We start from the raw sequence: 565,239 nt of genomic DNA on the forward strand, positions 1-565,239 counted from the left end.
CACACACACACACGCTCACTGGTATATTATTCAGCCGTCAAAAAAAAAGAAATCTTCCCATTTGCAACAACATGGCTGGAACTAGAGGGTATTATGCTAAGCAAAATAAATCAATCAGAGAAAGACAATCAACATATGATGTCACTAATACGTGAAAGTTAAGAAAAAAGGCAGAGGATCCTAGGGGAAGAGAGGAAAAAATGAAACAAGATGAAACCAGAGAGGGAGACAAACCATAGGAGACTTAATCTTAGGAAACAAACTGAGGGTTGCTGGAGCAGAGGGGGTAAGGAGGTAGGGTAAATGGGTTATAGACATTGGGGAGTCTATGTGTTGTAATGAGCACTGGGTATTATATAATACTGATGAATCACAGACTTATACCCCTGGAACAAATAATACATTATATGTTAATTAATTGAATTTAAATTTTAAAAATCCCCAAAACAAAAAACCAGTCATGCTCTAAGACAATGTAAAAAAGTTGGCAATCAGGGTGCCTGGGTGGCTCAGAGGGTTAAGCCTCTGCCTTCGGCTCAGGTCATGATCTCAGGATCCTGGGATCGAGCATTGGGCTCTCTGCTCAGCAGGGATCCTGCTTCCCCCTCTCTCGCTGCCTACTTGTGATCTCTCTCTCTGTGTCAAATAAATAAATAAAATATATTTTTTTAAAAGTTGGCAACCTTATATAAAGATTTTGGTTTTGAAGATTTTTTTTAAAGTAAAGATTTATTAAGAATAGAAAACAAAAGGACTCTAGGCCAATTTATCATGAGAAACAATTCAGAGTGGGGGCCATGTGAAGTTCATAGACCATCAAATCTCATGCTCTAGGTAAAAGCGCACTCTCCCTATTTAGCCATGGGTCAGACAGCATGAAATAATTATCCTAGGCCATTAATATCGTGGCCCCAATGAACCACACTTCCCAATAGTGACACTTTTTTTTTTTTTAACATATAATGTATTATTAGCCCCAGGGGTACAGGTCTGTGACTCATCAGGCCCAACAGTCACTCTTATATAGTCTTTTCCCACATTGACAGTGGGCTTGGCCATGTAACAGACTTTAGCCAATGGGACATTAGTAAGCATGATGCAAGCAGAGATAAATAATAAATAAATAATGAATAATAAATAAATGCTTTCACACTGGCTTATCCACTTGGAATGCCCATTCCTTTGCACCTTGAACAACCATGTAAGAATGACTAGAGAGACCTAATGAGGAGAGTCAGAATCCTAGCCATTAACCAACCTGCCCACTGGATGCAACCACGGAGTGACCATCAGCAGGATCAGTGGAAAAACCACCTACCTGAGCCCAGCCCAGACTGCACAATCATGAACAACTAAAATGTTTTAAACTATTGTTTTAAACTATTAAGTTGGGAATTTTTTACATAGCAATAGACAAATCATCAATAATGTTCAATAACATTTCCTAGCTCCACAAAATTCTCAAAGCCTTCCCACACCTAAGAGAGTGGGACTGTTAATAACCTCATTTTACAGATGGGAAAACTGAGGCCCCCAAAAAGGCCCGAATAATATCCCCAGCCAAGCAGAAAGCAAGCTGCCCCACTCATACACTTCTGAGTCAGCTCCTTCCACTGCATTTCCCACTGCAATAACTTCTATCCAGATGAATAAATTTATAAACAGCAGAAGAACAAGGTGTCATAAAGAAAGAGCACTAGACTGGGAGTCACAGTTGCCCAGTCTGGTCTTGGCTATTGCTTGGCCGTGTGAGCTTAGACAACACAAACCACTTCCCTCTCCAAGGTCCTGTCTTTCCAACGTGTTTCAATGAAGGGGAACACTCAGAAGCTCACAGGAACCAGGCAAATAACAGACAAGGGAAGCAGGCCAGGTGGAGGCTGTGGTGGCAGGTGAGCTCACACCCATCTAAGGGGGTGTTAACCAGCTCCAGTAGTCTTACCATGTGCAATCTGGGCCCAGTGTGGCCAGATTGCCAATTTTTTTTTCCCTTGGAGAGAGAGGAAATACAGGTTATAATGTGAAGCTTTGCAATGTTAAAATATTACAAATTCATTTGAATTTTAAAAATACTATGTGGGACCAAAGAAAATTATATCCATCTAGTCTTTGGGCTGCTGTTTTAAACATTTTTTACTATGTTATTTCAAAATGCCCTGCCAGGGGCACCTGGGTAGCTCAGTCGGTTAAGGGTCTGCCTTCAGCTCAGGTCATTATCCCCGGGGTCTTGGGATCGAGTCCCACGTCAGGCTCCCTGCTCAGCAGAGTCTGCTTCTCCCTCTCCCTCTGCTCCTCTCCCCCACTTGTACTCTCTTTCTCTCTCTCTAGCTCTCTCTCAAATAAATAAATAACATCTTTAAAAAAAGAAAATGCCCTGCCAGAGTTTACACTATCATCAAATAAAAATGCCTACCTGTCCTACCTCTGCCCTGCACACACATAACATTTCCATCTATCCTGCTTGTGTCATAGAGCCTGAAGAGCAACAAAGCCTTGGGTGTAGCCACCACTTCTACCACAGAGAAAAAGGTGCAAAGGCCTAGCTTCCAACGCCTAAAGTGGGTAGAACCTTCGAGAGAGCTAGGAGCAGAAGAGAAATGACATCTCCCCAGTACTTACTGTGTGCAGGCAGGCGTACAGTAGAATCTTGGCAGCATTGCATAGTGGTGACAAGACCAGACCTTCTAGCCCAGCAGACCTGGGTCTGAATCCTGACTCTGCCACTTGTGAATTATGTGTCTTTTGGCTTGTCCTATGCCTCTCCTGGCCTCAGTTTACTCATTTTTTAAAAAACAGAAATCTTGATGTTTCCAGTCTCTCAAGGCTTTGGTGAGAATTAAAAAATGTAAATGTAGTAGATGCTGTGAGCTGGCTATCCCCAACTCGTTTATAGCCTCCCTTGCCACGAAAGCTGTCTTGATGTCCTAGGTTCCCTAGCAGGTAGGGTTGCTCTTACAACCTAGGTGACAGAGTTTTGGCTAGTGATATGTAACTGAAAGTTGCTTGGTGTTACTTACCTGATAAGTATTTTTTTTAATTCACGTATAATTAACATACAGTGTTATATCAGTTTCAGGTGTACAATATGATTCAACAGTTCTATACATTACTCTCAGTGCTGATCACAATAAGTGTACTTCCGGAAAAGGTACACACCTGTGCGTGTGTGTGTGTGTGTGTGTGTGTGTGTGTGTTTTAGAGACAGACAACTGGCAACTGTTCAGCCTCTCGCACTTACCCTGTGTTCTGCGTAGAACACAGATGTGATGCACAGAGGCACAGCAGCCATCCTGAAATCTTGAGAACAAAGATTAACTTATAAGAATGATAAAAGCAGAAAAAAAAGAAAGAGCCTAGGTTCCTCCAGACTTCGTACGTGAGATCAGTGAAGCCCTATAGATTCATGCCACTGTTACTTTTGATTTTTGCTTCTTGCCACCAAGCATATTTCTGACTCAGACAGCATAATATCTGGTTCATTGTAGTTCTTAATAAATGCTACCGTTGTTATTTTGCCTATGTTACTTTTCATAATCATAACCACCTATGCTGTATTGTTTTTTAAGATTTTACTTACTTGAGGCACCTGGGTGGTTCAGTGGGTTAAACCTCTGCCTTCGGCTCAGGTCATGATCTTGGGGTCCAAGGATCAAGCCCCACATCGGGCTCTCTGCTCAGCGGGGAGCCTGCTTCCCCCTCTCTCTGCCTGCCTCTCTGCCTACTTGTCATCTCAGTGTGTCAAATAAATAAATAAAATCTTTTTTAAAATTTTTATTTATTTATTTATTTAGTTGAGAGAGAGAAAGCTAGTGGGAGGGACAGAGAATTGGAAACAGACTCTACCCTGAGCGCAGAGCCAGATCAGGGCTCAATCTCATGACCCTGAGATCAGGACCTGAGCCGAAACCAACAGTCGGGATATTCAACCGACTGAGCCCATCCAGTCACCCCTATGCTGTGAGTATTATTACCCTCAGTTTAGAAGGGAGAAAGCCAGACCTCTTCCCAAAGTGGGTTATAAAGTTTCAATGAAATGGGTAGCCATAAGAAAAACAAACATTTATCAGCATTTGCTATGTTCCTGGCACAGTTCTAAGTGCTTCACAAGTATCAACTCACTTACTCCTCACAGCATCCCTGGAGGAAAATGCTATTATTATTCCTACCTAACAGATGAGGAAACTGAGAGCAAGAGGTTAAGAGATTTGCCCAATATAGACATAGAGGCTGGACATAGAGGACATAGAGGCTGGAGGAGGGTTGTTCATCCCTGATCATAATGAGCCTTGAAGACAGAAATGTAGTGGCAGCAAGTGACAACCCAGACATTATTTATATTAATAGAGGGCATTAAATTGAAGGGACACATGTAGCTCTTCAGTTACCAGCCAATGCTCTAACAGCCTCACCATTCTCTATAAGTCCAACCATGCTTGCGTGCGGTGCAGAGAGCTGCCCCTCACACTGGCTCTCTACTAAAGAGCTTAATTGTCCGAGAGAAAATACCAGGAGTCCTGCCCAGCTCTGGGCAAAGCTGCAACAAACTAATTGAAATTAAATGGCTCGGATCTCAGAAGGCAAGGGGACACTGGGAAACATAAAGTATCTTTTCACTCAACAAATATTTAATTAGCATTTTTATGTGCTAGCCACAGTGCCATGAACTATAAATATGGCAACGGCCAAAGCAGGTAAAAGCCCTGCCTTCATGGAGATTATATCTCTAGGAGGATTGAAATCTACCCTCTATAACTCATAGGCACTAAAAAAAAAAAAAAAGTATAGGTTAGTTTTTATAGGTGACTTTTTTTTCTTGTGTTTCCTCTATATATTATTAACAGAGAAAAATAGAAATTTGTTATCAACAGTACCTTAGTCTCGTGTAGGTATTTGGTATCTTTTGAGTTAAAGGCTCATTTTTCTTTGATCTCTACCACTTCCTCAACTCAGGGTGGTCGGTGGGTGTCAGCCAGTGCACACATAGATCCTTGTGCTAGTTATCCTCTGGGGCAGTCAGCTAAGAGGTCGGGAGACAGTATGTGGACTCAGATGTGGACCACCCTCTCCTCCCCACTGATTCAGTGGAAGGGTGGGAAACCCCAGGATACCATGGCTTAGGGGAAGGATGATCCATCTGTAGCCAAAAGCCAGAGCCCTTTCATGTCTCCTCATCCTGATCACTCACCTCCATGATCCAAGATGATTACTACAGCTATGACCCAAAAGACTCAGCCACAGGGGCACGCTTGGCCCATGTACCAGACAATTCAGCATTACTGGTGATGATGCCCACAGAAATATCCTTCAACCAATTACAGATGGGAAGTGATGGCTACCCAGCATCCTCACCCATCATATGGGATAACTCAGAAGGGTGTTCTTAACTCCCAGAGTTCGCCAGTGGAATCAGCTCCAGTTGCCAACAATGGTAAATTACACGATCACACATAATTCATTAATAGCCTTTCCTTTGCTTCCTTGCTCCCCACCCTACTAACAGTATTTCTTGAGATCATCCCCCAAATTAATTACTTGGTCTCAAATTCTTGTCCCAAGGTCTACAATGAGCAAACCCTAAGGTACCATCCATTTAATAGCTTTAGGTCATATTAGGTGATTTCTGACAATAAGCCAATAGAAAGAAGCCCCTTTATCTCATGTTATCAAGACAGATATTTGATCGGCACATCAAAAATATTAGTCCAGGGACGCCTGGATGGCTCAGTTGGTTAAGCAGCTGCCTTCGGTTCAGGTCATGATCCCAGCGTCCTGGGATCGAGTCCCACATCGGGCCCCTTGCTCGGCAGGGAGCCTGCTTCTCCCTCTGACTCTGCCTGCCTCTCTGTCTGCCTGTGCTCACTCTCTCTCTCTCTCTCTCTCTCTCTCTGACAAATTAAAAAAAATAAATAAATAAAAATTTAAAAAAAAAATATTAGTCCAAATGTGGATTAATTATAACATATGATATATATACACCTCAAACATTTTCATTTAGTCTAAAATAAACCAATGTACAGTCAGATGCCAATCCTCTGACAGAGGACCAATCTTCAGAAAATTCAACATTACTCACAAAGGCTTTTAGGTAAGCAGAGATATACTTGGAGAGAACTTGAAGAGGCAAAGGAATGACAGAAGGGAATTAACTGGGAATTAACTAACTCAAGGCTGTGAGTTCCAACCCTCATGCTAGGGTTGAAATGCCTCCAAGCTTTCAGCAGTCACGATTACAGTGAAGCTGGCCAGAAACCAGCCCTCCCAGGAGTCCAGGGACAGTGGGCAACCATATTTCCCAACACCACTGCCCCAAAGAGAAGGGTAAGTGCTGTCAAGTCCAGTTTCACATCCCAGGTAGCTACCCCGGTGGCATCAAACCTGCCCCCCCCCCAGTAGCCCACAGAGACCATAAACAGAGGGCCCTCAAAGAGAGTGTGAGAGGGAACTGTGTCCCAGAATGGTGTGTTATTTTATAACAGGGTCACAGGACATCCACATGGGAAGTATTCCAGATCACCCCACCCCTGCCAGTGTATAGACGGACCACTAAGGTACAGATTAAGGAAAGGGCTTGTTACCAACTTTTTAGCTCTCATAAGGAGCACTATAGTTCATGCAAACTAAAGTGGTTTCCCGGGGCAGGGGCAGGTGGGGAGGTGCCTGGGTGGCTCAGTCATTAAGCATCTGCCTTCGGCTCAGGTCATGATCCCAGGGTCCTGGAATCGAGTCCCGAATCCGGCTCCCTGCTCAGTGGGAAGCCCGCTTCCCCCTTTCCACCCCCCTTGCTTGTATTCCCTCGCTCGCTGTGTCTGTCTCTTCAAATAAATAAAAATCTTTTTAAAATTTTTTAAAAATAAAATAAAGTGGTTTCACGGTTCCCAATGGTTTTCCCACTGGCCATGCCAGTGCTCCCCACCTTTATTCTGGAAATTGAGTCCTGGTGGTTAATCCAGGCCATGAGCATGTGACTCAGAGCAGGCCAGTTAGGGGCCGCCTGGGTGGCGCTGTCCATTGGGCCCTGGACTCTTGGCTTCATGGAGGCCGTAATTTCAGGGTCTTGAGATCAAGCCCTGTGTTGAGCCCCATGCTTAGCACAGAATCTGCTTGAGATTCTCTCTCCCTCTCCCTGCCCCTCCTGCTTGTGCGTACACACACCCTCTCTCTCTCTCTCTCTCATTCTTTCTTTCTTTCTTTCTTTTGAGATTTTTATTTATTTATTTGAGAGAGAGAGAGAGGAAGAGAGCACCAGCAGAGGCAAGGGGCAGAGGGAAAGAGAGAAGCAGTCTCCCTGCTGAGCATGGAGCCCGATGCAGGGCTTGATCTGAGCCACCCAGGTGCCCCTCTCTCTTTCTAAAATAAATAAACCTTTAAAACACACACACACACACACGCGCGCGCGCACCAAAAAAAAAACCCAGGCCAATTAGAGACATCTCCTGGAATTTCTTACACCGGAGCTAAGGGACTTTCTCTACCCTCCAGGAGTTGCGGAAACCAAAAGGCTAAGATTCTAGAGTTGCTAGAGGCCACATTCCCCTCCCTAGGGGCAAAGGCCATCTGCGATAAGCAAGAATGGCTCCAACAAGCACAGAGCAGTCGAGAAAAGTGAGGGAGAGAAGATCCTGACAGCATTTGGATATTGGAATACGCTCACCACTAGATCAGTTCTGTCGGTTTGGCTATGTGAGCCAATAAATCCGCTTTTGTGCTCAAGCCAGTTAGAGTTGGGTTTCTACCACTTCCAACGAAGCATCTTTGACTAATACAGACATCCTAGCAATGGAAAAGATGAGGAGCCTTCAAGTGGCCTCCCTGGCAACAGAGGATCACAGTCAGGGGCTGGGACAACAGAAGAGGGGCCATATAGAGATGACTGCCAAAAGCTAGTCTTTAAGCAGATAGGAAATACCTTCTAGGGAATACACATAATTCTTTTCACACACACAGTCACACACATGCGCACACACACCAGGGATAAAGGGGGGAAAGAGCTTTAAGGAACAGGTACTGTCAGATCAGAACACTCTGAGTCAGGTGCTCATTTTACCCCCCGGTAGAGCCCAGCCCCGAGGTACGCTCTAACTATATCAGGCAGCAGAAAAACTAGACACATTAGCTATTGTTCTGACTCTTATTCTCCCTTTCTTTTAGGAATCATTTCTAAATTAATGTATTACCTTTTATAACTTTAAACAGCCATAAAAATGAGAACAGATCCATTCTTTATGAAGAATTGCTCAATATGTGTGCTATCTCCTCTCAAATAGAAGGCCTGGAGTGCATGTGAAAGCTCGAGCATAAAGCGCTGGGGTTGTTTGTCATTCCTTCACGGGCAGGCCCCAGCCTGGTGGTCAGGAAAGGGAGCTTAGGAGCATAAACTTGGCACCAATGTTTTATTTATTTATTTTTATTTATTTATTTTTTTTATGAGATAGAAATGTTGGTTAATTGAGAAAAGTGAATGTAGTGTTTTTAAAGCCCTATTCCGGAAGGTTGGGGAGGAATCCACTGGGTGAATGTTTATTGTCTGAGGCTTAATTGTATGTTGATGCTTTGGGATTAAAGGGAAAATATGGGGAAGGCTTTGCAAAGGGGGCTTAGGTCCTGCATGAGTGAAATAGTACAAGAGGAACCATAGGCTTTTTTTTTTTATTTTTTTTTTAAGATTTTTAAAATTTATTTGACAGAGAGTGAGATCACAAGTAGGCAGAGAGGCAGGTGGGGGGTGGGATGGGAAGCAGGCTCCCTGCTGAGCAGAGAGCCCAATGTGGGGCTCCATGTGGGGCTCCATCCCAGGACCCTGAGATCATGACCTGAGCCAAAGGCAGAGGCTTAACCCACTGAGCCACCCAGGCACCCTGGAACCATAGGCTTTTGATAGATGATAGATTAGATTGTTGTCGGGAATATCTCCCCCCCTTCCCCTCCACATCCGTGGGTGCAGTATGTACTTCTTCACCTCCTTATTAGACTTCGTTTGGCCAATGGGCTTAAAATATACTTGTGTCGTTGGGCATGCTCTCTTACAATTCAGAAGGAAGGAAATATGTTCTGATTAGCCCCTGGGATTTTTTTTTTTATTTTTATTTTTTTAAAGATTTTATTTATTTGTCAGAGAGAGAGGGAAAGAGAGCGAGCACAGGCAGACAGAATGGCAGGCAGAAGCAGAGAGAGAAGCAGGCTCCCCGCTGAGCAAGGAGCCCGATGTGGGACTCGATCCCAGGATGCTGGGATCATGACCTGAGCTGAAGGCAGCCGCTTAACCAACTGAGCCACCCAGGCATCCCAGCCCCCGGGATTTAAGGGAAGGATGAGAGACACATGGGAGTAGAATCACCCAAGCAGGACCTGTTGAGTGAAAGAGAGCCATTCAGCTGACCAGGAATCTCAAAACTAACAACCAAACTAACAACCAAATGTCACACGCCACTGAATGCTGGAGGTTGACTATTGTGTGGCATTACCACAAGACATTAGTGTGATTTCCATTGACCATGCAACCTGGTGAATCCAGGTAACATTTGGGTTGTTTTACTAATAAAAGAAAATCCTAAAGTGAGTGAATCGTTCACATTGTATTATAACTGATTTTATTATTATTGATCAGGAGTCAAGGTGAACACTATAATATAATTACCCTCCCCTGCCCCCACTACCTGCTGACCTTATGCTATGGTTTCAGAACTTGGAGAAAGAATGGTGTGGTTTCAGCTCTGGGACCTCACAACACTTCCTAACCTATCTGATCTGGGTCATGAGGCTTGTAATTGGGATATCCATAGGTGTGATTTGTTGGAAGAGGCAATCTCCACCATGACCCTGAGCACTCATGAATGTTCCTACTGGATATGCCAAGAATATAGGCCCTGGCTACCCTTTATTCAGGTCATTCTCAGGGTTGTGTTTAAGACAACCAACATTGAAGGATGAAATAGTGTTTTCCCTCCAATAAAGAGGCCTGTTACTGCTCCGTGGAAAAGCTGTAAATTCTCCAAGCTCAGTGTTGTCCTATAAACACAATTCACTGTGTGTGCAGGCCCCCCTGTATCACCTCCATGGGGAATCAGTAGAAGCCCGACCTTCTGGCTTCACCTTGTCCCTGTCTCTGCCCCAGGAACAGGACTTCTGCCAGCACCAATGAAGCAGCCGAGCTTCTCATCTTGTAAGTAGGGGAAAGTCTCAGTCCCTTCCCAGCTCCTGCCATGGGTCACCTTCTATGAATGTTAACCGTCCCATGCACTGCACAGGACTGAAATCTGTGAACTCCTCCAGAGCAGGGGCCCCCAGGGGCAACATGAGGCACCAACCTGGGAAAGGGAACTTCATCAATTATGAAATGTAAAGATTAGAAGGAACCCTTGTGATCAGAAGCTTAGTGCAGTAATTCCTAGAACATGGGCTATATCCCTGGTGGGTCACAAGATGATTTGAGATAATATATGGAAGAGCATGATTTTAAATTTTGGTGGCAATTATTTCTAATATGTGTTGGAAAAAGAAGGTAGTCCTCTTTAAAGACATATTTAAAGGGACGCCTGGGTGGCTCAGTTGGTTAAGCTGCTGCCTTCGGCTCAGGTCATGATCTCGGGGTCCTGGGATCGAGTCCCGCATCAGGCTCCTTGCTCCTTGCTCCTTGCGGGGAGCCTGCTTCTCTCTCTGCCTCTGTCTGCTGCTCCCCCTGCTTGTGTTCTCCCTCTCTCTCTCTGACAAATAAATAAAATCTTTAAAAAAAAAAGACATATTTAAAGAAAAAGAATAGGCTAACTTAAATATATACACACACACACACACATATATGTATATATATACATATACACATATTTTATGTGTATATACATTATATATGTATATATACATTAAAAAAATCTTTATAATGACTTAAACCCTAAAAACCAAATTTGATGATCTCACACAATAGAAAGTCTGGATGTTCCAGTTTTCTACTGCTATAGAACAAAGCTTCCCACCTAGTGACGTGTGTTCACAGATTTTGAGGCTCAGGAATCCAGACAGGTCACAGAGGGTATAAGATTTCTCTCAGAGAGAAAGAGTGAGCCCAATGTTTAGGGCTTTATCAAGGAAGTCTAACTGCTGGAGGTGACTCACCTGGCAGAGGCTGGAATGATCTGAAGACTTTTCTCCTCACATGTTTGGCACCTAGGCTGGCATGACTCAAAGGCTGAACTCAACAGCCCACTAGGGGCTGTTGAACACAGAATCTATACATGGCTCCTCTATGTGGCTTGGGCTTCCTTACAGCATGGCTGACTCAGGGTAGTGACTCAGGTAGTGGCTCAGGGTGTCAAAAGCAAGTGTTCTAGGGAACAAGGTCCTTTGTGATCTAGACTCTGAAATCATATTGAGTCACTTCTGCTGTACTTTTTTTTTTAAGATTTTATCTATCTATTTAGAAAGAGAGAGAGAGAGAGCAGAGGAAGGGGCAGATGGAGAGAGAGAATCCTAAGTAGACCCCAAGCTCAGCAGAGCCTGTCACAGGGCTCAATCCCATGACCCTGAGACCAAGACCTGAGCTGAATCAAGAGTCAGATGCCCAACAGACTGAGCCACCCAGGCACCCCTCTGCTGTACACTTAAAATAGTCACAAGCCCACCAGGCTCAAAAGGGAAGGACATAGACATGACCTCTTAATGGAGGATATGTCAAAGAATTTACAGAGTTAACAAACATTTAAATTCCAAAAGACCTGCAGCTGGTGGCTTTAAATATATCATTTTTATTTTATTTTTTATTTTTGTTCTTTGTTTGTTTGTTTGTTTGTTTGTTTTAGTTTATCCATTTAACAGAGAGAGAGAGAGAGAACACAAGCAAGGGGAGCAGCAGAAGGAGAGGGAGAAGCTGGCACCCCACTGAGCAGGGAGCCCAATGTGTGGCTGGATCCTAGGACCCTGGGATCATGACCAGAGCCAAAAGCAGTTGCTCAACTGACTGAGTCACACAGGTGCCCCTATTTTTTATTTTTGTTAAAGATTATTTATTTCAAGAGAGAGAGCACAAGTGGGGAGGGGGGGTGGTGGCACACAGCGGGAGAAAGAGAATCTCAAGCAGACTCCATGCTTAGTGTGCAGCCTGATTCAGGGCTCCATCTCACAACCCTGAGATTTTTTTTTCTTTAAAGATTTTGTTTATTTATTTGTCAGAGAGAGAGAGAGAGAGAGAGAGCGAGCACAGGCAGACAGAGTGGCAGGCAGAGGCAGAGGGAGAAGCAGGTTCCCTGCCGAGCAAGGAGCCCGATGCGGGACTCGATCCCAGGACGCTGGGATCATGACCTGAGCTGAAGGCAGCTGCTTAACCAACTGAGCCACCCAGGCGTCTCTCACAACCCTGAGATTATGACCTGAGCTGAAATGAAGAGTCAGAAGCTTAACTGACTGAGCCATCCAGGCACCCCTAAATATATTATTTTTTAAAGAAATTAGAGGTGTCTATTCTTTCTTTTTTTGGACATGTCTATACTTAAGATGCTACCTGACATACTCTAAAGTGTTACAGTAATTTTACTTATTATTACTAGATTCTTTCAGATTTTTCCCCACATACACCAATATATGTAAACATGTAAGTATCATGGCACACAGATAAAACAGTATACACACAATTCTATAAGTTTAAAAAACTATAATGTGGATATCTTTTCATGTCTGTGTCTATAAAATGATTTCTTTTGAAAAACTTTCTGTCGCAGAAAATTTCAAACATATACAAAAGTAGCAGCAATCTTATAACAAATCCCATGTGCCCATCACTCAACTCCAATGATTATCAACTTATGGACAGTTTAGTTTCATTTCTGCCAACACCCACCTCCTTTCCTCTCATATTATTTTGAAGGAAAACTAAGACATCATATCATTCCATTAGCAAACACTTTACTATGTATTAGAGTTATCCCTCAAAAAAAATAAAAGAATTATTTATCCATTTGAGAGAGAGAGAGAGAAGAGCAGGGGGAGGGGCAGAGGAAGAGGGAGAGAATCTCAAGCAGACTCCCTGCTGAGCGTGGAGCCTGATGTGGGGCCAATCTCATGATCCTGAGATAATAACCTGAGCCAAAACCAAGAGTCAGGTGCTTAATCAACTGAGCCACTCAGGCACCCCAGAGCTATTCCTTTCTTCTTCTTCTTTTTTTTTTTCTAAGATTTTATTTATTTACTTGTCAGAGAGAGAGAGAGCACAAGCAGGGGGAGCGGCAGGCAGAGGGAGAGGCAGCCTCCCCACTGTGCAAGAAGCCGGCTGTGGGACTTGATCCCAAGACTTTGGGATCATGACCTAAACAGAACGCAGACACTTAACCAACTGAACCACCCCGGTGTCCCAAGCTATTCTTTTTTTTACATGACAAAATCAAGGGAGTCATCGCCCTTCAGCTCAGGTCATGATCTCACAGTCCTGGGATCAAGCCCTGCATCGGGCTTTCTGCTTAGCCGGGTTGGGGGAGCCTGCTTCCCCCCACCCCCGCCTGCCTCTCTGCCTACTTGTGATGCCTGTCTGTCAAATAAATAAATAAATAATCTTTTTAAAAAATGACAAAATCAATACCTGGTTGTTATAAAGAAGCCCAATATTATACACAAATAACAAGGAAAATAAATATTCCTCATAGCCTCAACTTCTAGAAATAACTGCTCTTAACATACTCTTAGTGGCTATTCCTCTAGATCTCCTTTTCTTTTTCTTTTTTAAGATTTTATTTATCTGTCAGAGAGAGAGAGAGGCAGAGAGAAAGTGCACCAACAGGGGAAACAGCAGACAGAGGGAGAAGCAGGCTCCCCCTGAGCAAGGAGCCCAATGTGGGACTTGATCCCAGGACCATGACATCATGACCTAAGCCAAAGGCAGATGCTTAACCAACTGAGCCACCCAGGCATCCCTAGATCTCTTTTTCAATGCACACACTAGCATATTTCAATACTTAAAAAAATTAAAACAGACACATTTGGTACATTGTTGTATAACAGAAATGTTTTATTTAGCAATATACCTTGGCTATATAGTCATTGAACCAAAGGTTCTGGATCTTTCTACTGAACTCTCCCCATTTTGAGACCCTGGAAAGGTGGGGGCAAGTTCCAGTGTGAAGACTTGAGGCAGAAGCCACCATACAAAAGCAAAAAAACAACCAGGTATTGATTTTGTCATTTTTAAAAAAGATTATTTATTTATTTATTTGACAGACAGGGATCACAAGTAGGCAGAGAGGCAGGCAGGCATTTCAACCCTTCCTCTCCTCCCCTCCCCAATAAGGCAGATTTTTACTTAAATCGGTTCAGTTCAATGTGTACAAATTTTGGCTGGGTTTTGAGAGGCACTTACTGAGTTGGCTATTTGAGGAGCAGTGGTTATTGTGAGATAGAGGCAGACAGGGCCTTCACTTGGGAGGCTGCACAGTAAACTGTAAATGAACTTGGACTGAGAATCTAGACATGTGATTTCCTTATCTTGACCCTGAATTTTGTATGCTTTATTAAACTTTTGAGATACCTCTTTCCTAGATGAATTACAAGGGTTGAGAACTGAGGTATCTTTTTATTAGGTCATCCTATTAGGCATAATTTTGGAAAAGAGGAAAGAAACCTATCATTATTTGGAGAAAAGGTATATGTAACTGAAAACACCAAGAGAATCAAAAGAGAAACTACTGCAAACAATGAAAGAATTCTGTAGAATAATAGGGTAAAGAATTAATAAACGTTAAGGGCGCCTGGGTGCTTCAGTGAGTTAAGCCTCTGCCTTAGGCTCAGGTCATGATCTCGGGGTCCTGGCATTGAGCCCCACATCGGGCTCTCTGCTCAGAGGGGAGCCTGCTTCCCTGTCTCTCTCTGCCTACCTCTCTGTCTACTTGTGATCTCTGTGTGTCAAATAAATAAATGAAATCTTAAAAAAAAGAATTAATAAACATCATCAACTGCTTTCATATATGCAAACATTAACCAGGTAGAAGACTTAATGGAAGAAAATATCTCATTTACAATAGCAACAAAAAGGTGCAAAAGGATTCAAGTTGTAAGGAAATGATTTCTTTACAAAACACCTAGGAATAAAGGTACAATAACTGTATGCAGAAAACTTTAAAATATTACCAAAGAACATCAAAGATTTGAACAAATAGGAAAACATATACTTGGATAAAATGACTCAATAACCCAAAGATGTCATTTTCACTATGTTTATACATACATTTATCCTAATGCCAATAGAAATGCCAACAGTTATTTTTGAAAGTAAACAAGCTGATTCTAAATTCCATAAGAAAAATAAACAAACAAGAATGCCTGAGAAAACTCTGAAAAGAAGAATGAGGGAAACCAGCTCCATCAGACGTTCAAACTTATTGCATAACCACAACAAAACAATGCAGCCGTATCACATGAATAGTCAGGGAATAACTACTTGGACAGAAGAGAATGTCCAGAATACACCCAAAATACAGGAATGACGTATATGATAACAGTGGCATCTCACACTAGAGGAGAAAAGGGAGACTATTCAAGAGAGTCGATGAAAGAGTGTGGATCAGACAGCTGGGTAGCCTATCTGGGGGGAAAAAGTTAGATCAATTCCTCACCCTCTTCACCAAGATAATTTCTACAAGAATGAAAGATTTAGGTTAAAAAATAAAGATACTAGGAGAAAACATGAGGAAATTCCTTTATCTTGTTGGCCTTGGAAAAGGCCTGTCTAATTGTGACTCAAATTCCAAATAAATTTGACACAGAGAGAGACTGAAAGAAAGAAAAGAAAGAAAGAAGGAAGGAAGGAAGGAAAGGAAGAAAGAAGGACAGTCTACATGGCAAAAATACCAGAATCAAATTTAAAAGATAAGCAATATATTGGGAAAATTTTTTTTTCCTAATCAAAGCTGCTCCCCCTGCTTGTGCTTTCTCTCTGTGTCAAATAAATAAATAAAATCTTTATTTAAAAAAAAAAGAACAAACTAATATTTAAATGGGTAAGGATAAAAATGGAAAATTCACAAAAAAAGGAAATGTATGAAGAGATATTCAAATTAATTTAGAATAAGAAAAACGCAAATTAAAATACACTGATCTGCTGTTTTTCACCATCAGATTGGCAAAATCCCCAACATTACACTCTGTGAGGGAGCCCATAGTGGTCTTATTTATCTCTGGTGAAAAAAATGAACGATACAAATTGGTGCAACCCCTATGGTAGGCAATTTGGAATTACCAAAATTAAATATACATATGGGATGAGTGGATGGTTCAGTTGGTTAAGTGCCTGCCTTTGGGTGAGGTCATGATCCCAGGGTCCTGGAATTGAGCCCCGTATCAGACTCCCTGCTGAGCAGGAAGCCTGCTTCTCCCTCTGCTCTCCCCCTGCTTGTGCTCTCTCTCTGTCAAATAAATAATAAAATCTTTAAAACACACACACACACACCTCTCAGCAAACTAGGAATAGAGGGAAACTACTTAAACTTTATAAAGAATATCCATCAAGGGGCACCTGTGTGGCTCAGATAGTTAAGCATCTGCCCTCAGCTCAGGTCATGATCTCCAGGTCCCACATCGGACTCCCAGCTTAGGAGGGAGTCTGCTTCTCCCCCTCCCTCTGCTTCTTTCCCTGCTTGTGCTCTCTCTCTTAAATGAATAAATAAAATCTTTTTCTTTAAAAAGAGAACATCTATCAAAAAACCTATAGCATACCTAATAATGACAGACTGAATATTTCTATGATAGGAACAAGTCAAGGATATCTGTTCCTGCTACTAGAAGTTATAGTCAGTGCAAGAAAGCAAGAAAAAATAAATAAAAGGAAAAAAACTGCCTCTATTTGCAGATGACATGATTATGTACATAGACTATCCCAAGAAATCTAAAAAATATAAAGCAGAACAAAAAACAATACAACAAAACCTCCTAGAACTAATAAGCAAGTTCAGCAAGGTTATAGGAGGGGTACCTGGTTGGCTCAGTCAGCTAAGCATCTGTCTTTGGCTCAGGTTAGGATCTCAAGGTGCTAGGCATTGGGCTCCCTCTCCCTCTGCCCCTTTCCCACTGGTGTGTGCATTCTCTCTCTCTCTCTTAAATAAATGAAGAAATAAACCTTTAAAAAAACAAGGTCATAGGATATAAGATGTATCAATCACATTCCTATAAACTAATAGCAAACATGTAGAAACTGAAATTAAAAACAAAATACCATTTACTATAACTCTAAATAAAACTAAAGAATTAGGTTAAAACTTAACAAAACATACTCAGGATCTGTATGCTGAAAATTACAAAATGCTCATGAAAGAAATCAAATATTTAAATAACTGCAGGGACGTTCCATATCCGTGGATTCAAAGTCTCAATGAAGTAAAGATGGCAATTCTCTTCACATTGATCTATAGGTTTTATCTAATTCCTAACAAAATCCCAGGAAGGTGTTGTTGTTGTTGTTATTGTTGTTGTTGTTTAAATAGATATAAACAAGTTTAGATTGGTTAAACTTGGGTGCCTGACTGGCTCAGTCAGAGGAGCATTCAACTCTCAATCTTGGGTTGAGAGTTCAAGCCCCACATTGGGTGTAGAGATTACTTAAATAGATACATATATTTTTTTAAAGGATTGGTTAAATCAGTCTTGAAAAAAAGTGAAAAGAATTACTCTATCTGATATTAAAGCCTATTATATGAAAATAATAAAGCAATTCAATATTGGAAGAGGAATAGACACATAGATCAATAGAATTGAATAGAGAATCCATAAATAGACCCATACATATATGCCCAATACAAAACAAATCAATGGAGGAGGATAGCCTTCTCCACAAATGGGACTGCAGCAATTGGACATCCATAAACAAAACAAAACAAAACAAAACCCAAAAAAACCTTGACCTAAACCTCACACCTTGTATGAAAATGAACTTAAAATAGATTATGGACTCATATGTAAAATGTAAAACAATGAAACTTTCAGAAAAAAAAATGGAAAAAATCTTTAGGGTTTTTGTGGGCTTGTGTCCTCCTCAAATTTCATGTTGAAATCCTAATCTTCAGTACCTCACAGTGTGACTGTTTTGGAGATAGGGTCTTTTAAAAAATATTAAGGTTAAAAGGGGTCATTAGAATCAGTCCTAATCCAGTATGAATGGTGTCCTTCCTTAGAAGAAGAGGAAATTAGGGGGTGCCTGGGTGGCTCAGTGGGTTAAAGCCTCTGCCTTCAGCTCAGGTCATGGTCCCAGGGTCCTGGGATCGAGCCCCGTGTCGGGCTCTCTGCTCCGCAGACTTCCAGCCTCCAGAATTGTGAGAATATAAATTTCTGTTGTTTAGGCCACCCAGTCTGCGGTACTTAGTTATGGCAGCCCTAACAAAATAATAAAGCAGTCTAGAGTTTGGCAATGAGTTCTTAGACTTGACATTAAAGCATGATCCATAAAAAGGAAAATTGATAAAGCAGACTTCATTAAAATTAAAAACTTTTCCTCTGTGGAAAGACTCTGTTAAGATAAAAGGACAAGCTACAGACTGGGAGAAAACTGTTGCAATTCACATATCTGACAAGGGACTAGTATCTAGAATATAAAATAACTTTCTCAATACTCAACAGTAAAAAATTCAAAAATAATTCAATTAGAAAATGGACAAGAGACATGAACAGACATTTCATCAACGAAGATAGATAGAAGGCAAATAAGCACATGAAAATATGTTCAATATCATTAGCCATTAGGGAACTATAAATCAAAGTTATAATGAGATATCACTACATGGCTAAAATGAAAAATGGTGACAATGCCAAATATTCAGAGAAACTTGAAATAACTCAGCAGTTGCACTCTGAGGCAGTTAACCTGGAGAAATGAAAATTTATCTTCACACAAAAATCTGTACACAAATGTTCAGGGCAGTTTTATTTGTAATGGCCCCAAACTGGTAACAGCCCAGATGTCTTTCAGTGGGTGAAAGGTCAAGCAAGCTATGGTATGTCCATACATGGTATACTGGTCAGCAGTGAAAAGGAACAGGCCATTGAAACATGTAGTAGCTGGAAGAATTTCCAGGGAATTATGCTAAGTTAAAAAAAAGTTAATTCAATGGGGCACCTTGGTGGCTCAGTCAGTTAAGCATCTGCGTTTGGCTCAGATCATGATCCCAGGGTCCTAGGATTGAGACCCCTCATCCCTGCATCAGATTCCCTGCTCGGTGGGGAGCCTGCTTCTCCCTCTCCTTTTGCCTGCCACTCCCACTGCTTGTGTGCTCTCTCTTTCTCTCTGTTAAATAAATAAATAAAATCTTTTAAAAAAAATCAATCCCAAAAGGCTACATGTATGATTCATTCATGTCACAGTCTTCAAATGACAAAATTATAGACATGCAGAACAGATTAATGGTCGTCAGGGGTTAGAAAAAATGAGGAGGAAGTGATGGGGAGGAAGGTATGTGTGGTGATAAAAGGGCAATACATAGGATCCTTGTGGGGATGGAACTATCCTGTACGTTGACGTAACAATGTCAATATGCTGGTGGTATTGTGCCATAGCTTTTGCAAGATGTCACTGTTGGGGGAAACTAGATAAATAATTGGTACACAGGATGTCTTAGTATTATTTCTTACAACTGCATGTGAATCTACAAAAGTGTTATGTTAAGGGGGTCCTGGTGGCCCAGTTGGTTGAGCACACCCGGTTTCAGCAGGTTTTGATCTTGGGGTTGTGGGACTGAGCTCCATGCTCTCTCCCTCTGCCCCTCCCCACCATGCTCTCTCTCATAAATAAATACAGCTTTAAAAATTTTTTTTTATTTTAATTTTTTAAAAAGATATTATTTGTTTATTTGACAGAGATCACAAGTAGGCAGAGAGGCAGGCAGAGAGAAAGGAGAAAGCAGGCTCCCTGCTGAGCAGAGAGCCCGATGCGGGGCTGGATCCCAGGACTCCGGGATCATGACCTGAGCAGAAGGCAGAGGCTTAACCCACTGAGCCATCCAGGCACCCCTAATTTTAATTTTTTAAAGATTTTATTTATTTGAGAGAGAGAGAAACTCTGAAAGAGAGAGCGCATGAGAGGGGCGAGGGTCAGAGGGAGAAGCAGACTCCCCGCTCAGCGGGGAGCCCCACTCAATCCCGGTACCAGGATCATGACCTGAGCCAAAGGCAGATACTTAATCAACTAACCTTGTAGCTTCTGGAAAGAGAGTGGCTTGGAGCGGCCAAAGGAGGAACTGGAAAGCCCAAAAAGAAGACTTTTCCCAGCTAGAGAACAATCGAGCTCCACATTCTTCAATGCAGCCTAATCTACCTTTTATTTATTTATTTTTAAAGATTTTATTTTTTTATGACAGAGGGAAAGAGAGCACTAGCAGGGGGAGCCTCGGGCAGAGGGAGAGGGAGAAGCATGCTCCCGTGCAGCAGGGGGAACCTGACCAGGCGCTCGATCCCAGGACCTTAGGATCATGACCTGAACTGAAGGCAGTAGCTTAACCAACTGAGCCAGCCAGGCGCCCCTAATCTACCTTTGAAAACAAATTAACTGCTCTCCTCTGCTGAGGAAACCTTTCCACCCCTAGGATAAAGGCAAGCAACTCAGCATGGCATTCGAGACATTTTCACAATGTGGTCTTAACGCCACTATTTCCAGGCTTACCCTCTCTCCCTACCACTTTAATCACGATGTTTTCTTTATCAGAACACTTGAAGTATTGTGACACCTCTGTGCCTTCGCCCATATTGTTCCTTCTGCCTGGAATGCCCTTCCTGCACACTTCACCCTTACAGTCTCCAACTCCTTAAGACCAAACACCAGGTTCTCCTTTTTTCTGGATGCTTTTCTGACCAATCCATCTCCCCATGCACAATTAATTGCTCTCTGTTGAGAGTTCCCAAGGCACTTTCTCTAACTGCCATTTTATCACTCGTGACACTGGCATATACTCAGGAGTGACTTTAATTAATTGTTACGAAATAATTGAGGGGCCATTTGATATGCTTTTCCCCCAGTAGACTGCCAACTTCAGGAAGGTAAGGATCATGTCTGTCATAGAATTTCATTGACCGGGGCAGTGACTAGGATCCTGGAGCTTACTGCTAAGGGATTCTCCAAAAAGTTTTGGATCTTGAGCCCCCATTCACCTTCAAGGAGCATGCCCGGAGCATGAACTAACCGGCACTGAAGAGACTGAACAATGACTCTCCTTGTTCAGTTTATGCAACTCTATTATTGGAGCCCTACCTTGCAGTCCACCAGTCTCCCTGAGGTTCCAGCCCACCAGATGAAAGGGTTTAAACCCCGCCAGCAGGGGTTGGGGGCAGAAAGCCTAGAGCTGCATATCCAGCACAGTAGCTATTTAAATTTAAATTTAAATTTGTTGGGACGCCTGGGTGGCTCAGTTGGTTGAACATCTGCCTTCTTCTCAGGTCATGATCCCAGAATCCTAGGATCGAGCCCCGAGTCGGGCTCCTGGCTCAGTGGGGAGCCTGCTTCTTCTTCTGCCCTCCGCTGGCCCTGCCTGTGCTCTCTCTCTCTGACAAATAAATAAAATATTTTTTTAAAAATCTTTAAAAAATAAAAATCGACTTCAATTTGTTAAAATTAAATTAAAAATTGAGGTCCTTAGGGGACGCCTGGGGGACTCAGCTAGTTGAGTATCTGACTTGGGCTCAGATCATGATCTCAGGATCCTGGGCATTGAGCCCCATATTGGGCTCCCTGCTCAGCGGGCTCCCTGCTCCCTCTGCCCTTCCTCCCACTCATTCTCCTGTTCTCTCTCTCTTTCTCTCTCAAATAAATAAAATCTTTAAAAAAAATTAAGGTCCTTGGTTAAGCTAGCACATTTCAAATGTTAGCTATCTGTGGCTAGTGGCTACTGTATGAGACAACATAGAATTATAAACCATTTCCATCATCACAGTCATTTCTATGGGACATCACTGAGATGTAGAGAGATACCGTTTACTGAGGGTCTCTTATAAAGCAGCAGTCTTCAAAAGCATCTCAGAGAGTGTGCTCTGGGATCAGACTGCCTGGGTTTGAACGCCAGCTCTGCAGTCACTAGCTGTGTGACCTTGAGCAAGTTTCTTCACTTCTCTGTGCCTCATTTTCTTCAACTATAAATTGGGAGGGTATCACAGTAGTATCTACTTCATAGTAGGTTGTTGTGAGGGCTCCATGAGCTAACACAGTAAAACACTTGGGAATCACTACCCTGGCCCACAGTAAAGGCTCAGTTCCTGATTTGTTTGGTTCTGAAAATGTTTAAATGTTTTCTTTAAATCTCACAACAGTCCTCTTAGGTGGGCACCATCATGATTCCCATTTACAGATGAGGAAACTGAGGCTGAGAAGACAGAAGGAATTGTCCAATGTCACATGGTGAGAGATTGGCAGAGTTGACTTTGAACCCCAAAGCCCACAGTTTTCTAGGATTCCTCCTTTGAGGGGTGGGGACAGATATGCCCCTAGCCCCAGCTGGAACTCGTTTTAGCTCCACAGTCCTCTTCGCCCAGATGAGCTCCTGCCAACCCTACCATGGGCTCTGAGCACTTGACTGATGCCCCATCTCCATCGGCAGGGGTCTCCACCATGAGCTGGCATCCGTCAGAAAGCCTTCTCCTTCCTGCTGCCCTAGATGAAATGCTAGACCCTGAGCGCTGTGCAAATACAACATGAATTCTGCTGACAGGGTAATAATAAGGCTCCTAAATCAGTACTTGGACTTTTTGCTTTACATATATTACTCAAATTACGTGTCAGGGATTAATATACATTATAAACCAGATGTGCCAGTTACATATTTCTCTCTGGAACATTTCTTGGGTGCCTCCTGAAACTGTTACTGGTGTTAATCACACATTCTTGCCATCACGCTTGGGCCCTGGCAGGGTCCCCCAATGGCAGGAGGGCCAGGATGGGTCAGGAAGGATGGGAGGCCAGGCGGAGCTGGAAGGAAACAGAACCTGATTTTCTCACTTTGTTGGTTTTTTTTTTTTTTTTAAGATTTTATTTATTTATTTGACAGAGAGAGATCATAAGTAGGCAGAGAGGCAGGCAGAGAGAGAGGGAGAAGCAGTCTCCCTGCTGAGCAGAGAGCCTGATGTGGGGCTCGATCCCAGGACCCCGAGATCATGACCCAAGCCAAAGGCAGTGGCTTAACCCACTGAGCCACCCAGGCGCCCTGATTTTCTCACTTTGAAACCAGGCCCGGCTGCACCAGGTTTCTCAACCACTTCCATATCTTTTAGCCATTCCCGCTGTGGTTTTTGGTCCCCAGTGCTTAGCCAGAGTCTGCTACATAGTACATATTCAGAAGAGGTGGCAGAGGCTTCTGACTGCCTAACAAAGGTCTATTCTCTCCTTGTTTCCAGTGAATAGAACCCTGATACTGTTTGGAGCTGCAATGGAATAAGCTAAAAGCATTCACCTTCCCAATTTCCTTGTGGCTAAGTATGGTATGTGAGTCAGTTCTAGCCACTAAGATGGAAGGGGAAATATGTTGGGGATTCTCAAGAAATCCTTACATAAGGACCATCCCTTCTTGATTCTTTTCCTCCCTGCCTGGAACAGAGTCATGATGGTTACAGCTGCAGCCATCTTGGCACTGTGAGGTAACAAGCATAAAAGCAAAAGCATACGTGCTTACTTAGGTGGAGGTGTGAAAAGATGGAGTCTGGAATCATGTGGATATATCTGAGCCTTTGTACCAGCCCTGTTTTGTCTTCTCCAGACACTTTTTTTTTCCAGTCACATTCTTTTTTTTTTTTTTTTAATTTTTAAAAAGATTTATGTGTTTATTAGAGAGGGATAGAGTGACTAGTGGGGAAGGGCAGAAAGAAGCAGACTCCCTGATGAGCAGGAACCGAGATGTGGGACTCAATCCCAGGACGCTGGGATCATGACCTCAACTGAAGGCAGACACTTTACCAACTGAGCCACCCAGGCATCCCTCCAGACACATTTTTCTCTAAGGTAAATAATCCCCCATTTTTTTTTTTAAGATTTTATTTATTTATTTGACAGAGAGAAATCACAAGTAGGCAGAGAGGCAGACAGAGAGAGAGGAGGAAGCAGGCTCCCTGCCAAGCAGAGAGCCGGATGCAGGACTGGATCCCAGAACCCTGAGATCATGACCTCAGCCGAAGGCAGAGGCTTAACCCACTGAGCCACCCAGGTGCCCCAATAATCCCCCATCTTTGGTTTGCGGTTACTAGAGTTTATCATAAGGCTGATGTATTTGCCTTCAGGGCCCCTGTCATCCACAGAGAAGCAACTCTTGGGGAACCTCCTCAGTCCCTGCCTTTCTTCCCTGAGGTGTGGTCCTCTCCACATTCCTGTCCACACTCACTTCTCAGAGTGTTCTCACCACGTTTCCTGCTGGGTGGGCAACAGACCATGGCCATAGCTAATTGTGTCCATGTAATAAATCTGACTCAACTGGATTCTCTCCCCGAGAATTTCAACTGGACCCAGAGATTTACATTCAGAACACACATATTGGCATCTGCAGCCCATCAGGACCACTGGAGGCTTTGTTTGGCCTGTACAGCATTTTTTTTAGATGATTGATATTAGAAAACATCCAGCTTCCCATAAAAATCTAGATTTCTGGCTTCTCTTGAAATCATGGAAAGTCTGGCATCACTGGGCTCAACATTCCATGTGGCCATGAAGGCTACGCTGAGAAGCAGGCGCTCCCTCTAGGCAGCCCCGCCCTCCCCCATACCCCAGAGGCCCCGCCTCCTCCCAAGGTTCTTACGCATGCGCCTCCTCACTCCTTCCTTTTGCCTGCTGGGCTGCTTCCGGCGCTTGAGTCGAACACGTCAGATCTAATTAGACTCCGTAAGGCCCTGATTCCTGATGCTGAAGAATTGCTCCTGCTGAAGATGGTTACTCCGAGCCAAGCAGCACAGTGAGGACTTTACACACAGTATCTTATTTAGTCCTCCAAACAAGAAGACCTGGCACGCCTGGGTGGCTCAGTCGGTTCAGCGTCTGCCCTTGGCTCAGTTCCTGATCCCAGAGCCCCTCGAATCGAGTCCTGCATCGGGTTCTCTGCTGGGCAGGGAACCTCCTTCTCCCTCTGCCTGCCGCTCCCCCTGCTTGTGCGCTCACTTGCTCTCTCGCTGTCTCTGACAAGTAAATAATAAAATCTTAAAACAAAACAAGAGACCCTACCATGATTATTGTACGGATGAGGAACGAGGTACCGTAACTAGACCGAAGCCTCACAGTAGTTATAATCTGGGATTCAAATCCAAGCATTCAGACGTCCGAGTGGGTGCTTCTTAATCTACAAACTATGCTGCCTTCTCTTGAATTAAGACCAAGCCACAGCTGCAGAAAAATGGAGGGGCACAGATAGCGCGCCAGGATAATGGAAGCACCATCTTCCCGAGGCAGGGAGCGACTGCGGAGGTGCCTGGTTGCTTTCTGGCTCCTTGTGAGGCCTGGAGGGAGCGCCACACTTGGGTTCTGAGAAAACTTCCACCAGTTGGGATTCATAAATGGAAGCCACAGAAACTGATTCTCGAGGATTTATGCAGAAAAGGAATCAGTGGAAAAGATACTGGGAAGCTTTCAGCATCGCGGGGAAGGCTAGAGAAGCAGACCTGGCTACCACCGTGGGAGAGGCTCAGGCTAGTCTGGTGCGGACCCTGCTGCCCCCACTAGGGTACCAGACCTTTTAGCTTGCCCGTCAGACTCTGCTCAAGCTCCACACCTGCCGCTATGGACTGCTGCTGGTCCTCTGGGCTGCCTGGGCTGCCCCAGAGATGGAATATCGTTGCCTCCATGGCCACCATCACATTAGGCCTCTCCACTGTCCCCATGTCTTTAAATCACTGGCTCCTCATTCAAAATCTAATGTGTATGCCTCAGACTGCCCGAGCCTAGGTTCCATGCCCAAACCCTAGTTGCAAGGGAGGCTGGAAAGCAAAGAGCTAGCATTTGCACACTCTACATTGGAAGTGAGCTCTGCTTCCCACGAAGACTCATACGGTGGGAAATTCTCCAGGTACAAGTGCGGGTTTCCGAGTCTGGGCACCAAAAGGGGCAACTATAAATGAATGCTTTTAACCTAGCTAGCTCTCAATTCAAGGTTGCATTAGGAAAGAGATAGCACATTCCAATGGAATAAAGAGAAAAAATAATTTATAAGGTGCAAGAAAGGTCAAGGAAAACCAGTAAGGGAAGGGGAAGCACCCCAGAGAGCACAACAGTTGGGGGGCATTAGGTGTCCAGGGTTGAAGGGTCAAGGAGAGGGGATACTTATAAGAATGTGAAAAGAAGTGGAGTTGTAGATGAGGGTCTTCTAAAATGGCACCAGTCCACCCGGAGCTGGGGCCATAAATACCCTAATTTCTCTTTCCTGCCATGCTCTAGTCTCCTGCAGGTGCCTCCCATTGGGCAAACCAAACAGGAAGCCAGAGAATAAAGGATCGTCTTGACATAATCCATAGAGGTGAGCCTCTGGGACAGCCCTCCAGAAAGAGGAGGGTGAAAGGTAAATCTGGAAAGCTAAACAGAATGGCCAGCAACTGTGGTGTGATCTCAGTCCCATCATTTAATGACTCTCAACTGGTTTCTCCACTGCAAATTGAGAGCCCTGACATTTTGTGGTTCACACAGGCCTTCTTGCTGACCACTTATTCTGTTTTTTCCTCCTTTCTGGCTCCCCTGTAAGTTTATCCCTATGTCAACCTCCATATAAAGGTCAAAGCTTTTGTTTCCAAAAGCAGTCTTCTCTACATGCTTCCAGAGATTCTCCTTTGCTGTAGGTGGAAACAGTTCTCCATCCAGCTCTCCAAATTCTGATTTAATGACTCCCCTGGAATGCTGTCATAACTGCAGCTTGCCTTTTCAAGGCATAAAATGTCTGCCCAGATCTCAAGAGCTCCCCTGATGGGGCTGTTTCTTTATCCTTTAGTGCCTCACTCCTTCTCTTTTTCCTCTCACAGCTTGATCCTCCAGCCAAATTCCCATTCTGGCTTCCCTCATAACCCTCTGAGCGATCATCTCTCCATGACCCAGACCTCAGACTTTCTCAGTCCTCCTACTGCAAAGAACGTCACATCTCTCCCTTGACTGCAGTTTGGTGACTCCATTGCCAGCATGGTTTGAAATCATTATTGCCTAGATTTCTGGTGGAAAAAGCAAAGTTTCTCCTCATTCTTTAAGTGTTCAGTGGGTGACCTAGATGAAACTATGAAGAATGAACTCAAAGAAGTGACCGTTAGCAATGGGTTCATATAAAATATGAATAGTTTATGAAACACACCCAATAAGTGATTACAAATGTTTAATGTATAACAAGTGACGATTGTAACTGAACCAAACAAGCGTTTGTCCACCCAATGTGTGCTAAGCCAATAAAAACTGATATGGAGCCTTTGCGGTGAACAAAGATAAGCAATTGATTGGTATGGCGCCACCAAGAAGAACAGGGAGCTAATGCTCAAAAGTACTGAACTCCCTGAAGGCTTGCAAGTGAGGGTTTCAAGGGCAAAATTCGGGGCAGGGGCTTCCTGAGAAGGTGGGTGCTGTTGACTGGAGGCCTGTGAGGTTCTTAACCTTAGATATTACTTAACATTTTCTAGTGCTGCTTGTCTGGTGCCCCAGAAGTCTATTCCACTTCAAGAGACTTGGAATCTGAGAAAATCTTTGTTTTGTGTGTTTTGCTAATTAACTATTTGTCCTACAGGTTCCTCTGAATGATAAGCATTTCCACTTTTGAACCTAGGCCTATGTGTTCCCTGGCCAGTCCTGCTGTGCCTGGGACTTATAGGACCTCTGGTGTTCAGTCTTCCATCTGAACTGACAAGATGGACACCAGCATCATATGATCCCAAAAATTAGCATCACAGGAGCACCTGGCTGGCTCAGTCAGTAGAGCATTTGATTCTTGATCTTGGGGCCATGAGTTCCAGCCCCACACTGGGTGTAGAGCTTTACTAAAAATAAAAAGAGGGGTGCCTGGGTGGTTCAGTGGTTTAAGCCTCTGCCTTCAGTTCGAGTCGTGATCCCAGGGTCCTGGGATCAAGCCCCACATCAGGCTCTCTGCTTAGTGGGGGCCTGCTTCCCACCCTCCCCCTGCTTCTCCGCCTACTTGTGATCTCTGTCAAATAAATAAATAAAATCTTTAAAAAAAAAAAAAAAGCATCACAATTCTTGGGGAGATACAGTAGTGTTGTGGACTCTGCTATTCCACACAGGCATTCCTGCCCTGAGGAATGAAGGACTTATTCCGCCAGCTGCTGGAAGTGCTCTCAGCAGATGACCTCGAGATGAAAGTCTTTTTGGGGTGTCTGGGTGGCTCAGTTGCTTAAGCCTTTGCCTTCGGCTCAGGTCACAATCCCAGGGTCCTGGGATGGAGCCCCGCATCAGGCTCCCTACTCAGCAGGGAGTCTGTTTCTCCTCCCTCTGCTGTTTCCCTGCTTGTGCTTCCTCTCCTTCTCTCTCTCTCTCAAATAAACAAATAAAATCTGGAAAGAAAGAACGAACGAACTTCTTTGGCAATTTCCTTCACTGCTGTCTTTTTGAGGTAGACTACACACGATGATTGACCAACATGGGAACAGAGGGGCCTGGTCCTCTTGCCCCAGCTCAAGACCACTTTGAAGACCTGTCCCTGCCTCAGAGTTCCCGTGTGGTCAGTTGAAGCATTTTTTCTGACATTGGTAGCTCAGAGTTCTCCCTCTGCTCTGTCCTGTTCCTTCCTCTCTCTTCCATAGATGATCCCAAGAACAATCCCCAACCAACCTCGTGCATGCCTATCTCTACCTCAGAGTCGGCTTTCCAGAAAACCCAACCTGCCCCCACCCCCATCCATGCCCAATGGACTGTGACTTTGCAGCTTCTCCAACCAGGAGATTCTATTTCTCCACTCCCTGAATCTAGACTGGCCTTGCGACTTGCTGTGGTGAATGCGGCAGAGGTAACGGAGTACCAGTTCTGAGCCTCAGCCTCCAAAGGTCTTGCGTGTTTCTCCTCTCAATCTTGCAGCCCTGCCGCCACCACGAAACAAGCCCAAGCTAGCCTGCTGGAGTATGAAAGATAAGTGGCCAAGTCACTGCTGCTCCCCAGCTGTCAGCCAACATCCCCGCCCCCAGAAGGAGAGCCAAGGCCTGACCACAATCCATGAATGAATAGACAAGAACAGAATACTACCTAGCGGAGCCCATCCCAAGCTGCTCAGCAGAGAGAATTATGATCTAGTAGACAGTGTTGTTTTAAGTCAGCTAAGTTTGGGGTGGGCTTGTTAGGTAGCAATTCCTAAATGATACAAGAAAGAGCTGTTTGAGAAACCACCTATGATACTGTGATTTGTTATAAGAAATATATATTTAATCTTTGTCCCCATTTCTGCCTCACAGCTCCCCAATACCTTTAGAATTTCCTAAGTATTGAGAGTGATCAAGGTGTCTTGTTATGTTAATGAAACGACTTTAGGAAAGCTTCTAAGAATGGGGGCTGGTTGACAATGGAGCCAGTCCCACCCGCTAACCTCCTGACAGGGAAGAAAAGCTGGAGATTTAGTTCAATCAATGGCCAATGGTTTCATCCAACGTGCCTTGGTAATGAAGCCTCCATAAAAACCCAAAAGGATGGAGAGCGGAGAGCTTCCAGGTTGGTGAACACACAGAGACCTGGGAGAGCAGCTTGCCTGGAGAAGATATGGAAGCTCCCTGCCCCTTCCCCATACCTCTCCCCATTCATCTCTTCCACTTGGCTGTTCCTGAGTTAGATCCTTTTACAATAAACCAGTAATCTAGTAAATAAATCATTACTTTTAGTTCTGCAAGCTGCTCTAGCAAATTAATCAAAACGGAGGAGGAGGTCAGGTGACCTGGGCTTGTGACCAGCGTCTGAATTGGGGGCAGAGCACCCTTGTAGGACTAAACCCTCAGTCTGTGGAATCTAATGCTATCTCTAGATCGATGGTGTCGGAACCAAGGCACACACTCAAATGATGTCCTGAGTGTTGGTTATTGGTGTGTAATGTCCCTCCCAACATTGGAATTGGTACCAGAACCTTTCAGATTGAAAATAAATTTGTGGAGGCAGGAGCCTCTGGCCACAAGCAACAACACATGGGATAAGTAAACAGCTTTCCAAGAGAACATGGGAAGAACTTATTACTTTTTTTAAACTGATCTCCATGCCCAAGGTGGGGCTCAAACTCACAACCCTGAGGTCAAGAGTTGCATGCTCCACCAACTGGGCCAGGCAGATGCCCCGGGAAGAACTTATTTTTTGCCCCAGTGACTGAGGTAGAAAGATGGGACTGGAAATGAAGGTGTTGAAAAGTAAAGAAGGAGGAGAAAGTTGTGAGCAAGATGTTTGAGACTAGGAACAATAGGGTTGACACAGCAGGTAGAATCCCCCAAGGATAGTGGGATCTGTACGCCTGGAGATGAGATGGCAGAAAGACAAATAAGCAGAGATGAACCTGAGAGTTATTTTGAACTTCTTTGCATTTCTTTGATGTAACCGCTATTCTGTTTATTTGCATCCCATCCAATCTTCAGGAACATCTTCTTACAATACCGGAACCCTCCCAGTCAGTTGGTAGAAGTGTCATTTCAGCGCAGTTTGGTAGTATGTATCTAGTGACGTACAAAATGCACATGCCCTTTGACCTGGCAACTCCACTTCTAAGTTTTTACAGAGAAACATTGCTAATGTGCACCAGGAAACACGCACAGAATGTTTGCTCTTTGCAGCATTGTCTGTAATAGAGGAAATTCGGGAAAACCTCAAGTGTCTACAAGCAGAACTTTAGATAGATGAATTTGAAATATTCCTAAGATAAAATACTATATAACAGTTAATAAGAATGAACTAACATCTATATATATATACCATCAAAGATAGGTCTCAAAACACATTATTGCGTAAAAAAGCAAGTTCCAGAGAATAAAATACGATATCCTTTTAGTGCATTTACTTATTTTTAATTTCTTGAAAGATTTTATTTTTAAGTCATTGCTACACCCAACACGGGGCTCGAACTTACAACCCCAGTCAAGAGTCACATGGTCTAAGGACCGAGCCAGCCAGGTGCCCCTTTTGTGCATTTTAAGTCTACACGAAACAGCAGTATGAGCATTTATGGATACACTATATGCAGTAAAGTTATAAAAACAAGATTTGGAAGGACAGACAACAAATTCCTGATGGTGAATTTCCCTGGGGAGGGAAGTGTACAGAGAAGATTTCACCTTTAACCCTACTAGTTTAAAAACAGCAAATATAAAATGAAGCAGATGATAAAATGATACCATTAAATTCTGAGAGTTGGAGGGCATGCGTGTTTGTTAGATTATGTTCCGTTCTTTTGTGTATTTAAAATTTTTTACCAACTGAGAAAAAATCTAATTATACCCATGAATGCTTTCTGCGATTTGGGTGGTTATTTATCTGTGTGTGTGGCTGAGTTTCACATCTGGGTCACAGAGATTCATGCCAAAATCAGGCCCCCTAAGGCAGATGTTACTGAGCATGTGAGCCCCCTGGAGTTTCCAGACTCTTGGAGAGAGCTCTGTAGACCTACAGACTGTGGACCTGGAATCTAGTAAATCTTACTGAGCTCACCTGTGGAGAGAGACTCTAGGATACATCTGGGTTATAAGTGTAATCGTTTACAGGCATTGATACCAGTGGTGAGCTGCTCTTACCAATTACATGAGTGGTGGAAAAAACTCTTCTGCTTTGTTGATTTTCCAGAGTCTACCATCGGGCCGGATACGCATGCATATCTTGGCATATGTTCTTCCTGTCATTTAGAAAATTAACTCTAGGGGTGCCTGGGTGAGTCAGTCGACTGAGCATCTGACTCTTGATTTCAGCTCAAGTCATGATCTCAGGGTCCTGGGATCCAGCCCCCAAATCGGGCTCTACACTCACCAGAGAGTCTATCCTTCGCCCTTTGCCCCTCTCCCACCACATGCACGCAAGCACAAGCATGTGCTCTCTCTCTAAAAATAAGTAAGTCTTAAAAAAAAAAAAAAGAAAGAAAGAAGTCTTTTTAAAAAAGATTTTATGTACTGGAGAGAGAAGGTGCAGAGTGAGAGAGAGCAAGAGTGAGAGAGAGAGAGAGACAGAGACAGAGACAGAGAGCACGAGTGGGGGCAGCAGAGGAGGAGAGGGAGAAGGAAACTCTCTGTTGAGCAGGGAGCCCGACACAGGGCTCAGTCCTGGGACCCTGGGATCATGACCTAAGCAGAAGGCAGACACTTAACCAACTGAACCACCTCCGTGCCCCTAAATAAATAAATTTTATTAAAAAACAAAGAAAATTAACTCTATCCATCGCATCCAAATGTTTTTTGTAAGTCCTGAAACTACACATACCCCCAATTTTTTTGAGTGGGAGTTTATGTGTGGGGATTAAGGAAGGCGTGATAAACATAGTACAGAATGATACTAGCCAATGTTTCACAGCTCTATGTCTGTTCCAGGGGGCCTTACAGACAGTGACTCACCCCACCTTTATACCAACCTGAAAACACAGGTGTTATTAGCTTCATTTTATAGATGAGGAAACTGAGGCCCAGAGAGGTTAACTAATCCCGAGATCACACCTGGAGCAAAAACTAGAGCCAAGATCCGAACACAGGAAGTTTGTGCCCGGGGTCGGCACTGTTAACCGCGGAACGTATCTTTCCAAACAGATTTACCAGAAGCCCGGAGTCAGGTGCACAAATGCAATGCATAAAATTCACAGGACTTTCTCCAGCACTTTCTCACCGGCATTGTTCTAAGCCCTTATTAGATATTACTTTGCATAAAAAGTCAAGTGGGAGATTTGAATCCATCTTAGGTCACTCTCAGAGGGGTGGCAGACCAGCTAAAATGTAGATTGTGTGGAGTACCTGGGTGGCTCAGTTAATTAAGCATCTGACTCTTGATTTCAGCTCAGGTCATGACTTCAGGGTTCTGAGATCAAGCCCCGCATTGGACTCTGTGTTGAGTGTGGAGTCTGCTTAAGATTTTCTCTCTCCCTCTCCCTCTGCCCCTCCTTACTGCCTGGTGTGCTTGCTCTCTAAAAATAAATATTTAAAAAATAATAATAATTTAAAAAATAAAATGTAGATCATGTGCCTTATCTCATTGACTGCTTATAACTTACAATCTCAAGTTGGCAATATCCCCGCGAACGGATGTGAAAACCTAGCATCAGGGACATGACACGCCCTGGCCGAGATCACAGGAATGTGACAGATTCACATCATGAAGCTGGAATTTGAATTCCTATCTGTCTAGCTCCAAAGCCAGGCTCCCTGGGCCTCCTAAAATTCAAAGTGTCCTCAAGGTGAGGAGGCTGCTGGTGCCCAGTGCCAGGAGGGAGGAAGCAAGCAAGTTGTTTCCCACAGTTTGTCAGATTAATGAGGCAGACACTAGCTCATCCAAGCGGCTAAACAGCATCTAAACATGTTTCAGAGATGCCTCCCCTGAGTCTGGAGCCTGCCTCCACACCGAGTTGACAGTGTGTGGAGGACACACACTGTTGTGTGATTGGACATGGCACACAGATTCCCCAACCGATAAATGACTTCTGCTGAGTCCTGCTAGGTTCTCTACTAGGGTGTTGACAAATACAGCCATGGGAATAAAAGGGCTGGGAACTGGCGTGAAAGGACGCCCACATTTCATTCATAAGCTCAAAAGCCAGTCTATCATGAAACATACAAGGTCTTAGCACGGGCTGCTGGAGAGGCCAGGTGGGTGGTGTTTCCACAGGCTAAGCAATCCTCCTACAGGACTGCGGACATGGGGGTGCAGAAGGAGCCCCCCACCCCACGCCATAGATGGGATAGGGTGTAAGCTGCCTCTCAAGAACACAGGCACCAGGGGCGCCTGGGTGGCTCAGTGGGTTAAAGCCTCTGCCTTTGGCTCAGGTCATGCTAACCCCAGGGTCCTAGGATCAAGCCCTGCATCGGGCTCTCTGCTCAGCAGGGAACCTGCTTCCCCCTCTCTCTCTGCCTGCCTCTCTGCCTACTTATGATCTCTGTTTGTCAAATAAATAAATAAAATCTTTAAAAAAAAAAAATGCAGGCTCCAAAGGGGACCGGGCGCATGGAACAGGAAAACTGAGTCAAACTAGATTATGAAAGAGTAGACACTGAAGTTTTGTGAGTGTCCCAGTTGTAACCAAACACTCAAAATTTAGTCACTTAAGAGAGAAATCATTGGTTTTTCTCATGAGCCTACAATTTGGGCCGGGTTCAGGAGGGACAGCTCATCTTTGTTTATGCAACATCAGCTAGGATCCATTTCTAAGATGTCTCACCCACGGGGCTGGCGAGTTAGTGCCGGCTGTCAGCTCCTCTCCATGTGGACCTCTTCTTAAAGCTGCTTGGGCTTCCTCACAGCATGGCAGCTGGGTTTCATGACTGAAAGTTCTAAGAGACAGAAGTGGAAACTGATAGTTTCTTAAAGCCTGTGCCTGGAAACCGGTACGTCACTTCTTTCTTTCTTTCTTTTTTTAAGATTTTTATTTATCTGATAGAGAGATCACAAGTAGGTGGGGTGGAGGAAAGTAGGCTCCCCGCCGAGCAGAGAGCCCAGTGCGGAGCTTGATCCCAGGACCCTGAGATCATGACCTGAGCCGAAGGCAGAGGCTTTAACCCACTGAGCCACCCAGGCGCCCCTGGTACATCATTTCTACCACTGGTCTGGTATTGAGAGCTCAGACCCAATAAGAGGGGATATAGATTCCACTATTTGCTGAAAAGAATATCAAAGAATCAGAGTCTGTATTTTAAAACTGCCACAGTGAGAACTTCCCCTTGCACCCTATTCTCACAGGGAAAGAATGGCAAAAAAAATTTATTTTGCCCGCCTTCTCCAGTGCCCTGTGGGAGATTATGGGCTGAACTACTGCGGTGAGGATTCAGAATATCTCTGAAGAGGTGGGTCCAGATTCCATCTCTGAACCACCTTCCCTCTTGTCTCTCCATTGCCTCAGAAGCTTTATTTCATTTATTCATTCATGCACATACACATTTCTTCATTCTTACATTGCTTTTAGCAATACTTGTTAAGCACCAATTCTGCTCCAATACAGTGGTGGTAAATAAAGCAGAGACATGGAAACCTCAGCCCCCGTGGAACTTACATACTGTGGGGGAATCAGACAAGCAGCAGGTAAAAAAACAAATATGTAATTAAAATTGGACAAGTGGGGCGCCACGGTGGCTCAGTCAGTCAACCATCTGCCTTTGGCTCAGGTCATGATCCCAGGGTCCTGGGATGGAGCCCCGCATCGGGCTCTCTGCTCAGTGGGGAGTCTGCTTCTCCCTCTGCCCCTCCCTCCTCCATTCGTGACCGCTCTCTCTTGCAAAAATAAATAAATAAAATCTTTTAAAATAAGTAAATAAATAAATATAGTGACAAGTGCTTTGAAGGAGCCCAAAGAGGGCATTGCTGAGACTTGAGCAGGAGCCCAGCAAGGAGAGCTGTCAGTGATGGGCAAACATCCATGGGACTAGAGAGACCAGGCTTCAACAGTGACATGGTGATGCAGCGAGATGCAATGGAGTGAAATGCTCCGACTTCCTAGTTCTCTCTGCGGGTGGCACTGGAACTGTACTGATGCTCTGAACCCAAATGATCCCCTAGGCTTTGAAAATCCAGGAATCAGGGGAAGCCTAAAGAGGGAGATTTGGGCTGTTGTACAAATAAGGGCATGTGAGGATTTGAATGAGTGGAAAATTAAAAAACAGTGCTTTATTTGTGCCCTGAAACTGGCAACGTAGGTTATTCTGATTATTCCAGTTGATTATTTATTTATTTAAGAAAATGACGATTTTTAAATTTTACTTTCACTCATTCTTTCCTAAAAGCCTTTCCTGTATGGAGACTTGAGTTTCTGACCTATATTGTTGTCATTCTCTAAAGAACTTCTTGCAAGACATGAAGACTGGCAACACATTTCTTCAATTTTGGCTTATTTCTCTGTTTGTTGTGAAGGAGAATTTAGCAGGTACAGATTTCCAGGTTGGTGGGTGTTTTCTCCCAACACTTTTTTTTTTTAAATATTCGTTCCAGTGTAGTTAACATACAGTGTTATATTAGTTTCAGGTGTGCAATGTGATGATTCAACAACCTCACACATTGCTCAGTGCTCGTCCTGGTAAATGTACTCTCTTCACCCACCTCCCCTCGGTTTGTTCATTATAGTTTTGTGGTTTTTTAAGATTTTTATTTATTTGACAGAGAGAGACATAGCGAGAGAGCAAACACAAGGTTGGGGAGTGGGAGAGGGAGACGCAGGCTTCCCGCCGAGCAGGGAGCCAGATGCGGGGCTCCATCCCAAGACCCTGGGATCATGACCTGAGCTGAAGGCAGTGGCTTAATGACTGAGCCACCCAGGCGCCCCATGTTCATTCACTATAGTTAAGTCTGCTTTTTGGTTTATTTCCTTTGTTCATTTGTTTTGTGTCTTAATTTCCACAATGAGTGAAATCATAGTTATCTCTGACTGACTTATTTCACTGAGCATTATACTCTCTAGATCATTCCATTTTGTTGCAAATGGCAAGATTTCATTTTTTATTGCTAGATAATATTCCATTGCATATATATATATATATATATACCACATCTTTTCTTTTTTTGAGATGTTTTTATTTTTGTGTGAAAGAGAGAAGGCACGTGAGCACGAATGGGGAAGAAGGAGAGAGGGAGAAGCAGAATCCCCGCCGAGCAGGAATCCCAACTCAATCCCAGGACCCTGGGATAATGACCTGAGATGAAGGCAGACACCTGACTGACTGAGTCACCCAGGCGCACTATACCACATCTTCTTTATCCATTCACCTATCAAAGGATCCTTGGGCTACTTCCCTAATCTGGCTACTGTAAATATTGCTGCAATAGTGTTTTCCTATTCTTTGGGTAAATGCCCAGTAATGTAATTACTGGATCATATGGTAACTCTATTTTTAATTTTTGAGGAACCTCCATACTGTTTTCCATAGCAGCTGTACCAGTTTGCACTCCCACCAGCAGCACACAAAGGTTCCCTTTTCTCCACATCCTCGCTGACATGTGTTTCTTGTGGTTTTTTTGTTTTGTTTTGTTTTAATTTTAGCCATTCTGACAGGGGTGAGGTGGTATCTCATGGTGGTTTTGACTTGCATTTCCCTGATGATGAATGATGTTGAGCATCTTTTCATGTGACTGTTGGCCACCTGTATGTCTTCTTTAGAGAAATGTCTGTTCATGTCTTCTGCCCATGTTTTTAATTGGATTCTTTGTTTGATTATTCCAGTTTAAAAATCTCAGGCACATGACTTGTACTGACTAACACCCTACAGCTTGGTGAGTGAGGAAACTAGTTATAAAATGGAAAGGCTGCACAGGCTATGAGATGGGCAAGAATGATTCTGTTGAGTCTGTTCTGGGGCTGGAGTTATCGACCTCTTCAATTTAGGACAGAATTTCCCCTTAGTAACTGGAGAAGGGCTGATCCTGCAGTAGATGTCAAGAGGTCTCAGCTGTAGGGCAGGAAAGAGTCAGGAATAGAAACCAGGCAGAGGATAATGGATATTTCATGAAACCATTTTGTTAGGAATCTAAAAAATTGGAATTGAAAAGGCATTGCCATATGGGCAATAAAGGCAATTGCTCTCAGATGCGATAATCAGTTGGGTTTAGTCTGGCTGCAAGTATTAGGAAATCTAACTACAACTGCTTATGTAAAAGGAGACATTATTGGCTCACAGTCCAAGTGTGTCTAGCTTCAGGTATAGCTTGACCAGGGAGTCAAATGAGCTCACTAGATCCCAGTTCCCTCTATCCCCATTTTGTTCTTCTTCAGTTGCTGGCTTGAGTTCCAAGCCTTATGATAAGAAGGCAGTGGTGGATCGAGCTCTTAGGTTGTACGTACTGTAGGGAACAGTCTCCTTTCCAGAATCCCGAGTAAGTCTCACTCTATCTAATTTGCTTTGGCTGAGTCATGTGCCCATCCATGAATTCAACTGTTGGGACCAGAGGAATGAGATGTGCTAAGTCAGGAGTCTCAACCCCAGAATGGAGGGTGAATTCAGTTTCATCAGATTCCATGTGGCATGATGATGGGGCAGAGAGTGTTTTCTCAGAGGAAAATCAGGGTGTGAGTACTAGAAGGAGAATGAATGGGTATGAGGTCCACATGTGAGCTCCAGAAAGAAACCGTATCTGGAAGTGGGAACAGGACTATCCCTAGGGCGCATAGGGCCCTTGACAAATAGGTTGGGGAGCACTGCCTATGAAAACAATTTGATTGGAGATATAAAATTCCTGGGCCCAGATGAGGTGTAGGGATTTACTGAGAAGTCTGGGGATAACTGGCATTAAGTGGTACTTTTATGTTTATTGTTCAATCAGTACACATACACATTTTCATGGTAGCCATCTCTTCCAGTTCTTTACTGTCAAATGACAGTGGTGTTCTGGGATGTTATATCTGGCACTATGAGAAAAAGGCAGCAACTTAGTGCTTACAATGCCATACTCTTCAGACCATGTTTATGCTGAAACAATAGAGCTCTTGCTTCTGCATTTCCCTGGTACCATTTATTCAATGCTGGTTACACCATTACTCATGGTGCTGCATCATCCATCCAGTTGCCAGTAATGGCTTCCACGGACTCTCTCAAAGGCGGTGCTTCACTGATGATGGCCACTGATGGAAGTCTTACCCAACGTATGGGCAATCTGTGAATGATAATTCATTTTTGGTCATGTTAAATTTACCACTTGGAATTTTATAGTCTCCAACCATGTCTTCTCCTTAACTCTTTGAGCTGCAATCACGGCATTCCTAAAATGTGATTTCAATGTTGACCTCACTCCTGCCCACTACCCACCATTACCAGCAGGGAGCACAGATGAGGGCAACAGTATCGTTTGTGCAAAAAATGTTTGTCCTCATCCAGCACAGCTTAAGGCTAACCCAGAAGAGTAAGATTTGCCTTATCAGTCAGAGGCAAGAAAGGACATTGATAATGATGTCCTTTTGGAAACCTGGTGAGGTACGGAGCGGAAGGACAAGAAAGAATTCTTGAGACTTGGTCTTTGGTGCAAAAATGTGCTTATTAAAGCACAGGGACAGGACACCCAGGCAGGAAGAGCTGCTGCACTGGGGTTGTGAGGGGTGGCTGATTATACACTTGCCAGTTAGGGAAGGTAAGGACAGGGGAGGTGTACAAAAGGACTTTCATATGCTAAAGAAGACTCTCAGGATACCAGAGGCCTTGCTATTGTCAAGCTAAGGTTGTTTTTCCCTCTAGCATTGACATTAAGATAGCTGGGAGCTTCCGAAAGGACTATCACACACATTCCACCCAGGAGTTGTGGTGGGGTAGGGGTCGGCTATGGTCATGGGGGGGGGGGGGGTCACCTTGTACTTTGTCCTCAGCTTGCCTTTGCTCCCTCGTCAGTAGGATGAGCTCATGAGCATTGCAGAACAATGAGTGGGCACAGCTACACTCAGAAGACTGACACATGACCCAAAGCCTGCAAAGTATTTTGGGTCCAAGAGAAGAAGGTACCAAGTAAGGACACTTGCTGCTACCCTAAAACCCATGGGTGCTGCAGACCAGTAGTGGCACTACAGTCTGAACACAGATGGGCAAAAGCCAATGCACAGGCCCATAATATGTGGGTCAAACCCAAGGGTCAGTGGTAGACCATTCAGAGCTCAGAGCCCTGAACCCCTCCTGGATCCGATGTGAGAGTCACCTAAAATCTGTGCATCAGCATCATTCTACCAAAGTGATTTCATGTGATACCACAAAAGAAATACCACGCCAGCCAGAGGGAGTCATCTGCTTCTACACCATCCTTTAGAAGCAGGTCCTAGCCACAAGACCCTAGGAACACCCCACAGGCATGATCTTCTCGGGTCACCCAGTCAACTCCATAAGTGTGGTACGGGGTTAGAGCTCACTTTGAAAGAGGGGGAGAAAGAGGACTGAGAACCCACGTGGACCCTGGTCCAGGCTCAGGGAGCCCCATCTAAATGACACTGCCAGCCCTAGCCACTCAGAGGGGTTCTTAGAAACTTTTGAGGTAGGGGCACCTGGTAGCTCTGCTGGTTGAATGGCTGACTCTTGGTTTTGGCTCAGGTCATAATCTCAGGGTCATGGGATCAAGTCCTAGGTCAGGCTCCCTGCTCACTGGAGAACCTGCTGAAGATTCTTTCCCTCTCCCTCTGCCCCTCCTCCCACTTGTGCATGCTCACACTCTTTCTCTCTCTGAAAATAAATCAACAAACCTAAACAAAACTGTAAGGACCTATTTAACCAGAGGCTTCCATTAAGGTCAAAAAACAACCTTGTTGTTTAAACCTTAAACTGTCCCTGCTCCCCTTCCCCCAGGGGACTGACTTAAAAACAAGTCCCAGAAACCAGCCCCAGGTAACAAAGCCCAGATACAAGGGTGGGCCAAGCCAGGTGGAGACATCCGATCAGTGGGGGTTGCATACTGTCTCCCTAGCTACCAAGGAGTATGGTCCCTGCCCTTAGGAAGCCTTTTGGGCGCCAATTCTTTTTTTTTTTTTTTTAATTTTGTTTATTTATTTGACAGAGAGAGAGAGAGAGATCACAAGTAGGCAGAGAGAGAGGAAGGGAAGCAGGCCCCCTACCTAGCAGAGAGCCCGATGCGGGGCTCGATCCCAGGACCCTGGGATCATGACCCGAGCCGAAGGCAGAGGCTTTAACCCACTGAGCCACCCAGGGGCCCCTGGGCGCCAATTCTAACCAAGGTGTGATAGGCTAGGTCAAATGTCTACCATAGGGTAAATTGTAATTGAATTGGTCACCTAGCATTACTGTGCAGCTTTCTCTGTGTGGTACAATCTCATTGGCCACCTGTGCGTGGCCAGGCCCGACCGCATGGCCTTTGCCCTTAAAAGCTAGTCTGTGAAACAGAGAAGGGTCGCCCTCTCAGTAAGAGGCGCGGCCCTGGACAGTCAGTCTGATTCTTGACGCCTGGCGCGAAATAAAGCTTTGCTTGACCTTCACTTTGTATCAGTCTCACTCCTTTAATCATGGACCCATTTGGGGGGGGCGGGGGCATAACAAAAACAAAACAAAACAACAGCCATTTTGAGGTAGGTGTTTCTGGCAACCAGGACTTAACACAGGACAAGGTATGGGCTGAGGGTACCAGACCCCCCCGAACACTGCGTCCAGCCCCACGTGATTCCAGACACCAGAAGAGGACCGCCTTTGAGGAATGTACTCCAAAGCGCAAGGTCCCTGAGGCGTGAGCCTAGAGCAGGGGACCCCCCTTACTGGGTCTCAGGCCAGTCCTGAGTGCGCGCTAACCACATGTGCACGTCAGATTCACAGTTCAGCCTGACCCATTTCCTGAGCACCTGCTAGGTGCTGGGCACAGGGTGGGGACAAACGGAAGTCTGTGAAGCCACGGTGCATTGCACATCGCAGTGTCCCCAGAGCCACGATCCACCGGTGGCATGGCATTGCTCCACTCCTGTCCAACAGATTCCAAAGCGCCTGAAATGGAGAGCAGCCCGTGCCTCCAGGGACCTGTTTCTACCTCGATGCATCCACTATTTCATTATAGTCCAACAAATATTAAATAGCAGGAAATACTGAGGTTTGGTCCGTGTGTTCTAGGCATTTGTTGAGGCCTCGTTACTTTTGAGAGAGCTTCTGGGTGGAGGGCGGGGAGTGGGGAGACAGTGAGAAACCCAGAGGTATGCATCATGAAGGGCCCAACCCAGGGCTGGGGTTTGTCAGTGACAACAATCCTCTTTCCTTCCACGGTGTTCCTTTTATACCTTATGCCTTAGTAAAGACTCTGTTGCTTAGAAGGACAAAAGTCCTCAAAAACGGAGACTCCCAAGAACTTCCAGGAGGCGGCAGAGGAGATCACATCAGATAACCATGGCGCTCTTGTGCAGCTGAGAGCAGAAGCAAGCTGGGGCAGGGCTGAGCAGCGTGGAAAACAGAGAGTTGTTGTGGGAGAAGAGCAGGCGAGACCCAGGACAGTGAGTAGTGTGGGAGGGTACAGAGGGGGAAGCCAAGTCAGTGCCTGATGTGTGATGTGAGAGGCAAATCCCCTGCTCTGTCTCCCGAGCAATCTTCACTGAAGATTTGTTCCCATTAATGTCCTGTGGCAGCCTTCTCTGCGCCCGCTCCTACGTTCCCAAAACTCCACCAACACGAGGCCCCGGGGCGGGCTTATTAGTTTCCTAGGCCTGTCATAGCCCACAACCACAAATCTGGTGCCATAAAACAGCAGAAATTGATTTTCACACAGTTTTGGAGACTAGAAGTCCAAGATCAAGGTGACGAGAGGACCTGGCTCCCTCTGAAAGCTCTGGGGGAGGATATTTTCTTGTTTCTGTCAGACTCTGGGGGCCCCAGGCATCCTTTAGCTTGGGGCCACATCACTCCAACCTCTGGCTGCATCTCTGTATGTTTTTGCTTTCCCCTCTACGTTTTCCTCTTCTGTTTCCTTTATTGTTTTAAAGATCGTATTTTTAGGGGTGCCTGAGTGGCTCAGTTAGTTAAGTGTCCACTTTCAGCTCAGGTCATGATCCTGGAGTCCTGGGGAACAAGCCTCATATCAGGCTCTCTGCTCAGCAGGGAGCCTGCTTCTCCCTCTCCCTCTGCTGCTCCCCCTGCTTGTGTTCTCTCTTTCTCTTTAAAAAAGAAATAAATAAATAGTAATTTGTACATCCAACACGGGGCTTAAACTCACAACCCTGAGATCAAGAGTCACATGCTCTACTGACTGAGCCAGCCAGGTGCCCCTCTTATGTTTCTTTTCTTTTCTTTTTCTTTTCTTTCTTTCTTTTTCTTTTTTTTTTTTTTTTTTAAGATTTATTTGTTTTAGAGAGAGAGGGCATGAGCAGGAGGGGCAGAATGGTAGGGAGGGGGAGAGAGAGAGAAAGAATCTTTTTTTTAAAATCTTATTTTATTTATTTGTCAGAGAGAGAGACACAAGCAGGGGAAGGAGGAGAGGGAGAAGCAGGTTCCCTGCTGAGCAAGGAGCCTGATGCGGGACTTGATCCCAGGACTTTGGAATCATGACCTGAGCTGAAGGCAGATGCTTAACTGGCCAAGCCACTCGGGCATCCCAGAGAGAGAGAATCTTAAGCAGACTCCACTTCAGAGCCCAATGCGGGGCTGGAACTCACAACCCCAAGATCACAACCTGAACAGAAACCAGGAGTTGGATGCTCAACCAACAGCGCCATCAGGCACCCTTCTTCTGTTTCTCATAAGGACATTTATCAGGCATTAGATTTAGGGCTCATCCATACGATCCAGGATGATCTCATCTCAAAAGCCTTAATTACATCTCCAAAACCCCTTTTTCCAAACTAGGTCACATTTACAGGTGGATTAGGATATGAACATATCTTTTTAGGGGAGCCACAACTCAATCCATTGGGGTAACAATGATCCTGAAGCTCTGGGGCAGTATCATCACCGGATGAACAGTATCTTCAAACTGAATATCAGATATCACTGTGGCCAATGTTCCCCACCTGGGAAGGTCTTACTGGATACTTGCGTCCTCTCGCCCTGGCCTGCTGCCAAGATATTTCCCCCTCTCCCCTCTATATACTGTGTACAAAAGATCTGTTAAAACAAAGTGCTAGGGGCGCCTGGGTGGCTCAGTGGGTTAAGCATCTGCCTTCTGCTCAGGTCCTGATCCCAAGGTCCTGGGATCGAACCCCACATCGGGCTTCCTGCTTAGCGGGGAGCCTGCTTCTCCCTCTCCTCCCTGCCTGTGCTTTCTCTCGCTATCTCTGTCTGTCTCTCTCTCTCTCAAAGAAATAAAATCTTTTTTTTTTAAAGTTCTAAAAAAAAAAAAAAGGTTGGAAGTAAGGCAAAGATACATGAGGCAAATACAAAAGAGTACTCAAGCAAAACTGAAAATCACTGTTGCTTAATCAGGAACAGCAGAACAGCAAGGTTGGCCCCTCAGCAGGTATCCCTTTGCAAAATCAATAGGTCTCTTGAAATATTTTCCCCAACCAAAGATCAATACCCTCTCAAGGAAGAAGTCTAACATCTACCTACAGAGCGCAACCAGCACACACTGCTTCTGAAATAACGGGTTTTCTCCCAGCACCTGTAAAGCAGGACACTGTGAACTGAGAACTTCACTTCCTGGGCACCTTGGTCAGGAAAGGATTTTGCAGAGACCGGGAGAGTTCTCAGTACAGGGAACATTCCACAAAGGCTGTGCTCCTTTTCCTCTTCAGGCCTTCAAGCAATAGTCCCAAACAGAAAAGCTACTCATGCTTATTTATGTCTGTTATTTTTGCGTATGGAGTTATGTGGGGGAAGGGACATCCCCTCCCTGGGCTCAGTGTTTCTGTCACTAAGCCTGTATTGTGATTTATAGTAAGAAATAGATAGCTGGCCCTGGGCAGGCACAGAGCTTCAAAAACCCTTGGAATTTCCCAAACCGTCCGGTGCTACAAAGGTGAAAGCCACCTTTTGTTATTCATAGCAAGCCCCTATCAACCACACCTGAATTCCTGTTAATGATGACTTGAAAAGCCCAGGATGGGGGCTGGTTTCCAGAGAACCCACAGGGAGAGAGGATTGGATTTCCCAGCCCCATCACCACCCCCCCACCCCCCCACCCCCGACCTCCTAGGAGGAGAGGAGAGAGGCTGACCGGAGATCCAGCTCCATCACCAGTGGCCCCTGATTTAATCAACGGTGCCCAAGTAATGAAGCCTCCATAAAAAGCCAGGATGGGGTTTAATGAGTTTTCTGAGCTAGTGAACACATGGAAGTATGGGGAGGGTGGTTGTTCAGAGGGAGCTTGTTAGCTCTGTGCCCCTTCCCCACCTACCCTATCCTGAGAATCTTTCAAGTGACTGTTCATTTGCAGCCTTTAATAGCCTTTGTAATAAAATGGTCTTCTAGTAAGTGAACTGGTTTTCTGGGGTCTGTGAGCTGCTCCAGCAAATTAACTGAAGCTGAGGAAGGGGATCATGGGAACCTCCTATCTATAACTGGTTGGTTGGTGGAAATCACAGGTGACAACCAGGAGTTAGACTGGCATCTGAATGGGGAGGGTGGGATGGGGGGCAGACTTGTGGGACTGAGCACTTGGCCTGTGGGTTCTGACACTATCTCCAGGTCCTGTCAGAATTGAGTTAAATCTGTAGGACACCAATCCGTGTCCACTGAGAATCTGGAGAATTGCTCAATGGTGTTGGAAAAGCACACAAGACTAACACAAGGAGGGGAACCCCCAGGACACCTGCACACAGTCCTGCGATGTTCTTCCTTTTCATCTGTTTCAATACAGGTCTTCCATGTCAGATTTCACTTGCAGTAAGTCTGAAGACTAGTGAACTTGATGACTTACTTCTAAGGGCTACATCCAGGTCTGCCCTTTGCTCAAGTTACTTAATAAATATTTACTGAGCACCCACTATGTGTGAAGCATGATTGTAGGGACTGGGGCCACAGCAGGGAACAAAAAAAGCCAACACTTTATTAAAGAAAAAGAGTTAACAGGCTCAAAATGGAATCACTTGTGGTAAGCCCCACATCCACAAACCAAGACTTAATATCTAACCTAACTGTAGCTTCAACCTCTCCCAGGAACGTCATCTTAATCTTTTTTTTTTTTTTTTTAAGATTTATTTGCGGGGGGGTGGTGGTGAGGGAGAAAGAATCTGAAGCAGACTCTGCTCTTAGCACAGAGCCCAACAAGGGGCTTGATCTCAGGACCCTGAGATCACCAAATGAGCTGAAACCAAGAGTTAGACTCTCAACCGACTGCAGGACCCAGGAGCCCCTACTGAAAATGTAATCTTAAACCAGTAAATCCGGAATTCCCTGGTCAGCACTGATGAGGTCATCTGCTGATGGGCTGCTTTCTACTCCAAAGATGAGGTACTCTGCTTTTTCCTTGTTCATGCCTCCTCCTGCCTTTGAAGGGGTTCGGGACAGCCCTGCACTGAATGTGCCACTCTGACATGGGGACTGTTTGAAGCTGAAGGCACCTAAGACCCTTTGGGCTTAGGAGGAACTTTTACCCCTTCCTACATAGAAGAATCTGAATTGGGGGTCTTTCCCAGAATAAGGGTTATTAGCAGAGATAAATTTATGAGTGACTCATCCATATGGCAGGGCAAACATCTAATTACCAAACATCTGATCTTCTTATCACCAGTGAAATGCATTCCTTTACTCTGAAATCAGACCCATACCCCCTTCTCCTTAACTCAGAATGACAAATATACCTCATTTTGCCTTCTTTTGGCATTTCCATGTCTATGTGGATTCCCCATACATATGCTTTATTAAGTTTGATTATCTCTCCTGTTAATCTGTCTCATGTCAGTTTGATTCTTAGTCCAGCTAGAAGGACCTTTGAAGGGACAAGAATTCTTGCTCTCTGACACTATGAAAAGGCTTCCACTTTGTCCAGCTCTTCAGAAATCCTTTCTATTTGCTAGACGGGATGCTCCCCAATCTGTGAATGGTCGTTTAAAGCCAATTTGGTTGAGGAGCGCCTGGCTGGCTCAGTTGTTAAGTGTCTGCCTTCAGTTCGGGTTATGATCACAGGGTCCTAGGATCGAGCCCTACATGGGGCTCCCTGCTCAGCGGGAAGCTTGCTTCTCCCTTTCCCTCTGCCCCTCCCCCTGCTTGTGTTCCCTCTCTCATTCTCTCTCTGTCAAATAAATAAGTAAAATCTTAAAAATAAATTTTCTCAGTTGAATTTTGTTTTTTAATAATTTCTACCCTCAATGGAGTATCCACCAGAGTGGGAGGACATGCGACAATTTTCTTTTTAAAGTAAATGGACAATAGATGAGAAGGTGATGAGTGCTCTGGAGAAGAATCAAAGGGGGGATGCGATGTGTAAAAGGGTGATCAGGGAAGGGAAGACTCATGGAAATGTTGCACTTGAGTCAGCTTGAGGGAAGTGAGAAATGAGCCATGCGGGATCTCATACTAGTAGATACTGTCTAGTATTTTTAACAGTTATGTGTTTATTACAACTATTTTTTTTGTTTTCATTTTTAGTGTTAATATACAGTTATCTTCTTTTTTAAACATTTTTATTTACTTATTTTAGAGAGAGAGTGAGAGAATGTGAGAGCAGGAGGGGCAGAGGGGGAGGGAGAGGCAGAGAATTTTTTTTTTTTTTTAAGATTTTATTTATTTATTTGACAAACAGAGATCACAAGTAGGCAGAGAGGCAGGCGGGGGTGGGGGGGAAGCAGGCTCCCCACCAAGCAGAGAGCCCAACGCAGAGAGCCCAACAGGACCCTGAGATCATGACCTGAGCTGAAGGCAGAGGCTTAACCCACTGCGCCACCCAGGCACCCCAAGAGAGGCAGAGAATCTTAAGCAACCCGACCATCTAATCCATCTCACAACCCTGAGATAATGACCTGAGCCCAAACCAAGAGTTCAACACTTAACCCACTGAGCCACCCTGGTGCCTCTATAGTTTTCTTTTCTTTTCTTTTTAAAGATTTATTTATTTATGAGAGACAGAGAGGGAGGGGGAGAAAGAGAGGGAGAGAGAGTTAGGCAGACTCTGAGCCGAGCATGGAGCCCACCAGGGGAGGCTCCATCTCTCAAACCTGAGATGGCGACCTGAGCTGAAACCAAGAATCGGAAGGTTAACCAACTGCGCCACCAAGGCACCCCTACAGTTATCTTTCAAGACAAAAGTTTTTAACTTTACAAAGTGGGAGCTGATTCAAAGTACAATACTAAGTAAATTAGCGGTGGCCCCAGCACATATAGCACAGAGGGGCCTGAATGGATGGGGGTGGGTGGTACAGGGCTGGCGTGTGTGTGTGTGTGTGTGTGTGTGTGTCAGAGATAAAGTGTGTGTGTGAGAGAGAGAGAGAGAGAGAGAGAGAGAGAGACAATTCACCTGAGACAGAACAAAGGAAATAGAAGTTTATTGAGTACACATTAAAGGAGCAGCGGACAGGACAGCACAGGAGAGACTGCGCTGGGGCAGTGGTGAGAAGCCACAGTTACAGGCCAGGGTGAGGGAGAATGCAGACTATGGAATTTTCCCTTTTTTTGGTAATCTTAGTGCCTGGTTGTAATTGGTCGGTTAGGGCCCATGGTCAATTCAAGGTGGGTCCTTTAACCAGCCTGTTTGCATTCAGCTCAGGGGCCACCATGGGCCCTTTTGCCTTGCTCAAGTTTCCATTTCTCAAGCTTGTTGCCCAAAAGCAGCCTCTATATACAGCAAATATGAAGGTGATTCCCAGATGCCTGAAGCTAGGAAAAGCCGACTTTAAAATTCATTAAATTATCTCTGGTGGCTATTTCCTCAGGTAATCTTTTTTCTTGAGGAACAGTCTCACGTCCCTAATAAAAAACAAGGAGAAACTGGGAACCCAAACTCGACAACGGCTTTGCAACCACCTTTCAAAAATGCATCCCAGAGTTTAATAAGCATTTACTGCTCACAAAGTCGTTACTGAAAAGGACAGAACATCAGTAGTGCAGGGCACAGGTGCAGGGGCATCCTGTGATGGCTGATCCAGGTGGACAGGAACCTGCCTCTGATTAAGGCAGCGTCTTCAAGCCTGGCAGAGCATAACATCACTTCTCTCTCTCTCTCTTTTTTTTTTTTAATTTAATTTATTTATTTGAGAGAGAGAGAGAGAAAGAGAAAAGAAGGAGCAGGAGGAGGGGCAGAGGGAGAAGCAGATTTCCTGCTGAGCAAGGAGCCCTATCCCAGGACCTGGGGATCATAACCTGTGCCCGAGGCAAACACTTAACTGACTGAGCCCCCCCAGGCGCCCCAGAACCACCTCTTTAAAAAATATAAAAGTAAAAAAAGCCCTGGCCTCCCCCCAGACCAATTCCATTAGAATCACCCGTTCGCTTTGAAAGCTCTCAAGTGATTTCCTACCTGCCTATCCTCTTGCTCCCTGGTGCCCAGGAAGTACAGCTTTGAATAAGACAGACATAGGTTCAGATCCTTCCTGTATGCTGTGTGACCCTGTTTGATCCTTCTGAGCCCCTCCTGCCTAATCTGTACATAGTAACAATCATACCCACCCCTAGAGGGGCTTCGATGGTGCCATGACGCAGGACTGGCCACGTGCCCACAGAGCATGCTAGACAATGGAAGTTCAGTATACCCTGTCTCCTCCTTTCTTCAGTGATAATCCCACCACCCAGAGTTTGACACAGAATAAAGGGGCACCCAATAGCAAATCCTCAGCTCCCACTCTGAGCTCTCCAAGAGCAGAGGCCTGAGTTTATTATTCGGAGGGAGTAACAATGCCTATGAATCAAATCCTTAATCCATTCTTTCTTTCTTTTTTTAAAGACTTTATTTTTAAGTTATGGACATTGGGGAGGGTATGTGCTATGGTGAGTGCTGTGAAGTGTGTAAACCTGGCAATTCACAGACCTATACCTCTGGGGGCTAATAATACATTATATGTTAATAAAAAATAAAAAATTTTTTTTTTAATTTTTTAAAAAGACTATTTTTAAGTAATCTCTACACCCAACATGGGGCTCAAACTTACAGTCCTGAGATCAAGAGTAGCACACTCTACTAAATGAGCCAACCAGCCTCCCCTCCATTGATTATTTTCTATTTTTAAATTAATATTTAATTATATCATTTCTGGGCCAGCTGGCTGGCTCAGTCAGTAGAGCATGCGACTCTTGATCTCGGGGTTGTGAGTTTGAGCCCTATGTCGGATGTAGAGATTACTAAAGAAATGAGTAAAACTGGGATGCCTGGGTGGCTCAGTAGGCTAGGTGTGTGCCTTCAGCTCAGGGCAGGACCCCAGGGTAAAGTCTCATGTCAGGCTCCCTGCTCACAAAGGAGTCTGCTTTTCCCTCTGCCTGCTGCTCCCCCTGCTTGTGCTCTGCTCTGTATCTCTCTCTCCCTCAGACAATAAATAAAATCTCTAAAAATAATAATAATTAAATAAATAAAATTTTTTAAAAAGTAATTATATCAGTTCTAATTGAGCCATTGCTTTTTTAATTTGAGAAATTAACATGCAGCGTTTAATATTAGTTTCGTGTATACAATACAGTGATTGAACAGCTCTAAACCTCACCCAGTGCTCATGATGTAAGTGTGTGCTTAATCCCCTTTACCTATTTCATCCATCCCCCACCCACCTCCACTCTGGTGACCATCAGTTTGTTTTCTATAGCTAAGAGTTTGGTTTTTTTGGTTTGTCTTTTTCTTTATTCATTTGTTTTGTTTCTTAATTTCCATATATGAGTGCAGTCATAGGCTATTTGTCTTTCTCTGCCTTTTTTTTTTTTTTAACAAAGCATTAGAAATAAAGCACAAGTCTTCTTTGCACACCTCACACAACATCCTGGTCACTGGCCCCTTTTTTAGTAATGAATTTGGCAAGTGCCTTCCAGCACTTTTAAAAATACGTTTACGCATTTTATAAAAACTGACAGAAAATATATAACACTGTTTTATGTGTTTTTAGTGGATAAGTGTTTTTTTTTTTTTACTATGTAGATCATTATGGAAATTTTAAAATACAACAACATGTTTACAAGATTTACTCCACATTGTTACATATAGCTGAATGTATATATACATTCCTTTTAGTTCCTCTCTAATATTCCATTGTAAGGATGGGCCACATTTATGTAACTATTTTTCAACAGATCGACATTTACATTATTCATAAGTTCTTAAAGATTTATTTATTTGAGAGAGAAAGAGAGTGCATTCAAACGGGGGAGAGGCAGAGGGAGAGAGAATCCTGAGCAGAGTCCCCTCTGAGTGCAGAGACCTTAATGGGGCTCGAACCCACAACCCTAAGATCGTGACCTGAGCGAAAACCAAGACTCAGACACTTCACTGACTGAGCTACCCAACTGCCCCTAAATTATTTCTAAAATTTTTTTTAAAGATTTTATTTATTTATATGACAGACAGAGATCACAAGTAGGCAGAGAGGCAGGCAAAGAGAGAGAGAGGAAGGGAAGCAGGCTCCCTGCTGAGCAGAGAGCCCAATGCAGGGCTTGATCCCAGGACCCTGGGATCATGACCTGAGCCGAAGGCAGAGGCTTTAACCCACTGAGCCACCCAGGCGCCCCTATTTCTAAATTCTTAACATCACAAACAAAGCTGCCAGGAACATTCTTATACCTACCTCCACGTACTCCTGTGCATTTAAAAGAAAGAAAGAAAAAAAAAAAAAAAAGCAAGCCCCAACATGGGGCTTGCATGACATCACAACCCTGATATCAAGAGTCACATGTTACACCAACCAAGGCAGCTAGGTGCCCCTCTCCTGTGTATTTTTCACCTTCAGAATTACTCTTCATTTGCTCAATAGTGGAATGAGCGAGCACTGGACTGGGAGTGAACTTTGGGCTGGAGGCCTGGTACCTCTGAATCCTAGGCTCTTCATCCTAGGCACAGTCTCTGCCCCTTGCCTGCCATGATTCTCCCACCTTAACCACTTCACCTGCCTCCTCATTGAGCTCCTGTCTCTGGTGGGGTCTCTGGTTCCTCCCAATGGAGCCCTAACACCAGCTATCACGCCCTTAAAGTTCTCCCCAACTGTAGAACTCAGCCCTGGGGAAGGCAGAGCCTGTAGGGGTGAGACGTGGGAAGCCCAGGGGGTGGTGAAACAGGCAGCAGCACTGAGAAGGGCCGCAGGGGACAGCACAGAATCACAACAACCCAGGAGTGACCTGCCTGGAGAACTCCCCACTGGCCATACACATACTCCCCATGAGGTCTACCTGGGCACAACTGCTCCCGCCCACCTCATGGTCCTATATCGGGCTACTTCGGCACTTTGCACACTGAAGTTTAGCCTGTTCTCTTCCTACCTGTGTCCTCCTTGGCCTGTGAACTTCTTGGAGGCTGGGAGTGCGTCCCTCAAATGACCAAAATGGGTGTGGATCAAGTAATAGATCCGAATCAGTGTTTGTTGAAAAACATTCTGCCCTTGGGCTCGGAGTTGGACTTGAGCAGGAGAACAGAGCAGCCCTGGCAGGTAGTCCAGGGAAGTAGAACACATGTGCCAGTCAGGGGCTCTGAAGCTGGCAAAGTATATCATAAGCCCAGGGAAAGTCAGACTCTAACCCTACAAGGTTTGGTATTTCAATTATCTACTGCTATTTCACAGACTACTGCAAATCTTTTCTTTTCCCCCTTTTTTCCCCTTTTTTTTTCTTCCTTTTTCCTTTTTCCCTTTTTTTTTTTTTTTAACATAAGCTCTACGACCAACATGGGACTTGAACCCAAGACCCTGAGATCAAGAGTCACATGCTCTACTGAGCACGCCAAGTGCCCAGCTACTACAAATTCTAATGGCTGAAAACGATTTATTATTTCTTACCATTCCCAGGGATGGGCAGATGCAGCTGTGCAGCTCTCCCACAGGATGTTTGCGGGGTCCCTTACAAACTCAACGGGGGTTGGGGGTGTGGTGCGCCGGGTCTGCAACGTTCAAGACAGTGCCTGGGATGACTGGGGGCTGGTTGGGCCTTACTATCCGGCATGTTAGTTGGATTTTTTTCTCAGTAGCATCACTTCTGATGGGAAGAGCAGCATGCTTTCTCTGGGATGGATGGGAAGGTGGTATTGACCTTAAAAATAAAGCTGCCAATTATTTTACCGGTTCAAAAAAAAAAAAATTGTGCTTTGTTGTTGTTGTTGTTTCTGAACTAGCAGAAAACTGCAACCTGGGAAAAACAAACTATGACAAATCATAGGCAAGTCCATAAAACAAAGGAGAGAAATGCTCTTTTATAGAGGAAAGGAGTGGTGGGGCGGGCTATTGTAAACACAAAGTCCATCGGAGTAACTGGGAGTCCCAAATATAATGGCTTTTCATTGGCTGAGCTGTGACTGTCTCTCATTGGCTGGGCTGTTGCTAGGGGAAGAGGAAAGCCAGAGAGCGGGGAGGGAGGTAGTATCCCCATCTCTTCCTGTTGAGTTTGCAACTGAGCACAAGTGATTGGGCAGGAAATCTCCCCTGCCCCAGTCTCCTGATTCCATTTTAAACGAGATTTCCTTTAAGAAAATTTTTTTAAAGATTTATTTATTTATCTTGAGAGAGAGAAAGAGAGCACAAGTGGGAGGGGCAGAGGGAGAAGAAGAGAGAACCCCAAGAAACCGCATCCCACGATCCCAAGAACATGACCGGAACCCAAAACAAGAGTCAGACGCCCAATCGACTGCACCACTCAGGTGCCTCACAATATTTCCTTTTATTAATTTTCACAGCGGCTGTCTTTCGAGGCAATCTCCCATCGTTGGAAAGAAAACTGGAATATTTTCTTCCAGGTACCAGCCCTTATAGTTCCCTTTATGTAGGTCTTAGGTGGGGGACTGATGGAGGAGGACAGGTGATTGATGATGCCTATGAGAGAGGCTGAGAATTTGTAGAGAAAAATCCAGAATAGTCACTAACTGCTAAGGCTGTCAGAGAAGGGGTGGATGAAAAGAACATAGAGGCAGAGGAATGGTAGGAAGGTCAAGGCTGAGTTTCAGGACTGAGCTCTTTGATGGTGGAAGGGTCAGAACCCCTCACCTACAATGGGTCACAGAGGTTAACTGGTGACAGTCACGTCAGGATGGAATCCAAAATCTTATTTCAGTGGGGAGAGGGGAGGAGAGAAGCATTGTGACCCCCCCACCCCCCTACCCTGTATTGTGACCTGCCTTGGAGACCACAGGTCTCACCCCTCCCCAACCCCCAGGGATGGCTCTGGTCCTCTCACCCCCGTAATTATTTCTGAGCCAACTCTTCCATTTAGAACAACACAAATTCCTTGAGTTTCGATTGCTTCCAGTCAAAGAATAAGGGTATCTGTCCAGTTTCTCCTAATAAATATTTGAACATCAGTTTGTTAATTTTTCTTGCTCTCTGTGACAGAGATCAATTGCTATTTTACATTACACTCAACTTCTATTAGTTTAGGATTTACTTCCTAAGTGATATCACTAGCATTGGGCTTGAATAAAACATTTTACCCTGGACAAGCTCATTAAATTCTTGAAGGTGAGTGGACAAAAGGGAGGGAGAACCAGCCCTAGTTTTACAATTTCGAGGGTATCCATTGAAATCCACTAGGGGACTATCAAGCAGGATGGGGGTTAGGAAGTGCTAGATGATGAAGGATAGAAACCATTGGAAGGACAATCCTGTTGGGCCTCAGGACACCAAAACTAGCCCTTTCCCAGAGCCAACCCCACCCCCAAGCTGGCTTCTGATACCCCTAAAGTGTTCAAGCCTTGGCCTCAAACAGCTCATCCTGGCCCAAATAGGACTCCCATTTCCCAATATGTTTTGCATCTTCCTACTTTCTGATAATTAAATCATATTTTTAGGGTCTCATTTTACTTCTTGGAACTGACATTCAGCCCTGCTGAGGGTGGTGAAGTTTTTTCATCTTTAAACAGGGGATTTTATGGGGCACCTGGGTGGCTCAGTAGGTTAAGTGTCTGTCTTCAGCTCAGGTCATGATCCCAGGGTCCTGGGATGGAATCCTGCATAGGGGCGGCCGTGCTCAGCAGGGAGCCTGCTTCTCCCTCTGCCTGCTGCTCCCACTGCTTGTACTCTCTCTTTCTCTTACAAATAAATGAATAAAATCTTCAACAACAACAACAACAAAATAAACAGGGGATTTTATGAGAATTATCTTGTTCACTATCATTATCATTATAAATATCATGCTATCCCTGACCGCGCCCCCCAAGGCCTACACCCTGCTTTTCAGACTCCCCTGTCACTCAGGGCACAACTCATTAATGATGTGGCACCCTATATTGAGAACCCCTCTAGCTCAGGAGTCAACTGCCCCACCCACTTCTCTTTGACTCCAAACCCTGCCCCTGCTGACTCGATTCCTCCCTTTTATTCCTGCAAGAACCCACATACCCACGTTCACCAAATGCTATTTTGGGATTGAAAAGCCGAAGGAATTTCCGTAGGAAGTGTTAAAGAGTTGAGTGTTTAGATTTGAGAAATGTAGCTTATGACCCCATTATTTTCCTGCAAGACTTCAGACTCCCAGATCTCACTTTATAGGTAGGGTCTGATCTTAACCTTTCAGCTTAACACGCAGCTCTGTTGAGGATGGCAAAATTACATGCCCAAGGCCATGGGTAAAAGGGAAAGAAATCAGGGAAAGCTCAAAGCAACAAGATTGCAGTCCCTCACTAAAAGGACACAGGCTCCCCCAGTTGGCCCTTCTTCCTCCCAACCACTCCAAATTTATAGCCTAAGAGTGGTGTTAAACACTGGTCACCAGTTACAGACTCTCTTTGCATTTATGGTCATTTTTCCTGTGGGTGTTTATTTCCTTTCTTTTGGGGGCCTCAGCTGCGCACAGCCCAGTCAACCAGAGAGGTTATGATCATGTTTTATCTCAAAAGAAAAGGGCACAGGGACTTGGTTACTGACCTCCCAGGTAGTTCGTGGCCCATATGCAAATTCTCCCAGGTCATCCCCAGCTTCAGCTCTGCAAACCAAGGGTTAACTTTGAGGGGCATATTTATGAAGCCACAGAATGTCCTTTGTGGCACAATTCCCCAGAGCAAGAGGTACCAACTTCCTTATAACCACATACTTCAGAGGGAAGGTTCTAGAAGAGTCCTGGAGAATCTGCTGCACTTGGATGGGGAAGTGGCTAAATTATTTTGTGTTCCAGAACATCAAAGATCCCACTTTATGACTACTTGGAAAGCCAAGAAGGATAAACGCAGGACCGTGCTCATGGGGACCAGAACTTGAATCTTGGAAACACAGGAACATTTCCCCCCTCTTCGGGTCTATCTTTCTCTCTCCCCTTCCCTTTGGCCAGCTTTCCCTGTTCCTATTTCCACATAACATCAATATGCCACCTAAGTTTGCTTGTGTTCCCCCAGCAGCAGACCTCAACACAAGGATCCAAGTGCAAGTCATTTACTTGAGAGGCACCCCAGCAAATGCTGGTCAGGGAGTGGAAATCGAGACAGGGAAAGCAAGGGAAGGATGCATGCTTGGCCAGTTACCACTGTGCAACAGGATCTCAGTCCTACCAGAGAGCTCTGGACATGGTGTAGAACATGGGTCAGAGTTAACCCACCCAAGGGGCAGGGGAGCTGCCGTATTCCCCCCTTCAACTGTAATCAGTCCTTGGTGGAGGACTGTACCCTGGAGGATATTAACCCTCTGGGACTCTGGCAGCCAGATAGAAGCCCTCAAGTGGAAGGTGCCAGGTCCCGGGTGTTTAGGGCATTCATCAGGGGCTCTCACACATGCAGATGCTGCAGCAATCATGGCTGCTCCCTTGCCCCGGCCAAATGCTCTGTGAACATTCATCTCTAGTGCTTGCCTGTGGCCTGGGCTGAATTATGGCCTCCTAAATTTCATATATGGAAGTCCTAGCCCCACCCTAGTTCTTTAGAAAGTGACTGTATTTGGGGGCGCCTGGGTGGCTCAGTCAGTTAAGTGGCTGCCTTCGGCTCAGGTCATGATCCCGGGGTCCTGGGATGGAGCCCCACGTTGGGTTCCCTGCTGCATGAGGAGTCTGCTTCTCCCTCTGCCTATAGCTCTGACTGCTTGTGCTCTCTCTTTTTCTCTCTCTCTGTTAAATAAATAAAATCTTAAAAAAGAAAAAAAAAAGAAAGTGACTGTATTTGGAGAAAGGGTCTTAGAGGAGGGGATTAAGTTAAAATGAGGCTGTTTGAGTGAGCTCTAAACTGACCGGTATCTTTGTAAGAGGAAATTTGGACGTACCCCAGCGATGTGCACACACAGAGAAATGATCATGTGAGGACACAGAGAGAGGATGACCACCCACAAGCCAGGGAGAGGGAGGCTATGGGAGAAACCAACCCTCCCAGCACCTTGGTCTTTGACTTCTAGACTCCAGAACCATGAGAAGTTCCCTCCTTCCTCCCTTCCTTCCTTCATTCTTCCCTCCCACGATCCCTCCCTCTCTCTCTCTCTCTCTTTCTTTTTTAGAGAAGGAGAGAGAGAGAGAATCTTAATTAAGCATGCTCCACACCCAGCACAGTGCCTGACTCGGGGCTCAATCCCATAATCCTGAGATCATGACTTGAGCCAAAATCAAGAGTCAGACACTTAACTGACTGAGCCACCCAGGTGCCCCGAGACATCTTTCTGTTGTTTAAGCCGCTCAGCCTGTGGCAGTACATCATTAGGGTAGCCCAAGCAAACTAATCCACGCTTCCATGTTTCTGTATCTTCGTCTGCAGAGTTGCGTCTGGTTGGCCCAGCTCATCTTTTCAAGCCAGGCCACCAGTCAGAAGCGATGGAGCCATCTTTGGGTGAGGTGTCCATCTCAGTCCAATCAGCCTTTGGGGGGGAAACAGGGCCACGTGGCCAGTACTGTGAGTGAGGACCGATCTCTGAACAGGAAGCATCGCTGGGGAAGGCACCTCAAATATGTCTGTACCTTGGCCTTCTGCAATGGTCCTAAGCGGAGGTGGTCAGTCATCTGTGTGCTTGCTTTAATCTGGGACATCTCCAACCACTGTGTCCTTGTCCCAGAAATAGATCATCCAAGGAAATAAGCCAGAACGACGCTGAGCATCTAGACTCTGCTTCAGATAACCCACACCTCAGGCCACGTGTTGTCTGGCTTCTGGGCCGGAAGACCGTGATCGCGAAAGTCCCCAGCCCTGTCCACCGGGGCTGAATCAGACGTTGAGAGGCACAGCTTGCCTTGTCTGGAAACCAGCAGGATGTGAAGCTGACAGTTAATTAGATTAATTAGGAAACCGTGCCTTAAAATGTAATGTTGTTTTCATGAGCTTTTAAAGCCTATCAGAATGTTTGCCGAGCTTCATGGCTGGTAATTAACAACCTTGTAAAAATATACAAGGAAACAAGGAGATAGATGTCAGGAAGCTAATAAATGTGACAGCTGCCAGACACACAGACAGAGCCTCGCTCTGGCCTTCTTATCTGCTAAGTTCGAATCCCAACTCTGCTGGAACTTTCCATGGCCTCAGACAAGTTCCGCACCCTCTCTGGTGTCATATGCTTCTCTAATGAGAAGCCTGGATGACGGCTAAGCCCCACACCAGCTACATTTCTTGGCCTTTTCTTGTACCTCGGAGCACGGGCCTGCAGGCTCCACTGGTCTGAGGGCAATTCAATTATGCAGGCCTAAGTGTCCACACAATAGATAGGGTTCCAGTATCTCAGGGAGATCGCCAGCATCCCAGTCCGTGGAAAGGGACATCCTTTTGTAGCCAAGGTCCATCCCACCTTCTCTGGCAACAAGTTTTTCCTTTGTGAGATCTCTCCATCCTGGATCTGTCCCTGTGTTTTAGGGAGAGCTGGTTCCACCCTTGGCCCTGCGGGATGGATCTTCCTCTCAGCTGTAGCACTCAGAGCGTCTCAAGCCCCTGACCACAGGGATTTGTTCTGGGATGGCCAACTAACCCAATCAGAGCCAACGAGGCACAACAGAGAGGCTCTCTGTTTGATTCCACTGGGATGGTTTAGGCCTCGGATTGTGGGCAGCCATCCCGGCGCCTGTGAAGTGTGAACACTGATCCAGCATGGAGCGAAGCTGAGCCATATGATGGAAAGTGACCAAATTATAGTCCCATTGTTTGGGCCCCCAAGTTTCGCTGTGGCTTAAATTTACTGTCGGACTTTTTGATTACATGAACCGAAAAGTTCCCTTTATTTGTTCTAAGCCATTTTTGAGGTATGTTTTCTATCAGTTGCAATAAGGAGTTCTAACAGTTATTTGGTATGTTTGTGAATACAGGTGTCTCTCTCTGTGTGTGTGTGTGTGTGTGTGTGACAGAGAGAGAGAGAGAGAGAGAGAAACAAAGTCAGAAAAACAGATGGAAAAAAAATTTTTTAGTAGAAATACATGCAAGAATTTGCACATGTTGTTTCCCGTATGTAAAATATCATTTGTCCTCTTTTTCTCTTTGAGAATTCCTATTTGTCTTCTCAAAGCCCATCTCAGTGGAGTCTCCTCTTTCTCAGCTCTGGAGGCAGGCAGTCACTCCTTCCTCTGTGCCCTTGTGGAGGGTTGCCAGGCGGTTTCTCCAAATACCTGTATTTTGGGGACCTTCTACAACTGGACTGGGATGGATCCATAAGGTTGCCACTAGTACCTGACTCAAATTGTCAGAAGGAATAGAAGGAAAGACCTTCAACGGCTGTTGACAAGATTCATTATATTACCCAATGCCCCCTTTGTAAGAAAATGCATGATAAATTCCCAGACAAAAGTTGTCTTGAATAATTGGTAGTTTCACTTCTGGAAGATAATGATAGTTGTGGAATCCATTGGGTTTCTTTTCTTTCTTTCTTTTTTTTTTTTAATTTTACCACCAGGGGACCCAAAATAAGTCCAGTGTTCTTGTTGAGGTCACCAGTGACCTCCACGTTGCTAATCCAATGGTCAGTCCTCATTCTTCACCTTACTTATCCCATCAACAGCATTAAACATAGATGACCCCTCTCTCTCTTTCTCTGTTTATTTGGCTTTCAGGACCATTTAAGCTCTTGGTTTCCCCTCCTATCTCACTGGCAACCTCTCAGGTTTTTTGTTGATTCTTCCTCCTTTCCTCAGCCTCCAAATATAGGGAGGTCATAGGGTCTGGTATTTTGTCATGTTCTCATCTTTGTGACACTAACTTCATTGGCAATCTCATCTAGGCTCAGAACTTTAAAGACCATCTCCCTGATTATGATTCCCAAATTGCTATCTGTAGCCTGGGCCTTTCTCCTGAATTTTGAATTTATATGTCCAACTGCCAATTTTACAAATCTTCTTAGACATCTGTATTAGTCAACGTGGGCTGCCATAACTAGATGCCACAGACTGGTGGCTTAAACAGCAGACATTTATTTTCTTACTTTCCCGAAGGCTGAAGTCCAAGATCAAGGTGCCAGTGGGGTTGGTTTCTGATGTGACCTCTCTTCCTGGCTTGTAGATAGTCACCTTCTCACTGGGTCCTCACACGGTGTTTCCTCTGTGTGCATGAGGATGGAGATCTCTGGGTGTCTCTTCCTCTTCTTACAAGGACACCAGTCTATTGGATTAAAACCCCATCCTTTTGACCTCACTTAATCTTAATTACTTCCTTGAAGTCCCTATCTCCAATACAGTCAACAATGAGGCCTAGGGCTTCAACATATGGATTTTAGGGGTGGCTGCCTGGTTTAATCAGTAGAGCATATAATTCTTGATCTCAGGGTCATGAGTTCAAGCCCCATGTTTGGTATAGAGCTTCTTAAAAGCAAAAACAAAACCATGTGGATTTTAAGGCAACATAATTTGAGGGGACATTACATCCAACAGGCACCTCAAACTAAACACATCCAAGACTAAGTTCCTCCCCAAACCTATTCCGCTCATGGTCTTCCCCATCTCAGAAAATGAGCCCCCCCGCCTTTCGGTTACTCGGGCCAAAACTCTTGAGGACATCCTTGACTCCTTTCTCTTTTTGTTTCATATCCTTCCTCCAACCCATCAGCAAATCCTATGGCCTCTATCTTTAAAATATAAAATACATCCTGTACTCCACTACTTGTGACCTCCTCGCTGCTTCCACTTTATTCCAAACCACCATCATCTCTTGACTGGATCACGATAATATTCTGAATGCTTTTCCTGCTTCTGCCCCTATCATCCTCCAGTCTATTTTACTCCCAGTCTCCAAAGATACTCCTTTCAAGCCATAAAACAGGTTGCACCTTCCTCTGTTCCTGCAGCGGCACCATCACGCTCAGTGTAAAAGCCAAAGTACGTATGTGGCCTACAAGGCCCCACATAGTCTGTCCTCTTGTTACCTCTTCGGCTTTTTCTCCTATTGAGTGACTTGCCTTCATGCAAAGATGATGACTAGTGGTCATGGGAGTGGGTGAGTTCCCTTGGGGCAGGGGAATTAAATGAGAAGAGAAGATAAGGGAAGGGAAAAGAAGGGGAAGGGAGAACGGGGAGGGAAGAGGAGAGGGCACAGGGAAGAGGTTGGGAAAAAAAAAAAGGTGAGCTGAGAAGGGACCGCTAGAGGACTAGGACAGGAGCCAGCAGAGATGGGTCCACCAAAGCCCAGGAGAGAGATGTTCCAGAAGGAACAATCTCTTACTGAGGGCCCACAAGGCTGAACATCTCATCTTTAATTTCCCTTTTGTGCTGTTAAAAATTTTAAACCTTTTTAAATGATGACCAATTTGTCAGCGAAGCAGTTGGCAGCCAAGCCTGCTAAGAAGAAAAAATATTAGCATCTTTCAACTGGTCATTTTTTCTCCCCTTTTCAGCATAAGCAGGCCAGAACCAGTATCCATTATTAATAGATGCATGTTTTATTAAAGGTATAAAGACCAAAGATTTGTAACTTTAATAATCCAGATTCTTATTTTAAATTCTCCAACATTATTATTTATTGATCAGCTGAGGGTGTTTCTTTCGAAATCGCCAATCTGCCAATTCCTGGAGGGGAGATAGAAGCGGTGGAATTAGGGGACCTAGCATTGATACCAACTCACTCAAGGGTGGGCAAAAAAACTCCCACAAAATGAGCAACCCCTCTGTGCCGGGCCCTGGACCAGACATGGTGCATAGGGAGCAGGATGCCAAAGACGGGACCCTCCCCTAATTGAGCAGACAGAAAAATAAACAATATATGGATAATGCAATAATTCGGGTGTGTATGGGGAGTAGAGCTGAGTGGTTAAAAGCTTTTCTCTGGAATTAGGAAGGTTTAAGTCTCAGGGCCACAACTTAACAGCTGTGTGATCTCGGGCATGATACCTTTCCAGTCTGAGCCTCAGTTTCCTCATCTGTATAATGGGGATGATACAGGGTTGTCATGAAGAGTAACAGCAATAATGATGCACATAGCTTGCTTGGCCTGATGCTCAGCACACAGTGAGCCCTTCTCCGTTAAATGCTAGCTAAGGTTGTGATGGTAGTGCATTGATTGGGCATTGATTCTTTCTGGAGGGGAGGGGTTAGGAGAAGCTTTCACAGAGGAGGACAGCTGGTTCTTGAAGGATGACTAGAATTTTAAAAGGTTGCCAAGCGGAGGGGAAGGTTACTCCAGGCAGAGAAAACCACCAGGGAAGTGTGAGGTGTATTTTGGGGAAGCTAAGAGCTTGGTGGGGCTGGGGAGTCTGGTAGCTGGAGGGGACTGAGGGCAAGTGGCTGCAAAGGAGGGTCTAAGATGGTACAGAGGACCTTACAGGAGAAGGGGTCCAGGTTTGCCTTAAAGGTTATGGGGAGCCTTGCAGGTGTTTTTTTGTTTTTGTTTTTGTTTTTTAATTAAGGCAAAAAACAAATACATCTAACAAAACTTACCATCTTAGGGGCTCCTGCCGGGGTCAGTCAGTACAGGATGCAACTCTGGATCTCGGGGTCAGAGTTCAAGGCCCTTGCTAGGTATAGAAATGACTTAAAATCTTTTTTAAAAAGGTTACCATCTTAACCATCTTTTTTAAAGATTTTATTTTTAAAGTAGTCTCTGTACTCAATATGGGGCTCAAACTCATGACCTTGAGATCAAGAATTGCATGTTCTACCCACTGAGTCAGCCAGGCGCCCCCACCTTAACCATTTTTAACTGTACAATTCAGTGGTATTAACTATATTCATATTGTTGTGCAAAAGATCTCTAAAACTTTCATTTTACAAAAGAGAAACTCTGTATCTATCAGACAACAACTCTCCACTTTGCCCTTTCCTGAACCCTGGGCAACCAGCATTTTACTCTGTTTCTGTGAGTGTCGCTACTTTAGATACCTCATGAAGAGAAAGCATATAGTCTTGTCCTTTTGTCACTGGCTTAGTTCACTTAGCAGAATGTCCTCTAGCTTAGGGGGGCCTGGGTGGCTCAGTCCAGTTAAACATCTGACTCTTGATTTCGGCTCAAGTCATGATCTCAGGGTTGTGATATCGAGCCCTGTGTGGAACCCCATGTCAGGTTCTCGGGCTTGGTGCTCAGCACAGAGTCTTCTTCTGCCTCTCTCTGCTCCCCTCTCTACCCTCCCCCTTCCCTAAGGCCTGCTCTCTCTAAAATGAATGAATGAATGAATGAATGAATGAATGAATAGAATTTTTTTAAAAAGAGAATGTCATTAGCTTCATCCATGCTGTATCATGTGGCAGGTGTACTTCCTTTTTAAGACTGAATAATATTCCGTGCTTTGTGTATACCACATTTTCTTTATCCATTCATATCTTGAAGAATTTTAAGCAAGAATGTGACCCAGTTTGATCCGTGATTTAGAACAATTGCTGGGGAAGGGGAGAGACAGTGTCTTTCTAGAAAAGTGGAGGTGGGGCGCCTGGGTGGCTCAGTCAGTAAGCATCTGCCTTTGGCTCAGGTCATGGTCTGGGGGTCCCGCATCGGGCTCCCTGCTCAGTGGGAAGTCTGCTTCTCCCTCTCCCTCTGCTGCTCTCCCTGCTTATGCTCTCTCTCTCTCTCTCTCTCTCTCGGTCAAATAAATAAAATCTTAAAAAAAAAGAATGAAGTGGAGGGGACAAAGTGGCAGCAGGGAGCCCAGGAAGGAGCTAGTGTAGTTGTCCAGGCAAGACGATGATGACTTGGCCTCAGAAATGGCAGGGGGCTTGGATTCCAGAGACAATCTCGAAGTGGAATTGGCAGGATTTTATAATGGTAAAAGATATGTGTCCTAAGTTTAGAAATCCAGAGGTGCCTCGGGTCTTTCCAGACCCATTCATCCCTGGAAAGAGGAGGAAAAGAGGGGGTCTGGCTGGTCTCCTTTATCCTGGCTAGCTACATAGGCTGGTGAGGGAACATAGCCCCAAGGGGAGAGAACATTGGCCTTCTGGTCCCTGTACCACCTGTGGCTCACTGTGAGATCTTTGATAAGCCGGGACCCCCTCTGGTCCTCAGTTTCCCCACATGTAAAGGGAAGCAGTTAGTAAGGCAGTAATGCTCCTGTAAATGATGATGGTGGTGGTGGTGATAGCCAGCAACTCTGTCCGAGGGCTTACTTTCTGCCACGCATCCTTCTAAGTGCTTTATAAGCATTAGTGCATTAAGGCAGTTAATTCTATCAATACTACTATTATCCCCATTGTACAGATGAGGAAATTATGACATCACTTGCCTGAGATCCCAGTGATAACCCGTGAGCTGAAATTCAAATTCAAGCAGTCTGGCTCCAGATCATTCCGGGGAATCTCTAGGAGAGCTTTAAAGGATCAGATGGGGGCGCAGGGCTGCCTCCGTCAGCAGAGCATGAGACTCTTGATCTTGGGGTTGTAAATTCAAGCCCCACATTGGATGTAGAGTTTGCTTAAAAATAAAATCTTTTCTTAAAGGATTTCATTTCTTTATTTGTCAGAGAGAGAGAGAGAGAACAAGCAGGGGGAGCAGGAAAGGGACAAGCAGGCTCCCCTCTAAGCAAGGAGCCCAAATCCTGGGATGATGACCTGAGCCCAAGGCAGGCGCTTAACCGACGAAGGCACCCAGGTGCCCCCAAAATAAAATCTTTAAAAAATAATAAATAAATAATAAAATATCAGATTCCTGGATTCCCCCTGGACCTGCTGGGACAGAGCCTCTAGTGTGGCCCCAGGCAGCATTTGCTAAGACACTCCCAGGGCTAAAGTTGAGGCTTGAAACTGAGGGTTCTCTGGGGACAGACAATGCCTGAGTCTGACCTGAGAGGGCGTGGAGCCTGATGCTCCCCCGCCTTCCCTGAGCACTGATTTTCCTTGGATCCAGGGGTGGGTGACCCTTTAGGGGACAATCCCAAAGGGGTGTTCGGGTCATTCCCACCCGTCCCCCCAGTTGCCCCAGAGGAAGTAGCCTTCAACCTCCCAACTCCCCCGGTCCTCCAGAGAAGGTCCCTGCAGGATGTGAGGAAATACAAATGACCAGTGATCCCAAGAAAAGACACTCAACCTCTCTAGTAGTCCAGGAAATCAATAAGAAGATGCCCTGGAAGGTTCTCAAGAGGAAAGGAATGTGGTCAGATAATTTCCTAATCAAACTCACCCCTGCTCCACTTGGAACTCGAATGCACTTGAGTACTCTCAACATCTGAATTATTCCCCTCTTTGGGGGGAGGGGAGCACATACTACATATCTAATACTGTCAGCTCACGACAGTATTAGAGCCACAAATATCTTGGCATCTGGTTATTTTTTAAAAGGACAACATACCGTCAAACTAGATACCAATAACCAGCAATCACTAGCATAATCACTTTTTTAAATTTTAATCTAAAAAAGAGCTCAAGGGGTGCCTGGGTGGCTCAGTGGGTTGAGCCTCTGCCTTTGGCCCGGGTCGTGACCTCAGGGTCCTGGGATCAAGCCCCACATTGGGCTCTCTGCTCAGTGGGGAGCCTGCTTCCCCCTCTCTCTCTCTGCCTGCCTCTCTGCCTACTTGTGATCTCTCTCTCTCTGTCAAATAAATAAATAAAATCTTTAAAAAATAAAAAAATAAAATAAATAAAAAGAATAAAAAATAAAAAAGAGCTCAAAACCACTGCTCTATGCACTGAGGATGAATCTCACAGACAGAGCAGATGAGCAAAAGGAGACACACACACACACACACACACACACACACACACACACGCAATACCAGGTAATTGCATTTATATGAAAGTTTCAAGAACAGACAAAGCCAATCTCTGGTGACAGAAGTCAGGATAATGGTTCTCTTCAGTTAGTGACTGCAAAAGAACATTCAGGGGGGCTGGAAATACCCTGTGTCTTGATCTATGTGGGGATTACGTGGGTGTACCCAAAGTAACAATTCACCGGGTGATGCATTTATAATGTATGTACTTCACTGTGTACAGCTCATACCTTATTAAAAATGTTTTGAAGAGTTAGATTTATTATGTCTTTCTGGTTATCCATGTCTTTCACTAAAATGTGGATGGTGACTCAACACTGTCTATAGCTTACACAGTCACTCATGCAAGGCAAGTGGCAGAAGCAAAGGTAGATTAGGATTTGGCTTTCTACCCAAAGGAGCTGGCACATGGCTCTGGACTTAGAACAAGGATCACAGCTGGAGGGGGCTACCCAGGGCCAATCATATCTGATGCCACTGAGATCCCTGCTTCCCACCCCACACCCCGCAAGATCCAAGGCCAGGCCTGGACAGCCCACTCCATCAGGCAAATGGCTCAGTCAGAAGGCAGCCAGACACAAGAGGCCAGGATGGGCAGGGTCCCTTTGGGATGGGAATAAATGAAGCATTAGTTAGCAGAAGCCTGGGCCACAGGGTTCTGTCTGGATCAAAGATAAGAATGGAGCTGGCCCATGGGGCAACGGGGAGGCCAGAGTCAGCAGGAAGGGCCATTAGAAAGGACATCAGGGGGCGCCTGGGTGACTCAGTCCGTTATGTGTCTGACTTGATTTCTGCTCAAGTCATGACCTCAAGGTCATGAGATCAAGACGTATGTTGAGCTCCGAGCTGGTTGTGGAGCCTGCTTAGGATTCTCCTCTCTGCTCCCACCCTCTCTTCCTCTCTCAAAAAAAAAAAAAAAGAAAAAGAAAGAAAGAAAGAAAGAAAAAGAAAAGAAAAAAAGAAGGACATTGGGTCATTTGGACAACACTCATAGTTAATAGGATTCTCATCTCCTAGTGGTACTACATGCCAGGAGGCCTGGGCTTACAGTAGAGGCAGGAGGCTGGATGAAAGATATTCAATGCCCAGGCAGAAACCAGAGATACCCAGTTCCTGCTCAAGGTTACACAGCAAGTTAGTAACTGATCCAGGCCAAGATCTCACACATTCTATACCGTATGGGTTTCTTCCTACCACTCCAGTAACACCCAAAGGCCCCAAGATTATTTCTATTTCCCCCTCTGGATACTCGACATTTTATATACCCATTTCAGCTGAAAGAAAGGAAAAGAAAAAAGAAAAGAAAAGAAGAAAAGAAAAGAAAAGAAATATACTTTTCAAGTCTATGACAACTTACATCATCTTAGAAGTGCAAAAAAAAAAAATCCTACACCATCCACTTTTAATACAGATCTTTGCCGTATTGGGAAGGATAAACAAACCAAAAGACCGATAATTAGTTCTAAATTCAAGCGAGGTTTATGGAACGTGAACCATTTGGGTAATCGGCTGGGGTGGTGCCATGAAGTGGTAATTAATTTGTTTTTTCCTTAAAATGTTTTACTTAATTAAGGGAGGTGCTGATTTATATACACCCATCCCTTGGGGATGGTTTGTAAGGCAAGAGAAAATTCCGACTGTCTCCTTGCCACGTTTCTCATCGAATTATTTCATTACATTCAGATACACTTTTGTAACACTGATTGTGACAGATCCTGGAGTTATGAGCTCATAAATCCTGGGGTGGGGAGAGCAGGAGACGTACACTTAATGGGAAATGTTCTCATAATCAAAAGAATATTTCAAGCTGTGACAATGCAGGCCAGAGAGGGAGAGGGAACTCTTTTCCTTCAAAGAATAACAGGTTACTGAAACCAAGCCAGCACCTGCAGATCTACTTCTGAGTCTGCTGGGCTCCAGAATCTCAGCTTGCCGAGGGTGGAAGTCAGGAGAAGTTGGATCTAGTCCTGGCTCCACCATAACTTACTATGAGCTGACCCTTCATTTATTCAACATCTATTTAATGAGCACCTACCATATGACAGGCACTGTGTTACATGCTGAGGATACAGTGTGAACAAGGCAGATTTGTTTCCTACCTTCACAGAATTTAGAGTCAAATGAGAAAAATAACAAACACATAAAAGAATAAATAGCTGATAAGCATAATCCCTCCCTATGATCTAGCAATTCCATTCTCAGGCATACACTCAAGAGAAATGAATGGGGGTACCTGGGTGGCTCAGTCGTTAGGTGTCTGCCTTTGGCTCAGGTCATGATCCCGGGTCCTGGCATCGAGCCCCACATCAGGCTCCCTGCTTGGCTGGAAGCCTGCTTCTTCCTCTCCCACTCCCCCTGCTTATGTTCCCTCTCTCACTATGTCCCTCTCTGTCAAATAAATAGACAAAATCTTTAAAAAGAGAGAGAAAGGAGTGTATATCTGTCAAAAGAGATGCATTAAAGTGTTCCTAGCACCATTATCCAATAGCTCCAAATCAGGAACAGCCATCAGGTCCACCATCAGTAGGATGGATAAATAAATTGGGGTATATTTAAATAGTAGAATATTGCATAGCAATAAAAAAGAAAAAAAAACACATTGCCTGTATCTACATGCAAAACATGGCTCAATTCACAAACAATGACAAATGAAAGAATTTGCACAAAAGGTGTGCAAACCATATGATTCCATTTATATGAAGTTCCAAAGCAGGCAAAATGAATATGACAAATCCGAAATCAGGATAGTGATTACCTTCAGAGGGAGAGGCAGAGGGAGCTCTGTGGAGCGCTGGAAACATCCCTTGTCCTGGTAACCAGAGGTGGTTACGAGTATATGTATGTCAAAACTCACTGAGCCACGCACCTAAGATGTATATACTTTACCCGTGCATATTATACCTCAATTAAAATTTTAAAAGAGAGAACAATTTTAAATAACACATAGTTGAAATGATTTCACATCATGATGAGAGACGTGAAGAAAATAAAAACAGGTAACATGGAGGGTCATGTGAAGGTAGATGTGGAAGTTGAGCAATATTAAGGGGAGAGGCCAGAAAAGGCCCTTCGGGGCAGGTGGCTTACATCTGATACCGGAATGTCAGGAAGGAAGCCGCCCACGTGAAAATCCAAGGAAAAGAGCATTTCAGAGAACCAGCAAGGGCAAAGACCCTGAGGTAGGGCATCTTGGCAGGAAGAACAGGGAGACCAGAGCAGGGAGAGAGAGAACAGAGGAAGAGGGGGGCCAGAGGGGCTGTCAGGAGCTGGGCAAGAAGGGCCCTGTAGACCATGTAAGGGCTTGAATTTTATTCTAGGGGTGATATGAGCCACTGGAGGGCTTAAGTAGAGGAACGACATGGATCGATTGACCTGAGTTTTCAACTAATTAATTGATTGATTGATTGATCGATTTTGAAGATTTTTTTTTCCCTAAGAGAGAGTGGGAGACAAGGCCCAGGGAGGGGGAGAGAGAGAATCCTCAAGCAGACTCCCTGCTGAGCTCAGAGCTCAGTGCAGGGCTCTAAGCCATGACCCTGCAGTCATGACCTGAGCCAAAACCAAGAGTCAGTTGCCTAACCGACTCAGCCATCCAGGCACACCAACCTGACTTTTTAAAATCGAGGCCACAGATCTATTAAAATGGGGAAAAGAAAACACCAAAACCTGACAATACCGAGATGGTGAGGATATCGAGCCTTAGGAACTCTCACACATTGCTGGTGGCGAGGCAAAATGGGACAACCATCTGGAGAGCACCTGGGCGGTTTATTACAAAGTTTAACATACACTTACCAAAGAAGCCAGAAATCCTACCTCTTGGTATTTACCGAGTGAAATGAAGGCCTATGTTAAATGAAAAACCCACATGCAAATATTTATATTAGTTTTTTTCATAATCATGAAAAACTAGAAACAATCCATACATCCCTCGGTGGAGGAATGAATGAGCACACATCCTATCAGAGCCCTATCATAGTCTACTACACAGTAGTAAGAAGGAACAAGCAGTTCCCACCTGCAAAAACTTGGATGTTAAGTGAAAATGTTAAGTATAAAAAGCCAGACACAAAAGGTTACCTATCGTGTGATCGCATCTGTTAGACATTCTGGAAAAGGCAAAACTGTGGTGATGAATAACAGATCGGTGGTTGCCAGTGGTTCAGGGAGAGGGGAGGGCTCGGCTACAAAGGGGCAGCATGAGGGAATTCAGGGGGTTAAACTGTTCAGGATCTCCACTGTGGATTATGGTGGTGGTTCCCGACTCTGCATTTTCAAAACTCTTAGAACCACACACCAAAAAGAATGAATCTAACTGTACATAAATTTTAAAATAATTTTTAGGGGCACCTGGGTGGCTCAGTCAGTGAAGCATCTGCCTTTAGCTCAGGTCATGATCCTGGGGTCCTGGGATTGAGTTGTGTGTCAGGCTCCCAGCTCAGTGGAGAGCCTGCTTCTCCCTCTTCTCCCTCTCCCCATGCCTCCCTTTCCTTCTGCCTGCTGTTCCCCCTCCTTGTGCCCTCTCTCTGTGTCAAATAAATAAGTAAAATCTTTTAAAAAAATAAAAACAGGGGCGCCTGGGTGGCTCAGTGGGTTAAAGCCTCTGCCTTCGGCTCGGGTCATGATCCCAGGGTCCTGGGATTGAGCCCCGCATCGGGCTCTCTGCTCAGCGGGGAGCCTGCTTCCTCCTCTCTCTGCCTGCCTCTCTGCCTACTTGTGATCTCTGTCAAATAAATAAATAAAAATCTTAAAAAATAAAAACAATTTCTGAATGTAAAAAAAAATTAGGTTGTATTTTCCTATTAAAACATAAAGACTACTGGAAGGAATGAAAGAAAGAACTATCTGAGAAGTTGAGCCATATTGATTAAGATATCCAAAGGTGGGGGTCTAGGCCCTCCCAAGCATGAGCTAGGAACAGTGTCACGCAGTCACATCAAACTTCACCTCTGAATGTTGCATTTTGCTAGAGCCACTTCATGGGGGTTGGGGGGGGTGGTGCGGTGGGGACTGTCTTAGAAGCAGACCCAAAGACAAAGATTCCTGTGCAAGTGATTTGTTAAGGAAGTGCTTCTACGAGAAGCTGGACATGGGTGTGGAAGACAGGAAGGAGAAAGGGGCAGACAGGAGCGCAGCTTCAGCCTCGGCAGGATCCCCACCCAGAGCTGAGGAATGTAAATTACACCTCGGAGCCTAGGCGGGGGAAAAAAGGGGAAGCAGGAACCAGAAGGTGCTATGCCTACTGTCACGGGGGCCAGCAACTAGAAGGATGAAGAAGTCGACAGTGTGAAATCCTCACCTTTCAGACATATCTTCTTCATTCATATTCCAGGATCACAAGCAAGAACTGTAACAACCACAAGGCAAAACAAAAGCTAAGCTATAAATGAACTGCTCGACAGCGCTGTATGTTACTTTTGCTTATTGTCATCGACAATTGGGACATTAAAGTTGCTCATATGCATAAAAATGCATAAAAATTCTAAATGAAAAAAAGAGAAGTACAGGGACTGTTTGCCGAAGCTTCAGGTGCCCTCCAGGGTGGGCTAAGGGAATGTGGGCAAGACGCTGATCCAAATTAGACACTGCGCTTTACGTATTAAATCTTCTCCACCCTCCTGTGAGATAGATACTATTTCCATATTCCATATTTCAACAAGCCTACAATGGTATCAATCACAATATACACCATTATTTTGTTACCACCAAGAAAGAAAAAATGCGACTGCTTAAAAATACAGCATACCATCAATTGTGACATACAGCCCAATTTCAGAGATGTGAAATGTAAAAAACTGTACATCTTGGGATCAATAAAATATGACTCATCCCCACTTTGCAGATGAGCTCACCAGGCAACAGGAGTTAATGTTTTGTCCAAAGTTACACAGCTAATGACGATAAGGGCCGAGATTCAACCTGGGCCCGTCTAACCCCAAAGCCCGCGTCCTCTGAACTTCCCACGGAATAATCTGCTGAGTGTTGCCGGACAGCTTGAACATCTAACTGTGAATGGTGTCCCTGGGATTGCGGGGTGCTTATCCAGTGGTAACTGGCGGTCCTGAACTTGTTCCACTGAGCCCGGCTGGGGCGGTGGGGTTAGAACCTTCTCAGAAGGCTGGGGATATACCCCGAGCCAAAGCACTAGGGTGGAAACAAGCAAGGAGCCCAGGGCTAGAAATCAGCCTGACCTCACCAAAGGATGTACACTGGGAAACGCAGCCAGATACAGGCCGACAGATATAGGCCAACAGACGAGGTAGCCTTGAATAATAGGCCACCTGGAAGATGCCTTCAGCCTCTCCTACTTCCTTCAGGGCCTACTTTCTGACATTGCCAGTTACAAGTGCCAGAAGACAAAGCAAGTCCTCGTCCTGCTCTAAAATCAAGACCTTGTCTCCCAACCTCCACTCCTGTTTCTGGGAGACCTTCCTGAGGTCTAGCAGTGATCGGGCATCCAACTTGCTCACTGCTTTCCTGGGTTTGAGGCTGAGTTGTTGATATTCCTGCCATGGACCCTCCTGGTGTATTTCTTCCTTTCATTTTTCCCTATGCCACTGGGGGAGTTTTATCAAATGTGAGAAATAGATACTTGTCCAGATGCATGACCTTGGTCCCTGGAGAGTTTTAAGGACGTTCCCTGAAAATGATACTCTGTTCTCCACATTAGGCCTATCCTGGATATCCAAAGGATTTGGGGGAAAAGTTGATGGGATTTATTTTTTATCTCTTCCTCCACTCTCTATCATTCCAAAATCTCCGGGTTAGAGGCCGCCTGGTTGGGCAGGTGTAAACAGTAGGTATTTTGAGCATTTACTCTGCCTGCCTCAACTTCCCACTACGCAGAGGGTCTATTGATCTGAAGCCAAGGCCTCAGGGATAGGGTAAGGGTGGCCACATCTCTGGGCTCCACAAGAGTGGAGAAGGTCTCAGCATAGAGGCATGGCACACTACAGCACAGCCAGCATTTTCACTCCCTTCCTGGGACCTCACATCCTCCCCAGCCATGTGGTGAGTGTATCACCCAGGAGAAGCAGCAGAAACCCAGTCCACACTGGTTACAATGGTTCATTACATGTGGCAGCTGTAGCATGCCCAGATAGCTGGTAAAATGCTATTTCTGGGTGTGTCTGCAGGGGTGTTTCCAGGAGAGATTGGCATTTGAATTGAACCCAGTAAAGCAGAAGACCCTCCCTAATGCAGTGGGCATCATCCAATCTGTTTAGGGCTGAATTGAACAAAAAAAGGGAGGAAGGGTGAATTCACCTTCTTTCTGCTTGAGCTGAAATATCCATCTTCTCCATTTGGACATTGGCATTCCTGGTCCTCAGGCTTTCAGACTCACATCAGGATTTACATCAGCTCCCTCCACCACCAAGTTCTCAGGCCTTCAGATTCAGACAGAATTATACACCAGCTTTCCTGGTTTGTGGGACTTCCTAGCCCCCATAACCACATGTAGCAGTTCCTATAGTAAGTCTCTCTTATTTGTCAGAGAGAGCGAGAGAGCAGAAGCCCTAGGAGCAGCAGAGGGAGGGGGAGAAGCAGCCCCACATCCTCCCCGAGTAAGGAGCCTGATGCAAGTCTTGATCCCAGGACCCTGGCATTAGGACCTGAGCCAAAGGCAGATACTTAACCCACTGAGCCATCTAGGCGCCCCTCTTCTTATATTTATCCCTACATATCCTACTGGATCTGCTTCTCTGGAGTCTCCTGACTAATATACCAACTTAAGAGAAAGGGAGACTGTCTCCTGCAATGCAAAAAGGAAGTTAACAACCAAACCTCAGGCTGGGGAGGGATGGACCTGTGCCACCTAATTCCTGGCACCTGGGGCTGGAGGCCACCAGGATTCCCTGAACCCCACCCTAGCTCTGCTCCTCAATGTGTCAGATTCCTTCTCTCTTACTTCAGGTGCCACCATGGTCACCCACATTCCTTCTCTTTTCACACCAGAGAAAGGAGCTGACTCACTCCATTACAGATTAAAGGACTCTGGCCCAGTTTGGATCAGATGCCACCAAGAATCGGGTCACTCAGCTGTGGCCACATGAACAGAATGTAAAAACATGGGGCACCTCCTAGAGCCACAAGGTGAGACCAGAGAGGAAAGGGAATTTCTGGAAGAATGGGGGTGCAGATTCCTGAAGGAAGTAGGAATTATGCCAAGCATGGAACCTCAGAATCTTTCTCAACACAGCACTCTAGATCACCACTACCCCTGGGTCAGACTGATCCAATGAGATAAAACCATCAATCTAAACTTTAGACCCCAGACCAATAGAACATCGGAAAGGATCTTTTAGGTCCATCCTCCTTGGCATCCACCAAAATAACCAAAACTTTATAAAGGACCTCATAGATCAATGACCAAATGACTTGTGGCAAAGATTCCAGAATTTCACTAAGTCCCCGAAATTTTCCTCCCAGGCCCCAGAATTAGCTGGTACCCATCAGATGTCCTCTGTCGATAGCTAGTTAGTGAGCACTCAACACATTAGACGGCTTCCATCCCTAACGATGGCAGTTGGGGCCCACTATGCAGTCTGAGTATTTTTATTTTGCTCTGTTCCTAACTAAGACTGGCGCTGGGGACTCTGAATGGCTGCGCGATGTGTCAAGACAGTTAAACAAACAAAGCCATCACGTCCGTTTGCTCACACGCCAGTCCTTGGCTGGGTCCTGGCAGGGCCAGAAGGCTCTCTGTTCATTTTTCTTTAGAGGCAGTGTACTACTCTGAATGTCTTTGTTATTATTATTGATCTCCCTGGGTCTCCTTATGGCCAGAAATAAGGAATCCAATTTGATTAAGGGCTGATTTGGCCTGCGAGGCAAGATGCGCCAATACAACAGCGGAGACTGGAGCAGGCACAAATTTGGTTAGAGTTGACCCAACACATTCGGGGTGGCAGCAAGGCCACCGGCGCCCTTCAGGGGCCCCTTCCAGCTGTCAGCCTCCTCCACCCCTTCTCTGCTGACGTCCTGACTCAGATAGGGGTTTAAAAAAATTTTTTTTTAAGATTTTATTTATTTATTTGACAGACAGAGATCCCAAGTAGGCAGAGAGGCAGGCAGTAGAGAGAGTTGGAAGCAGGCTCCCTGCTGAGCAGAGAGCCCAATGCGGGACTCGATTCCAGGACCCCGGAATCATGACCTGAGCCAAAGGCAGACACTTAACTGACTGAGCCACCCCAGGTGTCCCTCAGATGGGGGGTTTTAATGTAACTAACGGAAGATATTGCCAAGGCTTACACAGTCCACAGCTCCGTATCTGAGCCTCCATCCCCTTAACGTCTCTCAGAAGTGTGAAGAGGTGATTCATGCTGGCTTTGGAGTCCAGCCAACTTGGGTTCATGTCCTAGCTCTACGACACACAGTGGGGCACTGGGCAAGTCATCTGTACAATGAGTATATTATGCTGACATCCCTTCAGGTTGTGATGGCAGAAATTCTCTGTTGTCTTTTGCCTTTCAAGCCTTCACCCTCTCAGTTCAGCCCTAGTGAGCTTCTTATATGTCCCTCCCAAGTGCCAATGGCCTTCCAACCCAACGTATTCTCATGGCTGAACTCTCTTTCCTTTACTGTTCACCTGCCAGGTCTCTGCGTAGGAGCCACTTCCTCCAGGAAGCTTTCCCTTGCCTCCTCCCCTTCCCCCAGATAGGTCAAGGGCCCTGGCTCTGGGCCCCACCGTCCCTCATCTCTCCGCCCAGCAATTGTCTGCCTCCCCATCAGCCCGGGAGCCCTGGGAGGGCTGAGACGGGGCGTCTCCTGTGTCTCTGCCTCCTCAGTACCAGGCCCACAGCAGGCACCCGATGCATGAATCAAGTCTGTGACGATATTTTACTGTCCTGGTTACTATTGCTGTGAACAAATTACCCCAAAACCTACCAGTGTACAACCCTTTATTAGGCTCACAGAGTCTGCGGGTCATGACTACAGACAAGGTGTGGAGGGCATGGCTTTTCTTTGCTCCATGACCGTGGCCTCCAGCGGCAAGATGGGAGGCTGGGAACTGGGGGTGTCCCCAGCCACACCTCTGGAGGTTATCTTGGCTACTGGACGAACCTCTAGCTGAAATTTACAACTGAACCCCTTACCAGTGGCTTGTCCCCACAGCCTGGGCTTCCTTGCAGCCGAGCGACCTCAGGGCAGTCGAGCTGCTGTAGGAACTCCAACAGGAGCGTCCCCGTGAGCAAGTGGCAGGAGCCGGTGCCTTTTAAGGCCCAGCCTCAGGGGCCACGTAGTCGTTCCTGCTGCCTTCAGAGAAGGTTTGGACACGTTTTAAAACTGCTCAGTTTTCTTCCAGCTTCCACTTAGGATGTAGAAAGCTGGAAAGAGGATCACTTCCACCTTTGCCACAAGAAAAACCCAGATCATCTGTGATGTTATGACTTTCCTTCTAGCTATCAGAGAGCTGAGATCACAGGGCAAACAACTGGCCTGACATCTCGAGGCACAGGCATTGGGGCCCCTGCATTGTTCAGCGTCCGACTCTTGGGTTCGGTTGCCGTCATCTCAGGGTCATGCGATCGAGCCCCAGCTGGGGCTCTGCGCTCAGCATGACGTCTTTCTCATCTGAGCTGGAGATTTTCTCTCCCTCCCCCTTTGCCCTTCCTCCTGCTTGTGCCCTCAATCTCTCTCTCAAACAAATAAATAAAATCTAAGAAGACACAGTCACCTCCAAGGAAGTTGGGACTTGAGCTCTTGCTTACTCAGAGCTGATACCAATAAACCGGAAAGAATCCAAATAAATTTTAAAAAGCTGCAAAGGCCGAGTGTGGGCTGGTATGGTGGTGTGGATCCCCTGAGGGCAGCCGACTAAGGGGAAATTTGTACCCCCAACAGGCTCTTCTCTGAAGACTGCACTGGGCGCTGTGAGGGAGACTGGGGGTTAGGGAGCCTACCTTGGGGTGCGGGCCTAGCGGAAGGAACAGCTGCCACTGCTGGAAGAAAGGCCATAGGCACTGGGGAAGGGGCAGCAAGCCCCAGGGCCCTTGGTGCCCACTGTAGCTGGGGGAAAGGCACAGAAGAATCCCTATGCCAGTGAGAGAGGGCTGGATCACTAAGTCCCCCGGTCTCAGAGCGCCTGCCCAAGACTTAAACAGAACCTTAAGAACAGAGGGCAGCTCCCACACCTTCTGCTCCCAGACTAGCGAGTACCAGTAAGAGCTGTCTGCTGCTGGAGGCCGGCAGGATCACACGGGAGGAACCTCTTCCTGGCGCAGGATCACAGGCAAAATCTAAAGCTGGGGCTGAAACCGGATCATTGGGGGAAAAACCGTCCAGCAACCCAGCTCCCACCCTGAATACAAAGCAGCTCTAGAGGAATTTGGAGCGTGATGCGCTGACAGCAATCCTTGGAACAAAACCCCAACCCGGCTCAACTCCTGTCCATACTGATCCACCCCCATGCTGAAGAGCTGGCAAAGGAAAAGGCATGACCGTGTTCAGGCACAGATACTATTTACTTCAGTCTCTACTGACCTACACAAGACATTGAGCGTCCGACTCTTGATTTTCGTTTGGGTCATGATCTCAGGGTCATGAGATCAAGCCCAGCGTGGAGCCCCGCAAGGGCCCCATGTCAGGCCCCCAAGCTCCGCACAGAGCCTGCTTAAGATTCTCTCTCTCCCTCTGCCCCTCCCCTGCTCACACGCTCACCCACACACTCTCTCTCTAAATAAAATCTTAAAAGAAAAAAAAAAAAAAAAAAAAACAAGGGGCATCAGAGTGGCTCAGACAGTTACGAGTCTGCTGCCTTCTGCTCAGGTCATGATCCCAGGATCCTGGAATTGAGTCCCACATCCCACTCCCTGCTTTGCAGAGAGTCTGTTTCTCCCTCTCCCTGTCTGCCGCTCCCACTGCTTGTGCTTTCTCTCTCTGTGTCAAATACATAAATAAAATCTTTAAAAAAATTTGTTTTACAAGAGTTTGTTAAAAAAAAAAAAAACCCAACTATGCAAAGCAGAAGGTATCTTTATGAAAAGAGGCAGCACCTGGGTAGCTCAGTCAATTAAGCACTGATTCTTGGTTTCAGCTCAGGTCAGGATCTCGGCATCCTGGGGTCAAGCCCAAGTCTGGCTCCACACCGGACGCAGAATCTGCTTGTTTTCTCCCTCCAGTCCTCCACCTGCTCTCTCACGCATGCTCTCTCTCTCTCACAAATAAATAAAATCTTTAATAAATAAATAAAGTGCTGAAAGAGGCTTCCACCTTTAAAGTTTGGAATGGGGTGACATACTTAAAGTGCCAAAAGAAAACAAAAAAACACAAAGAACCCTGTCAATCCAAAGTTCTATGCCCAGAGGAAATGTCTTTCAAAAGTAAGCAAGAAATGTGAGACCCCTTCAGTTAAACAACACCAGAGAATTAATTACCAGCATGTGTTAAAGGAAGTTGTTCAGGAAGAAGAAATATGATACCAGAAAGAACCATATATCAATGCAAAGAAACGAGAAGTGCTAGAAATGGCATAAATGAAGGCAAATATAAAATTGATTGTTCTAAGTACAGCACGGGGACGAGAGTCAATAAGATTGTAATGAGTCTGAATGGTGACAGATGGTCACTACACTTACCGTGATGAGCATTTTGTAATGGACGTAATTTGTTGAATCGCCATGTTGGGCAGCTGAAACTACTATGTCAACTGTACTTCCATTAAAAATAAAAATAAGACAATAAATAAAGTTTGTTTCATATGTTTAATTACTCTAAAAGATATGTGACTGTCTAAAGCAAAGTGGTAGAAATACATTGTGTGTTTGTAGTACTTGTGAAAATAAGATGCATGAGAGATGGCAGAGCACATGGCCCTCGGGCCTTACACATGCAAAAAAGTATAACATTAACAGAAGGTAAGCCCCCAGACAGCTACTTAAAGCCACCGAGGTCACCCTCCCGGCAAGGATTTACTCCATATCTTCCACATGCCAGATTCCAGGCCAGTCCTGTGGATACCAGACACTCACTGAGCTCACAGGGGGAGCATCCTGGGGGCCGGTGGTGACAAGTACCTGGCAGAGAAGTGGCACAAAGGACACAACAAGGAATGTGGATTTCTTAGTAGTTTGTCCCACACTCTAAGCCCTTCATCTGGTCTGGGGTCTTCAGGTTATATAGGACAGACAGAAGGACAGATGTCACCTGTTGTTAAGTGTGACTTTTCCTTGTTGCTTCAGAATCAGCAACGGGACTCAGGACAGAAGATGAATAGGTACCAAGCTCCTTTCTCAAGATAGCCAAGATATCTCTCTAGCTATCTCAAGATATCTCAAGATAGCTAGAGAAGGTAACTGGCTCTTTTGCTCCCCAAGTGTCCTTCTCTGAATATGCAGGTGAGGGGGACAGTCTTTGGAGTTGGGTGTGCTGTCAAAGGAGGCGGGGACAGATTCCGTCCCCTGACAGGGGAGAGGGACTCCCATTCCTCCAGCCCAAGCCAAATGAAGGGGACTCCAAGAGAAATCTCAGAAGCTGGGGGTGCCATTTAAAAGGCACCCCTAATAAGCACCTCATTCTTATTAGATGTCTGCTTGGGCTCACCCATTCCTGGTGACTCTCTTAGTGGGAGAAGAACTGGGGAGGGGTGACCAGGCAGAGAGAGGAGACACGTGGAGCAACCTGCCTTCCAGTGTCTGAGTGGCAAGGTTGTGGGAGGTTTCTGGTCCTTAGAGGATGTACCTAGAAGATGCTCACATTTACATAAAGAAACTCTGTAAGGAGACACAAGGGACTAAGAAATGTGGTGGGTGATGAGAAGGGGACAGTTGAGATAAATGTGGAAGTGAGACTGTGTGGTTAGTTTGTTTGTTTTTTTCAGTTTGTGACTAGTTCGGTATTTGAAACCAGTGAACATGTGACTCTGGAGGGATTTTTCCCCAGCCCCACCTGGCAAGTGGGTGTCTGACAATTTAGCTCAACTCTGATATGACCTGCCTGGAGATAACATCAGATCCCACAGATTGAGGGCTCAGTCCCACAAGACTGCCCCCACTTCAGCTACGGCGGGAAGTTGCCACAACTCCCTCCCTGGGTTCAATGGATTTGCTAGGGCGGCTCAGAGAAATATTTGTTCACATTTACCAGTTTATTTTGAAGGACAGAGATGAAGAGCCAGATGAAGAAATACAAAGAGCGGGGTCCAGAAGAGTCCTGAGCGCAAGAACTTCTGTCCCCTTGGAACTGGGATGTGTCCCCTTTCCGGTGGATACATTCACCAACTTGGAAGCTCATTAAATCGAGTTGTTCAAGAATTTGCAGAGAGCTTAGCTTCTCTTAGCTTCCCCCAGGTCCATGGGTGGAGCTGAAAGTTCTAACCTCTAGTCATTTGGTCTTTCTGGTGACCTGCAGAACTTTCCAAAAAGTGACCTCATTAACACAATAAACTCAGGTGTGGCTGAAAGGGGCTTGAATAATAGAAGATACCTTTATCATGCTTATCATTTCAGAAATTCCAAGAATTTTAGGAGCTCTGTGCCAGCAATGGGATGAGGATATATATATATATATATATTTAAGATTTTATTTATTTATTTGCAAGAGAGAGAAAGAGCACAAGCAGGGGGAGCAGCAGGCAGGTGTGGGGGAAGCAGGCTCCCCAATGAGCAGAGAGCCTGATGTGGGGCTCGATTCCAGGACCCTGGGATCATGACCCCAGCCTAAGGCAGAGGCTTTAACTCACTGAGCCAGCCAGGCGCCTCCCCATCTCATACATATTTCTTATAGTAAGTCCTAATATCACAGTAATCAATTCTAAAAAATTAACTTACAGGGGCACCTGGGTGGCTCAGTCAGTTAAGCATCTGCCTTTCGCTCAGGTCATGATCCCTGGGATGGAGCCCCAGTGTTGGGCTCCCTGCTCAGCAGGGAGCCTGCTTCTCCCTCTCCTCCCTGCTCATGCTCTGTCTCGCTATCTCTGTCTCTCTCTTTCAAATAAATAAATGAAATTTTAAAAAAATATTTAATTTATTTATTGGACAGACAGAAATCACAAGTAGGCAGAGAGGCAGGCAGAGAGAGGGGAGGAAGCAGGATCCCCGCGGAGCAGAGACCCCAATGCGGGGCTCAATCCCAGGACCCCGGGGGTCGATCCCAGGACTCCGGGGGTCATGACCTGAGCCAAAGGCAGAGACTTTAACCCACTGAGCCACACAGGCGCCCCTGAAATCTTTTATTAAAAGAAAAAGAGAGAGAGAGGGGGGCGCCTGTGTAAGCAAAGGGTAAGGAACGGGAGCTACGGTCGGCTAGGCTGAGTCTGCTGTTTATTTTGCGGTTAATAGGGAGCCGTAGAAGGAGTCATATAAAAGCAGAGGATGGAGACATGTAGGACATGACGAGACTTGTAAGCGGCCAAGGTGGAGGGTGGCTTGTTGGGGGGAAGGCTAGAGCTAGGAGAGCAGCATCAAGGAGGCGGGTAGGATCACCCAAACAAAGTACATGGCCACTGATCCAGGGCCGAGATCCAGGGTGGGTGGGGAGAGCTGGGGGTTGGGGCGAGGAGGGACAGTCAGAGAGGGACGTGTTGAGGAGGGGAAGCCAGAAGGCAGAGCTAAGGAGGCCTCCCCTGGGGGGCAGGGAGCCAGCTCCTTTCCCTTCAGAAGAGATGGGGATGTGTGGACATCAACCTCTGAGCTCCACCCGGCCATGCTGGCCCCTGGGAAACCCCTACTCCCTCTCCAGGGGCCAGTCAGTATTCCTCCTGTGTGCAGCCCCCTAACTGGTGGAAGAAGTGTCCGAGGCTGCCCTCTTGCCATGGCTGACAAATGCCTATCTGAACAAGAGCTGGGGGAGGACCATGGGGTTCTCTGTTCAGCTTCCCTGCTCCCAGTTCCCCAGGCCCTGCTGCTCCTGTAAGCTTTGGGAACCAACAAAACCCTGTGCTTGATGGGGCCACCCAGTCACCCATCATGCAAGGTCCGTGCACTGAGACACTGAGACGGGGGGAAGTCCAGCAGCCAAGATCCAAGCCAGGGTCCTTGAGTCAGAGCGGGGAGGGGGTGGTGGGGCTCAGCAGGAAGAACACGGGCTCAGGGCAGTCGAATCTGTCAATCACCACACCTCTCTGAGCTACGACTTCTGCCCGTAAATGAGGATAACGTTCTGCGTGGCAGATGGTACAAGTTACTAGCCCCAGACCTCCTTGCTCTACTCCTTTACTAAGAGAACCACAATTACTGCACGGTGGGAAAGAAAGGTGCCACCCAAAACCTCACTCTTTTCAGTTCTCTTTGCAGCCTGTGGTCGCCGTGTGACCGGGTTCCGGACAAATGACAGAAGCGATGGGGGTATTTCAGAGATGCAATGCCGGCAAGTTCAACAAGGAGGGTGAACCCCGTACTCTTGAGGGTGACGAAGTGGGAAAATAAAGGTGGCCAAGCCTCTGGTAGTTGCATGGAGCCACCACTCCAGCTTGGGGCCACCGTATTTGGACTTCTGGTTGGAAAGAGTTGGCATTTCATTGCCGCTGTGAGCACAGAAGATGAGGTTCTAGACCCTGTGAGAGGCTGGGAGCTGGAGCTAGGCTGCCTACATAAAGCAGAAGTTGGAAATGAGCTATTTCTTCTTTGAATGGAAACCGGATAAAAACTGCCCAATAGGGATGTCTGGGTGGCTCAGCTGTTTGAACCTCTGCCTTCAGCTCAGGTCATGATCCCAGGGTCATAGGATCGCGTCCCCCATCAGGGTCCTTGCTCATCGGGGAGTCTGCATCTCCCTCTGACTGCCCCTCCCCCTGCTTGTGCGCTCTCTCTCTCTGGCAAGTAAACAAATAAAATATTTTTTAAAAACAAAACAAAACAAAAACCACTGCCCAATAACCCTGGATGGCAATGTAGAAGTGGGTTTCCTACCCTGGGCCATGGTAGGAAAAACGTCTTCCAAGATAAACTGAAACAGATGGGTTGAGCAATGGTCTGGACATAGCCGTGGCCTAGAAGACCTAGATATTTCAAGGCTATCACCCAAACTACAACAGGCAGAGACACAAAGATGAGAAATATAGAATAAAAGTTAAGATGGAGGGTGAAATAAGAGGATCCATCATACATCTAACAGGAAATTCCAATAAAAGATAATAAAGAAATCGTGGAAAAGGCAATACATGAAATCTAAGATTTTTTCCAGAATTGGAGAAAGATCTAAGTCCTCATAGAGTTCAAAGTGGGATAAATAAAAAATAAATGCACACTTTGGTAGTGAACAACAATAAAAATAAAAACAAAGCCTTTAAAGCTGCTGACGGGAGTGGCGGGGATGTGGTGATTCCCTTCGGAAAAACAATTAGACAATTAAGCAATCAGACTTCTGGTTGGCAACAATAGGAGCCAGAAAAAAGTAGAATAATATCTCTAAACACAATGAAAAAATACTTGTCAGCCTAGAATTCTTTACTTAACTAAACTGTCATTACAGAATAAGACCAAAATAAGGATCCTTCCAGACATCAAGATAATAGGGCTCAGGGGTACCTGGCTGGCTCAGTCAGAAGATTATGTGACTCCTTTTTTTTTTCTTTTTTCAGATGTTTATTTATTTATTTGTCAGAGAGAGAGAGTGTGTGTTAGAGAGCACCAGCAGAGGGAGGGCAGGCAGAGGGAGAAGCGGGCTCCCCACTGAGCAAGAAGCCCCATGCAAGGCTTGATCCCAAGACCCTGGGATCATGACCTGAGCCAAAGGCAGACCTTTAACCTACTGAGCCATACAGGTGTCCCAGAATATGTGACTCTTGATCTCAGGGTCATGTTTAAGCCCCACGTTGTATATAGAGATTACTAAATAAATAAATAAACTTAAAAGAAAACGATTCATAGATTTTACTACTCACAGGTGATCACTGAAAGAAGTATTGGGGCGCCTGGGTGGCTCTGTGGGTTAAGCCTCTGCCTTCAGCTCAGGTCCTGATCCCAGGGTCCTGGGATCAAGCCCCGCATTGGGCTCTCTGCTCAGCAGGGAATCTGCCTCGCCGGACCCCTCTGCCTGCCTCTCTGCCTACTTGTGATCTCCCTCTCTCTGTCAAATAAATAAATAAAATCTTAAAAAAAAAAAAAAAGAAAGAAGTATCAAAGAGTGCACATCAACAAGAAGGAAAATGAACAAGGGAGATATGGCATGCAAGGTGCAGTGGTCTCAAAGCTTTTGGCAACACATGATGGAAAAATCTTTAAAGGTTTTTATGCTAAAAAAAATAATGCTAAGGAGGCACCGGGCTCAGTCAGAAGAGCATCCCACTCTGCTCTTAGGGTCTTGAGTTCAAGCCCCATGTTGGGTGTAGAGATTACTTTAAAAAAATACTAAAAAAGTAAGGTTTTATTAATAACATGGAACTAAAATCCTAAACAACAATAACAAAGGAGCTGGGAAAAGGGCATTCAGAAGGAAGGCAATGCGTTCTGAGATTTTCTTTTTTAATCACTTTAGAATCCATGCCGTTAAAAACAAGTAGGAAATTCAAGTGTGGCTTCTGTGACGTTCAGATTGATCAAAATTAAAGATGGCCACAAATCCTTTGTCACTCATTCCATCACACACCTTGGATCTGTTTTGTCTTTATGATTTTTTTATCCAAAAGAATGAAGTGACTCTGTGTAATATTCAAGGCTGGGCCTTAAGATACCTACAGCTTCTGACTTCACCTTTTGGAACTCTCCTTCTTGAAATCTAGCCGCCACGCTGTGTGGAGGGTCAAGCAGCCATGTAGAAAGGCTGAAGAGGAGACTAAGGTCGCCAGCCAACAGCCCCAACTAAGCTCCCAGCAAGCGGCCAGCATGAATTTCCAGGCCTGTTAGGGAAGCCTTTTTTAGGCCCTTTAGCTCTTAATGCCCCAGTCTCATGAAGCAGAATTGATAAAAAAATTTTTTTGTTTTAAGCCATTCAGGTGGAATGGTTTGTCATGCTGCAAAAGATACCTGAACAGAATGAAAATAATATTTATACCTTCCAAACAAATAGATGAAATTAGCTAAAGAAAACCTGATCAGTCCAGCAGTGCCTGGCTGGCTCGGTTGGAAGAGGATGCCCACTCTTGATCTCAGGGTTGTGAGTTCGAGTCTCACTTTGGGTGTAGAGATTACTTTAAAAAAAAAAGGACAACTTAAAAAGAAAAGAAAACTTGATCAATCCAAAAGGAAGATCAAAGAAGAAAAATTAAGAAGCAAAGAAGAAAAGCTTCTCAGAGTCCCATGTTACCTCTCACAAATGGCCTTTCTGGAAAAGCAATGAAGCTTTGGATTTTACTCTGTTTCTAGCTGGACCTTGACCTTCCTGATTTTCAGACAGGCGGGGCCTGGCCACAGAGATGGCATGGGAGGAGTGACGATGTTTGTGTCTTTTCTTTGCTACTTCCTGAGCTCCCAGCAGCTGGCCATAGCTCTGACTAAGCCACCAAAACCCTTTGGTCTAATTAAAAAATAAAATCAAAGCAAGAAAGGAAACTTTTTATTACATGTTTGTAATGGTGGAAAATAGTTTCAGGCATTTAAAAAAAAAAAAAAAGGCATTCAGCTGGCTACTTCCCAGGCATCAAAAATTAAGAGCCACTACATTTTATTCTGAGGAATTAATGGAAAATTTTACATGGTGGCGTAAAATGTAGGGGACAAGATGAAGGACACAATTCTTCACTGAAGAGCTCACTCCCTCACTTGCAGCAGAGACATTAGCTGCTCTGAGCAGGAGCTGCAGGCTCCCAGAAGACCCAGTAGGTTATATGGGGCCTGAAGGAGCCGACGGGGGGGAATCAGGAACTTAGTAGCTTCATGGCTTTAGCCAAGTGACATCTCATATCCTTAGTCCCCACCTCTGTAGAGTGGGAACAATAGCACACCCCTCCCAACTTGTCCTATCTTCCTTGGCTCCAGGGACCTTCCAGGTGCACTCCCAGGGACACATGCCCAAGCTCTTCTTGTTTCCACGGGAGTTCATACTAAAACACAGCAGTGAGCTACCCCTCCACGGGGGTGGGGAGAACTGGGTTTATATCACTCCTTCTGCCGCAAACAACTGAGCATCTCATTTGGAGCAAGCACCAGTCACTGTGTGGGGAGAGGGATGGAGGTGGCAGGGGGAGTACAGGGGGGTGGGGTTTTTAAAAATATGTAATTTAAATATATTTGGGGGGAAAGCAGGCTATAATCGTCCTTGTTTTTTATTTGAAATGTTTCTGAATCCGAATTTGTGACCTCCTGAATATCTCCTCCCATGTCCCACCTCCCACTCAGGGGGCCCAATATTGGCCGCAGCTGCTCCCCACCTCCTACCCCCAAATCCCATTCTGGGTGCTGTCCTGGCCTCTCCTCCGATTTCAACATCCAACAATCCTGATCGTACCTCTGAAACCTCCTTTGGGTCTGTCCCCTGCTCTCCATATCTGCTGCCCCTACCCCAGGAGAGGGCCTGCCATCACTCACTTCCCCTCTGGTCTTTGCACAACTGAAGTGAGCTTTCTTTTCTGTTTTTTTAAAAGATTTTATTTATTTATTTGAGAAAGAGACAGTGAGAGAGACCATGAGCGAGGAGAAGGTCAGAGGGAGAAGCAGACTCCCCATGGAGCTGGGAGCCCGATGTGGGACTCGATCCCGGGACCCCGGGATCATGACCTGAGCCGAAGGCAGTCGTCCAACCAACTGAGCCACCCAGGCGTCCCTGAAGTGAGCTTTCTAAACACAGTGTGCAGCCTGGTCCCTCCCACTGCTCCAAGCCTTCAGTGGCTCCAAGGGCTTCAGGACAACATACGCACTCCTCACCTGGCACCGACATCCTCCAGGACCTTTCCGATTTCATCACTCATCACTCCCTACACAGAGCCTAGAGCTACACAAGAGCCCTGCTCATCCCAGCTAGTTCCTGCCACTGTGCCTTTGCCCATGCTGTGCCCTCTCCCTGGCATGCCCTTCCCTCTCTCCATTTCTCTACCTTGTGCCCCCATCTCCAACAACCACATCTACTACATATCCAGATCCTTTGTACATCATCTCTCTAATACCTTCTAGCCTGGTCCAACCAATCCGCAACTCTGGTCAAAAACATGTGTTGGGAACACGGCACTGAGTCAAGACTGTGATCCTGTCCTCAGCGCCCACTCTGGTGAAAAAGACACAGACGCAGATGATTAAATCCTGTTTTAATAACGTGGGGATGAAGGACACTTACCAGCTGGCATTCCAGAAGAAACCCTACCATAGCCAGAGAGGCCGAGGAAGGCTTCCTGGGGAGACAGGCCTTGAAGGGAAGGGACTCAGGCAGCAGGGAAGGAAGCGGCAGCAGGACAGAGAGCACAGCATTCGCAAAGGCTGGGGGTGCCCCATCCAACAGGGGGCCCAGCCTAGCCTCAAGAAGCCTCCTCCCAGTGGCTGGGAGCATTTCCAGATCTTCAGAGCACTGCCCAGAGGATGAAGATTTATTTATTGGTTGTAAAGTGAAAGGTAGGCTTGGGTTGGCCAGAAAGAGGGCAGAAAGGATAATAAAGAGGCAGGGAGAGAACAGGCCCCTCCAGCCCTGGGGTCCCTGAGTCAGCAGCCGCCCTCAACTCAGTGCTTCTCCAACAAAGGTGCCTCCCACAAGCACATAGTGAGTGCCTGCTGTTTACCAGCTTTGTGTGGCTGCTGGGATACCGGGGCCAAGAGGACAGAAACCTTGCTGTCAGCCAGAGACAGATGCACCCTAGGCAGGGACAGGCCAGAGGAGCAGGCGCTGAGGTGGTAGGAACCCTGGAGGCCAGGAGAGCCCAGAGGAAGGCCCTGACCCGGCCTGGTTGGTGTGGGGGGCAGTGAAAGAGGACAGGCAGAGACAGCTTCCAGGGAAAGAGGGCTAGGACGGGGAAAGTGTGTAAGGATGTCCCCCAGCCATGCCTTGTGCCCTGGGTGGGTACAGGTCCACAGTCCTCAGGGAGGTTGTCCATCATGGGACAACCTCTGTGGCTCTGCCCCTTCCATCCCCCAGCTCCCACCCTGGGAGCCCACCTCAGACCTCCTGCTGCCTCTGAGTGCTTGTCCTCGCAGACAGCTCTGGCCAGCCTCCCCCTCTGGGGTCCCCCTGCTGACGGACTCATCCATGCACCCCCTCCCTGCCCACCCACGTCTGGTCCAGGGCAAGGAGGCCAGGTTACTGCATAAGCAGGGCCCCCCACATGACAGAGATGCCCGTCTGCCCTTCTGGTGGTCCGCATCTTTGCAAAGACTGTCTTTGGAGGTCCCTTGTCCTCACACATAGGGTGGAGATGATCACCCCCCTCCCCACCCCCACCTCCGGGTCTGCCAACTTGCAGTCCAGTACCTCTCTCCTCTGTCTCTCATGGTTTTCTGCTTCTGGAGACAGGACAAGGGGACAAGGGCTGTTGGTGGGGCTGGGGGTTACAATTGAAATCACAGAAATTGCTGTACTGTTTTTTATAAGCCCTGAGGGTGTGTTTGGCCCCAATTATAACTGAGCATTCTAGAATGTGGGATACTTGCGGTGCCTGGCTGGTTCAGTCAATGGAGCATGTGACTCTTGATCTCAGGGCTGTGAGTTCAAGTCCCACGCTGGGCGTAGAGCTTACTTAAAATAAAAAATAAAAAAAAAAACATGAATGCAGCGTACTTGGTGCTTTTGCCTATGGCTTTGGCCTTGGTCATCGCTACTGGGGCAACAGGGAACTAACTGTTATGTGTCCTCTGGTCTGTGTGTGAGATGTATAAACTCCAGAAGAACAGGGACAGCTACCTTACTCATTGTTATATCCCCAGTGACTCATGCGGTGCCTGACATAGTAGATGCTCAGGAAACATTTGTGGGGAAAACAGAAAGAAAAGGGGAGGAAAGGAAGAAGGAAGGGAGAGAAAAAATAAAGAAGTAATTTTGAAAGAGTCTTCCAGAATCCCAGAAAGCAAACCCTCTCTCCTTCAGCTGGGTAGAGAAAATGCACTTTGGGGGGGACTGTTACTGTTCATTTTTAAAATTTCCATCAAAGGACTCCAAAATTCAATTCCCTCTTGAATGTTTTTCTTTTTTCATTTTCATCATCCCCCGTCTTTTCAACACTCACTGTTGAGTTTCCCGTTTAGAGCGGTTGATTGGATTGTGGCTCTGGGGACTTGCAAAAGTCATTTTAGGCGCTTAGAGTTCCAATCACGCTGCCGCCATGCCAGCCCCCCCTTTAGCGCCAGAGAAACTATCTCTTATGAGAGTCGATTATATCTGTACAGCCCAGAGCACCACGCTCCAAAACATGGACTGTAAAAATTCTCCGTGACTAATGTATGTCCAATGAAAATATAAAAAAACGCCTATTTAACGGGAGAAGGGCTGACTGGAAAGACCCACATGCTGGTGAAGTTCTGTGCCTGACGTCAGATAGGACCCAGGCCTGGAAAAGGCTGGGAGCTCCCCTGCCCCAGAACCAGACTGTCCAGTCCCTCAGGGCTTGTGGAGGCTCCCCAGTCCTCCCCTGACCCCCAGGGAGCAGCAGGCTGGGGAGGCAGTGGCAGCCGGAGGGAGGCACAGCAACAGAGCACCTCCTGTGTGCCAGGCACCGTGCTAGGCACAATCTCATGGACTCCGGAAAACAACTTCAGGAAGCGAGATTTATTATCACCCTTTTGCAGAAGGGGCTTTCCGTGGGATCTCAAAGGATGAGTTAGCTGGGGGAAGAGGACAGTCCTAGAAAGGAATTACATGAAGAGAGAACAGCATTTACACAGGCGGGAGGCAACACAGAGTAAACGCAGTTGGGTATTGCTGAAGCAGGAAGAGAGGAGGGAGGAGGCTGGAGGAGTGAGCAGGAGTCAAGTCACAGAGTTCAGCGGACTTTGCCGAGAGGGGAAGGGACTGGGAACCACTGGCCAGGAAGAAGCCTGGAGGGATGCCTCATGGAGACAAAGTCAGCAGGAATGGGTGACTGATTGGACGGCCAGGGAGGCTGAGGGGAGGAGAGGACCCAAGGATGGCACCCCGATTCAGTCTCCAGGGCTGATGGTGGGGCTGCCTCTGACTCAGGGACCCACGGGAGGCACAGGTCAGCAGAAAGGTGCTGCACAGCACGGTGGGCATCGGGGTTCATGGTGCTTATAAGGGATGAGCCCAGGGTGAGAGGGTCTGGCTCAGATGTGGTCTGGGCCCAGCTTAGGGGCACAGTGGTCAGCTGTCAGTTTGGTCCTTAAAGCCACAAAGCACAGGGGCTCCCCTAGGACAGTGTGGGTGGGACCTGCGAATGAGCAGCCGTGGGCCTCGTCGGTCCCGCACACAGGGTCAGCTTGGCCTGCACAGTATTTTAAAAAGCTTTGGAACCGACATCTAAAAATTATGCTCATGTAAAAATCCAAATCTCTGGGGGTGCCTGGGTGACTCAGTCAGTCCAATGTCCAACTCTTGATTTCAGCTCAGGTCCTGATCTCAGGGTTGTGAAATCTGTCTCCTCACTCAGAGAAGAGTCGGCTTGGGATTCTCTCTCTGTCCCTTCTCCCCTCCCTGGCTCTCGCGTGCATGTGTTTTCTTTCTCTCTCTCTCTCTCTCTCTCTCTCTCTCTCTGTCAAATAAATAAATATATTTTAAAATAGTTTCTATTTTAAAATAATTATATATTCGTTTATATATAAAATAATTTATATATACAAATAAATATATTTTAAAATAAATATATTTATGTATGTCTGTATTTATTTGACAGAGAGAGAGAATGCAAGAGAGCACAAGCACGGGGAACTGCAGAGGGAGAGGGAGAAGCAGGCTCTCTGCTGAGCAGGGAGCCCGATGTGGGGCTTGATCTGAGAACCCTGGGACCATGACCCAAGCCTAAGGCAGCTGCTTAACCAACTGAGCCACCCAGGCACCCCTAAATATGTTTTTAAAAATACAAATATCTGGTTTCCCTTGAAAAATCAGAAGATCTGACGAAATGGATTAGAGAAGAACTTAATGCTGAGAAATAGCTAAGAAGTGGTTGCCCTCTCCAACAGGCACACGCATTCTCATTTCCCACAGTCCCCACCCCTCCCTACTGTCTCACAGAACCCAAGGCTAAGTAGTTCTGTTCTCAGCATTGCACTTGCACTATATCCACCTCTCTTATGTATTTTGGGGTATTTTCTTAAGATTTTATTTTATTCATTTGAGAGAGAGAGAGCACAAGCAGGTGGAGCGGCAGCGGGAGAGGGAGAAGCAGGCTCCCTGCTGAGCGGGGAGGCTGTGGGTGGGGCTGGATCCCAGGATCCTGAGATCACTGCCTGAGGAGAAGGCAGATGTTTAACCAACTGAGCCACCCGGGCGCCCGAGGGTTGCTGTTTATCAAGCAAAACAGGAAAGCATATGTCTCTGTAGATGCCAAGACAGTTCCTTTGCGTTTACTGTGCAAAACAAGTCTGTGTCAAAAGCCCAGGTCATCCCTCTTCTCTCATTCCCAAGCCCTGTGCCGGGGTCCCTGATCTAGAGAGACATACCAGACGGAGAAAGAGAGAGAGAGAGATCAGACATGGAAAGTGACACAGGATGTACCAGGGGGGAGACTTTTAAGAAGAGAGTGATCAGCACCATTTAAGTTAGAGTCGAGTCGGATAAGCCACGAAACACCTGTGACAAAAAAGTACACACATGCATCCACACACAAAACGCACACACAGGTGTGCATACACACGTGCCAGCACACAGACACGTGCACTCAGGCACAAAGACGTGTGTGTATCTGCACAACCACGGGCATGCGGGCACCTGCGTGATCACAGAGCCTCCCGAATCTGTGTGCCCTCCCAGGGATCCATGCTCACACCTAACGAAGCCCCACCAGTCCCAGACCAGCAACTCGTAACTAAATAAATATGATAAACACTTCCCCTCCAGATGGCTCTGCACGCACACCCACTCCTCCCGCTCGGAGGGATGGCACTTTCTATGCCAATAAATCCTCCTGTTTGAAAACATTTGCCTTCTTAATTGGCCCGTTTACGGATAAAATATGTTCCTGGGTAGTGCTTTGCCAGAATGGGACGCTGAGATGCCCACTCGTCCTGGGCTCAGCCCAGAGACAGGACTGAGGGCTGCTGGCACCACAGGGGTCCCGCCTGACCCATCTGCAGAGACGAGACCCAAAAGCAAAGGCTCTCAGGACTGTCAGGGAGGCCCCCTCACTGGCTTTTTCCTCCCTGTGCCTCAGTTTTTTTCTCTGGGTACACATTTCTTGAGCTTAGGGCATGCAGAGCTATCTAAGGTCCTTGGAGGAATCCTGCTTCACACTCCCCTTCCTTGGACAGCAGAGGTGAAGTGTGATCACTAGGATGACCCCCCTAGTGGGCTGAATGGCGGCCCCCCAAAAGATCTGTCCACATCCAAATCCCTGGAACCTTTGAATGGGACCTTATTTAGAAAAAAGATCTCTGCAGATGTAATTAAATTAAGAATCTTGAGATGATGTCATTCTGGGTTACCCAGGTGGGCCTTAAATCCAATGACAAGTGCCCTTATAAGAAGCAGAAGACACACATAGAGGAGAAGGTCATAGGAAGGCAGAGGAGGAATTGGAGGCTACTTACCACGTAATGCCAAGGCTTGCTGGCAAATTAGGCAAGGAAGCACTCTTCCCAAGAGGCCTGCTGACATCTTGCGTTCAGACTTCTGGTCTGAACTGTGAGAGAATAAATTCCTATTGTTTGAAGTCACTCAGTTCATGGGGTTTTGCCGCAACAGCCCTAGGAAATTAATACGCCCCCTTTTTTATGTGGGGTACGACGATGACAGAGCTGGGACTCAAATTTTCATCTGCCCTTTACTCTGACACTTCACAATTTCCAAAGGAGACTCCCAGTAGAGATGGGGAAACCGAGGTCCAGAAAGGAGCCAGGTGTCACCTGGTGGCAGAGCCAGGACCAGAACCCAGCACACTACCCCTCCTGGGGCTGTGCCCTCCGCTGTTTCTTCATCAGGAGCTGAGTGGGCAGATGCACAGCAAAGGACAGCCCTGAGGGGAGGTTCCCCCCCAGGATCCCATTCTGGGGCCCACTGAGGAAGGACAGGAAAGAGAGCCCCTTAGGGGTCCCGTTCTCCTCTGCTCTAAGATTGTGGAGGCTGAGAAAAATTAAGGCCATCCCACCTCAGGTTTAGCCTTAGCATAAGTACAGCCATCTTAGCTCCGGCAGCCATCTCAGACCCCTGTGCCCAAGGGCTGAACTTTCCCCTACTTTACTTTAGTTCTAAGGACCCCCACCCTGCTTTAGTAACAGGAAGCCCCACCCTGCTTTGGTTCCAGAAATCCCCACCCTGCTTTAGTAACAGGAACCCATAAATACCCCTGCCTTAACTAAGCTCGGGGCCCAAGTCCCTATTCCGCTGTGTCGGTTATACTTGGGCCCAAGCTTAAGCTTGTTAAATAAACCCTCGTGTGATTGCATCGGTGTTGGCTCCATGGTGGTCTCTCGGATGTGAAAACTTGGGTACAACAAGATAAACCCAGGATGAGTCAATCATGAAAATCTCTCACAGCCACTTTCCTCTGAGAACTCGGGATGTCCCCGGTGTCTTGGCAACCTCCCCTTCCACATGCCCACCCCCACCTGGGGAGATGTCTGAGGACATCTGTTCCCCCCTTGCTCAGGTGAGAAAGTAAGGACAGAGAGACAAAGCCACATCCTGGGTCATGCTGGTCACCCGCAGAGCTGGGATTTGAACTCAGGTATGTCTGCTTCAAATGCCGCTCGGCCACGTCACTTCACAGGTCAGAGAGCCAGGGCACCTTCTAGGGGGCTGGGGAGCAGCCAGGCCACCAGGAGCAGAGGGAGGCCCTGAGTCCTCTTTCCTCTCTCACCCACAATGAGCTGGTATATGGCTCAGTGGCCCCAACATGCCCAGGTCACCTACTGTGTGACCTTGGCCAAGTGACTCCCTACTCTGAGCCTCCCTTTTCTCATCTAGAATATGGGATACATAATAACAGCCACGCCTAAGGGTTTTTGTGAGGACTCCTGGGAAGAAAGCTGAGAAAGCCCTTAGTAATATGCTGAGCATCCAGTAAGTGCTTAATAAATGCTGGCTGGCATTAAAGTCTGCTTAGAGGCCAGTGAGAGAGAGCACAGAGCCTCGGGCCATGGAAAGTCACTTGATGAGGCCAAGATGTCAGGCTATGGCCCTACCTCTGTGCTCACCACTAGTGTTCCTCCCCAAGGGACACACCTCCTCTACTAGTGACTCAGCCCAACTGCCCTTCTGAGAGTTGAGAGGTGTCCAAGAGAGATGTGCACAGCCAGGCAAGGGGAGAAAACAGAGAAGGGAATGCTGGTAGAGCAGGCTCCCCCAACCGACACCCAGCCTACCTTTCCTGGAGGTATACAGTAGGTGCTCAGTAGCCTCAGTGACATCCTCTCCTCTCTTCACGGGAACATCAACTGGATTTATAACCAGTGTGACAGCTGAGGGTTCAGTCTGGCTAATAGGAACAGAAACTAGAACATTAACATTAGCCAAGAGGGGTTGGCCAAGGTTCAATGTAGGAAGAAAAGGAGAGTGGCAAATACTGTCACCACACCAGATCCATTGAATTCTCCCTGTTCTACAGGGACAGTCAATGATCATGTGGGGTTCCCGTGCAGACCAAACATCTACTCTTTTTTTTTTTTTTTTAAGCACTCTCTACACCCAGTGTAGGGCTTGAACTCATAACCCCGGGATCAAGAGTCACACACTGCACCGACTGAGCCAGCCAGGTGCCCCTAAACTACTTTTCTAAAAAAAGATTTTATTTATTTGTTTGAGAAACAGAGGGAGAGAAAGAGTACAAGTCACGGGAAGAGGCAGAGGCAGAGGGAGAAGCAGTCTCCTCCCTGAGCAGGGAGCCCGATGCGAGGCTTCATCCCACGACCCTGAAATCATGACCCAAACCCAAGGCAGACGTTTAAACAATTGAGACACCCAGGCACCCCCAAAACTTTTTTTTTAATCATGTAATGAGCTTCCCTGTAAGATCTCATTTGACTTAATGATTCTGTTACCAAAAAAAATTGAAAACCTCTATCCCAGTCCAACTATGCTTTTCATCAATTAATTCATTTACTCAACTAACAAATATTGAGCCTCCCAAGCGCGGGCACATAGTGGTGCTGAGCACAGGACTACAACAGCCATGCTCTCCTGAAGCTTAGGGGATGGAGGGACAGACAGACATTGTTGCTAGTAAATGTAAAGTCTCTCCAGTGGTAAGAGCAAGGTAGGGGAGCAATGAGGTCATATCACTGAGGAGCTAAGGGTGGGGGAAGCAAGCCAGGCGGAAGGACCTTGTGCTCGCTCTAAAAGACAATAGGCTGTGGACTGAGAAGGTCCAGCCTAGATATTAAAAGGTCCTCCAGTCTGCTGAGTGGAGAATGGTTTGCAGGGAGGCAGGGAGACAACAGGGAGACCAACCAGGAGGTTGCAACAAGTGAGCACAGTTGATGGCCTGGATAGGGCAAGTTTCACGAGTGTGCGACCTGTGCAATTGCACAGGGCTCTCACTCAGAGAGGCCCCACTTGGTTTAAGACCCTGTTGTCACTGTCTTGAAATTCTTAATAATTTTTTAACAAGGGGCCCTGCATTTTCATTTTGCCCTGGGCCCCCACAAATTACACAGCAGGCCCTGACCAGAGCAGAGACAGGGTCTTCCTTAAACACTCCAAGTCATAAACAGACCTTTTCCCACTGGCATGCTGGAGCCAGCTTGTACCGTTCCCAAGAGCCAATTGTTCCATTTGGAGGAATTATGTTGTCCTGTTGGTATCCCGAAATTGGCCATGCTGTGAGTAGTTACACCGAGGAACTCAGCGAACGTCACAAGTAGGTCTTTTTTTTTCTGAAGACCGTTCTTCATCTGTCTTTCCCAGAGTGGGTCCACTGCCCTCTTCGGCAGTTAAAAATATAGTTTCTAGGCACCCCTCCCCAGACTTGCAAGGTCACCTACTGGGTGATTCTGGGGGCCCCCTGAGGCTGCAAGGTCAGGGCAGGAAGGCCCTACAGGATGGGCCCACAAGCTTCCCAAAAGGAAAAACGGGTTTGGGGGAATTGGAAGAGGATACCAGCAGAGGTGTGGGGGTGGCAGGTCACCAAGAGGGCAGAAGGACAGCCAATGGGGGGTTCTGTACCCTTGGGCGCCCAGCTCTAGGTCAACAGCTGAAGTCCCCAGATTGAGACCCTCCCTCACCTTTCCATGTGGGGCCCAAAAGTAAGGGGGAGACATCACCCACAGTGCTGTCCTCCTTTGTTGGAGTTTTGGGGAAGGGCAGGGACCCTCAACAGAGACACCTCCCCATAGGATGAAGGAGGAGCGCAGACCCCCAGCGCCTCTTCCTCCCATGGCCCCAAGCAAATAAGGTGCTCAGGAAATAAGGACATTGTTACCAGTGTTGTTGTCCTGATGGCCCCGCCTCAAGGCTGGCTTCTCCCGATTCTCCTCTCACCCCCCAGGGCCTGGAAGGATCTGGGACACACCACCCATCCCTCTCCCATCTAATCAGAAGGCCTCCTGCAGCCTCTCCTCGAAGGACCCCCGCAAGGCAGGGCAGGGAGGAGATTCTAAGCACACACACCCCGCGTTCCCGTCGGGACTCCTGCTTCCCTTCCGCCTCTCTGTCGGGGAGTGCAGACCACCCGGGAAGAGCCCACCCTCCCCGGAAGGTTCCAGCGGAGCGCGGGGTCTCACTCCCTGGGAGATGGCGCCACCTACAGGCTCGCAGGAGCGTTGCGGCGTCGGCCCCTCAAATCCAGGAGGGGGATCCCAGACTCTTTAGGGGCCCGGGGCGTGCTCCATCACTGGACCACAGCATTACATTGCTTCCTATTGTCCCCGTAACTGGAAGGAGCCGTGGCAGCGTTCCCCAAGATGTTCTGCAGAACCCACACCCTAGTCAAGAAGCTGGGAAAACGTCCCTTGGATTCTCCATGCACATTTGGCCCTGATGTCTGACTTAACTCTTCAGTTCCCTCAGTGAACATCGAGGTCATGGGAAAGTTATTCTTTCTAGGCCTCAGTTTCAGTTTCTTCATCTGCAGAATAGGGGTGAGGGTGTTGCCCTAGAAGAGATTATCTCAAAGGCTAGGAGGATTTCTCAGACTTCAACGAGAAAGAGAAACCGAGGCATGTTTAAAATGCAAGTTCCAGGGCCCCATCCCCCCAAGCACTTCTGACAGCTGCAGGAATCTGCATGTTGAACAGTCCCCAGGAAATTCTGGTGCAGATGTCCTGCCAACCACAGGATGAGAACAGGGCTTCAGGGAGACTGGAAAAGCAGGCAGAGGCCTGCCAGATTCTGCTGGGAAGGTTGGAAGCTTTGATTCTGTCTAGAGGGCAGTAGAAGTCACTGAGCTTTTATTTTTTTATTATCATTTTTTTAAGATTTTTTTTTATTTGGGGTGCCTGGATGGCTCAGTGGATGAAACGTCTGCCTTCGGTTCAAGTCATGATCCCAGGGTCCTGGAATCAAGCCCCACATCAGGCTCCCTCTCCCTCTGCTGCTTCCCCCCTGCTTGTGCTCTCCTATTCTTGCTCTCTCGAAAATAAACAAAATCTTTTAATGAATTAATTAATTAATTTTGAGAATGCGAGAGAGTACAAGCGGGCGGGGGGCAGCGAAGGGGAGGAAGAAGCAGTCTCTGCTAAGTGGGGAGCCTGAGGCGGAGCTGGCCCCCAGGACTCTGGGATCAAGACCGGAGCGGAAGGCAGACACTTAACCAACTGAGCCACTCAGGCGTCCCAAAGCCACTGAGCTTTTAGAGGTTTTATTTATTTATTTGTCAGAAAGAGAGAGAGCGAGAGAGCACACGAGAGCACAGGCAGGCAGAATGGCAGGCAGAGGGAGAGGGAGAAGCAAGGAGCCTGATGGGGGACTCGATCCCACAACGCTGGGATCATGACCCAAGGTGAAGGCAGCTGCTTAACCCACTTAGCCAACCAGCAGTCCCACCACTGAACTTTTAAACAGGAGTGAGAGCTCTTTAGAAAGAATACTCTAGCTCTGGCTACTGTGAAGGATCCGGGCCCTGGGGAGGCAAGGTTGAGTGGCAGACAGACCATGAAGGTCACTGATGAAGCTGCTCAGTTGAGATTTAATGACGTCCTGGACCAGGGGGTGGCAATTGATGGGAAGGAGAGGGGACAGATTTCAAAGGTAAACGCTTTAACTCCTTTGAAATACAGGAAGACAACCCTGAAATTTCTGATTATCTTTATTTCGTATCCCAGCCTTTTAAAACCTCAAGGAGTTGTATATGTAATATGTATTTAATATATTAGTACAGTGATACATACATATACATAATTTATTAATGTAAATATTTGTATTATATATAATATATAGAGAAAAGGAAATTTATAGAGAGACAGATAGATACATACTCAAAAGAAGTCTCTGGATGGGGTGGGGTTTGGAGACAAGATGAGTTAATTCAATTCCTGGCACACAGTAAACACTCTGTTAGCTATCATGGCAGATTGTATCTTCCAGAGATAGGCCCAATGATACCTTCTGTCCTCCATGGTCTTTTAGAACTAGCCATGCCCTCTTCAAGAAGTGGAGTCTAGGGTTCCTGGTTTCCTTAGTCGGAAGAGCGGATGACTCTTGATCTCCAGGTTATGAGTTCGAGCCCCATGTGGGGTGTAGAGATTATGTAAATAAATAAAACTTTAAAAAAGAGAGAGATGGAGTCTAATTCCTCTCCCCTTGAACCTGGGTGGGTCTACAACTCACTGATAACCAGTAAAATGCCTTGAAGTGGCTCTGCATGACTTCTAAAGCAAGGTCATGAAAATAAGGTGCCCTCCTCATCCTGGCTGGGGCAATCCCTTTTAGAGCCATGAACTTGGCCTACATTGATGCTCTCACGCAGTGAGGAAGCCCAAGCCACATGGGGAGGGCACATGCTCCTGCTGACAGTCCCAGCGGAGGTCCCAGTCAATAACCAACATCAACCACCACAAATACCAAAGGACCGTAGAGGCCTCTGGGTGATTCCAGCCGCTGAAGTAATCACCAGCCTTCAGGTCTTTGCAGGTGAGGCCCCAGTTATCAGGGAACAGAGACAAGTGGTTCCCACTGGCCCGTTTCCAAATTTCTGACCACAGAATCTGTGAGCAATAGTTGCTTTTCACAACTAAGTTTCAGGATGGTTTATTGTGTAACAATAGATAAGCAGAACTGCCATCCTTACGTGCCACGGAATCTTTGTCCACACTTTCTGTGAGGGAACCAAGTGCCCCCCACATAGCCGCCCAGGCTGAGGAGGAAGAGAAGGAAAGAGAGGCAGTATCAGTGAGATGGTCTGGGGGAAAAATAGGTAGGGTCTCAGGGGGAGGAGGGAAAACCAGCCCCAGGGGGTTCCCACCTTCAAAAGGCCCTTGAGGAAGGAGACTGACTTCATGTTGGTCTGACACCACTGCTCCTTTCTAGGTCACACTGGATGATTCTAGACCCTGTTGCCTGTGGTCTTTCTGCTCTCAGCAGGAAGATTCCTAAGAGGGCTGGCCTCCTCTTTGGACCCAAGCATTTGGTCACATTGAGAGTTGGAACCTTCTGAGGGAGGGAGACAGGGAAGAGAGGCTGTGAGCCTGCCCCTCCCCCACCACTGTGGCAAGGAAGTACTGGAGGGAGAGGGGTGGCGAAGGTGGCCGTTGGATTCTTGGTTGGATTCTGTGGCTCTATTGCTCCCCAGCTCTGTGACCTTGGACAGGTTACCTTATCCTACTGAGCCTGAGTTTTCTTAGCTACAATGTGAGGTCCTCTCGCCTGCAAGAGTTCTTGGGTGGATAAAATAAGGATGAAGGGGATTAAGTGCTTGTTCTTAGTAAATACCTCCCTACTACTTGCCATTCTTTCTGGCTATTGTTCTTACTGAAAACCAACAAGTCCAGGCAAGTAATCTTGTTGGGCAAAGGAATGTATTTCTGCTCCAAAAGTGAGGACCTTTCCCCTTCACTTCAGCCCGGAGTTGCCCTGTGGGAATCTGGGTCCAGTTCAGCCAGAGCGTCACGGAAGTCTAGCTCGGGACTGGTGCAGTCTTGGCTGTGGAACCCAAAGATCTGGGCTTCTACCTCAGCTCCACCTGACGCCTCTGTTGTCTGAGCAAGGCCAGGATGCAGCTTAGCAGGAAGGAAGGAAGCTGTTTCTGCAGGACCGGGTACCCAGACAAGATAAGAAGGGACCTGGATAGGGAGACAGGGAAGTTGAGTTCATGCTTTGCTCTAACAGTATTTGCTATGGACTTGAAGTACCTTGGTGCCTTTGTTTCCCCATCCATAACTCATTTCAAAATACTTTTAAAAAAGATTTTATTTATTTATTTGAGAGAGAGAGAGCGAGGGTGAGCAGGAGAAGGGGCAGAGGGAGAGAATCTCAAGCAGACCGCACAGAGTGTGAAATCCAACACGGGGCTCCATCTCACAACCCTGAGATGATGATCTGACCCAAAATCAAGAGTTGGATGCTTAACTGACGGAGCCACCCAGACACCCCCCTCATTTCATAAATATGTAACTGAAGGTCTACTGACCGAGTCATTGACCAGCCCAAACCCACAAGAAGGCCAGAGTGGCCTCCTGGCCTTTGCGCATGCCGTTAAAAACTATCCTAACTCTGTCTTTCACACTGTTTCCCTTGCTGAGCCCTCAGCACCCCTCAATCTTGGCTAAGACAGTACTTCCTCTCACAAGCCCTCCTGGGGCAGGTACCCTCTTCTCAAAGGGTTTCACTACAATGACTATCCAGCCTGTCGGGGCAATGATGAAGAGGACGATGAGCTAAATGTTTTCCACCAAACCATGAGCTGGCACAAAGACACCCCAAATACAGCTGCTGAACGGCCTTCACAGAATAAGCAATTCATCTGCTTCTTCCGTCACTTACTAGCAGTGTGACCCAGAGTTTCCCTAAAGCCTCAGTTTTCACATCTAGCAAGTGGGGCTTATAATAGCTGGGCTTCCCACCTCGACCTCACAGAGCTCTCTAAACCTTGCTGTGTGCTTGACAGGCCACGACCTCACAGCTCTATGAGGCAGCACAGTGGGTTGAATAGTACCCCCTCCCCCAAATTCTTGTCCACCTGGAACCTCACAATGTGACCTTATTTGGAATTAGGGTCTATGCAGATATAATTAAAGTAAGGATCAAGATGAGATCATACTGAATTGGGGTGGGCCCTAACAGTGACAGGTGTCCTTATAAGAGACAGCAAAGGACACACAGACACAGAGAGAGCAAAGCCATGAGAAGACGAGGCACAGACTAGAGTGATAGAGCTACAAACCAGAGAACGCCCAGCGCTACCTGAAACTGGAAAAGGCGAGGAAGGAGCCTCCCCAGGGCCTCTGAGTTTGGACTTCAGGCATCTTAAGCTGTTAGAGAATAGATTTCTACTGTTTTAAGGCACCTGGTTTGTGGTCATTTGTCATTTGTCCTGGCGGCGCTAGAAAAGGAAAACAGACAGGGGTGTTAGTACCTGCACATTACAGGGGAGAAAACAGGCAAAGGCAATGAGGTCACTTTCTGAGGCTCTCACAGCCCCTGTGCTACAGAGAGGCAGGATCTGAACCTCGTGTGCCGGGCTCCAGAGCCTTGTGCTCTTGACATCCACATCCTGGCCTGCTCCTGCCCGCACACCGGCTCTCTGTCCAGTCTCCACTTGGAAGACGCAGGAATTTACCCCATGGTATTGCTGCTTCTAAAACAACCCACCCCCACCCCACTTCACTGAGGGAAATAGGAGGCAACCTAAACTTCATCTCTACCCATCCCCTGCCCCCAAATCTATGGCCTGAGCCACTGATTTTCTTTCCTTCCTTTCCCTACCCTCCCTGTCTCCCTTCATTCCCTGATTCTGGACTACGTAGACCCCTCAGTCTCACGCTCAAGATCGCAGTCCAGCCCCAAACTACCTCTCCAGTTCTACCTCACCCCTCTTCTCAAGCAAGCCCTTCCCCTGGTCAAATCCTCCTGAGGCATCCCTCACCTCCCTGCCTTGTTGTCCCCTCACAAGCCTCTCTTGGTCTAGAATGCCCCGTTCGTTGAAGGCACACATCAAAATTCCACTCCTTCTTCAAGCCCGGGCTCAACTTCCACCTCCTCCCAGCACACCCAGTCAATAGCACACTACCCCTCTGACCATGAACATGCTTACACACAACATCCTTGAGTACTTGATCTGTGCCCAGGAGATCTAGGGGGTGGGGAAATGCAGTGATCTCACTATGTGGAAAGAGAGTGGGGAATCCTAATGAGTGTGTGCAAAGTGGGAAGCAGAGGAGGAAGCAGAAAATCCCTGCAGGAATGAGGCAGACTGTGCCCAGGAGAGGCAGGCCAGGGGACCAGAGCCCACATAAAGGCTGAGAGGCAAAAAGCACATACATGGCAAAGAGCGCATGTTGTAGGAGACAGGAAATTCTGCATTACAGTATGGGGGAGACATGGGAAGAGGTTCCAGCTCATGGAAGGTTCATGTAAACCATTCTGAGGTCTAGATCCCGTCCACCTTAGTGTTCCAAAGTGTTGCCCCACGACCCTACATCAGAATCACCCAAAGTGTTTGTTAAAATGCAAATTCTTGGATCCCCACCCAGCTCAGTGGATGGGGCCCAGGTCACGGAACTTTCAACAAGCTTCCTGGGTAATTCCAATGCACCTTAGTTTTCCAACCACAGAAGAGGGGAGGCGGGGCGCAGATTGAAGGATTTGAAAGGAATGCATCATGGACAGATCTGCTTTTCAGAAGAAATGGATAGAGCTGATCTCCTATTTGTCTGTTTCAGTGTCTGCCTCTGTGGTAGACCCTTGGTGCCACCTAACTCAGCAACCATCCCCTCAACTGCCTTCCTAAAAACAGTAACGGGCTCAGAGAAGGGAGGTTCTACCCCCAGCCCAAGGGGAGAATCCTGATTGGACCCTTTTGTATAGTCCCCACTTTCCCAGACTCCTTTACAGCAAGAAATGACCATGCAACACTTGGGTCCACGAGGTACCGGGATAGTTTTCGTGGAGGCTTCTGGGAAAGGTCTGCCTCCTGTTAACACTGGCAGAGGTGAAAGAAACTCTGGCTATGCTGATCCTCCTGCTTCTAGATCGTGGGGGTGTGATGAAAGGCCATCTAATGACCGAGATGGACCAAGCCCAATAAGGAAAAGCTAATGTATAGTGGACGGCAGAGTGGAAGGATGCAAAACCCTAGCTCTTGTGACATAGTTGAGTCACGGCCTCAAACCCAGACTGCCCCCATGCCCTAGCCACCCCTCTTCAGCCCTCCACCAAGCCAAGACTTCTTGTATTTGCTGAGTAAGCTTTGAACAGATAAGTAGATGACTTTACTGTTTATACCAGCCAATTGAGTCTTCTGTGGCTTGTAGCCAAGGAATTCTGATACGGTAACTTTTCTCTCCAGCCTGAGAACCTCCTGAGAGCAGGAAAGAGACTGAGCATTACTGAACACGGCAAACTACAGCCTGGCACAAGGCCCACATTTAAGAAGCAGCAGCTGTTTCTCAGAGGAGCCCCAGACACTGCCCTCTGTTGGAAATCCAGAGTTGCCCACCCACCCAGGAGCCATGGTGATTTTATTTTATTTTTTGAAGATTTTATTTATTTATTTGACAGAGACACAGTGAGAGGGAACATAAGCAGGGGGAACGGGAGAGGAAGATGCAGGCTTTCCGCCGAGCAGGGAGCCCGATGTGGGGCTCAATGCGGGGCTCGATCCCAGGACCCTGGCTGGGATCATGACCTGAGCCAAAGGCAGATGCTTAACGACTGAGCCACCCAGGCACCCCCATCCTCCCAGGTGATTTTAATCTTAAGAGGTTTAGGGATGGGCATTAGAGAAGGGATCCTCCCAAATTCTGCTAACTTGCATGCAATTAAGAACAAATACTCAAAGATCCACTTTTCTGAAGAAGGTCCATAATGTTCATCAGGTTCTCCAGGGGCTGTAAGACGAAAGAAGAGAAAGTGGAAGAGGCTGGGCCAAGGTCACATCGTGAGTCACAGCAGACCTGAGACTACCACCCGTGTCCTAGATTCTTAGTCACTGCCCTGCACTCTCTCTCCATGGGAAAGGTCATTTTCTTTAGTGTACCAGCGGTTCAATAAACCGATGCACCAGGTGGGCCTAGTCAATAGGAAAACCATGGTTTCCAACAGCAGGAGGCTCTGCTGTCCTGTGGGCACTGCCCATGCACACGGACATAGAAGAACTACGGAAGACCATGGAACTGCACAAGAACCACTCACTGCTGAACTGTACCCTCTGGGTACATCCCGCAACATCACATAAGATGAAGGCCACAGGTCCATGACCTCCAGAACTTAAAATCATTTCTAGTAAGATCCGCTCTGTTCTTTGGTTCAGGCTGTTGATGCAGGTCACGCTCAAGTCTTCCACAGGTTTCCACAGACTCCACTGGGCACCACGCTAGCCTTGAGAGAGTCAGCTCCCGAAGCAAATGACAGATTGATTGAACACAACAGCAAAGTATGAAAATTAATTGAGATATTTAATAGACAGTGCAAACCATAATTTCATCTGAATATAAATGTATGCACATGTTTCCAATGAGTTATCTATCAGTTATCACAAACAGCAACAAGGACCTTAGAGCTATGTTAGAAAAATGTATAGCTGGGATTTAACTCTACAATCTCACTTGCTCTCAAGAGAACACCATCCATTTCAAATCAGTGTCACAAACTCCAAAAGACCAGGAGGGGAGGAGAAAGGGGTGGGCAGCGTGGTGAACACAGGGGCCAGCACACAGGTGATGGACGGAAATACAGTTCTCAAGGAAACCAAAGTCAGATGCATTATTACAGCTAAGGACAAGGAAAAGCCTATGGCTTTTTTAAAAAACTTTTCTGCCAGTACCATACAAGTTTTACAAAGAGATGTGCGACAAGTCAACTGACTTAAGAGGACAGAGGCTACATTTTCAGATCATTTCAACTGCAAACGGTCGGCCCATTCCATCGAGGTTCAGCAGTGGAGTTAGCGTGGTCCAGAAGCTCAATGTTGGATTTGCAAATACAGTTTATTTTACAGAAATTCAACATTATAAACAGCAGGCACCTCCCACCCTACCCACCCGCCCCCCTCCCCCTTCCCCGACCCGCTGGGTGCAGACCATGCTATGCAGAGAGTGAGCAGGGACGCGGCCCTACTGCTTTGGAGGGAGACTCAGGAGCGATGGAACCTGCCTGCACCATGTCCTGCCTGCCCCGCACACGCACACGCCTGCCCGCTGCACAGGCCACCAGAGTCTGTCTGGGCCCAGCCTGCACCGGACCAGTTAAATGGATCCAGCCCAATTCTCCAGTTCCTTCATGTCATCCTCTTCCTCTTCCTTCTTCTTGGCTGTGTGAAGACAGAAAAGGCTACTTAGGATGGCTGGTTACAAGGATCTCGACACTTTCGGGCTGGGTGTGGGCTGTGCTACACCGAGTCTCTCAAACAGCCCTGCCCTTGCACCCAGCCTCACCCAGCTTCATTGCCAGCCTATCAGCAACTGCTTCTCTGTGCCCGAAAGCTGCAACATAAAACTCCAGATAAGAGGCACAAGTCCCGGGCACCGCCCCTCCACCAGCGTCAGGGGCAGGCAAAACAAGGAGATTTACACTGGGAGTCCGTCAGAATTCGTCCCACAGCATTCAAGGAGGGGGACATCAGGAAGAACCCCAGAGGAGATCTAATCCTTGCCAGCACTCCCCCTCTACCTCAAGAGGCTTGAACCACTTCTCCGCACCCACAGGCGCTCCTTAAACAGTGTTTGGACCCCCTTTGCCTGCACCCACCACAGGCTGCTGACTCAACTTGAGGAGCCGTTTCTTCTTGATATGTGGGAGCATAAGAGGGACTACAGCCTCATTACTCTGCTCCCCGGGCTCTCTCTCCATGCCAAGCCAAACTTCTGTACCTTTTCTAGAAGTCTGGTGTGGAATACTTCTACCCAAGGGTGAAATAACAGAAGAGGGAGGGGGAAGGAGGAACAGGCAGAAACAAAGGAAGGTCTTATAGAACCAGGGCTCTAAAAAAGCCAAACATGTTTCCTTCCCACACTGGCTGCCTCTGAGACCCCAAGTTTTTGCAGGTGTGCACAGCACAGAATATTAGACAGGAACCAAGAGCTGTCCGGGAATTAAACTCTCACACCTTCTCCTAGTGCCTAGAACTTTCTCTTGTTTGATGACGTAGGAAAAAAATCATTCTGGAATAGTGGTTCTCAACTGAGGGGTAAGCTCCCCACACCCTGCAGGGGACATCTGACAGTATCTGGAGACCTTTTTGGTTGTCACAGCTTGGGAGAGACAGAGCCCAGGGGTGCTTGTGAACATCTTCAGTACATAAAACAACTCCCCTCCCCCAACCCAAAGAATTACCAGGCTGTGTCAATAGTGCCAAGGTTAAGAAACCCTGTTCTATAGCGAAACTAGGAAAAGACAGGTGATGATGTCTCCATGGCCGTCACAAGAGATCTTCTGTGATTCTCATTCCTGGGCAAACTCAGAACCCAAACTGAGGCCAACCGACCTCAAGATTACCCATGACATGGCACTAGGGGTATGTCATGACGGGGTAAGAAGTACTCACTGGGCTTTGATGGTAAGGTTATAGAGGGAACATTTGGTAGAGGGACTGTTTCAGGTCCACTGATTTCCAGCAAATTCTTGTCTAGTTCCTCCTGTTCTAGTTCTTCTAATTCTGCCATGAGCTCATCCTGGTAAAGGAAACAGAAGAGTGAGAGAGATGTCCCTGAGACTCCTACCCCCTGCAGCAGTCCCACTTTCCTGATGACTCAGAGGACACACACCCCTTCTAAGAAGATCAGAAGGGAGACGAACCCCACGTCCACACTCTGACTCAAACCCTAAACATGGTTCTACTGGTGAACATAATACACTATCCAGCAGTTACAGAGTCTCTACCCAGTGTCCTGCACTAGCTATCAGCATTTTGAGAGGAGGGATTGCATCTTTTCATTCCTCTTTCTTTATCTCAGAACTGGGTACACTCAGTGAATGTTCAGGAATATTTGCTGAATTGAAATAAACTTGACTAATCCATCAGATTTCAGTCTGAAAACATGGAAGACCCTTGTGCTGGAAGCCAAGTCTAAGAGCCACAGGCTGTTTTCTCAGCTATACCGTGGGAATCAGATAGCACAAAGAATCAGGTTCAGTGGAGAGGACCTGACCTTCAGCAGACTCAAATCTAACACAGAATGAAATATCTTCAACAGGGCCTGTTATTATTGTATTTTAAAAACCTAAGACTCAAGATCCCAACTGCTACAGCAAAAACTGGTAGGTGGCCAAGTTCCAGATGGATCCCTCAGGGGTCAGGTATAAATGCTCCTTCCTTGACTTCATCTTTACCACAAATCAGAGTTGCCCAAGGGCAAATCCGGTAACCTTCTACAAGGAACAGTCACCTGGGCTGCCCCAGCTCGGAGCCCAGGGTCCCCCATGAGATGTGTAAGGTAATTATTTACTGAAACCAATTACTGACCTGAAACCTGCTGAGGGGTCCCTATGGAGAGCCCTTTACTCAACCTAAACTTCTATCCCAACAAGTGAAAGCTGTTTCTCAAAATGTAGAATTAGGGAAAGTTAATACCATGCCCTATTCATGTCCAAGACTCTGGAGGAATGAGAACTGGTGATTTCCCAACTGCATACAACCTGCCGGAGAGCCTTCAACAGCACATCGAAGGGCAGCCCACGTGTCATTTGTGAAGCTTATGTGAACCACTCACCTCATCAAACTCTTCTCCAAATCCTACAGGTTTTGAAATAGCTGTTGAAATCTCCTCTGCAAGTTCTTGCTGGTCAGCAATGTCCTGCATCAACTCATCAACTTTATCGATGTCCCTTTAAATGAAATGGACAGATGTCATATTGGACAATCGGTCTTTGTAAGGAGGGTCTACGAGGCAGGAACAGAAACCCCATGCACACAATCTGCTTCCTCACCCTACCCTCTATAATTACTTCCTGTAAGGAATTACTTGTCTTTATTATCTTTCTCCCCCTTTTAAAAGAGAATCACAGAATCAAGAGGATGGAAGTGTTCTTAGACATCATCCAGTCCAATGCCCTAAGGAATGAGGCTTAGCAAAGTTAGATACCATATTCATGATCTCTCATGTAAGCTAGTAATAAACATGTCAGACGAGACTACAGGACTTTAACTCCTGGGCCAACAGCTCTTCAAGCTCAAAGGCAATTCTGTAACGGTACAGGGAGAGAGAAAATCACAAACCACAAAATACAGCTGTGCCACTTGATAGGTCCTTCCTATCTACTCAAATCCACTTACAGCTTCTCCACTAGTAGGGCCCAAAAGAAAGGCAAACATGCAGAATCACTTCCTATGCACTGTCAGTCTTCTAAACATACAATTAATCAGTGTAATCCATACACATATGCTTCAAAGCATGCGCAGGAGTTTGCTGAGACGAGCTCTGCGCTTGGCATCTTGGAGAACACAGAAATGGAGCAGACATGGACCTAACTTAGGAAGCTCAGTCCAATGAACATCTACCCTCAGATAACACCTCACTTATTTAAAGGCTACTTTTCTGGCAACCCCACATTTCTAGAGCAGAGATTAGCAGACTTTCTCTGTAACGGACCACACAGGAAATATCTCAGAATTTTTGGGCCATACAAACTGTCATGAACACTCCACTCCGCTATGTACCACAAAAGCAGCCATAGACAATATGTAAATTAATGGGTACGACTATGTATCCATAAAACTTTATTTACTAAAATAGGTGGCAGGGCCACGGGCTCCATTCTGCCAATCCCTATTCAAGAACATGGCTGAGTGCCCCCGAAGAAGTAAAAACGGCTTCAAACACTCCTCGAATATATGTCGCCAAGTCCAAGCGCTACAGCAAATGCAGAATTTGTTCATGGGAGAGGCCCTTATTTGGAACCTAGTGTTACCCTGGCCTTTAATTACAACTGTAACAAGGTTGGTCATCGATTTCTGAGGCCACTGTACATGAGAAGGATCGCCGAGGTCAGGAACACTGTTTTTAAAGATTTTTTTAAAAGTAATCTCTACACTCAAATTCACAACCCTGAGATAAAGAGTCACATGCTCTAGGGATTGAGCCAGCCAGGCATCCTAAGAACATTGTTAAATATGACGGCCAAAGACTGAAACCAAGAGGGGAGCCATAAAATTCCAGCAAAAGCAGATTTAAGAACACAGAAATCCGAAGCCCTTGGATGCACCACGATTTTCAGGACCCCTGACAGCATCAGGAAAAAAGACATAAACACTGATTCTAATCCCAGTTCTATCCAATCTCATCCATAACCTAGGGCAAGTCACCTCCCCTCTCTGGGACACGGCTTCCCCACCTTGATAATCAGAGGCCTGGATGAGAGGACTTTTTAAGGACCTTTCCAGCTAGAAACTCTGCTCATCACAATAACCCTGAATTACTCAGAAATACTTTTTCATTCCATGAAATCTACTTTTTTTTTTAAGCGGCTCCATGCTGGGTTTAAGCCCCAGTGCAGGGCTTGAACTCACAACCCTGAGATTAAGACCTGAGCTAAGATCAAGAGTTGCACACTTAACCAACTGAGCCACCCAGGTACCCTGAGATCTGCTTCTTCAGGCAACAAGGTACAAAATCCATTTTAAAAGGAGTTCCATGTGGTTTTGATTTGAATTTCCCAGATGGCTAATGATGGTGAACATTTTTTCATGTGTCTGCTAGCATTTGTAGATCTTCATTGGAGAAGTGTCTGTTCATGTCTTCTGGAAATTCAAATCAAAACCACATTGAGATACCACCTTACACCAGTTAGAATTGCAAAGATGAACAAGGCAGGAAACAACAAATGTTGGGAAGGATGTGGGGAAAGGGAACCCTCTTACACTGCTGGTGGGAATGTAATTTGGTGCAGCCACTTTGGAAACAGTATGGAGATGTCTCAAAAAATTAAAAATAGATCTAATCTATGACCCAGTAAATGCACTACTGGGTATTTACCCTGAAGATACAGATATAGTGAAAAGAAGGGGCATATGTACCCCAATGTTCATAGCAGCAATGCCCACAATAGCCTAACTGGGGAGAGCCAAGATGCCCTTCAACAGACAAATGGATAAAGAAAATGTGGTTCACATATACAGTGGAATATTACTCGGCCATCAGAAAGGATGAATACCCAATTTTTGCATCAACATGGATAGGACTGGAGGGGATTATGCTGAGTGAAATAAGGAGAGAGAGTCAATTATCATATGGTTTCACTAAGGAATAACATGAAGGACATTAGGAGAAGGAAAGGAAAAGTGAGTTAGGGGAAATTGGAGGGGGAGAAGAACCATGAGGGATTGTGACTCTTGAGAAACAAACTGTGGGTTTTAGAGGGGAGGAGGGTGGGGGAATGGGTGAGCCTGGTAGTGGGTATTAAGGACGGCACGTATTGCATGGAACACTGAGTGCTGTACAAAAACAATGAATCTTGGAACACTACATCAAAAACTAATGATGTGGGGCGCCTGGGTGGCTCAGTGGGTTAAAGCCTCTGCCTTCAGCTCAGGTCATGATCTCAGGGTCCTGGGATTGAGCCCCACATCGGGCTCTCTGCTCAGCAGGGAGCCTGCTTCCTCCTCTCTCTCTGCCTGCCGCTCTTGTGATCTCTGTCTGTCAAATAAATAAATAAAATCTTAAAAAAACAAAAACAAAAACAAAAACAAAAATCTAATGATGTGTTTTATGTTGACTAACATAATACAATTAAAAATAAAAGGGGAGTTCCAAAAAAGAATGCAAATTAAAACAAACTTGGGTGTTTGAATGGATAAATCAAAGGGTCACCCAAGGCCATGTCCCGGGATTGAGGCCCTGCCACACGGGTGCCCCCCCACCGGTAGGTAGCCACGTACATGTTGTCGTGGGCAGCCTTCATGGCCTTAGCAGCATAGCCCATGTTCTTGAGCACCTCGGTGTTGGTATTAGCATTCTCCAGGGCCTCCCGCTGAAACTCGATGGTGGATAGAGTGCCGTCGATCTGCGCCAGCTGCTTTTCATACCTCTTCTTGCGCTTCAGTGCCTGGAGGGCCGCTGCATCGAGAAGAAAACAGGGTTTCAGAGAACCTGACACCAGAATATCCCAGAGTTCACTTGAGCCTTCGCCCTAATTGTAATCCATGCACCTCAGCTGGTGCCTCTGCTATAACACAAGGTTATTAGTCTCTTCTACACAAAGAACACATTCCATTTTCTAAGAAAACTACAAAATTCACATATTTCACAGTGCAGCAAAGCACACAAGCTCAAGCTCACACTATGTAACCACACCCCCACAAATCAAAGCACGGAGAGGCTCTGAGACAGAGAATGTGTTTTGAGGCCATACTACTTTAGGTTCAAATCCCAGCTCACAGACTTAGGTGAGCTACTCAGCTTCCCCAACAGGTTCGTTGTGAGAAGTGAGATTATACATATAAATACCTAGCACAACTTAAACACAGTGGACACTAAAAAACAATACCTCTAATTATTTTTTTATTAAAGATTTTTTTTTTATTCATTTATTTGACAGATCACAAGCAGGCAGAGAGGCAGGCAGAGAGAGAGGAAGGGAAGCAGGCTCCCCACTGAGCCGAAAGCCCCAATCCCAGGACCCTGGGATCATGACCTGAGCTTAAGGCAGAGGCTTTAACCCACTCAGCCACCCAGGCACCCCAACACCTCTAATTATTATAAAGCAGCTTTAAAGTATCATTTTATGCTAACTCAATTATAAAAACAATAAATAATAACTATACTAAATACTGGATAAGTTAGGGTTAAATGCCCCCTTACACACAGCTGACAACTGTAAGTTGATATACTGACTCTGAAAACCAACATGGCAACACATAGTAACAGCCATAATGATGTTCCTGCCCTATGACCCAGTAATCTCCTTCTGGAAATGTATTCAACAAAAGCAAAAATTCTCATGCCCAAACATGGTTACTGTGGCATTCTCTATCATAGAAAACACCACAACTAAAATAAAGTCAGAATTCCCTGCCAGGGACAAATCTGGAGTCTGACCATTTTAGCCAAGTCAATGTCATCATCTAGCTATGCTTCCTGGCATGTTAAGGCTGGAGAAATCATCTTGTTCTTAGATCCAGTCAGGGCGAGCAATCCGACCAAGGCGAATCTGTGCTAGAGCAGAAGCCAAAAGCACATCTCCCTACTCAAACCCAAGGTGCCTTCCCCTTGCCATCTCAATTCCCTTCTTGGCTCCTAAAGGTATCTTTAGTACGTATCTTAGATGGGTGTCAAAGCCAGAATGAATGGGACCCTACTTGGCCTGGACAGCACTAGTCTTCGACACAAACACACACAGGCACCCCCCGACACATGCTCCACCATGTCCCTGAGCTCCAGACCAGAGCCATCCCCATCTCCGGCAGGCTTTTAGGGACATGCAATCGTCTCGCTTACGGGGCTGTGGCTTCTCCATACGTCATGTGAATAGGTCCCATGCTCCTCCTACTCATGCTTCCTGTTAGCCTAGGACTGCATCCTAAGAACCATCTGCTAAGGGACTGCATGGAAGCCGTCCATTCTTCCTCTAAAATGAGCAAATAAAACCACTAGGAAAATTCTTCCAGCCAAAGGATAAAGCAGGCTAAGGAGAAACTGCAAAAAACCTGAAAAACAATGAAATGTGCCTCCTTAAAAGTCAACAAGACAGTCAACCTGCTATCTCCCTTGATCCCTGTGTGAATGGCCTATGACCTCAAGAAGTCCAACCCGCAGTCACACCCAGGGGTCCCCAAGACTCCTTACTGAACACCTTCACCTGCTAATTACTAAGTCATACATGCTATGGAAGTACCTCACAAAACAGAAACCCTTTAAGGTAGAGACAGCCACCCTTATTAGCAGATGAGGAAATAGTTTCAGAGAGGTTATGTAATTCAGGTCACCAGGTGGTAAGTGGCAGAAGGAATTAAGCCAAGGGTGGAACCCCAAAGTCCATGCTCTGCCATTCTAGCTATTATGCCTTCCACTTAATGAAAAAGGCAGGATCCTCCCCTGGAGAGGTCATCCGGTCCAGTGGGGAGTGGGATCACAGAAGAGAGAGTGCAAACCCAAATATGTCATTCCTTTGCTTAAAAACCCTCAGCAGTTGGGGCGCCTGGGTGGCTCAGCTGGTTAAGCGACTGCCTTCAGCTCAGGTCATGATCCCAGGGTCTTGCGATCAAGCCCTGCATTGGGCTCCCCTGCTCAGTGGGGAGCTTGCTTCTCCCTCTGCTCTGCCTGCTTGTGTTCTCTCGCTATCTCTAACAAAATCTTAAAAACAAAACAAAACAACAACAACAACAAACCCTCAACAGCTCCCTGTACCCACGTGACAAAGCCTCCACATGTTTGAATATGACCAGTAAAATCCTGCAAGGGACTGGGATTGTCCCCACAGGCTGGATTCTGGGAGACCTTTGCCATCATGGCAGAGGGAAGATGTCCTGGTACATAAGTGCTCAGGGCCTGGGGTTTCTTCCCCGTGCCTTCCTTGGTGTTGTGTTGCCTTTCCACAGAAATAAACTCAGACATATCCTAATCAACAAATGATTCTCAACTTTTCTTTCCTTTTTATTTTTAAAATTAACATATAATGTATTATTTGTTTCAGGGGGATTCTCAGGTTTTCTCAGGTCAATGTCTCACAGTGTCTCTTTCCCAGATCTACCTCCTCAGCCATCCTCACCACCCATGCCATAGCCCCGTCTACAAAAACTTCTCTGCCATGTTCATGAGTAAAGTAAACAAGGTGTTTGCCTGCCTGCCGTGTGGTAAGCAAGCAAGATGGCTATGGCAGTCTCATCCACCTTCTCATTTAATCTTTCTGCACCCAGTCATGGGGCAAAGATCCCAGATATATTACTAACAAAGATACTGGAGATCAGAAAGGTAAAGCGGCTCATACAAGTCATACTGCTGTTATATGGAGAGGGGAGGGCTCAACCACTCGTCTGTGTAAACCCTCAGGTCTCTGCTCCTCCCACACAGGCTCAAAATGATGTCAAGTGACACTGGAACGAACAGTCCTCAAAAATGAACAAGGAGATGACCCACCTGCCTTGCTTTTCAATGTCTTGAGTGTACCAGGAGCCTTGACTTTATATAGTCAGCTACTTTCTGATTTTTGGTTTTTTCTTCTTTTTTCAAATTTCGTTCTTGGGGTGTTTTTTCTTTCTTTTTTTTTTTTTTTTTTTTTTTGTTCCCCCAGCCCAAACCCTTGTGTAGAGGGCTGACTTTCAATAAATCACAGAGAGGGAGCTGCTCTGCTTTGTATGAAACCCCAACCCAGAAGCAGGGTGTCTATGAATGCTTTAGCACCAGGTTCCCCATACATTCTGATTTTTAAAACCAAATTTATTCTTTCCCTATTAACATATGAGATTTAGAGAACTGCTTTAATTTTTTTTCTAATACATTTTTTTAAAGGAAACCCATCCTTTTTTTTTTTTTTTTTAAGATTTTATTTATTTTTAGGGCACGTGGGTGGCTCAGTCGTTAAAGCGTCTGCCTTCAGCTCAGGTCATGGTCCCAGGGTCCTGGGATCGAGTCCTGCATCGGGCTCCCTGCTCAGCAGGAAGCCCGCTTCTCCCTCTTCTACTCCCCCTGCTTGTGTTCCCTCTCTCACTGTGTCTCTTTCTGTCAAATAAATAAATCAAAATCTTAAAAATTTTATTTACTTTTGAGAGAGTGCGCGCACATGTGCGGGAGCACGTGAGTGCGGGGAGAGGCAGAGGGAGAAGCATACTCCCTGCTGAGCAGGGATCCCAATGTGGGACTCGATCTCAGGGTCCTGGGATCATGACCTGAACCAAAGGCAGATGTTTAACTGACCGAGCCACCGCTGCAATCATGACTTGAGCCAAACAGCAGATGCTGCAACGACTGAGCCACCCAAGTACCCTCTAATACATTTTCAACTAGCAATGACTCCTTGTATGCCAATCTTTAATTTCTCTGATCTCCACATTACTACTAAAATTCCCCAAGTAATAAATGATCTGACAGCAAATACCCAGACATATCAGTGCAGTAAGCAAGAGACCCCCATCATTTAAGTGTTCATATTATTCATTGTTTACAGACCAATATCGAGCACAACGGCTGGTACACAGTAAGTGCTTCATATATATTAAACTGAACCTCTAATTTCATCTGTATTTTGAGTTTTTTATGTATTTTATGCAGGGTTCCTCACGTGTGGTACACCCATATTTTATCTCCTGTGTACCTCTGACTCAAAGGAGAAATGATAATGTCTCACTGAAACACTAGCTAGAACAATCATTTTTTTTTTAAGTTTTTTTTTTTTTTAAGATTTTATTTATTTATTTGACAGAGAGAGATCACAAGTAGGCAGAGAGGCAGGCAGAGAGAGAGGAGGAAGCAGGCTCCCTGCTGAGCAGAGAGCCCGATACGGGACTCGATCCCAGGACCCTGAGATCATGACCTGAGCCGAAGGCAGCGGCTTAACCCACTGAGCCACCCAGGCGCCCTAGAACAATCATTTGATAGGATTCTTTCCCTGCATCCCTCCTGGCCCATAAACAGGAACTTTTGGAAGCACCTGCCCTTTTCTCCATCATCACCATGAGGTGTGCTCTTGGAGAGGAAGAAAAGGGCCTGAGCAAACAGCCTGGCCCTCTAGGACTTCCCCCTCCTGCCTGCAGGGTTCACACGGTCTTCCTTTCCATGCAATGAACTCTCCAGGATGGTACCTGGCAGGGACAGTTGATTTATTTACCCCAATTTAACTCCTGTGTTTATTTCTCAACTAGTTAAGAACTCTAAAAAGAAGAGGTACACTATCATTTTCTCCCTTCATATGTGGTTCATGAGTGATCTTCCCCCCAACCAAAAAAGATTAATTTATTTTAGTGGGGGGGCAGAAGGCCAGGGAGAGAAAGTCTCAAGCAGACCCTCACAGAGCGTTGGGCCCAATGCAGGGCTAGGACTCACGCCCCTGAGATCAGGACCTGAGGTGAAGTCGGCACTTCACTGTGCCATCCAGGTGCTCCTAATGTAATCTTGAAATTAGGGGCGGCTGGGTGGCTCAGTGGTTAAGTACCTGACTCAGCTGTGGCTCAGGTCCTGATCTCAGGGTAGTAGAATCCAGCTCTGTGTCAGGCTCTGCACGGAGCATGGAGCCTGCTTGGGATTCTCTCTCTCCCTCTGCCTCTGCCCCTCCTCCTGCTTGAGTATTCTCTCTCTCGAAATAAATAAAATCTTAAAAGAAAAAAAAATATTAGACATGAAGTCACCACTTGGGGACAAGGATATGTATAAACATAAATATTATTTTTTAAAGATTTTTATTTATGTATTTGACAGAGACACAGTGAGAGAGGGAACACAAGCAGGGGAAGTGAGAGAGGGAGAAGCAGGCTTCTCGCTGAGCAGGGACCCCCCCCACACACACACACCCCAATGCAGGGCTCAATGCCAGGACCCTGGGACCATGACCTGAGCTGAAGGCAGACACCTAATGACTGAGACACCCAGGCACCCCTGGGAACATAAATATTCATAGCATCTGAACCTGTCTATATTTTAGAAAAGTGTGGCAGAATGGTAAAGTATAACTTAGGGCAAACTAAAGGAGTAAAATGCCACTCTTCCTGCATACTGTTACACTTAAAGTGATATATCATCCATCCCAACCTTATTTCTGACCACGGGAATTTACTTCAATATGTAGCCAAAGTTTAAAGAGACAAGCCCTGGGATGCCTGGGTGGCTCAGAAGGTTAAGCACCTGCCTTCAGCTCGGGTCATGATCCCACAGTCTTGGGATCAAGTTCCACATCAGGCTTCCTGCTCAGCAGGGAGCCTGCTTCTCCCTCTCCCTCCCTACTCCCCCTGCTTGTGCTCGCTCTCTCTCTTAGATAGACAGATAGATAGATGGACGAGCCCAATGTTTTACATAAATACATGCTGGCTCTTAGTGTTTTGCCTTATACGTCTCCAAATTCCTGATGGTTGGGTTTAAAAAAACAAGTACTGGGTTCTTAATACAAGAAAAAAATATGTAACTGTGTGAGGTGCTAGATGTTAACTAAACTTATCTTGGTAATCATTTCATAATACATACATATATCAAATCATTATGTTGTATGTTAGCTAAAACTAACACCATGTTATGTCAATTATATCTCAATAAGACGGGGGAAGGAATGAAAAAAATAAAAACAAGTACTGGGTTAACAAGGAGTTCATCTAAACCAAATATTCAAAGAAGTATCCAAAGAAATCCCTTTCCTGTCAAAGGACCCCAGTGTCATTCATAACCACGGTGGCTTTAACAGCTGAAGTCTAACTCAGGCCAAAAGAAGTTAAAGAGGTTGCTTTTAGATGGAAAAAAATAGTCCTTGGAATCTCCATATTTAATTATGCCTTTGCCGGTTCCAAGAGAGTAATTACAGCAGCAATTACAGAATCTAATAACCAGCTTTATTGGCTCTGAAAGCTGAAGCAAAAACAACTCCAACCATGTTGAAATAAACATTGGTCTCCAGACAGTTGCTTCATTAGACACTCTAAACAGCTATTTGGAGGAATAATACAAGAGATACCCCATGAAACAGACCAGTTGAAAAGACATTCAACTAGGACTGGAAACTCCTTCTGCAAGGCACCTGTTAGCGACTGCACAGAAACCATTTTCAGAGATCACACTAGTTCAATACAACTAGCTAGGATGCTCCTTTCTCTTAGGCAAAGGCAGACTTGACTTCTCTTTGAAGAGTTGCTGCGGAGGACAAGTTTGCCTGCCCTGGTCTGCGGGCATTCAGGAGAGGAGCCACGAACCCAGGGCATCTCAACAGATCCCAAGAAGTCGTAACTGTACACTCACGACTAGTACAGAGAGATTTAGGCAAGGAGGGCCCAGTGATATCCTCTCACTGAATGAATGAATGATGGTGTCCTTTCAAAGGCCCAAGATTCTACACCTGAGTTCATCTAGCAGAAGATACAAAGACTGGAAGGGAAGGAGGAGAATGCTGTTCCTTTCCCACTCTCAGCACACAGCAAACACAAACACACTCCAGAGGACACTTACACACAAATGCAACAGTAAGTGGGAATTCTGAAGAACACTCAGCAGCCTGGTCACAGCAGGACACTGGCAGGCAGGCCGCTGAGTGAAGCTGAGGGAGACCCCGCTTTGCCTGCATCTCACAATCATTCAGATGTTCCCGCTCATCATGCCCATGACTAACCCTCAGGAGGTTCAGGGTACCCTCAGCCAGGAGAACCACATCTGGCCTTCAACCAATAGTCGACCTAGCCACTGGTCACTGTGCTGGGGTCACCTGTCATCTGTCCTATGTATGTGGGCAAGAAAAGACCCAAAGTCAAAACAACCAAGTTCATCACCAATGTCAAAGAAAGCCATTCTCCTTCACGGATGGTTATTAGTAAGCATCCCTACACCACACGGCATCAGATGTCCTGCCAGACCCTGACTAAATGAGTTATAACTCTGGCATCAAAAGGGGGAGGGGTGTGCACCTGAAGTATTCTCGGAGATCCTGAAGTCCGACCTGTCTCATTAGGTGACTGAGGAAAAACGATGCCCAGAAAAGGTAACACAGCTTGCCAGGATCACACCTCAACTCTCTTGTCTCCAAATTAAGTTGCTACAAATAAATTCGCAGTTCCCTACCATAAGTAAGCAGTTCCCAAAGCTCTTTCATCCAATTGCCAAACCCTGCCCTTTGCAAATCCCATTTAAAAGCTCATGCTGATACATGAAAGAACCAGAAAGCTTCCAGTATCTCTCTGAAGTTCCCAGTTAGAAGAAAAAGAAAAAAGAATGGAAAAGAGGTCCAAGATCTGCCTGGTTCCAGAATACTTTCCGTAAATGGGTACTGCTGAACCTGTCCCCAGTTTCAGAAGATATGGGCAAAGGCTGGGCTCTCATTTCTCTACCTTATATATAAATGTCATGGGGCCATGGGTGGCTCAGTTGCCTAAGCATCCGACTCTTGGTTTCAGCTTAGGTTGTGGTCTCAGGGTGGTGGGACCGAGCCCTGAGTCAGGCTCTGCACTCAGCGTGGAGTCTGCTTGAGATTCTCTCTCCCTCTCTCTCTCTGCTCCTCCTGCTCATGCTCTCTCTCTCTCTCTCTAAAATAGATAATCTTAAAAAAAAAAAAAAAAGTGGCAGGAATAGCATGGATCTAGAGGAGCTACAGAAAGGTCTCAGAAACCCAAATGGGCCTTAATTTAAGGCTAGACAGAGGCTGTTTTGTGTCCATCCTCACTCAGTATCCCAAGGCCCACCTGCGAAAAGAGGGCCTCATCCTGCAAAAGCCTTGGAATGCTGTATTTATGTCCACACAGCTGAAGAGTGCAGGCGAGACGTGCAGACAGCATTTTTCAGAGCAGCCTCCTTCTCTGTGATCTATCTCCCTGTTCCCCTAATTTGCTCTCCGTGGCCTGGAGCTAATGTGCTCCATTTAGAGATGGTAAAATAAGTACTTGTGTATGACCAGGCAAGTAGAGTCTGAAACCCTGCTGACTTCATCAGCAAACACACAAGAAGTACAGTACTTGCTGCAAGGAAAAATTCTAGAGAGAAAGAAAGAAGCCCCTTATCTGTTTAATGGGGACAAATATGAAAGAAATATGCCCCTCGATTAACAATCTAACAGTATATCAAATTGCTCCAAGTCATTTAAACAACACATAGAAAGTATGTTCTGCAAAGGTCAGATAAAGACATGATAAGATACCTTTCAAACAATCTTAGGAAATGCTGGGTCATGCCAAGTTAACATGGTCATTTAGGGAGTCCAGCCATTCAGCTGTGAGTTTCAGTTCCACTATCAAGTAAACCCCAAGAAATTACTGAACCTCACTAATTCTCAGATAATAATACTCTAATAATAAAATATAATACTTTAATAATAAAAATACAGCGTTATTTTGAGGATTAAAATGAAATACATATGTGAAGCACCTGGCACAGGGCCAAAATGGCCAAGTGCTCAGTAAATGCAGGTCACTGGTCTTACTAGTAATTGTAGGACTTCTCAGAGCCTGTTTTAACAGAAAAGAACCACTACCATTACCGCCACCATGCCTTCCCCTACAAAAAGATAGCTTGGGGAAAAAAAAACAATTTAAAACCACCTTGATCAGTTAGCCAACATAAGCTTCACCATCCTTTGTCTCCCAGTTGATGTGTACGAGCACTGGTGTGCACAGAAAAGAACACAGGGCTTGGTGTCAGAATCCTGGCTCTGACACTAGCCTGAGGTAAGTTATTTCACCACTTCAACAAATGGAAAAATGGGAGTGATTAGCACTACCCCAAAGATGAATGAGAAAAACAATCTCTCTGGAAATACTCAATAAACGGGAGCTTTCTCTTCATCCTGCCCACTTCTTGAACCTTCTGCCTTTCTCTCCTTGCCTGTGTCTGATGTTCTCTCTGGGGATCTCTGTATCTTCTTTTCCCTGTGCTGTTCCTCCTCCTAGCCCAATGTGTCTCTCCAAGAAACAGTATGTATCTGTGGCATGGCGGAGAAAAACAGAATATAGAACAGCAGCTAACACTTACAAGGAGCTTGCTGGGTAGTAGGCCCCGTGACTGGCGCTTTATGTGTGCACTGGATCCTCCCAATAACCCTAGAAAGCAGGTACTGTTATTGCCCCCACTGGCAGGAAAATTGAGGCTCAAAGAGTTTATCACTTGCCCAAGTCATATGGTTAGACAGTAGGAGGCCTGAGGTCAATGCCAAGCTGCCTATCTGCAAAGAGCGTGTTCTTACTCCGCAGAGGAACATCTTCTGCACTGAGCAGGCAGCTGGCCTGCTTCTGCCTGAGCCTGGGGATCTGAGAGCCTCCCATGCCTTCCCCACCTAAAAGATTCCACAAGCTAGCAGTCTGGCACCAAGGGCACCCAGAGGCAGCTCAGTCTGCCCAGAAACACTTGACTAGTTGGTAATCCATGAGGGTAAGCAGTAAAACCCTTTGGCTGAAAAAAATTTTTTTTTCCAGCAGATTTTAAATTGGTTAAAAGTATATGCGATAAAATCCAACCATTTCATTAGTTCCTCTGCATTTAGGTTGACAATTCTACATAGCCGGGGAGACTATAATGAGTTGTTTTCTGTTTTAAAGAATATCTTCTTCCCTCATGCCTGCCCTGTATTTTCCCTAGGCCATAAGCTCCTCAAGAGTGGAACCTACAGCTCTGTGCCCCTAATAGCACTGATACACAGAAAAGAGAGGGGGTACTCCATAATGCCCAATTTTGCCCTGTCGTTTCTCTGAGGTCAGTGGGCTCTGCCCTCTGTCCTCTCATCCCGTAATGTCCTCTAGATCTTTTCCCAAGACCTAAAATAACCTTCCTTCTATATTCTAGAAGACCCCAGGACTATAGCTATAAGAACCTGATAAAGTTTCTCAAACTTCTATCACTGGATTACCTTTTTTCCCCTGTATTAATTCCTGTTGGGATGCCTAGAACTCTAATTTTTTTTTTTTTTAAGTAATTTCCACACCCAATATGGGGCTCACAACTTGAGATCAAGAGTCACATGCTTTACCGACTGAGCTAGCCTGGTGCCCCATGATGCCTACAACTTTAAAACCAGAGTCCAGGGGCTTGTTTAAGTGACAGTGAGCCTAGGACCTCCCCCTTGTGACTATATCTGAGAGGAAGTAGCAGAGAGCCAGAGTAAGCAGAATATTGTTCCAGACTGGGCCGGTGGGAGTGGCCCAGGCCATGAAGAACAGAAAATGGTCAAGAGAAGTCAGACCCATGGAGAGGAATAGTGCAAACAACTGTGTGTCTGCATCATCTTGTTCCTAGAAGCGCAGCTGATAGCTTCCCAGTGCTCTGCTGCAGCTGGGTTCAATAGGGGCAGGAAGAAGAGGTGTTTCACTTCCCAGATACAGTAGGCATCCAGGGAGTAGCTCTTGTGACAAGGGTAACTCAGGGCAAGGGGTAACTAGGATCCCAGGAAGGAAGGTAATCTGCCTGTAGTTATTGAGGGCCACAGTCAGACAGTTTGTGCTTTGGGATCCAAGGCCAAGGTTCAGAAAAATTTCATTTAAACAGCTATCAGAAACTAAAACTAAGCACCCATGCAACCCAAAGAAATGTCTTAGGTGTTCCATGTCTTAATACATAAATTTGAATGTTACATATTTCACACGAAAAAATCCAGATTTAAAAAAAAAATCCAGATTTGCGGCTTCCTTTTGATAATGCAAATTTTCTGGCAACAATCTGATGCAACTAAGTAGTAGGCACCCTTTCAGAAGCACATACTCTCTAGTGCATCTCACTGCCCACCACTGCCCACTCTCATATACATGGCCATGTTAATCATTTACATGTCCTGACCACTCCATAACACTAGACATTAATCTTAAATCTGGAGGAAACGGTTATGAATTATCTGGGACAATCGCTTGCCTTAAGGCAGTTAAGGTTATTCCCAACTTAAAGACAAGCAACCGAAGGTTCAACAACTTGCTCAAGGTCATGAAGTTAGAGGTAATGGCCAAGAAAGAATCCAAGCCAGGTGACCTGTCCCCTGGGACAATGCTCTTTCCACTACTCAGGGAGACTTGCGTCTAGACAGAACCTGAAATATGGGTCCTGTGATCCTGAATCTAGCTTCTTAATCTAAATCTGTCATGATCAAATTATGTCACTTAGCAAGTCCCTCTTAGGGCTCCGACCCCTCATCAAGGACATAGGAAGGGTGGATTAGATGTTCCCTCTAAGGTGTTCCTCCAGGTCTAATACTACATGAACCTGTACAGTTCTAAAATTTCCAGTAACTGATTAAAACAAACACTAAAGGCTTTTTCTGACTGACCCTGTGCGATCTTGAAAATATAATTAACATCAATACACTCCATTTCTTGAGTGTTTCACCTCATCAAGTTTTTTCTGTCCAAAAAAATTAGCAGTATCTCTTGGGGCGCCTGGGTGGCTCAGTGGATTAAGCCGCTGCCTTCGGCTCGGGTCATGGTCTCAGGCAGCGGGGAGCCTGCTTCCTCCTCTCTCTCTGCCTGACTCTCTGCCTGCTTCTGATCTCTCTCTTTCAAATAAATAAATAAAATCTTAAAAAAAAAAAATTAGCAGTATCTCTTTTAACTGGTTTCACAAATTTGTATTAGAAAAATCACAGACTCCTTCTCGCCTCTGCACTCAGCTGCCCCAGCTGGGCGGAGGAAGTCAGCACTCATGCCCAACACTAGCCACAAATGTCATTCATATATGTCATTCAGCGAAAAGAGGTAATTACAGTTAGAAGGTAAAGCTAGATGCCCTCACTCTCCACTTCCCTATAAGCTCTGGCACTACTGGCCTCCTCTCTCTGAAATGCCTCTCTCCTGTTAAGTCTTAGAAGATACCCTAGAATCTGGCTCCCTGGCTCCCACAGTCATTTCTTCTTGGGTTTTTCTAGATCCTTTCTCTTCTTCTCAATTCCATGTGGTAGGATGGGGCTCAACCTTGATCCTGAGTTCTTTTCAAATATACCAACCTGAGTTAACACACCTGTTCAGAGCCTTGTATTTTATTCATTTAATCCTTACAATAAGGAATTAGTCTTATTAGTCCATTTATAGATGAGGAGATTTGAGGCTGGAGAGATTATGTAACTTGCTAACCTCTCAAAGCTTGTTAATAACCGGCACAGTAAGGATCCAAATCCATATCCCTCCTGCTTCTAGCCAAGATAAAATGGCGGGGACTAAACTTAACCTCCTACCTAAGAAAAATGAAACAACGATTTGCAAGACACTAGACATCAGGTAAAAAAAAGGTCAGTGATCCCTGAGAAATGGGAAATAAACTAGGTGACAACTGCCCTAGTTTATTGCTTTGAGAGTCTCCGAGGCCTCAGAGCCAGGAGAGAAAACCCAGATAGAGCCTGGCAAGCTTCCCTAGTTGACAAGATACAGCTAAGAGTCTAGAGAGACCAAAGTGGCTAGAGTTCACAGGAGACAAAGAGAGAACAAAGCTGGAGGAGGTGGAGGGGAGGGAGACAGAAAGAGAACACATAACACAAACTCTTGGAGATCTGCAGTCCCTTCAAGTATCCAGCAAAATACTGATCAGTACAAGTGTAAAGAAATTATCTGAGGCCAAGGAAAGGATCACTCAAAAGGGTAAGAAAGGAAAGTACCAGGTGCTCACAAGGGGCTGGTTATAGCACCTGCCCCTTAGCCATACTGAAAAACCTCGTAATTCGTGGGGTTTTGAGTAGAGTATTCAGAAGGGTCTTATCTCAATAGCAGGGAATAAATAGCCCTGCTCTGGGCCCACCTAACAAATTTTAAAAGCGGGACCCCAAAACAGAAATTGTTACCAACAAAATTAACTATGCCAGACAAAGCTTAAGAATATAGGAATAGGGGCACCTGGGTGGCACAGTGGGTTAAGCCTCTGCATTCGGCTCAGGTCATGATCTCAGGGTCCTGGGATTGAGCCCCACATTAGGCTCTCTGCTCAGCAGGGAGCCTGCTTCCCTCTTCTCTCTGCCTGCCTCTCTGCCTACTTGTGATCTCTGTCAAATAAATAAATAAAATCTTTAAAAAAAGAAAGTACAATACAGTAAGTTAAATATGTGTATTATAATTCTAAAGTATTAAAAATAACAAAGAATTACAGCTAACAAGCCAACAGAGGAGAGAAATGGAATCATAAAACCACTTAACCCAAAATAAGGCAGAAAAAGAGAAAAAAATGGAAGCAAAGAACAGATGAGACAAATTTTAAAAAGAGCAAGATGACAGATTTATCTTTAGCCATATCAATAATTACATAAAAATTCACTTTCTAAATGCTTCAGTTAAAAGACAGAAGGGGACACCTGGGTGGCTGAGTTGGTCAAGCATCTGCCTTTGGCTTTGGTCATGACCCCAGAGTCCTGGGATCAAGTCCTGCATCAGGAATCCTTGTTCAGCAGGAAGCCTGCTTCTCCCTCTGCCTGCTGCTGCCCCTGCTTGTGCTCTCTCTCTCTCCCCCTCTGACAAACAGTAAAATCTTCAAAAAATAAAACAAAAAATGCAGAAGTTATTGGGGAACCTGGGTGACTCAGTCGCTTAAGTGTCTGACTCTTGCTTTTAGCTCAGGTTATGATCTCAGGGTCCTAGGACTGAGCCCCACAAAGGCGTCCACAGTCAGCAAGGAGTCTGCTTAAGAATTCTCCTTCTCCCTCTGCCCCTCCCCCTGCTCATGTTCTGTCCCCCACTCTCTCTTCCAGATTAAATCTTCTAAAAAACTAAAAATGAAATGTGTAAGTTAAATGACTGGATTAAAAATCCAACTATATGCTACCTACAAAAAAATGTACTTCAAACATAAAGACAAATAGGTTAAAAGTAAAAGAATAGAAAAAAGATTACCAAGATTACACTATTCAAAAGAAAGCTGGAGTGGCGGGGCACCTGGGTGGCTCAGTGGGTTGGGCATGTGCCTTCAGCTCAGGTCATGGTCTCAGGGTCCTGGGATGGAGCCCCACATTGGGCTTCCTGCTCATGGGAAGTCTGCTTCTCCCTCTCCTTCTGCCCCTCCCCCCACTGCTTGTGTTCTCTCTCTCCCCATTTCAAATTAAAAAAATCTTAAAAAAAGGAAGAAAGAAAGAAAGAAAGCTGGAATGGCCATACTAATTAATATACCAAAATAAATTTCAGAGCAAAGAACTATCAGAGACAAAGAGCATCTCATAATCATAGAGTTCAATATGTCAGGAGGATATAACAATTAGAAACGTGTAGATCTAATAATGGAATTTTAAAATACACAAAGCAAAAATGGATAGACTTGTAAGGAGAAACAGGTAAACAGAGTTCAATACCCTTCTCTGACAACTGATAGAGTAGACAGAAAATCAATTAAGGATACATAAGTCTTGTTCATTGACCAATGAATGGATAAAGAAGATAGCGCATATATACACAATGGAATATTACTCAGCCATCAAAAAGAATGTAATCTTGTCATTTGCAATAACATGGATGGAATTAGAGTGCATTATGCTAAGCAAAGTAAATCAGTCAGAGAAAGACAAATATCATACGATTTCACACATATGCGGAATTTAAGAAACAAAACAAAGGAGCACAGGGGAAGGGAAGGAAAAATAAAATAAGATAAAAACAGAAAAGGAGACAGACCATGAGACTCTTAACTATAGAGAACAAACTGAGGGTTGCTGGTAGGGGAAGATAGGGGGATAAGCTAAACAGGTGATGGGCATTAAGGAGGGCACTTCTTGGGGTAAGCACTGGGTGTTATATGTAAGTGATGAATCATTAAATTCTAATCCTGAAACCAATACTACACTATGTTAATCAACTTGAACTTAAACTAAAAAGATAATCCTAAAATAAAAAATGTTAAAAAGATACTTAAGTCTTGAATAGCTAAAAATCGATAAATTTGACCTAACTGACATCTGTAGAAGACATCACCACCAGCAGAATACTCATTCTGTTCATGGGTACACAGAACAGATACCAATAAAGACCACATTCTAGGCCATAATACAAATCTCAATAAATTTAAAAGGACTCAAGTGATACAAAATATGCTAACCATAATAAAATTAAATTAGAAATCATAAACAGAAGCTCTCTGGAAAACTCCCCAAATATTTGGAAACTAACATACTGCTAAACAGCCCATGGGTAAAAAAAGAAATAAAATGAGAAATTAGAAGGTTTTTTTTTTTTTTTTTTTTTTTTTTTTTTCCTGAGAAAGAGTAAGCGTGAGTGAGCACGAGAGCCGGGGGAGGGCAGAGGGAGAGAATCTTAAGCAGGCTCCACTCTAAGCACAGAGCCTGCCCTGGGGCTGGATATCTTAACCCTGAGATCATGACCTGAGCTGAAACCAAGAGTCAGATGCTTAACTGACCGAGCCATTCAGGTGCCCCAATTACAAAGTATTTTGAACTGAATGAAAATGAAAAATAACGTATCAAGATTTGTGGGACACCACTAAAGCTGTACTTAGGGGAAATTTTATAGCACTAAACATTTATAGTAGAAAAGAAAGACCTCAAATCAGTGACCTCAGCTTCTACCTCAAGAAACCAGAAAAAGAGGGGTGCCTCAGTGACTAGTTGGTTAAGCACCTGACTTTTTTTTGGTAAGATTTAATTTTTATTTATTTTAGAGAGAGGGCAAGCAAGCATGAGCAGGGGAAGAGGGAGAAGCAGGCTCCCCGCCAAGCAGGGAGCCTGATGCGGAGCTCAATTCCAGGACCCCAGCATCATGTTCTGAGCCAAAGGCAGGCACTTAACTGACGGAGCTACCCGGGTGCCTCTAGGCATCTGACTCTTAATTTCGGCTCAGGTCATGATCAAGGTCAGATCTGATCAGGATCATGAGATCTGACCCACGTACAGAAAGGAGTTCACAAACCAGCAAAAAGATAGGCAATGGGATACAATGACAGAGGTAAGCACAGGACCCTAAGGGAGCACACAGGAAAGGAACCTAACCTTTGGAGTTATCATACAGCTTAAAGGATGATAAGAGATAAGAAAGACATATCCCAGATAGGAGGAACAGACAGGCTTTAGAGAATGGGGGAGGGAGGAGCAAAGATAAAAGCCGAAGAAGAGAGAAACTTAAGAACAAGCTTGTAGGGGCGCCTGGGTGGCTCAGTGGGTTAAAGCCTCTGCCTTCGGCTCGGGTCATGATCCCAGGGTCCTGGGATCGAGCCCCGCATAGGGCTCTCTGCTTGGCAGCGAGCTTGCTTCCCTTCCTCTCTCTCTGCCTGCCTCTCTGCCTACTTGTGATTTCTGTCTGTCAAATAAATAATAAATAAAAAAAAAAAAATCTTAAAAAAAAAAAAAAAAAAAAGAACAAGCTTGTAGGTCCTCTAAGGAGGGGCCAGACTTTATCCCAGGGTTAGAGGGAAGCCATTGAAGGATTCTAAGCAGGGCCAGCATGTGATCAGATCTGCATTCTGGCTGCTGTGAGCAGAAAGGACTGGTGACCACTACAATAATCCAGAGTGTGGATTTCAAGGGCCTGACCTAAAGGCCACAGCAGAGGGATGAAGATGAACTTGAGAGATACCAATAAGGAAGATTCTGTGGACCTGTACCACCTGTCTGACTGTGTAGGGGAAGGAAATGTCGAGCCAGGAACAACCCCTAAGTGCTGGCTGCGTCAATCAGGTGGTGAGGATGCCATTTCTCAGAGACTAGTGACTCAAGGGAGAGAAGATGGGACAGGAAGGGAGAAACTGGGGCACCTGGGTGGCTCAGTCGTTAAGCGTCTGCCTTCAGCTCAGATCATGATCCCAGGGTGCTGGGATCAAGCCCCACACTGGGCTCCCTGCTTGGTGGAAAGCCTGCTTCTCCCTCTCCCACTCCCCCTACTTATGTTCCCTCTCTCACTGTCTCTCTGTCAAGTAAATAAATAAAATCTTAAAAAAAAAAAAAAAAAAAGGGCGAAACAATTCTCCCATGGTGTTTCTGTGGAGCTGTGTACTTCAAAACTCAAATTAGGAGCTGAAATTTAAATGAACATTCTCTAAATCCATACAGTGAATATAGGGAAGTTCAGGGGCTCCCGACGGGGTCAAGTCTAAATAATTTCTTACATGCTCTTGTAAAGAGTAAGAGGGTAACTTAATTGCTATGATTTATGCATGTGTGTGTCAGCAGGATATATAGGTAAATGCTTGTAATTTGCAGAGGCTATCTGTGGGCCCTGTAATTGGTTGCCTTTGGGAGGGGCACAGAGTGGCTAGGACAGAGAGGGCACTTTTAAAATTATGTGCCATTTACATGTCAATCTAATCAAAACAAACAAAAAAGCAACTTAAATAAAACAGCCAATTTCTGCCCCATCCCCAGACACGGAAAAGGCAATTATATTAAAAACAGCAAACATCTGGGACACCTGGGTGGCTCAATTGGTTATGCACCTGCTTTCAGCTCAGGTCATAATCTCAGGGTCCTGGGGCTGAGCCCTGCTTCAGGCTTCCATGCTGAGCGGGGCGTCTGCTTCTCCCTCTTCCTCTGCCCCATGCCCAACACACACATACACTCTCTCTCTCAAATAAATAAATAAAATCTTAAAAAAAAGAAAAAGAGGGGCGCCTGAGTGGCTCAGTGGGTTAAAGCCTCTGCCTTCAGCTCGGGTCATGATCTCAGGGTCCTGGGATCGAGCCCCGAATCGGACTCTCTGCTCGGTGGGAAGCCTACTTCCCTCCCCACCGCCCGCTCTGCCTGCCTCTCTGCCTACGTGTGATCTCTGTCAAATAAATAAATTTTAAAAATCTTAAAAAAAAAAAAAAAGGAAAAAGAGCAAATCTTTATTAAGAACAACTTAACTGGGGCACCTGCGTGGCTCAGTGGGTTAAAGCCTCTGCCAGGTCGTGATCTCAGGGTCCTGGAATCAACCTGCTTCCTTCTCTCTCTCTCTCTCTCTCTCTCTCTCTCTCTGCCTACTTACTTGTGATCTCTGTCTGTCAAATAAATAAATAAAATCTTAAAAAAAAAAAAAAAACAACAATTTAACTATGTCTGGCCCTGGACCTGTGGTCTGGTCCCACCAGTGGAGTAAAAGCATTGACTGCACTCCTTCCCCCACCCACCAGATTCCAGGCTCTATCTCTTAGCCCGGCTTACTTGGGGTGATCGGGTTCTTGGCTAGGATAGAGAAAAAGCAGAGCCTGCCCCTGGTTTCCGTTCCCAGGCTAGAATGAAATGTTTCTTTTCCAGCTGGCTTTCCTTCCCCTGCTTCCAGTTGAATTCATGCCAACAAAAGCCCCTCTGCCTGAACAAGCACGAAAGCACCCTGGCAACTGAGATGACAACAGAGGTCTGGGGGCTGAAGCTGTTTGTGGGGAAGTGGTGAGAGGGGAATGCGAGCAGAAAAACAATAGGAAAGGTTGTTTTAAAGCAGGAGAGAAAACCAAAGCAGCGTTTTCTCTTTTTAGAATCAGACAGACATGATCAGGTGGGTAGAGACAGATCACCCTTCTTGGCTGAATGGCAGCTTCCAAGAAATGGAGGGCAAGAGGAGTCATTGTAAGCTAGTGCCTTTCTGGCAAAGAGCAGTCTTCCCTGGTCCACAAAAAAAGGGAGGCAGAGAATCTCAGCATCCTGGAACCCTAATGCATATTTCTATTTTCACACTGTAAGAACGTGAACTCTGGGAGAAAGGGACTTGTCTTTGTATCTCAGTATTCTCGGGACATAGTAGCGAGGTGTTTGGTGAGGGATGGCTGGTTGGACAAACACACTTCTGGGAAGTAAATCCAACCTTGTCTGTACAGAGGAGGAAACTAAGACCCAGGGAGGCACAAGCTGAGTGTATGCTCAATAAACACCTGGTGGAGGGTGGTCGAAAGACCAGAACCCAGGTCTTGAGTTCCTACCCACAAGCGCTGCTAGGGCTGGGAAAGAACAGAAGAACGGAGCAGAGAGCTCTACCAGGGGGCAGAAGAAAAGTGCAGGGGCAATTGTTTCCTGAGGATCAACTTCCGTAAACCCCAGGCCTCTACAAACAAACCTTGCCTCCCCGGCCCTAGGGTGGAGTAGGCTCGTGATCCCAGCTGGGCCATAGAACAGACGTCCCTCTCCCCATAGTTGTGACTGGTCTAGTCACCAGTACAAGACCAAGCAGCCAATCAGATTCCACTCCTGGAATTGGCTAGGAGACTCCAGAGGAGACCTGACGAGATCCAAAGTTGTAAACAGGGCAGCCTGCATCCCTGGCCAAGACTCCTGAGGAAGTAAGAATGAGTCAACAAGCAGAAAGAGAGACCAGCTCCACCCCGCCCATTCCCATAGTCACGTGTCAGTAAGTCCCGCTTCCGCAGAGTAAGCCAGTATGAGTTGGCATTTTGTCACCTGCAACTAAAACCAAACTGGCCAATTCAAGAAATGAAGCAGTTAAAAAAAAAAAAAAAAAAAAAAAAGGCAAAGAAGCTAGAGCTTCTCAACTTGGAGGCCAGGATCCCTATCACAACCTGCAAAATTTCATCTTGTACGCGTGTAGTTTTGGGAGAAAACTGTACTTACTGGATTCTGAAAAGGGTCTGTGATTCCCCCAAGAATTAAAAATGAGGGAGTTTGAGAAAAAGGAGATAGACATTCCCAAAGCCAGGGTCTCTTGATGAGGATCTATCAAGAGTTCCTGATTGGTCTACCAAATTTGGATGTCTATTTACTATTCCCATCTCCTAGCTCTGCTGCCCCCAGCTTCCTTCATGCCTGCCTTTACTGCTGCAACAGCTTCTGCACAGATATCCCTATCTCCAGGAAAATAACAGAACTAAAATTTCTTCTTGCTACTCTCTACTCCCTGCAACTTTTGTGCTGGGTTGTTTACCTCAAGTTCTCAACAGGATGAGCATACATCCTGGTTTTCCTGAGATAGTCCCAGCTGATACCTGCTGACCAGAGAAGTTATGACTCCTCCTTTCACTCTCACAAGTGTCCTGGTTTGGATGATCTATATACAGACACCCTACCCCCAGGAATTAGATAAGAACCTCCCTCTTCCTTTTTCTTCCCAGTCACAGATCCTGTCCCATGGTGGAAAGATACACACAGCAGAGGTTCTGAGTATCTCAGGACAAATAAAGAGGAGCACAGGGGTATCTCATGAGGACAAGGCCATTTCTTCCTCTGCAATGCACCTTGCCAGTCCACGTGGGTCAGGGGGATTAGGTGCGAGTTTGGCTAAAGTCCTGTTTACACACACACATGTACTTCCTCACCACTGGGGGAATTTACCTCTTACATCTACACTCAACCTCCCTGACTGAGGAGCTAGGTAGTTAACAATTCTACCTCCCCGCCCACAGCATTTACCGCCCTCCCTATGCTGGCCGACCTGGATCACGACTGAAACATGGAAAGCAGCTTCAGCCTCTTCTTTAGAGGCTCAAAAAGCCTCTCTGCCCACAAATCTTCAGCCTAAGGCCTAACCCATAAGCACATCAAGGAAAGGGCCCGTCCTACAATCCAAGCAATCAGGACCCGGGAGCAAGTGGCCTATGTCCAGTGCGGGGCCCTATGTTGGCTGTGTTTCTTGGAGGCAAAGGGATTATGTTGCATACTTGCTCATAAGGTTATGGGTTGAGCTCTCTGAGCTGAGGGTGGGAGTTACCCCCTCTCTACTTGTCACCAGTGGTCTTTCTAAACACAGACTTTAACATTCCACTCCCCTGCCTAGAAAAACCCTGTACTGGCTTTCATTCTCTGCAGCCTCCTCAGCCTTCCAGTTCTCCTCAAATGCTCTTCTCACCCTTCATCTGGCTCACCCCCACTGGTCTTGCAGGGCTATCCTGACAGCAACTTCTCAACCACCCCACTCTCCGCAGGCCAGGCGAGGACACTTCTGCATGCTCCTGAACTTCTCCTTGCTGAAGATTGCCTCAAAGCATTAACACATAATACTATAACTGACGTCCCCTTAGAGAGTGCAATGAACCTTTTTGGGACAGTGTCTGGCATAGAGGAGGTGTTCGAGCCCATGTGTCACTTGAATGAATGAGGAAGAAGCAATGTCTGCGGTCTAGTCAATCACTTAAAAACTTCCCAAGGATGGGGCGCCTGGGTGGCTCAGTGGGTTAAGCCTCTGCCTTCGGCTCAGGTCATGATCTCAGGGTCCTGGGATCGAGCCCCGCATCAGGCTGTCTGCTCAGCAGGGAGCCTGCTTCCCCCTCTCTCTCTGTCTCCTTGCGCTCTTTCTCTCTGTCAAATAAATACATAAATAAATAAAACAAACCTTCCCAAGGATCTGCCATAATTGCTTCTCCACATAAAAGTTTATTTGAACCAAGTCTGACTACTAAAAAAGTTCTTAAACTATCTCAATGGACTAGAAACCCAAACAACAGCCTGAGATCCTCATAACTTTGGGAGAGCTCTAATGAGACTTTTATCCTTGCCAGTCCTGTTTATGAAATCACAAGACACCCACTGGTCTACCTCCCAGGGTCAATGAGAGAACAAATAATGAATCTGTTCCTGGCTCCAACCTCCTGGGAATATAATAGTGATGGCAGTTCTGCTTCTGTTCTTTGCAAAGCTTTTGAGCAGACATGCTAATAATGGCTGGGAAGACCCCCTTCCTTATCACCATCCCTTAACATCGTTTATTAATTTGTGATTCAGGTCAAATCTCATTGTAATTAATTTCCTGGGGCTAACCAAATTCTAATGCTGGAATGAAATTCATTTTTATCAACAACTGCTAGAAACAACTGGGCCACAGTCAGATAATCAGTCCTGAGGTACTGTGAGGTAGGAGTCAGACAGACCTGGCTCCATATCCTATCTCTATCATCCACGTTCTGGGCAATCTTGAGTGAGCCTTAAGCTCTAATTTCCTCATTTATAAAATGGTGATAAGACATAAAATAATCCTAGTATGATCTACAAAGCCTATCACCCAAAAAAGGTTCAGCAAACATTAACTGAATCAGAATCCATATGAAAAAAAATCCCATTTCAGAAAGTACAGTAATAGTCATTCCCAAAAGGCTCTTCCCTAGATCTATTAATTGGGTGATCATGGGCAAGTCACTTAATCATTCTGAGACTCCGTGTCCAAATAAATAAAATAAAGATAATAACATCTGTAATCTCACTGGACCATTGTAAGGAAACACGGGAGCACATGCAAGACAACTTGAATGGTACAATACCTGATCATAGATGCTCAACAAATCTTCATTTCCTTCTCCTTCAGTACCAAAAGAATGTAAATGGAAACTGAGAAAGCTAAGTAACTTCCCCAAAATTGCAGTTATAAGTGATAGAGTCTAAATGCAAATCAAGTTTGTCTGGCTCCAGGTCTTATTATGATTATTACTCCTGTTTCACAGGTGAGACCAAATAGTTAATCTTGATAGCAGACATCAAATTTAAGCACCCTTCTGCTCATGATTAATTTTGGCCAGGGGGCCCTGGGCGGCTCAGTCAGTTAAGTGTCTGCCTCCAGCTCAGGCCATAATCCTGGGGTCCTGGGATCAAGCCCCACATCAGGCTCGCTACTCAGTGGGAAGCTGGCTTCTCCCTCTCCCGCTCCCCCTGCTTGTGCTCTCTCTCTCTCTGTCAAATAAGTAAATAAAATCTTAGGGAAAAAAAAGAAACCTTGGCCAAAAAACCCCAAAGAGTAAAAACAGATTAGGCACAACAATGTGAATGTACTTAATGCCACAAAACTGTACACTTAAAAATGGTTAAAACAGAGGTGCCTGGGTGGCTCAGTCAGTTAAGTATCTGACTCTTGAGCTCAGCTCAGGTCTCAGTCTCAGGGTTGTGAGTTCAAGCCCTGTGTTAGGCTCCACGCTGCATGTGGAGCCTACATTTAAAAAAAGGTTAAAATGGTAAATTTTATGCTCCCAACAGTGACAGATTACAAACTGAGTGGTTTTTATAAAGAATGTAAAGAAAAGAATGTCAGAAGGCAAACTTCCTGGGGCGCCCAGGTGGCTCAGCTGGTTAAGCAACCAGCTCTTGATTTAGGCTCAGGTCACAATCTCAGGGTCCTGGGATCGAGCCCGGCATCCAGCCCCATGCTGGCTCCATGCTCAGCAGGGAGGCAGCTTATGGATTCTTTCTCTTCTCCCTCTGCCTGCCCCTGCTTGCTCTCAAGCTCTCTCTCTCAAATAAATAAATAAATCTAAATAAATAAAGGAAGGAAGGAAGGAAGGAAGGGGAAAGCAGGCTTCCTACTGAGGAAAACAATACCTCAGTAGTTAAGCAGAAAACAAAAAGAAGAGGAAGTGAAGTGCCAAAGACTCTCTAGCCAATTAAAGCCCTTAATCCTGGCCACAGTAGCCTCCACATCCCCTCACTAGGGGGGTCCCAGGGCACCCATGTCAGATGACTGACAGCCTCAAAGTCTTCCCTGCCTCCACAATCTTACCCCTCCCACCTCTAGTATTTTGGTTTTCCTGGTTACACTGTTGGGGGGAACCACCAGCGCTCCCGTCATTGTGTTCACCCTCCACCCCTACCACCACCCTCTCCCAGCTATGCTTCCTCGGAAATACCGCTGAGTACTCCAACAGAATATCTTTGTACTCCACTAGACATGAGACCGGGTTCTGGTTCCAGCCCTTATCAAATCAAAGTCTTGGTTTCCTCATCTGTAAAATGGAGACGAGGAATGGACCCAAATGATTTAAAGTCTCTCATGATTCCAAGACCCAGTCATTCATCACAACCTGAACAATGTTCAGCCAAGCTAAGCCGTTTGCCCTTCTTTCCTATCTACACGTGTACCAAGGTAAAGTTCTCCAGTGTTCAGACGTCCCAGCCTAGTGTCTCTTCATGCTAACCCTGTCTTAGGCACTGGTCTTCACTACAGTGGGAGACTCTTTCTTTAAAGAAAAGGATCACCCTGCAGCTACTTTAGCCATGGCCTTCTTCCCTCCTACCAACCACAGAGCTATAGGCCTTTATTAGCCATTGAAACCAAACAAAAACATGTTTCCTACACACGAAAACAGATCAAAAAGTCCTTTCTTGAGTCTGTTTTCGCTGAAGAAACAGAAAATTCTGTTTTAAATTATCAGCAGAGAAATTCAGGCCCAAAATTAACTCAAAAAGATTTGTGGTCTTATAAGTCTTAAGACCCGAGGGAGAAGGGAAGTCAGCTCCTTAGAGCCTGGTAGCCAAAGAAGGGGAGAAGTTCCTTGTTTTTGCTCTCCTCCATATTGTCTAAGTTCTCTCCAGCAGAAAAAGTAAGACAGCAAACACCAGAGATGCAGACTTTCAGCTGGGCCTGCACCTCTCCAAAGTAACCAACATGGTCTAAAAATGCAAAGAACTGGCTGAGAAAGGACTGAAAGGCCGTAGCCTGGCTCCTTTCCTGTATTTATGACTAGTGAGAGGACTGGGAAAAATTCTGTGGCTGGAAATACACATACTTGCCTCTCCCAGCCAGAAGCCACCTCCTTCCTCCAGGCAGTTTTTTTTACAGCCCTTCTCATTTTGTCCCTGGGGTCCTACGTGTAATCCCTTAAGGGGTGTGAGCCCAAGACAGAAGTCACCAATTACTCATTCCTGAGCTCCCAGCAATACATAGCACAGCGCCCTATACTACTAGGTGTTTGGGAAACAACTGAATGAGTAACAGAAGGGTAACATAATGCCTCTGAGATTCTTAAGGGGGTCAGAGTAAACAAATACTGTTTCCTCTCAATTCCTTAGCCGCTATAAAAATCATCAAGACTACTGAAGTACTAGAAATGCTCTACGTCTTGATCAGGGTGGTGACTACACGGGCATATACATTTGTAAAAGAAACACTGAGCTGTACACTTAAGACTTGTCAGTTTTACTATAAATAAAATACACCTCAATAAAAAAGAAAAAAATGAAGAAGCACCAAAAATCGCCATTTACATACTAACATTTTCTTAGATCTCTTTAGAGACTTCCTAATCCTCCCTAGAGTCCTATAAAAGGGGTTAAAAGTAGGAATTATTTTGATCCTTTGCATAGGAGGGATCCCCCCTGGAAGACAGGGAGAGACAGCCTGGTTACACAGAGTCAGGAAGGCGGTAACAACAGGACCCCTGAGATTTATGATCCTCCACTCATGCTGTGCCATCCTGCCAAACCACCAACAGCCAGTTATAATTCAAAAGAAAACAACCTCCTAAAATAGCAACTGTTTGCTCCATCTCTCCTGTCAGCTGGCTTTCTGCATAGCAACTTTAATTTTATTTTCAAAATCATTCTAGGAACATACCACCCCAGAGTCTGTTGAGAAGCAGTGAAGCAGCAGAACTCAATGGAATGAGGAGATAAGTAAGAGCCATGGATTCTGGTCCCCGATTTGTCTTCATGAGCTGTGTCACTTTCAACAGGTCACTTAACATTTCTGGGCCTGAGATTTCCCTCTGAATGGGCAAGAAGAACTCCAAAGTTGTGTGATTTTTTTTCCAGAGCTGCTTAGGAGACAGGGAGGTACCATGAAAATTAATAAAAGGAAGAGAACTGTTTTTAATGGGCATTAGCAGGGACGTGAGGTTTTAAAGGCCTTAATTTACAACCAGGTGGGTAAATGTCTTCCATATTTCTAAGAGGTTTAGCTGTTGCTCACAGTGGTGCCAGCATTTATACCAAGCATACAAGGTCTTTGCAGAGAAGACCACTGCTCTCCCCCAAGACATCCAGTATCCTCTTCAGTCGTCATCTTAAAAAGCAGATTTAAATAAAATGACTCAAGTCAGGCCAGCCCTGACCAGCTGGTTCCTTTCTCCACTCCCCTCACAAAGGAGACAAATCCTTTGTATCCTATGGCCCTGAGAATAGGTTGGTGAGGAGGTTGAGAACTACTATAAGGAAGCACTCCCAGTATGCTTAACTGGTCACTGCTGGGTTTTTATCCATCAGGGCTTAAGTCTGCTCAGCCCCAGAGGAAATGTGTGCCTCTATTTGCCAAAAGGCTGGCAGTCAAGTCAGAGGCAGACTACTGATCCAAAGGAGGCTCAGACACCAGGAGAGATGCCCTCTGGCATCTGTGCTGTTCACCTGGATGCAGGCTCACGGGAGCAACTAAAAACCATTATTCAGCTCTGGCTTCTGAACCAGGGAATCACAATAAAAAGACATCCATCATTCTACACATTCTACAAAACAGTCTGTGGCTGCCCTCAGCTTTTACAATGAGCAGGGCTGTACCCAAGCTGCTAACAGACAAAATGACTGCTAAGCTGCTCTATTTTTTATGCAGAAAACTGCTTAGAGCAACACCTAGTTCTCTGGAGAGTTTCTATAATATGGTACTTGTTGACTCAGACAATGTTAGAACAGGAAGAATCTTAGCATTCATTTAATCCATCCTTCTCATTTTATTGTTGAAAAAACAAAGGGAGGGCACTTGCCCAAAGATGCTAGTGGACAGAATCAGAACTAGAACAGGGGTGGGGAGGGGGGGCACGTGGGGGGGGGTCCTAGGGCTCTGCTTGGCCCTCCTGGGTGATGGAGGAAGCACCTAGAAAACAGGAGAGCTAACAGGAGGCTGAGAGCTCAGGAAAGAGCAGGTAATAAGAGAGTGAGCTCTCAGATTTTTGTGAGGATAGCAGAGAGAAATCAGGCTGAACTTGAAATGTATAGCCTCAGAAACAGACATCCTTGTCATCGGCCAAGGGAAGTGACTCTCCCCACCTCTCCCTCTCTCGGATCAAAGATAAACATGAAGAGAAGACTAAATAATCTCAAAGATCACAACTAATTGAGTGAGCCAGCCAGGAGCTGGGAGTGAAATGCACAACATGAAGCAGCCAAGGACCTGATTAATAAATGCGTCCCGGCCAAACTAGTTTAAGTAAGGATGATCTACCTGCCTACCTTCAGCAAATAACTGAGATACTCTCAAGGAGAAAAAAGTTACTGTTCTGTCTCTGCCCAGTTGCCCAGGATAGTCCAGGTCTCAGATAAAGCAAAAGGGGAACCAGGAAAAAGCAATGAGAGAAAGGGTACTGACCCATGAGTCCTCCCTTATAAGGGAACCACTGCTCTACGCACTCCTTTCCCCTGGGTGATAGTGGGCAGAAAGCCTAAACTTCACCAGGGTGCCACAGGAAGATGGCTGCCGCTCCCCACAAACTGCTCAAGAGACAGTGTTCATGGGGTGTATGCCTCACTCAATTCAACCTAACACAGATTCCTCAGCTTAGCGTCCAGGGCTTGCGCAGGGAGGCTGCAGCCTATCTTTCCAACTTTTGCTCTGCCTGAGCCACCCCAACCCTTTATCAGCCCCCAACTTCCCCCCTCCTCCCACATACATACACAGTACCTTGGCTCCCATAAGTCCCTCAGCCTGGAATGGCCCTACCTGCTTCCTCTGTTCCAAATCTTATTCATCTGTGTCCTCCTACACTGTCCCTTCACATGGAGTCTTTCACGGCGGGTACTCAAAATGTTGGCCAAATTGGGTAGAACTTACTCTAACAACTTTTCTCCTTTTTTTTTTTTTAAGATTTTTATTTATTTATTTGACAGACAGAGATCACAAGTAGACAGAGAGGAAGGCAGAGAGAGAGGGAGAAGCAGGCTCCCTGCCGAGCAGAGAGCCCGATGCAGGGCTCGATCCCAGGACCCCGAGATCATGACCTGAGCCAAAGGCAGAGGCTTTAACCCACTGAGCTACCCAGGCGCCCCACAACTTTTCTCCTTTTCCCACCATCATCTGACAAGAACAAACAGCCCCATCCTGGGATGCCAACCAGTTCCAGCTCCTAAACCTTAGAGTGGCTGGTTCTCTTTCAGGGACCATTTGTGCAGCCTCGCCTCTCTGCCTCTTACCTCTGAAATAAGAGTAATATTTCTTGTCAGAGAAGCTGAGTGCTTCAAGAGGAGAGGCTGTGGAAACACATATTCTCAAGTTCAAGGCCATTATTTTAAACTCCCCTTAGACCCATGCGCCATTTACCAACTAACGCTAAGATCTTAAAGCTTGTTTCCAGCCAAATGCCTCTTCTTTTATCACAAATGCCCCAGTGTATAGCTGTTGAGAGAGCTGCCCTGAGGACTCTGGGTAGCCTATTGGCTTTTTATTTCCACAGACTGTGGAGATTTCTATCTTGAGTGTAAAGAGAGTTCATGATTTCAAGAAAAGCCCTGAATTTCAGGCCTGCTGTTCTTCCAAATCTCATGGTATAATACATCAACTGGTTCCCAACCTATGGGTTTTGAGTTCAGAGGGTTCACAGTTACCACTGCACAGCTCTCGGAAATGTGCCCACCCTGCACTGCCTGTGCGCTAAATGGTGAACATATCACACAATCACAAAAGCAACTGCCACTTGACCACCTACTACCATTCTTGTGAGAAAGTTCTAGGATCTAGACGCAGACAGTGGGTATATAACACTGACTGAAGGTAATTATGTATCTTCTCAATTAATGAGTACCAAAGTACAACTAGGCATGACCATTCCTGATTTTTTTTTTCTGTAATTAAAAAAGCATCCTCCTGCCTGAAGACTGAAAACCTCTGGGCTGGTGAATGAATCCAGAAAAGCATCCTCCAACCTGAAGACTAAAAAACTACATTGGTCAAAGAGTCCAGAGTAGGAGGGACTCTGATCTAGGTCCCAGTCCAAGCGGGACTTTCGGAAAGCAGAACTGGAAAGCCCTGAGCTATCTCTAGACCTTGGTGTCCTAAGGAAAACAACAAAAGGGTAGGATTCAAAGTACTCTAATGGGTCCTCTCAGCTCTACTCTTTAAAAAACCACTGACCCTTAGGCCAATCTCTGGAACTCTAGAGCTATACCTGTGTAGCCTGACCAGCCCTAGAGCAATGGTTCGCAATCCTAGGAGCTTCTGTCCCGCAGAGGACATTTAGCAGTGTTTGGAGACATACTTGGTTGTTACAGCTGGAGAGGGAATGCTATGGACATCTAGCAAGTAGAAGTCAAAGATGCAACTAAACATCCTGCAATGCACAAGACACCACGATCACCAGCCCCCAAAGAATTCTCTGGTCCAGAATGTCAACAGTCCCAACACTGCTTTAAAGACCACTGAGAAACTGAGTTTATTGTGGTAAAAGAAATGGAAACCAATCTGGGAAATGCACAGTGCTAACGCTGTAGCAGACTGTGAATGAATGAATACAGTGAACAAAGGCCCTCAAACCATTCCAGACACATATCAACGTCTCCTGTTTAGTTTTCCCTCTGGCATTAGTCCCACTGTGGATAACATAATCCAGTCATTCTGAGGACCCCCAACCTTGTCCTCCTCTTCAACGGGACCCACACCCATTACTGACACACTACCTTGCTAAAGCTGGCAAAGGAATCTGAAATTGAGCATTACTAACAGGGAGCCAGAACAATGTGCACGGTGTAGTAGGAAAGCACTAAACTTGGGTTCTAGCCTTGACTCAGTCCCTAGGGAAACCATTTAATTGCTTTGAGCCCTAGTTTTTTCCTCTGCAAAAAGGGGTGAAAATCACAACCTGCCCTACCTATCTTATAAAGCTTCTCCGACTTTCAAAACAAGATCCTGTTTGTGAAAGTGCTTTGGAAGCCATAAAATCCTATACAAATGTGAAATATTTCCCTGCAGAACAATTTGCACTGTACTTACATAGTGTAAAGAATAGTAAAAAAGAAAAAAAAATTATTTCCAATGAAGGGATTTTGTCCATTGATAAGTTATGAGCACTGAAGGCTATGGAGTCCTGGCCCTATAGGACACCAAAAATACCCAAACCCACTGTGACACAGTTAACCTTGGGATCCCCCAAGGCTTCTGGATTAGACCAGTGACTCGTAATCTGAATGTCAGCTTTCTCATCTCTAATGGGGATGTGGGTGTAATACCACTTAATGTGTGGGCTGCTGGGAAAAAAACAAAAACTAAAACAAACATGATCATATTTTTAAAATGTATGGCATTTCCCAAAGATAGGGAGAATGTTTTCATTTTCTGAAGATTTTTCTCCTGAAAAAATTTTTTTTCCTTTGAAATAAAATTGTTTTTAGAATGATGAAAATAACTTAAGAAAAGGTATTTTTATACTGCTCTGCCCTTTACAACTCCAAAATTACCTCTAAAATCCAAATATGAGAAGGGCTCTCTGCAGCCACCAGTCCTACTGCTGTCTGCTAAAGGCAACAAGCTGGACGGCTGCAGAAGGCTATCAGAGCCCATTATAACTCCACACGCAAATCTTTTAACTCCAGACTTGTTAAGCAATCTGCAACCATTCACTGACCCTGCACAAGATTCTAAAGGGAAAATGGTCTGGAGAGGTGAAAGCAACTGATCCACTTGATGGGAGAATTAAGAAACTCGCAATTATTTTAGTTTTAAATGTTACCCTTGTCAGTCAACGTTTCAAAGTCTAATGAACTCGGGACTGGGAGCTGGTCAAACTCCTCACCCTAATGCGGAGTCTTTCGATGGCCTGAGTACCGACTCCTCTTCACACCTCTGCAGAGGACAGCAGCCAGGCCATACTCATGTCCAAGTATAATTTTTGCTTTTACAACTATCAGGTCTTTCAAAGATTATAAACAAGAAACTTACAGTTCCTGATTATGCAAACAGTAAATCATTCCTCAAATTCATTCCTACTTCCTTTTAAAGGAAGTAAGACAACTATAAAGCAAATTTGTAATCATTATCAGAATAAGCTGTACTTTAAATTTAGTATTCTAAAACTAATTCTGTTATGACTAAGCTAAGTTAAACATGTATCCATTCTTATGTCCCCACAAGGGATCCTGATCCAAACAAAGTGCTTTTTAAAAGCACTGCATATATTTCCATGTTCCTGGGTTTTCTTTCTCAAAAAATTTTTCTTTTATTCTTTTTTTTTTCCTTAAAGATTTTATTTATTTATTTGACAGAGAGAAAGAGCCAGAGCACACAAACAGGGGGAGCAGCAGAGGGAGAGGGAGAAGCAGGCTCCCCGCTGAGCAGGGAGCCCAATGTGGGGCTTGATCCCAGGACTCTGGGATCATGACCTGAGCCAAAGGCCAATTGTTTAACCAACTGAGCCACACAGGCGCGCCTCAAAAACTTTTTCTATTAATTCACAGTTTGAAGCACTGATACATTTTGAGTTCCTTCCTCTCTTACAATCAATTACTCTCCAAAAAAACTATTTAATAAAATACAGATTAGATCAACACACAGAGAGACTGTTTCAGTTCCCTCCACTGCATATCCTGTATTCTGAATATGCTTCTAGAACAGATCACACTGTACCCTGATTATACCTGATTACTTGTCACTCAAGCTACACTGTAAGCATTCAGAGGCAATGACCTGTCTTCATCCGCACTTACCCAATAAACTGCGATAGTATCTGGCACACAGCTCAAGTCAATATATTCTTATCAACTGGGTTTGTGAATGAAGCAAAAGTTTCTAGCTACTTTCATCTTTTAAATTAAAGTATAACCAAACAATATTAGTTTCATGTGTAGAACATAGTGATTTAACGTTTGTATACACTGTGACATTTACATACATTGCAAACTGATCGCGGTTAAGTCGTTTCCAATCCACAATATTACTGACTGTATTCCTATGCTGTACGTTATATCCCCAAGACTTACTTTATAACTAAATGTTCGTACTTCTTGATCCCCTAACCGATTTCACTGCCCTCCCCCAAACCTCTTCCCTCTGGCAACCAGCACTCTATTCTCTGTTATCTATGAGTCTGCGTTTTTTGCAGGGTTTTGTTTTTTTTTTATTCCACTTATAAGTAAAATCATAAAGTATGTCTTTCTCTGTCTGGCTTATCTCACTTAACATAATACCTTCAATGTTGGGGCGCCTGTGTGGCTCAGTGGATTAAGCTGTTGCCTTTGGCTCAGGTCATGATCCCAGAGTCCTGGGATCAAGTCCCGCACCCGGCTCCTTGCGCAGCGGGGAGCCTGCTTCTCTCTCTGACTCTGCCTGCCACTCTGCCTGCTTGTGCTCTCTCTCTCTCTCTGACAAATAAATAAATAAATAAATAATTTTAAAAACTCTTAAAAAAATACCCTCAATGTTCATCCATGTTGTTATGAATGGCAAGATTTCATTCTTGTATTGGCTGAGTAGTATTCCACGTGCATACACACACACACATGCCCCACATCTTCTTTAATCCATTCATCTATCGATGGATACTTAGGTTGTTTCCACATCTTGGCTATTTTAAATAATGCTGCATTTAACATGGGGGTGCATATATCTTTTCAAATTAGTGGTTTTTTTCATCAGATAGATACCCAGAAGTGGAATTGCTAGATGGGGCAGTTCTATATTTAATTTTTTTAAAAAAGATTTTATTATTTTACAGAGAGAGAGAGAGAGAACAAGCAGGGAAAATGGTAGGCAGAGGAAGAGGGAGAAGCAGGCTCCCTTCTGAGCAGGGAGCCGGATGCAGGACTCGATCCCAGGACCCTAGGATCATGACCTGAGCTGAGGGCAGACACTGAATCAACTGAGCCACCCAGGTGCCCCCCGCCTCTATATTTAATTTTGTGATGAATTTCCATACTGTTTTCCAAAAGCGTTTTTACCAATTTACAGTCCCATCAATAGTACAGAGGGCTCCCTTTTCTTCACAGCCTTATCAACAATTGTTATTTCTTATCTTTCTGATAAAAGCCATTTTGATAGATGTGAGGTAATATCTCACTGCGGTTTGTATTTTTTTAAGATTTTACTTACTTATTTTGGCAGAGAGAGACACAGTGAGAGAGGGAACACAAGCAGGGGGAGTGGGAGAGGGAGAACGAGGCTTCCTGCTGAGCAGGGAGCCCAATACAGGGCTCAATCCCAGGACCCCGGGATCAAGACCCGAGCTGAAGGCAGAGAGACCTAACGACTAAGTCATCCAGGCGCCCCCTCACTGTGGTTTTGACCTGCATTTCCCTGATGATCAATGATGTAGAATCTTTTCATGTGCCTATTGCTACCTAGATGTCTTCTTCAGAAAAATGTCTGTTCAGATCCTTTGCCCATCTTTTAATCAGATAGGTTTTTTTTTTAATTGTTAATGAGTTGTATGAGTTCTTTATATATTTTGAATATTAACCCCTTAATAGATACATGATTTGTAAATATCTTCTCCCATTCAGTAGACTGCCTTTTCTTTTTGTTGATGGCTTCCTTCACTGTAAAGAAATATTTTAGTTTGATGTAGTCTCATTTGTTTACTTTTGCTTTTGTTGTTTTTGCCTTTGGAGTCAGAAACAAAAAAACATCACTAAAACCAATCTCAAGAGCTAACCAACTGTTTGCCCTTCCAGGAGTTTTATAGTTTCAAATCGCATTCAAGTCCTTAATCCCATGAGTTAATTTTTTTTTTTAAAGATTTTTTATTTATTTATTTGACAGACAGAGATCACAGGTAGGCAGAGAAGCAGGCAGAGAAAGAGGAGGAAGCAGGTTCCCCACCGAGCAGAGAGCCCGATGCGGGGCTCGATCCCAGAACCCTGGGATCATGACTTGAGCCGAAGGCAGAGGCTTTAACCCACTGAGCCACCCAGACACCCCCCATGAGTTAATTTTTTATACGGTGTAAATGGTGCGATTTCATTCTTTTGCATGTAGCTGTCCAGTTTTCCCAACACTATTTATTGAAGACACTGTCCTTTCTCCATTGTACATTTTTGCCTCTTTGGTCATAAATTAATTGACCATTGACACATGGGTTTATTTTGGGGCTCTCTATTCTATTCCATTGATCTATGTGTCTGTTTTTATGCCAATACCACACCGTTTTCATCACTATAGCTTGGTAGTATAGTTTGAAATCAGGAAGTGTGATGCCTCTGGCTTTGTTCTTTCTCAAGATTGCTCTGGTTATTCGGGTCTTTGTGGTTCCAAATAATTCTGTATTTGCTCTAGTTCTGTGAAAAATGCCATTGCATTGGGTCTGTAGATTGTTTTGGGTCGTATGGACAGTTTACACAATATCAATTCTTCTAATCCATGAGCAGGAGTATCCTCCTATTTACTTGTCATCTTCTTCAGTATCTGTCATCAATATCTTACAGTCTTCAGCGTACAGGTCTTTCACCTTCTTAGTTAAATCTATTCCTAGGTATTTTATTCTTTTTTCGTTTTAAGATTTATTTACTTATTTTATTTTTATTTTTTTATTTTTAAAGATTTTATTTATTTATTTGACAGAGAGAGATCACAAGTAGACAGAGAGGCAGGCAGAGAGGAGGAAGCAGGCTCCCTGCTCCCTGCTGAGCAGAGAGCCTGATACGGGGCTCATGACCTGAGCCGAAGGCAGAGGCTTTAACCCACTGAGCCACCCAGGCGCCCCTATTTACTTATTTTAAGGGGAGGGGGAGTATGACCAGGAGAGGGAAGGGGGAGAGGGAGAGCATCTCAAGCAGACTCCCCACTGAGCACTGAGTACAGAGCCCAATGTGGCTCTCGACCTCAGGACCCTGAGATCATGACCTGAGCTGAAACCAAGAGTCACTCAACAAACTGAGCCACCCAGGTGCCCCTGGCTCCTTTCAGTTTATTGTACAAAGGAGTTACACTAGTCCAAGTTAAAAGCAGACCCCAAGTAGTTACCTTAAACAAGCTATGAGGTTTTTAAACTTGTGATAAGGGAAATAAGGGAAATTCTACTCATTGCACAGAAATCCTCACTTAAGCCTCAGTGAGCCAGAAGCACTTAAAACTCATGAACCTTTAGCTGGTCATGTTTATCTAGTCCAATCTCTACGAGGAAGTAACTGGCATATATTCTTGCACTGGTCACCCTGTAGGTGAATTACTTCTTCATATTCTGGATGTTCAACTATAGTAGCATTGCAGGCAAATTTCTTCTTAAACACATTCACTAGTTTTTATTGTAACATCTGCAACCCCTTGGACAGGAGTTAAGGGTCTTCCTGCTATTTCTCAGTTCAATTTTTTTTTTTTTAAGATTTTATTTATTTATTTGAGAGAGAGAGAGCAGGAGCAAAGGGGAGGGAAAAGCAGACTTCCCGCTGAGCAGGAGCCCAATTTAGGGCTCAGTCCCAGGACCTGAGATCCAGACCTGAGCTAAAGGCAGACACCTAACAACCCAGGCGTCCCTCTGTAGAAATCTTATATATATAATCCTCAGTGCCAGCAGGAAGCAGAACATCACCCTTACTTGCATCAGCAAAAGAGTCACAAGAGTGGAGGTTCTGGAGAGGGGAAATTTGATATGATTCCTTTTCTTCAGTGGAAAAGGCCTGCAAGGGGGGCGGTGAGTCTCGGTGGGGATGGGGGAGGGGTAGAGCAGGATGGCTCAAGGGAGAGGCTGCTGAGTCCTCAGTGGTGGCTCAATGACGGGCTATTTTATACTTTCTGATGCATCTGTAAGTGGGATTGCTTTCTTGTTTTCTCTTTCTGATAGTTCCTTATGAGTGAATAGAAATGCAAAAGATTTTTGTATGCTAATTTTATATCGCACAGCTTTACTAAATTCATTTACTAGCTCTTGAGAGTTTTTTGGTGGGAGTCTTTGATGTTTTCTATATATAGTATCATCATCTGCAAATAGTGAACAGTTTTACCTCTTCCTTTCCAATCTGGATTACTTCTAGCTACCTTCTTTTATTTATTTGCTTATTTTTATTATTAACATATAACATATTACTTGTTTCAGAGGTACAGGTCTGTAAGTCATCAGTCTTACCCAATACATACCACTCACCACAACACATGCCCTCCCCAATATCCACCAGCCAGTCACCCCATCCCCCCACTAGCCATCTTCTTTTAAAATGGACCATCTGAACACGGAGCCTGCTTGGGATTCTCTCTCCTCTCCTTCTGCTCCTACTCCACCACCATCCCCAAACAAATAAGATAAAATGGACCAACTGAAGTGAAATGCAAATGTTTACCTATGTAGCACTACCATCAAAAAGATCTGGGATCTCAACATCAAGGTCCCTGAACAGTACAAAATGTTCAAATCCATTTCAAAAGCCTTAGTTCCCTTTTCTCAAATATACTACTCTGTACTCAGCACAGCTAGATGAAACAAAGGTTCTTCTGCAGCTTCTGGTTAACTCTAGATGTGGTGTCATATACCAAAATGATGTCATACACCAAACATGAGTGTCTATATCCAACCTCCACCCCACTCTACCCACCCCACTCCACCCTGGAGCTGCCTACTCCTTTAAGGACTAACACAAAAGATCACACTGTCATCTCAACCCAAACTGGAGAACTGCTCCCTTCTTCCAATCTCCAGCACGCTCCATTCAGGGTGCTCCTGTGGGTGGTACTTACAGCCAATTTTGCACTTTAATTATTCCTGTCCTAGGTTTATCCACCCTACCAAGAGTAGGGGCCTTCTGAGAGCAGGATCATTTGACAGGCCCTACACTTGGAATAGGAAACACTGGGTGAAAGTCTGAACTTCTACTTTGGGACTTGCAGAATCTCTAGCTCTGAGCAAACTCAACTGCCCTGATTGTTCAATGGGAAGAAACTTTCCTCAGCAGGTTGTTCCAAGTCCCAGGCCTAACACCCTGAGAAACACAATGCTTGACTCACTATCACCCCAAATCCAGAGAAATGTCATTTTATGGAACTGAACGGGGCCAGGTGATGATGGAATTTCCTGCCCTGATCCTCTGCCATCATTTCTACTTCATCATCCCATATAACTCCCCTTCAGAAGGTCTCAGACCTGTGTAACTGTAGGATCCACTGGGCCAGGCTGTGTCTTTTTCACTGCCTGAAAATCCACATGGCATCTCAGATGGCTCCTAACACAGAACAGGCTCTCAGAGAACATCTGTCCCTCCTAATACAGAAAACTGGTGGATCAGAACACTGCCAATGCCATATAAACAGAACAGGAAACAGTCACAGAGCCACTGAACCAAGAAATCAGAACGCACTGAAAAATCATTTAGGATTTAAAAAAAAAAAAAAAAAAAAAAGACTTCAAAAAAATTCATTTCCTAGCCACACCCAGGCCCCAGATGGAGTTAATCCCTCTTCTTCCGGCACTCCACACAAGCCTCACTGGGTAGAAATTCTTTCTTTACCGACTGGTCCCCCAACTAGGCAGTAGTAATGCTTACTAAGGATGGGAACTGCCCCTAACTTACCACCAGGGTTGCCAGTGCCTAACAATCAATGGGTCCTTGTGACTGACAGCTTGACTGAATACGTGTCAATTACCCAGATGACTGACTTCTTTCATGAAGAAGGCCATTACCCCATCAGCAGGACAAGCGCTTCACATTTTTCAAAGGAAGGGGAGGCAGATTCTACTGAACCACTGTGTTCTGTGACCTCACTGGGTTTGGAGCTAGCTGAAGGTATCTGAAAATAGATTGAGCTGGGTAAGAGTTCAATCTCTGAGCAGCCAAAGAAGTGAGCAAACTGACCAAGGAGACAGCATCCCTGAGTGTCTCCTTGTGAGGAATGAATACTGACTGGCACGGGCATATGAAAATGCCCACTATTCTCATTTAATCTCCACAGTAACTACAAAAAGGTGTCTCTCAAACTTTCATATACATACAAACTACCTAAGGATCTCATAAATATGCAGGTTCTGTTTCTGTAGGGCTGGCTGGGCCTGATCATCTGTATTTCTAACACTTTCCCAAATGTTTCCATAGACTGCACTTTGAGTAGCAAAGTTGTCAAGTAAATACTATGTACTGTTTTTGCAGCTAAAGAAGCTGCTGCTCAGAGATACGAGACTTGCTGCAGATCACAAAGCTGGCAAGCAGCAGAGGTGGAATAAGAGTGCAGGTCTTCTGACCCTAAGCCCATCACCATTTCCAATATACCATGCAATTAACCTTTTGACCTACACAGCTATGACCACAAAGGTGTATAGTTTTCCTGCATTCCTCAAACAAGCCCTCCAGCCAGCTCTTTCCTGTATGGAAGAGGGAGGAGGTAGCTCTGGAAATATCAGCTGTGGGAAAATCAAGCCAGCCAGGTGATTTGTTAAGAACTTAAATCACTTGAACCTTCAACTAAGGCTTCTTTAGGGCCTAGTGGTTACCAGATGCTCATTCCTTTATTAATGAAGGGCCGGTGGAAAGCAAAATATGCTTAAAAAACAAAAAAAGACAATTAAAAAAACCCACCAACAGTCTCCGTGATATGGGAATTATCAGGGCCATTCAGTACATAGAACCAAATTAATTCCTAGACAAATGGCTAGCCTGCATTTTCTGGGCTATGCTGCTCAGACCTTGGCTGGAATATTCAGAGATTCAGCTCCGCCCACTCCACAACTTACAGGCATCCCTGATAAAAAGGAGCGCATTCAAGGGAGGGTAACACGGAAAGAACAGAAATGCCTGGCAACAAACAGTCAAGAACAGAGAGCTGTCCTAGAGAAATGCAGGCTTGAAACATTAAGCACCATCTTCCCTGATGTCTTGTTGAAGGAGGATTAGACCTGTTCTCTTTGGCCCCGAAAGACAGCATTAGCAGTTAGCTTTCCCGATGGAAGAAACACCATTCACAATCCTCTCCTGTCAGAGCCAGGATCTGTACCCAAGCCTTCCAATTCCAGGTCCCACACTCTTTCCACTAGCCCAAACTGCTTCCCTACCAAGCTACTACCACCTCAAGCTGTTGGAAGTAGGCACTACAGGAAGAAAGATCTCCATTCCAAAGAAAAGAGGGGATTTTATAGTCAGAGCTACCCAAAGACAGACGATGCTGTAGTATGGGAGGATAGAGCACCTAATACAAATCCTGTCAGCAAAGAGGTTCAATCAGAGGTTAATCGCTAGGCAGGAATACTGCAAAGGGAATTTGGGCATTGGATGGGTGGCTGGGTGAAACGAACCTGCCAACCCTCAGAGATGAATTAATCTATTCCTGCTGTATTTTCCTCTAATACTTCATTTGTACCTTCACCATGGTTTGCCTTTTATTAGTTACTTGTACATGTATGAGTCTTCCCCCATTGAACTGGGAGCTCCGGTAGGAAGAAAACAGTGTCTCATCCATCTTTATATCCCCTACTGTGCCTAAGCCTACACCTGGGAAATCAGGGACACATTTACATCTCTCCTACGCTCAAGCACTCTGCTGGGCACTTTACATATATCAACTTACTCCACATCCTCACAAGAACCCTAAGAAGTATTATTTTTCCCTTTTTATAGATGGGGACACTAAGACTCAGAGAGGTTGAGTAACTGCCGAGGTACTGGCAGTGAGTAGTTGAGCCAGCGTTCAAACCCAGAAATCTTTTGCCTAAATCATCACACTGCTCTCCTCCTAGAATGAACTCAAGAAACATCCGCTGGCTTGAGCCAAACTCCTTAAATATCCAACCAGGTCTGTTTTTATTTCCTGTTGCTAAGTTCAAATTTTCCTTCTAAATATAATCATCTATGGGGCACCTGGGTGGCTCAGTGGGTTAAAGCCTCTGCCTTCGGCTCGGGTCATGATCTCAGGGTCCTGAGATCGAGCCCTACATCGGGCTCTCTGCTCAGTGGGGAGCCTGCTTCCCTTCCTCTCTCTCTCTGCCTGCTTCTCTGCGTACCTGATCTCTGTCTGTCAAACAAATAAATAAAATCTTTAAAAAATAATAATAAATATAATAATCTATCCTCAAAATGACCAATCTAAAGTTGTGGTTGTTTTTGAATATCCTCTCTCATTCTTTTAAAGAAAATGGCACAGCACAAAACAATTCTGGGTAAGAGAACCAAGTTTTCATAAACCTTTCCTATCCAAAGGAATTCCTCAAGACCCCCATAGCTTCTCTTCTCCCAGTTGGCCCTGCCTCCACCTCAGGATTCGAGACCACCGAAAACGAATCAGGTCCTGGCTTTCTGCCTCAGGGATACACGGTTCTCACAGGGACGCAGGGCTCGCACACATCTTCACAGGCTGTTTTCCAAGATCTTGCTCTTTGCACACAAACCCAAACAGGGACAACACTAAATTTCCCTGAGCAAAATAATCCAGGCTCAAAGGTGCTCACATTTAGCTCAACTTCCAAACAAAATCTATATTTAATTTCAAACCACATTATAAACCTACTGGCAGGCACTTAAAAATATTTAATCTCCCTGCCAAATGGGGCAATAAAGATTTTGCCATTTGAATCAAAGGCACCAGCATGTTTGGACAGACAACACATGAGGCCTCCCTGACACTCCATCTGTCTTAAAAAGTAAACCAAACCCAATCTGGCCAACCATTTCTTTAAACAAGAAACTTAAGCATCACCCAGGGAAATTCCCACTGTTCAGTTCCCTGGGTGGGTTTTGGGTTTTCTGTCCCAGGGCCTCTGGAAGAGGAGATCCTGCTGACACATGTACCATTAAGACGCTATACTTTTCTTTCTTTCTTTTCTTTTAAGATTTTATTTATTTGAGGGGCGCCTGGGTGGCTCAGTGGGTTAAGCCTCTGCCTTTGGCTCAGGTCATGATCTCAGGGTCCTGGGATTGAGCCCCGCATTCCATTCGGGCTCTCTGCTCAGCGGGGAGCCTGCTTCCCTCCTCTCTCTGCCTGCCTCCCTGCCTACTTGTGATCTCCGTCAAATAAATAAATAAAAAATCTTAAAAAAAAAAAAAAAGATTTTATTTATTTGAGAGAGATAGAGCGAGCCCGGTGGGCACCCGCTTGAGCATGAGCAGGGGGAGGGGCAGACTCCCCGCTGAGCAGGGAGCCTGATGCAGTGAGGGCTCGATCCCAGGATCCCAGGATCATGATCTGAGCCCAACACAAATGCTTAACCGACTGAGCCACCCAGATGCCCCAAGACGCTGTACTTTTCAACCTGATACCTTGAGTCTAGAGAACCAAAAGGCCACACTCACTATAAATGTTAACTTATTAAATTAAGGTGTCTTCCCACCTGCTAACATTTCAAAGCAATTTTATTAAACATGAGAGAGCCACCCCGGCTCCAGCAACGAACAGGACTTAACGAAGATGTATTTCCTGTGAGCACACAGCCTCTTAGCATCCATCAGACATTTTCCACTGAACCTAAATTAACCTGCAAATGAACTGATTTGCATCCATTAATCCAAGAGAAATTGATCGGTATGGGGTGTTTGGGATACCCAGTCTCATACCCATTTCCTAATCTCATACTGTTCTCTCATTAAACTAAAATATAACCCCTTCTCCAAACTGTTTTCGTCTTTATCAAAACAGGAAAAAAGGGAAATCTGAATCACTTATGGTAGATATTTCATAAACTGTTACAACACCTCTCTCTCTTTTTTTAAGATTTTATTTATTTATTTATTTGACAGTGAGAGACACAGAGAGAAAGGAACACAAGCAGGGGGATTGGGAGAGGAAGAAGCAGGCTTTCCGCGGAGCAGGGAGCCAGATGTGGGGCTCAACCCCAGAACCCTGGGCTCATGACCTGAACCGAAGGCAGACGCTTAACAACTGAGCCACCCAGGCGCCCCAAGTTGTTACAACACCTTCAGAAGAAAAAAATCTTTGATATTTGACCATCTTTCTTGGGAGAAAACTAACAGGTCACTGTAGAAAGATATCAAAAAAGACCTAAGTTTGAGTGATTTTTCTCAGTTCACCTAGACTGGTTTTCATCTAGTTCTCAGTGAAAGAACTTTTCCATTTTGACAATCAAACCAAAGAAATCTGAGCAGGAATAACTTTATCAGAAAAGGAAAGTATACTTTCATATCCACAGTGTGTCACACTCTTTCACATATTCTCTTAGTTAATCCTCACCGTGGTAATGTGAGATAAATATTATTTCTACTTAAATATCAACTTCATGTTGATATTTAAGTCGTTGAATGGAAGGGACCATGTTTGGTTTCTCTTTATTTCCAGCACTGAGCATGGGGCCTGGGACACAGCTCAAGAGTCTGCTACATGCTTAAGAATGAATACGTGACTAAAGGAAAAGAAAAGAAATTTGGAAAAAATATGCGATCCAAATTTTGCTCCAGGACCCCCTAACTAAAACCACTTCCTAGAACACACTTGCATACTGCAAATAATCTTCTTGAGCTTCAGAGACTTGTTTGAAAGGACACTTTATCATCTTTCCAATGTACACACCACAAGGGCATGATGTGGCAGGGCAAGGGGCAGGGCGTGGTCCTATCTCATTTCTTTCCCCCCTACTCAGCACCACACCTTGCACAAGTGGGTGTTTAATGAGCTGGGTGATGACAAAGGTAATAACTGATGCCTTCGGCCATCACGGAAGTACACAGAACACAAGATGCCCATAGCCACCAGAAGAACTGGTCTCTGAGCCAAGTTACATCCTCTCTTGGGCCTCATTTTTTTTTCTCTGTACAATGGGAATAACAAAATACACTCAGAAGATGGTTTCCATTCATTTAATAAATACTTACCAAACCTTAACCATATGGCAGCCACTATGCTAGGGGACACAGTGGTGAACATAACCATCACATCCTGCCTAGAGGCGCTCACAGTTTCAGTGGATGCTGGAAGACTCATGAAAAAAAGTTTTACAAATCTCAAAGGACTACTACACAATTATGAAGTCCTGCTCCTCCTCTGTGTTTCTCAACTTGGTTAATGACATCACCATCCACTCAGCTGTCCAACTTGGGAATTGTCCTCAACTCCTCCCTCCTTCATTCTACCCACAATTCCCATAAATCTTCTTTTGGTTTCTTTTGATTCTCCTTCAGAGAAGTCTGACATGTATTGACTTCTCCTCTAGTTTTCCATGCTTCTACTCTAGGCCTTTTGTTCGCACCTGGATGATTACAAGTCTCCTTATAATAACGATAATGGCAAGCATTTACTGATCACTTACCATATGGCAAGCACTGTGCTAAGAGCTCCCCATACATAACACAATTTAACCCAATAAGGTAGATACTAACTAGTATCCCTATTCATGGAGGAGGAATATGAGGTGCAGTAACCAGCTCAAGGCACCAGCTAGTAAGTGATAAATCTATGGCTCAATTCATGTCTATGAGATTCTATCCATACATCTTAATGGATTCCTGCCTCCAGCCCCTTCCTGATTGGTCTATACTCCTTACTTTTATGCTGTTGCTGGTGTGCTCTTTGGAAATCCAAGCTGATCTGTCTCTTCTGCTTTAGGACAGCCACTGGCTCCTCAGCATCTCCAGCCTGAGGCCTGAGGCTACTGCTCACTCTGCAATACTATTTCTCTGCTGTCTCACCCCATGAACACTCTCACTGCTCCCCAAACTCTTTGCTGACCCATCTCACACCTCCCTCCTCTGTAAAGCCTCCTTTGCCCTTTCCCTTCCAGACAGGAACCCCCCCTATGCAACCTCAGACCCATGTACACATATTTCAGCACTAACTGGTATGTTCCCCTCCCCCCCTTCTCCTCCTACTTCTTTTCCTCCTCCTCTCTCTCCCTCTCTCTCTTTCACACACATACACACAAAAACTACAACAAAAACACACCCACTACCAATCCTGAGTTCCTGGAAGGCGCACAGTGTATTTTCATCTGATTCTCCAGATCCTGCCACAATAGCAAGTCAATAAGTGACTAAATGAATGGTATGTGGTGGTGTTTATACCTCACACCTTTATCCCAATAAGCAGACAAGACCTTTCCCCCAGAAGATGCTAAAAAGAAGGGCAAGATGCTCCTGTCCTCTCAGGCAAACTCAAGAAGATGGGCTGCTTTCAGCAAAACTATTACAACTAAGATTGGTCATCCACCGTTTGCTGGTACCCTCTCTCCAAACCTCTTGAAAGCAAATCCAATCACCTCTAAAACTGCAAAAACTAAACCAGCTCCAGACCAAAAGTCCTCAGAAGAATTGCCCTCTCAGATGGGAGATGAGGTAAAGGGATACCCTGCTCCCCCAGCACCCTGCAATAGGCAAAGCATTCCAAAATGCAGACTGATAAAAAAACAATGACTCTAATGAACAACAAAGGATCCTGACGAGGGAGAGTCATCCAAGAAAAAAAGCTAGAGGTGCAAAATCTAAAACCTACCCTCTATCTCCAGGGCTATCTATAACTGGAGTCTAGGCCACAAATGGATAACAACCACCACCTCATGTCTCCTTGCTCCCACTCTCATCCCACACCTGTCTACTTTCCAAAGAGCAGCCAGATGGTGTTTTTAAAACTCTACCAGTGCGAAGGACACACTCCTGGGTAACACCCTCCAACATCTTTCTATCCACTTGAAATAAAATCCAAACTCTACCAGGAAGTCCAAGGTCCACTCCCCACCCTCCTATTTCATACCATTTTCCCTTCCAATTGCTACATTCCAGATATAGAGGTCTTCTGTTTCTTTAAACAGGCCAACCTCCAGGCCTTTTCCTATGCATGGAAGGCTCCTCCTCTAGCTTTTTATGGAGCTGGTTCCTTGTGAAGGCTCAGCTCAAACTTGACTTTTAAAAGAGGCCTTTTCTGGGGCGCTTGGGTGGCTCAGTGGGTTAAGCCTCTGCCTTCGGCTCAGGTCATAGTCTCGGGGTCCTGGGATCAAGCCCCGAGTTGGGCTCTCTGCCTGACTCTATGCCTACTTGTAATCTCTCTCTCTCTCTTTGTCAAATAAATAAATAAAATCTTCCAAAAAAAAGAGGCCCTTCCTGACCACTCTATCTACGGGGACACCCCTTTGCCCACTTCATCAGTCCCCATCACATCATCTTCTTAAGCACTCACCACCACTAGACAATATTTTCTTCATTTACTTTCCTGTTTCTATCATCTCTCTCATAAGGGTGGAAGCTACACTTTGTTCATCCTGTCAATACGCAGCAAGCACTCAAAAAAAAAATTTCCAGAGTATTTGCTGACTATCAGCAAAAAAGCATCCTCAGGATGGGCTATTTTGTTCTTCTGTTAGAAGGAAGAAAACATCTACTTAGCCTCTACGAGGTCCTGGGCACTGTAAATGCATGATCTTCCTTTTAAAGAGGTAAAATAACCAGCTCAAGGTCACGTGGCTAATGACTAACTGTCTTCTAAATTAAATGCTTAGGTTTGTGCAGTTCCTCAACCCCTCTCACCTTTGCCTCCCTCCGTGGGGGCAGGCACTGTCACTCTATGGTTCCCTCTCATACCACCATAACACCAAGAAGATCAAATACTTCAAAACTGCTCTACAGTTATTAAAGCATTGTCACATTCACCTTAAGAAGTCTACAAAGCATATAGAAAGCCATACAGCAACAGGAAGTATATTAAGCATGCCCCAAGGTTCACTATTCCCATCCTGACCCCCAGGAGTGGGGACTGGGAAGGAATCACTGACAATGGAGGAATGGAGTCCCTATTTCTGGTTCAGAGGGAGTGGAAGCCGTGAGTCACCCGTGAAGGCTTATGCTACCAGAAACTCTTGATAAGACTTGGCTATGAGGCAACAAGCAGTGAATCACGGATCTGGAAGGCACTGGCTGATGGACGAGGGGAAAAGGAGGCCTCAAAGGGCTAGCAACTTGTTCAAGTTCACTCAGCAGGAAAGCAGACGGAACCAGGGTTCTCCTCTCCCCCAGTCCTCTTTTCTCTCCCATCAAGGAGGCTTTCCAAGGAGAATTCTGAGTCAGGGGGATGGGGAGAGGGCAGGGGCAGCTCATGGACTCCAGAGGGGTCAGCAGAAGGCAGGGGTAGGACAAGGAAGGACACATGAGTTAGGATGGGGGACAGAAATGAGCCAATGAGAAAAAGACGGCAGTTTCCCGAAGGTGGGTGAAGGCAGGCCTGAGAGGAGAAGGCGGAAGAGGACGGATTACAGGGAGAACCGAGGGAAGTGCAGTGAAACCAAGGTCTGAAGGGGCCTGGCAGGGAGGGGAGAGCCTGAGGGGCAAAGGCAGGAATGAGAGTGTGAAGGTGGAGGAGATCCAAGGCCCCAAGAGACACTGAAGGGAGCCAGACGGGAGGTGTCCGGAAAGGCCTAGAGGGGAGTGGGACCGGGGAGAGTTCTAGGGTCGGGGAAGACCCTGGGGCGTGTCTGATGAAGGTGGAGTCCGGGCCCGGGGAGCCTTAGGGGAGCCCGAGGAGAGTCCGAGGGGACCGGGTCGACTCACCGCGCTTGTTTTTGGTGCCGTGCTTCTTGGCGGCGGTCAGCTCCTGCTCGATCTTAGTTTCCAGAAATTCCTGCTTCTTACTTAGCATCTCCTCCGTGTCCCGCAGCCGCTGGATGGCATCCTGAGGGGTCGGACCGCCCTTGCCGGCCTTACCCCCTCCTGCCCCGAACAGTTTTCCGAACACCGACATGGTGGCTGCTCGCCGCGCCGGCCTGCGCCGCCCGCTCCGGCTCGGCTCGGCTCCAGCGCCCGCTCCCGGCCCGTCGCTCCCTGCCGCCGCAGGCCTCTCCGCCGCCTCCGCCCCGCAGCTGGGCCCAGCCGCGCCACCTCCCACAGGCCCCCACGCCCGGCCCGGCCGGCGTCAGAGTAAGACGCCGCTGACTACAACTCCCAATGGGCAACGCGCCGGCCGTGCCTCAAATCTAAAGGAAGGAGCCGCATTGCACGCCGGGAGTCTATAGTCTTCCGGCTTGAGGCGCTCGTCGGCGCGCCTTTTTGGCCTAGCTAGAGTCAAAGGGCGAGATGGCATGCTGGGAAATGTAGTCTCCTTGGAACCCGTTCTGCAGAGGTAGGACAGGCGGAGTAACAACAGTATTCTTAAAAACATTAACAAGCGTTATGTATATTCTGTGATCCAGGTACTATACAAAGTGCTCTACGTGCATTATCCCGTTTAATTCTCACAAGCCTATGAATCTATAAGCCTATGATACTGTTCCTATTTTGTAGTAAGTAACCAAGACTCAAAGTGACTCAAACCAAGACTCAAACTGAGTGACTGGCTAGCTTAATTGACTAGCCCTGTCTTTGCCTATTTTGTACCCTTTACCTAGAAGGCATTTCTACTCTTTATTCGGCTAACAGGTTCTTCAAAACCTAGTAGAAGCTAACAGCCTTGGCACTGGAGTTAGACTGCAAAGGTTACACTTACTTGGCCAAGTTAATTCCCCTACTCTGTATGCCTCCCTGGAGATGATAATAACAAGATCACCTCCAAGCATATGTGAGACAGGTAATGTAAAGTGCTTATTGAGCATGGCCTAGCACTGTTGGTGCTCAAAAATTTATTCCATATTCTTGGTCATCATTATACACACTAGTAATTAAACCAGGAGGAGACCCAAAACTTCCAAAGTGGTAGAAGCATTAAAGATTTTTTTGCCCCTGCATTTTACAGACCACTGTAGTGGTGAGGCCACAATTTATTGTTTTCCCTTATCCTTTGCTGCCAGGAATCACTCCTCCATCTATTAACAGTGAGGCAGCATCTAATAACCAATACTTGGCTCAAGCCCATCATTTTAATTTGCTGCTTCCAGTTTTTTATTTGGAAGCCTTGTTACTTGTCACTTAGACTTGTATGAAAGCAAAGAGTAAACCAGTTCTGAGTGAGGGTGAGAAGTTCTCTCCAATGAAGAAAATCATAGCTTCTCAAAGTCCTTTTTTATTCCTTGGACCTTCCAAATATGTGAAGTTGCTTGGGAGCAGTTTCAAACAAATGAGAGCTTGACTGAATTGTTTTTAATTCTATCACATACAAGTCTTCTCTCCTTCTCAGACTATGATCTACATGTAGATAAAAATATGCCTCAGATGTTGTTGTTCTTATTGTAATCAACAACAATCCCAGCCTGCATCTACAAGGAACCATTCCCAGAGGATGGGAGAGTTTATCTCACCCAACTTTCCAGGTTGGAAGAAATTTTTCAAATGTGAGAGACATGCCAGAACTGTCAAGATCCACAGCATCATAAAATGTGAAACATAAGTCACACTTATGCTTGTTTTGTCATTGAGGTATTGCAATGTTCTTATAAAAATTAAAAATATAAATAAGGAGGCTTCAATCAAGCCACCTCATGGGTACAGCAACTCCTCCACATCTAAGCAATCCACCCCCTCCCCTCTTCTTAAGTCATGCTAAAATCAGACATACAGGTAGAAAAGACTTGCTGGGTTTGAGCCATGACTCAAAGAATATATGAACAGGAGACACTAGAGGCCTTACCATCACCAGTCTTATATTGCTGTGGCATCAACTGAGGATGACAGCAGGACCCCTCATGTCATTACATTGCGAGCCGAGAAAAACATCTTAGGGATATGATAACAGAACATTTAGATTTAAACTTGAATACCAACCCCAGTTAATTTGTATAGGCTACTCAGAATCCTGGGTTAAGAAGAATTTTAAGGCTGCATCAGGACTCCCTGAAAGAACGTGCTGAGATCTATTTGTGATGTCTGTCTGGAGTGTGGGGTAGGAAGTGGTGATAAAAGGGCAAGATGGTTGTGATCCTGGCTGAGAATTCAACTGCCTTGGCAGAAATTCATATAGTGGGCTGATTCCACGCAGGAGAGCCCTGAGTTTCCCTGGACGTTATTTTTCAGGTCTCCTGGGCAAATGCACAGCCTTTTCAAGCCATGACTGACTAGCATTAAAAATTGTGTGAAAGGAATGACCTATCATTACATGCAACAACTTGGAAGATTTGCAGATATTATGCTGAGTGAAAGAAATCAAACACAAGCCTGTATAATTCCATTTATATAGAGTTCGACAACAGGCAAAACTAATCTACGGTTATAGGTGTTAGAATAGTGGCTATCAGGGTACCTGGCTGGCTCAGTCGGCAAAACATGTGACTCTTAATCTCGGGGTTGTGAGTTCAAGCCCCACATTGGGTATAGAGATGACTTCAATAAATAAACATTAAAAAAAGAATAGTGGTGATCTTCAGGGGTGGCACAGACCAAGCAGAATGATCTTTATGGGGTGCTGGACAGGTTCTATATCAAGATCTAGTGGTATTCATGTGGATGTGTACAAATTTACCTGTCTTCATAATTAAGATCACTGCCCTTTACATACTTCATGTACTTTGCTAAATAAATGTTACATTGCAATTTTTTAAAACTTCCCTGGTAAAAACAGCAACAAAAGCATACGGTTTTTATTTGTTTGCAAAGTACTTTTGCACACAAAATCTCATCTCCAACCATCAAAGCCCTAAGAAATAAGCACTATACCATCTTCATCTTACTGTTGAAGAAACTGAGGTCCAGACAATAGAAATTGCCCAAGGTCGCATGGTTAAAGACACTCAACCATATATTTATTTATAAGCTTCCTCAAAAATGTCATCAAGAAAAGCTAAGTTAGGGCACTTGGGGTGGCTCAGTTGGTTAAGCATCTGTCTTGGCTCAGGTCATGATCCTGGAGTCCCAGGATGAGCTTTGTTTGGGGTTCCCTGCTCAGCAGGGAGTCTGCTTCTCCCTCTCCCTTTGCCCCTCCCCCTGCTCCTTCTCTTTCTCTGGCTTTCTTACTTTCTCTCTCTCAAATAAATAAATAAAATCTTTAAAATTAAAAAAGAAAAGCTGAGTTAGTAAAACTTATAATAGGTTTCAAATTATGAATAATAAAAATTCCTATGAAACTTGGTCTCATGTAATTATATCAAATCAAATAGAGGATTTGCTGATTTTTAACTGTAAAAAAACAAGAGAGGTATATCCAATACTCCTTCCTGATAAAAACGTTCAACAAAGTAGGAATAGAAAAGAACTGCTCAATCTGATATAGAAGATCTATGAAAAAACCCACAGCTAACATCTCACTTTATGGTGAAAGACTGAGCTTTCCCTCTCAAATCAGGAACAAAAAAAGATGACTGCTCTCATCTCTATTTGACTTTGTACTGGAGATTCTAGTCAGGGCAATTAAGTGAAAAAGAGAAATAAAAGGCATCCAGATCAAAAAAGGAGTAAAACTATTGGGGCGCCTGGGTGGCTCAGTGGGTTAAAGCCTCTGCCTTCAGCTCAGGTCATGATCCCAGGGTCCTGGGATCGAGCCCCAGATCAGGCTCTCTGCTCAGCAGGGAGCCTGCTTCCTCCTCTCTCTCTCTGCCTGCCTCTCTGTCTACTTGTGATCTCTCTCTGTCAAATAAATAAATCTTTTTTTTAAAAAAAGGTGTAAAACTATTTCTATTTGCAGATGACAAACTCTCCTATATAGAAAACATAAAAGAATACACACACACACACACACACACACACACACACACACACTATTAGAGCTAAAAACAATTTGGCAAAGTTGTGGGATACAAGATCAATACACAAAAATCAGTTATATATTTGGGGTACCTGGGTGACTCAGTTGGTTAGGCATCCAAGTGTTGATTTCAGCTCAAGTCATGATTTCAGGGTCATGAGATCAAGCCCCACGTGGGGATCAGTCAGGCTCCACACTGAGCTCTCTCCCTCTCCCTCTGCCCCTCCCACCTCTTGCATGGTTTCTCTCTTTCTCTCTCAAAAAATGCGGGTTGCCTGAGTGGTGGACTCAGTTAAGCATAGGAGTCTTGGTTTTGGCTTAGATGCTGATCTCAGGGTGCTGGGATTGAGCCCTGCATTGGGCTCCAGAAGTCTGCAAAAGCTTCTCTCTCCCTCTCTTTCTGCCTCCCCCCATGCTCTCTCTCTTTCTCAAATAAATAAATAAATCTTTTTAAAAATCTGTTGTATTTCTATACATTAGCAGAGAATAATGTGAAAATGAGATTAAAAAAACAATTCCAGGGGCGCCTGGGTGGCTCAGTGGGTTAAGCCACTGCCTTCGGCTCAGGTCATGATCCCAGGGTCCTGGGATCGAGCCCCGCATCGGGCTCTCTGCACAGCAGGGAGCCTGCTTCCCTTCCTCTCTCTGCCTGCCTCTCTGCCTACTTGTGATCTCTGCCTGTCAAATAAATAAATAAAATCTTAAAAAAAAATTCCATTTATAATAACATCAAGAAGAATAAGATACTTAAAAATAAATTTAACCACGGAAATGTAAGTCTTGTACACCAAAAAGTACAACACATTGTTGAAAGAAATGAAAGAAGACCTAAATAAATGGAAACACATTCCATGTTCGTGGATTAGAAGACTTACTATTGTTAAGGTGGCAACATTTATTACTTATTAACACAAATTAATCTGGATTCAATACAATCCCTATCAAAATCTGAGCTGCTTTTTTTGTAGGAAATAGATAAGCTGATTCTAAAATTCACATGGAACTGCAAGGGGTCCTTCAGCCAAACAAATTTGGAGGACTCACGCTTTCTAATTTCAAAACTTACTATAAAGCAACAGTAATCAAAATAGTGTGGTACTGGCATAAGAACAGACATATAGATCTATGGAATAAAATTGAGAATGCCAGAATAAGCCAATATATCTATGGTTAGTTGATTTTCAATGAGGATGCCAAGAACAGTCAGTAGGGAAAGCATAGTCTTTTCAACAAATGGTGCTGGGATAACTGGATATTCAAATGCAAAAGAATGAATGTGTACCCCTACCTCACATCATATACAAAAATTGACTCAAAATGGATCAAAGATCTATATGTAAGAGGTAGGGACACCTGGGTGGCTCAGTCACTTAAGTGTCTGCCTTCAGCTTGGGTCACGGTCCTGGGGTCCTGGGATGGTGCCCCATATTGGGCTCCCTGCTCAGCGGGAAGTCTCCTTCTCCCTCTCCCTCTGCTGCTCCCCCTGCTTCTGCTCTCTCTCTCTCACAAATAAATAAATAAAATTTTAAAAAAGAATAAAAAATAAATGTAAGAGCTAAAACTATAAAACTTAGAAGAAAACATAGATATAAATCTTTATGACCTTTGATTAAGCAACAGTGTCTTTTTCTTTCTTCTTTTAAGATTTTATTTTTTGAGAGAGCACAGAGTGCATGAGGAGGGAGAGGGGCAGAAGGTGAGGGAGAAGCAGATTCCCCACTGAGCAGGGAGCTGGATTGATCCCAGGAGCCCAGGATCATGACCTGAGCAGAAGGCAGAAGCTTAACCAACTGAGCCATGTAGTTATCCTTAGGCAACAGTTTTTAAAATACGTCACCAAAAGCACAAGGAACAAAAGAAAAATATAGATACATTAAACTTCCTCAAAATTAAAAACATCTGTGCATCATAGTAAACCATCAAGAAAGTGAAAAGAGGGGCTCCTGGGGGGCTCAGTGGGTTAAAGCCTCTGCCTTCCACTCAGGTCATGATCCCAGGGTCCTGGGATCAAGGCATCGGGCTCTCTGCTCAGCAGGGAGCCTGCTTCCCCCTCTCTCTCTGCCTGCCTCTCTTCCTACTTGTGATCTCTGTCTGTCAAATAAATAAATAAAATCTTAAAAAAAAAAAGAAAGTGAAAAGACAACCCATAAAATGGGAGAAAATAATGACAAGCCCTATATCCGACAAAGGATTAATATTCAGAATATATATTTAAATATATATATATATATATATATATATATATATTTTAAACCCTCTTACTGCAACTCAAAAAACATAAAGACAAACAACCCAATTAAAAAGCACTGAATTGGGGTGCCTGGGTGGCTCAGTAGGTTAAAGCCTCTGCTTTCGGCTCAGGTCATGATCCCGGGGTCCTGGAATCGAGCCCCGCTTTGGGCTCTCTGCTCAGCGGGGAGCCTGCTTCCTCCTCTCTCTCTGCCTGCCTCTCTGCCTACTTGTGATCTCTGTCTGTCAAATAAATAAATAAAATCTCAAAAAAAAAAAAGCACTGAATTGTACACCTTAAAATAGTTAAAATGGTGAATTTTGTTATGTGAATTTTATTTCCAAAAGAAAGTGTGTTGAAATAATGAAAGCATATTTTGGTGCCCACCACACAAACCTAGATTAGAACTGAGGTTCTGCCATTCAACTATATAGCAACTGTGAAAGACACTATCCTCTTTACCAAGCCATTCTGAGGATTCAGTAAGAACGTAGGTAAAGAGCTTGCTACAGACTATGCATCCAATAAATATTTAGAAAATAGGGGCACCTGGATGGCTCAGTGGGTTAAGCCTCTGCCTTCGGCTCAGGTCATGATCTTGGGGTCCTGGGATTAAGCCCCACATTGGGCTCTCTGCTCAGCAGGGAGCCTGCTTCCCTTCCTCTCTCTCTGCCTGCCTCTCTGCCTACTTGTGATCTCTCTCTCTCTGTGTCAAATAAATAAATAAAATCTTTTAAAAAAAATAAAATATGGGACACCTGGGTGGCTCAGTCGGTTAAGCAGCTGCCTTCTGCTCAGGTCATGATCCCGGGGTCCTGGGATCAAGTGCCGCATCGGGCTCCTAGCTCAGCAGGGAGCTTGCTTCTCTCTCCACGTCTTGTGCCACTCTGCCTGCTTGTACGCTCATTCTCTCTCTCTCTCTCTCTCTCTCTCTGACAAATAAATTTTAAAAAATAAAATAAGATAAATAAACAATAATAGTAACAAGAAGAAGAGCAATCACTGACATCTGTGGGCCCTCACTGGGAGTCAGATGGTTTACAAAGAATATTTCATGACTTACCTGACTATAGCCCTATGAGGTAGATAATGATTACAGCTGAGGAAACAGAAGTTTAAAGAGGATGAATGACTGGCCCAAATACATCCCATTACTAATGACGTGGCTGACAGAAAATCTTTATTGAGTACTTTATGCTAAGTAAGACCCTGACCTGAGTGCTTACATCTATCATCTCATTTAGCTCACACAACTGCATGAGGTGGACACATTATTGTCCCCATTGTATTTTTTTTTTTAAGATTTTATTTACTTGGGACGCCTGGGTGGCTCAGTTGGTTAAGCAGCTGCCTTCGGCTCAGGTCATGATCCCAGTGTCCTGGATCGAGTCCCACATCGGGCTCCTTGCTCGGCGGGGAGCCTGCTTCTCCCTCTGCCTCTGCCTGCCATTCTGTCTGCCTGTGCTCACTCTCTCTCCCTCTCTCTCTGACAAAAAAAAAAAAAAAAATTAAAAAAGAAAAAAAGATTTTATTTACTTATTTGACAGAGAGAGGTGGGGAGCGAGCACAAGCAGGAGGAGCAGCAGGCAGAGGGCAAAGGAGATGCAGACTCCCAGCCAAGTAGGGAGCCTGACATGGGGCTCAATCCCAGGACCTGGGATCATGACCTGAGCCAAAGGCCGACTCTTAACTAACTGAACCACTCGGGTGCTCCTGTCCCCATCTTATGCATTAGGTACTGGAGAAACAGAGAAGTTGAACAGCTTGCTCCAGGTCACATGGCTTGTAAGGGCCAAGTTGAGATTCTTACTATAAGGACGACGTTTTGAACCTCTATGCTACACTGCCTTTATCCAAATGAATGGATAAAGAGATATGCACAAATAAACACAAATAAATGAAGTGTGATGAGCCTGCGAGCAGGCATGACCTCCCTGGGGAACAGGGCAAAGTAAGCAGTAGGGGTAGGAGTGACCCAGCAGAACCTGAGAGAGGCAAGTGGGGAGTGGGCGGAGACTGCGCTGGAGGGGCCTCTGCGCTTGAGCCAACGGTGGGTTCCAGCGCCTGCCTATTCCATACCTACTCATCTGAGCATGTGTAGGCTATGCAACAGGCACTGTGCCCTAGAGGGTCAAATGTTGCCTTCTTAGTAAGGCTTTTCAGGCCACCCTATCTCACACTGCAACCTGCACACCCCTCCCCCGCAATACACACTCACACTACTCACCTCCATTTTTTTTTCTACAGTACTCATCACCTTCTAACACATTATGTAACTTGCTTATTTGTTGTTTATCTTCTGGTTCTTCCAGAGACGATCTCCACAGATCATTATTTGTCTGGTTCACAAGGTATCATCAATGCCTAGAATTATGCCCAGCACATAGTAGGCACTTGATAAACATTTGTCGAATGGATAAATGAATGGGCTGAGGTAGCCGTGACTTGGGGGACAGGAAAACTGGGTTTGGATTTAGCCTTGTGATGATGGACCTTGGACAAAACTCTTTCCCACTCTGGGCCTCCTGTTACTCTCTGTGACTCTACAAAGGGCACAAGGCCCTGAAGTTGGGCCTTAGCCCCTGGCTTCAGGATTCCATGCCTGACCACCATACACAAGCTGCCCTTGGTGAGCAGGGGTTCACCCCCAACCCTGAGGGGCAATCTGCTCAGACTACCAACCTATAGGACCTGAGAATCCATGGGTGTCATTTGCTGGCCGCCTTGGACGTTGGGAGCACCGGCAGCTGCCACCTCCACTCCAGCCTCCAAGGGAGACAAAACTGGTCTGACCAGTTCTTCTGGGCCACACCATTACCTGCTGTGTCCACTGAGATTTCCAAGCTGTTGCCTCTGTCATTTGTCCCAGATATTCTCAGCTTCTTAAAACAAGGAAAATGGAGCTTTACAGGGCTTCAGGTTCGCCCTTTCTGGGCCCACATGACAGATTCTTCCCGAGGGAAACATACGCTTGGCCTCCATGGAATGGGAAAAGGGGATGGCTAGAGTGGGTCTTGTTCTCTCAAAGTGCTGTTGTTGGTTCATTCAACAAATATTGATCAGGCAATTCCTGAGCAGTTCTAGATACTGTAGATGTATCAGTGAACAAAACAGAGAAGTCTTTGTCCTTGCGGACCTTTTGTTTTTAATGAGAAGAATAGACAATAAAGATATATAATGTCAATGATGATTAATAAAAATGAAGAGGAAGGGACTAGAGTGTGATGAGGGTGGGGAGGGGCTATTTTAGATAAATTGGCCAAGGAAGTCCTGAGGAAATAACTTTTGGACAAAGGTAAATAGAAGGAGGGGGCCAGTATTAGGAAAATCTGGGGGAAGAACATTCTAGACAGCCCCACACTAGAGGGTTGTAGACAGGAAAGTGGGGTCACCTGGGTGGCTCAGTGGGTTAAGCCTCTGCCTTTGGCTCAGGTCATGATCTCAGAGTCCTGGGATCGAGCCCCACATCAGGCTCCCTGCTCAGCAAGGAGCCTGCTTCTCCCTCTCCCTCTGCCTGCCCCTTTGCCTGCCCCTCTGCCTGCCTCTCTGTGTACTTGTGATCTCTCTCTCTGTCAAATAAATAAATAAAATCTTTAAAAAAAAACAAACAGGAAAGTGGTATAATCTGATTGGGGCTCTAGAGAGAATGGATCATGGAGGAGAGAGAAAGAAAGCAGGGAAACCAAAGAGAAGGCTGTTGAAATTGTCCATGCGAGAAAGGCTGGCAGCCTGGACAGGGCAGTGATGGCTGAGGAGATGAAAAGTGGTTGGAGCCTTGGAGAAATGATTAAAACAACAATGACAACAAAAACCAAAACCTTGGCCTATCAGAGCCGGTGAGAGCTTTAGTGATCCTAAGGCAGGAACTTTGGAGTCTGTCAGTCCTGGGTTTGAAGCCCAGCTCCACACATTCTGGCTGAGAGTTTCTGAGCAGGTTGCCACACCTCTCTGAGCCTTGGTTTCCCTATTTATAAACTGGATGTGATAGGAGAGCTTGCTTCCAAGGGTGTTTTGAGGACTCAGTGACATGCAAAGACAGAGATCAGAGAGTTTGGCACTTAATAGGCAGTAAAGTTAGCTATGACTCAACTCCCCACATTTATTGATAGAGAAACTGAGGCAGGTTAGCTTAGAGGCAAGCAGAGGACAGGCGGTGGGAGGGAGAAAAGAAAGCACTATTTACAGGGTTCCTCAAATCATATACGCAGGTCCAGAAAGAAAGTTCAGTAGGCAAGGAACATAAAAAATCATGTGACGCCCTCTGGCCATCTTGTTTTCCTACTCTCAAAAGACATGGGAAATTAGAAATATGTCTCTAAGATAAATCAACACAAGTATAGTAAGTAGCAACTGACATTCAGCTGCAAAGTCAGGGAGACCTTAGAGAAGAACAGGAACCGTGGCACCTGGAACACGTGTGCCCATTGAAAGGAGCCGGGTACGTCAGTTCCCCCGAATTGCTGTCTCCCTCTGCCCGACATCCTTATTTTCAGCAGAAGTCAGAATCCAGATTTTCATATGAAATCTCCCATTTTTAAAAAGATTCTATTTTTAAGTTATCTCTACCCCAAATATGGGCTCAGACTTATAACCCGAAGATCAAGAGTTGCATGCTCCACCAATTGAGCCAGCCAGGCACCCCGAAATCTCCCAGTTTGGTGTGTTTTTTTTTTTTTTAACTTGCTTTTTTCTTCTTAAGTAGGCTCTACACCCAGCATGGAGCTCACTGTAGGGCTTGAACTCATTGCTTCTGGAGTATAGGAACCCAGCTTTTTTTTTTTTTTTAAATTTATGGAACCTAGTGAATTTTTTTTTGAACCTAGTAAATTTCTATATATTGCTCTTGCTATTATTTCAGCATTCTTGCCATTATTTCACCCTTTCTGATCCTTACAGTTTCTTTTTCTTGCCTTATTACTTTGGCTAGACCTCCAACACAATGTGGGAATCATGATAGCAGGCATCCTTTTCTTATTCCTTTTTTTTTTTTTTTAAGATTTTTTAATTTATTTATTTGACAGAGAGAGAGATCACAAGTAGGCAGAGAGGCAGGCAGAGAGAGAGGGGGAAGAAGGCTCCCTGCTGAGCAGAGATACTGATGCAGGGCTCAATCCCAGGACCCTGAGACCATGACCTGAGCCGAAGGCAGAGGCTTTAACCCACTGAGCCACCCAGGTGTCCCCCTTTCCTTGATCCTGACACAGAGGGAACATATCTCACTTTTCACCCCTGTGGTAGATTTTTAATTTCATTATTTTTAAATGTTGGCTTTTTTTTTTCCATGGGCTGCCAATTTGTGATCTCCGCTTTCCCTGAATTCTCTGTCTGAATTGTGGTAATCTTATTGGGTAGGTACTATTATTCTCACCAATTTGACATAGGAGGACACTGAGGTTCAGAGAGGTGAAGTGACTTGCCACAGCCACATACCTGGGAAGGGACAGAGCCAGGATTCAAACCTGGCTCTGCTCAATGTCAAAATCTGTGGGACCCTGGATGCTCAGGACAGCCTCTCTTTACACTTTACCCTCTCCAGCAACTTGGGGGACCTATGGGGTGCTCTGGAATCCTGGAGCAGCTCTGTTGTCAATTTTAAGTGACCCTTGACCAAGGGCCTTCCCCTTCCTGGGCCTCAGTCTCCCCATCTGTCAACCCAGGAGGGATGTAGTTACAAGGTCCCCAATATGGTCCCAGTCTCCTTCCCTGCAGTCCAATTATGTATCTATCAAATATTAGGCCTTGATATGTCACTTGTTCTGTGGCCTGGGTCTGCCACATACTGCTATGTGATTTGGGGGTGCTTAACCTCACTGTACCTTTTGCCTCATCTCAGGTTTAAGATGGAATTAAAAGTAGCACCTATCTCCAAGTGCTTAGGACATGCCAGGCATGGCATAAGTGCCTAGTAAACATGAGTCCTCATGATTATTGATAAATGTACATGCATGTGTACACTGACAGGAAAAGACAGAAATATAACTTAAGTAGTTTTATTAGGATGGAGACATGGTTCTTAACATTTTCTTTAATGTCACAATTTTTTAAAACGTTTAATGACTCCTCCATTTTGTAGAGAACAGTCTAAATTCCTCAACCCAACATCCAACAACATCTGATTCAACATCAACTTATATTTCAATACAGCAAAGTGGCTAATGGCACACGGAGGCAGGCCACCCCAGCCTGAATCCCATCTCTGTGACTTACTAGCTGTGTGAGCTTGGGCAAAGAGCTCTGCCTCTCTGTGCCTTTGTTTCCTCATCTGTAAAATAAGGAAATTAACAATTCTCACCTGATGGGGCTGAGGTGGTATGTGCAGTGTCCATCATGTGGAAGCTTGAAACATATAAGGGATTATTATGATCTAACCATTACCCCCAAATCTCTGGTCATCCTGATCCATTCACCAGCCCCCAAATCATCCTACTTTGAAGGCTTTACTCATGACTTTCTCTTCCTGGCATGCCTTTTCCTATTTATCCATCCATCAAAACATTCTGTGTCAAGGACCAGCTCAAATGTGCCCTCCCCTAAAGAGAACTTCTGTCCTCACCAGCCCCCCTCTGGCCATGAAGGCTGGGTGCACTTCAAGCTCTCACTACCTCAGCTGTATACCACTTCCTCATTGGTCCTTCCTCTTGCATCATACCCTTCCTGAGGGGAAGCTGGGCTTGCTCTGAGCTACAGCCCAGAGCCCCAGCACAGATACCTGAGGGACGTACCAGCCTTCAAGGAAACTCATCAAACTGAGTCCAACAGCTCTGCTGCGTCCTGCCTGTCCCTTCTTGGGCCTCGGTTTCCTCTCCTATCACTGAGGCAGTGTGGCTGTGAATAGAAATGAGGAGACCCTGGTCAAGGCCCCTCTTCTCTTCCCTGCCTCCCAATAAGCCTGGCTTGCTTCTCCTCTGGACTAGCTGGGGAGTGGGGACAGAGTGCTGGCAGTGGGGGCAACTACTGATTTTAGAGGCCTGCTTGCGATGGACCTCTGGCTCTGATCAGAGTTTCTGATGTTGAAGGGTTTGGGGCAAGGCTCAGGATCCTGCATTTTTCCAAAGTGAGTATAAACCCCTTCCATGGCCATGTTCTGAAATGTGGGAGCACCGAACCTCTCATGGCTAACAGGCAGCAAAGCTGTAGGCAAGGGGCCATGGGCCCTCTCAGTCCCCACACACTATGCTGCCACCTAGGGGCAAAGAAAGAAACTGCCAAGGCTCGAGCCTAAGCCATTGGACACGTTTTGATAAAAACACTTGAGCACTTTCCAAGTGCCAAGCACTATGCCAAGTCCTTTGCACATATCATCATACTGGGTCCCCATGACAGCCCTATGAGATCGAAACGTCATAAGCCCCATTGTACAGAAGAGACACACAGGGCTCAGAGATGGCAAGTGACATACCTAAGGTCACACAGCAAGTGAATAGCAGCACTTAGATTTAAGGCCAAATCTGGCTGATAGCTGTACTCTAACTGTGACACTCAGTGCTGCCTAAATGCCTACGTCACAGAGTCATCTGCGGATACCCTGTGGAACCGTATATGAAAAGGTCCAGCAGATAAGGGCTCTACCCATTTCAGGCCTCCAGAAGAACAGCTTGACCAGAGGCCACACTGAGACAGCCCAGAGGAGGGGCAGGTGGGACCACTCTGTCTTCTCTCTTAGGTGGGCTGACACCAGGCTGGACCAGCCAGACCCTGGGCTGCTGGCTTGGCCAGCTCTCTGACCTCCAGTGCCCCTACCTGGAAGCGGTAGGCAGCCCTGCCTCATATTCCAGAATGCCACAGGCCTAGCCAGCAGAATAGGAGCCACAGCAGGCTGGCCACAGCAGGCTGGCCACAGGCGAGGGTTCATAAATGACACTCCAGAAGGATTTTGGCCAATGGCTCACTTCCACAGGGAAGGATCTCTTGTCAGCCCCTGAGGCCTAGACCCACAGGGGAGCATCAGGCCAGGCTCTGGGAGCAAACACCGCGGGTCCGTCACTCTGAGGCCTGGATGTAGACAGGCACAGCTAGCATGGCACATGGGCCTTCGGCCCCGGCCTGCAGCTCTGCCAGCGCCAGGTTGGAGCCCAGGCTCTCTGCATGCCCGGGCACTACCAGCTCTGGTTCACCCCCCACTGTGCCACCCACCACGATGGACAGCACTGCGTCTGGCTCCGAGAAGGGCGGCTTGCCTGGGGCAGCCTCGGACACTGACCCAGCCCCGGTGTCCTTCAGCTCCTCCAGCCCCAGCGGGTCGGGCAGGGGAGTTACCACCTTACGCCCGCCACTGCTGCCACTGCGAGGTGCTGCCCTCCTCCGGGAGGGCCGCCGGGCTTGCAGGTCCTTATCCTTCTGGGGGCCAAGGCGGCAGCGGTGATCTTTGAGGTATTTGTGTCGGGAAAAGCCCTTGGCACAGCCGGCGCAGCGGAACTTGTAGTTGCCGGTGTGGGCACGCTGGTGCTCCGCGAGGTGGGCGCGGCGGCTGAAGGACTTGCTGCACAGGGCACACTTGTGGAGCTTCATGCCTGGAGCGAGGGGAAGTCCGTGAGAGGCACCCTGACCCCTTAGTCTGCAACCGCACCTTTGCACTAGGGATAAAACCCAGTCTCTCAGCTTGCCTTTGGAACACGTGTCCGATCTGGGCTCTGCTCCTGCCAGTCTCATTTCCCACCTTTTCCCAACCAGCCACACCAGCTCTCCTCAGGCCACCAAGATGGCGCCTGCCTCTGGGCCTTTACACTTGCTCTATCCCCTCTGCCTAGAATAGCATGCTCTGCCCTGAAATCTTGGCTACCTTAGCCAGGTCACCATTATCTCTCTCCTCTCTGGTCTGTCTCACCCTCGTCCCCTCAGACCATCCCTGCAGGGCAGCTAGAGATGGCTTCATGAACTACACAAAGGATCCTGACTCTGAACCCTCCAGCGATTCCCCAAGTTTTCCACAAAGCCCTGTGCGTTGGACCACCCCCTTCACCTCTCAGCCCCATTCCCTCCTTCCCCTCACCAGCTCTCAGATCTCCATGCCTCCCACTCACCTTTCCTTGTCTTAAACAACCCCCCTAGTCTCTCCCCTGCCTCAAGGCTTTACACTTGCTTCCTCCTTCTGGAAGCTATTCGCTGGCTCTTCTCATCCCTCAGGATAGGTCTGATGTTACCTCCTCCCGGAAGCCCCCCGATATCTGCTTCATTTCTTTCTCTGCCCCATCCTTCTGTTTATTCCCATCTTTGTACTCTGCATACTTTGCTGTAAGATACTTACTCATTTGTTGTTCATTTTCAATCTCTATCACTTAAATGCAAAGCTTTCCCAGGGAGGCAGGGGGGGCTCTGTCCATCTGATTCCGCCCCATCACCCCCAGAGTCTGACATGTGATAGGTTCTCAATAGTCACTCACTGAGTGAATCACTGGTGCCTCCACGTCTACCATGAAGTCAGCTCCAGCCCACACTCGGCCTGAGCCATACTCCCCTCACCCTCTCTGGGACGAAGGCTCAGAGAGCGGCAGTGACTTGCATGAAGCAATGCAGCAGGACAGTGGTCGTACTAAGAATCAGACTCAGGCCCTCTGTCTTCAGTCCTCAACTCTCTACTCTCCCAGTTTTCAAACTTCCCTTAGCCACTAAATCCTTTCTGTAAACCTCTGGTTTTTAACCAGGGGCAATTTTACCCCTCCGAGACTTTGGCTTGTCCTCTGGAGACATCTGTGGTTGTCCTAGCTGCAGGGAAGATGCCACTGACATCCGGAGGGTAGAGGCCGGATGTACTGGGAAACATCCCACAATGCACAGGGAGGCCCCCAGGACAAAGCATCAGCTACTGCGAAATCTCAAGAGTGCCAAGAAACCATGTTCCAGACCCAATGGTATGTGGAAAGCCAGCTGAGCTGCTCTGGGGACACAGCAGCACCCCAGGAAGTGCCATAGAGCCCCTGGAAAGCTGAGGAGTGGGGTGGAGAGCCCTGCTCCCTGCACCAGCTGCCCTGCTCTGCTGAGGGTACCAAGGAACCTTCCTGGCTGTGTCCTGGACCCCGCTGGAATCTGATTTCCCTCCACGTCCGATCCACATCTCTATCACACTGGGTACCTCTCTGATTTTCAGCTATCTCCTCTCAGGCAAGCTTCCCCCTCAGCCTGGGGAACTCTGTCTGACTTACCTCCATAGGACCCCGAGGACTCTAATGCAGACATGGCTCATGGTTCATATGAGCAAATGTCTGTTGGCTGGAATATGCCAGGCAGACATAATAAGCTTCATGGGATGCGCCTGCTCTTTCTAGGAGGCCCGCCCCAGGGGTTCAGACCCTCCTGGTATGTCCAGCGGTCACTTACCGGAGTGGGAGAGGATATGCGCCTTCAGCTTGTCTGGCCGGTTGAACTCTTTACTGCAGCCTGTGTGTGTCCTGGAACCCAAAACCACTGGTCAGGGGGAGCTCACCAGACTCGGACTCTCTTGCTGGTCTCTGTGCTAGCCCTGGGCATGAGGGACTCCCTGTCTACCCCAAAGGCCAGGCAAGGAAGCAGGGTGGGGAGTGAGGCAGGTCAGGTAGCAAGGCCCACGACAGGATAATAGGAGACAGGCCCTTCAGAACCTCGGCCCTGACAATTCTCTGTCCCACTGCTGGGTAAATCGGCCCCTCCCACTCATGCCAGTCTCCACTCACGAGAAGGGGCATTTGTATTTCTTGAATGGTTCATGGATCAACATGTGTCTCTTCAGTTTGTCCTTACGGTTGAACGCGGACTCGCACACTGAGCATTTGTAGGGCTTCTCACCTGTAGGAAGAGACACAGCTGGGGGGTGGGGACTGCAAGTCCCATGAGATGGAGTCTGAATATGGGGTACACTAGAGGACAGCAGCCCCTCTAGGGAAGTGGCCTGGGAGAAAACAGCCTCTCCCATTCCTCATGATTTTGTTTTTCAAAGGAGAAGAGGGGGCTATTGCAGATAGGGCAGTCAGGAAAGGCCTTTCTGATGAGGCAAGAGGGGAGACCTGAGGTGGTAGGGGAGCGAGCCATGATGGAAATTGAATTCAGGGTCCCAGGAAGAAGGAAAGGTAGGAGTGTGTGGTATGTCTGAAGAGCAGTGGGGAGGCCAGTGTGGCTGGAACAGAGTGGGGAACGGAGAATGAGGCATAAGGGGAGGTCAGCGAGACAGCCAGGCCCAACAGGAAGGGCCTGCAAGGCCTAGGTTTTTACTCTGAGTAAGAGGAGAAGCCTCCAGAGGGGCTGAGTGGAGCAGGGACAGATCTGACTTAAGAGTGTCATGGGCTCCCTCTAGCTGCATGCAGAGGACAGACTGGGGGGGGGGGATGGGAAGTAGCCAAGAATAGACCATGTTAGGAAAGTGGAATCGGCAGCCTTTGCCAGTGGACTGACTGTGGGGTGACTGAGGGGAAGGGAGTCAAGAATCTAAGGTGGGCCTGAGTGATGGGTGAATGGTTGTGGCATCTACCGAAATGGGGTCTACCACAGGGGAGAGAATTATACCTTATCTAATGAATTGTTGCCACAAACTATGAAGGAAGTACTAGGTGAGAAAACTGAAGGTCATGGTCTGTACCTAGTGAGCTAAGAAGCCAGCCCAGCAGTGTGATGCAGAGTCTGCCTGAGTCGCCCCCCATCGGCTGCAGCAGAGGCTGGTGGGGACCAGGAGGGGGAGGAGAGCAGCTCTCACCTGACAGGGGTCCTAACCTGTCCTATGGAAAAGGGCTGCCACTGGGCTGTTTTGACTTCCTGTCATTATTTCCTCCCTATTCTCCCTCTGGAATGAATAAAGTCCTTTTGAAAAATGCCAACCCAGTGATTAAGGAAATTCTGGCCCTTACGATGGAATGCTCTGCAGTCATGTGTCCAGATTAGTGTCCAGTTGTGTTTCCTGATCTGGAAAGAGGCTCCTGGTCATACTGCTAGTGAGGAAAGAAAACTGTAGAACAGCTTAAGACAATCCCCCTTTTGTTAGAAAAGATAAAACCCTCATATTCCAAAACAGCCCTAGCCACAGGTGGTTGTATATACCACCTGTGTAGATGCAGGGAGAGAGCTGAGGGCAGGTACATACCAAAACGTCAGTAACAATTAGGATTCGAAGAGGCAACCTAAAGTTTTACCTTATATACTTCTATGCTGCTTCCATTTTTTAAATAAGCATGTATTACTTTTGAATAATAATTTTTAAAACTATAAAGAGAGTAATTTGGTAATATCTATCAAAATTACCAAGCATGTACTTTTTTCTTCTTTTATTATGGTAAAATATACATTAAATTTTCCATTTTAGCCATCTTTAAGGGTCCATTTCAGTGGTATTAAATACACTAGCATGGTTGTGCAATCACCAGCACCATCCATCCCCAGAACTTTGGCATCATCCCAAACAGAAACTCAGTACAATACTGCTTATACACTGGAACCTAGCATTTCCACTGCACAGAATACACAACTACAGACATACTCCCAAAAGCGTGCCAAGGGGACACACACAGCATTTTGCATACAAACTAACAGCTAAAAATAATCCAAGTATCCATCCCCAGGAACCGGTTAAATAAAAAATAGTAAATAAAGGGCGCCTGGATGGCTCAGTGGGTTGAGCCTCTGCCTTCGGCTCAGGTCATGATCTCAGGGTCCAGGGATCGAGCCCCGCATAGGGCTTTCTGCTCAGCTGGGAGCCTGCTTCGCCCTCTCTCTCTGCCTGCCTCTCTGCCTACTTGTGATCTCTCTGTCAAATAAATAAATAAAACTCTAAAAAAAAATAGTAAATATGGAGGAATTCTATGCAGCTGAGAAAAAGAAGGTACTGCTAGAAGTATCTCCAATGTATACTGATGAGTGAAGAAAAAAGGCACATAACAGAGTTATAATATTCACTCCATTATGTTAAAGTAAGCAAGCGTGTGGCACAGATACAAAATTAAACCACAAGGACTCAGACTAGAGCCACTAACTGCAGTCATCTGCGGGGAGGGGAATTGGGGATACTTTTCAAACTGCAAGTTATGACCTGCTGGTGGTTATTTTAACAACTAAAATTAAACAGAATAGAAAATATTGTTTTACGAAATTTCTGTTTCAGTATATGCTCTGCATATAAATGTGTTTCCTGGGTTGTAGTATAAAATATATTTTTTTGCCATAGGTCATAGTAAAAATTTTTTTTAAATATTTGGATTATCCATTTGAGGTGAGAGGATGGGGTTATTTTCTTTTTCTCATATTTGTTTTTTTATTTTTATTTTTTTTCATATTTGCTTTTGTAATGTCAAGGATTTTCTATTCAGGTTTTTGCAACTTTTGGATCCTTTTAAATGAAAAAAATTTTTTTAAAGTAATAATCTTTTTTAAAAGATTTTATTTATTTATTTGAGAGAGCAAGTGCACAGAGGCAGAGGGAGAAGGAGAGGCAGACTCCCTGCTGAGCAGGGAGCCTGATGTGGGGCTCAATCCCAGGACCCTGAGATCATGACCTGAGCTGAAAGCAGATGCTTAAGCCCCTTAAGTAATACTCTTTTTTTTTTAATTTTTTAAAGATTTTTATTTATTTATTTGACAGACAGAGCTCACAAGCAGGCAGAGAGGCAGGCAGAGAGAGAGGAGATGGCTCCCCGCTGAGCAGAGAGCCCGATGCGGGGCTCAATCCCAGGACCCTGAGATTATGACCTGAGCCGAAGACAGAGGCCTAAACCACTGAGCCACCCAGGCACCCCAGTAATACTCTTTTGAAGATTAAAAGAGAATAAAATGTCAATGTATCTCAACTGGGGAACCAAGGAAGGGGGTTCTGCCCAGGTGTGGGTGGGAATTTTGTAGGGAGAACAGCACCTCCACCCCAAGGGGCTCAGAATGGTCTGAGTGAGCTGTCAGGGGGCAGAGCCAAGGGTTTCCCCCACCAGCCTCCAGAGGTACATATCCACTCTAGTACTGGTGGGAATTCCTTGTTCACTTGAGAGGGCAGCTTGTTAGGTGGCCAGAAAGGAGATGAGGAAAGACTGGGGAAGGAACTGGATGGGGAGGGAGAAGAGGGAAATAAAGAGAAAGATGGGATAAAGGGCAGAGGGGGATGGGAAGGGGAAAAGAGACGGAGCTGGGGGAGCAGACAGGAGGCTGGGCAGGAGTTGGGGGTGGGGGACACAGGGCACGCACCTGAGTGGATGTGAGCATGCAGTTTGAGGTAGTGCTCCCGCCGGAAGAACTTCTTGCACACCTGGCACTTGAACCTGCCGCCACTGCCATGGGTGGGCAGATGGCGCCGCAGGTAGCGCTCACAAGGAAACACCTAGCAGAAGACAGGAGCTGGCCTTAGGTCTGACTTAGTAGCCCTCACCACCCTGTGAGCTTAAGGGGCCCCTCATTTCCCACACTTATGGAAACAATTTCCTTTCTGCCCACCGGGGTCAAGGATCAGGGCCCAGTGTCAGGCTTAGCCTTAGAACCTCACAGCTCCCACGACTCCCCCATAACGCCTGCTCTGAGCTCCTGCCAGCCTGCTTTTACTACCCAGGAGGCCCTTCTTTCGTAGCCTGACAAACTTCCACTTGGCCATCAAGATCCAGCCCAGGTGTCACTGCTTTTGTGAAGACCTCTCTGACTGTCCAGTGCTACAGAGGGCCATACAAACTTGACCCTTGAATGTTCATATACGTTTTATTTATTTCTTTGTTACTTAAAATAAACTCTACCCCCTACATGGGACTCGAACTCACAACCCCTGAGATCAAGAGTCGCATGCTCTACTACCTGAGCCAGCGGATACCCCTGTGCATCTATTTTTTTTTTTAAGATTTTATTTATTTATTTGACAGACAGAGATCACAAGTAGGCAGAGAAGCAGGCAGAGAGAAAGGAGGAAGCAGGCTCCCTGCTGAGCAGAGAGCCCGATGCGGGGCTCGATCCCAAGACCTGGGATCATGACCTGAGCTGAAGGCAGAAGCTTTAACCCACTGAGCCACCCAGGCGCCCCTGCATCTATGTTTTTAAAGTCGCCATCTGACCCCTTGAATCATAACCTGTGGCTTAAATGAGATCCCTATGAGGGCAGAGGAGCTTTCATTCACTGCCACAGGGCCTGGGTGAAATGTTGCACATGCAAAAGAATGAATGACAAACAGAAGAAACTGAATGAAAAGGTAACAAAGAGCCAGAAACATGGAAGCCAAAATCTCCTTCCTCTCCAGCCTTAGGAAAGGCATTCGTTCATTTTTTCATTCATTTGCTACAGAGAAGTAGTCAGGGTTACAGACCCAACTACTTAGTAGCCCCTCCATGTCCTAGCTGGGAGAGCTTGTTGTACCTCGGTTTCCTCATCTGTAAAATGGGAAGAGTAGTGGTATGCTTCCTGGAGTTAAATGACTCAATGCAATCAAATGCTCTGAACAGTATCTGGCACGTGGCTCTTGTTTAATCCACGATACCTTTTCTTTGGAACACAAATTCCAAAGCCCCAAATTAGGCTATCTGCATAATTAGAAACATCTACCATGCAGCTGACATGAAACCAGGGCTGTCCTGGAAAATCTGCCGTGTAAGGCTGTGAGAAAATGAGTAGACTAGAGAAACCAGTTAAAGCACCAGGTGGATGCAATCAGCAGAATCCAGACTTCAGGAAACTGCACAGGACCAATGGCCCAGTTTCTTCAACAAATAAATTAAAAGAAAAGAAAAGAACAAAAAAAAAGGAGCACTGGTGGGGAGCATCTGTTGACGAACAGAAAATTTGGTTGTATCGAGTGGCTGGAGTGTGTGGACCTGATTCAGACAAATAAACCTGACAAAAATTATGATGTTTCCAAGACTATTAGAAATGAGAACATCAGGCTTAGTGATGGTTTTCAGACTCACTGGAAAGAACCCACAGCAAGAAGGACAGTAATAGGTCAGGAAGCTGGAGGCCGCTGTGCCGAGGCTGGGCCTGGGCCCAGGAGAGGCCTCACCCCATGTCGGCACAGCCTGGCCGAGCCTGGCCCAGTGGCAGCTGCAGGGTGGACACGTGTGCTATCCAGTGGCTCAGCTGGGCCGTGCAGGGCTCTTCCTCTTCAGAGGTGAAGTGTCATCTATGGAGACGAGCCCAGGAGAGTGGGAGGTATTTGCTCTACCACCTCTCACCCCCCATCATGGCCCCAGGGGGAAAGGGCAGTGGTACCCACCTTCTGGCAGTGAGGGCAGGGGAAGTTGTGAGTGGCGGTCTGCAGGTGGTGTTCCAGGGCCTCAGGGGTTGAGTATTTGTTGACACATTTGACACACCTACATGGGAAGGAGCAGGAGAGGGGACACAGCAGTGTGAGGAGGCCGGACTGGCCCAGCAGCAGCCATCCTCCTCCCCCCAGGGCAACAGTGGAAGGCAAAATTCTACACTTAATTCATTCTTTTCCTTTCAAAAAAAAAAAAAAAAAAAAAGAAGGGAAGGTCAAGGGGCTTGAACTCATGACCCTGAGATCAAAAGTCGCATGTTCTTGGGGCACCTGAGTGGCTCAGTCAGTTAAGCCTCTGCCTTTGGCTCAGGTCATGGTCCTGGGATAGAGCCCCATGTCAGGATCCCTGCTCAGTGAGGAGACTCCTTCTCCCTCTGCCTCTGTCCCTCTTCCCTGCTCATGCTCTCTCTCTCTCTCAAATAAAAAAAATAAAAAATAAAAAAGTGACATGCTCTACTGATTGAGTAAGCCAGGTGTCCCAGAGGGAGTCTTTGATGAAAATTAAAAAAAAAAAAAAAAAGAAAGAAAATCAGACCATGTTACATCCTTGCTTAAAAGACCCCACCTTGGCCTACAAGGCCCTAATGGCTTGACCACTCCTACCTCTCAGACTTCATCTTTCTCCACGGCCCACCCCACTCTGCTCCAGTCACCTTGGCCTCATTAATATACCCTGAACACACCAAACTCTCCAGCCTCAGGGCGTTTGCACCCGCTGTTCCTGCTACCAGGAACACTCTCCCCCAAATATTCCCTTGGGTAGCACCTTCTTATCCTTCAGGTTTCACTTCAAATGTCACCTCCTTAGAGATGCCTTCCTTGAGTACCCTGTCTCAAGTTGTCCCCTGTGGCCCACCCCCAGGCACTCCCTACCCAGTTTTGTTTTCTTCTTAGCACTTATTATCTATAATTATTATTTATGTGCTTACTTGATTTGATCTGTCTCTTTTATCAGCAATGGGGCTCTGGAGGCAGGGACCATATCTGTCTTGTTCATAACCTGATTTGAGCACCAGTGACAATCTAGTATGTGAAAAAGTCAGACAGACAAGGATCCAGGCCTGGCCCCTTCTTGTTTCTGACCCTCAGTTTCCTCATCCACAAAATAGGGTAGGAATCCCATATGGACATGCCTCTTGTTCATTTTTAAGACTGTCACAAGAGTCAAAGGAAACAGGTGTGCCAAACAGCTCATTAATCACAAAACATTAAAAACGTAGTCTCCACTCTTAACATCACAGGCTGGCAAGCCTTCAAAACAGTTTCAGTTGCAAGCTGCTCTGAAGAGAAGATCCCTCCAGTCTCCCAACCATAAAAACATCTGCCAGCAAATGGACCCATTTATAACGAGGTTCCAGTGAGGAATGCTCCAGGTCGGAGGGTAATTCATGCTAAAAATAGAAACACGGGCCCTGACATGTGTACACCAGGGCCACCATGGGAAACGTACAGGCAGACTGCACCTGTGGTAGGCTCAGGGGACCTCCTCAGACCACACTCTGGAAACCACAGGCTAAATGCCTCCAGATGGCAAGAAAGGAAGAACAGGTCAGGTGGGAGCAGAGCTACCGGGTGGGGGGTCAGTGAGGACAGAGATGTTCCAAGCTGGTGAGGTAGGAAAGGGCAAGAACTCCACAGGCCTCAGCGGTGAGGAGACAGATTTCTGTGGGAGGTAGCGTAGCAGGAACCATTAAAATTAAAACTTCCTGCCAGAAATTCCACCCTAAGTCATCCAAGGTGACATCCTCAGCATGGGGGCAAACCCATGTCATGTGCCTGCTGATAACTGTGTGCTGAGGACAGAGGGTTACTCTCTGATATTTCCTGCCAAGAGGGCCAATCCTGCATCTAACCTGAGGTCAAATCACACAAACCCCAAATGAGGATATTCTGCAAAATAACCGGCCTATCCTCTTCAAAAATACCATGGTCACGGGAGACAAAGACCAAATGAGCAGCTGTTCCTGCTTAAAGGAGAATAAAGAGACATGATCTAACGCAACCTGTGATCCCGGCTTGGATCCCAGGCCAGAAAAAAACATTTACTTTGTCTATAAAGGATGTTATTGAAACAACTGGAAATTACTGGATGAGGTTTCTAGGTCAGGAAACGGAACTGTATTGATTTAAATTTCTGATTTGATAACTGCACAGTGCTTCTGTAAGAGGTTGTCCTTCTTTCCAGAAAATATACACTAAAGACAAAGGGTAAAAGAGCATTGTGTCAGCAAATTATCCTCAAATAGCTCAGAATATAATACAGAATATATGTTGAAAAGTTAACGTTTGGAAAATTTGGGTGAAGGGCATATATGGGAATCCTCTGTAGTACTCATGTTTTTTCTGGAGGTCTGAAATTACATCAAAGTAAGTTCCTGAAAGTGACTGTGGTATGGGGAAGGGGCTCAGGGTAGACAGGGAATTTCTTTTCACTCATGCCCTTTTTTAGTAATCAAATATTGTACTATATACATATAATTATTAAATAATTATTTTTTAAGAAACTTCTTAAAAAAATATTTTATTTACTTATTTGACAGAGAGAGAGAGAGATCACAAGCAGGCAGAGAGGCAGGCAGAGAGAGAGGAAGGGAAGCAGGCTCCCTGCTGAGCAGAGCCTGATGCGGGGCTCGATCGCAGGACGCTGGGATCATGACCTGAGCCGAAGGCAGAGGCTTTAACCCACTGAGCCACCCAGGCACCCCAATAATTATTATTTTGAAGTAGGTAACCAATCTTCTTAAAAGCCCTCATTGATTAAAAAAATTGTTTTTTAATTTTTATTATTCCTTTTTTTTGTTTGTAATCTCTACACCGAATGTGGGACTCAAACTCATAACCCTGAGATCAAGAATCGCACGCTCTTCTGACTGAGCCAGCTAGATGCCCCTCCCACATTGACGTCGGACCTGCAAAATCACTTCTAGGAACTTATTTATAAGTGAGCAAAGATGTCCAAAGTTGTTCTCGGTAGTGCTGTAGGTAATAATGAAAAACTGGGGATAACCTGACTATCCTGCAATCACGAACCAGTTACATAAATTTGGCACGTACAATGGAAGGATAAGCAGCCACTGAAAAGGCTGGGGCAGGTCTGTTTGTGCTGAGATGCGAAGATATCCATATTATAGTTTTAAGTGATACTGCACAGCATGTGTACAGAGTAAACCCATTAAGTTTCAGTCCGTTTGCTGGAAGTTGTAAGACACAAAAAAGGCACAATGAATTTTCACCGAAGTCCGTAACTGTGTCTGGGATGACCTGACTCCAATGTAGCCTGTGGTAATTGTATCTACAAACATGCTCATTACAGACACAGACCAAATAACATGTACCAAGAGGATAATAGGGATTATTTTTGCTTGGCAGGGTTTTGGTTTTTGTGCGATTTAAAAAAAATATATTTTTCTCGGGGCACTTGGGTGTCTTAGTCGGTTAAGCATCTGCCTTCAGCTCAAGTCATGCTCCCGGGGTCCTGGGATCGAGCCCCATGTGGGGCTCCCTGCTCAGCTGGGAATCTGTTCCTCCCTTTCCCTCTTCACCCCCCACTCCGTGTGTTCTCTCTCACTCACTCTATCAAATAAATAAAATCTTTACAAAATATTTTTTTTCTCTGCATTGAACATAGGTAACTTTTGTAATTAGGAAAAAAAGTCAATAAATCTTATTTTTAAAAGGAAAAAGTAAATATATAGCATATATAGAGTGGCATGCATAAAATTCACTTGAAGGGTTTGGGGCTTGGGGAAGCAACACAGATAGACCAAGGCAATGTGGTCCAAAGGTGGCAGAGCAGATAGACCAATGGGTCCCAGACACCTGGAAACAGGATGAAGCCACTATACCTCTTCAAACCTTACTGAGAGACAGAAATAAATTCTCCCTCATTTATGCCACTATTATTTGGAGCCTGTATTGCATGCAGCCAAACCTATCTAAACTGTACAAATAATAACTTCCAGCAATCACATTTATTGAGCCCCTGTGATGTTCCACGTATCATGTCTGAGAGCCTCACAGTTGTCTTACCTGATCCTCGTAAATAGGCCCTATAGTTATCCCCATTTCAAAGATATGGACACTGAGGCTCAGAGTGGCCAAATATCTTGCCAAGGTCATCTCCAGGGCTTGTAGTCAAGCTGGGATTTGAGCACAGGCAGGTGGCTCCTTATCATTATCCAGAACACCATTCCACCCTTGGGTCATCCAGATGGTGGCCTGCCTCCTCTGGCCTTACCTTTGGGCCAGGAGAGGCCCCTCACACAAGAACCTAGGAGAAGAGACTGACTGTAGACACAGGGCATTGGGCTCAACCCGCAGCCTACAAATTCCAAGACCAGAGCTGGGAGGCTTCCAAGGTTCCAGACGAGAATTCGAATCTCAGCTCTGTGTTAACACTGTTATTCTGACAAGCAGGTCACTTCTCCTTCTGAGCCTCAGTGTCCTCATCTTCCAAAGGGGGAGAACGCCACGGTCATGAACTAAACTGTGTCCCTCCAAAATTCATGTGTTGAAGGCTTGGCCCTCAATGTGATGGTATTTACAGATTTACGGATGGGACCTTTGGTGGGTGGGTGTGGGTGTGTGTGGGTGTGTGTGCGTGTTTGGGTTTTGATGAGATCAGGAGGGTGGGGTCCTCATGATGACAAAGTGCCTTATAAAAATCTTTTTTTTAAAGATTTTATTTATTTATTTGGCAGACAGAGATCACAAGTAGGCAGAGAGGCAGGCAGAGAGAGAGAGGGGGAAGCAGGCTCCCCGCGGAGCAGAGCTCAATGTGGGGCTTGATCCCAGGACCCTGGAACCATGACCTGAGCCAAAGGTGGAGGCTTTAATCCACTGAGCCACCAGGAGCCCCACAAAATGCCCTTATAAAAAGAGATTCTGTGTCTGTGGCATTTTGTTGTAGCTGGAGCTGACTAATACCACCGCCTCCCTTCCAGGATTGCAGGGATCAATGTCCCCAAGTCAGAGCTTGGCACATAGTAAGTGGTCCCTTCTTTTTACTTGCCATCTCACTCCAGAAAGCCACACACTCACAGCAACTCTCAGATAATTCACAAATCAATCAGGCAAGAGCAAAAGAAAATGTGCCCTGAGTTCAAGTGGGAATTATCCATCACTAATCGGAAATCTCTGCCCCTTGACTGGCCAAAGCTTTGCCTGGGTTTCCTGCCTCTCTGGCTCCAGTTCCCAGTCTCCTCCAGGGCAAGCTGCCCTACACCCATTTAAGTCCCAATCCCCTTGTCAATTTCTCAAAGCTTTTGTGATTTCTACAGGCCCTTCTCACCCTTACCCTGGCCCTACCCTCCCCTTTAGGCCACATCTAAACATGCTCTCCGGGGCACCTGGGTGGCTCAGTGGGTTAATCTTCTGCTTCCGCTCAGGTCATGATCCCAGCGTCCTGGCATCGAGCCCCATATTGGGCTCCCTGCTAGGGGGGAAGCCTGCTTCTCTCTCTCCCACTCCCCTGCTTGTGTTCCCTCTCTCCCTGTTCTCTGTCAAATAAATAAATAAATAAATTTTTAAATCTTAAAAACAATTAAAAATAAACATGCTCTCCCACTTCCACTATACACACTGATCATTCTAAACCACTTGCTATTTCATTTCATATCTCTACACTTGCTGTTCCTTCTGCTAGGAATGCATTCTACCCTACCTACTTGGCCAACTCTTACTCATTCCCTCAAAACCCAGTTCAGATAGCACTGTTTCAGGGACACCTTCCCGGCCCTAGGTCCCACTGTGCTTCTTGTATACCTTATATCGATGTATATATTAGCATTTTATCACAATACCCATAGGTGTTCTCTCCCAAAGGAGCCCATGCGTTCTAAGCTCAGGATCTGTTGTTACTTACCTCTGAAGCCCAGAGTGACACCCAGGAGTTACGCCTCATTAACACAGGTTATTGGATAAATCCCTACCCGCACAAGTTTGTACAGAAAATCAAAACCATTCCAACATGAAAATATTCACTAAGAACTGGGAGAAGGCCCCTGACAAATACCCCTCCCTGTTTATCACTAATACCGATTCCCACGCATTGTGAGCTAGGCTTTGTGGCATTGGTTGAACACACAGCAAAATGGCTGCAGGCAAAAATGTGGGTGTGATCTCACAGTTAGGAACGTGATACTGGGGAGCGCCTGGGTGGCTCAGTGGATTAACACCTCTGCCTTCAGCTCAGGTCATGATCCCAGGGTCCTGGGATCGAGCCCTGCATCGGGCTCTCTGATTGGCAGGGAGCCTGCTTCCCCTCCTCTCTCTGCCTGCCTCTCTGCCTACTTGTGATCTCTGTCAAGTAAATAAATAAAATCTTAAAAAAAAAAAAAAAAAGAAAGAAAGAAAGTGATATTGGGCACCTGCAGATAACCCATACGGAGGGTCTGGAAGAGGGACCAGAAAACCACCAAATAAGAGAAACTCAATGAGGACGGTCATGGGACTAAAAGCTCAATGAGAATGGTTTGAAGACTCAAGCATTAAAAGCTTGTGACAAAACTGAGGGAGCCTTTCGTCATTTGCCAGAGGGATGCTCTCTATGACCACCACAGAAGACTAAAATGACATAAAGGATTCTCAGAAAAAATTACCCCCAATAAAATCTACACCTGGTTCATTCCTTGCTCATTCTAAGAATCAGCCTCTGGCTTCAACTTTAACCTGAATTTTATAGACTATAAAACAAGTGAATCTTATTTTTATCAGTTTTGCTTTCCAGTATGTGCTTGTTCATTCTGTTTCCGTTCTAAGAATCTGTGTACCATTCTGACTGTAACCTACATTTTGAAGATCAGACAAAATCATATTTTCATACTAGTTTTAGTTTGGGAAAAAATATCGGTTTTCCACTATGAATGAAAAAATATTGCTTTCCCCTTTTTTCACATTATTTTTTTAGGATAAATGTCTACCAAACTGAAGAATGATACAAGGAGGGACAGCATCTTCTTCCCAGGTCCTCAGCAGTCAGAAGGAGCTAGGCGGCCGAGCCCTGGGGTCCCTTCGGGGAGAGGGGCAGTGGGCGGGGGGAGGTCACATACTTGTAGACTGCGCTGTCCTTCTTGGGGCTGTGCTGCGGCAGGAGGCTGTGGGAGTACTGGTGCACTCCCAGATCATAGAGCGAGGGGAAGTCCTTGCCACAGAGGTGACAGCGATAGCTCAGCTCCTCCTGGTGGCTCTTGATATGCTCCAGAAAGGTGTCGAGCTTTGGGAACGTCTGCGCACAGCTTTTGACCACACACTTGTATACCTTGAGGGAAGACACAGACCAGGTGACGGGAGGCAAATGGTTCCCCTGCGCCCCTGCTCCTGGAGCTCTGTTTTATCTTGATGAGAGAGTTGTCTCTTCTCAGCCAGTCACAAGGCCCCAGGACCTTTCCCTCAGGTGCTGTGTGTGACCTGGTATCTTTAGGAAAATTACCCCAAGCCGGGAAATGCAGTGAAAAGATAACATCGTGTCCTTCCAGTGCTGTACTAGAGTAGTGGCTCTCTGACTTGAGCAACCACCACAGTGACAGGTTGCCGGGCACCACTCCCGGACCATCTGAGTCAGCAGGTGTGGAGGGCCTGAAGACAGGCCTTCCTAACGAGTGCCCAGGTGACGGGTGCCAAAGTCACAGCTCTGGGGATCTCGCCCTGAGAAGTGCTATCTACCAAGCCTGCCCAGGGTCATCCCACTCTCTGGGGGCTGTGCCTTGTTTTGACTATTTACTATGGATTAGGAGCCTGACTCTAGAGTTAAATATTAACTTGCAGAAAACAGCTCCAATATGAATGATTTTTGTCAGGTAGCAGAGATATCCCCAAAGGTCATGGGTTTTATTGCCTTGTAGGACATTAACCAGATTTGAATCTACCTTAAACATCTTATCTGAATGCTCCTTTCTTTCACTGACCTAACTATACGTATGTATGAATACCAGTATTCTATATCCTCTTTTGAACTGGCTTTGTCATCCTTCTAGTTTCCTTATTAATGAGTTAAATTCTGGCTCATGTTCACTATGTTATTTTTATGAGAATTAGGTTTTTAAATTTTGAAAATTATACTTTGACAAGCATACTCCTGATTACCTATACAATTCCACTTGCTGCTTCTTCCTAACAAAGTGAACCCTGATTTGTTCAGGGTGCCAACAAGCCCCATTAAAACACTTGGTCTCCCTGGATCCCTTGTATCTACTGTCAGCCATCGGGCTCCTTTCTTGCCAGTGATATATAGGCAGGAGTCTTTAGGGAAGGCATTACTTCCAGAACACAAAAAGCAAAAGCTTCCTAGGAGAAATCCCTCTGCTTTTCTCATTTGTCCTGACTGGAATACAGATGTGATACCTGGAGATACAGCAACCATTATGCAACCTTGAGGATGGAAGTCACATGCTAAGGAGGCAGAGCCACAAACCAGAAGTAGCCTGAGTCTACAATGACATAACTGATCTGCTTTACAAGCCCAACGCTGCTTACTTAGGGACTTCTTGTGACATAAGGGAAATAAAACCTAACTAGTAAGCTAGTTGTCTATTATTTGCAGAGTAATAATGAATTCCTAAGTGTTAGAGCACACCCACTGGCTCTGACTAATGAGAAATCCACAGAGGGCTTCTAGGAAAGAAGAGACACAGAGAAGACAGCCCATTTTTGCTATGTCTAGACCACTGCCTAGAGTGACTACCATCCCAGGACCACAGGTAAGCCATCAGTACAGAACCAGGTCATATCCTCAGGTGGCAGAGGTAAGAGGTCGAAGGACACTGGGTCCTTGATGTTGGGGTGAGTCAAATGACTGTCTCAGGTCTGGAGCTGTGCAATCTTGGCTTTTCAATACCCTTGGGTTGCAATGACAAGCCTCTTAATTGTTTAAGCAATCTGAGTCAAAGTTTTCTGTAATTTTCCCTAAGGGTGTCCCAACTTAACACCATTAATCCCCTGCTGGGAATCTAGGATAAGGGACAAGTCAGGAGATTTAGATGAAGATTTTATTATAGTGATGCTCACCATGGTTTTGCTTAAATGGCAAAACATAGTTCATATCCTACATGTTAAAACAGGATTTCTTAAAATGTAGCTGTTAAAAATGATGTTTTTTTAAAAACAGTGACATGAGAAAATTCTCAGAATAAAAAATTAGGTTAAAAAATAGAAAGCACAGGGGCGCCTGGGTGGTTCCGTGGGTTGAGCCTCTGCCTTCGGCTCAGGTCGTGATGTCAGGATCCTGGGATCAAGCCCCACATCAGGCTCTCTGCTGAGTGGGGAGCCTACTTCCCCACCTCTCTCTGCCTGCCTCTCTGCCTACTTGTGATCTCTCTCTCTCTGTCAAATAAATAAATAAAATCTCTAAAAAAAAAAAAAAATAGAAAGCACAAATCCCAAGAGAATTTATGCTTATTAAAAAAACCCAATCTCAAGAGGTCCCATGTGGATGATTATACTTATACAACATTCTCAAAATGACAAACTTATAAAAACAGAGAACTGATTAGTAGTTTCCAGAGGCTGAGATTGTTGGGAAAGAGGAGAGCAGGTATAATAATGACAGGCAGAATGAGGAAGATCTTTGTGGTGATGGAATAGTTCTGTACCGTGACTGCAGATTTTACCTATAACAGGTAAAATGGCAAAGAACTACACATAGCTTTATACCCATGTCAGTTTCCTGGTGTAGCTCTCAGGCTGTAGTTACACACAATGTAACCATAGAGGAAAACTGACTGAAGGGTATAAGGGACCGCTCCCTACTATCTTTGTAACTTTCTGCAAACCCACAGTTCTTCCAAAAGAGAAAGTTGTTTTTTTTTTTAAAAGCTATCAGAAAAAAAAATACAATTCAAAATTATATGTATATACAGATCCCAATTATAAGAAAAAAACCCCTAGAAACTACAAAACATGCTGGATTTTGTGGGGGCATTCTGGAGAACACATATTGCAAGGTGGTTAAATGACATGGGGTTTGGCTCTGAGCCCCGACCCAGTCAGTTACTGGTGGTCACTTTGGATAGGTCACTTCGCCCCTCGGGGCCTCAGTTTCTGCATTGGGATGTACTGAAAATGGCTATCGCTAAGGTTGTTATGAAGATTAAATATAATTTTGAATGTAAGCATTCAGCAGGGTGTCCAGCATCTAACAAATGCATTCTTCAACCTATACATTCTTTAGATTTTTCTGAAATTTAAAAAAAAAATTCTATTTATTTTTTTACTTATTACTTTAGAGAGAGGGAGAGAAAGAAACCTAAGCAGGCTCCAAGCCCACCGTGGAGCCAGACACAGGACTCTATCTTACTATCCTGAGACCATGACCTGAAAGCCAAAATGAGCCGAAATCAAGAGTCCGACGCTTAACTGACTGAGCCACTGAGGCGCTCCTGAAGTGTACGCTTCAAAAAGGGTGAATTTTGTGAGATGCAAATTGTATCTCGATTTAAAAAATAAAAAACCAAAAAAGACTGTGGTCCTAAATCCCCATAGTAGGTGTTTAGACATTAGATTTCCTTGGAGTATTGAGAATTTTTCTCATGTCCGGATTCTACTTTGTATGACGTATAAGAGCTGGGTTTCCTCCCTTGGCCTAGCACCATAGTGGCCCCACCCAGAGAGGGGAAGCCTGGCCTATCACGGTGGTTAGATGGTAGCTCACTGCAACTGGGGCGCACTCCTGTCCCTTTCTAGGCACTGTTCAAGACTCCGGCACCAGCCGAGTCTCCCATCTCCGGTGGTTGTGGCCTCCCGCTGCCCACCATCTGCTTTACCTGCTCATTCTTATGCTGGGTCATGTGGGACTTGAGCTGGAAGTAGGTGCTGAACTTGCTGGGGCAGAACTGGCACAGGTAGGAGCTATCGATGAGGACAACCTGCTTGGCCTCCAGTTTGTCCCCTTCGTCCTCACCTGCAGCAGGCAAGGCCTGGGGCTGTGGGGCACCCGACAGGGACTGGCCCAATCCTGTTGAGAAAACCAGGGAAGAAGTCATTGAGACTGGCAGAGGAAGAGTCAGGACAGAGGGCCATGACGTTCAGGAAGGGTTCACCTTGTGCTGCCATCTACCATGTTCCTGGTGTCTGACACTGTACTCAAGGCCCCACACTCACATTCAGCTTTGCGCACAGATACCGCCATTCCAGGTGTCCACCTCCTGAATGCTTACATCCTGACTGGTAAACAGCTACTGCCTCAAATCTCCACTCACTGGTCTTTCTCTAGCCCTCTCCAGGTTTGTTAAAAATCTGGAACACTACTCCCGGCTGCATTCAACATACTTCCCCAGCCCCCCGTTCCAATTACAATCATTTATTTAGCTGCTCTTCCCTCACTTTTTGAAGACAGGGGCCTCTGACTCATCTCTACAGAGGCCTCTATAAATGTTTGCTATATGGTTGAAACGCTGATCCCAGGCACTGTAAGGATTTTGAAAAAAAAAAAAAGAAGAAGAAGAAGAAGACGATGAAGAAGAAAAGAAACAGATGGGATGCCTGGGTGGCTCAGTCGGTTGGGCGGGTGCCTTCGGTTCAGGTCATGATCCCAGGGTTCTGGGATCGAGTCCTGCAGGAGCTCCTTGCTCGGAGGGGAGCCTGCTTCTCCCTCTGCCTGCCACTCCCCCTGCTTGTATGTGTTCGCTCTCTCTCTCTCTCTGACAAATAAATGGACAAAGTCTTTAAAAGAAACAGATTGTTCCCCAAGGAGCTCAAAAAAAAAAAAAAAATGCACAGGGCACACAGAGACTGGCTAAACACACTGTAGGGCTAGTTCCAATAGGAAGCTCAAATAAAAGTGGCCACATGCTGCTCGTGCAGCAAAACACCCCCTTTGTTCACTGGTATGTGGTGGGCTATGCCCACCCGGGGGGACTCTACAGGAAGGGCTTAGGCCCTGGCCCTACACTGTCCAATACAGAGGCCACGAGCCACATGTGGTGACTGAGAACTCAAAATCTGTGGCCAGTCCATATCTAGATAAGCTATACACATAAATAAACCCTGGATTTTGAAAACTCAGTATTAAAAAAGAATATAAAATGTTTCATTGATAATTTCCTTATATTATACACTAAGATGTTATCGGGTTAGATAAAACATGATTAAAATTAATTTCACTTTTTTTAAGTATTGTTTTTATGTAGCTACTAGAAGGTTTTATTTTTTTTAAAGATTTTAGAGTTTTTTGGGTTTTTTTTTAAGATTTTATTTATTTATTTATTTGACAGACAGAGATCACAAGTAGACAGAGAGGCAGGCAGAGAAAGAGGGGGAAGCAGGCTCCCTGCAGAGCAGAGAGGCTGACGTGGGGCTCAATCCCAGGACCCTGGGATCATGACCTGAGCCGAAGGCAGAGGCTTTAACCCACTGAGCCACCCAGGCGCCCCATACTAGAAGATTTTAAATTACATATGTTGCTCATATTATATTTTTGTTAATAGCACTGCTCAGGGCCTAGTAAGTCCTCACGCCCCATACAGAATAGGAACTAAACCGGTATCAGATCTGGGACATGATCATTAGCTCAGGGACAAGTGATGGCTCAGAAGGGAATCCTACAAAGTTTAAGGGGCCTTGGAGACCATCTGCCCAAGGAAGTCAAATAGGTTTCAATTTCAAGTCAACCGATAGTGACTGCCTACAGCAATATACTGAGAGTGATTCTGAGGCAGGATCCAGGCACAGCAAAAAGGCCAGGTGATGGATTAGTGCTGTCTTCTAGCGGTACAGTATTAGAGTAAGGCCAGGTTTACTGTACATTTGTCGTCCCTCCTTTCATGCTATGCTCCATTTTACTTTTCAAAACCCTACCCCTAAATGTGATGGTATTAGGAGGTGGGATTTTTTTTTTTTAATTTATTTATTTGACAGAGAGAAATCACAAGTAGGCAGAGAGGCAGGCAGAGAGAGAAGGGGAAGCAGGCTCGCCACTGAGCAGAGAGCCCGATGTGGGGCTCGATCCCAAGACCCTGGGATCATGACCTGAGCTGAAGGCAGAGGCTTTAACCCACTGAGCCACCCAGGTGCCCCATGCTATGCTCCATTTTATAAATAAAGTAGACTGAAGCCCAGAGAGGTCAAGGAGGTTGCCCAAGGTCACACAGCTGGGAATAGAACCCATGAAGCTTCAGAGGACAGGTATGGGCACGATGGCATTCCCCTCTTCGACCTACCTGTGTTTTCCTCATCCTCCTGCCTGCTGGGGTTGAGGGCCATGACCTGTACGGTCACAGAGTTGCGAGAGACAGTGCCACCGCTCCGCCCTGGAGGCCACACCTTATGAGTCTGCATGTGTTTCTTGACGTTAGATTTCTGGGCAAAGGCACGACCACAAGCAATGCACTGGAAGGGCTTCTCACCGGTGTGGCTGTGGGAAACAAAGCCCGTCAGGCCCCTCACGTAGGAACTGGGATGTGACCCCAGCAAAGGAGCTCATAGGCACCAAGAAGGCCCAGACAGAGCCTGCGGATGCCACTGGCCATCATTCTGACACCATGAGGACAAGCTGCCAGATCAGAGGCAGAAAGACCCTGGGACCCTGGTGATATTTCGGAGTTGCTCAATCAACCAGCCCTGGAGCTGACCTTCTCTGTGAGCCCTGCCCATTCGGTGAGATAAAATATTTCATAAATGTTTAAGAGCTCTCAGAGAGGGATTTATTCTTTGAAGAAGAAATGGCACAGTCACAGCATAGCACTTGTACCATTATTTAATATTTTCCTTCAAATAAATCCACTTTTTTAAAACTTCAAATAATTTAAAAATTAAGCTTCCTGTTGTCATATGGAAAACCCCTGATCATAAAAACAAAGTAACCAAAAATGCAAGAATTTATAAAACAGTATTATTACGATCCATACAGCTGCACTGTCCAACAAGGTGGACCCAAGCCACATAGGACTATTTAAATTTAAATTCATTAAAATTAAATTAAATTAAAAATTCAGTTTCCCAGCCATACTGGCCTCATTTCAATGCTCAGCATCCGCATATGGTCAGTGGCTACCCTACTGGACAGTGTCAATTTGGGCATTGCCATCACTGCAGAAAGTTCTATTGAGCAATAGTAGTATAGTCTAGTGAGGTCTTTTTTTTATTTAACTTAATTTTAAAATTTTTTTAATTTAAATTCTATTAATTAATATATAATATATTAGTGGTTTCAGAGGTACAGGACTGTTCAGGTCTTGATCTCAGGGTCGTGAGTTCGAGCCCCACCTGACCTCTACTCGTAGTCATCTTTGCAGAGCATGGCACCCCCCAGGTCAGCCCTTTCTGCAGAAGTGAGGATTGAGGCATCCCTCGCCCCTGCAAAGACCCCACAGTTCAAGTACATTTCTCCCCCCACCCCGCAGGGCTCAGACCTTCTTCGCCGTAATGGGCAGGTCCCACAACTTTCACAGATCCCTCCTACTGCTCCTGAGACAGAAGAGGGAAAACCGACCTGACTTGGACAGAAGGTCTGAGAACCATGACAGGATGGGTGGGGCCTTGGCCATCACCCTGGCAAGGGGACTGAGCAGGGAGCCTTGCTTCTACTGTGGACGGTCCTCCAGCCAGGGCTGCCAAGGAGCCACCTGCCCCACCATGCCTGGGTACCTTCGGATGTGCTGCTGCAGGTCGAAGTTTTTGGTGAATGACTTGTCACAGTATGAGCACTTGAGTTTTTGAGGCTTGGGTTTCCCTGCAGTTGAAAAACAAGGTGGGGGATGGGTGGGGAACAGTGAGGCTGGGGGTATAAGTGAGGGCAAAGAGAGCAGCCTCCGATCTCTCTACCCCTTGGACGTGGAGCCAGAAGGCCCAGGGGGGTCTACATGCACAGACAGGCAGGGGAAGCAGCACAGAGCCTCTCACAGTGCCTGGAGGAGGAACACCCAGGAGATGCTCTGCCTGGAAGAACAGAACCACCTCTGAAAGCCTCCCCTTGGCCTGTGGATAAAAATCCAAACTTGGTGCTGGGGCCTACAGGGCTATGCATCCTCTGCTTCCTGCCAACCTCATCATTCTCTCCATCCAGCTGCAGTGGACTCCTTGCTAACCTTGCAAGACCTCAGGTGACTGATATCTGTGCCCTCCCCCTCCACCAGCAATTTCTAACACTGCCCCTGTCCCATCGCTAGAATCTCTGAAGGGGTCACAGACACCACTGCTTGCCTGATATCCACTGTCCCCCTTCTTCCCTCAAAAACCCCCAAATAATGGAAACATCAATATTCCCGGCTAAAAGAAACATTTCCCAGCTTCCTTTGCAGCTAGATAGGGTCATATGACTAAGTTGTGATCGATGAGGTGAAAGCAAAAGCATCATGCAGAACTTCCGGAAGCTGGGAGATGCCCCTTTTATCCTTTTTACTGCCTGGAATATGAAACTGATGACCGGCGCTCCAGCAGCTGTCTTAGATGGTGAGGCACCATGATAACAGAAGCTATGCCCTGGGGGTAGCAGAGCAGAAAGACAGAAGAAATGTGGGGACCCCATGACCACAGAAGCACACGATTTCCAAACTGCCTGCCACTGGCCTTGTCTTGCACAGGAGAAAAATAAAATTCAATCATTTTAAAGTCACTCTTACTTTGGACTTTCCACTACATACAACCATACTTCATCCTAGCCATCGTAAGAGGGAAGATCAGAACTAAGCAGCCTTATGGACAGGAGAAGTCTGAAGAAAGAGAGGAGAGACGCCCCTGGCAGGTGGCGGGCCCACCTTCTGGGAGTCCACTGGCACCTTTGGCCCGGCGGGTCTTCAGTGTTGGTGGGGGGTCAAAGGTGGCCACCGTGCCCCCAGTAGCGCTGGTCATGGGGGCAGCCGGGTTTGGTCCTTTCGGTTTGAATCCCTGTTTGCCAGGGCTGTACACTGGAGGGGTGGGGTATACTGGAGCCTCCACACACTGGTTTGGCACCTAGAAGGACAGCACAGTGAGGGAGAGGGGCCTGGGAAGGACAGAAAAGAACTAGACCAGCCAGGGGGACCCTCACTGTGGTCCTGGCTAAACTCAGCCAGGATCGCAATCCTAACCCCTCCATCTGGTTCAGTCAGCCCAGTCACTCCCAAGACCCTGCAGAACTTCATGGAGCCAGTAGGCTAGAAGCAGCTTTGGAGCCAGGCAGTCTGGGTTCAAATCCTGACTCTGTCACTTATCTAAGTGATCTTGGAGAAGTCTTCCAACATCTCTCAATTCCCCAGCTGTAAAATGGGGCTAATCAGAGTACTCCCCTCCTTGGGTTGTAGTGAGGATCAAATGAGTTAACATGTGAAGAGCTCAGAAGGGTGCCTAGCATACAGTAAATGTTCAATAAACATTATCTGCTGTTACGGCATTATTGGTAGTAGTAGTTTGTTAGCAAAGGAGAACCAGGAAGTCAGAAGGGTCTGTATCCTCACCAGTAACCCCGCTTCCTAACTGACCCTGCCTGATGCCACACCAGCATCTCTCAACTGAGAATGGACCCTGAAGCCACAAAAAATTCATTCATACCAAATGAATTCTGAGCCACTCAAACCTCATTAACACTAAGCTTACGCCATGACACCAGGGCATTGTGAAAATTTCATTAATTCAATGATTTACTCATCATTCATTGGTTTTTCCAGGCTGGCTTATCCAAAACTTCACTTCCTATCCTCCTCTGCTTTTTTCTTTTTCTTTATAGACTTATCATTATCTAATAAATTATGTGTTTTACTTACTTATTATCTGCCTAGTTCCATGAAGGCAGGGACTTTTGGTCCACTTTTGTTTACTGTTCCATCCCAAGCCTTGAGTCATCCTTGCCACAGAGTGGACAGTCAATAAATATTCGCTGAACCAGTGAATTCATTTATATATTATAATGAACATAAAAAAGGTATACTTGTTCATTCAGGTGATCAAAATGTATTTGTCAGATATATTTGGTCTTCATCCACAGTTCCTGGAAATGCTTCAGAGCCATAAAAGTGAAATGGGTGTCTTATTATTTTTGTTTGTTTTATTTTATTTTATTTATTTATTTTTTTAAAGATTTTATTTATTTATTTGACAGAGAGAGATCACAAGTAGACAAAGAGGCAGGCGGAGAGGGAGAGAGGGAAGCAGGCTCCCCACTGAGCAGAGAGCCCGATGCGGAACTCGATCCCAGGACCCTGAGATCATGACCTGAGCCGAAGGCAGCGGCTTAACCCACTGAGCCACCCAGGTGCCCTGTTTGTTTTATTTTTGATGAAAGTTACTTTTGGCCCTGATCCAAAGGCAGGCTGGTTGCCTAGAGGACCAACCATGTGCCTGATGGTTTGGAATGTTCAGTCCCATCCCCCATCCTCTGGGGGATGAGGAAGGGCTGCAGGTTCAACTAGCCACAGCCTATGACTTAATCATGATTATGTACTGAAACCTCCATAAGAAATCCAGAGGACTGGGTTTGGACAGCTTCCAGGTTGACAAACACATGGATGTGGGGTGAGTGGGACACAGAGCCTCCATGCCCCTTCCCCACACCTCACTCTATGTACCTCTGCGTTGGGTTGTTGATCCCATATCCTTTATTATATCCTTTAATAAACTGGTAAACGTAAATGTTCCCGAATCCATGAGCTGCTCTAGCAAATTAACAGAACCTAAGGAGGAGGTTGCTGGAACCTCCAACCTGTGGCCTGTCCATCGAAAGCACAGGTAGCTTGCAACTGGCTAAAGTGGGGGTGAGGGCAATCTTGCAGGACTGAACCCTTAACCTGTGGGATCTGCTGTTATCTCTGGGTAGATAGCATTAGAAATGAGTTGGAATTCTTGGACACTGTGCTGGTGTCTGAGAATTGCCTGGCATCGTGAGGGGGTGGTGGGAGCGGGACCTCACCCAATAATGGAATTGGGTCCAGGAACGAGAAGAGTTGCTATTGGTGGATGCATGTGTTGGGCATCTAATATGGCACCATCTGGTATGGTAGGTGCTTCTGCTAGATCTCGTCTGTTGGCCTTTGACACCATTCCTACACGTTCCATGTTCCATGCTCTCCCCTGATATGCGCATTCTCAGACTCCCTTACCAGCAAGGTTCTGAGCACAAATTAGGCTCTGCCCACGAGAAGCACCTGCAAGAAATCTGGAAGGCAGAGAAAAGTAGAAACTGCTTTCCTCTGGCAGCGGAGGCGGGAGACAGGAAGGTGTGTGGTCCTAAATTTTGGATGGCTGGGGGCGCCTGGGTGGCTCAGTGGGTTAAAGCCTCTGCTTTCGGCTCAGGTCATGATCCCAGGGTCCTGGAATCGAGCCCCACATCGGGTTCTCTGCTCAGCAGGGAGTCTGCTTCCCCCTCTCTCTGCCTGCCTCTCTGCCTACTTGTGATCTCTGTCTGTCAAAAAAAATCAAATAAAATCTTTAAAAAAATAAAAATAATAATAATAAATTTTGGATGGCTGGCTGAACCTTCCATCCCCCTCCTGACCACCAGCCTCGAGGACGGCAGCACAGTGACAGAATCCTACAGCTTTCCCAGCTCTGGGCACAGCTGGAGTGTCCTGGCCCTCTGGGCCAAGCAACAACAGTGAATCTGAAAACCAGTGGCCTCTGACAACTCTGCCCTCTGCTCCATCTAGCCCTCCTGAAGCCACCTTTGTAAGCACCTGGCCTCCTGCATTAAATCCCTTCACCAGAAATGCCCAGAGTGGTCCCTATTTTCCTGACCGATACAGAACTCAATAAATATTACATGGACGAATTCACCCGTCATGCAAGTCATCACTGAGCAATTGCGTGACGGCCAGTGGGTTTGCTCTCTTTATCCTCAACAGCTCTGCAAGGGGAGTTCCCATTCCAGAGGCAGGGAGACTGAGGTCAGAGGGCCCTATTTCAGACACCTACTATAGATGCGCCACAGGCCAGGGACTCTGCTAGGGGCCAAGGATCCCAGATCAAAGAAGACTCGGGCTCTGCCCTTGTCCATGCGGGAAATGAACAACAGCAGCTCCCCCTGGTCTGGCCCCCTCCGCCTACCAGGCCACCATCATCCCCTCAGCATTGCACTGACTCAATTTTTTTTTTTTTTTTTTTAACTCAACACAGGGAAGCTTGCTCTGTCCCCTCAGGCTAGGCTAAATCCCCTGCAGGCTCTAATAACATCATGCAGTTGGTGGTGAGATCTCCCCACTGGTCTAGCTCTCCTTAGAGAGAACCATGCTCTCTCTACATGGAATGTCTGTATGGCCAGATTGTAAGGTGAGTGGGGGTTAATGTGACCTCAAGTGCAGGCTCTTGGTGTCAGCACTGTGCCCCCTAGCACTGGTGTCGGGAGAACCCTGAGCACCTTGAGCTTGTAGCAGGGAATGAGTATAGCACACAGGGTACACGCACCGGTTCTGTGGCTTTAATTCTCTATGCTTCCCAGTACCCGTGCCCTTTGCAGGGTGATTTTGCAGCCTTCCCCCATCAAACGTGGCATTGGCTTCCCTACTTCTTAAATCAGCTGGCCTACACTGGCCAACAGAAGAGACCCGGTCACAAGCCTAAGCTCCAAGAGGCCACAGGCATTTCTGCTTGCATAACCGTGCCTCTCCCGCTGCTGTGAGCACATGCCTGGCAAGCCTGCTAGGGGATGAGGGGTGGCCTGGAGCAGGGCTGAGTTACCCAACTTGTCCCACCTACAGGCCGTCCTATAGCAAATGACAGCTGCCATCTCTGCACACCTGGGAGAGCCTGGCCAAGGTCAGCAGAGTTGCCAAGCAAGCCACATAGGTTCAAGAACAATGAACACATTCTGCCATATACCACTGAGGTTCTGTGGAACTTCCTTCCACAGCCCTAGCTAACCCATACATCTAGCTTGTTAAAAAAATGTTAAGAGCCTGGGGCACCTGGATGGCTCATCGGTGGGCGTCCAACTCTTGATTTTGGCTTGGGTCATCATCTCAGGGGTCATGAGATCAAGCCTTATGTTGGGCTACTGCGCTCAGCGTGGAGTCTGCTTAAGATCCTCTCCCTCTGCCCCTCCCCCTGCTCTCCCTCTCTCTCTAAAAAAATAAATAAAATATTTAAAAATGTAAGAGATATTCACATAGATAATTTTTTGGAATCTTCTCCCTAAAACACTGGTGTTCTCGGAATGTTCTGAGCCCTCCCTGAGGGCAGCTTCTACTTCTGCTACAACCTCTACTTCATACCCACTTCTCAAGGCTTGCATTTTACCGTTACAGGTATGATGGCTGGATTAAAGTCCTTCTCTCCCATGATGCGGATACCCCCCTGATCTGGTTCTGTCTCCCACAGTACCTCTGGCACCGTCTGGCACAGAGCTGGTGCTCAGGAAAGGTTCAGGTTACCCATGATAACCAGAACCAGTTTCTCTCCCTCCACCCCAAACCCCGAGCTCCACTCACCTCCAGGGGTGGGTAAGGCTGCATTCCCAATGCCTGGATCTCCACCGTGCCACTCCCAGCCAGGGGCGCCGTGGCACTGTACACCTCCACCACACCACTGCCGCCAGGGTTGGGACGCCCAGGGGGCCCCAGGCTCTGGGGTGGGGGCGGTGGGGGCTGGGGTGGTGGGGGTGGAGGCAGTGGCGGAGGGGGTGGAGGAGGTGGTGGAGGCTGGGTGAGGTAGCTTGGTGCGGAATGCATGTTCAGGCTGCTCTGAAATCAGAAAAGAGAATTAAAGTGTCACACCCTCTTGATACCAGCTGTCTTGTTATCAGCCGGGAAGGATATTGGTCTTAGCTAATGATGTGGAAAGAAGAGCCCCTCACAAGGCAGCTCAGAGGACAGGGCTGATGGGAGGCATGGCAACAGAGTCATGAAGAACACCAAGGAAGCATCAGCTAGGTGCCATTACCCCTTTTCTCTAGGAAATTCGACAAAAATGGCCCCCCTTGGACACCTGAGTTGATCTAATAGCCCCAGTGTTGCTGTCCTAGGAGGGCTTGCTTGTGGGGCCCGCTCTTGAGTGGCCTCTGAGATCCTGCCTTGTGGAAGGTTGCCTAGGACCACTAAGGCTATATTGCTCCCCTGGGGCACTGATCATTCTGTACCAGGTCACCTAGATCATTTGTACGGACAGTGTGATCTAGGGTGAACACCTCCTTTCCTTCTAAGAGTATGGAATTTTGGTCACTTTGGCACCTACATGACCAATCCCCAAGAAAAGCCCTGAGCCTCGAATCTTAGGTATGCTTTCTGGGCAGAAACATGCACACACATTGCTGCTCTCCTCTGCTGGAGGAAAAAGTGTTTTGGGCAATCTCTCCCCACTGGAGGAACTTTAGAAACCTATGCCTCGATTCCTCCAGACTCCAGCCCATGTCTTTTTCCCTTGCTGATCCTGCTGTGTATCCTTTGTCCGGAATAAACCACAGCCACCAGTACAACTATCGCGAGTCCTCGGAGTCTTTCTAGAGACTGTGTGGGTGGCTGTGTGGGTGTGGCTGGCTGTGGACCCCTGAAATGCAGCCACTGACTTCTAGAAATTTCTTCCACAAAAATAAAATCAAACAGGTATGGACTTATAATCAAAAGATATGTGTCCATGGACGGTTCTCTAGTAGTTTTTATAATGGCAAAAAATGGCAATGACCTGCATGTCTGTTAACAGAAGCCTGGCTATGTAGGCAAGGGTCCATCCACACAATGGAATATTTTACAGTTACTAAAATGATCGTGATCATGGGTGCCTGGCTGGCTCAGCTGGTAGAGCATGCAACTCTCGATCTCTGGGTCATGAGTTCAAGGCTCACGTTGGGCGAAAAGCTTACTTTATTAAAAAAAAAAAAAAAAAAAAAGCCCGTGATCAGCATTTCATAAAGGATGTTCCCCTCAATTGCTGTTCCTTGGGTTCCACAGTCAAGCATGTTTGGGGAAAAATCTGGGGTGACAATAATCAAAAGTGTTTTACTCCAGGGGGAAAAAAAAAAAAAAAAAGCGAGGGACAGGGCAAGGAAAGAAATTGAATGTCTCCACCCTGGGCTGGTTTGACCAAAGATTCTTTGTGTACTGGAACATCCAAAGGAGCCACTCTTCTGAGGAACATTTTTGGAAAATACTCATATAGAATTGTAGGCTCAGATAATGATTTTAAGCAAAAGGCAAAATAGAAAAAAAAGCAAATTTCAGAACAGTGCATATTAACATGGTCCACTGATACAGCTATGTGTATTATAAATGTATTTATATATAAAGCTGTTCCTCAGGTCACCTGGGTGGCTCAGTTGGTTAAGCATCTGCCTTCCACTCAGGTCATGATCCCATGGTCCTGGGATCGAGTCCCATATCAGGCCCCTTGCTCAGGAGTGCACCTGCTTCTCCCTCTGCCTCTGCTGCTCCCCCTGCTTTAGCTCTCTCTCCCTCTCTCTCACTCTCTCTCTGACAAAAGAAATAAATAAAATCTTTAAAAAAAACAAAAAACTGTTTCTCTATTTGCATTTAAAGATCGGGGAAGCCAGATACCAAAATTCTAGCAGAGTTTTCTTTGGGGAGAGAGAGCATGGGTGGTTGATTAATTGTTTGACTTCCCAACTTTTATTCTTTCTTAATTGTTTTTAAAGATTTAATTTTTAAGTAATCTCTACCCCCAATGTGGGGCTCAAACTCACAACCCTGTGATCAAGAGTCACGTGCTCTACCAACTGAGCCAGCCAGGTGCCCCCACCAACTTTTATTCTTTTTTTTTTTTTTAAAGAATTTATTTATGGGGCACCTGGGTGGCTCAGTGGGTTAAGCCTCTGCCTTTAGCTCGGGTCATGATCTCAGGGTCCTGGAATCGAGCCCTGCATATGGCTCTCTGCTCAGCAGGAAGCCTGCTTCCCTCTCTCTCTCTGCCTGCCTCTCTGCCTACTTGTGATCTCTCTCTGTCAAATGAATGAATGAATGAATGAATGAATAAATAAATAAATAAAAGAATTTATTTATTTATGTGTGTGTCAGATAGAGAGCACAAGTAGGGGAAGTTGCAGGCAGAGGAAGAAGCAGGATCCCTGCTGAGCAGGGAGCCCCATGTGGGACTCAATCCCAGGACCTGGGATCATGACCTGAGCTGAAGGCAGGCGATTAACTGCTTGAGCCACCCCGGAGTCCCTCCCCCAACTTTTATTCCGAAAAATCTCAAATCTACAGAAAGGCTGCAAAAAGTACAGGGATCAGGGGCCCATGGCTGGCTCAGTGAGTGTAGCATGTGGCTCTTGATCCCAGAGTCACGAGTTCCAGCCCCACATGGGCATAGAGATTAAACAAAACAAACAAAACAAAGAATACTTTGATCAGTCTTGCATTCCATCTAATTTACCAGTTGTTACCATTTGGCCTCATCTGCAAGGTGCACATACGGGTGTGTGCAGGCAGATAAATGTACATACACACAGGGTTATATTTGTGTTCTAGCAAGCCGCGTGACAGCTGCAGACACTGTAACACTCTGTTCTTCAATACTGTATTCCATGCATCCCCTAATAACAGGATATTCTCCCATATAACCACCATTTGACAATCGCACTCAGGAAATTGCGCGTTGATATAATACTACTATCTAAAATATTCAAATTCCTCCTATTCTCATTTCCCCCAAAGTGTCCCAATAATGCCTTTGGATTCTTTCCCCCACAATCCAGGATCCAACCAAGAACTGCATATTGCCAAGGGAAGGGCAGGCAAAATGGGTGAAGGGAAGCAGGAAATAGAGGTGGAAAAGAAAAACAAAAAACCTCACACGTTGTAGTCAGTTGCCATGTCTCTCTAGTTTCCAGAGTAATTAAACTTTGTTCTTACTTTTCTACTGTGTATTTTCTAACATTTTCCAATGGGTATGGAAGACTTTTGTTAAGAAGTTAGGAGGGGGCACCTGGGTGGCTCAGTTGGTAAGGCATCGGACTCCTGATTTCAGCTCAGGTGATGATCTCAGGGTCATGGGATTGAGTCTCACATGGGGCTCTGTGCTCAGTGGGGAGTCTGCTTGAGATTCTCTCTCTCCCTCTCCCTCTGCCCCTCCTCTCCTCACCCTCACTCCCTGTGCACACACCTGTGCTCACTCTCTCAAATAATCTTTTTAAAATTTTTTTTTAAATTGTCAGAGTAAAGCTCTTTTTTAAAAATTTTTTTAAATTTTAGATTTTTTAAATTTTAATTTTAAATTTTTTTAAATTTTATTTATTTATTTGACAGAGAAAGAGAGGCCACAAGTGGGCAGACAGACAGGCCGGGGGTTGGGGGTGGGGGAGAAGCAGGCTCCCCACTGAGCAGAAAGCCTGATGTGGGGCTCTATTCCAGGACCCTGAGATCATGACCTGAGCCGAAGGCAGAGGCTTAACCCACGGGGCCACCCAGGCGCCCTTACATCTTTTTATTTTTAAGATTTTATTTATTTGAGACAGAGAGAGTACAAGAGGGGGTAGGGTCAGAGGGAGAAGCAGACTCCCCACTGAGCAGGAAACCCAATGCAGGACTTAATCCTGGGACTCCAGGATCATGACCTGAGCTGAAGGCAGTCTTTTAACCGACTGAGCCACCCAGGTGCCCAAATAAATAAATCTTAAAAAAAAAAAAAAAAAAAAAAGAATAAAAATAGGAGGGTGTCTGGCTGGCTCAGTCAGTATACATGTGCCTCTTGATCTTGAGGTTGTGGGGTCATGAGTTCAAGTCCCATGTTGGGCATGGAGACTACTTATTTAAAAAAAAAAAAGAAGAAGAAGAAGAAGAAGAAGAAGAAGAAGAGGAGTCAAAATAGGAGTCAAAATAGCCAGACTATGACTATGAAAACCCAAAGTAATGTTCTAGGTCTCAACTAAAGTGACATCTTCCCTCCCCACAGCAGCGCAGGCCAAAGGGAGACTGACAGTCCCTCTTCAGCATGAGAGAGCTGAGGTCATCCACTCTTCTTTCTACAAGGTTCCAAATTCACGGCGGGCAACATACAGGCCTGGAGTCAAGACCCTACGAGAAGCCGGCCCCCTCTTACCTGCACAGGCGGGGGGCCCTGGGACATGGGTTGGTCCAAGGACGTGAAGGCCGACATGGCAGACATGAGCACGTCATCGCTCACCAAGATGTTCCCCTGCACCAGGGTCTGGATCAGCGGGGATGGGGGCACGGTAATGTACGTAGAGATCTGGGTAGTGTGAAAGAGAGAGAGAGAGAAGGGAAGAGAAGAAAAGGGGAGAGAAGACAAAGGATATGTCTGAGGCTTTGGAAGGAAACAGGGCATGATGAAAAGGCTCGGGCTCTGGAATCCCACAGACCTGTGTTTCATATCCACCTCAGCTTCTCCCTGCTGTATGACCCTGGGCAAGTCACTCCACCTTTCAGAACTTCCATTTCCTTATCTATGAAATGAGAGTAAGTCACAACTCTCTGTAAGACAAATACCCCCTAATACTTTCTGGTATCTCTCCTAGAGTAACACTCATACATGTCTACCGGGAGTCCATAAACAACAGTATCCTGTGTAGTTTTATTTCTAATAGCGAATAACTAGAAAGAACCTCAGTGTCCATCAAAGGGTAAACAGAGTAAAAAAGGCAACATAGTCATAGCTTAGAATACTACACAGCAGACAAAAGGTATTGCACGAGAAACCAAATTATACAATAACATGCAGATTATATTTTCTTAAAAAATTCTAAAACAATAGCTCTGTATCACTCCTGTGGGAATCACCATGCTCTGTGTTAAGAGAGGTCTGCGGCAGCCTGAGAAGTATCAGTGTACACGTCCTATGGCTCTGGGGTGAATGCTTTTATTCTGACAGCAGGAATTATGTCTATACAACGGAAGGAGATAATGTTTTAAAGGAATGAGCAGACAAGAGGCAGCCAGCAGGAAACCTAACACCTTGACCTAGCGTCCTGAGATGTGTCCAGCCTCCATTACGGGGATGCTTTAATCCCTCTAAGAGCCCTTGACCCAGGGTGTCTCTGCTTTCCCCTAACCTCCAGACTTGTGGATCTGTCTGCGTCTTCACTCCCTCCACTTAAAGAACGATGGATATCTCAAATCCAGCATGACCAGTGGACTCCTGACATCCCCCCACCAAATCTTCTTGCTGTTTTCCCCACTTCGGGAAATGGCAACTTCATCTCTGCAGTGGATCCCCCTCGAATCCTTCTGATCTCACACCTCACATCCAACCCATCCACAAGCTTTACCGGCTCCACCTTCAGAACATTTCCAAAATCTCATCCCTTCTCTTCACCTCCACTGCCACCATCCCAGTCAAGCCACCACCACCAGATTGGTACAACAGGTCCCTAAATTTCCTGGGTTTCTCTCTTCAATCTCACCAAAATCCATTCACTGTACAGCAGCCAGAGTAATATAGTTTAAGTGTAAATCAGACTATGTCCATCTTCTGTTCAAAACCATCCAAAGGTTCCCATCTCACTCAGAGTAAAAGCCCACGAAACCCACGTTTGTCAGGATTCCCCGTTCCCTGTCTGACCTTATCATCTGCTCTCCTCCTCACTCACTCAGCTCCAGCCATGCTCACCTCCTTGCTGGTCCCGGAATAAACCCAGCACACTCCCACCCCAGGGCCTTTGCATTTGCAGATCCCTTCTCCTGAAATACTCTTCCCCAAACTAGCAGCATGACTCATTCCCTCATCACCTTAGGTCTCTCCTCATATGTCACCTCTTCAAAGAGCTCTTCCCCAAGTACCATCTACAAAATGGCAAAACCTCCCATCCCTGTCTTGGCATCCCCATCTCTCTGCACTTAACATCCTAAAAAAAAAGTCTGTCTTTCCGTATGTGTTTGGTACTATCTCACCCACCTCCATAAGGTCAGTGATTTGGAACATTTGTCCATCACGGTGCCCAAACAGTGCCTGACACAGAGTGCAAGCTCAAAAATGAAAGAACGAACACACAAACAAATGTATACCTGGCGATTGGCAGGAGGCGGGGCCTGCTGGACAGCTGCAGGGGCCGCCGAAGGGGTGTAGATGCTGTTGGTGGCCAATGAGACGGTGGCCAGGGGCGGGGCATTCCCCTGGCACTGTTCCCGCTTGTGGGTCATAAATGCTGGCAATGAGTTGAATTGCTTCTTACACTTTCCGCAGAGAAAGACATCCTCATCATCTAGGGGTCACACCCACACGAGCAGAGGGAAAGGAACAATGATGAAAAGCAAGATAAATGAGAGGGCACCACAATGAGAGACAGGAGAAAACCTGTGGCTAGACCACAAGCATGCCAACTTAACAGAAATCTGTGACTCAGCGTGCATGGTCTACTGCCAACTTTGTGCTTCCAAAAGGAGATTTCAAAACCACATAGGCTCCTACAGGAAGATCCAGTCATGTCTACCCAGGTATTAAAAAATTATGAATCAGTAAATAGTAGAATGGGTGTGCTTCAAAGCTGAGAAATTTTGGAATCTTTATCCCACCTGAATTGTTCATCAGTCCCCAAACGGGCTACATGACCTTCTACGTTTCGGCATTCCCTGCTCCCTCTGCAGGCTTCTTCTCTCAGAACAACTCAGTCCGCAAGACTCTGCTCAGATGTCACCTCCTTCAGGAAGCCTTCCTAAAGCTAGTCGCCACAGTTCCTTCCGCTGGGTGCATCACTCATATCATACTTCTTCCCAGTACCATCAGACTGTGAATCCCCCCAAAGGGAGGACATAAGTCTTACTTATTACCATAACTGCAGTATCTCCTGGGTACGTAGGAGCCCCTCAGTGGGTATTTGCTGAATGAGTGAAAAACTCAATGAATGATTAGCTATAGCTGATACCCCCCACTGAGGGTGGCCATGGTAGACCACGCCATGTACTGTGCCAAGCACTTGACACATTGTGGCAGAAATGTCTACTTGTTGGGGTGCCTCGGTGGCTCAGTTGGTTAAGCATCTGTCTTTGGCTCGGGTCCTGATCCCAGGGTCCTTAGATCGAGCCCCACATCCGGCTCCCTGTTCAGTGGGAAGCCTGCTTCTCCCTCTCCCACGCCCCCTGCCTGTATTCCCTCTCTCACTATATCTCTCTAGCTCAAATAAGTAAATAAAATCTTAAAAAAAAAAAAAAGAAACGTCTACTTGTTATTCAACAGCCACTCTTCCTTCTTAGATAGTAATAGTGGGAAACATGACCATCTAACTAAAGACTCTATCTCCCAGCCTTCTTTGCAGCTAGATATCATGTGACTGAATTCTAACCAATAGGACAAGAGCAAAAGTATACTGTCTATGCAACTTTCTTTTAAAGGAAGGCATATAGGGACACCTGGGTGGCTCAGTCAGTAAAGCATCTGCCTTTGGCTGGACTCATGATCCCAGAATGCTGGGATCAAGTCCCACATCGGGCTCCTTGCTTGGCGGGGAGTCTACTTCTCTTTCTGCCTCTTCCTGCCACTCCCCATGCTCATGCTCGCTCTCTCTCTCTGACAAATAAGTATATAAATATTAAAAAAAAAAAAAAAAAGGCATATGGGGCACCTGGGTGGCTCAGCCAGTTAAGCTTTTGCCCTTGGTTTGGGTCATGATCCTGGGGTCCTGGGTTGGAGCCCCACACTGGGCTCCCTGCTCAGCAGGGAGTCTGCTTCCCCCTCTGCCCCTCACCACACTTGTGCTTGCTCTCTCTCTCTCAAATAAATAAATTCTTTTAAAATAACAAAATAAAAAATAAAAGGAAGGAGTATGACTTCTACTTTGTTCTTTCTTCCCTTTGTGTTGGCTAGAATGTGGAAATGAAAGTGGAAAGCTGGAGTAGCCAACCTGGACAGCAGGTAGAGGGCAACAGAACCTTAAGAAAGAAAGGGTCTGAGTCTCACCACACCCACGCCAAATGCACATCAGGACTTCGTGTAAGAGAGAAATAAGCATTCATCTCTACAAACCACAAGAAACTTGTGTTCCTTATTTACAAAACAACTGAAAGTGAGTCCCAAGCATCCTCACAAGGTCTCTAAGAGGTTAAGACTATTATCCTCATTTTACAGATGTAGAAACTGAGGCACAGAGAAGTTTACTTCCTTGCCCAAGGTCACAGAGCCAGGAACTATGGGAACAAGGATTCAAACCCAGGTGGGTATCTCTCTGTGCCCAGAATTGCTCCCAAGTGTTCAAAAATGTTTGTGGAATGAATAAATGAACACACAGACTCACACAGGGCTCTAAAGTTCCTTATCTTCTCTGTGTCTCAGGGGCCTGGCCTGGAAATTGGAGATTCATGTTCAGCCTGCTCTTTCCATAGAGGAGAGGTTGAGAAATAACTTTCTAGTCAAAGGTGCAAGCATTACTAAGCTCCTAGCCATTCCCTATGTCATGAGCCTCATGTTCACTAAGTGATTGAGAAAGTGCGTCCTCATTGCCAAGAAGAAACAAGCATGAGCCTGAAAACCCAGGCTGGGAGGAAGGGGAGAGGGTTCAGACACCAGATGGTATCCTGGGCACCCCAGTAGGCAATTCACTCCCATACCCCCCTCATGAGCCCCATCTGCTTTTCACGGGAAGCTACCCACCCTTCCCACTGGTGAACCTGCCCAGATACTTACCCAGTGGCTGGATAGCAGGAGGTGCATTGACACTCTGGCCTGTTGGATCAGGGACTGCTCCTTGGCCGTCCAACAATGACTGGACGGCCAGGACGGTCTGATTGTCCATTCCTGAAAAAAGAAATGGAGTCTCTGACTTCCCCTTCACAAGCCAGACCCAAAGCAAGCCCTCTGTGGTAAAGACGGCTGGCTGTGCCCCAATATACATTCTCTCCTACTTCCACTGCAATAGAACCCAAGATTTTTGGCTGAAAATATGGCCCCACAATAAAGATTACATTTCCCAGCTACTCTTGCAGCTAGGGACTGTCTAAATTCTGGACAATGGGGGAAGAAAGGTGTTCTATGGCAGTACCTGGGAAGTTATTTTAAAACTGCCTGGTACGGGATGCCCTTTTTTTGCCCTATCCTCCACCCTGCTTCCTACAATGAGAATATGATCATGGGAAGTCTAGCCACCACCCCAGATCGTAAACCTAAGAGCCATACCCTAGGGATTGCAGGGCACAATCTGGAAAGGTCCTGGGCCTCTGAGAACCTTGTAGAACACAGCTACCCTTGGAGCTTTGGACTGTCTTCCTCTGGTCTCCCATATGAGAGAAATAAACTTCTACCTTGTTTAAACCACTGCGAGATTGGGCTTCTCTCTTCCTCAGGGAACAGTCTGATCCTAAATCATAAGCCCATCCACAAATCATGTTACCGAGTCTTCCCCATCCTACCCCACAAATTTGTTTGCTCTTGGTGTCCCTGCTTCCCTTGTTTACCGATGTGTACTTCTCCTTTCAGTTCCTCGGTAAACAGTGTAATCGAATTTATGGTCAGGACACCCGTGGGAAGGTGAGTACTTCCATGTTTTCCAGTCAGCTGTCACTACTGCTGAGGTTCATAGTAGTACACTATCTAGCCATGTCACCAGCTGGAGGACAGGCCTCCTCACATCTAAGTGGCCACCAAACCGCACTGCCTCCCTCCCAAAAAACCCAGAGGGTGCCTCCTTCTCTCCGTCCCCACAGCCAACGCTCTGCTTCCAACCTCTTTCAACCTTTTACCTGGACACCTGCTCCAGCTTCCAAAGGCAATGCAAATTAGAACTATTAGCTGCCACAGCCAAAGTGAATTCATATTTTCTCTTGTCACAATGCATGTTGTGTCTCTCCTGAGGCCAGCACCTCCCTCCAACCCCTCCTGCTCCCTCAGAAACCACTCTCCACAGCAAATGGTCCCTTTCTTCACAGTATATCTGCAACCTCCCCTTCCCATCAACAGCTACACATGCTCAGGTCTCTCTAGAATGCTCTCTCTTGAACCCACGTTCCTATCTCTCCTCCCTTCAACACCAATCATCCTTCCACCTCCTCTACCCACCTCTCAATCTTCCTCTACCCACTTCATGGGCTTAAGCTCCCAGCATTCCCCCAAAATCACTAAAGAAATCTGGCAGCATCAGAGATTCCTTCCTGAGACACTCCCCTGGCTCTAGGATACCTCCCTCCCGGGTCTTCTTCCACCTCTCTGCTCACTCCTTCACAACTTGCTCTGCTCTCTTCTGTCCAAATCTCTTCTAGGGCCACCTGGGTGGCTCAGTGGGTTAAAGCCTCTGCCTTCGGCTCAGGTCATGGTCTCAGGGTCCTGGGATCGAGCCCCACATCGGGCTCTCTTCTCGACAGGGAGCTTGCTTCCTTCTCTCTCTGCCTGCCTCTGCCTACTTGTGATCTGTCTGTCAAATAAATAAAATCTTTAAAAATAAATAAATAGGGGTGCCTGGGTGGCTCAGTGGGTTAAAGCCTCTGCCTTCGGCTCAGGTCATGATCCCAGGGTCCCGGGATCGAGCCCCACATTGGGCTCTCTGCCAGCAGGGAGCCTGCTTCCTCCTCTCTCTCTGCCTGCCTCTCTGCCTACTTGTGATCTCTCTCTGTCAAATAAATAAATAAAATCTTAAAAAAATTAAATTAAATTAAAATTAAAATAAATAAATAAAAAGGAATGAAATACTGATAGTCATAGTAACTTGGGTGAATCTTAGGGAATTATGATAAGTGGGGAAAAAGCCAATTTCAAAGCTCATCTATATGATTCCATTTATATGACATTCTTGAAATGACAAAATTTTAGAACTGGAGGACGGATTAGTGGTTGACAGACACCAAGGATGATGGGGAGCAGGGAAGGAGGTGGGTTTGGCTATCAAAGGGCAACGTTTTATGGTGATGTAACTGTTCAATATGCTGTAATATAAAATAGTCTTGCATGTTACATTGAAGAAAACTAGGTAAAGGGTATGTAGGAATCTACAGAAAAAAACCCACAATGATTTCAAAATAAAAAATTTGATTCAAGGGGCACCTCAGTGGCTCAGTGGGTTAAGTGCCTGCCTTCGGCTCAGGTCATGATCCCTGGGATCCCTGGGATCCTTGGGATCCCTGGGACCTGGGCTCAAGTCCTGGGATCAAGCCCCATGTAGGGCTCTCTGCTTAGGAAGGAGCTTGCTTCTCCCTCTCTCTCTGCCTGCCACTCCTCCTACTTGTGCGCATTCTCTCTTTCTCTTTGTGAAATAAATAAAATCTTAAAAAAAAAATTTTTTTTAATTTTGATTCAAAAAATACTGCCTGTCAAAACTATGGAGACAATCAGAAGAACAGTGATTCCCAGGGGTTTTGTTGGGGGGGTGTGGCTATGAAAAGACAGAACAGAGAGGATTTTTAGAGCAGTGAAAATACTCTGTGATGATATTGTAATGATGGATATATGTCACTGCACATTTGTCCAAGAGAATGTGCAACACGCACAGTGAACATAAAGAACAGCTATTGATTTTGGATCATTATGGTGTGTCAGTGTAGAGTCATCCTTGGTACCAAATGTACCATCTGGGCGAATTATGTTGCTAATGGGGGAGGCTAGTCACGTGTGAGTTCAGAGGCTCTTCAGGAAATCTCTATATCTTCCTTTCAACTTTGTTGTCAACCTAAGGCTGCTAAAACTAAAAAATAGTCTTTTAAAAAAGGCTGCCTGTCTAAAACTGAGATCTAGCGAAGTGTGTCACCCTCACTGCTCAGTTTTACCTCTTCCAGTAATTCTCATCAACAAGAGGCACCAATGTCCCCCCAACCAGAGTCCCTAGGGCACCCCTTTACTCTTTCCCCAACCTCTTCTCATTTCTAGTCCTTCAGCAGCAAGTCTAGCCTATTCTGTCCCCACATTGCCTCTCTTCAGATCTACTTTCCTCCTTCCTGTAGCTGTCCCCCTGGCCCAGGCCACCACTGGTTCTCAGCAGGACAACTGAAGCTACTTCCCTCACCTCCCCGCTGCCACTCTGGCCCCCTCCAGTGCGTCCTCAGAGCAGCCGGAGTGAACTTTATAAAACATACATCAGATTGTTCTGCTCCCCTGCTGAAAACCCTTTCTCAGCTCCACAGTGATTGCAAGATAAAGTTCACAAGTCTCAGCTCTAACTCCTCACTCACATGAACTTCTGTGAATCCTAGAAGACCTCTCTTTCCCCAGGGCTTTGCAAATGCAGATCCTACTACCTGGGTCATTTCTGGGTCCTCACAGTTCCGCTGTCCTTGCCCTAGCAGAGCATGCATGTCACTGTTCTAGGAACTGGTTTTTCTTTTAATTTCCTCATCACTCAATACATGAACACATTCTTGTAGTAAAAATTCAAACGTGAAGGACGTCCATGGAAGCTAAAGAGAAAGTAGGCCTCACCCTATTCTATTGGTCTTCCAGAGGTTAAGTACACTGACCCTGTCCCTCCACATCTGTCACCCTAAAAGCTGGCACTAAAAGCCAGCTAAGGTAATCTTCTTTTATAGTATACCTTTTCTGCAACTGTATAATTTTAATAGCTGTTTGTTCTATAATTTCTATATGCCTCCCTCCACTCATGTGCCCCTGGCCAACTGTGGGGCAGGAATTGTGTCTGGCTCAGTAAGTATTCCTGAGATTGAAATTCTCCCCCCAGTGGGGTGGGGTGGGGGGTTCTCACCTATTTCATGGTGAGAACTCCGATCCTCCAAAAAGTGAAGGGACATGGCTGAGATGTCCTATGGGTCTCAAGTCTCAGCAACATTCTACTAGTCTGACCAACTTTCAGTCTTCTGATTTATCACACCCCTCTAAGAGCATTCTCAGGTCTGTATCCCGCCCCCCCCCCCCGCAACCTACCCTGTGCCACGGTCCTAAAGTCAGTAAGGCTCCCGCCCACCCATCCATGTCCTGCAGGTATATAGAGAGATCTACGCAGTGTTTGCTGACTCCAAAGCCCACAATTCCCTGCGCCTGAGGTCCACTTCCACGCTTGGAACCTCCAGAGCACAGGACAATTAGATGGCACCCAGTGTTCATAGGGTTCCGTCTGAGGGCACTGTGTGTCCCAGCCAAGCACACCGCTGACACCCATCGTTTCTTGATCTGAGTGTATAAAGCTCTGCACCCCAGCACGGTGCACAAAATAGGCACCTAGTGTTTGTTTGTATGTGTGAGCACCGAGTCCTGGCCTTGCACACAGGTAGCACCTATCCTTTCGTGGTCTGATTTTGAGAGACCACCTCGGGCATGAGGCCCAGCTGGCCCTCAATACAAGTCGTTCGTGGTCAGGACGCCTAGTTAGGTTGCTTCAGCCTCCAAGCCCTTCCCGCCCCCGTACCACCGCCTCCCTCAGCGCGGACTTTGCGAGGCCTGTCTTCCACTGCGTTGCCTCTCCGGCTGTTCCCTCCAGGACATCCCTCCTGCGCCTACCCGAGGCCCTCGCCGCTGACGCTGTTCCTGTCCAAGGCCTTCCCCCCCCCCCCCCCCCCCCCACGCCATGCTCCCCCGGCTGTTCTGCCCCGGTGCTCCCTCGCCTCCCCCAGGGCTTTCTCGCCTCGCAGTTCCTGTCCCGTTGTACCCCCTGCGCCGGGCCTCGGCTCCCGCGGCTGTTCTGGTCCCATACCACCGCCCTCCGCCATTGAGCCTATCTCCGCCGCTGTTCCGGTCCCGGTGCCCACCCCCCCCCGCCGGGCCTCGGCTCCCGCGGCTGTTCCCTCCCGTGCCCCTCCCGTCCCGTGGCTGTTCCGGCCCCGGCGCCCTCCGCCCCGCGGCCGCCGCGTGCCCTGGGCCCGGCTCTGCGAGGACGCGGCGGGAGGGGGCGCAACGTGGAACAGCCGCCTCCCCCGGCCCCGCCGCAGCTCACCCTCCAGGGCCTCGAAAATCGTCTGCGCCATCTTGGAGCTGCTGCCGTCTCGGGAGCCGAAGCGGGGCTGCGTGAGCATTGTGGGAACCGCGGTGGGGTCAGGGCCGCCAGGGGGCGCTCGTGAGCTGCCGCCGAGCCCCCTCACCCCCCCCACCCCGCCCGCCGTCTGGGAAATTCAGCAGTGGCTCCCCTGTCATGCCTAGATAACCCAGCCACCGGCATGTGGATCCCCAAACCTGTCTCACATGAACCGCCAATTCTGCACACTGACCCCATCCCAGCCGCACACAGGAGACCTCCCAAATGGGTATTGGACCCCTAATATTATCTGGACCTTCCACCCCCACCCCTGCTCGTGAGACTCCCATTTCTGCAACATGGAACTTATTTCCACAGCACACAGTATCCCCCACCTAACCCGGACTACCCAACTGTGTCACAGCGACTTCCACCTAACCCAAGACCCCTGCCTTAGCTGTGCAACACTGATTCTCACTCCTAATTGTTCCCAACCACAGCGAGCCCCATCACTACCTAGTGGGAGTCACCTGTCTCCTGAAGTGCCTCCCATCTCAACCTGGTCTTAATCCCCCATCGTCTCAAGAGATTTACCCATAGCTGTTACTTAATTCCCACTTGCACCTGTTGGGGACCTCATTTCCTCTTCATACAGACCTCCATCCCTGCCTCCTGGGGACTGCATTCTGTCAATAAAACCCCAATACCGGCCTCAGCAACCTCCAACCCAGCCTTAAAGAAAGACTATCCAGGTCTCCCAGATTCCCCCACCCCACCTCCAGTCCTCACTCGGACACCCCCACAACACTGCTCTCCATAGTTCATGCTCCATTAGCCCCTAATTGAGAGTTTACCATGCACCAAGTCCTATAATAGCTCCAGGATCCAGTGCTCCCTTCCCTTGGAGGTAGGGATGGGGGAAGCAGACAAATTTAATTTTTAAATCTTAAAAATTATTTAATTACTAGGGGGGTGAGGAGTTAGGTGAGCCTGGTGGTGGGTATTAAGGAGGGCACGTATTGTATGGAGCACTGGGTATGGTGCATAAACAATGAATCCTGGAACACTGAAAAAATAAAATTAAAAAAAATTTATTTAGGTACAAGGTGTGACAGTGGTTCCAAAGAAGTACACTTGGACCACAAGGAAGAGTTGGGGAGTGTGTGGAGGGGAGAGGCAACCAGGGAGGTCCCCTCAATCATGATTTCTTACGAATGTGGCCAGATCCTCCAATTGGTCTACCGTGGGTTTGACCCTAAATGTTCTCATTGTTTTTTCTTAAATATCTATATTAGTCTCATCCAAAGTAATAACCATAAAAAAATCACAATTTTCATCTTCTCCTATTCACTAAATATATAACTCCTAAGAGAAAAAAAAAAACAAAAAACTTGCTCAAAGGTCCTTTGTCAGGGCGCCTGGGTGGCTCAGTCAGTTAGGCGGCTGCCTTCGGCTTGGGTCATGATCCCAGGGTCCTGAGATCGAGCCCTGCATCAGGCTTCCTGCTCAGTGGACAGCCAGCTTCTCCCTCTCCCTCTGCCTGCCACTCTGCCTAATTGTGCACTTTCTCTCTGCGTCAAATAAATATATAAAATCTTTAAAACAAAACAAAACAAAACAAAACAAAAAAGGTCCTTTGTCCTGTGGAACACTACCAGCCATTGTTCCTGATAAGTTGCCTCACAGACCCTCTACTTGCACACCCCCTCAAGGTCCATTTCTACTGATAAACTCCCCATCTTGTGCCAAATACCGCCCCTGTCTTCCCCAACACTACACCCCTTCCCCTCCCTATTCACACTTGCACAGCAAGCCCTGAGCAAATGTCCCCAAAAGAGAACCTACCATTTTCCCAGATTGCATGCCTCACCTTCTTTCCTGGGAACTTTGGAGACCTGGGGCCCTCCTCAAGCCCTAAACCCCACTTTCCATTGCCTCTCTGACAGGAATGGGGCCAGGGATCCCTCCTCCATGTCTTTCCTTCCCCATTGATCCAGTGGCCTCAGATTCTTGTCATCTCTCCCCTTCAAGAGCTTCTCAATATAACTGTTCTTTTTAAAAATTATTCAAATAATATATTAATACATTCACACTCATTTAATTAGAACTGACCCTTGAACAACATGGGGGTTGGGACACCAGCCTTGCACACAATTGAAAATCCTGTGTATAACTTCTTTTTTCTTTTAAAGATTTTAATTATCTATTGTTTGAGAGAGGAGAGAGAGAGAGAGAGCATGCACATGAGAGGAGAGAGGTCAGCAGGAGAAGCAGACTCCGTGTCAAGCAGGGAGTCTGCTTGATTCCCCAATGTGGGACTCATCCCAGGACTCCAGGATCATTACCTGAGCCAAAGGCAGTCGCTTAACCAACTGAGCCACCCAGGTGCCCCTGTGTATAACCTCTGACTCCTCAAAAACATAGCTACTAATAGCCTACTGTGACCAATAGCATAAAGTCTGTTAACAAATATTTCGTATGTTATATGTATTATATACTGTATTCTTACAATAAAGCTAGAAAAAAGAAAATGTTATTAAAATCACAAGGAAGAGGGACATCTGGCTGACTCTGTCGGTAGAGCATGTAACTCTTGATCTTGAGGTTCTGAGTTTGAGCACCACATGGGGTGTAGAGATTATTTAAAAATAAAATCTTTAGCAAAGAGAGGGGACACTTGGGTGGCTCAGTAGGTTAAACTTCTGACTCTTGGTTTCAGCTGAGTTGTGGTCTCAGGGTTGTGAGATTAGCCCTGAGTCAGGCTTGGTACTCAGCGGGGAAATCTGTTTGGGATTATCTCTTTCCCTCCAACTCTGCCCTCCCCCCATGACCTCCTCCCCCAGCTTGGCTCTCACATGCTCTCTCTCTCTCTATCTCTAATAAATAAAGCAAAATTTTAAAAATTTTATTTATTTATTTGAGAGAAAGAGACACATCGAGAGAGGGAACACAAACAGGGGGAGTGGGAGAGGGAGAAGCAGGCTTCCCACTGAGCAGGGAGCCTGATTCAGGCCTTTTTCCCAGGACCCTGGGATCATGACCTGAGCTGAAGGCAGGCGCTTAACAACTGAGCCACCCAGGTGCCCCATAAATAAAATAAATCTTTAAAAAAAAGAAGGGAAAATACATTTGTAGCACTGTACTGTAAAAAAAATTCACCTGCATAGTCGAAACCCGTGTTGTGCAAGGGTTAACTATAATTTAAAATATTTATTACAGTAGCACCTGGGTGGCTCAGCTGATTCAGCGTCTGCCTTTGGCTCAGGTCATGCTCCCAGGGTCCTGGGATTGAGCCCCACATCAGGCTCTCTGCTCAGTGGAGAGCATGCTTCTTCCTCTCTGTCTCTCTCCCCACTCATTCTCTCTCTCTCAAATGAATAAATAAATAAATAAATAAATACATAAAATATTTATTACATACATATTGTGTTAGATATTGTTCTAGATGCTGGGGCATGGCCATGAAAATAAAGACAAAAATCCTTGCTTTCATGGAGTCATAGTCCTGCAGGCAAGATGGACTGTAAACAAGAAAAAAAAAGAGAGAGAGAAATATTCTGAGACTATATATTTTTTTTCCTCTGCAGGAAAGGAAGCTACTTTAGACAGGGTGGTGAGGGAAGGCCTCTCTGAGGAGGTAGACTTGAGAATTGAAATGGAGTCATATGGAGGAAGGAAACACGTGGAACTCTTTGGCTGTATCATCTTGGGCAAGTGCAAAGACCCTGAGGTCTAAATGAAAGAAGACCAAGGATTGTAAAGGAGCAACTGAGGATAATAAGTGAGGTATGGGTACAGGAGGATGAGGATGGTGAAACAGACAAGGCCATTGTGAGGGTTGAGGTTTAGTTCTGAGGGTGATGGGTGGTCGCACTGGACAGTAAAAGTTTCCACTAACACAAGTCTTGGTAGTTTTCCATATATTTCCATATTTTCCATATATTTCTGTATATAAATCAAGTATATACATACTTGATTTTTATTTCTTCTTCAGACCTTCGCAAATTTTGCTCTGTCTTACCAAAATGCTGGTCTTCCACCCTCATTGGAACACCACAAGCTTGGTGCCTTTGTCTTTGTGCCTCCTCTAAAATCTTTCCTTGATCTGCCTGGATGGGATCCCTCTCTCCATTGCTGTTCCTGTTTCTCACAGTACCTGGTACTACTGCTGTCACGTGATACTTCTCTTGGAAATCCCCCTTCCTTCCACCCCCCCTTAATAGGAGCTCTCGAGCACCGGAGGTACTTCACCCTTCTGGTTGGAACTCAGAGCCTGACACAGAGTAACCTGAGAAATGCTTGTTAATTGACCAGTTGACTGACAGAGCAGCTGAATGAGTTTTCAGGGATGTAGAACCCATCTCCAACAGGCTCCCCATTCAGGATGACCCCTGCTCTGAACTTTCTGCTCCTCACCTCCATCTCCTCATCTACCCAAATCTGTCAGTCCTAGGTCCTATTTCCTTAGACAGCTTAGAGACTCCTGGTATACCTAACATGGTAATTCTAGGCATGGAGCCAAGCAGGGAGGAAGGAAAGTTTGGGAAACTTCCAGTGTCCCCTTCCACAATGAGTGCTCCAGCCACCCCAGAAATGTTAACTTCTCCATGGGGAGAGAACCCATGAGCAGCTTAAACCAGATTCCCAGCTGCAAGGGAAAGGAAGTGAGGACACACATAGCTGGGCCCTGACATCTTGTTCATTGGCATTGGTAGGAGACAGCAAAACATGGTGGTTGCTATGGGCTGAATTGTGTCCCCCCAGAATTCGTATGTTGACATTCTAACCCGTAGTACCCCAGAATGTGACTGTATTTGGATATTGGGCCTTTAGAAGAAGTATTTAAGACTAAATGAGGTTATATAAGTGGGTTCTATCTAGTATGACTGGGGCCCTAAAAAAAGAGGAAATTTGGACCCAAGTATGTACAGAGAAGACCATATGAAGACACAAGGAGAAGACAATCAACTACAAACCTTTCAGTGTTCTTCAGAGGATATTTTTATATTTTAATGTCGCATTGCCACTATTTTCAGAGGAAGGATTACCTGAATAAGCCAGTCCACTATTACTGAAAAGGAAGAAAGGGAGAAGGAAAGGAAAGGAAAAGAAAGGGAATCCAGTTTCAGTGCTAAAATAGGCCAAGTATAATTCTTCCTTCACTGACCTCTGACACCATCTTCTGACACTGACCCAGGCAATAATATCCCAGATAAATATAACATGGCCCGAGTACTAGGGGATACCCTCACAAACCACAGCCACCACTCAACATGTAGCTGTTATCCAATGACACCTCCACACAGTGACACACAAATTCCACCCACCAGTACTCTGGAAGATGTCAACCCCAAAGTGTACTGCTTCAACAAACATATGTTGGACACCCACCATGTGCTAAGTGCTGGGATTATAGCAGAGAACAAGACAGACAAAGTTTCTACAGTCATGGAATTTACAGCCCGGTAGGGGCAACAGACGATGGACATGAAGCAAACACATTATTTCAAAGAGTGAAAAGTTATATGAAGGAAATAAAAGGAATCAGCTACTTTAGATGGGACATCTAGGAAACCCTCTCTGAAGGGGTGGCATTTGATCTGAAACCTGAAGACTAAAAAGGAGCCCGCCATGCCGATAATGAATACCAGTCAGGAAAATATTAGGTGCAAAAGCGCTGAGACAGGAGCCTTCTTGGCATGCTCAAGGAACGGCAAGCAGGCCATTTGGACTGGAGAGGAGTGAGGGGGCAAGTGACAGGGTTTGAGGTCAGAGCAGGAAGCAGGGGTCAGATGATAGTCTTTCTTGTGGGCCGGGGGAAGTAGTTTGGATTTGAAGAATAAATGGGAGCCCTTGAGATGTCATGTGATCTATGCCCGAAGAAGTTTGCTAGGAGCCCTGTTACCCAATCGGAAAAGTCTTGGGTAGAGATGAGACCTGGCTCCTCCCAGTGTAACCCTCTCGATTCTAGGGAGAGTGGCTCCTCTTTCAGAAAACCTCCTTTCAAGCGTTCAAGTGACATATCTCCGGCTAAGCACGAAGCAAACAGGCTACCGGGTTGGACAAACCCAGGTGTGCAATTCTGGCGTCCCTTGGAGCTCGCGGGCGGAGCCCGTTGTGATTGGTTACAAACTCTCCCACTCTTCCAGTCAGACCGCTCGTTCCCCGTGTGAGACGAGTGAGCCATTTGATTGGCGCTTCCCGTAGGAGTGACAGCAGACGCAGCCTATGAGCCCAAAGACCGGGCTGCTCTGTCCAGAGCAGCCTGCTGTGCGGCCGCAACCCGGGGCTGTCAGTGCTGGTCCTGCGGCTCGCCCCCACCCCGCGCGCCTCTCTCACTATGGCGATCCCGCGGCAGATGCGAGCTCTGCTCCATGCGGTCAACGCACTGTTGCGGAAGCGCCGCTACCACGCTGCGTTGGCCATGCTTAAGGGCTTCCGGAACGGGGCAGTGTGAGTGGGGCCGTTGGGCTGGGCCGGGGCTGAGGGATGGGTCCTGCTCAGGTCGGAGAAGCGGGTTCGGGGCCCGTTGCCATTCTGTGTGCCCTTGAGCAGCCCTGGTGTGTCTCTAGGCCTCGGTGTGCACTGTCTGCACAGTGGGCGCTGGGGATTTGGGGTTCCCTGCGCCTTCTGAGCTGGGGCTCCCACTAAGCTGTTTCTGGGTCCTCCGTGCTTTGCAACCTGGCGCACATGCCTTGACCACCTCCCACTCCAGTCCCTGTATCCCCTCGTTTGGGCCGCCACTACCCCCCTGCTTTGTGACCTTGGGTCTCTTTGGCTTTAACGGTCCCATCTGCACAATGAGAAGTGGCCACTGGCCTCTAGCAGGCCAGTGGCGCATTGTGTGTATGCTCCCACCATTAAGCCGCCTGTGGGCTCACATCCCACTTCTCACTACTCATCTGATGACTCTAAGTCCCCATCCGGCCCAGAAGACTCCTGGGGCATAAGCCTTTTGCAATGACTGTAAAAGACGGTGCAGATATTTGCTGGGCAAATTGATTTTATCCTGGCCATCCGATCTGCTGGAAAGGAGGTCTTGGGGTCATTTCACCTGGCTGGTAACTGCAGGGGAGCTCCCTGCAGTTACTCATGCATGACAGCTGATGGGCCAGAACTAGTGATGCAACAGAGCAAACTGTACAAAGACTTGTCCTCTTGGAGTTGACATGCTAGTTAGAGGAGCATGCCATGTCGGTGAGAGTGCCTCTGGACTGCCTCTGTTCCAATCTTGGTGCCACCTACCTGTGTAGTGTTTTAAGATTTATGTATTTGACAGAAAGCGCACAAGCAGAGGGAGAGGGAGAGCCAGAGGGAAAGGGAGAAGCCGGCTCCCCGCTGAGCAGGGAGACCGATGTAGGGCTCAATCCCAGGACCCTGAGATCATGACGTGAGCTGAAGGCAGACACTTAACTGATTGAGCCACCCAGGCACCCCTACCTGTGTGATTGTGAGCAAGTCAGTTAGCCTCTTTGACCCTCACTTTCTATAAAATGGGGCTGGTAATAATGCTTACATCATACTGGGGCCCCTTACTGCAATGCCAGGCTCTTGGCTTCTGTGAGAACCCAGAGTCAGGTAGGATTGGTTCCAACTGGGCCTGAAGACTTTATCAGCCATGCTTAACTGTGACTAAGGTGGGATAACATCAGTGGCCCTTTGCCAAGGTATTCTTAGGACAAAACAGAAATGAAAATGAGTCATATAGTAGTCGCCAGTGGTTATTGCCCAATGCTAGCTTTGTACAGCTATTTTCAACCCAGTTGTCTTTACGGGACCCTCCCAGCCAGGGTAGTCACTTGCTAAGGTGACGCCCTTTTCAGGCCCAGTTCCTTCATTTCAAAGCTGGGTGCCTTCATCTCTTCTGGCCTCAGTTTCATCCTCTGTAGAATAGAAACAGCCTCACCCAAATGGAGTGCTCTAAGGCAGTGATCCCGTTACGGTTCAGTGCTAAGACACTATGACCATCTGTAAGGACCTAGAGTCCAAGGTCCTAGTGAGATCAGTCTTTAAAGTACTGTGGCAGTACCAGGCATGCTTTACAGAGGAGGTGATTGTGTTGTTTTGAAGGGCAAGTTGTAATTTGCCAGAAGTAGAAGGGCAACCCAAGCAGAGGGAATGTTTGAACAAAGGCCTGGAGGTGGAAAAGAATATGCTATTTGTGCAGAGAGTCCATCCGTTCAGGGAGGCAGACTTGGACGACTAAGTCATAGGAGCTTTGTAAAGTTGAACTCACTGATTTCCACTCCTAACTATATAAGTATGCATCTCTAAAAGTAAGAGCATTTTCCTATATGGCTAAATTATCATGATTATACTTAATAAATTAATAATAACCCTATAATGTTGACTACTGTCCAGTTAATAGTGAAATTGTCCTAGCTACCCCCTAAATGTTCTCCCTAAATGTTAGTTTGCTGAGACTAGACGCCTCCCAGACATCACATTGCACCTGTCATTATGTCCTTTAAATCCTTTTAAAGCCTGCGCATCCCTTTTTTAAAATTTTACTTTATTTATTTATTTGACAGAGGGAGTACAAGCAGGGGGAAAAGCAGAGGGAGAGGGACAAGTGGGCTTCCCTGAGCAGAGAGCCTGATGTGGGGCTCGATCCCAGGATGCTGGAATCATGACCTGACCGGCAGGCAGATGCTTAACAGACTGAGCCACCCAGGCACCCCATGCACATCCCTTTTTTCAGGACATAGAATAATCCTGTGAATGGTATCAGCTGGCTCCCACCTGAGTTTGAGGGCTCTGGGAATGGGGCCTGGCAGATGTACAGTGTTGGGGACACTATTCCACTTGTGTCTGGGGAATAAGGAAGGACTCTTTTCACTCTGGAGAGCTGGAGGAGGCTGAGGGCCTCTTTGTTCAGGGGAAAGAGATACAACTTTGGAGGAGGGGAGGGAGACAGCTTGCTGGGACCAGGATGGGGTTCCTGCCCACTGCTAGGTAGGGGGACAAGATAAGCAATTCAATTCTGGCTTCAACATATTAACATTTACAAATTTGATTTGCATTTTATTAAAGATTTTATTTTTTTATTTGACAGAGAGAGCACAGGTAGGCACAGCAGTAGACAGAGGGAGAAGGAGAAGCAGACTCCCCACTGAGCAGAGAGGCTGATACAGGTTTGATCCCAGGACCCCAGGATCATGACCTAAGACGAAGGTAGACACTTAACCCACTGAGCTACCCAGGAGCCCCTTTAATTTGTATTTTAAAAAATTAGGTAACATTAGGGGCGCCTGGCTGGCTCAGTCAGTGGAGCATGCGACTCCTGATCTCCAGGCTGGCTCACCTATGTTGGGTGGAGAGATTACTTAAAAATAATTTTTTTTTTTTTTTTAAGATTTTATTTATTGAGAGAGAAAGAGAGCATGAGCCGGGAAGGGGGGTGGCAAGGGAGAGAGGTGGGTGGGGAAAAGGAGAAGCAGGCTCCCCACTGAGCAGGAAGCCCAATGTGGGGCTCCATCCCCAAACCCTGAAACTATGACCTGAGCCAAAGGCAGATGCTTGACCGACCAAGCCACTCAGGTGCCCCTAAAAATAAAATCTTAAAAATTAATTTAGGTAACATTCAGAGACGCCTGGGTGGCTCAGTTGGTTGGTTGAGTGTCTGTCTTCAGCTCAGGTCATGATCCCAGTGTCCTGGGATCCAACCCCTCATCGGGCTCCCTGCTCAGTGGGGAAGTCTGCCTCTCCCTCTCTATCTGCCTCTCCCCCAGCTCAAGTTCTCTCTCACTCTCTCTCTTTCAAATAAATAAATAAAATCTTCTTTAAAAAATTAGGTAGGGGCACCTGGGTGGCTCAGTGGGTTAAAGCCTCTGCCTTCAGCTCAGGTCATGGTCCCAGGGTCCTGGGATCGAGCCCCACATCGGGCTCTCTGCTCAGCGGGGAGCCTGCTTCCTCCTCTCTCCCTGCCTGCCTCTCTGCCTACTTGTGATCTCGGTCTGTCAAATAAATAATAAAATCTTAAAAAAAAAAAATTAGGTAACATTCAGAAAAGGCATAAAAAGTTAGATGCTTTGGGACACGTGGCTGGCTCAGTCAGTGGAGCATGTGATTCTGATCTCAGGGTTCTGAGTTCAAGCCCCACAATGGGAAAGAAGCCTACTTAAAAAAAAAAAAAAAAAAGTCAGATGCTATGAAGTCCTGCCCACTCCATTCCTCTGTCACCGAGTCCCCCTCCCTGGAGGTAACACCTGTGTCCAGTCTCATGTCTCCCTCCAGAAATATTGTCTGCATATACAAGCAGATACATATATTCTTCCCCACACCTTTAAGACAAGTTTTATTTTGAAATAATTTAGGTTTATGAATTACTTCATTTTACACAATTTGACATTTTATACATCTCGTTCTAATATATCCTGCAGTGCACATAGAGCTGTGTCAGTCTCTCACATCTGTGTAGCATTCCACTCAGTTTATTAATCCGAAAGCCCCTGTGGGTGGACATGAGTTTGCTTCTGGTCTTTTGCGGTTTCTAACAAGCCTGTGATGAATAGTCACAGATACTCATATGACAACAATACATAGCTCCTGGTCATTGTGTCAGGAGGCCATCAAGGATTTTTAGACCTTGTAGCTTGGCAAGATCAGGACCTAGAGCTGGAGAATTTGGTAGGGCCAGAGGGAGTCCAATAAAAAAGAAGAAAGGAAGAGACACTAGTGTTGGTTGAACTAGAACTTTGACATGTGCTATGTCCTTAACTGCTAGAAGCAACTCTGAGACGGAGAATACTTTTTGCTGGAGGGAAAAGGGAGGCTCAGAGAGGTTGAGTGATTTATCCAAGTTCACACAGCAAAAAGTGGCAGGGCTTTGGCACCAAATATACAGGTTTTTCCTTTCCACTACCCACTGGAGTATAGTTAAAACAATGGGGGCGCCTGGCTCGTTCAGTCAGTGGAGCAATGCAACTTGGTGTCGGGGTTCTGAGTTCGAGCTCCACATTGGGTGTGATTATTTAAAGATAAAATCTTTAAAAAACCAACAAAAAACAATGAAGGAGAATGTATACATGCTCACGTAATCCCCAGTTGTTCAAATGAGGAGGTAAAAGGAGAATCAGGGAAAGAGGTTTGAGTCTTAAAAAGAGGCATTTCTGTAACACTTAAAATGTCTGTTCTGGGACACCTGCTGGCTCAGTTGGTAGCTCATTTGGGGCTGTTGATCTCAAGGTTATGAGTTCAAGTCCCACCTTGGGCATGGAGCCTACTTTAAAAAAAAAAGTTTATTTCAATTATTTTAATTTTTAAAAAATATTTATTTATTTATTTTAAAGAGAGAGGGAGAGCACCCAGTGGGGAGGGGCAGAGGAAGAGGGACAGAGAGAATCTCAAGCAGACTCCTTTCTGAGTGCACTGAGTGTGGGGCTCAGTCTCACCACCCTGAGATCACAACCTGAGCCAAAATCAAGAGTCAGACGTTCAACTGACTGAAGCCACCCAGGCACCCCTCAATTATTTTAATTTTAAAAGCAATGTTTAACCATTACAGATCATTTTGGAAATATGGAGAAGTTAAAAAAAAAAAAAGACAAAAGTAAATTCCCGTATTCCTCTGGCTCAGGGAACATTGCTAATAACAATTGTGGCATATTTCCTTCCAGTTTTTTTTTTTTAATCCCCTTTTAGAAAGCTGAGGTCCTCTTGTGTATCATAGTTGGAAAGAGGTACATTTTGAATAGGTAGAAGTACGAGGTTACTCAGCAACTATTGTAGGGAATTTATTAACTTTAAGATAATCCAAGCTAAAGGTAGAACCTTCCAGAAATTACCTTCCCTCACAAATAATTAAGGGCTGCTCCAGAATCAGTCACAATCCTGTATGGAGCACATTATTATACATCAAGCACCATGCAAGGTGCTGGGGACTCTGCAGAGGATACATCAAACACAGTCCCTCACAATGCCTACCGTCTAGGGGGGAGGAAAGAACTAATCAGAATAGAAAGAAACTACGAGTAATTGAGTCATTAATGCAGGACTGTAAAACGCTGCAGAGAAGCTTGGAGCTCTGTGGTCTTGAAAATATTGCCCTAACCTGGTCTGGTGGGTAAGAAGCCTCCACAGAGGGGCCCCTGCGACTTGAAGGCTCAGGAGTTCCGGAGGGAGCAACTCTACACTAACAACTGGGTGGGGCCGGTGGAGGCCTTTGACACACATGGTCCCCTTTCATTGAAATTATAACCACCCTCTAGCCTGACATCCCCTTTGGCTGTTAGGCAAACCGAGGCTCAGAGAAGTTAAATAGCAGGCCTGAGGCCCCTCTACCAAGAAGGTGTCAGAGCTCGGATTTGAACCCAGATGCAACTTGAAAGCCAGCATTATCTCCCCTTCCAGGGTGACGTTAGGATTAGGGCTGAAGGGGGTGGGGGGTGGGGGGACAAGGCATCAGAGAGCCGGGAAAGAAACTGTGAGGCAATGATGCCATCCATAGTTACTGTTTCCTTTCATTTCTACAGCTACGGAGCCAAAATCCGGGCCCCTCACGCGCTGGTCATGACCTTTCTCTTCCGGAGTGGCAGGTACCCACCCCCTCCACACACCCCCAGACTGGGGGAGAGTGCAGTCAGCCCTCAGGGCCAGGACCCTGGCACTAGCTTCCTAGTCAGGTAGAGCCCCACCCACCACCTCCTCGAGTACAACTCTGATCCTATGAGTCCTACTCAAAAACTCCTCGTGCTCCCACAGTCCTCCGGAGAAGCCCAGCTTCCTTCTTTCAAAGGCCCTCTCCAACTAGTGTTGAGTGCTGGCCGATGCATGGGGATGTTGAATCACTGTATTATACACCCGAAACTAATATAACAGTGTCTGTTCACTATATTAAAATTAAAAACTTAAAAAGTCCCTCTGCTGCCTGGGCGCCGCTGCATGCCCATATTCCTCCCTTCCGGCCCCTTGGAGTGCTCTCGGCTCCTGGGACTCCCGTCCACGCCACGTGTGGCTCCACCGCCACGTTTGCTCGTGCAGTAACCCCCTCCAGGTGCGCCCTTTCCTCTTCACCCCACCTTTATTTCCCTGTTGGCAATGCATACCGTTATGTGAGGAGCACTTCTTAGGAGAACTGTCCGTGACCTCCTTGGCTCCCTCAAACATCTCGGTCTTCCTCCATCCGCCATAGCTTTCCCCTCAGGACACTTCTCAGAAACCACTCCGTGGCCTGGTTTTTAACGTCTGTAGCCTCACCTGGCGCTTAGAACAAGCGCACGTGGACAGCCTCTTGGCCAATTCCAGCTCCCAAGATTTTCTCTTTCCGTATTTTTATTTAGGATCTCTCCCTTTATTTATTTTTTTATTTTTTAGATTTTAATTATTTGAGAGAGTGTGAGCACAAGCAGGGGGAGGGGCGGAGGGAGAGGGAGAAGCAGACTCCCCACTGAGTAACGAGCCTGACCCAGGGCTGGATCCTGGGACCCGGGATCATGACCTGAGCCGAAGGCACAAGCTTAACCGGCTGAGCCACCCAGGTGTCCCTAGAAACATTTTGAAGGCAAGATTAGCACCAACAGTTAACTGGGAAATCCACCTTTCTTGCATTAGAACTGGCAACACTAGAGGCACTTGGCTGACTCAGTAAAGCATGGGACTCTTGATCTTGGTGTCTTGAGTTTGAGCCCCATGTAGGTCACAGCATTTACTCAAAAAAAAAAAAAAAAAAAGGTTAAAAAATAAGAGAACTGGCAACACCAGGCTCATGTTCCTCTGAGGCGAGAACCAGCTGACTCCTGGCTGTCCTCACTCACCCGGCAGATTTCCACAGGTTCCAGTAGACCCACTTAAAGGCCCTCATCTAGCCATGAGAGCGCTTGATTGCAGGATCCTTGAATTGACCTCCCAGGGTACACGCTGCTCTTCTCCCTGTGTTCTCTCACTGCCCCCTAGTGACTTAATTTTAAAGGATAAATAGAATCCTTGCCCGACTTACATGTGCACTTTTGTCAGGATAAAGACAAAACTGCACGTCCCCACCTCTCCTCACATTCTCCCCCCCCACATTCTCTGCTCAGGCCTTGGTTTCTCTCTGTTCCTTTACTCCCCACTCTCTGTCTCTCCTCCGGACCTTTGCACATGCAACCCCTCTCCCCTCTCCATCTCATTGACTCCTCATCCTTCGGATCCCAGAGTCATCTCTAGTCAGGGTGAAAGTTTGACCTTTGCTTTGTGATAATTTATGTTTGTCTCTCCCATTACATCATATACCTCATGAAGGCAGGAAGCTTTTTTCCTCAGAATCCTATCCCCAGTTCCAGTACATAGTAGGCTCTCCCTTACTCCCTCCTTCATGACTTCATATGCTCATGCCAAAAAGTAATTTACTGAGCACCTACTCGGTGCCAGGCCCTGTTCTGGGCCCTGGGGATCAACAAGCCAGGTGTAGACACCACCCTCTGGTAGCTTCCACTGGGGTGGGGTGGGAGTGGGAGGAGAAGAACTAGCCTATCAATGTCAGCTGGTGGAAGAGCTGTGAAGGTAAAGGAGGCTAGGCTCTCTGAGGAAGTGACCTGGAGTCAAGTCCGAGGACATGGAAGCTAGAGGCCTGGGGTTGAATGAGCCTGGGCCACCTGCTGGCTCAGGTTTGCATTCCCCGGGGGAGAATGCCCTCAGAGCAGTTGGGCCCGCACTCACTAGGGGTCCCTGTGTTTGTGCAGCCTCCAGGAGAAGCTGCGGGCCATTCTGCAAGCCACGTACACCCACTCCCGGAACCTGGCCTGCTTTGTGTTCACCTATAAGGGCCTCTGCACCCTGCAGGCCCACGCGCAGGGCGAGACCTACCAGGTGCACTCGTTCCTGGCCGCCTTCTTCGGGGGCTTGCTGGTGTTTGGAGCTAACAATAACATCAACAGCCAGGTAAAGACCCTTCCCCAGAATAGGGCTCAGGGCTCAGAGGCTGGGACAGGAAGATTGTGGTCTGGGTATAGAATTCGGGTGGCGGTAAAAGAAGATGAGGTTTTTTTTTAAGATTTTATTTATTTATTTGACAGAGGGAGAGAGCACAAGCAGGGGGAACAGTGGGGAGAGAGAGGGAGAAGCAGACTCCCTTCTGAGCATGGAGCCAGGTGTAGGACTCGATCCTAGGACCCTGGGATCATGAACTGAGCCAAAGGCAGAAGTTTAACAACTGAGCGATCCAGGCGCCCCCTAGATGTTGTTTTAAAGTCCTTCTTGGGTGACATGAAAAGTTGGTAGCCCCTCCCTTTGCCTCCCTCCAATTTATTAAATACTTTCAAATGATAAAAATCGTGGTTTATTTTCGCATTTTAAAAATGCAGAGGCGCATGGGTGGCTCAGTGGGTTAAAGCCTCTGCCTTCGGCTCAGATCATGATCCCAGGGTTCTGGGATGGAGTCCCACATCGGGCTCTCTGCTCAGCAAGGAGCCTGCTTCCTCCTCTCTCTCTCTCTGCCTGCCTCTCTGTCTCCTTGTGATCTCTGTCTGTCAAATAAATAAATAAAATATTTTTTAAAATACAGACTAAGCACCCTCTGTATGTCTGGGGCACTTCTAGGTGCTTGGGGTATATCATAATAAAATTAGAAAATAAATTGAAAAGAAAGCTCCCATCCCCCCTCCAATTCTCAAACCGCTGTCCAGGAATACTTTAACTGTGTCCTTTTTTATTTTTTTTTAAGCCTTTTTTTTCTTTAAGATTTTATTTATTTGAAAGAGAAAGCATGAACCTAGGGACAGAGGGAGAGAAAGAAGCAGACTCCTTGCTGAGCAAGAAGCCCCACATGGCCTTGATCCCAGGACCCTGAGATCATGACCTGAGCTGAAGGCAGAGGTTTAACCCACCGAGCCACCCAGACCTCCCACTTTAACTGTGTCTTGTGTGCCCCTTCAAAAATTGTCTGTGCTAGTATCTGTACACACCAGGAGTTTTTCACCAATGAGATCACACCATACTCTTTCTTCACAGAATGATGTATTTAGGAAATCTTTCTTGTCAGTCCATCATTCTTTTTAACACCAGCAGAGCTCTCCATTGTGTGAATCGACTGGCCTTGATTTCCCCAGTCTCCTCTGGATGGATGCTTAGGGGGTCTGTAGTCTTTTGCCAGGACACACACACATTCGTCTACATCTTTGTTTGGATATGTGTCAATCCATCTGAAATACCCTTACCACAGAACTATGGAATCTATAGATGTGAGCATTTTGAATTTTGAGAAAGTTTCCCAAGGGTTTTTTGGGGGGGGTTTGTTTTTTTTTTGTTTGTTTGTTTTTTGTTTTTTTTATTTGGTTAGAAATGTCACTGGTCTATGAACTTCTAGGGGCTAGGAATCCTGGTCATACCATCTCCTTCTCTCTCCCTTCCTTTCCCTGACCCCGGGTAACAACTACCCTGACCTCCATTTCTAAAATTTTGTTATATCAAAAATGTTACGTAAGTAGAGTCATTGCAGTATATAACCTTTGGTGTTTGGCTTTTTCACGCAGCATAATTCCCTAGAAATTCATCCAAGTTGTGTGTGTATCGGTAGCTCATGCCAGGGCATGGGCACCCCACACTTTGTTTAAGCATCCACCCACCGACGGACATCTGGGTTGTTTCCAGCTCTTGGCTATTAGAAATACAGCTAAGAATATTCTTGTACAAGTTTTTGGGTGACCATAGGTTTTCATTACTCCGGAATAAATGCCCAAGAGTCCAGTTGCTGGGTCATATGATACATGCATATTTAAGTTTGGGTTTTTGTTTTTTTTAAGATTTTTATTTATTTATTTGACAGACAGAGATCACAAGTAAGCAGAGAGGCAGGCAGAGAGAGAGGAAGGGAAGCAGGCTCCCTGCGGAGCAGAGAGCCCAATGCGGGACTCGATCCCAGGACCCTGGGATCATGACCTGAGCCGAAGGCAGAGGCTTTAACCCACTGAGCCACCCAGGCACCCAATGTTTAAGTTTTTTAAGATTTTTATTTTTAAGTATTTCATAATCTCTGTAGCCAATGTGAGACTCAAACTCAGAACCCCCAGATCAAGAGTTGCATGTTCCACCTACTGAGCCAGCCAGGCGCCCCATCCATTTTTTTTTTTTTAAGACTTTATTTATTTATTCATTTGAGAGAGAGAGAGAAATAGCTCAAAGAAAGCATGAGTGGGGGAGGGGCAGAGGAGGAAGGAGAGAATCTCAAGCAGACTCCACACTGAGCTCAGAGACCCACGCAGGGCTGGATCTCCAGACCCCAGGATCATAACCTGAACTAAACCAAGAGTTGTATGCTTAATCGACTGAGCCAGCCAGACACCCCCATGCATGTTTAATTTTTTAAGAAACTGCCAGTCTGTTTTCCAAAGTGACTGTACGATTTTACATTCCCATCAGGAATATACAAATGATCCATTTTCTCCACATCCTAGCCAGCATCTGGTTATCACTTTTTTTTTTTTTTTGAAGATTTTATTTACTTATTTGACAGAGAAAGAGATCACAAGTAGGCAGAGAGGCAGGCGGGTGGGGGGTGGGGAGCAGGCTCCCCGCTGAGCAGAGAGCCCAATGCGGGGCTCGATCCCAGGACCCTGAGATCATGACCTGCGCCTAAGGCAGGTCATCATTAACCCACTGAGCCACCCAGGCGCCCCGGTTTATCACGTTCTTAACTTCAGCCATTTGATAGGTGTGCAGTGCTTCCATTGTGGTTTTAATTTGCATTTCCCTAATGGCTAATGATGTTGAACATCTTTACATGTGCTTATTTTCCATCTGTAGAACCAGTTCGGTGAAACATCTGTTTGCATCTTTTGCTTATTTTCTAGTTGGATTGTTTCTTTTTTTTACCATTGAGTTTTGAGAGTTTGTTAAAAAAATATATATCCCAGGGCAACTGGGTGGCTCAGTGGGTTAAGCCTCTGCCTTTGGCTCAGGTCATGATCCCAGAGTCCTGGGATCGAGTCCTGAATCAGGCTCTCTGCTTGGCGGGGAGCCTGCTTCTCCCTCACTCTCTGCCTGCCTGTCTGCCTACTTGTGATCTCTCTCTGTCAAATAAATAAATAAATTTTTTAAATACATATATATATATATATATATCCCAGATAGAAATTTTTGTCAGATACATGTTTGTAAATACTTTCTCCCAGCTGTAGCTTTTCTTTTCAGCCTTTTCATATGGGCTTTCACAACCCATTTTAAATTTTGATGAGATCCAGTTTACTGATTTTTTATTTTTATGTGGGTTGTGGGTTTTGGTGTCAGGTTGCCTTTCAGTTTTGAGCCATGTAAATATATTCATTTTCTAAAAATGTTAGTGAACAAGAATGATAAATTACAGCAAAGAATAGCAACATTAAAATACCTGCTACAGGGGCACCGGTGTGGCTTGGTCAAAGCCCCCAACTCTTTTTTTTTTTTTTTTAAAGATTTTATTTATTTATTTGACAGACAAAGATCACAAGTGGGCAGAGAGGCAAGTGGGAGCCGGGGGGGGGGGGCGGAGCAGGCTCCCTGCTGAGCAGAGAGCCCCATTGGGGGTTCGATGCAGGGCTCCATCCCAGGACCCTGAGATCATGACCTGAGCCAAAGGCAGAGGCTTAACCCACTGAGCCAACCAAGCACCCCAAGCTTCCAACTCTTAATTTCAGCTCAGGTCATGATCTCAGGGTCTTGAGATTGAACCCCGTGTCATGCTCTGCACTGAGTGTGAAGGCAGCTTCAGATTCTCTCTCTCCTTCTTCCTCTGCCTCTCCAACTCCCCCAATAAATAAATAAATAAAATCTTTAAAATACCTACTACCTACCACTTCAAATCATCTTGCACACTAGCTTTGAAAAACACTGACCCAGGCTGGCTCAGTTAGAAGAGCATGAGACTCTTAAACGAGAGGTCATGGGTTCATGCTCCACGTGGGGTGTAGAGATTAATAAAATAAAGAAAAAAAGAAAGAAAAACCCTGATCCCATGTGCAATAGGTGCCCCAGGACGCAGGGGTGGGCTGAAGGGTCCCAGTGGCTGGGAAACCGCCCCCCCCAACTCTGGTCCCTCCCGTAATCCCCTGTCATTCCCTCCCTGCAGATCAACATGTACCTGCTCTCACGAGCCCTGTTTGCCCTGTGCCGCTTGGGCGTGGAGAAGGGCTACATTCCTGAACCCAGGTGGGACCCATTCCCGCTGTTCACTGGGCTGCTGTGGGGGCTGGTGCTGTGGCTCTTTGAGTACCACCAGCGCACTTTGCAGCCTTCCCTGCAGTCCTCCATGACCTACCTGTACCAGGACAGCAATGTCTGGCATGACATCTCAGACTTCCTCCTCTACAACAAGAGCCTCCCCTCGAAGTAATGGGGCCCCCGAGGTGCTGATGGGGGCGTCCACAGCCGAGATCGGCTCCATCGGCGAATCCCCCTAAAGGATCCTGCCTTCTCAAGATCATGGTTCTCAGACTCCAACTTGTATTGTCCCAAGGTTTCATTTGCCGAAGCAAAAGCACTGATTTCCAAGTCCCGTTAAGTCCTCTCCATGGGTGGAATGAGTGGTGAATTGGGCTGCAGGGCCTCAGACATGATTCCAGCTGTGCTGCTGGCTAATGTGAGACCAGGGAACACCCTCCCCCCACCCCACCCCCGCTCTGGGCGTCAGGGGTCAGCCAGCCTAGAGGAGGGCCCTGAAGTCTCTTCCTAGTAGCTTATGGTCTTTGACCATTCTGTGTACCAGGACTCCTTGCCGGGGGTGGGGGCGGGGGGAAGGCAGCAAATATGTTTTTAGAAAAAATTGAATTCCTGGGCTCAGGTGTTGCTCTAGTGGAGAAGCTCTAGAATTCCACTGTCCAATGGAAGCACAATGTGATTCGCATATGTAATTGAAATTTGTCTTAGAAGCCACATGAAAAAAGTAGGAAGAAGCAGGTGAGATTAATCTTAATTATATATTTTAACCCAGTATTTCTAAAATATTGTCATTTTAACATACGAAAATTAGTATAAAAATTAATGAGATATTTTATATTCCTCATTCTTATACTAGGTCATCAGAATCAGGTATGTGGTGTATACTTAGAGTGTGTCCCAATGGGGACCAGCCATATTTCAAGTGCACAGTATCCGCATATGGCTGGTGGCTACCATATTGGTTAAAGGAGATATGGAACACTTCTATGCTTGCAGAAAATTCTAGTGGACAGTGCAGATACAGAGCTAGGGGACATGGGTTTGAGTCCCCGCTCCACCACTGTGTAACCTTGGGGAAGGTTTCTTAACCTCTCAGAGCCTCAGCTTCTTATAAAATGAGGATAATCATAATACACACATTGGATTTGTAGAAGTATAAGAGCTGCTATTACTACTAATTACTTCCATTAGTGAGCTCCTACTTCCTCCCGGATGCTTTGCATGTATTATTTTTAACCCATACAATGACCTTGCAGGTGTGTATTTTGATCCTCATCTCACAGATGTGGACACAGGATCAGAGCCGGGAAGTCACTTGCCCAAGATAATCAAGATAATACAACCAGTATGATAGCCAAATCAGGGTTTGAACCCAGAGCTGTCTGAGTTCAATACCCTTGTTGTTGTTGTTGTTGTTGTTTTCAGTGCCTTATGTTAAATTTAGAAACCTAAGCAATGCTATGCAAATGTTAACTAGTTCTAGGATGGAGTCCAGAACATTGTGCAAACTCAAATGCCCAGAAGGGTCTGGCAAGGGGTATAAATGAAAATGTTGTGCACTTGGGAGTGATGGTAACCTGGGGAACTGGAGACTTATGTGCCAGTCCGATTTTTAAAATCACTGGTGCTGGACAAACCAAACCAGGTCTCCAGGAAGATGTGGTCCATGAGCTTCCAATGTGAGACCCTTGGTCTAGTAGGAATACTCCAGTCTCTTTTTAGAAATTACTAGTAGAAATGTGCACATGAGTCACTGGTGATCTTATTAAAATGCAGATTCTGACTCAGTGAGTTTGGGGTGGGGCCAGAGAGTCTGCCTTTCTCACAGGCTTCCAGGTGCTGCCGTTGGTGCTGCTGGACGGAGCCGAAACTCGAGTAACAACCTCGAGTAGTAGGGAATCATGCGCAGCCAGCCCAAACGAGGAAGCCGAGTCACAGAGCTGTTAAGTAATCATGGTGGGATTAGGCCTGCTTCTGACAGCAGTGCTCTCAGTCCTGACGTACTACACACTTGGAGAAGGTGATCTGGAAGGTCCCGCATTCCCTGTGTGGAGGCTGAATGAGATCCGGAGGTCAGGAGAGGAAGGGGGAGGCCATCAGCAAGCAGATGTTGGGGGGCTCTGCTCAGTCCCCTCCAACTTCGCACTTCACCGCACACCAGCCAACTCTTCCAACTGCCACCGCTGTGTCTCTCTGCCTGAGGGCTCTCGTTTGCCACTGGCACCTGCTCTGCCACCCACAGCAGGTCTGGAGGATTAACACGGGCGATCACTCTCCAAGGTGGACACTCCGCAGTGGCTCCCAGAGATCCCCGGCCGGACTGAACTCTGGCTGCCCACAATGATCACTTGCTTGATAACTGTGCCCACCCCCGCCCTTCCCTGTCTCCTCCATCCCTAACGTATGATCACTTCCCAGAGGAACCACTTGCACTGAAATCCTTGTCTCAGGCTCTGCTGTTGAGGAAACCGAAACTAAAGCTGGCCTCTGGTGCAGCAAGCTGAAAGCCAGTGGAGGTTTGGACAGAGAATTCGGAGGAAGAGTGCCGGGGCTCGGCCCGTTTTTCTCGGGCAAGGGACTTCACCGTACTGTACCTGTTTCTTCATCTGTAAGAGAGGCGTGCTAATTTCAGTGCCCTCACAGCACGATCTGGAGGATTAAACAACATGATGAGTCTAAAGTAAGCACTCCGTGAATGTTTGCTGTAATGTCTACTATAGCATCTAAAGGGAGGAGGAAACGTGGTCCTAAGAACTGAGTAGCCCCTGCTCTTAGCCTCTCCTACCCCCCAAATGAAGGTAGAGCCTTGGCTCCCTGCCTGCCCAGCATCCCCCCACTGCCGCGGGGGGCTGGCTGGCTGCACCACCGACTGTCTCTGCTCTCTAAGAATAGGTTTCCCTCACAGATGGCATCTCTCCGTATCCTGCCAGAGCATCTGGTTCCCCCAACTGCTCACTCCAGGGAGCGAGGCTGTGTGGTCCTTGCTGAGGAGCAGAGCTCTGGCTTCCAGCAGACCTGGGAGGAGTCCCCGTTGGCTCCCTCCTAGCTGAGCTTCTATTTCCTAAGATCTGTAAAACGGGCATTGCCAAAGGGCCCTTGGAACACAGTAGGCACTCTGTAAGTGCTAGTTCCTGAAATAGTACGACGATTTACGTGTTTATTAAGCACTGGCCACGTTCCTACGAAGTCTTCTGATCTGCAAGACTATAAAAAAATAATTTTCCATCCATAGCCCATGCTCATAGTACAGAACTTACATGGTACAAAAGGTGTATCACAAGGAAAAGTTGGGCTCCTTCCTGCACCCAAGTTCCACCCCCAAACCCCCTCTTTTGCCAGAGGCACTCAACTGTTAGCACTTTCTAGTATGGCCTTTCCCAGATAGTCTGTGCACAGCCACCTATCTTTGTCTTATGAGAGACTTTTTTAGAGGATTTTATTTCATTTTTAATTTTTTTTCCCCTTAAGTAGGCTCCATGCCCAGCATGGAGCCCAATAGGGGCTTGAATTCACAACCCTGAGATCAAGACCTGAGATCAAGAGTTGGATGCTTAACCAACTGAGTCACCCACATGCCCTTAAATACTTGATTTCATCTTTTTAAAGATTTATTTATCTCAGAGAGAAGGAGAGAGAGAATCTTGAGCAGACTCCCCGCTGAGTGTAGAGTCCAACATGGGGCTCGATCCCACGCCCCTGAGATCACGACCCTAGCTGAAATCAAGAGCTGGGCGCCTAACCAACTGTGCCACCCAATTGGGCCCCTAAAGATTTTATTTTTTATTATTTTTTTTATTTTAAATTTATTTTATTTTATTTTATTTGTTTTCATTTGACAGAGAGAGAGATCACAAGTAGGCAGAGAGGCAGGCAGAAAGAGAGGTGGAAGCAGGCTCCCCACTGAGCAGAGAGCCCGATGTGGGGCTCAATCCCAGGACCCTGAGATCATGACCTGAGCTGAAGGCAGTGGCTTAACCCACTGAGCCACCCAGGCGCCCTTAAAGATTTTATTTTTAAGTAATCTGTACACCTCATGTGGGGCTCAAACTCATAACCCCCAGATCAGGAGTTGCACACACTACTGACTGAGCTGGCCAAATGTTCCTGTCTTCTGAGAAATGTTGACATTGCATTGTCATCCCCACAAGTCCTCAGCATTTTTTCCTTGCCCTCTCTGTGTTGTGGTTTCTCTCTGATCAGTAACCTAATGTGAAAGGGAGTCCTTTCTTTGAGCTGATTCCCACCCCAGTCCACCCCCGGACTCCCCAAAAATCTCAGGCTGGTCCTCACCGCGATCAGTGTATGAGATGAACCGCCCTACATCTCTGGAGCCTTACCGTCGCTGATACCAAACGTTCGGGCCCACATAGCCCCAAGTGAAATGGAAAGGACAAAACTGAAGTTGATCTGGGGCCCTTCTGCTGCTCCGCTCCCAAATTAGAGACCATTCAGTGAGCCCATGTGAGAGCAGTGATTCACAGGCGGAGACGCCAAGAAAAGGCCTCCCCTGATGCTCCCTGCTCCCGCCTTTCACATCGCAGGCCCCGGAAGAATCCTGGAGATGGCATTTCTTTCTCCATTGTTCACTTGGGTTTATGAGAATCAGGCTTTGAACCTGACACCCTCCTAAACCAGAACATTGCACTGGGCTCCACCTCCCAGAGCGAACCCGCATCGCTGCAATCTGTGACTTCAGATGGCTTGCTTTCTTTAACAAATTAGGGGGTATTTATAAAAAGAAACATTATTTTTTTTTCCTCCCCTCGTCATGTTCCAGATGGATAGGGAGAGAGTTTGTCTTGCTTCAGCCCTGAACAGTATGTTAGGTGAGAGGGCTTTCATTTGAACCAGAGGGTCTCCTGCATGAGTCACTCTAGTGAGCTACAGGCCTCCCGGGCCAGCTGGAGGACAGAGGGAAAGCAGGACTGTCTTTGGAGTATTGCTTTTGGAGAGGGCTTCCTAACAGAGGGCTCCGCTTCCTGTACCAGGCCTCTGCGCCCAGAGCTTTGTGGATGTCACGATTTCATAAACAATGCAGGAAACGAGGCAAACTGGAAACATAGATCATGGGGTCTCTGCTTCGTTCCCACTGCTTTTCCAGGCCTCTGCAGGCTCTCCTGGTGGGCTAATTGTCCGTTAAGAGAAGGACCACAGCCAGACCACATCAGCTCTTTGAAGACTCTCCTTTTTAGGGGGTCTTTTTAGTCTGTGTCGTGAACCCCTTTGGCATCTGGTGAAGCCTGTGGATCCCTCTCAGAATGCTGTTTTTAAAACCTATTAAATGGGGCGCCTGGGTGGTTCAGTCAGTTAGGCGTCCGCCTTCGGCTCAGGTCATGATCCCAGGGTCCTGGGATCAAGTCCCGCATCGGGCTTCTTGCTCAGTGGGGAGTTTGCTTCTCCCGTTCCCCCTGCTTATGCTCTCTCTCTCTCTGCTAAATAAATAAATAAAATATTTTTTAAAAACCTCATTAAATAAAATACGTAGGGGGCACCTGGGTGGCTCAGTTGGTCAAGGGTCTGACTCTTAATCTCAGCTCAGGTCATGATCTCAGGGTGGTGAGATTGAGCCCCCCCACCCCGAGTCCTGGGCATGGAAACTGCTTAAGATTCTCTCTCTCTCCTCTGCCCCTCCCCCTCCCCCACGGCTCATGTGTTCGTGATCTCACTCTCTAAATAAATAAATAAAATACACAGGATTACAAAAGACAAGAATTATATTGACTTGAGATAATTATCAAAATATTTTTAAACTTTGTAATTTAATAATATATGCTTTTTTCCTTTTTTTAACCCACTGAAGAAATAAATCGTGGCAGGCCTAGAAGTGTCTTGATGTCCCAGGTGCCTTAGGTGTCCACAGTACCTCAAGACCCTGGCGCAGCTGGGACACGGCACGGGCGTAGCTGTGGTTTCTGTCGCTGACGAAGTCCTGGTGCTGCTAATAGGCCCCTGGTCTGTTGCCTGCATGGAACGCAAGAGGCTAGTGAATAGGCAGACGTGGTTTTGTTTCTGTACGTTTCCCGGAACTGGGGCTTGTGGAGGAGATTCAGAACCTTTGCTTGAGAGTGACCTTCGCAGCCTGACCACATGGCAGGTGTCCTTCACCAAGCCCTCAGCACGGGAATAAGAAAAATACTGGCTGGGGGCGCCTGGGCGGCTCAATCGTTGGGTAAGTCTGCCTTTGGCTCAGGTCATGATCCTGGGGTCCTGGGATCGAGTCCCACATCGGGCTCCCTGCTCAGCGCGAAGCCTGCTTCTCCCTCTCCCACTCCCCCTGCTTGTGTTCCCTCTCTCGCTGTGTCTCTCCCTGTCAAATAAATAAATAAATATACTGGCTGACGTTGGCCTGGTCCTTACTAAGTACCAAGTACCTAGTGACACTGGACGCTAGGACTCAACAATGAAGGGGCCAGGTCCTGCCCACCAGAAGCTTACAGTCTAGGGGAGGGAAGGCTGGCACAAAGTCGATCATTTTGGAGGGCAGCGGGTGCTAGAAGGCAGTAGCACAGGGCAGTGTCATAGAATGACCTGGAAGGCGAGAACAAAAAGGGTCTATTTTCCAGGGAAGGCCTGAGACTCATGATGAGCAGAGAGCCATGCAAAGATCCAGAGGAAGGGTGTTCCCAGCGCAGGATCTGCAAAGTGTGCAGAGGAGGGAACCAGCTGAAAGCATTCCAGGGCCTGGCAGGAAGCCCTCGAGGCTGGGACAGAGCGCAGGGCGGGGGTGTGCTGGAGTGCCGGGTATGGAGGCTGAGAAGCAGGCCAGGCCTAGCAGGCGGGTGTTGTAGGCCAGACTAAGTGGTTTGGGTTTCCTTCTAAGCGTTATGGGCAGCCTTTGGCAGGTTTCAGCTGGGGAGTGATGTGATGTGATTTAACTCTTAGGAAGATTCTTCTGGCAACACATGGAGAAGAGTGTAGGCAGCCAGGCCGGCAGCGAGGACCCCGTGAGGAAGGCACCCGGGGGTCTGGGGGAGAGATTATGGCGGTCTGGACCAGGGTGGGCCTGTGAGGTGGAGAGAAGTGGGCACATATGGGGTGTAATTTGGAGAGACTCTGTGGCCCGGGGCTGTGGGGGGTGAGAAAGAGGGGTATAGAGAATGACCCCCATGTTCCCCCTCCTTAGGCCCTGCCCCCCCACCTGAGAAAGGGAAGCCCTGACTTGCCCCCCCCCCCCCTTGCTTCTTCAGCCCCCTGCAGGCCTGGGGCCCCTGGCATGCGGGCTTCCCAGCTGGCTCCAATTGTTATTCCTCCCCAGGGAGTCATGGGAACACACTCTCCCTGCCCCCTCCAGCCCCCTCTTCCCAGACAGGGCCAGCCCCTAACAATGCCCCCTCAGCCAGCCAGTGGCTTGGACACAATGCCCCTGATTCGGTTCATTGCCAGCTCCAGGAGGCCTGCTGGGTTTCCTGGCCTGTTTGGCATATATAGAGCTCTGGCTTCCAGCAGGGATTTAAAAAAAAAAAAAAATCCCTGGCTCCTCCTCTCTGAATATCTTAATATATTATGAAAAGCCTTTCTCTTCCTATCCTGTGTCCTTCCTACGGCCCTCCCTAACCGCATTTGCCATGTGCCTGTCAACCCCAGGACCAAATGCAGGTCAGCAGGTGTCAGCGAGAAAACGAGAAAAAGGAAGAAAAGCCGCTTGTTCCGCCGTGGCCAGCCTCGAATGTGCTGGTGATGCTGAAGATGATGAGAGTAATCTGAGAGCTTGTGCCCAGCGCGTTTTGTACATTAGATCTCATTACTCTGAAGGCGCCATGGAAGAGGAGCTCCAACATTGTTGGGACCCCCTGAGAAAGAAAAGAGCTACCAACTACAATTCAGGACATGCTATTGATTATACAATGCACCTCAATTTCAGAGATATTAAAATATGGGGGGGAAAGTCTAGAATCTATGGAATAGGGGATCGCCTCATCTATACACTCCATTGCCCTTTGAATGTATTTTTCTCCTTATCTTTGCGCCCACCTGTGCCTCCTGGGGAGGGGGAAGGTATGCAGAGATTGCTTCATGAAACTTCTCCGATTCTGCAGCCTCTCTAGAGCAGTTTTCTTTGCTTCCTTGCCACCTCAAGAGGAGATGTAAGCAAGCTGCTTTTGTGATTCCTCTTTGATTCCTAACAGCAGCTGACATTTACTGAGCACGCTCCATGCGCCAGCTACTGTCCTAAGCACTTTAATGTCCCAACAACCCTATCCAGTAAACACGCTCTTTTTATCATTCTCCTTTTACAGAGCCCCTCTGTAAAACGCAGAGCCCCTCTGCCCTAAGGCTCCCTTGCTGGCTGTGCGGCCGTGCTCTTGGAGAGCACGGCTACTATCTCTGGTTCTCCTCCTCTCCTTGGAAAAGCAGAATCCCTTCTCAGAGGTTGGGTGATGCAGAGAATGGAAGTGGCACTGGGTGAGCCTTGGAGAAAAGAGAGGCCCCCAGAGCATGAGTTCAGTGGGTAATGGGGTTTGAGGGAAGGGAAGATGGCTTGTGGATCTGAGACCTGTCACTGAGGCCATACCCTGGACCCTCCGGCCCATACCCTACTAACCACATGGACCGACTGATGGCCAAGGACTTAGCCAAGGCCACACAGCAAGGCAGCTGTTAGCTGGCACCAAGCCCCATGTCTCCTGTTTCACCACGAAAGCCCCACTTTTTCTACTCTTCCTTGCTCACGTCCTCTCTTTAGTTGCCTGCAAAACAGAGGAGCTGCGCAGGTGCTGGTTGGTTACTCAGCAGTAAGAATATCACTAGGAATAGTTAACATTTAAAGGGTGCTTACTCTGTGCCAGGCGCAGGCATCAGGGATCATGAACTTAGATCCCTGGAGTAGCAGGACAAGGAAGGCCACTGAGGGCCACTGGCTCAGTGGGGGACAGCAACCGCTCAGCACCACGATGGCCTGGCTAGTGCTGTTTTAAAGGAAAGCCGAATATTCAAATTTTTATATAACATTTCCCAATTTAAGAAAATTTTAAGCTAATTCACAATTCAGGAAAAAAAAAAAAAACCTTTGTGGGCAAATGAAATCATACCTGTGGGACAGTTTGCAAATCTTGTTTTCTCATTTTAGCCTGACACACATCCTATAAGGAGACTTTGACCTTTGTACAGATGGCATAAGCCAAGCCCTTCAAGAGTGTGAATCCCCTAGTCAAGGTCATCTAGCCAAAGCACAGAGCTGGGGTCAGCCTGATTCCCAAGCTTGCTCCTGTTTGATGGCCTCTCAGATGGGTAAGAGACCAATGTGCAGACATAGCCAAAACTGGCACAGTGACAGGACATCTCCAGGGGCAGCGAAGTGTCAGTCAGAAAATTCAGTGTAGCAATGAGGACCATTTGAGACCAATGCCACGCTGCAGACATAAAACTCCCTGCCTCCCTCTGCCAGAACGCAACAGTGGATGTTTCTGTGCCCCTTAATAAAATTAAGTTGCCACAGAATCATTTCTTCCAATGATGCAGTCTTTATAATGATGGGATGTTCACATTTGGAGATTTTTTTTTAAATTTTTTTTTTAGATGTAAGAATGTATGCTTCATCAAGGTGGTATATGTGGAAAAAATAAGCTTGAATTATTTGTGTGGTCTGTCAAATTTTTTTAGGGGGGACGGTCGAACTTTTTTTTTAAGATTTTATTTATTTGACAGAAAGAGACACAATGAGAGAGGAAACACAAGCAGGGGGAGTGGGAGAGGGAGAAGCAGGCTTCTCGCTGAGCAGGGAGCCAGATGTGAGGCTCGATCCCAGGACCCCAGGATCATGACCTGAAGGCAGATGCTCCCAGGACCCTGGGATTATGACCTGAGCCAAAGGCAGATGCTTAATGGCTGAGCCACCCAGGTACCCCTTGGTCAAAATTCTTAATGAGCCTATTGTGCAGGTTCATGTAAATAATTCTGACTCTCCCGCTGGACTGTGAGCTGCAGGTATCAGAGAGGGGTCTGTTTTGCATCCAGCTGTCTCCCCAGCACCCAGCACAATATCTGACACAATTAATAAATATCTGTGGATTGAATGAGATTCAAGAAATGAACTGACTTGTCCAAGGTCACACAGACCGAGGTTCCCATTTAGAGCCACCTAATTCAGAAGCTCTTCCTATCAGTTCCACACAATCCTGCTTCTGGGAAAAATTCAAGGGAAAGATATCTCCACACTGAGGATGGTGGTGGCCCCAGGAGCTTCCACCCCTTTGGACTCCTCCTCTAGCGTTAGATGTTGGTGGAGGTGGTGATGGGGTGAACACCTACCAATTAAGCCGCTATCCATCATATTAGCTTTCGGGAACCACACATTATAATCTTGACAGCCCTGAGCCTGGCTCTTGGGGTATTTACAGGGAGTGATGAGGTATGAAGGGCAGGCACTAGGGCTTGGCAGTGGAACAGGCTAAGTTCCCATCTCCTTTCCGCCCTCTGACCTTAAGCTGCAAGTGCCCCCCTTCTTCCTGCACCATGAGGATAAACAATCTTCACCTAGGGGATTAATGGTTGAAAAGAGATCATCCCTGGAAGTGGCTGCCCAGTAACTGTGGAGTTTTTGGAAGCCTACCAGCCTGAAGAGCACTGTTGATGTTGAGAACAGCCTTATCAGTATCTCCCAGGCTTGAGGCCAAGAGGCCCCCATCTTTCAGGCCTTTGCTGCTTTCAAGTGGGTATTAATAGATACAGAAGGCTCTTATCTCTTTCTTGATTTCACACTGGGAATTCTGGTCTTCACTCCTTTCTGCTGCAGCAGGACAGGAGGGATTGTGGGAAGAAAGGCACCTGCTTCTACCTGGGAGGTTGGGTACCTGAATATTTTGGGGAGGCCAGGGCTTTGGTAAACCCCTAGCTCTGACTTCCAGCAAGCATGAATAATAGTCTTTTCATCTGCTAGGTAAGCTCATGCCCTTTGGGCCTCAGCTTTCTCATCAATGGGGCAATAACAGCCATATCTGTCTTCCTTCTCCAGCAACCAGTACAGTGCTTGGCAGAAGACAGGTGCTCAATAACTTGTTTGTTGAATGACTATGGGGTCTGAGAGTACTTTACGAAGCAAATGTTAGCATTATTGAGACCCTTTGGGAAGATACAGAGAAAGGAAGCTCCACCTGGAATGGGAATGTTGCTGGCTTCTCTATTCTCCTTCAGAGTCTGGCTTGATTATTTCAAATGAGACCTACCATTCTAATAATGGTGGCTTCTCTATCTGGGGAGAAGAGGGACAGGCTAGCCCCATGCCTGGGTATCCAGTGTAGGCCAGATTCTATCACTGGTTAACCTCACAGGTCCCTACTTTTGAATGGGCCTCAATTTTCCCATCTCTACAGCAAGAGGCTTATAGCCTCTCTGGTCCCTTCTAGTGCTGACAGCCTAGGATTTACAACAAGAAATTTCTTTCTTTCTTTTCTTCAGAGAAAGAGCACAGGATGGGGAGGGGCAGAGGGAGAGGGAGAGAGAGAGAATCCCAAGCAGGCTTCGTGCCCAGAGCAGAGCCCGACACAGGGCTAGATCACACGCACGACCCTGAGATCATGACCTGAACTGAAATCAAGAGTCAGATGTTTAACCAACTGAGCCACCCAGGTGCCCCCTACAATGAGTAATTTCAAAAACTGCTTTGGAAACTCCTGCTGCTTTCCTAAATCACCTCATAGTTTAGGGAACACTTACGGTAGATCCCCTATGTTTTTTTTTTTTTTATCCTGATGGCAACCCAGGAAGGGCCAGGGCAATGTGCCCATTTTACAGATGAGGAAACTGGAGCTGAGAATTGTCCTCAAGGGGCTATAATTCAAGGCTACACTACACATTTTGGTTATACTGGTATACTGTTTGTTCTCAAATGTGAACCTGCATAAAAATCATCTAGCATTGGGGGGTGGGTGGGTAGGGGACTGATGGTGAAAATAGAGATTCCTAAGCACTTAGAAATTCTAAATTGGCAAGGCTGGGTGGACCCAAAGTTAACCAGTGCCCAGGTGATTCTGAAGCCGGGTGCTGAGGACTCCTTTTAGAGACCCAGGGCCTCCATGCTGTACTCTGTGTAGCCTCAGCCAGTAGTCTGTTCCTTTCCTAACCTTTCTCAGCACCTGTTCTGGGCCAGACCAGTGTCGGGAGGAGGCCCTGTTGGAGCTCCCAGTCTGACAGGAGAGGCAGATGGAGCAACTGAATGTGTGGTCAGTGTTGGAACAGAGGCAGCCTTGAGCAATGGAGGAAGTGAGTAATTACAACCCTGGAGGGCTCTCTGGAGGAAGTCGTGTTTATTCTTGCCCTAGGGATATGATCCTTGTTTGTGTATTAGCTTCTTTTTCCTTATTTATTTTTTAATTTTTTTCCCTGTGGATCATCCCCACCAGATGGCAGGCAAGTTCATAGAAATGATCAAGTCTCACATCTCTGCCCTCAGAGCTGGCACAAGGCCTGGCACAGAGAGGACAATATTGGTCAAATCAGCTGACCTGAGCAATGAGAAATGGCTGTTGGAGAGGTCCCAGGGCCTCTGGATTAAATGCATTTTCATGCTCAGCACCCTCACCTCCTCCCTTTGTGAGTTCTAACATGGAGTTAATGGTGGAAATTCCTCATCATATTCCAAACATTTGTTATCTCTGTTCCTCTTTTCACTAAACCGAGCTCTTCAAGGTCTGAACTAAGAATGGGGCACAGAGCAGGCTCTCAAAACGTTTGCTGAATAAATGGGTGAAATGAATGAGTTCAAGCAGATGCTGTGCATTGACCATTGAAGAGATTCCGGCTAAAAGGGGGCTTACAGGAAAGCCCCACGCTGTATTGGGCCAAATGTCCCTCCCCACTTCCTAGCAGTCCCCTTCTGCTCAGGCTCATGGGCAGAGGGACAAGGCAGGTGCAGGATTTGAAAGTAAACGGTATAGGTGGGGCAAGTTGAGGATGTGAGCGGCAGCTGGGGCTTTGGAGGTGGGGCTGAACTTAGAAAAGAGGAAGGGCAGTTTGTAGCGATCCGAACTAAGGTTGTTGGGGCTACAGGTGGCGGAGTCTAGGGGTCACATGAGGTCTGCGTATGGTGTGAAGTGCAGAATGGACCCTCTGTCCTAAAGGTCTCCACATATCAGCAGGATGCGGTGCGTCGGGGTGGGAGCGGGGCCACCACGCCTGGGATAGGGACAGTCCCGGCTGGGGGCGGGGAGTGCGAAATCGCCCGGCACCGCCCCGACAAAGCCTGCGCGCGCCCGGTGCCGCGATTGGCCGCGCCTCCTCGCGCCGACGCCCCGACCCGCCCACTGCCGCCGGTCCGGCGCGCTGCAGCCAATGGGCCCCGTCGCCGTCGCCTACGTCACAGTCCGGACAGCCAATGGTGAGAGCGCTCGGCGGCTCGTGGCTCTTTCGCGGCAAAAAGGATTTGGCGCGTAAAAGTGGCCGGGACTTTGCAGGCAGCGGCGGCCGGGGGCGGAGCGGGATCGAGCCCTCGCCGCGGCCTGCCGCCATGGGCCCGCGCCGCCGCCGCCGCCTGCCACCCGGGCCGCGCGGGCCGTGAGCGCCATGGCCGTGGCCGGGGCCCCCGCAGGCGGCCCATGCGCGCCGGCGCTGGAGGCCCTGCTCGGGGCCGGCGCGCTGCGGCTGCTCGACTCCTCGCAGATCGTCATCATCTCCACCGCGCAGGACGCCAGCGCCCCGCCGGCCCCCGCCGCGCCCGCTGCGGGCCCCCGCGACCCCGACCTGCTGCTCTTCGCCACGCCGCAGGCGCCCCGGCCCACACCCAGCGCGCCGCGCCCTGCGCTCGGCCGCCCGCCGGTACGGACAGCAGGGACCTCGGGCCGAGTGCGCGTCGGGACCCCCTTGCAGACCCGGGCGGGGCGCGCTTTTTGGCCCGGTGGCAACGGGGGCGGGGGAGGGGGGGTGGGCCGAAGCTCCCGGGCGGGGCGGGACCGAGCCTGGGTGGGGCCTCAAGGCCCCGCCCCAGGGTGCGGGGTGACCTCGGGCCAGTCCCTGTTTGCTCCTCTGCAGCGGGCCTCAGCTTCCCAGAGCCGCTTGAGGGTCAGAATCAATGGTAATAATGGCCCACGTGTATTCAGTTGGCGTTGCATGCATGCCAGGTCTCTGGCAGACTTTGAGCCAGCTAAAACAACCATGCTGTGAGCTCAGTGTTGTCACTGTGCCCATCTGAACTGAGGCCCAGAGAGGGGAAGTGACTTGCCCCCGGTCATACGGCTGCAAGTGGTGGGGCTGGGATTTGAACTGAGGCCTGCTGGCTCCAGACCAGAACTCGTGGCAGGGTAGTAGGGATGGCTCCTTGGGGAGGTGAAGAGGGGGTGTCCTGGGGCCAGACTGTTGAAGAGTCATTGAGGAGACCCTCCTTCCTCCCTAGAGCCTCCACTGCCAGGTGCAGGCCTGGGCCTCTGGGCCTCTGGGCCTCTGGGGACAGGCCTCCTGGCTGGGAGGCCTTCTCTGCAGGGGCGGGGTGGCTGGGCCAGCTGCTAATCCCCTCCCTCTGCCTGTCCTTCCATCTGCCACCCTCCACCCTCACAGGCCCTGGTTGCCATGGAGCCTCATTAATCAGGCAGGCAGACCCCTAGGCCCCCAGGGAAGTACTGGGTGGGCTGAGCCTCTGGGAGCTGGAGTGGAGGCCCCCAGTGCCAGGAGAGAGTAAACATCCCAGGGAGATGGCTTGATAAAGTGTTCCCTGAGCAGCAAGAGGCTCAAGAGCAATTTGGACTGGGGAGCGGGGGAGCCCAAAAAGAGGTTGCTGAATTACAGGGGAGAAGGGTGCAGAGGCCTGAAGATTGGACCCGTGGGCTGCAGGACTGGGTGTGGAGACCAGTTTGACTGGCAGAGCCTGTGGGTGAAGGTGGGGCATGGAAGGCTGGCAAGGGGCAGGGGGGCCAGGCCAGCCAGGCAGGATGGGGTCTCAGCAGGGGGCTTGGAGCGAGTGGGAGGGGTGAGGCAGAGCCAGAGCAAGGAGGTGGAAGCTGTCCAACTGCTTATGGGGGCCTGGGTGGCAGCTGGTCCCTGAGGCATCCCGGCAAGTCTCTCCTAACTCCCTTGGCCCCTCGCCCAGTGCTGCCTTCCTTCCGGAATCACCAAGATGTTAATAACAATAGGAGCCACCATTGTTTTGAGACTGTTTTGTGTGTCAGGCTGTGTGCCAAGCACTTCATCCAGTTAACTCTCAACATCCATCCCCTTTTACAGAGAGGGAAGCTGAGACCCAGGGATGGTAGGTCGTTCAGCTAGTGAAATGGAGGGACCATTCCAGATTTCCTGAGCAGTTAGCCAATTAGCCACGGGGATGCTTTGCCCCCTGGAGATGCTAATAGAGGTTGAAGGAAGTTCAGGGACCCTTCTGATGGGTGAAGGGAAGAGGATTGTACCAAGGGGAAGGTCACCTATATCCCGGTGGCCTTTCTGTGCAGGTGCCAGCCTGGGACCTGGACCTGCAAACTGAGTACTTAGCAGACCTCCTCCAAGCAGACCCCCAGGGCTGTAGAGGCTGAGCTCCAGGTTCTGAGGGACTGCCAGAGACTGGGCTGAGGACACGTGCTCCACCCCACCCTCAGCGGTGTCAGGGGCTGCCCTGTAGGCCCGAGCATTCCATTCATTCAACTGTTGTTGAGTTAGTGAACGCCCAAGAGTACTAGACACAGGCACTTAAGGAGCCTCTGCCCTCACAGCACTGAAGCACTAGTAGCCATTTTCTGCGGGGGTTGCCGGTGGTGAGGGCTGGCACCATGCTGGAGCTGAAGTCCAGAAACATGGGCCTAGCACTGGCCCTCCACCACTGCCCCCTCTTGTACCTCTGGGTAGCCACTGGCCAATTCAGCTGTGACCTCCTCTGACCTTCTGCACTGTGGCATTGGTTTGGGGCAGTCTTTGAAGCCAGCCACAGTTTCAGCTTCAGCATCAGTGAGCATTCATTGAGCACCTCTTGCATACACAAGTTTCTATACAATTCAGCTGTTTCTTCTGGCCCTTCCCATCCACTTCTTTCCTGTTGTCATGGCTGTTAAAAAACAAGTTAAGTAGGGGCGCCTGGGTGGCTCAGTGGGTTAAAGCCTCTGCCTTCGGCTCAGGTCAGAATCCCAGGGTGCTGGGATCAAGCCCCACATCCAGCCCTCTGCTCAGCGGGAAGCCTGCTTCCCTTCCTCTCTCTCTGCCTGCCTCTCTGCCTACTTGTGATCTCTGTCTGTCAAATAAATAAAAAAATCTTAAAAAAAACCCACACAAGTTAAATATAATAGACATTTACTATACAAAAAGAGTTAAGAGACCAAAAAGTTAGATGCCAACCCATCCATTTTTCCTTCTACTTTCTTTTCCTAAGCCTGATTTTTTTTTAAGGTGGTTGTGACAGTTTTCTTTTTCTTAAGTTTTAGAAATTGTAGTTTTCCCTTTATTTCTATGTTTAAACAGTGGGTCATCCACTCTTTTTTTTTTTTTTAAAGATTTTATTTATTTATTTGACAGACAGAGATCACAAGTAGGCAGAGAGGCAGGCAGGCAGAGAGAGAGGAGAAAGCAGGCTCCCCGCTGAGCAGAGAGCCCGATGTGGGGCTTGATCCCAGGACCCTGAGATCATGACCTGAGCCGAAGGCAGAGGCTTTAACCCACTGAGCCACCCAGGCGCCCCTGGGTCATCCACTCTTGATAAGATACCATAACAGTCCCCATGGTGGTCCCCACCCACACACCGTCCGGAGTTTACTCCTAGAATGGATTCTGAAATATGGGAAACTAAACCAGAGAAAGATGTTTCATGAGATTTTTTTTAATCCAAAAAGGGATGCGATCAATGCATGGCTCTCTAACAATGTTTTTCTTGTCGTTGTCTTTGAGTGGATTCTATGTCACCCTCCCTCAGGCCTTGACAGCTATGTGGTATTCCAGGGGCCGGACGAGCCACACTTTTTTGGGGCTCCCCTTCCACAGATGGTTGGTGGAGTGGTCCAGATTTTTTCGCCAGCATTCTGTGTGTCTTCAGCTTTGCCTTTCTTTCTTTCTTTTTTTTTTTTTAAAGATTTTATTTATTTGACAGAGATCACGAGAAGGCAGTTCAGCTCTGCCTTTTTAGGCTCCTGTGCCAAGCTGTCTAGAGAACAGTGGCAGAAATGGACATCTGCTTGAGCCCTTGTTTCAGGGTGTGGCACTGACCTGGCTTCAGGGTGGGCAGGGGTCTGAGGAACAGGGAGAAGAAGAGGGGTGCTGTTGGCAGGTGCACACTAGGTTCAGGCCCAAGGGACAAGGCTGGTGTTCGGGGGCTGGCTTCTGGACTAGGCAGCAGGGAGGCAGGGCACGTGTCAGATAGGAACGTGGGCTCTGTGCCAGCCTGTTAGGGCTCACCTCCTGGCCCTTGCTCTCACCAAACGATCTTTCTGAGGTGCAGGCCCCTGGGGAAGGGGAGGTCATCACGGCATCTGTTGCAAGGTCTGGACAGAGGGTTTGATGACTGAATGCGGGGAACGCTGTTCTTTAGCGGAGCTCAGTGCACAAGAGGCACTCGGCCTGTGTGAGTGCTTCTACCCCCCCGGGATGCCCGAGGGCACCCACGAGCGTGCAAACACGCTAGTTAGCGCCAGGCCCCACAGCGGACGGTGAGGATTCAGGCCCAGCGCCTGCCTCTGAGGGGTCACTGTCTTCCAGGTGAGACAGACGCGTCTCCGGAAATTTGTAGGAAGAGATAATGTGGGCAAAGCTTGGGTTTGACACACTTTGGCAGGAGAAGAGGCCCAGTCATTGCGGCATCCGAAGGACCGAAGTAATGGGTGAGGTGCCTGCCCACAGAGGTGGAAAGAATCCGTGTGAAGAGGAGGGAGGGAGGTGAAGGCTCTTCTGGGAGGGAAGTCCCGTGGGCTGAGGCTTGGAGACAGAGGTTTGTGAGAAAACCCATCTCAGCAGAAGTTCACGTGGAGAAGTGGCAGGAGGGTACTAGGCTGGAGAGGGACAGATGGAGGTGGGGAGGAGACTGACTGTGGTGATGGGATTTCTTGGCAACCAGATGTGATGAGGGCATGGCTTCCTTAATGAGGTTCTAGCTCAGGAAACCCTGTGGGTGAGGGAGGGGTAGGTTTGGCTGGTGTGAGTCAGGATGGACCTGAGATCCCTGTGGGACTTGGGGGCAATCTCTGTCCTCCAGTGTATGTGACTAAATCTAAGAGCATTCTGGATGGGAATCCTGGCTCAGCCACTTCCTGGCCATCTGGCCTTGGGCCTTTCTGGACTTCAGTTACTTTATTTGTAAAATGGAATCATGACTATTATTATTTTTAAAGATTTTATGTATTTATTTGACAGAGAGAGAGCACCAGAGCGCACAACCAGGGGGAGCAGCAGAGGGAGAGGGAGAAGCAGACGCCCCCTGAGCAGGGAGCCCTATGTGGGGCTCGATCCCAGGACCCTGAGATCATGACCTAAGCTGAAGGCAAATGCCCAACCGACTGAGGCACCCAGGCGCCCCGAAACAGAGCCATTATTGTGCTGCTAATCCATAGGACAGAATGAATTAACATGTGCAAATCATGTGGTGAGCGCTAACGGCCACCATGTTCATAGAAACCAGAGAGGAGGTGACTTGCCCAAGGGACCTGGAGCCAGATGACTTACAACAACAATCATTTAACTAAGACAACACTGTGTGTTAATGATATTACAATTGAAATTAAAAACTTAATTAAAAAACACCCCAGTAACAAACTCATTATCATACAGACTTGGTGGGGCAGGAATTCAGAGGAGGCTTAGCTTAGTGCTTCTGGCTCAGGATCTGAGGTTGGAGGACTTGTTTCTAAGACTCACATTGCTACTGGAGGAGGCCTTAGTGCCTTGCCACTTGGGCCTGTGGGACATGGCCGCGGCTCTCCCCAGGGTGAGTGGTCCAATGTAGGAAGGAAGAAGGAAGCTCCAGCGTGTCTTTGACCCAGTCCAAGAGGCGACTTGTCATCACCCCCATCACACTGCTACTTGGAAGCAAGTTACCAGATCTGGCCCATACTTAAGGCGAAAAGAATTAGGCCCCATTTTTTGGAAAAGAAGAGTATCAAGAAATTTGTTGACCTCTTTTATTTTATTTTAAGATTTTTATTTATTTGGCAGAGAGAGACAAAGCAAGAGAGAGAACACAAGCAGAGGGAGAGGGAGAAGCAGGCTTCCCGCTGAGCAGGGAGCTCGATCCCAGGACCCTGGGATCATGACCTGAACCCAAGGCAGACACTTAACGCCTGAGCCACCCAGGTGCCCCTGCAAACCTCTTTTAAAACTACCACAAGGGGCCAACTGGGCTCAGTTGGCTGGGCAACTGCCTTTAGCTCAGGTCATGGTCCTGGAGTTCCCAGGATCGAGTTCCAAATCCGGCTCCCTGCTCGGCGGGGAGTCTGCTTCTCCCTCTGACCCTCCCCTTCTCATGCCCTTTCTCTCTCATTCTCTCTCTCTCAAATAAATAAATAAAATCTTAAAAAAAATAAAACCACCACAGGCACCAGGGAAGTAGTGGCAGAGCTAGAACTCCTGTTGAGTGACCTGTTCCGTGTGGTAGGATTGTGTCCCCTGGGATCTCCCCGACCCTCACACACTGAGGCAGCCTACTACACAGAGTGGGGCACGGGTGGCCCAGGAGCACCAAGCCCTGAGCCAGGTCTCCTGAGGCCTCACTCCTAATTCTTGGGCATCTTCCCATTGTTTCTGCCACAGGTAAAGCGGAGGTTGGACCTGGAAACAGACCATCAGTACCTGGCTGAGAGCAGCGGGCCGGCCCGGGGCAGAGGTCGCCACCCAGGAAAAGGTACCCATGGAGCTTGGGCTGCAGCAGGCCCTCTGACAGGGCCAAATTGGGGGTGTGGATGGACAAACACTCTAGCAAAGTAAGCTCCGGTCTGTGAGGCCTGGCCCTGAGCCAGGCCTCTGGGGGCCCCCGAGGGGCAGCTGGAGTGGCCACCTGGCATGGCTTCTGCAGGCCCTGGGGGGTGGGGAGTTCCCCAGCCAGAAGAGGAATGTTGTGTGGTTGGCAGGCAGCAGCCCCAGGCCCTCCCTGTTGGCTTCGCCAAGGGGAAGGTGCCATCTGCCCATCCCCCGCATCTTCCTGCCCTGCCTGGAAGGCTCGCCTGGCTGGGTGTGGGGGTGGTGCTGAGGGCGCCTTCTGTGCCTGGACCCCCAGGTGTGAAATCCCCAGGGGAGAAGTCACGCTATGAGACCTCGCTGAATCTGACCACGAAGCGCTTCCTGGAGCTGCTGAGCCGCTCAGCCGATGGCGTTGTTGATCTGAACTGGGCCGCCGAGGTGCTGAAGGTGCAGAAACGGCGCATCTATGACATCACCAATGTCCTCGAGGGCATCCAGCTCATTGCCAAGAAGTCCAAGAACCACATCCAGTGGCTGTAGGTACCAGCCACTCGGGAGGGCAGGCGGAGGCTGGGGCCCGGGGCCGGGCCAGCGTGCAGGAGCTGATGGCGATCACCACCGTGGCCGTCCGCATCCTCCTCGCATCCTCATGTCTAGCTGGGGAAACCACGGCTTGGGGGGGGAGGTGGCTTCCCTGAGGAAAGTCCGCAGATGCTACACCTGCAGCCCCGTGCGACGTCCTGTATTTCTTCGCCTGGCGAGCCACCGTCCAGATCAGGATGAAGAACATGTCCAGCACCACAGAAAGTTCCCTGGGCTCCTTCCCAGTGTTGCCCACCCCTCCTACCCTAGGTGATGGCCGTTCTGCCTTCTCTTGCCGTCAGTGAGATTGTCTAACGCAACTGTTTGGTTCTTGTTAATTCTTGTTTTGTTTTTCCCCCTCTCACCCCTTCCCTGGCCATGCTAGTCCCCTCTCTGGGACACATCTTTTTTAGTTTTTGGTGGATCATTCCCTTCTGCATCATTTTTCTTTTCTTTATACTTGATGACATGTCCTGGAAGTGCGTCCGTGTCTGTACATGTGATACGTTCTCGTCCTTTTATATGATCTTACAATTTTCCGTGGCATGCCTATGCCATCACCTACCTCTCCTGCCCCCTGGAAGGGACATGTTGCTATTTACAGCCGTCCAGGCCTGAATTCAGACCCCTGCTAGGCTGACTTGGAGGCCAGCGTCCGCTCTCTGCTGTTTCCCAGCCGAGGCGCTAGACCCAGAGAGATGAAGGCTTGCTTGGGCCTCCCAGGATGGGCAGCAGCAGACCGGGTGCTGAGGGTTAGGGCTCCCGGGTCGGGAGCTGCAGACCCTCCCTTTGCCACCTGCAGAGGCAGCCACGCAGCAGTGGGGATCGGCGGGCGGCTGGAAGGCCTGACCCAAGACCTGCGGCAGCTCCAGGAGAGCGAGCGGCAGCTGGACCACCTGATCCATCTCTGCACCACCCAACTGCGGCTGCTCTCTGAGGACGCCGACAGCCAGCGATATCCTTGGACTGTCAGGGGCGCTGCGGGGGGATGGGCAGGACTATTGGGTGCGGCCCCATCCAAGTGGGACTAGGGAGACGACACTGGGCCCTGAATTCAGGACGGGGCTCTGGCTTTGGTTGCCAGTTCTGGGCTGAGTGCTTCCTTGGTGTTAGGCTGGACGAGTTACAGAGCTCCTCTGAGCCTCAGCTTCATCTGCAAGAGGGGAAAGTAGTCAAACCCTAAACTGCACAGAATAAAATGAGAAAGACTAGTACAAACATTTATTTAGTAGTGATTTCGTCCATGGGGGTAGCTTCAAGGTCAGAGATCTAAGTTCTCATTTATCTTTCATTCACAAAAATAGAAGGTTTTTATTTAAGATTTTATTTTTAGGTAATGCTACACCCAACATGAGGCTTGAACTCACAACCCTGGGACCAAGAGTCTCGTGTTCCACTGACTGAGCCAACCAGGCACCCCCTAGAAACACTATTTTAAAATAAGTGTTCTTTTTGCTTTTATTTATTTTTTTATTTTTATTTATTTATTTTTAAAGATTTTATTTATTTGTCAGAGACAGAGGGAGAGAGAGTGAGCGAGCACAGGCAGACAGAGAGGCAGGCAGAGGGAGAAGCAGGCTCCCCGCCGAGCAAGGAGCCCGATGTGGGACTCGATCCCAGGACGCTGGGATCATGACCTGAGCCGAAGGCAGCCGCTTAACCAACTGAGCCACCCAGGCGTCCCTGCTTTTTTTTTTTTTTAGTAAATAGCCAAATTATGTGTTTTTTTGTTTTTTGTTTTTTAAGATTTCCGAGGAGGGGAGAGAGATCACGCGTGCGCATGAGAGGGGATGAGAGCAGGGGGAGGGAAAAGCAGACTCCCCGCTGAGCAGGGAGTCCGATATGGGGCTCGATCCCTGGACCCAGAGATCATGACCTGAGCCGAAGGCAGATGCTTAACTGACTGAGCCATCTAGGCACCCCACAAATTCTGTTTATCAGTTTTAGAGACAACCACCAAGTGACACCAAGATCATGGGTCAGAATAAATGCTCAGCAGCAGGCGTGGAGTTGTGTTAAGTAACCTACATCAAATTATTGCAGGCAGCCATCATTACCTTGGGATTAGGTGGGTGGAATGATGTCATTGTACAGATGTGGAAACCGAGGCTCAAAGGTGTGAGACAGACTCAAGCACCAACTGTGTGCCAGGCCCTGGGGTGGGGTATGAAGAGGACAGGACAGACTAAGTGGGTATGGGTTCTTACGAACTCTCTGGGTGGGTGAGCCCAGAGGTCAAAGGTCATGTGGTCCTTGACTCCACCAACCCTGGCCTACGTGACCTGCCAGGACCTTCGTAGTATTGCAGACCCTGCAGAGCAGATGGTCATGGTGATCAAGGCCCCTCCCGAGACCCAGCTCCAAGCCGTAGACTCCTCAGAGGTGAGACCCAGGACTCCAGACCTGCCCAGGACTGGCTGGGCGGGGTTGGTGGTCCGCTGAGCCTCCATTCACCCTGCCCGCTGCCTCCACCCAGACCTTTCAGATCTCCCTTAAGAGCAAACAAGGCCCCATTGATGTTTTCCTGTGCCCTGAGGAGAGTGCAGGCGGGATCAGCCCTGGGAAGACCCCATCCCAGGGGACAGCCTCTGGGGAGGAGGACAGGGCAGTTGACCCTGCCACCACAGTGCCACCGCCATCATCTCCCCCCTCGTCCCCTGCTGCGGATCCCAGCCAGTCCCTGCTCAGCCTGGAGCAAGGTAGGTGAAGGGTGGGTGGGTGCGGTGGGTCAGTGTCCCTCTCCCAGTGGGGTGGGCAGGCATGATAGCTCCCTCTGCCCTCCCTGCCCTCCCTGCCCTCCCTGCGGACCGTCCCCGGCCTGTGATGCTCCCCCATCTCCCCAGAACCTCTGCTTTCCCGGATGGGCGGCCTGCGGGCCCCTGTGGACGAGGACCGCCTGTCCCCGCTGGTGGCGGCCGACTCTCTCCTGGAACATGTGCGGGAGGACTTCTCCGGCCTCCTCCCTGAGGAGTTCATCAGCCTGTCCCCCCCCCATGAGGCCCTCGACTACCACTTTGGCCTTGAGGAGGGTGAGGGCATCAGAGACCTCTTCGACTGTGACTTTGGGGACCTTACCCCTCTGGATTTCTGACGGGGCTCGGGGGGACCAGGGCCTCCGGAGATGCCCACCCTGTCTTTGCAGTCCTGGAGCCCCCTGCCCCTGGCCGTCCTCCCATCCCGATTGGAAACGTTTAATTTATACCCCTCTCCCCTATCTCCAGAAGCTTCTAGCTCTGGAGTCTGGCTACTGCCAGGAGGCTGAGCAAGCCAGGAAGGGAAGGATTCTGTTTGTGGTGTGTATGTGCATGCACCCGGCACCCAACATGTGTGTCCACGGGGTGAGTGGTGTGTGAGCATGTGTGTGTGCGTGTACCGGGGAATGAAGGTGAACACATCTGTGCGTGCACTGAAAACACGCCCCAGTGTGTCCACGTGTGTGTGCATGAGTCCATGTGTGCGCGTGGTGGGGGCTCTAACTGCACTTTTGGTCTCCTTGCTCCAGGGGCCCCACGAGGCCCAGGGTGGCCACCTGCCCCCAGAATCCTGCGTGCTGACCAGGCCAGGTGGCGAGGCCTTGGCTTGCTTGTTTGCAGGACAGCGAGAGCACTTCTGTCGTCTTAAAGGTTTTTCTGATTGAAGCTTTAATGGAGCGTTATTTATTTATCAAGGCCTCTTTGGCAAGCTTGGGGCACCAGCAAAGGGTAGGAGGGATGTGGGACCAATGCCCCAACTCCTTATACCCCTGAGCGGGGCAGGGGTCCCTGAGCTGTTCTTTGCCCTACTCCGAAGGAGCTGAGGCCCGAGCGGTTTATTTATTGGGAAAGTGAGGGAGGGAGACAGACTGACTGACTGACAGCCATGGGTGGATCAAGGGGGTGGTCCCTCCCCAGGGGGTCACTGCAGGGCCCCAACTTCCCCCCAGGATGGATGTGAGATGGGAAAGGTGAGTGGGGGACCTTCACTGACAGGGTGGGCAGAAGGGGTGGGTGAAGGGTGCCATTAGCCCAGACCACAGGGGCCCCTCTGCCCCACTTGTTGCTCTGCCCCCCCCCCCCCAATCTGCACTTTGATTTGCCTTCCTAACTGCTCTGTTCCCTCCTGCTTTGGTTTTAATAAATATTTTGATGGTGTTTGGGCTGGGTTTTGGGACTATGTACTGGGAGCAGACGTGGGGGTGGGAGAGGTCTGGGTTGCTGGGGAAACGCCCCTTGTCTACTTCCCCTCTCCCAGCCCCTGCTTGGTGTTATTAATTTGAGCCTCCTAGCCACAAGAAAGGTAGGCTTCCTCACTATTTTTGTCCTAACTTAAAAACTGATTCAGTGAAGTAGTAAGTGAACTCCTCTCCTCTCCCAAAGTGGCCAGAGAGGCCACTCTGAATGCTGTGTTCCTTCCAGACGTTTCTGGGCATTTGTAAACCTGCAACAAACAATTACAACAGCATGATTCTGTGTCAGGTTCTTTTAGGTTCTGAGTACACATGTTCTCTCCTGGGGCTCTCAGACTCGGCCGGAGGAGACTTATTAGACAAATGAGAAAATCAGAGGGCTTCCTGTAAGGGGTGGTGCTTGAGCTGAGAGCTGTGGGATAGAGTTAATGGAGGAGAAAAATATGAACACATAGCAGACAGGGCGGTGTGGGCAAAGGCCCTGGGGCAGGAGGGAGCAGGGGACAGAGGACCTGAGAGAAGCCTGTTAGGAGTCCTGGGGTGAGGGCCAGAGTGGAGAGAAGTTCAGACTCACTGGTGAGTCTGAGATAGCAGTAACATATCCTGTTTTTTTATTTTGAAAGTTCCCTTTGGGGGCTGTGTGGAAGATGAATTGAAGAAGGGCCAGAATGGCAGAGGGGAGGGGAAAGATGGCTGAACTGAGTTTGAAAGTGGAGGGGAGGGGGTTTGGGAGCCAGTCCACACTGACCTATTTAGCCCCTAGGTGAGCTTTCTCTGAGCCAGTTCCTATTTTAAGCCCTTTACAGTCAGTAGGTGAGTCCCCACAATAATCCCTTATGGCCTCTATGATTTACCCCCATTGTGCAGAAAACGATAGAGACGCCCAGAAGTGAAGTCCCTTTCAGGTCTCACCCGCAGGGTGTCACTCCGTTGTACCGCAGTTTGCTCTGCTGACCCTACAGTGGCTGGGACCTACCCTTAGTGGGCACGTGGTGTGACCCCCGCCCTTCTGTTCCCAGCTGTGTAGTACTCCCAAGCCGCCAGGCGCACCGATGACCAGTCCAAGCTGGGAATAACCCCTTGGGTGGTTCCAGACTCCGCAGGTGCCCACCCTCCTGGAGGCTCTGGTAACAACCGCCGAGGGGAGCGGTGTTGGGAGTTTGGGAGTTACACTACTACGTGCGTGCTGCTCTTGCCCTCCGGAAGACTGGAGTTGGCTTTTCCAGTAGGGAAAGCGGGGGAGGGGGGGTGGAGCTGCGGGGGGCGGGGCCCTCGGCGTCCGCGCCGGCGCCAATGGGCGGGCGGCCCCCTAAGTCCAAGGCGGCGGCGGCGGCGGCGTCCAGAAGCCGGAGCCGCAGCCGAGCCCGAGCCGGAGCGAGTGGGTGGCGGCGCCATGGCGTGCGCGGGGCTGCTCACCGTGTGCCTGATCCGGCCGCCCGCGCCCGAGTCCCGGCGGCCCCCCGCGCCCCCTGCCTCCGCCGGGCCCACCGGACACGCGCTCTTCCAGGACGTGAGTGGGGCGCGGGCCTTCTGGCCCTGGGCTTGTCATCGTCTCTCCAGCTCTGTCCCCTCTCCCCCCGTGTCTCACTGGCTCTCTCTGTCGTCCCCGGCCGCGCCCCCCCCCGCCCCCCCCCCCCCCCTCCCCCCCCCCCCCCCCCCCCCCCCCCCCCCCCCCCCCCCCCCCCCCCCCCCCGCAGCCCCCGGCTCTGCGTCTCTGTGTGCGTTTCTCTCCTTCCCTGCTGTTTGGGCCCCTGCTTCTGTCACTGCTTCTCGCTGTCTCTCTCTGACCCCGCTGTCTCCGTTCTCCCTCATTGTTTCCATTGTGTCCGTTCTCTGTTTCTTTCCTCATCTCTCCTTGTCTCCTGGTTCAGTGTCACAGCCCTTGCTGTCCCCCCACCACACCCAAGTCCACCCCATCCGTGTGTCTGATGCAGTGGGGACGGTCAACACTTGATCAGAGGAGCAGTCCCCTCTGTGGCAACCCTGGGCTGGGCTGACCCAGGAAGGGGAGCCTGGAAGAATAAACAGCGTCCTGACTTCTGACCTAGTGCTGATCCCGAGTCCCTCAGATCTGACCCCGGGGGCTGTGGGGTCCCACGGTGGGTCAGGATTTCCCACAGCGGCTTTACATCCCTCCAGTGGGTGGCAGGTGGGTCTGCAGCCCCCTGGGGGCACCAACATGGAGGAGCCCCGCCAGCCTGGGTCCCTGCTCTGAGCCCCATATCCCCCTTTCACGCTAGTGCTCAGCCCCATCTGGGTGCACTCATGCCCTGACTTTAAGAGGTCTCTGCCTGTGGGGAAGACTGTACTCGTGTCCCTTCCTTGCTGTCCCTAGTGACTCAGCACCATGACCACAGTCTTCCTGGGTGGAAGGGACCTGTCTGTCCCGCTTCCCAGATGGAAAAACTAAGGCCTGAGGAGTTAGGAATATGTCCACGATCACACATGGAGGCAGAGGCATGCTAGGGTGTGGCCCCAGATGTCCTCAGTGTCGCATTCCGCCCCACCATCTCCATCTGCCCCAGTCAGGCCACCCTGGGCTGCTGTGTGACCCTGAGCCAGTGGCAGGCTTTGTGTGAGTCAGGTTTCTGGCCGGTGGGTTAGAGTCCTGCCCGTCCTTCACTGACCCAGAGAAAACAGCTGGAGAGGACTGGCGTTCAGGACCTGGACTTGACAGGGGTTCTCCGTCCAGACTTTGCCCTGCCGCTCCTTGCCAGGTGTGCCAGTCTATTTGCTGGGCTGTTTTGGGTGACTTGGGAGTCTCTGGTCCCTGAACATGTCTTGACTCTGCTCCTGTTTGCTTCTGTTGCCCTTCATCTCTGCTTCTCTGTAAATACAATCTGTCTACCCTTGCTTTCTGCCACTCACTCCCCCCTGCACACGTGCGTACGCACACACGCACGCCTGCACATATACGCATGCCTACCCAAGGCCTTCACACTGAGTCAGACTCATAGGAAGCCTCAGCCCTGGAAGGGTTAGCCCCAGGCACCCACAAAGAAAGGACTAGCCACTGGTCACATATCAGGGTCTTAAACAGGCACCCAGGGAAACAGCCTTGAGTAGGCAGAGTCTGGGATGGACCATGGCCATGCTGCAGAGTTGTGGAGGGAGGTTCAGATCAGGGACAAGGGCCCAGGAACTTGGCCCATCTCCCCTCCTTCCTCAAGCTGGGACCGTGCCAAGGGCTGGTGCATCAGACAGAATCCAGCATAGACTCTAGGTGTGGGAGGTGGGGGTGCCGGAAACTCGCCTGGAGCACCCGCCATGAGGCCAGCCCCCGAAGGAGAAGTGAGCAAGTGGTGGGCCCTGCTGTGTGATCTTCCTGTGCCCCCCTTGTTGGAAAACCTCCTGCAGGGCTCATCTGGGCAGGAGGAAAGGCGAGGTGGGGGCAGCCTGGCCCCTGGGGCTCTGATGAGTTGGGCGGGGGCCTCTCGCCTCCCAGACAGCGTTTATAGTTCCCTTCTCTGCCCCTTTGTCCTCTAGGTTTTCCGCAGAGCAGATAAGAATGGTGAGTGTGGCTTCCCCTGGGTCCACAGTGTGGGGAGGTGTGGGAGACATCAGGGGGGCTTAGGGAAATGTGGGGCTTGGGGCAACAGTCTAGAATGGAGAACAATCTTGGGGAGACCCAAATTAGGAAAACCACTCAAGGCATCCTTCCCAGAGGGACGGTTGTTTGGAGTTGAGCTTGGCAGTGTGGAGAGTGGAGGGAATGCGGTTTCGTCAGAGGCTGGAGGTAGGGGGCGTACTCTCACACACCGCCCTGGCACAGTTATGGGTAACTCTTCCGTGTGACTTCATGTTGTCCTCACAATTGCCAGCTAGCTGGAAGTTGTTCACCCCACTTCACAGATGAAGGAGCAGAAGCCCAGAGAGGTGAAGCGGGTTGCCTAAAGTCACACAGCCTTTTAAGTGGTGGGCCCTGAACCCGGGTCTGTGTGATGCTTCATCCCAGGCTCCCTGTGTAAGGGGCTTGGAAAGGTGGGGTGATGGAGAGGAGGCCCTAAATCTTTAGAGGGCTCAGGAACTTTCTGTGTGACCAATCACCTGGACCCAGGGAGGGCTGGCACAGGATGGTGCTGGGTCCAAGGAATCAGCTTCCCCTGCCCTGGGTCTCGGGTTGTCTCAGACCCGTGTCTGGGAAAACCTTGAAAGCTAAAGCAGGAGCCCTCAAGGGAACCCGCAAGCAAGTCGCTGCCCACAGGTGACTTGGAGCAGCCCACTGTGCCCTGACTGGCCAGCTGAGCGTCTGAGCCAAGGAAGCCAGTCAGCCTCGGCCTCACTTCCGTCTGGGGGCTTCAGACCCTTTTGTGTTTATGCCTCCTAGAGAGAGGATCGTGTCCCAACCTACTGATCAGGACGCTTGGTGTCATTTGGCTCACAGCATTCCGTCTGGGGAGGCTCAGACCGTCCCCCCACTCTGCTCCCCCAGCCCCATCTGCTTACAGACCTTACAGGCCAGATCCCCAGGGTCTCTGGCTATCCCCCTGGTGCACTTAGACTGTGACGTGGCCCCTGCAGAGAGGGGTCCTTCCCTTCTAAGCTGTGGCTGCCACCGGCAGGGGCTCTCGCTCTCGGGAAGATCTCATCTGCCTTCCAGTGGCTTCTCTGTGAAGGGCGTGGGTCCAGAGCAGACTCAGCCCCCAACTACTCCCAGTGATGTCCAGGTCCTGCCCCCATGATCTGGCTGTTCATTTGGTTCTCCGTTTGGCAAACACGTATTGAGTCCCTTTGTAATGCCACATGTGTGCTGCCCTGTCCCTTGGGTGCCTGCAGCGTGGGCCCTGTTGCCTTGAGTGGGCACCTCCGAGGACCTTTTTGTCTCCAACAGCCGGGTCCCCTGGCCAAGCTCAGAATTCCATTCCATCTGGCTGAGTAGTCCTTGGGCGGGGGTCTGAATCTGGTGGCAGGGGTCAGGGATACCAGCTCTGCTCCCTGCCACCCCCCCCCCCCCAGATGATGGTAAGCTCTCATTTGAGGAATTCCAGAATTACTTTGCTGATGGGGTTCTCAGCCCTGGGGAGCTGCGGGAGCTGTTCAACGGCATCGACAGGCACTCCACCAAGTATGTACGAGCGGGGGTGGGTGAGCCGTGGGTAGATGTGAGGCTAGGTTATCCCAGCCCCACTGTGTCCCCTGCTGCCTTCATTCCTTATGGAGGATGGGGGGTTGTGTAGGGAGAGAGGTGCCAGGGCCGGATGCCAACTTTACCCGCCCACTCACCCCCCCCTCCCTGGCTCCAGTCTTGTCCATCACACTCTTTCCAGCTGGGACCCCAAAATAGCCAGGTCTGAGTCACCACCCGTGGTTCAGCCCACAGGTGTCCCCCGCTACCCCATTCCCTCTTCCTACAGGGATCAGAGGGTGCCTGAGGCTAGCTGGGCCCTGCCAGCTTCCACCCATGGATGCAAGGGCACGAGCCCGCACTTACCTCCCCATGTTCCCACATCCGCAGGCCTTAGCAGCAGTGGCACGCTATCCTTCCCGTGCTGCCTTATAGGCGAGCACCTGGATACACAGCTGTCCCTCCCTCTCCCCCCACATCTCCTTAGAATAAATTCCAGACTCTGGATCAGGCTTCAAGGCTGCCATGCCCTTCCCTAGCCTGAAGCCTGAGCTGGGCCTGAACCGGGTCTGCATTGCCACTACCTCCCCATCACCAGAAGCTTCAGTCAAATTGCTTGTCCTTCAAGGCCTAACTAAAGTAGCTTCCTCCTGGAAGCCCTCCCTGACCTACCAAGTAATACCCCGTTGTTTTCTCCGGACTTCCTCAGACCTGGCTTCCCCTTCCCGGCTCTGACCCTTCCTCTCTGGCCTGTGTCCACATTTCTTTCCCTGGGCCTGAAAGCCCCTTGGAAGCCAAGAGTGGGTTGAGTTTTTGTCCTCAGTAGTACTCCTGTTGTCCCTCTCGGTGCACTGAGCAGCTTTACCTGGGGTAGAGGCAGAAGTCCCCTCCCCATCAGGCTGAGCTGGGCGGGCAGTGGGAGGAACGCTGGCTTCCAAGTCCCAGGTCACAGGCTTACGTCTGTGGGACTGAAGTGTGCCTTCTCTTTTTCCCACAGCAATTTGGAAACAGAGAGACTGTGTGGTGAGTAGGCCCACGGGAGCTCCAGTCTCCTGGGACCCCTGGGCAGGTGGGCATGAGGAGAGGCCGCCTCCTCTCCTAATGGAACAGGATGGGCTTGGCTCAGGATACGAGGCCTGGTTGGCTGCGGAGGAATTCCAGGCTGGGTAAATGAGGTCACGGAGCAGGTGGGGGTGTGGTCCGGGAACCCTTGAGCACCTCCTCTGCCCACAGACTATTTCTCAGAACACCTGGGGGTCTACCGGCCCGTGCTGGCTGCCCTGGAGTCGCTGAACTGTGCGGTGCTCACTGCCATGGACAGCACAAAGCTGGTGAGTGGAGGGCTTGACGCTGGAAGGCTGGGAATGAGGGCAGGCATGTCTGCTGTGCTGGGCCAGCCACCACGGTCACGGCTCCGGGTTGTGAAGCTGGAGGCTTGGGTTCAAATCGTGCCTCTCTCTCTCTCTCTAGCTGTGTATCTGTATCTCTCTGGGCCCGAGTTTTCTCATCTATAGATTGGGGATTATAAGAGAGCTTACCTCCATGCATTTGGTGGGACAATGAAATGAGAGGGAAGGCAGGGATTTTTGTCTTTCTCATTGTCTACTCTGTTGCCAGCGCCCAGAACTGTGCCTGACACACAGTAGCCGCTTAATACCCAGAGCTGCTGCTGCTGTTTCGGTCACAGGCGAGACCCACCGCTGTGGGGTATTGAGCCCAGCACCCAGCAGGGATGGGGTGGGAAGTGGGGCATGTGCACATACGGTCACAGGCCATGCTGGTGTGTGGAACCTGGGGAGGGGGCAGGGCCTGGCCCAAGGACTACGGGTAAGGCTGGCATGTGTGCACCCAGGTGTGCATGTGTATCTTTGTATGTGTGGCCACATGTGTGTATAAGCACTAACAGTGCTCACAGCCGGGGCTCTAGGCTCTTGGGAAGTGACTTTGAAAACACAAGCCACCCCTCCCTTTGTGTGTTTCCTTTAAGAAATGTCTCCATCCCCTTTGTCCTGTGGCTCTTAATTACAAGGCAAGGAGGGAAGATGGATAAGATCCAGGATTGTGCCTGACTCCACTTTTTACAGAAGTGGAAACTGAGGCCCTCAGTGAGTCAATGATCAGCTGAAGACAGGGCTTCCTTTTCTGGTTGCTTCCACATGGGATTTTGTCAGTTTTCAAAGGGTCACCCCTTGAGGCTTGGCATAGGGTGGGAATCCAAATGGTACAGGGTGAGGGGTTGACTTGTAATAATTTCCGTATCTGTGGCCTGGACACAGGAGGGAGTGTTGCCTTCCTGTTGCCCTGGAAACTGGGCCCCGGGAGTAGGCACCTGGACGGGTATTCTCTGAACTGGCACTGGTTAGGGTAGATTGAAACTGCAGGTTGAAGTGAGGGTCCTAGGGGTCCGGACCACCTCCTACTGGCTCAGTAGGGATTAGGGGCGACCCGTCAGCACATGATGACTCTGCCAGCCCCGATCACTTGAGACTTTAATCTGGAACTCAATGCCTCTGATAGCTCAGCCCGCCAAGCCTCTGCCCCTGCTGCCCCTCGTGTGGCACCTCCCCACCAGTGACTCAGTTGAACACTTCGTGCACCAGCCTGGAGCCACACTCCTGGTACATGGCCCGGGTTATCCAGCGACATTGGAAGGAGTGCAAGGAGGCTACCATGGAGCCACCGGTCCATACTGCTGTGCCACGCCCAGGCTTGGCCACCAAGCAAGGCCTCAGGGCCCCATAGCCGTGCCTCCGGCACTGCGCCTCCAGTTCCATTTCCAGGCGCTCAGTGAAGCCAGGGAAAAGTGTGGAGCCACCGGCCAGCACCACGGTATCAGCCAGCCGCTTCTGTAGTGTTCTGGGAACCTTCTGCAGCGCCCGGAAGACCAGTGCGGGCAGTCCTGGCTTGGCCTGGCCTAGTAGACTTGGCTGGAAAATGGGTTCTGGGCAGCGGAAGCGCTCGCTGCTGAGACAGACACAGGAGCCGTTGCCTAAGCAGACACTGACCGGATGCTGGCGGTCTTGGTTATGAAGGTCACCCTCAAAGTCCAGCGACACATAACAGCAGCGTTTCTTGAGCTGTGTGATGGCCTTTCGGGGCAGGGACCGCAGCTGTAGGTGGGGGCATGCTGCCTCCAGCAGGTCCCGCAAGTAGCGTGACAGGGTGCTGCCTGCCACGTCCAGCCGGAACGTGGCCTTGTGCCAAGAGTGTCCAGCATAGATGGGTGTGGCGTGGCACACGCCCGCGCCTGCCTCCACCGCCAGCCCGCTGAAAGCGCCGGTGGAGCAGAGCGCCAGCAATGCTGTGCTGGCCATGTGGCACGCGGGCACTGCCAAGGCCTCGAATAGCAGCTCAGCTATCCTCTCGCGGCCCACGGGCGGCGCTGACGGCGAATCACTCACTAGCACGGGCCACTGCTCTGGGCACACCCGCAGGCCGCCCACCAGCAGGCGCTCCCACAGCCCCTCCAGCGCCTCCCAGTCCACTACCAAGCCGTGCTTGATGGGGTGCGCCCGCGTCACACCACCCATCCGCTCGCAGCCCAGCACAGCGGGCAGCAAGGGCCGGTCCCAGCTGGAGCTCTTCAGCACCAGGCGCGGCTGGTGCTCACCCGCGAAGCCCGCCTTGATGAAGCCCGAGCCCGGGTCTATCACCACCGCCACGCGGCCCAGCGAGGGCGGCCGGCGGACCCGCCTGCTTCCGGACGCCGATGCCACCGACGCCACCCTGGCTTTCCGGGCTCGGCCCCACCCTTGGCCAGAGGCCCCGCCCCTGGAGGCTCAGTCCTGCCCCCTGCCTGAGGCTCCGCCTCTGCCGGCCTCACTGGACGCAGGTCTTTCAGCTCCTCGCTCCGGCCGCAGGCCTAGGTCCCCACCGTTTTGGCTGCAGAATCAGCGCTCTCAGTTCCCGGCTGCAGCCTCTGGTCCTGAGCTTCCACTCTTCCGCTAGACTGGACGTCCTTTTTCAGCTCTTGGCTCCACCCACAGGCCCGAGGCCCCCCCTCTGGTTCGAGGGTCAGTCTCGGCTCTCGCCGGGCTTCGGCCCCCTTCGGACCACCTTTGCCCTCCTGTGGCTCCAGGCTCCAGCTTGCACCAGACCCACCTCTCTGAGGACTCACCTCTGCTACGCGGACAGCTCACTCAGCCCTGGCAGAGGTGGGTGATGAGAGGGAAACATCGAATCCTAAATAAGAAGAAGCCACGGGGAGCCACAGAACTCGAACAGTGAAGGGGCCTTGTGTCAATGTTCCCCGGACATATAATCCTGCCTTGGGGACCCAGGAGACCAGCCCAGTCCTTGAGCCCCAGGTGGTCTCCTGGCGCCTCTCTCTCGGCCTTGACTTAAGTCTTTCCTGGTTGTGGAGGTGGGAAGGGATGGTCAGAGGAGGAGGGAAAAGAACTTGGACTCATTGTGACCTCAGTCCTCAGCACCTGATGTGCTTCCCTCCACCCATGACAACTGCCTGGACACATCCACTCTCCTGGGACAAGGCGAAGAGCAGTGATTTTAAGATTGGGGGATCTGGCCTCAGCTGCCCAGCACAACCAATCTGATGAGAAAGCTCTTAATCACAGATGTACAGTCACTCTGAGGATCTCAATGTGCTCAGCTCTGGGGGGGTCCAGGCAGCCCACATGGGGACCTTACCTTCAGAGGCTTCCATGTGTGGACTCTTGTGGACCCGAGTTTGTGATTCAGTTCTGATGACTCATTGTGTGCCCCTGAGCAAGTCCTCATCTCCCTCTGGGCTCAATTTATTCCACCAAATGGTAGTTCTAATTCTCCCACAGGAAAAGGGCACATCTTATCTCTGCAGAGTCTGTTCTCTTTAGGGCCCTTTTGGTGGCAAGTAGAAGACCTACTCAGGAGAACTTAAGCTAAAATAGGGATCCTGTATGTCTTATGGGTACTGCAAAGATGAAATCAGGTTTCAGGAACAGACGAAGTAGGGCCTGATTGCAGGATGTGTACCGTCTCTGCATTGTTTTTTATTCTTAAGACTGGCTTAAGCCCATGCATGGTGATGTACGAACATCTCTCACAGTTCCTGAGTTACAGTGCCAGGGAAGAGGCTGATAGGACCAGCCTGAGCCAATCATATATGGCCCAGGGTGTGTGGCCACATTGAGGTACATGGTTACCATGATTGTAACCACATGGGTGGTAGGAAAGGGTCTGTTTTAACAAGGCTTTGGAGAGATGCTATGGGTCGCTATGGGTATGCAACCTCCAGCCTGATGGAGGGGATAAGAAAGGGATGTTGATTGTGTTGACACTAATGAAAGTGCATCTTGAGCAAAAGCTGGGCCTATGTCTGCAATAAGCTGGGACCTTCACCCCTGCTGCCTCTGCCCCCTTTGGGACCTTCTGAGGTGGTCCTGAGTGCAAGACTGGCTACAGGTTCGATAGAGCTGGGGCAGCACTCAGGTCTGGAGCTGGGTTTCGGACCCAGGAGAATGAGAACAAACAGCTGGGTGTTTCTCAGAAAGTATGCCAGGCCTCTCCTGAGTGAATAGGGAGGTAACCTTGCATTGGAGACCACAGTGGCAACATGGATGGCCAGAGCAGTGGTGAGGTTAGGAGTCACTGAGAAGCTCTAGCAGGAGAGACTGAGGCTGGGTGGGCTGGGCCTGCATGTGACATCAGTGAGTTTGGACATTTCCCCGTGGGCCATGGAGAATCAGTGGGAGTTTATGAGGAGTGTGAACTGTGCTACAGCTAGCTAAGTGGTTTGGAATAAGTCTCTGGCTGCTGTGTGGGCAAAGGGATGGTACAGGATAGGCTGGGAGACAAGTGACTGAGGTGATTTGAGGGTTACTACCAAGCGAAGTGGGGCGGGATTGAAGGATTAGAGGCCCACAGACCCCAGCCTCTCCTCCTGAGTGCTCTCACAGGCAGACTGTGAGTCCAAGGACCCAGCCCTGCTGATCGTGGGGCCTTCACAGTTCTCTCCAGGGTGGTGGCTGTTCGCCTGGACCCCTCCCCGTGCTTAAGAAGGACTTGTGAAGGTTGGGGATGGAGATGTTAGGTCTCTGTGGGAAGCAAGGTCCTTCCTCCTAGCTTGGCCAAGCCGGGGTTTGCCCACACTCACCTCCCTTGGGCCTCAGACCTGGAAGGGTCTGACCAGGGCCTGGAGTTGGGGGAGGAGGGAAATAGCTTCCCTCCACTGTGGTTGCGTGCCCCTCCCCAGCTCCCGGTGGGTTCTGACGCTTGGGTCACAAGGAGAAGGCACAGTTTGGCTCCAGGCCGTGGCCTTTGCTCAGCCACCAGTATTTCTGTTTCATCCCCGTCTCACTCTGAGCCTCAGTTTCCCAGCACCGTGTCGCGCCACTTCGGACAGAGCTAGCTGGCGTCAGGGTTGCTATGTGCTCTTTATTGGGCCAGGGGCCGGGGGCCGGGCCGGGCACTCAGGGTCGCGGGCGAGGGCAGCGGCGCCGCTTGCGCGGCTGCTCCTCGGCGGGCTTGGCCTCGCGGTCCACCTCGCTCTCAGTCAGTAGACGCGCATACAGCCGCTGCCAGCCCTGTGCCGCCTTGGCTCCGCCCCCTGCTCCGGCCCCGCCCCCGGGCGCGCCCGCCGCGCAGCGCCCCTCCTCCTGCAGCCGCGCGTCCAGCAGCAGCAGCAGGACCAAGATCTTCTTCATCTCTCTCGCCCGTGCGCCCTCGCGCCGATCAACGCCGTCGCCCGCTCCTCGCAGCATGGGCGCCGCCGCCGCCGCGGGGGAGCCCACCGGGGCGCCCGTCGCATCTTCGCCTGGCCGCCGAGGCCGCGCGCCAGGGCCCGCCGCCACTTCGGCTAGCTGCTGCCGCTTGTCCAAGGGGAAAAGCAGCACGATCTTGGCCTGGGGGGTGGGGTGGGAGCGGGAGGGGGAAGCGCGCACCGCGTCGGCTTGCTCAGGATCCTCACCCACCAGGTCCTGTCTCCCAGGACTCTGTTCCCTTTACGTTTCCAGGACTCCCGTCGCCGGTCTCACCCTTGTCCCATCGCCCAGGACCTCCACCTTCCCTCTGGAAACCCTTACCCACCCGAGGCTGACCTCCCGAGACCTTGCACCATAGACGTTTACTCTAACCCACCTCAGAAAAATAGCACGTTTTGAGGCTGGGAGCTGGAAAGAGGGCATAAGAGACACCCTGTGCCCATAGCCTCTGCGGTACCAACCAGGGCTGATGCCCCATGCCGAGCCCTCCGCTCATCTGTTGGGGTTGGGAGAATCCCTTCCTGACCACCCTCCTGGACTCCCAAGTCTCCTGGTTTCTTGAATCCTTTGCCCTCCCTTCTGGGCTTTTAGGACCCAAGCACACCCATGTCTATCCTCGGGAGGGGTTATCCAAGCCCTTGGACTTAACACGCACAAAGCCTAGACTCCCAGCATTCCCACCAGTTCAAGTACCCCTGGCTCCCACCTACCCCCGGCACCCTGGCACTCACACTTGGCTTATTCCGCTTGAGGTGGCTGAAGAGCTGCTGTTTCCGCCCAGCCTTGTCCATGTCGGGCGGCCTCTCCTTACGGGCCTGCTTGGGCACTTTGGTCCTCTTGTGAGAACTGTTGTTTCCCATGGCAGGGCTGGTCACCACTGGGGGCCACAGCCCATGCTGCTTCTGCCCTGCCTTCTGGCTGGGAGGGGGACCCCGCCCCTGCTCTGTCCCGTGGAGACCACATTGTGACCTCATGGGTCAACCTCACCAGCTCTGGACTCTAAGCTCCTCCTCCCGGAACCCACATCTTGGCTCTGTTCACTCTGTGATTTGTGGCTTTGGTTTCTCGGCTGTAAAACTGGGCTAATAATCACAAATGAGGCAATGCTTGTGAGGTGCTTGGTGTTGAGTAGAGAGGAATTTTCGTGGCCTGGTTTGCATTCTGACTCTCCCACTATCAGTTGTCTGCCCTCGGCCAAGGTAATCAACTGTGCTAGGCCTTAGTCTTCTCATCTGCAAAATGGGGTCAGTGATGGTTCCTGTTAAGTTACTACGAGGATTAAATGAAATTCTGCTTGGAACGGGGCCTGGAGAGAGTGGGTACTGTTATGGTAGCCGGGTTTTATGGCTGCAAGTAACAGAGACTGATCAATCATCTTAAGTGCTTAAAAGGGAATTTATTGGAAGGATTTCAGGGAGCTCAGAGCATGGCTGAAGTCTACAGACCAGGCTTGGAGAGACAGGATAGAAGCCATTGGCCTAAGAGTGAGAGGCCTCAGCCCCCATTCTGTTGCTGCCTCCCAGCTCATAAGCCTGACCCAGCAGGGCTCATCTGATGGCTGAGCTAAAGCAGGTCCTAGATAGAAGCAGCCCCCCATGGATGGTGCCCCTGGAGCCCCTCCTGGAGGGTGGGCATGCCCCTGCCTGACCAGGCCATGGCTCCTCCGGACTCCCATCCTGGTCTGTGTCCTTTGTAGGAATTAACTCACTGAAGTTTTTCAGCAGCTCAGTGCGATGGCTGTTATCATCCCTGTTTTTTAGGTGGGGAAACTGAGGCACAAGGAGGAGAAGGTAGTTGGAGAGTCTCTGAGCATCCCACATGAGCAGCATAGGGCCTGGCACATGTTGGCCTTATCTTTCTTTCTTTTTTTTTTTTTTTTAAGTTTTATTATTTTGACAGACAGAGATCAGAAGCAGGCAGAGAGAGAGGGAGGAAGCAGGCTCCCCGCTGAGCAGAGAGCCCGATGCGGGGCTCGATCCCAGGACCCTGAGATCATGACCTGAGCCGAAGGCAGAGGCTTAACCCACTGAGCCACCCAGGCGCCCCTGGCCTTATCTTTCTGCCCACGTTGGGAGGGGCTGAGTAGAGGCTAGTGATGTAGGGATCAGTGCTGGTGTGTGTGTAAGGACAGTGACCTGGCTGGCTATCTTGTATCTGCAGCTCCTAGGAAAGGTAAATGTTTGTTGCGTGGATGAGTGAATGAATGCATGCATAGATTACGAGTGTTGGGCCAGCTGCTGAGTATGGGGCTACATCACACCATCATTTTGCCTCATGTGTCAAAACTGGCCTTTGGATGCCCTGGAACCTGCCATACCCCCGACCCGCCTAGCTGTGCCTGGGGCCACACTGGCTGAAGGTGGTGGTTCCAACGGGGAAGGGGCCTATAGCCCAGAAAACGGCAGATGCCTCCCTGTAAGTTGGCCTGACACCTTCCAGGAAGGCAGGCCAGGCCCAGCCGAGGAGGGTCCAGGCCCTGCTCCCGGTCCCAGCACTGTCCCGTTCAGGGTGCTTGCTCTCTGCGCTTCATGCTGCCTCTGTTGCTTTGAAGGGCGAGGGGTAGGGGAGGAGGGTAGTGGCTCCCTGTTTAGAAATATATGCTTGAAACCAGGAAATGCTGACATGTCTCCTCTGCCCCCAGGAGTATGAGCGGGCCTCCAAGATGGACCAGTTCGTGACCCGCTTCCTCCTGCGGGAGACGGTGAGCCAGCTGCAAGCCCTGCAGAGCTCGCTAGAAGGGGCGTCAGACACCCTGGAGGCCCAGGCCCGGGGCCCACGGTATGTGAGGTGCCCTGCTATTCATTGTGACCCGTTCCAGAGCCCTTGGCTTCCATCACATTCCATAGCTCTAGGATCCCAGAGCCCACATTCTCGTGCTTGGGCAGGGAGGCCGAGAAGGGGTGAGAAGGGGTGGCTGGCTTTGAGGCTGAGTCTCAATGTCCAGGAAGCCTGTTTTGCCCCACCCAGGCTTAGCCCTGTTCTGGGGCTCCAGTCCTTCGCCTGTGGGTCTGGGAGCAGCGGGTCGACCTTCCACTTCCCTAGGTCAGACGAACACAGTGTGGAGGTGCAGAGCAGGTCCCATGGCAGCCGGCGGGCAGGACGCAGGGCCCTGCGGAGTGTTGGGCGGTCACCCACCTGGTCTCCCAGCTCCTCCTCCTCGGACACAGGTGGGCCTGCAGCAGGGTGGGAGGCCTGGCCGAGGAGGGTCCAGAGTGGACGCAGTGCCCATTCCTCCACTACCCCTTGGTTCATCCTGAGAGGTTTCCCCACGTGTGGGGCCCCGTGCCGGACTTCCCCGCCATGGGTACCCCCTACCCCGCCCCAGGGCAGAGCTCAGAAGCTGAGATGCAGTGGCGGCTCCAAGTCAACCGTCTCCAGGAGCTCATAGACCAGCTCGAGTGTAAGGTGAGCGATCACATGGCCAGTGCCCCAAGGGGGAGGATCTTCCTGGAATCCATCTGAGCCAGGCACACGCCGGGAGCCCTGCCCACACTCTGTGTCCCTCACAGGCCCCCAGGCTAGAACCTCTGCATGAAGAAGAGCCTACCCAGGGGCCTGAATCGGTGAGTCCAGGAAAGAGACAGGCAACTGGGTGCTGTGCCAGGAGGAGGTGCTCATTAAGTGAGGGGGTTGTGGGCCTGCTGCCCACTTGGCCTTTGTGTTATACAGACGCCCTTTCCCCAGGTTTGGCCCAGCCTCATCCCCCAAGCCTGGGAGGCAGGTGCTGGCTTTGGGCCCTTGCTGTATGACCCTGTAGAAATCATGGTCCCTCTCCGGGCATTAGTTTCCCTCATCTGCATTCCTGAAAACTGGGTCTGGGCAGTGTGGATAGAGGTTGGAGGGGGAAATGGTGGCATATTGCAGGAGAGAGAGACAGTCCTGGATCGAGGCAGTGACCTTGGCCATGGGGACAGGAGGATGGAGTCAGGCATGTCAGGAGCTGGGTTGGGCAGGAGTTAGACTACACGGCAGGCCGGGGCTGGTGCAAGTCAGGAAGGATAAAGGGTCCTCCTGAAGACCACATCCAATCTCTCGCCCGTGCACTGCCTTACTCTGGCTAACCAGGCAGCCTCTCTTGCCAGCACATCCTCGTGGCCCAGAGGCAGGTGCAGGTGGCAGAGGAAGCCTTGCAGGATTTCCACCGTGCCCTGTGCTGCTATGTGGACTTCACAGGGGCCCAGAGCCATTGCCTGCAGTGAGTCCCCAGCTGGCTAGTGGGCTGGCCAAGGCCCGGGGTGGGGGGATGGCGGTGAACCGGGCATCCTGGGCCATGGCTCTCATTTAGGCACTGGGGCTGGGTGGGCAGTGGTGGTGGTAGTCTGGGCCTGGCCTGGCCATCTCTTTGGCCCCACAGTGTGTCTGCCCAGAAGATGCTGGACAATGCCTCTTTCACCCTATATGAGTTCTGGCAGGATGAGGCCTCCTGGAGAAGGTATGGTGTCTGAAAGTCATAATTTATTGAGCATGAGCCTGGGTTCAAATCATCTGCTATTATGCCCTGGCTGTGTGACTTCGGGAGGGTTCTTTATCTCCTCTGAGCCCAAGCAGTGTCCTGTCCAGAATGGGAGTGGTAAGAGATCCCCCCTCCCATGAGCCAAATGAGATGGCAGACGAAGAGCTGAACAGGCTGTCAGGGGCATGGCAGACAGCAGGCGCTCAGGGACATGCGCCACGCTCTAGGCCAGGCCCCCAGGTGTTGCTTAACATAACATAGCATAACCCCTCCCAGTGCCCTACAGTAGGCACTGCTGTCCCCACTTCACTGAGGGAACCGAGGCTCAGAGCCAGTGTGAGGCAGGACTGGGATCTGAACCCAGACAGCAGGACGGGTGGGAGTGGGGAGCTCTCAGCCAGGTGGTCCTGCTTTTTGGGGGGACCAGCTCCAGCCTCAGGTCCCTTCGTGACCCTCCCCAGGCACCAGCATTCTGCCTGTAGTAAGGCCTTCCAGCGCATCCTCATTGACCACCTTCGGGCTCCGGACACTCTCACCACTGTGTTCTTCCCAGGTATGCTATGGCCCCCTAACCCTCTCTATAGCCCTGTGGAATGGCAGTGGGCCCCTGGTGGCCTCTGACCCTCAACCTCTGACCCCTAGCCTCCTGGTGGATTATGAATAATAACTGAGCCTGACCTGCATAAGCCAAGGCCCTGGGGCCCCACCTGCCTCATCCTGGAACTTCTGGACTGGTCAACTCAGCACCGAGACCAAGGACGCGGCCACTCTTAGAGCTGGGGATGGGCCCTCAGAGGCGTACCCCCAGACCCAGCTGGTGGAGAGTCTCTCAGCCCAGGGATCAGGGACTAGGCTGCTTGCTTTCTGTTTCTTTAATCAGTGTATTTTATTGTTTGTAGCTTTGGCCTCTGAGGCACTCTGGCCTCTGCCTGGCTCAGGAGGCTTGGATTCTGGTCCCCTGTCCCAGCCTTGTGTGACACAGAGCAGGTCGCTTCCCTCTTAGGGTGGGCCTTGGGCTGTCTGGCTGCCTAGTGGGTACCCTGCTTTCTTCCTGCTGTCTTGGGGCCAGGCTTCTGCTCTTCCTCAACCAGCAGCAGAACCAGGGCTGATGCTCAGGGACACCATCCCCCCACCAAACCTCGAGCCCTGAGGCTGGGCTGGATCCGTCTGCATTGTGGGGTAAGGACCTGGGTGTCCCCATCACCCTCCTGGGCTGGCAGGCTCCCAACTCTTCCAGCATCCTCTGCTGAACCAGAGCCCTCTGCAGGATCCTGGGTTGGTTTGCATGTCATCTGCATATCATTTGCATGCTCATGCCCACCCATACTCAGGGCACTATGGGAAGTCCCAAGGTGACCTTGCCAAGTAGCAATAATTTGGGCCCAGTGTCACCTGTTCCCCCACCACCCCAAGATACCTCTGAATTCCAGTCCAGGACCCCAGCCCAGAGGCAATAAAGGAAGTGGTGACCTCTGGCGTTGTGTTCTCTCTCTCCATCAGCAAGAAGGCCAGGCTCTGGGGTTGGTTTGTATCTCAGTCACTCAGGGCAGGTAACCTTTCTTTCTTCCCATTTTGGGCTCCTGCACCTACAGATGGTGGGAACTTCCTCACAGCTGACCTGTTACCTGTACTCAAGGCCACAAACCGTGGTTCTGGGGCCTTGCCTGGGAAAGGAATCGGACTGCGTCGGGTCTCTGCTCTCAGCTCCCTGAAAGTTGGCTGGCTATTCTAGCTTCATCCTCCTTGCCAACAAGCTGTGACCTGGAGTTGGGGGCACAGAGTCTTCTCAGGGTTCTGGATAGTGTGGCTGGATGCCTCTGATCCCGTCCCCTGACGAAACCTGCCTTCCCCAGTCCCTTGCAGACCGGCTTTGTCACCATTTGTCACCACCAATGGGTGACAGAACAAGGTGCAGAATGGCCAATGTTGTGCATCCAGGCACTGGGGGGGCCCTACTTTGAGCCATCTGGAGGGAAGGAATTGGGGGACATGGAGAGGAATGACCTACGTGGCTCTAACGGGGAGGCACATGGTACCACAAGGGCACAGGATGGCCTCTGTCCTGGTCTGGAAGGTGTCAGGGTTGGGAGTTTTTAAGGCAGGAAAACACACGCTCAGCTTCTGAAGGGGAGGAAAGCTTGCCTTGTGGAACTGAAGGGCACCTAGCAGTGGGCTGGGGCGAGGGTGGGGCGGCAGCGGGGCCTTGAAGGTGCTTCATCCTGAGGCGGCTATGATGGGTTTTAAGCCAGGAGTGACCAGCCAGTGGGCTAAGTGACAGTTCACCAACGTTCCTGAATGCCCTAGTGGTGCCAAGACGACGACCCAGATGGTACTGGTTCAGGGTGGACGTCCTGGTCTGGGACTCTCGGCAGGGTCCTCTCTGCGGTTTCTCTCTAGTGACCCCCACCAGAGGTCAGACTTGAGGAGGGGGTCACAGAGCTGCTCCCAGTGGCCTGGCCACCAGCCAGAGAACCAGCACAGGGCTCCCTGGTGACTTGCTGGCTAGCACAGTGCCGGGCTGTCTTCCTGCCACCCCTCTCCCCAGACTGCTGGTAGCTGCCACACAGCTCTGGGCAGCAGCAAGGGGAGTTCAGTGTCCTGGTTAGAGACCAAGCCCTTCCAGGAGGAAATAATCCTGCTTTCTGTCCTGGGTTCTGATTGCTTCTGTTTCCTCCATAAAGTGACAGCAAACCCTCAAAACTAAAAAATTTCCCATTGGTATCTTTGAGCAAAGATGCCGAAATACCCAAGCTGACACCTCATAAGGGAGCGCCTCTTGAGTATTTGTTCCCTTGCCTGCCTCACTGTACCGCCCACCACCCTATCTACCACCCAGCCCTACTGCCCACTGCCCTAGTGCCCTACCACCTGCTGGCTGCCGTACCGCCCACTGCCCTACCTACCACAGAGTTGGAAAGTGAAGGGCTTTTTTTTTTTTTCCTGGAGTGTAAGGGATTGGAGATGAGCCAGGAGGCCAGGCCGGAGGGAATTTGCATGATGTGTGCAGGTAATGGGGAGCCATGAAGCTGTCCGGGGAGCGCTGGGGGTGGGGGTGGACTACAGACCTGGTGGCTGGAGCTACAGCTAGGGTTAGGGTTTAAGCGAAGTTTTCAGTGGAGCTGTGAGGCCACAGAGGAGGCAGCCAGGCCTCTACATTGTCTTCACTGAACTCTACCCTCATCTCCATCTTTTGGTCACCCTAACCCCCATCTTGTGGCCACCATCACCTCTGGCCTAGGAGACTGTGCCAGCCTCTTCATTGGGCTTCCCGTCTCTAGTCCACCCCCCGCACCCCACATTCCATTCCCCATAAGGGAACAGACAAGGGGCTTTCAAAACACTGCCACGGGGACCACAGGGGTCTGCTAAAACCCTTCAATGGCACCACACTGCCTTTAGCATCAAGATCAAGTCTGAGTTCTTGAATTGGCATTCAGGGCCCTTAGCAATCAGCCCCACTTCCGGAATGTGCCGCCTCCTCTTCCTAAAACACACACCAGCTGAGCTGGGCTATGGGCAGCCTCAGTCCCTCCCTCTTGACCTTCCTCATGCCTCCCGCCCCCCACCACCCCAGTCCACTGCAGAATGCCTCCTTAGAGCCTTTGAAGATTTTTTTTTTTTTTTTTTTTTTGACAGAGATCACAAGTAGGCAGAGAGGCAGGCAGAGACAGAGAGGGGGAAAGCAGGCTCCCCGCTGAGCAGAGAGCCCGACTCAGGGCTCGATCCCAAGACCCTGAGATCACGACCTGAGCCAAAGGCAGAGGCTTTAACCCACTGAACCACCCAGGCACCCCCCTCCTTAGCCTTTATTTTTTAATTTTTTTTTAAGATTTTATTTATTTGACAGAGAGAGATCACAAGCAGGCAGAGAGGCAGGCAGAGAGAGGAGAAAGCAAGCGCCCTGCTGAGCAGAGAGCCCGATGCGGGGCTCGATCCCAGGACCCTGAGATCATGACCTGAGCTGAAGGCAGCGGCTTAACCCACTGAGCCACCCAGGCGCCCCCTTCCTTAGCCTTTAAATAGCAGCTCAAAGCTATCAGGTCTAGGTCACCTTCCCAGGCCTTGCCCTTCATGCCCTACTTTTGGTGGCTCTTCAGCTCATTTCAGGAGCCATTGGGCACCTGCTTTATGGCAGGTGCTGGGGATAGTGAAATGTCCTGAGCTGGTAACAGCACCCAGGTCAAGGGCAGGCAGAGTATGGATGCTGAAAGAGCTCATAGGTCCTGCCCATAGGCTGGCAGTTACCAGCCCCCACTCTCTTACCCACTCCCTGCACCTGCCTCTTCATTTCCTTCCCACCTGTGCCAATGACTCACCTGCACACATTTAAACCTGTTCTGGGGACTGGCCCAGTGCCAGGCCAGGTGTATACCATCTAAATGGCTGTCATTGCGCTCTAATTCTTGAAGGGCAACACAGACACAAAATCCCAACACAGCCTCTGATGGGTCAAAACAAAGGGACAGAATTAGGTGGGCCTTCACCGAGTTATTCTCTCTATATATACACTTTAAAAAAAAAAATTCTGAGTTTCGCGAGCAGCAGGGAGGGGCAGAGGGAGAGGGGGAAGCTGACTCACTGCCGAGCAGGGAACCCAACGCAGGACTCGATTCCAAGACCTTGAGATCATGACCCGATCCAAAGGCAGACAACTTAACTGAGCCACTCAGGCACCCCTATATATACTTTCTTAAAGCCCTCCACCCAACATGGGGCTTGATCTCATAACCCTGAGAACAAGAGTCACAGGTCTACCAAGTGAGCCAGCCAGGTGCCCTGGGAACTTAATTCTCAAAACAAGTATGTACGCAAGACACCATGGTCCAGGCAAGATGCGAGACAAAAGATGGATCTGCAAGGAAATCACATATTGGCAGAGGGAGAAGCAGGCCATTTACAAAGGCTTCCTAAGCACCAGGCCTTGTGTTGGGACAACTCCCATATGCTCAAATTTCACCTCACAACCACCCAATGGCATAGGCATCATTAGCACCCCCAATTTACAGATGAACAAACAAGCTCATCGAGCAAGTACCTACCTTGCTCCAAGTCACAAAGCTGCACCAACTCCCTGGCACCAATAGCTGCTTGCTGTCAAGCATGAACAATGCTGAGGGAGATCTCGGGCGTCCTCTAGCAATGGGAGCCAAACCACGGGGCTGCAGGATGGCGGCTGGGGCAGCAAGAGCGAGCCATGGGAGCACAGAGGTGGAGGGTGATCGTATGGGCTATCCAGGGCCCAGCCATCAGAAGGTAGGTGGCCGTGGGGCCGAGTCCTTTTCATTTCTGGAAGTCCCCAGGAGGGACTCAGATGTTAGCTGAACTCATGGGGCAGAAAGGCAGCATTGGAAAAGGTTGATGCAAAGGGGAAAGGGAAAGTTGCTGGGGTGTGCAGCCTGGATAGGAATCTGGCTTATGGGCTGGAGGCACCAGAGGGAGCAAGTCTGGCTCTTTCCACAAGAGGGCGCCCGACACAAGGCAATGAAGCTTTCCTGGGGATTTGGGGGAGGGGTAGGTGGGTGGTTGTGGGTTCCCCTAACCTTCTAGGGAAGGACAGCTGAGGAGGGGGTACACCCAACTCAAGACCCTGAAATTTCAACAGTAAGAAACAAGCAGAGACCGCCAAGATTTCAGATCGAGGGCTTTCGAAGCGTTTGCTCCTTTTGAGACTATACGGTCATCTCAGGCCAATTATTGTACCTTTATACTGAGAAACAAGTCAGTAGGCTCCTTGTTTCCATACTTGGTAAAATTTGAAAGGGCTCTTCACTTCAAACCTACCTTCCAGAAGGAACAACTCTTCCCTATTTTCCACCTCCCTGTCTATGCATACAGTCTATGCATCACTCGTTTTCAGATGCAGTCTATTATGCTGGTCAGCAGTGCACAGAGAATGTCAATGGTTGTCCTCTCCAGAATTCAATTTTCCAATCTGCCTGGTTAGTCTCTGTTTGCTTACCTTTTTCCAGCACCATCTTTAGGTTTCATAGTTACATTGTGTACCTGATATTAGCATCAATCAATCTAAATCAATTGTTCCCTGTTTCTGCTGACTCTTGCTCATAGTGGCTCATTTCCTTGGATCTTTAGTAATTTGGGGGGACACTTTATAATTGATTTATCAATATTTTTGAGGTTTTGATTTTCCTCTAGAGGATTTGCATTTTTGTTTCTGCCAGACACCAGGAGATACTGCATGCAAGCCTAGAGTCATCTTAATTCCTCAGCCCCAGGAGAAGGCAGGTGTGAGGAGTCTCCAGATTCTTGTTCTTCAGAGGGGCAGGATTTTCTGCTCAGTCCTCTTTGCACACAGATTTTTACCCTGCTTGCCTTTGCACTGAGGCCAAAGCCAGTGACCTGGTTTCATGGAAAGGTCCCAGATTTGCTTCTCTATTTTGTAGAGGCTTACGCTGCCCCCAAATCACGGTAAATCCCTCACACTCCAACTTCTTGAAATTTCTCCTGGATCCCAGGCAGTACGGTTTCCTCCTTTGTGTTCAACCACCTCTGCGGTGTTGGTTTACTGTACTCCTAGTTTTTTCCTGGCCTTTGGGGATTTCCTATACTTTCTCATCTGTGACTTCAGCAATGCAGTTCAAAGTACATTCATTAGAATTTATCTAGCACTTTTTTTTTTTTTACAGTAATGGCAAATATTTTGGCCTGAGATTTCTGTGACAAATATTTTATAATACACACACACACACACAGACACACACACACGATTTTATTTACTTCACAGAGACAGCTAGACAGGGAACACAAGCAGGGGGAGGAGGAGAGTAAGAAGCAGGCCTCCCGCCCCGCAGGGATCCCAGGACTTTGGGATCATGACCTGAGTAGAAGACAGACTCTTAGCGACTGAGCCACCCAGGTGCCCCAATTTAATACTGTATTATCGCTTGAGTCCCCAGTATCTTCTTTTCAGAGCTAAGGCAGACTGGATTGCTGACTTGTCTACCAAATGGCTGACGGTCACAGGGCTGAGATCCTATTATTCTAGGTGGTGGATTGTGGCGCTGGGCAGCTGCCAAGAGGCCGGCAGTTGGCACCATCTGCATGGAAGATCATACAGCAAAGCCCCACCTTGCCTTCTGGGGCCATGGCCACATCCCAAACCTCCCTCCCTTCCCTGAGATCACCCCCTTGCATTCTGGAGGGCTGTGAAGCTGGTGGTGCCAAGGAGTCTCTAGGGTAAGGCTGCTTAGAAGTAGGTCTAGGGCCGGGGCACCTGGGTGGCTCAGTTGGTAAAGCATCTTTTTTTTTTTTTTTTTTAAGATTTTATTTATCTGACAGAGATCACAAGTAAGCAGAGAGGCAGGCAGAGAGAGAGGAGGAAGCAGGCTCCCCACCAAGCAGAGAGCCCCATGCGAGGCTCGATCCCAGGACCCTGGGATCACGACCTGAGCAGAAGGCAGAGGCTTTAACCCACTGAGCCACCCAGGCACCCAAAAGCATCGGACTCTTGATTTTGGCTCAGGTCATCGTCTCAGGGTCGTGGGATGGAGCCCTGCGTTGGCCTCCGTACTCAGCACGGAGTCCTCTTGTCCCTCTCCCCAACTCACACTCTCTCTGTAAGTAAAATCTTAAAAAAGTAGGTCTAGGGCAGTGGCCAGAGATGGGTGTTCAGGTGACAGGAGTGACGATGGGGCCAGGGCCTTGGGAAATGAGTCCTCAGGTCACTGAACAGGAAACTGGACCGAAAGCCTAGGACTCCATACATACAGGTGTACCTGGGTGTGCCCACAGGAGTCTGGGTCACATCACAGCCGGTTAGGACCACCTCAGAGCCATGTGCGGTACTACACAGGGTCTGCTGGAGTCACCGCAAGCTGGTGGGCGTTCAGGGAAAGCAGAACACATGCTCCACGGATCCAAAAAATGTTCAATTCTAGAACACCCACCTTGGAAAATTATCCCCAAGAAAGATGTTCACTTTAGTATGTTGGACAGGGAAAACTTGAAAGCAATCCAACTGCCTGACAGGAGGTGTAGAGTTAAAATTATAGCCTCAATTAAACCATACAACCACTAAGTAAACGTGCAGGCAACGGTGAACTCATGTGACTTAACATCAGTGTAAAAGAACAGGAATGAATAATCACAAGTCCAGGTATGTTAAAAATTTCTAAGGAAATACGTAAGAGCTACTAGAAAAAAAGTATCTACAAGTCCACTACCCTATTTTGCACTTTCTGTGGTTTATTTTCTGTATTGGAAGATCACTTAACAGTGAAGAGAAGTAGTAGGAGTGTCTGGAAGCTGCTGCCGCCCTTGACCGCAGGCCCAGAGTGGGCAGCCAGCCTGACTGGCCTGGGCTCCCCGCTGGCTTCCCAGAGGCCTAGCAGCTGGAACCAGCTCCTCAGCAGTACCTCCAGCTTCCATTCGCCTGGGTGCTCTTTAGGCCGTGGCACGAACTCCTGGAGGCACCACCCCAAGAGGAGGGGCGGACGTGAAAGCCTGCAGGCACGGTGATACCCAGTGTGCATGCCCCCTTCCCTCCCCGTCCCGTTCCAGCCCGAGTCAGAAAAGGAATATAGCCTTTTTATTGACTACTTTTAAGTAGAACAAACTAAATACATATTTAACAGTTTTGGTTCATTTATACAGTACATTAAATAAGTTATGCACAGAGTTAAGTAACAAAAATTCCTATCTGAGTAAAATGACAAAGCACAGAGAAACCAGACTCCCGCATCCTGTGGGTGCGTGCACATTCATCATCCCCCCTTAAAACCATGCTCAGAGGCATAGTTTTCTATTTATTTACATTACTAGCTTTCTTTTATGGATGGAAGCTTTTGTAGCTTCATCAGGAACTTGGAAAGCCGTGAAAGTGGACAGAAGGCTGCTGAGCCAAAGAGCACTTTCAATCATTCGCCTAATGCTTATTGCTGCTTGTCTCCGCCAACTGCAATGAGGGATGGGGCTGCCTCTGCCGGCCGCCAGCCACACATGCCCTATTTGGTATAAGCATCAATGAGTGTACACTGGGCAGTTTTGGGCTGGACCAGATGGGGTCTCCAGGGGAAGTGCCATTTCTGGGGCCGTGAGGGCAAGGGGGATGCAGGGTCCACCCTCAGGCCTCCTAACCTTCTCCTGGCTCGCGATGAAAAAGGTCACCTGCACCATCATCTTTGGAAATGAGCATGTCGACGCACATGGGCAGAGGCAGGTAATCAATCAATGTTTTGGTTTCACAAGAACTAGACACTCAGAGCTGGAAGGACCCCCTTCAGCAGCTTACCCAGCTCCCCCACCCCCCCTACCCAAGCCGGCCCTCTGGTCCATGCTGGTACAGTCCAGGTCCCTCTGGCTTTTCTTACATTTGGTTCAAACATGCCACCACCCAGTTCTCTGCAAATAGCTTAAAAAACCCCAAAAAAACAAAAACCAATGAAAACCAAATCAAACCTCCCCCCCCCCCCCCAGATCTAAGTTGGCTTGGTCTACTGACCTGGTTCTGACACCAGTTCTGAAGGCGGCTTTGAAGATGTATTCTATATTCAATGATTTATTCCATCTGTAATCCCTTCTACAGTTTCCAGGACAAATAGCTACCTGGTCATTATTTATACTTTCATTCTGAAGAGCTCACTACCGAGTAACTCCAATAGTGCTGCTGAACGAACCTTCACTTTCACTTGCTTCGACTACCTCAACAAGGTCGACACCCTCTGCAAGCAGATGGCAGCCCTGGGGATCAATCTGACTTTGGAACAAGGCCACATAGAGTACAGTGTAGACTTTCTGTCTAGAGGCTGAAGATGCACATGCTGACACCAGGAAGCGAGGAGCTCCTGGTAGACGAACAGGCCCAGACTGGAAAAGGGTGTCCGCACTGCAGCCAGCACAGCACTGACCTGCGCTGGGTAGATGCGTCTGGTTTCCAGACTCAGATCCACTAAGATATGTAGGACTCAGCACTGTCCAAGATCCATGGGCTCTGAGACCTCAGGGTCACAGGACTGTACCTGAGCACAGCTGCTAGATGTCCAACCCCGGAGCTACAAGCACCCTCCAAAGTGCAAGTCCCACGCACACAACTCATAGGATGGGCTGCCTATTCCTGAGCGGGTGTAATTAACCAACTTCTTCCAGAGTCCATTTTCACCACTGAACGGAGTCAGGCGTGATGCAGGTGGTGGGGACCCAAAGGAGGACGGAGGGTATGAAGTTCCAGACCTCAAGTATCCCTCAGAACATTTAAAGATGGCTCCCAGTTTGGCCACCTCAGCCTTCTCTGGTTTCTGCAACCATTCCTTGCACACAGAGGACAGTCAAGTCCCATCACTCCTCAGTGTCCCTCAGTGGGCAGTGCTGAGCACGGGCCTCGATCTCCAGATGTGCTCTGATGGGTGGGCAGGCACGTGTCACATTTGCTTTTCATTTTTACAGTAATATCAAAGAGCCTGGGGCTGCCCTGATGAGACCTTCAGTCTTGATCTTTTGCACCCCCCCCCAAATATTACCTATCAAGGCTGGTCCTCTAAGCAGCTGATTATATCAAGACATTTGAAGTCTAACGACATGAAAGTGGAAAGCCTGAACCTGTACTCCGAACCTGGGAGCTGGGATGAACAACAGTGCAAACCAAGTGGGAAGCTAGACTCGCTGCCACCCCTTCAACCCTCCCCCTGCTCCGCCCAAAGACAGTGCCCCCCTCCCTTCCTAACCAGAGAACAGGAAAACTTCAGAGAGGAGGAGGATGAAGAACGGGATTCTTTACATCTATGGAGATGCCCTAACAACCTACATGTGAAAGTGACCAAAACTTAATAGCAGGAAGTCTGAGAATTGCACTACAGTGTGGGCTACGGCCCAGCCCGTCAGCTTGGCCTCTGGGCAGCGCATGAGCAAAGGAGTCCAGAACAGCACCACAGGAACCCTGCGGCCCGGCAGTCGTTACAGCCGCAGCCCCCAACGGTCAGGTAGGAGCTGCACGCCGAAGTGAAACCCTGGCTAGAGGAACAGACACTGAGCCCTCATGAAGAGGCTATTGGTTTCAGCTCTTTATTCCATCCAGGAAAGACGTGAGCTAGCCCGGGTAGTCTTGTGGCCACTGACGAAGTAAAGAACCTGCCCAGGTGTGCATCTTGCCACTGAAGACAGAGAACTGGGGGCAGATCCAGCGGGCGCCGCGAGACGACCTCCTGCTCTGATTTACAGGCTCCGTCACCTTCTCATGGGACATCCCAGGTCTTAATGGAAAGAAAACACAGACAAGTCCTGCCTGGGGTCCTCATTTCATTCCTGTTGGAAGTCAGGATGCCCCACCCATTGCTGCAGTTTAAGGAATTCCACAATAAAGTAACATCATTCATTCTCTGGGTATATCTTACTTTATGCAATGGAAATCCAGGTATTTTAAAGGTGCCTTGCATGAGTTTCTCTGTAAGACAGAAAATCTTTAGTTAAAGTAAATAGGGACTTAGAAGTTCTCACAGTAAGCTACAGGTGTGAGGACAACGCTACTATGCCAATCCCTTTTCCTTGATGAGACGGAGACGTTTGATTTCACCCTGGTCAGCATACAGGAGGGAGCCACCTAAGGCCAGGCTTCATGGGCCAGCCGGAGCAGGGCCAACCAACTCACCCCAACTGATTCCTTGGGGCAAGAGGGTGCTGGAGGCCTGGACGTGAACAGAGAGAGCATCAGGGTCACTGGGCTGCCAATAAAACGCAAATGGCAGGGAAAAATGTGTGGCGGTTCCTAATATTTTAGGAGGGGTACAGGTGGTAAACATCTGGGAGACTCCCTGATGATGGGAAGAAAAATTGGTGAGCCTCTCTCTAAATGGCTGTCACCTTTTACAGAACTTTTCTTCGCTCAAAGAGGGAAGTTATCAAATAGATAACTGAGATTGTATGCCTGATAATAAGTTGACATAATATGCATTATGGATGAGGTTTGAAAAGTTCTTTCAGGTCCAGGAAGGCTGCTGAGATGTGACCAGGCCTTGACTGCTGAGGCAAGCCCTAGCCATAACAAATCATATCCTATGGGACAACCATAGCTTCCAAGGGACCACCCACAGACCATGAGAAGAAAATCCACACAGTGATCTGGACACGCGTGGCCTCAGATAAAGGGACACAGAACAAGACGACTGCGCAAACAGCCAAGCGGTGACAAAAGGTTCTGCATTTCCAACAGATCATCCATTCAATGATTTGACGATACTAGTTTGGCCAACATGCTCAGAGAGAACAGACTATCCATAATTGAGTCTCATTCTCCCGCAGACCAATCCATGCGCTGGAAACGATTTTCTGCATAAGCAAAATCAAGTGAGAGAGGAAACAAATGGGTCCCAAACTAAAGTAGCAAGCCAGGTTGGAAAATCTTGTCCAAAATGATCTGTGATGCTTGAAGGAAGTTTTATTTGTTTTTCATTATTATGGGTGCTTTTAGTGAAATGGTGACTTTTTTTCCTGTGATTTCTGATCATCTTAACAAGTCTGAACAGCAGGGTCGAGGAGAGTCCTGAGTGCTGCTTTTGCTGGCCCAAGTCCTAGTGGGGCTCATCAGTGGCATCTGCTGAGGGTGGAAATGGGGCTAAAGGAACTACCCCGACAGAGGGGATCTCCTCCGCCGCCTGCTATCAGCCTCCAGGCCTCTGCTGCAGGGTGGTGGGCAGGGAGGCAGTGCATGGGGCGAGCTGCCTCCAGCCTGGTGGGGCACATTTGACAGTCTCTGCTGCCTCAAGAGGCAGGCAAGGGAGCTGGTGGTCTATGCTGAAAAGGGGTCGGCCATGCCAGTTTCAGCTGGGACAGGAACCAACCCGGAAGCCCAGGAAGGAGGGAGCAGCTCTGGCCAGCTGCCCGTGTGCAGAGATAACAGCACGCTAGCTTCCCCGAGGACGCAGACAGGAAACTGGGGTTAAGTGTCTGGAGAGGCCGTGGAGCAGTGTCTGCTGGGCTTGCACTCTTCCTGCCTCCACTTCACTTTTTGCTGATGACCCGACAGCTAATTGCACTGGTTCAAACGGCCAGGACCCCTGTGCCATGTACTGCTGCGCTGTGAGGTCATCAGAGGGAGGAAGTCTGGGCTCAGAGTCCGTTGGTGTCGATGGCTGTCACAGAGGCAGGCGTTGAGGAGCGGGAGGTGGTGGCCGAGGTCTTGTCCAGAGCCGGGCTGGGCACACTGCAGTCGGCGGACCGGGCTGACGAGCCCCTCCCTCCAGGAAGCAGTGGCCGGCCCTGGCTGTGGGGACTCTGGCCGTGCAGGTTCTGGCCACAGAGGCGGTGGTGCCGCTCCCAGTCCTTGTGCTGGCAGAAAGAGCCGCAGTAGCGTGCGATGTTGCAGCCACTGCAGGTCTCACTGGCTTTGCGGCCACAGTTCCAGCAGTTCTGCAAGACACAGGCAAGGGTTAGTTGCTTGGATCTTGTGTGGGGAGAGCGTGGCACTTGGAACTACATACATCTGGGCTTGTCCTATTTCAACTGCTCTTTGCTGATGCGTGGCAGACACACACACCTCTCTGAATTTCCTTCGTCGGTAATAAGAGGCAAACTGCCTGCCATGGGTTGGCAGGACGGCAAGATGAAGAGTGCCAGGGGAGGGCGGTGGTAGGTCTCCCCTCCTGCCAAAGGCACCTACTTGTTGTTTTGACTCCTATTTAACCCTCAGTGACCAAATCAAACTCTGTCCCAGGGTCCCTGACACAACACATGCATACGTGTGTTTGATCCTGTTTTCTCTCTTGCTGATTTCAATAGAGGAATGATCTTGACTGCTTCCACCGACAACACCGATCCTTTAAAAAGGTCACCTGTCAGGGGACCAGGGGTGCAGGCAGTTGTGCAATTTCTGTACCCATTCTCCTTTCAGTAATGTCTCATCACAGGTGGACTGGGAGTCAGAGGACCACTCGGGCTTGTTTAAGGGAGCCCCCCAGCACCTCAGAACTCAGTGCCCTGGAAGTTCTGCTGCTACTCTTTGCACTCGCCAAGGAAGGGGTAGGTACTGCTGGGCTTTAGCAGAAACTTGGGGGGCCAGTGGGTGAGGCAGGGAGAGCATCGATGGGAAAAGCACTGTGACAGAAGGTGGGCGCCAGTGAGACTTGGGTGAGCAGCGAGGAGCAGTCCTGTGAAAGCAGCAGCAGGCCAGTTGTAAACAGACAGCCCTGTGCTTCCCCCAGTCAACTAGGGCAGCAGCATAAAGGAGGCTGCCACTCGGCACAGCTCCCAGCACCTGCCCCCTGGAAGTCTCCTTCCATAGGCTCCCGAGGACTCCATGAGAGCCTGCACCTGAGGTCCCCAGGAGCCACTCAGTAGAGAAAAAGCCTCTGGTACTGGCCAGATGAAACTACCAGGAAGAGACGGGGTTTCCTGAGGTGTCAGGAAGGACCGGAGCACCAGCTGGCCTCCCACCCCCACCACAGCATCTCCAGAATGGCAGAAGCCCATCAGAAGCCTGGCCCGACCACTCCATAATCCCCTCAGGGAAGAAAGACACTGTCCCCAATGAAATCTGGACACTTGCTCAAGTATAAAACAGGAGACAGGTGGTTGGGGCCATCTAGCCCACCTTTTGCAGATGGGATACTGAGAGCCAGCAGGCAGGGATGTAGCTAATGCTGTAAAAATGACTGCGAGGCTATGCAAAGCCGGGCAGCTGGACCCCCTGACTCTACTCCACTCAAGGTACACGTTTAGCTCTGAAGAGTTTACAAAGGATCACAGACTCTTCTAACACAACAGAGTTCTCAGGAATTATAGTCTAGGGACTGCCCAAATTTGCCCAGCACCAACACCAGTGGACCAGAATAGAGAGCAGACATCTTTCCCAGGATGCATTTATGGATCCTCACGCAAACTACACTCCAGAGAATGTCATACCTTTCAGTCTGATAGGCTGAATCCAAATGATGCTTTGGCAGAACATTGTGGGGAAGAAATCAGGTGGTTACTGCCTACATGCGGCCGCCGTGGACACACAGGCCAATGTGTCAGCCCTGTGGTCAGCCCCAGCCGAATGGGAGAGCCTCTGCTCCCTTTCTGTCCAAGCTTGCAAGAGCATCTCAAACCAGGACAGAGTAGTAAACCACGAGTGCTCTCACCTTGACTGCCATTATATATTTATAATAATTATTTTTCTTGTTGTCCTTTTTTCCCCTGACAGCCATGAGGTTTTTGCCAAGATATAAGGCAAAAGGTGTACTATTGTTGTGGTCATGCTTCAGACCAGCGCTTTGCAAGGCTGGAACAACACATATGGCTGAACAGTCCTCTGTAGCTAGCAGGAGAAGGTTATAAACCTTCTGAGTTTACTGGCTAGGGAAGTCACAATGGGGATTCTAGAATTTCCCCTGTTAAGCACAGATCATCAGTCCCTGCCATTATTACAGGTTCCCCTGCTATCTGGAAGTGGAGCCTTGCTATGAAACCTTTCATAAGCTGAAATGGTGTGAAGTGGAGAACAATTAGCATTAATTTGTATGGAAAAATTTTGAGTGTTCCCAGACCCAAAAAATAACTTCTTTTAGGCTTTTCCTTAAGACACATTTTGCTAATGGATGCATAAAATAAATTGAGATAGAACACAGATGCTCACAGACCCAGTTCAAGGCTCTCACAGACGGCTGCGGAGAGTGGAGTTCCTGGGGAAGGAGCTTGGCGGGGCCAGTCTTGCTGATCAGTGCTGGGCTCTCCGCATAGCGAATGCTGAACGCTATTTTTGCTTTCTGCCTTTTCTCATTAAAGTGAAAAGCCTCTTCAGATTTCTTTCAGCAAGTGAGAATAGGTACTAACACAGGCCTCTTGTAAAAGCAAAGGCATAATGTGAACTTTCAAAAAGTGAGGTATAGGGGCGCCTGGGTGGCTCAGTCAGTTGAGCAGTTGCCTTCTGGCTCAGGTCATGATGCCAGGATCCTGGGACTGAGTCCTGCATCAGGCTCCCTACTCGCGGGAAGTCTGTTTCTCCCTCTCCCTGCCATTCTGCCTATCTGTGCTCTCTCTCTGTCAAATAAATTAATAAAATCTTAAAAGAAAAAAAAAAAGTGAGGGATACCTGTACTCTGTAAGTGTGGCTTGGGGATTACCTGTATCAAAATGGCCTGGGACTTGTCAAAACCCCTGGGACCCTTCCCAGTCCCCCTTTACCTTATTGTGAAGCTGGCCCAAAGGAGAAATGACTCTCCATCTTATAATCAACTGCTAGCCCATTAGGTTGGCAAGGAAATCCAGGCTCAGTGCATCAGGTGCCCCGTGGCAGAGATGAGGGGACCCCTCACTCCATCCCTCTGCCTGAGGCACTACAGGGGAGACTCATGGCATCTGGCCTCAGAGGCCACCGCGGTTTGGCAAGAGCAGGAGCTGCCCCAGCTTATATACATATGGTTTCACACCATAACAAAATCCTTTGTCTACACAGTACAATGCCATTTAAAAACACTTCCACAACCACAATCTCGATCTCATGTATTTTGTAAAAACTATGAGACCAGCAGGACAGGGGCTGCTACACACTCGCTATACAGAGAAGGAAACGGGAGTCCTTAGGGAATGCTGCCAGTGTGGGGGGAAGCGGGACTAGAACTCAGGGCTCCTAACCTCCCGTTCTGGGCTCCCGCCATTATACCCCACCACTTCTCAGAAGAAACCCCAGAAATGCCTGCTGGACTTCATGCAGAATTTTCTGGATGAAAATAAAGCGAATTCATCCCTTCTGGCCCAACGCAAACTAACCCATAGCTTCTATCCCTTCCCCATTGTGGAAAGAGTTTGCTGGGATGGGTGCCGGTGTGCGCCTCACCAGCAGGTCACTTTGTGCACTGTTTAAAATGATAGGACCTTCACAGCCCAATGCTATAAATGGAGAGCTGGGATTTAAACCGCACAGTCTAGATCCAGAACTCATGCTCTTAGCCAAAACGTTCCCCTCCTTTTTTGGAGGCAGATGCAGTTGAAGATAAACAGATATAAAAACAGGTAAATATGAGTGGATACTGATGTAGACGCAGATGGCTACAGACAGAGAATTAAATATGCACAACAGAAACAGGGAGGTCACTGCTCAAAAACAATTCTAAAGGAAAAATAGGGAGGGGAGGACAAGAAGAGGGTCAATGGAACTATTTTCCCACAATTCAGAGTCCTTGGGGTGCTACAATGAGGAACTTTCCCACATCCTCTGTGAGGGCCACGTGATACTTAGGCATGTTCCTCTTCACCTGCTAGGCCTGGCACTACTATACCGCAGGGTGTCATTTACACAGAGTGAGACAGCAACATTTCTGCTGTTTAAACAGAACCAACAAAAAACCCCAAGATCTTTATGTCTTAATTGGTACATGGATCTGCCTACTTTCAGAAATAGGCTTGTTTCAGGACATAAAGTTCATCTCAAAGCCGGAAAATGACTGAAAGGAAAATTGCAGAAAAACTTTATTATATTCCAAAGGACTGTTAACGATGTTTTTGTCATCTGCTTTTTTCTTTTCAGTTTTACTTTCGTCCTCACTGGTACAAGTGTCCTGCGTAGAAACAAACTGTGTGCTGGGCCCTGGGTCTTGGAGAGGTGGGCATGTCTGCCTGATCTGTCAGTTCAATCCCTAAAAGACCTATAAACAGACCAAATGCTATAGGGCCCTGAATCTCCTTACCCCTACCCTGGCTTCAGCACTAAGGGATTCCATCAGTGAAATTCCTTAAGCCACAGTTTCCGCTTTGTAAAGTTGGAACCCAACAATACCAACATCATAGGATCACTGTGAAGATCAAAGAGGCAACATGCACTTAACTCTGTGTCTCCTCCTCATGGAGAGCCCACTAGTCAAAGGTGGTCATCAAAATTATGTAAATCCACAAACTCTGTCTTCAGGGTGTTTTCAAAATTGAAACTGACACAATGAGCTACTTTATATAAGAATATAACAACTAAGAAACAAAATTCTTCTGGTACTTGATAGATAAAATGATGTCATCTCGTTCAAGAGCTGCCCTTTTTGTCGTACTGCCTAGCACTTAAGGAAACAGCGGGCTCGGTGACTGCAGCTGCCTCAGCCCCGGCCACCACCACACCACCCCCCTGCCTGATTCCCCGGCCCCCAGGGGTAACAGAACTCTGACCTCTGTTGACTCTTCCTGCTCATTTATGACGAGGAAGGCATCTTCTGCAGCCTGTCGTTTGACGTCCGCTATGGTTTGCTCCATCCGAGCTCTCTCCGTTGCAATCACTTCAAAGGCTTTTTGCTCTGCCTCAGCAACGGCTTTTTGTACTTCTGACATGGCCTGAATTTTCACCTTATTCACAGCTTCTTCTAGAAGAAAGTGACAGTAAAATCAACTGGCCGAGAAATCTTTTCCCTCCCACTCCCTACCACTTGCAAGAAGGCACAGAGCTGAAACAAGAGGACTTTTCCAAAAATACATAAAGTTTAACATATGACATACACATTCACTTTTGTTCTTATACTCAGTTGTCTGTTTATGTACTCATTTGTTGGGTGTGTAGATGGTGGGAGGCACTATGCTAAGGGCTAGGGATACCGAGGGGACTAGGACGTAGTCCTTTTCACCTGCTTGTGATCAAAGTACACAGGTGTCTTGGGATCCATAATATATGTCAGTACAAGAGATAGAGTTCCAAGGAGAAAAGTGGTCAGCTCTACAAGTGGCAGGGAGGATCAAGAAAATGTGTCCTGGTTGAGATGGTAGGTGGAAATGGTATCTGCAAAGTCCTATAACCCATGCTAGGGACTCTGGCTTTTCTTCTAAAGAAAACATGAACTCCTGAAGGGTTCTATGTACGGAGGAAGGCCTGAAGGCAGAGACGGCCTCCAAGACGCTGGGGCTGTAGAAATGCAGCTGACAGAAGCGACTCTGAATTCAGGTAGGGGCAAGTGGCACAGAGGAAAGGATGAGGCAGGATGAGGCTGGCAGCACCGGTGAAGAATGACAGTGCTATGAAACGAAACAGGTACTAAGCAAAATGCCATGTGGAGGCAAGTGAGAAGACCGAAGTGCCTCTGGGACACGCAGGTACAAATGGCCAGGAGGCAGTTAGGTATAGAAGACTGAAGAGCAGAGCAGCGTGGGGTACAGATCTGGGCATGCCAGGAGCCTGGGCTTCCAAAGCTCTGTCCACAATCGATATTACCCCACTTGTTCCTGATCACTTCCTCCCATCACCACCATCCTGCTTGGTTTCCACAGAATGGACACTCCAAATGGCATACGCTATGCGTTGAGTCTCATCTCCAAGACCTAATGTGAGTGACCACCTTTTTGGGCCCACAAGACTAGAAAACCCAAAAGCCTAAGCCTCCTTTATGGCTTGGCTCTTTCACATGGCCTATGCTCAAAGAAGATCTAAATAAAGTATTCTAGGATGCCATCCTACATCTTTTCATCTTATCACTCCAGCCTTTAAGAAAAGCTGTTTTCACTTCAAAGGACAAGGATGATGCTGAGCTGACTTGACCGTGAACTCCATGTTTCCTTTACTCTTGGTACCTACACAGGTTCACTGTGACCCACCATTGCTACCCTTCATAAGACTCTCATTATTTTCCAAAGAGGTGTCTTGATCAACATAGTAACTCCCTGACCTCTCAAATTAAGGGTCAATCAGCAAGAAGTCACAGTTTGAATAACTACCTTGCTAAAGTCACCGAAGGTCACAGACAACACCATAGCAGAGGAAGGACTCAAATCCAGCCAGTTCAACACCAAAGTTTGGCTCTTAACCATAGTTAACCAATGGTACCTCCCAAGCAGGAAATCACTAGTTATCAAGGAGATCTTATGCATGGTAGTATTTCTCTCTACCTTAACAACTGCTTTCTTCATTTCCTGTAATCCTATTCCATTTCTTGATAATAAAGCTTTCCCCATTTCCAACTACAAAGATTTTTCCAAGCTGCTATATAGTTTCCCAAATTATTATTTTTTTAAGGCTTATTTAAGAGAGACAGCGTGAAGAGGGAGAGGGGCCGAGGGGGAGAATCTTCAAGCAGGCTCCCCACTGAGTGTGTAGCTTGTCTCAGGCTTGATCCCACAACCCATGAGATCATGACCTGAGATGAAACCTAGAGTCGGACACTTAACCAAGTGAGCCATCCAGGTACCTCCAAATTATTATTATTATTATTATTTTCCATTGAGGCGTTTTATTTGCATGTATGTATTACATCCCTTGAAAAAGAATCCCAGGATTTTCCCTCCTGTGTGTTTTCATCATTCTTCTTCATGGTCCATGATGCCAGCTGACGTTGTCAGTACAATGACACCAAACTGGCGGGACAGGACAGGTTATTCTGCCATTTTTCTAGACCTTTCAGTTGTACATCAAATCTGGGGCTGATCACTCCACACTTGTTCAACCTGCCTGTGAGGTTCACAATAATTTTCCCACTCTGTGATCATCAATGATTTCAAATTCGCCAATGTAACCATGCTTCATCATCACAGTAAGAAACCAGACGATGACTTTGGAGCATGGCCTAGTAAGAACCTGGCGTCTGCTTCTCTTTTCAGCACTGTTAATGCTCTTGAGAGCATCTGCCAAGACATTCATGCGCACCACAACGGCGGCAAGGAAATATGGCGGAAAGAGCCCTCCAAATTATTTTTAATGGCAAAATAATACTTTGTGGTGTCACCCTATAAATTCACACAGAATATACTAAAAATGATTATCTTTATACATATTTTTGTTTTTTTAAACAATTTGTGTGGCTAAGTCTGGATTATATGCTTTTGAGAGGAAGAATTCAAAGGCATGAAATAAGAAAGATTGTAAGAATTTGCATCTACCTTGGCTCAGTCAATAGGCCGTGAACTCTTGACCTTAGGGTTGTGAATTCAAGCCCCATGCTAAAAATAAAATCCTGGAGCACGTAGGTGGCTCAGGTCATGGTCCCAGGGTTTTGGGACTGAGCCCCACATCAGGCTTCCAGCTTAGTGGGGAGCCTGCTTCTCCCTCTACCCTCTGGCACAGGCTCTCTCTCATGAATGAATAAAATCTTTAATAAAAAGTAAAATAAAATCTTAAAAAGCTCTGCACATACTCAAGGTTGGTCACACCAAATACTTTCATATATAAATCACTAATGAATTATTCAGAGTCATCAGCAAGGTCCCCTAAAAACAGGTCAACAAATACACATCAATAAAGACTCTGGGGCCTAATTGATCAGGGCTGCTTTATCTTACATTTTCCTACACTGCCAGTCAAATAAACATTCTACAGTATGCTTATTTGTATTTCTCACAATTTGTTCATACATTTTGTCCATTTGTTTATAATGATCTTGATGCTCCCTAAAGAGTCTTTATGAAGGACAAGCATTAACTTTTGCGTAACTAAATTTTATCTTAAGAAAATAACTATACTGGACTACAAAAAAAAGATCCTGGGAAAGGGAGTCTAAAAGGAAAAGAAGTCGTGTCTGGACAAGAATAGAATTAGTAACGTGAGGTTAGTTTCACCCACTATCTTACCACAAGAGGCAGACCCACCCTCCTTTTAGTCTTCTAGAAAATGAGGCCCATGCAGAACAGTCTTGACAAAACTGCGAACAATGAGGGTGAAAGGAAGAGTGGAGGGCTGTTCCAAGGCCAGAATGAACCAAATGTGATCATGTGTGAACAGAATGTGTGTAGATTCGAGTGAAGATAACAGGCAGAAATGAACCGAGCTACATGCTCAGAAATAAGGCATATAAATAGGGAAGGAAAAGTTGGTTATTTAATGCCTACGGATGACCCAGCAGAAGGGTATGCAAGGGACTTAGGTGGACTATAGGAAGTCATTCCTAACTCTTGACCTGCTAAGTGACATGAGACACAGTCTAGGTGTAAGTGAAAGTTGGAAGGGGAGAGGCAGGAGCCTAGAGTTCTGAGGAGAAAGTTATGAGCCAACCACGTTTCCCCAAAACATGCACTCCATGCTCACACAAATTAGTGAGTACGTGCGACCTAGAAGCACACAAATACGTACCAGTTTTTTTCCAAAACTCCACAGGTACGTATCCTGTTCCTGGCCTACTGTTGAATTCCCGCTGCGAATCTACAGAAGGAATAAACAGAACAGGGTCAGAAGCGGTCTATAACCAACATGCTTTATTTTTATGGAAAATTTTAATGAAAAATCTGCTAGGAGTTAAAACCTCTCTCTCGCCTCTTAGAAAGATTCAAAGATATATCTTCATTTAGTGCAACGAACATTCTGATAAGGAATAAAATCAAGATTATAAAAAGTACAGTTAATGTTTAGTTCTAAAACACACATACACACGCCCACCTCTAACAGTAACAGTATTTCAATTCAAAAAAGTGAGATTAAAAGTGATCTTCACTGGGGCGCCTGGGTGGCTCAGTGTTGGTTAAGCCTCTGCCTTCGGTGATCTTAGGGTCCTGGGATCGAGCCCCGCATCGGGCTCTCTGCTCAGCAGGAAGCCTGCTTCCTGCTCTCTCTCTCTGCCTGCCTCTCTGCATACTTGTGGTTTCTGTCGGTCAAATAAATAAATACAATTAAAAAAAAAAAAAAGTGATCTTCACTTTCTTCTTTTATCTGTATGTCCTTATGGTTTCCCTATAACCATGTATGTATTTTTAAGATACTCCCTAAAATGTAAATACAGCTACAGACAGGTACTTAAGTGAACAGATATGTGTGGGTATCCCTATCCAATTTAACCACCCCATCATGTACAGGTCTCCATCAACTGTTCTTAAGACATGTCAGAGAACGTAGCTTTTGTTTCTTAGCAACTCTGGATTTTTTTTGGGTGGGGCAACTCTGAGCTTTTACATGTGATTTAAGGAGGCTTCTTTTAAAACTTCCTAAAATGCTTATAAACAAATAAAAAGCGAAGTAGTAAAGAAACTACTCTGATCTGGAACAGTGCATTTCAAGTATACCCCAAAGAGGCACCCCTGAGGGTTACTGGGAAGGGCATAAGGGTGAAGGGTTTTACACGCACACACACACTCACACACGCGTGCACATACACACACAAACACAAAGTATGTTTATTGTGATTTTAAGATACAATACTTTGTAAGAAGTGGGTCCATTGAGTTTTTTTAATGAGTCAATCCCAGTAGAGTTCCTCATTTCCTTATGCTTTACATTGAGGCTGATCTGAAAAGCAGATTTTATGCTCTCGATACTCACCATCCATGGTGCAAAGAGGAATCAGGGGAACAGTCAGTATGGGAGGAGAGGGCAGCCTGGCATGAAATGTTTGCCAGAGGAGCTTTATAAAATGGCTACTCCTAAGAATGCCTGGCAACTGGATTTAAACTGGTCTGGGAAAGGGAGGGAATCTCTCGTATTCCAGGAACTAGCAGCACAAAGAACCTACTTCTATATTCCCTGGAGAGCTAGGAGGGGAAAATGAGGCTTTTTAAAATCATGTAAGATACAAATAAAATTACCATTTTATTATTTTTTTAATTTTTAAAAGATTTTATTTATTTGACAGAGAGGGATCACAAGTAGGCAGAGGCAGGCAGAGAGAGAGAGGAGGAAGCAGGCTCCCTGCTGAGCAGAGAGCTGGATGCAGGGCTTGATCCTAGGATCCTGAGATCATGACCTGAGCAGAAGGCAGAGGCTTTTACCCCACTGAGCCACCCAGACGCCCCTAAAATTACCATTTTAAAGTGTGTGACTCTTTGACATTTAGTAACACAATATTGTACAACCATCCGGGAACATTTTCATCAACCCAAGAAAGAACCCCATAGGTTTAAAATACTGATAATACTAATACTTTCTGTGACACTGGGCTCTCTAGGAAGCGCTACTACTGTCAATAAAAAGCAAAGAGAAGGGCTCTCTTCAACGAGGGTGAGGTTCCTGATTCACGGAGCCATTTGTCTAACACCTAGAGACTCAAGGATGAGACTCATGAAATAAATATAGGGAAAAATCTAGAATCAGAAGAATCAATGTGACAGAAGCTAAAGAAGGTAGTGGATCAATTTCAGTGGAATCTTAAGTCAGGAAAATATGAAAAAAGGTTTGAGCATGTAGACAAGCTACCATTAGTATTAAATGATAGAAGAAACACTTGTTTACTTGTGGGGATGTGGGGGAAGTCATGTCTGACCAACCAAGAAAAAACCGCTTCGTTTCAGTTATCACATGCCTTGGTTCTATCTTTTGCATCTGTGCAGTCCCCAGTATTTTATTTCACTGACAGATGTATAAGGTAAGAGGTATTTGACCCTAAAGGAATTTCTCCACTTACTCAGAACACAGCTGGAAACTAGAGACATTTTCATGGTATTTCCGGAAGCCAGAGTAACTGGTTTTATACCTTTAATCCAGAAAGGAACAGAAATTAGGATTTTTAGCTGGTTCAATAAGAAAAGTAGAGTCTCAGAGGCTACTGTAATCAAAGGCAAGACAGATAATGCAAATAATTGGTTAGAAATGGGCTATGAAATGGTACTGTGGTTATATAGGAGAATGCTCTGGTTCTTAAGAGAAATAGAACAAAACATTTACAGATGAGTGTCATAATGGTTTGGGGGAGAGTGTACCTACCTAGCTACCCATCTATAATGGGGTAAAGCAAACAGGGCAAAAATGTGAAAAACAAGATGAATCTAGGTACAGTACAAAATGTGTGCTCTTTTAACATTTTTATGTGCCTGATAATCTTCAAAATAAAAAATTGGGAAAAATGTTCTTTAAGTATATGTATAGAAAATTCTATAAGAATAGACTAATTTGCTAATAAGTGAGCCTAGCGGAGCAGTAAAGAAAAAGTGCAGTGGCAGCAGGATTTTCACTATTTATAGGTTTCCATATTGCTCGCCGTTTTTACACTGTAATCCATTTAAAAGAATCTTATTTTAGAGAACAAATTAAAATACCCAAGGAAAAAAAAAGTGGGTCTAACATGACCAGATATTAAAACACATACTAAAGCTGTAATAATTACAAGTTTGATATTGCACTGGTAAGTGGTAGAACCTAATGGCTTAAAGAGTGTGTGCTGGTTCTGGAATGCCATACTTAACAATCCTGATTTACTAATAATGAGACCACTTTTGGCCAACTTTTTAATTTATTTAAGCCTCAGTTTTGCCATCTATCAAAGAATGTAATAGCAGTTCTTATAACTCAACAGCTTTGAAAGCACATGTGAAAGGTTTAACACTGGCTAGAACACAGTAAGAGCCCAGATAAACTATTATTACTAAACTTATTAACCAATATAGTCAGAAAGATCAATGAAGAAAACTGAAGTATTTAACAAAATGGAGTATCAGATAATTATATCATTTCAGTATCTAAAGAATGGGTATTCATTATTTGCTGGTAGGAAACTTTAAACAAGTTGGGAAATTTTAAGTTAGATAGCTAATACCCAAATACAAGTCTTGAATATAATACAGATGTATCTGTTGTACACTGGATGGGGATCAAGGTCAAGGAACAAACTATAAAAGGAAGTGATGGATTTAATTCCATAAATATTAGCTATCTCATCCATCAAAACAAAACAAGATGGGATGGGGGAAAAAACAAACAAAAAACCAAGATCAAATGAACAAAAATGACTATATTCACAACCTATTAATTTTATAGCTAAGAATATATATCCTAAGGGAAAGATGCAAGACGTTTGAAAAATTGTTACATATAAAGATTTTACAAAAATAAAACAAGCAAAAAAAAGATAATGTTCAACAGCAAAAATGGAATAAACAAATTATATTTACAAGGTAGAATGTTGTACAGTTATTGAAATTATATTTGTAAAATCTTTAATAATGTGAGAACAGGCTTAATATGAACTTACATTTTCTAAGAAATAATACAAAGCTGTAACAGGATTCTCAGATATATTTCAAAATTCTTCAGGGTGGGATGAGGAGCTAATAAATTTCTTTCTAAGTTTCTGTATTTTCTACAAGGAGCCATGTAATTTCAACTAAAAATGATGATGATGACCCCATGAGACTGTTTTGGGATATATAAAGCAATGGTCTCAATTCTGGAAGCCCAGGTCCCACCTCAGTTCAATTAAATCAGAATCTTGACATGGGGCCAGGGCATGGAATCTAATGGGCACCCAGGACTAACCACTCAAGAAAAGTGCCTGATTTAGAATCTAGGGTTCATAAGTGAAGTCTTCAAAACCATACTGGGAGGACCACCTCTCTGTCGATCTTATGTATTCTCTACTGTAACACTGGTAAACTTTCTTTCTTCTGGTATTGCTACATCCAGATTCTTCCACTGTGGGCATTATTGACTGACCAGCCATTTCACTCTCTTTTAACTGCCACCCCCACGTCACCCCAGATACATTCACAAGTTCTTCCCCTTCCATTCCCTCAGACAGAGATACTCAAATTGTGTCTCACTAGTAGTCAACATTCACAGTACTGAATGTAAATGCTTATCACAGCTGAGTCATGTGGTTCAGATTCTGTGAATCTTTGTATCTTCCTGATCCCATTTTTATTTTTTATTAAAAAAAAATTTTTTTTTTAGATTTTATATATTTATTTGAGAGAGAGAGAGAGAGCAAGTGCACGCATGAGAGGGGAGAAGGTCAGAGGGAGAAGCAAACTCCCCATGGAGCTGGGAGCCCGATGTGGGACTCGATCCTGGGACTCACGGATCACAACCTGAGCTGGAGGCAGTCGCTCAAACAACTGAGCCACCCAGGTGCCCAGCAACCCCCTTTTTTTTAGAGTTAATAACTGTCTTGTTTAGTCAGGTGCTAAATTTCTCATGTAATTATTTCTCATTCAATGTCAACTTCTCTTTCTATTGTATAAATATTTTTAAATTTCATTTTCTTGAAATCTCCAGCAAGCTTTCAGGCTATTCCAACCTTAAATGCTTTCTAGGTTTGCTAAGCCCTGAGGCTTACGACCCTCCCTCACCAGGTTAGGGATTTCCTTCTGTTCTCTCTCTCTCTCTCTTTTTTTAAATGATTTGTTATTTATTTGAAAGAGAGAGCAAGAGATCACAGAGGGAGAGGGAGAAGCAGACTAACTGCTGATCAGGGAGCCAGACTTGGGATTCCATCCCAGGACCCTGAGATCATGACCTCAGCCGGAGGCAGCTGCTTAACCAACTGAGCCAGGCAGGTACCCCTCCTTCCAATCTTAAGATGGGTCCTGTTTAATAAATTCCATGTCTTTCACTCTGATTTACTTCCCTCTTTTAGGGTATATCCTACTCAACTGTGGTAGATACCATGATAAAGGGCAATACAGAGGTACATTTTTAAAAAACATTTATTTAGAGAGAGAGAGCAAGTGCACACTAGTGAGTAGAGGGGCAGAGGAAGAGAACCATCAAGCAGACTCTCCAGTGAGCACAAAGCCCGACATGGGGCTCAATCTCAGGGCCCATGAGATCATGACCTGAGATTAAACCAAGAGCCCGACGCCTAACCAACTGAGTCATCATTTTGATGACTGAGTACATTTTTTGAAAAAACTGCAGTTTGTTAACCAAACATTTAATGGTTTTGGTCTAGTACAGAATTTTTAAAAAGATCTATTCAATTATTTTAGAGACAGAAACAGAGTGTGTCCTTGAAACTGGGAAGGAGGGCAGAGGGAGGAAGAGAATCTCAAGATTCCACGCCCAGTGTAGAGCCCCACAGTGGGGCTTGATACCGTGAATGAGACCCAGCCCAGCCAAACCGAGTCGGATGTTCAACTGACTGCAACACCCAGGAGCCCCAGGCCTAACACAGAATTCTAAGTTAAAATGACTTTCCTTCAGAGTTGTCTTCTAACTTTCATGATACTGATATTTGTTTCTTCCACAGTGTTGCTTTAATTCGTAGACTGGTTCAAGTTGGAATACTGCCTTTCAGTTCTAATAAATTTTTTTACTTTTTCAGTAACTACACTATCTTCACTGTCTGCTCATGGTTTCTGAAACTCATCTGATTTGGATTAGATGACTAACAAGTTCATAAAAATACTAATGCATGGTTTGCTGAAAAAACTATAAAGTGAACATCCATAAACCTTTTGGTCAAGACAGACACTTCCAGCAACCCCAAATCCCCAAGAGATGAGTAATAGTTAAGCCACAGTGCTGTTCAAGGGATGCTAGCCAGACCTACAATCCTGTCCTCAGAAGAGCTGGTAAAGACAATGAGCACTCACTCTGTACTCTCCATCACCCACAGCCTCCACCCCAAACCCCCAGAGAAAACCATTCTCTTGATCTCTATGATGATCACTTTCTTCTGTTTCCTTATGCTTTTCCTACTTATTTATGCATCCTTAAATAAAATTCCAAAATATATCCCTTGTTGTCTGAACCAAATTTAACCCTGAAAATATTATAAATCACCAATGTTCAGATACAGGGAACCTTTATTTTATTATTTTTAAATGGGGAAAGTAGTAATGCTATCCAGTCTCTAGTCCATTTCTCTGAAAATCACCAATATACTTAAATACTAAACACTTAAATAAATAATCCACAAGCGGTTTCTGCATAACCCAAACATTTAAAACATGAATTACCAAAAAAAGCTAAAAACACCCACAAACCACGAATTATCTAATTATTTAAGTCACTGGTACGTCTGTGTGCTATGCCAAGAACACTGCCAAGTGTAGAACAGTGCTCTTCCAAATGCTACTCTACAACCACAAAGGTCCCATAAAGAGACAGTGAACTTAGGCCAGACTGCACAACCACCATGTCTCTAAGCACACTGCTTAAGGTAGAGGGCTCTTGCCAAAGTAAGTAAACAGCACCCAGTACATGCTGTGGCAGGCCCCTTGTAGGATCATGGTCCAGTAACAAACTGTTTTTGGAATGGCTCTAATCCACATTTTGAATTGCACGATTATTGAGGATATGAACGATGCCTCTGTCTACACTGCAATGAACACGATAGAAGAGAAATAAAAAGTAACATAAAAATACAAAATATGGGGCGCCTGGGTGGCTCAGTGGGTTAAAGCCTCTGCCTTCAGCTCAGGTCATGATCTCAGGGTCCTGGGATCAAGCCCTGCATCAGGCTCTCTGGTCAGCAGGGAGCCTGCTCCCCTTCCTCTCTCTCTGCCTGCCTCTGTGCCTACTTGGGATCTCTGTCTGTCAAATAAATAAATAAAATCTTTAAAAAAAAAATACAAAATATGTATACTATGCATAAATGAAGATACTGAAACAGATGAACAGAGGGTAACACAGAGCCCCCAGGAAGACCTGCCACGGGGGCTAGAGAAGAGCTAGCTCAGGACCACAGCTCACCCTGTACTCTATGCTGCTCACCTAAACACAGGCAGACTGCCTGGGGCAAGGTTTGGATTTGGATGGTAAATTATAGATGCTTCTTCAAGTTGTGATGGGGACTATTTGTGAGGGTTCAAATGGAGAGGGTCTCTCTCTCTCTCGCTTTTTTTTTTAAAAAGATTTGTAGAAGGTGTGGGGAGTGTGGTCCTTGGGTTATCGTAGTCTTTGTCTTTTAAAGTCTTTTTTAGACTAACAACTGTTGTCTGTGGAACATGCTAGATCTGCCATAATAAGAGATTCACTCTTCCTTCTGAAAAGAGGGAGTTTATAGTGGGTGGGTGAAAAAAAAGTCTAATCACAGATGGCCCCTCATATAGCTGTCTTTGGAGAGGGTGACATTTTCAGTTACTAGCTGAATGTGATAGAGCACTTTTGAGGAAAAAGCTGCGGCATCCTGCACGTAACCTGGATTGAGAGAATAGTTGTTTGTATCTCTGCTGCTTCAGGCTGAGAAGAGGCAAGATGGGACAACCTAGCTTGCTATAGTAAAACTTTTGATAAAGGCCTCCAGGGGCACCGGGGTGGCTCAGACAGTTAAGTAACTGCCTTTGGCTCAGTTCGTGATCCCACGGTCCTGCGACTGAGGCCTAGGCCAGGGTCCCTGCTCAGTGGGGAGCCTGCTTCTCCCTCTCCCTCTGCCCTTCCCCCCACCGTACTTGGGCTCTCTCTCTCAAATAAATAGATTCTTAAAAACAAAACAAACTACAGGCCTCCAGACAGAGGTCAAGAAATGGTATTTTCCAGGATGGGGAGTGGGAGGGAAAGGAAGGTGAGGAGAACATTTTTAGATTTTCAGGGCTACTACTGAGAATAAATGTGATGTACATGAGAGTACACAGGTCATTCAGCTAGGGTGACTTTTAACAACCGTTCTTTGATCATCATTTAGCACATGGAGAGAGAGAGTTAAAAACAACAAAATCACAAATATTCTCATCATCCACGAGTTAGACAGTATTTTTTGAACATGCCAGGTACCAAATCCTTGACATATTTAATTATTTACTCTTCATCATCACCTGGGTCTTTCTAACTTTACAATGTAGCACCATCTTCCTTTGAAGGAAAATACAAAAGCCTTCCCTGCCGTCTTTTTTTTTTTTTAATAAAGATTTTATTTATTTGTCAGAGAGAGCAAGCGAACACAAGCAGGGGAAGCAGCAGACAGAACAGGCAAGGGAGAAGCAGGCTCCCCCGGCTGAGCAAGGAGCCCAGTGTGGGACTTGATCCCAGAAGCCTGGGATCATGACTTGAGCCAAAGATAGGCAATTAACCACTGAGCTACCTGGGCAGCCAACCTTCCCTACTGTCTTAAGTGAGACTCTCCCCCTTACCATTGCTGAGAGAATCTGCGCTCCCAGGACTGTGCTGCCTGGAGACCAACTCGCTCCCTGTCTTCCTCATCTCTGTGTTTTCGTTACACCGTCTTTTCCAGTAGTTGAGTTCTTCGCGATCAGATTCCTGACAGCGCCGTAGAACGGCCATGGAGCGCCTTGTCTTCTCTACCATTTCCATAATGCAATTCAGAGCCTAAGCCAGAGAGGAAATCAAATAGAAGTAAGATTAGGACTTTCAAATAACCAATACTGAAAATTAAGGACTGGTAATCTATAAAGAATGAAGGCTTCAGTATCTTACAGATTTAGCAATATCAAGCCTACATATGAAAGCCATGCTTAACAGCTTCTTTTTACTTATTTATTTAATCGGGGGGCGGGGAGAATCCTAAGCAGGCTCCATGCCCAGCAGAGCCCCAGCCCAAGGCTCGGTATCACAACCCTGAGATCATGACCAGAGCCAAAATCAAAATCAAGAGAGGGACACTTAACTGACTGGAGTCACCCCTGCACCCCTTAACAGCTTTTTAAACAGCTTCTGTTCCCTTTCTGTCTGTCTCTCTGTCAAATAAATAAAAGTCTTAGTAACACTTTTTGGATTCTTCCAGGATGAAGGAGCCAGAGTCTTTCACCATAATATAGTCCTTTCAAAACTATGGTGAAACCACCCTCTCATTTGTTTTTGGAGAAGCACCATTTATTTGCATACACACTAGATCCTGTGATAAGCACCTTACATATTATAACCATCCTGCTGTGAATTTATTATTATTTTTTAAAGATTATATTTATTTGACAGAGAGGGACAGTGAGAGGGAACACAAGCAGGGGACGCAGGAGAGGGAGAAGCAGGCTCCCTGCTGAGCAGGGAGCCCGACATGGGGCTCGATCCCAGGACTCTGGGATCATGACCCGAGCTAAAGCAGGTGCTTAACAGCTAAGCCATCCAGATGTCCCTGTTGTGAATTTAAGTAGTACAGTATTTTTTTTAAGATATAAAAATTAAGGCTAGAAACTGTAAAAACAACTTGCCCATCACGAAAAGGTAGGAAGTGGCAACGCTGGGACCTGAACTCACAAACCTGTTTTTAATCATTATCCTTTATGATTTCGCTTGGTCATATCCCGAAGTGATTACCCCACTACAAAGGTTTAGGAGTTACTCTTAGCTCTCTAGCTAGGGGAGTCCCAGATAAATCAAGTTTATTTTATTTTATTATTGTTTTTTTTTTTATTTTTTTTTTTTAATATTTTATTTATTTATTTGACAGACAGAGATCACAAGTAGGCAGAGAGGCAGGCAGAGAGAGAGGAGGAAGCAGGCTCCCCACCGAGCAGAGAGCCCGATGTGGGGCTCGATCCCAGGACCCTGGGATCATGACCCGAGCTGAAGGCAGAGGCTTTAACCCACTGAGCCACCCAGGCGCCCCTTATTGTTATTTTTTAAATAAGCTCTACACCCAACATGGGACTTGAAGGGCTTGAACTCACAACCCTGAAATCGAGTTGCATGCTCTACTGACTGAGCAAGCCAGGCACCCTGATAAATCAACTTTTTACTGCAGAGACACTGTGGCTCTGGTTAAGTTCACTTCAGGCTTATACACTCCATTATTATTGGTAATATTAAGAATTAAATGTAATAGGAAATTATACACCGTTAAGAGTCATACATGATCCAGATGTTTCCATTCATCAGCCCATTCTCTTTCTGTCAAACGGTGGTCTACCAACTCATCTTGATAGCCTCCATTTAGACCTATTAGAAATTAGAGATTAAATTTGATGATAGAGGGAAGAATTCAATAAACAAAATTCTACCAAGTAAATACACACATCCATACCAACTATGAGCACACTACTAGGGCAATGATTTACAATGGTGTGTGAGACCCACAAAATGACATAAAACCACCATTAACAACAAAAAAATCACATTTAGAATATATAAAAAATCTGACAATCAATTATGAAGACAAACAGCCCAAAAGAAAAACAGGCAAAAGAAACACGTAAACCACAGACAGAAAAGCACAGATGGCCCATAAACACATAAACAATGTGAAGACCTTCAAAGTTATAAGCAGTCACAGTGCAAATAAAATCGTCACTAAGATAGCATTCCATATCCATAATCTGAAAAAAATTAAATTGTCAGGTAATACTAAATGTTGGCAAGGATGCAGCACAATGCAAATAAATACTTAACCTTAATTAGAATGGGTACAGTACAAACACTTGGAAATAACTTTGTATTACCAAAAAATATGTATATTTTTAAGTAAGCTCTATGCTCAGCACAGGGCTTAAATTCACAGCCCTGAGGATTAAGAGCTGCATGTTCTACCGACTAAGCCAGCCAGGCACCTCGCACAAAATATTTTTTGTATGGTTTTAATTTATAATGAAATTTGCAAGAATGGAATGACTGTGTGGATCAAGGGTATACTCAATTAAGAGCTGTCCACTATTTTGAAAAATCCTGTCACATATGACATCACTGCTCAAAGTCTTGAAATCATTAGTATAACACAGCTGTTATAGTCTAAATTTGCAGGTGTTGTATTGATAGTGATCCGGTATCTCTGTAAGCACCTGCATATATATATATATATATATATATACACACACATATATATATACACTTTATTATATCTTCTTGTGAAGTCATGCCTAAGCACTAACATATTTTAATAATTTCTTATATATTATCCTCATGGGTCTAAGACAGGATATAGTATCTCTAACTTTCATTTCAGGAGAGCAAAGGGAAGGGGCTGCAATGTATTTGTTTAAAAAGGGGAGGGAGTAAATGGCTTGGTAAGAATTGAGAACTAGGGCATATGAGTTGAAGAGGACTAGGGAAAATGAAGGAATCTGTAACCAGCCCAGAAGACAAATGGTTAAACCTAAAACAAACCACGAAGAAGAGTACTGAAGATCTTTCACATAGAACATTTCAAGATTTAAAAAAAAAAGTTCTAGAATTGTTAGAAATTAAAGGGAAATCTGACCACAATACAGTTACAGCTAGATTTCAGCACATTTCTTTCTCAAAAAGTAATGAATCAAACTAGTTAAAAAGTATGTATGAATACAGAAGAATCAACAGCAAGCCCTGTTTTTAACAGAAAAAGAGGGACATAGGAGAAAAGGGATTGGACCACACAGAACAGCTGCAAAGGGAGGCACCGAAGCGTATCAGCAACGTTGCCAAGCTTTGGGCATCAGAGAGCTGGGTCAGAATCTTGTCTCTAGCACTCACTCTAGCTCTGAGATTTTGGTGACAGTTCCTTTACCTCTCATCTCTAAAAAAGGGATAACAACTGCATGGGACTGTGAGGACTGCACGAGATAAGGTCCATATGATGGGCATATACTGCAATCTAAGCAGTACCTATAAATGCTGGTAGCTGACATTGTTGTCATGGCTCTCGCCATTCAGCTACCACTGCATGAAGCCAGAGTCCTACTATGATAGGATACAGAGGATACATGCCTCTGAAAGGTGCTAGCAAGCTGAGCTGAGCCTAAGTCCAAATGGGGACAAGCAAATGTGCTGCAATTTTTTCACTCCATGGGGTACCCCACAAATGAAAGGCAGGGAAAGCTCCAGAAGTTAGCAGCCCTTTGGTTCTCTGCTCTGACACCTGTTCAGCAGTTACTCCAAGGAAACCTTCTATAGTAAACTTATATGAGGACAGGACAATAAGCTTTGTTCAAAACTGATCTTGGGTAATGTTTGTTTTTTGCTTCTTCCTAAATTTAACGACTGCTGAGAATGCATATGCCAGGCATTCCAAATGTAACAATGACCCAGCACAAGTGGCAGTATCATCTCCATTTTAGAAACTAATAACCCGAGGCTCAGAGAACCTAAGCAACTTGCGTAAGAGCACACAGCCAACCAGGACGCAGACCCAAGATTTAAATTGAGATATGCCTCACCTTCTGACCTAACCATCCATTGCACTCTCACTTTCAAGACCACATATTTCGTATCTTTGTTTAATTTTAAGAACACTTTACTCTGAAATCCAGATTTAGACAAATTGCAAAAACAGTATAACAAATTCTCATATATCTTTCATCCAGATTTCCAAAACGCTAATATTTTAGCTAATTTGTTTCAACATTCTCTAGTTTTTTGCACCCTGAGAATAAATGATACCTTTTTATTCTTAAGTATTTCATTATGTATTTCCTAAAATGCATTTAATCCCAGTTCTACCGTTAAGGATAATAGCAACAAGGTCACAACCACTCTAAAATTCTTTTTTATGTACAATACTGTTTTATCTTTTCAGTGGAAAAAAGCAACAATTGTATCATTTTGCTTTGTAACTGTGAGCAGGATAGAAACCCAAAGATTCAATCTGAATTTAAAAGCATTACCATGCTGCTCATGTTACTTACTAAGACTGTGGTGTCTCTCACGAACTTCACGGTGTTCTAACATCTTGTTGGGCTCACGATACAGGTGTGAAGTTGCAATATCTTCTAAGGTGTAGTGCTGGAGAGGTGGAGGAGTAGGATGGAACTGGCCCCCAGGATTCATGAGGGGCACAGGGAGGGCAGGACTGTGCCGGGGAGCAGGGCTGATGGTGCATACTCTCTTGGTGGGAGGCTCGGGAGGAATTGTGTCTCTTTCAAAACTGTTCTCTTCCCTCCTGTAGAAGAACCGAAAGTACATATCTGAGCCCATCTACAACTGTTCATGCAAAAATGTCTTATGCACAGATCTGTGTTATGTATAGTGCTATGCAATTTCACAAACAGAAAGATAATAAAGAAACGTGTAACATAAGGCATGAATGGAAATTTCTCCAGGGGCCAGGCAGATAAACTGTGATTTATTCCAGCATGAAAAGAGAGGTTAAATCTATCCACAATCCGGCAGAAACTCCTCAACCTCATGAAGCAAAGGAGAAATTATAGCATTTTCTTATGTGGCAGGATACAGAGGATTATGAGCTCAACTATGTTCAGAAACATTTCGAGGTTAAATTTGCTGCTCTGGACATCCATTTTTGGAAAGAAACAATTCTTCACATGGGAGGAAAACGGTTCACAAAATACACTTTTGAATCAGTACAGTTTTCAGTCATTTTGCTTCAATTTTCACACTGCATTTAATTTTCCACTGTGTTAAAATATTACTTCCTTGAATAACACTTTCAGACACTCATACTGGAATTTCCAGAATAAATTAATACAATTTTAATCATCAAAATAAAAGGGATTCATTAGCAAGCATCAATTATTAATTGTTATACTTTATTATTAGATTTCACACATCAGAAAAAATGCCTTGGTCTTTTCTCTCTTTTTTCTTAAAGATTTTATTTATTCATTTTACACAGAGAGATAGCGAGGAGAGAGAGCAGGAGCAGCAGGAGCAGCAGACAGAGGGAGAGGGAGAAGCAGGCTCCCTGCTGGGCAAGAAGCCTGAGGCAGGGATGGATCCCAGGACCCTGGGATCATGATCTGAGCCGAACGTAGCGGCTCAACCGACTGAGCCCTCTCAGGGGACCCAGACTGTATTTCTTATGGTTCTGGAGCAGTGGACCCATAGAATGCCCTAGAGTGGAGTCTCTCAGCCAGGGTATACATAGTCATCTGAAGAGTTTTTGAAAAATACTTGTGTCTGGAAGCTACACCTACAGATTGGAGAAACATTCTGCTATCAGACGTTGGGACAAAGCAAAACTAACCCTACAAATTCTGCATCCATACCTACATAAAATCGCAGTAATCAAATTCTCTTTCTTTTGCAAGCAAAGGAGAAGCTCAGCGTAATTCTAGAAAAGCAAGGACAACAAAGCACTTCTCTGCTCACCTTTCTGGACTGGGCCTCTTTCCGTTTCCATGCACTTCCATGAGCAGCTCAGAAGAATCAGCAGGCGACGCAATACTTGTGTTGAGCAGAAGGTGTTCATGCTGAGCCAGGTACTGGGATGGGGTCTGCTTGGCGGCTCGGGCGCAGTGCAGCAGTTCCCGCTGCAGCAGGGGCAGATTGGCCTTGAAAAGAAGAGGCAGGGGCTGGAAGGCAGTTTTCCAGGTGTTGGGCCCTACACGACAGGGCTCAGCACCTGAAAAGGCTTTAACAAATAAGATAAAACAAGACAAAACCCCCTCTTCTCTCCTTGTCAGCCTGATTTTTATATACCTCTCTATGAATGAAGTGACATCTATAATACTGAACTTGAACTATTGGTTAACTTGCCTCTTTTTCCCCCACAAGGTGTAAAGCCCCTAAAGGGGAAAACTGGGCTTTACCTTTGTGACCTAGTACAGAATCAAAGCTCAATGAAGGTTTGTTGGACAGAGTTAAGTTAAAAATTTATACATTTGGGGGGCAACTGGCTGACTCGGTTGGTAGAGCATGCAATTCCTGATCTCAGGGTCAAGAGTTCAAGACTGATGTTGGATGTGGAACCAACTTAAAATTTAAAAAAAAAAAAAAAAAAAAAAAAAAAGTTTAAATACGTATTGCTGAAGAGGTCAGAGAGTTAGTACTATCTACACAGGGGTAGGAGGAATTCTCTCTTTCCTCTATCACTAAGTAAGTCCTGGTTTCTCTCTTTCGAAGTCCAACCCAACTCTGATAGCACCGGCCAACCTTCCTTTCATGTTCTCTGTGACAGCTATCAGGGAACTCTGGAAGCAGTAATTATTCTGGCATGGTAGGAAATGGGATTTTAAAGAAGTATTGAGAGTGATGGAAATGGAGGCAATGAGCATTAGACTAGACCCTGAGAATGCACAGGTGACCCATGGGCAAAATCTGTTTCTTAGTGTGGCACCCTAGGTGCGTATGTTTTCTTATTTTGTAAAAGGATAATTAACTATATACTGATTATACTTTCTTCTCAAACTTAGAAAACCTTTAATGGGGACAAATCATATAAAAAACCCTATATATCTATGAAGTTCACTCTAAGTCCTTCATATGTAAAATGTACTTTTCCTATATTCCTTTTATTAAAAGAAAATTATATTATTATTATAATAATTAAATTTTCTCCCCAAATTTAATAATAATTCAGACTGAGCCCATAACCTAAGTCTTCATCTCAATGGAAACAGATGAACAAATAAAAGGAGAATTTTAATAGATGCAAGAAGTCACTCCTTTACCAAGGGTTAATTTAGCAGGCAACATAATTATCACTGTTTTAAAGCAGAAATAAATTGACAAAATCCAAATGTTAGCCAAAGAGCTGCCATAACAACCTACCTCATGCTGTTTTCCAAAATAACAGAGTTAAGAATAGGGAATTTGACAATATAAAACACTTTTTAAGTCTGTTCTATAACCTCAATCTTGTAGCAACTATATAAAAAAAAATTAAAAAAAAAATACCATGTCAGATCTTTGCATCGGTGACATGAGCCCTTTGATGAATTTTTTAAAATGTTAAATCCTTTTTTTTTTTTTAAAGATTTTTATTTATTTATTTGACAGAGAGAGAGAGATCCCAAGCAGGCAGAGAGGGAAGCAGGCTCCCTGCTGAGCAGAGAGCCGGATGCAGGGCTCAATCCCACGACCCTGAGACCATGACCTGCGATCATGAGCCGAAGGCGAAGGAAGAGGCTTAATGCACTGAGCCACCCAGGCGCCCCTAATTATTTCCTATTAACAAAAATTTCACAAATCTTTCTTGGTTCTGTAGTCTTAAGGGGGATAATTGTCTATTAGCTCTGACATAGAGCAAAAGAGACCAAGATAGAACCAGCACAGCTGTCTGAGGGTGGCACTACAGACTGCTCTGAGAAGCAAGGCTTCAATCCTATCGGAACAGAGGCACACACAGCCTGGGCACCTGACACCTACGAATTTTCCTGTTTGTTTGCTACACTCTAATTTTAAATCTTTTTTTTTTTTTTTTTTTTTGTGAGAGAGAGACAGACAGCGTGCAAGCAGGGGGAGAAACAAAGGAAGAGGAAAAGCAGCAGACTCCCTTTTGAGTGGTGAACCCAATATGGGGCTTGATCTCAGGACCCCAACATCAAAACCTGAGCTGAAATCAAGAGTTGTTCAATTGACTGAGCCAACCAGGCACCCCTAATCTAATTTTAGAAGATTTAGGGATATCTAGGTGGTTCAGTTGGTTGAGTGTCTGCCTTCAGCTCGGGTCAAGATCCCAGGGTCCTGGGAGGGGTGAGCTCTTTGCTCAGCAGGGAGCCTGCTTCTCCCTCCGCCTGCCGCTCCCCTTGCATGTACTCTCTCTGGCAAATAATAAATAAAATCTTTATGAAATAATAATAATTTTAAATATTTTTAAAAAAGATTTAAGAAACTAATTATCAATACTTTAGTAACATGACGCATCTTTTTGATGCATATGTATATACATATACACACACATATATACACATCATATATAAAACCACACACACACACACACACACACAATTTTTTCTTTAAAATTTTTTGATTTGAGAGAGAGAGAGAGAGAGAGAGCATGAGTAGGGTAAAGGGTAGGAAGGAGAGGGAGAAGCAGACTCCCTGCTGAGCAGGGAGCCCGACGAAGGGCTCAATCCCAGCCCGAGATCACGACCTGATCCAAAGGGTAGATGCTTAACTGACTGAACCTCCCAAGTGCCCTACTATTATATATTTTTAAAAGATTTTAAGTAATCTCTACACCCAAAACATAGGGCTTGAACCCACAACCTCAATATCCAGAGCTGCATGATCCCCCAACGGAACCAGCCAGGTGCCCCTATGCTATTATATTTTTTTAGGAAGTGAAGGTAAAAGCAGGTAAAAGGGGTATATTTACATGGCCAGATGTTTTAGGTGTTGAGTCAAGAGACAAAACTGAATATATTATGTGGGTAACGCATATATAAGAGAGAAAACAAATTTCTACACTGTGTTGACAAAAGTTGAACAACATAAACCACAGAATGTAATTTTTGTAACATGTAGTCTACTGCTACTAAAAAGAATGGAATTCATTTTGTTGGGGGTTGAAGATAAAACATTTACGTTAACTGGGGCTCAGAGTTGTGTTCCCTATCACAAACTGATTATAATTGTTCATCTACTAAAATTATTTTTTTTTAAAGTTTTTATTTATTTATTTGACAGAAGGAGAGCGATCACAAGTAGGCAGAGAGTCAGGTCGAGAGAGACAGTGGTAAGCAGGCTCCCCACTGGGCAGAAAGCCCAATGCGGAGTTCAATCCCAGGACCCTGAGATCATGACCTGAGCCGTAAAGACAGAGGCTTAACCCACTGAGCCACCCAGGCGCCCTATTAAAACTATTCTTCTTAGGGCACGTGGCTGGCTCAGTCAGTAGACCATCTGATCTTGATCTCAGGATGGTGAGTTTAAGTTCTACATTGGACATAGAGTTTAAAAACAATTCTCCTCTCCGGAGCTATATGCAGTGAGCTGGATTTGGGTCACAGGTTTCCAAACTATGCTTGGTCTAGAGCACACTGGTATTTGACTCTTGTCTTTCACTGCCTTTTAGTTACTTTGTATCTTGGCAAATTATTGATAGGAGTGCAAAATACTTGGTATCTATGGACATGCATAATATTATGTCCAGTAGAGATTAAACTGACTTCCTTTGCCCACTCTATAGAAGCCAGTTTTACTTCTGTTTGCACATTCATATTAATAATCTTGACCTGGAGGGCACCAGGGTGGCTCAGCTGGTTCAGTTCAGGTCATGATCTCAGGGTCCTAGGACTGAGCCCTGCATCGGGCTCCCTGCTCAACAGGAAGTCTGCTTCTCCCTTTCCCTTCTGCAGCCACCCCCACGCCCCCCTTGAGCTCTCTGCCACTCTTTCTCTAATAAATAAACATTAAAAATATTTAAATAAACAGATTTATTTTATTTTCTTTTTTAAAGATTTTATTTATTTGACAGACAGAGATCACAAGTAGGCAGAGAGAGAGGAAGGGAAGCAGGCTCCCCACCAAGCAGAGAGCCCAATGTGGGACTTGATCCTGGGACTCTGGGATCATGACCTGAGCTGAAGGCAGAGGCTTTAACCCACTGAGCCACCCAGGTGCCCCTAGATATAAATTTAATACTGCCTTATTTGTCAGAGAGATATAACAAGTCTGAACAATGTCTCCCAAAACTTATGTTCTAGGGAACACAAATTCTAGAGGATGTGATCAGAAGCTAGTCTAACTGCGGCTGGGGAGACAGCAACACCGCCTTCCCACATGTTCTTCTGCCCTTAAGTCAAGTGGGAACTCTAAGTCGTCTCCTTGACTGATAGCCTCCTCTCAGAAAATACACACGCTTCATTCAACCTCTGGCCACGAACAGAAGATTTAGTGTCCAGTTACTTTCTCTGCTAAGAGTCCAGTTTCCATAGCATCCCCACACTCACATCCAGCCCAATCATTTACTACCCCCACCTATTCCTGTGTTACCAGCAGTGGCCACATATGGACCACTAAAAGCTAAAGGCTTTTGCAATTCTCATCTCACCACGTGTAAGTAAGGCTTTTATTATCTACAAACCACTCACATTTCTCTAGCAGACCAAAATAAAGATATGAAAATACAGTAAGCCACCCTGAGATCACAGAACTGGAATCAGGAGCAGATCCTGAGAAAAAGCTAAACATAAATTACATTCAGTAATTATCTCATAACAATTACCTTGAGGAATGGAATCACAAAAGGACGAAGAGGGAAGTTTGTCGCCTCTTGGAGCTTGCAATGGAATTCTTCAATTGTTACTGTTGAATTCTGAAAAGATAAATCACACTGTCAACTTCTAAAACTGGATATTGTCCCCCCAGTATAAATCTAATTATGCTAAACCATTTTAAATCAAGGAAATGGGTAATTCCAAGAACACTATTGTAAACTCAGATCCTTCCCAAAGGTTAATTAAATTCTGTCTCCTTTATGAGGAAATCTGGCCTCGTTAATTTTCTTTTCTCCAGTACCCCAAAACTAAATTCTCCTCTGCACTCAGCAGCAGCCCAGGGGGCAGAACAGGGTATTGCCCTCCTCACTATTCCTGCATGAAGAGAGGCACTCAGGTTCCTTGTATTGAGGAGTTCAGGGCAAGTCACTTCAGGTCCAAAAAACTAACCCTACAAAGATCCCAGATGGAACAATTCTGAATGAGTCTAGGGTATCAACTTCTTATGAAGTTCACTTCTTCATTGGTTCTGCCCTCCTGCTAGCATCAGTTTCCTAAATTCTCTAAATAGGAAGTTTAAAAGAACCAAAGAAGAACAATAGGTACCTTCTACCGTCAAACGATCTGCTTGCATATTAGAGTACCCCAAAACAGACAAACTCCATACTGGGAAGATTTTAGTTTCCAGTAAAGTTACTGCACTTCCCCTGTATTTTTTCAAAAGTGTAGTTTTGTTTTTTTGTTTTTTTTTGTTTTTTTAAGTAGGGTTCATGCCCAGCGTGGCGCCTGAACTCACAACACGGAGATCAAGACTTAATGCAGAGATCAAGAGCCGGACACTTAACTAAACCACCCCTGCGCCCCAACAAAAGTCTAGCTTTAAATAAGATTCTCAGGGGCACCTGGGTGACTCAGTCGTTGGGCATCTGCCTTTGACTCAGGTCATGATCCCAGGGTCCTGGGATGGGCCCCATGTTGGCTCCCTGCTCAGTGGGAAGCCTGCCTCTCCCTCCCCGGCTTCCCCTGCTTGTGTTCCCTCTCTTCCTGTCTCTGTGTCAAATAAATAAATAAATAAATAAAATCTAACCAAAAAAAAAAAAAAAAAAAAAGATTCTCAGCTCCTTTGCTACGGGGAATGTACAAATAAAGAAGTTCACTAAATATTTTAATCTGAATTCCTTAAAATACAGTATAATAACAAGTTAAAAACAAAACAAAACTGAGCATTAATCTGAATTCTTGTTTCCCCGAAAAAACAACAAGCAACTGTAGGGATTTTTTTTTTTTTTAAGATTTTTATTTATTTATTTGACAGAGAGAGGTCACAAGTAGGCAGAGAGGCAGGCAGAAAGAAGGGGGAAGCAGGCTCCCTGCTGAGCAAAGCCCAATGTGGGGCTCGATCCCAGGACCCAGAGATCATGACCTGAGCCGAAGGCAGAGGCTTTAACCCACTGAGCCACCCAGGCACCCTCTAGGGATTTATTTTTATAAAATTATTGAAAAGTTCAAAGATGCAGTAAGAACCACATAAATTATTTATCAGTACAATACTACTTCTTAACAATAAGGAGTAGAAAGCATATAGGTCAACTACCAGTAAACTGCATTTAAAAACTATGGTACAGGAATGCCTGGGTGGTATAGTCAGTTAAGCATCTGACTCTTGGTTTCGGCTAGGGTCATGATCTTGGGAGTCATGGCATCAAGCCCTGTGTTGCACTCGGCATGGAGTCTGCTTAAGACTCTCCTTTTAAAATAGATCTTACAAAAAAAAATTATGGTACAGTCATATATCAGAACATTAAGAAGGGAGGACAGATTTGTATGCATTAATAAGGAAAGGTGTCCATAACATACTGTTAAATGAAAAACCAGAAAGAGAACAATATGCTTTCCTATAAGCCATTTATGAAAATAACACACACACATTTATATGTTGTTGTTTTGTTTTGTTTTTAAAAGATTTTATTTATTTACCTGACAGAGAGAGATCACAAGTAGGCAGAGAGGCAGAGAGAGAGGAGAAAGCAGGCTCCCCACCAAGCAGAGAGCCCGATGCGGGGCTCGATCCCAGAACCCTGGGATCATGACCTGAGCCAAAGGCACAGGCTTTAACCCACCGAGCCACCCAGGCGCCCCTATGTTGTTGTTTTTTAAAGGCTATTTAATTTTACTTGACAAGAGAGAGTACAAGCAGGAGGAGTGGCAGGGAGAGGGAGAGGGAGACGCAAGCTCCCCACTGAGCAGGGAGCCCAACATGGGGCTCGATCCCAGGACCACAGGATCATGACCTCGCTGAAGGCAGATACACAACTGACTGCGCCACCCAGGTACCCCTATATGGGCTTTAAAGTGCCTGGAAAGACAATTACAACAGCAATTATTTCTGGATATGAAATTATGTTGGATTACCCAAATATATCATATTAATATTCAGTAAAAAATATTATTTCCCTTTAGGGAAAAAAATCTATCAATTTAACCATGCTAAATGAAAATACTTGAAGTGTACTTCATTCGACACTAAGATAATTTATTTTTTAGAAGACTTATTTATGAGAGAGAGAGAGAAAGAGTGTGTGAGCTGGGGGGCAGTGGGGCAGAGGGAGAGGGGAAGCAGACTCCCCACGGAGTGCAGAGCACCGTGCAGATGGATTTCACAACCCTGACATCATGACCTGAGCACAAAGGGTTGGAAGCTTAACAGACTGAGCCACTCAGGTGCCTGCCACACACCAAGATTCTTTTAAAATTTAACTCATTCTGTTTTAAGTCCATGACATTTCTACAATGCAACCAAAGGTACGGTTAATCAGGAATAAAAATACATTCTTTTCCTACTGCATTGAGTGCAATCAGGCCACTAAAAGTAGACAGGAATAGAATAAATATATGAAAAAGGTTGTATGACTGATTTTTAAAAATTTCCTGTGGATGGGCAAAGGGAAAGAATGAGCTGTGTGGTCAGGTAAACAGTGACTTAGGCCACAGAAACTAACTCAGGACTCTATACAGTAGATGCAGGGCAGTCCTCTGCGAAGAATGGTAAGCCACTGTTCCATTATCTTTACCTCTTGCTATCTTTTCCTCTTATAAATTTAATTTATAAGAGCATGGTTTTTCTTCTATTTTTTTTTTTTTAAAGATTTTATTTGACAGAGAAAGCACAAGTAGGCAGAGTGGTAGGTAGAGGGAGAGGGAGAAGCAGGCCCCTCACTGAGCAAGGTGCCCAGCGCAGGACTCAATCCCAGGACCCTGGGATCATGACCTGAGTCAAAGGCCGATGCTTAACCGACTGCGTCATCCAGGCATCCCAGCATGGTTGTTTTTTTTAAACTCACAGTGTAGCAGGAAAACAGACAAGCAAGCTATTCATTACAGATTGACTGATACGTATGTGAGCAGAAGACTACTGGCACACAAGAGAAGACATGCTTGAATCAGACTTAGGGGAACAAGGAAGGCTTTACAGAAGTGTCCACCCTAAGAAGTGAAAATGTAGCCTTGGAAAAGATGCTTCTCACAGAGAAAAGAATGTAAAATGTCAGGGAATCTGGTCTCTGGATCACAAGGGCAAGACCTAAGGTGGTCTTAGAAGACAACGGGTATACATAGGCCACTGAATAACATTTATCTTTTAAAATTCTGAGATAAATCCCACCATAGGAAGTTGTAAAAACAATAGAGAGGTTCCCCCACTGGTTACATTTTCTGTAACTGCAATTGATTATCACTGAGGGAAAAACACTGGTGGAATGTGTATATAATTCTCTGTCACTTTAGTGCACGTTGTGTATTCCATGTCATCATCATGGCAGTCAAGATACAGAAATGCAGAGAGGCGCCTGAGTGGCTCAACTGGCTAAGTGTCTGCCTTCGGCTCAGGTCGTGATCCCAGTTTCCTGGGACTGAGCCCGTCATCTGGCTCTCTGCTTAGCAAGGAGTCTGCTTCTCCCTTTCCCTCTGCTACTCCTCCTGCTCCCCTGTTTATGCTCTCACTCACTTTCTCTCAAATAAATAATTACTTAAAAAGATACGGAAGTGTAGAAACCTTGTCTGCCTTTATGCTTTCTGGTTTAGAATATAATTGTCTTAAATATTTCCTTTATACACACACACACACACACACACACACACACACACACACAACCATATCACAGACAATGTCGTAAATTTGCTTCAACCACCACAGTTTAGGAAACTCAAGAAGGAAAAATCTACTGTACTGACTTTTTTTTTTTGCTCTTTCCACTTCTCCATCTACTGTGATATTTGAAGATTGCTTCTTTTCAGGAGCCTGGGTGGCTCGGTCAGTTAAGCTGCTGCCTTCTGCTCAGGTCATGATCCCAGGGTCCTGGATTCGAGTACCACATTGGGAGGCGAGAATTCTACCACTGAACCACCAATGCTCGAGTACCACATTGGACTCCTTGCTCAGCATGGAGCCTACCTCTCCCTCTGCCTCTGCCTGTCACTCTCCTTACTTATGCTCTCTCACAAATAAATTTTAAAAACTAAAAAAAAAAAAAAAAAAAGATTGCTTTTCTCATTTTCTATTTCAGGATCTTCTTTAAGCCACTCTTTTTGGGGAGGTCTGCTTAGACACAATTTCTCTTAGTTTTACTTCAACTAAGAGAATATTTTGATCACTCCAGAAGTGTATTTTTGATGTATGTAGTATTGTGGGTTGACAGTTCTTTTCTTTCAGCATTTGAAAAATGCCACTGTCACTAGAATTTTTCTTTTATAGGTAAGAGTTTCCTTCTTGCTGCTTTCAAGATTTTGTCTTTCGGGGGGGGGGTCTTATTTGAGGTCTGTTTGCTTTTTTCAATCTGTAGATTTAGGTCTTTTGTCAAATTTCAGCAAATTCAGTCATTATTTCAGCCCCATACTTTCTTCTGTCCTACTGTGACTGTGACTCAGATCTTCTGTTTTATTCTTTTAGGTCCCTGAGGTTTTGTTCATTTTATTTTAAGTCCTTTTCACTCTATTGCATAGAATAGTAATTATTTTCCATTGTTTTACCTCTCCATCTTACCATTGAGTCCACTGCTATTTTTAACTTATTTTTGTTCTAAAATTTCCACTTACTTTTTTCTATCTTCTTTTTTTAAATCTGCAGAGCCTTTATATCTTTTCATTTGTGTTCATAATTCTCACTGGAGCATTTTATGATGCTGTGCAAACATCTGTGTCAGCTTAGTTGATATCTGTTGATTGGCTTTTTTTTTTTTTTCTTTATTCCAGTTGAGATGGTCCTGGTTCTTTGTATGATAAGTCATTTTCTATTGTATCCTGGATATTTTGGGTTTTATGTTATAAGACTCTGGATCTTATCTCTGACTTCGGTTTTGGAATCCTCCTCTGATACTTGCACCACTGGAAAAAGGAGAATCCTTTTTAGGGTATAATCCCAGGTTCCCCAATCAACCTTTATTGATTTGGAGAGGTGAAGAAGGATACATTATTGCTGGCAAGGGGTAGGAGTTTGGGTTCCCCAATGGGTCTCTGATGGGAAAGGGAAGGCTATATCCATTACTGCAGTTTTTCCTAAGGTATGGGCTGCCATAGTGCACATATTGTCTGTAAGATTTTTATCTTATCTGGTTGCTTCTTTCTTGATCCTCTGGCAGAAAAAAGGGTTTTCGTTATTGTTGTAGTTTGTGCTCTTAAGTGTTTCTGGGTTCCTAGCTTTTACAGACAGACCACAGTTCTGGATGTATGATGAAAACAGGGAACTTAGAGAACTCACTGCTATGTACTACCTTGGGTCACAGGGTCACTAGCATATCTGCTACCTTTCAGAATCTTCATTATTTTTGTTTTCTATATAATGTTCAAGATTTCTTGCTCTATTTGTCAGGAGGAATATGAAGAACTATACCTTCAAATTGTGCCTTGAGATTTCATGACCATGTCATATCCAACTGAACTGATGTACTGCAATTTACATAGGATTTTACAGAACATTTAGCTGGTTTCAATTTTTTTTTTTTTGTCATTATAAATACTGTTGAACCAATGATCTTGGTGTACAATGATTATTTTCTTTTTTTAAAGATTTTATTTATTTATTTGACAGAGAAAGAGAGATCACAAGTAGGTGAGGGTGGGGGAATGGGGCTGGGGAGCAGGCTCCCTGCTGAGCAGAGAGCCTGACACAGGGCTTGATCCCAGGACCCTGAGATCATGACCTGAGCAGAAGGCAGAGGCTTAACCCACTGAGCCACCCAGGTGCGCCTACAATGATTATTTTCTTAGGATGAATTTCATAGTGAGAAAATATTTAGTCAGAGGAACTACCTAGTTTAAGGTACCTGGAATTTGCCAAACTGCCCTCCAGAATGTGTAGTCTTCGTGGAATATGGAACATTCTCCTTTACCTTGCATTAGAGTTAGGGTATTTGAGCATGTTTGCCTCCTGGTACAGTTAGGGACTACTAGCACTCTACTTGTTACATACCAGAAATATGAAATTCACACAGGTGAACTATACTCCAGGTACCTAACTGTAGTCTTTTCTTACTTGCCTAATGAAGTCTCCTCCACATGGAACAACTGTTCCATTTACATCTGCCTGCCTAAATCTTAACCATACTTTTTAAAGATTTTTATTTATTTGACAGACAGAGATCACAAGTAGACAGAGAGCCAAGCAGAGAGAGAAGGGAGGTGGGGAAGCAGGCTCCCTGCCAAGCAGAGAGCCCGATGTGGGGCTCGATCCCAGGACCCTGGGATCACGACCCGAGCCGAAGGCAGAGGCTTTAACCCACTGAGCCAGGAAGGCGCCCCAAATGGGTATTATTTTAACGAACATTTCTTTTTCTGCAACTTCTCCAAATAAATTTATAGTTTCAACAACAATTGCTCTATACATTCTTAGTATTTGTGACCCCTCAAAATCTGTAGGTTGAAACCTACAATTCTCCAATGTGTTCATATTTAGAGGTGGAGCCTTTGGAAGATGATTAGGTCACAAGGGCAGAGCTCATAGGAATGGCATTTGTGCCCTTACAAAAGAGACCCTGAAGGGCACCTGGGTGGCTCAGTTGATTAAGCATCTGCCTTTGGCTCAGGTCATGATCCCAAGGTCCTGGGATCAAGCCTGCATCAGGCTCCCTGCTCAGCGGGAAGCCTACATCTCCCTCTCCCACTCCCCCTGCTTGTATTCACTCTGTCAAATAAATAAAGGAAATTGTTGTTTTTTTTTTTTTTAAAGAGATGGAGCTTGAGAGATCTCCCTTGCTCCTTTGGCCCTGTGAGGACACACTTACAAGATTGCCACCTAAGAGTTAGGAGTAGGCTCTCACTGAATAGAAAATCTATGGCACCACTTACCAACCTCCAGAACTATAAGGTAAATGACTGTTGTTTATAACTCACCCCGTGTTTGGTATCTAACAGCCTGAACAGACTGGGTCACTAATCTTTACAAAAATGCCAGTATATGAGAGTATAAATTAGTATAACACATAGGAAAACCAATGGCCTTATATACTGAATTGGTATATAGGCATACCTTATGAAATCCCAATTCCATTGATCAGTGAGATGCTTGCACTGCAATGTAAGAATGCTTACATACAGAAAAGAGTTAATACAGCAGGTTTAAAACTGATAATCTAAAAAAAGGGTGCTTATAAGACTGGGTCACTGGCTGGCACCTATGAACTCGGCTGACAAACAGTTTCCCATATGGATATAAAAGCATCCCTAACCAAAAAGTTAGAAGTATCCCAGGGATGCAACAGAAGACGAATGGACAAGCAAAATATGGCACTTGCACGCAATGGAGTATTTTCAGCCATAAGAAAGTAGAAACATCTGACAAACACTACAACATGGATGAAACTTTTTTTTAAAAGATTTTATTTATTCGTCAGAGAGAAACAGACAGCACAAGCAGGGAGAAAACAGAGGGAGAAGCAGACTCCCCTAACAGACTCCCCGATGAGCAGAAAGCTCGATTCGGGACTCTATCTCAGGACTCTGGGATCAGGATCAGGACCTGGGCCGAAGGCAGCCGCTTAAATGACTGAGCCACCCAGGTGCCCCAACATGGATGAACCCTGAGGACACTATGCTTGGTGAAGTAAGTCAGCTATAAAAAGACAAATACTGGGACGCCTGGGTGGCTCAGTTGGTTAAGCAGCTGCCTTCGGCTCAGGTCATGATCCCAGCATCCTGGGATCGAGTCCCACATCGGGCTCCTTGCTCTGTGGGGAGCCTGCTTCTCCCTCTGCCTCTGCCTGCCATTCTGTCTGCCTGTGCTCGCTCGCTCTCTCTCTCTCATAAATAAATTTTAAAAAAAATCTTAAAAAAAAAAAAGACAAATACTGTATGATTCTACTTAAATGAGGTATCTAGAGTAGTCAAGTATAATGATGGCTATTGGGAACTAAGGAGGAAAGAATAGGGAGTTATTATTTAATGGCATGAAGTTTCAGTTTTGTTTGATTAAGAGTTCTTGAGGTGGATAGTAGTGATGGTTGCACAAACATGGATACACTCATATCACTGAATTGCACACTTAAAAATGGGTAAGTTGGTAAAATTTTTTACATGGATTTTTACCACCTACTAATGACACCATGAGAAAAATAACCCAAGCATGGCCATTTAAAGTAGATAACTGGCTACGCCTACATATAAATACTTCTGTACTAAATTTTTTTATTTTTGCAAATGAGGTCTATCTTTTTTGTTTTTTAAAGATTTATTTATTTGAGAGAGTGAAAATGAGAGAGATCACAGAGGGAGCGGGAGAAGCAGGCTCTCCAATGAGCAGAGGGCCCAATGCAAAACTCTAACCCAGAACCCTAGGATTATGACCTGAACTGAAAGCAGCTGCTTAACCAACTGAGCCACACAGGTGCCCTTATCATTTTTTCCTTCTACTCTTAAATTACCTTCAACCATAGGCTCACTTAAAGTAATCTGTTGTTAGAATGGTATGACATTCTGATGTGTAAGACTTTGCTTCCAATTACGTTCAAACTCACTTTGATAGTTAAGTCCAAGTTTGTTACTCTAGATTCATTAGTGTAAAATTGGACCAGAAACAATTTTTCCCCCAAAACAAAACAAAAAACCAACCCCCCCCCCCAAAAAAAAGCTTTCCTAACTGATAAAGGTGGCTGACTGTGCAGAGACTGTTTTAGCAAACAATGTGGTTTCTGCTGAATACGGATTTTCCTTCTGGAAATCTGAAATTTCAGTAGGTGCTGGCAAACAGTGCCTATGTACCCAGATACTAGTAAAAACCTTGGACACTAAGTCTCTAATAGGTTTCCCTAGGCAAAAACATCACACATATGTTGCTGCATTTTCATTGCTGGGGGAAGAATGAGCTGTGTGATCATTCATTTAAGAGAAAAAGCATAAGGAAGCCTGCAGATAGATTTCTCCAGATTCCATCAGTATGGAATCTCCTTTATGGATTCCCGGATCTCCTTTATAATCCAGCTGTGTAACTTTATGCGTACATAATGTAATAAATATTAGTTGTGAGTACAACTATATGCTAAGTCCTATGAATTCATTTAACAAATCTCAGAACCTGAATGGTTCTGAGGTCCTAACACTGTATCAAAACTCAAACTCCAATGTGCATCAAGAGCACAAAGTACAAACTGTGGCATATTCCTGTAATAAAATACCTATGAAAATGAACAACCTCAGCTCTAAAATACAAAAGGGATCGAATCTGAAATGATGAAAAAGTAATTTATTGTATTTTGCCTTGTATGAAAGTTGTCTCTTCTAAACTAAGACTGAGAAATCTTTTAAGGTGACAGTTCTCTTTATTTTTAAGGTTTTTTTTTTTTTTTTTTAAGATTTTATTTATTTGACACAGAGAGACAGCACAAGCAGGGGGAGTGGAAGCAAGAGAGGGAGAAGCAGGCCTCCCACTGAGCAGGGAACCCAATCCCAGGACACTGGGATCATGACCTGAGCCAAAGGCATATACTTAACTGACTGAGCCACCCAGGCGCCCCCAAGGTTAGCAGTTCTTCGACTTCTAAACCTCAGACTCCCTCTAATTCATGTGGGTTATATATATCAGTAATCCCAATATTAAAAATTTAAAGTTGAGTACTTGAAAACTATCTTTTACTAACCCATTTCAAAATAATTTTATTTTTGCAAAAATGTAGTAAGAACGGCACTGTCATTACAGTTTTGCAAGTCTTTTTAATATCTAGGTTATGAAAAGACACCTGCGTTCTCCCATTTACTTCTGCATTTAATCCACTGAATCAACCTATATTATGCAGCTTCTAGAAAATTCCACGATATGCTCAAGATAAAGTAAGAATGAAAAGACAAGTAACATCTTAGTACTATTACTTTATTTTTTTAGGTAGGCTGCATGCCCAGTGAGGAGCCCAATGCAGGGCGCGATCAAGAGTCAGATGCTTAACTGACTGTGCACCAGGTTGATCCACATCTTAGTATTATTATGAAAATAAGGGCACCTGGGTGGCACAGTTGGTTGAGCATCTGACTCTCAGTTTTGGCTCAGGTCCTGATCTCAAGGTCGTGAAATTGAGCCCTACACTGGGTTTTGAGATCAGCAGAGTCTTCTTCAGATTTTCCCTCTCTCTCCCTCTGTCCCTCTCACTCAGGCGCTCTAAAATAAATAAATCAATCTTAAAAAAAGAGTGGGGGGAAGAAAATAATTTTGACCTCCTGGACTTCCTGGAGAGATCTGGGGAAATCCCAGGAGTCCCTGATTACACTGAGAACTACAACGTTAAGGCTTAGTACTGTGACTTGTAAAGGTCAACATGCACCACCACAGGGTACTTTTTCAAGAGGTATATCTTGAAGAATTCAATTTACAAAAATACTGAACTGTCAGTACTTTCCTTATATACACTAAGAGTCAAACCCCACCCAGATGTCTATGTTAGAACATCATTACCTCACTCACTATAGAAAGAAAAATTATGTGTACACTGAAAATTCTAGAGAAAAGTCCATTTGCATGAGGAGCTGAAGAATGTCATCCCTTTGATACTATTTAGACTATGAGACTTATAATTTTACAAATTACTGTTCTGAAAATTAAACTCCCTGCTTTTCTTTTCTCTTAGGTTTGGAAACAATATGCTGGACCCTGAATATATGCCAAATATATTAAGTTACAAAATCTTGTATTAACTTGGTTGAACCTCAGTGGCCTGTTGAAACTCAGTCTTTAGACAACTTCAAAGCTACTTATTGGAATTAAATCAACACCTTAAGAAATAAGGTAAACATTCTAGATTTGTTTCTTGAATAAACACTGTTATCCATAATTGAAACCCACAGTTCTATACTTCCATACAAGTTACATAACTGTATTAGTCTGTAGATATTGCCATGTTGCTACAGGTTTGCTAGCTGGGGATCAGAGCCACATACTTAAGTAGCTGTGGACAGCAACACTATACTTACCACCAGTGCTAGAACAAGAGTCCGCACCTTCTCCCCAATCTCAGGCGAGATGTCATTGCCAAACTGTTGCAGAGTGGTAAGGAAGCGTTTCAATTTGCTGAGCTGCCGAGCACCACAAGTGGCTGGCAATTGTTGATTTGTTAGTGCAGATGATGTGGAAGAGGCAGGACCATTGCTGAATCTCTGCGGTGGTGATGGGGCACCATTCAGGGTAGGAGGAGAATGGTTGATGCCATTGCTTACTATAAAAGAAAGCCAAAATGAAAGACTGTGTAAGTGCAAATCACATGGACCTTTGTGAATTTCTTCTTGTTTGCATTAACTGTCCTTTACTCACCTGAATTTTGTAAAGCACATATTAAGAGTATATTAAGAAACTGTTTCTGCCTTTAATGAGACGACTACATAGTGAGACAGAGGACTACCAGGCAAAAAAATGGTAACAGAATAACAAAACGTGTTAAAATAGAAGAGTATGAAGTGTTTTAAGAATACAGAGAATGGATATCTAACTATAGTTGCTATGGGCAGGGGTAAATAGCGTTAAGATTTCCTGCAACAGGTATTGCATGAGATGGATCTGGTAGAACACATTATCTCCATTGACTGGATACATACACACATCTTTTATGTTGCATCTCCTTCCTACTCTTAGGGTTCCAAAGAAGTTAAGGAGTCAGTTACATTGTACATTACAATACATGCTACACTGTCAGTTACAATGTAGCATGCAAACAGACACCAGAGTTCTGTTTAAGTGAAAAATGTGGTGTGTGTTTGTTTGTTTTTAGAGAAACGGTTTTCTAGGCTATAGATTTAATGACCTATTCCTGCACTGAGATATGTATTTCATGGACCATTCAGAATACTCAAGCCCAGCAGTTTCTCTGTGCCAAATTCTTGGTCACTCAATAAAGCATGTTACAGCCACTACACAGGACACCGACATTCCATTTTCCCACTGTTCTCAGTCATTTGTTGCTAGATTTTAATTTGGAACACCACCTTAAAGCTAAATTCTTGGAGGTATTAAGTAAATTTCTCCTTCACTAACAGTGAAATAAAATCACCTGGTGCCTAAGTGTCAGCAGATTTTCACTTAATCATATACAGGCTTGAAAGTCTAGAAGGTAAAACTACAACATTTTATCTAAAAACAAAAACAATTTAAGTCAAGACTTAAGCCAAATTTAAAGAGCCCAATTATTTAATCTTTACCCAACTTAGAACTGACATTTACACTTATATTGGGCTCAATGCCAAGTCTTTAATCATGAAAAATCTTCCACTTCCCTTCTTCCTCCATGCCAGTCATAGTTGGTCAGCCAGCCCTACTGCTCCTACTTTTTAACTGACCCTGATTCAAATTTGATCTGGCAAACTCTTCCTCATGTTATGTATGCTCAGAGATCACCTGTATTAAGAAATATTCTTGAGCACCTGGGTGGTTCAGTTGCTTAATTAAGGGTGTGCCTTCAGCTCAGGTCATAATCCCAGGGTCCTGGGATTATCATTATCATTATCCTCATCCGAGGGTCCCACATCAGACTCCCTGTTCTGCAGGGAGTCTGCTTCTCCCTCTCCTTCCCCACCCCCTACCCGGCTCATGCTCTCTCTCAAAAAAATAAATAAAATCTTAAAAGAGAGAGAGAGAGAGAGAGAGAGAGAGAGAAAGAAACATTCTTTAACAGCTTCTGTTGCTGCACATTAAGGTAAACCCTGGTAGATTTTTTAACTCTTCTCTGTGTTACCTATAGATGCTTCCACTATGTTATTATCTCTCTCTATATTTGCACTGTCTTAACAGTCTGTGTACTTCTTGATGAATACTGTGTTATAAATCTGTATATAGTGTAATTAGTCAAGTTTTGTAAACTGCCTATGCCATATATATATGGGTTTTGTTCATGAGCTAGCGAAGTATAAGTGTTGAGGGAAAAAATGCTGAATGATCCACTTCATGAAACAACAGGCTAAGAAAGCGAGGTTACATTTTCTTCTTTACCTTCCATTAAGCGAGATCACTAGAACTAGTGGAAGGGAAAGCTTAACGCTCAACCTCAGCAATCCAGAAAATTAGTTGCAATGATCTGTTATTTCTCTGTGTTCACAGAAAGGTCAAGTGCCATTGAAGAACTGCCCCCTTGAAAGAAACCCGTAAAAATAATACATGACTGTGCTTTTTAGCCACTCTGACAATCAGACAGGCTTTTCAGTCTCTTTTGTTCAAGTGTATGAGCACATTTTCCAAAATAAAACAGATCTACCACCAAGCAGTCAAATATGGAGGTTAAAAAGGGCTGAGTTTACATATACATATTCCTACTGTCTGTTATTTTGAAATGTGAATGGGAGTCTAGGTTTAACTGTTTATTTCAAGACAGTAACTTTATCTAAGGACGTAAAACTTAAAGACATAAATACAATTTTTTTTAATAGTTTTTTTTTTTTTTTTTTTGACAGAGATCACAAGTAGGCAGTGTGGCAGGCAGAGAGAGAGGAGGAAGCAGGCTCCCTGCTGAGCAGAGAGCCTGATATGGGGCTCGATCCCAGGACCCTGGGACCATGACCTGAGCCGAAGGCAGAGGCTTTAACCCACTGAGCAACCCAGGCGCCCCCTAAATAGAATTTTTAAAAGGATATAAAACTTTATTTCATTCTCTCTGGCTCAGACTGCTGCAGTTGCTACTCACTCAATTTCAAATGTTTTGGAAATGTAATAATCAAAGATTCTGTTAAAGCTGTACTCCCTAGATTCTTGTCTTTTAAAATAACAAAAGCAAACCCCACAAATGTGTGAGCAAAAATAATTGTGTAAACTTACGTAACAGCATTTAAAAAAGAAAATGCATACAGCACCTAGCACAGTACTCTGACGCACTGTGGGCACTCCACAAATAGCAAGTGTCTTCTGCTTTATGAGGCAAAATATCTGTAACAGAGTCATGAGGCACTGGAGGTATGGGCATGGAAAGGCAGAAAAACTCAGATTAAAATCGAGACATGTATATACGTATGTTTAGATTCTACACTGGGTTTTCTTCTGATTTTTGTTTGTTTAAGTATACACATGTGTAGGACTAACTGTGCAGTTAAAGGGTTTCTGAAGATTCAACTTTGTTAAATACTACCAAATAATTTTCTCATACTCAAACAATGTATGAAGTGTTCAGGTAATGCCACATATGCTCACCAAAACTTGGTATTTTTCTATTTTGAACATTCTTTCAGATGAAGACAGTATTATATTGGGTTTTAGTTTGCATTTCCTTGATGACTAGTAAAGCTGAACATCTATTATGCATTTACTGGTTAATATAATTCTTATGGACCCAATTATGTCCCCCACAAATTCCTATGTTGTAGTTCTAAGCCCCAGTGACTGTATTTGGATACAAGAGTTTTTAAAGGTTAAACGAGGTCATGTGGGTGGTCCCTGATCCAGTATGACTATTGTCCTTATAAGACGAGGAAAGGACAGCTGGTATACATGTGCAGAGGCAAGGCCATGGGAAGACACAGTAGAAGTGTAGCTATCTGCAAGCCAAGGAGAGAGGCCTCAGAAGAAATCAAGCCTACTGACACCTTGATCTTGGACTTCTTGACTCCAGAACTGTGAAAAAAATAAATTTCTATTGTTTAAGCCATCCAGTCTATGGTATTTTGTTATGGCAACCCCGGCAAACTTAACACAATACTCATTCTCTTTTGTAAAGAGCCTTACCAGGGCACCTGGGTGGCTCAGTTGGTTAAGCCTCTGACTCTTCATTTTGGCAAAGGTCATATTCTCAGGGTTGTGAGGTCAAGCCCTATGCTGGGCACGGAGCCGTCTTAAGATTCTCTCTCTCCCTCTCCCTCTGTCCATCCCCTCCTGTCCCCTCCCTTAAAAATTAAAGAAAAAAAAAAAAGCCTTACCATGATAGCCCAAGCATACTTTTAGAAGTTGTTTGGTAATTATATGAAAGTTACTTTGACTCCTATAAATCAATATAATAATTTGTTTTTTCAAGTAGGCTATTGGGGCCTGAACTCACCAATGTGAGATCAAGACCTGAGTAGAAATTAAGAGTCAGAAACTTAACCAACTGAGCCACATAGGCACCTCTCAATATAATAATTTAAATTCATTTTAGAGCCAAGAAATTAAAATAGCTACATACCAGCCAAAGTATGAAAACAATATTTAGATCACTAAATTTCTAAATGCCTAAATTAGCGAAGCACTGTTCTCAGAGGGCAAAAGCAAATTTATAAAATAACCATATGTGTATGTCTATGTACATGTGTGTTTATATATATAAAGTATCTTATTTTTTTTTTAATGATTTTATTTATTTGAGAGAGAGAGAAAAAGAGTAAGAGAGAGCACGAGAGGGGAGAAGGTCAGAGGGAGAAGCAGACTCCCCGCGGAGCTGGGAGCCTGATGCAGGACTCGATCCCGGGACTCTGGTATCATGACCTGAGCCGAAGGTAGTGGCTTAACCAGGTGCCCTATATAAAATATCTTAACATTTATTTTGAAAATGTTGAATAGTATACACAGAAGGCTTAACAGCAAACAGTCACTTAGATCTAAATGTCAGTCTGAACCACAAACCCAAGTACATGAAGAGATCTCACATGCTGTAGGAGTAAATGACACTGGCCTGGGTCCTCCAGGATTTACTGGTGGCAGGGGTGGCATGGTGGGAGGTGAGGATCTTGACTGTATCTTCACTTCCACAGGAGATCCAGGCATTGCTGGCACTCTTTTCTCAGGACCAACTACAGAGAATAAAAGTAATGGAGGTCAGAGTCTTCTATAAGATAATAAAAAACGTGACAATAATTTCAAATATAAACATTTTCCTAGAGACTGAGAAGTGAAGATGATGCTTATTTTAACAGGCTGAATGGTAGCCCACACAAGGTATCAACTGTAGTTCCCTTTTAGCCAAGTTTCACTTTCCACACTTCCAGTTATCTGCAGTCATGGCAACCATGGTCTGGAAACAGACGCGTCTCCTTCTGATGTACAGTCAGAAGGTCAACGGCAGCCTAACACTAGGCCATAACGCCTATGTCATATCACACAGGCATTTTATTATCTCACACCATCACAATAAGAAGGGTAAGTGTGGTACAATAAGACACTGTGAATAGAGGGAGAGAGACAATGAAAGAGAAACAACATTCACATAACTTTTATTACACTGCATTGTTACAACTGTCCTATTTTATTATTACTTACTGTTGTTAACCTTAACCTCTTACTGTGCCTAATTTATAAATTAAGCTTTATTACAAGTATATAGGAAAAAATAGAATATATATATATATGATTTGGTACTATCTGCAGTTTCAGCTATCCCCTGGGATCTTAGAATGTATCCCCTATGGATAAGGGATGGGGGTGGGGGTCTACTATACCTCTTAATCCTTTCAACTGGGAATATTTGCTTATTTGGAAAAAGGGTCTTTGAAGATGTACTTAAGGATCTTGAGAAGAAAAGAGCATGTAGGTGGGCTCTAAATCCATTATGAACAAATGCTCACAAGAAGAGTTGAAAAGAAACATTCACAGGGGAAGACTACCCAAAAGAAGACATGGCTGCACAATGAGAATGCAACGGGACAATGATGGCAGAGACCGGAGCGGTACCATCTATAAAGCCAAGAAATGTCAAGTACTATTAGCAACCACCAGAAGCTCGGGGACAGGTATGGACTAGATTTTTCCTCAGAGGTTCCAAGGAGGAATCAACTCTACTTACACCCTGACTGTGGCCTTCTGGCCTCCTGAAAAGTGAGAGATTATTGTTGTCTTAAACTACCGAATTTGTGGAACTTTATTATGGTAATCAAAGGAAACGAAAACAAGCCAGCAAGGTCAAGGGGTAACATGACCTAAAAGTTAATATTGAGGATAGTAGCTGAGAAAGGAAGAAACCAGGTTACAAGATCAGCTAATGTCAGCTGCATTCTTTTTTTACTTCTCTTTATAAATCAATCAAATTAACGGGGGTGGGTGGGGGAACGAGGGTCTATCTAGGCCAGTAGGATTCAATGGCATGGCTATGGAAATAGAATTATAATCAGTTATATATAAATAAATGATAAAGTACTAAATTTTTACATATATCAACTACAGTAAGTAGGGGAAAAAAGATGGAGTCAACATCCTTGACAATAGTAATGTAAATATCATTTATGATAAATAGTTATCTCAAAAGATGAAAAGTAGAGCTGAACCTAAACTAGGCACAAGCTACTTCACCATGGGGACAATTGATAAGCAGCTATTTGATTAACAGTGGACAAGAAATTTAAGAAAGAGAAATCACACAGATTAGACTTAATGACATTATAAATAGGTTTGGGCTGGAGTACCTGGGTGGCTCAGTGGGTTAAAGCCTCTGCCTTCGACTCAGGTCATGATCTCAGGGTCCTGGGATCGAGCCCCGTGCTCAGCGGGGAGCCTGCTTCCCCCCCCTCTCTCTGCCTGCCTCTCTGTGTACCTGTGATCTCTCGCTCTCTGTCAAATAAATAAATAAAATCTTAAAAAAAAAAAAGCATCCAACTTCTGATCTCAGCTCAGGTCTTGATCTCAGGGTTGGGGATTTAAGCGCTGCACTGAGCTTTTTTAAACAAAAAAAAGGTCTCTGGGGCGCCTGGGTGGCTCAGGGTTAAGCCTCTGTCTTCAACTCAGGTCATGATCACGGTCCTGGGATCGAGCCCCGCATCAGACTCTCTGCTCAGCAGGGAGCCATCCCCCTCTCTCTGCCTGCCTCTCTGCCTACTTGTGATCTCTCTCTCTCTGTCAAATAAATAAATAAGTAAAATCTTAAAAAAAAAAAAAATAGTCTAAGCTAGTTCTCAATAGGACCTGGTACTGAGGCATGATATTCTAATACCTTCACGGTTGTTTTTTCCCCACTAAAGAGAACATGTTACATATGTGGTTAATAATTGGGCCAGGGTCACCATAATCACCTTTAAATTGAACTATGTTCCTAACAGTTAACTCCAAGCCTTTCACTTAAGTACTATGAATTTATTCTCCAATAACGATGAATTCAAAGCACAAGAAATGGACACACCAAAGGTTCAAATGAGAATGTTAAACAAAGATTTCTTTCTTTCTGTGAGATCACAGCTATAGACAAAATACATTCATGACACTGTCAACAAGGCACATCTTCACACATTCATAAGCATGTTCTAATGAGGAAAATATCACTAAATATTATTTTTATGTTTCAGTTTGCAGTGGCATATTTTGGGAAGAGATATAATGAATCCATAAAGTCCATCAAGGAAGTAATGCCCTAAAGTTACAAAACCCCTAACAAAATGTGCAACTGTCTGAGAGCCATGTGGGCAACACTCTGCCAGCTCTTCCCATCTCTCCGTCCAGGACATTTTCTTTGTGAAATTGATGGTCGTCCTGTCTGATTAGTGGACTAATGAGCTGTTGCGTTTGCCTTTTTCTTCTTGACAGTATTTTTCTCAATGCCCTTCAAAGAATGGTTGACACGTTTCCAGCTCTTCCATCTGGGGCCCAGCTTTCTGGAGGGTGGGGGTAAAAGGGAAGGAAGGAACTGACAGTTGTCTCGCACTATAATGTGTTGTGTACAGTGTGCAACAACCTAGAGGGAGCCTTTCTTCAGACCACCTGCCTTTACAGCAAGGGCGCCAAAGGCCTGAGGAGGACTTAACAACAAGATGTGTTTTAACATTCAGCACTTGGCAGAATGAAAAACAGAGAGGAGCCTGAGCCCAACTGCAGAACACTGAATTATATACCAACTGAAAGCTTGGATACGGGGCAAAACCCAGCCCCCGGAGTACTGTTTACAGATGAAAACTACCCGTATCTCTTGTTCACATCACTACTCACAAACCTGCAATGCTAGTGTAATTCCTCATGTTTTAGTAACATCGTCTAATATAAAAAGCATGGGTCTGGAGACTGAAGATACCTAGTGTGAATTCTTATTTATAAACAACATGGCTTTATCAAATCATTTCACATTTCTGGGTCATTTTCAACAAATGTAAAGTAAGAGATAGTAAATCTGACCTGGTAGGAAAGATGTAAGGGTAAGAGATAATGCCTAGACTAGTGCTGAGTTAAAGATAAGGTACGCAGAAAAGAAAAATGATTAGAAAATAGGCAGCCTAGCGTCAAGTTCTGCATTTCACACCTAACTAGACATCGGACCATGTCCAAGTTAATATTAACAGTTGATTTCCATGGAAAAAGGGTATACTATTAACAGTTAATCTATCTAACCTCAGCAATATTACATGGAATGAAACAGCTGCAGAAGCATCAGGTACAATGTTAAGGTGGTATTTTGTTGGAGGCTGGGTGGCATGAGGCCCTTCGTGATGTGAGAGATATATCTAAGTGGTTTATAAACCTGACAAAGTCAACAGCTGCTCAGAAAGTGGATAAGAGGTATGTTACAAACTAGGCACCCTGTGCTTGGTGACGGGTGTCATGCCCATATGTCATCACTGTTACAGTGACTTCATTTCTACATTTTTATGGAATGGATACTAGTATTTTATATTCTAAATTTTTATTTATTTATTTATTTTAATTTGTCAGAGAGAGAGAGAGAGAGAGAGAGAGTGAGCACAGGCAGACAGAGAGGCAGGCAGAGTCAGAGGGAGAAGCAGGCTCCCTGCCGAGCAAGGGGCCCGATGTGGGACTCGATCCCAGGACGCTGGGATCATGACCCGAACCGAAGGCAGCTGCTTAACCAACTGAGCCATCCAGGCGTCCCTAGTATTTTATATTCTAAATGAATTCCTTAAATAAACCAACCATACCTTGAGCTTTTTTCAATTCCAGAGAACCTTAGATACTCTTCAAAGACAAGAAATTCCTTTCTCTCAAGGGTGTCTTTGAGCCCATAAATACCACTACTTGGATTATCAAACAGAAATAAGGTCTTCAAAACTAGAACCTCATAATAATCTTTAGTTCTGTCGTAAAGGTTCAACTTGATTCTAAACATAGATTTGGGGGTGCCTGGGTGGTTGAGTGTCTGCCTTCGGCTGGGGTCATGATCCTGGGGTCTTGGAACCAGGCCCCAGATCAGGCTCCCTGCTCAGTGGGGAGCCTACTTCTCCCTCTCTTGCTCCCACTGCTTACGCTCTTTCACTCTCTCTCTCTGTCAAATAAACAAAATCCTAAAAAAAAACAACAAAACAAAACACCACAGATTTTAAGATTTAAAGTAACTAGTAATTTAGTCACTCATGAGTTTGTGCTTTGGTTATTTTGAAGATTTGCATATATATGGCTTAAAAAAATAAAATCCGAACATATGACCACATGCATATCCAAGATCACTGATGCTTTAACACCTAACCCTGTAGAAACAAACAATTTGAGCTAGAGAGGAGGAGCAAACATGGAAAAGTATGTCTGAATAATGTTTACTTCTTCATCATGCAATATGCTATGCAGATCATGAAAACACAAAACCAATGAAAAACAGAACACAGTAACAAACAGCTCTCTGTGTGACAGCAGTGCTTCTTTTCTCCCCACACAGGAATGTGAACAATCAGACGTGAAACTACGAAGTGGAAGTCTTCTGTAGCTCTAAGAGAAAAAATACTGAACATAAACATAAATCCCAGACAAACATTAGACGAATCCCACATGCTAAGCAGCCCACAAATGAGAGCATTTACAAATCTTTATAAACTGCCTTTGAAGTTTTAAAAAATTACTTTGAGGCTGACAATGGAACTATAAATAGAAAAGGCATAAATATGAGATAAGAAAGATGCAATTATGTTAGGAGGACTTTCCAGACAACTGGAAAGAGCAACTCCCAGGACTGCAAGGAGAAAAGCGTGTTTAGGTAAAAAATGAACCTGATATGAAAATGCTTTATCACTTACTAGTCTTCTATGATAATGGTTTTCCTCATCTGTCCCTAGGACACTTTCAACACAAGGTTACTATGTGCGGTACCATGATATATATAATAATTGCCAGTACACAGTAGACACTCTTCCATGTCTGCCTGAATTAGATAAAAAGTCTACTAAAATTAAGAATTTCATTTGGCCATTGAGATGTTTATCTATGCTATGCTTTGGGAGAAAAAAGATATGGTCAGCGCTCCTGATTATCATCACTGAGAAAAAATGGGATGAATACAGATCTTTCACATGTACACAACAGAATTACTGATCATTCTAAACATGCTGACTAAGGAAGCCATCACATCTATTTCTTTAAAAAAAAAAAAAAAAAAAAAAAAATCAGGAGCACCTGGGTGGCTCAGTCCGTTAAAGGTCTGCCTCCAGCTCAGGTCATGCTCCCAGGGTCCTGAGACTGAATCCCACAACCTCTTTTCTCCCTCTACCTCTGCTGCTAGGCCTCCTTCTACTCTCTCTCTCTCTCTGTCAAATAAAAGTCTTTAATTAATTAAAACAAAGTAAAATAAAAATCAGACTCCTAACTAAGAAACAATTGAGAAGGTTTAGACATAATTATCTTTGGGGGCAGAGGCAAAAACAGATGATTTTCATTTCGGCATGTGTTAAGTATGTATTTATATGGTTCAGAAATCAATATAATATAAAAAGAAATATTCCTTGCTCCTGTCCCCCCCAACCCCACCTCATAGGTAGCCATTTTAACTGGTTTCTTGTGTATCCTTCCATTCTTTCTCTGTGTACAAAAAGCAAACCCAAATGTAAAATCCTATCCCACCCCCATTTATACTAAGAAAGTATAATGATATTAAGCTGAATGTCCCCAATAATGGCCTCTCTGCAGCCACGCCTTTTGCAGTGCATCAGAAGTGGGATCTATTTCCCTATTATCCCCTTAATCTGGCCAGGCCCTCTGACTTGCTCTGACCAATGTAATGTGACAGAAGTAACAGAGTGCCAGTTCTGAGCCTCTCTTGGAACCCTGACCCTGCTATGAAAGCATCCAGACTCATGGGCTGCAGGATGAGACCACACGGGGAAGAGATGAGTTGTAAAAGCTAAGGCCAGCTGATCCCTAAAACCGTGAGGGGCTAGCCTAGTCAGTGTGCTGCAGCTAGCTGACTGCAGACGTATGAATACCAATAACCAAGAGCAGAACTGTCTGACTCTCAGGCATAAGCAAAAAAAAAAAAAAGAAAGAACTTAAACTGTTTTAGGCCACCAAGTTTTAATGTGGTTTGTTATACAGCAAGAGACTACTAGGCAATGAACAGATCAATATCACAAACTGTACTCCTCAGGTTTTTTTTTTCAGTTGTTCTTCTGTTTTGTTTGTATGTCCTGGAAGTTAAATTCCAGAACCTTTTTTCGTTAACAGATGCATGATATTCCACCATGTGGACATACCATAGTTTATTTAAACAATCCCCTACTGACATTTGCAGCTAATTTTGAGGCTCTCTAGATCCCTTGCTAGTGACTGCATTGTTATTTGCCAAGCTTTGGGGAAGAGATCAAAGAAGACAGGACCCTTGGGGCACCTGGGTGGCTCAGTCGGTTAAGCGGCTGCCATCGGCTCAGGTCATGATCCCAGGGTTCTGGGATCAAGCCCCACATTAGACTCCCTGCTTAGTGGAGAGTCTGCTTCTCCCTTTCCCTCTGCCTGCCGCTTTGCCTACTTGTGCTCTCTGTCAAATCAATCAATCAATCAATCTTAAAAGAAGAAGAAGAGGAGGAGGAAGAGGAGGACAGGGCCCTGAGTTATGGGAAACACATATACTGAAATGTCTTCAAAGTACTAAGAAAATAAAGTAGTAGAGACATTACCATGTATGAAGGCCAAGGACATCTTTACAGAGCATTAAGTACTTCAGTGGAAAGGCTACGTGAACTTGCCAGGTAGCACATAAGGACAAAAGCATGAAACATATAGTATAAACAGTGCCCCTAAAGTTGGGATCAGAACCAAGGTAAAAATCAAAAAGGACTTCTCTGCCCACCATCTCTCTTCAACCATTGCCAAGGATAAGGAAATGCTCTGAATGTGTTACTGTCATATGAGAAACATTTCCAAAATTGACAATTCTAATCTGCTAAAGTTAGAGGAAAGAATATCGAAACTACTGTTGCACTTGTAGGCTTGTAAGGCTGGCTAAGCTGAGTGTGGGCATAGCACCTGCTTAAGGATGAGCATTTCCCATCCGTGTAGCTCTACCACGAGCCCAGCAACACATCCAATTTTCTAATAACATGCAGGCTTCATATGCAGAGACAGCCAGGAGTAACTGTTTACGATGACAGATAATTTATCATTCAACAAAAATTGAGGCACAAGGACTCAAGTAGAGAAACTACCAGAAAATGTTTTCTAAGGCACCTTGAAGACACAGCTGCATTAAAACAACATCAATGCTTTACTTCATACAAACAATAGGGAAATTTTTTCATTCTACATTTATAAACACATAAAGAAAATTAATTTATCGAATATATTCTCATAGGTCAGGATCAGCAGACTTTTTCTACTAAGAGCAAGAGTAAATATTTTTGTCTTTGTGGACTATATGGTCTCTGTCACAACTATTCAACTCTACTGTTATAGCATATTCTAGATAATCCACAAAGGAACGGGCTTGGCTGTGTTCCAATAAAACTTTATTTACAAAATAGGCAGTGGGCCGCAGTTTACTGACCAGCATTGGTTGATTAAAAAAACTGGGAAAATTAAATTTCTAATTCTTATTTTATTTATATGCCTATAAAGTCTATTTTACAGCACCCATTGAAGTGGTTTATCTGAATAACATTTTTATTCTCTTAAGATTAGGTATAGGGACTCCTGGATGGCTCAGCTGGTTAAACGTCTGCTTTCAGCTCAGGTCATGATCCCAGGGTCAGGGACGGGAGCCCTGTATCGGGCTCTCTGCTCAGTGGGGAGCCTGCGTATCCCTCTGCCTCCCGTGCGCACTCTCTCTCAAATAAATATAAAATCTTAAAAAACAAAACAAAACACTAGATTTAAGAAAATTTCCTTATGCCCTCCAAGGAAAATGACAAACAAAATTATTTTTTAAAAAAACGTTATTTAAAGATAGAACACTAACATGGAGTCAGAGCTAGCTGAGGAGTGGCAAAGGTAAGGCTAGTTATCTGATGTTCTTCCAAAAATCAGAGAGACCTAAAAGAACCTCAAAGATGACTAGCAAACTGTGAAGGATCACTTGTTTCATGCTGATGCTAATTTCCTCCCTATGCATCTCTCTATTCTCTATCTTCTACCAGTGCCATCTGATCCCAGACACAGACATGCAGAGTATATAAATAACTCTAATAACTTGGTAACAACAAACACAGAATGAGCAAGGGGCATTTAAAGAGACAATTCCCAAAAGAAAATTCACAAATGGCTGATAAGGACATAAAAAGATGCTTAGTGTACTAGTTACCAAAGAAACACAGATTATAATACCACAACGAAAAGGAACATATTACTGGTAACTTATATCCAACAATATGGATGAATGTCAAAAGCATTAGGCTAAGTGAAAGATGCCAGACACACAACAAAACTACATACCATATTATCCTATTTATATAAAACTTGAGACAAAATTAGTGACAAAAAGCAGATGAGTGGGGGTGCCTGAGTGGCTCAGTTGTTAAGAGTCTGTCTTCAGCTCACACCATGATCCCAGAATCCTGGGATAGTACCCCGCATCAGCATTAGCATCAGCATCCGCATTGGGCTCTCTGCTCAGCGGGAAGCCTGCTTCTCCCTCTCCCACTCCCCCCACCTTGTGTTCCTCCCTCACTATGTCTCTTTGTCAAATAAATAAATAAAATCTTTAAAAAACAAAAACAAAAAGCAGAGGAGTAGCTGACTGGGACCGATGGAAAGAAATGGACTACAAAGGGGCATGTTAGGGGGCACGATAAATCTTTTTATGGTGATGGAAACAGTCTATATCCTGACTGTAATGATGCTAACACAACTATATACAATAGTTAAAACTCAAACTATAAACATGAAATGAGTAAAAATATTCTATCTGAATTACACCACAGTAAAGGTGAGAAAAAATTAGCAAACCAAAACAACAAATTTTTTTTTATAATCACAATCAAGGTCAGCTTATGCAAGAAAGCAAGGATAATTTTAAGTATTTAAAATCCAATATAATCCATCATACTAAAAGATTAAAAGAAACCCCTTAAAATCACCTCAATAATTACAGAAAAAGCATTTGATTAAGACCCAATTTCTAATCATGAACAAAACTAGAAACAGAAGATCAATTCCTTAACTTGATAAAGGGTATCTTCCAAAAACCCATACAAAATGTCATACATAGTGGTGAAATCTTATATAAACAATGCCTTTCAGCTCAGAATGGATATAAATCAATACTTCTATTCAACATTTATTCAAGAGTCAAGCCAAAGCAGCAGGACAGTTAAGAAGAAATAAGAATGAATGGGTATTAAGGATCTGAAAGGAAGAAATGAAACTATCCTTCTATACACACCAGATGATTTTCTGTACAGAAAACCAAAAGAATCTACCACCTATTTATTATCAGATTATGCAGGTTCAGCAAGATTGTTAGACAGAAGTTCAATATTTTAAAAATTAATTGTATTCCTATATCCTGGCAAGCAAACACTAATTTCAAAAAGGTATGAATTACAACAAAAATGATAAACCATCTACAAATAAGCTTAACACAAAATATATAAGACCTTTACGAAGAATGTAAGTAGACTGAAAAGACATAAAAGAGATTTAAACAGAAAGAGCTATCATGTTTATGGATGGGAAAATTGTCACCAATATTTTTCTCTTCATTTTAATATATAAATTCAGTGCAATTCTTATTACATGCCAGCAAGATTTTCAGTGTAACTTGATGAGCAAATACTAAAATTCAGGTTCAAAGGTTAACATGTTAAATGTCCAGCAACAAAAGAACACACAAGTAAGCTGTAGCATATTCACAAATGAAATAGTCAGTACTACTGAAATAAGTCAACAAGAGCTCTATATACTGAAAGGATAAATCCCAAAACAGTGTAGTAATACTGGGTTAAAAAAAAAAAAAAAACATGTTGCAAGAGAAAGATGGACAGTGCAATACAAAAAGTCTAAAACCACAAAAATCTACATACGGTAAGGGATCAATCTACATATGGTATGCTTACTATGCATACATAGTAAAATCTTTTTTAAAACATAGGAATAATAAACATCAAATTCAGGATAATGACTACTGCAAAGGGAACAAAACTAATTGAATCAGGTAGTTACCAATTATAGTTCTAATGTTTACTTCTTTGACATATCTGAAGCAAAATAAAAGACAAACCACTAAATTTTCATAGAGCTAAGGGTGGGTGCTTAAGTATTTGCTATGCTGTGTTTTTTTCTCATTTTGTAAGCTTAAAATATTTCATAAGAAGTAAAAATAACTGGCTGCAATGGGGAAAATGGTAAGATCATAATAAAAGAGGAGACTATTCCTATGGTTTCAGTGAGAGATGATTGTGGCCTGACGCTGAAGTAGCATAGAAATGGGAAAGAGGGGGATGGATTTCAAAGGTATTTAGAGTTAGAATAAATAGGATTTGTTGGTTGATTAGATGTTGAAGTTAAGACAAGTGACCAAGACAGAGACCAGTAGGAGAGTATACTGGAAGGGAGAGATGATGAGTTCAGTTTTGTACACAATTGCTTTCATGATGCCTCAGATGGAGAGGAAAGACGACTGGAGTAAAACTGGAAGATACAACTTTGAATCCTGATTGTTCTTCCAATTCATCAGCTGTGGAACCTTGGACAAGTCACTCTAGAGTCCTGCTTTCCTCCTCTGTAACATGGAAGAAAGAGAGATGTGGAAAAGCCATAAAGTAACCAGTGAGAAAGTGCTCTATTACACTATTGAAATAGGAGATATTATTAGATGCTATCCATCAGTAATGCATTAACGATCACTATGCCACTATATGTTGAAAGTAACTAACGGCTCTCCTCCAGTGCTAATGACTTTAATATTTAAAGATATGTTGTAATTGCCTGCCAACATCAAGACCCTGTTGATAACCTTAATGCAAGTTAAAAGCAGCAGCAACACAGCTGACTTGATAATGTAAATAGGGAAAAGTGAAATATGGATTTCTGCTTCCCAGCTCCAGCAAATGTTTATTTGGAATAATACAGTTATCTACTCCAACTGCACACCATCTGTTTCAAGTCTCCACGAAGTTAATATTTCTCACATGAACAGAAATGACTTAAAACTACATTTGATTAGCATCTTGTCTTCCCATGGAGGTTACCCCTATCACAACCTTAATCTACTGAATATCAGCCTCTGAATATTGTGCAGCATTATTGCTCTGGCCAAACACATATAGCCCAAGTCGGTAACTCAGAGATCGGAGACTGTCAGAGGATAAGCTAACTGTAGTCCTGGTTAAATGAAATCGTTCTTAAGTGTTTTACTGGAGACAAGGAAAAACAGTAACAATTTCTCACACAGCTAGTTAATGGCTTTCCTAAGAATCAAACCCTGGTCTCTCTGGTTCCATCTACCAATGCATCTGTGGTACAATTTCTCTGGAGCACAGAACCTTCTAGAATAATCCATCAGTAAATCCTGACAGGTCAGCTCTAAAATATATCACTTTATATCAGTCATCCCATCTCCACTGTTTCACCTTAGCTCAAGCCACTGTCCTCTCTCACCTATACTACTGCAACTACCTAACTATTCTTCCTGCTTTTGCTCTTGTCCTTTCCAAGCCACTCTGCATGTAGCAGCCAAAGTGTTGAATTAAAAACCTCAACTGGGGTGCCTGGTTGGCTCACTTGACAAGCATGGACTCTTGATTTCAGAGTCATGAGTTTAAGCCCCATGTGCGGCACAAAACTTACCTAAAAAATTTTAAAATATTAAATAAAAGATTTTTTAAAATTTAAAAATCCTCAAGTAGCTATTTTTACAGATCTATTTAAACTGCTGTAATGGCTTCCAAATGCTCTTACAATAAAACACAAAACTCTACTTTGGCTTAAATGCAATGGTTTATTCAGCAGTTCTCAAAATGTGGTCTGGGAACTCTTGGGGATTCTAGAACCTTTGGGGTGTGTTTGGGTGTGGGGGGGGCAATTTTCATAATACGTTGTCTGATTTCTTTACTCTTACTCTTTCATGAGTGTACAGTAGTCTTTTCCAGTGACTACACAATGAATGACCGCATAAGAGACTCCATGCAGAAGCAAATGAGAATCCAGTTATCTTCTATTAAGCCAATCAAAGAAGGGATGATGCCTGAGTGGCTTAGTCGGTTATGCATCTGCCTTCCCCTCAGGTCATGATCCCCAGGGTCCCGGGATGGAGTCCCACACCCGGCTCCTTGCTCAACGGGGAGCCTGCTTTTCTCTCTACTTGCTGCTCCCCCTACTGGTGCTCTCTCTCAAATAAATAAATTCTTAAAAATCTTAAAAAAAAAAAAAAAGCCAAAGAGATTCGCAAAACTGTAAAACAGTGCCACTCGCATTAACAGTACCACTTGTATTAACTGTTTTTCTTTGAAAATCATTTTTCATAAAAACATTATTCATAACAACATGTAATAGATTTTAAAGGAATATTTTTAGAATCTATTTTAATATGAGTATGTGTGTGTCTCCCATGAAAAATGTTCTTTGGGGTCCTTAATAATTCTTAAGTGTGGAGGACTACTGGGTGTCTGCCTTGGGCTGAGGTCATGGTCCCAGGGTTGAGTCCCACATCAGGCTCCTGCTCAGCAGGGATCCTGCTTCTCCCTCTGTCTCTGCCACTCTCCCTGCTTGTGCTCTCTCTCTCTCTCTGAAGAATAAACAAATAAAAACCTCAAAAGAAAATTCTAAAGTTTGCAAAGAGATTCTGAAACAAAAAGAACTTGAGAACTGGTGACCAAGCCCACGTGCATCTTTCCAATCTCATACCCTAGCTGTCCTACCTTTACTCTGCATTAGGTATGCTGGCCTCCTTTCTACTTCTCAAATACACCAAGAGAACCTCCACTTCAGGACCTTAACTCAGGCTACTCCCCTGGCCTAGAACTGGCTTCCCCCAAGTTGTTGCATGGCTGAGTCCTTATCACTCAGATGTCAAGACAAACGTCACTTTCTCAGGGCAGCTTCCCTAACTGAAGCATCTCTCCATTCTCCCTACCAGACTATCCCATATCCTTGTTTATTCTCTTTATTGCATTCATTATCATTGTACCAGTCAAGCAAGCACTTGTTTGCTTGACTGATGCCCATCTTTGGGGAAATAAAGGCTTTTGTCTGTTTCTCTACAATACCCTCAGCACTTATATTAGGCAACACTGAATCACAATGATCGAAAGTGGCACATCCCCAAAGTTTGGCTGGACATCAATTACCTTTTCTCTCACCTCATTTTCTTTCTTTCTTTCTTTTTAAGATTTTATTTATTTATTTGACAGACAGAGATCATAAGTAGGCCGAGAGGAAGTCAGAGAGGGAGGGAGGGAAGCACGCTCCCTGCTGAGCAGAGAGCTTGATGCGGGGCTCGATCCCAGGATCCTGGGATCATAACCTGAGCCGAAGGCAGAGGCTTTAACCCACTGAACCACCCAAGTGGGGCACAGGAGAGAGAGGGAGAATCTTAAGCAGGCTCCATGGACAGCACTGACCACGACATGAGGCTCGATCTCACAACCCTGAGATCATGACCTGAACTGAAATCAAGAGTTGGACGTGTAACTGACTGAGCCACCCAGGCACCTCTCACACCTCCTCATTTTCTATGAATCAGTATAAACTAGTCATTTCTACCTCCTCAGAATCATCCTCAACCCCTTTTTTTCCTCAGAGCCACTGCCTTAGATTAGTCCCTCATCTATCTAACTGGACTCTCTCTGGGATTCAAACTATTATGCACTATCCTACCAGAAGCCATTTCATGAAGAATCCCTCTATCTTGTGTTCCTTAGACTGGCCTTCATGGTTCTCAGTTCCTAAACTCCAATTCTGGCCACAACTGTCCTCACGAACAGTTCTACATTCCGATTAGGTGGGTCTCCTGTAAGTCATGGTCATTCTCTGGTCATACCACCTCCACTTCCCAGTACTTTTTCTTACTTCTTTATCTAGATACATTTAAAACTTCCCCAACACTGTTGTTCCAATTTGTAGGTCCTACTTTCATCTTCTGTCATTATGCCTAGGACATTACAAGCTCAAAAAGAGTAGTTTGATAACAACTGCTAGTTGATGAACAAGGGAAAAAAAAGACATAAAAGGTAATTATGCTATGCAGAAGCATGTTGTTAATATCCACAGCACAATATAAACAGGTTACACTTACTTTAATTCTAGGCCACAGACTGTCCCATTAATCTCAAAACCTCATACAATTTTACTTGACAATAGGCAAAGTATGAAGATAAAATTATATGGTTCCATCAGTACCACTTAAAAATCACCCCTCAAAAATACATGTACTACTACACTGTGAATGTACTTAATGCTTCCAAACTGAACACTTAGAAATTTTGAATTTTACGTTATGTGTATTTTGCCACAATGTTAAAAATGGGTTTTCTCTGACCCTGAATTTTAAAATACCTCTAGTTAACTCATTCACCTGGATGGACACTCCAGAGCAATAAAAACCCACCTTAACACATTAAAAAAAACAATACACGCATTACTAATACATCAACACACATACAATAAAGAGTATAATGTCATCTAAATCATGAAGCAATTAATCCTGTTAACAATAAAGAAGCTGAATACCTATGTTTTTAAAATGCTGGGGAATATCACAGACACCAAATTTTTTGTTCATATTAACTCTCTGAATAGGCTTTTCCATCCCAAAGATGCTGTATTTACCTAGATCCATTCTCCTCTATGTATAAACATACACACACACACACACACACACACACACAGAGCTGTTACTCTTTCAGACTGAAAATATTAAATATTAAAGGCTGTTAACTTTTGCTGTTTTAGGTTTTGTTTTTGATATTTTACCTGTATTTAAGTAAAAATGTTTGTCCAATACAAAGGCATATGTGCCCAGCCCTATCTATCTAATACTGGTAAGGTAACCATCAAATTAATTCTGATTTAGGGGCGCCTGGGTGGCTCAGTGGGTTAAGCCGCTGCCTTCGGCTCAGGTCATGATCTCAGGGTCCTGGGATCGAGTCCCACATCGGGCTCTCTGCTCAGCAGGGAGCCTGCTTCTCTCTCTCTCTGCCTGCCTCTCTGTCTACTTGTGATCTCTCTGTCAAATAAATAAATAAAATCTTTAAAAAAAAATTAATTCTGATTTAAAAAACACGTTTTTCTAAAACACATTACACCATGCTGAGTTAACTTGCAAATTACAAATGTTTGTCTTCTCTGTACATATTTTTCAAACTTTACAAAAAGCTTGCCGATGCTATGATTCCAACTTGGTTCCACATCCCCTTAATATTTGAAGAACTGGTTCAAATGTTCCTCCACTCTGAAGAACCACCATCAAGCCTGTTAGTTTTGGCCTTAGGGTAGATAAACACAAAAAAAGAACTAGAGACTCAGGACTATAAGAGACCAAAGATCAAATTGGAAGCTCCTGGACATCGTCCCAGAATGGCTGATACCCAGCCTGTGTTAATTCTGGGTACTGATGGGTTTGCCTTACTGCAAAGACAGCACATGCCACTGCTGGATAACTAGGAAGTGGTTCTGGGCAATGGTCACTAATAGTTCTGTCTCGCAGTGTCTTAACACTCATTGTCAAGTATTTGAAGAAAACTATCTTACCATGAGTAATAAAAGACAAGTGATTGTGCAAACCCACCAAACTACATACTCCTGCTGCACACAGCCACAGGATGAAGGCGGGGGGGTGGAGAGAAAAGAAGGTCTATGTGTTCGATTCAATCCAGTTTCTAGCATTTACTTAGTAAACCCTCTTTCTGGAGAAACGTGGACTTTAAAGAATAACAAAATCCAGCTGAGGGTTTGATGGTTTCTTTTAACTACTTTCTGGAAGATCTCCGTGGGCAGGACGATGAGATTATAGACATTTTTGAGTTTATGAGTAGATGTGCTCCTGAGTCCAGTCAACAAATACTCTCTAAATTCTGGTTATTCAGAGAAAAGCTTCTCACAAATCCATATGATACAAAGATTAATATATAACATTACATAAATTAACATGAATTCACATTTTAAAAAAAGATTTATTTGAGAGAGAGAGATAAAATAAGAGAAAGAACATGAGAGGGGAGAGGGTCAGAGGCAGAAGCAGACTCCCTGCTGAGCTGGGAGCCAGATGCAGGACTCCATCCCGGGACTCCAGGATCATGACCTGAGTCGAAAGCAGGTGCTTATTAGCCAACTGAGCTACACAGGCGCCCCAAATTTACATTTTCTAAATATAGATTTTTGCACAGGATTTCATAATACAGCACTACACTGCTCCATATGGTGGCCATTAGCCACAGGTGGCTAATAAGCACCTGAAATGTGGCTACTCTAGACTGAGATACACCTTAGGTAAAATAATACAGAGTTTCAATATTTAGTACTAAAAAAGGGGAATATAAAATATCTCAAGGGGCACCTGGGTGGCTCAGTGGGTTAAAGCCTCTGCCTTTGGCTCAGGTCATGGTCCCAGGGACCTGGGATCGACCCCCTCATCGGGCTCTCTGCTCGGTGGGGAGCCTGCTTCTCTTCCTCTCTCTCTCTGCCTGCCTCTCTGGCTACTTGTGATCTCTGTCAAATAAAGAAACAAAATCTTAAAAAAAAAAACAACTCAATAGTTTAAATAACAATTATGTTGAAAAAATATATATTTTTTAAAAAGATTTTATTTATTTGAGAGAGAACACAAGCAGAGGAGAGGGAGAGAAGCAGACTCCCCGCTGATCAGGGAGCCTGAAATGGGGCTCCATCCCAAGACCCTGGGATCATGACGAGAGTCAAGTCAGATACCCAACCAAATGATCCACCCAGGTGCCTCTGAAATTATATTTTATTATTTTTTTTAAATATTTTATTCAAAAAAATATTTTATTTATTTATCTGAGAGAGAGAGAGATACACAGAGACAGAGCACAAACAAGGTGATGGGCAGAGGGAGAAGGAGAAGCAGACTCCCTGCTGAAGTGGGAGCCTGACATGTGGCTCAATCCCAGGACCCGGAGATCATGACTGAGCTGAAGGCAGACTCTGAACCATCTAAGCCACCCAGGAGCCCCTGAAATGATATTTTAGGCATAAAATAATATGTATTATTAAAGACTTTTATACCTTTTAAATTATGTACTATTTTAATTATTAAAGACATTTGTACCTTTTAAATAGAGCTACTAGAAAAATTTACATATGTAGCCCCTACTTGTGGTTTGCATTATATTTCAGCTGGACAGCTCTTACAAAGGAGTAAGATACAGTGATAGAAAAAAAAAAAATGGTCTCTGGATTCAGACAGATTGTTGAAACTGAGGCTCTACTACTTTTCTGGCTCTATGACAGGAGGAATAGCTACTCAAAGTCTCGGTTTCTCACGTATAATATGCAGTCAATACTGTCTAGCTGCCAGGTTATTGTTGACAATCAAATCAAATAAAAAACAGAATAACCTAGAACAGAGTGCAAGCCACAGGAACAAATTCATCATTTTGTCATTTCAAGGAAAATCTGGACAATGATGACCTCACACAATTAAGACGAGACAATTAGAAGTAGGATAGTTTGGATTTATTCTTCCTGTTCAGACTGAAAGCTAAAAAGAGAATTCAATTAACGCATCATCATTTTATGGATCTCAAACTTTGAGGAATGTAAAGATGCATTATGTATATATAACTGAGGTATTTATTACAATGACTCTGGGAGAAGTGGTATCAGATACTATCTCTGCAAAAGAGGAGGTGTCTCCTCAGCCTCCTTGTGTTCTTTGTGCTTGGCTAGACTTCCAACCCCAAAGCTCTAGGTCAGATTCACTCATTTGTGCATCTCCCACAGCACCAAACCAACCTCTACTAAACTTTACCATCTTCAAGTTTCAACTCTAATTTAAACCGTATGTTTTGTATTTATACCTTTGAATTTTCCATCTACTAGAAACTTGCTTTTTACCTGTTTTTATTAAAAATAGGTCTTCAGGGGCGCCTCGGTGGCTCAGTGGGTTAAAGCCTCTGCCTTCGGCTCAGGTCATGATCTCAGGGTCCTGGGATGGAGCCCCGCATCAGGTTCTCTGCTCAGCAGGGAGCCTGCTTCTCTCTCTCCCTCTGCCTGCCTCTCTGCCTACTTGTGATCTCTGTCAAATAAATAAATAAATAAATAAATAAATAAATAAAATCTTTAAAAATAAATAAATAAACAAAGGTCTTCAGTTTTTTGTTTTTTAAGATTTTATTTATTTGACAGACAGAGATCACAAGTAGGCAGAGAGGTAGGCGGGCGGGGGGCGGGGGGAAGCAGGCTCCCTGCCGAGCAGAGAGCCCTACTCAGGGTTCAATCCCAGGACCCGGGGGTCATGACCTGAGCCGAAGGCAGAGGCTTTAACCCACTGAGCCACCCAGGCGCCCCAGGTCTTCAGTTTAATCAGAAGCTTTTTTATGAGGGGAAGGGATCTACTTACAAAAATGATCGGTTTTTTTTCCTCCTTTCAGCTCCTTAATGTTGAACCATCCCTGCATTATGGGTTCATCTTATTTAGGTTGTGCTACTCTTAAATACAGTATTGTTCTTTGTAACACACCAAGGAATAAAGGAATAGATAATGCCATTTAAGCCTTTCAAACAGCCCAAAATGAAAGAACAAGAAAGAAATACCATGATAAACTGAACAGCAATGGTACTTTCTTGGTTTAAAAATATATACATTTATGTGCACCAGCTGTGTTTTTCTTTTCTTTTCTTTTTTTGTTAAAGTAGGTTCCACACCCAGCACAGAGCCCAACATGGGGCCTAAACTCATGACCCCGAGATCAACACCTTAGCTGAGATCAAGTGCTGGACGGTTGGCCAAATGAGCCACCCAGGCACCCCATTTGTACCTAATTTTCCATTCTGATTACAGAAAATACTTCAAAATATATTCACTTTTTCTCCTAGAAGTTCACCATTTTAATTAACACTTGAGCAAAGTTAAAACACAGACTAACAATCCGTATTTTAAGTTAAAAAATACTTTAAGTTAAATACTAAAATTATATAATATTAAAAATATTTTAAGTTAAAAAACAAAATAATATTTAACTCTATATGTCTACATTAAGTTGGAAGTTTCAATCTTTCCATTTTAATGGGAAGACCCATGATTCATTCTAAATTCCTGATTTCGTCACTATCAAAATTTCTACTGCAATTAAAACTATATGATTGAAACAATGTTTAGAACAAATGGTCCAGATGTGAGCATCTGCCTCTCATTTGCCTTCGGAAAGAAATCATGAATTAAGATTAATGGCTTTAAATGCCAAAAGAGCCCAGACATAACAAGTTAAAATGAAGTACATGTAAAATGATTCAACTTTTAGTCTTGGAAACATCCAGGATGTTTTCCATTCAGGTCTACCTAAGGCAACATAATTAAAACTAAATTTCAATTAACAAAGGCAAAGAATATTTTATTTAAGTAGCAAAGTTTAGATTTAGGTAAAGACAATTCTTAGAGACTCTCCTATATAACTCTTAAAAAGCTAGGAATCCAGTTCCCAGTTTTAAATTGGGAACATCCTGAATTTCTACGCCCTAATTATTAATCTTTTTTTAAAAAATATTTTATTTATTTATTTGACAGAGACACAGCAAGAGAGGGAACACAAGCAGGGGAAATGGGAAAGGGAGACACAGACTCTCCTGCTGGGCAGGAGCCCAACTCGGGGCTCGATCCCAGGACCCTGGGATCATGACCTGAGCCGAAGGCAGATGCTTAACAACTGAGCCACCCTGGCACTCCAATTATGAGTCTTCTAAGGAAAAAAAAATTAACAGTCAAAATACATACCTCTGTAGGATAAGAGGACTTTTTCCTGATTCAGAGCTGCCTTTTTGTCTTTACTTCTCTCTTACAAGCCCTCATGGCCTTCCATGCTCCACAAAGTACTTTTTATTATTTAAAAACTCCTGACTGTGACAGATCTTAAGTTTTTTTTTTTTTTAATCTATTTTTAACTCCTATCAAGGAGAGAATGTTATAGAATATGAATGGCTTTCATGAATCCCATCTCTGCTTAAAACCTTCAGGGAGGATAGGATGAGCAAGTTCCAGCGTTTTGGGTAAAGAAGCAACATTAAGAGCAATCTCTGTTTACTCATCTTTAAAATAAGGGGGGGGAGGACGCCTGGGTGGCTCAGCCGATTAAGCCGCTGCCTTCATTCAGCTCAGGTCATGATCCCAGAGTCCTAGGATGGAGTCCCACATCAGGCTCCTTGCTCAGCGGAGAGCCTGCTTCTCTGTCTGCCTCTGCCTGCCACTCTGCCCGAGTTTGCATGCTCGCGCTCTCTCTTTCACAAATAAATAAATAAAAATCTTTTTAAAAAATAAATAGGGGCACCTGGGTGGCTTAGTGGGTTAAAGACTCTGCCTTCGTCTCAGGTCATGATCTCAGGGTCCTAGGATGGAGCCCCGTGTCGGGCTCTCTGCTCGGCGGGGAGTCTGCTTCCCCGCCCCCCCTCTCTGCCTGCCTCTCTGCCTACTTGTGATTTCTCTGTCAAATAAATAAATAAAACCTTAAAAAATTTAAAAAATTAAAAATTAAAAATAAAAGAAGGGGGGAAGGATATTAATTAATTGCAACATTGATAGGATTACATGAGCATGTACTGGCATTTCTTTCACAACATAAAGTATAATACCCATTAATTAGCTGCCTTTTTAGGGGAGTGGGCAAATATCAAATTGAGACTGGTGTTCAAAGAGAAAAAACTGAACTCATATTTCAATAGCCAATCACAAAGAGTAATCATGCTTTTCTTCAATCGTTAAGCCTTCCTCCTAAAGATTACTTTCAATTTACCATGGCCAAGGTTTTAATATTAATTTCTCCACATTCCCTAAGCCAGTCCTCCATCACTCTGCCACTCACATAACAAAATGGGATAGTGAATTTTTGGAGAGAATAATGATGTACTTTCAACTCAAACTGTAAGGCTTTATGTATATGCTTATTTTCCATTAGTTACAGTATCCAATTACTAATGTACTAGGAAGAAAAGGCACAGAAATAAATGTATGTTGAAGTACCGACATTCAATTAGTGTGGTTAAAAAATGATTCTTCTGCCAGAAAAATGTTTCATACAGTTTGACTGCGTGACCTCACTCATGGGAACCTGTCCTTAGAAAACAACTCAAGGGAAAAAGCAATTCATACCACAAAGGAATGGTTAATTAATTGGTGGAACTGCATGTCAATGTGAACTGTAAAGGCATTAAAAATTGTAATTATGAAAATCATTCAACACTTGGGGAAATGCATACAGTACAAAATGGTGAGGGGAGACCTCCTACTAAAATGATCTATACCGTATAATTATTTATTAAAGAACAGATACATACGGTCATAGTATGGAAAGGAACACAAAAATGGAATTGAAGACCTGTGGGAATAATAGGTGAACATCAATTTCCTCAAATCCTTTTGGAGCACTGCTTATAAAATATTCTCATTTGCTCTCTCACTAAACTTCCTTTTCTACAGTAGAATTTAAGATATCCACTGGGCTGCCAAGCATTCCTAACATGTTAAGTTTTTGTTCACATAGAAGCAGTATGGTCTAATAACAGTGACCTCATTTTTTGAAACCAAAATTTTGACAAGTAGTTAGGGTCAGGAACAACGGCACAGATTATTTGCAATAGGACGCATGAAAGAAAAACCAAAATTTGAAAGTCCGAAGCCCCAGAATGCCAGTCCTACTCCACCTGAAAGGAACAGGTAAGTAAAAACATGCTCTTAATTTAGACCAACTGCCCTAGGATACAACCCCAGGAACTCGGTTGTATGACCAAAGGCATGTCCGTTAACCTGTCAAAATCTCACTGTGAGTTTAAAAGATACCGTTTTTTGGTATACAGTGTATGTTTAAACAAATAAAAACATCTAAGATGGTGGTTCACTATCTCTGTAAAATAGGCAGTTAAGCCGGCCTCTATGTTCAACTTGTTCTGTTATCAGAAAATAAAGTTAATAATCCTGTTCTAAACTGCAAACCATTTCATGAAACATACCACCACCATCACCCACTATTATTATTATTACCTCTGCTGCATCTACTAAGAAGCCAGCTCTAGAAGCTAGCTAGAGTTTACTGAATGGGCTGAGGGAAAATCTAAACCAAAATGTCACTTAAACCTAATGACAAAGATGAGAGTACACAATCAAGAAGGAAAATAGAGAGCAAGTCCACAATTAAATGCATGGTACAGCTGGTAGAAAACGGGGTACAGGAAAACACTTCTAGCATTTTCAAACACTTGTTGTCTGGAAGCAAAAGTACTGAAAAATGAATGCATACTACAACAGCACTCCCTGCAGAAGAAAAGCAACTGAGGAAATGGTCACCACCTAAATCCAAACAAGGTGACTTAGGACTTAAGTATATTTAATCAACATCCCACTATAATTTATTTGAATTCAACAAATAATTCAATCTCAATTGTGTGTAATTTTATCCTTTTCAGAATGATTTTAAAATATTTCCTAATACAATTTACTTAATACAAAATGCTAAGACCTTTCATATAAACATACTGAACTCAGAAAGACACACCTGTAAACCCAATCAAACATTATATTTACAGTATTGATTCAGAAAAATAATTGTATCTCCCCAACCAGCTGAAGAAAACCGTATAGTTAGTCTGTCCAGACAAAGAAAATGAGACCAGAAAAGGATAAGGGGCTTGGGCTGTGGCCCTGGGAAAAGCCCCATTACCATGCGGCTGGAACAACTTTACAGTAACAGCTAAACTGAAACAACAGATTCCTCGAATTAATATAACACTGCTCCTGTATAAAGGATTGGTAGATGACAACACAATCTAATTAATCTACAATCTAATTACGAATTATAAAAAAATTTACAATCTAATTGTAAATGTTACATGATTAAAACAATGCACATTCTGGGTGTACTTCTCCACTGAAATAATGACAGATAAATAGACAGCAACACAGATAAGGCCTTGATATAATATACAGGGGAAAAGGAGGAGATACTAACTTCACCAAAATAACATGTTAAAAAAAAAAAAAAAAAAAGCGGGGCGCCTGGGTGGCTCAGTGGGTTAAGCCGCTGCCTTAGGCTCAGGTCATGATCTCAGCATCCTGGGATCGAATCCCACCATCGGGCTCTCTGCTCAGCGGGGAGACTGCTTCCCTTCCTCTCTCTCTGCCTGCCTCTCTGCCTGCTTGTGATCTGTCAAATAAATAAATAAAATCTTAAAAAAAAAAAAACATACACATTCATAGGCAAATCTGAAAGGGAACGTGGAAAAAACTAAGAAGTTGGTTCTTTGCTTTTGTTCTGTTTTGCTTGTTTTTAAAGCAGGCTCCACACCCAGCATGGAGCCCCACACGGAGTGTAACACAAGCCAAAATCAAGAATTGGACACTTAACCTACTAAGTGACCCTGGTGCCACAAGAAGCTGGTTTTAATAAAAGGTAGTGCAATGAAAGTGAAAGCAAGAAGTTGCCATGACGACTCATTTTATCAATCATTACTGAAAGACTAACATGACCCAAGCACTGCACTAAGTGCGTGGAATACAAACTCGTATGAAGCTATTAATTCCAGCCCTCAAGCAGTTCACGGTATAGCTAGATGGTAAGAATTAGAAGATGGGGGTACCTGGGTGGCTCAGTGGGTTAAGCCTCTGCCTTCAGCTCAGGTCATGTCAGGGTCCTGGGATCAAGCCCTGGGATCAAGCTGAGCAGGGAGCCTGCTTCCTCCTCTCTGCCTACTTGTGCTCTCTCTGTGTCAAATAAATAAAATCTTAAAAAAAAAAAAAAAAAAAGAATTAAAAGAGGGGACCTCAAGTAGACTGGAAGTGGAGACACAGAAAAAAAGGCAAGATTTAGCTGAATCTTATAAAAACAATCAAAATGTTTCATATTAGATGATTAAAAACAGGTTGATGGTCACTGTGGAGAAGCAACTGAAAACAAAGACTCCCGTCCATCAGATAAAGAGTATGTCCACATACACTACAGCTTCTACAACCAAATCCAGGGGTGTCTCCTCTAAACACTTGCCCACCTTCTTACCATACATCTTAGTTCACTGGCTTACAAATTTTAAGGCTAACTTTTCATTCTGTTCGGGCACAGGGAACAGATGGCCTACACAGCATAAACTCTCCCAAGAACTAATTTTTACCAACCACATCTGGTTAAAAACCCAGATTTATACCTACAGATTAGTGAGCAACGGAAATCCTCATAATGACTTGACAATTATTCCGTGTGACAGCTGTTTGTATCACTATCAAATGTGAGTTTTAAAACATAGACTAACACCTCTGGTTCCTCTGGATTAAAACAAAACCACCCCCCCCCCCTTATCTGGGGGGTGGGGGAAGAACCTGAGTTACAATATCAAACACAGGCACAAAACTAATCTTTGCAAAGAGGATTTTAGAAGGTAATACACAGAAAATTAAGCAACTGACAAGACAAAACCAAATCACACTCACTCATCCCAATGTTCATACTGTACACTTAGGCTTCACAACATATTTTCATTAAAAAACAAAACCCAAAAATAGCAGTGTTATCTGTATGCTATAGATGAGTCCTAACCAAATGGTAAGATGTATCACTTTCTTGTGCGATAATTTTTTTTAAGATTTTATTTATTTATTTTGAGAGAGACTATGAGCAGGGGGAGGGGCAGAGGAAGAGAAAGAATCTCAAGCAGACTCCATGCTGAACACAGAGCTGGACGCAGGGCTAGATCTCACGACCTGAGCCAAAATCAAGAGTCAGATACGTAACTGACTGAGCCACCCCACCCAGGTGTGCCATTCGGTTGTACTTCTGACATGTCTATCAGCTACTGCATAATGAAGAATATAAAAAAATGTTCATTCACATCACAAGACCACAAATGCATAACTGTTCATTTCTGTTTCAGAAGAGGCTGGCCTCTGCCTCTCATGTCATAGGCCCTTTGAGATTCGGAGCCATGTCAGTCTTGATCACTGCTGTATTCCAGTGCAAGGTGGTGGCGCGAACACAGTATACACTTGTTTTTCTTGTTTTGAAGATTTTATTTATTTGACAGACAGAGACCACAAGCAGGCAGAGGAGCAGGCAGAAAAAGAGGAGGAAGCAGGCTTCCTGCCGAGCTAAGAGCCCAATACACGACCCTGGGATCATGACCCAAGCCGAAGGCAGAGGCTTAACTCACTGAGCCACCCAGGCACCCCCCACACTTGGTTTTAATTTTTTTCAAGATTTTAAAAAATGTTATTTTTTTAAATATTTTAGTTATTTATATGACAGTGAGAAAGGGAACACAAGCAGGGAGAGTGGAAGGGGGAGAAGCTGGCTTCCCTCTGAGCAGGGAGCCCGATATGGGGCTTGACCCCCAGGATCCTGGGATCATGATATGAGCTGATGCTCAGGTATGACCTGGCAAACCCTTAACAACTGAGCCACCCAGGTGCCCAAGTTTATTTAATTTTTTAAAATTTGTTCAAGTCAATTCTTAGATATTTCTTAATGGGCTATACATGTTTTCTTAATAGTAAGAGTATTAGGTTAAAAAACAATCAGGATAAAATAAACAAACAAACAATCTGGATGGGAAATTAGGACCAAAACTTCAATCTTGATTTAGATCCAAGTAAAAACAAAGTAAATGGCTTTGCTTCCAATAGGGGATAACCCAAAGCACTCTTTTATTTTAATACTTTCTTCCATGCTTTTACATAAACATATACTTTATTTTAAATACAATAGAGAAATTATACTATGTACTAATATTACTCTGCAACTTTTAACTAAAATTACATAAAATTTCCAAATTTGTAAAAGTTTCAGAAATTCAAGACTATCTCTGCATTAAAAAGCAAAAAAGACAAGAGGGATGAACACGCCAAGAAGTTATTTGTATGATAATATTAAGGATACAGAATAGTCAAAACAACCTCAAAAAAGAACAAAGTTAGAGGACAAACTACTCAACAAGTGATTTTTGTAAAGGTGCCAAATCAATTCAATGAGGAAAAGAAAATTAACAAATATTGCTAAAGCTAGATAGTCAAGTAGAAAAAAAAATTAATCTCAATCCTGTCATTCCATCTACCAAAAACTATTTCAGCATGGATTATAGACTAACACCCAGAAAGCTTCTAGAGAAAGAACAGAAGGGTGTCTTCACGACCTTATGGTAAGCAAAGAATTCCTGGCCAGGTCGCAAAAGAAGCACAAACCATAAATTTTTCTTCAACTGATAAATTAGACTTCAAGAAAATTAAGGCTTTCTGCTCATCAACAGATACCATCAAGAACATGGACAGATGGCGCATAGATTTAAAAAAATTACTCACAGCTCATATATCTAACAAATGACTCTTATCTACAATGTATATAGAATTCTGACAATCAACAATAAAAACACAAATAACCTAATTTCTGAAAGTGAGATTTGAACAGACAATGTATAGAGGGAACAGATCAGTATATCTTCAGAAAGGAAGACACAGCAATGTCCAATACAGAGGTAGCCAACATCACTAATCATCAAGGAAATGCACATTAAAATCGTAACGAAATGAGCTATGACCACATACTCACTAAAATACTAAAATAAAATACGTTAAGGGATGCCTAGATGGCTCAGTTGGTTAAGCGTCTACCTTTGGCTTGGGTCATGATCCTGGGGTCCTGGGACAGAGTCCCACACTGGCTCCTTGCTCAGTGGGGAGCCTGCTTCTCCCTCAACCTGCCACTCCCCCTTGTCTGTACTCTCTCTTACTGACAAATAAAATCTTTAAAAAAAAAAACTGTTAAGGAGGATACAGACCATATGGAATTCACATACATTAACTGTTGGGAGTGTAAAAGGTACAACTATTTTGGACTGTTACAGAACTGCTTAGCAGTCTTCTATAAAGTTAAACATACATCTATCCAATGATGAGTAATTCTACCCCAAGAGAAATTAACCTTACATTCACAAACATTCACAAAAACTACAAAAATGTTTACAGCAGTCTTATTCATAACAGCAAAAAACTGGGAACAACCCAAATGTCTACCAACAGGTAAATGGATAAACTGATGTACATCCATACAATGGAATACTACAATCTGAAAAAGGAACAAGCCTGCGATGCCTGGGTGGCTCAGTCAGTTACGTGCCTGCCTTCAGCTCAGGTCATGATCCCAGGGAGCCTGGGATCAAGTCTCACATAGGGCTCCTTGCTCAGTGGGGAGCCTGCTTCTCCCTCTGCCTCCTCTGCCTGTTCTGCCAGCAGCTCGCCCTGCTTCTGCTCTCTCCGACAAATAAATAAAATCTTTTAAAGGGGTGAGGGAAGCCATTAATTCACATAATTACGTCGAAGAACACAAAGCCAGACACAAAAGAATACATACTATATGACTCCATTTACATGAAATGGAAATACAGGGGCAGAACTGAAATATTGGTTACAGGAGGTAAGTAGGGCTTTTCTGGTAAATTTAAGTGTTCTAAATTTTATTTAAGACTATGGTTATACAAGAGTAGACAACTATTAAAAAAATTACACTGAACTCAGTATCTGTGCATTTTATCTGAATTACATATATTTTTTTAAAAACAGCTTGAAAGGATTCCATTTATTCTGCTGCCCTGCTCTACGGGAAGCTTCTTGTGGTGTAACATCTTTTGGGCATGTAGAAATCACTCAGGCTATCTGTACATCAGATCTCTGTACAATAGCTATGAAAGGATCTTCTTTCAGCTTTTCTGTACTGCCAGCTAATGCCATCCTTCCAATTTCCTGCAGTTTTTCATCCTTGAAGGGTAAGCTTGATAATCAGACCCACACTCTTGCATCCTAACTGACCAGCATTCACTTCTAATCAATAACAGATGTGGGAATGGTGCCAGGGTGGGCCTTATGCCAAAGTAACAATTTTTCTCCTATTCTAAAGCAAACACCCTTCTTAAGCTCTAAGTCATCCAAACAGAGTGACATCTGGAAATACACAACAAAGCCATGTGTTTGGCCCCTCTGGATGATTTGCTGTAGGCACTTCAAGCAGAGGGTTGCTGTGCCAGCTTCATGGGACACTGAAGAGTATAGTAACTCTACAACCTGGTAATATGGACAAACTGCAAAGACCTGATTGACGTGAAAATAGTAGCAAATGGGTGCAAGCACAAGTTCATTTAAAAAAATTCTCTTGGTTAGGATTCTTTGCCCAAACTAACAGGAATTGCTTAGCCCATTTCAATATGCAACTCAGGCCCCAGTTCTCACTTATTCATACTCTTGACTTTTCGACTCTACCATTTTCCAAGGATCTATTTAAAAAAAAAAAATAGAAAAGAAAAAAAAGTGGTGGGTGGGGGAGCCTGGGAGGCAGAGACTTAAGTGGATCAGTGGGTTAAGCCTCTGCCTTCGGCTCAGGTCATGATCTCAGGGTCCTAGGATCAAGCCCCACATCGGGCTCTCTGCTCAGCGGGGAGCCTGCTTCTTCCTCTCTCTCTGCCTGCCTCTCTGCCTACTTGTGATCTCTCTCTGTGTGTCAAATAAATAAAATCTTTAAATAAACAAACTAATACTCCCAAGGCAACTAACACTCAATGTAAATCAATTCAATCCTATAAACCGCATTAGAAAGCACTACAAAAAGATGTGGAAAAATTTTGAAATTTACAAAATCTGAATTCATGTACAAACACCAAGGTAGTCAGTTATAAAGGAAGAAAAGGTGTGTGTGTGTGTGTGTGTGTGTGTGTGTGTGTGTGTGTTGGCAGGAGGCCATTCAATTTTGGTCTTCCATTGTTCCTGAAACAGTTTATAATATACTTATGTTAAGTTGTGACATCTTCATGTTATTTGTATCATGCAGCCATTTATTCTAGAGCATTAAAAAGTGAACAATTGGGGTGCCTGCTTCCCCCCCCCCGCCTGCCTCTCTGCCTGCTTCTCTGTCTACTTGTGATGTCTCTCTCTCTGTCAAATAAAAGAAAAAAAAATCCTAAAAAAAAAAAAAGTGAACTGATAACAAAGAAAAACTGATTTAAAAGCCTTTCTTCAGAGGAACCTGGGTGGCTCAGTCATTATGCATCTGCCTTTGGCTGGGGACCCCAGGATCCTGAGGTCAAGCCCTGCATCAGGCTCCCTGCTTCTCCCTCTCCCACTCCTCCTGCTTGTGTTCCCTCTCTTGCTGTGTCTCTGTCAAATAAATAAATAAAATCTTATTATCTTACTAAAAAAAAAAAGCCTTTCTTCAGATACTCATGAACGCAACAGACCTTTTCTTAATCCATACTGATAATAAAGCAGGTTTCCAATTAAGATCTGAGTAGAGCAACTTTCTTGCATAGAAGGATAAACAAAGTCAAGAAGCAACTATAGTAATAGTAATAGCTAATATTACTCCCACTTCCATTTATTCATCTGCAAATAATAACATAACATTTATTTATTACGTGCAAGGAAAGGTGCTAAGCACTCTATCAATATTTTATTTATACAACACCAAAATAATGGAAAGTACCATCGTGATTAACATTTTACTCAGCCAGAAAATAAGGCTCAGGTAAGTTCAATTACACTCAAGGTCATATAGTTAAGAAGGTGGGACAGCTCTGTTGGACTTCAGAGCCTGTAATTATATAGCAAAATAAATTACACTGAATGATGCTGAAAGAGCAAATTACTACAGGATTAGGACTCAGTCATGTTTGTATGTTGTGACCAAGTATTTAATAAAAGAAAAGAAATGGACATTGATCTTAGTGCAAAGAGACTTCATATTTCTCTACAGTTTCTTTCTTCACAAATATGTGAAGGTAAATGTAGAGTCTGCAGCTGAAGAGGGCCCAGGGAAAGTTAGAACACTACAAAGTAGAAGCTATTACGTAGGAACCCATTATGTCCTCAACTGACAATGAGAGAGGCTTCTGACAAAGTAGGCCCACTCCATCAAATGAATGGCCTTGAAGAGTAAGAAAAATTAAACCATCATTTTGAAAATGTTGACTTCATATCAAGATCATCCTTTTCTTCCCAGTACACATTCTCAAAATTAATTATCTAGGGGCGCTCAGTGGGTTAAAGCCTCTGCCTTTGATTCAGGTCATGATCCCAGGGTCCTGAGATCAGGCCCCGAGTAGGGCTCTCTGCTAGGCGGGGAGCCTGCTTCCCCACCCCCACTCTCTCTGCCTGCCTCTCTACGTACTTGTGATCTGTCAAATAAATACATAAAATCTTTTAAAAAAATTATCTAAAGAAAGTTCTTTCCTTCAGTATTTCCAAAATCCCTATTTCTGAAAGAAAAGGGGGTAAATACGACATATAGGCACAAATACAAAGGTTCAATAGACATCACTGCTCATAAAAACTACTATTTTAACAATGTCACCCTAAAACAGAACCAGGTATTTCTACCGTGTTTTCCAAGGGAGGCTGCAGGATGGAAACAGGTCAAAACCAGCTAGAAAATAAGATCTCTTTGGCAAACATTTTAGTGACGCAATTAGCACCTACTCAATTCATCTGTTAAGATAGCTGAATCTTATTTTGGCATTAAACTAAAATTGATATGGGGGAAGACACAATCAACATGGCCAGGGAAAAGTGAACCGGGAAAAGTACCAACTCTGGGATCTTACGGACAGCTTCACCCAATACAGAATGTAAGTCCTAGAGGCTGGGAATGATTTATCTTGCGTTCTTCTTCCAAACCCCGTGCTTCCTCAGCAAGTTAGGACCAGAAATGCGAATATGCCGCAGCAAAAGGCTACAGCTGCACCTTGCAGATGTCAGGCTGTTAGCTCTGTGATCAGCAACCACACTGCCTGCGCTGCGGACTCCCTCCTGGTCACTGTCCCATCAGTCAGCACTATGGCTGTGCCCAGAGAACTGGGAGAGGTTCTTCCTGTTAGCACCATTTGGAATCAAGCAAAGGAAAAAGAAATTATCTGGGAACTGATAGCCATCACAGAAATTTCTCTTCAAGATTTTATATTCTTGTCTCTTAAAGACCAAGCCTGGGAAGAAAAAATGCTGATATGATGACAACGTCTCAGTTTTCTCCTCCGCGGAAATAAAAATACTACCACCTGGTTTTTATTTTCCCATCCCTGGAGGGCTATAATGAAGATAAGAAGCTTTGAAAATTAAAAGCACAATGCAAATATGAGGCTATTAATATAGTGCGGACTGAATCCAAACATAAATGGAAGGTAGATGGGCGCTTTGGCAGGGCAAACAACCACGTCTGCCATCACAGCAAATTTCTAAGTTCCAATATCTACTTATATATTAAGAGGAGAACTCCAATAGAAATTAAACAGGCACAGAGCCCACAGAACAGACTGCTTCCTCTCCACAATCTGCCTGACTTCCTTGACTCAGTCACTTTGGAAACTTTAAGGCCCAACTCAAACCTCACCTCACTAGCCCACCCAGAGACTCCTCAACTGCACTGACAGAATTAAACTTTCCCACATCTACCCTCCAACCACCTGCACAATGTCATTGGTCATACTGTACCACCATTTGTTTGCGCCTGTCTCTTTCCGCTAGCTCATGGGAGTTCCTAGAGCTCTTCCCTTTTATAACCATAGGAACTACCTAGCATATATGATACACAGTGCAGCCTATAACATTTTTTCTAGTTCCAGTTAACTAAAATGCAATACAGAAAGGTTTCTATACCTTTTCTATTAAAGCAGAACTTCCCAAACTGCATGCCAAGAAACAATGAAGAGGTATGAATGACAGGGTGTACTGACATACTGAGTTCCTCAACCTGGGATGACCAATCAGAACTTAACCCATTTCTCTGTGTGCTATGATGTGAAAAGGTTGGAAAGCACTATATAAATGTGTAGTAAAGATTTAGTTTTTTTTTTTAATATTAAACTAATAGAAAAGTAGAGTTAAACACGATACAAATGGTGACATCAATTGAGGCATTCAGAGTCTCTTCAACAAATGGTGCTGGGAAAACTGGATATCAAAATGCCAAGAATGAAATTGAACCACTTTTTCACCATACACAAAAATAAACTCATAATGGATTAAAGACCTAAATGTGAGACCTGAAACCATAAAAATCCTAGAAGAAAGCACAGGCAGTAACTTTTCTTTTCCTTCCTTTTTTTTTTTAAAGATTTTATTTATTTGACAGAGAGAGATCATAAGTAGTTCATAGAGGCAGGCAAAGAGAGGGGGATAGGGAGAAGCAGGCTCCCCACTGAGCAGAGAGCCCCATGTGGGGCTCGATCCCAGGACCCTGAGATGATGACCTGAGCCAAAGGCAGAAGCTTTAACTCACTGAGCCACCCAGGTGCCCCGGCAGTAACTTTTCTGACACTGGCCATAACATCTTTCTAGGTATGTCTCCTGAGGTAAGGGAAATAACAGCAAAATAAAGTATTGGGACTACATCAAAATAAAAAGCTAACAACCAACAAAACTCAAATACAACCTAAGGAATGGGAGAAGATGTTGGTAAATGACAATTTTGATAAAAAGTTAATATCCAAAATATGTAAAGATGGGGCACCTGGCTGGTTCAGTTGGTAGAATATGAGACTCTTGATCTTGGGGCAGTGAGTTCAAGCCTCATGCTGGATATAGAGATTACTTAAAAACAAAACAAAATAAAAATGGGTGCCTGGGTGGCTCAGTCAGTTAAGTGTCTGGCTCCGGCTCAGATCATGATCTCAGAGTCCTGGGATCGAGTCCACATAGGGCTCCCCACTCAGCAGGGAGCCTGCTTCTCCCCCCACCTTATCCCTCTCTCAAATAAATAAATAAAATCTTTCCAAAAAACAAAACAAAAATTTATAAAGAACTCAACATAAAAAGCCCCAAATCATCCAATTCAAAATGGGCAGAAGACATGAAGAGACATCTCTCCAACGAAGACATACAAATAGCCAACAGATACATGAAAAGATGTTCATCATCCGGGAAATGCAAATCAAAACTACATGAGATATCACCTCACACAGCTCAGAATGGCTAAAATTAAAAACACGGGAAACAATAAATGTTGGTGAGGATGTCAAGAAATAAGAATCCTCATGCACTGTTGGTATGAATGCCAACTGGTGCAGCCACTGTGGAAGACAGTATAGCAGTTCCTCAAAAAATTAAAAAATAGAACTACCCTATAATCCAGTAATCACATTACTGGGTATTTACCCAAAGAATATGAAAACACTAAGGGAATGTAGCGATGAAAGGGATATATGCACCCCTATGTTTACTGCAGCATTATTTACAATACCCAAATTGTGGAAGCAGTCCAAGTGTCCATCAACAGATGAACAGATAAAGACATGTGCGCGCATGCATGCGCACATGTGATGGAAAATTATTTGGCCATAAAAAAAGAATGAGATCTTGCCATTTGCAACATGGATGATCTACGGAGTGTCATGCTAAGTGAAATAAGCCAGTCAGAGAAAGACAAATACCATATGATTTCACTCACATGTGGAATTTAAGAAACAAAACAAATGAACGGGGGGGGGGGGGGGGGGGGGGGAGGCAAACCCCAAAACAGACTTCAGCTATAGAAAACAAACAGATGGTTACCAAAGAGGAGATGGGGAGTGGTGGTGAAATAGGTAAAGGGTATTAAGGTATACTTATCTTGAGAAACACTAAGTAATATATGGAGTTCTAGAATCACTATACTGCACACCTGAAACAAACATACACTGTATGTTAACTACACTGAATTAAAATTTTTAAAATACCTGAAATAGAGAATATGACTAGAATAATTGTTTCACATACTGTTCACTAGAAAAATAAATGCTTCAGAACACTGGCATCAGGTAAAGCATCATATCCTGAAAGAGAAAAATAACACAGCCGCCTCGCAGAGCAGTCTGTGTAAACACCATATGGTTTGCTAATTTAATCAAAAAGAACCCCAGAATTTACTTTTTTCATCCTGCAGATTAAAAAAATGAAAATAAAGTTGCTAGAAATATTTCAGAAATTATTTTGCCACCCCCAATTGTCTAATAAAATACATATAGCACCCCAGCTTGTTCATCCTTTTTAAACCCCCCTCTGAAAGCACAAAAACCCTTTAGAGGACACATTAAAACCAACAACTCATCAGCTCGGTCTTTTCATCTTCATTTGTATTTTAAAACCAATCGTAACTTTGCATCACACCCTCCTCCCAATCCAGTTCAAACCCTCTGGCCCTCTTTATTCAACCTACAACAAGACAAAATTCTGACTGTCACTATCTCTTGCCTAGATTATTCATCTAAAAATGGTCTCCCTGATTCTAAGACTGCCCCTACAAAATTCACCTTTTGCCCAGAAGCCTCCATCCCCCAAATACCAATCAAGTCACATCTCTCCGATTAAAAAAACAAAAACAAAGATAACAAATTCTGAGTTGTCAATGCTCCTGAGCATAGCACAGAATATGCTGTATAACCAAGACACCAACTACCTTTCTAAGCTTAAGATCCTCTACTCTGACCTCATATTTTACAGAACTCTTCTCTTAATCTTTGCCAGGCTAACTTTTATTCATACATGAACAGCTGACCTGGCTAGCACCTCTTCAGTGCATACCCTTTCCCGATTCTCTAGGCTAGGATGAAAGACTTTTCTAGGTAGGTGTTCTCTAACCAGATGATGAGAACAAAGTAAAAACACAAGGTTTTTACTTCTTGTTTTAGCTAAAAAGTTAGCATAAGGCTGAGTGGCATTAGCTTCATTTCACTTAGGATCCTTCTTCAAATTCCTTGGCTCTTGATCCTCTGCTGGTTTTAAGGGCTTTTTAAACCTTTTATCATATGTCACCTCAAAATCTATCTGGATACAAGTAAAAAAGACCTTGCAAATTATTTGTAGAGAAGAACAGATTTTCATTATTAAAGTCCTCTACTACATATGAATGTTTCAAATGTACCTTTCCATGCCTCACTGAGAGCTATTCTTTAAACCTTACTCCAAATTCTTTAGCCATTCATTTGTTATTTTCTACCTATGCTCAAAAAGATATATGCAACATCAGAGGTAGAGTCAAGATTGTATCCCACAAGGAACTATCATCCCCAACCTTCATCATAATATGTACTCAAAAGGTGTGTCACATGAAGTCCTGAAGGTTTTTAATTTTTTTTTTTTTTTGACAGATCACAAGTAGGCAGAGAGGCAGGCAGAGAGAGGAGGAGGAGGCAGGCTCCCTGCTGAGCAGAGAGCCCGATGCGGGACTCGATCCCAGGACCCTGGGATCATGACCTGAGCCGAAGGCAGAGGCTTTAACCACTGAGCCACCCAGAAGTCCTGAAGGTTTTAAACCCATTCTCTTTTGCATGCTCAAAATCACCACCTTTTTATTTTTATAAATTTTTGTCCTTTTTTTTAAGATCTTATTCATCTGAGAGAGAGAAGGAGAGAATGAGAAGAGGGAGGGTCAGAGGGAGAAGATGCCAGACTCAATCCCAGGACTCCAGGATCATTATCTGAGCTGAAGGCAGTAGCTTCACCAACTGAGCCACTCAGGCACCCAACCACCTTTTTAGGTGAGACCATCCTCACCCTTTCTATCCTTTCCTCAACTTAACCTGGATTTAAGCCCTTTCTTCTCTCCTTAGCATTCCTCATTTTTAAAAAAGATTTTATTTGAGAGAGAGAATGTACATGCAGGGGGAGAGGGAAAAGAAGCAGACTCCCTCCCCAATGAGCAGGGTGCCCGACTTGGGGCTCGATCCCAGGACCCTTGGATCATGAACTAAGCCCAAGGCAGACACCCAACCAACTGAGCCACCAAGGTGCCCCAGCATTTCTCTCTTTTTTTTTTTAAGATTTTATTTATTTATTTGAGAGAGATCACAAGTCGGCAGACAGGCAGGAAGAGAGGAAGGGAAGCAGGCTCCCCGCTAAGCAGAGAGCCCAATGTAGGGCTCGATCCCAGGATCCTGGGATCATGACCTGAGCCGAAGGCTTTAACCCAATGAGCCACCCAGGTGCCCCAAATTTCTCATTTTTGTAAACATATCAAGCATTTTAAAAATATACAAAACATATATATTGTAGACTACTTAGATATCACTTATTAATCATCTACTGTCTCCCGCAGAGTGAGCACTTAGTAGTATTTAAGTAAATGGATGAATAACAATGACGGCAGATGTGCTCTAATTATTTAAAAGTCGGCTTCTCCCTCCCTCAATATTCAATTCATCATCAAGTTTGGAAAACTCAACCTACCACCAAAACATACCAAAATCATCTATCTTCCACTACCAAAAAACTAATTCAAACTTAACATTTCTTACTTCTGGTTTTGTTGTTTTAAGCCATGCCACTTATAATTCTTTCTCTCTACCAAAGAGTGATATTTATAAAATATAAATGAGGTCATGTTACTTCCCCCTCAATGGATACCCATGACTCTTATAGAATAAAATCAAAATTCCTCATGCTGGCTTACAAATGTCTACAGGAGCTATCTCCAATTTTCTTCTCTGTCCTCTTCTCTTCACGTACTACACTATAGCTAAACTGGCCCTTATTCTAGGCACTGACATCAAGCTCATTACCACTGTAAGACCTCTGCACGGCTTTTCTCTGTCTGGAATATTCTTTCATCTGCTATCCCCAGGCTAACTTGTTTACTGTCATTCAGACAACACGTCAGTTTACTTCTTCCAGCAGGCCTAAACTCATCATTCACTATCAGTACTCTCTTTTTTTGTTAATGGTATTTATTGCTCAGTACTCATTTCCTTTATCTCAATTCAGAAATATTCCTAAAAACAAAAACAAAACCCTCAAATTTGCACTAACAGTATGAAGAATTCCCTTGATACCATTTACCTAAATTCACCTAATTCACCTAAATTCACTAATCATCTGACCTATTTGTTTTCACTATCTACCTACTATCTAACCATCCGCTCATTCTACCAACCTACCTACCTATTTTTTTTGTGTAAACTGCTTGAGAGTAATCACTAACAACAGCATCATACCCCCTACCCTTAAATATTTCAGGGTGTAACTGCTAAGAGCTAGAATACTCACTTGTAATACTCACAGTACAATACCAAAATAATTGACATTAACAACACAGCACTATCTAATCTACATACCTTACTCTAAAATTGAAATGGAAAAACAAAAACTGAGGGGTGTCTGAGGATCAGGACAAGGTGGAATGGTTGTTCACTTTATTACATAAAGAAATACTACTCAGCCATAAAAACAAACTACTGATACAAGAAGTAACATGGATGAATCTTTTTTTTTTTTTTAAGATTTTATTTATTTATTTGAAAGAGAGGCAGTGAGAGAGAGCATGAGCGAGAGCATGAGCGAGGAGAGGGTCAGAGGGAGAAGCAGACTCCCCGTGGAGCCGGGAGCCCGATGCGGGACTCGATCCCGGGACTCCGAGATCATGACCTGAGCTGAAAGCAGTCGTCCAACCAACTGAGCCACCCAGGCGTCCCAGCATGGATGAATCTTTTTTTTTTTTTTAAAGATTTTTATTTATTTATTTGACAGAGAGAGATCACAAGTAGGCAGAGAGGCAGGCAGAGAGAGAGGAAGGGCGGGGGAGGGGGGGGGAAGCAGGCTCCCTGCCGAGCAGAGAGCCCGACGCGGGACTCGATCCCAGGACCCCGAGATCATGACCTGAGCCGAAGGCAGCGGCTTAACCCACCGAGCCACCCAGGCGCCCCCAGCATGGATGAATCTTAAATGCATTATGCTAAGTGAAAGAAACCAGATATAAAAGGCCACATAAAATTCCATTTATACAGCATTCTGGTAAAGGCAAAACTTATAAGGACAGAGAATAGGTAAGTGTCTGCCAGAGGTTAGAGGGGAGTTACTGGAAGGGACTGAAAACAAAGGGGAACAAGTGAATTTTTTTTTTTTAAAGATTTAATTTATTTATTTGACAGAGAAATCACAAGTAGGCAGAGAGAGAGAGAGAGGAGGAAGCAGGCTCCTTGCTGAGCAGAGAGCCTGATGTGGGACTGGATCCCAGGACCCTGGGATCATGACCTGAGCTGAAGGCAGAGGCTTTAACCCACTGAGCCACCCAGGCACCCCACAAGTGAATTTTTTGAGGGTGATGGAAATATTCTTTACCTTGACTTTGGAAGTGGCTAAGTTATTATCCACACTGTCAGAATTCATAAAACTATACACTTTTAATTTAAAAGAATGAATTTTACTGCATATAAGTAACATCTAAATTAACCCTTTAAAAAGTCACTAAGGAGATCAAGAATATAATGAGAACTGGATATGGGTTTCTTTAAAGCATATTTGTAAAGTAATTAAATAAATTTCTAGAAAGGAAAGGCACAATGAACATTTTGAAGCACATATCAGACAGAGTTTAAAAGAAGAGCACTAGAAGATAGAGCTGAAAAAAAAAAAAATCACCTAGAATGCAGTACACAGAGGCATAAGGTTAAGAAATACTAAAGACAGGGGCACCTGGGTGGCTCAGTGGGTTAAAGCCTCTGCCTTCAGCTCAGGTCATGATCTCAGAGTCCTGGGATCGAGCCCCGCATCGGGCTCTCTGCTCAAGCAGGGAGCCTGCTTCCTCCTCTCTCTCTCTGCCTGCCTCTCTGCCTACTTGTGATCTCTGTCAAATAAATAAATAAAAATCTTTAAAAAAAAAAAAAAAAAAAAAGAAATACTAAAGACAGGAAACAGAATAGTATAAGAAGATCCAACATATAACTAGCAGAATTCTAGGAGATAAAAGCAAAGGAGAGTAGAGAAAGACGACACTATTCAAAGAGATCATAGATAAGAATTTTCCAGAACTGAAGACCTGAATCCTCAGATTAAAAAGGAGTACACTAACTTCTGAGTACCACAAGTAAATCCACAACTTACCTCACCATAGTACAACTGCAAAATACCAAAGCCAAAGAAGAAAATCTTACAAATAACCACAGAGAGGGGCACCTGGGTGGCTCAGTGGGTTAAAGCCTCTGCCTTTGGCTCAGGTCGTGATCTCAGGGTCCTGGGATCGAACCCCTCATTGGACTCTCTGCTCAGCATGGAGCCTGCTTCCTCCCCTCTCTGCCTGCCTCTGTGCCTACTTGTGATCTCTGTCTAACAAATAAATAAAACCCTTAAAAAAAAAAAAACAAAACACAGAGGAAAATTAAACCCAACAAAGGAACAAAAACCAACCTGACTGGATGCAGACTTCGCATCTCCAGAACAACACAAACCACCACTGAAGTGCTGACAGAAAATACCTGTCAGTGTTTAACCCTTTAACCTCCACTAACCATCATTCAATGAAAGTGAAATATATTTTCAGACCAAAAAAAAAAAAAACAAAAAAAACCTGACCATTCATAACTGTTTCTCTAAGATTAAGGCCGTTTGGCAAGAAAGAAAATTAACCTACAAGAAAAATTATAATAAACATGAAATAATATGAGCAGATAATTTGATAATAAACCTAAATTAATGTTAGCTGTAAAAATAGTAACAGTAATTATTCTCTTAATTAGGGTTGAGTATAAAACAAAGTGAAAATCAAATCCTAGACAGCGTTAATATGCTAAGAAGCTGCTGAATCATGAAGTGTTCAAAGATCGCTATAAAAAAAATGAGTATGTTAACTAACATTTTAGACTTTAAGTATCATATATTAAAATCCTAGAATAACCATCAAAATAATGGAAATGGAATAGCCAAACAAAAAGAAATATAGAAAACATTTTTCAATCTCCAAGGAAGAGAAAAGAAAGGAATTAAAAGGAAAATAAAAAACCTAAAGTGATACCAATGAGTCTAAATATAGCAGTAACCCACTGAACATAAATAAACTAGTTATCAAGTAAAAGAATATTTCTAGATTGAATTCAAGCAAAATCCAAGTACTTGATATTCATAAGATTCATGTCTAAACCCTAGCAATGCTGAAAGGTTACCAAAAAATGATGAAAAAAGGCCAAATTGAGTAGCAAGTATTAGTATCAAAATTATCGAAGCTTATTGAAAATAAGCTTCGGGTGCCTGGATGGTTCAGTCTCAAGAGTCTACCTTCAGCTCAGGTCATGATCCCAGAATTCTGGTATCAAGTCCCACATCAGGCTCCCCTCTATGCAGGAAGCCCACTTCTCCCTCTCCCATTCCCCCTGCTTGTGCTCCCTCTCTGTGTCTCTGTCAAATAAATAAATAAAATCCTTAAAAAAAAAAAAAAGTTTTAAAAAACCTCATCCACTATTTTCATTTGTCCAGTTAAGTGTATATAATGATTTGTATAAGCAAAATATGAGAAAATAGAATAAAGTGGCACAGTAAAAAGAAACAAAATGAAAAGTTAAAGGACCTTCAAATACTTGTACTGAAGTGTTTGAAATTGACTCTAGAAAACAAAATTCCCAAGACAAGTCAATGGTTCTCCTGCCCCTCCTCCAGACACACTGTTCAAAGAACAGTGGATTAGTAAGACAGGGTAAATACTTTAATTTTATTCACTTTCCAAAATAAAGAATAGAAAATATTTCTTTTTTTTTTTTAAGATTTTATTTATTTATTTATTTGACAGACAGAGATCACAAGTAGGCAGAGAGAGGAGGAAGCAGGAACCCTGCTGAGCAGAGAGCCTGATTTGGGGCTCGATCCCAGGACCGTGGGATCATGACCTGAGCTGAAGGCAGAGGCTTCATCCCACTGAGCCACCCAGGCACCCAGAAAACAACATTTCTATATCATTTACCAAATCTGCCATCTTCCTCCCATTTTAGACATTATTGAAGAGCAAGGCCAGGATGGGAAGGTGTAAATGAGGTACCTACACCCAAAATTTAAGTGCAGAGCCAACTTGTGGGTGAGGCCACAATTTTTTGCTGAGGTACCTCATTTGCCTCACTCCAGTTCCAGCTCTGTTAAAGAATCTCTACTATTAATGTTCTTTGGGCAATCAAAGCACACATGACTATTTGCCATGGTTATTTGGGGCAACAGAAGTGTTTTACTTTTGAAAACACAGTTCCCGTTCAAAAACAAAAAAAGCTACTCTCGGCTTCTTCATCGCTTTAGACCCAGGAATGGTATGGACAACTCATCACATTAAAAGGGATGAAAAGAAAATCAGTCTCATACTGGACTTCACACTCCTTTTCCTTTGAAAGAATAAAAGAACTATACTTCTCTTCAGTCAGGCCACTGAAGGAAAACCCCATTCTTCATACACAAGAAAAACAAAACTTTTAAGAACACCTGCACATGGGGCGCCTGGGTGGCTCAGTGGGTTAAAGCCTCTGCCTTCAGCTCAGGTCATGATCCCAGGGTCCTGAGATCGAGCCCCAAATCAGGCTCTCTGCTCTGCAAGAAGCCTGCTTCCTCCCCTCCTCTCTCTCTCTCTCTCTCTGCCTGCCTCTCTGCCTATTTGTGATCTCTGTCTGTCAAATAAATTTAAACAAGTATCTTAAAAAAACAAAACAAAACACCTGTACACACCTCAAGACAATAATATCTGATTCATTATCATGCGCACAATCAGTCCGGACATTTACTAGCTCCAAACTTCCAAAAGAAGGTACTTACTCTGGTGACAGGAGACTTTCAAATCTCAACTCTCCCCTCTCCTGACCTCTTTAAATATCCATCATTTCCACCACTTAAATAAGGCAGCAAATTTAAAAGCTCATAGAAGACTGTACACATCCTAACCTGTTCTAAATGCAATCACAGCACTTTAATTGGAGGCTTGCCTTCATAGGAGCTGTGAGGTAAAATGCTGGCTGCCAGGGTCTCTTCAAATTCTAAGACCTTTTAAAACTCCAAATTCCAGAAGATAGAGGAAAAAAAGAGAAAAGAAAGAAGAAAAAAGGAAGGAAGAGAAGGGAGGGAGCAAAGAAGCAAGGAAGGAAAGAGAAAGAGGAGGAGGAGGAGGAACAAAAAGGAACAAAAAGACATTTTCCCAAGGGAAACGGCCTTAAATTCTGTAATTATTTATAAGTACCACATAGCTAAGTTTAAAACACTGAAGTTGTTGCTTTAAATACCAGAATTGTTAAAAACTTTAATTTGAAAAGTTATAAACTCAAGATTTTACTTATGTGTTGCACAGCTTAACACTGAGCAGTCAAAAGATCTTAGTCAATTACCTCCCCCTTGATTTTCTGGGCTATTTACTTGTAAAGGCTACCAGTAGCAGATTCCCTCCATTGATAGGAGTAGTGACTTTGTCAAGGTCACAAGCAGAAGCCAAGAAGAATTTTGAATTAGGGTTTTAAGCCTGGTAACCTGGTTGAGATTACAGTCTTGATCTAGACCAATAACCAAAAGAGAACACTTAAATCTGTTTATGGATGAAGGAAGAAAGAAGTCTAGGACACCCAATTCCTCACTATGGTATTTACCCTAATAAATAAACCGGGAAAACCATTTGTGCAAACACACAAGTCAAAGAACAAAATGCAAAATTAAAGGATTTAACTAATTCTAATTGCTTGCAGTTTTCCCACAAAACATATTATCATTTTCAACTAGGCCCCTTTCCTAACGTACTGCCCACCCCAATTAAATTTAACAAACTGAAAAGCAAATGGCCAGTATTTCTGTGTCCCCTACCCCCACCTTAGCAGCTTACTGGGCATGGGTTTGCTTGAATGTTATGGGTGTGGTATGAAATATTTAAACCAATGACTAAAATTTTCCATAGAAGCCCATCCAAAGTCTAAAAAGTTTTACCACTCAGAAACAGATTCATCTCTAGACATTTAAAAAGATGTACTATTCCACTTATGACACTCTGGTCTTTTTACATTTAATATTTAGGTAGGAGGTGGTAAAGGGGGAGAGGGTGTAATTAGTTTTGCTTGTAAAACGTTCATCACAGTTGTAGTGCCAACTGAGCTATACAGCCTATTGGGGGTCTAATAGATTTCAGGGTATTATAGTTTGAGTAATAGAGGTGGGGGTTGTGGTGGAAATCAATAAATGGCTACTACTTCTTTGCACAGACCCATATGGAAGTAATCAAGCGCAAGGGTGGCAGCTGGGGCCAATAACAGTCACCTGCAGTTGAGGGACATGGGGGTTTCAGATGGGTTTTTAATGCTAATTTCCTACAGAAACAATGAGCTAGAAAGAGCAGAGTAACAGACGAGGCCGGATGAAGAGAGACCAGCCAGAACAATGGCTGCACCTGGTGCTGGGAGCAGAGGGACAGAGCCGGCACGCGCCCGCCGGCAGCAGAGGGCACATCTGTCACCCTCCAAGTGGCCCATCCCCCAGCTCTTCCAGCAGGGTAAGTAATGCAAGGTCCCTAAACATTAACAGCTTGCCACACAGCAACAGGTTTGAGTTTTTAAGGCTGCTGCATTCTCTACACGCACCCTTCTCCCATGACTAAGAATTAGTTAAGGAAACAGGGTGGTTCCCTGTCAGTTTGGAGACTTCCTGAAAATACTCAAGAAACACATTTTAACTAAGTCTGTTGGCTTACTGGGATGGGACTTTGATGTTTAAGGGGGACTAAGAAAAATCATATGGAAAGATAAATCTTATTTAGTGTTCGTGCAGGAAGCATCATGCTTGTTACTTTCTACTTTAATTCTTAGAACCCACAGTAACATCTATTTTTACTCCTATTTTACAAGTGAGCAAAATGGGGCTTAGAGGTGAAGGTTAAGTCAGCTCAAGGTTACTAATGCCAAAGTCTATACATAATCTTTTCACTGGCTTTCCTCCACGAGTTATAACTATCACAGCCAAATGAAAATACATATTCTATTTACTTGAGAACTCCAGCTATGAGAAGCAACTACACACACATACATATACATTCTATACAGAATTGTAACTTGCTAGGTATCCCTAACAAGCTGCTCAGGATTGAATGATAACAGGATTTCCACTAGCTGTTGCTTTAAACAAAGCACAAAAAGTTTCTTTTGCAGGTTTAGGCATGCTTTAGAAAAGTAAATCCATATGCGTTTTAAGTTTCCCAGCATAAATGTGACGTCACCTAAGTCTTAAAAGTTAAACACTGTTTGGAAAGCCCATCAACCAGAGAGAATATAAAAGCCAGTTATAGTGGGTTATTTTTCTCCTAGATAGAGTCATCACTAATTCCTGTATTTACTGACTTGAACTTGGAGGGAAAATTAACCTACAGAGACCACAGTAGAAACCTTTTAAATAAGATCTTGATGCTTAAAGAAGGGGTGGGGGAATCTCTCTCTCTCTCTCTATCTCAGAAGCACAGTTACTCTTGGATTTGGAAAGGTAACAGCAGCCAGGCATAATCGAAAGCACTGTAGAAATTAACACTGTGTAGCTATGCATTTGACAAAGACTGGTTTAAGGCACTGCAGTCTAATGGAAACCACCTTTCCAGACACCCAACCATGCTTCTTTGGACAAGGAGTCTAAATCCTTCTGTCCTAAGTTCTGCTCAAAGACTGTGCCTCATACAGGTGCAATCATGATTGCCTGAGTTGGCAGTAGTTTCCAGGACTTACCCACTTTTGTGCATTGATTTACATTTTATCTCCTCTTTGTGACTTTTGTATACCTTACTATATCATCACAAACAACCAGCAATCAAAAAATGTTTGCAAAATGAATGTCCTGAAAGTTCGGAAGACAATTCTAGTCTAAGTTCAACCACCAACTAGGATAATTAAACTCTAGGCCAAGCAGACCTTTTACCACTCCACTACCCTTCCCTCAATTTTCCTTATCTATAAAATAATTTACTTCATTAGGTTGTCCTTAAGATCTTGTTCAATCCTAACATCTTTCATAGGTCATCAATGGGGTCTTATGAGCACTTCTAGCATGAGTGGACTTATAACCTTCAATGAACTGATACAACCAATCTTTCAGATTCACCTGAATTCTTCGAGCTGTATATAAAAGATGTTTATTCGAACTCATCGTCCTTCCCTGATATTCCAAAGACGTAATTTAAATGTCATTATCCTCATCTCCAGTTTACTGACATTGTTGTATTATATAATTTCAGTCCAAAATGGCCCCTTGATATGAAAAAATCCTTGGTTGGGTCACTCCTGGAAACCAGTTTAGGTTTCCGGGGCACCGGGCTGGCTCAGTCAGTAGAGCATGAGACTCTTGATCTCGGAGTTATGAGTTTGAGCCCCACACTGGGGGAGGAGCCTACTTAGAAAGAAAGAAAAAAAAAAAAAGATTGATTCTTCTTTGCATAGCAGTAAAACTCACAATGCTTTCAGTCTTCAGAAAATACTGTGATTTTCTTTAGTATTCAACTCAAAGATTACCTTAATATCTTAGTAACAAACTAGTCTCCTGAACTGTGTGGTTCTACTACGACTTCTAATCAACCACCTTTAGATGCAGTCAGTGGATCTTCACATATTAAAACAGTATCATTTACCATTTTTTAATGCTTCTTGAAACTCTAGCATCACAAGTGCTCCTAGTATGGGCATACAGTATATGCAAATCCCTAAAGCCTTCACAGTGGACACAGTCTACCCTATACTCTACTCAACCTAGGAGCTTATCTCCCAGGGTGCAATTAGTGCTTGCTCACTGAAGGATCATGTAAATTCCATACGCCTTCTCAAATATTCAGACAAGTCCCTAAAGATGCTAACTGTTCCCCTACCAAAACAGAAACTGAAAGAAAAACCTCCCCAAACCCCCAAAACAAACAAACAAACAAAACCCCAAAAACTCCAAAGTTCACACTGCATCATTTAGCCAATCTGGTAAAATAGAATTCTTTTAAAAAGTCTCCCCCCACCTCAAGAAATCTGACTGCAACACTGAAAGAAAAACTGAAATACCCAACTGATGTAAGTGAAGGTTGAAGAACTTTAAGAAATTAATATATTTTAAATTCCTATTTGAGAACTAGTAGTTTTCAAAAACAACAAAAAATTTAAACAATGTAACAAAGTAGCATAATTCAGTATCTCACTCCTGTTGACTTTTTCAGAAGTTCTGCTCTGCTAAACCAGGCTCATTTACATTACAATACTGAAAATGCTTTCCAAATCATTTATAATCATAGCAAGGCTTAACAAAGAAAGCATGTAACATTTATAACAGATACAGATATCTAGGAGGTAGGTACAGTGAGAGGAAGGTTCTAGAAAAGATCCATTTTTAGCCTGAGAGTTAAAAATGCCAAGAGTTTATGGGGCACCTGGCTGGCTCAGTAGGTGGACTGTCCAACTTTTGATCTGGGGGTTTTGAGTTCAAGCCACACGTTGTATGTGGAGATTACTTAAAAAATAAGATCTTTTTAAAAATGCAAAGGGTTTTGGAACCAATTACAACAAAATAATAAGCATCCAGAAACTTCTGAAACTAACTTGAATGCCTTCTATGTCCCAGACAAATTTTCCCAATAATGACAACAGGCAGGAATTGCACAAAATAAAAACTCAAGAAGGTAAGTAGCATGCTTGAAATCAGAAAACCAGTGAAAAATGGCTGTATAACATGCGTAACTCCCAAACCCATGCTTCTCCCTTAGGTATCTGGATTTGGAGGCCTGAAGACATGAATACAATGTACAGGAATAGCAAAGAAGCTAAATTATACTCCACAAATAACAAGGACTATAATACAGTAGCTATGTACCCACAAATTTATTTTACAACAAAACTACTCCAAACTCACAATTCAAGTCATATTTGTGATGTTATTTGTTTACTTTGTATATAGGAAGTGAACAGAAGAAAACAGCATGGGGTAAAATGTAATGAAGGAAAAAAGAGCTGACTATATTAAAATTAAAAGATACTGTTAGTTTTACTGTAATTCACTTTTGGTTTTAATTTACCTGAATACACTGAAATAAAATCTGACAATAAGGAAGAGTGTTCTATGAGCCATCTTTTTAACACTGCCTATTTGTAGCATGCATACTAAGGGAGAAAAAAAATTACCCTCAAAATATCATCGACTCTATGCGGAATACCTTACAACAGTATTTGTGAGACTACTTCCCTAGCCACAGAATTCCTGTTAAATCTCATTCAAGTTTCTATTCAAAAAAGCATGGCATTCAAATATAAAGGTGGCAACTAAAAAATGATACAGAAATATGAAAATGAAGCATCAAATCAACAAAGAGTAGCTAAAAGCTAAACTCACATCAAATGTAAAAATATTCATATGACCGTAACCTGAAATAAAAAGCTTTGAAAGGCAGACAACTGCCCACTTTAGCCCCTAAAACTAAATCAAAATGTACTTACCTCAAATGCCCAGATTATAACAATCCAGATACTTAATATACCAAATTTATTCAAAATAAATATAAAAAGGCTCCTCTTTTCCTCCTCCTAATCTTCAAAGCCCAATCTGAGACCAGCCTTCCTCCTTCTTTCATTAGCTGGACATGTGTCAGCTCTCTCACATCTGCGATTTCTCACTGACTAGAGCTGCCTGTCCCATTCCAGGGAAACACAGATGGATCCCAGATGGGAAGGTCCTGCCAAACAGACCAGCTCTTCACCTTGCCAGAATCCCCAGATACAGTCAGTCTCTCTGTCTCTCTCTTTTTCTTCCTCCCTACTGCTTCCTCTCCCTCCACTACCCTTCCAAGCCTCCCTGTTACTAGGGCTCTTTGCCAGCTGATGTCACTAAGAACACACCTCCCAGTGGCTCCTGGCCAATCTGACATTAACTTGTTAAATACGTGTAATTTGTTTATGGCTGACAATAACAGCAAGGATATTGTGCACAACCTATCTGTATAAGTCCCTAGTGAAATAACATGTAGAGACACACATAGATACACAGACTCATATTTTTGGGAACATTCAAATGCTTAACAATTACTATTTAAAGTCCTACATATTGTCTGGTTTATGCTATTGTTTAATAGCTTCTGCTCTCTGAGCCCATTTTAAATCCTACTTATGACAAATTCCTTAAAATGAATTATTAAAACTCTGATTTAAACATGCAATTGGATAAAAAATGTAAAGTTGCAAATTAATCTGGGGAATATAAACAGGAATGTATGTAAATGATTCACACAAGCTGCCTCTCAGATCCAGACTTGGTAGCACTGCAAAACTGGCACGTGATTAAAATAAGACAATGCAGGCAACATGGTTCTGATGCTGTAAAGATTATAAATGAAAGATGGGGACACAATGCAAAAATTATAAAACAAGGCAAATATGAGTGTGAGAAATAACAATATTTCGCATTAAAGAAACTGCTAATGCAAGTTCCAACAATGAAGAGCCCCCCCCCCCAAAAAAAAAAACCAAACACACACACACACATTTTAAAAAATAAAACAATGAGAACCCAGAGAGAAGGACTGAACTGTTCAAGGTCAGTTTTAATCACTTATGCCTTCAAAAACCTAGCATGTAAGAGCTGTTCAATTTCTAGTGAATGAAAATTCATCAGTGAAAATCGATACTGTATTAGTTACAACAATAGTTGCCATTGGGGTATAAACTGGGTGAAGGGTCCACTGGACCCTCCTGTACGTGTGTTTGTGTGTGTGTGTGTGTAACTTCCTAGGGATCCATACTTTAAAATAAAAAGGTTTGGGGGTGGGGGGAACTTGGGTGACTCCTGGGGTCACATTATATGGACACATATCCTGCACTAAAAATCTCCATGAACACAGAGAGGAATGAAAGATCCTCCATATACATGATCAAACAGGTGTGGCTATTAATTCTCTAACCCTCAATCTTCTATCATACTCTGGGGATCTGGAATCTGTAAGCAATTTTTCTGACATGGCAATATTTGGTAAACAGAAGAAAAACTGTTTCTGTCAAGAGCAACTTACTGGCTAGGTTTTGGGTCTTTAGTTCATTCCAGTGGTCGTGGGAGTAATAGCAACAGCAGTGGGCTGAATGGTTACCAATAGTGCTAAGTGTCAGAAACTGTTCTAATTGTCAGACTCTTCACAAAGACTCTATATTACAGGGCCTTTAAGGTAGGTAAGTATCATTATCTTAAAATGTCAGCTAAAGAAAGTTTAACAAAGAGTTAAATAACTTAGTTACCCCCCCAGACTAGAAGTGTTAGCCAGGTAGTCTGGATCCAAAGCCAGAGCAATATACACTATTGTCTAGTAGGAAAATGAATCAAAGGATGGTACTGGCTATCTTGCATCACTGGCTCTGGGAGAAACCAGCCATCATGTCATGAAGACACTTGTGCAGCCCCAAGAAGAGGTCTGTATGATAAGTAACTGAAATCTCTTGCCAATGCCAGCATCAACTTGCTCATATACCTAGCCACTACCACCCAGCTAAATTGCCTCAGAATTCTAACCCACAGTAACTGCATGAGAGCAAGCATTTATTGTTGTTTTAAAAAAGCGGGGGGGGGGGGGGGGGCGGCTCAGATGGTTGGGCATCTGCCTTCAGCTAGGGTCATTATCTCCAGGTCCAGGGATCGAGCCCCATGTTAGTCTCCTGGCTCAGTGGAGAGTCTGCTTCTCCCTCTGCCTCTCCCCCGGCTTGTGCTTTCTCTCTCACAAAGAATAAAAAAAAATCTTAAAAAAATGAAAAAAAAAATTTTTTAAATGGCTCTTTCACTTTTGCTTCTGGTTCCCAGATTATGGATCTTAAATACCATTTCCCTCTACAAGGAAGCTGGGCTCTTCAGAAAAATAGTTGACTCCAGGTATGACGGGCAGAAAATGCGTAAAACTTGTCATGTCAGAAAGCAATTAAGCTATGAAAGACTTTTAGAGTTGTGTCCATGGGACTCAGGAGCCAACCTGAAAAGGCTCCCACTAAAGTGGGATAATCTAAGCATCAAAAAAAAAAAAAAAAAAACACAGTAGGGGTGCCTGGGTGGCTCAGTGGGTTAAAGCCTCTGCCTTCGGCTCAGGTCATGATCCCAGGGTCCTGGGATCGAGCCCCACATCAGGCTCTCTGCTCTGCAGGGACCCTGCTTCCTCCTCCTCTCTCTCTGCCTGCCTCTCTGCCTACTTGTGATCTCGGTCTGTCAAATAAATAAATAAAATCTTAAAAAAACAAACAACAACAACAAAAAAAAACACAGTAATTGCAATGGATTAGAACACAGCAAAATGGGGGCGCCTAGAGGAGCACCTGGTTAAGCATCCAGATCTCAGTTTTAGCTCAGGTTGTAACCTTGGGGCTATGAAATCAATCCCTGAGTCAGGCTCTACACTCAGCATGGAGTCACTTGAGATTCCCTCTCCCGCTTCCTTAGCCCCTCCCACTCATGCTCTCTCTAAAATAAATAAATCTTTAAAAAAAAAAAAGGCAAAATGTTTGAATTCATGAGTTCATAACGGTTCTTATAAAAAATGAATTGATCACTTTTTGGAGGATACTACAGAATCAATTCATTATTCTGAAACTAGTGAACTGAGTATTTTACTTATCTTTCTATATGAACTATACCTCTAAGTAAATCCAGAGTTGGTAAAAACTGACCCCTACTGAAAAAATTTAAAAAACAACTAAAATGGAAAAATCATGTATTTGCAAAATCATTCTGCTAATCTCTAATGAAAAACATTAATCTAGGTAATGATCAATTGCCACAAATATGAGATGAGAAATATATGGACGTTAATGTGCCTAATGGAAGTATATCACTGGTGAAGCATTCTTTATAAAACAGGCAAATCTAAATCTGATTCAGCCTCTAGATCACAGAAGCAGTTTACAGAACACTGAGGGGAAACAGGAACATGCTAATGACAGCATGAGAATGCAATCAGGAAAAGTCCAGAATGAGAGAAAATCTATACTGCAAACAACCCAGATTTGTAGGAAAAAAGAGGGAGTGGGGGAAGGAACTAGAATAGAAGCTATACATTAGAAGAGAAATAAAAGACTTACACACAATATGTGACCATTATTTAGATTCTGATTTGAACCAACTGTAAAAAATAATCTGGGATAACTGGGAAACATTTAAAACTCATTACATATTTAATTATATTAAGGAATTAAATTAAAACTTCTAATTTTTTTAAAACTTTTCTTAGCTAAATAATAGATTTATGATTGTTTTTAAGAAAAGTCCTTATTTTTAAGAGTTACATTCAGAAATGTTTACTGATTAAGTTTATATGCCATCTAGGATTTCCTTCAAGAGGAGCTGAGATGGTGATTATTGTAGCTGGGTGTTTAAGTCCATATTTAGAGCTGTTTGATATCAACACAATATAAAGTTTAAAAAACTGGATTTCTTTAAGCAGTATGCCAAATTATGGGTGAGGCTGGCAGATGGACAGGGACAATTTTTTTAAAGTAACTCCGACAAAAGGAATTAAGTCTGACATGAGGTTTAATCTGGTACCAACATATTCATTTACCTCACTGACCACACATCCTGAGTTGATACACTGACAACTTTTTTTTTAATGCACTGACAATTTTTTTATACATTGTCAACTGTTAAAAATAAAAAAGATGAGAAGCCAGCGGTGTAATATATCCAGAATAGTGAATGCAACTACTAAGTTGGTTACTTTACAACAGAATTTGTAAAGTAGTTTTGTTTTGTTTTGATGTCCTCCTATTGAGAAACTGTGATATATCTAGAATGCTGGATTTGCACTAGAGGTATCAATATGAACTCATGATTTTTATGTTATATTTACATTTGTACATTAAAAATATATATAGACACACAAGCACATTCATACACTTCCTAGTTGTTTGCTGAGTGGGTCTAGAAGCAATTGCACCTTGGGGAGAGCCTGGGTGGTTCAGTCAGTTAAGCTTCTGCCTTTGGCTCAGGTCATGATCCTGGGGTCCTGGGACACAGCCCCATGCCGGGCTCCCTACTCAGCAGGGAGCCTGCTTCTCCCTCTCTCCATTCTCTCTCTGCCCCCCACACCACTTATTTACAAATAAGAAAAATCTTTAAAAAACAAAAACAAAAAAACACCAGCAGCAGCAATGACACCTTTTAACAATGAACACATCTTACATCCAGATCTTGATTTCTAAACTACATTTTCTACTAAACCCTGGCTCCTTAGAGTAATGGCTGATACCAGGTGGGGCAGAGAGAGTGCAACTTAAGTATGCAGTATTTTGTACAAGAAAGTAAAGGACTACTCAGAAATGTTGGGGGTATGTCAAAAGGGCACTGAAGTCAGAAGGAGCTGCCATGGCCAACTATGGGACAATTTGAGCATCACAAAAATGACAGTACTGGATTGAAGCATGACATGTAAAATAAAAAGTTAATTTAAAAAAAATTAATCACTTGGGGCATCTAGCTGGCTTAAGTCAGTAGAGAATGAAACCTTTTTTATTTTATTTTTTCAGTATTCCAAGATTGTTTATGCGAGCATGAAACTCTTGGATCTCAGGGTCTTGAGTTCAACCCTCACATGGGCAAGGATCCTACTTAAAAATAATAATAATATGGGCGCCTGGGTGGCTCAGTGGGTTAAAGCCTCTGCCTTCGGCTCAGGTCATGGTCCCGGGGTCCTGGGATCGAGCCCCACATCAGGCTCTCTGCTCAGCAGGGAGTCTGCTTCCCTTCCTCTCTCTGCCTGCCTCTCTGCCTACTTGTGATCTCTGTCTGTCAAATAAAATAGTAATAATAATAATGATAATAATAATCAAGGAAGAAAGGAAAGCTTATTCCTTCTTAGAGGATGCCAACTTGCAAATACAACAGGAATACCGAAATAGAAAACCACCACTCACTGACTAATGAGCAGAAAATTTAGGGGCAGCTGGGTGGCTCAGTGGGTTAAAGCCTCTGCCTTCAGCTCTGGCCATGATCCCAGGGACCTGGGATCGAGCCCCGCATAGGGCTCTCTGCTTGGCGGGGAGCCTACTTCCCCATCCACTGCCTGCCTCTCTGCCTACTTGTGATCTCTGTATGTCAAATAAATAAGTAAATAAACTCTTGAAAAAAAAAAAAAAAAGAAAATGTATTAAAAAACAGGATTATCTACATTGTCTCAAAATATACAAATTACTTACTTATTGATCACAGAAAGGAAAAAAATTACTTTGCAGTAGAGTAACCTGGCAGACCACCCTTAAATAAGAACAAGGCTAATATTTAACATCATGAATCACCAATATTGGGACAAACTGACATCATGTGCCTCCCTAAATAATGCATTAAGAATACAGTATTAAATAGCATTCGTGCCCAAAGTCCATAATACAAATCTAATCACAAGGAAACATCAGACAACTGAGGGACATTCCGTACATTCTGTACTCTTTGAAACTGCCAAGGTCAAGTAAGACTGAAAAGATAGGGAGCGGGGAGAGGAGGATATATTTAAAAAAAAAAGACAGGAACTGTTTCAGAATAAGAATTAAACAGAGATGACAATTAAATGCTGTGCAGTCCTAGATTAGGCTGGATTGTACTAGGGTACACGGGCTATAAAAGGCATTACTGGGATGACTAACTGATGGAATGTGAATACAGTTGTGATTAGGCAATGGTATTGTTATCAATATTAAATTTCATGATTTTGATAATGTGGCTAAGTCGAGAATGCATTTATTTTTAGGAAACGTACATTTAAGTATTTAGGGGCAAAAAGAGCACACTTCCGCTTATTCTCAGAGTGACTCGGAAAAAATTATATATACATAACACACAATGATAAAGCAAATGCGCAAAGTGTTAACAGTGAACAAGGGTTCCTCTACGATTTGTGTAAATATCTGGTGAATAAGAGTTCCTCATAAGATTCTTGCAATTTCAAGTTTTTGATTACATAAAATAAAATACTTATCAAAAAGGAAAAAAGTCCCTGGGGCACCTTAAGCTCAGTAGCTTAAGCGTCTGCCTTCAGCTTGGGTCATGATCTCAGCGTCCTGGGATTGAGTCCCACATCAGGCTCCCTGCTTGGCGGGTAGTCTGCTTCTTCCTCTACCCCTCCTCCCTGCTTGTGCTCGCTCTCTCTCTCTCTCTCTCTCTCTCTCTCTCAAATAAATAAAATCTCTTTTCTATAAAGGGGGGAAAAAGTCCCCATTCAAAACAAAATATTGTGAAAACTCCCCTGGCAAGTATCAAAAGAACATGTGCAGTAGTTCATGCAGTTCTAACAAAGATGCTTATAACCATCTCTCTTTTGGTTTCTTTGAAAATCACTACTGTGGGGTGCCTAGGTGGCTCAGTTGTTGAGCATCTGCCTTCCGCTCAGATCATGATCCCGGGGTCCTGGGGTCGAGAACCGCACTGGGCTCCCTGCCCAGCAAGAAGCCTAGTTCTCCCTCTCCTACTCCCCCTGCTTATGTTCCGTCTCTCGTGGTCTCTCTCTCTCTCTGTCAAATAAATAAATAAAATCTTTAAAATAAAGAAAATCACTACTGCCACGATGATTATAGACATTGAGTTATTTTACATCGTTATTTGTAGTCACATAATGTTCGTTTTATACCTATAATAAGCCACTGCTAAAAAACAAAGCGTAAGAAATTTAAATATAGAATGCAAATTAAATTTCAATAAATATTAATTAACAAAAACGATTCTACAAATACACTTTATGTCCAGACCTTTGAGTTGGAGTCATCGAATCAAATCTCTATCTAGCACATAAAGATGATTCTAGATCTTCAGTGATGTCAAAAGAAAAAGAAAAATAGGGTACCTGGGTGGCTCAGTCTGTTAAGCCTCTGCCTTCCGAGCTCAGGTCATGATCCCAGGGTTCTGGGATTGAGTCTCACATCACGCTCCCTGCTCAGAAGGAAGTGGCTTCTCCCTCTCCCTGGGCTCCTCCCCCTGCTCACGCTCTCTCTTTCTCAAATAAATAAAATCTTTTTAAAAAAAAGAAAAAGAAGAAGAAAACACTGATGCTTATAGTCAATTTGCTTTTCACTGTGGATAGTCTTTTTTTTTTTTTAAGATTTTATTTATTTATTACATGGAAAGAGATCACAAGTAGGCAGAGAGGCACGCCGGGGTGGGGGGGTGGGTGGGCAGGCTCCCTGCTGAGCAGAGAGCCTGATGCAGGGCTTGATCCCAGGACCCCAGGATCATGATCTGAGACAAAGGCAGAGGCTTGACCCCCTGAGCCACCCAGGCACGCCTGCGGATAGTCTTTACACACATACCTGGAATCCTTAATTTGTCATTTAAAAACAAAACAATATTGGGGCATGGGGGTGGCTCATCTCGACCACCTCCTGGTTTCAGGTCAGGTCATGATCTCATGGATCGTGGGCCCAACACCTCCATGGGACTCTGTACCAGTCAATGGGGAGTTTGCTCGAAAAAGTCTCTCCCTCTGTCCCTCCCCCCACTCTCTCATGCAAGTTCTTTCCTCTCTCTACATTAAATAAATCTTTTTTTTTTTTTTAAGAATATATTTATTTAGGGGCGCCTGGGTGGCTCAGTGGGTTAAAGCCTCTGCCTTTGGCTCAGGTCATGATCCCAGGATCCTGGGATCAAGCCCTGCATCAGGCTCTCTGCTCAGCAGGGAGCCTGCCCACCCCCTCCCTGCTCACTTGGCAGGGAGCCTGCTTCCTCCTCTCTCTCTGCCTGCCTCTCTGCCTACTTGTGATCTCTGTCTGTCAAATCAATCAATCAACCAATAAATAAAATCTTTAAAAAAAAAAAAAGAATTTATTTATTTATTTGTTTATCAGAGAATGAGTATGTGCACAAGCAGGGGGAGCGGCAGGCAGAGGGAGAAGCAGGCTCACCACTGAGCAAGGAGCCCGATGCAGGACTCAATCCCAGGACCCTGGGATCATGAACTGAGTCAAAGACAGATGCTGAACCAACTGAGGCACACAGGCACCCTAAAATAAATAAATAAATACATATATATATATATATATATATATATATATATCACATACACATATATATTATTTCAACCATCAGATTACAAAAAGCTTGGTTTTTTGAAAACATAAACACTATAAAATTTTAATCTATACTTTACCCAAAAACCAAAGCAATCTTTTTATTTTTATAAAGAATCATGTTTTGGGGAACCTGGCTGGCTGAGTCAGCAGAGCACCCAACTCTTGATCTCGGGGATTATGAGTTCAAGCCCCACACTGGTATAGGCATTACTTAAAAATAAGATCCTTCTGGAAAAAAAAAAAAAATCATGTTTTAACAGAAATATAAAATTAACAAAAGTGTAAGTGTAGCAGGTTAAATTAGGGGAAGTAAAAAATGTAGTATTATTAAATAATAAGAAAATAATTATAACAATCTTAAAGACTGTATCTTAAATGAAAAATCACTTTAACTGGAATAAAAATCACTTTTTAAAAATCACCTTCTGGGGCGCCTGTGTGAACCAGTCGGTTAAGTATCTGCCTTTGACTGGGGTCATGATCTCAGGGTCTTGGGATCCTGCCCCACATCAGGATCCCTGTTCAGTGGGGAGTCTGCTTCTCCCTCTCCACCTGCCCCACCCCCCACTTGCACTTTCTCTCCTTCCCTCTCAAACAAATAAATAAAATCTTTATAAATAAATTTTTAAAAATCACCTCTTGGGGCACCTGAGTGGCTCAGGTGGTTAAGCGTCCGACTTTGTTTTTTGTTTTTGTTTTTAAGATGTTATTTATTTATTTGTGGGGTGGTACATGCATGAGAGAGGGAGCACAGGCTGGGAGAGGCAGCAGATAGAGGAGGAGAAGCAGATTTCTCTGCTGAGCAGGGAGCCCCATGCAGTGCTCAGTCCCAGGATGCTGGGATTATAACCCGAGATGAAGGCAGTCACTTAACTGATGAGCAACCCAGGTGCCCCATGGGGCTGACTCTTGATTATAGCTCAGGTCATGATATCTCAGTAGGGCTCCTCACCAGGTGTGGAGCCTGCTTAAGATTTTCTCCCTCTGTCCCTCTCCCCACTCCCTCTCAAAAAAAGCAAATACCTCTTTAAAATCTATAATACAAAAATGAAGTCATCTTGGGGCACCTGGATGGCTCAGTCGAGGGAGAAAAAAAAAAAAAAAGCATCTGCTTTTGGATCAGGTCATGATCTCAGGGTCCTGGAAATCACGCCTCCTGTTAGGCTCTCAGCTCAGCAGGAAGCCTACTTCTCCCTCTCTCTCTGCCTGCCGCCCCTCTCCTTGTGCTCCCCCTGCTTGTGTGCTCTGTCAAATAAATGAAATCTTAAAAAAAATTGAAATCATCTTTAAAATACCCTTTGAGAGAGTTGCAAGACTGCATAATGAGAGTTTTCAAGTCTAACAAAATGATTACTTACAGCATTAAGAGATGATTATTTACAACAGAGATCAGCAAACTATAGGCTGCTCAGTGTTTGGGTAAATTAAGTTTAACTGGAATAAGACTACGCCCACCGCGGGCGCCTAAGAGGCTCAGACGGTTAAGCGTCTGCCTTCAGCTCAGGTTATGATCCCGGGGTCCCAGGATCGAGTCTTGCATAGGGCTCTCTGCTCCTTGGGGAGCCTGCTTCTCCCTCCCCCTCTGCCTCTATCTAAATAAATAAAATCTCTTGGGGAGGGGCGCCTGGGTGGCTCAGTGGGTTAAGCCTCTGCTTTTGGCTCAGGTCATATTCTCAGGGTCCTGGGATTGAGCCCCATATCCGGCTCTCTGCTCAGCAGGAAACCTGTCCCCACCCCCGCCCCACCTGCCTCTCTGCCTACTTGTGATCTCTGTCAAATAAATAAATAAAATCTATAAATAAATAAATAAATAAAATCTCTTGGGGCGGGGGGAAGAAGACTATGCCCATTACTTTACACACTGTCTTTCTTTAACTGTTTTCCCATGACAAGAGCAGTTGGGACAGATATTATGTAGCCCACAAAACCAAAAATGTTAACTATCTGGACTTTACAAAAACCTGTGTTGAACTTTGATTTATACCAATAGGGTAACTTTGGACCAACTCAAACACCTATCAGCATTATGTTAGGCACTGAAGACAGCACAATGAATAAAAATATAGTCCTTGCCCACAGGTAGCCTGCAGTCTGTTAGAAAAGACTCTAATTATCATACAAATAAGTGTATAATAGACAGTAGAGGCTAGAATGGGGAAAAAAAAAAACCCTCAAGAAAATAATTAAGAGAACTATGGCCTCACATCAGGAGACAGAGGGAGGGTTAGTGAAGGGTGTATTATATAAGAGTATATTTTGATGAAGTGAAACTCAGAGGAGTAATGGCTAGGCCTTTTTTTTTTTTTTTTAATGGAGAATATTTCAGTCAGAGAAAACAGAAGATACGGGAAGCGGAATGGCTAGAGTAAGGAACTGGAAGTAGGTCACCATGACTAGGTAGCATTAAAAGTAGAAAGAAGATGGAGGGGAATGAAAAATAAGGAGACAGACCACACAGAACACCACTGAGGGTGAGTAGGCAGACAAGATATACCAATTTGTCTCAGTTTCTATACGTCAGATAATCTTGCAAACTCCTACAAAGTCAAAGGCTATCTCACTCATCTTTCAGTTCCAAAGGCTTTTACAATGAATGCTTAAAGTCTGAAGTATACAACTGATCAGAAAATGGAGTGTCTTCCTTTTTAGATCATCTACAGCAAACAGTTGAAGAGACACTGATTTTCTCTCATCATTCAATAGAAAGAGCCCGGGTAACTGTTCAGATTCAGATATAAATGAGTTATCTAAATCATTAGCCCACTGATCTGTCAAATTAGAGGACAGGACTAGGTGTTACAAGAAGTCCCCTACAGCTTTCTTTCTTGCTTAAGTTTCTTTGTTTCTTTGTCTTACTTTAAACTGACCATGTGCTATAGTAAGATTATCATTAAATTAAATAATCCAAAATAAAACAGAGGTTTGGGGCTCTCCAGAAGTGAGATATTCTAACTTTCCAATGTACATGACAACCTATAGATTCTTGTTTTATTAGTTATCAAGAACTTCATAATTTGCTGAGTATTTGCTTTACATACTTAATATTACAAAGCCTGGAGGAATTTTATGTCAACTTAAAAAAAAAAAACAACAGAGAAGCAATCAAATTCACAAATGATCTTGAAAACAAAACTGAAAAACAATTCTCTCGATGTTTGAGTCATCAGCTCTTATGGGACACAAGTCAGACAGCAGCAGCTGTGGATCATCATTTAAAATCAAGAATTCAATTTAATTGTGATAGCAGATTTTTAAAAGTTGATGAATCAGAAGCACAGAAAATAAATGAAGCAGAAACTTTCATTTGCTGGAATAAATCAACATATAATCCTATATTCTAAGGCATAAGGAATCGTATCGTTACTCTACCCGAATCAGACTACCAACCAATTTCCTTCACTATGAGTACTTCTATCAAATAAGCTCTTCTCTGTACACCTGGAAAATGATTCATCTTTTAAAGACTTATCTCAAGGGTTTTCCCTTTGGGAGAGACCATTTCCACAGTAAGCAGGGAGAGGTCATAGTGGCCCCACCTAATACTATCCATGAGGCCTGACAGTATATAATACCACACTGGAACTTAACATTTTCAGTTATTTGTTGACCTATTCCTCCATTAATATTCTGAGGGCAGGGGTTCGTCTTGATCAACATATTTAATGCTTATTTCTTAGATAAATAAACTAAAATATCCTATTTGTTTGCAACACACATTCAGTAAGAACAAAACAGGTATTAGCTTTAGAAAGAACTGAATCTCAGGGCACCTGGGTGGCTCAGCCAGTTAAGCATCAGACTTTTTTTTTTTTTTTTTAAGATTTTATTTATTTATTTGACAGAGAGATCACAACAAGTAGGCAGAGAGGCAAGCAGAGAGAGAGGGGGAAGCAGGCTCCCCGCTGAGCAGAGAGCCCGATGTGGAGCTCCATCCCAGGACCCTGGGATCATGACCTGAGCCGTAGGCAGAGGTTTAACCCACTGAGCCACCCAGGTGCCCCAAGCATCAGACTCTTGATTTCAGCTCAGGTCATGATCTCAGAAGGGATTGGCACTATGCATGGCTATGGTCTAGGGCTCCCTGCTCAGTGGGGAGCCTCCTTCTCCCTCCACCCCAACCCGCCTGTGTGCTCATTTGCTCTATCTCCCTCAAAAAATAAAATCTTAAAACAAAAAGAGAAAGAACTGAATCTAGCTCCTCCATTAATTAAGATAGGACAGGGAAGGATAAGGTCTGAAAAAGCTGAATACAATTTCTATTAGTTATAATGTAGTCAAATCAAATTATGTTCTCTTCAAGAATTTTTATAAGACCTTTTTTTTTTTAAGTTTTTATTTATTTGTCAGAGAGACAGATGGAGAGCGAGCGAGCACAGGCAGACAGAATGGCAGGCAGAGGCAGAGGGAGAAGCAGGCTCCCTGCTGAGCAAGGAGCCTGATGTGGGACTCCATCCCGGGACGCTGGGATCATGACCTGAGCCGAAGGCAGCTGCTTAACCAACTGAGCCACCCAGGCGTCCCAAGACCTGCTATTTTTGAAACAGCAGAAACTTTTAGTAATTTCAAGACTACTTTGCTAATAATAATTAAAAATTACTAGCCCAGAGATGTTTTTCCCAAACATTGTGACCATTTTTGCTACTCCTGCTCTGTCCCAAGTAAGACACCATTCACCCTAGGGGCATATTACCTATTTGCAAGGACTATATAAAGCACTGTACTTGTCAAGATATTAAAAGCTACAGCTCTTACTATATTTCAGAAGGCTTTATGTGAAGAACAAAAGTGGATGTTCAAGTTCTTATAAGATTTTAAGTCAGATACTTCTTGAAATCTATTTTATAAACTTAAAACCAATGACAAGATTTCCTTTTTGATAGCTAAGTAGTATTCCTGCGTGTGTGTGTGTGTGTGCGCGTGTGTGTGTGTGAGAGAGAGAGAGTGTGTGTGTGTGAGTGTGTGTGTGTGTGTGTGTGTGTGTTTAATATACCGTATCTTCTTTATCCATTCATCTGTCAATGGACATCTGGGCTCTTTCCATAGTTTGGCTATTGCAGAAATCGCTGCTATAAACATTGGGGTGTAGGTGTCCCTTCAGATCACTACATTTATATCTTTGGGGTACCCAGTAGTGCAATTGCTGGGTCATGGGGTAGCTCTATTTTCAACTTTTTGATGAACTTCACACTGCTTTCCATAATGGCTGTACCAACTTGCATTCCCAGAGCCAAGCTCATTTAAACGGTAATTTCTCCTGATATTTTGAGATTATGCTTTTACCAGGAATTTGTCTGTTTAGAAAGATTATAAAAACATATTCCTACATATGTTCTTCTATGTTCTCATGATTTGCTTCTTCTAATTGATTCTTAAGTCAAAACAGAATTTGATACATAAAGTTTGCGATTAAAATACCTAAAGTAACTTATTAAGAGTAGTTTACCTACTGCTGAAGCCTGTTACTCAGAAGAAACTGAAGTCTAAACACCATGACTCACCAAACTCCCAGTTCTCAAGGTATAGCAAATCTCTAGGTAAAGATTAAAACACACAACAGGCCTAGCACTTACACAACAGCTAGAATAATCCAGAGATACTATCTTCCTTATAAATTTCCCACTTTACATATTGGGATTATTTCCTCTTTTTACTCTTCAGTAAAGTGTTTCTGGTTTTATAACAAACGTTAGTAAGAAAATATTCACTCCAGAGAGTTTCTACAACTAGCTTTGTCGGAATTCCTTCCTTTAAACAGTGGGAGTGTCTACATGGAGTGCTTTATGCACCTAAATTAACATTCTGCCAAGCAGACTACTTCCTGCAGTTTGATAGAACAGGAAAAATGAGACATAAGAAAATTTAAACCATTCAGTATTTTAAGCACACAGTCAACATCTCTGTTGGAGAAACCAAATATTAAGGTTAATACTTTTCTACTTTTATAAAATAACTTTAGAACCTACAGATAAATATAATTCATAAATCCTGCTGGAAAATCCCTATAAATTCTTTAGTTCACTGTAATTATTCCTCTGCAATTTTTTTTCTTTCTTTTTTTTTTTTTTTAGAGGGGGCTGGAAGGGCAGAGGGAGAGAGAATCTTAAACAGGTTCCACACCCAGTGTGAAGCCCCAACAAGGGTTTCTCTCACAACCCTGAGGTCATGACTTGAGCTGGAATCACAAGTCAGAGCTTAACTGACTGAGCCACACAGGAGCCCTTACTCTACATTTTCATAGAAAATTTCACTTTTACCACATTCCCCCAAAATTATCTTAATAAATGAGGCCTGATATTTCACTGTCAACAAATTCTCTGAAACAGAGAGGGAATATTATTTTTCTTTGCTATTATAAGCGGTAAAATTTAACTGCAAAGAACATATATCCAAACAAGTCTTGGTAAGCTAGAGTAATTTTCTGGAGTAAAAAAACTCAAAATCACATCAAGTGAAACTTTCTTTTCCTTTAGTTTTTAGAGCATGACCACTAAGGCCAAGTTTTTTAACCTGCACTAATTATTCTCATTTTTTAAATATAAAAATCATTACAGAAATGTTTGTTCTATTGGGGCGCCTTGGTAGCTCAGTGGCTTAAGCCTCTGCTTCTGGCTCAGGTCATGAACTCAGGGTCCTGGGATTGAGCCCCAAAATGGGCTCTCGGCTCAGCAGCGAGCCTGATTCCCCCTCTTGCTCTCTGCCTGCCTCTCTACCTACTTGTGATCTCTGTCAAGTAAGTAAATAAAATCTTAAAAAAAAAAGTTTGTTCTATCATATCACTGCAAATATTCAAAAAAAGGAAAGAAAGGGTCAGTAATATAGACTATAAAGATGTATTAGCCATCCCATTAAAGGTTTATGTATGCGTAACTATCTCCTCCCTCAGATAAACAATTTAAGAGGCAGAAAGTTCTCTTATCATTTTCCAATTATTATTAAGAGTCTGTCACATGGTAGGTATGCACAGAAGACTCAGGCCTTGTAGGACATTTAACAAAACATCCTCCTACAGTAATGCTTTCATTATTTAAATTGGCACATGGCAGATTATGTTAACAGATTTATTTATTGACTAACTCTAATCATATTTCCTCAGTTGGCATCAATATGATATCTACTATTTACGTTTCCTTCAACACTGGATATTTGTTCAAAATTCTTCCATATTTGATTTCCCCCACAGAATTTTGGGTTTAAATGAAATTTAGGTTTTATGGTAAACTACAAAAGATAAAGAAATAAAAGAACCCTAATGAGAGCTAAAATCACTTGGTTTGTGAATCTGACTTATAAATCAAAAACATTTCTTTTTATTTCAAGGAAACAGAACATTTTTGTAATTAAACTGTTCCACAGCAAGGAATGAAGATCCAAAGTGACCTAATAATATTTTTCAAAGATTATTCATGTCATCACCTTTTCTGGCACGTGGCTTTTCTATTTTAATGTTTTATAAGTTTTATTTGGTTCAAGGCACAACACAAGATAGCATTCTTCTTAATAATGTTTCCCAAAGTTTAAATGTCTACTTCACAAAGATTTTGAATTACATGTATTAAAACCAAACAAAAAATATGGAAAATATGGTTAACTTCATTTGTTTGTAGAAAGCAAACCACAAACTGTACACTTCATGAGACCAGGGATCATGTGTCTTTACCTTGCTTCCTATTCTATTCATTCATTCATTATACAAATATTTATTAAGTATCTACCATGTCCAACGTTCTGGGCAATGGAAATACATCACTAAACAAAACAGACAAAAATCTGTCCCCTTTGGAACATCATTCCAACAAGGGGAGACAGAAAATAAGCAAAGTAAGTGCCTGAAAGGGGTGCCTGGGTGGCTCAGTGGATTGAGCCTTTGCCTTGGGCTCAGGTCATGGTCTCAGGGTCCTGGGATTGAGCGCTGCATTGGGCTCTCTGCTCAGCAGGGAGCCTGCTTCCCTCCTCGCCCTCTGCCTGCCTCTCTGCCTACCTGTGATTTCTCTCTGTCAAATAAATAAAATCTTTAAAAAAAAAAAAAAAAAAAGAAAAAAGAAAAAAAATAGGGGCGCCTGGGTGGCTCAGTGGGTTAAAGCCTGTCTTCAGCTCAGGTCATGATCACAGGGTCCTGGGATGGAACCCCGCATTGGGCTCTCTGCTCAGTAGGAAGCCTGCTTCCCCCACTCTCTCTGCCTGCCTCTTTGCCTACTTGTGATCTCTTTCAAATAAATAAATAAAGAATCTTAAAAAAAAAAAAATAGTTTGAAAGCATTTTTATGTTTTCTAATTTAAAATTTAATATTTTCATATAGATATTGTGTCAAATAAATAAATTTTTAAAAGAAAAAAAAGACAAACTGGACTTAATGAAAAATTTTAAACTTTGTATATCAAAAGAAACCATCCACAGAGTTAAAAAGGCAACCCACAGAATGGAATACTTGCAGCTCATATATCTGATAAAGGATTCACATCCAGAATACACAGTGAACTCCTAAAATGCAACAACAACAAAACAATCAGATTAAAAAATGGGCCAAGGACATAACTAGACATTTCTCCTAAGAAGATACACAAAATCCTGGTACACTATTGACAAGAATGTAAATGGTATAGCCACTGTGGAATATAGTATGAAGGTTCTTCAAAAAATTAAAAATAGAATCACCATATATCCCAGCAATTAACTGCACCTCTGGTTATATACTCAAAAGTATTCAAAGCAGGGTCTTGATGAGGTATTTGTACACCCATGTTCATGAAAGCATTATTTACAACAGTTAAATGTGGAAGTAAGCTAAGTGTCCAATGATGGATGAATGAATGAATAAAATGTACTATTTATGTACGATGTCATATTTTTGAGCCTTAAAATGTAAGGCAATTCTTTAATATGCTACACAACATGATGAACCTTGAGGACATCTTCCTAAGTAAAATATGTCAGGATCATATGATTCCACTGTTACACTTATACAGGGTACTTAGAGTTGTCAAAATCATTGAGATCTAAAGTTGCCAGGGGCTGGGAGGAAGGGAAGAATGGGGAATTACTGTTTTAAAAGTTAAGGAGGGGCACTGGGTGGCTCAATTGGTTAAGCTTCTGCTTTCGGCTAAGGTCATGATCCCAGGGGATCGAAACCCATACCAGATCCTTGCTCAGCAGGGAGCCTGCTTCTCCCTCTCCCTCTGCCTGCCTGCCGCTCCCCTTGCTTGTCCGCACACGCTCGCGCTCTGTCAAAAAAATAAATAAAATCTTAAACCGCCCCCCCCAAAAAAAGGAATGCCTTGTTCTTCTGATCAAATTCAGCTTCAGATTCAGCTCCTACTACCTTCTCCTTGAGAACTTCCCAGGTTCTCTAGTCTCTGTTCATTTCTCTCTTCTCTGAACTCCAATAATCATCTGCTTTTACTATATACAAACCTTCTGTTTGGTCCTACATCACATACTGCCTTGAATGTTCTCTTAGTTGTTTTATGAATTTGTCTTTTTTTTTTTTAATGCAGTACCAGGTTTTTGTTTTGTTTTTTTTTTTTAATTTATTTGACTGATAGAGACACAGTGAGGGAGGGAACACAAGCAGGAGGAATGGGAGAGGGAGAAGCAGGCTTCCCGTTGAGCAGGGAGCAGAGTCGTGGGATGGAGCCCCATTTTGGGCTCTGTGCTGAGTGTGGAACCTGCTTGGGATTCTCTCTCCCTCTCTCTCTCCTTCTGCCCTTCCCCCTGTTCACATGCACAATCTCTAAAAATTAAATAAGTAAATAGATAAATCAGGGCTTTAAACCATGTGGGCCCAGAACTCACATGATGAAACTCTCCTGAGGAACTTGTTAAAATGCACATTCTCAGGTCCTTATCAGACCCCACAAATCAGAATATCGAGGACGGGATCCAGAAATCTAAACTTTAACAAGCTCTTCAGATTTTCTTTTATACACTAAAATCTGAGAAATCATGGCACCAAGAGATGCAAAGATAATTAAGACAAAGTCCCTGCCTTTGATAGGATTGTTAATATAGTAGGAGATAAATGTACACATAGCACCAGATACAATAATTTAAGATAGAAAGTAAAAAGTTCCAAAAAGACAGGGTAAGTCTCTTTCAGCTAAGCAAATAACAAGAAAGGCTTTGTGGAGAAGACAGGTGGGTTCTGAGTTCAGGTGAGTTGGGAGAAATGTATTTACTATAACCAAGGAAAATGGAAAGAACGAAGACAAGAAAAAAATACAAACCCCATTTCATACAGAGAACATATCAAAGTGGCAGAGCATCAGCCTAGGCTAGAATGTATAAGCCATGCTGTCCACCATAATCAAGCCACGACTTAGCATCGGACAGGAGCAGAAACACATCTTCAGCCCTAGAAAGGCCTCCACATAAGGAACTGAACTATTTCTCTTCTTTCCTTGCTCAGCTACATGAATCATGAATTTCAAGTCCCTTCCATGTACCAATATAATGTAAGAATGATGACCAGCCAATCTCTAGCCAATGGAGATAGGGCCGGTATACGGATTTCCATTCCTATTCTAAACCAAAATCATGACTCTAACTTGGGTCTAAACTGCTTCTAATCACTAGACCTCTCAACAACCTGATGACTGTCACCTTCAGTATCCTCAGTGCTGGACCACATTCTTGACTTAACCTATAACCTAAATTCAAAAAAATAGTAGCCATTAAAGAAACATGTAATCACAGTTCCTCATGGTTTCATGGGGAAGGCTAGGTATCAGACGGTACTGGTTCCAGAACACAGATCTCTTTCCAGTGTCACACAGGGCATCTGAAACTCTCCTCTCAGGAATTTTCAAAATGCTTTACTGACTTATTAGGGCTTAAGGCATGAAGTCAGTACCTCCTACCTACACAACTTTAGGGTTACTTTCCACATTATATTCTATGTGAATGGCACCCCCTAGAGCACAGCTCCAGAATACCAGGTGAATGATGATCAGGAGTTACTGGCCAGCCAGCCATATGCCAGTTAAATGTTTCACAAGTACCCTGACTGCTGCGGATATTTAACGTGACAAGCAAAAGTAACCTGTATCCATCTGGTTTTAAAACCCATTATGTTGGGGCACCTGGGTGGTTCAGTGGGTTAAGCCTCTGCCTTCGGCTCAGGTCATGATCTCAACGTCCTGGGATGGAGCCCCAAATCCCGCTCTCTGCTCAGCAGGGAGCCTGTCTCCCTACCCCAGCCCCCGCCTCTCTGCCTACTACTTGTGATCTCGCTCTCTCTCTGTCAAATAAATAATCTTTAAAAATAAAAAGTAAAACCCATTATCTTACAATGCTAAAAGCCGAGTAAATCTTTTTCTAATAAGCATGGCCTTACTAAGTATTTCTTAATGGAACTTGAAAAGTTTTTTTTTTTAATTTTTTTTTTTTAAGATTTTTATTTATTTGACAGAGAGAGAGAGATCACAAGTAGGTAGAGAAGACAGGCAGACAGGGAAAGCAGGCTCCCTGCTGAGCGGAAAGCCCAATTTAGGACTCAATCCCAGGACCCTGAGATCATGACCTGAGCCAAAGGCAAAGACTTATTAAACCACTGAGCCACCCAGGTGCCTATAAGGGCTGTTTCTTCATGCATATTAATCAGATTACCATTTTTAACCTGTATATATGGATAGCTGCATATACGTATATGTGTGTATGTACCCTTAAAGAAGTACTGAGCAAGGGGGTGCCTGGGTGGCTCAGTGGGTTAAAGCCTCTGCCTTCTGCTCAGGTCATGATCTCAGGGTCCTGGGATCGAGCCCCCCGTCAGGCTCTCTGCTTAGCAGGCAGCCTGCTTCCCTTCTCCTCTCTCTGCCTGCCTCTCTGCCTACTTGTGATCTCTGTCAAATGAATAAATAAAATCTTAAAAAAAAAAAAAAAAGAAGTACTGAGCAGGGGTGCCTGAGTGGCTCATTTGGTTAAGCATCTGCCTTAGCTCAGTTAATGATCTCAGGAACCTGGAATCAAGTCCCACATCCAGCTCCCTGCTCTGCAGAAGTCTGCTTCGTCCTCTGCCCCTCTGCCCACTCATATTCTCTCTCTCTCAAATAAATAAATCTTTAAATAGGTAAATAAATAAATAAAAATGTTTATAAAGTGGCACAGAGAGAAGAAATGATTTAGCTAACCACACCTCCATCCTGTTACATGAATGACCCTGATAGCTAAAATCAAAATCCTTTATGTTAATTACTATTCTTTTTTTTAAGATTTTATTTATTTATTTGACAGACAGAGATCACAAGTAGGCAGAGAGGCAGGTGGGGGGTGGGGATGCAGGCTCCCTGCTGAGCAAAGAGCCCAATGTGGGGTTCGATCCCAGGACCCTGAGATCATGAACTAAGCAGAAGACAAGAGGCCTAACCCACTGAGCCACCCAGATGCCCCAATTACTATTCTTTCAAAGCTACCTTTTCTTTATAAATTTTATCTTCCAATTTATTGTTATGGAATTTTTCTTTTTAAGTAAGCGTTAGGCCCCACGTGGGCCCTGAACTCACAGTTCAGATAAAGTGTCACATGCTGAACCAACTGAGCCAGCCGGGGCCCCTAAAGCTACCTTTAATCAGGTAGAAATTTCCATTATGTCATATAAAATTCAACTTATTTGCCCCTAAAATTTTAATCTCATCTAAAAAAAAATCCGACACACTTTACAAAGTATTTTGTTGTGCTGCCTGTACATTAACTGGAGAATCAACTAATTATTTTATTACCTATGACACATCTGTTAAGCTTTCTGATGAATGCAAAGATGTTCAGAAAGTCCCAGTCCTTAAGTTTAGTAAGATATCAACTCAACAGGGATGTAAAGAATGCAGAGAAAGAAGAAAAAAAGAAAAGAAAAGAAAAAAAAAAAAAAAACAGAATGCAGGGAAATGAAAAACTGAAGTAGACTCCACTGATCCTGAAATATGAGTAAGGACGCTGAGGACCTGAAAAGCAAAGAGGGTACATCAAGATGGAGTAACAGCTTAAATGACATTACAGAAATAAAATGAGCAAGCATTCATTCATTCACTCAGTGTTTGCACAGTGCCGGGCTAAGTATTTACCGACTACTCACACAGCATTCTAGGCACACAGCTAGCTAGGATTACTATGTTCTTTCTTTTAACCCTCACAACATATTATGAGGAATTTCTCCCATGTTTTTCTCTTCCTACAGATGAGCACTGAGTAGCCAGAATTTAAAGACTGCCCAAGGGGCACCTGGGTGGCTCAGTGGGTTAAAGCCTCTGCCTTCAGCTCAGGTCATGATCCCAGGGTCCTGGGATCGAGCCCCGCGTTGGGCTTTCTGCTCAGTGGGAAGCCTGCTTCCTCCTCTCTCTCTCTGCCTGCCTCTCTGCCTACTTGTGATCTGTCTGTCAAATAAAAAAAATCTTAAAAAAAAAAAAAAAAAGACTTTGCCCAAGATTACAAGAATATTAAGTGGCAAAACAGGAATTCAAACCCAATCTCTCAATCCCAACTCTGATGCTCTCCCCCAACCCAATGTTTTTTGGGTGGGGAGCAGACTGGAATAAGCTGGACTGGAGAACACAGATATCAATTATTAGCAGGAAGGGAAAGATCCCAGTGGGAAGGGATAAGTATGTTAGGACTTCATGTAAGTGACACCTGGGAACCATGATATGGCCTTGAACAGAATGAAACCAGTGTTTTCTGAAGGCAACTTTCCACAGCTGCTAGTGAGAGAGATATGAGAGAAGAATGTCTGGTATTAGAGAGACTTTGCCATTAAGTGATTAAAAACAAACAAACAAAAAGATTTGATATGAATGATAATGCCTAGGAAGTAGAAGGTAACAAGAAAGGATGGAAAAGGACAGAATCTCTGAAGCAGTGACAACAAAGAGGACACTGTGAGAAGTAAGTAAGGGGCACCTGGGTGGCTCAGGTGATTGAGCGACCAATTCCTGACTTTGGCTCAGGTCATGTGTTGTGGGGTCAAGCCCCACGTCAGGTTCCGTGCTCAGTGCTGAGTCTCCTAGTCCCTGTCCTTTGCTTCTCCCCCTGCTTACTCACTCTCTCAAATAAATAAATAAAATAAAATAAAATAAAATAAAATAAAATAAAGTGATAATTATAAGGAGGTAAAACTGTCTGTACTTACAGATGGTGTAGATAATCCAATGGAAGCTACAAAAAAGCTATTTCAATGAATTTAGCCAAGTTGCAGGATGCAAGATCAATATGCAAAAAACAACTGTATTTTTTAAAAAAACAAAAACACTAAAACTGTATTCCTGCATAGTAGCAATGAGCAAACAAGTTTAAATTAAAAATAAAAATAATTACAGTGGTATAAAAAATTGTGAAATAATTTGAGATAAATTTGACAAAGATGTGTAAGACCTGTACTCCAAAACTTTGCTAGGAAATACTGGTGAAGAACTAAACAAATGGAGAGACATGTTAAGTTCAAAGATGGGAAGATTCAATATTGTTAAGATGTCAATTCTACCCCCCAAAGGATTCAATGCTTTTGAAAATCAAAATCAAAATCCCAACATGTGTTTTCTGTAGAAATCAGCAAGCTGATTCTAAAATTTATTTGAAAATGCAAAGAACCTAAAATAGGCAAAACAACTTTGAAAAAAAATACAGTTGGAGGGCTAATACTACCTGATTTTAAATTACAGTAAATCAAACTGCAGTACAGGCATAAAAATAAGACAAACATATCAAAAGATGTAGAAATAGACCCACACATATATGGACGACCAATTTTTGACAAAAGTATAAAATAAAGGCAATCCACTGGAGAAAGGACAGTCTTCAAAAACTGATGTTGGGGCGCCTGGGTGGCTCAACCGGTTAAGTATCCGACTTGATTACAGCTCAGGTCATGATCTCAGGGCCTTGAGACCAAGCGCCTAGTAGGGCTCTGTACTGGGAGTGGAGCCGACTTAAGATTCTCTCTCTCTTAAAAAAAAAAAAAAAAAAAAGATATTCAAAAACTGCTACTATGGGGCACGTGGGTGGCTCAGTTCTTAGCATCTGTCTTTTACTTGGGTCATGGTCCCAGGGTCCATCAGGCTCCCCACTCAGTGGGATGCCTGCTCTTCCCTCTCCCTCTGTTCTTGCTTGTGTTCCCTCTCTCGCTGTGTCTCTGTTAAATAAATAAATAAATAAAATCTTATAAATTAAAAAAAAAAAGAATTCTGATGAATACCTGACACCATGGTATGTAAAATGAGCTTATAATGGCAACAGTCATGAATGTAAAACTAAAAACTATACAACTGCTAGAAGAGAGCGTAAAAGAAAATCTTTGTAACCCTGGGTTAGACAAGTATTTCTTAGATACAAAAGCAAAAGCAAAGCTCAGCACATAAAGGAAAAAAAACTGATAAATTGTATTTTGAAAGACTTTTTTTTTTAAAGATTTGATTTATTTAGTTATTTGTCAAAGAGAGAGAGCAGGCACAAGCAGGGGGAGCCAAGCAGGGCAAGTGGCAGGCAGAGGGAGAAGCAGGCATCCTGCTGAGCAAGAAGCCTGATGCCCACCTTGATTCCAGGATCACGTTCTCTGAGATCATGACCTGAGTGTAAGGCAGTGGTTAATGGACTAAGCCACCCAGGTGTCCCACTTCAAAAAACTTTTAAAAGCTTCTACTCTTCAAAAAACACTACTAAGAGAATAAAAAGATAAAGTACAAATTGGGAGAAAATCTCTGCAAACCATGTCCCAACAAAAGATTTATACCCAGGACTCCTGGGTAGCTCAGTCAGTTAAGTATCTGCCTTTGGCTCAGATCATGATCCCAGGGTCCTGGGATCAAGCCTGTAATTGGGCTCTCTGCTCAGCGAGGATGCTGCTTCTTCCTCTCCGTCTGCCTACCACTCCCCTCCCTGTGCTCTTTGTCAAAAATAAAATCAATCTTTAAAAAACAAGAAAAATTTATACGCAGAGTATATAAAGAACTCTCAAAACTCTTAAATAAGAAAGTAAACAACTAAATTTGTTTTAATGGGTAAAAGATTTAAATAGACATTTCAACAGAGAAGATGTATGGTAAATAAGCACTTGGAAATATTTTGGAAAATTAGTTTGGCAACTGCTGAAATAATTCTGCCTCTATCAAATGATTCAGTGATGCCACTCCTATGTATTGGCAAACATTATTTGTAGTAACCAAAAAATGGAAACAATTTAAGCATCTATCAACAGGTAAATAAAAAAATAAACAAATGTAATATATTCAAACAATGGAATACTACAATAATAAGATGAAATGAACAACTAATACTGTTACTTATTATTGTAGTATCTTAGGATAGTTATGTTGAAAGAAAAGAACTTAGAAAGAAGAAAGAATACCGCGAAGGAGGGAATACAGTCAATATGACTTCATTCATATAAAATATAAATATGTATATATCAAATTCTAGAAAATGCAAACTAATCTATAGTAACTAAAACGAGATCAGTGTTGCAGCACTTGGGTGGCTCAGCTGGTTAAGATCTGCCTTCAAGAGCTAGTATCCAAAACCTATAAAGAACTTACCAAACTCAACACCCAAGGAACAAATACCCCAATCAAGAAACGAGCAGAAGACATGAAAGACATCTCTGCAAAGAAGATATGCAAATGGCCAACAGACACATGAAAAAGTGCTCAATGTCACAGGACATCAGAGAAATACAGTCAAAATCACAATGCAGTACCACCTCACACCAGTCAGAATGGCTAAAATTTAAGTCAGGAAATTATAGATGTTGGCAAGGATATGAAGAAAGGGGAACCCTTCTACACTATGGGTGGTAATGCAAGTTGGTGCAGTATGCAGTATAGAGACTCCTCAAAAAGTTGAAAACAGAACTACCCTATGACCCAGCAACTGCACTACTGGGTATTTACCCCAAGGATACAAATGTAGTGATCCAAAGGGACACCTGCACCCCAATGTTTACAGCAGCAATGTCCACAATAGCCAAACTATGGAAACAGCCCAGATGTCCACTGACACACGAAAGATAAAAAAGATGTGGTATATGTATATGTATGTGTGTACACACACACACACGAATATTATGCAGCCTCCAAAAACCGAAATCTTACATCAGCAATGACGGAACTAGAGGGTGTTAATGCTAAGTGAAGTCCCATGATCAGAATTACTGGAGCGCCTGCCTGGGTGGCTCAGTCATTAAATGTCTGCCTTCTTTCACTTCTTAAGAAAGTGAAACGGAGGGGCGCCTGGGTGGCTCAGTGGGTTAAGCCTCTGCCTTCGGCTCAGGTCATGATCCCAGGGTCCTGGGATCGAGCCCCGCATCGGGCTCTCTGCTCGCCAGGGAACCGGTTTCCTCCTCTCTCTCTGCCTACTTGTGATCTCTGTCAAACAAATAAATAAAAATCTTAAAAAAAAAAAAAAAAAAAAGAAAAGAAACTTGTCGAACTGTGTATTTCCTTTATTTGATAGAGACACGCCAAGAGAGGGAACACAAGCAGGGGGAGTGGGAGAGGGAAAAGCAGATTCACCATCCAGTAGGGAGCCTGATGCAGGGCTTGATTTCAGGATCCTGAGATCATGACCTGAGCCTAAGGCAGATGTTCAACCAACTGAGCCACCCAGGCGCCCCCAAACTGTGCATTTTAAATCTATGTATTATGTGTCCATTATAATTCAATTTCAATTTCTTAAAAAGTTTAAGAACAAAACAAAGTATACAGATAGAGAAAAAATAATAAAGGTTTAAGAAGAGTCAGGAAGAAGCACTGTTTGTCCAGGAGGGAGTGGAGAGATCCCTGAGGATTCCACGCAGTCTGACACAGCTGGATATGAGAAAATAGTGAAATAAGCCAAACATCATCTGTAGGCAGTGAGAAACATGGCTATGAAACACGAAGAGGAACCATTCCTTGAGAAAGAGCAGAGGACAGAGCACAAGGCAGAGGAAGGTACCAGGTTAGCTCAATACCTCATTAATCTATAACACACTATGGTGCATTCCCCCTTGGCCAGTCAGCTTTTCAAAATGCAAAAGTCAGATAGCTCTCCTGGCTTATTTCACTGATAAATAGAACTGAAACAAGAGATCCAGACAAAGCCCATATTCTCTCATGGGTCCTGTCCAGACAATCAAACTTGGCTCAGCTTGCTCTGAAATGGTATTTATCAAAAGAGTCTTACACACCTTATGTAATTCATCTTGATAATAAGCATTTCAAGGAGACATAGTTTAGTGGAAAATACTGAAACTAACTTATATTTCTAAATTGCTTAAAGCAAGGAGATACAGCTTATCCAAAGTATTCTTGTGTCATAAAATAACAAAAATGTCATGTTCTAAATAAACAGCCCAGTGAAAAGAGCTAAGAGAACTCTTACACTGCTGTCTGGATCAAGGATCCAGTCCCTTGCCCCTTGCCCTACCCTTCTGCAATAAACTCAAATGCCACCTTCTCAGTAAAGGCTTCCTAACTTCCTAACTTACCGTGCTCCCTTGATAGAATAATTACACTTTTCTGCTCCTTGAACAACAGCACTTAGTTCCTTAAGCTATTAGAGGTTAATAGATGTCCTATTCATCACAAACCCTAAACACACTGTTCTGTACGTATTAGGTGCTACAACAAAAACAAAAACAAAAACAAAAAAGGAGGAGAGTTTGGGGAGGCCTGGGTGGCTCAGTAAGTATCTGCTATCAGCTCAGGTCATGATTTCAGGGCCCTGAGACAGAGCCCCATGTCTCCCTGCTCAGCAGGAATTTCGCTTCTCCCTCTCCCTTTGCTCCTCTCCCTACGCCCCCACCTCCACTCATGCTCGCTTGCTCTCTGTAATAAACAAACAAAATCTAAAAAAAAAAGAAGAGTTTGACAGCATAAAGCCAAAGGTGACAAGACCCAAAGAGACTGAGAGCAAACCCAAGGCTCACCAGAGTTCTGGTTTCCCTTGATTAAGTGTGGAAACTGCAGCTTACTCGATCTTAGAGGATGGGGACTTGGGGGTAACATTCTGTCTACTTTGTGTATATTCACAATTCTCCACATAAATTGTTTAAAAAGCAATAAAAGGTAGATGAAGATATGATCAAACTCTTTTTGTTCTTACTTTCCTACCTTTGAACTTTTCTTTCCTTTTTCCTTTAAACTTGATCTTTGCCAGCCTCCCGCTTTTGTTGTCAACAGGTCCACTGGGTCATTAGCCATTTAACAAATGGTGGTTTGGAGGATAAAAGACAGACCCTTTGCACAACCAGTGGAATTCCAAATGCTAGACTCTTGGCTCCACAATGTCTGATTCAGAAGAACTGCTGGGAGCTATTAGTTTAGCTCGCCCACCCAGGCATATGAAGACTCCGAGAGTTCTTTTTACACCACTCCCATATGCCTCTCATTTATGCCTACACAATTTTGTGATTGTGAGCTTTCATTGAGCACAGGGACAGATCAGATCCAGTGTAACCACAGAAATTATTAGGAAGATCTAAGGATATGGAATCCAAAAGAAAGCAGTTTCAAATGTGGAACTGCAACAGATCAGAATTTTTCTAGTGGGTCAATAATAAAACAAAAATGCACTTTCAAAATCCCCAGACACAAGGTGAGAATATACAGTAACAGTATGTGAGATATACTCTAGCCTAAATGACAGTATTTGCTATTTTGTAAACTATCTCCTGCTTTCCCACCTGAGTCTTTGCTAACATTCTCCTCTATACAGAGGCCTGAGTGGTATTTCTCTATTTTTATTAAAAAACAAAAACAAAAACAAAAAAACTTGTTAAAGTGTTACTGCTTTCTTCTTTCTTGATACAAAGATACTAGGAGTAATCTTATGCCTCATTTTTTTCTTCTCCACCTCTCACAAAAAGAACAAAGTAAAGAGGCAAGAGATGGGAAGATGTCCTACACTAGTTACACTAGAGCTGAATGAGGAACAGAAGGCTATTAAAAAGAACAAAAAATGTCAAAGCATGAAAATAACTTAGCTGTGAGCAGTACAAGGGGAAAGGTTAAAACACTTCCTCACACCAGCCAACTGGTGGCACCATGAGCCCGGGACCTGGAATTTGGTGGAACAGATTAAGTTGGTTCTTGGGCAGATAAGCTTGATTCTTGCCCCCCAAAAATGGACATATTAAAGAAGGTCGAACATAATCATATATACACCCTGGAAAAAAGTGTAGAGTAGCTTAAGAAATCACTTATAACTCATATTCTTGATTCCATATCCAAGAACTGAGGGGAGAAATATAACTTAGAGTTGAGTCAAAGGTGGATAAAGGCCTCACAGCCTCTGATTCAAGGGAGAAAAAGTAGCCAACCAAACAAGTCAAGCCAAACAAGAGTCAGGATTCCAGTCACGATCTGCTATTCTTTACATCACTTTAAAGCTACCCTTCAAGGCCAACTCTGATGACATTTTCCACATAAACCTTTACTGATCATCTCCTTTACTCCCTTCATATGTCCTCACCTTAACTTGTCTCGAGTTCTTACTGGAATGCACAATCCATTCACCTCTCACAAGCTATCAAGTTTCTTAAGATCTGGAAAACTTGTCTTAGGCAGAATTCATAACTTTCTGCCTTTGTGAAAAATGAATATATTCTAGGGCTGGCTCAGCAGGTAGAACATGTAACTCTTGATCTTGGGGTCATGAGTTTGAGTCCCAAATAAATAAAAGCCTTTAAAAAATAAATAGCCATAAAATAAACTTATTATAAAATACATACAAATTAAATGGTGTATAATAATTGTACCTAGGAGATTGGAGAGAATAACAATTTTTAGTAAGGATTTAGCAAACTTTACCAAATATATACAGAGAGAGATAACGCAAAAAAAATCTTGTAACATAGCTGAGTACTTGAACAAAAGCAGTGTATTGCCAACTTATCCTGTAAAATTAGGAAACACTGGAATGATTACACACTCAGATAATGACAGGTGTGGAGATCTGCTTAGCACATCCTTCAAATGCACACCTGCACTCACTTGAGTATGTGACTGTGTGCCCCAACTCTTACCCTAAATATTGCAATGCAAGCCTGATGAGTAAGATGCAGAAACAGGAGACCTTTCAAAGCCTTCTGACCACAAAGAAACAGACTGGGATATACTCCTCACAAAGTGGTATTCAGAGAACAGTCCACCCCACATGGAAACAGGCCTTACACCCATAGTTCTTTTATTAAAATCAATTTAAAATTTTTATGTGGCCTAACTGAAAAAAGGTAGGAGTACCCACAATGTATCAGTATCCTATAAGAAGATAATTTATGGGGCACCTGGCTGGCTCAATCAGAGGAACATGTGACTTGATCTTGGGGTTATGACTTTGAGCCCCATGTTGTGGCAGAAACCACTCATATAAAACTTGTTTAAAAAACCAATTTTTTTTAAAAGCTAATTTATAATTCCGAATTGGGATTTTGACACTTAAAAACCCTTTTTAGGGGTCCCTGGCTGGCTCACTCAGAGAAGCATATGACTCAATCTCTGGGTCATGAATTTGAGCCCCACACTGGGTATAGAGATTACCTAAATAAATAAAAACTTTAAGGAAAAAAAACACATTTTTAGTTCTGCCATAAAATAAATCTGTTCATCAAGCAGAGGTTTTGGTTTCATTAAAAAGCTTGCTGGCAGGGGGCGGCTGGGTGGCTCAGTCAGTTAAGTGTCTGCCTTCAGCTAAGGTCATAATCTCTGGGTCCTGGGTCCAAGCCCTAAATCAGGTTTCCTGCTCACTGGGGAGTCTGCTTCTCTCTCTCTCTCTCCCCCTCTGCCCCTCCCCCCAGCTCATGTTCTCTCTCTTGCTAATAAATACATAAAATCTTAAAAAAAGAAAGAAGAGGTTTCAGGTGGGATGCCCAAGTAGCTCAGTCGGTTAAGCATCAGACTCTTGATTTCGGCTCAGGTCATGATCTCAGGGTCATGGGACAGAGGCCCACACTGGGCTCCTCACATAGCACAGAGCCACCTCAAGTTTCTCTCCCTCTGCCCCTCTCCCCACTTTTACACAGATACGCACAAGCTCTCTCAAGTAAGTAAAATCTTTAATTTTTATTTTTTTAATATTTAAGTTCAATTAATTAACAAATAATCTGTTATTGGTTTCAGAGGTAAATAAAATGTTTAAAAAAAAAAAAAAAGATTCTCTTTCTCCCCATCTCCCCATCCCTACCAGGAACACTAGACAGCATTCAGCACTACACATGGGGGCATTTTTATTTTATTTTAAAGATTTATTTAGGGATGCCTGGGTGGCTCAGTTGGTTAAGCAACTGCCTTCAGCTTAGGTCATGATCCTGGAGTCCCACAATCAGTCCACATCAGGCTCCCTGCTCAGCAGGGAGTCTGCTTTTCCCTCTGCCCTATCCCTCTCCCCTTTCATGCTCTCTCTCATTCTCTCTCTCTCTCAAATAAGTAAATAAAAATAAAATCTCTTAAAAAAGAAAAAAGATCTATTTATTTATTTTTACAGGGAGAAATAAAGAAAGGACACAGGGCAGAGGGGCAGAGGGAGAGAGGGAATCCTCAAGCGAACTCCACACTGAGTGAGGACCCTGACCCAGGGCCCAGTATCCTAAGATCATGACCTGAGCCAAAATCAAGAGTTGACAGCTTAAACAAGTGAGTAACCCAGGCACCCCACTCTGGGCATTTTAAACAGAAAAATCACCAACAAAAAGAATAAAAATGTGAAAACCATGGCACTAAGTATTCATAAAAAAGACTGGTTTATAGTATGAGAGCTGAAGCAAAAGACAGAGGGTCACCTTGTTCAGCTTCAGCTGGGACTGTATTAGGGGACTCAAAATTTTCACTGCTCTGATCACATCCACAGTGGCCACTATACATTGACTTGGGGATTACATATAAATTTTAGCAAGCAGGCAAACCTGCAATACAGAATCTATCAACTGATTCTGAGTATAATGATAAACAATTGTGTATCATACAATGAGTATTCTTTAGCCATAAAAAGGAATGAAGTACTGAGTCATGCTACAACATGGATAAATCTCAAAACATTAAGTGAAAGAAGTCAGGCACAAAAGGCCACATATTGTATTTTTCCCCCAATTTTAAACGACAGTTAGGGGCACCTGTGTGGCTCAGTTGGTTAAGCATCTGCCTTCAGCTCAAGTCATGTTCCTGCGGTCCTACGATGGATCCCCATGCTGGGCTTCTTGCTCAGCAGGGAGTCTGTTTTCCCTCTCCCTCCACCTCTCCCGTGCCCATTCTCTCTCTCTCAAATAAATAAAAGATTTTTTTTTAAATGACAATTAATTCAGGAGAGTTTAAATATAATTCAAGCAAAGAATGTTTCTAATACTTTATATGAAATGTCAAGAACAGAGAAATCCAGAGACAGAAAGCAGACCAGGGGCTGGGAAAGGAGAAGATAGGGATTGATTATTAATGTGTATCGAGTTTCTTTCAGGGATGCTGAAAATATTCTGGTATACAGTGGTGATGGTTGCACAACCATACATATATACTAAAACCCATTAAACTGTACACTTTATTAGCACATGGTATGTGAAGTGTATGTCAATAAAGCAGTTTATGAAAAAACTTCAATCTTATACATTATTTCCTGACTTATGCAAAGCAATCATACAGAGGACTTTTTCAAATTAATACCCCCCGAAATATATACTTGACCACACTCTCTTACGTGGGTGTAACTTAACCAGCTCATTTCTAGCAGAGAAAGCATATAGTTAACCCCTCCTCCAAGCTCACAGTTCTCTCTTAAGACTGATCTTAGTTTTTCATACAATGTAACTGAGGGACTCCTGGGTAGCACAGTCAGTTGGGTGTCTGACTCTTGGTTTCAGCTCATGTTGTTATCTCAGGGTCATGGGAATGACCCCCTCACCAGGCTCCACACTCAGCAAAAGAGTCGCTTGAGTTTCTCTCTCCCTCACCCTCTGCCCCTCCTGCTCATGCTCCTCTCTCTCAAATAAATCAATCTTTAAAAAAAAAAAGAATGTAACTGAACATCTGATGAGGAAAAAAATTAATTTGTAACAAAGTTATTTTATTTGAATATAAGAACACTTGCAGGTTTGCAGCATATCCATCTAGGCAACTTCCACAAGAAAACAACCACAATAACAAAAAGGGAGAGAAATGTTACCAATCACTCAAGAACCCACAGTCTGAAAACCCTTTAGTTATTCTCAAGTCATACCATCTAAGAGCTGGTTACATAAGCACTTCTCTATTCCAACTCTCAGATTCTGAATTCCAGCAACTTTTTCAAAGATCCAAAAGTCACAATAATAAAAAAGAGAAAAGAAAAAAAATGTTAAAAGTCATGTAAAGGTCACCTAGTCTACCTAGGTTGCATATCCTTCTATCCTACCCAAACAAGAATTCAGCCAGTGTGACTCATGGCAAGATAGTTTGGATTTTTTTTTTTTTTAATAAATCTTGGGGTTTGTCTGTTTTTTAAAATTTCATTCTTTTATTTGAGAGAACAAGTGGAAGGGAGAGACAAAAGGAGGGGGGGAAGCAGGCTCCCCACTGAGCCGGGGGCCCGATGCGGGGCTCCATCCCAGGGATCCAGGATCATGACCTGAGACCAAGGCAGACACTCAAGTGATTGAGCCACCCAAGAGCCCCTAGTTTTGATTTTCTTAATAAAAGATCTTACTTGAGATTTATTAGGAAACATTCCGATTTTTATTAAAGGCCACCTATGTGCAAGCACTGAGTTACACCTAATTCCCTGAATCAAAAAGTAAAAATACCTATATAATAATTTTTGTGGCCTTGGGCGCCTGGGTGGCTCAGTGGGTTAAGCCGCTGCCTTCGGCTCAGGTCATGATCTCAGGGTCCTGGGATCGAGTCCCGCATCGGGCTCTCTGCTCAACAGGGAGCCTGCTTCCCTTCCTCTCTCTCTGCCTGCCTCTCTGCCTACTTGTGATCTCTGTCTGTCAAATAAATAAATAAAATCTTTAAAAAAAATAATAATAATAATTTTTGTGGCCTTAAAACTGAAGTCTGCTCCAAAACCTGACAGGCGATAACATGGGGGGGCCAGGGGGAGAAAGACTAGTGAAATAAATCAGCTCTTAAAAGAAGATTCTCCAAGTATCAACTCCATGTACCATATATATTTGTTTGCATGTTACGAGCTGTGTCCTCATTAGACTGAACCCTACAGGAGCAAGGAGTTCATTTCAATCATTGCTCTAAGGTTTCTAAAATTTAAAACTGTACCTGGCACATAGGAGGCACTCAATAAATATTTGAGTTCTGTGAATAAATCATATTTGAGAATAAAGTCAAATAATCAGATGTTTTTCTCTGGCTTCCCTGTATTAGAATTTTTATAAAACTTCCATTTTAAACTTGCACATAAGAGGGAGAAATAAACAACCATGCACTTATTTTTCCTCCATTTTCTTTAAAATTCCTAATAATCCATAGTTGTTCAAAGTCTAAAGGCCAATGTAATGGATTTAATTTAGAATTCATGGCCAGGAAGATGAGCTGGTGTGGGGTCATCACTCAAAAAAGGGAAGCTATACATATGGTATAACCCATAGCTTTCATAGTGTTTCCCACTTTACCTGCAAATAGTGGACTGCCGCAAAATGACCCTCGAAGGCTCATCATTCCTCTACGCTTTCTGTTCAGGAGGCATGGCTTCCTGAACCTTTCAACTGTGTTTTTTTTTTTTTTCCTTTTTTTTTCTTTTTTAAGATTTACTTATTTATTTTATAGAGTGTGTGTATGAACAGAGCCTGTGTCAGGGGGAAGGCCAGAGGAAGAGAAAGAATTTCAAGCAGAATCTGCATTAAGCATGGAGCCAGCTTTGGGCCTCAATCCCATGACCCTGAGATAAAACCTAGAGTTGGACACTCAACTGACTGAACCACCCAGGTGCCCCTAAACTGGCTTTTTTCTTATCATAACTGGGGACCTTCCTTGAGCCCTCTCAAATGCTGGCCACATATCTCTCTTAAACTGAAGTACATAAATATGAAGTTAAACCTTAGGTTTTCCCTGCACACAGTCCAAAGATATGATAACTGTTTCTGAAACAATGTAATACAAGCTCATTTGCGTTTGTCGTCCCAGATGAGATGAAATTATGTACATAACCAGTTGTTCCCCGATATAAAATGGCTTACTCATTTTGCTATTTCTCTGTTAAATATCACTGGATTTGAAAATTAAACTTAGCTTGAATCTTAACCCCTCTAAGGGTACTGGTAAGTATTTTCTCTAGATCTTAGTCTTTCTCATCTGTAAATAGAGACAAAGGTCATGACTGCTTTCTAGTCTCACTTGCAAGAATCTATGACTCCAAAGTCTGTATTTCTCTCTTCTTCCTTTTATTCTACATATGATCTTTCATTGTGCTCTTTTTTGCCTGAAAATCCCTTTTGCTTACTTCCAAGAGCCTGCCATAAAGTATATATACATGACTATATATATATATTTTAAGAGTTTATTTATTTGAGGAAGAGAGAGAGAAAGCATGAGAAGGAGGGAGGGAGAGGGACAAGCAGACTCCCGACAGAGCAGGGAGCCCAATGTGGGACTCAATCCCAAGACTGTGGGATCATGACCTGAGCTGAAGGCAGATGCTTAAACCACTGAGCCACCCAGGTGCCCCAACATTACTATGTATTTATCCTTAGAAGGAACTCTCCGAGAAGTTCATATAATGAGCTGGAAATATCCTGAAGTAACTAGAGTCAAAAATCAAAACTAAGTTTTAAAACAACCCAGGGCGGGGCACCTGGGTGGCTCAGTGGTTTAAAGCCTCTGCCCTCTGCTTGGGTCATGATCCCAGGGTCCTGGGATCTAGCCCCAGGTCAGGCTCTCTGCTCAGCAGGGAGCCTGCTTCCTCCTCTCTCTCTCTCTCTCTCTCTGCCTACTTGTGATCTCTGTCAAATAAATAAATAAAATCTTAAAAACAAAAACAAAACAAAACAACTCAGGGCAAGGGTCACCTGAGTGGCTCAGTTGGCTGAACAAATGCTTTTGGCTCAGGTCATGATCCCAGCATCCTGGGCTCAGCAGGGAGCCTTTTTCCCCCCTCTCCCTCTGCAGCTCCCCCTGCTTGTGTGGTCCTGCTCTCTCCCTCTATCAAATAAATTAAATTAAATTAAATTAAATTAAAAATTAATTAAAATAATCTTAAAAAAAAAAAAACCAACCCAGGGCACCTAGTGGCTCAGCTAGAAGAGCACATGACTCTCAACCTTGAGGTGATGAGTTCAAGCCCCATACCTGGTGTAGAGATTACTTAAAATAAATAAAAATTTTCAAAAAATCTTTAAATCATCTTCTCAGTGCTAATCCAATAAAAACACAAACAGCCAAATATATACCTTTTCTGCTCACTTTTGTTGTTAACCTGACCGGAGTCAACACCTGTAACAAAGTTAAAAGAAAAAAAAAGGTGTGCTTTGGTTTATGTGACTGGAGAGCTGCAGCTGAGGAAAAGCAATCAATTAGCTCTTCTCCTAAGTCTCACCAGCTGTGTTTTTCTGATGACACAGAATCTGCCCACCTGCTCCCACAGATGGTACAGCTGCAGCTTAAGTAAAACACCTGGTTCTGCACATCCATTCCATGCAGTTTGCTAGAACAATGCTAGCAGATCAGAAAAGCCCGGGTCAGTGTTTTCATTTACTGCCCAGATTACGGCCAACTATAGGATGCTAAATATGCCTTTCATTCCCAAACACAAATACAACAACGTTAAAGTTACAATAATAATGTTGAAGAACTAAAAAAGGAATAAATAAATAATAATGCCAAAGAATTGTTACAAAGAATTGTGACAATCCTAGATTACAAATTTAGTTGTCATTAACCACTTTCCAAACTCCTTTAATTTAGAACATGTATAGTTAAGATAATCCTTCTTTTTAAAGATTTTATTTATTTATTTGACAGAGAGAGAGAGATCACAAGTAGGCAGAGAAGCAGGCAGAGAGTAGGGGGAAGCAGGCTCCCCGCTGAGCAGAGAGCCCAATTCGGGGCTCGATCCCAGGATCCTGGGATCACGACCTGAGCCGAAGGCAGATGCTAAACAACTGAGCCACCCAGGCACCCCTATAGTGAAATAATCCTAGTGAAATAAGCTCAACCACCAGCAGCCAGTACTTCTTATTAAGAATGGTAGTGTCGGGATGCCTGGGTGGCTCAGTTGGTTGGATGACTGCTTTCGGCTCAGGTCATGATCCCGGAGTGCAGGATCGAGTCCCGCATCGGGCTCCCAGCTCCAAGGGGAGTCTGCTTCTCCCTCTGACCTTCTCCTCGCTCATGCTCTCTCTCACTGCCTCTCTCTCAAATAAATAAATAAAATATTTAAAAAAAAAAAAAAAAGAATGGTAGTGTCAGGGGCGCCTGGGTGGCTCAGTGGGTTAAAGCCTCTGCCTTCAGCTTGGGTCATGATCTCGGGGTCCTGGGATCGAGCCCCACGTCGGGCTCTCTTCTCAGTGAGGGGCCTGCTTCCTCCTGTCTCTGCCGGCCTCTCTGTCTACTTGTGGTCTCTGTCTGTCAAATAAATACATAGAAATCTTTAAAAAAAAAAAAAAAAAGAATGGTAGTGTCAGTAGAGTAAATGTGCTGAATGAACGGATATTGCTAAATAAAAATCATGTGAAAAATGAGACTTTCTTCCTAATTTTACACTTAAGGTCTTACAACTGAGAAATTTTTTATTCTCCCCTTGTGACCTTCAATTAACTTAACTTTCAATTTTCCTCCCCACTGAAGAAGATACATCAATATTGGTAAACTAAAAACAGTGATCATTTCCTGTACAAAAAAAAAACAAAAAACCAAAACTACTCGTGAGGGGATACATGATTTCCTGCCATAGGCCATGAGTTAGTTTGAACACTGCCAAGTTATACTTTATAGAGTATTTGATGGCTTCTGGAGAAAATGGTGTGAAATACTGGAAATCAGGGATAGCCCAGGAATACAGTAACCTACAGACAATGAGAGGTTAGTTAGTAGAAGACAACACAGCAGTATCTGGTATATAAAAAGCAATCAAATTCAAGTTATATGCCCTGGGTAGAAAAATAAAATCAATCAGTCCCTCCTCCCTACCACAGTCAGCATTAAACCAGTCTCTCTCCCTAAAACTTTCTCAAATATCTCCATTTATCACTTTTGCCATAGTGTCCCCTAAGTTTTTCTTCTCTGTAATGCTTCCTCTATCAAGATTTAGATGATCTTTCTGTCAGACTTACACCCTCTAAGGTAATGGTTCCCAAAACTGTTTTTAGACCACCTTTAAGAGAACTACTTAGGAAGCCTGCGGAAAATGCAGATTCCTGGGCCCTACCCCAATCTCCAGTATTTAAGGAGGTGAAATCCCAGGAACTACATTTAACAAGCTTCCCCGATGCTTGAGGTGCACACCAAACTATACACTGCATATAGTAATTTCCCTCATTAATCAATATTTTAATATAAGCCTACATTTAACAGTTACTTGACATTATTCAGCTTCATTACTCTGGAATTCTGAAACAAATACAAATTCATTTCTGTTTGGTCCATCCTGTCTCCAGCCAACAGTCTACTTCATTAGCTCCCTCATTTGTCTCCTCTGTCCCCTGATTGGCTCAAAGCAGATCTCGTACAAATGTTGAACTTACCCCACAAAGGCAGCCTGATTTCTTTTTCCTTCTGAGAAAAATATTAACAGCAGAGGATTTGTTTGTAATTTGATGAATGCATCAGGAAGTTAGATATCAAAAGTAAAATGCATAATCTGCCATATGTATCAGTTTACAATGGTGGGGGGGGGGAAATCCACACCAAAATATCTTTGTGGCATTAATGAGCTGAAAACTGTCAAGGCTTCTACAATTTAAGCCTAGAGAGTTTGAGCCACCTGAAACTTTTATTCCTCTATGTCAGCAATAGAAGAAGGAACCTATTTTCATTTCCAGTACAGTTCTACCCAGTTATGGGCTCATTAATTCCTCTTTCTACTATCAGACAGATGGAGAAATACCATCTCCTACCACCACAGGTAACAGGTGGATCTGCAAGAGCCAACTGCTCCAAAATGGACGACCTTGCACTTTCTGAGAAAGGGAAAAAGATTTGAAAGGTGCCTGGCAGCCTCACGAGGCAGTCTATCATATATCTGCCTTTTTATAGAACATTTGGAAAGTTCTCTGAAATGAAAGGTGTGATCACTTTAAAGGCATCTCACTACTAACGTTGAACAAATCAATACTGAATGTTGCTGTCGTTAATAAAATCTGTTCCAAGGTACTTAAAACAACTGTAGAGATAAATGTCTTTGGTCTTGTTTAAAGCAAAGATCTGGCAGTACAGTTTTTGTGGACTTCCCATCTGACCAGACATTATAAAGACTCTGCAAAATATTATGTATAGTATGACTCCACTTAAAAAAACACTATATATTTGTGCACTACAGATGTATGTAAAGGTATCCAAAAAGTCATGAGGTGAAAGGGAAATTTACTTTTTACTCTATTACAGTTTTTTGGTAAGAATGTCTTAAATTACTTTTATAAAATACTTTTCAAAAATTTTACTGTCAAAGCAGAATGCTATAAAATAAATGATCATTCAACGTGGCTGAGAAATGGAACATGGTAGCTAACACAGTCTATATATTGCTTTGGAGTTAGGACTTCTGTTCAGGTCTTGTCTCGTCTGCCTAATCAGAGAAGACAGGCCCTGAGTGAGTCAATTCATCATCCATGCAACTGATTTCCTCAACTGTAGAGTATAGGGGGTAATACTATTCAATTCCCAGACTGTTTTGAGCACTAAATAATATATGTGAAATCCCCAAATAAACTATTATTTTTCAAACTATGTATGTATTACAAATATGCATTAAAATACAATGCAAAACACTATATGGTTAAAGCTCTCTTCAGATATTCACAAGGTACTTTGTACATAGTTTATGTATAAAATACTTTAAGTCATAATGAATGCCTAAGGTCATTTTATGCAGAGTAACAGACACAGAAACTATGGTACACTAGACTAAATCTATACAAAGTCTAGTAAATTTCAGCCACAGATCTTTCAAAGAAGTACCCAAGAACTAACCTTTTCTTTTTATTCCTTAAGATTTTACTTATTTATTTGGCAGAGAGACAGTGAAAGAGGGAACGCCCGCAGGGAGTGCCGCAGAAGGAGAGGAAGAAGCAGGCTCTCCTCTCAGCAAGGAGCCTGATGCAGGGCTTGATCCCAAGACCCTGGGATCATGACCTGAGCCAAAGGCAGACCCTTAATTGTTGAGCCACCCAGGCACCTGGCCCCAAGAACTTTCTCAATAAATAAATTCCTAATATTTTACTTCCTTGTCAAATAGCTTTCACAAAAAAACAGAAGAAAAAAGTCTGTATGATCTTATTTCTAAATGAGGAACTTTACAAGTATTCAAATGATGAAGCAAATTGATCTATACTCCCCCTACTTCACTCCAAAGGCCATGTTGGGTCCAACCTCCATTTTCATTCACCTTGTCACCTGTATATTCTATTACCTACCTACTCAACATCTCTAGTTGGATATTTGACAGATATCTCACATACAAAAAGTCGTCTGTCAAATTCCTGGTTCACCCTCCTCCTATCCCAAACCTATCTGGGGTTCCTAATGTCTCCCAAGTCTTCTCTAAAATCAATAAATTAGCAACTTAAGCCAATATTCTTAGAGTCCTCCTTGGCACACAACCTCCCTCTCATATCAAATCCATTAAGGCAAATCCTATCAACTATACCTTCAAAATACCCTGAATCCAACTATTTCTCCTTACCTCTACTGTTAACATTCTAGTCCAAACCACCAACCCACTTTCTCTTGTCCTACAGGAGTAATTTCTTAATTCACATTCCTGCTTCCACTCTTGCCCCATGAAGAATGTTTTCCCCAAAAGGACAGTGATCTCTTTAAAAGGTAAAGGAGGGGGTGCCTGGGTGGCTCAGTGGGATAATGCCTCTGCCTTCAGCTAAGGTCATGATCCCAGAGTCCTGGGATCGAGCCCCACATAGGGCTCTCTGCTCAGCAGGGAGCCTGCTTCCTCCTTTCTTTCTCTGCCTGCCTCTCTGCCTATTTGTGATCTCTGTCAAATAAATAAATAAAATCTTAAAAAAAAAAAAAAAGGTAAAGGAGGGGCGCCTAGGTGGCACAGCCCCTCCCCCACCACTTGTGTTCACACACACTCTTGCTCTGAAGTAAGTAAAAATTAAAAAAAAATTTTTTTTTTTAAAGATTTTATTTATTAGGGGTGCCTGGGTGGCTAAATGGGTTAAGCCTCTGCCTTCGGCCCAGGTCATGATCCCAGGGTCCTAGGATCGAGTGCCGAATGGGGCTCTCTGCTCAGCAGGGAGACTCCTTCCCCCTATCTCTGTCTCTGCCTGCCTCTCTACCTACTTGTGATCTGTCAAATAAATAAAATCTTTAAAAATATATACATATATACATGTATATATAATCCATGGGATGGATGGATGGATACATAAATAAATAATATAATCAATCCATGGGGAGCCTGGGTGGCTCAGCTGGTTAACCAACTGCCTTCAGCTCAGGTCATGATCCTTGGGGTCCTGTGATCAGGTCCCACATCAGGCTCTCCCTGCTACTCCGCCTGCTTTAACTCTGTCAAATAAATAAAATCTTAAAAAAAAAAAAAAAAAAAAAGACGATGGGAGTGTCAAAGATGACCAGTGACTCCCTGGTTTAAAAAATAAAATAATAAAAAAATTATAAATATAGGGGCGCCTGGGTGGCTCAGTGGGTTAAAGCCTCTGCCTTCGGCTCAGGTCATGATCCCAGGGTCCTGGGATCACACTGGGCTCTCCACTCAGCAGGGAGCCTGCCTCCTCCTCCTCTCTCTCTCTCTCTCTGCCTGTCTACTTGTGATCTCTGTATTATCAAATAAATAAATAAAATACTTTTTATTATTTATTAAATAATTTATTAAATAAAATACTTTTCTTTTAAAAAAATTATAAATATAAATATAAAATCAAATCAAATCCGTGGGGGTGCCTGCGTGGCTCAGTGCATTACGCTTCTGCCTTCGACTCAGGTCATGATCTTGGGGTCCTGGAATCGAGCCCCACGTGGGGCTCTCTGCTCATCGGGCAGACTGCTTCACCCTCTCTCTCTGCCTGCCTACCTGTGATCTCTCTGTCAAATAAATAAATAAAATCTTTAAAAAAATAAAATGAAATACATGACTGGGCGGCCTGGGTGGCTCAGTCAGTTAAGCCTCTACCTTCAGCTCAGGTCATGATCTCAGAGTCTTGAGATGGAACCCTGCTTCAGGCTCCCTCTCACTCTGCCACTTACTCCCTTGCTTGTGTGCGCCCCCCTTTCTCTGTGTCAAATAAATAAATAAAATCTTAAAAAAAATAATAAAATAGGGGCGCCTGGGTGGCTTGTGGTTTAAAGCCTCTGCCTTCGGCTCGGGTCATGATCCCAGGGTGCTGGGATCAAGCCCCACATCGGGCTCTCTGCTTAACAGGGAGCCTGCTTCCGCCTCTCTCTCTCTGCCTGCCTCTCTGCCTATTTGTGATCTCTGTCAAATAAATAAATAAAATCTTTTAAAAAAATTAAAAATAATAAAATAAAATCCATGATTAAGTGAATTATAAAGCCATACCTTCAGTCACCTGTAAACTAGAATCCAAGTGTTGAACCAATCCAAAGATGCTTTCTCACTATGCCATACTACCCAGATACAAAAACCTATTTAAACAAGAAAAATTTACTCAACTGTTACTAACAGATCTTTTCACGTAAGTTTTTTTTTTTTTAAGATTTTATTTATTTATTTTGACAGAGAGAGATCACAAGTAGGCACAGAGGCAGGCAGAGAGAGAAGGGGAAGCAGGCTCCCCACTGAGCAGGGGGCCTGATCCCAGGACCCTGAGACCATGACCAGAGCCAAAGGCAGAGGCCCCAATACACTCAGCCACCCAGGCATCCCCATAAGTTTCTTTTTTTTTTTTTTTTGAAGATTTTATTTATTTGACAGATAGAGATCACAGGTAGGCAAAGAGGCAGGCGGAGAGAGAGGAGGAAGCAGGCTCCCCACTGAGCAGAAAGCCCAATGTGGGGCTCAATCCCAGGACCCTGGGATCATGACCCGAGCCAAAGGCAGAGGCCCCGACCCACTGAGCCACCCAGGCACCCCAAGTTTCTTTCTTAAAATATCATCAACCAGGGTAAATTTAATAAAACCTGAACCCCTCTTTTCCTTCTTAATCTGTGGGATCAAAATCAATCTGTCATGTTCTAATATTTAATTGGCATGGATTGTCTCCCTGTTTTCCCTGGAATCAAGAAAAGGGTTCACATGTAAACAGGAGTGATTTGGCAAATGAATAAATATCCGAAGAGATCCTTTTCCTAAAACAAGTCCGTCCTCTACACTGGCCTAATTAAACCCTCACACAATAAATTAACTCTTCAGCAGCCTCCAAGCTCAAAATCTGAAGTCAACCAATTAAGACCTAATGGGATACCAATCTCCTATTTTTCTTTTTTTAAGATTTTATTTATTTATCTGACAGAGAAAGACACAGTGAGAGAGGGAACATAGGCAGGGGGAGAGGGAGAAGCAGGCTGCCTGCCGAGCAGAGAGCTCCATCCCAGCACTCCGGGATCACGACCTGAGCCGAAGGCAGATGCCCAACGACTGAGCCACCCAGGAGCCACCTAATCTCCTATTTTTGACACAAGTTTAAATAAACCCCTCTTGGTTTATACAAATCCCTATCAACCATCCAGACAATCTCATCACACTGAGTTCCAAATTGGCATTTATGAACATGTGCTACAATCAAAAAAGCTTTGATTACTGCATATTAGAGCTCTCACTGCCACAACCAACATGTGCTTTTAAAAATTGGGAAATTGGGGCGCCTGGGTGGCTCAATGGGTTAAAGCCTCTGCCTTCGGCTCAGGTCATGATCCCAGAGTCCTGGGATCAAGCCCCACATCAGGCTCTCTGCTCCGCAGGGAGCCTGCTTCCTCCCCTCTCTCTCTGCCTGCCTCTCTGCCTACTTGTGATCTCTGTCAAATAAATAAATAAAATCTTAAAAAAAAATAAATAAAAATAAATAAAAATAAAAATTGGGAAATTTGGGGTGCCTGGCTATATCAGTCGGAAGAGCATGCAACTCCTGATCTCATCAAGGTTATGAGTTAAGAGCCCCACACTGGGTGTAGAGATTACGTAAAATAAAAAAATAAATAAATCTCAAAAATAAAACAAAATTGGAGAATTTCAATTGCTTTGAAAATGAAAATGGTAGCCTTAATTAGAAAAGATGACTAATGGGAGTCCTAATGGTTAAGCATCTACCTTGGGCTCAGGTCATGATCCCTGGATGCTGGCATCAAGTCCCACACTGGGTCCCTTGCTCAGCAGGGAAGCCTGCTTCTTCCTCTGCCTGCCACTCCCCCTACTTGTGCTCCTTCTCTCTCTCAAATAAATAAAATCTTAAGAAAAAAAAAAAGACTAATAAACTAAATTTGATCTAACTGCTATCTCCAAACTTTGCATGTCCTAACAATCTGCAATTCTCCTATTTATTTGCAGGCACCAAAACGAACAAATAAGCAATTGCTAAGGTTGTTAGATACCATGTACCGTTGTTATCTGGTCTGAGGATTTTCTTAGGAGTCCTTTAGGATTTATTGTCTTTTAATTCACGGAACCAGAGACTGTGCAATGAGAAGGACTTCAAAGATCCTTTATCTTTTGCCTTTCCCGTATTTAGAGCATTCCTTCTCAAAAAATCTGTTTATCTACTACATGGACATAACAGGTGTTCAAAATGAGTTCAAGGACACATACAGCTAAAGCAGAGCATTCAATCACTGTTTTAGTACTGATTTTTTTTTTTTAAAGATTTTATTTATTCATTTGACAGAGAGATCACAAGTAGGCAGAGAAGCAGGCAGAGAGAGAGAGGAGGAAGCAGGCTCCCCGCGGAGCAGAGAGCCCAATGCGGGGCTCGATCCTAAGACCCTGGGATCATGACCTGAGCCGAAGGCAGAGGCTTTAACCCACTGAGCCACCCAGGTGCCCCTGTTTTAGTACTGATTAAAAGCAGTTTCATAAAAATGAGAAGAAAGATGACTTCTATTAATACACCACAAAGTTGGGGGCACCTGGGTGGCTCAGTGGGTTAAAGCCTCTGCCTTCGGCTCAGGTCATGATCCCAGGGTCCTGGGACTGAGCCCCGCATCGGGCTCTCTGCTCAAAAGGGAGCCTGGTTCCCCCCCACCCCTCAGTTGCCTCTCTGCCTACTTGTGATCTCTGTCAAATAATAAATTAAAAAAAAAAAAAAACTTCATTAAAAAATACACCACAGGGGCACCTGGGTGGCTCAGTGGGTTAAATAAAGCCTCTGCCTTCAGCCTGAGCAGGAAGCCTGCTTCCCCCTCTCTCTCTCTGCCTGCCTCTCTGCCTACTTGGGATCTCTGTCAAATAAATAAATAAGATCTTAAAAAAAAAAACAAAAAACCCACAAAGTTTATAATCAACAATAACCGAAAATAACATAAGACCAGAGTTCCTCAAGAAAAGTTGATCAGCAAGTTGACAATATGAGTCAGACATGTTTGCTGTCAAAAGATGCACTGTATGTTAGAAGTCTTTACAGGATACAAAGTTCCATCTCAACTTTTCTTTCACACTAGAAGATAGACAAAGGAGTGTAATTTACCAGCATCCCTGAATATAAGGTGATAGCAGGAGGGAAAGGACAGAAATTATTCTGAACAATGGCTGTTCACCAGGAAGACATGGTAGAGAATCACCCGGGAGCTATTTCCAAAAACATACCAGACATCCTCTCACACAATGTATCATATATGGGTGTCACACTGACATTCTAGTAACTCCCCAAGGTAACTGTGATCACACACCACTGATCCGCCCATCCTCTCACCCCAGAAGAAAACCAGTTTTCCAGTCATCTAGAATCAGAGGCTTAAAACAACGGAAAGCTTACTAGCATAGAGTTGGGGAAGCCGTTTAATAAAACAATCAGCTGAACTGTTGTATACCTTATTTCCTATTCTTCAAAATTAAGTGAAAAGAGATGTAAGCAATACCTACAGAATTCCCAAGATTTTGAGCTGTACTATTCTTCTACTTCTTTGATTCTTTTTTTTTTTTAAACGTTATTTCTACCCCAATGTGGGACTCAAACTCAGGATCCTGAGATCAAGCTATCACATGCCCTACTGACTGAACAATCCAGGCATCCCTCCTTAACTTGATTCTTTGAGTTAAACCATTCACTAAAACCCTCGATGGCCTAGCGAATAGGTTAGACCTCAGTATTTCATGCTAATGGCAATCGGTCAGTGGTACTAACGTGCCATACGACCATCTACACAAGGCAATTCTGCCAGCCAGAATTTTTATAGCTGTTCATATAATAAGTTTACAGTACCAGGCAAGATGTCACTACTATCAATAGAACAGGTGACTCTTCAATGCCCCTAACCTAGAAACAAATTCTTTAGCCTGACATTCAAAGTTTTCCAGCTCTGCCTCAACCTGCCTACAATCCCATTTTACTAACTACATCTTGCACCTTCCAGCTTGGAAACCTTTGTTTATTCCAAGAGCTGGCAACTAAAGTCATCTCCCATTCCACCACATTCGAACCCTGCCCACAGCCTGCTTCAGTAAAGGCTGCAGGCTAACAGTTTTTACATTAAAAAAGGGAGGAGGAGGGACGCCTGGGTGGCTCAGTTGGTTAAGCAGCTGCCTTCGGCTCAGGTCATGATCCCAGCGTCCTGGGATCGAGTCCCACATCGGGCTCCTTGCTCTGCAGGGAGCCTGCTTCTCCCTCTGCCTCTGCCTGCCATTCTGTCTGCCTGTGCACGCTCTCTCTCTCTCTCTCATAAATAAATTAAAAAAAAAAAAAAAAAAAAGGGAGGAGGATATATGACAGAGACCTCGTGTCCCACGAAGCCCAACATATTTATTAGGCCCTTCATAGAAAGTTTGTCTACTCCTGGCTTACTCCATTTCTCAGGACCTGAAATGATTTCCTTTATCCCATTTCTCTGTATTTACCAATCCAAGATCTACCTCCATCAAAATACAGTTGATTATTTAGTGAAGCCTTTCTTGCTACCTTCAGTGATATATATAGATATTGATATCGCTATTGATATCGATATCAATAAACTTGTATCAAAAATGATATCAATATCGATATCAATATCTATATAAATATATATACAGAGAGAGAGAGAGTCACAAGGGCTAGTTTCCAAACAAAACAGAGATGCAAGGTTTTACAAGGCTATTGCATTAACCTAATTATTTTGTGGTTTCCAGTCTTGCCCCTTCGAATCCATCTTAAGACCACCAGAAAACTCCAGAACTTAACAATCTTAACTTTGTCATTCTCTCATCCTTTTTATTGCTCTCCATTAGCTGTAGAATAAAATCCAAGAATAAAACAATAACCCCTGCCTCTTCTCTTATTTCCTGCCACTCCTCCCATAGTACATTACACTCCAATAACGTAACTGCTTTTAGTACCCTCCAAACCCAGTCCAGTCTTAACTTCCCCCATCTCCTACTCCTTCTTTATTAGGGTTGCAATGTTTTGCTGGTAAGAGAACAAAAACTGATATACCATCTCCAGAGAGTAATTTGGTAACATCTATCAAAATCACACAGAGCATATTTTCCTTACCCCAAGAATTCTACTTCTAGGAATTTATTCCACAAACTTATGAAATAACATGTTTAACAAAATTTTGCAGCATTATTTTTAACACAAAGACTGGTATCTAAATGTCTATCCATAGTGGACTATAGGGGGAAAAAATGAAAATGAAATACAATGCAAAATGAAGAAGGTCTTTCATACATATTATGGTATGGCCTACAGGAATATATCTGAAAAGATACAGAAGACACTGGTAATATCAGCTGCCATCAAGGAAGGCAAGAGTAGCTAGAGCACAGAAGTGAGGGAAACTGTTCACTAAAAGTCTTCATAACCTTTTTTTTTTTTTAAGATTTTATTTGACAGACAGAGATCACAAGTAGGCAGAGAGGCAGGCAGAGATAGAGGAAGAGGAAGGGTAGTGGCTCAGTGGGTTAAAGCCTCTGCCTTCGGCTCAGGTCATGATCCCAGGGTCCTGGGATCGAGGCCCACATCGGGCTCTCTGCTCAGCAAGGAGCCTGCTTCCCTTCCTCTATCTCTGCCTGCCTCTCTGCCTACTTGTGATCTCTGTCAAATAAATAAATAAAAACTTTTTTTAAAAAATTAATTTTTTTTTTAAAAAGAGTCTGCCTTTGGCTCAGGTCATAATCCTAGGGTCCTACGACTGAGCCCTACATCGGGTTCCCTGCTTCTCCCTCTGCCCCTCTTCCCCGCAATGCTCAGGCACACTCTCTCTTGCTCTCAAAATAAATAAAAAATATTAAAAAAAAAAATTCACTGCCAGTCCAGAAATTAATTTCTTAAAAAGCTGGAAAAGGAAAACCAGATTTGGTTCAAGACAAGCATCATTTCCTGTCTTTTTTTTTTTTTTTTTTAAATATATCCACAAATGTGTCCATACATTAGGTCAGATGCCTAACTTTGGTGGTTCTTGTCATGCTACTATCACTATTTGCCATTTGATACTGAAATTATCAGTCTCTCCCCTCTACCGGACTACATCTAAATTCAGGACCTTAGAACTCTCTTCATATCCCCCAGCATCAGGTACTAGGGATTTAATAAATGTCTGTAAAAGTAAATAAATATCTTAAATCAAGAGTATCCTACAGGGGTGCCTGGGTGGTTCAGTCCATTAAGTGTCTCCCTTCGGCTCAGGTCATGATCCTGGGGTTCTGGGACTGAGTCCACATTGGGCTCCCTTCTCAGCAGGGAGTCTGCTTCTCCCTCTCCTTTTGCCCTTCCCCCAGCTCGTTTTTGCGTACTCTCTCTCTCTCTCTCTCTCTCAAAATAAATAAATTCTTCAAAAAAAGAGAGAGTACTGGAATGCCTGGTGGCTCAGTCGCCACCTTCGGCTCAGGTCGTGATCACGGGGTCCTGTGATAAGTCCTGCATCGGGCTCACTGCTCTCCAGAAGTCTGCTCTGCCTCTGCCTGCGGCTCCTCCTGCCTCTGCGTGCTCGGTCTCTGACAAATAAATAAAAATCTAAAAAAAATTTAAAAATTAAAAAATACTTTTCCACAAAAATAAACAGAAGATTATAACCCACTGACTAAAATTAAGAACCCATTATTTATATAAATAAATATGGTTAAGAAAATGCTCTATAAAGTATCATTAAATAGTAAATGAAGAACTAATAGAAACAGAAAATCAGGGGTGCCTAGGTGGCTGAGTCGTTAAGCATCTGCCTTCGGCTCAGGTCATGATCCCAGGGTATGGGGATCAAGCCCCGATTTAGGATCCCTGCTCCGCAGGAAGCCTGCTTTTCCCTCTCCCACTTCCTCTGCCTTGTCGTCCCTCTCTGTGTCTCCATCAAATGAATAAATAAAATCTTTGAAAAGAAAGAAATAGAAAATCATAGTCTAACTATCATAGTAACAACTGACTCAGGAAAACATTATCAACAGATGCTAAATCTACGAGGCAAAAGTTTGGTAACAAGACATTTAAATAAACTCAGTATCTCCTCCCATGATTCTTACTCATTAAAAAGGAAAAGATAATAACTTTACAGTGGAGAAAACTAGCAGACAACACCTTGAGCAAGTGATTGAAGTTAACATCAATAATCCAGGACAAATGGACATCATGTACCTCCTGATACGATGCACTGAAAAACACATAACTTCACTTTGTGACACTCCTGCCAATATGTATAATCTGAACTAATTCATAAGGAAAAAAATTCAAAGTGAGGGACATTCTACAAGATAAATAGCCTATGTTAATTTAAAAAAAAAGTCGACGTCACAAAAGATGAGACCGAAGGATTCTTCCAAACTGAAGGAGACAAGAAAACTAAATATAGTAATATATCCTGGGACTGGATCCTAGACTAGGAGAAAAAGTATTTTTCCTATAAAGAACATTATTGGAACAAATGGCAAAATTTGAATGAAGCCTGCATATTAAATAATACTACTATATCAAGACTATTTCTGGATTTTGATAGGTATATTGTTGTTATACAAGACAATGTCCTAAGGGTAAAGAGGTATCACAGCTGTAACTTAGACTCAAAAAGTTCAGAAAAGGAATATGCAATATAAACAGAAACAGAAAAATAGTAAAGTGTTGACATCTGGAGAATCAAGATGAAGAAAAAACAGGAATTACTATACTACTCTTGTGACTTTTTCTTAAGTTTAAAATTATGGTAAAATACAAACTTAAAAGTACAAAAACTTTTTATAACGCAAATCCCATATTTGAATTTGTGTTTTTCTAGAACTTACATATCATGTAACATATTTAAGAACAGATAAAGAGTATAGTTAAAACCACTTAGCCGGGGCACCTAGCTGGCTCAGTTGGTGGAGCATGAAGACTCTTTTTTTTCCTCCCCCTTAAGATTGATCTATTTACTTATTTGACAGAGAGCTAGAGTGCACAAGCAGGGGGAACGGTAGGCAGAGTCAGAGAGAAGCACGCTTCCCGTTGAGCAGAAAGCAGGACAAAGTGGGGCTCCATCTGAAGACTCTGGGATCATGACCCGAGCCAAAGTCAGACGCTTAACTGACTGAGCCACCCAAGCGCCCCCAGTCTGAGATTCTTGAACTCAAGGTTGTTCAGTTCAAGCCCTGTATAGGGCATAGAGTTTACTTAAACAGAGGTGCCTGGGTGACTTAGTTGAGTATCCAACTCTTGATTTCGGCTCAGGTCATGATCTCATGGATTATGAGATTGAGCCCCACGTGAGGTACGGAGTCTGAAAATTCTCTCTCTCTCTGCCATTCCCCATTTCTGCACACAGTGCAAATAAATAAATCTCAAAATAAATTAATGAAATTTCATTAATTAAAAACAAAAACACTTAGTCAAGGATGGCTGGGTGGCTGCTCAGTCGGCTAAGCATCTGCCTTTGGTTTAGATCATGATCTCAGGGTCCTGGGATAAGTCCGGCATTGCGCTCCCCTGCTCAGAGGGAAGTCTGCTTTTTTTCCTCTGCCCCTCCCACTGCTCATGCTCTCTCTGACCAGTAAATAAATAAAATCTTAAAAAAACAAACAAACAAACAAACAAACCTTAGCCAGACCAACCCACCAAGGGAAAATTAAGGTGAAACTTAAAAAACTGGAGCTGCTGACCTAAGCTGCTCTAGACATCTGGAGAATGAATGCTGAAGGAACTAAAACCAACATCACCTTTTCTACATCTCCCTCACCACTCAAAACTTCCCTCTCCTAAACCATCTCTACCTTTATTCTCAATGACAAAGAGGACTTGCTTTATGCCTGCCTTTTCTCCCTGCAAGGTTGGCTCCACTTCTCTAGAGGGAAACAAAATCAAAGACATAATCACTTTCTCAATATTAAGGACCAAAAAACTTTGGCACATTTCTGGTGGACAAAAATGTCACTTAGTATTTAAGATTTTATGGAAATGAGGCGCAAAGGGCAGGTAGTGATTAGGATATAAATTATAAAAAAAAAAAAAAAAATTCCATGGGAGGGATGCCTGGGTGGCTCAATCAGTTAAGAGACTGTCTGTGGCTCAGGTCATAACCCCAGGGCCTTGGGATCAAGTCCTGCATTGAGCTCCTTGCTCAGCAGGAAGCCTGCTTCTCCCTCTGCCTGCTGCATGCCCCCCCACACACCCAGCTTGTGCACTCTCTCACTACTCTATCTCTGGCAAATAAATAAAATCTTTTAAAAAATAAAAATAAAAAATAAAAAATACATGGGAATTAGAGATAACTGTATGATTACTGTAGTCCTATGGATATAAGGTAAAAATGAATAAATCTGTGCTGTTCAATGTCTGTTCTCACGTGGCTTCAAAAAATTAAAAGCAGGCATGACCTCTGCATGGAGATGGCTAAGTTAACAAAGGAGTAAGGGAAACATTTGTAAGAGAGGAAAAGGTCAAGGTAGTGTGTCAAGGGAGCTGTGCTATGCCTGCTATTAACATTTCACTTGAGCTGCTGAAGAGGTCAGATTACATATTTGTCGCCATCAGCTAATTTAATTGAAAGGTCTAGCCAACTCCAAAGCTATAAATTCAGACAGAAGGATACCTGGCTCTGGGTTTTTCTAAATTTTACTTTTTTCTGCATTTAATTATGGCAATACAAAATAGAAAAGTAGAATCAAATCTTCTAGAGCCACATTCCAAATTAAAGGTTCACTTTGTAAATCCATACACTATATTGGATGATCCGTATTTGACAGCTCCTCATGCAGCCAAGCAAAATTAATATGGACATTTCATGAGCTTTTGATGTTCACTGCCATCATCTGTTTCACTGCTAAAATCAGTAAACATATGGGATGAATTGGTAAAGGATGCTGAGAGTTTCTGTTGCCTTTTTTTTAATTCATCTCTAATTCAGGATACCTCTGAACAAGACCAAGATCTAGCACAGTAGTGTACTCTAAATCATATTCCAATTCCTAGGACATTTTTTTAAAATACGAGATAGAAATAAGAGAAAGAAATAAGAGAAAGAAAGTTCCTGAAGAAAGATGATGGGAAATCAAGTATCTTCAGGGAACACCAAGGTCCAAGAAACACACACGTCTAAAACCTCCAGTCTAGTTAGTAAAAAGTAGTAGTTGTGTAGATAGTAAAAACAGTAGGTTTTGGACTCAGGTCTCAATGTAAAATGAATGAATTCGACACCAGGACTGAACCAAGTTTGAATAGTGCATCTGCTACTGATTAACTGTGTGACCTTGGGTAATTTACTTAAGTTCTCTGATCCTCACTTCCTCATCAGTAAAACAGAGATACTAACTCCCTCCCAAGGTTGTTTCAAGAATTACATGAGATGACATACATGAACAACACCCAGCAGAAAACCTAGCAAAGAACCCCTTTTTAAAGAATTCAACTGGGGCACCTGGGAGGCTCAGTCGTTAAGCACCTGCCTTCAGCTCAGGTCATGATCCCAGGGTCCTGGGATTGAGCCCTGCATCAGGCTCCCTGCTCAGCAGGAATCCTGCTTCTGCCTCACCCACTCCCCCCCAACCCCTGTGTTCCCTCTCTTGCTACGTCTCTCTCTGTCAAATAAATAAAATCCTTTTTTAAAAAATTAGTTTAATTTAACTTGTTTAAAAAAAAAAAAGAATTCAACTGGACTTAAAAGTCTGATTCAGCTGACACATCTGCAATGCACTCATTTCACAAGTTTAATTTATGGTACCCCAAGCCCTATAATTTCAGATAGCCTCAAGGCCTTCAAGGGGCCAGAAGACAGAAACCAGAGACTAAGGCAAAAAGTTACTTAACCAGCCATAATAAAACCCAGAGAGAGGATCTGTCACATATACATACACTAGCTCAGACTGCACATTGGGGCCAGTCAGTAGAGTAACAGTGAGGCCCAATTTGATAATCTTACCAAAGCAGAAACAGTAACCAGGAAGAGACTGTCCCTCATTAAGCCTTCCAGGTTTCACAAATTTGAAGTAAATTTTTACAATTCAGTGACTGCTTTCTATAATATGAGATTCAAAATAATACTCTAAAACTAAGGAGTGAGGATAAAACTGGTAGGTAAGAAATCTTTTTTTCCACACCGCTTTCCTCCCATTTTTTCCTTATCCTGGAAGAGGTATGAACTTAGTGAATTAACTCATCTTAGTCCTAGTGCTGCATTCATTTATTGTACACTATCTTTTAAATGACCTTTCCTGCCTAAAAGCATTCACTGAATTCAAATAACTAATCATAAAGTCTCGATCTGCATGTCCCACAACAGGCTTAATACTCAAGAATAAGCTTAAAGTCAATCTGTATGGAGAGGAAAGCCAACAGGTTCCAAACTAGCACAAATGCACTCAACAGTCAAAGACAAGACAAAAATCATTACAAGTACCTAAAACATGATTCATGTTAATAAGTCCTAACTCTCAAAATAACAAGTCAATAACCCTCCAAACAACTGAAAATCAAAGGATATCTTTGTTTTGTTTTGTTTTAAAGTAGGCCCCATGCCCAAAGTGGGGCTTAAAATCAGGACCCTGAGATTAAGGGTCACACACTCTAGTGACTGACCCAGGCAGGCGCCCCCATAACTTTGTTACTAGTAGGAAAATGTTCTACAATTGTGTACAATTCTACACAAAGACTCACTGAAGTAACAACTCTAAATTTACATGCAGACGGCAAGTGACTAATACGTAAGTGAAGTTCTGTAGCAGTATTACTCCTCTCAAAGCCTTCAGCTCATTTCACACTACTCTGCCACGGGGTAGAGGTGGGAAACGTGGTGGGGTGCATACAACACGAGGCAACAAAGGTTCTGAGCATCTCCCTTAAAAAGGGAAGAAATAGGGGCGCCTGGGTGGCTTAGTGGGTTGAGCCTCTGCCTTCGGCTCAGGTCATGATCCCACGGTCCTGGGATCAAGCCCCGCATCGGGCTCTCTGCTCGGCGGGGAGCCTGCTTCCTCCTCTCTCTCTCTGCCTACTTGTGATCTGTCAAATAAATAAATAAAATCTTTTAAAAAAAAAAAAAAAAATACAAAAAAAAAAAAAAAAAAAAGGGAAGAAATAATCAGAAAAAGTTCTGTAGTGCAGTAATATTTAGATATCTACAAGCACTGCTTCCCTTCCCTTATAAATGCTGTATTCTGAGAACTTGGATGACCTTTAAAGTATAGGAAATTCAGTGTCAGAGTATAGAAATGAGGGTGTGATTTTCCCATTCATTGATGGTCAAGACTGTTTTTTTTTTAAGATTTTATTTTTTGGGGCGCCTGGGTGGCTCCGTGGGTTAAGCCGCTGCCTTCAGCTCAGGTCATGATCTCAGGGTCCTGGGATCGAGTCCCACATCGGGCTCTCTGCTCAGTTGGGAGCCTGCTTCCCTCCCTCTCTCTCTCTCTGCCTGCCTCTCCATCTACTTGTGCTCTCTCTCTGTCAAATAAATAAATAAAATCTTTAAAAAAAAAAAATAAAAGAGGAGTCAAGATGGCGGAGAAGTAGCAGCTGAGACTACTTCAGGTTGCGGGAGATCAGCTAGATAGCTTATCTAAAGATTGCAAACACCTACAAATCCAACGGGAGATCGAAGAGAAGAAGAACAGCAATTCTAGAAACAGAAAATCAACCACTTGCTGAAAGGTAGGACTGGCGGAGAAGTGAATCCAAAGCGACGGGAAGATAGACCGCGGGGGGAGGGGCCGGCTCCCGGCAAGCGGCGGAACAACGGAGCACAAAATCGGGACTTTTAAAAGTCTGTTCCGCTGAGGGACATCGCTCCAGAGGCTTAACTGGGGTGAAGCCCACACGGGGCCAGTGTGGCCTCAGGTCCCGCAGGGTCACAGAAGGATCGGGGGTGTCTGAGTGTCGCAGAGCTCGCAGGTATTAGAACAGGGAAGCCGGCTACAGAGACGGAGCCGAGGAGTGAGCTCTAAGCTCGGGGTTACCTTGAACCGGTCGCAGGCTCAGTCAGCTCGGAGCGCGGCCGGAGGCCAGGCAGACGGGAGTAATTGGACGCTGTTCCCTGAGGGCGCACTGAGGAGTGGGACCCTGAGCTCTCGGCTCCTCCGGGCCGGAGACTGGGAGGCCGCCATCTTCCTTCCCGTCCTCCGGACTCTACGGAAAGCGCTCAGGGAACAAAAGCTCCCGAAAGCAAACCCGAGCGGATTACTCAGCCCGGGCCCTGGTAAGGGCGGTGCGACTCCGCCTGGGGCAAAGACACTTGAGAATCACTACAACAGGCCCCTCCCCCAGAAGATCAACAAGAAACCCAGCCAGGACCAAGTTCACTTACGAGGAGTGCAGTTTCAATACCAAGGAGAGCAGCGGAATTCCAGAGGAGGAGAAAGCAAAGCACGGAACTCATGGCTTTCTCCCCATGATTCTTTAGCCTTGCAGTTAATTTAATTTTTTTTTTCTTTTTCAATTTTTTTCTCTTCTTCTGCTAAATTTTTTTAAACTTTTACCCTTTTCTTTTTTAACGTTTTTTAACTAGTTTATCTAATATATATATATTTTTTCCTTTTTATATTTTTTTCATTATTGGTTTTCTTTTTTTTTATTTGTTTCTTTTTTCTTTTTTATTTTTATTTTTTTCTTTCTGAACCTCTTTTTATCCCCTTCCCCCCCCCCCTCCCGATTTGGGATCTCTTCTGATTTGGCTAAAGCATATTTTCCTGGGGTTGTTGCCACCCTTTTAGTATTTTACTTACTCCTTCATATACTCTTATCTGGACAAAATGACAAGGCGGAAAAATTCACCACAAAAAAAAGAACAAGAGGCAGTACCAAAGGCTAAGGACCTAATCAATACAGACATTGGTAATATGTCAGATATAGAGTTCAGAATGACGATTCTCAAGGTTCTAGCTGGGCTCGAAAAAGGCATGGAAGATATTAGAGAAACCCTCTCAGGAGATATAAAAGCCCTTTCTGGAGAAATAAAAGAACTAAAATCTAATCAAGTTGAAATAAAAAAAGCTATTAATGAGGTGCAATCAAAAATGGAGGCTCTTACTGCTAGGATAAATGAGGCAGAAGAAAGAATTAGCGATATAGAAGACCAGATGACAGAGAATAAGGAAGCTGAACAAAAGAGGGACAAACAACTACTGGACCACGAGGGCAGAATTCGAGAGATAAGTGACACCATCAGACGAAACAATATTAGAATAATTGGGATTCCAGAAGAAGAAGAAAGAGAGAGGGGAGCAGAAGGTATATTGGAGAGAATTATTGGAGAGAATTTCCCCAATATGGCAAAGGGAACAAGCATCAAAATCCAGGAGGTTCAGAGAACCCCACTCAAAATCAATAAGAATAGGTCCACACCCCGTCACCTAATAGTCAAATTTACAAGTCTTAGTGACAAAGAGAAAATCCTGAAAGCAGCCCGGGAGAAGAAGTCTGTAACATACAATGGTAAAAATATTAGATTGGCAGCAGACTTATCCACAGAGACCTGGCAGGCCAGAAAGAGCTGGCATGATATATTCAGAGTACTAAACGAGAAAAACATGCAGCCAAGAATACTATATCCAGCTAGGCTATCATTGAAAATAGAAGGAGAGATTAAAAGCTTCCAGGACAAACAAAAACTGAAAGAATTTGCAAACACCAAGCCAGCTCTACAGGAAATATTGAAAGGGGTCCTCTAAGCAAAGAGAGAACCTAAAAGTAGTAGATCAGAAAGGAACAGAAACAATATACAATAGCAGTCACCTTACAGGCAATACAATGGCACTAAATTCATATCTCTCAATAGTTACCCTGAATGTTAATGGGCTAAATGCCCCAATCAAAAGACACAGGGTATCAGAATGGATAAAAAAACAAAACCCATCTATATGTTGCCTACAAGAAACTCATTTTAAACCCGAAGACACTTTCAGATTTAAAGTGAGGGGGTGGAAAAGAATTTACCATGCTAATGGACATCAGAAGAAAGCAGGAGTGGCAATCCTTATATCAGATCACTTAGATTTTAAACCAAAGACTATAATAAGAGATGAAGATGGACACTATATCATACTCAAAGGATCTGTCCAACAAGAAGATCTAACAATTGTAAATATCTATGCCCCTAACGTGGGAGCAGCCAACTATATAAACCAATTAATAACAAAATCAAAGAAACACATCGACAATCATACAATAATAGTAGGGGACTTTAACACTCCCCTCACTGAAATGGACAGATCATCCAAGCAAAAGATCAACAAGGAAATAAAGGCCTTAAATGACACACTGGACCAGATGGACATCACAGATATATTCAGAACATTTCATCCCAAAGCAACAGAATACACATTCTTCTCTAGTGCACATGGAACATTCTCCAGAATAGATCACATCCTTGGTTCTAAATCAGGTCTTAACTGTTATCAAAAAATTGGGATCATTCCCTGCATATTTTCAGACCACAATGCTCTGAAGCTAGAACTCAATCGCAAGAGGAAATTTGGAAAGAACCCAAATATATGGCGACTAAACAGCATCCTTCTAAAGAATGAATGGGTCAACCAGGAAATTAAAGAAGAATTGAAAAAATTCATGGAAACAAATGATAATGAAAATACAACAGTTCAAAATCTGTGGGACACAACAAAGGCAGTCCTGAGAGGAAAATATATAGCGGTACAAGCCTTTCTCAAGAAACAAGAAAGGTCTCAGGTACACAACCTAACCCTACACCTAAAGGAGCTGGAGAAAGAACAAGAAAGAAACCCTAAACCCAGCAGGAGAAGAGAAATCATAAAGATCAGAGCAGAAATCAATGAAATAGAAACCAAAAAAACAATAGAACAAATCAACGAAACTAGGAGCTGGTTCTTTGAAAGAATTAATAAGATTGATAAGCCCCTGGCCAGACTTATCAAAAAGAAAAGAGAAAGGACCCAAATAAATAAAATCATGAATGATAGAGGAGAGATCACAACTAACACCAAAGAAATACAGACAATTATAAGAACATATTATGAGCAACTCTATGCCAACAAATTTGACAATCTGGAAGAAATGGATGCATTCCTAGAGACATATAAACTACCACAACTGAACCAGGAAGAAATAGAAAGCCTGAACAGACCCATAACCACTAAGGAGATTGAAACAGTCATCAAAAATCTCCAAACAAACAAAAGCCCAGGGCCAGATGGCTTCCCGGGGGAATTCTACCAAACATTTAAAGAAGAACTAATTCCTATTCTCCTGAGACTGTTCCAAAAAATAGAAATGGAAGGAAAACTTCCAAATTCATTTTATGAGGCCAGCCTCACCTTGATCCCCAAACCAGACAAGGATCCCATCAAAAAAGAGAACTACAGACCAATATCCTTGATGAACACAGATGCAAAAATTCTCACCAAAATACTAGCCAATAGGATTCAACAGTACATTAAAAGGATTATTCACCACGACCAAGTGGGATTTATTCCAGGGCTGCAAGGTTGGTTCAACATCCGCAAATCAATCAATGTGATACAACACATTAATAAAAGAAAAAACAGGAACCATATGATACTCTCCATAGATGCTGAAAAGCATTTGACAAAGTACAGCATCCCTTCCTGATCAAAACTCTTCAAAGTGTAGGGATAGAGGGCACATACCTCAATATTATCAAAGCCATCTATGAAAAACCCATCGCAAATATCATTCTCAATGGAGAAAAACTGAAAGCTTTTCCGCTAAGGTCAGGAACACGGCAGGGATGTCCGTTATCACCACTGCTATTCAACATAGTACTAGAAGTCCTAGCCTCAGCAATCAGACAACAAAAAGAAATTAAAGGCATCCAAATCGGCAAAGAAGAAGTCAAACTATCACTCTTCGCAGATGATATGATACTATATGTGGAAAACCCAAAAGACTCCACTCCAAAACTGCTAGAACTTGTACAGGAATTCAGTAATGTGTCAGGATATAAAATCAATGCACAGAAATCAGTCGCATTTCTCTACACCAACAATAAGACAGAAGAAAGAGAAATTAAGGAGTCCATCCCATTTACAATTGCACCCAAAACTATAAGATACCTAGGAATAAACCTAACCAAAGAGACTAAGAATCTATACACAGAAAACTATAAAGTACTCATGAAAGAAATTGAGGAAGACACAAAGAAATGGAAAAATGTTCCATGCTCCTGGATTGGAAGAATAAATATTGTGAAAATGTCTATGCTACCTAAAGCAATCTACACATTTAATGCAATTCCTATCAAAGTACCATCCATTTTTTTCAAAGAAATGGAACAAATAATCCTAAAATTTATATGGAACCAGAAAAGACCGCGAATAGCCAAAGGAATATTGAAAAAGAAAGCCAGAGTTGGTGGCATCACAATTCCGGACTTCAAGCTCTATTACAAAGCTGTCATCATCAAGACAGCATGGTACTGGCACAAAAACAGACACATAGATCAATGGAACAGAATAGAGAGCCCAGAAATAGACCCTCAACTCTATGGTCAACTAATCTTCGACAAAGCAGGAAAGAATGTCCAATGGAAAAAAGACAGCCTCTTCAATAAATGGTGTTGGGAAAATTGGACAGCCACATGCAGAAAAATGAAATTGGATCATTTCCTTACACCACACACGAAAATAAACTCAAAATGGATGAAGGACCTCAATGTGAGAAAGGAATCCATCAACATCCTTGAGGAGAACACAGGCAGCAACCTCTTCGACCTCAGCCGCAGCAACATCTTCCTAGGAACATCGCCAAAGGCAAGGGAAGCAAGGGCAAAAATGAACTATTGGGATTTTATCAAGATCAAAAGCTTTTGCACAGCAAAGGAAACAGTTAACAAAACCAAAAGACAACTGACAGAATGGGAGAAGATATTTGCAAACGACATATCAGATAAAGGGCTAGTGTCCAGAATCTATAAAGAACTTAGCAAACTCAACACCCAAAGAACAAATAATCCTATCAAGAAATGGGCAGAAGACATGAACAGACATTTCTGCAAAGAAGACATCCAGATGGCCAACAGACACATGAAAAAGTGCTCCATATCACTCGGCATCAGGGAAATACAAATCAAAACCACAATGAGATACCACCTCACACCAGTCACAATGGCTAAAATTAACAAGTCCGGAAATGACAGATGCTGGCGAGGATGCGGAGAAAGGGGAACCCTCCTACACTGTTGGTGGGAATGCAAGCTGGTGCAACCACTCTGGAAAACAGCATGGAGGTTCCTCAAAATGTTGAAAATAGAACTACCCTATGACCCAGCAATTGCACTGCTGGGTATTTACCCTAAAGATACAAACGTAGTGATCCGAAGGGGCACGTGCACCCGAATGTTTATAGCAGCAATGTCTACAATAGCCAAACTATGGAAAGAACCTAGATGTCCATCAACAGACGAATGGATAAAGAAGATGTGGTATATATATACAATGGAATACTATGCAGCCATCAAAAGAAATGAAATCTTGCCATTTGCGACAACATGGATGGAACTAGAGGGTATCATGCTTAGCGAAATAAGTCAATCGGAGAAAGACAACTATCATATGATCTCCCTGATATGAGGGAGAGGAGATGCAACATGGGGGGTTAATGTGGTAGGAGAAGAGTAAATGAAACAAGTTGGGATTGGGAGGGAGACAAACCATAAGTGACTCTTAATCTCACAAAACAAACTGAGGGTTGCTGGGCAGAGGGGGGTTGGGGGGGGTTATGGACATTGGGTAGGGTATGTGCTATGGTGAGTGCTGTGAAGTTTGTAAACGTGGAGATTCACAGACCTGTACCCCTGGGGGAAAAAATATATATATATATATGTTTATAAAAAATAAAATTATTAAAAAAAAAAAAAAAAAAAAAAAAGTAGATAGGATGCAGGCGTAACTTTTCTGAGTTGCCCTGCCTATGTACTGCTTCTTGAATGATTTCATAAATTTTCTCTTTTATCCCCCTGATTTGCATTCCATAACTTGTAGTCAAAGACATGCACAGTTAAACCCAGAAGTGTATTGCATGGTATTGAACTGTATGGCATGAACTAGTGAAAAGAGAAAACTTGTGGCAACTTTAATTATAAGAAGAGGCATCCATACAGCTAAAAATGTAAGATTCAAATGCTAAGGAAAAGAAACTAGAATGACAGATGGCAAGAGGTTTGGAAAAAGGAAAAACAAGAATATATATACACATACACTAATAAAAACTAACTACATTTCTTAAAAAAAATAAAATAAAATAAAATAAAAAAAAAATAAAAAAAATAAAGATTTTATTTTTTTTGTCAGAGAAAGCTAGAGTACAAACAGAGGGAGCGGTAGGCAAAAGGAGAAGCAAGGAGCCCGATGCAGAACTTGATCCCAAAACCCTGGGATCATGACCTGAGCCACCCAGGGGTTCAGGTCAACAATTTTTTTTTTTTTTTAAAGGTAATCTCTACGCCCAAAGTGGAGTCGAACTCAACATCCTGAGATCACAAGTCACAAGCCCTACCAACTGAGCCAGCCAGGTGTCCCAAGGTGAACTTTTTGTTAAAGATTTTATTATTTTTTTTAAGTAATCTCTATACCCAACATGGGGCTCAAGCCTACAACCCTAAGATCAAGAGTCACATACTCCACCAACCACGCCAGTCAGGCGCCCCAGTCAACACATTTTAAGTAACAGCTCCCTTAATGTTAAGAGCTCAGCAGGCTCTGCTGTCAGAAAGATCTAGATTTTAATCTGGGCTTTGTCATTTATTAGTTCTATAACACCTAAGTCAATTTCACAAGTTGTAAAATCGGGATACATACTTACCTAAAAGATTGGAGGATTAAAAGGCAAAAGGTAAATGCATGATATCTAGCCCAGAATAAACATTCACTATTAGTTATTATTAGGCAGGAATTATCCTCATTTATATAAAGAAACGGAGTCTCATAAGTTGAAAAACTTCCCAGAACTGGGCCTCAAACCCAAAGTATGCAAATTCTTTTTCCATTATGATCAACAACCTGCCTCATCTGTATCTCTGCCTTTTTAAATAGGCTACTAACTGCAATTTATCTGGTCTGGACTGTGTGGTCACAGATTACTGTGTTTCTAGGAGTTAAAGTTTTTGTTTTTTTTTTCCCTTATCCAATAGTTTGGTGAAAAATGACTAAATTCATCAGTATGGCATAGTAGGTAAGGGCTAAAGAGAGACCCTGCCTCTCATTGTCAGTATGCTTACCTGGGATAGGCTTCCTCTTCATCTGATTTGTTGCTTCTAAAATCTGCTAAGGGAGTGCCTTGCTGGCTCAGTCAGAAGTCATGAGTCTGAGCCCCGTGTTGGATGTAGAGATTACTTAAATAAATAAATAAACTTGTAAATCTGCTTATAAGCTGGGCTTAGACAAGTATCTTTGAAGAATGGGCAGTATATGAGTGACCCCGGAGTAAAAGTTTGAGGTGTTACGCTATTACCAAGATATACAAGCTTCAATCATAGTCATGGTCCCAGCAGGAAAGATGCCATACTCCAGAGTAAGGATAAATCAAGAAGGGTTTAATAACAGGACTATAAAGGTGATAATCACAAGGGAGAATAGTATCCTGGGATTAGAGAGCACACTTCTAAGCTGGAGGAACAAAGGAAATAAAAACTCCAAACTAGGAGTAGAGTTGTAGAGAGAACCTCCTTTAGAGGAATGGCAATCTTCATCAAGGGACATAACCAGCCAGAGGCAGTATCAATAGGAAGGAAGCAGGGAAATTAAAATTCCCAAACCTTAGATTGCAAGGAAGCTCTCAATATAGTTCATATAATAAGCCAGCCTCCGAGGGCAGAGAATAAGCAACAGATGGAGAGTAGACCTAGAGGAGAAAATGGAAGGTACCTAATTCAACCCTCCAGGAAGTCTTTCAGGTACACTTTAACATCTCTTCTTTCATGCTAATAGACAAATGTCAGGTAAAAAAATAATAATAATAATAATTACTAGGGGTGCCTGGGTGGCTCAGTGGGTTAAGCCTCTGCCTTCAGCTCAGGTCATGACCTCAGGGTCCTGGGGAGTCTGCTTCCCCCTCTCTCTCTGCCTCTCTGCCTACTTGTGATCTCTCACTATCCCAAATAAATAAATAAAAACTTTTTTTAAAAAATGCAGATACTATAACTCTTAAGAAGCTTACATTTAGGAGTTCATATTCTTAGATTACTAAGAAGGCTGAATGAGGTAAGTGTCATCAGAGAGAAAAGAGCTGCGGTACTGTGAAAAGTTCTGGAATAGGCTTCCTTGCCATCTGGACCCTGACAGGAACAACTCCAGCCAGAACGCAGTTTATTATCGTATTAACAAGGTAGACAAGCTTAATCAGGTTCCCTGAAGGTCCAGATCTCCCAAACTGCTCACTAAGCCCTCAAGAGTATCCAAGTATCTGCTCATTGCCTAAAGAGGTCCACCATTCCTCCTGCTGGAAAAAGCCCCTCTCCTTCTTAGGCCTGGTTCAAATGTCACCTCCTTTCCTAAACCTTACTTGGACCCTCAAAGAACAATTAGTTATTCCTACCCTGTATTCCCAAGAGACTATGCTGCGAGCACTTAAAGCACTTTATTACCTATACACAGGTGCAGGGCCCCTACTACACTGTGAGATCCTAAGTCTTCTTGTATCCTCAGGCACAAGCAGCACCCAAAATGGTGGGTCGAGCACAGTTTATGTACTCTACATATATTACTATATACATTACCATATTTAGATTATCAATCATCACAAAACTGTAAATGGGGCAGGAACTCTCATCAACTCAATTTTTTTTAAAGATTTTATTTATTGACAGAGAAAGAGCACATGCAGGCAGAGGCAGGCACAGGGGCAGTCAGAAGGGCAGGCAGAGGGAGGGAGAAGCAGGCTCCCACTGAGCAGGGAGCCCAATTTGGTGCTCAATCCCAAGACACTGGGATTATGACCAAGCCACCCAGGCACCCCTCATCAACTCAATTGTAACAGATGAAGAAAATGAAGTGCACAGAAAGGTTAAATAATGTGCCCCAAGTCTCAAATAGGACTGGACCCCAAAATTTCAACCTAGGCACAACTCCAGAAGTGAATTTAAATAGACCTCATGGGTTGAAAAGGTCTCTCTACAAGACCAATGGTCCCTACCCCCCAAGATGCATAGTTATTATTCACACCAGGATATGAAAAGATGATACTGGAACTTCTACTTTTGTTTTAGTTCATCCTTTGCAAAAATGTCTATTTTTGCACATGTGTTATAAAATGTACATAATAGAGACTACAGTTAGCACTGTAATTGTAACTTAAAACATTCACATGTGTGCACACTTAACCCTATCTACTGACAGAACACTAAAAACATCTGAAGCCAATGCTCTAGACTACTTCCCCCAAGGACTCTGAGCTCCTACGTTCTCTGCCCAGCACTTCAGTTAAACACATTAGCCAATCAAGACCATAGGTAAGCTCCAAGAGGCAAGAATCTGCTTTATTCATCTTTGTAAGCCCTACAATAGCACAGGGCCTGGTGCGTAGCAGATGGTCAATGCTGAATCTAACTGTACGGTGGAGAAACATCACTGAAAAAATCCTCTCAGTATTTTAGTGAAACTTATGCTTCCCGATTAAAAGAAAAAGTGCACTAAGCATGCTAAGAATGAAATATAGAATTCTATTAAGAACTAAATAAGTAAATAAATCTTCATTACATAACAGAACCAAAAACTGTACTTTGGGGGTATATTTTAAACCAAAAATTGCATGAACAGGTGTGGATGTAAAAAGCTGGAGTTTGGATTAAAAATCCTTTCCTTTACAGAGATGGTGCATCTTGGACCTAAAGAGTCACCTCAGCCTCTCTTTTGTTACAACCTCCAAGAGGAAAGGATCAAACTATGAAAAGCAGCCAACTGCAGACTTGATACGAAGAAGCAATGCTGGATGCACCTACTTTGCATTTCTTCAACTTTTAATGAGTGTCAAAGACCAGAGGCGGTGTAAAGCCTCCCTTTTATATGGACTGAGGGTCCTGCAGCTAGATCACAATTTGACAGTTTCATCTACAGCAAAATGGGCATATTCAAATACTTAACTTTTTTTTAAGATTGTATTTTATATTTATTTGAAAGAGCCAGAGAGAGAAAACAAACAGGAGGAATAGGAGAGGGAGAAGCACGGCTCCCCCGCAGCAGGGAACCCCACGCCAGGTTCCATCCCGGAACCACCTGAGTCAAAGGCGGACCCTTAACGACTGAGCCACCCAGGCGCCCCCGAATACTTAACTCTTATTTACACTATCACCAGGATTAAATGTTTGGTTTTGGGGGGGGGGGACACAAGGTTAACAAGCAAAACAATCTTATGTTTCCTCATTTACCTTGTGTCCCCCCCCCAAACCAAACTCAAAGACTGAATTTGGTCTATCCATTTTTTTTGCTATATTCCCAGGGCCGAGAATGGTATTTTACCTAAGAAATGATTTAATAAATACTGAATGAATAGAATGCAAAATGCCTACGGCTCAAAAAATGTTGACGACGACTGCTATTGTAACAAGAAACAATTAAAATGTTACCGTTGTTATTGAGATGCCACCCCTCCCCCAAGGATCTCAAAATTCTAGGAGGAACACTAGACAAATGGGGGAAAATAGAGAAACGGAGGTAAGAAAAACAACTGGTTCACAAAGCAGGACTATCCTAAGACATTTTAAACGAATATACAACCAGAGCCCAATTTCGGGCTTTTCCGAGGGAGGTTCACTCTGGATGCGGTTTATCAGCGACTACAGTAATAACAGTTTTCACGCTTGTGTATGTTCCAGTCTGTGCCAAGCATTCTACTGGCCCCACAAAACCCAAAAACCCTGGCGGCGGGTACGGGGGTTGAAAATGCTCTTCACACCCCCATTTTGCAGGAGGAGGAACTGAGGCTCGGGCAGATCCAAGGTCACATCCCCTAAGCGGTAGAGCCAGAATGTGAACCCAGGCAATCTGACCCGAGCCTGCACTCAACAGGCCCCCTTCAAAGAGGCCATCCTCGCCGCCTTCACCATCCGCCGCACACCCTTTGAAACGGGGCGCGTGTAATATTTCCCTAGGAGCCGGACTTAGGGGGCCCACCGCCGGGAGAACAAAACAATCCTTGTCTGCCGGTAAGTCGGATGGACGCCGGCCGGGCCTGGGCTCCGAGGCCGCGATCCTCACAGCTTCGCTCACATCCCGAGCCACGAGCCTTCCAGGGGCGCAAGAAGCGCCCGGACGGTCTCGAAAACCCGGGAAGGCCCGGCCTTCCGCTTGACCTTGGATCCAGGGCCCTGCTTCGGGCCTCAGTTTCCCCAACCCCGCCTCGCGCCGGGGGCCTCTCGGGAGCTCGAGCCTGTGGAGCAGCAGGCCCCTCACACGCCCCCCTCAGCCTCCCGCCTTCCCGCCCTGCTTACGCTGGAAGGCGGCCGCTCCAGGGACGCCCACCATCGCCAATCGCCTCCGCCGCTCGCCTCCCGCCTCCACCCGCGGCCCGGGTCGCTCGCCGGAGCCGCCGCGGAACCAGAAGCCGCGACGCCCGCCAGCCACAGCACCACCGCTCCTGTCGCCGCCAACGCCGCCGTTAGGCCGCGCACCGCCCCGCCCCCCGGTTGGCTCCGCCCCGGCCGCTGGGCACGCCCCCGCCGCTCACCCTCGCCCGCCGGACCAACGCACGCGGAAGCCCGGCCCCAAGGCCTGTTCCAGCTAAGCCCCGCCCCCTGACCTGCCCCGCCCCTTCCGCGCGAACCTGACGCCCTATCCCTACGCACCCAGCTTCTCAGACCGCCCCGCCTGTGTCACGCGCGCCCATCACGCGCCAGGCCCACTCGTCTAGCACTGGGCTTCCGGCTGTGGCCAGGGCAGAGGAGGAGTAGGCGAGGCCCTAGGGGGCGGGGCTTAGGGGGGAGGGAACAGCGTCGCACCTGAGTTCTCCAGGTTAAGGCCTGGTCGCGCGAAGCATGTCCCTGGGTAAGTCACTTCCTCGTTTTGGCCTATTCTGTGCCAAATGTCTAAAATGTCGCCATCATGATATTAATAACCGTTAGATATCATTTCTGTTACTGAGCTCTTTATCATCTTCTGGTGCTGTTTTCCAAACGCTCATCCATTTAATCCTCACAATGAGGGAGAGAGGAATTACTTTCCCTTTTCTATACATGAAAAGAAGGCCTTTTTCACCAACCAGCTTGCCCACTGCTTATTGTTAGCAGAAAGCAGAGATGGGACTAGAACCTAAAACCTAAGGAGTTCTGACCCGGTATTTTTAAATGTAGGTTGGTTGGTTTTTGTTTTGTTTTAAGATATTATTTTTTTTATTTAACAGAGAGAGAGAGAGATCACAAGTAGGCAGAGAGGCAGGCAGAGAGAGAGGAGGAAGCAGGCTCCCTTCAGAGCAGAGAGCCCGATGCGGGGCTCGATCTAGGACCCTGAGATCATAACCTGAGCGGAAGGCAGAGGCTTAACCCACTGAGCCACCCAGGCGCCCCTGACCCGGTATTTTGAGCTACTCTAAACAGACTCCCAAAAACTCGACTCAAAAACAGGAATTAGGGGCGCCTGGGTGGCTCAGTGGTTAAAGCCTCTGCCTTCGGCTCAGGTCATGATCTCAGGGTCCTGGGATCGAGTCCCGCATCGGGCTCTCTGCTCAGCAGGGAGCCTGCCTCCTCCTCCTGTCTCTCTCTGCCTGCCTCTCTGCCTACTTGTGATCTGTCTGTCAAATAAATTAAAAAAAAAAAAAAAAAAAAAACAGGAATTAAAATTAAAACGAGGGGCGCCTGGGTGGCTCAGATGGTTAGGCTTCTGCCTTTAGCTGGGATCATCATGATCCCAGGGTCCTGGGATGGAGCCACATATCAGGCTCCCCAGTTGGCGGGAATCGGTTTCTCCCTCTTTCTCTCCCCACTGTTCCCCTACTTGTGTTCTCTCACTCTCTCTGTCAAATAAAGAAAAATCTTTAATAAAACAGGGCGCCTGGGTGGCTCAGTGGGTTAAGCCGCTGCCTTCGGCTCAGGTCATGATCTCAGGGTCCTGGGATCGAGTCCCGCATCGAGCTCTCTGCTCAGCAGGGAGCCTGCTTCCCTTCCTCTCTCTCTGCCTGCCTCTCTGCCTACTTGTGATCTCTGTCTGTCAAATAAGCAAATAAAATCTTAAAAAAAAAAATTAAAACAAATTAAAAATTACAAACTCCAGGGCATTTGGATGGTTCAGTTGGTAGAACATGCACCCTTGATCTCATGGTAAGGAGTCCCAAGCCCCACATTGGGCATGGAGCCTATTTTAAATAAATACATACATAAATAAAAATAAATTTAAGGGGCGCCTGGGTGGCTCCGTGGGTTAAAGCCTCTGCCTTCGGCTCAGGTCATGATCTCAGGGTCGTGGAATTGAGCCCCACATCGGGCTCTCTGCTCAGCAGGGAGCCTGCTTCCTCCTCTCTCTCTGCCTGCCTCTCTGCCTACTTGTGATCTCTGTCTGTCAAATAAATAAAATTTTAAAATAAAATAAAATAAAATAAATTTTTAAAAAATTCCAAACTGCTCTATATACAAAACACCATAAACAAAGTTCTTTTAACTTTGCTTCCTTTTATAAGCAGAAGACAGGGATAAAATGTCTGCAACATATTCAACAAAGGATCAATATTCAAAATAAACAACTCCTATACACCAAGAAGAAAAAGATAATTTAATAGAAAATGAATGGGGGCACCTGGCTGGCTCAGTCAGTATAGCATGCAACTCTTGATCTCAGGGTCCTGAGTTTGAACCCCACATTAGGTATAGAGATTACTTAAAATTAAATTAAAAAATAAAATAGACAAGGGCTCCTTGATGGCACAGTCAGTTAAGCGTCTATTTTCAGCTCAGATTGTGGTCCCAGGGTCCTGGGATTAAGCCCCGCATTGGGCTCGCTGCTCAGTGAGAAGCCTGGTTCTCCCTCTCCTGCTGCTTGCTTCTCCCTCTCCCTCTGCCTGCCAACCCCTCCGCTTGTGCTCTTCCTCCTGATAAACAAAAAAATAAAAATCTTTAAAAAAAAAAAAAAAGGATGAACAAAGAGGATGAGGAGACAATGCATAGAAAAGAAAATCTGTATGGCTAATAAACATTAAAAAATAGATGCTCAACCTCGGGGTGCTTGCATGACTCAGTTGTTGGGCATCTGCCTTCAGCTCAGGTCATGATCTCAGGATCCTGGGATCTAGCCCCACATCGGGCTCCCTGCTCAGTGGGAGTCCTGGCTTCTCCCTCTCCCTGTTCCCCTGCTTGTGTTCGTTCTCTCGCTGTGTCTCTCTGTGTCAAATTAAAAAATAAAACCTTTAAAATAAATTAAAAATAAAAATAGATGCTCAGCCTCTCTCATAATCAAGAAAACAAGCAATGAGTTGCCATATTTCATGCATTTGATTGGAAATTCCACTTGTGGGACGCCTGGGTGTCTCAGTCATTAAGCATCTGCCTTGGACTCAGCGGGAAGCCTGATTCTCCCTCTCCTGCTCTCCAGGCTTGTGTTTCCTCTCTCTCGCTCTCTTTTTTAAGATTGTATTTATTTATTTAACAGAGAGCACAAGTAGGCAGAGAGAGAGGGGGAAGCAGGCTCCCCGCTGAGCAGAGAGCCCGATGCGGGGCTCTATCCCAGGACTCGGGGACGACCCGAGCTGGAGGCAGAGGCCCCAACCCACTGAGCCACCAGGTGCCCCTTGTGTTCCCTCTCTTGCTTTGTCTCTGTCAAATAAATAAAAATCTTAAAAAAAAAAAAAAAGAGAGAAATCCCACCTGTGAGTCTCCATCCCAAAGAAATATTTACTTAGGTGTACAAAAAGATGCATAGGAAGGAAGGAAGTTTACATAAGAATTGTAAAAGAAAAATCAAAATTGGCTTGAATGCCCTAAATGGAGAACTAGTGAAATAAACTGTAGAAAATAATACACAATATTTGAAAAGTAGGTAGATCTACTTGTGGTAATAAGAGAAGGTTGCCAAGGGGCGCCCGGGTGGCTTAGTGGGTTAAAGCCTCTGCCTGCGGCTCAGGTCATGATCCCAGGGTCCTGGGACCGAGCCCCACATCGGGCTCTCTGCTCAACGGGGAGCCTGCTTCCTCCTCTCTCTCTGCCTCCCTCTCTACTTGTGATCTCTGTCAAATAAATAAATAAAATCTTAAAAAAAAAAAAAAAGAAAAGGAAAGAAAGAAAAAGAAAAGGTTGCCAATGCATATTGTGAACTGGAAAAGCAAATTGGAGTTCCATGAAGCTATTCTTTTGCTTTACTTCCAAGTTTTGGATAATTGGATATTTTTCAACACCTACATACTATGTACACTCTAAAATGGTGTTAAATCCAAGAGCCCACACACCAGAGCCAGACAGGCTGGATATACACCATGGCTTCACATTTACCAGCTATATAGCCTCAGACAAGTCATTTATTTCATCTTTCTGAGGCTCAGTAAATGGCTCATGATAGCACCCAGCACACAAGACTGTTGCATGAAAAATATAGCACATGCTACATTCTTTTTAAGGTTTGTTTATTGATTAGAGAGAGCATGGGGTGGAAGGGGTAGACTCTCTGCTGAGTGCAAGTGGGAGCCCAATGTGGGAGCTTGATCTCAGCATCCTGAGATCATAACCTGAGCCAAAACCAAGAGTCGGATGCACAACCGACTGAGCCACCCAGGTGCCCCCCTGCTATGTTTTTAAAATGTTGCAATTAGGGGCACCTCGGTGGCTCAGTGGGTTAAGCCTCTGCCTTCAGCTCAGGTCATGATCTCAGGGTCCTGGGATCGAGCCCCGCATCGGGCTCTCTGCTCAGCAGTAAGCCTGCTTCCTCCTCTCTCTGCCTGCCTCTCTGCCTACTTGTGATCTCTCTCTGTCAAATAAATAAATAAAATCTTTTAAAAAAATAAAATAAAATGTTGCAATTATTATATGCACTTCCTTTTTTTTCCTTCTAATTTCTATTCCTATTCACTATCCCCTCTAGCCTCTACCCTTCCTGCCTAGAAGTTGCTAGTACATAGTAGGTGCTCAAAAAATTCCATTGTTGGGGTGCCTGACTGACTCAGTCAGTAGAGCATGTGACTCTTAATCTTTGGGTCCCAAGTTCAAGCCCCACATTGCACGTGAAACCTACTTTAAAAAATTTTTTTTTTTTTAATTTATAGAAATTCCATTACCATTTGAATCCTGCTCTGTACTGCCTTGCCTTCTCTTAGCACTTGGCTGTCTGGGATATAATGGCTGCAACATCTTATTTTATTTTTTTAAAGATTTTATTTATTTATTACAGAGAGCAGGTGACAGAGAGAGAGAGAGAGAAGGAGCAAGGGCAGAGGCAAAGCTGACTCCCTTATGAGCTGAGCCTGACATAGGGCTTGATCCCAGGACCCTGGGATCAGGAGTGGAGCCTAAGGCAGATGCTTTTTTTAAAGGCATATGCTTAACCAACTGAGCCACCCAGGTGCCCCAGCTGCAACATTTTAAATATTTTTATGATACAGATGTTTAATTAATGCTTGCTGAGGAGCACATGGCTGGCTTAGTGGAGCATATGACTCTTCATCGTTGGATCATGAGTTCGAACCCCACATTGGACATAGAGATTCCTTAAAAATAAAAAGTCTTTTAGAAAGGGGGGTGGTGCCTGAGTGGCTCAGTCCATTAAGCATTCTACTCTTGATTTTATCTCAGATCCTGATCTTGGGGTTGTGGGTTTAAGTCCAGAGTTTGGCTCTGCACACTGTCTGTGGAGCCTGCTTGGAATTCTCTCCCTCTCCTCTGCCCCTCCCACCCTCTAAAAAAAAGTCTTGGGGCGCATGGCTGGCTCAGTCATAAGAGCATGCGGCTCTTGATGTCAGGATTGTGAGTTCAAGCCCCACGTTGGGTGTAGAGATTACTTTGAAAAAAATAAACTTAAGGGGTGCCTGGATGGCTCAGGTGATTAAGCATCCTACTCTTGATTTCAGCTCAGGTCATGATCTCAGGGTCCTGGGATTGAGACTCAAGACAGGCTCTGCACTTGGGTGCAAAGCAGGCTCTGCACTTGCACCCAAGTGCAGAGCCTGCTTAAGAATCTCTCTCTCTCTCCCTCTCCCTCTCCCTCTCCCTCTTCCTCTTCCTCTCCCTCTCCCTCTCCCTCTCCCTTCTTCCTTCCTTCCCTCACTCTTCCCCTTCCCTTCTGCCCCTCTCCCTGCTTGGACCTGCTCACTTGCTTGCTCAGTCTCTCTAAAGGAATAGATAAAATCTTGGGAACTCCTGGGTGTTTCAGTCAGTTAAGCAGCTGCCTTCAGCTCAGGTCATGATCCCAAAGTCCTGGGATTAAGTCCCCCATGAGGCTCCTTGCTCAGCAGAGAGCCGGCTTCACGTCTGCCTGCTGCTCCCCACTGCTTGTGTTGTCTCTCCCTCTCTCTCTCTCTGTCTCTCAATTTCTCTCTCTCTGACAAATAAAAGAATAAAATCTTTAAAAATAAATAAATTGAAAAAGAATAATAATAAAAAATTAAAAATCTAAAAAAGAGAGAAAGAAATGCTTGCTGACTTAAGTCTGGGAGAAAGAAGGAAGGAGGGAAGATAGTTAAGGGCCTAAGATCATATGCCATAAATCGGTTGCCCAGTCAGAGGCTGCCCAAAAATGTTTTGCCACCCTGTTCAACCCAACAAGCATGAGTTAATCTGTCAAACATTTAGTGAGAAACTGGCCCCTAATTCGGTGGTTCTCAAAATCTTTGAAGCAAGAAACTGATTTAGAAACTCCTGATGATCAGAAACATTGTGGTTCCAAGCCTGGAGCCACAAATGGCTGCCCTCTGGAGGTGGAGGACAAGAAAAATGCCTTCCCCTTATCCTGTCTTGCCTAATCAGATCTGGCGTACTTCTATGACCACATCTCCATCACCCTCATGCTGGCCAGGCAGGCCTCTGGAGTCCCAGTGCATGCAGAACTGTGGCCTCACACTAGGAGCCAAGTTCTCCTTCCACACAATTACCCCTCACTTCACTCCTACATACTCTTAAGGCATCAACTCATCTGGTACTTCCTCAGGGAAGCCCTCTTGAACCCTCCCGACTTACCAGAACTCCTTACATCACTCCTATAATACCATGCACCTCTTCTTCATGGCATATGACCTATTTGTTATTTGGCATTTATTTTCCCCATTTCTGGATTACCACTCATCTTTCTCTGTAGACCAGGAGCTCCATAAAAGCATTCTGGTTTTCACCATTGTATCTCCAGTGCCTGGAACAGAGTTGGTACTCCATAAATATCTGTTAAATAAATAAGGGAACTATTAGAGTAGAGGGAGACACAAGGGGCTATGGGAGTGCAAATAACAGTATTTCTAGTCTCACCTTTGACCCCTCCCATCCCATAACCCTGGAAGTCATAGAAGTATATTTAGGAAAGGAGAGAATTCATTCATTCATTGAACAAATATTTATTTAGCACCTATCTTGTGCCAAGCCTTGTGCTAGGAGATAGTGCCAGTAAGATAATGTTGCTACCCACGTGTAGCTTAGTCTGTGGAAATAGACAAGCGGAAGTAGAACTTAATGTAAGAACCAAACAGAGTAATGGAGAGAGAAATGGTTCAAGAGGAATGAGGATTGTCATTTTACAGTGATAGCCAGGAAGTCTGCTCTGAAATGATATGTAAACTGAGACCATTAGTGAAATGAGGTATCAGACCATGGGAATATCTGAGGGCATTGTGCTGTAGGCAGGAAGAACAGCAAGTTCAAAGGCCCCGAGTAGGAACTAAACTTCCTGAACATGAGGCACAAGGTGATCAGTATGCCTGGAGATTTGTGGTTGAGGGGAAGGATGGTAAGAAATGAGGCCAGGAAGGGATGCAGAACCAGATACTGCAGGGCTTTGGGACCCATTAAAAAGTATGTGAATTTTATTGAAAATATCCTTCTTCAGGGGGCCTGGGTGGCTCAGTCCTTAAGAGTCTGCCTTCGGCTTAGGTCATGATCCCAGGGCCCTGGGATTGAGCCCAGGGTGGGGCTCCCCACTCTGCGGGATGCCTGCTTCTCCCTCTCATACTCCCCCTGCTTGTGTTCCCCCTCTCACTGTGTCTCTGTCAAGTAAATAAATAAAATCTTTAAAAAAAAAAAGGGGGGGGCGCCTGGGTGGCTCAGTGGGTTAAGCCTCTGCCTTCGGCTCAGGTCATGGTCCAGGGTCCTGGGATCGAGCCCTGCATCTGGCTCTCTGCTCCGCAGGGAGCCTACTTCCTCCCCTCTGCCAGCCCCTCTGCCTACTTGTGATCTGTCTGTCAAATAAATAAATAAATAAAATCTTTAAAAAAAAAAAAGGAAGAAAAGGAAGAAAGGAAAGAAGGAAGGAAGGAAGGAAGAGAAAGAAAGAAGGAAAGAGAAAGAAAATATTCTTATGCCTGCTGTGTGGAGAATAGATGATAGGGTTAGGAGGCTCAAGGTTAAGATGTCCAATGGTGGGGCTCCTGGGTGGCTCAGTGGGTTAAGCCTCTGCCTTCGGCTCAGGTCATGATCTCAGGGTCCTGGGATTGAGCCCCACATCGGGCTCTCTGCTCAGTGGGGAGCCTGCTTCCTCCTCTCTCTCTGCCTGCCTCTCTGCCTACTTGTGATCTTTGTCTGTCAAATAAATAACTAAAATCTTAAAAAAAAAAAAAAAAGATGTCCAATGGTAGGGTGCCTGGCTGATTCGGTTGGTAGAGCACACAACTCTTGATCTCAGGGTCAAAAATTTGAGCCCCAAGCTGTAAATTAGAGTCCCACATTAGGTGTAGAGATTACTTAAAAAAATAAAGTCTTAAAAACAAGGGGCGCCTGGGTGGCTCAATTGGTTAAACGCCTGCCTTCTGCTCCAGTCATGATCCCAGAATCCTGGGATCGAGTCCAGCATTGAGCTTCGTGGTCAGCAGGGAGCATGCTTCTCCCTTTGCCAGCACCTCCCCCTGCTTGTGCTCTGTCTGTCTGTCAAATAAATAAAATCCTTAGGAAAAAAAAAAAAGGAATAAAAGAGTGGGGAAAAAAGGATGAAAAAGAATGAAAGAGGGAACATTACTATAGGCTTTACCAATACTGAAAGTGTAATAAATAACAATTTTATGACTATAAATTTGATAACTCAGATGAGATTCACCAATTTCTTAAAAGATACAACCTATTGAAACTCACTCAGAATGTTGATAATCTGAGGGGTGCCTAGGTGTTATAGTCAGTTAAACATTTGACTCTTGGTTTCAGCTCAGGTCTGATCTCAAGAGTCCTGAGATTGAGCCCCATGTCAGGCTCCATGCAGCTCAGAGCCCACTTGAGTTTCTCTCTCCCTCTTTCTCTACCCCTCCCCCCCCATGTGCACACTCCCTCCCTCCCTCCCTCTCTCTCTAAATAAGTAAATCTTTAAAAAACAAAGTTGAGGGGCGCCTGGGTGGCTCAGTGGATTAAAGCCTCTGCCTTAGGCTCAGGTCATGATCCCAGGGTCCTGGGATCGAGCCCCGCATCAGGTTCTCTGCTCAGCAGGGAGCCTGCTTCCTCCTCTCTCCTCTCTCTCTCTGCCTGCCTCTCTGCCTACTTGTGATCTCTGTCAAATAAATAAATAAAATCTTTAAGAAAACAAAACAAAACTTGAGACCAATATGTCTCATGAAGACATACACAAGCAAAAATCTTCAACAAAATGTTGACAAATTGAATTAAACAATATGTAAAAATCATAGTGCATCATGGTCAAACTGGAATGACTCTGGGAATGCAAAGCTGGTTTAAACACTTGAATTTATTTGTTTGTTTTAAATACTTTCTTTTTAAGTAATCTCTATACCCAACATGGGGCTTGAATTTACAACTCTGAGATCAAGAATTGCATGCTCTACGGACTGAACCAGGCTAGCGCCCCTTACGTTTACGTTTACTTACATTTACACGAAAACCTATATGTGACTTTACAACAGCTTTATTCAAAATTACCAAAAAGTGGCAATAATCAAAATATCCCCCAACTAGTGAATGGATAAACTGTGGTATGTCTATCATACAAATGAATACTCTTTAGTGATAAAAAGGAACAAATTTGGGTCACCTGGGTGGCTCAGTTGGTTGAGCATCTGCCTTCAGCTCAGGTCATGATCCTGGAGTCCTGGGATCAAGTTCAGCTTCGGGTTCCCTGATCAGTGAGGAGTCTGCTTCTCCCTCTGCTTCTCCTCCCATTCCCTGGCTCCTTTTGACACTCTCAAATAAATAAATAGAAAGCTTTTTTTTTTTTTAAAGATTTTATTTATTTACTTGAGAGAGAGCAAGTACCAGAGCTAGAGAGAGAGAGAGAAAGAGAAAGTACCGAGGGAGAGGGAGAAGCAGACTCCCTACAGAGCAAGGAGCCTCACACGGGACTCGATCATGGAGCTGAGCCAAAGGCAGCTGCTTAACTGACTGAGCCACCCAGACACCCCAAGAAATAGGAATCTTAAAAAAAAAAAAAAGGGAACACATTTCTTTCTTTCGTTCTTTCTTTCTTTCTTTTTTAAAAGATTTATTTATTTATTTTAGAGAGAGTGTGTGCTTGCATGTGAGCCTGGGGAGGGACAGGGGAGAAGGAGAGAAGCAGACACCCTGCTAAGGTAGACTTGGGGCTCAGATCTCATGACCCTGAAATCATGACCTGAGTGGAAATCAAGAATTGGACACTTAACCAACTGAGCCACCCAGGCGCCCCTAAGGAACAAATTAATTTCTTTCTTTCTTTCTTTCTTTCTTTCTTTCTTTCTTTCTTTCTTTTTTTCTTTCTTTCTCTCTCTCTCTCTCTCCCTTCCTTCCTTCCTTTATTTTTTTTAAATTTTATTTATTTGTTTGACAGAGAGAGACACAGCGAGAGAGGGAACATAAGCAGGGGCAGAGGGAGAGGGAGAAATAGGCTTCCTGTCAAGCAGGGAGCCCGATGTGGGCCTTGATCCCAGGACCCTGGGATCATGACCTGAGCCGAGGGCAGACGCATAACAACTGAGCCGCCCAGGCCCCAGGAACAAATTTCTGATACTCAAAATACTATGGATGAATTTTGAAGAAGCAGACCTGGGGCACCTGGCTGGCTCAGTTGTTGGAACATGTGATCGTTGATCTTGGGGTTGTGAGTTCGAGCCTCATGTTGGGTGTAGATCTTATTTAAAAAAAAAAAAAAGATAAAACAAAGAAGCCAGACTCAAAGGGTTATGTATTCTGTGACTCCTTTTATGGGATTTTTAAAAAAAAAGATTCATTTATTGGGGCGCCTGGGTGGCTCAGTCAATTCAGCATCTGCCCTCAGCTCAGGTCATGATCCCAGCGTCCTGGGATCGAGCCCCATGTCAGGCTCCCTGCTCCATGGGGAGCCCACTTCTCCCTTTTCCTCAGCTGCTCCTTCTGCTTGTGCTTTCTCTATGGTTCTCTCCTTTTCTTCCTCAAATAAATAAATAAAATCTTAAAAAAAAAAAGATTTATTTATTTCAGAGGGGTAGAGAGAGAGAGAGCACAAGAGAGCAGGGGGATAGACAGAGGGAGAGAGAAATCTCAAGCAGACTCCCCACTGAGTACAGAGCCCAACCTGTGGTTCTATCTCAGGACACCTGAGATCATGACCCGAGCTCAAATCAAGAGTCAGACACTTGGGGCACCTGGGTGGCTCAGTGGGTTAAGCATCTCCCTTTGGCTCAGGTCATGATCCTGGAGTCCTGGGATCCAGTCACACATTGGCTCCCTGCTCAGCAGGGAATCTGCTTCTCCCTCTGACCTCTCTCCTCTCATTCTCTCTCTCTTTCTCAAATAAATAAATAAAATCTTCAAAAAAACAAAAACCAAGATGCACGAATCTGAAACATAGAATTCAAAGAATAGTTTCATGGGGCGCCCGGGTGGCTCAGTGGGTTAAGCCGCTGCCTTCGGCTCAGGTCATGATCTCAGGGTCCTGGGATCGAGCCCCGGAACGGGCTCTCTGCTCAGCAAAGAGCCTGCTTCCTCCTCTCTCTCTGCCTGCCTCTCTGCCTGCTTGTGATCTCTGTCAAATAAATAAATAAAATCTTAAAAAAAAAAAAAAAAGAATAGTTTCAGGCTTAAGACCACTTACATCATTCTCCATCACGCTAGAAGGCTCCCTAGGATCCCTTTCTGGTCAGTACCCCATCCAAAGATTACCTACTACTGTTCTGACTTCTATCGCTATACGATTAGTTTTGTTTAACAGCTTTATTGAGATATGACTTGTATACCACACATATACCTATTGAAAGTGTACAATTCTATGGTTTTCAGCATAGTCACAGAGTTGGGCAATCAGCAGCAGAATCTAACTTTATTTTTTTTTTAAGATTTTTATTTATTTATTTGACAGAGATCACAAGTAGTCAGAGAGGCAGGCAGAGAGAGAGAGGAGGATGCTGAGCAGAGAGCCTGATGCGGGGCTCGATCCCAGGACCCTGAGATCATGACCTGAGCCGAAGGCAGAGGCCCAACCCACTGAGCCACCCAGGTGCCCCAGAATCTAACTTTAGAACATTTCTTTATCATCCCAAAAAGAAACCCCATGCTCATTGGCAGTCATTCCCCATCCTGTCCCATCCCCAGCTCTTATAATTGCTTCTTAAATTTTTTCCAAGCTCATTTATTTATTTATTTATAGTAATCTCTATACACAACGTGGGACTTGAACCCACAACCCCCAGATCAAGCGTCCTATGCTCTACCCATTGAGCTAGCCAGCCAGGTGCACATGCGCACACGTGCGCGCGCCCACAGACACACACACACACACACACACACACACACACACACAGATTGCTTTTTTAAAAACTTTACTGAGGAAAAAAAAAAACTTTATTGAGGGGTGCCTGCCTGTCTCAGTCCATAGAGCATGTGACCCATGACCTCAGGGTCGTGAATTCCAGTCCCAGGTGGTTGTGGAACCTACTTAAAAAAAAAAAAAAGAAAGAAAAAAGAAACTAAAAACTTTATTGAGGTGTACCATTTATGTACAGTGAGCCACATCAATTTAAAGGGCTCAATTTGATGAATTTTGACAATTGTATATACCTGTGACATAACGAGCACTATTAAGGGAAAGAACATTTCCATCACCCTTGTAAAATTTCTCATGTTCCTTTGTAATCCATCCTTCCATCCGCGCTTAGACCTAGGGAACCACTGACCTACTTCTTTCTTTCTTTCTTTTTCTTTTTTAAAGATTTTATTTGTTTATTTGACAGAGAGATAGAGAATACAAGTAGACAGAGTGGCAGGCAGAAAGAGAGGGAGAAGCAGGCTCCCCACTAAGCAGGGAGCCTGATGCGGGGCTCGATTCCAGGACCCTGGGATCATGACCTGAGCCTAAGGCAGCTGCTCAACTGACTGAGCCACCCACCCTCTTCCTATTTTTTAAAGATGTTATTTGTTTATTTCAGAGAGGGCTAGAGAAAGAGCATGAGCAGGGGGAGGGACAGAGGGACAGAAAGAATTTCCAGCAGATTCTGTGCTCAGCCTCGAGTCTGATTTGGGGCTTGATCTTATCACCCTGAGATCATGACCGGAGTGAAAAATCAAGAGTCAGACACTTAACTTACTGAGCCACCCAGGCGCTCCCACTTTCTATCACTATGTATTGGCTTGCATTTTCTAGAATTGCATGCAAATGGACTCATACAGCATGCATTCTTCTTCTTTTTTTTTTTTTTTAAGATTTTATTTATTTATTCGACAGAGATAGAGAGAAAGACAAAGAGCACAGGTGGTGGGGGAGTGTGGAAAGACAGAGGGAGAAGGAGAAGCAGGAACCCTGCTGAGCAGGGAGCCAGACATGGTGCTCCATCCCAAGACCCTGAGATCATCACCTGAGCTGAAGGCAGATGCCCAACCAACTGAGCCACCCAGGTGCCCCTCAAAACCTTTTAAAGGAATTATAGACGTAATAGATCTGAGGAAATTGCTCTAGCCCTGGCTGTTTCTTGTCCAAACCAAGTGATTGTTTTTCTTTAACTAGTGACTAAGAGGATAAAGATGGGCAGCAGGGAGAAGCGCATGCTGCCTGCCATCTGCACTGGCCAAGCCCCTTCTGCTGATGTATAACAAACACAAGGCCTGGCCAGATGACAGGCAGTGAGAGGAAGCGATTTAAAGGTGTATGATGCTTGTTGGATAAACAGGAGCCTGAAATGTCCATGGCACTTTAGAAAGCCTATCTGCACCCTGGAGAACTATTTGGCATGGCTGGGGCTTTTCTAATAAGCAGGACGTTTTCTCCATCGAAGGCTAAAGATCCCAGAGCCCCCAGAGGGAACGATGAACAAGCTGAGTTACAGTAAGATTCAGTATTGTTTATGAACCCGAGAGGAATGTGAGGGTACTCGTGGTGAGGAGTTTGTGTACTATACAGCAAAATTAGGAAGAAAATGAAAATCAGGGGTGCTTGGGTGGCTCCGTTGGTTAAGCACCTGCATTCAGCTCAGGTCATGAGTCCTGGGACCGAGCCCCAAGTCTGTGGGGCTCCCTGCTCAGCAAGGAGCCTGTTTCTCCCTCTCCCTCAGCCCCTCCCCCTCGCTCTTGCTCTCTCTGGCATGCTCTCTCTCTCAAATAAGTAAAATATATTTTTTAAAGATTTTATTTATTTATTTGAGAGAGACAGAGATAGCAACAGAGATAGTGAGTGAGAGCACAAAGGAGTGGGGAAGAGAGGGAGAATCAGGCTCCGGAGCCTGATGCAGGACTTGATCCCAGGACCCTGGGTTTATGACCTGAGCTGAAGGCAGGAGCTTAACCGACTCTGCTACCCAGGTACCCTGAGTAAAACCTTTTTAAAAAAATTTTAAAGGTATGGGGCACCTAGGGGGCTCAGTGAGTTAAGCGTCTGCCTTTGGCTCAAGTCATGATCTCAGGGTCCTGGGATCAAGCCCCACATCGGACTCTCTGCTCAGCGGGGAGCCTGCTTTCCCCTCTCCCTCTGCCTCTCTGCCTACTTGTGATCTCTAAAAAAAATTTTTTTTTAAAGATTTTATTTATTTATTTGACAGAGATGACAAGCAGGCAGAGAGGCAGGCGGGGGGCGGAGGGGAGCAGGCTCCCTGCCGAGCAGAGAGCCCCGATGTGGGGCTCGATCCCAGGGCCCTGAGATCATGACCTGAGCTGAAGGCAGAGGCTTTAACCCACTGAACCACCCGGGCGCCCCCCCCCGCAAAAATTTTTTTTAAAGGTGTCATGATCTGGGGCGCCTGGGTGGCTCAGTGGGTTAAAGCCTCTGCCTTCAGCTCAGGTCATGATCTCAGGGCCCTGGGATCGAGCCCCACATCGGGGCTCTCTGCTCGGCAGGGAGCCTGCTTCCTCCTCTCTCTCTGCCTGCCTCTCTGCCTACTTGTGCTCTCTGTCTGTCAAATAAATAAATAAAATCTTTTAAATAAATAAATAAATAAATAAATAAAGGTGTCATGATCACGGAACCCCAGGATCATGAGCCCCAATCAGTCCCACATCAGTCTTCCGGCTCAGCGGGAGTCTGCCTCTCCCTCTGACCCTTCCCAGTCTTGTGCTTTCTCTCTCACTCTCTCTCACTTGAATAAATAAAATCTTTAAAAATATATTTAAAAAAATTTTTTAAAAAGAAAATGTAAATCACTCTTTTTTTTTTTTTTAAAGATTTTGTTTATGTATTTGACAGAGAGACACATGGAGAGAGGGAACACAAGCAGGGGGAGTGGGAGAGCGAAAAGCAAGGGGAGTGGGAGAGGAAGAAGCAGGCTTCCCGGAGCTGGGAGCCCGATGCGATGCGGGGCTCAATCCCAGGACCCTGGAATCAGGACCTGGGCCAAAGGCAGACACTTAACAACTGAGACACCTGGCTCCCTCACTCTTAGTTCTTAACACTGAGAAATAAATGCTCTCACCATTTTACTAGATAGCCTCAATTTCTTTCTATTCATGAGTATTTGTACATAATTGAGATCATGCTCTTAATGCATTTCACATCCTGACTTTTTTTGCTAATATATACACAGCATTTCTCCCTGTTGCTAAAACTTATTCATCAATGTCACATCACTTTAATGGATGGTCACATAATAGTCTACTTTTGGTGGAATCTGATTCGTATAATCATTAGGACTGCTGCTTTTTAAATTATTTTTCTATCATAAATAATGCCTTACTGAACACCAGTGTGCATCAGTCTTTCCAATTTTCTGATTCTCAGAACAGAGTTCTCAAAATGGAATCATTAGGTCAAATTATAGCAACATTTACAGTTTTACCCAACCCTCTTTCCATCTGTAGTGGTTGAGCATGCTCATCTCGTAACACCCTAAGAGTGGCTATTAAAATTATTGTAGAGGGGGGCTCAGGTGGCTCAATCAGTCAAGCATCTGCCTTCGGCGCAGGTTATGTTCCCAGGGTGCTGGGATCGAGTCCCATGTCCGGCTCCCTGTTCAGTGGGGAGCAGCTTTTCCCTCTGCCTCTGCTTGGGTGCTTTCTTTCTCAATCTCTCTTGCTTGGTCTCTCTCTCAAATACATAAATAAGTAAAATCTTAAAAAAATTACTGAAGAACATTTCCAAATTGATAGCTGAAAATGTGATACAGTGCAAATGGGCAGTATTGCTCCCTGATGGATACGTAAATTCCTGAGGCTCAGAAATGTCCAAGAGGAGAAGCAGATGCCACCCCAAAGCACGGCACCTCTTGTCCTGCAGGCAAGGATCCAGAGGCTTGCTTCAGTCCACTTCTGTACTGTTCTTCATCCCCTTGACTTTGCAGAATCCGTATCTTTCTCATCTTCTGCTGTCCAGGCTGACGTTCTGATCAGTTCATTTTTCTGGTCTCCCTTTAGACATTTTATTACGAATATGTCATGCCTGCAGACACGGACATGGTTTACTGCAGAGGTCTCCTAATTGTTTTTCCCGCCTCTAAGATTCTCCCTTCACTGTTCTCTGCAGCCAGAGGATCTAACCACAGCTCCCCGTGGATTTAGTTTCCCTGCCCATTCTCCAGCCTCCTTTAAATCCTAACTGGCTCTTCTTGGCCTGAAGGGATCAATTCAAATGCATCACGATATTGGGATATTGGAGGCTGTACACACTCTAGTCTCACCTACCTCTGCCGTCCCCTCCAGCCGCAAAGAGACACTTCACAATAGGGTGCCTGGGTGGCTCTGCTTTCGGCTCAGGTTATGATCCCAGGATTCTGGGATCCAGTCCTGCATCAGGCTCCCTGCACAGTGGAGAGCCTGCTTCTCCCTCTCCCTCTGCCTTCTCCCTCTGCTTGTGCTCTCTCTCTCTCTCCCTCTCTCAAATAAATAAATAAAATCTTAAAAAAAAAAAAAAGTCCTGCCTAACTGTTGTCATGTCCCTCGGCAACCATTCATTTCTCCAGGTAGCATGGTCCTTCCAGACCATATGGGGTCTGAACACAGACCCCATAAACTCCCCTGGAGCACAGTTTTAAACCCTCCATACAGGCTGTGAACTCCTCAGGGGCAGGGATCTTCTCTTGTTTATGGCTGGTCCTTGGGCCCCAGATGGTGTCTGATGAGAAAGTGCCAAGGACAGAGCCGTCTAGTCCATAGATGCTGGACTAGAACAAGTGCTGTGTCACTCCCTACCCAAAACGCTCATGAGCTCTCCTACACGGGTGGTGGGATTGTAAGTGGTATGACCACCTAGGAAAACCTTATCGACGAAAGCGGAACGTGTGCCTGCCCTGTCATGCCGCATTTTCACTCGTAGGGAGCTACCGGCCAGGAATGCTTACGTGTGTGTGTGAGTGCACCCGCACAAGCTACAAGAGCAGTATTTACCGGAGCCCAGACAAGAAAGTTCCCAAGTGTTTGTCAACAGGAGGATAAACACATCGCGACACAGTTACACAACGGAATACTGCATAGCAATGGCAGTCAATAAACTATGGCTATACAGACAACAGAAATGAATCCTACATAGTGTTGAGTTAAAGAAGCCAGACACAAGAAAGCATACACTATATGATTCCATTTACATATAAAATTTCAAAAGGAAGTAACTCTAATCTGTGCTTTTAGGAATCAGGATAGTGGTGACTCTTAGGATGGGGGAAGGACAGTGACTCGGGGGGCTGGTGATAATTCTGATTCTTCATTTGGGGGCTCACTTTCATGGAGGTGTGTTCAGCTGGAGAAAATTCACACTTAAGATCTGTGCTCTGTATGTTTTTCTTCAATCAAAAATCAAAAACAAAACAGAAAGAAAACAAGTACTTCCAAGACTCCTCAATGTGCTTGAGATAAAATTCAAACAGCCCACCAGGGCCTACAAAGTCTCATATTGCTTGGCCCTACCCATCTCTTAGACTGCCCCCAGGCCTCTCGGGGCTTCTTTACATGCTACCTGCCCCTCGCACAGAGCTCTTCAGACACTCTGTCACACCACTCTCTCGGCTAGGACAGGAGGCTGGGCTGCCACTTGGAGACCTAGGGAAGGGATGTGACAGCCCAAGGCAAGGGAACCCATATGAAAGTACTCCCTAGGGGCGCCTGGGTGGCTCAGTGGGTTAAGCCTCTGCCTTAGGCTCAGGTCATGATCTTGGGGTCCTGGGCTCGAGCCCCCATGGCATCAGGCTCTCTGCTCAGCAGGGAGCCTGCTTCCCCCTCTCTCTCTGCCTGCCTCTGCCTACTTGTGATCTTTGTCTGTCAAATAAATAAATAAAATCTTAAAAAAGAAAAGAAAGTACTCCCTACAGGGCTCTGATTAGCTTTTTTTTCCCCCCCCTTAAACAATTGGCCACAAGCCACACTAAAAGAGAAGAGAAATCTAGAACTTTAGAGTTTCCTCTGAGAATGTGTAAGAGATTTGCCCACCCCTAGACCAGAGGGTCTCAGAAATCATGCTTAAGCGACTGAACGCCCTGGGGCTCTCAGAATTCAGTCTCCTCCAGCTCCCTGTCAATTCTGATTGTACGTGGGGGAGTGGTACAAGAGACACACTTTAAGTCTGTTGCTAATTTGGGGCCAGTCAGTGTTTTTGAGCCTCATTTCCCCATCTGCAAAGTCAGATAATAGCAGCCTGCCTTAGCGGCCATGGGGATTCAACGAGATAACCGTAATAGGTGCTAAGTGTGGTTCCTGGCACAAGGCTTGTGGTTCCTTCCTTTACTGAGCACCTACTATGTGCAGAGTACTGGGGATAGAGCAATGAACAAGATGGCCAAAATCCCTGCGCTGTGGAGCCTCCATTCTTGTGAGGGGACACAGACAATGGACTGACAGCAAGTAAATAAATACTGTGATAGGTACCCTGAGGAGAAATAAGACAAAGGCATGGGAGCTCAGGGAGTTGTTTGTTTGTTTAAGATTTTTATTTATTTGGGGCTCCTGTGTGGCTCAGTGGGTTGGGCCTCTGCCTTCGGCTCAGGTCATGATCTTGGGGTCCTGGGATCGAGTCCCGCATTGGGCTCTCTGCTTGGAGGGGAGCCTGCTTCCTCCTCTCTCTCTCTGCCTACTTGTGATCTCTCTCTCTGTCAAATAAACAAACAAAATCTTAAAAAGAAAAAAAAAAGATTTTTATTTATTTGACAGAGAGAGATAGTGAGAGAAGGAATACAAGCAGGGGGAATGGGAAAAGGAGAAGCAGGCTTCCAACTGAGCAGGGAGCCCAAGGGGCTAGATCCCAAGACCCCAGGATCACTACCCTGAGCTGATGGCAGGCACTTAAGGACTGAGCTGCCCAGGCACCACAGGGAGTCCTGTTTTATGTAAGGTGGAAAAGAAAGCCTTCTCTGAAAAGGGTATTTCCATTCCTAAGACCTTAGTAAGAAGAAGGGAAAAAATAAAAGTTGCTAGAGGCTGTGTGAGTTAGGAGTGGCTCTTGGTGGAGGGTAGCAGGAGCAAAGGCCCTGAGGCAGGTGTGTGCACACCCAGAAAGGACGTAAGTCCTGGGCAAGGAGTCCAGAGCCAGATAAATGGGGTTCAGTAGACCGAAGTAAGGAAATTGATTTTGTTCTGAGTGAATTTCAGAGTGATTAAACAGTTTGGAATAAAGGAATGACATGATCTTCATGCCTCCAGGGTGAAGAGTATACTGGAGGAGGCAATGGTAAAAGGCTACCACAGTGATCCTGGAGGGAGACAATGGTGGCTCAGACCAAGGTGACAGCAGGCCCATGATGAGGAGGGACTAGATTTGAGACTGACTGATTGATTGATTGATTTTAAGAATAAAAAAAAAGTCTTTAAAAAAGATTTTATGTATTTATTTGAGAGAGTGCGCTCGTGCATACAAGCAGGGGTAGGGCAGAGGAAGAGAGACAAGCAGACCCCCTTGCTGAGCAAGGAGACCAATGTGGGGCTCCATCCCTGGACCCTGAGATCATGACCTGAACCGAAGGCAGACATTTAACTGACTGAGCCACCCAGGCGCGCTACCCCACCCCTCGCGCCAATTTTTTTAAGTAATCTCTACACCCAACTTGGGGCTTGAATTCACACGCATGAGGTCAAGAGATCAAGAGTTAAAATTAAAACCCTCCACCAACTGACCCAGCCAGGCGCCCCTCAAGATATATTTAGGATGGAGCCAGTAGGATTTGCCAATGGCTGCTTTGTAGGGTGTGGGAAAGAGAAGATTTGGGGCCAGACCATTGGAACAATGGAGCAGCCATCCCATGAGGTGGAGACAGCTGTGGGACGAAAAGGCACATTCTGGAAGCAAAAGCAAAGATTCTGGTTCCATGATATTAACTTTGGGATGCCAGTAGACAGTCACATGGAGGGTGTACATGGCTTGCTGTGGTTGTTCAACTCTATTAGTGAGGTGGGACCACAGCGGATGCATATCGTTTGAAATAGCCTGCATGTGACCTATTTAAGCCTTTCAGCCTCTGGTGCAGCTGAGCCTTGGCATTGAGAGGTTGCTAATCCTCTCCTCCCCTCCACTCTGGGCCTCCCATCTGGTGCACCTTCCCCAGGTGTCAGCTGTGCTGGAAACTGCTCATCCCAGGCTCAGACATGTTGTGTGACCTTAAACCGCCTATGGGAGGTGGTGGGGACAGGGCCCGAAACTCCCAGTGTATCCCCTCCCTCATCCGCATCCGGGCCCAAGGAGGCTCCTGCTGGTGGCTAGGGCAGAATTGGGTGCAGCTGTTTGCTTTACAACGTGGATGATTGCGCCCACCCCCTCAGTGCTCCAGGGCACAGCTCCACACCTGTTCTCCACCCTCCTGCCCAGGTGCAGAGAACAAAAGAACACCCACTCACCCAGGTCTTTGCCTTGAGGGGGGCGGGGAGAAAGACCGCAATAGAGAGAGCCCTCTCTGGGAAAGGGAGAAAAGCTCTGGGGAATGAGAGGGTTTGCATCAGCCCCACTTAACACAACTTTCTAAGGTAAGGAGAATGTTCTGTATCTGCGCCGCAAGAGCACGTGGCTATAGAGCACTTGAAGTGTGGCTGGTGTGACTGAGGATCTAAAGTTCCGATTTAATTTAAATTTAAATAGCCACTTGTGCCTAGTGATTGCCTTTTTGGCCAGCCTAGGTTTAACATTTGGCCCTGGAGGACATCAGGATGATAATATGTTTAAATAACAGCAAGTTAACATCTGTTACGCACACACTTTGTGCCAAGTACGTTGCATATGTTCTCTTACTTACTCCCCACGCTACTCTGTAGGAAAAGTGTTATCGTCCCCATTTTACAGATGAGGAAACTGAGGGTCAGAGTGGCAAACTCGTTTGGTCACCGTTCCGCAATAAGGAAGCGCTGAAGGCTAAGAGGGAACACCCAAAATCCCATTTTCAAAACCAGACTCAGATAAAATAAAGCAAAGTTGCTTTGCAACTTCTAGCTCTCTGCAAATGAATGGAGTGTGCAAATTGCTAAAGGAATGCAAATCAGCCTACAATTTGGGGGACAAAGCTCAGCTCTGGTCACACCCGGCATCGTCCTCGGCAGTGAGTGAGTGGGGGCGGAGGCTGAGTGACACGGAGGGAGCTGGGAGGAGGGGGAGTTGGGGTGGGGGTGGGGCAAGCCAGCTGGTGTCGGAGACCCAGGACATCAGCTGGCTGGCGGGCTGGCGGGCTGAGACAATGGGCGGGGGACCTGGTCAGAAACCTCCTCCTTCCACACCCGGTCCTCTCCCCTACCCTGGCCAGCTGCCATGGGCACCTTTTCCTGTCTTGAGCAAGGCCTGGGATGCAGAAGAACTGTGGAGCCAGTGCAGGACTAGGAGGAGGTCTATCTTGAATGACCTAGAGGAGTGAGGGGAGAGCGGTGGTGGGGGTGGAAAACAGGAAGGTAGGAGCTTCTGTGGAGGTCTTAGTGCCAGACTTTTTGCCCCGGGCGGGGGGAGGGGTGAAGGCTTTGCAAACGTCCTTGCACTTGCTCCTCCCACAGTCCCCCTGGTGATGATAATAATAATAATGATTATTAACATTAGTAACCCAGTGGCTCAGCCCACCTGTCTGGAATGGAAGGTGTTATCTCAATTAATCCTCAGGACCACCTAGGGAACCAAGGACTTTTATTCTCTTCCTTTTCCAAAGCGGGAGCCTGAGGCTCCGAGTGATTAAGAGACTTGCCCCACATGGAATTCCGGCTTACAAAACGTCTCATCTTCACCTTAGTCTCCCACACTTACTTTCTACTTAAAGTCTTATTTTGGGGTTTTGCAAATGATAGCCCTTGCCTGCCCCACTGTTTTGTACTGTTTATAAAGTGTTTACACCTTAACTACTGAGAGGAAGTAAGAATGTTGTTTGTGATGTGATACTTACATTAAATTAAAATTTTAGGTCTGTAAGTGCAGGTTTTTTGAATGCAGCCAACTTTATCGTTTACATATTGTTTATGACTAATTGCTACAACAGCGGGCAGCCCATGTTTTACTGTCCATTTATAGGAAAGGCTTGCCCACTCCTACCCTACCCCTGGCTCCATAGGGAGACTGGGGACCCAAGCTCACAGTCCCCTGAGGATCCTCCTCCTGACATTCCCTGACCCTTGGCTGCTACTGACCCTAGCAGATCCCTTTCCATCCTGCCAGCAGGAGTGTGCCACCGGATTCATGCATTCATTCCACAAACAGTTCTGAAGTGCCTGCTATGTGCCAGGTACTGGTCTAGGCATAAGGGACAAAGCAGATGTGTTCCTCACCTACGGATATCTGCAGTCACTCAGCACATCTCTAAATACAAACAGTACAGAGTGCTGTGTGGAAGTTGGAGAGCATCTGACAAGAGAGCCAAGTTAATCTGGCCGTTAGGAAGAAATTCCTGAAAAAGGTACTTACGCTAAAGCTAAACCTGAAGTGGGATGGCCTTGATTTTTCTCCGCCTCCACAGGTAACGGTAATATTCAAGGTCTGAAAAATTAGTAGGATTCCAAATCGTAGGTATCCCCTACGAAATCCCCATTTCAGTTCCTTTTCACCTCCTTGGAGCCTAGATCTTGACACAGATGAGACCCCTGACTTAGGGTGAGGGACACAGCTAGAGAGAGGCATTCCCCTCCCCATCGTGAGTGGAAACATTGAGTCAGGCCCAGAAGGTAGGTGGATGAATTGGCAGTCACTCTTAAAAAAATGATTGGATTCGGGGTGCCTGGGTGGCTCAGTGGATTAAAGCCTCTGCCTTCGGCTCAGGTCCTGGGATCGAGCCCTGCATTGGGCTCTCTGCTTAGCAGGGAGCCTGCTTCCTCCTCTCTCTCTGCCTGCCTCTCCGCCTACTTGAGATCTCTGTCTGTCAAATAAATAAATAAAATCTTTAACAAAAACAAAAACAAGAACATCTACTGTGTGCCAGGCACTGTTCTAGACCTTGGGGATACAAGTGAACAAGATAGGAAAAAATACGTCCACACTGGTGGAGCTTCTCACATTCTGGTACAGGTGGTGGCAAATAATGCACTGGATATGTTAAGTGGTGACCACCACTATGGAGGAAAATAAAACAGGAGCAGGTGGCAGACAGACCCTTTGAAATAGGGAGGTAAGAAAAGATAACAGTTTGGGAATGCCGGTGTGGCTCAGTCTGTTAAGCGTCTGCCTTCAGCTCAGGTCATGATCCCAGGGTCATCAGATTCAGTCCCATCTTGGGCTTCTTGCTCTCCAGGGAGCCTGCTTCTCCCTCTGCCTGCTCCTCCGCCTGCTTATGCTCTCTCTCTCTCTGACAAATAAGTAAATAAAATCTTAAATTAAAAAGAAGAAGAAGAAGAGGGTAACAGCTCGGGCAGAGAGCTGTGTGGGTTTCTGGGGGGAAGCATACATTGATGGAATGCTAAGACGCCGTAAAATTCTAATCAATAGCATTCTTAAGTCATGAAATTCTAAGTAATAGAATTCTGGGGCCATGGAATGCTAATCAATACTTCTCGGGTGCCATAAAATTCTAATCAATAGAATTTTCTGGTTGTAAAATTCTAACTAATAAAACTCTGAAGCCATGAAATTCTAATCAATCAGGAAACCTCCTTAGGGTGCCTGGCTGGCTTTGTCAGTAGAGCATGTGACTCATGAGCCCAGGGTCATGAGTTCAAGCCCCAGATTGGGTGCAGGGCTTACCTAAAAATCAATCAATCAGGAAACCTACATGTGAAAGCAGGTGAGGAGCAAAATTCTCAGTGATCGGTAGTAGTTAGCTAAGTGAAGGGAGGAATAATGCCCAGGAGAGTACAAATGGCATGTACAATGGTCCTGTGGCAGGAGGGTAGAAAGATTGGGAGCTGGAACCTGTCCTCTACCCAGCCATTCCATTGGTAAGACAAACTGTTCCAGAAGGATCTGTTTCTCTACCTTTGAGCCATGACACCAGAGTTTCAACAGAAGAGAAGTTGGTAAAAAAATAATATGCCTAGGGCACCTGGGTGGCTCAGTAAGTTAAGCATCTGATGACTCTTAATTTTGGCTCAGGTCATGATCTTGGGGTCCTGAGCTCAAGCCCCGTATTATGTTCCCTACTCGGCAGGAAGTGTGCTTATCTCCCTCTCTGCTTGCCTCCCCCCACCCCTGCTTGCCTCTTCTCTCTCTTTCTTTCAGATAGGTGAATACATCTTTAAATAATAATAATAATAATAATATGCATAGAGGCACATCTGGGCTAGTCAGGACCCAATTCCAGGTCCGCTTCCAATCAGACCTATGGCCTATGTAGCTCTCTTCCTCCTGCATTGAATCAGAGGACTCTGGGATGACTATATCTGTACCTCAGTCCTACCTCTTGTCCTTATGAATATTAGCTATAATATGGTACCACCCAAGACTTCTTCTCCCACCCCCCACATTTATTATTCATTCCTCCACCAATATCATTATGAATAATAGCAATGGCTACTACCAACTGTGTCAGCCATGGAACCAAGTGATCTATAATCATTGCTCCTCGAAGTATGGTTCCTGGATAGTGCTTGTTCCCAAACTGTCTCCACAAAATCTGTAAGAAATGAGAGTGTTTAGAAACTTCTGTGATGGGGCACCTGGGTGACCCAGTGAGTTAAAGCCTCTTCCTCAGGCTCAGGTCATGATCTCAGGATCCTGGGATGGAGCCCAGCATCCCGCTCTCTGCTCTGCAGGGAGCCTGCTTTCCCCTGTCTCTCTGCCTGCCTCTCTGCTACTTGTGATCTCTGTCTGCCAAATAAATAAATGAAATCTTCAAAAAGAAAAAAAAGAAAAGAAACTTCTATGATAATTTGATATTGCCAGGACATCCAGCACGTGACTATTTTCCCAACATTTCATTTTCCACATATGTAACAAAAAGTATAAGTCCACAGTGGACTGGAAACAGTAAAGTGAAAAGAAAAGAGAGAGAGAAATAAAAAACAACAACCACCCAGTAAACTTGTCCCTCATCACAGAGAGCGGGAAAATCTCACTTTATTCACGTTATCCCTTTAAAACTCACAAAAAGCCTTGTGCAGCTGGTACTTTTATTATTTCCACCTTCTGGTTGAAGGAACTGAAACTCAGGGAAGTTACATGTCCACGTTGCCCAGAGCAAGGGGAGAGGAGGGGATTCTAGGTCTGTGGAAGCAAGAGGCTGAAATGTTGGGCACACCTCTGTGCTTCCTCACCTGCCATCTGGGTTCTGTCTCTTTACCATAATGTTTGCTTTAACTCAGCAGGTACCCACATCTTCCTCCCCTGCTGGTTCCAGCCCAAATACCTGCCCTCTTCCTATTCCTGCTACTTCTACCCTTCAGTGTTTTCCCTCGCTGGCCTCTAGGTAAGCACCCTTCCGCAGAAGTTTCTGAGATAATAGAGACATTCTATATCTGCCTGTCTGCTGCGGCAGGCATTGGCTACATGTGGCTGTTGAGCACTTGAACGGTGATTAATGTGACAGGGAGACTGAATTGTTAAGTGTCATTTTAGATAACTACATGTGGCTGGTGGCTGTTGTATTAGATCGTGGCAGACCCAGAGAGGAAAAAGTGCAAACTTCACACAGCACTCAAGGCCTTTGTTTTTGGACCGTGAAATTGCTGACTGACCTCTGGGCTAACAGTCACAAAGAGAGGGCTTTGGAGTCTAATAGATCTGGATGCAAATCTGTATCCACAAGCTGTGTGGCACTGGGTAAGTTACTTAGCCTCTCTGTGCCATCAAGTTCCATCTGTGAAATGGGACTAAGGATTCCTACCTTCTAGGCTTAATCAAATTTTAGTTACAGTCCTTGGGATACTGCTTCCACTGCATACAAAATTGTGCTGCATATAAACAGCAAGATGGAGTCACTCATGTCAAGCAGTCCCTCATGCCAAGGAGTGATGTAACGAATCAGGAAGGCAGCCAAGGGTGATGAGCTGAGAATAGATATCGCTAGAACCAGAACACACTGGCAGCCCCCAGAACTGATAACTAACTAGCAAAGCCAAGAGAATCTGGAAGAACCAAGAAGTGATAATCCCCAGAACCAGAAGAGATCTGGAAGGTCTAAACACTGATCGAATTCCTTTAGAAAGGGAGGATTTCTGCAGTAAACTGTCACATTTTCCAGATGCTGACTCTTCCACGTTGGACCCCATTAGAAAGGTAATTGCCCAAGGCTCGGCTGATCTCTGAACATAACAGAGATCCTCCACGGCCTGAACATAATGATCAGGGTCCCCGTCTCGAGCTCACAGACTGATTTTGGGTTGGGTTTGTTAATGTCTTACCCTTCTGGTATCTTGTTTGTTGCATGACTTTGTATTGTACTTTGTTTTGTGGGACAGGTATGAAGCCAAGTTACATGCGATGTCATTGACTTTGGAATTCTGAACGTGCTTTACAGTTATGTTGATCTTGCTTTATGATTGAATAAAGCTGACATTGTGGAAAGATAGCGAGGGTCCTGGCCTTCGTAGCCTCAGCTCCATGCTTCTGGGTTCCTCTCTGTCCTCTGTCTTTTTCTCCCCTCTGCATCGGCGCAAACTGAGGCTCTGAAGGGGTTTAACTTTCCCAGAGTCCCTCAGGAAGCCTCAGGCAGGGTAAGGTCTAGGTTACCAGGTCTCCTTACTCTTTAGGTTCTACACCTGGCAGCTGTGTGACCTTGAGCAAGTTCTTTAACCTCTCTGATCTTGGTTTTCCCTTTTTCAAAATATAAAGACATCAGCCTTACATCACAGATTTTTTTTTTAATTTATTTGTCAGAGAGAGTGAGAGAGAGAGAGAGATCACAAGTAGGCAGAGCAGCAGGCTCCCCGCTGAGCAGAGAGCCTGATGCGGGTCTCGATCCCAGGACCCTGAAGATCATGATCTGAGCTGAAGGTAGATGCTTAATGACTGAGCCACCCAGGTGCCCCACATCACAGCATTCTTAAGGGAATTCAGTGATTAAATGAGAAAATGTGTGTTTAGCGTACTGATAAGCACTCAAGGTCAGCAATTGCTGTTGTTGCTCAGTACAGTAATTAGTTTAACTATAATAATTATTATTCATAATTATTCCAACCCAGGTCTCTTTCCCTGGCTTTTATTTAATTTTTTCTTTTTCCCTTTTTTTTTTTTTAAGATTTATTTATTTATTGGGCGCCTGGGTGGCTCAGTTGGTTGAGCGACTGCCTTCAGCTCAGGACATTGATCCTAGAGTCCCGGGATTGAGTCCTCATCAAGCTCCCTGCTCAGCAGGGGGTTCTGCTTCTCCCTCTGACCTTCCCTCTCTCAGGCTCACTCTCATTCTCTCTCTTTCTCAAATAACTAAATAAAATATTTTTTAAAAATTATCTATTTATTTATAAGTAGGCTCCCCACCCAATGTGGGGCTTGAACTCACCACCCTGAGATCAAGAGTTGCATGCCCTGGGGCACCTGGGTGGCTCAGTGGGTTAAGCCTCTGCCTTTGGTTCAGGTCATGATCCCAGGGTCCTCCGATCAAGCCCCACATCCGGCTCTCTGCTTGGTGGGGGCCTGCTTCCCTCTCCCTCTCTGCCTACTTGTGATCTCTCTCTCTCTCTCTCTGTCAAATAAACAAATAAAATCTTAATTAAAAAAAAAAAAGTTTGTGGCCTGAGCCCTGATTCTAAAAGGGAAACTGGTTTCTACTCCTCTTTCTGAAGGTCAGAAGTCTAAGCTGAATACTGGAAGAGGTGGTGACAAAAGGCAGGGCACAGGAGGGAGTACTGGCAATAGAGGCGAAGATGATGCAAAGCTACCTCTTTTTGTCTTCTTCTTTTAAGATTTTATTTTTAGGGGTGCCTGGGTGGCTCAGTTGGTTAAGCATCTGACTTTGGCCCAGGTCATGATTTCAGGGTCCTGGGATGGAGCCCAGCTTCAAGATCCCTGCTTAGCAGGGAGTCTCCTTGTCACTCTGCCCCTCCCCGCCACCCCTCATGCTTCCTCTCTCTCTCTCTCAAATAAAAATAAATAAAACCTTTTTTTTTTTTTTTAAGATTTTATTTATTTGACAGAGAGAGACACAACTAGAGAGGGAACACAAGCAGGGGGAGTGGGAGAGGGAGAAGCAGGCTTCCCTTTGAGCAGGGAGACAGATGCGGGGCTCAAACCCAGGACCCTGGGACCATGACTTGAGCCATGACTTAACGACTAAGCCACCCAGGTGCCCCCAAAAGAAATAAAATCTTAAAAAAAATTATTATTATTTTTAAGTAATATCTACACCTAACATGGGTCTTGATCTTGTAACCCCAAGATCAAGAGTTGCACATTCTATGGACTGAGCCAGCCAGGTGCCCCCCCCTTTTAAAAACTTTTAAATCCAGTAGAGTTAACATACAGTGTTATATTAGTTTCAAGTACACAATATAGTGTTTCAACAGTTCTTTTTTTTTTTTTAATTTATTTATTTGATAGAGAGAGAAAGAGTAAGAGAGAAAGCACAAGCCTGGCTTAGAGCTAGCTGGTCCTGGGAGGAGGCTTTGGGGTCCCAGGAAACAAGATGCAGTTCACACAGCTGCAGAAGCATCTGCAGCCTGGGTGGAAGGTGCCACTGACCAAGTTCAGAGATGCAGAGGAAACCACAACCCTGCAGGCTCTCGCTCATGGACCGCCAAGGACCTGTGGCAGGTCAGCCTCAAAATTCCATGGGAAGTCACGTGAGCTGTGCCCACGGCTGGGAGGGAGAAGGGGCACAAGGAAGGGCAGCAGAAAAGTGGTCTGAGGAATTCCTTTATTCCCTGGGAGGCAGAGGGGGCCAAGAATGTGCACGGACGTAGAGTCCTGGTGTGTTCTGGTTTTGAATTCTGTGTTTTCCATTCATAGATGGGGAGTTCTGAGTCCGTAGCCACACAGACCAAACGCCATTATTTGGTTGGCATTATTGGCTTCGTGACTTTGGGCAAAAGCCCTAAGTGAGACTCCGTTTCCCAATTAGTGAGCAAGAAATATACCTGCTCACTGGGGTATGAGGGCCCAAGTGTAGCGTGGTGCCTGATGCATGGCAGATATTCATGAAATATTAGTTACTGTTATCATCGAGTTACTCAGACTTTCTGATCTGCGGGGCTCTAATCTATTGAACTGTTGAGATTGGCATAAGGTCACGGGCAAGGCAGTGAATTGTAGGGCTTAGAGTTTCAGCTCTGGGATCAGATCTCATCTCTGCCTGTGTGCCTATGGACAGGTCCCCCTACCCTCTGCGCCTCCACTTCTTTTTTGTAAAGTGGGGAGGGCCTTTAAAGTTTGGAAATGCCTGATCCTTGCTAGAGGGTTAGTGGGCCTCCCATTTTCTTCACCCAGCTTCTGCTTCCCAACTTTTTGTAGGCTGACCAACTGCCTTTTTAATCCCCCCACCAAGATTTTATTTACTTATTTGACAGAGAGAGAGTGAGCACACAAGTAGGGGGAGCAGCAGAGGGAGAGGGAGAAGCAGGCTCTCTGCTGATCAGGGAGCCCGATGCGGGGCTCGATCCCATGACCCCGGGACCATGACCGGAGCTGAAGGCAGAGGCTTAACCAACTAAGCCACCCAGGTGCCTCTCTTTGTTTGTTTTTAAGTAATCTCTGTGCCCAACGTGGGGCTCAAACTCATGACCCCAAGATTAAGAGTCACCAACTGAGCCAGCCAAGCACCCCTGAGTTCCTACTTTAGTTGTTTTGAATATATACCCAAAAGTGAAATTTCTGGATCATATGGGAATTCTATGTTGAATTTTTCAAGAAATTGCCACAGCATTTTCCATAGTGCCATTTTCCATTCCCCTTAGCAGTGTTCAAGGGTTTCTATTCCACATCCTCACCAACTCTTGTTAGTCTCTGTTTTTCTGAGTAATAGCCAAGCCAAGATAATAGGTGTGCGCAGTGGGCTTTTAAAATTTTTTCCCAAGTTTTATTTATTTGAAGGTGGCCTGGGTTGCTCATCGGTTAAGCATCTGCCTTCAGCTGGGGTCATGATCCCAGGGTCCTAGGATCAAGTCCCACATTGGGATCCCTGCTCAGTGAGGAGCCTGCTTCTTCTATCTCTGCCTGCCACTCCCCCTGCTTGTGCTGTCTCTCTCTCTGACAAATAAATAAATAAAATCTTCAAAAAAATTATTTATCTGAGAGAGAGAAAGAGAGTGCAGGAGCAGAGAGTAGGGCAGAGGAAGAGAGGGTATCTCAAGCAGACTCCCCACTGAGCTCAGGGCTTGATCTCACAACGCATGAGATCACAGACTTGAACCAAAACCAAGAGTCAGAGGCTCAACCGACTAATGGACCATAGAACATAGACCGGACTGAGCCACCCAGGCACCCCTGGGCTTTTATAATAAAATTTTTTTAATGCAAATACCTTAATGCAAATCATCTTGTATGGTTTTCTGCATTTATTTTTTATTTATTTATAAAGATTTTATTTATTTGACAGAGAGAGACACAAAGAGACAGGAAACACAAGCAGGGGAGCAGCAGAGGGAGAGGGAGAAGCCGGCTCCCTACTGAGCAGGAAGCCTGATGCAGAGCTCCATCCCAGGACCCTGAGATCATGACCCAAGTGGAAGACAGATGCCTAACGACCGAGGCACCCAGGTGCCCTTGGTTTTCTGTGTTTAAAAAAAGAAAACATTCCCAGAGCTAAAGGAAGAAGGGCTGGTCAGACTCAAGTCAGTGATCCGGGAGTGAGGTCTGGCTGTCTCTGCACCTCTCTGAGCCCCCAGTTTTGCCACCCAAGGAAAGGGAAGAGTAACCCCATTCCCAGAATTAAGGAAATAACAACTGTTTAGATGTGTGTACAAAGAAAAAAATTTGGCCAGAGGTCAATGGGTGGGGCGCTTATGCTCTCTTTGTCGGTCAAATAAATAAATCTTTAAAAACAAAGAAACAGGGACGCCTGGTGGCTCAGTTGGTTGGGCCCTGCCTTTGGCTCAGGTCATGATCCCAGAGTCCTGGGATCGAGTCACCCATCGGGCTCCTTGCTCAGCAGGGAGCCTGCTTTTCTCTCTGCCTCTGCCTGCTTGTGTGCTCTCTCTCTCTCTGACAAATAAATAAATGAAATCTTAAAAAAAAAAATAAAAACAAATGAAAACAAAGAAACAAACAAAAAAGGAAATTAAAAAACAAAACAAAACAGGGGTGCCTGGGTGGCTCAGTGGGTTAAAGCCTCTGCTTTCAGCTCAGGTCATGATCCCAGGGTCCCGGGATCAAGCCAGGAATCTCTGCTCTCTGCTCTCTGCTCAGCGGGGAGCATGCTTCCTCCTCTCTCTGTCTGCCTCTCTGTCTACTTGTGAACTCTGTCAAATGAATAAATAGAAATCTTAAAAAAAATTTTTTTTCAGGAAATTAAAAAATCATCTGGTACCTATTTCCTCAAATAATCAAATACTGTACCAGTGTTTTAATCATGCTACTTCAAATCTTTTTTGTTTTCTTTTTCAACAAAAATGATAAAATGTGGGACGCCTGGGTGTCTCAATGGGTTAAGCCTCTGCCTTCAGCTCAGGTCGTGACCCTGGGATCATGCCTGCATCGGGCTCTCTGCTCAGCGGGGTGCCTGCTTCCCCCCACCTCTCTCTCCCTACTCGTGATCTCTCTCTGTCAAATAAATAAAATCTTTTTTAAAAATGATAAAATGTTACAGCTTCAAGTGAAAGCCTTTATTTACTCTTCCTCTGCCCCACTGCTCTTCCCCCCTCTCCATCCGGAGGGGGTTTGGTGGTTCTCATAAAGGCTTCAGGTTTGGGGTTTCCATACATTGCATGCATGGTTTTACACCCAGACTTGTGTTGATAGAAATGTGCTTCCATTGCACTAAAATCACACGTGATATTATTCGTGTGTTTTTTAAAAAGTTCCCATGTATCTTCCTATTTTCCCCACATCTTTCTGCAACTTGATTTTTTCCCACTTCACCTTATATTTTCAAGGTGCACCCATTTTTTAAAAAAAGATTTTATTTATTTATTTGTCAGAGAGAGAGAGCGCGCGAGCGAGCGAGCGCACAAGCAGGCAGAGGCGGAGAGAGAAGTGGGCTCCCTGCCAAGCAAGGAGAGGATATGGGACTTGATCTGAGGACCCTGGGATCCTGAGCCAAAGGCAGCGGCTTAACCCACTGAGCCCCCCAGGCAGCCCAAGGTGCATCCATTTTGAGTTCATTCCCTTTCCCTGCTGTAGAGTTTTCCACTGTATGAATAGACCACATTTCATTAGTTTATTGTCAAAGAGAGGTATCTGCCAAGGTAAGCAAAACATTTGCCCAAACAAATTGGTCTTCAAGAATTTCCTGGGGCAAATAGTGAAGTTATTTATTGGTTTCCAGTCCTGTCTTTCCAGGCAAGAATTTCCTGGATCAGATAGTCGAGTCATGTTGACATGGGGTGGGGTAGGAGGGTCTCCCCTCTCAGGCCTGGTGGTTGGGTAACACGGAAGACGGTTGTCTAGGTTGTTATGTTTATCCAGTCCCCTACTGATGGGCATTTAGGTTATTGCCAGTATTTTGCTATCATATCCAGTGCTGCAACATTGTGAGAGCTTCCCTGGGGTCCCCACAGAGAAGTGCGATTGCTGGGTAGCAAGATGTGGGTATCTGCAATTTTCCCGGGGCCCTGTATTCTTTCTGGCCCCCCTCCCTGACTCCCAGAAGAGGAAAATCTCCCTCCACAGCCACCAGAACAGACGGCAGGAACTGCCAGGGCTTTGCCCACACCGGCTGCCTGCCTACCCGCCCGCCTTCCCTTGTTCTGGCAGATTAACGGTGACCTATGACCCTGACAGGCTGGCCACACTCCCGGCCAATTTCAGCCTGTCGAAAGGAGTCCCCGGGGGTGGTTAGGGCTTGGGGATATGTCCGCCAGATGGGCCTGGGAGGTCTTGGTTTGGCTTATCCCAGGAGGCAGAGCAGGTGGGCAGCCCCCAGGACCCCCACCCCCGTTCCCCCATCATGCATCACCGGGCTGGAGCTGGAGCCAGATGGTGGGGATGGGGCGGCCTTGCAGCTTCGGGCCTGACAAAGGCTCCTCTGTACTGCTCCCCCACCCTGACTGGCGTGGCTGGCCTAGTCTGACTGCCAATCACTCTCAGCCCTGGCCTGCCTTGCCCTGGGCATCATTTCTGCCTAGAAGTTCCCTTCCCCCATCCCATTTATGGGGGAAGTTTCCCCAAGCAATGTTCCTAGAGAGCCTGAGACTTGGAAACCCACTTGTCCTCCACCTGAGAATGGGCAAGTACGACCAAGGCAGTGCCGTCGGGTTGGTTCAGACAGGTCATAGATCTAAATGCACTGATAAGATCAAGTGCAATGGGCCAGGTGGGGATTGTGGCAAACTGGTGCCTGGCACTCGGTGAGCCGTCATCAGTGGTCCCTTTGATTATTGTAATGGAGATGCTGAAGCCCAGAGAGGAGGCTGCTGGCCCAGGAGTCTCAAGGTTGGAACAGACTTGAGAGTCCGGCCCACCTGAATTCCAGATCTGCTACTGAGACTGAGTTCTTGGGATCACCTAAGCGCTCATTCATTCCTCATCTGAAATGGAGCTAATTAAATCTTTATCACAGAAGACAGTCCTGAGGGAGAAGTAAGATAATGCCTGGAAAGCATCTGGTACAGAGCTAGCCCCGAGTACATATGAGCTCCATCTCATTATTATTCTGGGACCCAGAGAGAGGGTGCAGGTGCTGCTAGAGACAGGAGAGCCTCAGAGCGAGGGGAGGAGGATCCTAGGGCTTCAGTAGTTGACTGGTTCAGGCCAAGGATCCACCGGGAGGACTTTCCAAGTTACCATATGTAACCTTCTTCTTGACCGGGACTTTGTTTCCGCATCTGTAAAATGGGTTAAATGATAGCAGGTACCTGATAGGAAGCTGTAAGGACTAAGTCAGTTTTTTAAAAAAATATTTTATTTTATTTATTTATTTGACAGAGAGAGAGAGAGAGAGCGCACAAGCAGGGGGAGAGGCAGAGGGAGAGGGAGAAGCAGACTCCCCACTGAGCAGGAAGCCTGATGTGGGGCTCGATCCCAGAACCCTGGGATCATGACCTGAGCCAAAGGGAGAGGTTCAAAGGACAGCCATCCAGATGCCCCTCCCCGCCCCTTTTTTAAAAAAAGAGATAGAAATTTATTGAATACAGCACAAGGAGGTGACAGGCAGGACAGCAGAGGAGAGGCTATCTGCCAGGATTAAGTCAATTTTCACCTGGAGAGCTTAGGGACCTTAGTCAATCAGAATTAGTTATTATTGGGAGGCAAGGAGTCATTTCTGACTCTCCTCATGCAGGCTAGGGTTTGGAGGGTCTCCAAGTCAGATCTGTCTTGGGGGAGTAGCAAAGGGGAGGAAGGGGGAAAGGCTGCCCTGGGGGACTAGGGGTCTTGGGTACCCTTCTGGGTGCTCCCTCTGTTTTGCTGGGTGACTCGAGGCCTCTGGAGAGTGGATGATAGGACCTCTGCTGGTTCCAGGATTCTTTGACCTGGGCTGGGGCATGAGGAAGGGAAGGTGGATGGAGAGGGAGGCTGGGGGGGTGGCACGGGAGCTAGCCATGGAGCTGCAGCCAGACCAGCCTTCATGCCCGGCTGCCTCCAGGAATCCCTCCCCACACACTGGGTCCAGGCATGTTCCAATTGGCTCCTTGATGTCAAGTGAAGTCTATTAATATCAAATTAATAAGGTAATTACTGTGATTTGGAAAAATTACTAGTGAATGTTTTTGAGAGAATTTCAGAGCAGAGAGTAGGATGAGTGAAACATCTGTGAGAAAAGGACAAAGGATGGTTCCGGAAGCAGCATGAGGGTGGTAGGCTCTGGGCCCAGGGGGAGCTCCCTCTGCACTCAATGGCTTGGGACTCCTCCTGCAGTACGAGTAAGGAGAGGAGAGCTCCCAGAGCTGCTCTTGGGGTGGGTGGGAGGGTGTTTGTGTGTTGGGGTGGGGCTTGGGAGAGGAACAGAGAGGGGGGGCCATGTGGGATTTTTAGGCCCTAAAATTACCCTCGTAGATAGCCTTTAACTTCTGCCTCTGTGAGTGAGTGATCTCCTGCCGCAGTCACCCCAGTTCCAAGCCCCTGCCCGGAGTAGGGGTAGAAGGAAGTCCCCTGAGTCAGAGAGGCTGTGAAGAGCTTAGAAACAGAGGGTGTCAACATGTGACTCTTGGACCACAGCATCGTCATCACCTAGGAACTGGCCAACCCGCTGAATGGCGAGCTCTCGGATGCGGCCTGGCAATCTGTGTTTGAACCAGCCCAGAGTAGAGGCGTGGAATGAAAGCCAGGGCCAGGCCTGGGAAAGGGGGCATGAAGCCCGCTTTGAAAAGTTTTTGGAGATTGACTCCGTAGGAACTGACAGCAGGATGGATGTGGGAGACAGCATGGTAATAGTGGTCACAGAAGTAAGAAGAAGAAGCAAATCTATGCTGTGTACTCATTCAGTGGGACACGGCGCTAAGCACTTTCTCAGTATGACCTTCATTTCACCTTATGGGAGCTCTCACAAGTAGGAATGACTGTGGACCCAATATTTTGGATAGGAAACTGAAGAACAGAAAAGGTAGATGCCTAAGGCTCCACAGAGCCAATCTTCAGATCTGGGGTTTTGCCTCCTCTCTGATACCAGCATCCTTTGGTATATCTGAGGTGGTTGGTGACCTGAGTGAGCAGGACTTTGGGATCATGGCCTGAGCCAAAGGCAGATGCTTAACCAACTGAGCTACCCAGGCACCCTATTGTTATTATTTCTGAAGATTTTATTTATTTATTTGGGAGAGAGTAAAAGCAAGACAGATCACAGAGGCAGATCGAGAGGCAGACTTGCCACTGAGTGGAGAGCCCAATGTGGGGCTCGATCCCAGGGCCCTGAGACCATGACTTGAGCTGAAGGCAGAGGCTTAACCCACTGAGCCACGCAGGTGCCCCTTTTTGTCACTTTTTTTAAATGTCACTCTGGGGGTGCCTGGCTGGCTCAGTCAGAAGGGCATGTGACTCTTGATCTTGGGGTTGTGAGTGCAAGCCTCACATAGGATGGAGAGATTAGTTATATAAATACAACTTTAAAGAAATGTCACTTATGGCACCTGGGTGGCTCAGTTGATTAAGCGACTGCCTTAGGCTCAGGTCATGATCCTGGAGTCCCGGGATCCAGTCCCACATCAGGCTCCCTGCTTGGCAGAGAGTCTGCTTCTCCCACTGACCCCTCTCCTCTCATGCTCTCTCTCTCTCATTCTCTCTCTCTTTCTCTCAAATAAATAAATGAAATCATGAAAAAAAAAGTCACTTGGATCCTTTAGGTTCTACAACTGTCCCCATTTTATAGGTGATGCAATTGAGGCTCAGAAAACAGAATCATGGGCACCTGGGTGGCTCAGTCAGTTAAACATTTGTCTTGAGCAGGGGTCATGATCCCAGGGTCCTGGGATGGAGCCCAGCATTGGGGTCCCTGCTCAGTGAGAAGCTTGCTTCTCCCTCTCCCTCTGCCTGCCACTATGCCTACTTATTTCTCTCTCTCTCTCTCTATCAAATGAATAAATAAAACCTTTAAAGAAGAAAAAGAAAGAAAGCAGGGTCAGCTACCCAAGGTCACATAGTGAGGGGCGCAAATAAAATTTCAAAGGAAACAGGAATTTGGAATCCTGGCTGTTAATTCAGATAGGCAGACCCTAGACTTGGTGGGTATCCCCCTTACACAGAGATGCTTTCCAGGTTTCCTGTCCATTTGAGGTGCCCATCCTATGTCCTCGAGCACCCAGGATAGGTGCAGGCACAGAGTGAATGTCTGTTAAGTGACATTAATAACATTTGTCTAAACAGAACAGTCTGTAGAAGCCAGAAGAAGGAATTAAAATTGAAAGGGTTTCTTCCATATAGGGCCATTTAATTTTCTCAGAGCCCTTCAGTCTTTTGTTATATTATCCCCATTTCACAGATGAGGAAAGGAGGACTCAGAGAAGAAGTGATGTGCTTGAGGTCATATGGTGTTGGTGAAAGAGCTGGGGTGTGAGGCCAAGTCTGCCTGACCCCCGCCCCCCCCAAACTGGTTCTTTTTCCATTGGCTGAGTCAGCGACGTGGTGGTAGGGGTGCAGAGATGGGATGGGCCCACGAAAGGGTGGCTGGCATATTAATGTTAACAATCATTATTATTATTATTATCACCATCTGCGAAGTGGATGTATAATTCTTACACGAGGAAGGGAAGAAAGTGCCTCACCCATTCTAGACTCCCATCTTTCTTCCACCAGGACTGAGCGGCCGCCTGCCAGCTTAGGACCCTGCTGCTCTGGCTCTCTGCTGCCCTCTGCTGGCAGCCATCCGAGGTGACGCTAGGCTGTGGAAACCATATGGCCCCAGCGACATAAACTGGTCTCTAGCTGATTTACAGTGTCTTTTGCCAGTGACCAATATTGGGCTGGGGCGGGGACCAATATTGGTCCCCTCTAGGGCCTCTGTTCCTCCTTTGTGAAATGTTGGATTTGGGACCAAAAGCTTTTAGACCATGTGAATCTGTCTCTGCCAAAGTTGACACCTTTCTGGCTTCTTGTTATCTCTAGGAAGAAAGGGAAACCCATTGCCCTGCCTCCTGTCCCCTTACTTCTAGCTTCTGAAACCTTCTTGCTTTTTACCTGAGCGTTATCAAAAGCCAGTCTGAACCAGTAGCATCCACCCACAAGGTTTATTTTCTTGCTGAGGGGTTAGAATCAGAGCCCTGGGATGATTGGTTGAAAGAGAAAAACCCTCTCTTAAACCCCTGCTCAACAAAACACACCCAGGAGCAAATGTCCTGCTTCCTGAGATGGTTGTTTAGCCTTGCTCTCTCTCCTTTGGCTTGGCTTCTACGCCAGGGCTCAGCCCTTGGTTCATTTTTCTTCCTTCTCTGCACTCTTCCTAGATTATCTTCGGTGGTCACGCACTTTTAACGTCTCCCAACTGCTGTTGACTCTCCAGAACCTTCTGCACCCAAGCCTATAGCAAGTCTTATCCATCTTCCCTCCTCCATACCCCCTAATTATATTTACTCCTCTCCATCCCCGCTGCAGCCACTCCCTAGTCCCGGTGGCCACCATCTGCCATATGGACAACTTCAACAGCCTCTGTGCAGGCTGTATTTTCCAGAGAAGTCCGTAACAATAGCTCCCCTTCCATATGCCCTTCTGGGACCCTCTCATTCTTCATCAAGGAGGTGGAATAACATTCTGCTCCTCTTGAATATGGGGGGACATTTGTGACTGTCTTGATCCACAGAGCACATAGAAATGATGTTATGTGACTTCCCAGCCTAGATGGTAAGCACACCGTGTCCTTCCACCTTGCTTTCCTGGCACACTTGATCTTGTGCTTCGGCCACCATTCTGTGGGGAAGCCCAGCAGCTCACGGGCAGGAGCAGAAACCCCCAGTCCCCAGTCTCACCTTCGTTCCCATGCCAGTTTTCTAGGCAAATGAATGAGCTGGCTTGAAAAACAGATCTTCATCTTCCAGTCAAGCCATTGCATTTAATACCATGTGGAACAGAGATGAGCTAAGCCTGAGTGGGGTTGTTTTTTACACAGTAATATATAACCCAAATACTCTTCCTTTTTTTTTGTTTTTTAAGATTTAATTTATTTATTTGACAGAGAGAGAGAGAGAGAGAGCACAAGCAAGGGCAGCTGCAGGCAGAGGGAGAGGGAGAAGCAGGGTCTCTGCTGAGCAGAGAGCCCGATGCAGGACTGGATCCCAGGAACCTGGGATCATGACCTGAGCCAAAGGCAGACACTTAACCGACTGAGCCACCTAGGCACCCCTGTATACTCTTTTAAATAGTCTCCTTGCTTCCAGCCCACCCCCCCTCACATTGTCCATATTCTATTTGGTGGACAGAGGGATCTTTTAAAAACATAAGTCAGTTAACAATTTAGAGGATTAGATACTCTGAACAACTCTCTTGCTCAAAAAAACCTATAGGTTCTGGATAAAAATCTAAAAATACATAACTGAGCTGCTAAGAGTGCCATGGATATGGTGAAGCCTATTTTGATACACAAGTATTTCTGCAACATCTGAATCATACAACTTATAATATGGAAGTAAAGGAAATTACCACTTTGCTAAGGTTTGCCCCATGTAAATCTCAAACGCACCGGACAGGAGTAACTATCATCCATTCCAGATCCTCTGTCTCATATTTGGGGACATGAGTCAAGTATGACAATGGAATCTTTGGTTCTTAAAGTTGCAAATTTTTCTTTCATTGGAATAAACCATAGTCACATAAGTACGCTGTTGTGTTGAAATATAATACATGTACCATAAAGTTTACTCATTTATTTTATTTATTATTTTTTAAGACTTTATTTATTATTTAAAAAAAAGATTTTATTTATTTATTTGACAGAGAGATCAAGCACAAGGAAGCAGAGTGGCAGGTAGAGGGAGAGGGGGAAGCAGGCTCCCAGCTGAGCAGCGAACCTGATTAGGGGCTTGATCCCAGGACTCTGGGATCATGACCTGAGCCGAAGGCAGCCGCTCAACTGATTGAGCCACCCAGGCGCCCCTAAGATTTTATTTATTTATTTGTCAGAGAGAGAGAACATGCTAGGGGGAGTGGCAGGCAGAGGGAGAGGGAGAAGCAGACTCCCCACTGAGCAGGGAGCCTGATGCAGGGCTCGATCCCAGGACCCCAGGATCATGACCAGAGCTCAAGGCAGATGCTTAACTGACTGAGCCAGCCAGGTGCCCCCAAGTTTATTCATTTAAAGTGTACAGTGGTTTTAGTATATTTATAGAGTTGTGTGACCACCACCATAATCCAGTCAGATTTTCATTTTATCTCCTTCCTTCCTTTTTATTTTTTTAAAAATATTTTATTTATTTATTTGACAGAGCGAGAGATCACAAGTAGGCAGAGAAGCAGGCAGAGAGAGAGGGGGAAGCAGGCTCCCCATTGAGCATAGTGCTAGACTCAGAGCTCAATCCCAGGACCCTGGGACCATGACCTGAGCTGACGGCAAAGGCTTAACCCTCTGAGCCACCCAGGTACCCCCTTCCTTTCTTATTAACATATAATGCATTATTTGTTTCAGGGGTTATTTATTTATTTATATTTTAAAATTTATTTATGGAGAGAGAGAGCAGGAACAGAGATGGGGAGGGGCAGAGGGAGAAGCAGGCTTCCCACTGAGCAGGGAGCCCGAGGCAGGACTCGATCCCAGGACCCTGAAATCACGACTGAGCTGAAGGCAGATGCTTAACCAACTGAGCCACCCAGGTGCCCCTATTTTCTTTTTGAAAAGACTTTATTTTTAAATAATGTCTACTTCCAATGTGGGGCTTGAATTCATGACCCCAAGATCAGGAGTGACATCATCCACGGGCGCAGCTAACAAGTGCCCCTCGTTTTATATTTTTATCACTCCTAAAAGAAACCCTTTACCCCTCGGCAGCCCTTCTGTCCTCCTCCTACTCTAGCCGTGGCGACCCCTGATCTATATTCTGTCTCTATAGATTTGCCTATTTCTTTCATATAAATGAAATCGTACAGAATGTGGTGTTTTATGATTTACCTCTTTCACTTCACATGTTTTGAGGTTACCCATGTTGTAGCATGACTCAGTACTTTATTCTTTCTCACTTAATAATAATCTTTTGTATGGATAGACCACATTTTGGTTATCTATTCATCAGTTGATGGACATTTGGGTTGTTTCCACGTTTTGGCAATAATAATAATAATGTGAACATTTGTGTACAAATTTTTGTGTGGTCAGTGTTTTCATTTCTCTCAGGTATATACACTGCTGGGTCATATGATAACCCTATGTTTAACATTTAAGGAACTGTTGGGGCGCCTGGGTGGCTCAGTGGGTTAAAGCCTCTGCCTTCCACTCTGGTCATGATTTCAGGGTCCTGGGATCCAACCCCGCATCGGGCTCTCTGCTCAAGAGGGGAGCCTGCTTCCTCCTCTCTCTCTCTGCCTGCCTCTCTGCCTGCTTGTGATCTCTGTCTGTCAAGTAAATAAATAAAAATCTTAAAAGAAAAAACACATTTAAGGAACTGTCTAACTGTAAAACTAGAATAATTTGTTTAAAAAATTTTTAAAACGGGGCGCCTGGGTGGCTCAGTGGGTTAAAGCCTCTGCCTTCAGCTCGGGTCGTGATCCCAGGGTCCTGGGATCGAGCCCCGCATCGGGCTCCCTGCTCGGCGGGGATCCTGCTTCCTCCTCTCTCTCTACCTGCCTCTCTGCCTACTTGTGATCTCTGTCTGTCAAATAAATAAATAATATCTTAAAAAAAAATTTTTTTAAAGGATTTTACCTGTTTATTGGAGGGAGGGAAAGAGCAGGGGGAGGAGCAAAGGGAGAGGGACAAAAAGATTCTGCACTGGGCACAGAGCCCGACATGGGGCTGGAGCTCATAACCCTCAGATCACAACCTGAGCTGAAACCAGGAGTTGGACACCTAACTGAGCCACCCACGCGCCCCCAGACAGTTTTAGATTTACCAAAAAATTTTGAGAATGGTACAGAAAGTTTCCATATTCCACATCAGGTCTTCCTTATTACTAATCTCCTACATTATTATGGTACATTTGCCACAATTAGCCAATATTGATATATTATTATTACTTGAAGTTCATACTTTAGGAGTGCCTGGGTGGCTCAGTCGTTGAGTGTCTGCTTTCAGCTCAGGTCATGATCCTAGGGTCCTGGGATCAAGCCCCACATGGGGCTCCTTGCTCAGTGAGAAGCCTGCTTCTCCCTCTACCACTCCCCCTGCTTGTGTTCCCACTCTTGCTGTCTCTCTCTGTCAAATAAATAAATAAAATCTTAAAAAAAAAGTTCACACTTTTTCAGATTTCCTTAGTTTTTGCCTAATTCCCTTTTTCTGTTCATCATTCTCCAAGACACCACATTTTGTTTATTTATTTTAAGTAGCCTCCAAGTGGGTCTCGAACTCACGACTGAGAGTTGGAGGCTGTACCAACTGAGCCAGCTCAGCGGCGCCCCCACATTTCATTTAGTCATCATGTCTCCTTTAGGCTCCTCTTGGCTGTGACAATTTCTCCAACTTTCCTTATTTTTGATGACTTTGACAGTTTTGGGAACTGGTTGGGTATTTTGTAGAATGTCTCTCTGTTGGGATTTGTCTGATGTTTTTTCTCATGATTAGACTTGGGTTACAGGTTTTTGAAAGAAAGACCAAAAGACAGATTATCTACAAAAGGAAGGAATATTTGCGTGACAGCAAACTTGTCAATAGCTTCAGCGGAAGCCGGAAGACAGGGCTAAGGGAACAGGCTGAGGGAAAACCTGCCAACCTAGAATTTCCACTCAGTGAGATTATCTTTTTTTTTTTTTTTTTAAAGATTTTATTTATTTATTTGTCAGAGAGAGAGAGCGAGCACAGGCAGACAGAATGGCAGGCAGAGGCAGAGGGAGAAGCAGGCTCCCCGCCAAGCAAGGAGCCCGATGTGGGACTCGATCCCAGGACCCTGGGATCATGACCTGAGCCGAAGGCAGCTGCTTAACCAACTGAGCCACCCAGGCGTCCCAGTGAGATTATCTTTTAAGAACAGCATAAAATTAAGACATTTTCAGATAAAGAGAAACAGATTTTTCGTGTCTTCAACGCTTTCCTTTCTTCTCTTCCCCTCGGGCTGTGCCTCATTCCGATGTTGGCTGGTCTGGGAACCTGGGTTTGCTCCTGTGTGTGGTTTGCACAGTCAGAGGGTACAGGGTGGATCTTTGGGGAGGACGTCCCTGCTGGGCTTCCAAGAGAAGCTATGTAGACATCTACAGCCTTGGGTCTCTTGATCTTTAGGATTTACGGGTGGCAGAAAGCAGACTTCAAGTGGACTAGGGGTGGGAAGGTGTTGGTTGAGAGCCCTGTGAGCCACAGGGCAGTAAGTAGATTGACTGTAGCCTGATCTGCTTGGTTTAGTCTGTTCTATAACAGGAGTTTCTCAACTATGGAGTTGGAATATGAGGCGACTTCTCCTTTTTCTTCCCCTCCTCCTCCTTCTTCTTTTCCTTCTCCTCCTCCCCCCCTCCTCCTCTTCCTCCTCCTCCTCCTTCTTCTAAAAGATTTATCTATTTATGAAGGGGGGGGCGAGAGGGAGAGGAAAGGGAAAGAATCCCCTAGCAGATTCTGCAATGAGTGTGGAGCCCGACGAGGTGGGGGTGGGGCTCCATACCAGGACCCAGAGATCATCACATGAGCCAAAATCAGGAGTCAATCCCTCAACTGACTGAACCACCTGGATGCCCCGGAATAGAAGATTTCTTGAAAACCATTGTCCCTGTGCTTTCCTAAGAAAGGGTACTTAATAGTTCCCGTTGAATCGGTCTCACAAGGCTTTTGTGTAGCCTGAGGACAGTCTAGAGGCCTGCACCCCTTTTGAAGAATCAAAGATTATTGTGAATCTTTGGTAAAATTTCTAACTTGTATCCTCCTTCCTATCTGGAGGAAGAAAGAAAATTCTTTTTTTTTTTTTTTTTAAAGATTTTATTTGTTTATTTGACAGACAGAGATCACAAGTAGGCAGAGAGGCAGGCAGAGAGAGAGGAAGGGAAGCAGGCTCCCTACTGAGCAGAGAGCCCGATGCGGAACTCTATCCCAGGACCCTGAGATCATGACCCGAGCCGAAGGCAGCGGCTTAACCCACTGAGCCACCCAGGCACCCCAGAAAGAAAATTCTTTAAGGCAAAGTGGAAAGAAAGAAAGAAAAACAGAGAGTTTACCATGAGTGCACCCTCACTCACCATGGGAAATTCTAGAGGATATAATTCCAAGAAGGAAAATAATCTCAGAAGAAAGTTCTGAGATGCAAGAAACACCAAAGGGCAAATTAAGCATGTAGGTAACTCTGAGGGAACATTCACGGTGTAATCCAGGACGATATCTGATTTGTGGGGTTAGGAAAACAATAAGCACCAAAGTAGTAGATAAAGAGAGAAAATAATTTGGGAAAGAGTAATTGAAGGTAATAGAGTTAATACAATTAGAGAACATAACTTCCAAATTGGAGAAGGGAGGTGTCCACTGGTAAGACCTTTTTTTTCTTTTTAAAGATTTTTTTAAAAATTTATTTGACAGAGAGAGAGAGAGAGGGAACACAAGCAGGGGGAGTGGGAGAGGGAGAAGCAGGCTTCCTGCCGAGCAGGGAGCCCGATGTGGGGCTTGATCCCAGAATCCTGGGATCAGGAACAGAGCTGAAGGCAGATGCTTAAGGACTGAGTCACCCAGGCAACCCGTAGTAAGACATTTAAAAAAATATATTTTATTTGTTTGAGAGAGAGAGATAGTGAGAGAGAGCACAAGTGGGGAGGAGAGGGAGAAGCAAGCTCCCTGCTGAGCAGGGAGCCCAATGTGGGGCTTGATTCCAGGACCCCAGGATCGCGACCTAAACCAAAGGCAAATGCTTAGCCAACTGAGCTACCCAGGTGCCCCTATATGTTGTAATTATTTTATGTGTGTGTGTGTAATTATATATGGTATATATAATTATATATTATATAAATGTATATAAATATATATAATATATAAAGCATTTAAAATATGTAAAATACATATAATCATATGTATAATTATATATAATATGTAATTATATATAAAATATGTAATATATTCATATATATGAATTTATATATATATTTATATTTATATTATATATATATAAATATATATATATTCATTTATATGAATGTGGGCTCCCAGCCCAGTGTGGAGCCCAAGTAGGGCTTGAACTCACAACCCTGAGATTGAGACCTGAGCCGAAAACAAGAGTCAAACATTTAATTGACTGAGCAAACCCGGTGCCCCTTAAATATTTGTTTTTAATTTTTTTTTAAGATTTTATTTATTTTACTTGACAGACAGAGATTACAAGTAGGCAGAGAGGCAGGCAGAGAGAGAGAGGAGGAAGCAGGCTCCCTGCTGAGCAGAGAGTCTGATGCGGGGGTGGGGGTGGGTGGGGGGGTGTCGTTCCAGGACCCTGGGGTCATGACCTGAGCCGAAGGCAGAGGCTTTACCCGACTGAGCCACCCAGGCGCCCCTGCCCCTTAAATATTTTTAATAGTTAATAAAAATTGAATGTAACCCTATCAAACAAACTATGTCAGTTCTCCGCTGAATCCCTTCCAGTATCCTCCAGCTTGGAATAAAATCTGGGTGTATTTCCTTGTCTCAGAGAATCAGCATTGTCTGGCTCCTCTGACCTCTCTGCACCTTCTCCTTTGGTCATTGAACTAGAACCATCCAAAGAAGCAAAGGTCTTTCCCACCTCAAGAGCTTTGCACAGACTCTTTCCTCTGGGCATAATTGGCTCCTTGTTAACTTTTAGGTCTTACCTTGAATATACGTCCTTCCCTGACTACTGTCCAGAAGGTCCTCCTGCCCCTTGTTGTCCTCTATCATTGTCGCCTATTCATTTTTTTTTTTTTCAGGCACACATTAGGTTTGGTAATTATTTTAATTGTTTTTTTTGTGTGTTTGTTTGTTTAAGAAAGACTCCCCCATTAGATTATAGATTCCATTAAGGCAGGACTGTATACATCTTCCTTCCTTCCTTCAGTCATTTTTAAGTAGACTCCACATCCAACGTGAGGCTTGAACTTGTGACCCTGACATCAAGAGTCCCATGCTCTACCGACTGAGCCAGCCAGGCGCCCCAGGACTGTATACAGCTGTCCAAGGTCTATCCCTGGTACATACCACAGTGTCTACATCAGAGCTGGGCCTTAGCAAATATTTTTGAATGAATAAATAAATGAATTGATGTCAGATTGAGAGAGGAGGCCCAGGAAGTGTCTCTTTGATCAGAAAGGATGTGATTTTCCCTACCTATCCCAGCCCCACTAAACAACATTTATTAAATAAAGTAAGAAGAAAAGAATGGCAGCCATGGACAGCATCCTTTTAAGTGGAAACCAGAACCCTTTTCTTGCTATTCACCACTCATTCATCAAACATTACTGGACTTTTACTGTTTACCAGGTCTCGTTGTGGGGCTTTAATAGTGGGCAGTACAGTGCCTGCCCTAAAGTGGGAGGGCGCTGGGTCCTGCCTGAAGGGATGAGGTGCTGAGCTTAGCCCCTCCCCCAGCCTTCAGCCTGGAAGACCATCTCCCTGGTTATCTTTCAGGGACCTAAGCTCCTATTGCTCTCCCTCAGCAAGCATTCATTCGTTCACTTATTCATTCATTCATTCATTAATGCCAGGCACTATGCTAGATAGATAGAGTTCCTGCCCTCAGGGGGTGTCCTGTCTAGTGGGGAGACAGGTGATAGGTAAACAAACATGGAAAGCATGAAGTACAAGTTGTGATGAGTGCTGTGAAGGTAGTGCTTAGGATGGTCATGGGAGAATGTATTTTTTCTCAACTTTAATTTAAACAAGCTTTTTTTTCTTTAAAGATGTATTTATTTATTTGAGAGAGAGTGAGGGATGGCATGGCAGAGGGAGAGGGAGAGAGAGAGAATCTCAAGCAGACTCCCTGCTGAGCTCAGTCTAACGTGGGGATCAATCTCACGGCCCTGAGTTGAAATCGAGGGTCAGATGTTCAACTTACTGAGCCGCCCAGGTGCCCCAATTTGAACAAGAATTTTAAGGAGGCATCCTGAGGGCATCTGGGTGGCTCAGTTGGTTAAGCATCTGCCTTTGGCTCACGTCATGATCCCAGGGTCCTGGGATGGAGTCCCACATCAGTCTCCTTGCTCAGGCGGGGAGCCTGCTTCTCCCTCTGCTCTTCCCCCAACCCCCGCCCCGTTTGCATGCTCTCTCTCTCTCAAATAAATAAATAAAAATCTTTTAAAAATTATTTTAATTTGTAATTAACATATAATGTATTATTTGTTTCAGGGATACAGATCTGTGATTCATCAGCCTTACATAACACCCAGCCCTCACCACAATACATACCCTCCCCAATGTCCACCACCCAGCCACCCTTTCCCCCCAACCCCCTTCTGTCCAGCAGCCCTCAGTTTGTTTCCTAAGATTAAGAGTCCCTTATGGTTTGTCTGCTAAATAAATAAAAAAATCTTAAAAAAAAAAAAAAAAAAAGGAGCAGCCTGAATCCCCCGTACTGGGACAGCAAGATTAAAAAGTGTGAGTGTGGGTTGATGGGGGGAGGGGGGTTGGGAGGGGGGGGTGGGGTTAGGGACACTGGGGAGGGTATGTGCTATGGTGAGTGCTGTGAAGTGTCTAAACCTGGTGATTCACAGACCTGTACCCCTGGGGATAAAAATATATGTTTATAAAAAATAAAATTAAAAAAAAAAAAGAAGTGTGAGTGTGACTTCCCTCTCCCCACCTTGGCTTAGGTGGGGAGTGGCCTCTTACATGGAATGGGCTGCCTTGTGGAGAGGTGAGAGCCCCGTTACTGGAGGCATCCAAGCTTAGGCTGGAGGAGGAACTCTCAGGGATGCTACAGAGGGGCTTCTTGCTTGGAGTTGGGTGGGGATTTGGAGTTGGTGATGTTTAATGGGTTCATCTTCTAACCACCAAGACTTTAGGATACTAACATTCCTTCAAGTTCCACATGCTTACATGCTGTGAATCTGACCTTGACTAGGATCCTAGGGTAGGCAAAGCGCTGTAATCAGAAATAACTTGGTTCATATTCAGGCTCTGCCATTTATTAGCTGTATGACTTTGGACAAATTCCTTTCCCTCTCTAAGCCTTGTTTTCTTCATCCACAAAATGGAGATGATAAAGCCTGCCTTATCAGGCTGCACTGCAGATTGAAAGGTGCCGTATAAGGGAAGTACTTGGTTTGGTTTCTAATCCCATAGGGCACCATGGACTCTTAGGCTTTGGAAGCCTGTCAACCTCCAATAAGATCCAGGGGCTCCTGGGTGGCTCAGTCAGTTAAGTGTCTGCCTTTGGCTCAGATCATGATCCCAGTGTCCTGGGATCGAGCCCCACAACAGGCTCCTTGTTCAGCGGGGAGCCTGCTTCTCCCTCTGCCTGTCACTCCCCCTGGTTGTGCGCTCTCTCTCTCTTTCTCTCTCCCTGTCACATAAATAAATAAATCTTTAAAAAAAAATTTGAAAACCTCCAGTAAGCTCCAAACCTCTCCTGGAGTGCAGTATGATGTCCCAGTGAGTCCTGGTGCCATACTGACTGGACTTATCACTTCACGTCCCTGAGCCTCAGTTTCCTCATCTGTCTAATGGGGATAATAACAGGACCTACTTCCTAGGTTGTCTTGAAGAGTAAATGAGATGACCTCTGGAAAGCAGTTATGTTAAGCAGTGGAGCATGTAAACTCACATTATGGCTGCCATCATTGGGGCTGGGAGGCCAGGGATGTAGGAATTTCTGCTTCCTGCCTTGGAGCCCATGCATAGAGGGCTCCCCCTTTGACTAAGGCACCAGACTCTAGGTCCAAGGGGTTGAGCCTGCAGGGCTTGCAGTGGGAATTTGAGAATAGTTAGCTGGGCGGCTCCCTTTCCTCTTCCCTTTGCCCTTTCCCCTCTCATTCCTTGGGACTGAACTGGTTTCCTCTGGGAGCTGTGCTGTGGGGTTTGGTGGGGAGCCAGGCGTGTGCGTGCGTGTGTGTGTGTGTGTGTGTGTGTGTCTGGAAGGCCAATTCCTGAGCTACAGCAGAGAAGCATCAGCTGACCACAGTGGAGGGGTAGGGTGTTCCATCAGCTACTGGGGTCCTGGGGGTGGGCTGATGGGCACAGCTGATGGGCATTGCCCATACTGTGTGATCACCAACACACACATAAAATACACACACATACTCATATATATGCACACATACGCATGTACATACACATATGCACACATCACTCTTCTTTTCTCGCTGTACCTCCTTTGCCCTTCTCTGCTAGCCTCCTCTTATTCCACACACATCTCCTCTCTTCTTCCTGCCTTCCCATTATAACCATAGAAAACAGTCCCCCAGGGGAGGAATTCTGTATCAGGGCTCTTTCTCATCAACTTTGTCTAGGCTCATTAAGTCTTTTTTAAGCAGGGCAATACGTGGGGGGACTTTTAAGGATCTGGCTCCAGGCTTTGGTCCTGGGAAAGGAGTCTGATCTCTTGCCCTCCCCTCGTTTCTCGCCTCTTGCTTGATCCCTCCTGCCCTCCCTCTTTACCTTTAGAATGAAGCTTGCAAAAGCCAAACAGAATGTAATTCTCATTTATCACAAGTGCTTACCGTTACTTTTCTCAGGTTTGCTCTACCATCTTTTTTTTTTTAAAGATTTTATTTATTTATTTGACAGACAGAGATCACAAGTAGGCAGAGAAGCAGGCAGAGAGAGAGGAGGAAGCAGGCTCTCCACTGAGCAGAGAGCCCGATGTGGGGCTCGATCCCAGGACCCTGGGATCATGACCTGAGCCGAAAGCAGAGGCTTTAACCCACTGAGCCACCCAGGCGGCCCACTTTTTTTTTTTTTTTAAGATTTTATTTATTTATTTGACAGACAGAGATCACAAGTAGGCAGAGAAGCAGGCAGAGAGAGATAGGAGGAAGCAGACTCTCTGCTGAGCAGAGAGCCTGATGCGGGGCTCGATCCCAGGACCTGGGATCATGACCTGAGCTGAAGGCAGAGGCTTTAACCCACTGAGCCACCCAGGCGCCCCACTTTTTTTTTTTAATAAAGATTTTATTTATTTATTTATTTATTTATTTATTTTTTAAATATTTTATTTATTTATTTGAGAGAGACACAGTGAGAGAGAGCATGAGCGAGGAGAAGGTCAGAGAGAGAAGCAGACTCCCCGTGGAGCTGGGAGCCCGATGCGGGACTCGATCCCGGGACTCCGGGGTCATGACCTGAGCCGAAGGCAGTCGTCCAACCAACTGAGCCACCCAGGCGTCCCAAGATTTTATTTATTTATTTGATAGAGAGACAGCGAGAGAGGGAAAACAAGCAGGTGGAGAGCGAGAGAGACAAGCAGGCTTCCTAGCAGAGCAGGGAGCCAGATGTGGGGCTCAATCCCAGGGTCCTGGGATCATGACCTTAGCTGAAGGCAGATGCTTAACAACTGAGCCACCCAGGTGTCCCAAAACTCATACTTTTAAAATATCAATGCATAGGGACACCTGGCTGGTTCAGTCAGAAGAGCATGTGACTCTTGATCTCAGGGTTATGAGTTCAAGCCCTGCATTGGGTGTAGAGATTGCTAAACAAACAAACAAACAAACAAACAAAAAACCACCTTAAAAAAAATCAATGCATAATGCTATATTTCTTCTTCCCCTCCTCCTTCCTCTCTCACTTTCTGTCTCTTTCTCTCTTACTTACTGAATATCATATATAGACAAGTCAGACCCCGTTTGTGTATTTGTGTTTTAGTTGTGTCTTTTCTGTTTTGATACTTATCACTCTAAATTAAAGCTATTTGACTGATGCCTGTTTTTCAAGATAATTATAACTCGGATTTTTTTTCAGTGCTTACTATGTACAGGAATTGTGCCAAGCAGTTTACCAGCATTATTTTATTTATTTCTTATAATAATCCCAGGGATGGTAATTTCAATATTCTCATTTTATTGATTGTGAAATGGAAAGCTTAGGGTGTTAAATAAGTCATCCAGAACCACAGAGATAGAAAATGGCATAGTGTAATGTGTCAGTTACATCTCAGTAAAGATGGGGCAGTGGGAAGAAAGGGCACAGTGAGCATTTGAACACAAAAAATCAGGATACAAAACCCATCTTCTTAACCACCATGGGGATCCTGCCTCTCAGTGGGCTGTGTGTCCTGTGAGGTAAGCTCCCATCCATCTTGTTTACAATTATTTGTTTACAACTATCTTGTTGTAACCTAGTGCTACCTAGCACTGTGTCTGGCATAGAGGGGATATTCAATACGTATTACTGACTGAATTAATTACAAACTCATCCTTTGCTGCTAGGTGGGCTGCAGAAAGGAGGAGTAGGAGTGAATGGGCTTGGAAACCAGACAGAGCCAGGTTAGAAGTTGGTTCTTACTAGTGCTGTCTCAATTTCCCCATCTGTAAAATGGGGATAATAGGCTGTGCAGGGTGTGTGAGGTTTAAATGACAATGTCTGTAAATCAGCCAGCTCATGTGCCAACATATAGCAAGCTGAATAAATGGCATCTGTGTATCATATGTACATGTGTATGTAATACATACGTATTCTGTATGTGGCCTCAGTGGATTTTCCCTGGTATAGAGTGGAGTCATTCCCTTGCAGTTGGACAGTTGGGCTGGTCTCTAGTTATTTGCAAACTTAAGTTTGCTGTGGACAATTGGTATATGTACCTGCTTTCCTATGAGTTTCCTTTTCCCCTTGTTCTACCTGAGGGTGGAGGGAGTCTACATAGGGATGTGGTCCTAACTATTTATTGCCTAACACATCCCTGCTAGGAGTGGGATCCAGAGAGGAGGGGCAAATATGAAGGCTGGGCGAAGTGTGCAATTTGGTGGGAATTTTCTGGTAATGATCCCACCTCATTTTGTATTTGGCAGCCGTCTGGCAGTGGTTCAATGCCTAGGCACTGGGGTCAAACAAGACTCGTTTTGAGTCCACACTCTGTCCTACTCACAAATGTGTGATGGGTCAATTCGACCTTCTAAATCCAAGTTTTCCCTACTGTATAATGGGAGTGTTGTGAACTGCAGCTACTCCACGAGGCTAAAAGATAAAACGGGGACATCCTCAGATCTAGTCCTGGCCAATAGTAAGCATTCAATAAATAAAAGCGACTAGGGGTGCCTGGGTGGCTCAGGTCGTGTTCCAGGGGTCCTGGGATGGAGCCCCAGCCTGGAGTTTGCTTCTCCCTCTCCCTCCACTCCTCCCCCTGCTGGTGCACACTCTCTGTCAAATAAATAAATAAAAATTTTTTAAAAAATAAATAAAAGCAACATATTGATTGCACAGGGGTCACAGTTTGAAATGCATTTTCACAAGCCGCCCTCTTAGCGCAGTAGGCAGCATAAGTCAGTCTCATAAAATGTATTTTCACCATTTAATCCTGACACAAACCCTGTGAGGTAGCGATTCTTGCCATCCCTATTTCATAGATAAGGAAATTGAAGCCGAGAGAAGTGAAGTGATGGGATCAAGGTCGACAAGGGGGTAACAGAGTGACACCCAGACCCAGAGCCCCACCTTCCAGTTCTCTTTCCTTACACAGGAGCTCTGGGCTCTCCTTCAGCCAGGTCTCCCTGAGAATATGGGACTTCAGGCTTTTCTCTGTTCGACTGTTAACAGAACAGGTGGTTAACTGCTTAAACTCCCATCCAATTTCGAGGTGAGGACCGTGTCCACCCGCCCCCAAGCCCTTAACAGCTGGTAGCGTGCTCATCTTGGTGGGCGGGACCTGTCCGCTTTGGAAACCACGCCCCCAGATAAGCCACGCCCACGGACCCAAGGCTAGGCCCCACCTTGGGAAACCAGCTCCTTCCAAACCCCGCCTGCGAAGTCCCTGGGGGCTCGGTATCTACACAAGTCCTGTCCCTGGAGGGCAGCTCTCCGCCATACAGATCTCTGCCCCGACGCCCAAAGCCTTGCACCAGGATCCATGATTCTCTTTCTCCTGGGCTCCTACGCCTGTGAGCTACGGTCCCTACCCTCGACGGCCTTGGGAGCTCGGAGTCTCTGTCGCAGGAACCTGCTTCCGATGCGAAGCCCCGCCCCTTTATGGCCCCGCCCAGCTCCTCACTTACCCGCCTCTCTCCTTATCTCTTGACCCCTACCTCCTACCCACAACGCCCGCAACCCCTAAGTATTCTCACGCTGCATCCTTCAGGTCCTGGGCACCGCGGCGTCGCTTCCACAGTTTGCCTGCGACCCCGCCCCTCTCCGTAGCCACACCCCCTGGACAGCCCCGCCCCCGAAGCTCCACCCCCAGCTGCCCGGGTTAGTGTAGCGGCTGGCCCAGTCGGGCCCCCGCTGCCCTCTGCCCTGGGCGCTTGGTCGGAGCCGGCCGGGCACTGCGGGGCAGGGCGAGCGCGGCGGCCCGGGGGCTCGGAGGCGAAGATGGCGTCAGGCAGACGCTCCCCGCGCACCGGGCTGCTGGAACTCCGCGCCGGGGCTGGTTCGGGGGCTGGCGGCGAGCGGTGGCAGCGGGTGCTGCTCAGTCTGGCGGAGGACGCTCTGACCGTGAGCCCCGCCGACGGCGAGATCGTCCCGGAGCCTGGCGCCCCGCGGGAGCCGGAGCCCGCGCAGCTCAACGGCGCCGCCGAGCCTGGCGCTGCGCCCCCGCAGCTGCCCGAGGCTCTGCTGCTCCAGCGGCGCCGCGTGACGGTGCGCAAGGCCGACGCCGGCGGGCTGGGCATCAGCATCAAAGGTGGGCGCGGGGGGCACCGAGGGCATGGGGGTTGCGGTGTCTGTGGGGCCGCCGAGGGCGCCGGGGTCGTGGAGCCTGGCAGCCTACGGAGGACGCGGAGTTGGAAGACTTCTGTCTAGGGGTCAGGGAGGGTGTCTGAGTGGACAGAGGGACCGAGGACACCGGGAGCACCAAGGTCGGAGGGGTTTCGGGAGACGGAGGCCTAAGTCCGAAGGCACAGGTGGAGCGGGTGGGGGCGCACCAAGGACAGGTGGGTGGGGAGTTCTGTGAGAAGGCATTGAGATGTCAGAGTTGCCTGGACATCAAGGACAAGAGGGACGGTAGGAGAGCAAAGGATGGAGAAGGGGGATTGAGGCCTGGGAAGCTACTGGGCAGGAAGGAGGAAGTCCCTGAGACACAACCAAGGTGGAGGGGAGGGGTAAGGCCTGGAGTTGGGAGCCCAGGTTTGGAGACTTGGTAGAGGCACAAGCTGGGTTCACAGACAGAGGTCCAGGAAGGACCTAGAAATCTGAGGACCCAGGACCCTGTGTACTGAGGACCCAGGACCCTGTGCACTTAGGTGAAGGGTCCTGGGCTTGAATTTCCTGATCTGGCCATCATCACCTTGCACATAATTGAGAGGAGTGCACATAGAGTTGTTACTCCTCTCTGAGAAATCTCAGACCCCAATACTGAGCGATTTCTTTAGGAAGCCCCGGGATTGTGTTTGAGTCCTGGATCTGTGTGAACTTAGACAAATCACTTCCCGTCTCTGGACTCGAGTTTCCTCACTGTATGTTGAGGCTAATGATAGAGTTGTAAGGTTTCTGTGAGAACTGGAGTCTGAAGTACTCACCCTGCAAACACACAGTAGGTGCTTGGTTAATTGTTGCTGTTAGATGAGAGGAAAAAAGGAGGCCAGGAGAGACTCCCAAAGCAACTAACCATAGTGCTTAAAATCCCAGTATACTCCGAGCAGCTGGGTTCACCATGCCTACCCATCTGCTTCTCGGGGTGCTGTCTGCCTTGGGAAAGGGCGTCAGCTCTGGTATCACCTTGGATATGCACTCTTCTCGCTCCCCAGTGCTGCATCTATTCATTGGTGTCTCCAGACCCTTTGGCCTGGGTGAGAGGGTAGGGATGGTGAGGACCGAGCCACCACTGTGTGCTAAATGCTGTGTCTGGTGCTCTAGGCTTATGATCCATTTCATCCAGGCAACAAGTGGTAAAACGTGGGGAGCATAATGTCCATTTTGCAGGTGGAGAAACCGAAACTCAGAAAAATAAAACCATTTTCCCAGGCTCAAACAGTGAATGACAGTGCTGAGATTTCAACCTCGATTATCAGGCCTTAAGAGAGTAGCCACAGATTTGGTTCTTCCCCATGGAAGGGCACATTCCCAGATAGCCGACCAAAGGAATTGAAAAGGGAGAAAGGGGGAAGACAGAGAATGGACACCAGTCTCGCCCCTAAACTCCAGAATGGGAGAGGGCAGCAGATCAATCCAGAAATTATACACTCAATGTGTTAAAGCAGAAAGGAACTTAGAGTTAATATAGAGTTCCATTTTACAGATGGACAAGCTGAGACTTGGAGAGGAGACGGACTTTCCAAGGTCGCATAAAGTTACTCCTTAGCTCCATACTGCCAGTTGGGAGTGAAGGTACTTTTAGGAGGGGTCGGGGAAGTTCCAGCTCGATTCTGTTCTTCATGGATAAAGCCTGGGCTCTTGTTTCCATGGTGACTGCCCTCTGAGGGTCCAGCCCAGCTGAGGCAGCCTGGAATGATCATAGCTTCAAACTGAACTGAAGTCCCTAGTTTCTGATGGGAGAGAGCAGATATAAATAGAAACCCATTCTCTGGGGCACCTGGGTGGCTCAGTGGGTTAAGTGTCTGCCTTCTGCAGAGGTCATGATCTCAGGTTCCAGGGATGGAGCCCTGCATCAGGCTCCCTGCTCAGTGGAGACCCTGCTACTCCCTCTCTCTCTCTCTCTGCCCCTCCCCCTGCTTATGCTCTCTCTCCCTCTCTTGCTCTGTTCAAATAAGTAAATAAAATCTTAAAAAAAAGAGAGAGAGGGGCGCCTGGGTGGCTCAGTGGGTTAAGCCTTCGGCTCAGGTCGCAATCTCAGGTCCTGGGATCGAGCCCCGCATCGGGCTTTCTGCTCATCAGGGAGCCTGCTTCTCCCTCTCTCTCTCTCTGCCTGCCTCTCTGCCTACCTGTGATCTCTGTCAAATAAATAAATAAAATCTTAAAAAAAAAAAAAAAGAGAGAGAGAGAGAGAAAGTAACCATTCCTTTCTAGGCTTCAAATCCTGTGTGGTGCGGTGAGCAAACTGTTGGGCCTGTGTGGGGGCCGGGGGAGGTGTTCCAGTCTGACCTTTGCCACCAGTTTGTTGTGTGACCTTGAAATAATGACCTCCTCTTTATGGACCAGTAGTTCCTCATCTTCAGTAATCTGGGTTCGACCAGTAATGTGGTATCTGAGAGCCTTAGTTACAGTCAAGCATAGGGTTAGGAGTGTTGGTTCTGGAGCCGGGAGACCTAGGTTCAAATGCTGCTTTCCTGCCACAAGTTAGCTGAATGACCTTGGGCAAGGGGCTTCTCTCCGCACTTCATTTTTCCTGAGAGGAGACTGAGCATGCATGTATGATTGGGATGTTGTGAAGATACAGTGAGACAACATTGAGAGCATTTAGCATGGTGCTTGGCACTTAGTGTATGAAACTAATGCGAATTATTATGTTTATTTCCTATTTTAAAAGGATATTCAAGAGCTTAGCACTTAGCAATAAAGTGATTCAGTAAGATCTACTAGCTTTTTTTTGTATCAGAGATGCAATTTGGATAGGCTTTTGAAATCTAGACTTTCAGGCCTTGATTTTCAGCTGGGTTCTGGATTGTAAAGCTTTCCAATTGCTGAAGAGATCCTTGGGTGGGGGGCATTGCAATAACGGACTTCTATCTTTACTCCAGGATAAAGGGATCAGTGGGTTCCCCCATTGTGGGAAAGTTGCCTAAAATAAAAAATATTTAAGAAAAAGTGACTGAAGCACTTGTAAGTTGCTCAAATATGGACGAACACCCAAAGCGTTTAGCCAAAGATCCAGTGACCAAACTCCATTATGAATTTAGAACACTTATTAGTGTTCCAGACTCCTAAGACTCATTTCTGAGATCCTCTTTCCTCTCTCATCCCTGCTCTCCTGGCACTGGGCTGGGCACCGAGGTAGGCCTTCAGAAATAATTTTGCCTTCATGTACTCTCAAGCATTGGAGTGTCTGCCTCAGTTTCTTCCTCTTTCTGTGCCTGTGCAGGGGGCCGGGAGAACAAGATGCCTATTCTCATTTCCAAGATCTTCAAGGGCCTGGCAGCTGACCAGACCGAGGCCCTCTTCGTGGGGGATGCCATCTTGTCTGTGAATGGGGAAGACCTCTCCTCTGCTACCCACGATGAGGCGGTACAGGTCCTGAAGAAGACAGGCAAAGAGGTGGTGCTGGAGGGTAAGCACTGGGGACCCCAAGGGTGTTATTCTTTCCTCTGCTTCCCCCAGGCTTCAAGTGGCCCCCACCCAGCAGTGGGGGCTGGGAGGTGGGCTGGGTGGAAACAGAACTTGGGGACCTGCCTTGACACAGAATTGGGGTGGTGGTGGGAAAGCTGACACAGAGCCAAACAGACCTAGTTTTCCTTTCCTCTCTTTCATTCCCTAGCTCTGTAGACTTGGGCAAGTCATTCTATTTCCCGGAGCTTTGGGTTCCTCATCTGTAGAACAGGGAGGTAACTTCTGTCTTGCTGGGTTGTGTGATCAGAGCAAAACGGACCTGGCAGGATCTGCCACCCAGTGAGTGAATCAGGGAAAGAGAGGGGCAGGGAGGGACTGGGGAAGGGGCAGCTAATATTCTCTCTTGAGGAAACTGGAGAGCTTCCAGCTTCAGGGACCCTGAAACCCTGGGACCCATGCTCCCTTGGGAGAAGACTTGGCCTTTATCTTACGGAACATCAGATCCTTCCAGCAAGGATCAGAGAAGAGTCTTGGAGGGAGGACGTTGGTGGTTCTCCTCTGCTATCCTCGCACTGTGTGGTCTTGGATGAGATTGTGTTCTCTGAGCCTCGGTTTCCCTATTGGTTGTGATAAACCTCTTGCTGTGGCTGTCCCATATCTGCCTTTTGCCATCTCTCTCAGGAGGTTTCTGCTTTGCTCAGCCCTTTCTTCAAACTCCCCTCTGTCAATTCCGGAAGCTGTGGGGGCCTGAGGAATGTGTGTTTGGCTCTTGGCCCAGAACAGGCACAGGGAGATGGCGGGGGCTGATGGAGAATGCCATGGCCAGCAAAGCTGCTGAGCTGAGCCCCAGGCCTGGATCCTCATAGATTGCCTTTGTGTCCCCAAACAGGTCTCTAAGAGGCCACAGAAACAAACAGGCTCTGGGGGATCTTTGGCATGCTCGTGGCCCTGACCTTGGTTCTCTCTCATTTTGTTTTATTTTTACATTTTCAGTGTATGTCTTTAAGTGCCACTGTGCATTTTTAAAATATACACTTTTTTTTTCTAAGTGGGTAGATCTCTATTTTTTTTAAGATTTTATTTATTCATTTATTTGAGAGAGAGAGAATGAGAGAGTGAGCATGAGATGGGGAGGGTCAGAGGGAGACGCAGACTCCCCGCTGAGGAGAGACCCTGATGCGGGACTCCATCCAGAACTCCAGGATCATGACCCCAGCCGAAGGCAGCTGCTCAACCAACTGAGCCACCCAGGCGCCCTTAAGTATACACTTAAAAAAAAAAAGTCAACTCTGTGGTCTTGGTCCTTGAAGCTTAAGTGTAACAGTCATATTTTAACAGCAAAGTTAAATAACAAGATCACTGATAAATGATAGAGATAAAAGAGACTCTCCCTACCCTATGCCTCATTACTTTGGTATTTATAGCCAGTAATGCAGCTGAAACTCATCAAAATGTCATATTTGGGTTGACTTGAGAAGATCTCTTAGTTTCTGTTGTTTGAAAGTGTAATCTGGAGGTGGTAAGATTTCTACTGTAGACACATTCCTAATCCACACGGAGGTTCTCCTCCCCCTCTCATCTTCAGATGGAGAATGTCTCTCTATCTGAGTTCTCAGCGTGGGTCTTTCTGAAAAGATAGCATCTTTGAGTGTTGGAAGCTTAAGGCAACTCTTGGCTTCAGGAGCTAATACCCAAGCCTTCGGTATCATTCTGGTACTCCATTCCTTCCTTACTAAGCCAAGAAACACTTATAGACACCTGCTATGTACCTGGTGTGCAGAAGCTAAATCCGACCCAGGCCCTCTCCTGAAGGAGCTCATCATTTTTTGGAGGAGATAAAATGTAAACACTGTCTCGTTCACACAAACTATTTAAAAATCAGTTTCTAAACTATGTCTGCTCTGTGATCAGTCTCTGGCCTTGGGTAAGACCCTTGCCTTCTCTGGCCCTCAGCTTCCCTAGCAGTTGGGATTAGACTAGATGAGAGATGATCAATCGCTTTCATTTTCAGTGTCATCTTTCCTGGTGGATACTGGGAGGCATGTACCTGGAAGGATTGGGAAGTCTTGTCTGGGCTCAGCAGAAAGGAGCTGGAAGTGATTAGCCATGTCTATCATGGGTACAGTAGGGAACAGAAGTAACGTGTGTACCGCTCTAGGATTGAGGGTCTGTAGCCGTTACATTTTCTGAGACTTTTCCCAGGGTGAGATCTTTCCTTGGCATATCTTGCCCCCGGTCTCTGGCTGGAGCCTGGCCTATCTCTTGCCCAAAATAGGTTGTGGCAAACGGTAGGCACTCAATAAACATTAGTAACTTACCCTCCTCCCGTCACATTTATTTAGAATTGGTATTATTTCCTTCTGGAATGTTTGGTAGCATTCTCCAAGGAAGCCATCTTTATAGAAAGTTTTTTTTTTGTTTTTTTGTTTTTTTTTTAAGATTTATTTATTTATTTGACAGAGAGAGAGAGAGATCACAGGTAGGCAGGCAGAGAGACAGGGGAAGCAGGCTTCCTGCTGAGCAGAGAGCCCAATGTGGGGCTTGATGTGGGGCTTGATCCCAGGACCCGGAGATCATGACCTGAGCTGAAGGCAGAGGCTTAACCCACTGAGCCATTGCAGACGCCTCTATAGAAAGTTTTTTTTTTTTTTAAGATTTTATTTATTTATTTGATAGACAGAGATCACAAGTAGGCAGAGAGGCAGGCAGAGAAAGAGGAAGGGAAGCAGACTCCCCAGTGAGCAGAGAGCCTGATGCGGGGCTTGATCCCAGGACCCTGGGATCATGACCTGAGCTGAAAGCAGAAGCTTTAACCCACTGAGCCACCCAGGCGCCCCTGGTTTATGTCTTTTTAAATAATTTGTCCATTTCATCTAAGTTAACAAATTTATTTTATTATAAATTTTTAAAAATATTTTATTTATTTATTTGACAGAGAGAGATCACAAGTAGGCAGAGTGGCAGGCAGAGAGGAGGAAGCAGGCTCTCTGCCGAGCAGAGAGCCCGATGTGGGACTCGATTCCAGGACCCTGAGATCATGACCCGAGCTGAAGGCAGAGGCTTAACCCACTGCCCTTTATTATAAATTTGACAACTAAAAATTTGGCAAAATAAATTTGTTTATAATCTTCCCATATTATTCCTCCCTTTTGGATGCGAGTGCTCTCTGCTTTCTTTTTCCTCCTCCTTTATAATGCTCTGCTCAGTGGTTTTGAGGGGAATCTCAGTCTAGTGGCGGGGGTTAGGGGGAACAGCTGAGTGAAACTACCAGATTACAGATGTGTCATAGGTGCTGAAGTGGCATCTGTCCAGGGATGAGAGGAGGCAGCGGTTACTTCTCTCTGGATAGTCAGGAAGGGCTTCCTGGAGGCGGGGATGCTGGCACTTTATGAACAACAAGCAGAGGTGGGTATGGGGTGGGGGAAGGGCATTCCAGGCGGGGGAGCTCTGTGAGCAAGACCTCAAGGGGGTGAAATGACTTGACTTAGCTGGGGAACTGCCTGCGAACTAGTTAGATATATCTGAGTCAAGGGTGTGAGGGAGTGGAGAAAGAGGAGGCTGTCCAGACTGAGAGCCTTCAGGGCCTTGAATGCCAGGCTAAAGGCATTTAGACTTCCCCTGGAGGAAAACAGAGAACCATTAGAGGGGGTGCAGCACATGGGCATATCTGGTTTTAGCAGCATCAGCGTGGTTTGAAGGAAGCAGAAATAGATGCAGAATGGCAGTGAGGAAGCTGGGACCATGGACAGGAAGGGGATGGCGGTGGTTTGTCCTAAGCAGGCTTGGATAGGAGGAGTCTGACGTGTGACCTTCTTGTTAGTTTTTTCCAGCCTTTTCTTAGTTGAAGTCTCTTTCAAGCTACTTTCCTAGCCCAGCAGCCTTGTGGAAGGATAATTCCACCCAGTTCAGCCAGGGACAGGCCTTAGGATCAAGAGTCTTTGAATTGCCGAAGTGACCTGGGAGCCCAGAGGATTTGAGGGAGCTGGGATGTTGGGATGTGGTTGGTCCTTGAGATATGGGGGAGCTTGTGGGGATGGTAAGGAACTGGCAGCTTCATCCGTCTGGACTCAGGACTCCTGACACTCTCTGGGCCTCGGTTCCTCCTTGGAGCCCAATTACTAGCCACATTGTTCAAAATTCCCCACCCCCATCCCACTCCTGAGGCCACATCCAGGGGGCATGGAAAGATGGCCTGTCCTGTGGATATGAACCTGGCAGGGCAACTGGACATCTTTCCTGAGGCCTGGGGCTCAGTGGGTACAGAGCTCCCTGAGAGCATCCTAGAAGGGCAGATGTCACTAGCTAACTCTGGGTGGCAGCCTACTTCCCTGGCCTAAGTCAGGGGTTCAGCTGGGCCTCATTAACCCTGGCCTGCCTTCTAGGCCCTTTCCTCTGCTAGGTCAGGGGTTTGCACAAATGTTTTCAGCTTGTTCTCAGCCACAGGGATGTGTTTGTGATCAGAGTCTGGGCCCAAGCTGGCAGCCAACACGCCTCTGTCTGCTGCTTAGAGAGGCCCATTGTGTACACAGACCTGGAGCCAGGGCCAGCCTAGGCCCTTGGAGACCAGGCCTGGGGGAAAATCAAGAGACAGCCAAATGCTGTCCACCCCCTCCACCCGCTCCACCCCCATTGTGGCTGGCAAGACAGGGACAACAGAGAGCCTGTGATGCATTAAAAAATAATACTAAAGGACAGAGGCACCTGGTTGGCTCTGTTGGTAGAGCATGTCACTCTTTTTTTCTTTTCTTTCTTTAAAGCTTTTATTTATATAAGAAGGAGAGAAAGCACACGAGTACAAGCAGGGGAGAGAGGCAGAGGGAGAGGGAGAGGCAGGCTCCTCAGGGAGCCCTAACTGGGGCTCTATCCCAGGACCGCAGGATCATGACCTGAGCCAAAGGCAGGCACCTAGCTGACTGAGCCACCTAGGCGCCCCATCACTCTTTTTTTTTTTTTCAAAGATTTATTGAGGCACCTGGGTGGCTCAGTCGTTGGGCACCTGCCTTCAGTTCAGGTCATGATCCCAGAGTCCTGGGATGGAGCCCCACGTCGGGCTCCCTGCTCCGTGGGAGTCTTGCTTCTCCCTCTCCCACTTTCCCTGCTTGTGTTCCTTCTCTTGCTATCTCTCTGTCAAATAAATAAATAAAATCTTTTAAAAAATTATTTTTTTATTTGAGAGAGAGAGAGAGAGGAGGGGTGTGAGCAGGGGGAGGGGCAGAAAGAGAGGGAAAAGTCTTAAGCAGACTCCACTCTGAGCCCAGAGCCTGTGGTGGGGCTTAATCTCACAACCCTGAGATCATGACCTGAGCCCAAACCAAGAGTCTGACACTTAACTGACTGAGCCACCAGGTGCCCTGTGCATGTTACTCTTGATCTTGGGGTTGTGAGTTTGAGCCCCACATTGGGTGAAGAATTAGTTAAAAACAAAAATCTTTAAATAATAATAATAATAATAAAGGATAATAAAAATTAAAGTCAGTTTCAGTACTTTATACAAAATAGAGAAGGTACCTCCCACATAAAGATCAAACTTTTTTTTTAAAGATTTCATTTATTCATTTGAGAGAGAGAGAGACAGAGAGAGCACACAAGCAGGGAGAGGGGCAGAGGGAGAGGGAGAAGCAGGCTCCCCGCTGAGCCAGCCGGGAGCCCGATGTGGGGCTCGATCCCAGGACCCTGGGATCACGACCTAAGCCAAAGGCAGATGCCCAACCATCCAAGCCACCCGGGCACCCCATGATCAAACTTTTAAAAGACAACACTCATAGAGTAGCATGTCCATAAATATTCATGATAAAAGGCAGTATGGTGTGGGGCACCTGAGTACCTCAGTCAGTAGAGTGTCCATCTCTTCATTTTGGCTCAGGTCATGATCTCAGGGTCCTGGGATCGAGCCCTGTGTCAGGCTCTGCACTCAGCACAGTGTGCTTGTGGATTCTCTCTTTTCCTCTCCCACTGCTCTCTCCCTCTCTCTCTCTAAAATAAATAAATCTTAAAAAAAAAAAAGCAGCATAGAATGATAGCATTGCTGTAATCCCCATTTTACAGACAAGGTTGCTGAGGTTTGCTGAGCATAAATAACTTCCTCCGGGTCATACGACAAGTAAATCGACTGAATTCAAACTGAGGTCTGTCTGGTTGCTGAGGCCACTGTTGCTTCAGCCTTGGGAAATACCTACCTTGCATGGTTATTTGCAAGATTAAAAACTAAAACACACCAAGGCCAGTGCTCCTAGTAGGCTTTCGATTATTTAGTTTATTTGCTTTTTTTTTTTTAAAGATTTTATTTATTTATTTGACAGAGAGAGATCACAAGGAGACAGAGAAGCAGGCAGAGAGAGAGAGGGAAGCAGGCTCCCTGCTGAGCAGAGAGCCCGATGCAGGACTCGATCCCAGGACCCTGAGATCATGACCTGAGCTGAAGGCAGCGGCTTAACCCACTGAGCCACCCAGGCGCCCTATTTGCTCTTTTTAAGGGTGGGACCATGCATTTGAAGTGCAGAGCACAATGTCTTTCACACGTAAGTGTTCAGTGAATGTCAGCCTCTCTCATCTTTATGTCCCCAGCAAGCCCTCAGTGTTATTTCCTTCAGTGAACCTGAAGGTCTTTCAGGGCAAGACTCATGTGCAGTTAGTCTCAGAGCCCTGCACCTGGCACTGAGCCCAGTCCACAAATTAGCTCCTGGTCACTAGGGATCTGTCCCTGGGGTACATCTCTGACCCTTCAGGTACTTTACCTGAACCTTGTCAATTGCGGTTGGCTTTCCTAAATGTTTCAGATGGGGCTCAGAGCTCAGGCCGGGCTTGAGGAAGTCCTGAGAGTATCCATGGTGAGTCCCTGGGACTCCTGCCAGCTCCTTCCCTGGGAGATGGGCGCTGCCAGGTGTCCTGCCCAAAGTCTTAATGTATCACAGCTGTTAAAGGAGAGGCTGTCAAAGGAGAGACGTGAGTCACGGATGCAGCTAATCTGAAACTACCCTGCTTGGCTTAGCCACGTGATGCCGTGCCCCGAGACACCTGAGGGACTTCTGAATGGAGCCCCCATCTAGTCCTCCCATGGCCACTAAGACCTGTTGTTCTCATCATTGTTCTCAAGGAAACATTTATTTTTTAAAAATTTTAAAAAGATTTTATTTATTTATTGGACAGAGAGAGACACAGCGAGAGAGGGAACACAAACAGGAGGACTAGGAGAGGGAAAGCAGGCTTCCCGCAGAGCAGGAAGCATGATGTGGGGGTCAATCCCAGGACACTGTGATGCCCGATGACTGACCCACCCAGGTGCCCCTTGTTCCCTGGATCTTGATTAAAATGCCTATGGGGTCTCTGGAGACATTTTCTGGCCTCCATTAGCTGTGTGAGCCTGGTTGCCAATGGTGGTAGAGGAAATAATGACGATAATGATGGTGGTGGTGGTATCTGCTGTTTATTGAGCCACCAGCAATATGCTGGGCACGGTGCTAGGTGCCTTCCATATGTTTTCTCACTGAACCCTCAAAACCACCTCTATAACTTAGGCTTGTTATTTGTCCCATGGTGCAGATGAGAGCACTGAAACTCAGAGAGGTGATGCTGTTTCCCCAGGGTCACACAGTGGCAGGGATGGGATTTGAGCTCAGATCTGTCAGATATAAAAACTCATGTTCTTAAGTATTTATGATGCATTGCAAGTCATGTCACCTCCGTGAGACTGTTTATTCAATGTATCCAACTGTTACATAAGGACAGGGACCCTTATTGAACTATTGCCGTCAGGTGAAGGTGTGTGTGAGTCAGGCTTGGTGCTTGTTCTATGGTGGGCTCTCAGTAAGCATGACTTCCTCCCAGTACTAAGGTCCTGGAGTCCTTTGCTTATTGAGGTGACAAGAGCTTCATCTCCGGATCCTGTCTTACATGGATTGGAATGTGCTGATATATGTAAGTGTATATATAGATATTTAAATTTTCATTTAAATTCAATTTAGTTAACATATAGTGTATTATTAGTTTCAGAGGTAGAATTTAAGTGATTCATCAGTTGCCTGTAGCTCCCATACGGTGGTATATTTTTGAAAGTAAAGTAGATTTTAAAAAATGTAATAAAGTAAAATATAAAAAACCTGAGGAGAATGTAAGGTAATTATCTTCTTCATCTTCTTTTTCTTCTTCTTTTTTTTTTAAAGATTTTATTTATTTATTTGACAGAGGGAGAAAGAGCACAGGTAGGCAGAGAGGCAGGCCAAGGGAGAGGGGGAAGCAGGCTCCCCACTGAGCAGGGAGCCCAATGCGGGACTCGATCCCAGGACCCCGGGATCATGACCCGAGCTGAAGGCAGACGCTCAACCTACTGAGCCACCCAGGCGCCCCCTTCTTCTTCTTCTTCTTTTTTTTTTTAAAGATTTTATTTATTTACTTGACAGACAGCGATCACAAGTAGGCAGAGAGGCAGGCAGAGAGAGAGAGGAAGGGAAGCAGGCTCCCCGCTGAGCGGAGAGCCCGATGCGGGACTCGATCCCAGGACCCTGAGACCATGACCTGAGCCGAAGGCAGAGGCTTAACCCACTGAGCCACCCAGGCATCTCCCCCCTTCTTCTTTTTTTTAAGATTTTATTTATTTGAGACAGAGAGAGTGCACAAGTGGGGTGGGGGGGGCAGAGGGAGAGGGAGAAGCTGGCTTCCTCCTCAGCAGGGAGCCCAATATGGAGCTCCATCCCAGGACCCTGAGATCGTGACCTGAGTTGAAGTCAGACACTTAACCGACTGAGCCACCCAGGTGTCCCAAGCAATTATCTTCTTCTAGAGATAACCACAGTTGATATTTTTACATTTTCAGAAAGTTTCCATTTTTGTTTTGATCATTTAGCAAGTTGAGGGCCTATTTCCAACTTAGTGCATATAACTCTGTCTCATTATTTTTAGTGGTAGTATAATATCCCTTTATTGGGATTCATATATTTATTTAACAAGTATTTACTGATGCCCTGCTCTGCACTAGGACTTGATGTTGGCGCCATGGACATAGCTCTGAACAAGACTGAGTGGTCTGCTAGTCAGAGAGCTCCCATCTTATACTTAGCAGCCCCTACTCGTGGACATTCAAGTTGTTCTTAGCCTTTTGCATCACAGACAATGGTGCTGTGAGCCCTCTGTGGACCTGTGAGCATTTATCTGAAGCGGGGTTCCTGCATAGGGTGTTGTGAGGTCAAGGGGTTCACTTGCCTTTAGGATCTTGACAGATGGCATCTGTTGTACTGCTCGAGGGTGTGGTAAGATGAGATTGTCATGCCCCAGAGTGTGGCAATGCAGGCTCTGTTGGTCAGGCCTGATGCAGGGCCTGCCAGGGGCTGGGAACTATTTATAACCCAGCCTTGCTAGACCAGCAGAACCTTAAAGGTTGCCCCTTCCAGAGCCTTTAGAATCCCACATCCTCTCCAGACCGTCCTTGGTGAGCAGGTGGGCAGCCTCAACTTGAGTCTTCACAATACCTACTCAGAGAGCTGGCGCATCAGTACGCATCATACAGGCAAGGAAAATCAGGCAGAGAGACCTTGGGACTGCCAAAGCCAGAAAGCAGGTGACAGGGCCTGGACTGAAAACTTTGCCTATCACTGTTTCCTGAGCCTATCCCCTTAGATAGTCATACCGAGAACAGCAGCAAAAATAACCCCAAGGCAGTTTATTGAAGACTTAGTCTATGCTAGGCAGGGTGAAGTGCTTTACTGGTATTGAGTCTCAGTACCGTGAGAAATGGATCTATTTCAAAGATTTTATTTATTTGACAGAGAGAGATATCACAAGTAGGCGGAGAGGCAGGCAGAGAGAGAGAGAGGAAGAAGCAGGCTCCCCGCTGAGCAGAGAGCCCGATGTGGGGCTCTATCCCAGGACTCTGGGATCATGACCTGAGCTGAAGGCAGAGGCTTTAACCCACTGAGCCACCCAGGCGCCCCAAGAAATGGATCTATTTTACTCCTGTTATAATGATGGAGAAATTGGGGCACCTGGATGGCTCAGTCAGTTAAGCAGCTGACTCTTCTTGATTTCTGCTCAGGTCATGATCTCAGGGTCATGGGATCAAGCCCCGTGTTGTTCTCTGGGCTCAGCACAGAGTCTGCTTGAGATTCTCTCTCTCCTCCTCTTTCCCTCCTTCTCCTCCCCTCCACCCTCCTTGCACGTGATGTCTCTCTCTCATTCTCTCTAAAAAAATAAAATAAAATAAAAAAATCTTAAAGATGAAGAAATAGAGGGTCACAGAAGTCAAGTCACTTGTCCAAGGTTGCCAAGCAAAGAGGTTACACCCAAACCTACCTCACTCCACAGCCCCCACTCTCCAAAATGAGAAGCCCCAGGTCTGTCTAAATTCATTCATTGAACAAATTTCATACTTATTGATTACCTAGCATATATGTCAGGTACTATACTAGATTCTGGGGTACCTAGTGCATAAGAAAGCAAGTCCCTGCTCTCATGGAACTGACATTTTGGCTGGAGGAGAGAGGCTCTAGCCTAGTAAACAATTGGATCTTAGATCACGTGATTTTGGCCAGGGCCAAGTAGGTGAGTGCCCACTGAACAGACAAGTGAGCTTAGAGAACGGGCTTCAGTCAAGACTCAAAGCCAGGACGTTCAGTCACAAGCATTAGTGAACACTGGGATAAGTACTGGGGATACTGGTTGAGCTAAAATGGATGTTTCCCCTTCTCTCTGCAGCACATTTGCTCCTCCCAATTGTCCTGGGCCAGGTGAATGATCCTGCCCTGTTTCAGTTGCTTGTGTTCCTGGGGGAGTCTTTTTCCTGGATCCTTGGGGCCAGGCCTGGGTCCTGTCTCTTCTTGGCAGAGCTATAAGGGAACGGGGGCCTCTGGAAGGGTCAGGGTGTCCTATGTTTGTGTGTCTTAGCTTCCCTGAGGAGGAAGGATCCAATTGTCACTGCTTCACCAGGCTCCTGGGTCAGGGGCTTGGCTGGGGAGGGTGTGGATACCAGCTGGGCTTATCTTTGGAGTCTCAAGAATGCTGACCACAGGGCCATCAGCCCTGAGGCCACTGCCTTTGGCTAGCCCCACCCTGCCTGGGCGGGTGACTCAGGCAGAAATCAGAGCAGGGAGGAGGCCTCTGAGCTGGGCTATTTATGGCCACATTCTGGGGCCCCCTGAACCCCACCCCCACTCTGGGACAAGCCAATTGGTTTGTGAAACCCAAGCCCTGTTTTGGGCATCGGCTTGTGTGCTGTCCATTTATAGTATGTTTCTGTGGGAAAGGAGAGGGAGGACCCAGTTCTGGGACAGCCTGGGTGAGCAGGGGCTCTAAGTGGTTTCTCTGGCTTCCAAAGTTGACAAATGTTCATTTGCCAAGCATGTAGCATAGGAGATCCCTGCTGGATTCTAGGGACACAGAGATGAGTCAGATGAGGTCCATGCCCTCACAAAGCTCCCAGCCTATTGGGGAACACAGACTTCCACACACACACATAGGAGAGTGGGGTGTAGGTGACTGCAGAAGTGATGGGTGTAGTGGATCCAGAGTGGGCATCTGGGAAGGCTTCCTAGGGGGTGATGGAACTGGGCTGGGTTTGTGGCACCTTTTCTCTCCTGAATGAACCTGTCATACTTGGCATTCATTTCTCCATTTACAGAACACTGACTCCTGGTTCAGCTCCAGTCCATTTTCCGTCCTCTAGGAGCTCCCATTTTGGTGAGAGAGAGCCCCAGCATACAAAGTCTCAGCAGAGTTCTAAGAAGGGCAGGGGTGGCTGGTAGGTAAGAAACTCATATTTCTTGAGTCCCTTACCTCTGCCACACGTTTTATATCATCTTATTTAATTCTAACATCTCTCTGGGGGAGATATTGTTATTCCTCTTTTATCGACTTGCAGTACAAGGCCCAGGCAAGTGAATTTCCTTGTCCTTGGTCACGTAGCTAGACAGCACTGGAGCTGGAATACAAATCCAAGATTTGTAAATCTGAGCTATGTACTGAGGTGCCTGGGTGGCTCAGTCAGTTAGGCGTCTAACTCTTAATTTTGGTCATGATCTCAAGAATGGTGAGATCGAGCCCTGTGTCAGGCTCCACCCTCAGCACAGAGTCTGCTTGAATTCTTTCTCCCTCTCCCTCAGCTGCCTCCCCATCTAGCGCACATGCACACACACACGTGCACACACACACTCTTGTCTCTCAAATAACTAAATAAAATCTTAAAAAAAAAAACCAAAACTGTGTACTAAGAGTATTCTGTACAGAGAGAACGTTTTCAAAAGAGTGCAAGTTTGGACCATCCCAAAGGTCCAAACACTTCTGCTTACTTGGTTAGAACTTAGTCATGTGACCACACCTAGCTGCAAAGGAGGCTGGGAAGTGTGGTTTTTCTTCCAGGCGTCATGGGCATGGTTCTATAAGCCAGGGGAAACAGGAGAGCATGGATGTTGGCATGCATCCTGAAGAGGCCAGGATCATTAGACTAGAGGGTGAGATTAGGGATGTAGCAGGAGGTGAAACCATAGAGATAGGCAGGGCTCAGGTCCTAGAGAGCCTTGGATTTTGATGAAAGGTGCAGGGGAGCCAGAGCAGGACTTTGTGCAGGGGAGGGGTGTGGCTAGTGACAGCAGGGGGATGTATCAGTTGTATCTCCCCTCCCCATACAGGGTGGGGGGTGGGAAATGGGGAGGCTGTATTAATCTGGAAGCTTTTGTCCGCAAGTAACAGGAACTTAATTCAAAGGGGTTAAGACAGTGAAGGAAATGAGTTTTCCCCAGAAAATCTAAAAGCAGCATGGCTACATGGTATATTAGTTTAAGGCCTCACCATCCTCAATGTGTTGACCCCAATCCTTGTGCTCAAAATGTGACTATCATTGCTCTAGGACCAACCCCCTCCCAGCAACTTATAAAGGCTAGAGAGAGGAGAGAAAGGGAAGGCAGTGTACTTTCCTTCAGTTCTCATTGGCCAGAATTGTATCATCTGCCTTTTTCTAAACCAATCACAAGGAAGAGGGATGGAAGGATCATGGTTAGCTTTGACCCATCATGATTTTTTTCCTTGTTTGGGAAGAAGCCAAATCTGTGGGGCTCAGGATTCTGTTAGCAATGAGAAAAGCGGGGAATGGTTTGACTATTAGTTAGGCTGTAATGTGTCCCACCTCCATTGCCCCTTGAGACATAATCCAGTAGTCAGTTCTGGGATAAGTCATTGCTGCAATGATGAGGATGAGTCATTGAGTCATTTTTAGTCCTAGTTCCCAAACTTCAGACCTTAATTCTTTCAAGAAAACCTGCTCTTGTTTTCAGCTTAATTGCTCTTCCAACCCTAGTAGGGTTTGTAACTTCCTCTCACTTTCACTGCTGTTTGCTTTGGATCCTGTCTGAGCCTGAGGGACAGTCTTCTGTGATAGAAATAGCTTCTTCTCTGGCTTTTCCAGGGAGCTGGGCCAGTAACTGCTTCCTTACCCCTTCCTGGTTTGTTTGCTCACAGGCAGAACATACTATTTAGGCTTTGACTGCAAAAGTCAGATGGTTGGCAAGTCAGATGGCCATGAGGGCATGGTAGTTGAAGGGAGAGGAAGGGAGGCTGCCCAAGGATTAGTAGGCATAAGCACCCCTTAGTAGGGCAGCAGTGGGGACAGCATAGCTAGGAGAAGAGAGACCAGTACTTGGGTAAGTCTTTTAATCACTATGACGTACACAATGTCTTCCCAGTAGCTGATTTTAGAGATGAGGAGACTGCTGCTCATCGGAATTGGGAACAGTCCAGATGCCAGGGCAAATGTGGCAGACAGTGTTGGTTGCCTGCCTTCCAGAATTCTTTGTTGCTAACAGAATGCTGATTTTATTGGGTGGATATATGATCTAAGTCATGATGACTCCCCTTCACTAATGATATTTCTAGAAGTGGGCATGGAGCCCAGTCAGACCAATGAGATATAAATCTTTTTTTTTTTTTTAAGATTTTATTTATTTATTTGACAGACAGAGATCACAAGTAGGCAGAGAGGCAGGCAGAGAGAGAGAGGAAGGGAAGCAGGCTCCCTGCTGAGCAGAGAGTTCGATGTGGGGCTCGATCCCAGGGCTCTGAGACCATGACCTGAGCTGAAGGCAGAGGCTTAACCCACTGAGCCACCCAGGCGCCCCGAGATATAAATCTTCATGGGAATATTTACCTCTCTGATAAGGAGTTTTGAGGAGAAAGCCCTTTGTTCTGCCTATCACCTCCCTGCTTTGGGTTTTGTCATGTAAGGAATGATTGGTTTGAGCTGTGGCAGTCATCTTATGGTCATGAGGGGAAGGCCAAGAGACTGGCAGAGAGGCCTACCCTGAATTCAATGTCATTGAGTCACTGAACCAATCCTAAAATTGCCTTCCTTTAGATTGCTTTTTTAAATAGCATTTTAGGGGCGCCTGGGTGGCTCAGTGGGTTAAAGCCTCTGCCTTTGGCTCAGGTCGTGATCTCAGGGTCCTGGGATCAAGTCCTGCATCGGGCTCTTTGCTCGGCAGGGAGCCTGCTTCCTCCTCTCTCTCTGCCTGCCTCTCTGCCTGCTTGTGATCTCTGTCTGTCAAATAAATAAATAAATAAAATCTTTAAAAAAAATAAATAGCATTTTATATTTTATTCTATTTTTTAAAAATGTTTAATAGGCTCTAGGCCCAGTGTGGGGCTCATGACCCCGAGAGTAAGAGACATGCTCTACCAACTGAGCCAGTCAGGCACCTCTAATAAATATAGCAAGAATGATCAAAATATTTTATTACCAATCAGGCTTAGTGGCTGGGTAATGCATGCCATAGAATACTATGATTGATTTATGATGTCTTCCATGAGCAAGGGATATAGAAGTGCATATGTTTACATCTCAGTCCTACCTACCTAAGGCCAGTCCCATACCTGGTACATGGTAGGTACTCAGGAAAACCGACTTGTTTCTAAATCTCTACTCCTATCAGGCTCATCTCAGATCAAACTTGTCATCATATTGCCTTCACCTCCAGCTGCCATTGTTAGTAAGATCTTCCTTTTCTAAAAAGGCACGGGTCCAGGCCCCAGTGAAGACTGTTTTGGTTGCAAATATCATAACTCCTGTTGGGATGGCAGTTCGACTTTCTAAAGGACGAGTATCAGAAACTGGAGCATTAGCAGGTGATCGACAGCACCTTCCCTCTATCAATATGTATCTCCACTAATTCTCTCTACAAACCAGCTTCTTCCTCTTCTCTGTCCCCACAGCAGAAGGTGGTTGCCCCCATAGCATTTGTGTTTGTTCAAGACACCAGTCTGGAATCTCTCCCAGTCTCATGTTGGGGAGTCTACTGTGGGTCAGGAGCTCATCTTGGTCCAGCTAGCATAGCCGGAAGGGCAGGATCACATAGCAGAACATGAATTCATGGGTCAGTTGGGCAGAGAAGTAGATCTAGGCTGTTATTCTAGAACTTCATTGTGGTCACCACTGGCTCCAAGTGCATGACTGAATTTAATTTAATTTAAATTTTTTTAAAAGATTTTTTTTTTAAAGATTTTATTTATTTATTTGACAGACAGAGATCACAAGTAGGCAGAAAGGCAGGCAGAGAGAGAGGAGGAAGCAGGATCCCCGCTGAGCAGAGAGCCTGATGTGGGACTCGATCCCAGGACTGGGATCATGACCTGAGCCGAAGGCAGAGGCTTTAACCCACTGAGCCACCGAGGCGCCCCAAGACTGAATTTAATTTTAAAGTAATTAAGATTAAAGAAAAATAAAAATTCAGGGGCACCTGGGTGGCTCAGTGGGTTAAGCCTCTGTGTTCAGCTCTGGTCATGATCTCAGGGTCCTAGGGATCGAGCCCCTCATTGGGCTCTCTGCTCAGCAGGGAGCCTGCTTCCCCCCCAACTCCTCCCACCTGCCTCTCTGCCTACTTGGGATATCTGTCTGTCGAATAAATAAATCTTTAAAATAAAATAAAATAAAATAAAAATTCAGGTCCTCATTTATACTAGCTACATTTCAAGTGCTCAATAGCCACATGTGGCTAGTGGCTACTGCATTGCACAGTGTATATATGGAACATTTACCTAAGTGCAGAAAACTCTGTTGGACAGTGCTGTTCTAGAAGGTGTCCACTATACTTAATGATATTTGGTCAGAGCTAAGAGCGTCTATATCGGTTAGGGTACAAGCTATGCTATCGTAACAGGAGATCCATAAGATACTGTGGCTTAAATATAATAGAAGCCCTGGGGCACCTGGGTGGCTCAGTCAGTTGAACATCTGACTCTTAGTTTTGGCTCGGGTCATGACCTCAGGGTCCTGGGATCGAAGCCTGCATAGGGCTGTGCACTCAGAGCAGAGTCTGCTTGTTCCTCTCCCTTCTCCTCTGCTCCTCCCCTACTTGTGTGCTCTCTCTCTCTATTATATCTTTCACAAATACATACAATAGAAATCCTTGCTTTCTTAGGAAACAGACCATGTCTGACATGGCATCTCCAAAGTGTCAGCATCCATTTATTTCTGTTTTGTTGGCCAGCCTTCCCTAGACGGTGGCTCATGACCTCATGGTCAAGATGGCTCTTCACCAGTCTGTGTCCCAGCCAGCTCGACCCTGTCAGGGAAACAGAGAAGGAAAGGAAGGGCATGCCTCTTTAATAGGCAGACCTTGGCAGCGGCACACATCCCTTCTGCTCTCATCCTATTTGCCAGACTTGGTCACATAAGTACTCACAGCTATAAGGGAGCCTCAAAAAGGGTCTCAAGCTGGAAGACTCAATTGTCCTGGGTCTCAATTGTCCTCTATCTTGGAGGACAATTGGCAGCTGGTCCCACAGGACTATGTCATTCCATACCTCCTCCTTGCAGGTGAGCAGGCTGAAGAAATAGAGGCAAACAGTGGATCAGTGGAAGAGCAGTCCCACCTCCTGACTCCTGTCTCAGTGCTCTTTCATCGCCTTGTTGTGGCTGTGGTTGAGTCCCTTTAAGCAGCCATCCCAAAGGTCCAAACACTTCTACTTACTTGGTTAGAACTTAGTCATGTGACCACACCTAGCTGCAAAGGAGGCTGGGAAGTGTGGTTTTTCTTCCAGGCGGCATGGGCGTGGTTCTGTAAGCCAGGGGAAACAGGAGAGCATGGATGGTGGCATGCATCCAGTATTTTCTACCATGCTGCCCTGTCAGAGACTTTACCTAGAGGAGGACAGCGATATGGAACATAAATTAAACTCTTATGAATTAGTGACAGTTGTGATGTGTGCTGCATGGGAGCCCATGTCATGACAGTAACTGCTGACCTGTCCTCTGACCAGTCAAGTACATGAAGGAGGTCTCACCATATTTTAAGAACTCTGCCAGCGGGACCTCGGTTGGCTGGGACTCGCCTCCTGCTTCACCCCTTCAGCGACAGCCATCTTCCCCTGGTCCCCCACCCCGGGACCTCAGTGATGCCAAACGCGTGTCCTTGAAGATGGCATATGTCTCGAGGAGATGCACCCCCAGTGACCCAGAGCCCAGGTAAGTCTGGGGTGGGGGGGCAACTCAGGCAGATATGAGTGGTGGGGTCGAAGGAAAGATGGCGGTGTGTTGCGAGTGACCAGTGCAATGCCTGAACATAGTAGGGCTTAAGAAATGTTTGTTTGTTGAATGGGTGTAAGAGTGAAGAGGATGATGGTACGCTTGGGTTCTCTCTTTTTCCTCTGAACAGCTCACATCTGAGGAGGAGCTTGGACTGTAGAAGAACCCTGGAGTCCAGTCCTGGTTCTTCTTGAACTAGTCCCTTTTCCTCACTGACCTTTAGATTCCCCACTGGGAAATAAAGTTTCTAGACTCAGTGATCCTCTCAAGTCTCTTCTAACTCTGCTGAGGTTTGTAGATGTCCAGTAACATTCATGTCAGGGCCGTGGAAAGTTACTGTCCTTCACATATGGGCAGCCCTTACCAGTTCATTGATGGTAAGATTGGTAAGAGCCAACACTATTGAGTGTTTACCATGCACGATTTATTTTATTTTATTTTATTTTTTAAAGATTTTATTTATTTATTTGACAGACAGAGATCTCAAGTAGGCAGAGAGGCAGGCAGAGAGTGAGAGGGGGAAATCAGGCTCCCTGCTGAGCAGAGAGCCCAATGTGGGGCTCTATCCCAGGACCCTGGGATCATGACCTGAGCTGAAGGCAGAGGCTTTAACCCACTGAGCCACCCAGGCGCTCCTACCATGCACAATTTAATTTAACTCTCGCAGCACCCCTACGAGCAAAGGCCCATTATTTCAGCCCCATTTTGTAGATGAGGACAGAGAGAGGCAGTAACCTGCCCAAGATCACACACCCAGGAAGGGATAGAACTTGCCTCATTCCCAGTAGCCCTCTCTGCTTTAGAAACTGCAGGTGCCTGAGGGATGGTGGCGGTTGACTGGAGGATATGTTGACCGAGTGGGGTATGCAGGATCGAGGGTGGTGTTTACATAGTGTGAGCATAAAAGGCTTTTGCTGTGGGTCCTTGTTACAGCTGAGGTTCAATACCGGCCGGCCGAAGCCCAACATTGGCCTGGGGGTTCAGCATCCAGATGGCGTAGCCCTACCTGCGATCCCAGCTCCAGCCTGCCCCCACGAGGCAAGAGCTGGTGATTTGCAGGTCACTTAAGATGTTCCACCAAAGGGGCCTTTTGTGTTAGATGAAGGCGAGGTGGTTTTAGTCATTCCTGAGACTTACTGAACATTAGGTAAATTGTGGTTCCCAGCCTGATCCCAGACATCACCCGAAACCTGTGTGTTTGTGTGTTTTCTGTGTTCATGGGGAGTTGACAGTAAATGCAAGCGTTTGTGTGTATATGTGAGCGTTTGCATGGGTGTGGGTGTAGATTTGTGCCTATGTGTTTGTGTATGTTTGTGTTAATATCCACGTGTGTGTGTGTGTGTGTGTGTGTGTACATGGGTGCTTGACTATGGGCATGTGTGTAACACAGATAACTTGGATATACCTGTGGTTCCTTATCAGCACTAAATATCCCAGTCAAAGGAACATGATCTGGTAACCAAACTGTAATGAAAAATATTTCACACTTTTACTACGTGTTAGGATCACACTGGACTGCAAGTATCAGGAAGGCCAGTAAACAATGGCTAAAATAAAGGGCAAGTTTACTTTTCCACATGTTTGAGAAATGGTTCAGGATCAGCTAATTAGGCTTTTTTCGCTCCTCAAGAATGCCCTTAATGAATCAAGCTTCTAGCTTCTCCTCTGCCATTTTCATTGTGTATTTTCTTCTTAGAGGTAGAATGGTGGTTGTGCCTTGAAGCCTGTGTCCATATTCCAGGCAGGAAGAAGGCAAAAGGCAAAGGAACTTTTCTCTTGGTATTTTGTTCCTTTGCCGCATAATAAACCATCCTAAAATACAGTGTCTTGAAAGATAACAGTTCATTATTTCTTATAAATCTATAATCTGAGCTGGCTCGGCTGGCCAGTTCTTCTGCTTTTTGTGGTGTCTGCGGGGGCTGGAAGTACAAGATGGCTGCTTCGCCCCCATGGCTGCTGCCTCAGCTAGAATAGTTGGAACAGCCAGGGGCTGGCTAAGCAGTCCTCTTTCCGCAAGGCCTTTCTATGTGCCTTGTTCTTCCTCTCAGGGTAGTTGGTCGCAGGGTACTTGGACTTCGTGGTGGCTTGGGAATGCCAGAATGTCACTTCTGTCACATTTTATTTGTCAAATCAAGTTACAAGGTCAAGGAGAAGAGAAAGAAACTTCACCTCTTGATGAGAAAAGTGGACTGTGTGGACAGGGAGGGATGGATTTGGTGGAAGCCATCTTTGGAGAGTAACCACCCCATCTAGGGAAGCTTTCCCTTCAGTTGGGAGAGGACGTCCTGGCCAGAGACTTCTGTCTATGTCTCATGGTTGGATCTGGTGGCCAGCCCTAGCTGCAAGGGAGGTGGGAATTCAGGTACTTCCCTTCCTAGTTCTGCAGTAGAGGGAGGCAAAGGAGAAGGGGGTTGGAATGGGTATCGTGTGAGCCATTCTCCAGTTTCTGTCTCACTTCATCTGTGACAGGAAGGGCAAAGAGGACCGAATCATTCATGGTTCAAACATAACATTTTAAAATCCTTTCCCTGTCACTGCTCCTCTCGGTACCTCCTGGAAACCCTTCCCCCACAATTGTCCACATGGCTTTTTTTCTCCCTCCCTTCTCCGTTCTCCACTCCTCCAGCTCTTTTTATGCAGACTGACTTGGCCTCTCAGTTTCCACGCTCTCCCCCCACCCCCGCCCCCGTTAGTTTATTACTTGCATCCTGTGCCGCAAGGGAGGAGCCAGGAGCTGGCTCAGAGGGAGAATCCTTCTCCTTAGAAACCAGGAGAAAAAAAAGTAAGATCATGAATCCTCACGCAGTGATTTTGGCTCCTATCACACATGTTTGCATATGTGTTTAATTTGTATGTATATGCCTGTGTGTGTATGTGTCATAGTCTCTTGTTCCTAGGCCCTACGAAGCCCCAGTTGTGGCTGGAGCCCCCGCAGGGAGTGTCACTCCCCACCATCTCTTGGATACCCTGCGGTTTCTCCTGGTTTTGCCGAGAGTGGGGTTTGGGGCCAGGTTTTAAGGTTGGGCAGCTGCAGCCCAACAAGCTGGTCCTCCCCTCCCCTCTGTTTGTGCCTGCAGGTATCTGGAGATCTGTTCAGCAGATGGCCAAGACACCCTCTTCCTGAGAGCCAAGGACGAGGCTAGCGCAAAGTCGTGGGCAGCTGCTATCCAGGCCCAGGTCAACACTCTGATGCCTTGGGTCAAGGACGAGCTGCAGGCGCTGCTTGCAGCCACCAGCACAGCTGGGAGCCAGGACATCAAGCATATCGGCTGGCTGACTGAGCAGGTGCCTGCTGGGCCAGGCCTCAGTCCCCCACCTTGACCCCTCCCCTGGAGCTAACCACATTCCTGGGCACCATCCCACTCCATCCTGGCCCTCTGACCGCACCCCTCCCTGCCCCTCCTCACTGTTGGCTTGCCCCCTGCAGCTGCCCAGTGGGGGCACGGCACCCACCCTGGCCTTGCTGATGGAGAAGGAGCTGCTTCTCTACTGCCATCTACCCCAGACCCGTGAGGCTCTGAGCCAGCCAGCCCGTACGGCCCCCCTCATTGCCACCAGGTATCCGCGGGCAGGCAGGGGTGCCTGTCTCACCCAGAGGTTGGGTGGGGGTGATGCTCTCCATGAGTCTCAGAGCTTGGGGGATTCCAGCCTCATTCTGCCCTGGGTTATTTGCCAGGTGACTTGAAGCAAGTCTCTATGTTATCTGGGCCTTAGTTTCTTTATCTGTAAAATGGGGGCTTGCAAGAGAAGGATGCGAGGTCCCTCTGGTCACTCACTGATTGACACCTACTCTGCCCCAATCTGTGCAGCATGGTTCAGGGGACAGGGAGCTGATCCCAGCAGTCTGTCCTGAGGGAGTACCCAGTCTGGTGGGGGAGGCTGCTCTAGGAACAGTCTCCATAGCAGAGTTTAGGAACCCCTTCACTCTGCCTGGTCTGATGGGCAAGGCTTTAGCAGGAGGTGCTGTTGAGCTGGGCTTTGACGGACGAGTAGAAGTTTGCTATTTCAGAAAGAGTGGAAGAGCGTCTTACACAGAGAGAACAACATGGTCAAAGTTACAGAAGTATTAAGGGCTACAGGGTGTTCATGGAGCTCCGAGTGTGCTATAAGCGGGATGTAGACTCTACACAGGAAATGGAGAGAAACAAGGCAGGGAGCTGGCAGGGCCTGATCTTGTGGAAACTCTCCTGCCCAGTTAAGGAATGCAAGTGGCTTTATCTTAAGAGTTGTGGCCCAGTGGAAGGGTTTTAGCCTGGGAGTGAGGTGAGGTATTTGTGTGTGTGTGTGTGTGTGTGTGTGTGTGTGTGTGTGTATGTGTGTGTATGTTTAATTTAAAAAAAATTATTTTTAAGCTTTTTAAAAAAAAGATTTATTTTAATTTTTAAAGATTTTATTTATTTATGAGAGACAGAGAATGCAAGAGAGAGCAGGAGGAGGAGAGGGGCAGAGGGAGAGGGAGTAGCAGACCACCTCCCCTTTTCCCCCCTGCCCGGCGTCCGATACCCTGCTGAGCAAGAAGCCATATGCAGAGGCTCTATCCCTGAGATCATGACCTGAGCAGAAGGCAGGCACTCAACTGACTGAGGCACCATGGTCCCCCTTTATTTATTTATTTTAGAGAGATAGTAAGAGCTATCGGTGGGGGTGTTGTGCAAAAGGAGAGGGAGAAGGAGAGAGAGAATCCGAAGTAGACTCCCTGTTGAATGTGGAACCCAAAGCGGGGTTTGATCTCACAACCCTGAGATCATGACCTGAGCCGGAATCAAGAGTCTGGTGCTTACCCGACTGAGCCACCCAGGTGCCCCAACTTGGGTTGAGTTTTAGAAGAATTCCTGTGGCTGCCACATGGGAAATGTATTGGAGGGGGAAGGATGGAAGCTGGGAGGCTGGTGTAGTCATGCAGGAGAGATGGTGGAGGTGGGTGGAGGCAGCAGATGGAGAAGAAAGGCCGCATTTGCATTGGAAGACACATGGGTGGTAAAATTAACTGGGCTTAGAGCTTGCCAGATGGGGAGGGTGAGGGAGGTGTCCAGGATGAATGGATGAATGGGAGGTTTGGAGCTTGTGTCTGGATGAGCAGTGGGACTAGGGGTGGGAGTGCAAAAGAGGGAGACTGGAGCAAGTTGCCGAGTTGAGTGGGGGACAGATAGGGAGTTTGGATGGGAATCTTGGGGAGTTGTGGATTTATAGTTCCGGGCCCAGAAACGGGAAACTGGGTGTCACAGCAGCTCTAGTAGGTAGCTGAAGTTATGGGAGAGAGTGTGTGGAGTGAGGAGCAAAGAGGGCTAGGGGCCAGAACTCTGCGTCTGTTGCCCAGAGAGGGGGAGTGAGTTACCCTAGGTTAACACAGCAAGTGGGAATCAAACCAAGTGCCTGGGCCATTGCTGCTCATATCTCTTCCCCTGGATGGGGCTCCAGCCCATGGGTCAGGAGCCCGATGTCTACCAGGAATAAGCTGGTCATGGATTGCCAAACTAATCAAGGGACTCATTAATTCAGGTCACAAATGTTTATTGAACACCTACTACATGCCGGGTATTGCTTTAATTGCTGAGAAGAGAGTGGTGAACCAATTAGACAAAATTTGTATCCTAGATGATATTCTAGCAAAAAAGACAACCAAAAACCAAGTGGAGCAAATAAAGAATAATTTCTGGTTATCATGATGAAAAGTAAGGCTAGTGAGTGCCAGGGGTGCTATTTTAGACAGGGAGGTCAGGGAAGGCTTCTCAGAGATGACATTTGAGCAAAGATCTGAAGGGAGTGAGGGAGGGAGCCATGCAGGTCATCAGAGAAGAGTGCCCTTGACAGAGGGAACAGCCTGTGCAGATGTGCTGAGGCAAGAATGTGCTCCACGTGTTTGAAGACACTAGCATGGACTGAGTTGCGGGAGCAAGGGAAGGGTGGCAGGAGGTGGGCCGGTGAGTCTGTCAGGGCGCAGCTGGAAGTCCTGTTCACTGATGAGGTGGTAAAGGAGTCACAGGGGCCCTTCCCCAGGTCACCACCCCCATGGTCTATTTCCCCATTGTCTGAGATATCACACTTTGCCCTCCCCCTTCACTCCACCCCGCCACTCCTAGGCTGGTGCACTCAGGTCCCTCCAAGGGTTCGGTGCCCTACGATACAGAGCTCTCTTTCGCCTTGCGCACGGGTACACGTCATGGTGTGGACACTCACCTGTTCAGCGTGGAGTCGCCGCAGGAGCTGGCCGCCTGGACCCGCCAGCTGGTGGATGGCTGTCACCGGGCTGCTGAGGGTGTGCAAGAGGTGTCTACAGGTGGGCTGGGCAGATCTGGGAATGCCTCTCTGGTGATGAGCCTCTCACCCCCAGAAGCATTCAAACTTCATACTGTAGGGTGCTTCAGGAGGGGGATATGAAGTGGGTTTTGGGGTCCCTAGGAGCTCTCTCTTTTGGATGTGCAGGCGCCCCAGTGGGTAGTAAGACTCTTTGCCCTGGGTTTTCTTGCCTGGCTTTGTGATTCCCCTGGGGTACGGTTGCCAGAAAAACTGTAGGACGCCCACTTAAATGTGAATTTCAGAAAAAAAAAACAAATACTTTCTTTTTTTTTTTTAAGATTTTATTTATTTATTTGACAGAGAGAGATCACAAGTAGACGGAGAGGCAGGCAGAGAGAGAGAGAGAGAGGGAAGCAGACTCCCCGCCGAGCAGAGAGCCCAATGCGGGACTCGATCCCAGGACCCTGAGATCATGACCTGAGCCGAAGGCAGCGGCTTAACCCACTGAGCCACCCAGGAGCCCCAACAAATACTTTCTTAGTGTAAATATGTCCAAATTATCCATTGCTTATCCAAAATTCACATTTAACGGGGCAATTCAACGGGTCTCTAAGGTCTCCAAGGGCCATGCTTGGTGGGTCTCCTGATAACCTTTATAGGGAGAGAGGGAGTGGGCCTTCCGAAAATGGCAGAGTTTAAGCTTCCCTTTCTACTTCTGGTGTTGATGGACGTGGGACCTGAAGTGGGGTAGAGTTTCTCCAAGAGCCCGTTTTTCTGTATTTGAGGATGGGGGCAACTCCATGCGGGGAGAATGTACAGATGGCCTACCAGGCAGTGAGCTCCCCATCCTAAGCGGTACTCAAGCCCCATCTGTGGCATTACTGACGAGGGTCGGCTGTGGGGCTCATGGTCTCTGAGGGGCCAGCTGTGCCTGTGCCCACGTGCAACCCCCCTTGCCCCCACAGCCTGCACGTGGAATGGCCGGCCCTGCAGCCTTTCTGTGCACATCGACAAGGGCTTCACACTGTGGGCGGCGGAGCCCAGCGCAGCCCGAGCCGTGCTGCTTCGACAGCCCTTTGAGAAGCTGCAGATGTCCTCGGATGACGGTGCCAGCCTCCTCTTCCTGGACTTCGGGGGTGCTGAAGGAGAGATTGTGAGTGGAGGGGGCGGGAGGCTGTATTGTCCCAGCGGCCAGGCTGGGTGGGGCTCCTGACCCTTCTTTCCATCCACCCTGCAGCAGCTGGACCTGCACTCGTGCCCCAAAACCATGGTCTTCATCATCCACTCTTTCCTCTCGGCCAAAGTCACCCGCCTGGGGCTTTTGGCCTAGAGGTCACTGGAAGCACTCGCCCTGAAGAGAGGGTGTCTGCCACCTGGCCTGACCTGGCCCTCCGCTGACTGCCTGCTCACCACTGGGCTGAGGGAAGGGAGTGGAAAGGAATAAGAGATTGGAGTCCCAGCCTTTAAGGGAGTCTGGGATGGTCTTGGGACTGGGACCCGGACTCAGGACACAGTGGATTCTGCCTGTGATGGGGTAACCTCCCAGCTGCCCCACCATTCCCCCACCAGTGCCTTTTGCAGAGAGATATTTTGTGTACACAAAAGCCATTCCGAGCCTGGGATGTGCCCCTGTGGGGATCCTGACCCCAGACAACAACTGCCAGGCCTCCTAGAGGCCCCTAAGCCACCCTCAGAGGCCTCCTCTGAAGCTGGAGTTCCCTGGGGTCCATGGCAAGAGAAAGAGGAGGAACCTTTCTGTTCATTTCTCCCCTCAGCTCCACCACCTGGAGCGTCGGTTTTTCTCTTCATCCTCTCTCCTCCTTCCTCTTGGATAAATAAAGAGCCTGTGAGCACATAGGCAGCCTGGCCTAGTGTTTGTGGTTTGTGCCTTGGCCTCTGGACTCTTTGGTGGCCACCGTAGTCCCAAGATGGACCAGACCCAGGACTGGGGTGCTTTTCCTGGAGAAGAGCAGACCTTTAACCACAGGGCCATAAAGAAAGTGTATTTGTTATCTATTTATTGTGTGACAAATTACCCCCAAATTTAACAGCTTGAAGTTTATTATTTTTCAGGTTCTGTGGATCAGGAATATGTGAGAGGCTAAGCTGGGATATTGTTGACTCAGGGTTTTTTTTATGAGGTTGCAGTCAAGGTATTGGCTGGGGCTGTCCTCATCTGAAAGCTTGACTGGGGCTAGAGGATCTATTCCCAACATTACTCACTCATTTGGCTGCTGGCAGGAAGCCCTAGTTCTTTACCCCACGGGCCTAACCGAGGGCTGCTCAAGTATGCTTGTGACAAGGCAGCTGGCTTCCCCCAGAGGGAGTGACACAGAAGATAGAGCCAAGAGGAATTGACAATGCCTCTTATGACCCAGACTTGGATATCTCATACTGTCAGTTCTGCTGTATTCTAGTCATTAAAAGGGAGTCACTAAGCCCAGCTGACACTCAAGGGGAGGGAAATTAGGCTCCATTTATTGAAGAAAGGAATATCAGAGAATCTGTGGACCTATTTAAAAACCATCATAGAGGGGCACCTGGGTGGCTCAGATAGCTAAGTGTCTGTCTTTGGCTCAGGTCATGATCCCAGGGTCCTGGGATCGAGCCCCACATCAGGCTCCTTGCTCAGCGGGGAGCCTGCTTCTCCCTCTCCCTCTGCTGCTGCTCCCCCTGTTTATGCTCTCTGTCTCTCTCTCTCTCTCTACCCCTGTCAAATAAATACATAAATTCTTAAAAAAAAAAAAACCATCAACAACACATCATAGAGAGCCTCAGGCTCCTTTCCTGTGGGGGAGAGGACACTTGGAAAATGGTTTGTGGAATGTTCTTTAGAAGCTGTAATGTGCTGGCTGGATGTGAGTATGCCACGTTTATAACTCTACTTGCTTGTGCTGTCCAGAAGATCAGTGACAGTAATGAGAGCTTATGATTGGAGACTGCTTGCTCTCTGCCAGGCACTTTGCATACATTTCTTCATTGGATCTTCACCACACACCTATGATCTCCATTTCAAAGATGCAGAAACTGTGGCTCAGAGAGGGAAAGTGACTTGCTCAGAGTCACACAGCTCTGAGGCATCTAAGCCTGGGTTCAAACCAGGTCTTTATTGCTTCAGAGCCATGTGCACCTTGGAGACATTCTGGCCCTGCACTATCCATTAGAAATATAATGTGAATCACATGTGTAATTAAACATTTTCTAGTAGCCACATTTTAAAATGTAAAAAGGTGAAAATTATTTTTTGTTTTTATTTTATCTTTAAAAAGATTTTATTTATTTATTTGACAGAAAGAGCACAAGCAGGGGGAGCAGAAGTGGCAGAGGGAGAAGGAGGCCCCCTGCTGAGCAGGATGCCCTTTGCTATGTGGGGCTCTCTCCCAGAGGCCTGGAATCATGACCTGAGCCGAAGGCAGATGCTTAACCAATTGAGCCACCCAGGGGCCCCTTATTTTTTTAAAACATATTTTATTTATATATTTGAGACACAGAGAGAGGGATAGTGAGAGAGCACAAGTGGTGGGGGAAGAGGGAGAAGCAGACTCCCCACTGAGCAGGGAGCCAGATGCAGGGCTTGATCCCAGGACCCCAGGATCATGACCTGAGCCCAAGGCAGATGCTTAAATGACTGAGCCATCCAGGCGCCCTGAGAATAACTTTAATAATATGTTTTATCTAACGCAATGTGTCAAAAATATCACTTCACATATATCAAAATCTATTGAGAGGTTTTACTTTTTCTGGGTACTAATTCTTTGAAATCTGGTGTGTATTTTATATCTATAGCACATCTCTAAGTGCCAAATTTTCATTGGAAATTCTTTTTTTTTAAAGATTTTATTTATTTATTTTTAGAGAGTGAGAGCATAGGCAGAGGGGGGAACAGAGAGGGAGGGAGGTGCAGGAGAAAGAATCTCAGACCCCAAGCTGAGCGCAGAGCCCTAAGTGGGTCTGGATCTCATGACCCTGAAATCATGATCTGAGCCGAAACCAAGAGTGAGACGCTTAACCCACTGAGCCACCCAGGCATCCCAATTGGAAATTCTTGATTTATATTTATATTTCATAAAATTTATAGTCGAAGAAAGTAGATTCACATGCCCAAGTTAGTCCAACTGCACTAAAATTTTCCAATAATTAAATTGAGCATCAGTTTTTAAATTAAAATGAATTAAACTTAAGGGGTGCCTGGGTGGCTCAGTGGGTTGGGCCTCTGCCTTCGGCTCGGGTCGTGATCTCTGGGTCCTGGGATCGAGCCCTGCATCCGGCTCTGCACAGCAGGGAACCTGCTTCCTCTTCTCTCTCTGCCTGCCTCTCTGCCTCTCTGATCTCTCTCTCTCTGTTGAATAAATAAATAAAATCTTTAAAAAAATGAATTAAACTTAAGTAAAATTTAGTTCCTCATTCACACCAGCTGCGTATCAAGTGCTCAGTAGCCACATGTGGCTGGTGGCTGTTGTATTGGATTGAGCAGTTTTAAGCAAGCCCTGCAGGAGGGAACCGAGGACATGTGAAGTCACATAACAAGCCACAGCCGGAGCTATAGTTCTGGAAGCCTGGGGAGACTCAGGTGAGCAGAGATACTCCAGCCTTGCCTGTGCATCTACCCATCTGCCCATCCATCTGTCAATTCATTGTTCATCTGAGAAAAATCTAGTGTGTGCCTACTCTGTGGTAGTTCTTGGGGCCAGAGGCTGATTTGCTGAGAGCAAGACGGACAGATTCCCATGCACAGGGAACAGAAATCTAGCAGGATCTCCCACAAGCATATGTGTGGTATAGATTGAGCAGACATCGAAATAGCAGAGGGGCCAGCGAGAACCTGACCTATTCTAGGGGTTTAGGGGAGGTTTTTCTCAGAAGGAGACATGGGAGCCAAAGTTCATCTGAAGGAGTATACTAAAAATCAGCTCCTGCTGCTGTAATGCTATGGGGGGAAAAACCCAACCCAACCTCAGTGACCACAGCCATAAGTATTTATTTTCATGCTCCCGGGGCTGCCTGTTGACTGCAACTTGACCTTTGTAAGCTGGGCTTGGCTGGATGGCTTTGCTCCAGGCTATGGGTTTGGCTCAAGTCCACTCTGTGTTCTTTCTGGAGCCCAGGATGAAGGGACATCAGCTCTCAAGGCACTTTCTTTTCTCCTGGCAAGTGACTGGAGTTCAAAGGCAAGCAAATTGCATAAGCATGGTTACATCCTCTGTCTGTGTTATGTCCTCTGTCATTCTCTTGGCCAAAACAAGTCCTGTAGCTGAGCTGTCAGTGGGGAAGGGGAAGGGAGGAATAAGAGCTCAGTAACAGAACTATCACCAACCAGTAAGAGATAGGTGGAAAGGGGGAATGGCATCCCAGGTGAGAGATCCTGGGGTAAGATGGAACAAAGGGGCTTCTAAACTCCTGGAATCTGGGGGGGTTGGGGATTGTTTTCATCACCTTCATTGTCCAAAACACAGCACTGTTTAAAACTCTACAACACGGCAACTAAAAGTAGAGGCTTAAAAGAATGTGGTGAGATGTTATGGGGAAGGTGGTGGGAAATGGTCCCTGGTTCCCAGGTGGGCTGGTATGTGTGTGGGGCAGGATATAGGGGATGTTGGGAACAGCTGTTGAGTGTGTGTGTGTGTGTGTGTGTGTGTGTGTGTGTGTGTGTGTGTTGGGCTGTGCAGCGTAACAGAACATTCCTCATGCTACCAGCTTCGTACCATGGGCCATGGAATTGCAGCTTCCTGCCCTGATCAAAGGGGCAAGGGGACATCTCCCTGTGGGGTTCCTAGGGGAAGGGCCAGATTTGAAAGAGGCAATTCTAAGAGCCCTAGAGACCTGGGTTCAAACCCTGACTTTCCCCTGACTCTCACATTGGAACACTCTGATGCTGGCTTCCTTCCAGCTCTAGAATTCCTCGCTCATGACTTTAAGAGGAGAAGACTGAGAGTAAAGGGGGAAGGGCCCTGATGCTACCATAAGCAGGACCTGAAACAGGGAGTTGGTATGTGTGGAAGGACAGGGGCCATGCTTGATGGTCGCCAGGGAGGGAGAAGGAGGATTGTCGCCCTTGGAGGTGTGGAAGGCATGCCCCCCTTGACATAACTCATAACAGATGTAGGTGCTGCCACCATAGTGGGACTCTGTGTGGCACAGGTACCACCCCCTCCATGGCCACATTAGGACAAGATATCTTCCCTTTGCAGTAAAAAACTTCACAGTAAACCTGAATATTTCTCCAGCTGGAATCTTTAGAGCCCAGTGTCCAGGAAATTGTCTCTAGAGTTTAAGTGTTTTCCACGATTTCTGAAACGTTGTATTTTACGGTACTAATAATTACCCCAAGTGATCAGATCGCATTCTAGGTTATCTGGAGAACCCACAGTAAAAATTAGGAACCATAGTACAGCTATTGGCCTGTATTTGCCTTTGTATTTTTGACTGAACTGGCACCCAGCAGTCATCTAAGGAGATAGGATGAACTTAATTCCAGTGTCTCAAACGCCTGAAATTCAGGTTTGTTTCCATCATCCTTATGACCCCAAGAAAGCACAATGGTCCCGGACTCTATGATCTTTGGGCAACTGCCACAGTCTCCTAAATGCTCTCCTTACTTGTCTCTCCATCCTCTTACCCCAGGTGCAGTGTATTCTTCCCACAGCAGCCACTTTATAAGCAAAGAATCTGGGAATCAGCAGGGCTGATTAACTTGGCCATGGCTATTATGGTGTCAAAGCCTCAGTGGGCACCCAGCCAGTCTGACTTTCACTTAGTCAGTGGTAAGAACAGTACTTTGGGGTCCAACCGGCCTGTGGGTGGATCCCAGTTCTGCCACACACTGGTTGTGCCAGCTTCAGCATATGACCACCTTTTGTCTTTTCAGTTTTCCTGCCTTCAAGTGGGCCAATAATAACCTCAGAGTTCTAATGAGGAGTCAGAGAAGTCATTGCAGCAGGGCCCTCAGATTCTTACTGATTCAAAGTGCTGGGGCCAGTGTCTCCATCTTATTGACACAGGGCTTTCTTCCAAACCACAGACCTCCGTGCATGGACAGAGAAGAGGTGCTGAGGAACTAGTACACACAGGAACGAACGTCTTTCCACCATGATGGCTCACATAGAACTGCTCTAGCTTCCTCTCCTCTTGGATGAAATAATTCTGAGGTGTGTGTACTACACTGTTTCCCAAAACTGCCCAATGGAATTAAGGCCCAGATGCCCACCATGGTAACATTTTCTCATTAAAAAAAAAAAAAAAGATTTCTTTATTTATGAGTGGGGGGAGGCAGAGGGAAGAGAAGCAGACACCTTGATGAGCAGGGAGCCTGATGTGGGGCTACATTCCAGGACCCTGGGATCATGACCTGAGCTGAAGGCTTGATGGACTGAGCCACCCAGGTGCCCCTCATGGTAACATTCTTTATTGGCTATCACTCCTAACTTGTTTCATTCCCTGATTACCCTAGTAGTGTTTCCTGAGACCACTGACTTGCACTCAAATCCTTATCTTGGGATCTGTTTCTGGAGAACCCAAGCTAAAATATAATGCAATCATTTATTCATTCAATAACTATTTATTAAGCCCTTCCATGAGTTAGGCTCTGTGCTGGTTGCTGGGGATGTTGTGATGAACAGGACAGAATTCGTCCCTCCTCTCAGAGAGCTGAGAGCCTGGGAAACAGGCAACAACAAGTATACAATGATACCATCATTTTGGAGAGCGTCAAGTACTATGAAGGAAATGATGTGATAATGATGGGAGTGGGTTATATGTGGGCCGTCAGGGAGGGTCTCTCTGAAAAGTTGGTATCCAAGCTGAGACGTGAAGAATGAGAAGGGGCCAGCCAAGCAACAATTTGGGGGAAAAGCATTCCAGAAAGAATAGTAAGTAGACTCTAACGTAAACATATGCTTGGAGTATTTATTGAAGGAGCAAGATAAAGTTACAGAGTTGGGGTATAGTCAACTAGAAAGAACATGTTACGAGAAGTGAATTGGCAAAGTAAAAGTAAGCAGGGGCCAGATCATGCAGGCCCCAGAACACAGTGGGAAATCTGGATTTTATTGCAATGCCAATGATAAGCCACCCAGAATTTTCAGCAGAAGAGTGATGTGGTCTGAGTCAATAACAACACAAAGTCCCTTTTTATTTTTAAAGATTTTTATTGATTTATTTATTGGGGGGAAGGGGCAGAGGGAGAAGCAGGCTCCCTGCTGAGCAGGGAGTCCAACGGGGAGGGGGTGCTGGGGGGTGCTCAACCCCAGAATCCTGAGATCATGACCAGAGCAGAAGTGAGACGTCCAACCCACTGGGCCACCCAGGCACTCCAGACAAATTCTCTTAGGCTCCCTATGGGAAATAGTCTGTAGGAGACAAGGACAAGGTGCAGAAACAAGGAAACCACTTCCCTGCCTATTGCAGTAGTTTCAGATGAGATGATGGTGGCCTGGGCTAGAGTTGTAGCACGGGAAGTGGATCAATTTGAGACACTCTCCAAAATTTTGGAGTTAGAGCTGACAGAACTTGCTGACAGATGGAAAGTAGAGGGAGAGGGGGGAAAATGACTCCTCCATTTCTCCTAGTGTAACTGGGTGGATGGTTGGGTCATTCACTGAGATGGTCTAGACTGGGAAGGAACAGGTTTTGGGAGAGGCTGTGAGTGTGGAAATGAAGCGTTCTGTATTAAGAGTCCGTCATTAGATACCCAAGGGGAGGTGCCCCATATGCCACTCAACTATGGGTCTGTAACGCCTATCCCCGGGGGGCTAAGGGGTCCAGGCTGGAACAGTGAATGGAAGTCTTTAACCTATAGCGCAGCGCTGTCCAGTAGAAACAGGACGTGAGTCACGTATGCAGTTTAAATAGCCACACTAAAAGGGTAAAAAGAAACAGGTGAAACTAATTTAAATCAGTCATTTGACCCAGTATATCCTAAATATTATTTCAACACGTAATCAATATAAACAAGATTGATGAGCTATTCTGCACCCTTTCTTCGACATCCGGTGTGTATTTTACATTTAGAGCACATTAATTCGCACTCATTTCATTCCAAGCACTCGGGTGCCACAGGACGGCCAGCGGCTACCCCTCAGGTCAGCAGCAGGAGCGGTTTCGCAAAGCTGGGAACCGGTACCCACCCGGACCCTACTGGGAGAAGCACTTCCGCCGGGACGTCCCGGACGGAAGTCGTGGAGGAACGGAAGTCGCTCGTGTGTGCTCTCAGCCGCTGAAAGCTGGGGCGGCGTCCCGGCTGATTGAGTGGGGTTTGCGTTGCCGGATTCAGGGCGCTCGGGCTGCGGGAGGTGAGCGGCGCGGCCCGCGGAAGTGGTCCATGCATGGGGCCGGAGGGCGGTGGAGCCCCGCAAATGCTAGGTGTTCGAGGGGAGGATGGCGCGGGCCCTGGAGTCAGACTGTCAGGGTTCGCGCCCCCGGCCCGCTGCCTTCTCGCCTGTGACCTTGGGCACGTCACCCCCATTGCCCCGGAGCCTTGGCCTCGTCACGCGTGAAGTCGGGACGATAGACCCTGGTTTACAATGTGGGTGAGGATTAGATACGGAAATTCATGGGAAGCACTAAGCATCGCGCCTGAAGCCTTGTAGCCACCCCAACAAAGTGTTTGGGGTGTTTTATCGTTTAGGCTTACTTCTGTTGAGATGAGGCTGTTGTCTCGTTATTGCCGACTACCTTTTTTTGAGCACCCCCCCCCCCCCCCCCGCGCCGTGGCTCCAATTTTATTTGCATTATCACATTTGATCCTCACAGCAGACACAGGTATTACTATCCCCATTTGACTCCTGGAGAAATGGAAGCTCCCCGAGTTTAAGAAGCTTCCCAGGTGCCCAGGGTTACCTGGCTAGGCAGCAGCTGGGGCAGACTGACTCCAGAGTCCATGCTCTTAACCGGATTGCTTTATATCTCCCATAAAAGGGGGTGCGGGCTGCAAGTGTGCAGTTACTGAATGCTTACCTTATGCCGAGTTTTGTTTTTAATAACTTCTTTAATTCTTACAGTATCTCTGGGACATAGGTACTACCTTTATCTTTATCTTACAGATGTGGAATTGGCAGCTCAGAGATAGGAATTTGACTTTCCCAAGGTCACACAGCAAGTAAGGAGCAGGGAAGTGTGACTTTAAAGCCCACACTTACAAGTCTGCTGTTCTCTGATGCTTGAATGTAGGTTAGCATTGCACCTGCCTAAAGTGCTGGTAGCAGGTGACCGAGTTTGAGAGGCAACAGGCTGCAGCTGCTCATCTTACATGTACAGCACCTGCCATGAGTTAGTTACTGAATGGGAGGTGTTGAAGATGTACAAATGGATGAGATTTGTTCCCTGCTTTTAGAGACCTCCCAGCCTGTAAGGGATGGCAGAAGTGTAAGTAGTAATTAACAGCCAAGTCTTGAGATGGAAATTAGGAGACTTTGGGAATCTGTAGGAGGACCCCAGCCTAGACTTGGGAGAATGGTGGCCAGGACAGGCATCTAGGAGGAAGCAGAGACCTAAAAGCATGGGAGTTGGCTAAGTCAGAGAGAAGACACACTAGCTAGAGAGAACAGCGTGTATAAAAGCCTAGAAGCTAGTGAAGATCAGTACAAAAATGGTGTGACTAGAAGAAGTGAGGCAGTCAGGCTGGAGATTGTGAGGTCCGTTAAGGATGTGTGGTGGGAAGTGCGTCTCTATCTCTTGGACTTCGAGTCACCTGGGTTCCTTCCTGGGAGGCAGTGACTGTTTCTTACGCACCCATGGACAAGTATGTACCTTAATATTCCTGTGCTCCTTCCCCTGCAGGTTAAAGTATAGCATACTACAGACACTATTGAGCGTTTTGCTTCCTTGTTTTTGTCATGTATGGATACAGCCTTACTTTCTAACAGTTGCATTTTATCCCATTGCATGGATGTACCATGACTTACTTAAATAGTCCCCTTCTGATGACATTAGGTCTTTTCCATTCCTTTCCTGTTAGAAACACTGCTGCACTGAATATCCTTACACATGGGTCATTTTATACATGTAAGACTCTATCTGTGCGATAAATATCTAGGAATGGAACTGCTTGGTCAGAGGGGTGTGCGTGTCATTTTGATGGAAAGTGGCAAATTGGCCTCTGTAAAGGTTGTGCTATTTTCTTCTCCCCAGCTATGTGTGAGGGGGCCTGGGTACAACATTTGAAGGCAGTAAGTCGAGATTCTTGGAGGGTAGGATTCACTGAGCAGACATCTGGTTTCCCATGTTAGATACGTCCCATTTGAAGGAACTCAAAGAAAGATCCCCTCAGATAGTAAGTGGATTTCATAGTAATGGGAGGCAACATAGCTAGGTGGCTAGGAGCATGGTCTTTGTGGTCATATAGACCTTCATTTGAGTCCTGGCTCTGTTGCTTAGGTGGGAGCTTAGGTAAGCTCACAGCTTCTCTGTGTCTATTTCCCTATCTCTGAATGGGGGTAATAGTACCACCTGTGTCTATCTTGCTGAGGTTTGCTGTGAAGATTTAATGCCCTTGAAACTATTCCTGGTACAAGGTGCTTCTTTGTTATTTTGTCACACCATCTCATCTCATCTCTACCACCCCCTTTGTTTTGAAAACTGCCTGGATTTGTATCTTACCTTTGGCACTCCTTTGTCTGATCTTAGGCAAGTTGTCCCAGTTTTTTTTTTTTTTTTTCCTAATAAAATAGGGATGGTATTAAGAATACCTTCTTCTTCTTGGGTTTTTGGGTATTAAATGTATTAATACACTGGATGTGCTTATAGCATTGCCCTGTATGAAGTGTTCAATAAATGTTGGTGGTACCTGTTATTCTTTTGTAGACTTTGGACTTTGATTTAGTGCCATGCATCCTTTGCAGTGTGTCCTGCAGACACAGAGGTGGGGGCCCTTGGCTTCCGTGTCCTGGCTGCTGCTCAGGACCTGCAGGGCATGTAGTAGTGTTCCCAGCACTGCATGTCCCAGTGTAGAGAAGCAGCAGGAAGATGGACTGCGGAAGGATTTCAGCTCCAGGCTTGCCAGTGGGCCGACTTTTCAGCATTTTTTAAGAAGAACGTCAGCTCCTCAAGAGAAACCAGACATGGAGGACCCTCCCCCCTATCTCACAGTGGATGAACTTTTCGGGAAGCAAAGAAAAGGTTGGTTTTACTTTTCTTCTCTCTTCAGACTTCCTGCTTTGCTCCTTTCTAGTACCCACAGCCTAATTCTTAATTATTCTTTTATTGCAGACCTGGCTTTGGAGGGTTAATAGGGTGGGAAGGCTGCTAGGTTCTGGAATTGTCAGACTTCATCAAGTAACAATATTAAGAAACTTGTGGGCGCCTGGCTGGCTCAGTTGGTGGAGTGTGCAACTCTTGACCTCAGTGTTGTGTGTTCAAGCCCCATGTCGACTGTAGAGATTACTTAAAAATATTTAAAAAAATTTTTGGGGTGCCTGGATGGCTCAGTCGGTTTTCTGACTTTGGCTCAGTTCATGATCCCAGGGTCCTAGGATCAAGCTCTGTGTCAGATTCTGTGCTCAGTGGGGCAGTCTGCTTCTCCCTCTCCCTCTCCCTCTGCCTCTGCCCCTTCCCCTGCTTGTGCATGCTTGTGCACTTTCTCAAATAAATAAATCTTAAAAAAAAAAAAAAGAAAGAAACTCAAACTTTTGGTCCTTGTAGCTAGGGTGGGTGGAAGTCCTGGGGAGTCTTCTGTTTGGTTACTTTTGGAAACCCTATAATTACTCTGTTCTGATTTTTAGATCATCTTTTTTTTTTTTTTTTTTAAGATTTTTATTTATTTGTTCAACAGATAGAGATCACACATAGGCAGAGAGGCAGGCAGAGAGAGAGGGGGAAGCAAGCGCCCTGCCGTGTAGAGAGCCTGACGCGGGGCCCAATCGCAGGACCCTGAGCTGAAGGCAGAGGCTTGACCCACTGAGCCACCCAGGCGCCCCGCTTTTTAGATCATCTTAAGTCATAAGAAAGCTTTCACAGTTGGTGCTGTAGAAATTCACTCAAAACTATTTCATTTATTTATTTGAGAGAGAGAGCAGAGAACACAAGTGGAGGGAGGGAGAAGGGCAAAGGGAGAGGGAGAAGCAGATTTCCTGAGCTGATGTGGAGCTCAATCCCAGGCTCCATCCCAGGACTCCAAATGAAAAGTGGACACTTAACCGACTGAGCTACCCAGGTGTCCCTCTTTTCTTTCTTTCTTTTTTTTTTTTAAAGATTTATTTATATATTTATTGGAGAGTGTATGCATGGACATGTGAGCATGGAGTGGTAGAGGGAGAGAATCCATAAGCAGACTCCCCACTGACTGCGGAGCCCCATGCAGAGCTCCATCTTATGACCCCGACATCATGACCTGAGCCAAAATCGAGTTGGGTTGCTTAACCAACTGAGCCACCCAGCTGCTCCTTTGTAATTAAATTTTTAGAAACTGGTATAAAATGTTATGTTGTGCTGTACTATGATGTACCTGTCCTCTATAGTTGGACATTGTTTCAAAAGTTCTATGTAAGTTGTTTAAAAAGTTTTATATAAGTAATGCTATAATATGTATTTTCATATGTACATGAACGTATATACATATAAATGTATGTCTATGTCCTATTAAATTTTTTTCTAGGACAGATATCTAGGAATTAAACTAGTAAATCAAGGAGTATGTACATCTTGTGACTCCTGCTAGATATCTTTTTTTTTTTTTTTAAGATTTTATTTATTTATTTGACAGAGGGAGAGATCACAAGTAGGCAGAGAGGCAGGCAGAGAGAGAGGCGGAAGCAGGCTCCCTGCTGAGCAGAGAGCCTGATGCAGGGCTTGATCCCAGGACCCTGAGATCATGACCTGAGCTGAAAGCAGAGGCTTAACCCACTGAGCCACCCAGGCGCCCCTCCTGCTAGATATTTGTAGTCCTTTACATATATGTAAATAAATTTGTTGTTCCCCTCAGTTCTGACGTAATTTTTTTTTTTTTTTTTAAAGACCAGGAAAGTGAGCCAAGGAAGGTTTAATAAAACCCTGTTGTTTGTTTCTTTATTCTATAAGTTACTGCTGTTCTATGTTGGTTTTCATATGATTTTTTTGTCATGAACTTTTAACTTCATTTGGACTTTATTTGGGTCTGTTGACTAAAAGGTACTGGGTGGGGGCAGGAATTGATGTAGGAATATAATTTCAAAGGACTTGCCAGAGTATGAAGTTGATGTTCTTAAAACTTGATGCAAATGTGTTTTACATCATAATACAGCCATGCTTTCTTTCTTTCTTTTTTTTTTTAAGATTTTATTTTTAAGTAATCTCTGCACCCAACGTGGGGCTTGACCTTAAAACCTGGAAATCAAGAGTTGCATGCTCTATCAGCTGAGCCAGCTAGCCGCCCCAGTGCTTGCTTTCGTTTCAATATGTTTGTTTGAAGTTACTGTAGGAAGTTACCTCATTTTTATTTTCTGGCTTTGTGTGCCCTCTGGCCATTGCTGCTCCCTTCAGAGGTTGGAGAACTTCATTGTGAGAAGGAGGGGTGTAATGTATGGATTTAAATTTTTCCCCCAAGTTGATACTCAGCACTATTAGCTAGTCCTCCCTTTTTTTTTTTTTTTTTTTAAGATTTTATTTATTTATTTGACAGAGAGAGATCACAAGTAGGCAGAGAGGCAGGCAGAGAGAGAGGAGGAAGCAGGCTTCCTGCTGAGCAGAGAGCCCGATGTGGGGCTGGATCCCAGGACCCTGGGATCATGACCTGAGCTGAAGGCAGAGGCTTTAATCCACTGAGCCACCCAGGCGCCCTAGTCCTCCCTTTTCTAATTGTTTTTATAACCACATTGCTTTGACTCTAGGTGCATATTTCTCCTGTATTTTAAATGATATGGCCTGTAATTATGTATGTATGTAATGTAGTATTTCTTTATTTTATTTTATTTTATTTATTTATTTGATAGAGATCACAAGTAGGCAGAGAGGCAGGCAGAGAGAGAGAGAGGGAAGCAGGCTCCCTGCTGAGCAGAGAGCCCGATGTGGGGCTCGATCACAGGACCCTGAGATCATGACCTGAGCTGAAGGCAGAGGCTTTAACCCACTGAGCCACCCAGGCGCCCCGTAATGTGGTATTTCTTGTGTTCTGAAAGGCTGTCATTAATTTGGGGGAAGACCTGGAACTTAATGTTGTCTTAGAATCGAGGCAGCGGGATTTAGTGGATGACCAGTTGCCTCAAATGTTTCTGGGGCATTTGGGAAGGAGACCTTTTGAGACATGTGGTCCCTTTTAGTTTACCTATTGTGGAATCCCCCTCTCGTTGCAGTCTACCTGGAGACCTATGGCTGCCAGATGAACGTGAATGACACAGAGATAGCCTGGTCTGTCTTACAGAAGAGTGGCTACTTGCGGACCAGGAACCTCCAAGAGGTACATGCATTTTCTGCTTTCATTGTTTTCTGGGCCTGGGTGAGACTGCATTTGTGCCAGTTTTCAGATGTAGCTTCAGAAATAAGGTATGGCCTGGTGAGAGTGAGTTCCCTTGAGTAAAACGCATAGCATGGAACTAAGGTGTATTTTTGTTCCAGTTATTTTTGAAACTTTTATGGTGGTGCTCACTTTTAGGCAAGGAACTAAGTTCACAATGGGCTGGGAGGTGGAGGGGGAATGGGGAGTTAGTGTTTAATGGGTACAGAGTTTTAGTTAGGGAACATGAAATGGTTCTGGAGCTTAATAGTGGTCATGGTTGTACAACAGTGTGAATGTACTTAATGCTACTGAATTGTACACTTAAAAATGGTTAAAATGGTAAATTTTATGCTATGTATGTTTTACCACAGTGATAAAGAAAAAGATAAATGGATAGTGATTCTACAAGGCAGATTTCAAAGATCATAATTTTCCCTTTTTTTCATTGCTTTCCACTCAGGCTGATGTGATCCTCCTTGTCACATGTTCTATCAGGTGAGAATTTGTTCTTTATCTAGAGAGTGAATATATTTTACGCCGGAGTTAACAGTGCCAGGCCGGCAGACCTGTGGCAATCAGTCAGTGGACTTGTGATTTTACAGCAGTGGAGATAGCAATGATAGAACAAAGTTGACGTTTGCTGAGCATGTACTGTGTATCAGGTCCTGTGCTGAGCACTGTACATGCACTAACTAATTTAATTCTCACAACAGCCCTATGAGATAGGTGTTATTATTACCGGTGTTATAGATGAGGAAACCGAGAGTTTGCTGAGGCACCCAACTTTTCCTAAGGTTTCTCTTGCAGGTAATGGCACATATTCGTGATGTAATTCACATTGTAAAGGTTCGGGTGCAGTTGGTGTAGAGATGGTGGCATCCATCAGAAGTGAACATACTATTTCCTGCTTTGTTTCTGTGTACAAGGCATTAATGTTAATGTTAATGTTTCCTTAGTGTTAATATAAGTGTTTCTGCTGTAAGACACTGACCTACATGGCTTTAGGAGATTCAGAAATGAACCCTTCTTCTGTGGAGCCTGGCTTTAAGGAGCTTGGTTTGATATAGGAACTAAGGCAGATACACAAATAGCTCTAACATCTGGCAGAAAGCACTATGTAAAAAGTCAAACAAAAAAAGAGAAGTTGCTAACTACAGGGAAAAGTGTAGTTAAAGTGATAGGGCAGTTAAAGGGTGGACAAACTGTGAGGCTTTGTGAAGTACATTGTTTCTGAGTTTGGGCTTGTCAGGTTTGGAGAAGCTGGAAGGAAGTGGTGCTTCCTCAGTTGGCTCCCTGCCTATCTTCCCTTAACCTAAAAGATAGACATTCATTTAAAGGGTTGAAGTTTGTTTTTATTTTATTAACATTATTGTACTCTTTTAGCTTGTGCTGTAGTTTTTTTCAGGTTGAGTTCTACCTCTTGATCTTTGCAGGGAGAAGGCTGAGCAGACCATCTGGAATCGTTTACATCAGCTTAAAGCCCTGAAGACAAAACGGCTCCGCTCTCGAGTACCTCTGAGGATTGGGATTCTAGGTATCCAGTAATTTGCAGATTTTGTGTTTTCACACTTGGGAAACCCTTAGAGGCTGGATTCCCAGTGTTTGAAGGATTGTTGTACACCTCATGTAACTCTTGTATTTGATTGCAGAGGCTATAGGATTAAATGAAATGAAGCTCATAAAAGGGCTTTTCATAGTGCCTTGAAGTAATAGGTACTCAGAAAGTGGTCTGTCCTTCCTAGACTCTAATGTGGCTTATGGCAGCATAGAGTTATGGATAGGAGAGAGTTTGGAGTTTGAAAGAACAGCATGAATTTACAGCAAAGGCACCTTTCATCTTGACTCCTGATGTATGACCAGGTGAAGATCTACATCTGCACTGACCAGTGTGGTAGCCACTAGTTACATGTGGTTACTTAAGTTTAACTAAAGTTAGGGGCCCCTGACTGGCTCAGTTGGTGGAGCATGCAACTCTTGATCCTGGGATTGTGAATTCCAGTCTCATGTTGGGTGTAGGGATTACTTTATATTAAAAAAAAAAAAAAAAAAGGGCGCCTGGGTGGCTCACTGGGTTAAGCCTCTGCCTTTGGCTCAGGTCATGATCTCAGGGTCCTGGGATTCAGCCCCACATGGGGCTCTCTGCTAAGCAGGGAGCCTGCTTCCCCCTCTCTGCCAGCCTCTCTGCCTACTTGTGACGTCTGTCTGTCAAATAAATAAATAAAATCTTTAAAAAAAAAAAACAAAAAAAACCCCCAAAAAACAAATCTTAAAAAATAAATTTAAGGGGCGCCTGGGTGACTCAGTTGGTTAAGCATCTGCCTTTGCCTCAGGTCATGATCCCGGAGTCCTGGGATTGAGCCCCATTGGGCTCTCTGCTCAGCAGGGAGTCTACTCCTCCCTCTGCCCCTCACCCCGGTGATGCGTGTGCGCGCGCGCGCTCTCTCTCTCTCTCTCACTCTCTTTGTTTCTCTCAAATAAAATCTTTTTTTTTTTTTTTTTAAGATTTTATTTATTTATTTGTCAGAAAGAGAGAGAGAGAAAGCACACAAGCAGGCAGAGAGGCAGGCAGAGGCGGAGAGAGGCAGGCTCCCTGCTGAGCAAGGAGCCCAATGCGGGACTCGATCCCAGGACCCTGGGACCATGACCTGAGCCGAAGGCAGCGACTTAACCCACTGAGCCACCCAGGCGTCCCTAAATAAATAAAATCTTTAAAAAAATAAATTTAAGTAAAATGAAATAATATTAAAAATTCCCTTCTTCATTCTCACTAACCACATATTGACTGCTAAGTAGCCACACTTGACTAGTGGCTACCAGTTTGGACAGCACAGATAAAGAACGTTTCCGTCATCTTAGTTCTTTTGGACAGCTCTGATCTAGATAGCTGGGAAGCATATTTCAAAAATGAATATTCTATGCCCTTTTGGTCCCAGAATTTTGTTAATGTATTTAATTTTAAAACAGACTGTTCATTTTGGAATAATTAAATTAATTTCTCTTGATGAAGGGTCCAAACATGGTTGGAGCATATCCCATTACACAGATTAATGTACTAAGTGATATAGGAGGTTGGAAGGATTAGCTGAATGTTTCCTATCAGTTTCTTCATTATAGAAGCCCCTGGCCCTATCTTTGTTAGGAATTTAAGAAATACCCCCAATACTTTGTTTTATTATTATGGTAAAATACATATAGCATAAAATTTACCATTTGAACTCTTCTCTTCTCTTTAAAGATTTTATTTATTTATTTGAGAGAGAGCATGAGTGGTCAAGGAGGAGAGGGAGAAGCAGACTTTCTCCTGAGCGTGGGGCTTGATGCTAGAATGCTGAGATCATGACCTGAGCCAAAGTCAAGATGCTTAACTGACTGAGCCACCCAGGTGCACCTATGTTTTGAAATTCTATAGCCTTACTGATAAACAGTGGTTTTTTAGGATACAGAAGATAGCAGCATAGATGGTTAATTCATTTCTTAAAGGTCTTAGCAAGTATTATGGGTAAGAAAAGGGATAAAGGATATAAGTACAGTTGTATCTAAGTTTGTTTTTTTTTTTAATAGGTTCCTGAATAAAAAATTTTTGTTTGGAGTTTGAAGTAAATTTCAGTTGAAAAAACGTTCATGTCTAGAAATGTCTTTGGGCGATGGCTGATTTTTTTCTGGGCATTTAATTGAATTTCTTTAGTTGCTTGCTTCCTGTGGTTTTCTTGTATAGGAAGATGCAGGTTCTAGTGCTATGGAAGTATTGGGTAAATTTGAGGAGCGATGATGCTCAACTCTCAGAGAAGTTTCTGTGCCCTTGGCTCTGATCCTAGCTGGAGGTAATGTGTACAGAGAAGTAGTCGTGGGACCAGATGAATTTGGGAATAGGTGCTCATTTTCTTTTCCTTCCCAGGCTGCATGGCTGAGAGATTGAAGGAGGAGATTCTCAACAGGGAGAAAATGGTGGATATTTTGGCCGGTCCAGATGCCTATCGGGACCTTCCTCGTCTGCTGGCTGTTGCTGATTCAGGCCAACAAGCTGCCAATGTGCTGCTCTCTCTGGATGAGACCTATGCCGATGTCATGCCAGTCCAGACAAGCCCCAGTGCTACTTCAGCCTTCGTGTGAGATATCGTGCAAGAGACAAGGAGTGAACTTCTCCTTTCTCACTTTTATTTCTTTCTTTTTGAGAGGGGGTGTAGAGAGAGTGAGTGCTCAGGTGCATGAGCTGGGGGTGGGTGGAGCCTGGAGGTGAGGAGGGACAAAGGGAGAGAGTCCCAAGCAGACTCTCTGCAGAGCCCAACAAGGGGCTCAATCTCACAACCCTTAAATCATGACCTGAGCCAAAACCAAGAATTGGATGCCCAAAAGACTGTGCCATTCAGGCACTCCTCCTTTCTCACATTTATTTATTTAATTATTATTATTATTTTTAAAGATTTTATTATTTATTTGACAGAGAGATCACAAGTAGGCAGAGAGGCAGGCAGAGAGAGAGGGGGAAGCAGGCTCCCTGCTGAGCAGAGAGCCCGATGCAGGGCTCGATCCTAGGGCCCTGAGACCATGACCTGAGCCTAAGGCAGAGGCTTTAACCCACTGAGCCACCCAGACACCCCTCCTTTCTCACTTTTAAAATAATGTTAAGGGCAGGGGATCCCAGGACTCTGGGATCGTGGCCTGAGCCAAAGGCAGACACTTAACGACTGAGCCACCCAGGAGCCCCTAGTTTTTAAAGACAAAAAATGTTTGCCTTAAAATATGTCTCAGATTGGTCCAGTGTGAGTATGGTGCCCAGAGGATTCAGAGTCAAAGGATAAGGCCAAGGGAGCTATGACTTGCTCCTTGGGTGGAGCAAGGCATCCTATTCCTGTTATGAAGTTTTGGTGCTTTTCTCCCCAGGTCTATCATGCGAGGATGTGACAACATGTGCAGCTACTGCATTGTTCCTTTCACACGTGGCCGGGAGAGGAGTCGGCCTGTTGCTTCCATTCTAGAGGAAGTGAGGAAGCTTTCAGAGCAGGTGAAAAGCTCTCTAGGCTTTTGTCTTGTAAACGTGTTTTTAGGGGGATGAGAACAACCTTTCTCGATTTGCTACCTGTTCTGTCTCTAAGCCGTGTAGGTTTAGAACCCATACCTGGCCGGAAAGAAATACCTGGGTGCATGTCTTTGATTTGCTGCTTATGAATTATGGGCAGATCCATGTGAAGTTTGTTTAGGAGGCAGCACAGTGGAATGGAGAGAGCATGAGTTTAGAATCAGATGATTGAGGGGCGCCTGGGTGGCTCAGTGGGTTAAAACCTCTGCCTTCACCTCAGGTCATGATCCCGGGATCCTGGGATCGAGCCCCGCATCGGGCTCTCTGCTCCGTGGAGAGCCTGCTTCCTCCTCTCTCTCTCTGCCTGCTTCTCTGCCTACTTGTGATCTCTGTCTGTCAAATAAATAAAATCTTAAAAAAAAAAAAAAAAAAAAAGAGATGATTGAGTACGAATTCTGGCTGTACCATTCTCTGGTTTGGTGCCTTGGTCACTCAGCTATTATCTTTGAAACACAGTTTCCCAGTCTATGAAAAGAAGATAAAATAGTAACTTTCTTGCTGGGTTTTTGGGAAGATTGTTGTAGTTTAAATGTCTTTCTTTTTTTTCTTTTCTTTCCTTCCTCTCCTTTCTTTCCTTCCTTCCTCTCTCCCTTTCTCTCTTTCTCTCTTTCTTTCTTTTGTAAGAAATCTCCACACCCAGCCTGGGGCTTGAACTCACAACCCTGAGATCAAGAGTCACATGCTCTACCAACTGAGTCAGCCAGGTGCCCATTTTTTTTTTTTTAAGATTTATTTATTTTTAGAGAAAGAATGCATGAGGAGGGGGAGGAGCATAGGGAGAGGGAGAAAGAGAATCATAAGCAAACTCGGCGCTAAGTGTGGAGCCTGATGTGGGCTCAATCTCATAATCCTGAGATTATGACCTGAGCTGAGACCAAGAATCAATACTCAATTGACTGAGCCACCAAGGTGCCGTAATTTTTTTTTTTTTTTTTAAGATTTGTTTATTTGAGAGAAAGGAAAGGGGTAGAGGGAGAGGGGAGGGGAGAGAATCTCAAGCAGACTCCCCACTGAGCGTGGAGCCCACCTCAGGGCTTGATCTCAGGACCCTGTGATCATGACCTGAGCCAGAATCAGGAGTTGGCCCCTCAACTGACTGAACCACGCAGGTGCCCTGCCCCTAAATGTTTTTAAACTACCTGGCATATAGTAAATTTTCAGAGAATGATTTATTTGTCCATTCTAGGGAAACTTCCCAGATATCTTCCTCATTTTATCACAGAGCCAGCTTGCTAGTTGAGGGACAGAGAATAGATGAGGTTAGTGAATCCCAGCAGAGGCCGGAGGGGAGATAATTGCTATTTTCTTCCTGTTGGGGGCTGGTCGCCGCTAACTCTAGGCCTGGATCTTCTAGCGCTGAAGAGGAGGATGTAGTTGGGAATATGGAGCTTTTCCTCCACTAGAGTCTCCCTCTTTCCTTCCTTGCTTGCTCAAGAACTGTGGGAGCCAGCTCCTGCTCCATTTTTCAGTCAGCAGTTTGTCTCTGTTCTTACACTCTAGCACTGCTCTCTTCTCATCTCCCGTTCCCCAATTCTCAGTTCCCTGCTTTGCTCCCTGGCTGCTCACAGGCACTGTGAGGTCTTCTCCCTACCCCTCCTTTCCACGTGCTTCCTGGTCTCAAGTCGTCTCCTCTCCCCTTCCAACTCCCCCACAGTACCAGAACTACTCATCAGGATAGAGACGTTCTGTATACTATTATTTTTTATTTTTAAAAAAATACTTTATTATTAGAGAGGGAGCACAAGCAAGGGGAGCAGTAGGCAGAGGGAGAGGCAGACTCCCCCTGAGCAGGGAGCCCAATGTGGGGCTCATGACCCAAGTCGAAGGCAGACGCTTAACCAACTGAGCTACCAGGTGCTCCCAAATTTCTTTCTTTTTTTTTGTTTTAAGTTTATTTATTTTTAAGTAATCTTTACACCCACCGTGGGGCTCGAATTCACAACCCAAGGGTCCAAAGCTCTACCCAGCTGAGTCAGCTAGGGGCTCCTCAAAATTTCTTAATTGTCCAAAATACCTTTTTTTTTTTTTTTAAGATTTTATTTATTTATTTGAGAGAGAGAGAGAGAGAACACAAATGGGGAAGAGCAGAGGGAGGAGGAGAAGCAGACTCTCCGCTGAGCATAGAGACTGACATGGGGCTCAATCCTGGGACTCCAGGATCATGACCTGATTCAAAGGCAGATGCTTTACTGTCTGAACTAACCAGGTACCTCTGTGTAAAAATACCATTTTTTTTTAAATTTTTAAACCAAGATCCAATCATTTTATTTGGTTTTTATATTTCTTCAATCCCTCTTTTTTTTTTTTTTTTAAAGATTTTATTTATTTATTTGACAAACAGCAAGAGAGGGTACACAAGTAGGGGGAGTGGGAGGGGAGAAGCAGGCTTCCCACTGCGCAGGGAGCCCAATGTGGGACTCAGTCCTAGGACCCTGAGATCATGACCTGAGCCAAAGGCAGAGGCTTAACGACTAAGCCACCCAGGCGTCCCTCTTCAGTCCCTCTTAATTTAAAACAACCCTTTCAGTTTTTTGTTGTTTGCTTTAAATGATACATTAAGTTTTTGAAGAGATCAGATATTGCTGGATTTGTCTGATGCTTCTTCATGTTGTCATTTAAAATATTCCTCTGAATTCTGGTACACATTGGAAGTTAGGTGTAAAAGCTTGATTCAAATTAGGCTAAATATTTTGGGAAGAGTATTTCATAGGCAGTGATTATATAATATTCAACTGGCAGAATGCTGTCAGAATTTGATTTATTGTGTTACAAATTAACCATTATTATTGAACTTTGAGTTTGTGTCCAGGTTTTTGCTACTCTAAAAAATGCTTTGAAGCTAATTTTTATTTAAGATTTTAGAAATTCTGAAGTTGAGTTCTTCAGACAAGATGCCAAATGTGAAATTATTGGGTTAAAGACAGAATAGAATACATTTATGGATGGCTCTTGGTAGGGTCAGCTAATTTCAATGAAACTACGAAAAAAGTTTTAATTTGCTTCCGATGTATTTATTTTTCCTTTTTTAGGGGCTGAAAGAAGTGACACTTCTTGGTCAGAATGTTAATAGTTTTCGGGACAGTTCAGAGGTCCAATTCAACAATGCTGTGTCTACTAACCTCAGCCGTGGCTTTTCTACCAACTATAAACCCAAGCAAGGGGGCCTTCGTTTTGCTCACCTTCTGGATCAGGTCTCCAGAGTAGATCCTGAAATGAGGATCCGTTTTACCTCTCCCCACCCCAAAGACTTTCCTGATGAGGTGAGTATCGACAGAGAACTGTGCCAAGCTGTTATCAGTATCCTTTTTATAAAAAAAAAATTTTTTTTTAAAGATTTTATGTATTTATTTGACAGAGATCACAAGTAGGCAGAGAGGCAGTCAGAGAGAGAGGGGGGAAGCAGGCTCCCTGAGGAGCAGAGAGCCTGATGTGGGGCTCAATCCCAGGACCCCGGGATCACGACCCGAGCTGAAGGCAGAGGCTTTAACCCATTGAGCCACCCAGGCACCCCTTTTAAATTTTTTTAAGACTTTTATTTATTTATTTGACAGAGAGAGATTACAAGTAGGCAGAGAGGCAGGCGGGGGTGGGTGGGTGGAGTAGGCTTCCTGCTGAGCAGAGACCCTGATGCAGGGCTCGATCCCAGGACCGTGAGATCATGACCTGAGCCAAAAGCAGAGGCTTAACCCACTGAGCCACCCAGGTGACCCTAGGTGGCATTCTTAAGTGGGAGGCAGCAGTCCTTGAGTCTTGCTCAGAGCATCTTGTGTATTGCTGTATTGCCCTTTAATTTCACCAAAGATTTAAAGTCCACTAAGGTGGGCAGATATGGGATTGATATATTTAAAAAATTTTATCTTCAAGTTCATCAGGGTCGGGTTGTCATCTTCATCTGTAAAATGGGATTAATAATAACCTCCTGCTTTGGGTTTTTGGGAAATAGGTATAATGTTTAAAAAAATTAAAGGTATAATGTAAGGCACTTATCAAAGTGCCTTAGCAATGCATGGAGTGTATAGCCCACATGTGAAACCTTTTTTTTTTTTTTTTTTTTTAGTTTTTTTGTTTTGTTTTGTTTTGGTGAAATCTCTTTTGGCCCCACCCCAACCTTTTCGCCTCTGGATTGTCTTTTTATTGAGCTGTAAGTGTTCTTCATGTATTCATGTATTCATGACAAATCCTTTGTCAATATATTTTTTCAAATATTTGTTCTTAGTTTTAGTTTCTTTAAAGATTTTATTTTTTAAAGATTTATTTATTTTAGGGGCACCTGGGTGGCTCAGTGGGTTAAGCCTCTGCCTTCGGCTCAGATCATGATCTCAGGGTCTTGGGATCGAGCCCTGCATGAGGCTTCCTGCTCAGTAGGGGGCCTGCTTCCCCCTCCCGCTCTGTCTGCCTCTCTGCCTACTTGTGGTCTTTCTTTCTCTGTCAAATAAATAAATAAAATCTTGGGAGAAAAAAAAGCTTTATTTATTTTTGAGTGTGCAAGTGAGGGAGGAATGGTGGGAGAAGGAGAGAGAGACTCTTAAGCAGACTCTTTGAAGAGTGCAGAATCTGACACAGGGCTCGACTCCAGGACCCTGAGATCATGACCTGAGCTGAAATTAAGAGTTGGACACTTAACTGACTGAACCACCCAGGTGCCCTCCCCCCGCTTTTTTAAAACGATTTATTTATTTATTTGACAGACAGAGATCACAAGTAGGCAGAGAGGCAGGCAGAGAGAGAGGAGGAAGCAGGCTCTCCACTGAGCAGAGATCCCAATTTGGGGCTCGATCCCAGGACCCCGGAATCATGACTCAAGCCGAAGGCAGAGGCTTTAACCCACTGAGCCACCCAGGTGCCCCCACCCAGGTGCCCCTTAAGGATTTTCTTTTTCAGTGATCTCCACACCCAGTGTGGGGCTCGAACACAACCATGAGATCAAGAGTTTGCATGCTCCACCTACTGGGCCAGCCAGGTGCCACACCTAGTTCCAGTTTCTTTTTTTTTTCCCCCCCAAAGATTTTATTTATTTGACAGACAGAGATCACAAGTAGGCAGAGAGGCAGGCAGAGAGAGGAGAGAGGAGGAAGAAGCTCCCCGCTGAGCAGAGAGCCCAATGCGGGGCTTGATCCCAGGACCCTGGGATCATGACCTGAGCCGAAGGCAGAGGCTTTAACCCACTGAGCCACCCAGGCGCCCCCTTTTTGTCTTTTCTTTTCTTTCTTTAAAGATTTTTATTTATTTATTTGACACAGAGAAAGAGAAAGAGAGAGAGAAAGCACAAGCAGGGGGAGTGGCAGGCAGGTAGAGCCAGGAGCCAAGCAAGGAGCCCGATGTGGGGCTCGATTCCAGGGCTGTGGGATCATGACCCGAGCCAAAGGCAGCCGCTCAACCATGTGAGCCACCCAGGTGCCCCTACTTTCAGTTTCTTGATGGTCTTTTTTTTTTTTTTTTAAGATTTTATTTATTTATTTGACACAGAGAGAGAGAGAGAGAGATATGACAAGTAGGCAGAGAGGCAGGTGGGGGGGGGCAGGAAGAAGGCTCCCGCTGAGCAGAGAGCCTGATGCGGGGCTCGATCCCAGGACCCTGAGATCATGACCAGAGCCAAAGGCAGAGGCTTAACCCGCTGAGCCACCCAGGCGCCCCTTCTTGATGGTCTTTTATTTTTTTATCTTAATTTTAATTTTTTTAAAGATTTTATTTATTTGAGAAAGAGAGCTCGAGCAGGGGAGGGTTAGAGGGAGAGGGAGAAACAGGATTCCTACCCTACTGAGCAGGGAGCTAGATGTGGGGCTCAGTCCCAGGGTCTTGGGATCATGACCCGAACCGAAGGCAGACGCTTAACAACTGAGCCACCCAAGCATCCCTTGATGGTGTCTTTTAAAGTGGTTAATTAGTTTGGAAGTTAGATGAAACAAATACCATTTTTCTTTTCTTGTCTCTGTCACCCCATGGCTTGAATTTGATCTCTGCTTGCTTGCTTTGCTTTTTGAAAGCAGAAATGCCATCAGGTGAAATGTCTGGGACAGATAACATGGCTTGAGTAAAAGTAAAGGATTTGGGTAATTCATGTGTTTGGTTTAATTGGCCTATTAATTACTTGAAAATTAACCTTGGTAGAGAAACAGTGGGAGTGGTATTCTTTTCTGCAGGATACTTTGGTGAGACTTTGATGGCCTTTACTGTGTTCTATCTGATCAGGTTCTACAGCTGATTGATGAGAGAGACAACATCTGTAAACAGATTCACCTACCAGCCCAGAGTGGAAGCAGCCGTGTATTGGAGGCTATGCGGAGGGGGTCAGACTTAACTTGGGGATGGGGCATCCTGCACCTTTCCATGTTTTCTTAAGGACCACACCATGTCTAAGGACCTAGTATAGTGTGTGGCACATAGTAACTGCTCAATAATTATCTGTTCTATTGATAAACTCATGGACATAATAACTTGCTTCTGTTTACTCCAGAAATATAGACTAAGGACTGAATCACTCATGTCATTTGTTTAGTATTTCTTTTTAAGATTTATATTTATTTTATATAGAGAGGGCACACATGGAGGGAAAAGAGAGTCTTAAGTAGACTCTGTGCTGAGTGCAGAGCCCAACAGAGGGCTTGATTTCATAATCCTGAGATCACAACCTGAGCCAAAAACAGTCAGATGCTCAACTGACTAAGCCATCCAGGCCCCCCAGCACATTTTTTATTAAGCATGAACTGTGTGGTACATTCCTTTTGAAATTGGAATCCTGTAGCTTTTAACATTAAAGCCTTTTAAGTCTTGGAATTTAAACATATCTCTGTTCACTTACTTTGGGACTAATATATATTGCAGAGGTAAGACTGAAAGGGTGAGGTGACAAATGGCAACCCGTATGGAACTAGTGCCTTGTCTTGTTTTCCACTATTTTAGGGCAGTTTTAGAGATCCTCTAAAGTGTTTAATCTGTCCTCACTAAATAAAAAAAGACTATTTACTTTTTTGTTTTTTTAAGATTTATTTATTTGAGAGAGAGAGGATGAGTGGGAGGGGCAGAGGGAGAGGGAGAGAGAATCTCAAGCACACTCCTTGAGCATGGAGCCTGACATAGGGCTTAATCTCATGACACAGATCAGGACCTGAGCTGAAACCAAGAGTCTGTTGCTTAACCTATTGCACCACTCAGGTACCCTCTACTTATTTTTTAAAAAGGCCTTTTAAAATAATGTATCTCTTGAATTAAAGATTTGTGGGCTATAGATTAGGTTATACTACAGGATTTGTATCAAAAGGACTCTTGTGTACTTTAACCTACTTTTGTACTGTCCTATGTGGTTGAGAAGTGGTTATATGTGGTGATTCGTAACGTTATCTTTTTGTAGCATTCCTTTAAAGAAGATTGGTTCATCTAAGCCTTTTCTTCTTGTTCTTTATTGCAGATATTCAAGAGAAGCTTACATGGAGCTAATTCATCATATCAGAGAATCTATCCCAGGTACGTTTAAGAAATATTCTGTCGAGCACATCACTCTACCAGTGGCCACAGCGTTTTTGTTTTGACGCTGCCTTATGACACCCTTCATGCTGCTTTTGCTCCTCTTCATTTTTCTCTTCCTCTCATTTTACTCCTCTCTGGTTTTTTAATGTGTTGGTCTTGTTAGATGTGCACAAAAGTATGGATCAGTTTGTGAACTCAAGGTGAAAGAGATTTCTATATTCTTCATGTTTCTGGACATATGAGCAGACCTTGATCTTTCTTGTTAGCTGGCAAAGGTAGTTTGGTCTAAATTAGTTCTAATTTGGGGACAATTGGTATCTTTAAAAATGTACACATTTTTAGAGGTAATTCCTTTCCTATTATCTGAACTCTTACTCCTTTTTCTCTTTCCCTTTTCTCCTAATAAAATTACTTTGTAGTCTTTTTTTTTTTTTTTTTTTTTTTAAGATTTTGTTTATTTATTTGACAGAGAGAGACATAGTGAGAGAGGGAACACAAGCAGAGGGAGTGGGAGAGGGGGAAACAGGCTTCCTGCTGAGCCCAATGCGGGGCTTGATCCCAGGACCTAACTTTGTAGTCTTTTTAATTTAGATTTGGTTGACAGTGTCTACATTTGTTTCCAAATTACTTATTATTGTAACTTGAATTATGCATCGTTTCATTTTGGAGGGGCAGGATAGTGTGGAGGTTTTCTGGGCTGCAGTTTCCTCATCTATAAAATAAGAGTTAGTAAGGGGCACTTAGCTGGTTTAGTAGAGCATGGGACCCTTGATTTCAGGGTTGTGAGATCAGGCCCCATTTATGGCATAGAGTTTACTTTAAAAAAACAAACATATATATATGTATATATATACATATATATATGTAAAATAGAGTTGATAGTACCTCATTGGATTGTGGGAATAATTATATAGATTAAATTAAATAGGAAAGCGTAGCACTTAGTATTTAATGACCAATAGTTATTGTTCCTATAGTCTTAGACGTTGTATGAAATTGGTTTCAAAGGTATGTTTTTTAAAGAATTTATTTATAAATTTTTACTTATTTTTTTTTTTTAAAGATTTTTATTTATTTATTTGACAGAGAAAGACACAGCGAGAGAGGGAACACAGGTGGGGAGTGGGAGAGGGAGAAGCAGCCTTCCCACTGAGGAGGGAGCCTGATGCCAGGCTTGATCCCAGGACCCTGGGGTCGTGACCCAAACTGAAGGCAGATCCTTAATGACTGAGCCACCCAGGTCCCCCTATTTAAAAAACTTTATATAAGATTTATTTTATTTTATTTTTTTAAGATTTTATTTATTTGATAGAGATCACAAGTAGGCAGAGAAGCAGGCAGAGAGATGGGGGAGGCAGGCTCCCTGCTGAACAGAGATCCCGATGTGGGGCTCTATCCCAGGACCCTAGGATCATGACCTGAGCTGAAGGCAGAGGCTTTAACCCACTGAGCCACCCAGGCGCCCAAGATTTATTTGTTTTATAAATAATTATTTATTTATTTGAGAGAGAGGGAGAGAGTGCTGCATGCAAGGGGAGGAATCAGAGGGAAAAGGAGAGAAGCAGACAGTGCTGAGCACAGAGCCCCACACAGGGCTCGACCTCATGATCCTTAGATCATGAACCAAGCCGAAACCGAGAGTCAGACACTTAACCAACTGAGCCAACCAGGTGCCCTAAAAGGATGGGAACTGGCGTGGGAACATTCTGGATAAGCAGACCTAGCCCATCTTGCTCTGTAACGACTATTTTGTTTCACTTGCACATGAGCTGAGCACCTCCAGGGAAAGTTTACAATTGCTCTCCCACCCTTTGTAGACCACAAGTGCCAAAGGCCTCTCTTGAAGGTAGGCAGCAGTGACGTGTTGTCCTTTGTCATGCGTTGCAGGGGTGAGCCTCAGCAGTGATTTCATTGCTGGCTTTTGTGGTGAGACGGAGGAAGATCACCTCCAGACGGTGTCTTTGCTTCGGGAAGTTCAGTACAACATGGGCTTCCTTTTTGCTTACAGTATGAGACAGGTAAGCCCTTCTTGGGATGCAGGAGAAGCTACTTCTGTGATACAACAGAATTTCTGACTGGTTTCTGGTTGATTGTAGACAACTGGGGAGAAAAGAAAGTGGCAGCAAGGCAGTTCTTGAGAAGCCACGAGGATCTTACCACTCATTTCTTTATTTTTGATTTAATCAACCTGTCTACTGTTTTATACAGTTCAGTGGTTTGAGATGAAAATGGATTGCTTGTGACATTATTTTCATTAAAATACTTTAAATTATGTTTAGATCGTTTAGAATTTGAATGTGCAGGTAGGGATGCTATTCTTCTTATAGGAAAGCTAAAATCATGCAGGACTTTTTTTGGCGTACAGATGTGCATTGTTTCACAGATGCACCTTGTTGTCCTCCTAGCCATCCTCAGCTATTTTAGTTTTCATTTTTTAGGCCATGTGAACCCACTTATAGCCACTAGAGAGCTTCTCTGTACACGGATTCCCAGGAATATAAAGCGGAAGGAGATGAGGAAGGAAGGGGAGAGTAATGTGTAATTCCTGCAGAGGAGGGGTAGTTCTGATCTTTTGCCATTTTCTTGATGGTGGGGATGAATTTGCACAGGTCATATCTCCTCTCTTCAGTCAACTTAGTGGGGGCTTTCTTTGTGTTTGGGCTCTGTCCCTTAAGAATAGATTCTTTGGAGGCTGAAGAGGCTCGGTGGCCAGGAGGCTCAGGAAAGCTGATTGATGAATGAAGGATCCCATGACTTTAGCCACCACCATCACTCAGCTGCCATCAGCAAAGCTAATTCATGTCTTTTAAAGCTCACTGCCTACTGTTCTGTAGGCAGTGTAAGTGGGCTATTGTATGTATTTATGTCTGTTACAGAATTACTTCAGGGATGAAGCTTCAGAGTAGATTTGGGTTCCAAATCTGCTGCTGCTTTTCCATGGACATCACAAATATGCAAGAGAAATTCTTTTCTAATGTTAGATTTGGGAATGGGTGTGCAGTGTGTGGTGGAAGCGTCATGGGGATTAATAGGAGTGTTCACTTTGAGATCTAATTTCTAGGTTAGGGTTAAGGTTATAGAGACCTCAGTAGTCTAGTGGATGAGAGCAAGCATTCAGATTCTGCCAGTCTTACTTAATAACTGTGTGATCTTGAGAATGGTCCTTGGTTTCTCCACCTTTGAAGTGAGAATGGTGTTTGGTAATGGTAAATGCACAATAGATGCAAGTTTTTGTTAATAAGACAAAATAGAGTAAACCCATTCGTCTTTGTACTTCTCTCAAAGGACAAGTGGAATGGCCACACATTGATATATAGGTTTTCCTATAATTCCATACTTATATCTAGCTCAGTGGTTCTTTAACGGTATTACAAACCTATATACAGAAAACTTAAAAAAAAAATGTGTTGGGTGCTTGGATGGCTCAGTTGGTTGGACATCTGCCTTCAACTCAGGTCATGATCCTGGGGTCCTGGGATTGAGTCCTGTCTTGGGCTCCCTGATCAGCGGGATGTCTGCTTCCCCCATTCTTGTTCTCTCTCTCTCTCTCTCTCTTACAAAATTAAATACAATTTTGAGTATGATTTTCATGTACTAAGTTTAGAATTTCACCCTTGTAAAAATGTGACTTGACTGCATAGTTACCTTTCTCTTTCAGAATGTTCCTAGAGCTAGAGAACCCTTCTGGCATGGCTTGGGTCTTGTATATATGACTGTAACTTAGAGGTGGAATGAACTTGGCCCCCCTCTGTCCCTTAAGAATAGATTCTTTGGGGGCGCCTGGGTGGCTCAGTGGGTTAAGCCTCTGCCTTCAGCTCGGGTCATGATCTCAGTGTCCTGGGATCGAGTCCTACATCAGGCTCTATACTTGGTGGGGAGCCTGCTTCTTCCTCTCTCTCTCTCTGCCTACTTGTGTTCTCTCTCTGTCAAATAAATAAATAAAATCTCTAAAAAAACACACAAACTTAAAAAAAAAAAAAGAATAGATTCTTTGGGGTGAGGGCACCTGGGTGGCTTAGGCAATTAAGCATCTGACTTGATTTTGGGTCAGGTCATGATCTCAGGATCTTGTGATCAAGCTCCTTGTCAGGCTTCCTGCTCAGAGGGGAGTCTGTTTGAGGATTCTCTATCCCTGTCTCCCTCCTCCTCTTCCCCAATTTGTGCACGCACGCATACTTTCTCTCCCCCCTCTCTAAAATAAATACGTTCTTTTTTTTTTTTTTTAAAGATTTTATTTCACAGAGAGTGAGAGCACAAGCAGGGGGAGCAGCAGAGGGAGAGGGAGCAGCAGGCTCTCCGCTGAGCAGGGAGCCTGATGTGGGGCTCGATCCCAGGACCATGGGATTATGACTCAAGCTGAAGGCAGACACCTAACTGAGCCACCCAGGTGCCCCTAAAATAAACAAATCCTTAAAAAAAAAAAAAAAGAAGAAGAAGAAGAAGAAGAAGAATGAGGAAAAAAGGGAATTCTATGAGTCCTTGGTAACCTCTCTCTTTCTCTTTTTTTTTTTTTTTTGTAGAAGACCCGGGCATATCACAGGCTGAAAGATGATGTCCCAGAAGAGGTAAAATTAAGGCGTTTGGAGGAACTTATTAATGTCTTTCGAGAAGAAGCAACAAAAGCCAACATGGCCTCTGTGGGTTGTACCCAGCTAGTCCTGGTGGAGGGGGTAAGGTCGTATGTATATATATTTTTCGTTTGTTTTTTGGAACACAATATGTCTCCCTTTTTTTTTTTTTTTTTTTAAGATTTTATTTATTTATTTGACACACAGAGAGAGATCACAAGTAGGCAGAGAGGCAGACAGAGAGAGGGGCAAGCAGGCTCCCTGCTGAGCAGAGAGCCCGATGCGGGGCTCGATCCCAGGACCCTGGGATCATGACCTGAGCTGAAGGCGGAGGCTTTAACCCACTGAGCCACCCAGGTGCCCCTATACATATTATACTTACATATCATAATATTTTGTCAGTTAACCTTTCAGTATATATATCTTTAAAAGATAAGGACTCTTTTTTAAAGAGCTTTATTTATTTATTTTAGAGAGGGGAGAGAGGGTATGGGGAGGGGGAGAGAGACTTAAACGGGCTCCGAGCTCAGTGCAGGCCTGATCTAGGGCTTGATCTCAAACCCTGAGATCAGGACCTAAGCTGAAACCAAGAACTGGACACCAAGAACTGGTGACTATGCCACCCCGTGCCCTAAGATAAGGACTCTTTTAAGAAAAAAACCCAACAGGGACACCTGAGTGACTCAGTTGATTAAACTGAAGTTGTCTGTCTTTAGCTCAGGTCATGATCCCAGGATCCTAGGATGGAGTCCTGCATGGGGCTTTCTGCTCAGTGGGGAGCCTGCTTCTCCCTCTGCCTGCTGCTCACTCACTGTTGCTCTTGCTCACTTTCTCTGACAAGTAAATAAAATCTTAAAAAAAAGAAACCAACATAAAGCTATCGTCATATCTGAAATAATTGACAGTTGTTTGTTAATATTGTCAAATATTTAGTGTTCTAATTTCTGTTTGTCTCAAATTTTTTTTTTTTAAGATTTTATTTATTTATTTGACAGATAGATCACAAGTAGGCAGGGAGGCAGGCAGAGAGAGGAAGGGAAGCAGGCTCCCTGCTGAGCAGAGAGCCCGATGCGGGGCTCAATCCCAGGACCCTGGGATCATGACCTGAGCTGAAGGCAGAGGCTTTAACCCACTGAGCCACCCAGGCGCCCCTTGTCTCAAATATTTTTATATTTTTATGGTTGTTTTGTTCAAATCACAGAACCTGAACACTGTCTTTTAAAAAATTTATTATAAAACAATCATGAACTTACAGAAAAGTTGTAATACGGTACCAAAAATTTTTTTGACTCATTAGAGAATTATTTGCTGACCTGATGCCCTCAACCCCCTCAAATACTGTAGTATATAACTCATAAAACCAGCAACATTCTCCTACATAACTGCAGTGAAACTACCAAAATCAGGAAATTAACCTTGTTACATTTCTGCAATCCAATCCTCCAACCCCATTTAAGTTTCTCCATTTTCTCAGAACTGTCCTTTACAGCAAAAAGATTAAGTTCAGTGGGGCACCTGGGTGGCTCAGTGGGTTAAAGCCTCTGCTTTCGGCTCAGGTCATGGTCTCAGGGTCCCGGGATCGAGCCCTGCATCGGGCTCTCTGCTCAGCAGGGAGCCTGTTTCCTTCTCTCTCTCTCTGCCTGCCTCTCTGCCTACTTGTGATCTCTGTCTGTCAAATAAATAAATAAAATCTTTAAAAAAAAAAAAAAAGATTAAGTTCAGTGTCATATGTTGCATTGTCTTATCTGGTCTCCTTCAGTCTAGAATAATTCCTCAGCCTTTCTTTGACTTTCATTATCTCGACTTGGTGATTATGGGCGTGTTAATTTATTTACTTATTTTTTAAAATTTTATTTATTTATTTGACAGAGAGCACAAGCAGGGGGAGTGGCAGAGGGAGAGGGTTACAAGTAGGGGGAGTGGCAGAGGGAGAGGGAGAAGAAGGCTCCCTGCAGAGATGTGGAAGCCTGATAAGGGACTCTATTCCAGGACTCCAGGATCATGACCTGAGCAGAAGGCAGTGACTCAACCAACTGAGCCACCCAGGCGCCCCAGGCCTATTATTTTGTAGAATGTTCCTTAATTTGAGTTTGAAGAGTTTCCTTGTGGTGGGATTCAGGTTATATATTTTTAGGCAGGCGTATTAGGGACATGATATTGTGTCCTTCCTATTGTATCCTTTGGGGTGGCATACAGTTGTGATGGTTTCATTACTGGTGATAATAATTTTGAACATTTCATTAAGGTGATGTCAGCTAGGCTTGCTGACTGAAAAGTTACTCTTTTTCCTTTTGTTAGTGAGTGTTTTGTAAGGAGAGGGTAAGGAGTCTTTTTAAATCTTACCTGACTGTTGGGGCGCCTGGGTGGCTCAGTGGGTTAAAGCCTCTGCCTTCAGCTCAGGTCATGATCCCAGGGTCCTGGGATCGAGCCCCGCATCGGGCTCTCTGCTCGGTAGGGAGCCTGCTTCTACCTCTCTCTCTATCTGCCTGCCTCTCTGCCTGCTTGTGATCTCTGCCTGTCAGATAAATGAATAAAATCTTAAAAAAAAATCTTACCTGACTGTTGTTTCCCTAAAGTAGTATTAGTTTAAGAACTAAAATACCTTTTCCCTCTGGCTGCTTTTTAAAGATATTTGCTTTATCACTGTTTTTAGAAATTTGATGTCTTGGCATGGCTTTCTTTGTGTGTTTTCCTTGTGATGTGTTAAGGCTTCTTAGTTTATGGGTTTATGATTTTCATCAAATTTGGAGAATTTCATCTATCACTCTTCAGATATTTTTCCTGTACTCCTGCTTCCTGTCATCACTCGTTCTGTTTCTTTTGTCTTTCTGTGACTCCAATTACTTATATATCCAACCACTTGATGTTGTTCTATAGGTCATTGAAGCTGTTCATTTTTTTCTGCCTTTTGTATCTCTGTGCTTCATTATGGATAATTTCTTTTGCTCTGTTTTCATGTTCACTATCTTTTCCTTTGGCAGTGTTTAATCTGCTATTATCTTGAATTTTTAATTTTCTTTTTTTTTTTTTTAAGATTTTATTTATTTATTTGACAGAGATCACAAGTAGGCTGAGAGGCAGGCAGAGAGAGGAGGAAGCAGGCTCCCTGCTGAGCAGAGAGCCTGACGTGGGGCTCGATCCCAGGACCCTGGGACCACGACCTGAGCTGAAGGCAGTGGCTTTAACCCACTGAGCCACCCAGGTGCCCCGAGTTTTTAATTTTCTATATTATATTTTCATCTGTATAAATTACATTTGGTTTTTAATACCTTCCCTTCTGTATTCTTGTTTTCCTTTGAAACTTAGTTTCCTTTGAATCTGATTATAAAAGTTGGTTTATTATTTTGTGATAATTCCATTATTGCTGTTATTTCTTGGTCTGTTTTTGTTGATTGACTTTTCTTTTTTTTTATTTTTATTTTTATTTTTTATTTATTTGACAGAGAGAGATCACAAGCAGGCAGAGAGGCAGGCAGAGAGAGAGGAGGAAGCAGGCTCACCGCTGAGCAGAGAGCCCGATGCGGGGCTCGATCCCAGGACCCTGAGATCATGACCCGAGCCGAAGGCAGCGGCCTAACCCACTGAGCCACCCAGGCGCCCCTTGATTGACTTTTCTATTGATTCTGGGTCACATTTTTCTGCTGGGTATATCTAGTGATTTTTGATGGGATATTTGACATTGTGATGTTCATTTTTGAGGTCTGGATTTTGTGTTGGGCTTTGTTCTGATAGGCAGTTATGTTATTTGCAGTTGAGTTTAATCCTTTCAAGACTCATTTTTAAACTTTGTTAGAAAAGTTAAAAAAGGAAAAGCTTTTTTATCCCAAGCATAGTTTAGCCTCATTATTAAAGTGTGGCTTTTCTGGAGACACTACTGCATGTCCCAAGGAATCAATGAGGATGTCTAGTGGTAGGTCTAGATGAGCTCTGGGAGCCCATCTGCTGACAGTTCCCAGGTTACTTTCTTTGACTGATTCAGTGGAGTTTCACTATACAAGCAGGTGTCAGTATTCAGCAAGGACTTAAAGGATCCCTGTGCATATTTCTATAGCTCTTTTTCTGCTTCCCTCCCTCTTCTTTAGAACTTGCTCTGCAGTTTCTAGCTACTGCAGGCTCCCTGAACTCTGATCTCTTTTTCCGAAATCCAGGGAGAACCACAGTGCTCTCAAGATCTTCCTGCTTTGCATGCTTCTATGTCACACATGCCTTTTGGCAGAATGCAGGGATCATTGGAGGGCTCATCTCATTTGTTCCCTTCTTTTGGGTTCACAGTCTTGTACGGTCTGTAGTTCAGTATCTGAGAATAATGATTTCATATATTTTGTCCAGTTTCCTGGTTAAGGCCAGGGGGTAAATTTGGTTCTTGTCACTTTATAATGGCTGAAAGAGAAAAACTTGTATATTCTAGAAGTTAATACCATTCTACTGGCTTTATAATTCTCCTGACCCCCATCTTCTGTACATTGTGTTGGGGACTCTAGCTTCATGTCTGCCTGTTCATTAGGGTTACAAGTAATCCAGGCAAGACAACCCCAGAACATTCCTGAGTGATTACTGTGAGACTGGATATAGTGAAAGTCAGTTTGCTAACTGCATCACCCATATGTCCTTGCTTTTAGGACTGTTGGAAGTCCATTCCTGAGAAAGGTAATTCTGTAATCAAAGACTGATTGAGTCATTTATTAACATATAGTCAGCAAAACTTTACTGAGTTTCTATAGTGTGCCACACATTGTCCTTGTTGGTGAAGCAGCAGTAAAGATGCAGTCTTCAGTGATTCCTTGATTAAGGAGTGCTCTGTAAGTGAGACCCTTAGGGATCTGAGACAGAGAAGGCATAATTTCTGTCCTCCCGGAACTGAGGACTGACAGATTCATAACTCTCTGTTCTTTTTGCAGCACAGTAAACGCTCTGCTTCTGATCTGTGTGGCCGGAATGATGGAAACCTTAAAGTGATCTTCCCTGATGTAGAGATGGAGGACGTTAATAACTCTGAGGTCAGGGTCAGAGCTCAGCCTGGGGACTATGTGCTGGTGAAGGTAAGGTTTCCTTTGGGGTTTTATCTTGCATCATGAAATGGATGTTGGGTTGGATAATTTGGTAGAATGAAATTTCTTCCAGGAGAAATTCTTTAGTAAAATAAATAGCTCTTCTCAGCCTGAACAATGAAAGGGCACCTTGAACTGAATTTTGAACTGCTCCTAACTAATGCCTTCTTGTTTTTCTTTGCCTTTCTTCTGTCTTAGAAGGGTTCTTTTTAGGAATTTAGTGAGACTGGAGTACACAGTAGCATACAGTTCCCTGCAGCAGAGAGACTAGGAAGTGGAAGTGATTCCGAGTGAGTTCATTGTCTCTGTCAGTGATGAGCATGCCCTTTGAGGTCTCTGATGCCCTACATATCCCTCACTTCTCCTGGACTAGGAGATCCAGATGAATTGGTGTGGGATTTCCCCTTTCTTCCCCCCCGCCCTTTCCTCTCCTTCATGTACTTTCTTCCTACCTCTTTTTCTTACCACACTACACAGGTCTTTTACTGCCATCCTACTTTCCTTCTGGTCCTTATGTCCATTTTACCCCAGAACCAGAGACTGACAGGACACATTCTGATGCGGTAGGCAGGAACAAGGCTTCTTCTCCCACACTAAGCTATGAAGAATATGCAGAAGAGGGAGATGGGGAGAGGGTGATTCTTTTTTCTGTTGATGCTGATTAGTATTATATCCTTTGCCCTGTTCCCCCATGCCTCACCCTTTACTTGCTGTCCTTGCTCTTATTGTCACATCTTTTTTGTCATGGTCCGTGGCCTGTAGCTGAAGAAGGCATGTAGCTTCTTTGGATTGGCCTGGAAATTTTACCACTGCGCGATGTTCTGTTCTGTCCATCTGACAAAAGCTTAAAACACAGTCAGTTTGCTGGTTGGGGACTTTACGTGATCCTATTTCCTTCTGGCTTTGTTTCAACTGGGCTTTGTCTTACTTTAAGAATTTACTAAGTCTAATAATTGCTACTAGACAGCAATGTGATTGACTTGGAAATAATTCCTCATAGGCTTCTCCATTTGTTCTTTTTTGGAGGACACTGTCTTGTTTGCTTATTTCTCTGTCTTTTGAATGTTTGCTTTTTTGGTTTTTATTTGCTTTCCCACCCCTCCTCCTTTTCACTATAGCTAAGGGTTACTTGAAAAGGGAGATGAGGTTGTTGTGCTGGCTTGTATTGTTAGTTTGATATTCTTTTATGTAATGGAAAAATTCCATCTGTCAAGAAAGGTAGAAAGTTTATGCTGTATTACTTGCTACTCCTTTTTTTCCCCCAAGTGACATAAAACCCACAGGTAAGATTTAGTGGAAGGATCTAAATGAAGAAGGTGCTGTGGAGCTGGGGTTCTTTTTTTTTTTTTTTTTTTTTTTTTTTTTTT

The 565,239-nt window shown here is 45.3% G+C and overlaps 10 protein-coding genes, 1 long non-coding RNA gene and 1 pseudogene across 18 annotated transcripts in view; 6 read left to right on the top strand and 6 right to left on the bottom strand.

The window, feature by feature from the left end:
• Window positions 1-103,924: 103,924 nt before the first annotated feature.
• On the bottom strand, window positions 103,925-157,252 carry CHMP4B (charged multivesicular body protein 4B). Its single transcript, XM_032858867.1, has 5 exons — window positions 156,954-157,252; window positions 110,362-110,539; window positions 107,198-107,312; window positions 106,033-106,159; window positions 103,925-104,799 (listed from the first exon to the last, which is right to left on the bottom strand). The coding sequence occupies exons 1-5, from the start codon at window positions 157,141-157,143 to the stop codon at window positions 104,735-104,737; spliced, it is 675 nt and encodes a 224-aa protein (XP_032714758.1). The 5' UTR covers window positions 157,144-157,252; the 3' UTR covers window positions 103,925-104,734.
• Window positions 157,253-171,062: 13,810 nt separating this feature from the next.
• On the bottom strand, window positions 171,063-214,091 carry ZNF341 (zinc finger protein 341). 2 transcript variants are annotated; one of them, XM_032858868.1, is made up of 15 exons: window positions 214,001-214,091; window positions 208,822-208,932; window positions 206,211-206,407; window positions 204,289-204,438; window positions 199,731-199,982; window positions 195,093-195,288; window positions 193,984-194,074; window positions 192,558-192,751; window positions 190,164-190,354; window positions 186,456-186,664; window positions 179,362-179,458; window positions 177,362-177,494; window positions 173,884-173,995; window positions 173,552-173,622; window positions 171,063-171,747 (listed from the first exon to the last, which is right to left on the bottom strand). In XM_032858868.1, exons 1-15 carry the CDS (start codon window positions 214,077-214,079, stop codon window positions 171,218-171,220), a joined length of 2,613 nt encoding a protein of 870 aa, XP_032714759.1. In that variant the 5' UTR covers window positions 214,080-214,091; the 3' UTR covers window positions 171,063-171,217. The 2 variants fall into 2 exon arrangements, with proteins under 2 accessions (XP_032714759.1, XP_032714760.1); XM_032858869.1 differs by lacking the exons at window positions 206,211-206,407; window positions 214,001-214,091.
• A 6,202-nt stretch (window positions 214,092-220,293) lies between these two features.
• Window positions 220,294-233,595, top strand: PXMP4 (peroxisomal membrane protein 4). 2 transcript variants are annotated; one of them, XM_032858870.1, is made up of 4 exons: window positions 220,294-220,471; window positions 226,492-226,554; window positions 228,679-228,877; window positions 233,037-233,592. In XM_032858870.1, exons 1-4 carry the CDS (start codon window positions 220,359-220,361, stop codon window positions 233,298-233,300), a joined length of 639 nt encoding a protein of 212 aa, XP_032714761.1. In that variant the 5' UTR covers window positions 220,294-220,358; the 3' UTR covers window positions 233,301-233,592. The 2 variants fall into 2 exon arrangements, with proteins under 2 accessions (XP_032714761.1, XP_032714762.1); XM_032858871.1 differs by lacking the exon at window positions 228,679-228,877 and having other exon boundaries at window positions 233,037-233,595.
• Window positions 233,596-233,601: 6 nt separating this feature from the next.
• LOC116868505 lies at window positions 233,602-235,809 on the top strand. Its single transcript, XR_004382851.1, has 2 exons — window positions 233,602-233,638; window positions 234,409-235,809. It is a non-coding gene; the product is annotated as an uncharacterized LOC116868505 (long non-coding RNA).
• Window positions 235,810-246,507: 10,698 nt separating this feature from the next.
• Window positions 246,508-257,621, top strand: E2F1 (E2F transcription factor 1). 2 transcript variants are annotated; one of them, XM_032858872.1, is made up of 8 exons: window positions 246,508-246,874; window positions 252,761-252,851; window positions 253,224-253,443; window positions 254,292-254,444; window positions 255,757-255,871; window positions 255,966-256,188; window positions 256,333-256,518; window positions 256,992-257,621. In XM_032858872.1, exons 1-8 carry the CDS (start codon window positions 246,623-246,625, stop codon window positions 257,108-257,110), a joined length of 1,359 nt encoding a protein of 452 aa, XP_032714763.1. In that variant the 5' UTR covers window positions 246,508-246,622; the 3' UTR covers window positions 257,111-257,621. The 2 variants fall into 2 exon arrangements, with proteins under 2 accessions (XP_032714763.1, XP_032714764.1); XM_032858873.1 differs by having other exon boundaries at window positions 246,509-246,874; window positions 256,333-257,109.
• A 1,358-nt stretch (window positions 257,622-258,979) lies between these two features.
• On the top strand, window positions 258,980-275,346 carry NECAB3 (N-terminal EF-hand calcium binding protein 3). 2 transcript variants are annotated; one of them, XM_032858874.1, is made up of 13 exons: window positions 258,980-259,164; window positions 261,141-261,165; window positions 262,611-262,719; window positions 263,717-263,742; window positions 263,953-264,050; window positions 272,059-272,195; window positions 272,460-272,584; window positions 272,743-272,822; window positions 272,927-272,980; window positions 273,500-273,612; window positions 273,772-273,849; window positions 274,332-274,423; window positions 274,513-275,346. In XM_032858874.1, the coding sequence occupies exons 1-13, from the start codon at window positions 259,048-259,050 to the stop codon at window positions 274,539-274,541; spliced, it is 1,083 nt and encodes a 360-aa protein (XP_032714765.1). In that variant the 5' UTR covers window positions 258,980-259,047; the 3' UTR covers window positions 274,542-275,346. The 2 variants fall into 2 exon arrangements, with proteins under 2 accessions (XP_032714765.1, XP_032714766.1); XM_032858875.1 differs by lacking the exon at window positions 273,772-273,849.
• Window positions 265,199-267,382, bottom strand: ACTL10 (actin like 10). The gene is made up of 2 exons (XM_032859411.1): window positions 267,367-267,382; window positions 265,199-266,497 (listed from the first exon to the last, which is right to left on the bottom strand). The coding sequence occupies exons 1-2, from the start codon at window positions 267,380-267,382 to the stop codon at window positions 265,296-265,298; spliced, it is 1,218 nt and encodes a 405-aa protein (XP_032715302.1). The 3' UTR covers window positions 265,199-265,295.
• On the bottom strand, window positions 269,047-270,499 carry CUNH20orf144 (chromosome unknown C20orf144 homolog). The gene is made up of 2 exons (XM_032858876.1): window positions 270,149-270,499; window positions 269,047-269,558 (listed from the first exon to the last, which is right to left on the bottom strand). Exons 1-2 carry the CDS (start codon window positions 270,389-270,391, stop codon window positions 269,127-269,129), a joined length of 675 nt encoding a protein of 224 aa, XP_032714767.1. The 5' UTR covers window positions 270,392-270,499; the 3' UTR covers window positions 269,047-269,126.
• Window positions 275,347-286,306: 10,960 nt separating the features above from the next.
• On the bottom strand, window positions 286,307-445,660 carry CBFA2T2 (CBFA2/RUNX1 partner transcriptional co-repressor 2). 4 transcript variants are annotated; one of them, XM_032858878.1, is made up of 11 exons: window positions 445,496-445,660; window positions 331,156-331,299; window positions 326,536-326,777; window positions 315,102-315,191; window positions 310,301-310,482; window positions 308,878-309,131; window positions 306,135-306,220; window positions 304,459-304,654; window positions 295,820-295,888; window positions 291,946-292,133; window positions 286,307-287,223 (listed from the first exon to the last, which is right to left on the bottom strand). In XM_032858878.1, exons 1-11 carry the CDS (start codon window positions 445,527-445,529, stop codon window positions 286,924-286,926), a joined length of 1,785 nt encoding a protein of 594 aa, XP_032714769.1. In that variant the 5' UTR covers window positions 445,530-445,660; the 3' UTR covers window positions 286,307-286,923. The 4 variants fall into 4 exon arrangements, with proteins under 4 accessions (XP_032714769.1, XP_032714768.1, XP_032714770.1 ...); XM_032858877.1 differs by having other exon boundaries at window positions 291,946-292,136; XM_032858879.1 differs by lacking the exon at window positions 445,496-445,660 and adding an exon at window positions 378,926-379,337 and having other exon boundaries at window positions 291,946-292,136.
• On the bottom strand, window positions 293,968-295,768 carry LOC116868769 (annotated as a pseudogene).
• Window positions 445,661-498,673: 53,013 nt separating the features above from the next.
• On the top strand, window positions 498,674-528,174 carry SNTA1 (syntrophin alpha 1). The gene is made up of 8 exons (XM_032858881.1): window positions 498,674-499,105; window positions 502,400-502,585; window positions 519,814-520,018; window positions 523,156-523,363; window positions 523,506-523,636; window positions 526,159-526,355; window positions 527,281-527,468; window positions 527,553-528,174. Exons 1-8 carry the CDS (start codon window positions 498,796-498,798, stop codon window positions 527,643-527,645), a joined length of 1,518 nt encoding a protein of 505 aa, XP_032714772.1. The 5' UTR covers window positions 498,674-498,795; the 3' UTR covers window positions 527,646-528,174.
• Window positions 528,175-538,168: 9,994 nt separating this feature from the next.
• The window catches only part of CDK5RAP1 (CDK5 regulatory subunit associated protein 1), a 31,361-nt gene continuing 4,290 nt past the window's right edge, over window positions 538,169-565,239 (top strand). Inside the window, 13 exon segments of the mRNA XM_032858883.1 lie at window positions 538,169-538,318; window positions 538,321-538,426; window positions 541,573-541,676; window positions 542,176-542,210; window positions 543,149-543,249; window positions 545,611-545,821; window positions 546,597-546,717; window positions 549,822-550,052; window positions 552,982-553,079; window positions 554,198-554,253; window positions 556,144-556,274; window positions 558,777-558,926; window positions 563,723-563,863. Coding sequence (XP_032714774.1) covers window positions 538,274-538,318; window positions 538,321-538,426; window positions 541,573-541,676; window positions 542,176-542,210; window positions 543,149-543,249; window positions 545,611-545,821; window positions 546,597-546,717; window positions 549,822-550,052; window positions 552,982-553,079; window positions 554,198-554,253; window positions 556,144-556,274; window positions 558,777-558,926; window positions 563,723-563,863 — 1,530 coding nt within the window. The 5' untranslated portion in view covers window positions 538,169-538,273.

The sequence above is a fragment of the Lontra canadensis genome, unplaced genomic scaffold (assembly GCF_010015895.1).
Source record: "Lontra canadensis isolate GAN:19392208 unplaced genomic scaffold, GSC_riverotter_1.0 scaffold16, whole genome shotgun sequence".
NCBI classification, from domain to species: Eukaryota; Metazoa; Chordata; class Mammalia; order Carnivora; family Mustelidae; genus Lontra; species Lontra canadensis.

Coding starts and splice junctions, on each gene's coding strand:
- CHMP4B (XM_032858867.1), bottom strand. CDS start 157,143: ATGTCGGTGTTCGGAAAACTGTTCGGGGCAGGAGGGGGTAAGGCCGGC. Junction 107,313..110,361: donor AAGGCTGCCCACGACAACAT/GTACGTGGCTAC, acceptor TTTCATTTAAAG/GGACATCGATAAAGTTGATG. Junction 104,800..106,032: donor AACCTTACCATCAAAGCCCA/GTGAGTACTTCT, acceptor GTCTTCACACAG/CCAAGAAGAAGGAAGAGGAA.
- ZNF341 (XM_032858868.1), bottom strand. CDS start 214,079: ATGCTCACGCAGCCCCGCTTCGGCTCCCGAGACGGCAGCAGCTCCAAG. Junction 208,933..214,000: donor GATTTTCGAGGCCCTGGAGG/GTGAGCTGCGGC, acceptor TTCTTTTTTCAG/GAATGGACAATCAGACCGTC. Junction 177,495..179,361: donor CCTGCCCTCACTGCCAGAAG/GTGGGTACCACT, acceptor GTCTTCTGCTAG/GTGTTTCCTTGTGAGCGCTA.
- PXMP4 (XM_032858870.1), top strand. CDS start 220,359: ATGGCGATCCCGCGGCAGATGCGAGCTCTGCTCCATGCGGTCAACGCA. Junction 220,472..226,491: donor GGCTTCCGGAACGGGGCAGT/GTGAGTGGGGCC, acceptor TCATTTCTACAG/CTACGGAGCCAAAATCCGGG. Junction 228,878..233,036: donor ACAATAACATCAACAGCCAG/GTAAAGACCCTT, acceptor CCCTCCCTGCAG/ATCAACATGTACCTGCTCTC.
- E2F1 (XM_032858872.1), top strand. CDS start 246,623: ATGGCCGTGGCCGGGGCCCCCGCAGGCGGCCCATGCGCGCCGGCGCTG. Junction 252,852..253,223: donor AGGTCGCCACCCAGGAAAAG/GTACCCATGGAG, acceptor CTGGACCCCCAG/GTGTGAAATCCCCAGGGGAG. Junction 254,445..255,756: donor GAGGACGCCGACAGCCAGCG/ATATCCTTGGAC, acceptor GACTCCACCAAC/CCTGGCCTACGTGACCTGCC.
- NECAB3 (XM_032858874.1), top strand. CDS start 259,048: ATGGCGTGCGCGGGGCTGCTCACCGTGTGCCTGATCCGGCCGCCCGCG. Junction 272,585..272,742: donor CTCCTCCTCCTCGGACACAG/GTGGGCCTGCAG, acceptor ACCCCGCCCCAG/GGCAGAGCTCAGAAGCTGAG. Junction 272,981..273,499: donor CTACCCAGGGGCCTGAATCG/GTGAGTCCAGGA, acceptor CTCTCTTGCCAG/CACATCCTCGTGGCCCAGAG.
- CUNH20orf144 (XM_032858876.1), bottom strand. CDS start 270,391: ATGAGGTCACAATGTGGTCTCCACGGGACAGAGCAGGGGCGGGGTCCC. Junction 269,559..270,148: donor TCAAGCGGAATAAGCCAAGT/GTGAGTGCCAGG, acceptor CCCACCCCCCAG/GCCAAGATCGTGCTGCTTTT.
- CBFA2T2 (XM_032858877.1), bottom strand. CDS start 445,529: ATGGTGGGCGTCCCTGGAGCGGCCGCCTTCCAGC. Junction 331,300..445,495: donor TGGAGCGGCCGCCTTCCAGC/GTAAGCAGGGCG, acceptor TATTCTCTGTAG/TTGGTCCTGAGAAAAGAGTG. Junction 295,889..304,458: donor CGCAGATTCTCTCAGCAATG/GTAAGGGGGAGA, acceptor TTCCTTCTGTAG/ATTCGCAGCGGGAATTCAAC.
- SNTA1 (XM_032858881.1), top strand. CDS start 498,796: ATGGCGTCAGGCAGACGCTCCCCGCGCACCGGGCTGCTGGAACTCCGC. Junction 499,106..502,399: donor GCTGGGCATCAGCATCAAAG/GTGGGCGCGGGG, acceptor GTGCCTGTGCAG/GGGGCCGGGAGAACAAGATG. Junction 523,637..526,158: donor GCCCCCCTCATTGCCACCAG/GTATCCGCGGGC, acceptor CGCCACTCCTAG/GCTGGTGCACTCAGGTCCCT.